The 576,716-nt window shown below is 41.0% G+C and overlaps 1 protein-coding gene, 1 long non-coding RNA gene and 1 other non-coding gene across 10 annotated transcripts; 1 reads left to right on the forward strand and 2 right to left on the reverse strand.

Annotated features, from left to right (window-relative positions):
* Positions 1–2,564: 2,564 nt before the first annotated feature.
* PBX1 (PBX homeobox 1) lies at positions 2,565–311,408 on the reverse strand. 8 transcript variants are annotated; one of them, XM_070608177.1, is made up of 10 exons: positions 310,870–311,252; positions 310,385–310,675; positions 307,112–307,185; positions 92,983–93,227; positions 86,761–86,951; positions 79,465–79,600; positions 74,804–74,963; positions 67,516–67,628; positions 66,086–66,175; positions 2,565–4,057 (listed from the first exon to the last, which is right to left on the reverse strand). In XM_070608177.1, exons 2-10 carry the CDS (start codon positions 310,573–310,575, stop codon positions 4,037–4,039), a joined length of 1,221 nt encoding a protein of 406 aa, XP_070464278.1. In that variant the 5' UTR covers positions 310,576–310,675; positions 310,870–311,252; the 3' UTR covers positions 2,565–4,036. The 8 variants fall into 8 exon arrangements, with proteins under 8 accessions (XP_070464278.1, XP_008512700.1, XP_008512703.1 ...); XM_008514477.2 differs by lacking the exon at positions 2,565–4,057 and adding an exon at positions 40,972–41,461 and having other exon boundaries at positions 310,870–311,317; XM_008514478.2 differs by having other exon boundaries at positions 310,385–311,317.
* LOC139081675 (U6 spliceosomal RNA) lies at positions 179,488–179,591 on the reverse strand. Its single transcript, XR_011536869.1, has one exon. It is a non-coding gene; the product is annotated as a U6 spliceosomal RNA (small nuclear RNA).
* Positions 258,264–266,181, forward strand: LOC139081669 (uncharacterized). The gene is made up of 3 exons (XR_011536861.1): positions 258,264–258,374; positions 258,509–258,554; positions 266,071–266,181. It is a non-coding gene; the product is annotated as an uncharacterized lncRNA (long non-coding RNA).
* Positions 311,409–576,716: the final 265,308 nt, after the last annotated feature.

A 576,716-nucleotide genomic window follows, 5' to 3' on the forward strand; every position in this document is an offset into this window, starting at 1 on the left:
ATTTCTCCTCACCATCATATTTCAGAGAATTAGCTAAGAGGGGCTGTAGTCCAACTCTATCTATTTGGGACATGCACCCACATACTAAGCTCAACCTTTTTGTCCTCAGTCATCTGATAATAAGGAACTCCTCTATCAGCCAAACATATGAGCTGATGGAGAGGCACTGGTGCAACAATGGAGGACAACATGGGAGTCTGGACAACTGCTCATGAGGTTTACAGTGTCCTCTGGCTGCTGCTCTCTGATCCTGTTTGTGGCACTTCCATCTTATAATGACAGCTGCTAAGTCCACTCTGTCTTAAAATTTGGTGGTCTGACTAAACCTAGCTCATACTAGGCTGTCTGGTCATAAGATCACTTGATATCCCACGGTCAGGTATTCCATCTATCCTAGGTCCCAGTAGTACACCCAAACTCTTTTTTAAATGAAGTATAATTCTCTGATGAAGAGGGCCTGTTCTTGTTGCATAATTTTATGGATCTATATTGTGATGTTCTCCTTATGGCTTGCCATAAGCTCCACAGAGTATCTCTTCCCTTCATAGGTACCTAGAATATCAGGGGTACTGCTGCTTCATAGGGTCCAAGTTTCAGGGCTGCTTGCATAGAAACATGAAATTTTTGTAGATCTCTTTCTTGCTCTGTGCTCTACTCAAGGATATAAATTTTCCATGTTACTTGACAAATGATGAGAGCATTATTCCTAAATGTAGAATTTGCTACCTCCAGAACCCAAAGAGAATTGTCAGGCATTGCGATTCCTTCTCAGTGGTGAAAGCTATGAGCTACAATAATTTGCCATTATCTTTGGAAAGGAAGTCTCAATATGCCCCACACCACTGAATCTTAAAACATTCATTGATATGCCAGGCTCCTGAATATTCATAGGCTTTATCTCCCACCCTCTGAAGCATATATATCTTATTCAAAGCCTCCAACAAACTTGCTACTTCTTGCTCATCTAGTCAATTAACATTACTTCATCAATATGTTGGATGAATGTGATGTTCTTTGGAATTACTAGACAGTCTAAGCTCCTTCAGACTATATGATGAGAGAGAGTAGAAAAATTAACATAGCCCTGGGACAAGATCACGAATGTACTTTGTTGTCCATTCCATGTGAATGTGGACTGCTTCTTGTCCTCCTTCTTGATAGCAATGGAAAATAACATATTTAGCATATCAAAGGCTGCATGGCATATACCTGATGCTCTAACAAATTTGCTCTGGCAAAGACATCACACATGGATCAGTGGCTGCAACTGGAGCTACTTCTTGGATGAGTTTTCAGTAATACACTGTCATCCTCTAGGATCCTCTGGATTTTGTAGGGACCAAGCTGGTGAATTACATGAGGATATGATGAGGTTTAATTTATTATTTTGGTAGGGAAGTGGGGATTAGAGGAAGAGAAGTTTCAGAAGCTTACATTTGGTCTTCCCCATTACAATAGCTCTTACCCAACAGCCCAAGGAACCTGGTGAAGTTTCCATAAACTACCAAGTATACATATTTCAATTATTTATTCAGGAATTGAGGAAATTACCAAGTATGGCTCTATGGACTCAATGAATGTGCTGTGAGCCAGAGCTAGGACCCCTACTCTGACAACAAGACCATGATGATTATCTGGGTCCCAGATATCAATGTCAACTTGAGACCTATGTCTAGTAGTCTTCAAAAATGTTTGGGTAGTCCTCTTCCCCGAGTATATGCTTACCTGAGTAAGTGGCCAAGGAGCTTTTGGGAAAGGAATGGGAGGATCATTACCATATACACAAACTACAATATTTGAAGGGTCTTTCCACCTGGGCACCCAGGATTTCCTTCTGTCAGTGGGTTCTGGATCTGAAAAGTGACTCATGTCTGGAAGCTGGGAAATACACCTTGACTTTTAATTGGGGTGGGCTGGCCCCAGCCTCCTGATCATGTGTCCTTAGTTTCTTTGATCATATAGATTAAGCAATACTCTTATTGGCTGGCCATCTGTCTCTCTCCTAGAGATGCCATGTTTTACTAATCATCTCGATGGCTCTCTAAGAGTGTGATCCCCATGGCTGCATTCCAAGCTTGTCACTCATTATGATAATAATACCTAGAGTCAGTGAGATGGGGTGATCCAGCTTCTAGGAGACCTCTAGGCATGAGTGATTCACTATCTCCTGAGATAGCTTATTCCATCATTAGACATCCAATTTTGTGGAAATCCTTTCTTACGAAGCAGAAATATGCTTCCTGGAATTTCTATCCATGCAACCACACCTTTAGATATCTGAAAGTAGCTACCATGCAAATCCTCTCACTGATTTCCCTCTCAGTGACTAATTCCTCTTGCTTCTAGACTAATCTCAACAGAGTCAGGCCTTCACATTCACCAAGGGGATCAGAATGCTCATCCCAGGTTATCTGGAGGGGAAAGAGAATACATGTGCCTCAGTGAGGTGTGGCAAAGTAATGATAAAGTTATAATAAAAACAAACAGATAACATGTATGGAGTGTTTACTTTGTTCCAGGCCCTGTGCAAAGCCCTTTACTCACATTATCTTCACAACAATCAGTCATTTATGCAACAAATATTTATTAAGCACCTAAATCATTCTAGAAACTGGAGATACAGCAGTAAAGAATATAAAAAATCCTGCCCTTATAGAGCTTACATTCTAGAGGTGGGAAACAGGCAATAAATAAGATAATTAAGTGCTATATATAGGATGTTAGGTGTTGAGTGTTAAGGAGAATAATAAAATGAAGAAAGAAGACAGGAAATGCTAGATGGTTGGCAAGTTTAGATATCATGTTCAAGGAAAGTCGCACAAAAAAAGTAAGTTCATTGAAGACCTGAAGGAGGTAAAAGAGTGACTTCTGTGGCTAACTGGGGAAGACCGTTCTAAGGAGAACGAACAATAGGGGCAAAGACCCTGAGGTAGGTATTATTATCTCCATTTGACAGATGGTTAAATGACTTGCCCAACGGCCCACTGCTTGAGGATGGAGCCAGGATTCAAACTCAAGTCTGCATGACTTTAGAACTAGTATGTCATACACCTGCTCAGTGACAGAGTGTGAGTTACCTTAGACAATCTAGAAACACTCTCTATTACAGATGATGACACAAAAGCCTCCAAGAGGGAAGCAACTTTGCTCAGATGAACACATGTAGATGATGGCGGAGCTGAGACTAGAATGCTGTCACTTCCACTACACCATCCCTGCCTCCAGCATCCAGACATTTATTCTCTGACTAGAAACCTTTCCCAAACAAATTAATGAACTTGGCGAAACATTATCAGTGTACTTTACTGAGAGGCATTTTAAAGAGTCTTCTTTTGACCCAACTGCATAAATGATGTTTTTGAGCTCTGATTTCTCCCATTGGCAGTGGGTTAGTAACAGATCATAGACTATGGAGTTAGATACATGTAAACTTGAAAATAGGCTCCAAATTCTTCTTACTATGTGATCTTGAGCAAGTTATTTAACATCTCTGACTCCCATAAGTATCATCATCCATAGAACGAGGATAGGAATGCCTCTCAGGGATGTGGTGGGGATTAGATAAAATAATATAGGTACAGCACCTTGCACAGTGACTGGCACAAGGGAGATGCTCTAAACATGTTCACTGTCTTCTCCCTGTGAAATTAGTTGTATGTTCACATGCACAACTCTTGCTTTCTATTGAGGGTTGAGACGTTGTCTTATATATCTAGTATTCACCACATTTTGTATTATATGGTGGTGCATAGTAAATGCTTACTAGTGATTATTTGATTGTTGATTAGTGGGGAAGAGAAAGAAGAGTGGTTATTGCTTTGAGACTCTGTTGATTCAACAGTCATCTAGTTGCAGCGTCTGCCAGCCGTCTGCTCACCAGGGTTGTTCTGGCTGATATGACTGGCCAGCAGGTCTCCTCTTACTCCTTCAAAAGTCAATGCCTCAATCTAGAAGACAGACCACTTTTCGGGTAGAGGAAGACATTTCTTCAGTCAAGAGAAGAGGAGTAGCTGTCACCACCAGGACATCCGAACGATCAGTAGGTTCTTGCAATTTCCTGGTAAAAGGCAAAATTCCAGTTTAGCTCACAACTTTTAACACCCTTTACCCACAAATCTTTCATCAGGACTGCTATCAAAAAGTCAAATTGCCCGATTTCAGTTTTTATTTCTTTTGCCCACCCTCTGGCAAGATCTCAATGAGCAGCTAACCAGCTGAAAATAGGAAGAGAAGGAAAAGCCTGGACCCAGATGATTCAAGAAATGGCTCATCGGCCATCAGAAATTGAAGTTACTTTTTCATTCATATAATGTGGGGAAAAGTTCTCCATGATAAATACTAGGGATAGTTCCATGGAGTAACCTGTTTAAAATTTCTTTTTTAAGAGAGAAAAAAAGAATCATTTGTGAAGCCCTTTCTCCTACATTAGCTTGTTTAATCCTCATAACAACCCTGTGAAATAGTTATTACCCATGTTTTACAAATGAAGCAACTGATCCGAATAATATTAAGTAACTTGCTCAAGATTACACAGCTGGTAAATTGCAAACCCAGGACTTAAATCTACACACTCTAACGTGAGTTCAATGCTTGAGTTCAATGCTTTTCCTCTGCACCTCATCTTTCTGCCTCCACTTAAAAGGGATCAATAAAGGACAGTCTCTCCGGACCCTATAATAGGTCAACAAAGGTTGAGAGGGAGCATTATCAAACTATTTCCTCTTTTAGTGAATTGTACATAGAAGCCAGCCTTAATACAAAAAGATTTCAGAGAAAAGAAATACCTCACAAGTTAATAATATATCTAAGATTAATTTGTACTTGTCTCTAAATAGATGAGGAGACTTCACAGACATAAAGTTTTACCCCCAATCACTACTGACGGGGAGGAAGGGTGTCAGTGTTTCCATTTTCTGGCTGCAGGATCAAGAGGAAAGAAAAAGCATGTATAGCAAAGTTGGGAAAAGAACCGTAATTCTAAGTTCTAAATTCATACATTGGCCAAGTCCAGCTTGACAAACTTTTTAAAATAAATCAGTCTGGAGCCAGCCTTGATGGTCTAGTGGTTAAAGTTCAGCGCTCTCCACTTTGGCAGCTGGGTTTGGAACCACACCACTTGTCCATCAGTACCCGTGCTGTGGCGGCAGCTCACATAGAAGAACAAGAAGTACTTACAACTAGAATATACAACTATGTACTGGGGCTTCAGAGAGGAAAAAAGAAAAAAAAAGAGAGGAAGGTTGGCAACAGATGTTAGCTCAGGCCAAATCTTTCCCAGCCAAAAAAAAACCAAACCAAAAATCAATCTGTAACTAAATCGACAAAAATGTTAATTATATACATATATACGGGCAATATTAAAATATAATAATGGAAAATGAGTATTGCTGTGTATGATGATAGAATTATGAAGATATTTGCCAAATTTTACACATTTTGCAATGATTTTATATTATTTTATATAAGGAAGATATAAAGCAATAACCATATTCACTTTACAGGATGCTATGAAAGGATCCATTTGCCCAGGGCTTCTCTACTTCTTTCCATTAAATTCTCAATATGACAATTGATTGAAATGACTCTCTGGGAAGACAGATTTCTTCTGGGTTAGAGGCAGTGATAACATTTTCTGAGTGATGTATTGTATGTGGAATTGGGTCTCGTGGAATCAGCATCCTGAACCTGAACAGCGATGCCCTCCACTTCCGCTAGTACTCCTCATAGTGAGCACTGATGGAGAACTTGATTTGAGGGCCAAAGTCTCTTGGAACAGCTTCTGTAGCAAAGTTTTTCCTTTTATTTTTATCTTAGAGGCTTAGAAGATTTTTCTGTCGGTGATGTCAGTAAATACGCCAATTCACTAACTTTCGTAGGTTATCATTTAGTTCACTAGCTTTTATAATTCCTCATTTAGCTTATTCCACCAGAGCTTAAGGGAGAGAAGACAGTTAAACTTTCTTGTCTGCAGATGAAGAAACTGAGGCTTAGAGAATGCTCTAAATTTAAAGTAAATACATATCATTTCATAGCATAGAACAGCCTGTATCATATTTTCCCAACTATAATTACAGGCTGCCCTGTAAAATAAGTACAGCTGTTCCTCTCCTCAATATTACTAGTTTCCTCATTAGTTCTCATCAGTTCCTCATTAGTTCAGCAGAAAGTACTCTAGTCCTTGGGATTGAGGGCTTAAGAGTAAACTTAAACCATAGAGCTTTCACATTTTATAGCGAGAGACAGATGTGGTGCTTGTATGAACTTACATATGGACAATTTTAACAACAAGTTTATATTTCACTTCCTTCCTCACAGGAAGATATTATCTTGTGACTTAAAAATCTGAAGCAGAATCTATCCAATCAAAAGAAAAGGGAGAGGCCAGCCCTGTGGCTGAGTGGGCAAGTTTGTGCGCTCCGCTTCGGTGGCCCAGCGTTTCGCCAGTTCGGATCCCAGGCGCGGACATGGCACTGCCCATCAGGCCATGCTGAGGTGGTGTCCCACATAGCACAACCAGAAGGACCTACAACTAGAATATACATCTATGTACTGGGGGACTTTGGGGAGAAGAAGACAAAAAAAAAAAAGAAGATTGGCAACAGATGTTAGCTCAGGGCCAATCTTTAAAAAAAATAAAATAAAAGGGAGTCATCACTGGCTGTTTTGATCTAAGGAAACTCCATGGCTTGAACAAGACTGACATCCTCCCCCAGGGTCTGCTAATGCAAGGCAGGAATAAGTGAGGTATGGGATAGAGGAAGGGTGTCTACCTTTGTCTGTGCCTCTCAACTTCCTAGAAACTCCTTGAATTTTGCTACTGCGTCCCACCATTTCATGCCCATTGTGAAACTCATCACCTTCTTCAGAATTAGCAACCACTACCACCATCATGACGAAAACGCCCTATTCCTAGTAGTGGAGAGCATATGTATTTTACAGAAGAATTCTGGGCAGCTGAGGTTGGGAGGAGTCATATCAGCTGGTACCCAGGACTCAGCTTTCTGCTATTTTCTAGGCTCCCTTTTTTCCTCCCTTCTTCTATCTTTCTTCCTCCTTCCCTCTCTGTTATCCTGAAAGATTCAAATGCATCTCCCTGTGTGACAGAGGATGGCATCACCCTTCGTCTTATGTCTTCATGCCCACCCTATAAACCTGACATGCCAAAATTTATACTTATTTTTCTCCAAAAAGATCACTCTCTCTTTAGTGGCTCCTAAAAGGACTATAAACATTTTCCCCACTGTTACACCTACAAGATGCAAGCCACTGAACAGGCCACACAGGCAAACAGGGCAAGGTCTAGGGAACGTACAGTCAGATAAAAATTGCTGGTAGAAATGTGCTGTTGAAAACAATTTGGCAGTTTCTCCAAAAATTAAACATAGAATGACCATATAACCTGGTGATTACATTCTTTGGTATGTATCCAAGGGAAATGAAAACATATATCTACACACAAACTTATTTGTACATGAATGCTCACAGCAACATTATCATAATAGCCAAAATGTAGAAACAAGTCCAATTCCCATCACTAGATGAACGGATAAACAAAATGTGGCATAGCCATACAATGGAACATTATTCAGTCATAAAAAGGAACAAAGACTGATGCACGCTACAACACAGATGAACATTGAAAACATCATGCCGAGTGAAAGAAGCCAGACACAAAAGCTGACAGACTGGATGATTCTTTTTCTATGATACATCCATTAAGACAATAAATCCATAGAGACAGAAAGCAGGTTAGAGGTTACTAGATGATAGAGGTGGGAAGGATGGGGAGTGATTACTTAATGTGTATGGAGTGTTTCTGTGGGATGATGAGATGTTTTGAAACTGGAGTAAGCTGCTTATTGCACAACATTGTGAATACTCTAAATGCCACTGAACTGTACACCTTAAAATGGTTAGTTGTACGATATGTGAAATTCACCTCAATTAAAAACAATGCACATAAAAAAGAAAGAAAGAAAGAAGAGGGAGTTATGAAAAGGAAGGAAACCAATGAGAATTTCCCGGGCTCTCCCCATGGACTTGCAGGCTGAATTCCCTGGAGCTGCCTTCCCTGTCTCAGAAGATGCTCAGCGAGCACCACGTTAAGGCAGCATAATCTAGTGGAATTGGAGGCCTGGGCTCTAGCCCTGGATCTGCCAATTATCATCTGTGTGATTTTCAGAAAAATCACTTAATATCTCTGGTCCTCAGCCTCATCTGTTAAAGAAAGGGGTTAGATTAAATAATCTTTAAATCATTTGGATGCATGAATACGACTCTGGTTAATTTAAGCAGAAAAAGAATGAATCAGAAAGATATCACGTAGCTCACAGAACTTTAGAAAGCCTGGATAATTAGTCTTGGAAAAAAGATGGAACCAGGACAGCTTGGAGGGAGGAGTTGAGAAGGATGGAGGCTGATGGTGGAAGGCATATGGTGTAGAGGGAAAGGTCTCATTGAAGTGTTTCTGCTAAAGCAAATGAGCTCCTACTTTCTCCTTGCATCTCTCCACTCAAGATCCAGAGTCCTAGGACAGAGGCTAGTTGGTGTAGAGTAAGTCCATGTGTCTGTATCTCAACTAGAAGATAGCAGCCAACTTAATTTACAGCCTCAACGAGACTACCATAATGGTGGAGAGGCTGTTATCAAGCAAACGAGAAGATGCTGAGAAGTAAAAAATTAGTCTTTTCAGAACTTTCTAGCTCTTTCCTTTTTTCCCTTTCTCTCTCCCTCCTTCCCTTCCTATTTCTGTCATCCCGCCTTTCTTCCCTGGAGCTCTTGCAAATATCAACTGACTTTTATGCAATGGAGAGATTGGATTTTAGCACACAAGGGTGAACTGTACTCCTAGAAAAATCCCACTTCTCTCCAGACTCCCAGGAGGAGGGGCTCATGGTGGGAGGAGAAGGAAAAAGTTTCCCTGGCTGCAGCTGGGTACTAGAAGGCCGGAGAGAGCAGTGCCCACAAGGACGAGAGCCAGAGAGGGCTGGGAGCATTGAGCTCAGAGCAGATGGCTAGGAGAACAGCCCTCCACAGACCCCTGGGTACCGCTGTTAGTCAGAGGGGTTTCCTTTCAGAGTGTTCCCATTAACACATTTTCTTGGCTTTCGCCTTAATGGCTGCTGGGACGAGTGGCTTTTTTCCTTTTCCAAACTGTCCTTATCAGTAATGCAACAATAGCTAATTTAATTAGCTGACCTGAACAGCAGCCAGTTTGAGCTAATTTGGTTTTGCGAGTTGCTCCCTGGTACGTACAGAACTGATAAGCATACTTCCCTCCAGACAGACACTGGGGGTTGGACAGGGGCAGAGAGAGTGATGGGGGCTCCTCCAAAGTCTGTCCTACACCTGCGGGATTTAGCACTTGACCAAAGGCAAGTTATTCTTGAGTCAGTATTCCCCAAGGGCTTGTCAAATTTGTCAGCTGAAAGAGATAAAATAGGCAACCAGGAAATTGCAAAGGCAAGGTGCCCAGGATGAGCGTGCTGGGAAAAACGCTCCCCTTAGCAGCCAGAACACTTGGCCAAAAGATCTGGATCTCGGCCACTGACTGACCTTCCCCAAGTCACTCCACCTCTGTGTCTCAGCCATGGATGCGTAAAAATAATAATCATTGCCCTACTTCCTTCATGGATGTGTTGTAGAACTCCAACAACGTAACCTACATGAGAGTTCTTTGACAAACATAAAGGACTATGCCAGTAGAATGTTTTGATAACAAGCACACTGCCATGACTATATTCTCTGTTTCTCAAGGGCAGGAACCAAATACCATTCCTGTTTGTGTCCCTAGCCCTTAATGTGGAGTCGACACATAGAAGGTGCTCAACGTGTGTTTGTCAAGAATGACGGCAAAACAGGGTACGAGGAGATGTGTGGGGAGGGTTTCAGGTATGAAGAGGTCAGCACACAACTAACTAAACTTCACACAACTAACTAAACATCATGAAAATAAGCCTCCTTTTCAGTTCAGCATCTTAACATTCTCCTTCCTGACAAAAGAGAAAGGGTTTAGAAAGACATCACTGTTTATGTCAGATTTGTATCTAATACACCAAAATAGCTATTCAATTCCACCTGCACCTCAGTCCAGCAACCCCCACCCCAAGTTCTTCCAGTGCCACTGCCTGAACTTTTGTAGGTAAGAGACCACACCCAGGGCAGGCTTTTATGTCTGTTTTGTGGTACTTTTCCCTTTTAAGTACAGTCATGCACTCCATAACGACGGTTTGGTCAATGATGGACTGCGTAAGATTAGTACCATATAGCCTAGGTGTGTAGTATGCTATACCATCTAGGTCTGTGTAAGTACACCCTATGATATTTGCACAATGATGAAATCACCTAATGACGCATTTCTCAGAACATATCCCTGTCGTACAGAAGTGTGACTGTACTGCCTTTCAGTGGGCTACAGATTAGAGTATGCATCAATTCACATGGAATAAAAGGCATATGCTTGAAATGAGCGGATTTGAAAGAGCTGGGAATGGGAAAGATCCATATGATATATCGTCCATCCCCATTACTTTAATATGGCTTCTGATACTGGTATTTGCTCAAACTTATTTTAACCATCACGACTACTGTGTTGACCATTTACTCTCACTGCACACACTTGCTGTGGGAGATCTCATCCATTCCCATAACTTCAACTACATCCTACATGTTGACAATTCACAAGCCTTTATCTTCAACCTTGACGTTACTCCTGAGCTCAGTCTCCAGAAGCACAATTGCCTGTTGGAGGTTTCCACCTGAATCTCTTCTTAAAATCAAACTCAAGATGCCAAAAATTGCCCTCATCGCCTGGTTTGCAAAATCTATTTGTCTTAATCTGCTGTCTTTGTGGGTGGTTCAGTTTCCAAAGCCAGAACGCCGACCTTTCCTTCATGCCTACTTCTAGGTAGATGCCAAGTCTATTGATTTTCCCTTCTAAATATCCCTTGAATCTAGGCCTTTCTTACCACTGAAATTGGCTTGTTTATGTCTTTCATCCTGTATCCTCTACTCCAAAGAGGAATTTCTCAAGGGCAGAGATTCTGTGCATATTAGGAAAATAAAACAATCTTTGTTCATTTGAACTGAATTAAAATCTCCCTCCCTCTGTTTCCCCAAACTCCAAACCTTTCATGAATACCAAGTATAGTACTTAAGCAAGCAAATATGTAGCTGAGTTTCTCTATTCTACTGTTAGAGCTATCCCAATGGGCTCTAAACTGACAGCCAATCCTCAAACTTGGGGTGAGTACATCCTTCTCAGCTGGGACTGTGCAACCTCACTGATGGCTCTACCTTCTGGTCTTGCTCTAAAACGTGAGGTTCAAACATAGAACACTCAGAAGCGGGGCTGGCCCAGTGGCGCAGCAGTTAAGTTTGCACGTTCTGCTTCTTGGCGGCCTGGGGTTCGCCGGTTCGGATCCCAGGTGCGGACATGGCACCTCTTGGCATGCCATGCTGTGGTAGGTGTCCCACATATAAAGTGGAGGAAGATGGGCATGGATGTTAGCTCAGGGCCAGGCTTCCTCAGCAAATAAAGGAGGACTGGCAGTAGTTAGTAGTAGTAGGGCTAATCTTCCTCAAAAAATAAAATAAAATAAATAAGAAAAAAAAAGAACACTCAGAAGTTTCTCCAGCGTTTCCAGTAAAGGCAGAATCTCTGGCTGCCATAATTTCTTCTTTACGGATTCCTTGTCTTTGACTTGCTCACAATTATACCTAGAATCAGGTGGCGATTACTCTTCATAATTTCAAATCACAAGTATATGCCTATAACACATTTGAAGTATTTGATGTCCCTTAATAATAATTGGTGTCCCAACAATAATTTTGTCATTTTATTAGACATTTCTCTAGTTTTTACTTAGTTATAATATGGTCTTCACATCTCGATATTTTTTTTCCTAAAGCCTGAGCCCTGGTGTTAGCAGATGACGCCACTGTATACTGAAAGGTAGCCAAATGGCAATGGAAAATGACACAGGGTCTTGAGCCAGTCTGCCTCAGTTCAAACTCTGATCCCACCATCTACTACCTGTGAGAGTGGGAAATTACCACATCTCTATCTCAGTTCCCTTATCTGTAAACAAGGTTAATAATGTGCCCACATGCTTCACAGGCTTCTTGGGAGGATCAAAAGAGCTAATCCATAAGTCACATTTAGTATTCTATTTGGCACAATATCTGCCAGCTATTATTCTACTACACGATACTGAGCACCTAAGAGACACCAGAAGGATTTAGATGAAAAAATTCTTTTTATTATTAAAAATTCTTATTTTAATTGCAAAATTAAGTGTTTACCATGTACGGATTCTGTGCTCTACAGTTTATCTATATTGCCTCAACCTACCCTCACACTAACTCTATAATGTAGCTTTTATTATACCCATTTCACAGATGAGAAAACCAAGCCTTGGAGAGGTTAAGAAATGTGCCACTTGGCACACAGATAGTGACAAAACTGGAACTTGAATTCTGGGCTAAAAAAAAGCTAAAATTAAATAAAATACATACTAATTATTCAAAGTCCTTATGTCTCCATAAATAAAACAAAGAAAAAGAAAACACTTAGATGAATCTCAAAATAATTATGCTGAGTGAAAGAAGCCAGACCAAAAAAGAGTATATACTGCATGATTCCATTTACATAAAACTCTAGAAAATGCAAGCTAACTATTGTGACAGAAAACAGATCAGTGGTTGCCTGAGGAAGGTAATGGATGAGGAGGAGTGGGAGGGAGGGATTACAAAGATCTAAACTTTTGGAGGTGATGGATATGATCGTTATCTTCATCGTGGTGATGGCATCACTGATACATATGTATGTCAAATCTCACCAAATTGAATACTTCAAATATGTGCAGTTTACGGTATGTCATTTATGCTCAATTAAGCTGTTAAAAAAAGCAAACACTTGAGCTACTTTTATGCCCTCAAAATCTGACACATTAAACAAAGGGTAATTAATGAATATTAAGAACATAGCCCAGTGATGAACTAAAAAATAAAATCCGCAAGCATCAGGACCTCTGAGTTCACAGGTGGGATGAGTTCAAAGCCCAGGATTTTGGACCAACCAGGTTCTCACCTCCTACCCCTTGAACTAGTTGTGTGACTATTGGCAAGTTACTTAACAAAATCTTAGTGTTCTCACTTAAGGGGAGAACCTTAGAGGCAGTAAATCCTGCGTCATAGGTTTGCCTTGAGAATTCAATGAGATGATGCGCATAAACCCCTTGGTGGGGTATTTGGCTCATGGCAACCCTTTCTCAATATCTGCTAAATACTGTGAAGATACATGAAAGCTCTAAATGAGATTCCACCAGGCGTTGCTATCCAGGGGGAGTCAGGTCCACAGCAGGAGGTAAGAAGCGGTTATTCTGGGTGTAACCCCAAAGGAAGAAGTGACTGTCATCATACAAATGTGTGTCTGAAACATCCCAGCATTTGGGGCAGTGATCAATCATTGGGTCAACCTTTCTCTGATTCCCTGGGGGACTTTCCCATCTTCCAGGTCCTACTTTTGCCCAGAATGCAAAAACGAAAACACCAGCTACACTGCTGGGGTCAGTCTTTCTGCTTTTCTACAGAAAACAGTAATGCATTCTGCTTTATTCCTTTCCTCTATTACCTTAATGTGCTGGCCTGGAGGATAAATGAGATAATAAACACAGAGCACTGAGCACAGTGTCTGGGTCACAGGAGACACTCAATAAATGTTAATTCCCTGCCCCCATCCCTCTTATAGATTAGCCCTGACTTCTCAGAAATGCAAATCCCTATGCATTCACCTAAGTCTACTTTCAATATCCCTGCATAGGAGCCTTTTTACTACCCCCTTAAAGCTGGCCAGAATCCCTCTCCTGGGCTAATTGTCCCGCAGAGACCAGGGGAGAATGCAGCAGCTCACGAAGAGGCTGGCCTCCTCGCAGAAGAGACAGTGCTTGTTATTGAGCTTTGCGAACATGGACCTCATTCATCTTCACAGATGTTGCTGCGCCATCCATTTTAAATGACATGGAAGCCGACCCGTATATCAAGATCAGCATACTACTATATTATTATGATTATTTATCATTTACATAACACTAGATTTGCAAAGTGCTTAATAATAATTTATTTATTACTTCAGCTAACTACTCACTAATGGAAATTCAAGGGGTTGCCCTGAGTTCACTGACCTCTACTCTGGAAGCACCTTCAGCCATTTCCAATAGCTTGGCCAAATGCCTGCTGTAAAATATTTTAATGGAAAACTATTTGGTCTGTATATATATATATATTTCCTTTTTGGCATTTGTAATGTATCTATTGAGATAATACTCTTAGTTTACAATGAATAAAAATAAGCATTACTATTATTATAAAGTCACCGAAATCGTATCTCTCCAGAACTGATATAGAACCTACAAGAGCAAATTCCAGTTTGTGGCAGACATGGAAATACCTCATAAATCCCTTCAAGAAAAGGCTCATTGGCCAGCTCTGAGGAGCGTGGTTAGCTGGTAATCTCTGGCTGTTAGATGCTTCAGGGTCCACTCAGACAGTGACTGAGCATGGCAGTGGTAGAAGGGTTTGACCATTTCTGCCCAACATGGGACTCGTCTAAAGGGTGATCTTTGTTTCAGAGCTCCTCATTGAGTTGACCAAGACTTTTTCAGGTCTGCATCAGTATTTACCAGCATCTCTGCCCCTTCCCCGTTTCTCTTCACACAAGTAGCTCTCAATAAGCTTTTTTCAGTCCTAACTTCACCTCAGCGTCTGCTTCCCAGGAAAAACAGCCAGCGTAAACTCTGACAAGAAACCATGTCATTTTAGGCAAGTGTCTCCAGAGCACAGGTTTTTCACCAATATATTGGGGCAGATGGCTTTGATTCTTTCAAAGCTCTTTCTATTCCTTCCATTCTATGATACCTGTGAATCTATACGGAATGGAATTCAGCATGAATTCTGCATCTCTACCCTCCATGCAAGGGAGTTTTGTGGTGGAGGAGGGTTTTGAGGAAAAAGCTCACTTTTCCAGAGCCCCCCATTTTCCTACCTACAACAACTTGTAATGATTACACCTCTGTCCAAATGTGCAGTGGGAAGATGATTATGAGTGTGGATTGATATGTGTGAAAATTATACAGTAAGAATCTATTAGTAAGTATAAAATAATACATTTAACATATAATACACAATGCATATAATTAAATAAATAATATCACAATATAAGTGATCTAATACATATACATACATAAAATATCAGTCAAGACAGGGATCTCACAGCAGAGGGAAAATGGGAAGAGAGGTTTCATTGACAGATGGGGGAAGATAGGATTATACTCTGATAGGGTCTAATTCCTGCGTCTGATGGTTTCTACAGTTCCTATACCAAACTATACTCAATAAGGGTAAGAAAAATCTTAAGTGAAAGGGAAGAGCTCCTTAGACAGTGCACAGCTCCGCATTCTGGGGGATGCAGCTCTCCTTATCAGCTGCTCACACTCGTCACCCGTGGAGGTCTTTGTTTTCAAGTCAAGAATCACAACAAAAGCTGTGTGCCCTCTCCCTTCGTGCCCTTATTTTTTGTTGTTCTTTTTTACTGTTGTTCTGTAAAAAATCTTTGATAGAATTCTGGTCTCTGCCCTTCTTCTGGATTCCTCAATGGTCTCAGATCAAAGGTGTCTGTCACAAGAGAAACTATTAAGAAACTTAATTATGGTCTTATGAAATTAAAAGTCAATAAGAATTTTTCTCCGTAATTAAAAAAAAGAGCTGTCATTGTAAGGTCCAAGCACGAGGTTACCACCGGGCATTGGTTCTGAGAGTCACATGTGTCAACGGAAGTTTATAGTTTAAGAGGTCATGCTGGCTAAAATATTAAAGGATGTTCAATAAAGCTGTGTGTAAATTTGTGGAAGATTGACTTATACTTAGAAAGGGGATGTGGGATGTTTGAGAGACTAACAAGAAGGACATTTCTGGCTTTCCTTCACTGCAACTCTTAGAGGCCTGATGAAAGACGATGCATTCCCAACTACCAAATGAGAAGGCTCAGAGATGTTCTTGGGCGAGAGTCTAGACTCAATTCTTTAAACAATCATTTCAGAGCATGTAGTAAAAGAATCTGGGACTTACAGAGTCCACATGAATTTACCAGAAACAAGTCACACCACATTCATATCATTCACTGTTTGGTAAGGGGGCTCATGGAACAGCACAGAATTACTATAAGTGAGTTTCTTCAAAATGATGAACAAAATCCTTCTTGCTATTCCTCGAGATAGAGTGGGTACTGTGGGAAGCGGGGACATGCCCATAAAGGAGAAGAATCATGACAAATGAAGCAACCCTCAGCCAGAAGAGCTCCCTAGCATTTTGCTACAAGGCCCTGGGCCTGCCCTGTCCTGTTCAAAATCTTGAGGACTTGGATGAAAGCAGCATAACAGAGTAACTATGTGTCTGGCCTTCTGAGTCAGCCAGAGTTGGGTTCAAATCCTGACTCTACTACATACCAGCTGTGTATCCCTGGACAAGTTACTTAACCTTTCTGAGTCACAGTGCATTTAACTATAAAATAGGGATAGCCTACACTTCATAGAGTTGGAGTGAGGGTAGAATGAAATAAGGTGCTGTGTAAAGCTCAGTATCAGTTAGAGAAAAGCTCCAAAAATGGTAGCTCTTTGTTGCACATTAAATGCATTGTCTGAGAGTAGTGAGCTAATATGCTGGATGACAAAATCAGGATCCCAAAAGGTCTCACCAGGCTGGACTCAAGGACCAGATCTAATCAGATGGCATTTAACAAGGATAAATGTGAAAGTGCTGCAATTAGGGCTGGAGAGCAAACTGCACGCATGCCCAGCAGTGAGAGAGGGCTTATCAAGGGCACACCTGGAGATGACTTGTGGGCCTTAGGTGACTCTTTGCTCATTAATGGGCCAATAATGTGAAGTGGTTGCCAAAAAGCGAATGCAGTCTTAGGCAGTGTAAAGGCAAGCCCAAGGTCCGGAACAAAGAGAGAAGGAATGTCTGTCCCCATTGCCCCTCTCTGGGTACTGCACTTTAATAGGGGTGCTGACGAACTGGGCTTTTTCCAAAGACACAGAACCAGGATAGGGAGGAGACATAAATTCCATTAGAGCAAAGAACAGCAGAGGCAAGGGAAGACCAGGGAGGCTCAGGATGAGTGTCCACACACATTAGAAAAGCAGTTAGGTACATCCTGATGAATTACAGCCCTCGTGATGCAAATTCCCAGCCCTTCCCCTGCCTAATGTTACTCAGAGGAGAACCAGGATGAGGCTGGAATTACAGAAAGGGAGGTTACCGTACAATATAAAGAAGATACTCCTAACCATTAATGCTGTCCACAAACAGGGAGGGAGTGAGCTCCCCATCAGTGGAAGTGATGAGGCGGCAGGACCACCTGTAAAGGATATTATAAAGCGATTAATACACCCCCCAGAGCAGGGCTCAATCTGCAGCCCATGTGCCCCCAGAAATCATTTGCAAAACCCTGTCAATGTGTGCATAAGTTCCTTTTTCTCTGGGGAGACAGTTCATAGCCTTCTTCAGATCCTTTATGGAACCTGAAACTCTACCGTAAAAAGATTAACAAGAACTGAGCTGGTGTACTTTCCATTCTTATAGGACATATACTATACGCTACTGGGCTAGGTACCGGGGACACAGAGATGAGTAAGATATTGTCTCTATTCTTGTAAAGGGAAACTTCGAGTTTGGTGTGTTCTTTTAAACAAAATGTGAAAAAAATCCTTTTCTGTGCTATGCTAGAGAAGAGTGTACAGTGGAGCAATAGGGAAGACAGTGGTCCAATCTTCCTGGGAGGAGGGTCCTACCAACTCTGAGATTTGGGAACTCTACGACAGGCAGAAGTGAAAAGTCCATGGCCTCCTTCACCACTCTTTGGGTGGCACTTATGCTCACAGACTCATCAAGGACTCCAGAAGGGTGGAGATTTGGCACAGCAGACATCCCGAGAGCCCCAGCAAGGCTCTGGGAATCGCTTATCTCCAGACCTGACCTTTCCCCCAAGATCCATCCCATCTGTCTGTGGTGAGGCAGGCTCTCTAGAATGTCCTCAAATGAGGTGTCATGAAATCTGTTGGAATACGTTTTTGATCAGTTCGTGAAAACCCAAATCACTGACTGCCTGTGCACACCAACATTAAACAGCCAACCTGCTTTACATTTATTTACCCGCCATGTCACACCTGCTTTATTGGGCCAATACACTGGAGGCAGTAATATCCACCCATCAGAATCCTACCTGGCTTCCAAGGCCTGGCTCTCACCTACATCCCTCAGAGATCTCCCCAGGCCCTCTGCCTACTGAGAGCACTGTTCTCTGAACCTCTGTAGTACCCATTCTGCGTACCTCTCATTCAGCACCTACTGTTTACCATTTTGTACAGTTACTTAGCTGGATCCTATGAGTGTATTTTGTCTCCTTTCAGACTACACAAACTCTTGCCTGACAGGATCATCAGCTCTCCAGGCACAGAGAACCCGTCTTATGTCCCGCTCCTCTGTCTTCCGTTGAGCCTTCGCAGGGCAGGGTCCATCATGGGGCTCAAGTAAATAGGATGGAATAATGATGATAAAACTGAGTGTTTTCAATATTCGGTTTGATCTGGTTGACAAGCATATGTGAAAGGGGAGTGGAGGTGGGATTTAAGACCCTATAGAGACATAGATGAGTTTTCTATATCTCTGTTTGTCCCATCCTCGGAATTAAATAGGAGATGGGGAGTGATGTCTTCAGGGTCTGTCTTCGTGATCTGTTCAGATGAACCCTGGACAAGGAAGGACGTGGCAATGTACCCTTTCAATGCTAACAAGGAGTTCTTTGGATTTACTTTTAAGTTTGTTTGTCTAGAATCACAGACTGTTAGAGCTGAAAATATGTTAGAATTCAAAAGCACAAAATCTTCGTTTTGAAGGTGATGAAACTAAGGTCACTAGAAATAAATTCTGGGATAACAATAATTAAAATTACTTGGTCTTAGAGCTAGTTAGTAGCAAAATTGAGTCTAGGACCTAGATCACCTGAGTTCTAAGTAAGTACTCTCCTACTTAAACCCTCAAGAGTTTTTTCATGTCTGTCCAAGTAGAAGTTATAGTACTGGCAATGACACATGGGGCCTCTTAGTTACTATACCTACTGCTGTCCCTCTTGTTCTCTCTGTTCCAGGCACACTGGTGTCCATACTATTCCTTGAAATGTCAGGCATCTTCCTGCCTCAGGACCTTTGAACATGCTATATCTGCCTGGATTGCTTTTGCCTCACCTCCTCAGGTCTTGTTCAACATCAGCTTCTTAGTGAGGCCTCCCCTAGACATCCCAATTAAAATTATATGCTCCTCCTGCCTGCCTCAGCCAAACATTCACTCTCTCCCTTCTCTGCTAATATTTTTCTTTAGCACTTATCATTAACATTCTCCAATATTTTCCTTATTTTGTTTATTTCTCTCTCCTTTATTATAATATGTGCTCTCAGAGAGCAGGGGCTTTTTGATCTGCTTCATTCAATTATCTATCCCCCACACTCAGAACAGGGCCTGTACAGAGAAGGTGCTCAGTAAATTCCTGTTAAATGAGTGATGGCAATGCTGAGACCGGGACACAGCCGGAGCCCAGGAGTGTCAATGCGAGGTTCAGGGACATGTGAGCCAGTGGCCAGAGAGGCAGCTATAATCTGGTCCTTGAGTCTGTCCTAGAAACCTGACACAGCTACACGGAGCCAGATCTGGGAAGTTAACCCGCCTTCCCCTGGCCTGTAGGAGTCATCCAGGCTCCCTGACAAGCAGAGCAGAAGGAAGCAGAGGAATCTCATGAGGTTTTAACTATGGATCTAGACTTGTGGCCTTCAGGTCATTTTCAGTGGTGGTAAGGCCCCATGGACCACCCTGTTAACTGTCACACAACATCTAAATAAACCTCAGCAAATGAATAGAATGTCTGGGGCTGACCGGGGCAGGGCATCACTGGGGTGAAACTCAGGGATTGTGAAAGTAAAAGCTCATTATTAATTCATGCCAGAGACAAGAACCAACACTCAAACTGTCAGAGGCCTATTTGCCAGTGGCTGGGAGAACCCTCTTCATCTGCCAGCAAGGGTCCCCCAAGCACACTTAGAGAACCACTGACTTAGATGCGGAAACAAAGCGCAGTGTCAGGGCAATTAAAAGCTGTGGCTACTCTAATTGCAAAATGCCTCCCCATCTCAGAGCCAGCCGAGTCGCAAGGTCATACCTGGCTCTTAGACGGACTCAAAGGATCTGAGTTATGATCCTTACCTGGTTTCCAACTGAGCATCACCTGGGGCCAGGGGATGCCAGGCCCACAGACTCTCAGGGGCCTCTCTATATGAGCCCAGACCTTGTCTAAGAGCCTCTCATTGACTCCTAACCACAGGGGAATCCTAAAAAGCCAAAGAAACCCAGCACAGAGAATTTCCTCATATGCAGTGACTCAACCTCAGGTATTTTCCAAGCTGAGATGTCATATGGTTCCGCCTTTTGCCCCACCTATCCTTTGAACTCATTGCAAATAAACCAGGTTTCAGAGGGCACTGGAGGCCTTTTGCCTCCAGCTTTCTTACACTCTATATGGGGTTCCTGAAGGTGGGGTAACCATTTGGACTCAGGTCCAAACACCAACTCAGAGCAGAAAGATTTCCCAAAAGAAGCCTGAATCCTTAATGTGGAGCTCATGCTGCCTGTCGCTGCCCTCCAGTGGCCCAGAAGCCCGAAGATAGATCCAACTCGGTCACGGGACTCTCAGAGTCCTTCCTGAGGTAGGAGCAGCTGTGGGACCTGAGGGTCCATGGAGGAAAGGAAGGACAGCTCATCGTGGACACTGACTATGAACATGGCCTCTCTCAGAAGTCACCTTTGGCTCTGGCTGAACCGGAAACCATTAGCCATCTTCTTAAGCTGCTATCAACGTACATGAATGGGAATCTAAATCCAGCTGCCAGCAGCTCTATTCTTTCTCTTCCTCCATATTCTCGTCTTCCTCCTGCACAAAATGCTCGGGGCCCACCTGAGACCTAACATTTGTCTGTTTTGAGAATAGATGAGTATTTATTAGAATTAAACAGCTGGGAGCTCCGTGATATTTAGACGGGTATTAGGAGGAGTGTATGAGAAGAAGATAATGCTGGGTCTTTTTTTCTGTAAACCAGTCTGGGCTTAGTTACTGAGGGGATTTCTTGGTTCTCCTGTGAGAGCCAGATACAGTTAATTTCCTGCAAAAGCTGCGGGCTGGGCCGCGCTGATATTGCAGTGTTATTTAGAAAGAAAGGTCAGGCCTGAGATTGAATAATCATTGACAAGAACTCCATGGGGGATGCGAAGCAGTTGGTGAGCAGTGACTGAAACCCAGCCTGACTCCTCCCCCCTTTCCTTCCTTCCCGGCGATCTGGCTGATCCCAGGGTTTGTTTATTATTCTTTTTTGCAAAATGTTTCCCGAACCCTCAGAGCTAACGGGTAAGGTGTCTTGAGACAGGAAGAGGGCCAGCTTTCAGGCTCCATTCAAGATGGGACACTCAACATTATACGCTTGACATGCCTGCTCCTGGGCCACCGTTTGCCCCGGGCACCTGCGCATGAATTTTCAAATTACAGATGGTGGCATTCTCCTCACTTTGTCCCCAACAGGGCATGGTCTCTGAGAGAAAGTCTACGTAGCCCAATTTCATAGCTTGTCCTGAGTGTGAAGCCGCATGTAGAACATCGGGAAAGCGCAAGGAGGAATCAGATGGATGGAGCACTTGTTATGTGTCACCCATGTGCTGTTCCCTTTGAACACAGTGTCTCATTAATCCTGGCAGCCCTGAGATCCCAGCTTTACAGATGATGAAAAAGTCTCAGAAGGCTCAGAGAAGTTGAATAACTTGCTCAAGATCTCCCAGCTCCTAAGCAGAACAAAGCTTTTAAACCTAGGGCTCTTTGCGTGCCAAGTACACGGTCTGTGTCTGTGCCATGCTGTCTCATAAATTTCTTAATCCCCCCTGTAGACTCTTCCTGAAGCTGCCCTCCTTCCATAAAGTGGTTCTCAGAAATCCCGTTTTTTAATGAAAGAATTTCTCTTTTGCTGAAAACTGTCAGTAACCACTGTATCAGAGGTCAGATCCCACAAACTGGATGGCACAGGGTTGTGTCCAGCTTGGAAAGGGGAGGAACGGGCCAGGGTATTTCTGAGGTCTCTTTTGAATCTCAGACACCATACACTTTATTCATTTTTAAATTACATTAATTTCTTAAAGGTTTGGCGTTGGAATCATTCTTCAAATCACAGTCATCTTGCTTAATTTGGGAACCTTAAGGGCACAAATAATAATATAAACAACAAACCATCCACCAGCTATCACTTGTGAATTAGCATCTAGGTCATGGTTAAAGTTATTCTCAGGGTCATGACTGGAGCCAGGTAAGTGTTAGTGTCCATGGTTCTGTTTAGAATAAGGAAAGTTCTTGGTTATAAGGTTAGGATCAGGGTTATATCTCTGTGGATAGTTCATAATCTAGGTAAGATTATCAATAGAGAATGCCATTCGAGGATGACTTCCTGGCACAAAGGTTTTGGGTCACAACTGTCTGATGCTGCCCTGTGTTGTCACAGAATGTTCTGGTATCTGATGACACTTCTGGTGCTCTCTGAGACTCCATGGCTGAGTAATATGGAGGAATCATGGATAACAGGCTGGGTGATACAAGGCACCAGGGCCAACAGCCTCTTCCCCAGGGTCGCCCACCAGGAAGCAAGAGCTACAAGTATGAAGATCCCCAGTGTGTGATAAGATGACCTAGTCATCTACTTTACCCTGAGTTACGTAAATTCACTTCCTTCACTGAGATGCAATTTGATCACCATTGTCAAACCAGTAATGGAATAATGAATAGAAATATCTATGTGGCTTTTCTAAATTTTAAAACATCAGTGAAAAAAATTATAATGCATGATTTCCAAGGGCCATGATCTGTGGCTGGTGTTTGGACTAGAAGCTTAGAGTCTTGAATTTTGTCTCCAGATTGGTCTTCTCTTTCTTCTGAATGAATTGAGGGAGTTTTGTGCCTTGAGTCCATTTCCTGAAGCTACAGGAAGTGCAGGGACTTGCCAAGGCTTTCTAGTTTATTTGTTTAAAAGGTCTGAGTTCTTGAGTGCGGCAAAGACATCTGCTATTGTGGCCTCTTTTCTTCCTTTCCTGAGCTCCTCGTCCCACACCTAGCTCAGAACTGCTTCCTTCATTCCACCTGTACCTGAAATCTGAAGTGAGACAGCTAGGACAATAGATATGCAGAGCAGGAGCTTATATGTTCTGGAAAAAAAAAAAATAAAGAGGTGGTATGGCAGAGTGGTCAATAGCTCAGAATCAGAAGTGAGACCACCAAGATTTAAACCTGGCTTCTTCACTTTGTAGTTTAGGGCCATTGGGAAAGCTGCTCAACCTCTCTGTGTTTCGGTTTCTTCATTTCTAGTGGATATAATGATAGCACCTACCCAGGGCTGTTGAGAAAATCAAATAAGTGCATATGTGCTGAGCCCTTAGAACTGTGCCTAGTCCACCATAAGCATGAGAAGATGGAGACACATCTTTCCCTGCCTCCTATGCATCCACGCCTTCAAAGCACCTTTCCGGCATCGAGTACTTTGACATGCACAAGAATTAATTAGGGGCAACCAGTGGTGATTTCTTCCCAGCTGGTTCAGGTGGGACCTGCAGGCTTCTAGGATCTTAGTCCTGGACCTTTCTCTGGACATAATTACAGAAGGAACGCTTGAGGAGTGCCTTTGAGGCTGCTTTAGGACAGCACAAACCCACTCATTCATTCAACAAAGACTTATTGAGAGCCCCCTGTGAGCCAGTAGTACCTTGGGCAATTCACACAACCGTCCCCACATCTCAGCTCAGGATGGGCCTCATAACACCTGCCCTGTCGCGCTCACAGGACTATTGTGAGGCTCCAAAGGAATGTCAGCACGTGCTATAAAATACTAGACAAATCGGTGGTGCCAATATAATAACTGACAACCATCACCCTCTCTGAGACTCCATGGCTGAGCAATATGGAGGAATCATGGTCGTGGCCCTGCTGTCACATGGCAATCCCACTGGTGCAGAGCGGCACTAGATCAGACGATGACCTCAGGAACACAAGCTCCATGGCACCATCTGGCATCCTCTTTGCCTTTGATTTATCAGTGCAGAGCTCTCCCCATGCAACACCATAAAGGCAGGTTGGGTGACAACTTTACTGCCTGGCACAATGTGGAGCAGAGATGATCTTGTGCATGTGAGAACAAGGTGCAGAGGCTCACCTCGATTTCTCAGCACATGCTTCCTGGGCTAGAAGAGGCCAAAGGGGCTGCCTGGGAGAACCTGGCCACTCTTGCTGCCCCAGGATAGGTCAGGCTGAGCCCAGAGCAACAACAGACTGGCCAAGGCCGAGCCAGGTGGAATGTGTTTCTGCAACCCCTCACTCCTCCCTCCCCCAGTTTGCTCCGGAGGCTGCCATCCCTGAAGTTTATAGGTATCATTACCTATGAAAAATCTGTTCCATATGAAGACGGTCCGGGTTGGGGATGGGTGGCAGATTGCAATTTAATGATCAGATTAAAATATGCTAAAGCAAACAAATAAATAAATAAAAAGCCCAGCAGCCTGGAGCGCCACAATTCATTCCGCGGGCAACAGAGGCTGGGGCTCCAGAGACCAGCTCATAATTCACCCCACAGGCAGGTTTAGTAGCCTGTTACTGTATGACCACAAGGAGAAACAACTCTCCAAGAAAGATTTACACCCAATGGCACTGGAGGCTGAAGGGCTAGGGGCTGGGAGAGGCGAGAGTAGTGGGAAACTAACAGGTCCTGGAGCTAATAACGGAAACAGAATGGTGCTAAACTTCCTCATGTCAACGGCAGTGGCCCACATCTTTTCTTTTCTTCCATGTCTTTCCCAGTCCTTCCACAGCTCACTACCCTTGAGCCAACTCTACCCCATGGCAATTAAACATAATTTGATAGTGCCATGTACAATAACATAGGGTCGTGTTTCTAGTCCTACATCTTACCAGACTGTGATCTCATGAGGGACAAGAATTATCCATCTTATTATCGCGATTTTTAGGCACAAAGTTGCTACTCAATCGGTAAATGTTGGAAGGATGAATGAATGAATAATTACTCTATCAGAGCCTGTATTCGTCATTGAGAACCTACTTTGTGGGGCACTCTGGAACAGAGCCAAGAAGATGGGTGAACAAGGCATCCAGGCTCCTTATGGTCCTCCCCTGTCTACCTCTCTTATCTCCTCATCTTCCTTGGGGACCTTCTCTTGCTCTCTCTGACCTGCGTTCAGGTACTGTCTCCTGAGACAACCTTTTTACCTACTATTCCCCCTGCCTGGAACTCTCTTCTCATCCATCATTATATATTTAACTAATTTTTCAGTTTGTGGCTTGAGAGGCAATTCTTCAAGACATTGCTGACCACCTTGACTAATTCAATTATCTTTATTATAGACTCTCATAGGATCACATACCTTTTATTCATATTACGTATCAAGCTGTAGACTTACACCTCTCTATGTGAATAATGGATTGATGTTAGACACCCCTACTAGGCAGTAGGCACCCTGAGAGTAGGGAGTAGGTGTTTTGATTTTTGCTTGTCACCCCCAGCACCCAGAACAATGGCTGGCACAGAGTAAGCTCTCAGAAAACATTTGTTGATTGGAGGAAAGGGACCTATCCCTGGGGATCTTATCATCCTATATGAAGTGGACGTCACTGAAGCCCCCACCTCACTAGATCCTATGAGCCCATGGCCTGTCACCCTGTGCCCTCCACTGAAACACCTACGGTATTACAGTAGCAGATCTCCAGGAAGCTGGAATGTAACTGATTAGGGTAGCTCCCTGCCAGAACCCAGCGTGGCTGCGGATTGCTGTTGTGTCTGAAGGAGGAGAAAAAGAGTGAGAAGATCTGAGATAATCATTCATTTCTCCCCTTTGGGGAAACTTTTTTTGTTGTTCTCACTCAGCAAATGATGCTCTTGCACCAATAACAAATGTCAAATGCTCTGTCTGGGACTTGGAGGAGACAGAACATTAGCAAAGGAGGAGCAATTCAGTGAAAAGGACAGAATTTCTGTTTAAGGACTGAAAAGCCAAGTAACAAATGTCACCAAGAGACTCCAGGGAGATAGCATTGCATCAACAACCACTACTACAGGAAAAAATAAATACATCCACAACTACCTTTAATCATCTCGCACTCCCTGCTTCTGGAATCTTCCATGGGGTCTCCCTATCTCCCTTGGACAAGATCCTTAGCTCTCAGCACTATAGCATCCATGGGCAAGCATCCTGGCTGGACTAAGTGCTGGGGAAACAGCCAGGGGAAGCCATGGAAGCAACAGATGAGCCCCTGCACTATGACTCCTTAAACAGCATTGCAAGAAAGGACACTACATCTCTATCCACAGTGGTTTGGGTTCTGGGAAATCTCTTTGTTCACTTACTCATTTAACAACTATGAGCCAAATGCCATGGTATGTGCGGGAGTAGTCGTTCCGTTTTCTCCTGTACTAGATTATAATTTGGATATTGTCTTACTCACCTTTTTATTCCCTTTGAGTAGAAATGTTTGTGAACTGAGCTGAAATCGTGGTTCTCAGTTTAGATAGGAGGCAGTAGTAAATGAGTAATTGCAACACAATGTGATGAGTGCTACAAGAGAGAGATAAACAGAGTGCTGTGGGGATAATCTTCTCCTCCGTGGGGACTCCAGGGAACAGGTGACATCGGCACTGAGCCTTGAAATACGGGAAGGTGCTCCAGCAGGGAGAAAATCAGTCCAGGCAGAAGAAAGTGTGTGTACAGAGGCAGGTCCTAATGAAGGCAAGTGGACTTCACCTACACTGGGGTTTTCTCTGGGTGCACACCACCATCATCTCTTGCCCAAAATACTGCAGTTGTCTTCTAAGTGGCCTCCTTATTTCCAAACTTACTTTCCTGTGGTCTAGTCACAGCACTGCTGCGAGCATCACACTGTTAAAAGTTAAGTCACATCATATCCTTCCTCTGCCCCAGACCCTCCAAGGCCTCCAGGCTCATTCAAAGGAACAGCCAAAGTCCTTACCACGCCCTGCAAGAGACTCTGTATGTTCTGCGTCTCCCTTGCACTATTAATTTTCTGCCCCATCTCCTAATAATCTTCCCCTCATTCTCTTTCTGATTCCGCCACCCTGGGCTTCATGCAATTCCTCAAACCTACCAGAAGTGCTCCTGCCTCAGGGCCTTTGCAGGGGCTCTGTCCTCCCTGGAGCCATCTTCTCAGATATCCTACTGGTTTGCTCCCTCCCCTCCTTCAGCGGTTTGCTCAAAAATCATCTCTTCATTCAGTCCTCTGGACCACCCTGCCTCGATTCACAACAGCACCTCCAGCCTTCTTCCTTACCTTCCCCCAGCGCTCATCACCATCTAACACACCATTTGTTTTACTTGTTTATTTGGTTTACTGTCTGTTTCCCCTCCCACGGGAATCTAAGCTCCCCGACAAGAGGCATTTTGGGTAATGCTGTGTCCTTAATTCCTAGACTCATGCCTGGCACGTGGGGCGGGGTGCAGTGCCGGGGGTCGGTGGGGGGGCGGGGGGGATGTTTGCTCTGTATTTGCCAGGTGAAAGAATCAATGAATGGATAGTTACAAATAACCATTTCTTCAAACCAAACGCTGGCAGGGATCGCCAGCCTGTTAGGCATCCCGTGCTCTCGTCTTAAAAATAATTAGGATTCTTTAAATAGATCACAGACTTGATGTTTAGAAGGGAGGTGGGCAGAGCTGCTTGTAAACAAAACTCTGAGCTCGTGCCATGGACGTTTGTCTTCATACCTGCTGCATACTCTCTTTGAGAACTTTTTCTCTCTTTGTACCCCCTTTTTTTGATTTCTTGTACCCAAATGCCAGAGATCTCACTTTAGGGGAGAAAGAACGTGACATGTTTCTAATGTCTTACTTGAATGGGCGCAATCTTTTCCCCTCCTTTTCTCCTCCACCCCGCTGTCCTTTAATATTTCTCCCCCAACCTCTGCCTCCTCTCTGTATTCCTTCTCCTCTTTTTCTTTCCTCCCATTTTCTCTCTTCTCTGCCCTTCCTACCTCTTCCTACCCCTTCTCTCTACCTTTTATTTTCCTGTCTTTCCTCTTTTCCTCTCTCTCTTCCTCCTTCCTTCCCTCCTTCCTTTCTCCCTCCTTCTTCCCCTCCCACCCTCCCTCTCCCCTTTCCCCTTCTCCCTCCTTCCCTCCCTCCCCTTTTTGTGCCAGCATCTACTAGGTGTATAACATGGTGCTTCATTCTCTGTGTGAGAGAGATCTGGCCCCTTAAACTCTAACAATTTATGTGGCAGATAAAATATTTAATAACAATTCAAGGCAGGGCCAGAGACACTCTGGGGGAGTTTGGAGGAACAGATGACTCCAGGAAGGAGAAAGGCTGCATAGAAGAGATGAACATCTGCTTAAAGAATGAGTGTGTGAGCAGATCTGTGAGTATGGTAGGGGCCATCACTCCAGGTGGCTGGCATCATGATATCGCGAGTAAAGTTTGCAAAAAGGCTAAAAGAAAGGGATAAGCTTGAAATTTCTGAGGGCGCTATGAGAAGACCATTGGCTAGAGCCAACCATTCTCATTTGAGCCTATCGGAAAAAGAAGGAAGATTAATGAAGGTCACTCAGAATTTAGAATATTCCTTTTCTATCATTCTAACACTGTTTCTTTACCTCTACAGAGCAATCTAAATTTACCAACATATGTTTTCAAGAGATCAGTTGCTAACTGATCTCATTGATCTTGTTCACTGGTATATTCCCAGCACTCAGGTGCCAAGAAGTATTGGTTGAATTGGATGGACTGGAATTCCTATATGACTGGGGGAAGGTAGAGTAACTACATTCTAGGCTTGGGAAGGCTTTAAATCAACATCATCATTGCTTCTGGCTGTTAGGGATTCCTGCCTATCATCCTTCCACCTCTCCTCAAAGCTAAATGATTTGAAATAATTGGGTCATACATTTCCTTCTTGAGCTTCCTTGATGGGATTAGTTGCTTCAAGTCATCCAATAGCAAGAATGTTTTCATTTTAATCCACATCTGTTCCCATAAGCTTAGCCTAATTCCATTTCCCCCTGGTTTAGGGCTTTGTTAATGGACATCATAATTTTAAATTCTTACCCAAACTCGTAAATTGATGAATGCAGTCATATTTATCAACAAGGGCCTAGAGATTTGGGCTGTTTTTGTTTAATCATTTGTCTTATTGAAAAAGTCTTCCCAGTGGTAGTCCCACCAGAGGTTAAGATCCTTCTGGAGTACAGAGCAATGCCTGACATATAGGAGGTGGTTAGTGCATGCTTGCTCACTGAAGAAATGCAAGGATGGTCACACAGATAGCTGCCTATCTGGCAAGTGTCTATGATGCCCCAAGCAATAACCTTCTGGGAGAGGAGCCCAGGGGACTCACAGAGTCCTCAGCAGAGATTTTGCTATTGGCGTAAAGGAGGCATTGGCTATACAAGGAAAGTCCCAGGGAGGGAAGCGTACCAAATAAAGCAGTAACGAGTGGAGAGGTAGGCCTGCAGACCCAGGAATAAAAGAGCTGGGTTTATGTCATTGAAGGTCAAGATGCAGTGACTTGACTGGGAAAAACTTGGGTGTAGACGACAAATGGTTAATGTGATTGATGAGGTCACAGTCTCTTGTTCTCTGGAACCAGGTGCAGAGGGCCCTGTTTGAGCTTCCAGGCTATGTGGACATGCAGGAAGTCAGGGCTTTTCAGGGTCTCTACCCACTGGTCTGTCTTCTTAGATATGCCTGGAGGGTGATTCAGGCCAGGCCTGTACGAAGGCTCTTTGTCTTCAATTTGAGGTAGAGTCAGGAGGTCTGCTCTACTTTCTAAGAAAGTTTCTCAGAGCCCTGCATTTGGAGAGCAGCTGTGCCTCTCTTTAGCCATTAATAAAAATGATTTCTTTCTTTTTTTCAGTTTTATTGAGATATCGTTGACATACAACACTTATAAGTTTAAGGTATACAGCCTGATGAGTTGATTTACATATATTGTAAAATTATTACCGTAATGAGTTTAGTTAACATCCATCATCTCATAGACACAAAAAGGGAAAACAAAAAAATTTTTCTTTGCAATGAGGACTATTAGGATCCACAGTCTTAGTAACTTTCAAATACACCATATGAAGTGTTAACTATAGCCATCGTGTTGTGCATTTCTTCATTCCTATTCGACTACTGTTAGCTGTATTGATTAATAAGAAGCAGGAAAGCCTAACTTTCAACATAGGTTAGATTGTCCCAGAAGACTTGCAAATAAACCCAAAGATTAGCATTTGGACAGCAGAGTATGACCTGAGGAGAGGTTTCATATGTTGGAGCTATTCAAGTAAGACACCTTTGTTCCTCAGGTGAAATCTCCAGCACCTTGGTAGTGAGAAGTCTAGACAAGGAGCACTAGGCAAAAACAAGGATTCAAAGAAAGTATGTGGCATGTGTGAAGACAAACTTCAATGACCTCCCAGTTTTGTCCAGGGCCAACTCTGCTTATCTACTTCTAAGCATCAAGTTTGTGATTTGTTTAAAGAATCCTAAATTTTCTTGAGATAGGAACAGCAGAAAAGTGAATGAGAAATGATGGAAGACACACTGATAGAACCAGGGAGATGACAGGAATTTCCTCAGGAAGGATAAGATCTTAGCAGCCAGGCTACACTGATAGAAAAAAGAAAGAAAATACACCCACAGCTAATAATTCTTTACAAAGGAACTAGGAAAAAGGAGGACATTCTAATTGATACTAGTTCAGAGTTGGAGATGTACCCAGATAGAAATATCAGAAGCATAAGTAATACTAATAATAAACACATTTTTAGCACTTACTCTGTGGCAGGCATTGTTCTAAGTGTTAACTATTCTAAGTATTAACTCATTTAATCCTCCAAGCAACTCTATGAGGTAGGTATCAGTGTTATCTGTTTTATAGACGAGGAAACTGAGGCACAGAAACATTAAGCAACTTATCCAAGGTCAGGTAGCTAGTAAGTAGTTGTAGCATGATGGGAAATATATATTTGGTCTTTGTCCCTGGCTCCTGGCATGGAGCTCCTAAAACCCTTGGAATTTCCTGAATGACGAGGGGGATAGGAGCATCTTTTGTTTGTGAGCCCCTAGACATCTTCAGGATGGGGGCTGGTCCTGAGAAAGATCAAGCCTTGATTAGAAACTTGAAATTTTCAGCCCCACCCCTCCACCTCCAGGGATGGGAGAGGGGCAAGATTGAGTTAATCACCAATGGCCAATGATTTAATCAATCATGCCCGTGTATCCTTTATAATAAATCCGTAAACATAAGCAAAGTGAGGCTCAGCAAGGCTTCCTGAGTTCTGTGAGTCACTCAAGTGAGTTATCAAACCTGAGATGGGGGTTGTGGGAACTCCCGATTTAGAACTGGTAGGTCAGAAGCACGGGTGACCTGACACTTGCAACTGGCATCTGAAGTGAGGGCAGTCTCGTGGGACTGAGCCCTGCAACTTGTGGAGTCTAACACTAACTCTGGGTAGTTAGTGTCAGAACTGAGCCAACGAATTGTAGGACACCTAGTTGGTGTTGGAATGTTGGAGAACTGGTTGCTGTGAGGAAAAACCTCTCATTTAATGTCAGAAAGAACCTGACACTAGTAGAGCTGGCATTCAAGTCTATGTCGTCTGACTCTTAAGATCTCAGTGAGCAAACTATATGTGTTGCTCACAGCAAAGGATCCAGGAACAACCTTCTGAAAGCAGCAGATGGGGAGCTGGTAATGGAAGTATTTGGAGATGTTCCCCTGGATGACTTTAAAGGTCTCACTAGATGATTAAAAAAAATGTGGACACGTGAAGGGGAAAATCAAGAAGATCATGGTAGAATACTTCAAGAATTATTAGTGAATTCTAGCATAGCAGTTGTGTACAGGGACACAGACATGGCATGTGCTCTGAAGGTGAGGCCCAGGAGATGGCGTTCTAAGGGAGAGTGGAACATCACAGGGAGGCTGTTAGGAACACAGTGAACGCGTGTGGGTGATGGGAAGACACCTCCTGTGTAGCATAACTCAACTCAAGGAATTAAAGCTGAGTAGGATTTATCTGAACAACGGAAGCCTTGGACAGATCCAGAATTTTTGCAAAAATTTTTGAAACAGAATTTAGAAAAGTCTGTTAAGAAAACAAATGTTTAGACCCAATAGCAAAGAGACTGAGCTCTCTAAAGGACAGAGAAGGGATGTAACTGGAGAAAAGGTAGGTTAGACAATTTTAAACTTGGCTGGCTCTCCTTAAAAGGAGGTGAAATGTTAGGGCATGTCGCAAAGAGACTGCAGCAAGGAATGTTTCTGCTGATGCTGAAGCAGCACCAGCTGTAGAGGAAAGGCGAGGATTTGTGAGGAGACGGGATGGGGGAGAAGGCCAGTGTTCTGCAGCATCAACCTCAGCCTGGATTCAACAATTGGACATTGTCTCCCGTTGAGACAAAGGGAAAGCTCAGAGCGGGTCAAGAGCGGGAGGAATTCCAGAGAAGAAAGAGCAGAGTCGCAGTAGTACAGATGTAAACGTATCTGGGATTAGGAACACAGGACTTAAAGGGAACTGGAAATCGAGATACATCTTAAATATAAATATGAATACCAGGGGGAAGAAGGGAGCCCCAGGGGAGCCTGTGGACAGGAGGGGACCCATTTTACATCTTTGAATTTTTCACAAAGACATGAAAATTTCAAAGGTCGTTCTCTAAGAGAGGACGCAGAATGCATAGATTTCCTTGTTTCCCACAGGGAGGCATAGGAAGATGGTTTCCCGCAGAGGAAGCAGAATGCAAAATTAACCTTTGTTGGGGCTTTTTCTCAACACTACAGTTAATACTAATCAACTGGCATTGGAAAGACTGAAATAAAGATTTTCTTTTCACTTTTTCACTTGTTGTCTGTCTTTTCTGCTTCCTCCCTGAACTATCAACTCTCTGCTCTGGTCATTCATTAGCAAGAGTGATGTGGTACTATGATCTGGCTTCTGGGAGCCCAGTTTTGCTCTAGAAGCCTAGGCTTTGCTTGTGTTTTCTAAATCCTGTGGGTAAAATTGATGTTGGGGTATGGTTCATATGCCTCCGAAAGTGACCTTTTAGAAAAAATAGGTACTAGAGAGATTCAAGGTTGGATTAATTGAACTTTGGAGGGACCGGAACAGCTACTCTCATTCCAACAGAAGAGGCCTCCACTGCCTTGACTCTACTTCTGGCAACAGAGTGAGAGTGTTCTGGCTGAGAATGAACACAGGAGGAAACCGGGGAAGGTAGAGTTACCGACTAGCATTCCTCTAAATTTTAATACATAAGAGGAGGAGGATTTTACCCTGATCTTTACTTTCTCTCTGAGTACATATTAACAAGAGATTTGCATTCAAATGTACTGTAGCATTTTGGCCTTTTATACGATCAAGAGGTGTTGTTGACAACTCTGGTGAGCTACACTGGACAGTGTGGCTGGATATTGTGGGAGAGAGTGAATGTTGGCTTAGGGCACAGTGTAACCTGGGTGTTAATGAATGGACCCGTCTGATCTATCCAAGGACATCTAGGAGCATGAGCTATGCTGTCTTTTGCATGGGTCCCAGGAGAATACACAAGGACCATGTCTCTTCAAAGCCTGTGGCCCTGGGGGTGGCCACTGCCATGAGCCTTTACAACTCCTCTTCCCCCAACCCCACACTACCCAGAGTGACCTTGGAAGTCTGTCCAAGGCTAGAAGCCATAGACTGCATCTCACTGGCTCTCTTTATTTGTACATTGTCTTAGCTTTTATGGTCAGTAAACCCACTGCTCTCTTTATTTGTACACTGTCGTAGCTTTTATGGAAGTCATGGGAGTGAAGCCCCTGAAGCAGAGCTTCATTCCGTGTTCCAAGCCTCTGATTTAGAGATCCAGGTTAAAATACCCTCCTTGGCCCATGGAATCATTTCATAAGACTGAGCTTCAGAAGCACCCTCTATGCTGGATGTTTCCAGAAGGGAGGCTATCTTCTGTATAACAAACTGTGGTCAGAACATTGGTATTTGGCTGCCTGTCTTTTTTTATAAGTGGTGGAAGGATGCAAGTCTATCAGGATAAGCATGTAGAAACCAACGGGGCAGGGCTAGGGGTGAGTGTAACAGATTTTATGGTTTTAAAGCTTTAGACTTTAGACCTATACTCTCCAAAGTGACTGGTGGCCACCAGGCTTGACCCTCCTAGCCAGCAATAAACACGTGGGAGTGACCTCCTGAAGGTGGGACCAAGGCTGCCTTAATAGACTACAGCTCTCCCTTCCTGATGACCACAGGCTGGTGCTGAGGCCTGAGTTTAGACAAGAACCAAATTTAGAGAATGTTGGGGAAGGGAGGTGTTTCCTTCCCACTCTCACATTCCCACAGAGGAGGAGACTTCCATTTCCTCTTCCTTGAGGGGGCAGTATTGGGTTAAACAGCTCTGACCTCTGTTGTCATCTCTCTCTCCATCTTCCCCACTGAAGGGTAACAAAGCCAAGGCTGGGATGTTGACTGGAAATGTTTTTACTGGGAGTCTGTCCAGTGCAGTGAAAAGCCTTGTGGGCTTATCTTTTGCTCTCAGTTATCCTTTTGGTCGCTAGCTGTGACACAGATGGCCAACCATCTGAAAAGTTATTGCGTGGCATTAGCTAGGGGCCATTTTTCCATCCTCCCACTCCCACCTCCCAATCCTTGCATTTAGGAACATGAATGGAAGAGAGAGGTCTTGGTCAAGGCTTTCAAAAACTGGTGAGCCTTCTTCCTACTCTGCCTTCTGCCAGCTAGATGTGGAGGGGGGAGGAACCACAATGTGCAAATCACTCCATAGGGAAGAGGCATGCTGACCAGGAACATTTGCCTTAGGCTATTACATAAGTGAGAAACAAATTTGTACTGCATTTCAGTCTTTATACATTTTTGGTCTATTTAGTACCATTTAATACCACTCTAAGTAGTAAACTAGGTGGGTGAGTTAGGTCCACAATTCTCCATACAACTGGAAAAGGAAGTGATCTGAGATTGCCTTGCATATGCAAACCTAAGTGTGTTCCAATGTTTAGATTTGAAGAGGGAACACAAGGCCTCCATTTGGCCCCTGGTGATGTTCTCCCAGTCAACATTAGCAGATAGCCTTATATTTTTGAGGCCATTGAGCCCTTAGCTTGTCTCTTAGTAAAAATGATAATTTGATCCCCATTGACTCTCCATTACTTTGATGTTTTCTATTGATTAGAACCATGATCGGGATGAAAGGGTGAGTGATTGGTACATTCAATACATACCTGCCTCCTCGGGGCTCTGGACAGAGCCTCCTCAGAGTGACAGTGTGAAGACGAGGAAACAATGCATGTGATGCCCCTAGGTGGACAATATGTCAAATGCCAGGCAAGAAGCTCCATCCCACTCCCTGGATGGGAAGGTGATGTTGAAGGCTGGGACACACACTTAGGCATTGGGAGCTGAAGTGGTGTTCCAGCCAGGACACTTTGAGACACTAAACTCTGTAAAAGACCATAACCCCAAAGGTCAGGGGCTCCATCTGAGTGCAGACAAACCACTGGGAGAGATGCTTACATGAGATGGTAGATATAACACATGGAAGGTGTGAAAATCTGTGGAGTGACATCTAGCACACTTCTGAGAGCCCACAGCTGAATAGTATTTCTAACCTAGATTTTGGCCCCTGAAACATCTCTTGGGTACCACAATTTTTCTTATGATCAGATCACAGCAGATTAAGAGAAGGAAAGGAGAACCACTGGGCCCAGCTGTGACTAAGAAACTTAGAATTTATTATAGAAAATTTCTCTGGTGTCTTTTCTAACTGGTGCTTGGTGGATGGCAGTCAGTCACAGACAAGCAGACAAGATGGGTGCTCTGCCATAATATTCATAGGCAAATATTAGCTGTGTTAATAAGATCCTTCCTATCTCTTCCTTCCCTCCCTTCCTTCCTTCCTCCTTATTTTGTAGGTGAGGTAGGTGGCCCATGAGGTCATTTGCTTCACTGCCACTGATGTAGACTTTAAAACAATTAGGGTAACAGTTTAAACCATAATCCATACTAAGCCAGCCCTAGTTCGGGGGAAGACAAGTTGCCAGTATGTAAGAAGAAATTTACACAAAATACAAATGTATTTTTTTGCAACAAAAGAAACTATTTATTTGGAATATGCATTACCAGTACAAATTAGGAGACTGTAAAACCTACACCGTGTTAGTATCATTAGAGAACACAAAAGTTCAGTTGGAATCAAAAGGGACAGAAGCCTGTGCTCTCACAGAAGCAGAAAAGCTTAAACTTTCAAAACCAAAACAGAGCAGAACTTTGCAGGTTTATACTCTGAATAATAAGAAGAGGGGAGAGAGAGCGTAAGAATAAAACCAACCAAAGGAAAGCACTTCAAAATAATTGAAAACGCCAAAGGAAAGAAAAGAAGTCATAAGAGAGAAAAGGGGGAAAACATTGAATGTTTTATTAATTTTAACAAAAGGAAAAAAAGTTTACAAAAAATAAAAGATTCCAGGAAGCTTTGAGCTAGGGATTGAAACCGTAAAGGTGATGTGAAAAGCTCGTCATTATTTTGTTATGACTTAAAAACAAGAGTGCAAGTGTTTGGGTAGAAACACTTCCTAAAGGGTAGCTTCACAATTCCGCATTCTTTCCTCACTTTTCTTGCTTAGGTTCTGGCTGCTTTCTGAACACTTAATCATTTGCTGAATGAAAGATGTTTAAAACAAGTTTCTTCCAGATCGTATTGCTTTCTTTTCTCCTATCACTAATAAAAACATTCCGAACCAATCCAGTTTGACAATTCTAAATCAGAGGTTCATAAGAGGTGTGCTGTCAATGAATCAAACGTAACCTCTCAATGTTATAACGACAGCATTGAATCTGGCTCAATTTCTCACCAAACTCTTCACTCAAAATCAGAACTCAAAGGATCAGCAGGCTGACTGGCCAGAGGGATGGCTTCCCGGCTCTAGTCTACGTAGCCAATGGTACTCATCACTCCAGTATCTCCTGTGGGATTCTTCTGGAAGAAAAATCCTCCCTAGTTGAAAGAGGCCTCGTGGAATGTTGTTATTAAGCAAGAAGAAAGAAAAGAAAGCATTTTGTGGTGACATCTACAATCAACAGAAGCAAAAACCTTTCCCTACAATACAAAAGGTCCCCTGGAACTATTCCTTGAATTTTTAAAGGACCAAAAGGAGAATCCAAGTCTCTGACTTCGTTTTTCTCAGGGACTGCACACTGTGGAAATGCAAGTGAGCAATGTGATAGCAACATGGGCTTTCTCTTTGTTCTTGAAGTCAACAATTCTGAAGCAAAGTAGAAGGACAAGGAAGCAGCCTACTCTACCAATGTCATCTTTTCACATCACCTGGTATACATATTTAAGGAGTAAAAACAGCAAGATCATAATCCTGACAATTAAAAAAGCCCCCCCATAAACAAACCAAAAATAACACAAAACAAAACATAATTTTTTTTTTTATATTTTAAAGAGCAGGAATAAAGAAAAGAAAAGAATTTATTTCTGGGTCTCAAAGTTAATAAACATAATAACGTGTTAGGTTGTACCTATTATGCTTACTATTCCAACCTTTTTTTTTTTAGTTTACAAAATGAATTACTGTCACTTTTAAACATTGTGAAACAGGAAATGGATGTGCACAACTCGACACTTTTCTAGCATTCTTGAACTAATTCACAAATGCAAGAAAATAAAAGAAAAATGGGGGAAATGATGAATGTAGGTAGTTTGGTGTTAAAAACTAATGCAGGAATGATGCGCATTGTCACAGAAAAAAGAGGGGAAATTCCCCATCCTGTTTTGCGTGCTATGAGGGTCATTTTTAAAATTTTTATTATAAACACTATTAAATTCAGACCGCTTTTTTGGTTTTTTTTCTTTATCTGAATATACAAGAACATTCATTATCAAATGTTCATCATCAATACTACAAAGAACGAGACACAAGTCGCAAGAAACAATGGAAAATGTTAATAAAGCTGAAAGAATCGTTGAGTATTTTTTTGTTTTTTTTTAAGTTTTTTTTAAATTTGAGTTTCTGTAGTTTTATCTTTTTTGGTATCGAAGTCAGGTTTTTCTGGGCAGAAAAATAAAACTCAGAAGGAAAGAGGGGTAAAAGATATGTGTGAGAAAAGGCAACCAGCAAATAAAGAACCACCACCACAGCAAATACAAAATAAATGTAAAGAAGGTGCCACTTGGCATAAGTACTGCATGGGAGTCAATTCCACACCAAGAGGAGTTAGGGATGAAAAAGAGGATATGACGAAGTTGCAAGATGGGCAAACCCAAGGGCTAGTATCATTTCTCAGGGGAAATTTGCTTCCAGGGAAAATGGAGTGCTCCCACGTTCATTAGAAAATGACGGAGCCCTGGGGCACATTTTGGTATCTGTAGGATTGACCTAATATAAATTCCCAGGGAGCTGTCTTTCCAGAGGCACGCTCTTTCCATCCTCATCCTTCTGCTGCTAGTGTTCTTTCATGCTTTGCTTAATGTGGAGAGACCTTGTGGCCACCATATTGGATGTGATCGTGGGCATGGCGGGGAGATCCTGGGAGAGGTATTGGATACAACGAGGACTAAGTGAAGTGCTGGGTGGGGAAGATGCTGTGAGAGGTGATAATCAGTGCAAACTACTGCAGGGAGAGAAACTGCCGGTGCAAATGTAGCACTGCTCTGATCTTTTTCATAACTTAAAATGGCAATCATTCAACCCAAATCTGGAATCATTCTTCCTTGTTTCCAAGAGAACCCTTTTGTGTCTCTTTTGTACTTTGCCCAAAGTCAGGTGGATGTGATCCAACGGTATTCCTGTGTGGGTAGTTTCAATATATCTCTGCCACTAAAACAAAGTTCTCCACTGGCTCTAATCACTACCAAGTTGTCACAAAATAGCTCCTTCTAGGAATCCTCTATATCGAGCCCTGCTCTGGTTATGGCACAGGTTAGTAGACACAGTCTTTCTACTGCTCTTAGTTATGAAGGCATAATCCCATGTTGCCAAATATTTACTTTTTGCATTTCCCTCAAATACACATACCCTCCAATTTCTGAGGTATCCCACCCACCCACCCAAGACACACACAGGAGCATTTTCTATTCATTACTGTAGTGCCATGCAGAATTTCCATGACCTTGTTAGCTGGCCATCCTCACCCCTCAAGGTCTTATACTTCTTCCAGAGACCTCTCAAACAGAGTAGATATAACAGGGGACTAAGTACTTACAAGGCCACATATTGGATTCAAATACAAACTAAGAGAACCAAGTCCTATGTTTCTAGTTTGGAAGCTTATCTCTATTCTAAGAAACCAAACAGAACAAAAGAAATGAAAAAAAAAGCAACAACAATACCTCTTCTCTTTGTCATCATGGTGATAACATCACGGTACTGATGGTGACCAGAAGTTAGAATAGGAAAACCATTTATTATCCCCACATGGCACGAACCAGTTTATCTCAGGGACACTACTTCCTCTGATTTCACATTTACAGATTGCGTATGAGCCAGGAATAATAATCCCCATTTTACAAAGAAAATGGGGCACCAAGAGATTTGACCACCTCCCACACAGTCAAGTAACAGAGCTGCCATCTTTATTGCTGGGACAGTTGGCTATGAATAATGTAAGCTCAGGTGACATTAGAGAACAGCTTTCTACTATATACTCCTCTCTCTTACATATTTCCAGGGAATGAAAATCACTGTGATGATGTCACTGAAAACATTATCTCCCCTTTCCCCATCACTCTCAGGTCTTCAAATTAAGCTAGCAAAAAGTCCGCTTGAGCCATGTTCTTACACAACTCTCTCCTTTAGAACAAGAATGTGGTGCCATATAACGCTTTGGATAATTAATGCAACGTCCCTAATACAAAAACAAAAACAAAAGAGAACCAAATCCATTACAGACATTGTAAGTTCTGTATGTGGCTCCCTGAGAGCTCCAGAGGTGGTGGGAACAGGAATAGTTTACACCGCAAACCTGGTCTTCATCATGATCCAGTCTTGTGTATGTCTTTCTCGGGTGTGCATGCTGGGGGACCTGCAAGTCCTGGAGGCCCCAGGCATATACTGTTTCTCTGTGTCAGTGACCTTCACTAAGAGTTGCTAATTCCCTCTCTTGGGCTCACAAGGCATAATGCTATGGTTACTAACGTAAGTATTTGTACGTGGCATGTGACTGACCTTGCGAAAGTGAATGTATGAGACTATGCATGTGCGTGTGTGTGTGTGTGTGTGTGTGTGTGTGTGTGAGAAGGAGTAGGTGAAGGCTTTCAGGATAAGAACCCTCTTCTCCTTAGTGATGCGTTCATCACCATGCCTAACTCGGACCTGGTTTTGCAGTAGCTTCTGAACATTGCTCACTAAGTGTTGCAGGGTCTCCAAAGACTGTGCCTCTGAAACCAAGAGCTGTTAAAGGAGGATGAGAAAGCCTCGAAGAATTCCGCCCTTCTTGTTCCTTGTGCTCTCTCCTGCTGTCTGACTTCCTGCCTGGGAATCAACCTAGTGGAGCTGAAAGTGGAGAATGTGGCACCTTTAGAAGCCCAGCTATGGCTGTCCCCAGTGAATACCTGGGGCTGGGAAGGAAGAGGAGGAAAGTGTTCTAATCAGGATTGTTCCCATGGAGGGAAGAGCAAGACGAGGCAGGGAGGCCTGGAATGAGTAGGGCAATGTGGCGTATTCCTGCTAAGAGGTAGTGAGAGTAACAAGAGAAACAGAGAAGGATTGCCTGTTAACAAAGGGAGCGAGGGATCCGAGTGAGGTAAATTTGGCTCCTCAAACCACCAGCATGAAAACATACAAACACTTTTATTATTTTCTTTGTATTTTTTTTTCTCTTTAGATTCCTCTAATTGTTGAAAATATCCTTCAGTGATGTAATAGAGGGCAGGGACCCAGGGAGTCTAGGACAGAGGGACAGGGGCAGGGAAGTTGACGGACACCAGGCTGACAGCTGGAGGCAGGGAAGGGTGGCTTCTACCCAGAAAAAAAAGGGAAGAGAGTATAAAGAAGTGTCCAGATTGGCTGAAATAGCATCCCAAGGAAGAGAAGAGAAGGAGACTCTTATTGTGTTTGCTGATTGCTTCGACCTCCAGTCTGACCGCTTCAGCGTTGGGAGAGAAACCCTCCCTCCTGGCCCTGCCCCGACTGGGGCACAGGGTCAGCCGGGATGCGATTGCTGGGAGATCAGTTGGAGGTATCAGAGTGAACACTGCCAGGGCCTTCTGTAGGGGAGGTCACTGATGAAGGGGTAGTAGCATCCTGCCAACCTCCATTAGCCTAGAAGGGAAAAAGGGAGAGAAGTCAGTCCTCTGAGATTGGGTGGCTGTTTTGAGCAGACAATGACAATAAGGCAACTTGTGTAAAGGGCCTAGTACAGTGCCTGGCACATGGGGACACTCATCAAATGGGCAGCTATTTTATGGTTGATAATATTCCCCCCACCCTCAGATGAGTTTGGGTCCTCCCAGTGAGCCACTGGACACAAGGGTCACACCTCCCATTTCTCAAAGGCTTTTTCACTCAGTCCAGGCCATCAGATGACTACTGTGTGTACTCTAGTGGAATGACAGCTGCGCTGCAGGCCAAGAGACCCGAGTTCTAGTTCTGACTCTGGCAATGACTAAGCTATTGACTCTAGCAAAGCACTTATGCCTCTTTGGCCTTGGGTTCCCCTTTAGAAAAATAAAAAGGTTGGCTCAAATGCTTTCTTCCAGCTCTGGATGTTCCATATGTTATGGGATTCCATGTTCTACGCATGGCTCTGCACAAGATGCTCTTGGGTATATAATGATGAGTGAGATACAGTTCATGTCCTCAAGGAGTGGGATAAGACAAGTGCATGAATGAACTATAATTCAAAGCAGAACCTAATAAATGGTATAGCCCAGGTGTTGTGAAGTTTCAAATGAAGGCAGTATCTCATCTTGTTGGGGCATCAGGAAAGGCTTCATGGAGGAGGTACTCCTTGAGGTGAGCCTTGAAAAGTACAGAGGGTGGTTCAGGCAAATAAAACAGGTAAATCAATGGTGCCAAGACCCTAAGGACTGGACTGTGTGAATATATCTAAAAGGTGGTGAGACAGGAAGCTACAAGTTTGATCTACATTTATAGATGATTTTTCTAAGACTCTAAATCCAGAAGCATCCAAACAATGAAATTATGCTAAAAGGATTTGTTTTAGTGAGCACCCCTTTCAAAAAATATCCCACCATTAAAATAGTCGCAGAATGATTTGCTTCAGTGTTTAAAATTCACTATCATTAATATATTTTGAAGTACTGAAATGCAAATGTGCTAAAATGCCTTTTTTCTCCAATCACTGTGCTCCTTTGGAGTCAACAGACCTCAACTCTGGAACTGCTCACGTTGAACAGACCAAGTCGTAGGCGCTCCTGGTAAATTATTTTCTATTCTGCTTTTCTCTCATTTTATTCCCTGAAATATTTGGGGTCCATGGGGCAGATGTTGATATTGCCATGTGGGAGGGACTCCAGCTTCTATTCTCGCATAATCTACAGTACTTAGGAACATGCTTGGCACTTTGGAAGTGCTAGCAAATGTCCGTTCATGTTTCATTCCTAAGAAAGCAGAGGAGCAAGAGAAAAGCAGGCTTCTGGATTATGACTGAGACAGAACACAGGCTTCCTGACCTTTGAATCAGGTTCCTTTTTCTCTGCTCTTTTCATTCCTTTGGCTTTCTTTTTCATTGGCTCACCCAAATGACACTCCAATTTTCCCAGGAAAGCCAAAGTTTTGATTCGAATCAGCTCTCACCAGTTACATCAGCATGAGGGGAGGTTTTTTCCACACCTCACTGAAGAGCAGATCGGGATACCAAGAGGGCAAGGTCATCCTGGGCAATGCCAAGAACACATCACCTCAGTCACGGATCAATGAATAACTGCTCTCAAGTTCAAATGGCCATCTCTTAACCTAGTCAGGTAGCTCCTCCCACTCCTTTTGTCTGTTGGAGGACATTTCCCCTGGTGTTTGTGATAGATTCGAAGGAGAACAATGAGAGGAAAATGAAAATTCTTTCTTTTATAACAGGAGGCTTTTCTATCCTTTTGGGGCCAAGACTCTGCAGGATGATCAGAATCAAGAACAGAATTAATTCAATTTCCTAAAGCAGGTTGGTCACAGGGGTGACAATAACTTAGCCTTCCTTCCCAACCAAGAACACTTGTATTCTGGTACCATTTTAAGCTGATTGAGAACAGTGGTTATATTTATTTTTCCCCAAAGAAAATCTTTTAACATCATTTATCTTTCCTGATTATAAAAGTAAGATATGCTTATATAATACTTGCACAAATAATATTTGCAATTATATATGCAATATAATGTTTGGAAAATAGGAAAAGCATAACAAACAAAATGTACAACACCCATAATCCTACTACTGAGAGAGAATTACTCTTAGCATTTTGATACGTCTGTCCTAATAATCTTCTTATATGTACATGTTTACCAGATAGGTAAATAGATAGATAGATTTGTATGTGTGTGTGTGTCTGTGTGTGTTTGCTGAGTAGTATGGGATTTTCAGAAAACTTGACAGAGGTTCCTTAAGTACAATGTCATGAGGCAGAGAGTAAAGTGCTGGTAAAGAGGAAAAAAGTTATGTCTTAGAATCGACCTGGTATGAGACAAGGAGGTGAGGAAGCTCTCTGAAAGCCGTTAGCATCCCTGACATAGCACATGGCACAAAGGAGTTTCATTATATTGCTCACAAATCACCACTACTACTATTATTTAGCCATGCTATCATTCCATTAAAATAACAATAAGTGGTGCCAAAAATGAAGTCATTTGTAAAGAAAATGAGCTCCGTGGTGTTTAATTAGGAGGGACTTGGCAAGGCATTGTATATTGACCAGAAGGTTCCAGGAGACTTCTTTTTGAGTCATTTCTGAGCTGAAATAACTCAAACAATAGACATCTGATCTCTCTCCTTACAAAGTTCTGTTTTCTCAGACCAGTGCGTAAGATGCCAGAGGGCACAGAGAACTCACAGATGGGAGAGACAGGAATTAGTTCAAGCTGATATCAAAACCAGCATTTTAATTATGTTAGTTGGCCTGGTGAAGAAGAAGAATATATTAAAACCTTCTATTAAAAATAAATAATAAAACAAATCTCTTTAGCTGCCTCTTTTTTATTCCCCATCCCTCCGTAAACACACACAGACACACACACATATGCATGCACACTTCACACTCGGTGACCAACCATCCCAATTTGCTCAGAACTCAGGGATTTACTGGAATAGGGGACTTCCAGTCCCTGGTCACTCTACCCCAGGATATCCCAGCTATGACCTGCCACTTCTTAGCAAATTAAGGACACTGTAGCCTATGGGTTTCAAGTTAGATGAATGCAAGTACTTTTCAGAATAAGCCTGTCTCACATTGGGAAATTTTGCAGAATTCCCTTCCCTGGAGGTGGTTTCTATCATGGTATACTGTCTGCTGCTGTTGCTGTTAAAACCTCCACCAGATCGGAAACTGCGAGCAAACCCAACTTAACGGGGTTTCCCGTAAATCACTTTGGCTGCTTCAGCTGCATCATTCCAGCTTTAATGGAAGACGTTCAGAGCTGCACTGTCTTGGGAAACCGCTGACCTCGCTTACTGCCACGTTAACCCTGGAGAGCAATTCGTTCCCTCTTCCTCGACTGCGGGTGAATATTAAGTAGGAATCTCTGCCTTTGTGTGTTTATTTATCTCTGGGCATCGTGAGAGTTGAAGATGGTTTCATTAACAACCGTGTGGGGGTGGCAGGAAATAAGACTTTTGTTTTTATTTTTCTTTGGCACCCCAACTTCCCTCTTCACTCTCCAATGCAAACTATCCTTTATAATGGAGACACACTCTTCAAAATGCGATGTCAGAGACTGCACTGAGGAGTTACACGGATGGCAAGGTAAAATCTGCAAAGTCAAACGTGCCCTTTTTATCTCTGAACACATCCCTAGCGGGTCAGAGTTTGCACCCACTTCTACGGGTAACTCTGTGCCTGTGGCCTGGGAAGCAAGACTCAGTTTAACATTTAATTCCATCAGGTGAAGCCTAAGCCAGCAGCAGGCTCAACCTGGAACCTCACGGAAGAGGAAGTCAATAGAATATAAAATTAGGACAAACTGCAGCAGGTTTTCTAGATAAGGACATCTGGATTTTCAAAACACAAATTCAAGGTATTTGGGAACAACAAGTTTCAGGAACAAAAATGACTACTTACTCTATATCCTACTAATGAGTTTGGCACATAATGTGATATACACCAAATTTTGCCAGAACCCCATCTAACGGATAAAGCAAAGCATGCCTGTGGGAGGTGGTAGAGGAAACCGGCTATGGAGCCGAGGATGGAGCAATGGTGGATGGGAAAACTCACATGGTTTCTGCCGACAAAAGAGAAGAGCACAGACTTGCATCTAAAGTCCTGACTTCTCTTCTCTGCCACCCTCCTTGTGCTGGAACTGGCGCCACCTGCCTTTCCCTCGCTGTTTAGGATCCAGTAACTGTTTTCAGCCCAGAGCAGCGGCTGCCAGGCTGAGTCCCATCCTCCTCTTCCCGCTCCTCCTCTGAGCTCACCTTAGCAGCACACGGTTGATGCAGAGAATTCATCACCTGATGTGACAGCCCGAGTGAGCCTGGCACTAGGAAACTCTCATTTGCAACCCAGAAATACGCTGAGGTGCCACAAAGGGCTGATGTCAGCACCGAGTTGAGCTAGATCTGCATATGGGCCAGATGCCATTACCAGAGATGCCTTCAACATGGGTGAGGAGGTTTACGTGCTCCAGGCCCTCAATCACCCAGGCACTGGTTGGGCCAGCCAGGAACAAAGAAACATGGATGCATCCTCTCTTCCTCTGTATGCACACATGTACGTACATACACACACACACACACACACACACACACACACACACACAGAGCCACTATTTATCTGGGGAGACAACAGCTCACCCAGTGGAGTCACATCCTAGATCCAGCATTTTTCCATCAAGACAGAAGCACTATGTTTTCCTGGTATGTATATTCTTTTCCCAAGATTATACAGCAAGCACTTAACCAAGAGAAGCTGTGATGCAAAAAGATGCTATTGGAAAGTCCCCTTAGGGACAAAATATTCAAAATTTCCCTGGGAAATTTTACAATGGTAAACAGATTCATGCCCAGTCTGGCACCCCTCCATTCCTATCTCTAGCTCCCACCAGAATGATCTTTCAAAAATGTAGCTTTGATCATGTCACCTCCCCGTTTAAGCCTCCAATGGCTTCCCATCAGCCTCAAGATGGGTTCAATGTCCTCATCAAGCCTGCAATATCCTTGACCTTGCTGGCTCTCTAACTCAATGCTTATGTTTAATACTTCAACCATGTCAGGCTACTGAGAAATTCCCATAACAGAGCTGCCATTTCATGCCTGCTTCTTTCTCCTTGAATATAGTGTTTTACTCATCCAATTACATGCCATTTGCACCCTGGCTGCTCTTCATGATTGAGTTGAGGTGTCCCTGCACCCCAACTTGCCGCTGGCAATGTCCCTTCCTCCTGCAGGCACCCCAGTTCTCTGCATGTCCCTCTATCACAGCACCTGTGCATTTCTTCTTTCACAGTCTGTCTCACCTACCAGACCATGAGAGCAGGGATGTGGAACTTATCTTTGATTCCAAAGTGCCTACTACAGTGCTTGACACAGCATAGATTTTAATCACTATCTCTTGGAGGGACATATGAAGAAGTACGTAAACATTTAGTGGCACTGTAACATCCATCCTCCATCGCGGGTGTGGAAAGGGGCATGGCATCAGGTCCGTGACCTCTACAATTCAGACTGACTACATGTAAACAGCTGTGTACACCTAGAAAATATTCAACAGAGACCGCAGAGGCAGTGCCAGGTTTTGGGGTAACTTTTACATCTAGGAAGTGAACGTTTTTCTTTTGCTAAGTAAGCATCAAGGAGATCTGGTACTTCACAGCTTCTCCCAAACAAGTAACTATGATTAAATTTATATTGTTCTGCTTTGTTCTTAGGGAAAATAGATGAGAAAAACACTGGATCCTGCCTGTTACACCTCCACAGTTTAGCACACCATCTCAAGAGGAATGTTCTCCATAGGGCACAAGGTGAAGGAAGATATCCCACCATGCATATGGAACAGTCTCCTAGTCACCACCTCAGACACAGTGAGAATCACAATAATGTAGAGAACAGACATAGTCCCTAAGTGGCCTGTAGGGTCTTTGCCCATTTTTACTCTCTCCAGGGCTGAGATCCACATGCAGATTCTACTTCCACCTTAAGACCTATGGATGGAGTTGCCAGATGAAATATGGGATACCCAGTTACATTTGAATTTTAGATAAACAACAAATAATTTTTTAGTGTAAGTATGTCCCGTGCAGTATTTTTATTTGCTAAATCTGGGCAACCCTATCTGGGAATAACATGTATTCTCAGCCAAAAAAATTTTATTCTAGCCTAGTTTGGTACCGTAGGTAACTCAGGATCAATTTTGCTGCATCTGTGTCTTCGTACAGGAACTTCTTCCTTGTGGCTGAGATCATCTCTACCAAGTCTACGCCTAGCTTCTGATTAATGTGCTGTTTATTACAGTTCATTTAAGACTGAGATAGTGCTTTGCTCCTGTAACTGGGATCCCGCTCTGGAACCTCAGCTCACCAACTAGTACCTGCCATCACATTTCCCCAAAGTCAGTCCTCTGCCTGGACTAGTCCGTGCTGCTGGCTCTAGGACTGCTGTCTCCACGGTTCCCTGCCTGCTGGGGGTATCTTCTCTGATTGCCACCAACCACTTAGTCCCTGGTGACCTTACATCCAAGTCACACCACCACACCCCTGTCTAGTCTGGCTCCTATCACAGCCTTTTGAGCCCTGAGATCTTGCTGTGAAGGTCTATGTTAAGAAACATCAGCAGTGCAATCGGCCATTCTGGGAGAGAACAGATACCCTTGCTAACTGAGACTTTGGTAGTATAAGTTGCTGCAAAGAAATAACAGATTTCCCATTGCCACAGTGAGATTTCTTCTTACTCCATAGAGAAGTCAAGTGAGAGGCTGTGTGCCTCTGCCTGTCCCTCTCCTCTGCTCTCTAGGAATCCATGTCATCCTTTAGGCCCAGCTTGAGAGCCACCTTCTTCCTGGGAGTTTCTTCAAGGCACACTATCACCCACTTCTCCAAATTCTAGCACCACTGACTTTTTGACCCTTCGTTTTGACATTTAAGCATGTTCAGCTCTCATTTCTTTAAACATCCATGCGAGCACCAGATCTTATTCACTGTAGTCACTTAATTCCGCAAATATGTATGCAGTGCCTACCTTGCGCTATATACTGGGCAAACAGTGGTAGATGAAACAAATTTTTAAAAAATCTGGGGTCTGTTCCCATGGAACTTACCATCTTGTGGGAAATAGACATTCAATAAATCATCAAACGAATAAATGTAGATTCTAGATGGTAATAAGTGCTATGAGAGAGTACAAAGAGGACCTCATTAAGGTTGTGGCTTCTGGAAAGTCAGCCTAAAGGTGAACCAAAAATAGTCAAGTAAACAGTGGGGCAAAGAGCCCTCCAGGCAGAAGGAGAAACCTATCCAAACACTCCAAGAAACTGAAAGAAGGGCAGAAAGAATGGAGAACAGGAGCAGGGTGACAAGCACAGCAAGATGGGGCTGCAGAGCGGGAGGGCTTGATCATGCCAAGGTTTGCAGGCCACATGAAAGGTTTTGATTTTTATCCTCAATGAGATGATAAATCACTCAACCACAAGCCATCAGAGGACAAGAATCCTGTCTGATAGAGGAGCTGCTCAGTTAAGTACTTGAGTTGAACAAGTAGAAAAACAAATGCTTTGAAAGCTTCCCTTGGAGCCCTGCCCCTGTGAATATAAGACCATCTGACTGCTGGTGACCACCACAACTGCGGAGTTACTCAGGAACCATCAAAGTAATTCCCTGACTTTGGTTGATGACTATATAATGGTATATAAATCCAGTGTGAACTCCTATTCTTACTTCTCAGGCCAGGAAGCTAGGACTCAGAAACTACCATTTGCCAAATTTAGTCCCCACAATATGCCACTGCTTTTGGACTTCAAGTTTGAAAAGCTCAGGCTGTGTGACAGTGTGTGGGTACCACATGCAGAGCACGGCTGCTACTGATGCTCAGGGCTGAAGGCACATAACTCATGCTCTGCATTTCACCATCGGGGCATCTTTTGCTGTTTATTAAAATGCTAGAACCTATGAACCACAAGACTGGACTCAGAAAAGTCTTTCTGGGGATTCTAATAACTTCTACTCTTAAGCTTCAATCCACCTCAGCAAACTTGGTTTTGGATAAGACACACTCTACTCTTCTGGGGTTGAACTTCTAAGGCAACACCATGTGTAGCGCCATCTTGCCAGTTAAGAGGGTTTTATCTTACACTGGCAATGCAGAGTCCTGGTAGAGCGAGATGATAAACCTGATCCACATTCACTTGGTATGAATATGAACTCTCTTATTACAAGTCACTCTCTACAACCTTATCTGGCATGCATTCTAACTGCTCTCCAATGCTGCTCTGTCAAAATCCAACTGCAAGTCTCTATCAATTGCAACACCATCAGAGTGTGCCATCCTGCCAGCACCCAGTGCCACATGATTGAAGTGCACATGTAGGTCAACCCTGAGATCAAGATCTATTTTGGCACCTTCTTAGCTTCATCCTTTTCTAATTCATCTGTTGTGAAGGCACAGAATTAACAATGCCACGTAAGGCACCTGAGACACAGAGGATGGTTTTGGCTGAACCTTTCATAGCTCGTACAGGTTATGAGGTAGTGGACATTTTCAGGTTTAGGGCTGGGTTGCTTTCTTATTTCTGTTAAAAGTGCAAATAGGACAGCTACACACTATGTTTCCGCATCCCACAGACTTCTGGGGTCCTTAGGTTAAATGCACATACAGGAAGTTAAAACTTAAAATTTGTTTTACTTAACTTTTCAGAGGCCAAGAAAAATAAGCTCAGCTTGATTTAGCTAAATAGAGGTGTCTGAGTGCAGAAAACTATTTATATCTGATTAAACATCCTCTATACTCAGACCAGCATAAACCAAAATCCATCCACACTTATACACATCCACACACAGTGTACAACACACATAATTTCCACATACTCTATGATATTTACGTAGAGCTAACAGATGTTCAGAAAATACTCATAGCACCCAAAGAATGTACACACACACACACACACAGATGCTACTTATCTACTTATACTGGAAAAGAGTAGCTGTATGAGACAACAGACAATTATATTTCCTCATATAGCCAAATCTGGATAATTCAAGCAAAGGATATTTCTTTTACTCTCAATATAAATTATCTGATTGGCTCATTCTATACAGACCCAAATTCTTCATCTTATTTTTATAACCTTTGACTTTGCTGAATGGCTGTTATTTACTCAGGGCACACACAGAGATTGTATACACACCTTAATGATGAACAGTGGCTCTACACAGAACACACACACACAACTTGTGGTGTAAACCTTGAGGCTATTTACCATTGCACAGGAAGATAAAGCCCCTTCCACTTTTCTGACCATCCAAGAGACAGCAATTACCCCAGATTATCAGACCAACAATGACATGCCGCGTAAAGAGAGACACTGAGCCAACTCCGCATCCCAAAGACTGGCATATTCAAGTACACTTAGGACATTAATAGCAATTTACGTGCCATCACTGAGACAAAGCCACAAAGGCTCCGTTGGCAGCCTCTTATTTTGAAGCCTATTATTTGTGGGAGTTACAGGCTATAATCACAACAGAAACTTTCAAAACCCTTATCTTCCGTGACGCACCAAATCTATTTCAGAGCCATAATTGCTATGTCACCGGAGAGTTTGCTGCTTAATGCACTCAAATGCCATTTAGTGTTTGCAGGGTCATTACAGCTAACAGAAGAGGGGGGAGATATGGTGGGACGCTGTGGGGGAAATGCAGATAGAGAATGTTGAGGGGAATGTGCTAGAATGGGGCACTCGCCTCCATTGCACCTAATTTATTTATGGGAGCACATTGTTCTGAGAATTCTATCTACTGATGAAATGAGAGCAAGTGCTTGAAAACTGTCTATCTACTCAAAAGAATTCTGAATTCACTTGACACCATCCCAGAGATCTTCAGTGGATGCTGGGGGATACCCTCTTGTATTCCGGGATTCTCATCCAAGTAGAAGAGGGGGTTGATTTTTAAAATTTTTATTTTTTTCCTTTTGGATTATCCCAGAAGCCCCTGCAGTGGAAATCTTCCAGCTGTGCTGTGGGCTCAGGAGTCTGACTTGGCTTTTCTATATGTGTTCTGCTACAGAATGCGAAGGGCAGAGGGGAATGATGGTGAGATGTCAAAATTCAATAACCTAAAAGAATGTGCTATCTTACAGATGGTGAAGGAAGATACAAGGAGACTGACAGAGCATCCAAAATATGAGAAACCATCTAGTCACTCAAAATACCATTTTCTAGACCAAAGTCTAGCTAAGGCCATAAGAAAACTTTTTAAATATATGTAGCTTTATTTCTTCAACCTGGCTATAACCTGGCCAAGGACATATTTGTAAACTCCTATTACTTAGGGTAATACTAGGCGCAGGGTAAATCTTCAAGGAAATTTTTGACTGAGTAATGTATCTCTTGGTTCTTCTAGAAAACTCTGATGTTCTATTTTATAGCCCTGAGTTTTTTCATAGACTAGCAGTATAGAAAACGTCAAGCTAATTCAGATTGCAAAGTTAATTTTTTTTTTTTAAGATCAATACCAGTATTACTTATAGATCTGTCTTTAGTTTCCTACGATAATAATCCAGCCTTCAGAATAGACAGAATGAGACTTGGAGCCTTATTCCACATGATCCTTCCTCCATTCAGAAATAGAGTATTCTCTGTTTTCTAAATCTTGGCCAAGTGTGGAATAGGAAAACATCCTTATTGTGTAAGAGTTTGTAGACATTAAGAAGAAAAAGACAAACATTTCAAGAATACATATAAAAGACTAACAAACATATGAAAAATGGTCAATCTCATTAGTAATCAAAGAGATACAAATTAAATTAAGACAAAAATGTGACGGCATTTTATAATTTGATAATTGACAACGACTGAAACACTGCTAAGGCATTGTTATTAAGGGTATGAGGAAATGGGAATGATCATAAACTGCTGGTGGGAACCAAAAATTAATAGAAGTTTCCAGGAGAAAAGTTTATAATATATCACAAAGGCCTTAGATTTGTTCCTCTCCTTTGATCCAGTAACTCCATTTCTAGGAATTATGCAAGGAAATAATAGAAAATATGTACTGAATTTTCTGTACTATGATGTTACCAGTGTTATTAATAATAGCAAAAAAAAAAAATAAATAAAAAGAAAGAAAACAGCTTAAATGTTCCCCAGTAGAGATTGATTAAATAAATTATGGACTTTCCCTATGACAGGCTCCTATGCAGTTATTAAAGTTATGTTTGAGAAGAATGTTTAATGACATGGAAAATATTCATAATATATTTTTAGTAAAATAAGTAGGTTACAAAATGATACGTTCGATATGATCATAACTATTCTGCACCCACACAAAACACACTTACACACAAATGTGAGAAGGCTGCAGAGTAAAAAGTTAGCAGTAATTTGCTTCTCTGATTTTCCTGCATTCTCCAAATTTTCTGCATTAAATTTTAATTCAGAATCAGAAAAAAAAAGTAAATGTAAAATTTAAACACAGCATAGGAAAGAAAGTCCACATCTAATTTAGGTCTTTGTTCTAAGTGTTTGAAAGGTCTTAGCCAACCTCCAGAGCTCACTGAAAAGAGAGACCACAATTAATGGTCAAATACAGGTCTGAAGAAGAAAGATGGAGGCACCCTTTTGCCTAGTGAAGAAAAAGTTAGCAAATGATTTCATAACTCTCTTCAAATACAATTACCTGTGAAGAGTGTTAATCAGTTGTTTTTCTCTTTCCACAAAAAATATGATCAAAGGAAACAGGCTAAACACAGCAATCAGCTTAGACAAGATGAGAGCTGCTCAAGAAAAGGCACTAGATCTCCTTTTTATTTTCCCTAACGCCCAACACAATAACCGGTTAATAACAGATTCCAAGAAAATGCCTGCTGTTCGAATGCACTCATTCATCAAATGAGTGAATGAATGAATGGATGAAGTGTGGATCAAGCTCAAGTTCCAGAGACCACACTTGCTCTAGAAAAAAGTATGAGAAAGAGGAGAAACAGCAATAGATAGCTGGTCATTGAATATATAGACCCATAAAAGATTTCTGGCACGAGTTGGTGAAGATAATAGGATACTAGATATAGATAAGTTGGAGGTAAAAGATGGGTACCAGGTTCTGATAAATGAAAAGAAAAAAGCCATTCTCTTGTGGGAAAAACTCTCTGGACAACAGAAATACAAAAATCTGTTATGTTTATGGGGATTTTAGGCAGGCATAAAATCCAGCCACAAGTCTGGCTGCAGGTTTAAAAAAAAAAAAAGACAAAGAAAGAAAAGAAAAACCTCTTGACAACAGGTTCAAGTAGGTCACTTCAAAAAGCATACATTAAGCACCTACTATGTCCCAGGCTTGAAGTGAAGGCTGGGATACAAACCTAAGATCCTTCTCTTCAGAAACCAAGGGCCTAGAGAGGAAGTAAAGATAAGAATCAGAGAAGAACTCCCATTCCAGCCCAGTGCACTAAGTACTATGTAGGTACAGTCTGGAGGAACTAGGCAGTGCTTCCAAGGAGAAGGTAATTCCCAGGTGAGTCATGTAAAATGAGTAGAATTACGAGATGTTTGCCACTGTGTAGGTTCTGGGCTATGCATTCCATTGCTTGAGAATGTTTAATATTTTTCTATGCTTTTTTTGGTGAGGAAGATTTGCTGAGCCAACACCTGTTGCCAATATTTCTCTTTTCTTTTTGTCTCCCCAAAGCCCCAGTACATAGTTGTATATCCTAGTTGTATGTCACTCTAGTTCTTCCACATGGGATGCCACCTCATCACGGCTTGATGAGCGGTGTGTAGGTCCACGCCCAGGATCCGAATTGGTGAACCCTGGGCCGCCGAAGCAGAGTGCACAAACTTAAACACTCGGCCACTGGGCAAGCCTCGCTATCGCTTGAGAATCTTAACCACTAGGAATTGCCTCCAGCAAAGGCCAAGCTTACTAGGACAAGACGGGGAGAGAACTGACATTTATAGTGCCAGGCACTTCCAGAACCTATGGTCTAGAGGTCTAGAGAGGAAGTACCAGGACAGGTACTTGGTGATTTTCAACAGCAAAAATAATCACACTAGACAGGAATGAAAATTGATGTCTGCAGGTCTATTTCTCTAACCTTTAGATTTGTTACTGTTCTTACGTTGTTCTGATGCCTAGTTCTAACCCCCTCTGAACTTGCGTTGTTCACATTTTTAAAATGCCCTAATTGTTTTAATAAACTTGAATTACATAACTTAATGCATATAAAGTGCCTAAGATGGGGAAAGTCAACAAGTGCTAGTTATTAATACAATTATTAAATGTCATTTTAGCCTGTTAATTTTCTATCCTTATTGTTTTTAAAGTTACTGCTTTATCCCACTTCCTTATTTTATTACTACTTGATCTGTTTTATAATCTTTGTATGTTCTTAGATGGAGTTATTTATTTTAACCACTCATCCTAGCTTATTTTATGTTTTTATTGTTCTATTTTTTTTATTGAGTTAATGATAGGTTACATATTGTTCTCTTTAGTATTTGTGTGTCTTGATTGCTTTTAACCTTCATTTTGCCATTTCACATGCAATTTTATCATTCTCTTGTGGTTTTTATCCTTCGATTGCCTGTAGTTCATTAGTACATTCTTTCGTCTCAATTCTCCGTTTTCCTTATTTCCTAGCTCTTTTTAATCTAACAGTTGTCACCATTTTTTCCTATTTAATTTTTTGGATTTTATTCATATTATATTTTCCCTGCACTGTGTTGCATTTATTCTTTTAAGTTATTAAAAATGCCAAGTGTCAACAAAGAGGAGGGACAGTCTTCGTAGAAGTCCTGGCCCCATGGAGCAAGGGTGGCTCTTTTTTATCCTTTTTGTTGGTCCAGGAGAGACTGTTACTTTTATAATTCATAGCCCAGTTTCTTAAATGCTAATCTTCCACCCTCTAAAAACCATTATTTAAAATGCCTATTAAATTAAGAGGCAAAATTTTCCTTTTCTTCCATTTTACTGTTCCCAGATTTAAAAAAAATATTAACCTCTACTGATATTTCGCACCTAGCTTCCTGGAACAGTCTTGCCATCTATTTTAATGAACCACCAAATCTCTCCAAGAGATACTTGATCTAAAATCTCCACTCTCTCTTCTGTATAATCACTGGCTCCCTGGCTAAGTTGGTTACCCAAATATGACACAGTGGCAGTGTAGAGCAGGCTATACCCAGGGAGGAACTTTCTATGTAATTTTTAGATTTAATTTTAATAAAAGGAGTCTTAAGCCTTCTATATACCAATCTGAAAGGATGCATAACATAACAGTCATAACTGAGTTTTTATAATTCTTTTCCATATCAACCAGGCTCCAAAACATTTATTACTAGGAAACATAACAGATTCTCTTACTGTAAGATTCTTGCCACTTGCCTTCCTTTAGCACAAGGACTAGCGGTTTACGGGTCCATCTGGATAAAGGGAAAGAATACAGGCTTTGGAGTTGAACTGACCTGGGCCCACAGCCTGGCTCTATCACTTACTGGCTATTTGATCTTGAGTAAACTACTGAACCTCCCTGAGCCTCTGTTTTCTCATCCATAAAAGGGAGATGAGACTGTTGACAAAGACATTGGACTGTGTTAGAGCACTCACCAAATGTTAAGAGTTAGTATTCTTAGTACGGATATTGGTGGAAGCTCAAGTTATCCCCGGAAGTTAAGGCATACAATTAGTTGTGCTTTGTTCTTCCATCACTCTAAAAGGGCACAGAGTGCTGAGTAGCACAGCTGGGTCTCTCCAGAACTCCCCAACTCTGGTGAGAGAGGGGCCTGAAGCTTCCCTCATCACATCCTCATTCTCTTACAGAGCAGAGCATCCTCTTAGTCTACAGGTCGGCTGAGGATGGGCTTCCCCACTCCCATGACAGATCACTTCCCTAAGGTGAACTAAAGTACAATTTTAGACAGGTGTGTGATTTTGAAAAATAAGTTTGTATAAGTTTGAAGGAGGCTTCAGAAAATCAATTGACTTCAAGCTAAGGGACACTGGAGGAAAAAGGGGGAGAAACAACCAAAGATAAAGAGGGGAAATGTAATATCTTGCAAGTGAGGAGATCACATTATAATTTAATTTTCAAATATCATAGTTTCTATTTTTACATATTTCAAAAGTTTTTATGATGGAAAAGGGATACAAGTCCCTTTAAAAGCAGGCATATCAAGTCAGAACCTAAGGCAAGTGTAGAATAAACCATGTTATTCAATTTAAAATAGACTTTTGAGCTGAGTTTGGCTATAAGATAGAGTGAGGGGGTGAGAGGCATCTAGGGGTTGCGGGGGAGGGATACATCTGACGGGATGGAAACAGACAGACTATTCTGTGGGTTACTGTGCTCTGTCCTTCTTGCTCTTCCTTCTTTTTTGTTCGCTTCTGTAAACTACAAGAAAGGAGGACACACAAGAAAGTAAAGGGTAGAAAACTTATACACAAGTGTATTACATTTGTCAAAGCTCAGAGAATGTGCACTTACGATCTGTACACTTAATTGTGCAAAATTTTACCTCAAGAGAGAAAAAAAAAACTGCAAACAAATATTGAACTCTAGTTAATGATACAATACCAGGAGTATTTACTTAGGTCAAAGTGTACTGTGTACTATACACCTTAGTGTACTGCAGTTTACTTTAAAATACATCAGAAAGGTAAGATGGATTGATGGATGGATGGAAGGACGCAGATATGGATAGATATATGGGGAAGTCACTGGAGTAAAATATTAATGACAGAATCTAGGTAGTAGGTATACTGCTCTCACTGTAAAATTCTTTCCAATTTTCTATATGTTTGAAAAACTTCAAAATAAAACAGAAAATTTTAAACAAGTAGTATCGTTAATGCAAAGAAAGCAACATGATTCCTTATCTTCGGTAAATCCTAGATGACATTTAAAGGCCTTATCCACTAGAGCAGAGCTTCTCCAAGTTAATGTGCTTAGGAATCACCAGGGGATGTGGTTAAAATGCAGAATGTGATTTAAAAGCCTGAGTGGGGCCTGAGATCCTGCACTGGTCACAAGCTTCCAGGTGATGCCAACCACTGCTGCTAATCTGTGGGCCACACGTTGAATAGAGCAGCAAGGCAGGGAGGAAGGAACAGCTAAGCAGGGGCTGCCAGCAAAGGCTTCGGTCACCTGGGAAATCTGAAAGAGGGACCAGACTTCCTATAAGCCCCAAAGGGTTTTTAGGCGTAAAGAAAGGATTCAAGATGAGTTCAAAGACCTGTCCTGCTTAGGCTTGAAAAATTATTAGGTTAGATGAATTCGTGGCTGATAGAGTTGGAAATTCCTGCAAACAGAACCATAATAAATGTAGGTATTTATGTGTTTATATTTTAAATATTCCTCCATATTATTTCATTGTATAAAGCATATTATTATACTAATCTGAGTTAACCTCTTGCAGATGGTTAATTTTTAATAAAGAGTTGTACTTATATTAGGAAAGGCTTATTTAAGCAGAAAGCATGCTTTTCTGTGTCCTATGTTAGGAAGTCTATTCTGTTTTCACAACATGGTCATAGCTCTAACACTATCATCCCATCTTTGCTGGCCATGAAATTACTGGCAGACCATCTAGAAGTGCACTGTCCAACATGTAGCCAGTAGCCACATGTGGCTATTTAAGTTTCAATTAATGCAAATTAGACAATTAAAAATTCATTTTCTTAGTCACACTAGCCACATTTCAAGTGCTCAACAGCCAGGTTGAGCTAATGTGGCTAATGGTTAATTTACGTAACAGCACTGAAATAGAACATTTCCATCAGTTTATAAAAAGTTCCTTTGGATAGCACAATTCTAGAAAGAAAGAATAGCTTTTGGCATAGTCACTTGCAAAATCTATAAAAGAATGGCAAATATCAATTCATCTTTATAAGCAATCTGTATATTTTTAGTTGATAGGAATACGATTATATATATATGTAAATTCCTCTTAAAATGGTCATTCCCAAAATTCTTTAAAAATAATATGATATTTACTATATTGGGTGGTGTGGTCCTTCCCTTTCAGAGAAGCAGAGTACTGAACCAGATAACTTCCCAGCCCTTCTAGCTTTCTGTTACTTTATGGAGTTCAAAAACCATGTCCTCTTGATATTTGCATTCACAGTGCTAGATATGAAATGGTTCTCAATAAACATCTGTGGAATAAAGCATTTATTCGTTTATTTACTCATCTGGTTAGTTGTTCCAGACCAAAGTGAGTCTCAGCTTCTGCCTTATTTCTCTGTCAGATTGGAGAATATTTAGAGATATAAATATTAATATTTGGAGATATGAAATAGAATTTCCCCAAGTTCAAATGTAGCTAGAGATAAGCAGAGATTTAAAAAATGTACCACAATTTAAAATAACAATCAGGTTTTCTGAGAAAGAGGCCTAATATTTTATCGGAAAGCAAGCTTGTCCAAGAACGTGGAACTCCTTCTTAGCAGGCAAGAAGTGGCAAGGCTGGACCCAGCAAGAAGAGGGCCATCTGCAGAAATCAATGCTAACATTTCCCATGATTAAATTCAGCCGGTTTAGTTAGCTTAATATTTACAGAGGCCCACAGGGCCCATGCCACTTTTGCGAGCACCCACACCAAAAAACTGCCCTTTGGGGGTTGTGATTTTTTTTTTTTTTTTTTTGTAGGGCAGAAGGCAGGACCAACTTGAGTCTGGAACAACTAACTCGATCCTAGTCCAAGGACAACACGGCTGCAGGGACAAACGTGGTCCGAACTGGGCAGGATGCTATCAAACACCAACTCCAATGAAAATAGCATGGCGTACATTGTCATCTCATAGATGGGAGAGAATCTTTCCAAAAATACAAATTTCTCTTTTATTTATAGCCATGAAGCATTTTCCCTCCTCTTTTATTTTCTTGGAAATGGAAAAACATCATGGTTTATAAGTATAATACGACACTGGAAGAGGCCTTGGCCATCATCTAGCTCAATTGTCCTTTTGAGAGTTGAGGGAACTGAGTCCTATCAAGGGAAAGTGACTTGTCTGCAGTCACACAGGCAGAAAGTGGCAGAAGTGGAATACGTGCACACATTTACATACCTACTCACACACACTATGAATGTGATAAAGGTTGGAGTGATCCTATCAGTAGGTTGGAGATCAACAAAATTCTTTGTGACTACTTCTACAAAGAGATAAGGAATCTCCACAAAAGGATGCTTCTTCTTCTTCTTCTTCTTCTTCTTATCATTACAAGTCCACAGTATGGCTGTGTGGTGAGTGGCAGGGGTAGATTTATCAGACTATTGCTTGTTGGTCTTGAATTCCTCTCTTCTGCTATATAACTTAATTTGAAATTCCCTCCTAAATTACAGAGTTGGTTGGTTCCCTTGTCCTAATAGTCCAAGAACAGTAAACCTAATCCCAGACAAGGTGTTGAATGAGACCAAAAGATAAAATACATTCTGACTGGCATCAGGGTTTTATGTCATCTCAGTACAGGGTTTCCCCAACTTGACCCGGATATAATAGAACGTAGCCTCATTCCCCAAGGTCAAAATTGCTATTGATGACATATTTATTGAATAAATGAATGGATCCATGAATATATGAATATTCCATTGAATGATGTGGTCTCATTCATTTTCTGTACCTTTTAAGGGCTTTCACCTGGCAGCTGGGGAAAAACAATGGATTGCATACGAAATTATAATATTGAGATTTCTTTTTTCTTCTCCAACTATTGTGGGCTCAAAGAAAATGCTTTTCTGGTCTCAAATGCTCAGTTGAGACAGTGTTAAGGTTGAAAGGCCTCATCATGTAAAAAGGTAAAGGGATTTACTGTTCCCCTTTGGCTCTGTCATAAAGGATAAGTCCATTTCTCTATTCCTGCTGCCTTCAAACCCTTCGGAGATTGGCCCACCATGTCCAGACTTGTTGGTTCTCCTCACTCCCTCTACCCCTCCAGCCTGGCTGTTCACTAGTCCCCAGCCACGGCACCAGAAGGTACACAATGGCAACTAACTGAGGAACAGATCTGGATATGTTTTAATTCCTTCGAAATTCAAATTCAACTTGGTAAAATAGAAGAATTAAAACTTCCTATAATTAAAGCGAGTTTTTAAAGATTTGCATATGAATTTTAATTATCACCCTCACTTCTCAGTCCTACAATTCCACATGTAGCAACATCTTATTAATGTATACTTTAAGTGGAAAGAGGCCTTTCGGAACTGTTTAAAGAAAAATTAAAATGATGGCATGTGGCCAACTATTACCATGTAACCTTGTGATATCCAAATGCCTGAAATGTGTTTACTCAAATAGGATGCTATTTTTGTCCTGACAATTTATATTTTATTTATTTTCTTAGTAGATGTCCTTTTTTCCCCTTGCCTAATATGGGAGAAAAGAAAACCAAAATAAAAATCACACAAGTTATGGTTTACAAAGATAAAAGCTTCATCTCTATTTTTCCACTGCTATAATTATCACAAAGCAAAATTCATGAGATTTTTGCGTCATAAACTGACCTTAATGGCATTCTGCCTTTACAGAGAGAACACTAACTTTATTACACACTTTATTTCCATTTTCACTAAAACTTGAATAAGAACAATCTTATAGAGGTATCTATTTACATTTAAGATTGGCTGGAGTGAACTCACTCCCTTAACTCACATTGGAAAATAATTAAAAATGAATTGTTTCACCCCCAAAGAATAATGCTTTCTGTGACCACAAATCTCTGAAAGGTCAAAGGGAAAAGTTCATGTCATGCAGGCTCTTCCTCCTTCCCATTTAGGGCCTCAAGATACAATGGGAGGAAGCAACCGGGTGGGCGAGGAAGTATGGCAGACGGTGTTTCTAATGAAACAGTTTTCTGGAGAGCGCAGTCTACAGTTGAGTCTGGCGTCCCTCGAGCTAACAGTAAGACTCAAAGATCATACTTGTAGGACTCTAGAACTATGAGCTGAAAGGGACCTCAGAGCTTGCTTATCAGGTCAATATCACAGATGACGCAAAAATACAGAGGTGAAGCAACTTGTCAAAAGAAAAGCCACAAGAAGGATCCAAGTTTCCTGATTTCAAGTTGCTTCCACGTTCCACCAGTTTCTCTCTGGAAGTTCCAGTCCCACATCTGGTAGAGACAGTAATGAGAACACCACTAGAAGGGATGCTATATTGCTACAGGTTTTGATAAGGGGCTTCTTTTAGGAAAGGAGGAGTTAAAGGATTCACAGGGATAATTCTCTCAGCAATATCATCACTATATAACTTCACATATTTAATGTTGATTTGAATCTTATTCTCAGAGAATCTGCATTGGCCAAAAAGTTTAAAAACTTTTTATAAAAAGGAAGACTTAAGAACCTTTTGAATTAAAAAGACCGTATATTTGTGGATTAGTAAAGCATGTAAAGTAAAAATCGTTACTAGATATTTTACAGCTGATATATAAGACATGGCTATTAGTCATTAAAGTGCATTTTTTAATTCAGTGGTATCTTTTTTTCTTTTTAAAGATTTTATTTTTTTCCTTTTTCTCCCCAAAGCCCCTCGGCACATAGTTGTATATTCTTCATTGTGGGTCCTTCTAGTTGTGGCATGTGGGATGCTGCCTCAGCGTGGTTTGATGAGCAGTGCCACATCCGTGCCCAGGATTCGAACCAACAAAACCCTGGGCTGTCTGCAGCGGAGCGCGTGAACTTAACCACTCGGCCACGGGACCAGCCCCAATTCAGTGGTATCTTAACTTCTCCTACCTGATTTATTCATTCAACAAACATGTTTAAAGCAACTAACATAGGCATTTTGGGAACGCATATACACATTATTCAGGAGTGAAAGACATAAAGACTAATTAAGGATGTCAGTGCACATATCTATAATGTAAGGAAAGGACATGTGTGATAGAGAGAAGAGGGAAGAAGGGCTAAGAAGACAGACAGCAAGGAGGAGCTGGACGTGGGAGAGTAAGTATGATTTTGAGAGTGGAGTGGGATGGGGGAGGTGGTATAGAAATGAAAGGACATTACTGTACATGGCATGCAGGAGTGAATGTCGGGGGAAATGTGTGTAACCAGGTAAGGGGGAGCTGACCACATTGCCTGGCATCCAACGTTTATCTGGATGACAGGAGGATGAGTTGGAAGGACAAGCAGATTGGGGCCAGAGTATGGAAGATTCTGAACATCAACTTCAGGGTTTGAAATTGCTTAGGTGGGCAAGAGAGAGGCACTGATGATTTCTGGGCAAGGAATGACAAAATTCAGGAAGTATGAACAGGAGAAAGGAGAAACTAAAGGCAGTAACAGGAATTAGGAAATGATCACAATAGTCTAGCTCATGAACTATTTCTAGAACTGGGATGATGGCAGTGGGACTGGAAAGGAAAGAATGGATGTGATAGCTAAGTGATCTTTAAGTATGTCTGATTGACAGAGAAGTGGAATAATCTCCCTCCATTACTTAGAGCCATACTAAACCTAGTGAGCACTGCCCGTTGTCATTTGAGAACACACAGTACTTAAGGAGGTATAATTTAACGCTCACCGAGCTAAGGAAGGGGGTCTTTAGGCCTTGAGTAACTCTATATCCTTTTCAAAAGCGTATCTTTCCATCAGAAGAGAGAAAAAGTGACAACTGTGTCTGAACCTATCCTCACCAGGAACTACCTACTGTGAAAACTGCTCACACAAGAGGAGAAAAAAAGGTCAAATTAGAAAGTTATCACTTATAACATTTCATACTGCATTCACGTGGAACGATTTATGCTTTGCCCAGCCCTTTCCTACTTATTTTCTCATTTTCCCTAAAGCAGCCCTTGAGGTATTAAGGGTGGGAATTACCGGCCCCATTTTATAAAAGAGAGGTTTAATAACTGCCCGTGGACACACAAGAGTTACCAGGACCAGAGCCTCCCAACTCTTACCACTACACCTTGCAACGCCATCGCTACGTGGTCTTAGTTAAAGGCAAGTGGTCCGAACTTTATGGGATTTAAAATAGACACTAGTTGGACATGATATGGGTGCTGTGAAAACCCAGCCAGGGGAAGTGGATGAAGGCTGCCCAGAAAATGTCCTCCACTGAATGAAACACAATCCAGAGCCCAGCTGGGAATTCCACTGCTGCCTTGGGTTTAGAAATTGTTTATTTTTATTTCTTGGCTCGAACCTTTCATTCCTGTCCTTGCCACTTCTTGTCTCCCTCCTTTTCTCTCTCTTTCTTCTCCTAGCAGCCAGAGCCCCAGGCTGCACATACACACGTCTCAGTGTCTAAGACCACTCTCTAAAAATACATCTCACTCTGACAAGCTGAGTCTCCTGCAGGTGGCACAATTTAAAATTGATACCAAAGGAATAGATCATATCATGATCAGCCTTTGATTCATTTACCCTGCATATTAAAGACCCAGAAATAAAATAAACACAGTTCACAGGGAAAAAATTCATGCAAAATGAGAGACTCTTTCAAGTGACATTTTGAAGCCCAGTTTTTGTGGTGGGCTCATGTAATCAGATATAATTGTCTGCACATGTTTGGTTACACTATTTCAGAAATGATTCCCAGCCCATCAGATGATGTCAGAGGAGTCGATGTCGACCTCCCAGAGTCCGAGGGCTGCTCTCTTCTGTGCTTCCCAATTAGGAAAGAAAGATGTCAAAGAGCAGAACTGCCAGCCTCACTTCCTGCCTGGTCACGTAGACTTTCTTCAGTTCTCCTTTTGCACGTGTGCATATTCTCGTTCCCACACTCTTGTACTTTCCTCGTGTTCCTTTCTTCCGCTTATACACAGAGCAAAGCTTTCTCTGGAAAAATCTATCTTAGATCTCAAAAAGATTCAGGAAATGCATAAATGTATATGTGCTTGAACCCACACACACCAACACAGAGCAACTTCATTCATTTGGAATCCATTTCTGAAAACAAACTTCTCTACCATGGTATGCTGTATTTCTCTAAGGAAGCTGCTGGCAAGTCATCCACTAATATGGAAATAATAATTAGTATTAATAGCATAAGCACAAGAAGGGAAGAATGGCTCTGCTCTGGAAATTCTTTCTAGAAAAGTGACACGATTGCCCAGAGTATGTTTAATAAGGATAGCTTTGACCGCCCTGCTCCCCACCAGAGAGGGACTTGATAAAATACCATATAAACTCAGAGGGGATTCTGCTCAAAGAAGGTAGAAAATAAACAATTCCTAATTGGAAGGGGCCTTAAAAGTCACCAAGCAACCTGGTGCTCAACTCCTTTCCACAATATCCTTACCTAGTAGCTAGCCAAACCATGTCTGAATGCTCCAATGATGGCTAATTCTTGACTTCCAGAGGCAGCCAATCCCTTCTTTGGACAACTGTGAGAAAGGCCCATAAAATGTTGAAGGGAAATGTGTTTCTCTGAATCTTCTCCTCACTGATCCTATCCTACTCCCTTTAGATACATCATTTATGATGACTCTAATCCCTCTCACAGAGGACAGCATGTCTAAAACTATTATGTACCATCAACTCTTCCCTTTTATGGGCTAAGAATTCCTAATTCCTTCATCCATTCTTCATCTGATGAAACAGTTGGTATTCTACTGATTTCTTCTAGTCTGACTATTGTCTTGTAGGATTTGACCAGTGCAGAGGTAAGGGAGCCATCACCTCCTTCCTTGCTGACACTATACCTCAATTAGTATCAACTAGGATTACATTAATGCATCATGCCTACCTTTCCTTCTTTCCATCCCCAATTTATTTTAATCATAACAACAGAAACAAACAACAAAAAATCATCACCATCAACCAAGCATAGTTTTCTTTAATCGCTCTGAGCCAAGAGTTCTACTGGAGCCTCTTGTGACCTCTAAAAGCCCAGAAAATCACCCCTGATCTAAAGAACAGCCTCCTTTTCCAGGCTGTCCTCTTGTCCCAGCTTGCTGTCACCGCTGCTGAGATAGCGGACGATTGATCTGAGAAATCAAGTTGGATTGCTGTCCCAAATCTACACTCGGTTCTCCTTGTGTCTGTCTGATCGATTTCACTCTATGCGACACAGCTTGTCGCTATGAATTTTCATGCTAGTCAGAAGCCGCCAGCGCACCCAAGAACAAGTAGAAGATGGTCTGCACCCCTCCCCATCCCTTCAACATACCCAGTCTCTGTGTTAATTTCTTTTGCTTTTTAATCATCCTTACACAGATCGAAGAAAGGTGTTTTTTTTTTTTTGATCACAGACCTGGATGTAATGGATTTTTGGCTACTGGTTTTCCTCTCCAAGTTCCCAGGTCCCAGCTTGTGGTGACATTTCCTACCACTGTTGTACTAGGTGTCACCTGTTTAGCAGCTCCTCTCAGCTGAACGCATGTGGCCGCAGGTGCCATGCAAACACTGATTGTGTCTGACAGCCCTAGACGCCAGCTGCCTGCATGAAGCCTGCCCAATCGCCACTTTTTTGTGGGTAGATGCTGCCGATGGCATGACCGATACAGAAACAAGAAACTAGGTGACCGTAAAGCTAAGATAAGTCCTACTAAGTGGCATTCTGAGCCCTGTGGCTTTGAAATAATTGGTAGTGATAGAATAAAAACAAAGGGTGGGGGGAGCGTTGTTTTCTTACACTGATGCCCTGCGGACTGTACATCTGACTGGCTGCGAGTCCGTCACTGTATCCTCCTGTCTGGCTGATAACATGGCGAAGGGTATCCACCTAAACAGATGAACAACAAGAGAGGACATTAGTCAGGGAGATGCATGGAAAGGAAGGCGGATCATCATCACAGAGGCTACCATTTGGGCATGCCAAATTAATGCAATCATTTTGGAGATATTCTTCCTGGTAAAGGGTCCATCAGGAGGAGGCTGGGCCTCCTCTATATGCCAAATCCATTATCCTTTCTGAGTTTAGTAAGCAAGACAGCAAAATGGTAAAAGAAAGCTGGGACTCCCAACACTGAAACTAATTCAATAATGCTGCATGAAATGGCAGGGACTGGGGTGCTGGAGGGGGTTAAGAGGACAGAGTGAAGGAATGCTCCCTTCCTTACAGACCATCCTATATAGCTTCTCCTTTGCTGGAATCCTGTAAAAGTCCAGGTTTTGTTTAGAGGGGCTAGGGCAGCCACCTCACAGAGAGAGCATTATGTGACTAACACTCTATCTTTTAGAGGACTTAAATGATGACCAGTTGTTTAGTCACTTGACCAAAGTCTGACCATATCTCCTCAAACTTGTTTCCAGGCAATGTTTGTTTAGCAAGGGGCTGAATCACTGACCAGCTGGTCCATTCCAGGCATGTAGTACTTCCTGTTCCACATGCATGGTGGGAAACCAGATGGACATGGCTTAGAACTTCCCTAGTAATTCTGACCCGGAGCATCCTTTATCCTGCCACATCAGTCTCCATGCTGATGGTAGGATGGCTTCCTTCAGGAGTGAAGTGAAGTGTAGTGAAGGCGAGCTGCTTACTAAGGAGCACTGAGGATTTACACCACACGACTTGATTTTTGCTTCCCAATATGGTCTTAGACTCATCACCAGAAACCCAATCCCTTGACCTCAAGGATGACTGAGAAGATGAGTTTAGTCAACTTGGTTGGGTGTTTTTAAAGATTAAAATGAAAACGTGAGATACTAAGGTATTTGCCTACTCATCAATTACCTCCATATTGGGCAAATAGCGAGTGTGGGAAACCAACGAACAAGAGGGATGCGTGGAAAGTGAGACAGTGGACGGAACTCCTTCTCCCTTTCCCTTTAGTGAACCAAGAATATGCTGGTTCTACTTGCCTGATAGGCCTCGGTCACCTCACCCTGTGCTTACTACTCCCCTCCTGCCTTCCTAGTGCGACTGACAAGCCAAAGCCAAATGCATTCACAAAGTGTGGACGAGATTCCCCACGATAATGGTTGTCTTTGTTTTAGTTTGGTTGTTGGTAAGGTTTTGTTTCTACATTCTCTCTCTCTGGACAGAAGCAGGAAGTGCCAATACAACTGAGGGCTCTTAGACTCTAATGCATTCACCTGGTGGCACATTGGCTGGGTCCCTACCTGTGATTGCACGTTGGCTCCAACCTGGGCCCCTTGGTAAGAATCCCCATTGAGTGACTGCACGCTCATGAACAAATCTCCAGAGTTTGACATGTTAAAAGAACTGGAAGAACCTGGAAAGGAAAGAGTGAGGCACCTGAATCACAGAAAGGAAAAGGCTCAACCCCCGCAACTAACGGCCAAGAGGAAGGATGACATGCAAAGCAACTCCCCCAAATAAAAACTAAAATAAAAATAACATCCACAGAGTCTGGTTAGTAGCATGAAGAACAGAGCAAGCAATAAAGGGTGCATATCATTCATGTTATGTGAAGCCACATCTGACTGCAAGTTGCCAAGAGGACTGCTTCCCCTTAGCAACTTCAAGCTGAGAAAGGGAACAGCTATTCTTCTCAACTTAGTCTGTTTGAATTGGAGACAGCCTCCCGACCTAGGATCTCTCCTTGATGCCTCTAAGATTCTAGGGTTGGCCAGGGGACCACAAGCTGGTTAGCTGGAGAATACGGGCTGGTCAAGAATACTTCTGCCACCACGATGGAGCACATGAGCTATTCAGCTGGATTCTAAATAAGCTATTGCCAAACTCATCTACTCTCACATCAGGGGTAGCCCCCGGGTGGGGAGTGCATGAAGGCAATGCCACACATTAGGGCCAGCCCTGTGATATGAGTCCACTGACATTCCTGATTTCTAGAAAGAAGGTTAAGTTCCTTGCTGGGTGGCAAACAGCCCAAGGGAGCCTTGAGGACTTCAAGAATATGTGAGAATGATATACTCTTCTCTGCCACCGGCCATCAGGGAGGAAGATGAAACAGAATCATGGGCCAGGAATTCTCAAGCATGCATGAAATATGAAATGCTGATAATGATGATAATAATAATAATAATAATAATAATAACAACAAAAGTGGGCCTCAAGAAGAGCAGTTAACCGTCTGCTCTCACCTCCCAGAGATGGAATCTTCTCCCAGAGTTAGCCTTTAGGCACCACCCAGCTTCCACTGGCTCCATTGTGGTAAATCTAACCCACCCTCAACTAAACGCAAGGGTGTGGAAAAGCTTAATATTATTCTGAAGTCATCGTGCAGCTCAGCGCATTAGGAAAGAAAGCTCAACGTGCAAGGTTTGGTTAAAACATGACGTTAGCCTGGAAAAGGAGAGACCTTAGGGACCCAGGTCAGTTCCACTCTACTATTTCCAACCCTGTACTGCTTAAATTGCACTCTTGCCCTCATATTCTGAGACAGCCATCATCTGTGTGGAATCGCCCAACAATGATTCATGGCTCAGCTCTGACACTTCCTTTTCTCCTAAGATGGGGATCTGTGCTCTCCTAGAGAGCTTCCTACTCCTCATGGAGAGCTGCACCTAAGCAGAAGACAAGGCTCTTTTTTCCGCATAGAAGGACCACTTAACTGGCAATGAATTCCATACTCTGTCACTCTGCTCTATGCTTAACTATTCAGAGCATTCTCATACTTCAAAGGCAAGAGCCATTTAGAGGAACCAAATGATTTACTGGAGGACAATTTACTTGAGGACAACCTCAAGTTAAGACACATCTCCATTTTTCTTTCTTCATTGGGAAGTTCATCCATATGCAAGCAAGGAGCTAACTGTTTTGCTATGTAAACGGATCCTCCACTCTCACTCCCTTCTTGTGGGAAAGAGGGGATGCTCTCTTTGGGGGTGTGGATGACTTAAGCACCATCCAAAGAACTATGACATCTCCATAGCTCTGCAACATGTCCTGTCTCATCGGGCACACATTTCTCTGTTTAGGAATTAGAAAAGTGGGTCTTAGGTAAAATAGGCACAGAATTTGACCAGGTGTGGCTTATACCCAGTCAGTGGGGCAGATGATTTGGCCTGGAACTTCCTTCCATTAATGTGGTACAGATCTTCCAAAGAGTACCCCCCAACATGTGGGTGAAGCAGCGGGCAGCACAGATCACATTCTCATGTTAGATATATAATACTCAGGCCTCTAGGTCCTAGTTACATCCTTCTCAAATCTTTCTTTCAATCACAGCAACGCAACCTAAATATTAAAAGCTATTTTGTAATAATTGTTACAACACAAGCTCACATTTAGATGTCATCAGAACCAAGAATAGTCAGCTCCAAGAACCCAAATTATAATTTTTTATGATATCAGGATTTTTTTCCCCCAAGAGTGTTCAGTTTGAAGCCCAGGTATTCTCTTTCTCTCCCAATCAAATGACATGTAATAAACACACATTCTCTATGCTTGGCTGATGGTTTATTGGAAATCAGCACACAAACTGAGAAATGGGAGAAACCCCCAAAGGCCCACAGTGATGCCAAGTAACATAGCATCCATGGAACCATGAAGGCACGGAATGTGCCATTTACAAGATATACACTGCAATTGACACAGATGATTTAAAATATATATGTGCATAGATAAATTGTAAATATGTCTGGCTGCCTAATGTACATAGAGATAAATATGCGCATATCAATATACTTCATGTACAAATGCATTTGAATCAGGACAATAATTGCAGGAATAGTCCCTGTGCTCTTAGCTGGGCTGTTTCAGCATTTTATCGTCTTTGTACACCCATGTCCAACACTACCATGGCTTCTGACTCTCTGATAAGTATCTAGAGGCAGTGATTGTGCTGAGGGAAGAGATCAGGTGCCACTAATACCACAATAAAGCAGACAGAAGTCCACATGAAAATCTAAATAACGAGGGGAAGATATGTTCTTCATCTCGCACTGGAAGTTGGAAAGAGCTTATCAGGGAAAGGATAACCTCATGGGAAGGACGTAATTCATAGACAAATAGTGAATGGGCTCTCTTGGAGGTGCTGTGGAATTCTCAAACAACTAAAACAGAACTACTTGGCTTGCTGAGAAGGTCAGTCAGGACCCTTACCTGCAGGTGGCTGTAAAGTAACCAGCAATTACCTCAAGCATGTTTTAAGACGTGCTTGCCAGTTAAAAGGTTTTGAATTTGGCTTGGGAAGAGAGGCAAGTGGCTCATGTAAGCTGCTATCCAGACATTCGGGGGATGTAAACAGCTAAGTCTGCACTCAACTAGACAGAGAAGCAATAATGGATCACCTATGGATTCTAATGCACTTGCTCAGGCCAACATGACGATGCGGAGATGTGTTAACATTCATTTTCATAGGACAATTTTCTGAAGTCTGCATTCTACTCTAAAGATCTTCAGGAGACTTAAATTTGTGCAGGAAAAAGAAATGTTACCTGCATAATCTAAAAAATGGAATACTAATGATAAAATCTAAACCTAGAGCAGAGTTTCTTGACCTTAGCACTACTGACATTTTGGGCCAAATATTTCTTTTTTGTGGGGGAATGTCTTACATATTGTAGGATGGTCAGCCTTGGCCTCTATCCACTTGATGCCAGTAGCACCCATCCCCAAAAGTGCGACAACCAAAAAGTCTCCAGATATTAACAAATGTCCCCTGGGGTGCAAGTTCACCCCAGTTGAGAACCAATGACCTAGAACAAGAGTAGATTTACTGTTTCTTCTTAAGGAACTCAAAGTGTTTAAAAGGATTAGCTCCTTATTTCTCACAGCATTTTTATGAAGCAGATGTATGCAAGTATTGCCCTAATTTTTGCAGTTTAGAAATCAAGGCTTCAGATTGATTATGTGGCCAGCCTGATCAGATTAGACTCCCACACCTTTTGGAGGCTCAAAAGATAGAGACTCTTTGCTAGATATAAGCTTAATTATGACTCAAGCTTGCCTCTCTATTTTCCATGATTCTTTCTCTTTCAAACTCCAAAAATTATTGTTACTCTCTAATCAGGGCAAAGTAAAAGAGGGAAAGATTGTCTGATTCGATGTGAAATCCCTTTAGTAAGTGTGCATGTCAAGGTTCTAGAGTTCCAATTCCAGGAGGCTGTGCTTTCATTTTCCACTTAGAAATTAAGGAGAGAAACATAGGAAGAAAGAACACAGAAGATAACATCAATGGGATAAAAGCTTTCACTTGGTTTTAAAAAACAAAATTATAAGGATTCCTGCGGATTTACCAGAAGCGTCAGTTGACTTCTCTGGATGTGTTACCTCCTGTGTGTGTGTACTATACAGAAACTTAGCTTCAAAGCTGGTGTCTAGGGGTTTTAATATGATAATCTTCCATCAATCCAGAAAAACACCAAACTTTCTATTAGGGGTGGAATACGAATATGCACAAGGGCTTGCCACTAACTAAATAGTGCCAGAGGAAGAACTTTCATGGCTGAATTTGCTATTCTCCTTGACAGACACACACGGCTAAGCAAAAGAATTAAATCTGAGGGTTTCTGGGCCTCAATAAGCCTGGGACTGCTTAATTAATCAGAGAAGCTGATAAAATACCAATGATGCTATGTCACAGCAAACATCTGTAATGCACAAGCCAATTTCTTTCTTCTTGGATGTTAAAAGTGTTCTCTAGAAGATAATCCAACCTTCCCAAAGGGGCCCCATTTTTCTGAGATCTTAATTCTTGCTTTTACAATCTCATCAAAATTAGGAAATTGAGAATGTGCCACTCTAGGTGATTCCAGAAGAATGATAAACCCAGGATTATAACTAGTGCTTCAATTGGTGCTCATTTTTGCTTTCGTTTTTTCCAAACTTAATTTTCTGGTCTTCCTTCTATTCTTCCTCTTTGCTCCATCCATTTTGTCAGCTCCGCTGGTGTAAAATACAAAGCATGCCAAATATCTCTGAATGCTTGCTCAGCCCCCACAGTTCCTAGTCCTAAGTGATTTTTATGAGTTATGCTTAAGGAAATAGGAGAAAAGGAATAGATCAACAAATAGGAATATTTTAAAGTGGCCTAGATAAAGATACTGAAGTGCGGCTCTCCACACTAAAGCCTCTAGCAGGAGGAAGAATGACTTGCAAAGCATCTTCCTTGTAGTAGAAATGAGTATTCCTACTTAGTAAAGCTTCTAGAAAAAACTCCTTCAATAGCGAGGATATAAAAAGTTCCCAGGTTCCAGAACTCTAGACTTCAAACTCAGTCAAAATATATTTTCACATATGAACCTCTTATTTAAAACTTGCTATCTATTTCAATTATCATTTATCCTTTGAAATTATGGAAGAGCTAGTATAAAACATTATAAACACCCTATGGGAAAAGTTTGAACATTTCCAAGTTCTCACTTTATTTGTGTAATGATTTGGGTTGTGTGAAAAGCAGAGGAAAATACAGAAAAGCTCATTTATAACTTTTCCTGTTAAAATGTTTATCTTTTAAAATTCCATGCTATTGCACATATACAATAGAATTTTCTTTTGTCTCTACTTTAAAAAAAGCACATCAAAGCGGTTCCTCTGCATATTACTTCCAACAACTTACACACCACTCGAAGGCTTAGCTCGAATTTTCCATAATAATTTACTTTGTGCTCAGAATAGTCACATGTAGCTTAAGGCACCAGAAAAATTCTTTAGAAACTGTAATCATAAACTGACATTCCAAGAGAGCCAACATCATTCTTAAACACAGAGTAGGGGGTTAAAAACGCTTCCTTTTCTCTTTTTAAGTGCTTTAGGAAAGAATAAAAAGTTACAGATTTAGTAATGAAGGGAGTCCACGGGCCCTTCTAAGGACTAGTCATAAATCACGCTAAGCCATCTGCGATGCAGATATATCAAGGATAGGAAAAAGTCATTTTGATATCTGTTTTGCATTATGATAACCTTTGCAGGCGTGTTGAGTGTGTTTTTGCTAATGTTGACAGAATTGTACTTCTTCCAAAGAGACAAGTGAAAATGTCTGCCTAGCAGTGCAATTCAACTAGTGTTGCTGGGTCTGAGACGCTTAATAATTGACCAGATGGGGAAGAAGGAAACTCTCTGGTTATTGAACCTGTTAGCCTTGATCCTTTGTCAATCATACTATGATGGGAAAAGAAGGAAACACACCCAAAAAAATCTCTTGAAAAGCAAATATCCTCCTCATAGCAACCCAACCTGGAGTGCTGGGAAAAACAAAACTGGATTGAATTCTACATTGTCTTACCATATCCATGTTTACAAAGCCCAGGCCACTCTTCATGCATGATTCCATTTAAACAAAAGAAGGCTATGACGGTACAGCTCAGTGACTTGGAGAACCTTATGATAACAAATTAGTGCATCTAGAAGCTCACAGAAGACATTAATGCACAGAGCTTTCCACGTCTCCAATAACAAACCACCACAAGGTAAAAAGAGAGCTTATTTTAGTGGACAAAGAAGCTTTGGGGTCAAAGGTACCACACACCCCCAGATGTGTTAGACACTAGATTTTTAATGATATTATGATCTAACATTTAAGTTTATGACCCTTTAAAGTTGGAGTCATCAACTTTTCTCAGAGGTGCACCCCACAGCCAAAATCAATGCATGTGGTTCATTACAGGGAAAATATCATAATCTGAGACCAAACATTCGATAAGGAATTATTTCTGGTTTTCCCTTAAAAAAAAAAAAGGTCCTGACATGCCCTCCATACCATGCAAACAGTAAGGTTATATTTTATCCATTATCAACTATGTTTTTTTAACACGTGTACATTCAGACTGAGGGCACAAGGTATACCCAAAAATATATTGTGTTAGCCTAAACTTTGAAATAAATGATACAGTGTACGTTCACCAAAATAAAACCAGGAGCGGAGCACATGACTAACATTGTAACTTGAAAATTAGACTCTAAATTAATGACTGCCAATTTCCTTTGTAGTTTATATAAAGAAAACCAACAAAATAAAATGGTAAAGAACAACAGCTATAAACAATGTATAGAAATAATCGTGTTCTGGCTTTGCAGACCAGAACATTCTAATGAGATATTTAATAAAAGAGCAAATATTCCTGCACAGAATGCATGCTAGTATGTGATGGAAACAGCAAAACAGACAAGGATAAAAACTTTATACGAAACAGACTAAATGCTAGAACCCCAAGGGACTCTCTCTAAATACGAGGTCTAGCTTATTTACTGACATCTCTGAAAGGAGAATTTACAAGTTTCCTCATCAAAACCAACCAATTTACTTCTGTCCAACTTTAATAGGCACACCAGTGCAAACCTCCAGACAAGCCCATCTTATAAACAGTAAAACACATTGCTCTTTAGAAATGAAAGGAGAAACCCAAAGTGGCATCAACAACAAAAAACACAATCAAATACACAAATCAACCAATCAGAAACCTAAAGAATTAAAGGAAAACCCCAATGTAGAAAAAGCATAAAAATGGAGAATAATCCCCCCAAATCAAAGAAAAAACTAACCAGCTGAGTTGGGAGTTGAGGGTGAGTTAGCTTGGCTTCCATGAGCTGACACATTGGTAGCAGTGACAGCTGTTTTGGCAGCATAAATATTGGCTTCCTCTTGAAATTTACCTATGTTCTTCTTGTACCGGATTCGCTTATTTCCAAACCAGTTTGATACCTAGAGCAGTTTAAGAGAAAATGAGAACGTTAACATTTCCTCCCTCACAAACATCACAGAAGAAAAGGAAGAGCTTATCAGAGAGTTTGAAGAGGTAGGCTAATTGGTCTTCCATTTCTGATTTCGCGACATCAATGAAAAGATTTGAAGGAAGAGCTTTGAAAGGAGCAACTATATAAAATGAAATTCTCCTGCTCAATATAACACAATTTAGCAAAACCACTATGACAAAAATTTTCCTATGGAGGAGCTTACTCATTTAAACTAGGACTTATTTAGTTTAGGGCAAGCATTTCCAATTTGCTTACCTCTTAATTATATGACACTAAAATAAACAGAACATTTCAGGAGAAATGCCTGTCACTTAATGCTAAAGTTGACTTGGGGCAACCAAAATACACAGTCTTTAAATATCCATAAAAATCTGTATCAACATATGCAGGCTTTCATTGATGGGTTAATTTTAAATTTTTATAAGTTAAATAACTAATATGGACTAGATTCTCAGCTGCATTGTCCTACAGACCTTAGGATCAATATAATTCAATCCACTAGCTTTCACTAAGTAATTTGTGCAAAGCAAGGTGTTAGCTACATAAGGAAAAAGTGAAGCACACAACTGATTATTCCTTTGAATTCCAGGCTTTAAATGTTAAAGCCAATATGCAAAATAAACCTAATTTACTTTCATTTGTTAGTTTATTTCTTTCACGTGGCTCACAGCAGCTGTCTTGGCTTGATTCTGTACCCCTGCTCCCTTTATAGCAAGACCTCTGTCAGACACAGTGGAGACACACTAAAATTCCGGCCTTAGGAAGGAAAGTTTTATATCCCATATTCCAGATGTGATTTTAAACTAAAATGTTGTAGTTTTTATATAATTATAAAACTATGAATTTGGTGAGGGAAGGGGAAGTTGATAATTCATGTACCACAGCTTACATGTAGTTTATACCCAACAAAGGCAGATAAAGAAAATTCCTGCAAAACCACACTTATTTTTCAAATGCATTAGTAAAATTAAAAAATCTTATAAGGCTAACTCTCATAGACCTCTGCAGCTTGTACTATAGCAGAAATGCCAAGCCTTTGTTACAAAAATCAAACTATACCATTGCAATATTAGTAAATGAAAGGCAAAAATCAATAAGAAAATGCTTTATTTATTGTAAATTCTGGTGCCTACAGAAGAGAGTTAAACTACGAAGGGGAAAGGCACTTCTGGGTAAATTTAAGGACCACTGCATATCTAATTTCACTCAAAACTCATGTTTTTCTTGATACAACTTTTCATTATTCATATTCTATGAATTCATACTATTCATATGAATCAATAATTATGGTTGCTCTTTGACTTTTAAGTCAAATAGGGAGATGGGAAAGGAGGCAGGGAGATCTTTCTGAGGTAGCTAGATGAGCTGGAAGAAAGACGGAAAAGCTGAAAGTACTTTGGGAGGACTTTTGAGGAAGAAAGGGAATGTTGAGATCTAATTAAATGAGCCGCATGAGAGAAAAAGGAGAAGGAAGAGGGTGGAGGAGGGACATGTTGTGGGAATGATTCCTTTCTAAATGAGAATAGAACTGGTAGGGAAGACGCCAGGTCAGTTCAGGCATTTCCTACATTGTCCACTAGGTGATATCATATGCCCTGGACAATGTATAGAATCAGTATTTTCATGAATTAACTCACTGTTCAACAATCATGGATCAAGGGTCTACTTACTATGTGCCAGGCACTAGGGATACATAGACAAACACAGTCTGCGACAGGTAATACAGAAGGAAACACACATCCTCTGGAGAGAGTTGGATTCACATTTTGAATGTGTTTTTAAAGTTTGAAAAGCCTGTGGGTGGAGCCATCATGAAGTCCACTGGCAAGTAAGATACCTGAGTTTGATGTCCAGGAGAGAAGTCTCATCTGGATATTCAAAGAGAGGTATATTTGCAGATGTGCGTAAAACAGTGCTTTTCAAAGTGAAGTGTGAGTGGAGAGGTTGTTAAAACTCCCTAGGCTCCTTCTTCCGCACCCCCTTCAGAGATTCTGATTCCAGACTGGGGTGAGACCCAAGAATTTACACTTCTAACAAGCTCCCAGGTGCTGCTGATGCTGCCTTGTGCGGGTCACATTCTAAGGAGAGCTAGTACAGAGGAAGGGCTGTTCAGGGATCAAAGGAGAGGGTGGTCAATAGACGGATTTCAGATGGATTTTGGCATATGAGCATATTTTTGTTTTGGATCATGGAAGCAATAAATAGTAAGCAGATTTCAAAAGAATCTGTGACAAAAAAAAACGGTTCAAAACCATGTGGTGGGCATGAAGCAATGAGGGCTAAAGAGAGAACAATATTTTTAGGGTAGGCAGTAAAGAACAATATTTTTAAAGACACTAGATCCTCCAAGAAGACTGAGCGGGAGTAGTCCAAGAGGAAGGAGGAAACTCCACTGAAAACAGTGTCAAGGAAGCCAAGGTAGGAGAATTTCAAGATGGAGGCGTGACTATTAACCAAAAAAAAAAGGACAAGAAAGGCACAGTTCAAAAGGCATTCTCTAGATTTGGGAACTAAAGGGAGATTTAATAAATCAGGTGATCCAAAGAACCATGATTGGTAGACAGGGCAACTAAGTCCCAAAAAGAAACAGTGAGTTCTCTAAAATCCCACGGTTGACTCTTGGCAAAAACATGCTCCTAGCCAAATGCTCTTTCTACTCTATCATATCATATTGTTTCCCACTAGGACTGTTTGGCAAGGATGGAACAGCTTGGTTGCTGTTGGGAAGGAGTGATGTGATGGCAAAAGAAGATTGCCATGGCCTTGGGGTGGGTGGAGCAAAGGGAAAGGGGATATAGTATGCAGATAATCATTTTAATGGACAAACTATCTGCACCTTGAGTTTCCACACTAAAGGAAATGAAGGTTGCTGGAACAGGCCAGGATTCCACCTTTTATCTAGATATCATACAGACCAGCTCCTGAAGAATTCATTCTATCTTCAACAGGGATTTGGAATTCTGAATCCCAGAATCTGAATTCAGACAATACAGGGATTTAATTCTACCTTAGAAGCAGAAGATTCCATAACTGCTCACTGATGGTGAGTTAGTGATGTTAATGGTTAGTGAGTTAATGGTTCCTACCTGGAACCATTCCTCAAACATGCAGCAAATATCAAAAAACATCAATTCTCTTTTCTTATGGACAGGGGTCTAGATTTAAAAAAGAATGGTTAGAGACCTAGACAAAACTAGAACACCTGAGTTTGAGCACTGATATTCTGTTTTCCTAGGACTGTTAGGACTGGAAACGGTCTTCAGCTGGGTCGAAGCACCTATGGAAGGTTTGAGTTAAAAAGGAATCAATTCTTTCTGCCTTATCTGAAAGGATGTTTCTAAGGCTGCTGCAAAATCACCACAACTTGTTGGGGAGGCCCTGGCAATCTCTTCTTTGTAAATACACTGTGTGGAGTTCTATATTTGGACAGGACCTAATTCTGCTTAGCTAAACACAGGTTGATGGAATCAGTACCCTGTGGGGAGTAACAGAAGCCAGGATTCAATTCAAGGAAGTACTGATGTTAGTTTATACAAAACTGCATCTACTTCTTTTGGAAAATGTTAAGTGAAGCTTCTCACTAGAGTAGGCCTCTTCTCCTCTCCTTCATCCCCCTTTTATGGAAATACCAGTTCATTTGGTTCTCTTGTACAGGATATAATTCTAAAGGAAACTTTCTCTGATAGATTTCAGAACCATCACTACTTGTCTCAACTCGAGACCAGTATTTGAGGTTCAGATTGAACAAGTTCAGATGGATCCTTTGAGTGGACAAAATGAATATACACACATAAATATTGCCTACTTTTCTACTTTATATCAATGTTGAAGACTCCAGGTCTATACAATTTTTATGTCATGTATCTTTCCACGTCAACAGGCACCTGTTATGGTTATCGCTCCTTGAGGGAAGGGGGCATTCAGTGACATTTTGCGCAACCATTCCAATGCAATCATAGTGACATGTTAAAATTCCTACACTCCATCAGTTACAGAGTGAACACATCAAGAGAAGACATTTGAGTCCCTTTCATTTAAAAGTTCCATTCACTGACTCTTAAAAGTTCCTGGTGGGCAAAAAAATGGGGTAAGGAACTGACTATGTTTAAGAAAAATACATGAGAAATGCAGAGACCTTTCCAAGTACATGTAAGAATCTTCAACCCATTTGAAGCAACGGAGGCCTCAGTGGGAAGAACTCTACCTTTGTTTTTACACTGTAGGCTCCTTAGTCTTCTCCTACTTCTGCTTGTTCCTCTCAAGTTTTTCCAGGTACTTACACGGAAACTCTCTTATTTATACACATTACGTGCTTACCTTGCCATTTTAGGGCATTAGCTGATAGAACTTGCAAGGCATGAAAGTTGGGTGAAGCAAGACCTCTAAGACCCTACCATGTGGCTGTGCCATGGCCAGGCTATAGGCTGAGCCTTTTGAGGGCTCCTTACCTGGGACACTGTGATGCCACACTTCTTGGCTAACTCCTCTTTGGCTTCCTCACTGGGGTAAGGGTTGCTGAGATGGGAATAGAAATATTCATTCAGGATTTCCGTCGCTTGCTTGTTGAAATTCCGTCTCTTCCGCCTTCATAAAGAGAAAGGAAACAATGACAACAAACAAAGTTTACACCAAATGCATATAAAAAGGGAGAGAAGAGGATCTACTTCTGGGGGAAGACAAATTTTTGAGTGAAAAGTAAATTAGAGGAGATTTGCACAGAGGCACTGGCTGCTGAAACCATCACTAAAAATACTTGTTAAATGCTTCACTGTGCACCATCGGGATATTGACTAGAATGGTCATAGACATTTATAGAGAGTGGTGAGGAGAATGAAGATTCAAAATTCAACCATCTTGGTTTGAAGCCTGGACCCAATGAATACCAGCTAGGTGCTTTGGGATGCCTCTCTAAACCTCAGCATCCTCAAATAAAAGTCAAGAGAGTCATAGTGACCTCACAGGGGGAGAGTAAGGGAGAAATGAAGCCATTGGGACAGTGCCTGGTGCATGGCAAATGCTAGGACATAGTGGTGACAGTGTTTCTTCCTATCAGGTTCCAGGCATTGGACCTTACCCCTCATAGCAATCAATTCAAGTCATTCATTTTTCACAACTAGTGAGGTCCAGATGGTTATTCCCATTTACCAATGAAGAACTGAGTTCAAAGATCTCAGCTGGTATGTTTATAGCGCCAAGATACTAATTCAGGTCTGTCTAACTACAAAACCCAGCCTCTTTCTCCTATACAAATTGCCTCCTAGCAACTACACAGAGACTCTGTTGCCACAAGTTAAAAATAAGTTATCATTTTCTCTTTCTTCTATCCCCGTGTAATTGCACGTAACATTTTAAAAGGACATTTGGGGAAGAGGGCATGGAATACACTGAAATGAACCCCCTGACCTCTTGACCCCCCTCAAAAGGAGAGAAGCGTCACTTTTTAAGCAAGGACAACTGCTAAATGGTAAAACAAAAGCCCACAGAAATCTTTTTATTATATAGGCTGCTGAAAGGAAGAAAACCATTTTTTGAATAAAAACATTTTTCTGCCTTTTAAAAAAAAAGTGCTAATTGAACTAATTTAAAGTGAGAATTACTTTGCTGCCTCCTCATAGCTATGGCCTGTGGATAGCTGGGCAGTTGCTTAGAGAGGCCTGGCTCACTGCACATGCTGGTTGGCCCTCCTTGAGGTGGTGGGGCCTCCATCTTTAAATTAGCTTTATCAGTACTTTGTCTTTCTTGCTTTTATCATAGGCCTTTCCTTATGGAAAAGATTTCCAGAACATCCCTGGCTATGCCAGGACATCGAATTTCCCAGTTTAGCCAAGAGAAAGCACTGATCGCCTTGCTAGACAGGAAATTCAGCTAATATTGTATTTTCAGGGTCCCACTTGGATTAATTAACACAATAAAGTACCTGATTTTACCGGATGAACACCATCTGTCCACAGGTATTAACCACATCTGTCCAGATTATGCCAAGCCCAAGTCACTCTCCCAAATCATGCTGAGTTTCTGGGTCACCCAGCATCAGAAATTGGGCAGATTGGATTAAAAAGCTCAACTAAAAAAATAGGCATCTGTTAAAAGCTCTTGCATGATGGGAATTTGAGGAAGATAGCCAAGTGGCTAACACTGTCTCCAGGCTAGTCTTTAGATAACCTCTGGCTGCTTCTTTGCCTAAAGAAGACAATTGTTTTAGGCCTGTGGAACTGGACCCCGAAGGCTCCCCTAATTGGGAAAGCCTCGGCTCATTCATTCAGTTGTTTGCATTAGCACTACAGTGTATTTTTTGGGACTCTTCCAATTGAGCTCAAAGGAGGCCTCTCTGGAATGAGCCGGTGGTATGGGGATGGTGCAGACAGCTGTTCCCGGCTCGCTTCTCGTTGCGATGTGCAATCTTTCCTAGGTGGTCTCATCTACTCTGATGGACTCGCTTATCACCTCTTTTAGTGGCTGCCTCAATCTAGGGCCTTTGAAATACCAGGATCAGGAATTTTCACAATTTCAGGAAACCTAATGAAAAGAACATACTTCTGATGCTAAAGTTATTTGCGCTAACTAAGACCCCTGGTTTCTTCCCTTTGGCTTGAAGCATTACCAGCTCAGCGAGTTAACATTTGTGATTTTAAAGCCAATCAAAAGCTTTGATAGTCAGGCATCTGGGTTTTTAATTTAAGAAATGGGGAAGTTGATTCAATATTACTAGATAAATGTGTCATTTCAGGGACACAACCTTTGGAATCAGAATGATTCAAGAGTAAGAAGTGTAGTTACGCAGGACACATGTGGCTAACTGCCAAATGCATTGTCTCCTGCCTAACGCTTCCCCTAAAAGCCACTGTCCCATTTACCACTGCATACTGCAGGCACCTCAAATTCCGTTTCCAAAACTGGTATCAAATTTCACCCAAACCAGTTCCATTTTCTTTGTTACCCACATTATACAATGACGTCACTATAGATACAGTTTATTGTATTTGCTAATTTGTTTGTTCATTCGTTTGTTCATTCATTCCAATATTTTAGTACCTAGCATGCGCTAGAACCTGGGAGTGATTCTCAATTCCTTTTGCTCTCTTACCTTCCTCAGATGATTGGTCCCAAAGCAAGTCCTGTCAGTTTCATTCTCTCACATCCATCCCTTTTGTTCCATCCTTATTGTCACTGCTATTTTTGAAATGGGTTTAGATGATCCACTGTCTATTATATGCAGGTCTGCCTAATGCCGTCCAATAGCACTTTCTGCACTGAGGGAAACACTCCAGCTCTGCCCTCCAACATAGTAGCCATTAGCCGCGTGTGGTACTGAGTAGCGGAAATGTGGCTAGCGTAACTAGAGAGCTAAATTTTTTATTTCATTTACTTTTCTTTTATTTTAATTAATTTGAATTTAAAATCAAATAGCCACACGCTAGACAGTGCAAATCTAGAAATGCTTTCCAGAAATACTGCCCAAGCCGCCCTCTGGCAAGAAGAGCACGAACTCACAGCCTGGGGTCCACCATCAAGAGCACGGAACGTCTTCAAAACCTCCTGCTTTAGTCTATTCCATAATATACCAATGTTTGTTTTAAAATAGGAATATTTTCCCTCAAATATTTGAGTAAAATGGGGAAGGTATTTCATCCTTATTCTGTATTCCCCCAATTTGGGAAGCACAAGCCTCAAGAGTGGTCCCCTAGCTAGTCTCTCTGCAATTCATCTTCAAGAGAATCCCCAAAGTAATTCCTCCAAACCATGCATCTGATCATGTCACCAATAACAACAGTAAAATTAAATAATGATATATAATAATTATATATAATATAGTGATCCTTATTATAGCTGAATTATTGTGTGAATATCATGTTCCAAGCACTGTATTAAGTTTTTTCTTCATATTATCTTATTTATTCCTGGAGATAGGATTATCCTCATTTTATAGACAGGAAAACAGAGTCTTAGGATAAGCCACTTACCCAGGGCCACAAAGGTAGTCAGGATTGTAGCCAGAATTTGAATCCAAGCAGTGCAATTTGCAGACGTATGCTGTAAATTACTACATTTCCTCCTTAAACAGCTCTGAGGGTTTCTGCCGCTTAATAGGACAAATTCAAAATCTTCATGGGTACAATTAAGGTTTTTTAGTGATCTCTCCTATCCCTAGTGCCTCATTTCCTCCCTTTCCTACACATGCTCTGCATAATTCCATTTCGCCACATCATATGCTTCTCCATTCCCCGAAGACACTCGCGGCTGTCATGCTCCTGTGCGTCTTCATGCCACCCTGTGTATCTCTTTCCCACAGCATTTGCCACAAGTTTACATGTGTCTCCCCAACTAAAGAGCAAATTCCTCAAAGGATAGGAGTCATGTTTCACTCATATTTGAAACCCTACTGCCTAAGCATTCAAGTAAGTAATGCTTGTTGAAGTCAAATTATGTTGTTTTACTTTGTTCATGTTACTCCTTCTATGTGTCAAACATCCTGCTCCTCTGAGATTCAGTCCTGTCTGCCCTCTCTCTCATTCTCTCTCCCCTTCAGGTGGAGTTGGCAGATGCGCTTCATGTGTTCATGTGCAATTTTATGTTTAGTAAGAGTGTCTGTTTGCCCCATGAGATTATAAGCTCCTTGAAGGTGGCACCCACTTTTATATGTATATTTTTTTCATAATTTCTTATTCCATGGCTAACATAGCATTTGGCAGAGAGTAAGAACTCAATTAGATAAATAAATAAATCTAAATACATTGCCAGTTTGACCAGACCTTACTGGACGTCCTTTCCTCCTTTTTGCTATCCTTCTCTCTGCTAATTCATTTTATGTCATCCCCTCTATCAGGATGAAGTGCAGAGGTGGACTTCTAACCATCTGTTTACGTTCTTATTGTTATCTCCAGCAAAATGTTGCCCCCCCCAAAATTTTAATTATTGCTTGAAAATCATTAAAAGGATTTATAAATTCTGTTTCTTTCAAATAAGAAGAATGTATTTATAGCCCTGACAATAATGTTACCAAGTTTTCCAATACAATGCTTGGTACATAGCAAGGGATGATAAATGTTGAATGAACGAATGAATGAATGGAATTTTTAAGTTAAACTTTTCTGGCACAGTTAAGTCAATGTAAGGAAGAGAAAAAGGCTATGACTTGAGTGGGACAAAACCTGGGCAAGTGCTCAGTTCGGGAGAGTGGAAGGCAAAATCCTAAGAAGGCCTGGGAGATTCCACCCCTGGTGTACGTGCCCTCCCCTTGAGTGTGGGTGGGACTGTGAAAAAGAGGTTAGGAAATCAGAAAACTGATTAGGTTACAAATGAGTAGACACTGAGTTAATGAAAAGGGAGATTAGGTTAAAGCCTTAAAATGGCAAGATTCTTCTGCTGGCCTCCAGGAAGAAAGCAAACAGCCAAGCTGTGAGCTGCCTGTAAAGAGAGCGGCTTCTCGGAGCTGGGACCTCAGTCCTACAACACAAGGAACTGACTTCTGCCCACAACTGGAATGAGCTTGAAAGAGGACCCTGAGCATCACCCCTGGATTACAGCTTTGTGAGAGGAGAGGAGAGGATCTAGCTGAGGCAGATCCAGACTCCTGAACAACAGAAATTGTGAGAAAATAACTTCGTGTTGTTTTAAGATGCTAAATTTGCGGTAATCTGCAACAGAAAACTAATATAAGGAATGTTACACAACAAAGCAGTAGTTTTCAATTCGACATACCTATTACATTACAAAGACTAATCCTGTTCCTAAATCAAGTCCCCCTTGTATTTTACTTGTCTTCCATGAAATCTTTTCTTGATTGAGCCCTGCCCATCAGATGCATGGTTTAGAGCAGCATGTGTAGCAACGAGGATGTCTTTCTTACTAAGGTTTGTTTAGCTAGCTCTCGGCACTATAGCACTGGAAGCAATGATATTAACTACCCTAATCAGGAGATCCAGGCAAACATTTATTTGTGAGCTAGAAAAACCATTTGTTCAGCTTTGGGCAGGCATTTGGGGTTATATTCTTTCACTGATACTAAATAGACCCTCAAAATAAATGCTAATAACAATGACAATGGGTTAGTTGTTTTCGTTTTGAACCTTGGCTCAGAGGCAATGATTCAAAGGTTGCAACCAAAGCAAGAAAGAAACCCGCTCTTAAAGTGACTGTCCTTCTGGTGCCAACTGGAACGATCCAGGCAAAGGCTGGTGCAAGTGAAAGGAACTGTGTACAAAGCTCGCCTAGTTTTGCGTCTTTTAGAGTCTGACCTTCAACTGGGCACAGTAGAATTATTGCGAGAAGAAATCCGACGAGACAATGATTCTGCTCCTCCTTTCTTCCCAATTTCTTTCTTGAAAAGAACCCAGTCTGGGCCCAACTTTTCTTGTTTTTCAATATCTGCCAACATAAATACCAACTCCAGCATTTTAAGTAGGGAGTTACCATGGGGATGTAAGCAGCACATGCAGAGTGGCGGCGGCTGCAGCACTGGGGAAAGACCCAGACAGGGGCCACCAGTCATTTGCACTTAGCACCACACGGAGCAGCCTGCTTTAAAGAAACCAGGATGGCAGCAGGCCATGGGGCAAGGGAGCTGCTCAGAGGGTCTTGCTGCAGGGTGACCTCGCCTTCCCTGCTCAGCGCCACGCTCAACTGGGAAAAGCTATCTTCATCTTCACTTTCTCTTGATTTACTCTATGGAAATCTATTTTCCCAGAGATACATTTTCCTAGCTGGCATTCTCATTTCATATCCCGTGTGACCCAAAACACACTGAATAAAAGGGAGTTTAGGAGATGCCAGCAAGTTTCAAAGAGGTCTGTGGACTGTAAAGACCACAATTGTGAAGAGAGAGAAGAATACAGGTAAGAGAGATGAATAATACATGATTTCAGGGGTGAAAAAAATTCAAAAAGATGACACCTGCATTTATAGAAGATGGCTAATTTAAGATGAACTGTAGGACACAAAGGATACCCACCCTCTGAAAATGTATGTGCTAGATCAATTACTAAAATACTCTTCTAGAGCAGATAAGATATGATTATCATGATCTTCCAGGCTAAATAACAGAGCTAAAGAAATCAAAGGGATTTGAATAAATCCATCTGTCTAGAGAGCAGGAGGACCAAGAACTGATTACCTGTTCTCTGTTCTCAGTTTCTGTCTTAAGGAACACTTCTATCCATGGTTTCATCAACTGAATTCTTTGAACTCACAAGTAAGGTCATGAGCAGCAATGCCAGAGAGAAAACATCAAACCTTGATTGCAAATTTGGCCCATCTCAGACCAGCCCCTTGCCCCTCTATGCCCAAGGGACCATATCTTACTCATCTTTATACTCCTGAAACTTACCCCAGAGGCTGGCACATGGTCATCTACTTATAAATATTTGCTGAATTGAACTGAGTGCGCTCTCTGCCTATATATAGTGTGGGAAAGATCCCAGCTCTCAATCTGAACTGTCTTTCTTGGAGAAAGTGTGTCACTGCACTGTGCGAAGAAGCCCACTATAGGCCCATAGTTACAAGATGTACCTGTGAAAGAGGTACCTGGTGGTATAAAAACACAAAGTCCTGCCTTTTCTGTCACTGTAGCTAAGTCATCCTTGCTGCTCACTCAGAGTGAGTAGTAGTGGAAACAAAAATCACTCCCTCCAATCACACGTTTTCTTGGAGCTGTATAAAACCAATGGCGTATCCAGTCTCGCAGCCACAGAATCCAACTCTGGATGAGTGACTCTCCCAGAGGACAGCACAACCCCGTTGTGACTCACCGCGCATCCAGAAACCGGGAGCGCAGGATCATGACGGCCTCACATGTGCTCTGCTTGAGCTGCATCTGGATGGAGCTGAACTTGCGGTGGATGATACTGACCATCCGCTCGATCTCCTTTGGGGAGATGGGCCTGGTCCGGCTTTGCTCTCGCAGGAGATTCATCACGTGGGTGGTGAACTCATTGCAAGCCTGGAATGGCAGGACAAGAAACATCGGGCATGTTGAGGGTCCAAGCCTCAGCACATGCCAGGTCCTTTTCATAAGGTCATGCGGGCTTTTCTAGAGACTTATGTAAGTAAGAAAACTGGGCCAGTTTGTGGTATTTTGTCAAATCAGTGGGATAAGATAAATGACTGCCTGGAAATCCCGTTCAGCTCATTTGACTCTAACTTTTAGCCGTGATGTAGATTTTTTTATGGGAAAAGAAAATTCTTACCCATATCTTTTCTTAATCATTTTTTTTCATGATTTTTACTACTGTGAAAGATGAGAACATGAATCCTAGTATAAAACACCTTACAACCCTTCACCCCAATGTTAACAACCAAAGAGAGTTTGGGGTCAAACGGAGCATGAACTTCTGCCTTGCCCATTATCTCTGATATACTTAGAGCTCCCAAATATTCAATTTTGGGATGCACAAACAGCCAAAAGAGTGGGATCATGGCATTAAAAGCTTTGGTAACTCTTCTGGGAGATTTCTCAGTAATCTATTTCTACTTCTAGTTTTGTTATAAGAAGTCTCTCCAACGCTAGCCTTCTGAAGTTCCACATGGCCGTAAGGCAAAGGGAATCTGCCCTCAGAGGCCTTACAGAAACAGCATCAAAACATGCTTTAGAGGATCCAGGAGCTCTCCTTGCAGAAAGGAAAACTCTCAGGCTCCAGACCAACATACCATCAGCTCTGGAAGTGAAGTTGGAGGTCATCCTTTCCGTCTCCTTATTTTACATTTGGGAGAACTGTGACTGAGAGAGATGAAGGGACTTTTCCAAAGGCACACAGTAAAAAGGAAGCAGCTGAGGCAGGACCTGAACAGTTCATATTCCAAGCCAGGGACTTCTGTTCTTTCCCAGAGCCTGAACTTACTCTTCTGAACACTACTGCCGTTTCTTTTAGTTACTATATTACTTATCATCTGTAGTCTGACTTCCTTAGCTGAGCATTCAATAAAATAACGATTCATAGTTTACTCACAGCATTGTTGTAAAACTGTATTAGACTTTTAACAAAAAAGGCAAGAGGATGCTTTGAGAGTTGAAGAACCAAGGCCTCAAAGGTCTCCAACTTAATATTAACAATAGAAACACACTCATTAATGATAACATTGCATCGCCATTGTTTTTATAGCACAAAGCCCTTCATATTTGTCAATAATGCAGTAACAATAACACATTTACTGTTTATTTCTCTAAGAAATCCTTCGAGGTTGGTTGGCAAAAGATATATAGGCAGACACATCCACTGGGCTGTGTCTTCACTGTGGACTGGGAGGCCTGGTTTTCGACTCTACCTCCGTGAATATTTGGGCAAATCCTTTTACTACTCGGTGCCTCATTTTACTCATCTGAGAGTGGATTTAATCATTCCCAACCCTTTAGCAAGGCCAGCAGTACCCAAGCTCTTGCGCAGTGGTCTGTGGATGGAGTACATCACTCTCATGTGCACAGCAGCGTGGGTTAAGTAAGAGCATAGGTCCCGGCTCTGGGACTCACTTAGCTGTGGGACCTTGGAAAGTTACATAACATCTCCATGCCTCGTCTTCTTTATTTGTGAAATGGGAATGACAATATCTACCTCAAAGAGTGTGGCAAGGATTAAATGAGTTACTATATGTGTGTCTGCCCATTATTATCTCTTCAAAATATGGATAACTCAGAAACCCAACATATTCTCACGATTGGATAAACTTCTCCAGGCTTCAGTCTGCCTCTTGGTAAAATAAAGGGGGTTATAAATACCTTCTTTCTACTCTGCAGGCATACGCTGAAGATAACTCCATAGAAGAATAGGCCCATATAGCATTTTGCTCTCCACTAAGAAAATTACCACATTAACACAAGATCTGCAGTACAGGCTTCTTCCCTCCGCAACCCCAAACACTGCCCCCCCCGCCCCAGACTGTACAAAAAAGGAAGGGTAATAAACCTGGCAGCGAGTTGGCTGAAATTCAAGGCCATGGGGTGGGGAGTAGAGAGTTAGGCACGTAGAAAGCATCCTGACCAGCTTTCTGGGGAAGAGCTACACCCCACTGGGCTGCAGGCTCCCCACCTCATGGGGGCTCACAGGGAGGAGGGGCTGGATGTGAGGAGGTATTGTCAAGTGCACTTGCTGTCTGCCAGGAAGCCACAGCGCTTAGCTAATAATAACGTACTTCATTACAGTGAATAAAAATACTCACAATATCTGATGTTTATTCACAGCATTTTATCCCAGGCCCTTTCTGCTCTGCCATAAACAGACAGTGGAGTCTTTTCACCCACTGCTGAGGTGGAACAGGGAAGCTGCTCAACAGCTGCTCAGGAACACACAACAGAGAGCAGAGTTCCAAGTCCATTCTAACCAGACAGAACAGAAGGATCCAGATTTTTCCAGGACCTGAACTATGCACGCCTCCTCCTTGGTTCCCCCAAGCTCGGCACCTTCAGAAGCTGAGCTGCCCCAGTTTAGGTCAGGCGCTCATGAGGTGAGAGTAATAGGAATAGCTGGGGTTACAACATTAATTAAATAGAACTTCACAGGCTGAAGCTTTCTGTGACAGAGGAAAGTCTACTGGAGACTGTCATAAAGACAGTCACTTTCTAGAACTAACACTTCAGCTGCCCCCAGAGAGCAGAGGATTCTGAAAGGAGATGTCCCAGGTTCCAGGGCAAGGGCATTCTGGGAGCAGTAGACTAAAGAGAAGCCTCTTGGAAAATCCTGCTCTGTGTCCTAGAGTTTAAACTTACATCCTGCACTCCATTTGGCCCGTCTTCTTCTTTTACTTCTTCAAACTGGATTTGGCTGCCAATCTCAGCGACAAGGGTAACTGGGGTTTTAGGATCCTCTTAGTTGGGGACAGAACTAACTGAGCCCAGTTCAGCCTGAGATTCTGCCCAATCATTCCCTGACAGCATATTTACAAAAGCTGACAAACCCTGCAAAGCTAGAAGAGCATCACTTCCTTTCTTTCTTTTTTTTAAGAAGCACTTGGAATAAAATTCAGGTTTCTGACATCATGGTTTTATCTATTAGAATATGCCAGCTCCTAAATGCCTTAGCTACCAACATGATCTGCTGAAAAAGTGTTTTACCAACTCTATTTAATGACTAAAACAATTTCCTTCCTTTCTTTCTAATGAAAGTCTCTAGAAGCCTACTTTATTTAATAACTTCAGGGTGAAACAATGGCTGATTCAGGTACTTCTTTTTTTGAGGAGTAGGGGTGAGGAGGGCTCTGATAGCTAATTACTGACAAGAAACTGATCGTGTGGTATCTACCACCACCATACAAAAACAACAGAATCAACTATTAAATAGGCAATTTGGTAATTTCATATAGGTACTACTAAAATAGAGAGTGACATTTTTACTTTACTGAGGTTTCCTATTTTTAAAAAAGCTCCCACGAGGAATGGTTAGAGAAAAATGAAGATGATATATCTCTCAGACATACTATCTAGAAGGTTAATGGTATCATTTCCCTACAATCTGCTATTTACTGTAATTAACAATACAACTAATATTAATAAATTATTAAGCACCCAGAGTATGTTGAGCAATATTCAGTTCTTATCCAGGATAATGCCCATATAGATAAATAATAGTTTTAGTACTTTTTAAGACTAATAAATACAGATGACTACTATAATATCTCTACATTTACATAATGACTGATGGAATTTTTCCTTAAGTTCCCAATTTCCAACATCTTTATTATTTAGAGTAAGCAGATATCCCTGAGAAGTTTCTGAAGGAGAATATTTTTATCACTAGCCTCCCTTAGGTACCCGCAACTTAGTCCATGGAAGTAACAGTGAGGACAAGCTGGTTACTTCAGTGTCTACACAAGCGCAGGCTCGCTCTTTATGAAGAGGAGTCAGGCGTTGTTCCAGAAATAGCCCTGGGCTAAAGGTCAAAAACTGGATTCCAGGGCAAATTCTGGATGTGTGACCCAGATGCATCACCTAAGCTCTTTGACCTCCATTTCCTCCATTCCTGTATCAAAATGGAGCCTATGCAGTACCCGGCCTGGGTACCCAACCACAAAATTACCTTGTGGAGCAAGTGTAGTTACATCAGCAACACGTTTCACTCATTTGGGATGAGGACAGAAGAGTGACAAGGGGGTTTAAATCAAGGAAACATTCAGTTCTTCTATGTTGCTGGCAACCTCAGCTAAGAATGAAGCGTTTTCAACACCTTCAGCCTACCATCCATTCCAGTCATGGGTTTAGTGGGGAAAGCTACACTCTAGTCTCTTATTCTGCCCCAGGAGTTTGGCATGAGTTAACCTGGATGACAGGCCTGCATAGGTTGTTATACCAGAGACCAGGCTTAGTGGTGAAGGTGAAGTAGGAAGAGCACTGAGAAGGAAGAACCCAAGAGGCCAGCTGGGGACCCTTACAGGAAATGTCCCCATCGGTCTTCCCAAGTTATCCCGCAGCTTAGGGCAGACTCTGAATTCTAACATGATGATCCAGCTGGGGGAAACCGTCATGGATCAGCCAGCTATCTGAGCTCAGCCTCCCCTGGGCTCTGGGGAAATGTCTACATGAGCCAACACTGTGGCAAGAACATTGGTTCTTTCCCAAGAAGGTGAAGGGCGATGACTCACAGGTTCTTACCACAAGATTGCTTTCATTTTCCTCCCCTTGAACTCTTCCTACACCTTATCTGATGGTTGAATTTCACCATACTTGGCTTCGAGCTTCACAGCAATTTTTTTCCCGCTCTCAAAGAAAGGAACTTTGTAGAAATCCATTTCAAAGGTAGATAGGAGTGCAATAATGAAACTTTCTTCACTTTAAATTTTAAAATGCCTATTTCTATTTTAAAATTTAAATTTTCTATTAAGTTTGCATTTGCCTTCTACCTAGACAGTCATAAGAGGACTGTAGAGGGTCCTTTACTTTTTGCTTTTTCTCCTTCTTCTTTTGTGACTCTTAAGAAGAGAAAAGAAAGCCAGAAACCTAACAATTTGGTGAAAGTAAGTTAGCTGGAGAACTTCAGGACAAGGTTGCATCCAAAGAGGTGACAGCAAACATATGTGTCAGCTAAATGACGGGAGGAGAGGCTCATGTTAAGAGACTCCTAATAAAGTAGCACTGCTCATATTGAGTAGAAGAAACAGTATTGATATTTAAACTAATGTATATATGTGGAGGGGGGATCTCGAGTAGAGAGGAGCTGTGTTACAATTAGAACACCTTACACACATATGCTGCTTCGTAATGTACAGCCTTTCTTATTCTTTCCTTCATATGATTTTTATGGCCCTGTGATATCTTTGACTTCAAATCCACAGCTCTCTGTCATATACCACGAGCTTTTGGGGTAGAGTGTGTGGAACACTGGGTCCCACAGATCATCAGTGGAGTGTCAGGATTGGAATCCTGACTCCAGGGGTCCCCTGAGATCCTCTATTCTTTTTAGAAACAAAGGTGTATATCCTATTGCATATCATACATACAAAGGAGAACAGGTTTGACTCTCAATTTAACTGGGTCTGGGTAGAGCGAGAGACTTTAAGGCCAAGTTTTAGTATCCTTTTTCTTAGGATTCCATGAGCGCCCGGAAGATGAAGAATCCTCCTAAACAAGCAGCTAACAAGGGCCAGAGGAAGGCAGCCACCTCCCCGCAGGTCAGGTGGTGACTCTGCTCAGGACCTATATCACCCTGACAAGACCCCAGGCTGCAAGCGACGGGCAAATATTCCAGAGTTCCAGGTACGGACTGGACCTTATATTGACTATTACTGTTTCCTGAAATCATCTTTCACAACTAAATTTTTTTTAATGCCTTTATCTCCAGGTTGCCTGGGTTTTTCATAGTGGACACCAAAGACTTAGTGGAGTCAAGTTCAGCAAGTAGCTCTGTGATTAGACAGGAAATGCTGGACCCAAGAAAGTCAATGTCCAGGAAAGGCTGTCCCTCATTCTCTGAGAGGCCCGGAGTCTTATGTCCCCTCCATCCTTTCCTAAAGGGCCTGGGGTGCCGGAGACCCCTCAAGGCTGTGTTTACCTGCTCGTATTTCTCCAGTTCCGTGTGGTAGATTTGTCTGATCTGTGAGAGTTTGGCTCTGTAATCGGAATGCTCCACTGAGTTGTCTGAACCTGCCCCTCCAGAAGCTGCCGCTGCTGCCGCTGCCGCAGCCGAGCCACCGCCCTTCTCTGGCCCCGCCACCCCCTCTGCTAACAGCATGTTGTCCAGTCGCATCAGCTGGGGGTCTGTTGGCTCCTCTTCCTGGGCTCCCCGGATACTCAAAACTGCAGGAAGACACAAAGAGAGGGGCAGTGTTAACAGTAACCCAAGGGAGAAAATTAAAAAAAAAAAAAGAGTGTCATTTAGCTAAATAAGTCTTCAAATTACTTGCAATATGGTATCTGAGAAATGGGCAAAGAGCTGGAAAAAGACAGGCACTGAGAGGGGGATAAAATGCAAGGAGTGATTCACTTTGTTCCAAAAATTAATTATACTTCACTTATATGAGGTACCCAAACAGTCCAATTCATGGAGGCAGAAAGTAGACTACTGGGTACCAGGGGTGGTGGGAGCGGGGCACAGAGGAGTTAGTGGTTTAATGGATACAGAGTTTCATTTGGGGAAGATGAAAGAGTTCATGAGATGGCTTGTAGTGATGGTTGCACGACAATGTGGATGTACTTAATGCCACTGAACTGTACATTTAAAAATAGCTAAAACGTAAATTTTATGTTATGTCTCTTTTACCACAATAAGAGAACTTTCAAAACTACAAAAGAATTAATTATAACAGAATGTAATTTTCACTTTCATCCGCAAACTGCCAAATTTTAATTCAAGGAAAAGCATTTCCTTCTTCATTTCTAATTTTAGATTTCTGTGAATTTGTAGTTTCATACACATTGACTTTGTAATATTTGATTGGCCTAAATTTTCATCTCCAAGACAACCTAAGCTAGGCAAATTCAGTTACTTGGAGTGAAATCTCAAGACCTTTCCCCTGGAAGAGCAGAGAGAGTAGAAAAGTCCAAAATAGCAAGAAGACAAATTGGCCCTGCAGTAGAGATGTTTCTCTCTCCAAATTGAGGTCTACTCATTCCAGGTAAGAAGGAATCTGTCCTGTTAGAAACTAGGGTGAGACCCTTTTAACAAGCTATCTCAGGGATTCAGAGAAGCCCGTGTTCTGGTAGGATGGAGGAGGCTCAGATGAACGAGATGGCCACTTTTTATTAAAACCATGGACCATTTTGGGGGTGGGGTGATTTGGACTGAAAGAGATGGAGCAATTGAGTAAATCAGCATAAGAGGGAGGCACTCTCTTTTTACTACCATCACACAACCTGCCATAAAATAAATCACTCATCTAAACCCAGTTTAGGTGTCAGCAGCCAAGTCTTTGCGGAGAGGGAACATGAAAGGAATTTTCAATTAAAAAAAAACACTTTTGGGTAGAGTAGGAAAGGAGGGAAGTGATTAAAGGCAGAGGAGAAGCAGTCCTGTGTTCGTTCCCATTTTGGGGATGGGGATGGCAGGGTGTCTGTCGCCCGGTGGATACATGAGCACCAGAGCAGTGAGAGAGGCAAGAGCTGTTTCAGGGCAGGGCGCATGTGGTGAGCCTCAAGGGGATGGTGCCATTTCCAGTAGACTCCTGAGCCCTCGCAAGGCACCCCATGGAGTTGTGACAGGGAAGGTGGATATGAGCTCAATATGAGGGGACATGTAGATGTTCAGGGCATTCCATCACGCATAATACCAGCATAACTGCTGGCTGTGCCCACATGCTCCTGGCTTCTAACAGGCGTGACAAGAACCAACCTTGAAAGTTGTTCAGAAGGAATCTCAACTCCTGTGCTGAAGGGAAAACTGTGGCACTGCTTTCATGAAACACAAGACAGTCAAGTGGGATGTCACGCCACATGGACCAGTGAGGGCAGTTAGGAGCAGAGGATTAAAGGCACGGGGTAGAAACAGGTGGTCGGTGATGAAGTAAGAGAGGATGGGAGGAGGACGTGGGGAAGGCAGCTGGCTGGGGAAGAAAGAAGGAAGTCCACCCGGACACACAAAGAGCAAACACTCGGGACTCAGGCTCTTTTCCTTTCACATCTGAATTTTTAATATTCTGCTGCACTAAAATAAAATTGCTATATTGGTGATGGCACAGGTTGAGGTTTATTTTGTGGACTTTTGTCCAGTGGAATTCTCCTTTTGGAGGCTCACGAGACTAAAGGGGAAATTGCTTCTTTGACTGATCTTTGAATAATAAAGATTTAGTCACATTATTCAGTTGCTTGAATTTATTTACTCAAATCTCCAAAGTCCGCTGAAGAATATATCACCACGAACAAAGGTTTTCTGAAGAAAGCAATTGAACGCTGTACCCACTTCCTGAATACCAGTCCCAAAAGGTGGCAAAAAGAATCTGCCCACCTGGGCACCTGGTGTTAGAGCCCAGAAGCCTTACCTTCCTCACCTCACAGTCCAGTGAATTCTTTGAGGTGAGGGCTTAGTATGTGGGATTTATGAGTGTTTCTCTAGTGAATTTTATTTAGTGAATTTTAATTGCTTTATCAACAAAAATATTTACGGGCCATTTAAAAATGAAAAAAATCCTATGGGAGTCATTCTTAAAAAATGAATGTCATTGTTCCATTTTAGCTTGGTCATTAAAAAACATTGTGCTGGGGCAAAATTTTGCTCTCTAATCCACTCTCCTGAATGTCAGGTCCAACGTACTCCAGAGGAGGCCAAAACTCTTGGAAAGCAGCTACCTGGGCTGATGGAAAACCTCCCCAAGATGCTGAGGGGGTAACACTCCAGCTGGGCGGTGATGCCCCCAGGTGGGTCCTCCTGGTTACTCCATAACCAATGACTCTTGCAAGTGACCCAACACTGAAAGAGCTTATAATAATTTTTGGTCTCAACAAGGTTCGTAAAGCAAAAAGGAATAATGTCATCTTAATGGTCAGGAGGCACTTTACTAGGGCTGGCTTACGCACTGCACTGCCTACCTGAGATGATTTCAAGGACCCTCAGCCAGCACCTGTGCCTAAGACTGCCTGGCTCACTCCACGGGCTTATTCCTCTAGCAAAGTTCCGTTAGTTACGAGAGAAGTAAGACAGGCAGAGACAGGCATCCACAGACCAATGTGCTGCTGGTACTAGTTCCTCCAGGGACTAGGTAGCGACCACGGGCGAGTTACCCTCACTACCTCCCATACTCCCAATGTAAACCTGAGAATGTGTGCCCCTTACAGCCCCTCTCACTTTCACCCATGCCCATGCTCCACTTTTTCTTTTAAACCATCAATGGGAAGTACAAACTATCCACACAAACTCTGCACACTTACCTAATTAATATTCTTCTTGATCTTGGAATCTAACTGGTTTTAAAGAAAATAAGAAAGGAAATGGCTAAGGCTGGCAAAAGACACTGAAAGGAGACACTGCAAGCTCCTCGTCTCCATGGAAGTTTCAGGATGGTCATGAAGTATAAAGCACTAAACTATATTGAGTCTTCTTTTTTTTACCTGCCTGGAGTACGAAGGATATATTTAGTTGGGGGGGAAAAAACACAGTAAAGTGTTAACATTTTGCTTAGCTTTTGTATCATTTTATGAATCCTTTAAAAAAATACTCTTTAAAAAGAAATCTGCATTCACTAAGATTTAATATAATTGATTTCTGAATGTGGCCAATAAGAACTTGATATGATAGAAATACAATGCATCAAAACACAAATGTTGCTTGCATTTATACTCAGAGTTTAGGACACATAAAAAGGCCCCAAACAAGAGATTTGAAGAAAACAAACCAAAAAAAAACCCATAAAAATGTGGGAAAATAAAAACAACAATCTTCTCCAATTTACACCCTTTAAATTATACTCAAAATCATTTTGAAAATAGAAAATTTCAGAGTATGTATCAGAACCCCACCCCAAACAACAACAATATAAACAAGAGAAAACCTTCCTCTTCCATTATTTTACATAGAAGATTCTGGTTCTGATGGTCTTGGGCTGTATCTGTCTGCTTGGAGGAGGCACGGATGGACCAATAAACAACACGGCATGCACATATTTCTACCCCGAAGGAGGAGAAGCCGAATGCACCACTCTAAAAATGGGTGCTGGGATTCACTGACAGAGAAACTGTTCAGCTAGTCAGTTAAAAAAAAAAAAAAAATCCCACGAACATTAAATAAATAAATGAAAAGGGTGATATGTCTAAGCAGAATTGATGCTGCCTATTTATTGCTTGAAGCCAGCACTCTGGCGAGTAGGAGACAAAATGATTATTTAAAAGCTCCTTTTTATCTCTGTGGCACCATGCAAGACTCAAATGAACCTTTCGCCAGGACACCAGAGATGTTAACACTCATTCTCCAAGATCCAATTTCAACCAGCGGAGCTGTTACCTAATCCAGCAACCATCACATATGATCAGGTTCCTGCTTCCCTGACGGGCGCCCTGCACTCTCCCCCTCCCCTCCCCTCTTTGCTCCCCCATCCACCAGCTTTTACTGAAACAGGTTTTAAAGGGCCAAATCCCCTGTTTATGCCAGTACACGTGGGGTGTTAATAGTCAGCTCTGCACAGTTCCACTACCAAAAATGTAATCAACTGCAGTGGATTCGCTACCCACAGAGGGGTCGCCCAATGAGATATTTAACTCTTGGGTAATAATTCTTAAGGAAGGAGTTTCCTTTGCACAAATCTACTCCCTCATGTAAGCGACCAGACATGGCAAGTAAGTGATTTATACAGAAATTGTCACAAGCTCTTTAAAAAGCATCTGATGTCACATCTACCTTGCTGCCATCGCTGGCCCTCGGGTTAATTCTGTGGTGAAACTCCCAAGATAAGGGGACTGTCACAGCCCTGTCGGAGCTGCTCTCACAACTGACCTCCCGCTGTTCTTTCTTTCTTTATTTTTCTCCACACAAGGAGAAAAACAAACCAAACCCAAAGGCATGTTCAAGATCCTTGGCAGGAGGGCTGCGTGTGGGTTGTTTTGTCCTTGCCCGAGCTGTGACATGGATCTGCAGCAGCTCTGGGCGGTGCCCACTAGAGGGCACTCTTTCTTCACCAAGGACTGGATGGGCTGGGAGTCCCCAGGTTAGTGCTGGGGGGAATGTCCCTTCTTGGATTCAAACTTCCAGAGGTGCGGCAGGCAGCGGGGGAGGAGGGCAGATCTACAGAGAGGGTTGTCTTCAGATTCGCACAGCAGTCCGGGGACCCAAGGCTGGGCTGGGAGATAGTTAAGAAATGATAGCGATAGAGACAGAGAGACAGCCAGCCAGCCACAGACACGTGGCTTGAAAAAAGGCACAAGGCAGCTTCCCCAGGGTGGTCCCTCAAATTCTCTGACCAATCTCTTTGCTTGATTTGAAGGCACAAGACTGAACCTCCAATTAGGGTATTCCACTGTCCATGAGCTTGTCTTCCCTATGCATGACCAGGAGAGCTGGGGGAGTGGAGCTCTCCCAGCCTCACCCTCAAGACTGCTCTGCCATCTCCCCAGCGGTCAGAACTTTGGACAGAAGTATGGGACAGAAATACGTGGTCCCTGCACTTGTAGAAATAGAGAGTGCTTGCCTCCTGAAAATATCACAGGTACACCTTCCATTTGTTCATAAAGTATTTGCAGACACTGAATGGCATCATCTTATAAAACGTGAAGTAATATTCCAAATTTACATCGCAGATCATCAAAGATTACAAAGGCAAAGTAACTTCCCCAAAGTCAAAGCAAATAGGACACAGCCCAGACCAGAAGCTAGGTCTTTAACTCTTAGACCCTTCATCCTCTACTACGGCATTAGGATTCTGACTCTCTTTCACAAATGGCAGCTAAGTGGATGTGATCATTCTAATTTGTTTAAGTTCTTCCAAATCTAGTCCTCTTCAATGACCTCCTTCTGCCCATGGCACCACCAGGGTAAGAGCCACTGTGCCATGTGATAGAATTTCCTCTTCCCTCTCAGCCAGAGAAATCCACTTACCACAGTCCTATCGCATTTAAATCTCAGCTCAGAATCTTTCTCCATGAAACCTACCCAGATAATAGCCAAAAATGCATTCCTTCACCTCTGAGCACCAGGCCATGTAGTGTCTACAGCACAGCCACGGCGCATCTCAGGACACACCAGGTCACACCTGCCACCTCACCAGCATGGCTGTGAGCCTCTGAAAGGCAGTGAGGACCTGTCCTTGAATCTATGTATCCCCTATACGACCTCACAGAGCCGCAGGCACTGAGAATCTATTCAAGCATTTCTTAATATGTAAGAAAGATTGAAGGAGGAAAGGATGCAGGATGGTGCAACCCAAAGATCTCCGCCTCGGCCCGTATGTGCTTCTTCTCTCCACATTCCAGTTACGGGTTGGACGAGAGCCAGCTAACTGTTGGGAAGAAGGCCTTTCCCTCTGCCACCTCCTCCATACCCAATTCAAAAAACTGTCAAATCTGCCTTTTCAAAGCTGACAATTCTAAACAAGCAAATCTACGCTGTCCATAGGTGAGAGCCTCCAGGACCGAATAAGCTGACAGCATCCATGATAAAGGCCCTGGGTGTGGGGGAGAGCCTGGCACGTGACTGATACCTGGGGAAGACTTCCCAGGAGGGCTGACAGTAGCCCCCAGAGAAGGGGGCCATACATATCATGTTACCACAAATGAGCCCCCTGAGGAAGGCTCAGTTCACTTAAATTACTGACCAAGCACCTATGGGGGCAGGAATGCGATGGGTGCTGGGATTTCCAAGAACAGACACAGGCTCTAGCTTCAAGAAGCCCATGGTTTACACTCCTCTAGTCCCTTCTTACGCATAACACCACTGCCTTAAGGCCTATGCTCTGCACTTGAAGTCGCCAGAGTAGGTGGCTGACAACCAAAAACCCCACTTGACACACACCCACTTCTCCTTCCTCCAGTTTCTTTCATTTCCCAGGAGCACAATTACGTCATAAACCGGAAACTTCTCAACTTGAGCTGAGAAATAACTATGACATAATTTGATTCTTCTAATCCAAATGTGGGATCCAAATCTCACGTCAGTGGCTTGAAGCTCGGGGTGGTGTGTCCTGATGTTCTTCACCTCTCCTTCTCAACCTCCTAGTTTAACAGAAACGCTCTTTTTTGTGTTGTTAAGAGTTTGCCCATCGAACAAATGGAAATGATTAACAATTTTATTTCCTGAAATTGATAAGCCAACATTAGCAATAGCTGCCAGTCAGAGCTTCCGGTTAGCACGGGAGAACCAGTTACCACCAAGTCAAGACCTTCCAGGCCCGTGTGGAGATCTTTGATGCTGCAGTTGGCCTGGGGCAGCCTTGTCAGATGAGAAGTCCAAGTTCACAAAATCTCTGAATGTTGAACACCACCCTTGGACTCCCAGGGCTGTCTGTCTCTCAGCCCTTTAGAAGTTTAGGGTCGCTAAGGGGGGACCCATAGGTCTAATGTCTCTTAGGTCTAGACACCAGGGGTTTCAATATGAACATAAGACATCTTTTAGTCCTCTCAACTTATTTTCTGGGTTTTTTAAGCAGGTAGACCATGCTAAGGGACTTGAGAGGTTTAGACAGTCAACAGCAAGATTTTAAGATTCCACAAGTATTTCATCCTGCAAATATTTATTGAGCATCTCCTATGGCACCAGTCACTGTGCTGAGTTTCAAAATAAAATGTGGTCGTGCCAGGAGCTTAATGATGCACTCACTTCTTCACCTTTAGCCAACAGCCACTACGCACAGGGCTTGGTGTGAGGTTTAGATTTCCTCTCCCACCATATTTTAATATCCCCAAAAAGTGTAAGTATGGGCCCAGGGCTCTCTTCTGTTAGCTCCATAGCATGGTGAAAAATAAAAATAGATGACACTCTTGAGACGGTTTGAGGGTTGTTTGTTTGTTTGTTTGTTTACGTTTGAAGGTTTTCTTTAGAGAAACATTACCATGCTTTTCTTGTCATCTCTTTTTCTGGGCTAGGCTTCGGCGGCTCTGGTCACATGCGTTTTCTCCTTCTCAGGAGAAGCTCGGGCACGGATCCCGTTCACACATCCCCTCCTTGGCACGCTGAGCCTCCTGGGCCAGCTGGCAGAGAGAAGGCCCATGTGCCAGGCAGCAGGCCTGCCTTTCTGGATGGGTGCCGGCTGCCTGGGCGAGGGGCTTTGGTCCTTAATAGCTCAAGCTTGGAGAGCCGCTCGGGGAACCCCTCTGCCTAAGGAGCTGCTGCAGAAGCTGGGAGGAGGGTGTGACTTCACACTGGCTTTGGCCTCAGACTGCCAGGCCTAGAGGAGTGAGGGAGGAGGAAAGACTCTCGGGAGGACCAGGGCAGGGTGTTTGAGGCCTACATTGCACATGGCAACCCAGGATGCAAGAAATGGTTTCCTACCAAGCTGTTCACAAAAAGCATGAATAATGTGGAGCTCCTAGTTGGCGGTTTACTTGTGTAATCCCTGGAGGGGCAAGCTTCTCGCTACAATGGTAGTTCCTGAAGCAAGAGTACAGAGGAAGCAAGAGAAATGTCTCAACATCCTCTTGCCTTAAGATGAAAATGGTCTGCAGCTTGGAGTCTCCATAGGCACCTAGCACATTGCCTGCTTCACGGCAAGTGTTAATACACAGCAGATTTCCTCTCCCATCATATTTTAATATCCCCAAAAAAGAGGGCCCAGGGCTCTCTCTTCTGTTAGCTCCACAGCGTGGCACAAAGGAAGAACAAAGCCAGGTACGAGACCCCTGCTGTGTGACTGTGCCTCCCTCTTAAGCTCAGTTTCATTATCACCCAACAGTTATCAATAATATCAACCACACCATAATTCTCTTTAAGGATTAAATAGGGTGATTTTTACAAAAGCACACATCCATCCTTGGTAACTGGTAGGTTTTCAGTTGTTTGTTAAATCTAAATCATTCCCATTGATAAAGTTCCTTTTGGAAAGAATAAGAAAGCAAGATAGATTTACAGATAGGAATTTGGTTTCTTTCTTTCTTTCTTTCTTTTTTTTTTTTTTTTTTGAGGAAGATTAGCCCTGAGCAAACTGCTGCCAATCCTCCTCTTTCTGCTGAGGAAGACTGGCCCTGAGCTAACATTCATGCCCATCCTCCTACACTTTATATGTGGGACGCCTGCCACAGGATGGGTTGCCAAGCAGTGCCATGTCCGCACGCGGGATCCGAACTGGCAAATCCCAGGCCGCTGAAGCAGAATGTGCGCACTTAACAGCTGCATCACCGGGCCAGCCCCAAGAGTTTGGTTTCTGCATGTTGGGAATCAGCAACACAGAAGGAACCAGGCTAAGTCACTAAGTGTACAGACACACATACATGCATGTCCACCCCATCTCATTGTCCTGTGCTCCCAGGTAAGCTCACACTGACACCGCCACAGCCAAGAAATCAATCCTCAGCCAACAGAATAAATTTTAAGACATCTTCTGTTTTCTCCTCTTTCTCCTCCTTATGTTCTTTCTTGCTATTCTTCTCTCAAGAATATTAAGACTCTGGGGCTGGCTTGGTGGTGTAGCGGTTAAGTTTGCACGTTCTGCTTTGGCAGCCTGGGGTTTGCTGGTTTGGGTCCCAGGCACAGACTTACACACTACTTATCAAGCCATGCTGTGGCAGGCATCTCAAATATAAAATAGAGGAAGATGGGCACAGATGTTCGCTCAGGGCCAATCTTCCTCAGCAAAAAGAGGAGGATTGGCAGCAGATCTTAGCTCAGGGCCAATCTTCCTCAAAAATAAATAAATAAATAAATAAATAAGAACATTAAGAATCTTGCTTCCTCTGAAGCCTGAAGTGTCCCGCCTCTACAGAGAGCCCGTGACATTAGTCTTCCTGAACCAGAAAGTGTCCAGGTCTTCCTGACCTAGCAGAGCTTACACCAGAAGACTCAGTCCTTCTAGAAAGCTGAAAGACCCTTGGGGGAACCACTTCACTCTGAAGCAATCTCACCTTGTGTCACACAGGCTAGCCTGGAAGTCATCTCTAATGGCTGCTTTCAAATTTCCATTAAAAAATAAATAAATTATAACCAGAAGAGAGTAAAGATTCTATTCACAACCCAAGTTTATAGAACTGTGTTTCAGTTTCGACTTTCAGGTGGGATTCAGACCTCACAACCATCCTTCTCTGCTGGAGCACAGAGGAATCCCACACTCAAAATATTAAAATAACTGGATGTTGCCACGTTTGTATCATGTGTGGTCTTACCTTCTCTACATCATGCCACTGTCTGAAGACTACAAATGCTCTTCTGGCTCCTAGTGACAGTTGGGATTTTCTTGCCCATATTTGCAAACTCAATGGAGCAGAACTATTTTTTTTTTCTCCAATCTACCAAACAATTCCAACAGAACTAAGTTTGAAATAAAGGGCATCTTGTTCCCACGAGAATCCTTCCCAGTTTTTGAAAGCCATGGGGTAATTCAAAGGCAGGGTTCCTAAAACAATATGCTATTGACCTCGAGGACTCCTTATCGAAGACATTAATAATTTATTCTTAACTTGCTCTATGATTATTTCCAATTCTACAGTCACAGAAGACTAAGACTACTACTATAATATGCTTTCACCTTGCTGGAGTAAGCTTACCCTCCAACAAGATGGAAATGACGCCTCTGCCAGATGAGCCCCATAGACAGAGGTGTGCAGACCATGGGCAGACAGAGGAATGACAACACAGATAGCAAACAGCAAATTTCAGCCAGAATCAGACATGGGGTCTGGAATCAGGAAACAGGGTGCAATAATCTCGCTCACTCCATCGCTTCAGCCTCTTTAACTTGGTCCTTCTAGTTCTTGCTCCATTAGAAACACAATTCTTTTGAATCTGTGACAGGATGGAAAGTCGAAGTGTGGGGAAGAAAAAGGACAAGTGTGTTTTTCTTGTACAGGGCAAGAAGAAAGGACTCATTGAATCTCAGGACTACTGTTAGCACTACAACTAACACTACTACTAATAATATCATTTTATGTACAGGTACACATTAACTATGCTAATATTTACATTGAGATATGAGATACGATGGAGCATTTGTCTCTCTCCTACATGGGACCTGGGAGAGGGAACACCTAAGGAAAAGCACAGAGATGAAAGAAAAGGCTTATCTCTTGGTTTCCTCCAATATATCCCTCTCTATAGAAACAGAACACTGATTTTTAGCTGGAATGGCTAGTGGGAAGAAAGACACTTTCCAGCTTCCCTTGCAGCTAGATATGGTCATGTCTCATGGGACCAAACCCCAGTGAAAGATAAGCAGAAGTAGGATATAAAACTTCTAGGAATGTTCCTAAAAAGAAGGACTGCCTTTCTTGCCCCTTTCTCCTTTCCTTCTGCTAGCTGGAACATGAATATAATAGCTGGGACGCTTGCAGCCAACTTTGACCATGAGTTTGCCTGGGGAATGGAAGTCACCCCAGGGAGAGAAAGCAGATTGGAAGTTCTCATACCGTGGAGACCAGCCTGGATGGTTGCCTTTGAACTATATGAAAGTAAGAGAGATATAAAATTTTGTTTAAGCCAAGTTATTTTGTTTTGTTTTTGGCAGCCTAACCAATCTAAGCTAATACAAGCTATTAAAAAAAAAGAAAAAGAAAGAAAGAACTCTAGAAGGTAGAGCGATTTCATGTTGGTTAGAGTGTTATAGAGGAAATTAGAAAGAGGCAGATTTAATAACCAGAGGCAAGTCACAGAAAAACCTGAGTAGCCACTAGGGAGAATTTCTTTCTGCAAAAAAAGAAGGTTTAGAACAGATAGAAAGAGGCTTCATCATTAGAGGGGCCTCTCTGGATACTACCCAGGCTATTAGCAGGGGCAGAAGATTGGGGAAGTCTGGGGTGAGGGAACAGGGAATGGAGATGCCTCCTGGCCAGGGTGTTGGGTGGTCTGGAGGAGGGTAGACTAGACTGAAGAAGACAGGGGTGGGTGGTGAGGGGTGGCTGCATGTGGAAACCAGCCAGGAGCACTCTGCTGCCTCTGTGATGAAGAAGAGAGCGACCAGAGGATTCTGTCTTCACCCACGGTAATCTAAGGCAGACTAAACTGTAAACCTAGAAGCAAATATAACAGCAGAAAGTATGCGAGACTAAGTTCTAACAAATTACTTTAGGCCACTGTAATTTGCCCACCTATACATAGCTTATATTGAGATATTCCTTACACTATAGTAAAACAATGTTTGTACTCAAACCAGCCTGCTGAATTTGTCAGTTCCAGAGGATTGGAAGAGGGACACAAGAGAAGGGAAAGAGAAATGCCAATGCAGCCTACTTAGAGAAGAAATCACCTCCATTCACTTTGGTGGTAACAGAAATTCTGTAGCTGAAGGACATCGGGTCTATTTACAGGCGGCCCAGGTCCCATTTCAAAATACATGCCAATTAGCTTTCCTTTTTCCATGACCACAAACAACACCTGTGACCCCAGACAGTCATCTCACGAATGCACACAAGGTCAGTCAGGGTCCTTCAGAGAGAGGATATGGATGATCCATCACCCCTTGTTACAAAAACCACACCAAGCACATGCCTTGCTGCTAATGAGTCACTCATGCCATTCTCAGACACCAGGAGCGGCAGAATCTGCAGGCAAACAGGCTGCATGAGAAGCAGGAGGCTTTTGCTGCTTCTCAAAACCTTCCAAGTAGCCTCTGAAAGCATTAAGCCTTTGACTGACAGGGAAGATGGGACGGCAGGACAGGATGCCAACTGTGTATGGATTGTCATCCTGGGCAAGAGGCACTAAATAAGAAATGCCAGTTTGTGGCAGTGGAATGGGGAGAGGGCATTTGAGACTATGAGCTGCAGACTGCAAAACACGCCTTCAGTCTTCACTAGCCTAGTCACTGGAGAAAAGAGGAGCATCTCATGGGGATCAAGACGTCTTAAGGGATACACGGCATTTCTGCTTTGGGAAAGAGTCCATGGAGCCATCATTTCCAACCTTTCCCATCTCAGCATCTATGCTTCTCCTCGGAGAATGAGATAAGGGGTGGCTCTGAGCTCCTGGACTGTCCACAGGGCCTCCTGCTCTCCTCCCAACAGAGCCCAAGTGGTTGAAACCTTGAGTACTCCAACACGTGGCAGTTAAATGGGCTTCGCCTTTCTTAAACTTGAGTGCCAGCATTCAAATTCCATCCTGAACAGAGCTTCTCAAATGCCAATTCAAGTTTCCAGGGGGACATTTGAGAGGAGAAGTCGATTTCAAGTAAATGATTACAACTTATCGAAAATAATGTGATCCTTAGCATCTGCGGCAAACATCCTGGCAGGCAGCGAGGGGAAGCAGTGCTGGAGCAGATGGGAGCGATTAGGCTCTGATTTTCAGATGAGCTTTTCGTTGTTGTTGCTGCCTCCACTTGCTTTACATCCTGGTAAAATCAGGAAAGTCGCGGAGTGGAGGGAGCAGGATCCTCTGGTCCATCCCTCCTCTCTGTGCAGTAAAGATGGAGCCCTCCCACCAAGAACTCACGCACAGGAGGCACCCTCCCCCTGTGGGGAGGTACAGTGGTCATCATGACCATCATCATCAAAAAGCATTTAGCACCACAAGGCGCTAGCTGAATACATCAATGGTTGACAGAGAGACAGATGACGGTTATCTTAATTTTCTTTTAAAGATCTGCCTCCCTGAGGCTGGGCCTTATTTACTGTGGTTCTTACTATACTTCTCTGAAGAGGTGTCCTGTTTTCTCCTCCACTGAGTGAGCTGACATCACTCTGATCCACATAATATCTGCTCTCGAGCCTGCACGATGTGCACACTGTTCCACCAGCCAGAAGTTAGCACCGCCCTTCCCAGGCCCTTTGTTAATGGTACTTCACTGGGCTGCATCCGGCCTCATGGGAGAGCCCCTAGCAAGCAGCACCTATTTCGATGAGGACATAGAGGCACAGAGGGCTGAGCACCCAGAAAGTCCCCCGCAGATCGGAGGGGAGACTCCAGCTGTCCCCACCTCAGCAAAGACCTTTGCAGGGGCTCATGGTCTGTGGGGTAGCAGACATACGGTAATCTTAGAAGCCAGATTTTCTTCTCTTTTGGTGCTGCCTGCTTTCCAAGAGCACTCTGCTCTATTCTGCCAGACTGGTCATGTCCACTTATGTTTAGTGACAGCCTTACAGCTTACCGTTAAAATAAAAACCTCTCAGCCTGCACCAAGTGTTACTGGCCTGCACAATTTCACCAACACTGCCATCCCAACAAGGACCCCCTTGGTCTCTGAGTCAATCTTTCATCCAACAAAGATATACTGATCATCTACTCTCTGCTGGGTCCTATATTTCGGTTGGGGAGACTCAACCAGAAATAAGTTTACAGAATCATAGGGGAAAGAGAAGCATCGGCTAACAATGTAACATGAAATGGATAGAACAGATGTGTGGACAAATGGTATGGGAGAATGGGGGAAGCAATATTTTCTTGTGTAGGAATTAAACTTTATAAAGCAATTTGTCAAAAATTAGTTCATTTGCTTTTATTCTCACATGAACATTATGGGTGTTATTGAGCCCTTTATTCAGATGAGGGAGCGGAAGCACAGGGGTGTCAGAAGGGACAACTACTTATGCACTTGACTTACTTGAGAGTGTTCCTCCTATATCCGAGCTGCCTCCAATCTTAGTGAGGCTGGTAGCAAGTGAGGGCCAGCGTCTTGAAGAAATAACAGGGCTGAACCAGCCACTAGGGCCTGAATTAGCAGCTGGCAATTTTCACAGGTTGGAGGCCAATGTGAAGTTTCATGCTGCCTTTTGCAGAATTTCATTTCTTTGCTCTCTTGAACTAGCCTAAACCAAGAAAAACTACTAACACCACATGTGGTTTTCCCAACTTCAAGGCCTTCTTCCCTACTCTGTCTTAAAGCAAACCAAAAAGTCACAGAATTGTTTACACACCAAAGCATCCAAAGTTACAGTTGTGCAAACACTTTTTTTAAAGTTGAATTTGTCTTCACTTCTTGGGATAGGAGATCCGGAAGCGAAATTCAAGTTATGGTGTCGTTGCTCGGTTCAGTAATGAATGTCATTGGGTTGCTGGCACAAGACCTTGTTTTAAGGTCACACAGTAGGAGAGACCATCCAATTCCAGGTTCTATTCCCAATTTGAAAACCAGAACTATGGGGCCACCTTTATATATGCCTTCATATGCTATCAAATGACACCCGGGCTCATAGAAAATGGAGAAGAAGGTGCTTTGAAGTCCTCCAATGAAAGGAGCGCCTAGCACTTGTATCAAGATGGCTGAATGCATATATAACATCTATTCCTTTATCTCAGAAAAAATAAAAAGGTTATGGAATGATCTCAGCCTGTCCTCCTTATCTTCAAATATTATTTCAAACACGTGAAGAGCCATGACATTAGGAAAAAAAGTAGCTAATTCTAAGATTCTGTAAATCAATGCATATTATGTTGATACAATTCTCTTTCCTCTTCTACAGAGGATCCCAGGGAAGTTACTTTGGGATAGACCTAGAGATTTCTACTTTAGGCCAATATTCAAACAATGCTGCTGGTCACAGAACTCAGGACGGCAGCAACACATCAGAGATCAGACAGTTATCCAGGCTTTAAGTGACAGGGATGTAGAGAATGATGAATAGAATAAAAAGCAGGGGTTTTCTTAATTTCTCTCTGCCTTGTTGCAACTAGTGCAGTTCTGTTTGGCAAGACCCTAGAATCTCAAAACACGATAGTCTAGACCATGCTTACGTCTTGCAGGAAAATGCTCAGAGTTTAGCAACACGGTCAGAGTCTCTGGGATACAGCATTACTAAACTCCTAAGATTATTTCAAAGATGCTAAGGTGAATTTCAAGGTGTGGTTTTCCCAGACAATTATTCTTTTGAGAGCCAAGCATCTACTCAGTTCACGGGCTGAAGAGAAAAGACTCCATTACTTGTACCTCCATCTTCTGAATGACAGCACACACAATCTCCTATACACACACAGAGAACACACAGTGGCACAACCATGGGATCTAGTGTAGACGTCCAGTCTTAAATTTCAGCTGAGATTTAGAAGCTCAAGCCATATATACAATGATGGGTATACTAAACTCAGAGCTTCATACTCCCTTAAAATTAGAGAAAATTAATCATTGCACGTCAAAGAAACATTTCATTGCTCAAATCAGGCTTAAACTTTGCAGTGAATTTTTCATAGCTCTGCTGGAGTGTGCAACCTCTTCTGTGTGGTTCCTCTGGATTTTTCTTAGGAGTATAAACTAAGTTCAGAAGGAAAAGAAATCTCTCTGGGGGTACAATTCATCCATTTGGAGAGTATGTCGATCTTTAGGAGATAACAATTTCCCTAGAAAAGGTAGAGGGAAGAAGGCGAGCTGTAGGAGATGGAAGGAAGGGGAAGAGGACTGAGAAAGGAAACTGAGGGAGAAAAGGTAGAAGAAAAGAGGGAGACGAGATAACCCTTAAGATGTTTGTAAGTCAAGAAGCACTGCATAGACCAGATGTCCCAGTGGTTAGGACCCAACACAGTGGCCCTTCCCTCTAAAGCACATGTCACAGTGTCCTTCCTAACATGCTACTTGGCCTTGCAGTGTTTCTGTCCTGCCTTTAGCTGACCACGCCCTTGACATCTAAGGAACACCCATGCTGCTGGGCATGTGGAGTCTCTTCTTCATAGGAAAAAAAGCAGGAAGGTGCATGAGGAGGAATGCACGTGCAATGAGCTGTGATAAAGACCTAACCATTTATACCGTGCATTTGCTCCTGGGTAGATGCCTTCATCACTGAAATATACCAATTAGCTTATTCATTAATTAAATTAAAGAATCATTCCTTGAGTGCTTACCATATGACCAGGCAGGTACTGGGTACTGGGGATACAAAAATGCCCACCCTAAAGGAATGGACAGTTTCATGGAGAAACGCAGACAAACGGATCATTAAAACACAGTGGTGCGGAGGAAGATTACTCAACAAAAGGCCTCTGCTTGGGATATTATCACAATCAAGTGTGTTGACATTCATCCTATTTTCCTTATTCCAGTGTAGGCTGCCACATATTCACATATACAAGCAGACACCAACACAGCCTCCCACAGAGGTTGACCAAGGCCAAGGCCAGGGGCTCGCGTTTACCTGTAACTGGTTCCGCAGCCACGCATCCTCATGCCACTGAATGCAGCAACCACGTGGAGAACTTAAACACTGAAGAGCTATTATTAAGTTTAACCTCAGCTCTGCAGCTGGGGACAGGACGTCCCACCCTCTCCCTGAAGAGCCGCTGCAGTGAACGGGGTGGGGATCCTAAGAGCTCAGCCAGCATCCATCACGCCAACTTCACTGGGCAGACAATCGTAACAAACGCACTTCCTCCTCCGTGAAGAGCGAGGCACCCCAGCCACAAGCTGCACACCAGACCAGAGATGGGCTGGGAGGGAGAGACAAAGGTGGTTTCAAGGCTTTTGTGGCTTTGAAGAAAACATCTCTGAATGCGAGAAAGCATTCAAATGGTCTCTGCAGGCATCCTTGCCCTGTGGTTGGGCACTCTTGAGTCTGTGGCTGTTGCCTTCACCACATACTCAGCTTTGTCCCACCCTGTTCCTCTCTCACTTAGCCCTCAAGACAACATACCGCTAAGGTGGCCCTACAGACCTAACCAGAGTGTGCAAAGTCTGGGGCAGTGATCTTTTACTCTATGACCTTTGACAGGGAGTCCTGGGGGCAAAAGTCTCAGACTCTTAAAACCTTATCTGGTTTCTTCCGTTAACAGAGAGGAAAAGTAAATATTTAGCCACTGGGGCAGAGGTTGAGAGAAAAGCAGCTGTAATCAAGACTCCATTTCTCACCCCGCCCAGATCTGAGGTGAAGCCCGATACCCCTGACCTCCAAGCAAGCTTACTCAGGGCAGTAAAGCACAGACTCCAACCAGCAATAACTCCACATATAAACAACTCTTGCTAGGCATGAAGCACACACCAGACAGTAATCAGCTTATCTAATAGAACAGGCCTCTTTTCCTAAGGCAGAGGAGGATTAGCAGGCTTGAATTACAGCCGTGAAGAGTAATCAAGCCCTGATCGACACTGGCAAAGGATACTGTATATTCCTGCTGGGCCACGAGTTGTTGGCACAATGTGGTGTACCTACAGGGGACGAAGAGGAAATGCCTGCGATGGTAATTACACTGGGAGATAGCAATTGAGAAATGGGGAAAGCAAGTATGATGGGAGAAAAATTAGATTATAGCTGATGCCCACATCCTCCCTCTACTCCTTTCAGTCTTTGGAAAGTCTTGAAGTTACCGCATTTTAACAGATTTTTCAGGTCCATTAAAAATATAATAGCCCCTAAATCATAACCAAGGGTGAAACCCTCCCTCACTTGGCCACAGAAGCAACTTCGGTAGCATGTGTGGCACAGAGCCCACAGCCTCTTACCACAGTGACTGCTATGGCCTGGTGGTGTGCAATTCAGTGGTGCCAGGGGGCACAACAAACATGGAAATCACAAAGGAATTTGTACCAGGCCTCAGAAATCCAAGTAAATAAATTTAAGAATCCCACCCTCACCTTGAAGATGCCAAACCAACTCAAACCACGTGGGAGCTGCCTTTTCTATCTCCCAAAATGGAGATTCTCATCTCATTCGAGAGTCCAGTATTTAATGATATGCTTGTGAAAAGATGTTGGCCCTGAGCTAACATCTGTGCCCAATCTCCTCTACTTTGTATGAGGGACACTGCCCCGGCATGGCTCAACAAGTGGTATGTAGGTCCCTACCTGGGATCTGAACCAGCAAACCCCAGGTTGCTGAAGCAGAGCGCACGCACTTAACCACGATGCCACTGGGCTGGCCCCATGACTTCTGAATTTTTTGAAGCTTCCCAAAGGACCCCATATCTCACTTAAAACAAAAACATTTTACTTTATTTTCTCTTGTCCTGCCATTTCTTTGTGATGAACTTTCCTTAACATCCTCTTCATAGCATCCCTCTATGTAAAACAATTCAACAATTCATTAGCCTTCTCTTCTAAAGAATAAATAATCACAGGCCCTTTGAAAGTCCTCATCTATCCTGCCATCTGTCCTTTTCTCCTATTCATATTTCTTAAAGATCAAAGAATCCAAAGTGGACATAACATTTTAGAAAATTGCCTCCACTCACATGGGGAATACTAGAAAAACAACTTCCTGACTTTCCCGAGCCCCAGACCTACCTCTTGAGGCAGATCCACTGCACTGACACTGCAAAGCTGCTGCTCACCTGCTCTCGGCCCCCAAGGACCCCCTGGGACTCTTGCGTCTCTTCAGTCAAATCTCACCTTAACTAATTCTTTCCAATACCAGCTTTTCAATGCCTTCCCAACACTCAAATCTTTCCAGTACACTTAGCAGGTGTCTCAAGGTGGTGACATGAATCTCCTCTAGGGATAATCTACAGGTGAGGAAGGAGCCATGATCAGTAGGATGTAGGGTAGAGTTAGGGGTTCTGAGAGGATGTGCCTGGACCACCCATTCTATCAGTCCTGTCCTATTCCTATCTTATCCCTTAAGACATATAATATACCCCCCAGAGCACTCTCCACACTTAATCACAGCATGGAAACTCTGCCGCAGAGACCTTTAACTTCACAGTCTCTGACAGGAAATCCTGAAGGCAAAATTGTCAGACTCTTAAACAATTGATAAGTGCATAAAACTAATTTTTAAGACATTTGAATAGACTACAGTATAACTACTAGAACACATAAGATAGACAGTGCGTCAGCAGTGTCTGTAAGTGGGACGTTGAGCCGAGCGGGTCACCCAGTTCCTACAATCTATCTGCTGAGAGCAGAAGGGAAGAGACAGCATAATATCAAGAAGGACTGTGTGCTGAGTGTATTCAAGAGCTAGATGCAGAAAAAAGAATTCCACTCATTGAGTGACACGGTGCCGAAGATCCTTTAAGAAAGCTTAAAACTCATTCCAAAGTGCAACCAAAATAATTCTACTATTCAAGATTGTGCCACCAAGACAAAGAGGCTGAGAACCCCTCCTCTTAATGGGACAAAACCACCAAATGCAAGAAGGAGCTAAGCTCCATCAAGAATTTCCTTGGTGATGAGTTAAGCTGATCTGACCTGACATTAGATTTGATCACCAAGGAACAGGTTAGGGCCGGAGCCCAGAACTGGATGTGGTCATAGCTGAGAAATCAGACACTCTGAGTATGAAACACCTCTCTGGGTCTGAGTCAGCAGGCACTCCCCCACTTGACAGGCCAGACCACTTATCTTGAGCCAGCCGTGTACTCTGGGGTTGCCTAAGTCCTGCCAGCTCTGCTCAGACTTCTAGCCAGCCCTGGAGGTCATCCCTGGGGCTGTCCAACTGGCCTTTCAAACTTCATCCTGATATCTCCACCCCAAAAAAGTGTGCAGAGCTGCAAGATTGCCCCACCCCATCAGTCCTCCTGAGGTGTAGGGTGGGCAGCATTCTTCATGGGCCATACTCCAAGCCACAAGCCCAGTTGCTATTATAATTTTCCAAATTGATATGTGATCTTGATAACAATCGTCACCCTCTGCCCCTAAGTGAGTTAGCACTATCCACAAAATGGGCCAGTGCCTTTCTCTTCCAGACCTGGTATGAGTTTTATAAACACACTCTCTGCAAAGCCCTCTCAAATTTATTTTCCTAGCTGACAGCTTATATGGCCCCATTTTTAAAAGCACGCTTTTAGAGTGGCTTGTCAGAGTGGGTAAATGGTGTTGCATCTTTGACTAGAATTTAAAATGTCTGAGAGGATTTTAAACCATATGCTCTTTTAAATACAGACTTTTTAAAATTAAAAAAAATGCACTGCTAACATGATGCAATCTATACAGAAACTGAAATTTAATAACGTACACCTGAAATTTATACAATGTTTAAAGCCAGTACGACCTCAATAAAATAAAAATAAATAAATAAAATTGCCTTGCTGAACCCTAAGGTCTAATGGCAAAGAATTTTGGTATAGTCAATCTGTTACAACTTCTATCTCGTGGTGGAAAGCACTGCATAATTAGCAAGTGTTGCTGCTATATGTATCTTTCTGTTGAGTTTCCTCTCTGTAGCTAAAAGGGGTCTTGCAGCAAATCTCTGGGTAAGAGCTTTTAGGTGCTTTCATGAGAAAGGAGGATGAGACAGAAGTGCTGCTTGAATTGTCAGGATCAAGGGATTTTTTTCTATTCTTAGGGTAGGGCCCAAACTTGAATTCAGCTCTATCTTCCCTTACATAGATCTCGGGTTTCTACATTCCATTCTCCTGCTCTCATGTTTGCCCAGCCCCCCTTCCGGCCTGGAGGCCCAATCTCATCTCAGGCAGACAGGTCTGGCAGGGGCACATGGGTAATTTTTCCTTTCAGCTTTAATGGCTGCTATTAACAATAAGTTGCCCTGCCCTACTGATGGCTCAACTTTCAGCTTTTTCTCTGATTGCCTATGAGTAACACTGTGTCACATGAGCTGTGTTTAACAGAGGTGTAATAAATGCCAAAGAAGAAATATTACCCAAAATAAAAAATAGTTTGTCCCCGTGTGGCCAGGATCCCATGACTCACAACAATGTTCATTTCAGCTTCCAGCGCAATTTCTATTTGCATTCTTTTTTCTTTTCTTAAAGGGTCTCTGGGGGCTTTAAAAAAGCTGTTTAAGAGAAAAGGCAGAAAGATTGTAGCGATTGTCAAGTGCAGGGAGTTCTGCGGCCCAGATAAACAAATGTCCTGCGGAGATGACAGACAGACTGACTGACAAGAGAACCCTCTGGGCAAAGGGTACAGAGGCAGGTAAGCAAGCAAGCTAATGACTGAATGTCTGTGGTGAAAGGCAGCCTGCCCTCCTTGGTGTGGTTCAGAACATCGGCTTTGGCTACCAGGATAGAGAGATGGAGGAAGAGAAGGCTGGACACCCACATCCCCATAAACATACAAACATACACCCCCCCACCTTGGGGCAAGAAAGATAGCAAGTTCTCATTTAGTTGCAAGAAAACTCCATTCTTTTTTTGATAAGAAACAAAAAATACTTCTATGTCTTTCAAGTAGTAGCTGGTCGGAGCTGTTCCAATCTCGGAGAAAAAAGCAATAGACACTGAAATCCCCTGGCGGTCCCTTGGTTGAAGACGTGGGCAGGAAGTATTCCAAATCCTCAAGGTTTTCAGGGAGAAGAAAGAAAGAAGTGGAGGGAGTGGGAAGGAGGCCCCCGAGGAGGCCTGGGAGTAAAGCGTCAACACTGGGATCTTAAGGCAATAGGATCAAGGAGAGCCTACTTTTTAAATTTGCTTTTCTGAAAAGGATCAGGCAAACACAGCACAGGCAGCAGCCTTCCGGATGGATGGATGCATGATGCTGCTTGTTCTGGCCTGCACCTCCTTCAGAGGTCATAGCCTTCCTCGCCTCCTTCTTTGCACATCTTCACACATGTGTAATAAACACCAAAACCTTTACTGTACAGCTGAGTAAGGGGTTTTAGGGGCATCAAAAGACATAGTGGTACTGGTGGTACTGGGATCGGGCTTCAGACAGGCGCCAGGCCTGAGGAGATTCTCTGAGCCGGCAGCGTAAACTGGGAGAGATGGCGACGGGCTTTAAAAGTTACAGCAGAAACAAGGGACAGGCAGGTAGGATAATTGTTTGACCATACCCTACAGGAGAAGGCCCCAGAAACAGTGAACTCACACAGATGCCGAATAGCCACAGGCATCGTCTGCAGGATGTCTGGGCAATGGAGCATGGCAGGAAAAGGGAAGAGAGTGGCTCCAGGCTGCCTTGGTCACTAGGGGAGGAAATGGCCACCAGACTGTGAGGCTGAGGCAGCTGGAGTATAGAAGGCAACTCTGGGTGATGGTGGGCATTTCACAATAAAGAGGTGGCTACGGTGGAAAAAGCACAGATTTTCGAGTAAGATTGATGTCCTTAGCCACTCTTGATCTTTGTGGTCTTGGGCAAGTCATTTTACTCTATCTATAAAAAGCCAAGATGGGGCTCACAGGGTTCCTTAGGGCATTTTTAAAGGTCTCAGTTATTAAGACGCATCTTTGGAAAACCAGCCATTTTCTAAAAAGGAAGAGCCAGTCAGACAGCCTTGAAGAGAGATTTGGACTCTGCTGCTACAATATTTTACACACTATCAAGATCTTTCATTTTAGCTCATCTTCACATCAATCTTCAGAAGTAGATCATGGATACTGATTTTTTAGGAAATTGGCTCAGAGAGGTTGAAATCAGCCCAGGCTTACAGAGAACACTCAAGTCCAGTTCTTCAAAGTCTACACTCTTTGCACAATCCTGGGTTTATGCCCTGCTACTCAGAGAAGCGTAGACTATCTGGGTATACGCAGGGGGATGGAGGGACTGGTGTCAAGCCAGTGGCCATGTTGTGAGGTGGAAGAGGGAGTAAAGAGCTAGGGAGGTGGAGGAGGCACAGGCAGGCAGCGAGGGAGTTATATAGAGAGAACTGACTTCATAGTTAGGCATTAACTATTCCATTTGGTGCCAGGGTAATAAAAATTGGCTCGAGGTCCACGTTTGGCACATGTTCCCTAGATTGCCAACTCAAATTCTAGCTTCCTGGTGATGATGATATTATTTGCATGTTTACAGCACATACACGACCTCATCTGACCCTATGACAGCGTTGTACGAGAGGACTAGTTCTATTGAGGCCACTTAATAAATGACAAAGTAAGCCTCCATTACGTGAGGGACGGAGAAGAAAGTACCACGCAGGTGCCTTAATTAGGGACAAGGTGTTTTCTTTATTTATAGAGCCTTCTGAGCCTAATTCTTCCCTTGCTTCACACTTTCCCCTCAGGACCTGAGTCAAAGATAGAGCCACTCTGACATCAAAGGGAATCTGTCTTCTGCTCAGGTCCGTAGCGGCCAGGAAATGAAATAAACCCAGAGTACAGATCCATAATTTGGGGCCAGAGTCTCATTCAACCTCTGTGAGATTCTTCACAATCCCCTCAAAACCTCATGCCAGTGAATTCAATTTACTTGTAAGAGAATCAAACCACATGTGCCAGCTGAGGCAATGGTTCTGAGGTTTAAATCAATTTGATGGATTCCTTAAAGAAAGTATTCTTATCCCACACAAATGGGCTGACCGTACTCCGGGTCTGAGGTGGGGAAGTGAGGCAGAGTGGATGGGCAGAGACAGTGGCGAGAAAGTTAAGTTTCTTTTGTGGAAGAGCTGATATGCTTCTCAGTCGACTGTACTACACTCAGCCCAAGGCCAACTGTTGTGCTGGCTGGAACCAACCTATCGGGAACCACTGGGTTTCCTACAGTGGAAAGGCGACGTCAGCTGTAAACCCAGTCACATTTCAGAAACATTTAAGGGAGCAAAAGCAAGGTTATAAAGCAGTACTCAGCCTCCACAAGGCCCCAGAAAATGTTAACAGCAGGGCTCCCCTACTTGATGATAGGGTTCCTACAAGGTTGGACTATGCTGCAGGCCCTGTTCCTCTCCATGTCTCTGGCTTCCCAAGGTGGAATTCAGAACAGGATGGGTTATCCGGTGTGTGGGGAGAATATGGGCTCTGCATTTAGAATTCAAGTCCTATCTCTATCCCTCAGTGGGAAAGCCTTGGATGACAATATTGGAGCTTACTGGAAGATAAAATTGGCAGTGATCTCTGTCTACAGTTTTGGTGCGCACCTAATACATGGCTGGTGTGAAATAAATGTTAGGGGTTTTTTCCCTTCTCATGTTCCTTTTGACAGTATGATTCAGAGGAGTACTAAATGTTGGCTTAGCCTCCCCCTGAATGAGATAACTTGTCTTTCTTAAGTGGGCACATCCACTCATGTCGGGGGGGGAAATATATATATATAGATATATATATATATGTATATGTATATGTATATACATAGACCAAAACATGCCCTTCTCCTTCAGAAGATGTAGAGTTAATTCTGGTTCAACAATATGAGTCCTTCATTTGAAATCTTGTTCTATTTAAATACCCTGTGGTTTTAGCTGCAATTTCATGTTTTGCTTAATTGTCCAGAGTGGCAGATGTGATTTTTGTCTAAGTTCCTATCCCATCTGTTTTCATGCCAGGAATCTATGTGGAAGGTGCTGGGACTTCTACATAAGGATGGGCCTTATCTACACTTATAATAATAAACTTTCAAACTTGAAAATGAACCAATTCTGAGTTGGCAGTGGGTGCAGAAGCCCATTTTTTGATGTCTGTGAAGCCTCCCACTTCTCTATTTGCTCCTTTGCTCTGAATCAGAATTCTTCAGGAATGACTAATAAAAAGATATCTTTCCTTATGCAATGGAGAGTTAACATGTTCCTGGTACATCCACACAGAGAGGCAGATGCAAAGAACCACCTCCATCCTGCACTCTGGACCCTGCTCCTTTCCAGTCCTCCACATGCTTATGCCTCCTCCCCATTCCCTGTTTAGGGAGGTCCTGATAAAGCTTTAGGATAAGAGGTCTTCCCTGTATTCTAAGCCAAACCTACAGGGCCACAAACCTACCAATGGGGCTGGCTTTATGGATGAGAGAGCTGTGCAGTCACACAGGGCTCCAAGCGCAGAAGGATCCTGCATTTGGTTTAATGCTCTGATGTCGCCATCTTGAATTTGTGACAATATTTGCCCTGAGTCCCAACAAAATACATGGTCAGTCCAGACTCAGAACTTATTTTCTCTTTAAAAACCATTTTGTAAATTGTGATCTGCCATAACTGAAATACAACAAGCATATCATACTCAAGGCGCATTCTATTTTATAGCAGGCTTCTATATCTGGGTCTGGGAATCAAGCTTGATAGTACTTTCAGAAAATGTATTATATAGGAGGCTGCAAAAGAAAAAAAGGATAAAAGAAAAAGGAAATTTCTGGGATAAACTTGGTCATAAACTGGAACCCACCGATAGGGAATATCAAATTCTAGAAAAGCCCCTACTTTTTATATCCAAACCAGAATCAGAAGACCTAGAATGAGGCCCAGCCTCTGCTTCTCACTAGCTGTGTGACCCTGAACACATGTGTTGTTGCCTGGCCCTCAGCCCCAGTGCCTTTCATTCATTTCTTCCACAGCCCTTCAGACAGAGAATATTGTGTGCCTGGAACAGTGCTGCTGGTTGGTGTGCCTCACCCGTAAAACGGGGGGATGATGATAATAATAATCGTCACAATAGAATAATAATACCTGAAGCTTCATAAGAGAGGAAATGAGGACAAATGAGAAAAAGAAAGATAAGTGCTTTGAAAACTGTAAAGTGCCAGGCCAGGCAGATGTTATCCTTCTTACACCTGCAGATGATAAGACTTTGTTTCCACCGTGAGCGCTCAGTCGGCTGTTCCTCTAAGGTCTTCCCTTCAGCCCTCCATCCAGCCCACATTTAAATGTCCTTCTAGGCTCTGCTCAACTCATCATGTACTAACCTCCCCCTTCTCTGCCTCTGGATGTCTTGTCTGAAGGACAGCATACAGCTCCTTAGTTACTCTTGATACCCCACCAGTCACGAATTTATTAAAGGTTGTCCCGGCTATTGTTGTTCCATGTACTGTTCTCTCATTGTCAACTGAGAGCTATCTATGCAAGGGCAGGGCCATATCTTACCCTTCTCTTGGACCCACACAGCACTTGGGACTTGCTAAGGGCATGGAATGAGGTCATAAATACTTTCAAATTTATTCAAACAGGGTAAGCAGAGTCAATGGATATAGCACACGAGGCCATCGCTATGATTTCACATAACAGTATTTTAAAGAGCATTTCACACCCTGACAGGATGAGCTTATCTGACTCACAGTGACGCAAGCTTTCATGGTACCCTGGAAACTGGATGGTTTTATAATCAGACAGATCTAAGTCAAATTCTGACTCCGCTGCACCTTTTATTAGCTGTCTGACTCTGGGCAAATTATTTAACTTCTTGAAGCCCCAGTTTCTTTCCTCATCTGTAATTTGGAAGAATCACATTTGTCTTGCAGGATCGCTATCGGGTTTAAACAAGTTAATGTGTGTAAAGTCATTAGACCAGTGCTTGGCACCCAGAAGGTGTCCAATAGGTTTTAGCTGCCTTCTCTCTGACTTCCACGAGGTGAAATTCATTTCGAACAGTTATGACTCCACTAGCTGTCTGCGTCCTCCTTCCCTAATTGGCACCAGAAGAGAGCTGTTATCAACAGCCAATCACCTTCATAGATCAAGCTGGGTTCCCCCTTCCTGATCCAAGTTTCCAAAACAAATCAGAGCAAAATTATCCCGTTTTCTTCCATCACAAAAGGACATTTAATGCTCACTCCACTGCACGTGTGCATACACACACACACACACACACACACACACTTGCACATATAATACACTGGCAGCAAATTTTTAAAGATAACATTTAATCTTGCTGGGCAGAGACAGAACTAAGAGTTAGAATGGAAGAACTAAGAGTAGGCCTGTATGTATATGTGTCTTTATATTTGCTGCCACTTCTTGTCAAGACATTATCTATGTTCCTGAAGCTGAAGGGTTAAATCAATATCCTCATACTGTTGATGATCATATACGTGGTCACTGCTAGAAGCACCCACGCTAGAAAGAGCAGGATGGAGGAACAGGATTTTAATCTGTAGCTGTGTGGACACCTGTCTTCCAGTGCTGGAAAATTCCTTACCAAAGGAAGAAGATCAATTCACAGAAGAATTAGAATTATAACGACTTGACTTACAAAACTGAAACAAAAGCCTTAAATGAGAAGAAAAGTGTCTTTCGACATAATAAACACAGGCTTTAGTTTCAAGTAAGGAAATATACCGACCTAAATATTTCACATGAGATGGTGAAAAAAAGTTTATCTAACATTTCACTAAGCATTTCATATTATATTATATATAGATTTGTGTGCCAAAGTTGCCACAATTAATAAAGTCTTTTTCCATGTAGGTGGGCTACAGTTGTTTAGACAAATTCCAATGGAATTGTAGAGGCAAGATAAGCAAAAGAAAAAATTCAGCTGAAAATATAACAGAATAGGACAACTAAATTATGGGACCAAACATCTGTGGTCTAAATAAAATATGTGATGGTGCGGGCAGCACCATAAAGTTTCTCCTGACATTCCGAAGAGACCAGCAGAGCTCACTCATGAGTAATGTGGTCATCCTCACATTACTGCGACAAAAATATCAGAGCAAGCGACACTGTCAAATATTCTATATGGATTTGTGACCTAAGGAAAATCACATTAAGAGGCTAAAGTGATATACCACGTGAAATATTATACAGAGAGACACGAACACACACCAAATGCTTCCTGTCACAAACACAAAGGTGCTCTATTTTCATCTCATTCTTTAAAAAATATAAATAAATAAGAGAGAGCCACCAGCCATCAATACCTCTGAGATCTGAAGTGTACAGAGTGACTCTCAAGCCCTTGGGGCAGAGGACACAGCTGCCAAAGTGGGGAGGGCAGACACCTTACTCACTCAGTTCACCTCACGGACAAGGACTTGCAGGATATTTCAGCAACAAAGCAAAAAGTACATGCCCAAGTACTTGGAAACTTGGATTTTTTTTCCTCCAGAAACAAACTTGGCTGTAAGAAGCCCTCTCCCCTGAGGGAGTCTAGGGCACTGAGGTTCCCTGACCATTGGCAATACAATAACCAAGGAGTTGATCCTATAAATCTCCACAATCCCATAAACCATTCTTTTATGATTTAAGTGGAAGTAACACCAAGGGGGCATGTGAATTTAGCAGCTACATATTTAAAAAAGTTTTGCTGGGAGCACACAAAGTCATCTTTAAGAATTTACACCAGAGCTTAAGGTCACTCTTGTCTCCATGGATTGGCAACCCATGGCATGATTCGAGTCAGACCCTTGTCAGCTGTTGCTGTTGCTCTGAGAAGCAGATCACCTCCTCTTTTTTTTGAGGAAGATTAGCCCTGAGCTAACATCTGCTGCCAATCCTCCTCTTTTTGCTGAGGAAGACTGGCCCTGAGCTAACATCAGTGCCCATCTTCCTCTATTTTATGTGGGACGCCTGCCACAGCATGGCTTGACAAGTGATGTGTAGGTGTGCATCTGGGATCCAAACCGGCAAATCCTGGGCCGCCAAAGCAGAACTTGAGAACTTAACCGCTGTGCCACCAGGCTGGTCCCCAACCTTCTCTTTTCTGATGCGCCTTATCGTGATGATGTTCAGTTACACCCACTTAGCAAACATTCATTAACAAACCAAGATTTGCCTTTCCCTTCAGCACACAGATTCTCTGGTATAATACGGCACCTGTGTTCCAAATCAGAGCTAGACAATACAAATGACTACCCAGTCTATCTTACATGGTCAGGGGAAATCTGGGGATGAAGGCACTCACTTCTCTTCTAAACCCAGGTTCAGCACCATTTCAGAAACTTGCCCTATTTCTAAGAGAGAGCTGAAACATTTCTACTCAGGTACATTTCCAAGGCTTTCTTACAATTAAGTGTGGTTATATCAGTGAGCCCTAATCAATGGTATACAATCAGAAATATGGGTAGTACTCTAGAAAGTCCTCTTAAAAGGGAATAAGTCCACACTTCTTCCTTCCACTTCGTCTACTCTGATGCCTGGCATGCATAGGGGATAGTTGGAGCTCTAGCAGCTATACTGGATCATGAGGATGTCAAAGGAGGACACTTTTCTGTTTCTCGAAATGAGGTGGGTGTGGTTTCTGTTACAGTTGAACGTAATCCTAAAGACATTCACACTGGATTTGAATTGTGATTTTGGTTAAGTTGCTTAACCTCTCTAAAGTTTATTTTCCAATCTATAAACTAAGAAAAATAAAACTTACCTCTTCACTTATTATGAGGGTGAATATTGAGTTAATATATAGAAAAGTACTTTATATACTGAAAATTAGTATGCCAATATTAGTACTGTTGCTATTATTTTTCACTTTATTTCAAATTTCTGGAGAAAATTAAATCAAATGATTGACAAAACTACCTAAAAACAGGAACTCTGATTTCATTTTTCTGGCAAGACTTTTTATTAGCAGAAAGTGAGTTCAAGATAACTAGTTGTATGAAAGTGACCATAGGTTATTAAACATTTCTAATTGTTGTGTTCCAGAAAATGTGCTGCCAAGAAGTTATGTCAGCTACTTGAAAAACAGGAAACAGTGGCATTTCTAACTCCATTTAGGTTCCAACTTTGTACATCTTGCTCACCTAAGATCAGGACAACAGAAGCCAAGCCAGGAATCAGGTGTATTGGGACACAAGAGGAATCGACCTACAGCGCACTTCAGGTCTTCAACCACAAGATCACCTCCCAAAGGTGTGTTATCATAAGCCAATATGAAAATGGAGCACACTTTACTTCTGTAAAGTATGTTGTATTTCTGAAAAACTTGACCCTCGGTTTTGGGTTAATTTTCACTGTTATCTCTAGAGTAGGTTGGATCCCATTTAACTGAATAGGAAAAAGAAGGGAGACGCTCAGCTGAGAATTGTTGCAACACGCATGAGAAAAGAAGAGAGTTCCTTAAACCACGCTGATTGAGGGCATCCTGGCTTTTACTGTAACCTTCTAACACACTCGCTTTCAAATTGGCAGTTTCTCTGTGGGTCACTTTATCCTTCATCTCAACGACTTAAATATATAGAAATGAAGGTGGTTAGGAGACACGATAAATGTATCTCCCTGTTTAACTTCATCCGGTAGATCATCAAAGAGAGGGTGGAAACCATAACAGGCCTACGAGTGTGATCACGCAAAGCTGCTTTCCAATGGAAGGTGAGGAACAATGTGAAATTTTTTTAAAAAATTGATCTTCATGGAGCTTCCACATAATCTAATGATGTATCAAACAATCAATCGATCCAAGAGAAATATGGTCAATGTTTTACCCCCTTCTTTGAAATTACTGGTAGATATCTGAATTAGTCATTCCTCTAAGCGTATTTATAACACTGCATTTGCCTAACACGTAGCTCTCATGGATTTGGGATTGATGGGGAAAAAAATCTTACATTGATCCCAAATAATTATAGCCTGAGGTAAAGAGCATTTACTAAAATGTTCATAAAAATAATACCCCAATAAGAGAATATATTTCATGTTTATTTCTCAGACTTCCAAAAACATACCAAACCCAAGTCTTTCAGTATGCCACTTGCACACACACTTAAAATATTACGAGTGTCTAATAAATATGTGCATATAAGATTACATTCATAAGTTTGCATAATTTCCTACACACGTGTGTTCTATTTTTATACATTGAGTTAGTGAGCTGAGTATACATGTGTTAATGTGAAGAAAAATCCTTGTCCCTCACCACCACCGTGTCCTAAGTGAGGGGACGGGCCTTTTAAGGGCACCGGGGAGGGAAGTGGTTTTACTCAAGGTTCTTGAATAAATCATGGAGTCAGAGCTGAGGAATCGATGAGAAGGAGGAACTGAAAAGAAAAAGGTGGGAGTGGGGGCAGAGGCTGCTTGTCCTTTTAGAACATGCCCTTTGTTCAAGAAAGACGAAAGAAAATATCCCCCCAAATTAATTATACATTTGGCTTCAGACGTGAGTGCTAACCAAGTACTCTGAGGAGAGAGACCTCACTGGGAAATGTCCGAGGCAGTTTGAGAAATTCCTACCCATCAAGCTTTATTGTGTTATTCCAACTAAGCAGAGACAAAAAGACAAATCTCAGCTCCCTAGTTTCATTTATAATTGAACCAGGTCCAGAAGGATGAAGCAAGTACCATCTGTAAGGCATGCTGCATTAGCAGCCGGGAGAATGAAATATTCAAATTACTCTAGGCTACCTCGCATAATGACAGGGCTCCAAAAACGGACTGGTAACTGGGGAGGGGAGTGGAAGAAAAGAAACTTGTTTTGTTCTGCGTTGTTTTTTATTGTTATTTTAGGGCATCAACGAACCTAACAAAATGTTATTCTCAAAGAGAGAGAGAGAGAGAACACAGATCAAAACATGTTCTGAAAAAAATCCCTTTTAATTTCTTTATTATTTTCAAAAAAGCTGAAGAAGGGAGGGAGGGAAAGAGAGAGGGAAGGAGACAAGGAAGGAAAGAGGGTAGGAAGGAAGGAAGGAAGGAAGGGGAGAGCGGGAGAGAGAGAGGGAGAGAAAGAGAGAGAGAGAGAGGAAGTGCTATCCCAAACTTCATCAATTTAGCATCCCTCTCACTTTAGATATAAGATGCTGTTGTTTCAGTATCTTGCTTTGGGCAAATAGGGGCACTATTTTTTGGGGGGTTGGGGGGTTTGGAGCTGCTCATTCTGATGCTGTTAATCAGGGCTGCTGAAATGTGTGACATGGTAAGTGGCTCTAGCCCCTAGCAGTAGTCAAGATGGAGTGACAGCCTCCATTTAAGATGTCACTGCACATAATAAAGTGTAAAACTATACTTAAAATAAACGAGAGAGAAACAATAAACTTGACTCAGTATTTGAACTTTTACAGACACACGGAGGCTGAAAGAGAAAGCATGTGTGCTCTGGGACTTCTCAGAGGCCCCTGCTTCTACGGTGCTTTTACGGCTGTCATTTTTAGGGGGATCCAGTCAGGCTCCAAGTGGAGGTCAAGTGGTCGTATCTTATCATGTGAACTGGGTATCCGAGTAGCTCACAGCCAAAAACCCCTGAAGGGTCAGGAGCACAAGCCATTTCAAGAGCCAGGCCTGGAGTTAAGGGTCTTCCTAAGAGTGCCTCAGAAAGGTAGTGGTGGCATCCTTGCGTCTCTTGGTTCTGGAAATTTCTCCCAACTATGGTTCTCTGTGCCCCCATCTGTCTACCTGTGCCAGGGCCGCCTTGCTGCAGCTTGGCTTCATGTCTTCAGAAGGTTTAACACAGTATTGTCAAGGTTGGTTGGCCCCAAATTGGAATGATACTTTTTTTTCCCCTCCAGGCCTGCAATTACTGTTACATGTGGGGGTGGATTCAATGTCAAAGCAAATGTTTTCCTTATGTTTCTTTCTTTAAAAAAGAAGAAAAAAATCATAAATGAGAGCCAGCAGACAAAGCTGAACCAGCCACCCAGGCTTCTGCATCATCGACGAGCACCGAATCTGGACTTCCTTGGGTATTAGACTCAGGGGCTTCAGCTTGGGAGGTGACCCGCCGCCCCCCCGCCCCCCAGAAATCTATGTTAATGCCACGCTTAAGGGCAGACCTTGGGATGAACCACTCTTTGCCCTGCTACCACAGTACCTTACTGGAGTTTGGCTTCAGCCAAATAACGTTATAATCTGTTGCCTATTTATTGGTTATTATCGCCACCTTCCATCCCCACCTGCAATTAGGTCATACTTACCTGCAGAATGACACTATTCCTTTAAAAAAATTTTTTTATTGCAGTATAAAATACATTAAGTAAAAGCATACAAATTACAGCTGCTTAGCTTGAAGAATTTTCACAAAGTGCACGCAGCCCAGTATCCATAATTGGGATCAAGAAGTATAATATTACTAGCAGCACCCAAAGTCCCGGTCAGCCCCCTTACAGTCAAGGGTAACCCTAACTCCAGGGGTAAGCAGTATCCATCCTGACTCCTCTTCAGCAGAGGCTTGTATTGCCTGCGTTTGAACTTAATTTTTCCCTTCCATTTCCACATCACTCCCATTGGGGTTTGTCACTTCCATCCACTCAGTAATTCAGTAAGGATTCAGTGAGTACCTACTATGTGCCAGGTACAAGAGACGTGAGCTCAAGAGCACTCAAGACATGCTAGTGGAATCCACTGAATGGAAAGGAAAAAGAAACAGATTTCAGTTTCAAGCATCTTGGCTGTTGGCATTAAAAGAGTGAGAAAAAAAGTCATCTAACTAGCACACTTTGAAGAGACGAAGTATAATTTTATATCAGAGTTTGCACTCTTGTCTTGCACTTGACTGGTTGTTGGGAAGGAAAGGCAAGGCTGCAGCATGGGTTCTGACGGTGACAGAGTAAGAAGGAAGTGAGGGGAGGTAGGTTTCCACTTGACCACAGGCCCCGGAAGTCACCTACCTCCCGTGCTCTGGCAGGAACCATTAGGCAGGGACCTTTCTGTCATCTGCTTTTCCTACATCCTCCAGTCTATGGAGCTGAGATCAATCCTGGGCATCAGGGCACATCTAAAACCTGCCACTTCAGAGTCGGCCCGCAGCTCGCAATGTCACTTTCCACCAAGCCAGGCTGCAGTCACTCAGAGTGGGAGTTTTATTAGCCATAAGCCGTGACACCATGCAATGATATATTTAAGCAATAATGAACAAGAAAACGGTAGTTGTCTGAAACAACAATTTTTACCATTGGAGTGGTAAAAATAACCAATGGTGTTTTGTGAACAGCAGGCCCTACTTGCAGATCTGTGATTCTGTAAGAGGTAAAAATAACACAGGTCTTTTTTTGGGACACATTGTAGGATCAAAGAGGAAAGATTTCTGTGAAACACAAAGAGCTGTATAAACATGAAGTGGTCATGGGTGACGGTCCAAGTGGCCAACTGGATGGTTCTGAGTACATCTGCTGCCCAACCCAGTCATAACTATCACCGAGTTCAGCTTGCCCAAAGTCTGTTTACCTCAAAGGCCATGAAATGCCATTTTAAATGATAAAACCAAAAGAGTACTAATGAAAAACTCTGAAGGACAGGAGTACTTACTTAGTCCTATTAGATCCAAATGGATCCACAGGTTCACTTTGACCAGCCCAGCAAAGATGCAAACCACAGCCTTGGGCTGTAGTCTGGATTGGCCTGGTGGGTTAACAAACCTTGGGAGGTTTTATTGGGTTAACACAACCTAAGGTGTTAGCCTGAGTTAAAGCATGCTGGACTACAAAATAGTTACAGCATGATTTAAAGGTTAAAAAACAAAGGCTTAAACCAGCTTGGAAAAATGCCTTTTAAAAATCTTTTCTTCATTCTCTGTCAATACCCAATTGACTGCAGGTGGAACACACTGACTTCATGGGCTGGCAACGTTAAATGGGTAATATAATTTACGTGATTATAAAGGTGGATGAGATAACACATCTCAAGTCCTTAAATCTCTTTCACTAGTTTGAAAGTTAAAACACTATTTTGGGGTTGTTAGTTATATTCTTTTAATCAACCCCTTTGTATTCCCTATTTGGTCATACTTCGGGCAATAATATAAAACATGAATCTTCAGTGAGTAGAAAAATTTAAGACTCCAATATTAGGTTTTAACGTTATTCGCTTAGAACTTTCCAGTTGTCATGTTAATTTAAAAAGATGGCAATATTTCATGACTTTTTTCCATTTGGACTCTTTGAACTTGAACCTTCAAAGTCAGGGTCAGCCCATCAAAAATACCACCATCTCCCATCAGGTTTTGTCCTTGAACCCCAACATAATTTATCTATGTCTCGCCTACAAGAATTGGGATTCCATGGGGGCAGTATTATCCTCTGTCTTGTTCATTGCAATATCCTCTGTTCTTGGGGCAAAAAGGGGCCCTATAAATATTTGTTGCATCTTAACAACAACAAAAACCTAGATCAGTTAGTTTCAGAAATATGGCTAAATACTACCTCTGCTCCTCTGACTCCAAACTCCCCACCCTACAACTTCCAAAACACCATTGACCTATGAGTGTCAGGTTCTTCAATGAGTTGCTACACAAATATGAAATTTTTCTCCTCATCTAGACTTTATCTTTGACAACTATTTGAATTACGAATTTTGCTGTATTATCATATTAGGAATTCTCTGGATTCCAATCTCTACCCTTCTTCCCTGTACATATGCTCATATGTCATGATAAGCCTAAACACATATATTTATAAATAAGTATTCAGACATTCAGAGTTTGTACTAAATACATTACCTTCCTCCATTTGTCTTATAAACGCTGAATCTGGTGAGCTAAGAAACACACTAGGAATTCTCAAATCAGTTTTCCTCTAGTGAGTAAATTTTATGGTTCTGGTATTTTCACTAAATAGGCTTCTACTCTGAATTACCAAAATTTATGTGATGCTTTTTCTATTTCTGAACTATGTATGCAGTGTTAGGGTACCTTAAGACCTTGTAGCCAAGTGCATTTTTTTAAATCACAGCAAAGAAAAAGTAATTATAAATATGATGGTGAGCACATTTATATGGCATTTCTGTGTAAAACTGTGCAAATTATCTCTTTGGAAAAAACACTCTTCTAATTTTTAACATGTTTTGCAAGGCCCAAGTTAAAAGGGGCTTTTTAAAAATTGAGGTTTCCAATGGAGGCCACTATTTTCCATAAGACTATGGAAGGGGAAAAAAAATCCATAAGCCCTTTTGTGACAGGGACTTGCGTTACATAGGGCAGTGTGAGGGAGAGATGGGCGACTAGTCTTTGTGCTTGGCCATCCCTGTGCAATGCTATTCATATAACATGACAATGATGGCTTACATCAAAAGCCACAGTACAAATAATCCCCTTCTCCATGCCATCCCAAAGCAAAAGCTGGCCCCTAAAATAAGGGGCAATGTGCCAGCATAGATATTCCCTGTATGCCAGCTAGCTCTGTGCAGAGGGGAAAGCAGGGGAGTTTTCTCTGAATTGGGTTTAACAATGAATGTTGACTGGCACCAAGAGGCTACCTTGGGCCCCCAGAGCCTTCTTAAAACCCTGGCAGCTTGCCAGGGGAGCTCCAACTTTGCAGCCCAGAGAGAGCCCTGTTGGCAGCTTGTCAGGAACCAGGGAGTTACATGGCGCCCTGGGGGTAATAATATTTTCCAGAACGCTCAAGCTAATAGTCCCATGATGGGCGATTCGAAGGACTATAGGTATGCTCTTCCCTGTCCTCAGTCTTAGAACTTCGTCCATCTCTGCAAAGTGCCGAATCACACCTTGCTGACCTTTATGGCAGAGTTGGGGACACAGACCTTGTTGCTCTTTACCTCCCTGCCGAGGGTGTTCCGTTCAAGCCAAGTCTGGCTTCTACTTATCGTCACGCTTTGAATTCATTTATTGAAGAAAAGAGTATGCTGTACACGCACCTAGAAAGATTCTGGCACTGAGTGCATTTTTCTATCTTCTTAAAACAAACAAACAAACACAATAACGTATACATAAATACATGTTAAAAAGTTTAGTAGGATGTCTACTTCACATGTTGGTTTCTCCCTAGATCAATAAATTGGAATCTTCTGTCGTCTTTCTGAGGGTAGCTGCAGACACTGACAGGTGACGAGCTTTTGTTCTTCTTCCAAAGGTCCAAGGAATGAGAAGCTGTGTTTAGTCTCTCAAAATTCATCCTTAGCTCCTTAAATTTTAATTTTCTCATCAAGATGGCTTTTAATTCTTAGCATTACATTCAATATTACATAGAAATTTGTAGGGCTTTCTGTTTACATTTTATTGATTAAGAAGATAAAGGCGGAATAATCGAGTTCATTCTTTTAAGCTTTCAGATAAAAAGAGATCCATCGTGCCACTGAACCTTCTGAGTGAGCTGAACTACTTCAGAGGAAATGTCATACAGTCGACAACGCACCTATCACAAAAAATGATAACGTATAACATGCCTGTAAACCAATTTGAATTACACTAATATGTCTCTCTCTCACACACACACACACCCCTCTATTTGTTTTAGAACAATAAACTGAATTGAGTTGCCCCGTTGAAAAGTAGGGTAGCCATTTCTCTTTACACAATGACTTTTTTCAGGCCCAGCAATGCAACTGCACTGAAACCCACATACAGGTTGATGCCAGTTTTACGTGTTGAAACAAACCAGTCACTCTTTCTCCTGCTAAGCAGTTAAATTAGAGAGTATTCAATTAATAACAGCTGAATATTCTGTCACATTTAGGAAGATGTATGGTAAGACAAGCGAGTTGTGATGTATCTGACAGAAATGATAAAGGTTCTCCCGACACAGTCTGGCAGATACTTGGCTCCTACTGCGGCTCTTTCTCATGTTCTAAAACGTCAGCAGCACAGACCCAAGATCCAGCACGGGCTTCAAGAAAAGAAACACTCCAAAGTGAACGAGGAAATCTCTGCCAAGTTTTCAAAAGGTGCCCAGCCCCTGTTTTTCCCGTAAGCACACGGACTCATGTTCCTGTCCACAAGCGAGCTGGGCACGTAGGCAGCAGGGATCACTCACACCCAGGGATCCTAGGCAGGCAGGTGGGACCCTAACACTAAATCGCCCACCTGCTCAATCCAGCTTTGCCGAGATGCACATTTTCCCAAGCCCACCCCTTCATGGCCAAGTGTATACGCTTTTCTTATCTGAGACATACTCAGCGAAGACCAGGAGTGCCGACCCCTTCGTGGCCACTCTGAACACACATCTGTCCTCCCAGGGACCTTTCAAGGCTGCTCGGGCCCCTTCCAAGGGTGAGGCAGCTACTCAAACTGCATTATGCTTCTCTGCACACTGCGAGCCTGTAGCCACATTCCTTTAGGAAACTGCTCAGGCCCAAATTGAAAAGGAAATAAAAGAGACCACAGTGAAATTACTAACATACGGGAGGAACGGAGCAATCCGTGACACAATTCTATTACATTTTTCCCCCAAGCCCAGACAGCCAGCCACAGTGGCCCACGGGAGGAGGAGCCACTCTCATTTCCAAGAACCAAGAGGTCAAAATCAAGCACTGGCTGTGTCACTCACAAATGGGGCCGGCAGAAGCGCACGAGGGCGAACGTGGTCTGGCAGGATGCGTTTTTAAATTCCAAGAACTGCTTTTCTAAAACTGAAACATCGTCTCACAAACTTGGGGACCAATGTACCAGCAGCAACGTAAAATGAGGTGGTATAAAAAGTCCAGGCACAAAACAATGTCAAACAGCAACAACCAAACCAAACAAACAAAAGAATAAGAATTCAAATCACTCTGCTTTTGTACAAAGAAATGATTGAAGCATTAGTCTAGAGACTTTTTTAAAAATAAAGACTAAGAGTTGCTGACTTGATTCATGATGACGATTTTCAAAATTGAGTTCAACGAGCTAAAGAATCTCACAACCACGCGTTGCACACTTTTTTAAAATTATGAAATAATTCAGAGAAACAAAAAAGTATAGACAGCATTGTGCATTGTTTTGCTTTCCATTATGAACTTTTGAAAGCTAGAAAAGAAAATGAAGCACCTTTTCTCTCGCACTGTATATACAGGACTCGGGCCATTTTTAAGTTCTCTCATCATACCCATTAATGAAAAAATCTGCAGAACACAGACTTACTCATGTTTGCTATTAAGAAATCAAATTCATCTCCAACACCCTTTCAAGTTATATTCTTTTGAAACTTTTACGCCAAAACACACACATGATTTTTCTCCCCAAGATAGTTTATAAAGTTGAAACTAGTCCCAACGATTCGATAGACATTTCCCAAGCGCAGAAAATACTTACGTAAACGTGGAACGGCACACACAAGGACCTCACCTCCCTTGCCCCAGTGCAAGAGGCCAGACCATCACGTGTGGAACATCTCAGCTGATTCACTGCAGTCCCCTCCAGATCAAAATTGCCCCTTCAGTTCTTCCATGTTCCATAAAATTATTATTGCCGACTTCCCATCTACTTTATTGGCAAATGCCTTGGATTATTAAAGTGCTCATGGTGTTTATGAGCAGAAGATCACTTTATTCCCCTAATACACCCAATGACACCGTGGGGCAACAGGCCCTACCACTTAATTAGATTATATAACTGTCAGGAGTTGGTGAGGTTTTGAATTTATATTTCAATTAATATTTAATAGAGCTTAATTAACAATTCCCCCTCTCCTCCTTCCGCATTCTGCATTCTCCCCTATGTCTTATTTCTCAGATCTTGTTCTGAAATGGTAATCTGGCTCGAGGGTGGCACTTATGCATCGGAGGCCATTCTTCTTAGAAAGGCACTGGCTTTCTAGTAGAAGAAAACTATGGGGAGAGGTGAGTGTCTTTCTTGTTTTTGAGGAAGATTAGCCCTGAGCTAACATCTGCCATCAACCCTCCTCTTTTTGCTGAGGAAGACTGGCCCTGAGCTAACATCCATGCCCATTTTCCTCTGCTTTGTATGTGGGATGCCTGCCACAGTATGGCTTGACAAGCAGTGTGTAAGTCCGCAACCAGGATCCGAACAGGCAAACCCCGGGCGGCCAAAGTGGAACGTGTGCACTTAACTGCTGTGCCACCAGACCAGCCCCAAGGTGAGTCTCTTTCTTAAGAGTTGATTCTCTATCTACCTGGACATCCAAGCACTGAGGGCACACACACAAAAAACCTGAAGGAAGCTAAATTGACACACTAACTGCCTGACACCTCTAACTTGCTCATTTCTTGGGAAGCCATTTCGAAACCTCCTCAGCATTTGAAAGGAAATAGTATTGGCGACTTCCTCAAAACCATGAATGACATGAAGGTATAGACAGCCAGTTTTTAGAAGCAATGGTTCTCAAACATTTTGGGCTTGGGACCCCCTTATACTCTTAAAAATTACTGAAGACTCTAAAAAGCTTTTACGTATATAGATTGTATCTATCAATATTGACTGAATTAGAAATTTGAAACTAAGAAAATTTTAAATGTTTCTTAATTCATTTTAAACACATTAACATAAATAACATGTTTTTTGAAAAATACTATTTTTGAAACACATTAACATAAATAACATGTTTTTATGAAAAATACTATTTTTGAAACAAAAAAAAATAATGAGAAGAGTGGGTTTGATTTACATCTTTGAAAATCTTTTCAGTATCTGACATAATAGAAGGCAGCTGGATTCTCATATCTGTTTCTACAAAATAGTTTTGACCTTGTGATGCCTTGAAAGGGTTTGGGGATCCCCAGACCATACTTTGAACACTGTCACCTTAGAGAATTTCAAAACGTTTTATGGACATAACACAACAGGGCTGAAGTAGGTAAATTCCTCCTTTGCTTCCCCAGATCCTATCCTGAGCATTTTAGCTAATTACATGAGAGAAAAGCCACTAGCTACAAGTCACCATGAAGACAAATCTAAATGCAGGCTTTGTGTTCCAAAACTTACATGTTAGTTCTTAGAGAATTTTCTTACCTAGGATATATGAAACAGTTTTTTTAAAAAGACACTAAAAGGAAGAAGAAAAAAGGAAGAACAAAGAAAATCTTTGCCGAGCCTCCTGCAGGCTACTTCTTGTTCTAGCATCCAGACTCTCTGAGAAAAAGCTGCCTCAGCCAGTGATGCTGCCCAAGGGCAGCCAGGGGGGACGAGAGGACATCATACTATTTCAGATCAATTTCATTCCCACCCAACAGGAATAGCTTGCCCAGACATCAACTATGGGTATATTTTTTCTTTTGTGGGCTTTTTTTCTTTTTTAATGTTCTTGTTTGAGAATATATTTTAGTTGCTAAGAAACTAGTTTCTTATTGTAGACTCAGTGAGAGTCAGATAAAGCGACTGTCAAAATAGCATGTTATTTTGACAGTAGCCATATCATAACCATAAATGATACAGTTTATCTGTACATTTTTACCCTCATTAACAGGGTCTAAATACTGTATTCTCTGATATTTCAAACACACACAAAGACACACATACATGCATTTTAGTAAGAAAGGCCACCACACAGCAATGAGCTTTCAGGGAACACACACGCATACACACACACACACACGCACACGCATGTGTGCACAAACCACCCAGCCTCCAGTTTGAAATCTCTTTTTAAAAGCAACTTCAGAGAAGCACAAATACTGTACTGGCTTCAGCTCAGTGTTGACTACATTTGAAGTGATTTTTTAAAAAAACTGAAAAACCTTTTTAAAAAAAGTAATATACATTTTCCCCTATGCAGTAATGTTTGTGTCTAAATCCTAACTTTTTATGTAAAGCAAAAAAAGCTTGGGTATGTCTGTATTCATTCCAACGATCATACCTACATACCAACTCCTCATCCACCAAGGATGGTGACCACCGTCAGACAGGGTAGACCTTCCATACTGGCCTGCTTGGTCTGTGGTTCTTTTAAACCATGCCCTTGTGCTTTGATCAATGACAGATTCACTCCTTCCTTCTCCCCTTCTCTTCCTCCCTCCCATCCATTCATCTATCCATCCACCCATCCAGTCATCCCCTAGCTACTACTGGTTAAAGAATCCAAGCCTTGCTAATAACAATTAGCTCATGTGAGGGAGAAAATCTACTAAAAATCTCCAGCAACTGAAAACCAAATGCCTGAATATGTACCTCATCTCACTTTTGTTTTGCTGACAAGCAGTACTTGGCAGAATTTGAAGGAGGCAAGCGGAACTAGATCATTATCTCCCTGTGTCTGCCCAGGACTGACAATAATAAAAAATGCCATTTGTCATTACTTTCACCTATTTCTAGGGTAACGACCCTTAAAACTCTTATCTAAGGAATATTAAACAGCTGTTAAAAATAATTATTTGAAAGTAGTATCAAAACATGGAAAATTCCTATATACTGTTTTAAGTTGTGAGTTTAGTAAGATACTCGCGTATATATTCTAATTTTAGCCACCTAATCTTTATCTCTATTTAACCTATCTAGCTAGCTAGCTAGCTCCCTACCTGTCTACCTACCTACCAGTCTGAAAATGAATAAAAACCATAGGGAAATACTAAAAAATACAATGGGTTGTTGTACTTGGCAGATAGGACTATCAGTATTTTTCCCTCTGTTTCCCAAGTTTTCTTTGTTGCTTTAATATTGTCTTTAAGAGAAGGAAGGGAAGCTTAAAAGATTTTGTGCATGATTTTCCCCACTTTTGGTGGCCTGAAAAGCTCCCCACAGGGAGTGAGACCTCCTCAGCAATCTCAAGGTGAAAAGATTAGGCTAAGACCACACCCACCATAGAGTTGTGAGTTTTTTCTTTTTGGTATCCTCATCATACTTCTGATCCTATTTGAAGTGGAGAAAGATTTCTTCCTGTCTTCTCCATCAGCTACCACTACCCCCGTCCCCACTTCATCCTGAGGTGCTCCCATAAGGTTAGAGTGTTATTTTCAAATCCTCATTCAAGGTCTGATGCAAAGTCTTGACCTTTCTCCTCGTCCAGAGTGAAGGACAGATGTCATGGATGTCTGCTCCCCATGACCACAATTCCCATTCCCACCAGAGTTCCAGAAGAGCTTCCTCGGAATTCAGCCTGCAATGTGTAAACACTTCTGCTGTGAGATTTGAAACTTGTGATAGAGATTCCAAGAAGCCAGAGGCTTCTGCAAAATACATGAATCAGAGGGAAAGAATCTGCTCTTTTCTGAATTGACCCTTTTAATGACGTATTATTTAACCTCAGATGATAGAGATCACAGAGCCTGCCATGACCTCTTCTAATGACTGTTAAGCTGACCTTAGGCAACAAAGCCAGGAGGAATCAGACCTGATTAGGAGAATCCGCTACCTCTTTCTGAAGAGGCCGGATGTAGAGTTCTTATTTCCACTTAATTATCTCTTGGCCTGTCCTCTGACACACATGACTGCTTCTAGAAGCCAGCGGAAAACGTGAAGCAGCGGAAGTCAGCCTAACTCCAACGAACTGGCTCTCCCTCATAGCCCAGGAGACACACACACCCTTTGCATTGCTCAGTTACTATTTAGGATGTGATATGATCTTTCTATGTCTTCTATTTTTCATAAAAATTTTGACACTCCGTTTTTAATACTTTCATCTCAAATTCGGCTCATCTATTTGTATAATTAGCAGTACCTTTACTTTTCCTGACAAAACAAAAATTAAAAAGAGAATGAACGGTGCCCATACTATTTATCACATTGACTAAACTTCTTCATTTTGGAGTTAGAAAGGTGGGTAGACCTTTTTCCATGGACCGTTTGACATTCATCATCTTAATACTCACTATCTGTGTATACATTAGGAGGTGGAGTAAGAAATGTCTCTGTTCTGATTTGTAAAACTTATCTTCCAGTCCTCAAACTCCAATCTAAACAAAATTCTAAAGCGGTCTGGCCCCAGCATGTCCTGGTACGCAGTTCCTCCCTCCATGAACAGGCAGGTAGGCTTCCCCTGGTCTCACCACACCTGAGGTCAAGTCCTAGCAGAGTTAAACATCACCAAGGTCCAGCAAATACTTCACTCAAAGGATTATTAATTATCTTACAATTGCTCTAATCCTTGGCCCAAGAAGAGAGAGAAAACAAAATCCTACTTTGTCCACTCTTCACGTGGAAGTGGGCAAACACTTTCATTTCCGGTGTGCCCACGGTCATTCAAGATTCAGAGAGGCAGAGTTACTCGCTTATGGTTACAGAGTCGATGGCTGTTCTAATCTAAAATCTAGCAAGCAGACAACAAAACATACAAAAATGCACTGTCATATTATGTTCCTAACGGGCCAAGAACATAAACATGACCACACTTATCTTTGGTGAATAGCTTTAGTCCTACTTTTTTGTACTTTGAAATATATATATATATGAAATACACATAGACATATACATATATATATGTGCATGTGGCTCATACATATACAGATGCCACATTTACATAATTTGGAGTTATAAACAAAGTACTCGCTGCAGCCTGGACCTGCTGAAAGAAACAAGAACATTCTCAAATTTACTAGTATTTTAAATCTGGACAAAGGAGTTAGTAATATTTAAAAGTAAGAGAACCAAATTTAGGGTCAGAAAATCAGAATTTGAGCTGGTATGTTCAGAGTTTGAGTTAGCTGCTCTCTAGAAACTCAATTCATTTAAGCCTCAATTCTTCATCTGCACAATGGGAACAACAATAGCTCCTCAAAGACTTGTGCAGAGAATAAAATGAGAAAATACAGTGATTTTCAAAAGAATTTTATGAAACATGAAATCTTTCCTTTAGGATTACTTGAAAATCCAATATGTTAAATAAACCAAAGTGGTCCTACTCCAGAAGAAAACTGGGATCCGGTACCAGCTCACCCGGCAGCCCTGACCTCATCCCCATCCCATACACCCACGTGGAACCATGAGGATCCTGCAGAATTCTTTGTAAAAAATCTGAGATCATTCATGTAAAAGCAATAGAAAATTGCTGCTGTTCAAATGAGAGCTGGTAAGTATCTAGACAAGAATTGCTTAGGAGAAAAAGACAACTATTCACTATAACCTTCCAAAATTACACTTAAGAATTGTCCTATTTCTTACCACTTCTACCTATGAATTCCACGCTAAGTGACTAAGACTTGCGAGTGGAGTGCTTCCTATTACTCCACCGTCTGCTCTGAACCGCTTGCACAACCAAGATGCCAAACACAGGAAAAACACTTCTAAATGCTTTTGAAACCTAAAAGCTGACTTTCCTAGCTTTTCTTTGGCTGTAGAAAAATAAGATTTAACACTTTATTTCAAAGTACATAGGATAGCCAATTAAAAATATGTGTTAAACTGCTCTATTATAATATAATCATATGTTTCCCTGCGTAATACCAAGGGCCACGTGGGAATCACCTATCAATGGGTCAGTGTTTGATTCTGATATTTACGATGTATGATAGAGGCCAGAGAGGGAAGCTCTTTCATAACCACAGGACTTAACAATGTTAACCCTAGCTGGGCTGGAATGTAAAAATATTTGGAGAAGAACGGAACTCAGGAATATGATATTAGTTACTTTCAGTTGCATATGCCCATACAAAGGCACACAGCACAATTCATTAACAGAGTTTGCTGAAGGCTCCTGGAAAGGTCTTATCTCAGATGGGCTCTCACTCTGCTAATGACTTTATTAGACACATCGTAGCAGGAGTAAATTCTCTGGCAGGAAAGACATAGAAGCTTTGCCTAACCTGTAAATGGTTGACTAAGTTTATTACTAATTACTATTCAATTGCTATTGTTACTATTACTTCTACCTTCTTTGGGTGCTTTAAATTTAGATGACACAGCTCGGTTAGAAGATCCAAAATCATTTTACAAATCTACTGTGTTGACAAGTAGTGATGTTTAAAGGGCACCTCATTTGTAATTCTCTGAGTACTTTCCAACATATTAATTATTCCAGCACTTTGGTGAAGAAACAGTATTATTAGCCCAATCTTACAAGGGCAGAAGTGTAGGTGTAGATATAACTGTTACTATTAAGATGAAATAGCATTTGTATAGTAAGGGCTCGATCCTTTATAAAGCACTTTTAACATGAAGCTTGTGATGATAAAGAAAAAACCCAGGGTACTGTCAGGGAGAGACAGAATTCTGTGATTCTAATTTCCAGGCCATTGCTCAGTCTGTGGCCCAGGCTTGCTTTCTATTTTTCACTGTAAAGTTTAAGTTTCCTGTTTTGATATTTTTCCTTGGAGAGGCAATGTGGCATAGTGGAAAAAAATATGGACTTTAATATCAAATTTGCCACTCACTAGATATGTGACCTTGAGAACTTTCTTCATCTCTCAGACTCAGTTTCCCTATCTTTAAAATGAGAGTAGAAGTATTAACTTGCCAGTTTAGTGTAGAAAGTAAAAATATTACCTTGTAAGTTTTGTGTACAGAATAAAAATATTACCTTGCAAGTTTGGTATATTACATGGAACAGAGTTTTGCAGATGACAGGTAATCAACCAAGATGCGGTCCCTCCATTCTCTCCTCCCTGCACCCCTGTCTTCTTATAAGATACGAGCCCAAATAGCTCAACTAAGATTTGGGACCTATGTAAAATTTTTGTAGATGCTACTGAATAAAATCTCCTTAGCTTACCTATATATCTCCTACCTCCTGATCAACAGGTACCTGAGAGCAGAGGCCAGGTCTGCAACCTTGTTTATTAACCCTTATACCCTTGAGCACGCAGTATCTATGGGAGAGTGGGAGAAACTATTTATTGAGCAACTGCCATGTACCAGGCACTGTTCTAGCCACTGGGGATGCAGAATTAATCCAGAAAGATCAGAATGTTCTTCCATAGACAATACACCACCCTTGCCCTATAGGGTTGTTGCAAGGACCCAATAAGGCAATGGATCTGAGCACATCAGGTACCCTATGGAGGCTATACAAATGTGTCATTATAACCATAAATGTTATTGTTATTTCACATAAGATGAGCTGTATTCAATAACTATTTGCTCATTGGACATATATAAGATGTTGTGGTTGGAAGTTCTTCAATAGTAAGTACAGGAAATTTTTGAGATCTCAATCCAAACGTTAGGAAGTAAGGAATTATGGAATAGAGAAGAGGTATTCTTCTAAAATTATAAGATTAGGCTGGAAATAAGCCTAGGAAACATAATCTGCCATTGAGCAAGACACATGACTGAATTTCTGGCTTCAACTTTCCAGCACCAAACACATAGGTAAGGTTTGCCTGTGTCTTCTGGTATTCCTGAAATTCTGCCGTTGTTCTCTGATGTTCTGTTATTTTACCTTCTGGTGCACCTTGTGGTGCTGTGGGACGAATGTGGGATGAAGTAATCAGGATTAACCAAATATGTCCATATGATCCTATCACACTTCTGGTTACCTAGTCAATATCCATTCTACTTTTCCTCCTTAGGAACAGAAATCCAATTTATTCAAAGAATAAAGGTAAATGAGTACATTTCTCAGCCACCCTTGAAGCTAGGAGTGGCCATGGGACTAAGTTCTGGGTAATTATATGTATGTGAAAGTGTTATATGGGAGTTTTAAGAAGCCTCCTTAAATGGACTCACTTGGATGAGAAGTTACCCTTTTTAGCCTTTTCCTTCTCCCTTTCCTGCCTAGAACATTGACGTGATAGCTACAAATCCAGCAGTAATGCTAAATTATGAGGTGGTCTTGAGGATGGAATTTAAATGCAGAATGATGCCTTTACAAAGCCCCTGGATCTCTGATGACTCACCTTTGGAATTCTATTCCACAAGATGCTGTTTAAGCCACTATTTTTTTTTTTAAATGTTACTAGCAGACAGATCTAATCCTAAGTAATACAGTGTTAGTAAGCTGTCTGACAGAATTCTGGATTTCCTTGGAATCAATTTTGGAAACATCCATGAAAGGCAATGCATAGTCTCATAGATAGTACCTAATAAATTCTGAGGGGGTCCAGCATACGTGGTTACGCAAAAGCGCAGGTTGGACATACATCATTTCCAACAGCAGCAGAGGGACGTATTTGAGTAAAAAGAGCAAAATAGCGGGTGGCAAGGGCAAGGAGTGTTGGATCCTTGATTCCTGAGGATGCCTTATTAAAAAAAATAAAAGAGAGACAAAGAAAAGAAAAAGGGAACAATTCAGTATGTCAGGGTCAACTAAGACTTTGACTCTGCAGTAGAGAAAGGAAATGAACAAAAGAGATCAGTAGAACCATTATCAATTTTGTTATCATGGAAACAAATATTACTATTATCATGGCCATCTTAGTACACTGTCATTGATTGGATGTTTGTGTGGAAGGAATGTAACAGCTAAAATACCACCAGGAACACAGCACCCCCTTTAGGCTAGCTGGGTTTCTCTGGCTTTGCTCCATCACTAGTCTTGCTCTCCAGGAATCTTTTTCACTGGCTTCCACTGCTGTTTGCCAGGAACTGACCCCGTAGCAGGAAAGTTGACCACATTATCGAAGTCAAAGCTTGATGTCCTTCTGTCCAGTAACTAGTATGCAAAGCCATGACATCTCTGCTCTATTATGAAGCTATTCATTACTATTTCACATTCATCACTGTCAATTGCTCTACAGTCACTCTTGGAAATCATGCCTGTAGCATCTTCAAGCAGCAAGCTGGTTAGGATTATTAACTCCCATTCTGTAGATATCTAAATAAAAGCCTGAATTCAGTTAAATTGATCTCTGTGTGGTCTTTTTGGGGTCAAACTGTAGCTCTCTGATTTCATTTTTTGAAAGTCAGAGGTTAAACAAGCTTTAGTTAAAAATGGCCTGTTTTTTATATAGTAGTTTCCTGAAACAGATACCTGAGTTCTAATGTATCACTCATTCATTCATTCTTTCATTCACTGTCTAAAATGAGTCCACTAGTACTGGAAACCCAGTTTTGTGATCCTTAGTGTTGAATATCTTATGGGTCCTCTAGTCTATCAGTAATACAGATACCCTGTAGCTGAAAGCTTTGAAGATTTTTCTCCCCTTACCTCAGATAGAAGAAAATATTCCTAAGTTTCCCCATTCTGGAGTATCCTAGAACTCACTGCACCTTGAGTAGGAAAGGTACCCTTCTCCTCAAGAATCCTGTGAAGACTGTCTTTCGAAGACAGATATTTTTATTTGGCTCTTAGATGGAAACTACAACTCTCAGCTTTTCTTCTTGCCCATAAATTTGTATTTTTTCCAGATGGGATATAGTTTTACCCAGAAAGGTTAAAGAAATTTCTATTTCAAAAGAATTAAATCATTGGCTGTTAGCTCCAGGTTTACAAGTCTTCTTGGAATTGATGGTGGCATTTCTCTGCTGTCAACATAGGTGATTTTCACCTTAGTACTTCATCGTGGCTTTGGTGGTTTATAAATCAAGCACAAACACACACGCACTCACAAACACAAGCACACATGCTGACTCTAACCTCCTAGGACGCCAGCCTCACATAGTCGTCTTCATCTAGAGATCATAACTATGACGATGACCAGGAGACTTATTAAAACACTCTCACCATTTATTAGAGCAGTGCAGTAAAAAAGAAAAGAGAATAAGGTTGGCTACCAGCCCACGAGTGCAACCAACAGGGACGCACAGCCCATTTCTACAGTTACTTCCTTGTACAGATATTACATTTAAATGACAGGAGCAAAAGACGATATGATCCAATATACCATCATTCTTTCACTCTTGGATCTGAAATATATTTTACTTATAGGACACTTTCTGGATGCTTGTTAACAGGAATTGTGATTTATAACCTTAAAAATCTCTCCAGCTTTCTTTGGAATAGTAAAGGCATACATCTGAATCATATGAATTCTGAATCACTAAGAAGAATTTTACCAAAAATTCTTCCTGGCCCATGAAATCCAGAGATATCTTCCTCATGGCCCATGGATGCTGTCTTCACTCCATGAGCTTCAAACAGGCACAAAGCCTACTTGCCCAACTTCTCTGCTTGTGTCTTAGAAAACGTGTCACTCGGTCTTTACCTTAGCTTGGATAGGCAAAACTATTAATGCCACATAGTGGCAAAGAAGAAGGAGAAATAACCCTTTCTTAATGCAAACACAAACACTCACATGTACATAAATTACCAGCTCTTGTTAGATTTTCATCTTTATACTTTTACTTAGGCTGCCATATTTAATAATGTTCCAAGTCTGATGATTTTGAAGTTTTTTTTATCCTATATCTAGTAACAGAGATCAAATATCAATATCCACAGGCAAACTTAGTTTTCATTTTTCTGTCTTCCCACAGAATTTTGTAAATATCTCTACTACAAAGTACTCATTACTATGTACCGAAAAAAGTCATTAACTGCGAGTTCCTTGAGAGCAAAAATAGTGTGTTATTCATGCTTGGCACATTCAACATTTTATGACTTAATTAATGAATTTATTTTTGTATCTCACGCACCTTACATAATGACTGGTACATATCAGGTACTCAATAAATATACTAATTCAATATTACACAAACCCTTATTAGTGGGGTCTGAGCTTTAAGGGGGTTTCCCTCCAAAATCTGTCACAGTATTGTTTTTTCCATCCACTGGTCCTCTCGGAAATGGTCGCCTATTTTCAATATAGCTGGCTACCAGTGGGGAAAAGTTTATGGCCACTATACTGTGAGTTCCCTGAAGACAGAACTGAGTCTTCTCACATTTTTTATCCTATCCATAATATAATTTAAAATGTTTATTCTTCATCATATGATTCAGCACATATAAAGCACATGGCACAAAGTAATGGCTCAATGTGTTTTGTTGCCATGGTCACAGATCACAGTAAAGATAAATGTGGCCCATGGAACTGGACCCACGGTGTTGGATGCATGAATAAGATGCTCTCCGGGCCTCTGCCCACCGGCCACAGGATTTCCTCGCCACCTCACTCTTCCCTGTATCTCCATCCCTAGCCCTTCACTTGTATCTTTGATTTCCTCTCTCTGCATTTATGTCAAATTGTCCCTTCTTCAGATATAAAAGTCTTTAAAACGTAACCCATCTTGCTTACTCTTAACTCACTGAGGCTAGTTGTTGCCACACCTTTTCCCACAAAGAAATGGAGACGTTCCATTAGGTGCAATTTTTTTAAAGCTATAAACCTCTAGTATTTGTGCCTAAAGAAAATGGACCTTAGAATTAAAATATAAAATGTTAATCAAATATTTCAATATAATCTTATTTCGTCTCTGAGGTCTCAGGTAAATGAAAACTAACGTATAAGGAAACACACACACACACACACACACACACAGCCACTTCATAAACGCTGCATCAGGAACTGTGTCCAATCCCAGAAAAAGAGACGGCACTGTGCTGCTTAAATGAAAAGGAAGAAAAAAGGCAAGAGGGGAAAAAAAAAGTATAATCATCTAAACTTTTAAAGACAGCAATTTAAGCAAATTGCCATATCTGCTTTTAGAAATGAAAGGGGAAGAAAAATGCTCATTTCTTTTGAAGTAAAATTGAGTAGGTCAATGGCTGTGACAATCCTCTCAATAACCACTAACAAAAGACCAGTTTGGGTGGTTAGGGAAGCCGCTCAATAGCAGGTATTCATTGAATCTTGGAATAATTTCGCTCACCACAAGCTGTGAGAGAGAACCAAGCACTGTGTAGAATACAGCCTGCTAGGTAACACATCAGCAGCCAAGGTGGAAAAATAAAACCCACAACCAAATATTTCTTGAGCTTTATCGCGTGATTATTTACTCAAAGGCAGGGAGCTGAAGGTGGAGCCCATTTAAGGCACACAAGCAAGCGAGATGGTTTCATAATAAAAAAAAGCATGTAGACTGAGTATGCATGTGAGTGTACGTCTATGACTGATTTACAACAGGGGGACCCTTACATGTTATTTAACCTATTTTACCTTAGACGATAGAGCAGTAGTGAGTTTTCTGAACTACAGCTTCTGGGGACTAGGTTCCCTTATTCAAGAATTTATTGAGCACCTATGGTATGCATGACAGTAGCACAGTGACCGTGAAGTGGAGAATACACACTCCCAGTGGGTGAAGGCTCTACAGCAAAATTGGTATCACTAAACAGACCAACCATCACACCAACTAGAAACAACTGAGTATTTACAAAAATATTGTCCAAACTGGATGGCAATACAGGATAATTTACTGCCTCTATTATAAATAATAGGGGAAACGATGAGAATTAAGGGAGTTCAGGGTGGAGATATTTAGAGAAGGCTTCTTAGAGAAGATGAGTAATTGAGCCATATAATACACTGGGAAGGAGAACTGTGTTCTCATGTTTCCTAAAACAACCACACAGTCAACTAGATCAACCAATAATTAAGACCTGTAGATTTCAGGAAATATATTATTTTAATGTCATTTAATTTTAAAAGTGGAATAATTTGAACTATCCATCTGAGCATAAAGACAGCTTTATAGAACACAAGAAGCCTATATTAACTGGCCATGGCTATTTCTATCACTATATGTAAGATCTCATCTAATTATTCCTTTGTGGAGAAGAATGTATGGTCTCATTCAAGAAGAGATAGAGGTATAACCACTTTGGAAAACATTGTGGCAATTTCTTATAAAATTAAATATATAGTTACATATGACTTAGGAATATGAGACCTAGGTGTTTATCTCAGAGATGTGAAAATACATGTCACACAAAGATTTACAAACAAATGTTCAAAGTAGCTTTATTCTTAAGAACTCCAGGTTGGAATGATCCAAACGTTTATCTGTCAATGGATGAACAGATAAACTAATTGTGGTATTTTCCCACAATGAAATATTACTCAGCAACAAAAAGAAACAAATGACTGAGCCAAGCACCAATGTGGATGCATCTCAAAACATTATTTTTGGGGCCAGCTCCATGGCCGAGTGGTTAAGTTCATGTGCTCCGCTTCGGCAGCCCAGGGTTTCACAAGGTTGGATCCTGGGCGCGGACATGGCACCACTCATCAGGCCATGCTGAGGCAGTGTCCCACATGCCACAACTAGAAGGACCCACAACTGAAAATATATAAAACTATGTACTAGGGGGATTTGGAGAAGAAGAAGGAAAAATAAAATCTATTAAAAAACATTATTTTTGAGATTATATATAAGTCTGGCATAAAAACTACATTCTGTATAATTTAATTTATAGGAAATTCTAGAAAAGATAAACTAATCTACTAGTGACAGAAAGCAGATCAGTCATTACCAGGGTGTGTGAATGGGAGTGGGAGATTGTAAAGGGGCAGGAGGGAACTTTTTGGGGTAATAGAAATGTTCTCTATCTTGATTGGGTTGGTGGTTGGGGGAGACACATATATTTATCAAAGTTCATCCAACTGTACACATAAAATGGTGCACGTAAATAAATTATACCTTGAGTTGATTAAAAATAAAAACAAAAGCAAGATAAATATGGTAGGAAAAACTCTGATATATTTCCCTAACTTCACCTTGATTTATTTCTTGATTTAGGGGACTGACCCAGTCCACCTTTAAATACTGCTAACATTATATGTGATTCTTGTCAATCTAACTTCAAACAAATGATCATTCAGAGACCTGAAAGTTTAACAGCCCAAAGCTCATTGAAGGAGGTTTTCTCATGGGTCTCTGCCATCAACTGAGAAAACAGAGAGTGGGCAGACTTCTTAGGGCTGCCAAAAGTCAAGGCAAGGAGAGGCTTAGGCACCACTGCTGGGGAGAATACACTTGGACACACACCTTTCTTCCTTGTCTCCTTGAATCTCTGTCAATAGCATCACATCCTATTTCACCTCATAATCCCTTCTGAATATCTGCAGAAAGTATTTCTAATGAACTGAAAAAATCAACGGCATTTGCACGATATCTATTTTCTGGCTCCACCATCTTCCCACTCTACTTTCCTTCAACAGAGTGAGACTCCAGGCTTCATTTAGAGAGGGACCAGAAGGAAACCAGACAACGAGAAACACACAGTATTTTCATCACCTCTCCTCTACCTCATTCTCCTTTCGATTTTTAAGCAAGTTTTTTCTCTCTTTACTCTTTCTTTCCACCCTGCTTTGCTAACTTTTTTTCCCTCTCTCTCCTCCATCTGTCCGTCTTGTCTGCCTCATATTTGGTTGACAATTATTTTTCTGACTTTTGGTGCATTTCCTGGCTTGTGCCTTTGTTAAAATCTATGTATTTTCTGGAGGATAATGCATGTGTCATTGTTCTTCATGTGGCTTTTTCCCTTTTCTTTATTTGGATAGCAGAGGAATGGATTTTTCTCAAAGAAGGAAGATGAAAGGAGGAATTAGGTTGAGACGAGAGAGCGTGGAATGAGAGAGGAAGGTGTCAATTAAAAAAATGAACCCCACTGCATCCCCCTCTTGACAGGTGGGGTGAGTGGAGCTGACAGCCGTCGCATTAGCTGGCTTTGGTGGAACCCTCATGCCTTGTGGTCCCCTGAGCTCAAAAGGAGTGATTCCAGGGCCAGCGGACACACTCACACATTTTTACTTGGTGTTCCAATGCCTCCCCCGCAGCTATTTCTAATAATGGTAATTATAATGATTTGAGGCTTAAGCAGGGCAATTCCGGCCTGAAGGCAGACTGTAATGAAGTAGTCAGGGTGCAGGAAGGGGAGGTGGGCAGCAGTGGCAAGAGGCTGGATGGGGCACTTTGAGGCCTTAAATAGCTTTGTCTAGTCAAGTGCAACCAGGGCAGCCCCATCCTTCAAGCCCAAAGTTTTGTCCCGCAGGATATTCAGAAACCTGTTTCTGCTGGGGAAGCAGGATCACTTACATCCACGGACAGGCCACCCTGACTCCTGGGCAAACCAACAGCTCTGTGTGCCAGGACTTCCCCAGCTTGTGGCCTGTGGTGGCTGCTGCTCTCTCGGCTGTGGCTTGGATCACACCCCTCTGCTCTGTCCAGCCCCTCCCGATTCCCTCACCATAGATAATACTGTCCTAAGAGCCTTGGCCAGAATCCAATTACTGCTGATATACATCTTCCCTTGACTCCAAATGACTCTTTCTGCCATTGAAGGATACCCCGGAATGTTGAAAACTTGTCCTGATTGCAGAGTTCACGGTCATGTGGTCCTCGGCTCTGACGGAATGGCCTTAGGGGGAGCCTTGATGGGTCTCTCTAGTCATCAGTGTTACCCCACCTCTCTGCTCTGCCCTTATTAAAGCCATTCGTTCTGAAAGCTAAATGAATATGTTTCATCTTCAAATGCTAGAAAACAATAGCAGGCAGCCAGTGATCGGCATAGAACAATGCTGGCTTAATCACTACTATTCTCCTCCCCTCTCCCTCTTTCTCTCTCCGCTTTCCTTTCAGCTTTGTTCCTACTATCAGCTATGAGGCCTTTATACACAACTCCAGGATCCCGTACATGCGGACATAAGTACACACATATAAGCACACACAAAGCTATAATATTTACCAAAAAATTCTGAAGTGCAATGACATACATATTCTATATATGTATAACATATATAATTTAATCTCATTATATCTAGATTATGCATATCTATACATGTTTATTTTTGGCCTTTCTAGCATTCAATAAATTCTTATGCTGCCAAGTGTTGAATGAATACTTACATCTAAATACTTCATTTCACAAAAGTGATATATATTTTTTCAAAGGATTGTGGTTTTGGCAATATGGAATATATTTATATTGGCATTGGAATAGAGATGAATTAAAGCTACAATGCATATAGAGCTTATGCAATATAAGGTAAATAACTGCATAATACATATAATCAAACAAATTAAGCATCTACATTAAATTTTAACTGGAAACATGTATTTTTAACAGCATGAATAAATTATAGAAAGATTTGGAATATTCTATGTTTGACTTTTCACCTAATATGTATAGATCTTGCTATCCAGCTTGGAAAATCATGTTATGACGTTATCTTTTTATTCTACATTTCCTTACTTTAGAGATATTCCTAAAGTAGTTGACTTCACTGGCAGAAATGTAGTAAAGGAATATCCCCTCAGGATCACAGTACCATCCTATACAATTTCATCTTTCCATTCCTCGCCCCTTACATGCTATCAAGGCACTCAAATAAATACCACCACAAGAAAGAAAAATGTTCAATATGTCAAACTATATTTGTTACTCATGTAAGTATTTTGTTAATTTTATCACACTGTAATTCATCATTACAGATAATTTAACACCATGCTATCCTCAGAGCCTAGTACTGCGTGTGACATACAACAGGCATTCAAAAAGCATTTGTTAAGGGAACCACTTATAGCCGTCTCATATAACGGGGGAAAAAGTTACCCAATTCATAACTTCAAGAGTTAGTACATGGTGAATCATGGAAAACATACTATTAGATGGTGATGGCTTGAAAAACAAACAAAAATCACTTTAAAGGAGAAATTCGAATGATGAAGTTAATTACTCAGGCAAGAAATAATGTGATCTGGTTAAGTAATTTAGCACTGCAGTTTTTATATTTTCTGTATCTTAAACATGCAAAAAATTTGTCCACTGAAGTTGATTCTAGTTCAACAGGTAGAAGAAATGCTTCCTTCAAACCATTATTGGGAATCTGGAGTTACAGTAATATACTTCTTACGACAAAATTCCAGGAGAAAACAAGAAAGGAGTTAACTTCAAACTATAGAGTTCTAGCATCTGATGTATTTGTCCTGTCTGTAAAGTGCACACCAGCTGAAATCACTTACCTCTGAACGTCCATTAAAATTGCAGTCTGTAAACACGCAGTGAAAACTACAAGCACACAGACAACAGGAATCCACACTTATACAACATGGCATCTATGGGAAATCAACACGTGCACGTGTACGATAAAGCCCAATGATCCACTTGGAAATCAACCAAAGAAAAAAGTTAACAGAGTATTTCTGTGGACATAGTAAGAAAAAAACACAAAAAAGGGTCTATTTAAAAAAAACAACATGGTTTAATTGTATAAAAGTTAGTTTCCTTTAAGTGATCGACAAGTTTAGTGTAAGGTTTAAAAATATTTGGTAAAAGTTAAAATGTCACTTGTAACTGATTCAATATAAAGCTGTTTAATATTTTTCTTTTTTAATTTATTAAAAAATTTAATTTGATATAAAAAGTTAATTTCAATGTTTCTTTTAGCCTCAAATTAAGGCTCCCTTTACACTTGAGCAGCATCCTTTCATCAATTTGCAGTTGATCTTACTTATGTACCAGCAGGTTACTTTTTACAAACAGATGGTAGTACATAGAATAAAAACATATTACATTGTATCCCAGTATTCTTTTCCTGCACCAAAAATGCATCTTTTGGAATTTCACAATCAAAAAAGACCTTCCTTGCACTCCACTTTGAAACAATCTAGTCCTAGGATTTTCTTAAATGACACAGACCTACCTCACCCCAACAGAAAAATCCTCCTGTATAAGAATAAAGGTGGCACAGGAAACAAGAAAGACCCTTGAAAGTTTCCCTGGTGGTTACCCAAAGATGCGTAGGACCCAGGGTTCCATGATCCAGCAAGCAGGAGGCATTGGTTGTGCTGGTGGTAGCAGTGCCTCCTTGTAGGATACAACTACAAATGAGGCACATGGCCCGGCAGCAGGGAGTTCTTAGCCTAATGGGTGAGTCACAAACACCCTGAGATTGATGGGATCACCCAACAAGTGAGTAGAATGAGATCCATCAATAGCCCATCTGAGGTCAGAACTCTAGGGAAACACCAATATCTAAACAGCCCGATGGAGAAAGAGAAGACCTTTCAGGAGAACAAAATCATGCAGAATCACAGAAGCCAAGGCAGACGAGCTTCTGAGAAGAGATCATGAAGAAAAGCATCAAATACAACAAAGAGAGAAGTTTAATTAGATGAAGACTGAAAAATACGCATTGCATTAAGCAACTCTGGGGACTTGGTGACATTAACCACAACAGTCCCAGTCACAGATGGAGACAAAATGGGTCAAGAAAGTGAAGACTTCTGTCTCTGAGAATTTGAAATTATGAAGAAGGGAAAAATTGTCCACAACTGGAGAAAGACAGAACCAGGGGAAAGCTTCTGTAGGTTGGAAGAAACTTCAGAATGTCCATGGGTTGGAGGAAAGGAAATATTTGAAAGGGAGACAGTGAAGAGACATAATAGAGAATGATGGATAAAGCAAAGGACCACACAGAGAAGAGGCTAGTAGAAGAGACACAGGTAGAAGAATCACCTTTATACAGGAAAGGGAATATCTCACTGAGAAAGCAGAAAAGGAAGCTAGGATGTGGATACATTGGGAGACAATGTCGGGGGAGACCGAGGGATTTCAAGGTTAAAGTATTCAATTTTCTTCACGATGTAGAAGGCAACGTCATCTGTTGGGAAGAGACTGAATTCAGGACTTAAGGAGAAGGGAACATTTTTTAATAGTTACTAGGGTGACTAGTCTCTCTGTAACAAGTGAAAGCATTAGATGGTGGAGCTGAGACCCCAGGTCAGTTGGGGAAAAGGTATTTGGGGTGGCATAATCCTCATATCTGTGTGATTAGGTACATGCAGTGTGCTTAACCATTCCTTTATCCATTCCTAGTACAAAAATAAGACCATGTGTTAAGAAGGGAAAGCAGTATTCAGAAAGAGATGGATGACCTGGTACTGATTTCCAGCCTCTTGTTTTATTTTTGCTCCAATCACCTATGGTGAACAACTCCTGTGCCTCAGCACCAATATGGAATTTTGCCTTCTGACTAGTTCACAAAGCCAACTGTGTAATAACAGATAAAGAAGACAAGCCTGGCTCCCACATTCGCTGAGAAAGGTTGGTGCTTTGCACTTCTCTTTGCAAGTGGTCCAGGCCCTCTCCCCAACATCATCCCTTTCCTTCTGGTTGCCCGCTGCATAGGGAAGTACCTGGTAGTTGACGCCCTGTGAGGGCCTGAGCACTGACCCTTCCTGCACCTTTGGCCTCCCTATCCCGCTGGTGATGCTGGAAGGTCAGGAAGATTTGTGGCAGCAGGGCCCAGGCGATACACAGAGACCTGCAGAGCTCACACAGGCCGCCAAGCCGTGCTCACTTCTGTGGCAGACTTCATAAGGCTCCGCTCTTTGACTGGCGTTGAGTTTATGTGAAAGTAATTAACAGTAATTAATCCTTAATTACAGTAATTAGCCAAGTCGCAGTAAATTAAACCACATCTGGAGCAGATGAGGGCTTCCGAATGGGAGGCAAAGAGAGGCGACAATCGGGGAGATGCTGAATTCATCTGACAGCATCTGATTAAGTCTACCTGTTGCTGGCAGCCTCATTTGCATGTTGTTTTTGTTTGCATTTCCCAGTAACCCTTTCAACGGCATTCACAGCGCGGACCTCTTGGTCTCTGCTTAACTACCAGTTAGGCAGCCCTGCTGCCATGAGATGAGGGAGTCCCTTCACATCCAGCAGGGTGGTTGGGTTTGCCTGGGCTTTATTTATATGTTTCCCCCCTCCCTCCTAACAAACAAAAATATAAATAGCAGGGACCTCATCAAGTGACAGGCTGAAATCAGAGGAGAAGCCAAGCGAGATTTTTTTTTTGGCTGATGAAAAGGGAAGATGATATGAGCCATTAACAAGTCTGATAGGAGAAGGGAAGCAAAGGGGAGGAAAAAGGCAAAAGACACTTGCAAAAATAGGTCAAGTAGGTCATCCCTTATAGAGAAGTCCCCAGAACCTAGAGAAACAGAGGCCAGCCTCCAGACCTGCTGCCCACATGTCACAGACGTCGCCGTGAGTATGCACACATGCGCACACGCATACAGAACGCGTTGGCCAAAAAACACTGGAGTCCTCCATTTTTCTGACCTCATTCTGAAGAGCACTATCCATCTGTACATTACATTTTTGCATATTAAAACAAAGGAAAACACTCAAATTCCCACCATCCAGAGACAGGTGTTGACAAATCTTAAAAGGAGAGAAAATATGACAAACTATTGCAATAAATGGTTACTCTAGCTGCTTCCTTAACACCCAGGGGACGGAGCCAGTTGAGTTAATTTGACTTCATGTCCTGTTGTTGCTTTCGACTTGACCAAGCTTACACAGCGCAGCACTTTTTCCAGGTAATGGATCTTGGAGGCTGACCTGCAAGGCTGGTCAGGTCCCAATTTAGCTATGGTGGCTAAAGCAAGGAGCAGGGAGGGCCAGAGATGCATTTGCTTCCGTAAAACCTTTTGGGAGGGATAAGAGACGGCTGGGAAAAAAGGGAAGAAGACAGAATCATCTCCCCCCTCAATCTTACACCTAAGTCCTAAGACCCAGGATGAGAAAGTGACACTATTTCTTCCTCGCCCATAACAGAGCAGTCCCAGGACCCACACCTCCACTTCTGAGGCAAGCACCGGAGAGAGCAGGACAGCCGCACACCCGCCTCCTGGGCATCCCCAGGTCACAGCCAACAAGGCGCGAGCTTCAGGTAACTGATCTGGCTGTGGGGATGGCTCTGTACCACTCCATTTACATTCATTTTCCTCATCAACGCCATCAACTCTGGGACCAACAGTCAGGGATTGTCTTCATGAGGAAGAGCAAAATGAACTGACAGCCCAGAAATGGATTCGCTGACTCCATGCTCAAACTGGCTGACAGGCCCGCCACTCCTAACCTCCTCCAGCTCCCAGCTTTGCCTTCCGCCATCCTCATAGTCACTTATTGTGGTCTTTAGATATCCTGAAGCCCTCCAGGATTTATCCCAACAATAACAGGTGGCTCTGCTGCTTACTCCGTGTGTAACATGAGGCAAGTTTAGAAGCTAAGTCTGTTTCTAAATATGCAGATTGGGGGATCCTGGTGGTACCTACATCATCGAACCATCAGGAGGATTAAACGAGGCAATGAATGTAAAGTGCTTGCCACAGTACTTGTTGCATAGGAAATACTTGGTAATGTTTACTTCTTCTTCTCTATTATCATTATCATTATTATTATATGAACTTTGCTTATTACAGTTATACTGAGAAGCAGCGCAATGTTCTGCTTAAAAGTGTAGACTCTGGAGCCAGGCTATGTGCCTATATTAACTAAATACGCCACTTACAAGCTGTGTGAACTTAGGCAAGTTACTTAACCTCTCTGGGCCTCAGGTTCCTTAACTATAAAAGAAGGATAATATTTATACCTACTTCATCTGCTTCTTTTAATTAAATTAAATAAACAGCTTAAAAAGTGTGGAGAATAGTCCCAGGCATATAGTAAATGCTATATAAATGCTGCTTATTGTTATTAATTTTATACATACACACACACACATATATATCTTTAGGCCATATCTTTGAAATCCTTATATGTATATTAAAAGCATTTGTATTAACTGTGAGTCTCCAGAAAGCAGGCCCAACCTATTGCTACCCTTATAGATGGAGTGTTAATAAATACTTTTGATGATAAAGATGAGGAAAAGGAGGGAGGAAAAAAATGAAGCCACAAATATAAGCACGTGGACAAAAAGCAAAAGGTAAATTAGTAGGTCAAATTGGACCATTTCATAGTGAGTAAATCTATCACTAAGACACCATTTAGGGAAAATGCACTTTTTATGAACAAAGGTACTCCAATGATTTGAAACAGACTATCCAAAATTTATTTCCTGCTTACTGTAAGAATTCAGTCACACATTTTATTTTTGCTTTTTTAAACCTCTAAGGTCAGTGACCAAATATTCCTGGATGCTGCCTTGCCAATTCTGCCTTGAAAATGCATGTCAACCACCTTTATTCAGATGTCCTATAAAAGGTACTGCAAAGAGAAGTGGCTACGGCAAGCTGAGCAGACAAGAGGACAAATGGCTAACACAGGGCTGAGGAGTCCACCAGAGAAACCCTACAATTATCTTGTGGTTTCCTCGAAGTTATAATGAGCTGACCCACTTGGCGTATCAAATTTCCCCTGCCTGGTTTTGTAGTTCTCACCCATGCAGAGACAGGGCTCCGTGAAGAAAAATAACAGGCCATTTAAACTGAAATATATTGCAGTGGGTGGAGAGATTATCGGCAAAGAGATGCATCCTGCAGTTAAAAATTACTCAATGACTCTCAACTGGTTTTGTACAGTTAAAAAACAGAGGCCCCAGAGCAAAAATACGCATTTTTGGGAAAATAAACAAATCTTTGGCTGAGACAAGGTCCCTCCTTCTGCTGAGTGAAGTATGTTTAGCTAACATTAATACCCATATTTTCTGCATTTCCTCCAATTTCATTATTCAGGCCGTGTCTAAATCAAAGATAGGTTATAATTCTGAATAATGGGCTATCCGCAGCCTGTGGAGAAATGTTATAATGATAATAAATAATTTCTGAAAATTGCGAATTACTCCTATGCTTTTTGGCTTTATTTTGGAAAACAAATAAATTATTGGTTTGCACCAGAAATGGGAACACGTTTGAGCAGGACCTCTTTAATCTTTGCGGCCTCCTCGCCCACTTCTCCAAGAAGCAAGGTCTGAAATGGTTCCCCTGCCTTAACTGTAGCCACCGCAGTTCTCACCAGAATGAACTGGAATGAGCCATCTCCACTTTCTGTTCGTTTCTTTTCTCATAGCCTCAGCAGATGAGGAAGGAAGGACACAAATGCTGATGAATTCTACTGAAAACGTCAAGGAGGTAAGAGTTTCCCTCTCATATCAGGAACAGACAACTTTTCACAAGCATCCCTCACAGGTTGAAGGAAGTCTGTCCCGATTGTTAACTTGAAAGCTGGGGCAAAGACCTCTGGCGCACACACAAAAATAAGCCTATGTACCACGTACCTGCTTCCACATTCTAGCAGCTGACAAAGGCACAGAGCCTCATGCACGTGTGGCAGAAGTCACCTCTCTACATACCCAAGAAAGCGGCCATGAGTCCTGTCTGGTGCATGGGAAGGGGTTGCTAGCTTTTGCTCCAAACCAACTCAAGATCTTACCCCCACAGGTGTGTGTATGGAACACTCTAAACCAATCTCTAAATCTCAATAATAAAAAACAATTGCAGGGCCGGCCCAGTTGCATAGTACTTAAGTTCAGCATGCTTTGCTTGGGTTCACGGGTTCAGATCCTGGGAGTGGACCTACACACCACTCATCAAGCCATGCTGTGGCGGCGATCCACATACAAAATAGAGGAGGATTGGCACAGATGTTAGCTCAGGGCCAATCTTCCATAAGCAAAAAGAGTAAAATTGGCAACAGATGTTAGCTCAGGACCAATCTTCCTCACCAAAAAAAAATTGCAATTGTGTAAGTGGATGTGGCAACCAGAAGACCTACCCAAAGAACTATCTCCCTCTGCTCAGAACCACTAAATGGAGGTTATTTGCCCTATTTACTTTTAAAACTATGTTAGTTCTTGCAAAATGGACTTTATGCAAATACCCTACATAGGAACTGTATTCCTTCAAATTACAACCAACTGTAGCTTTATTAACACGACACAGTGAGTAGCAAATAAAACTGCACAGGTATAGGCCCTGTATTCTAGAATTTTATAATCAAAACCAACAAAATAGCAGGGATTTTCTAAGATCATAAGACAGACATTAAGGGCACACATTAAACAAATACATAAATTAAATAAGTTAATTACTGAATTTCATTACACGTTCATTATATGCATGCCAAGGGGTGAATGTGATAACTCATTGAGGAGCTGCTCAAGGGTCAAGATATTTGTCCCTAGGTATCTGTAGGTTAATAAAGCCTAAGCTTGGTGTTGAGCTTAAACTGCCACACTACATTGCATTGCTCGAGCATCTGACCAAAATGAAGAGAGCAAAAAGGGTCTGTGGAGGGAACCCAGAAACCTAAAGGGAAGGCTTCTTCCTGCATTATGGAAGCACAAGAGTGGTGCCTGGAGAAAGTGAATGCCAAGACGGATGCTGAGCCCCAACTCTGCCTCTATCCAAAGGGCCCCTGATGATGTCACTGCCCAGAGATGTGCCTCAGTTTCTTCCCATGTAAAAATGCACTCTGCTGGTCCCCTATGGAGAGTGCTAGAAAGATATGAACAAAGAACATCCACAGAGAACTGTTTCATCGTGTGCGATGCAGGGCTGCTCTTACTGGTCAAGCACTGTTTTGCCATTATAGGTTTTAAGAAGTACTTCTCTTCCTAAAAGACTTTCTAAAGACCATTTTTATACTCCATACACCTCCATTTTATACTCAAGAGTCTTCAAAGAGTGCTAATTCAATGATGAGGTAAGTGGCCATGGTCACAATTTTATATAATTCCCTCATGTGGCTTCAGCATGCGTCTATTCCTATACCCAGATGTGACGAGGGTTTTTTTTTGTTAATTCATTGGTTCCAGCCATATTTATGGCTGAATGCCACCTGGTTGATGAAACCGATCCTATGGCAATCTAACCTAATCACTGTTTGCACAGCTAAAATAACTGGGCTGGCAGGGTCATTGTCCGGTTATCCAGGTGATGTACAAGTACACTTCGGATCCATCACTCCCATACTGTCCCATTCTCTCTACACTAAACCCATGGCAGAAAAAGGCCACAGTCTCTGTAAACTTTAATCAACATATTCAAATCAGAAAGATCCCATTCTCTGGGGAGGCAGCTGCAGGTTGACCAAAATGCTTGTGAAAAAAAGAAACTCACAAGCAAACACTGTGTACAAACTCTGATCATTCCACAGCAGTTTCAAATGATTCTTAATCTTGTCAAAAATAGATGACACTGTGAAGGTGAAAAGGGCCATACAAGAAACCACGTAGTATAACACCTTTCCAGCAAGATAACATCCAATCACCGTGGGCAGTCAAAATTTTTCAATTGAACACAAAAGAAGGAAATTCCAGAAGCTCTTAGGTGGTTAAATTTCATTTCAAAATCCTAGGGCTGTCAAAGACTCCTTCTACCAATTGAAAAGTAAGACAAAGCAAATCCCATCATGGTGCCAATCACTCCAGTTGTCTGGGGCTAGTCACTTTAATTCTCCGTCTTGGCTTTCTTGCCAAAAAATAATGGACACTACTTCACAGTAAGGATTTACTTGTGTAGGCAAAGTGCTTGGATGATAGGAAGCCAGACCTATTACAAGACCATTATTTTTGCCCCAATGCATTTGCTATGGGTTGGGCATCAGATGTTCCTAATTTGTGCATTAGTCTGAGAATGTTAGACATGCAATGGTTTAAGGATTGCTGGGAGCAAAACAGAACCTTGAGATGTGTTTATGGGTAATCAGCCAGTCTGGCAAACCACCAGTGGCTGACACCTTACCTGTGGGGAAGCAGAAAGGTGCTATACAACTTAAGGCCATACAGGCAAAGGCAAGCCAGGGGAACCGCATACATCAAGGGAGAGTAAAGAGAACTGGGGTGCAGAACACTGTTGCACGTGAGGCCTTGGATTCCTAAGGAGGTTTCTCACTGGTACAACTTCCTGCTGGTGTTTCTGGTTAATTGTGTGAATGACGAGGCAGACAGAGCAAGCCTCTCTACGAGGGACAAATACACATTCTGAAGACTCAAGAATCTGAAGTCAACTGAGCCTCAGTTCAACACAAACCTTTGGGGGTTTATGCATTATTAGTCTGTATCACTTCTAGTCATTTGTCCCTTTAGAACAGGAACTCTCAAAGGCCTGACAAAGAAGGATGGACAACTGCAGATCCCTGTTTTGCCTTCTCACTCTCTGTAAGTCTCTGCTGGGGGAGGAAGATGCTGTGCTCATGAGGCTTAAACACCAGAAGGGATTGTCTAATGAAAAGCGTAACCTCAAGATCCCTCTGCTTACTACTACAGCACCACAGCATTTGTCATTCAAAACCAGGCGGCACACAAAAGGACCAGAGGAGGCTATCCCTAAGGATACAATAAAGGATCCCAGTCAATGTCTGCAGAAGACGGGCAAGATGCTCAGCAAGTTATATCAACATCCCCAGTAATAAGCAGAACCCCTGCCTCTTACACTTAGAGAGGTAACAAAGATGCATGTCACCAAGTTGCCTGAGAGTGGCATGCAAGGAGGGAGCGTGGTTCAGAAATCTGGGGACTAGTCCCCATCCCTGGATGAGGCACCTGGGTTCCCTTCCCTTCACTTTGTTACTAAAGTGGAACCAAGATATCTTTCTTCAGCTTTTGTAAAGGGCATCTGTGAGGAAAACTAAGATGCTAGGTGTGAAACACATCATCACTACTATCTGGAAGAAGTCATTTGCATTTGCTGTGTGTATGTCTGTGTGTACGTGAGAGAGACAGCACTCAGGAGAGAGGAATCTAGGGGCCTGGAAACTCAATAGAACGCCTGAATTTTGGGATCTGATTTATGTCCCTGCGAACTGCAGAAAAGAGCGAAGGTTCTGATGGAGCTTACAGCAGGCCCCCCATGCTACAAAGATACGTAATCCAATAACATCTGACAATCTCATTTCCCATTGGAACAAGATTCTTCGGGGCCCAGGGAAGAGTAAATGAAACCAATTAAAATGCTTTGGAGCTTCTAAGGAGGTTACTCCAAGTTTGGGGGGAAAGTACCTTGTTTCAGGTAAGCATATGTGTGCAGGTAGACAGACGCACGGACTTGCTATGCCTGACTTGTACGCCGATTGACTACTTGGGGGCAGGAGCTGAGTTCAGTAAACACTCCCCACACGTCGGCTCCTTCCAGGCTGTGGGCTCTGGCCCTTCTTCTCATCTGCATGGTTCAAATTAATTATACACTTTAATTTCATGAATTATTAATTTGATTCTGACTCGGCAGCTTATGATTATCCAGCGCTACAGACTATACAATTCCAGCTTCATTAAAACATCACCAGCTGCCTGAGAGACAGACATTAAATAGGGGAGAGCAATAATAAAATTAAGCTTCCGGCGCATAGCAACAGTGTTCCTCGGCCGCAGGCAGTGCGGGGCTCTGCTGCCTGGCTGGCCCGGGCAGAAAGGAAAAAGTCCTTTTAGAAAAGTCCACGCCCCTTCGCCCCTTCTCAGAATGTGTTTCTTGGCCTGGCACCATGCACACAACTTCAGATGGTCAGATGGCATGATGGGGGGGTTTATATTCATTCATCTGTCTATCTCTCCCTCCAGCCCCTTCCATTTGCCTACCACCCACACACATGCAACATTAACCCTTTGATGACTGCCAATGCTCCAAACATAAGCAGGCTGGTCACCCCCTCAGCATCTGCCAGGGGCAGCTCCTGAGACGGGTCCACAATCGGGGTCAACCTAGCAGGCAGAATAGAGCATAAGCCTCTAAGGAGTTAGTCCAAGAAAGTTCATTGTACTGAGTCTCTCTTCCCTCGCTTTGGCTATTTGGTTTAAGAAGAGGTGCAATGGTGATTGGAAAGGACTTGAGTTTTAGTTGTGGCTTGGAATATGCCCAATATAGTCACTTACTTCCCCACTCTGAGATCATATATGCAAAAGGCCTAGTCTAGGGCCCGGCACATGGTAGGTGCTCAACCAGTGCAAATTCCCTACCCCATGTTCCCATTTATAAAATGAAGGACTTCAGTTCATAATCTCTAAAGTTCCTCTCAATTCTGATTTCCGCACTTCCATGTGGAAGGTTTGTTGTTCTTATAAATCTAATGACTTGAGCCGGATTTGATAACTTTTCCCCAGAAATTCCATGCTTACAATTAACAGGGAGAATTAGAAAATCATATATACACAACTCAACAAGATCACTGCCATAGGTTTTAGCTGTAGCCTCCTGGAAAAGACCTGGGCAGTCACTCTTTGAAAAGAAGTCCTGGGTTGAGGGCTACACTCTTCTTCAAAGATTCAAGAAATCACTGGCTGCTAAGACAAGGTCCCAGCTCAGACAGCATTAGGGAAGTAAATGACAGAGGGGCAAGATGGCCAAAAGAAAGGAGGGAATGAGGAAGTGATTCCTAAGAGGGATGAGAGAAGAAAGGCAGAAAAAGAAAGAGAGAGAGATCCAAGCATCTTTCTCCTTCTACCTTGTATAGAAAAAGACCAGTTAAGAACGCAGAGTCCTCTGTGGATTAATACACTCTTTCAAATCAATAAAACCGTAGCACTTCCTCCCAGCAACTTTGTGGCAAAACAATTTGTAGAAGCAAAAGGTTGGAATTTAGACATTCCATTTAGCTGCTTCAGAAATCTAAGGACCTCGAACCTCGTGGGATTTGAAATCGATGGAATTAATTAAGGGAGATGTCCAGCGCTTTCCACTAAGTAATCAGCAGGTACAGTAGACCTGAAAGCCTATAAAGAAAAATGGAACAGGATGTCATTGAGGGAGGCAGTAAGGATTAAAAAATGAGCATCCAAGTGGGAAAGGCGCACACCCATTGATCGTGGCGTAAGAGATTAAGGCTTTGGTGAGCAGCAAGAAGATTCTGTAACAGAAAACGGTTACAGGGCATGAGCATAAGCCCTACAGATATCTAGAATCAGTGACAGCCAGGCACAGCCCCACAGGGGACCGCTTCCCAGGGCTGAGAATCACTCCAGGGGTAAGACGCAAAATTGAGTTTAAAAAATATTAGTATTTTATAGGATAGTGTATCATTTTATACCACGTTATATCATATTTATTGTCTATTTCCTTCGCTGAATTGGAAGCTTCATGAGGGCAAGGATTTTGTCTGTTCGTTCATGTTGTAGCCCTACAGCCTGTCTCAAAAAGAGATGCTCAATAAAGTTTTGTTAAATGAATAGATAAATGAATGAAACATTGCAAGTGAATATATGCACCTCCTACTAGTCCTTGGCTGTGATTCCCTATTTCTCTGGGGCAACTCGGCCCCAGGTGGAGAAAGGGGAACCACAGGTGAGTTATTAGTGAGAAACTAAATCAAATATTCAGTATTCCTACCTGGGGAACATGCGTGAACCTTTAGTAACTCCACCTTTCATGCTACTGACAACAAATGGGAAAGTGAGAGACCTAGAGAAAGGTTTGGGAAGGTATTCTACAGTGGAAAACAACTACACCATCATAAATAGAGCACCATAGCTCAGAGAATTCAATTATTTTTGCTTTTAAGTCATTATGCTTCCACCTCCATTCTCTCCCAATCTTGTACCAAGAAAAAAAAACAAAACAACACACCTCCACCACCCATTTTTACAGATGGAGTCAGGGAGATTTGGAGCAATGCCCTGAACAGAAGTCTAGCCACACTGAGAATCACATGGAAAGTCATAAGACCCTCTAGCTCCCAAATTCATATGCAACCCTGTCATGTGCCTGCTCAAGGGCCTGAGGGGAGAAGAGCAGGAAGTCCCATGCTCCTCGGTACACAGCTGACCTTTCCACGACAAGCACAACTAGAAAAAAACCCCTGCACAACGATGCCGAGAGGCAATTCCAGAAATAGCAAGAGACAGTCTGCCACGAACCTGAGGATGCTTACAGACTCTCGGGATCAGAAGAAAACCTTTACAGACACCCACACCTGATCTCATTCACTCAGCCATCTTCTCAAGGGTTCAAGCAAATAGAATATGATGCTTCCCAACGACATCCTGAGGTTCTTTGAGAGAAAGAGACTTCTTCCCCCATCCAAGAGGATTCTCCTAAAATTTGTCTCCTGTTGCAATGATGGTGCAACCACTGTGAATATACCCCAGGGAGGAAACCACAGAAGCCCTAGGCCAACCATAGCTCCAGGACAGAGGAAGCATCTCCCCTGGACCAGAGATCACAAGGCCAAATAAGCAACATCCCACTTGGCATCTCTGTCACCCTAATAGGCATCTCACCACCTCCTTGCCCAAACACCATTTGCCATTCATACTGAAGAAGACATTAGCTGGGCCTGGGGGCAGGGGTACTCAAGGTCCAATGATAATATTTCTCCATGTGCGCCCCCAGTTTGGGCACTGGCAGAAGGCATCCTTGAGGGGCTCCTATTTATGTCAGCAGATGTTAGCCTGAGAAGTAGCAGCTTTTGTTTCTGTGAGTTCTTCCAAATGAACTTAGAAGGCTCCAGGGCTCCAGCAGAGTCCTAGGAGCATTACTTCCTTTGTGGCCAGAACTATAACGTGCAGAGTGAAATGCTGACTTTCATGGCACAGCATAAATGTCCGTCATGTGTCCAAGTCTCTCAGAGGGGTCAGCATGTTCACATCAGGATCCTTGGCACCACAAGGGGCTTTACACTCAGTAAATCCTCGCAGGCTCTGCCATCGAGGAACCTAGAATCCAGACAGGGTGAAGTTTCCCATGAGCCCAGTTATCTGTAAAATCGCCTGTTGTCATTAGACCCAGGGGACTGTAAAAAAAATAAAATAAAATAAAATATGCAGAACAATGAAGGAGGGATTTTCTGAAACAGAGAACCCAATCTTTCATTGTTTCCCCTGTCTTTACAATAAAAACATGGTGTTGGACCTGTCTGGACATGGGGACTTTCCAGTTTCCATATGAGGCTGGACATTTTGCATTCGATACAAATTAGTTCCTCAAAATCACAATCAATTGTCATAAAATGTAGGGAAGTGTTTTCCCATGGGGCAAGCATTTGTGGTAAAACTGGAAATGTTCAACTTGATTATAATGCTTCACGAAAAGGTCAGTGTGGGATTTCAGAGCTTTACCTTGAGGATGTTAACTCTGTTTGCAGACGGGGTGAAATGGGGAGAGGCAGTTGGCCCAGGCTTGCCATGTCCACATCGCTCTGATCACATGTCACAGGGCCAGCAGCAGACCGTGTGCTTCAGAAAACAAATGAATGTGTGCATACACGCACACATGCACATATATTTAGACACACGCACACCCCACGTAATTTCAGGAGCCAAAACACCTCCAAATTCAATGACAGGAATAGCGGCGTGTTCATTGCACAGGACAAAAACAATGTCACTAGATAATAATCTAAACCACTGGATCTCAATTCAGTGGGCATGGCACAGAATCACCTGGGGAGCTTTCCAAAAATATACGTGCCTGGACCTCCCCACATCCAGAGATCAGATCCAGGACATGTACAATTTAGAAAAGGTCTACAGGTAATCCTAATACACCATATATCTACTCCCTGGTTCCCTGTAAATACTATATTTACTACTCCAATTAGCAGCCTAACACTTTCAAATACTCAGGCCAAGTGAAAATGGCCAGCATCTCCTGATGTCCAGGTTCTGGTTGTACACTCCTCCTGGAATTGCATCACATTTGGAAGCAGGGCTCATGGTCTACATTCTCCCCTAGACATCAGACCATTAGCTTCCTAACCTTGCCTCTCATCAGATGACGCACGGACAGAAGAATTTCTCCTAACTTTACCTCAAATTCAAACCTGAAGGAGAGAGGAAAGAAAAATGGCTCATCAAGGAGTTGCTTGTGCCTGAGATACCATCCTGGCCACTTGTTCCCTCTCACAGACCAGCATTCTTGGGTCGGTTTCCTTTGTAGCTCCTGGTAGCCCCCTCGTTTGTTAAATTTATCAGATCTGACGGGGTCATTGGCCGGGAGCAAGGCTGAGTTAGAATTCTGAAACACTTTCGTTATCAGCCAAAAGTTGTCATTTGGCCAGCTCCTGAGGGTCAGCCCCTCCTCTTTCAGTAAATTCAAGTGTGATTCAACTTGGGGGAGGAGGATTTGCCAAAAAGACTGGAAAAACAGGACTACAATATCAGTTACAAAGGACCTAAACTATGCTGTACTTGCAATTCACATTTTAAAATCTGAAATTCTGAAACACACTTCTCTTTCAAAACTAGTCCCTGCCACAAAGATGAGTCTGCCGATATCTCCACCATTTTTATATAAAGGCTGGATGGTCAGAGGCAAAAGCATTACTGAGCCTCTGGTCACCTTCAGCCAAGCAACCTCTGTCAACAGCTTTGATTTCACAAAGCAGTGGAGGTGGGCTTAGCTCATCTCCAAAGCCTGGGTGATTCAGGATTTGGCTTCTCGTGTGCTCCTAACTCACTGCCACGTGACTACAATTAGCACCGTGAACCTGTAGAACCACTTTAAAGACTACATTTGTCACCTAAATCCTACACACTCCTGCTTGTCAAATCTTTCTCTTAGACCTACGTGTACCAGAGCTAATCCTACAGGAGGACTGCCAAAATCATGAAGATCACCACATCTTGACCACTCAGAGGCATGCCCTCAGAGTTCCTGGCAAGTTCACATGAAAATACAATTAACATTTTTACTAACGTGTCTGAAGCTCAGAAGTCAGACTGGATCAAAATCTCAACTCCATGCCTTAAAGCACGTGGGCCCTTGGGCAAGGCAGTTGACTATTTGGAATCTTAGGTTTCTGAATCTATACAAATAGGGATAATATTACCTATCTTAATATTTCTTGATGAATAAATTAAACAACAAATATGGTGTCTGACATATAGTAAGTGCTTAATAAAAGACTGCTACTATATTAACAGTTATCATCATTAGGATTCTTAATGGAGATTAATCTTCTCTTTGAGGCTACACTAGGCACTGTTCATTAGTGATGGACAAGAACCGGATAGGGAGTAGACCATATTCATTCCACTTAACGGCTCTGAAACCACAGTCTCCCCCTAGTGGAGGCCCATTAATTTGTTTGTTTTTGAACTTTTGTGGGATGCATTCAGCTGAGGCACACCTGTTTCTAGGCAGGGCTCAATGAAATAAAAGCTTCATTTTGTTTCTCTGTCAGAAGTGGGGCCCTGATCAATGTAAAGATGAGTCTAGAGGGTGTTTGTTCTAATTTTCTGGAGCCAACACACACCTGCCCACGTATGTAGCTGGGATGCTGTACTCCCACCATCCCAGAGTTACTCAAAGACAGTCCCAGCTGCTGCTGGAAGTATTTTTAGCTGCATTATTTATTTGAACACCTGCCTGCCTATGCTAGACACAGTTCAGTTTTTGAAGAGATGGACCACTGGGACACCCAAGGATGCCTTTCCAATATGGTTTCATTTGCTAGTCTATATCCATCCTGTGGCCAAGAAGGGCCTTCCTCTTCCCCAAGTCTGGTTCTGACCACACCACACACCAGGTGGCTAGACATCTCCAAAGAAACACCTGCAACGCCATGTTCTTAAACATGGGCTTTCAAGAAACCCAAGAGCCTAAGGCCAATGCCACACCCACGTAGGTCAAACACAGAGCATCTCACCCTGACAGCTGTCGACATGCTAGCCACCTCAGCTATCCTTCCTGAGGTGGCACACTACTAACAGTATCATTTCCTTTCTTTTCGTCAGTATGAAGGCGAAGATACAACGAGAACTGCCACAAAAATGGCATCTTCTTTCCGATCTTTCTGCCTTTGTTTATTGGGTTCTTCTCAAATATAAAGTCCACTCTTCTACCTTCGACTGACTTCAATTCTATGCGTTTTTCAACTCCAAGCCCCAACTCTTCTCCCCTACCATCAATTCCCACCACGGCTACCCTGGAACTTAACTGCTCTCTGCCTCCAGGGTGGCGAATTATCTGTATTCCAGTATTTAATATTTCAATTATGTCTCCTATTGAAGTGTTGCACCTAGAGTGAGCTTGACAAATTGAAAGAATGCTTTTTAGGTCTTTTAAGAAAGGAACTGTGTATGTTCCATCTTTTTCTGTTTTTTCTTTAATAATTTCTAACTCAGTACCAGGCACATACCAGGTGCTGAATAAAAGCCTGAAAACTGACTGAAAGCTCCCTCCCAAAGCTGCACTGTAATTCGCCATTATAAACAGGTTTATGGTTAAAATGCTTGCTGTTGGTGCTTAGGTCTGGCTCACCAGGTTGTGCTTTCTCTGGACATTCTGCCTTGGGCTAAACTGTCTAATTTTTCAACATTTAGACTTCATATTCTGTTCAACAGGGTAAGGATCTTATTATTTATTTAACTCACAGGAGTCTTAAGTGATTGAACGTTTATGAAAGGTTCTGAGATCCTGGAATGAATGATGCTGTATTTAGTACAGAGTTCCACCGCCTTACATAGATCAGTGGGTGGTGTGTTCAGAGTCATACCCATAAAAACATTACTTGGCAGTCACCACACACACCGTTTTCGTATGATCTGAAAACATCTTGCTGGCATAATTCATAAGCAGAATGCCTTTATATTTAATGACCCAAATATGCCAGTCACATGCCTCTGAGAAGCAAGTTAGATCCAATAAACTGTGGTTTTGTTATAACGAACCCCCCCCCCCCCCCAAACCTGCCAATAATCTCTCTGCCTTGGATTCTGACCTCTCTGAACGGCTGCTTTCAGAAGCCTAGTGGGCAATCAGCCTTTGTGGGCAGTCATCTCACGGTGTGGTGATGAGAGAAGGCTTGGAATAAAAGGGCCTTGGCAGTGTGGGTTATAGGTCCAAAGATGTAGATTTTTAATGCACTGACAGAATTTATCCTTTGAGGGGAAGAGTTTATCCTGGCCAGGATTTCTGAGTCAGAGGAATGGGCTCAGACAGTTCACAGACTTGGAAAAGAATCTAACAAGAGTCACCTAGTTCAGTTTCCCACTTTGAAGGCATGGGCAGGTCAAGCGAAAGTAGACCAATTTATATTTAACTCATTCATTTATCAAGTACTACAATGCAGGCATTATTTAGGTTCTAAAATACAGTAAGAAACAAGTTAGATAAGGTCCTCCTCCATGGTCCCATATAAGTTCTCCTTCTAGCTTCAGGATAAATGAAAAGATCCCACATAATACACTGGAGAGATTCTTGGGCAGCTAAGAATGCACCGACCCCTCCCACTGAGACCATCAAAGTCAACTGACCCTAGGATCACCCGGTTTTCTCAAAGCTCCACGAACCACTGGCTGCAAAAAAACCAAACAACAACAAAAATTCCATAATTATAATCAGGCCCGCAGTAGTGAAAAGTTTTCCATCAGAACTACCAAAGACCTCATCATCATTTTTCACTGCTTCTCCTGAAAGAGATTTAAAAAATGAATGGCTAAGAATGTGCACATAACTTAGAAAAATCATTTAATGAAAGAGTCATCACTTGAGAAGTCTAATTAAAAGTTGTATTCATTCATTCATTCAACTATTCAATAGTCAACATTATTGAGCAGCTCTGTGTGCAAAGCACTGTATGAGCTCAGTGCCTTGGGAAATACTGAGATGGATGGCACGGTCCCAGCTCTTGAGGAACTTAAAAATCAATTGGGAAATTACAATCCTCATTTTATGATGAGTAAACAGTGGCATGGACAGTTAAGGGATTTATTTTAAATGCTTCTTCCTATAACTAAATCATAATATAAAGTCATCAGAAAGACGAAAAAGCGCTGAGCTAGAAGGTTGGATATCCTAGTCTAGTCTTGGTTCAGACCTACCGGGCAGGTCCAGTCCCCTCTCTGGGGCTTCAATTTCTTCATCTACAAAATGAGGACATAGTTCTTTAGAGTGGGTCCCTCCAGCTCTAAGATTCTATGATTCTAACACTTGTGACCAATAAAGTTTGGTAGTTAGAAGTGAAGAACTCAATCTCTTAACAAAGGGAATGAATTTTAAACAGAAGTGTTATTTAGCTAACAAAGTCCTACGTAAAGGAATACTGAAGGCATTCCATTCCGTTGGCCATTGCTAGATTTCTTCTTAGAATATGCTCAGACTTAAGCATGAATATGTCTTCTTTTGCAGTCTTTCTAACTGCTGTCTCCGCCATTTTAGCAACAATGGCAAAGAAAAGCAGAGCCCTACCCAATTCTCCCTTCAGGCCCTGCTAAGTGTCTCTAACACATGGTAATAATTGTTTGCAAGAGCTACATTGCTCCCTGTAAGAATAACTACTCCAAAGATAATGTAACCCGTCTATGTGTGATGTGACAAATGGGGGCTTGGACTATGTGTAAAGAACTCTTAATTAAAGGTTTAACAGACAGTGAGAGGACTGAACGAGATCATATGTAAGGTCCCTTCCAGCTTTAGCTTTCTATATTATATTACTACGAATGCTGTGAAGATAATGCAAGAGATCCCTTTATTGAGTATACTAGTAAATCTAAAATGTTAACCCAAATCATTTATATTCCATTTATGGGTAGTAAGTTCCAAAAAGAAGAATAAAAATTAGCATAGAAAAACCTCTCTTTGGACTTTTTAAAAATCAGACTGTTTAATAATTTCATTACATTTTGAACCCTCCCTAGAGATTTTCTCCGAACACGGGGGATGTCTCCTAAATTGCTAATCAGCTGGCCATTTTACAACATGTAAGCTGTAAAACCGTATATGTGAAGATCCAAATGGCAGAAAGATTGGATTTGAATCCTTTTGTTTATATTTAATTTTCCCCTTCCTGCTTCCACATATTATTTGTCCTTAACACTCTTATTTTTTTGGTCCTAGAGGCACAGGTGGTTCTTATTTCAGGCTGTATGAACGGTTCTGCTATTCAAAGATTAATGAATAAAGGGGGTCTGGTAAATAGATTAGCATGATAATGGTCATAATGCTTTCTGCTGCTTTCTGCTGCCTTCTGTGCCTACTTCAATCTGTGTGCCTCCCCTCCCCCTGCACGGTCCTCTCGCTCCTTGTTCCCACCACCTGATTCTACCCTTTCAGTCTCAGGCAGACAAAAGTGACTCAGGAATCAGGCAGCTGCAGAGGGAGCAGGGAGAGGATAGGAAGAAAGGGGAGAAGAGAGATGGAGAGAGACAGACAGACAGACAGAAGCAGAGTAGAGAGTAAAAAGCCTCATGTACCAGGATAGGAAGCTTTACGCGGAACGAACACAGAAGATCGAAGATTTCCACTGTCTAATGCAAACAATACCTTCCAAGTTCCCTTCTTTTTCTGACATTTGCTGCCTCTCACTATTGTATCTTCTCTCTCACATTTGATTTTCATCACATGCTTGACCTCATACATATACTCTTTTATCTCAAATTCATAACTGTTCTAGAACCACATATATGTCAAGGCCCAGATGTAACTTGTCGTTTTGGACAATTAGGTCTAGAAGCAAAAGCTAGCCGTAGATTTGGCTTTTCTTGATCACTGTACAAGGGACAAGCACAAAGGGCCTTTCCTTGAAGGCTTTATTGCCAAGAGGCAGAAATCTGGATGTCCCTGAAAACTTACAGCTCCTCCTCAGGGGGTTGAGTATCAGTTATTCATCCGTGACTTTGTGGGACCTCAGTTTATATACCTCCTTGAGCCTCAGTCAATGTCCTTTCTCCATCCTCACAGACCTCCCTCCTTCTACTCTAACCCACTGTCTGGCCTCTCAGCCTGTGTGAGGAAGATGAGCTGGGCAGACAACATCATTCTGGAGGGATGCCATGAAGATGCCCAGGCAAAGTGGATTAAGACAGAAAGCGAAAGTCAGTCCCTACCGCAGGAGAGAATGTGGAAAGAACCGGGCACCTATGCCTGCCGGGCCAGATGCAGACTCCAACAGCGGGGAGATGCTGAGCCGAACAGGCATCGAGGGCCCACACACCAGGCCAGGAAACACAGTCACTTCCCTTCCTTTGTCTCCTAAGACCTGCACGTGTTTTGCCTCATTTGAAGGGAGCCCGGAGCACTGGAAGCGGGGCTGACCCTCCGCCTCTTGTGTTGATTAACATCCCCCTCCGCCTCACTCTGACCCCCACGGGGGCACACATTACCACCCACCCCACCTCCTTCCTCTGTGCCTTCTGATATCAACCGGGTAAAGGGAATCTAAAAATAAAGCCAGGGCCAGAGTGTGTACCACTCGATTGGGCTCCTGTGCTCACAGATCTGCTTATTTTGGCCTATCTCTCCCCAGCGATAAGGCTGCTAACAGCCTGTTATCAGCCAGTCGGTGAAAATGTGCTCCAGCCTGATTAGGCCTCAGTCTTTGCCAAGGTTATAAACAGCCGTTATCGTTTTCCCGAACAGAATAATCCGGACAGTATCAGCTCAGAAACATATGGGCCACACAGAGAAGATAGCCGCTGACGGACACTTCATTTTAATTGTAACGAGTGGGTAGCAGCAGCCTGCAGACAGCAGACAGAGAGCTGCCCGATTGGCAGCAGCGCTCTCTCTCTTTTTTTTTTTAATCCCTTCTTCCTTCCCTGGTTTCCAACGCCTAAACTGCTTTGATACTCTGGGTGGCATAAGGAACTGGACCCTACCCCAGATGTTACCAGTCACCAGGCATGACCCTTCCCTAAAAGGCAGATGGCACCCTTCTGATTCTCTCATAGGAAAAAAGAAAAAAAAAAAACAGCACATGGGAACAGAGGAGAGCCCATACAGCTCTCTCTGCTCTTCAGCCCCCAGTTCAACTTCAGTAACCTGTCCTCTCACCCCACTCTGATCTCGTCCCCCAAGGCCACGTGTCTTCAGAGACCCCCAGCCTACGAATGGCCACATCCCATTGCCCAGCAGATAGCAGGCCCTCCACACACAGAGGCTGAATATTTATAATGGCGTGTTTATATTATTTCCTTCACCTTCCCACATGTAGACATATACACCAACCAAGATGTGCCCCTTGTGGGATTTTTTGTAGGGATTTTGTGTCCTGAAAGCAATGTCCCTAATCTGCTTTCTCCCTATGCTCTTTTGTGACAGACTCGTTTCTCAGGCTTGTCACAGAAAGTCAACTATCTGTACGATTGTGGGGGTAGGACATAACAAAAAGAGAAAATTGTGATGATAAAAGTTTGGGCGAAAGGGTTCATCTCTCTGCTTCCGGGTCAGCAGACGCCTCAGTTGCTGACAGCTCAGCCCTGGATCACGGCCGCTGGCCAACAGCCACCCTGTTCTTTCACGGGGTGATGCAATTTTTCTCCTCATGTGTCACTAGGAACAAAGGAGAAGGAGAGGAGTTGAGGCAGAGGGAGAAAGAGCCGACAGCAAGAGGGTACTGTAAGACAAGTGCACCTTGCCTGGCATCCGGCAGCAGACGCATCCTTGGCACCAGTCTTGCTGTTCTGGTTGTCGCTGCTATTGCTGTTATACTTGGGCTCATACCTGGCTGGCCAGATGGGGTCAACAAGAGCAGGAGGGATTCCAAGGAAGATAAGCACTGGTGCGCCCCCCCACAACACCCCACCCAGACTCAGGTGCCGCAGTTCACTCTTCTATTCAGCATCCATGTTTCTCAGTATTTCAAATAATTAAATATCTTCAACTTGGTCTTCCTTTTCGAACCCTCTTTTCTGTTTTGTCCCCTCTTTGCTCCTTAAACCCTTAAGTATCTTTTCCCTTTCACCACAGAAAGCCAGCACCTTCCATTGCCCATGCACACACTCCATAAGTTGAACAGCAAACCTCTAGAGGTCTATGACTAGCCCCACCACCACTCCATCTCCATGAGATTCTCCCACAGATTTATAGGGGCTCCCAGGAAGCTCACTCATACAGAGCACTCTGGCCCTGAGAACACTTCTGGTATTTCACCGCCAAATGAAAATTGAGTCCACGGTAATGTTCCTGTAATAATATCAAATTCAAAAGAGAAAGGGGAGGGAAATTCAGCTGCCAGTTGAAACGAGCCTGAGGCACATTTTTGTTTTAATTCTTTTTTTCATGGCTTTTCAACACCTGCCTTCCCTCTTCCACTCTCCCAACAAAATATGGCTTAGGTTGCCTTGCAGTATTATCAAGAGACCGACCAGCAGATCTATGCAAGAAACTGCAGTGGGTGGTCTGTGTGCAACATCTTGGTGGTCTTGAGCTCAGTCCCCCGGACAAAGTTTCAAGGTTACAGCAGTCTTTCCCTAATTGCCATCAGAATCTGAAAATATCCTGGAAACATGAGAATCCCCCTCTGAACTGATGAGTTGGCTCGGCGGTAGTTTATTCAACTTAAAGTGTTTCTTTTTTTCTTTCCTTTTTCTATTTTTGTTTTCCTATTCTTTCTGTTTCAATGGGCCCAGCTTTGTTCTTCCACAATTTCAGGCTAATAAGACTAGAGAATTTCCTGAAACAAGCAGCTTGGGGGAGGGGGGGGTCTGCTTCCCATTTTGTCCACAACCCCTTCTTTGCAGAAGCTTCCCCTTTTGTGGAAAGAAGGCCAGCTCTCTCAGTGTCACACAATGAAGGCAGGGGAAGCTTTCTAGTAGATGGTGACAAAAGTGACCACAAAAAGTTGGGTGGGCTGCAGCCATGCTGTGTCTGTTGCAGCACTGCAACTGTGGGCTGACGTCCCCATGAGCACCGGGCCCAAGCTTCTCAGAACATCTATGACACCACTGTCATTGCGGATTTGCTTGGGTGTCCTCATGACTGTGAGCACCCAAAGGCCCAGGGCATTGTCTTCCTCCACTGTCTTCGTCCACTGTATCCCCAGCACCTAGCACAGAACGTGGCATACAGTAAGCACTCAATAAATGGTGGCTGAAATAAAGGAACAGATTCAGCCCAAAACTGCCCAGGTGGGTGTTCAAGGCCAAGTGCTTTGAAGATACCCTAGATGCCAAACCTGGCTCCATCCCACTTTCTAACTCTGCCTTAGCCTCAGTTTGTCCATCTCAGATGAGGATAATCAAAGTAGTTGGGCCATAGAATTGTTGTGAAGATTATGTAATTTAAAAGCACTTATCCTAGTACCTGACACCAACAGTCACAAATAAATACTTCTTATTTATGAATGACCATGCCTCATTCACCGACATCTGCCCCTTACAGAGTTACTATAGTAGTCTATAGTAGTCGACCTGCTCTGACCAAAGAAAAAGTCTGCATCAAGGAAATCAACTTCCAATCCCCGCTGTGCTAGGACTCTAATGGTCACTTAGTTGCTCAGCTTTTCTCTGCTTCTGTGGCCTGCGTCAGGCTGAGGGTCATTCTGCCTCGCCTGACTGACTTGCAACTTGACTCTGAGACAGCACGACCTACCACATGTGGACACATATGGAAAAGCAAAACCCAAACTATCCAATCTGCTGCCAAGTCATGCCCCGGGAAAGCAATTCGAAGTCTAGCACACTCCAGGGACCTCGCTACAGGCCCCCTGGCACCTAGGGCTCTCTGGGACTCTGCCAAGGCTCCTGCCTTAAATTAGGGCTTCCAGTCAAGACAGTGCAATGCAAAGCATTTGCTTGGCCCACAGTCCTGACCATGAACTCTGTTGGAAATTAAACCACCTGAAGGGCTAACACCTAGAACACCTCCCTCTTGCCCACACGCCATTTCAGCAGGACGTGTGGCTTCCCCCTCTGGGAGCAGTAGATTCTCATTTTCACATCCTCCCACTGTCCTTCTAATCTCTAAAGCTGGTTATTTTTTCTAGCTTTTCCCAAAAAGGGCATCTTATTTTGGAGACTCTTAAACCCATTTGCATTCCCAAGACAAGCTCTTAAGCATAAATTCATTTCAGCGTGGGGGTCTTTTTTCCTTTCCTTCCTCTCACTATGAAGCTATAGTGAATTCATAAACAGCTCTAGTGGTTTTAGCATCAAAACCTACTAGGGTTCTATATAAGACAGGAATACAGGGTATTCGTACTTCTCTCTCTCTCTCACCAAACGCACATGCACACACGTGCACGCACACACACATGAACACACATGCATACATGTACATACTCCCACAATGGTGTTAGTCTCATTAGCTACAATATTGTTCTCATCTCTCCCATCTCTAGACCCACCCTACCCCTGGCTCAGTCAAGGCTCACTTTCCTGGCCTCCTGTGGGAACACTGCCAAATAAAATAACAATATTCATATGGTAAGGCACGTTAAAACCTTGGGAAGATTTAAGCCTGGGTTTCATGTCACGGACGCTCCCTCCTGTAATCTGTATTCCAATCTCGGTGTCAGCGGAGCTGTGATCAGAATATCCAAGGTCTCATAAAAGATTCAGGGCTTACTGACTTCCCTGACATTTGCTGTTTCATGTTGTTCCTGCTCATTCCCTTTCAGCTTCCAAAGAGCCCACAGTCCTTTTCAACTCACTGCTGCAGGTGGCAAACTTGCCGAGAAGTCCAGTAATTTAGCTGTGACTGGGGTTAGGGTTCTTGTTTCTTTTAGCACCTTCTTTTGTTTGGTTGTGGGCTTTTCGAAGACCGTATTCCTGCTGCCTCCTCCATGCTACCTTGAAGTAGGACTTAGGAATCCAGGATGTTAACGAGACATGATGAACATTTCCCCTCTTTGCTAGAAGTGCTTTTGAAAAGGGTAGGGTTGTGCGTGCCTGACTCAGCGTGTTTGCACCTTCAGGGTTCTCATCATGATTTCAACCAGAGACTGCATTATGTACCCTTGTAAAGTGTTGAGGCTATCATTTGCAGGGGTGGCAGTCCACCAAAAGTGGCTAAGCACATTCTCCCATGGCCAAGTTCAAAGTCAGGTGTATTACACGTGTGTGACTCCACAGCTATCATACACAACAAGTACCACATGGATATTAGCAGCTTAAAAACTCAAGCAAGGTGTATTATGATTTAAGGAAACCAGGTAACTAAACCAGTGACTGTAAATAGATCTTTTGGCTGACTAAGAAGATCACCACGATGCCTTAGCCAGACCCACTAGCAGATTTCTAATACGATTTGCTTTCCAATCTTACAATTTACACCCAACTTATCAGAAAGACATTTAGTGGATTATACCATACTTTTTAAGGATGTCACAGATCTTCACAAGGAAAATCTCTGATACACCTACAGGCTAGGAGCCCAATGACCTATAGAGATGGCAAGAAGAGGAGAGAAGACATATTGTCTTATGGCTAACATCACCCAGCCATCCGAGGCCATGGGGACAGAAAACAATGGTGGCTCCACCAAATAACAGAACTGAGACCCTTTCAAGATACCCCTTAGTAAGTCACAAGTGTTTGGAATTTAAAAAAAAAAAAAAGAAAAAAGGGGAAAAAAAGGAAATAGAGAATTCCAAAATTCAGGCCGTCAAAAACTAAAGGCCAATTATAATTTAATCTCTTTTGAAAACATTTTATCTTAATTATTTCTGTAAATGCTATGGCCATTAGTCAAATTAACACAAAATCCCAGACCAAAGTGCCATTTACACATAGGTACTAACATAACATTAGGTAGCATGAAAGTGACCAGGGGCTATAAACAACTTCTTTGAATGTTTTTAATGTATTCACTAAAAGAACCTTCTGAAGAGATTAAAAAAAATTCTAGAACACAAATTGAAAATTAAAGGCAAGTTGCTGGGACCTCAAAATTAAACATGTCAAGTGATAAAATTATAATCAAAATCATCTCTGTACTTCTCAAATCCTCCACTGTGTAGTCTCATAATATAAGCCTCTATATGTATATGTACATATTTTTCCACATTTGCACATGAAAAATCAAAGAGGCAAACAGATATAAGTGGCTAATCATAAGATGATATAAACAGAATATGCCCTCAGACTTAGGCAAGCAAATAGGAATCTCCTATTAGAGTAATGTGGTCCTGAGAAATTATATGTTAAGTTTTTAAAGATTGAGTTATGTTACATTCTTTGGGGAACATATCATTTAAGAGAAGTCCACAGTTAGACATTTCTGAAAGTAAATAATCCTATAATTTGTCATATTTGGTAACTCTACCTTTGTTTATTACTAAACACAAGCTATATTTATTTATTTACAGAAAAATTCATTTTTTTTCAGAGACATAGTATAATAGTGTATAAATGAGTGGACCTCAACAGAGGATGATTACACCCCACGGGACACCTAGCAATGTCTCGAGGCATTTTTGATAGTCACAGTGGGAGAGTAGGGATGCTGCTGGCATTTATGGCAGAAACCAGGGATAGGAGAGCCCCCCACAACAAAGAATTTTCTGGCCCAAAAAGCCAATAGTGCAGAGCTTGAGAAACCCTGGTACAGATTTTCACAAACATCACCAAATTCCTCAAATCATGTCCCTAAAAGACCTTTTTTTCTTGAGGAAGATTAGCCCTGAGCTAACATCTGCTGCCAATCCTCCTCTTTTTGCTGAGGAAGACTGGCCCTGAGCTAACATCAGTGCCCATCTTTCTCTGCTTTATATGTGGGACGCCTGCCACAGCACGGCTTGCCAAGCATTGCCATGTCCGCACCCAGGATCCGAACCAGTGAACCTCGGCTGCCGAAGCGGAACGTGCGAACTTAACCACTGTGCCACAGGGCTGGGCCCCCCAAACCCTGCCAAAAGACTTTTAAGAAATAAAAAATGAGAAGTTGGAGAACATAAAAGAGAACTTTTTTTAGTACATTTTGATTATCATAAGTATAGTTGCTTTTTGTGGATGCTACAATATGTTACTTCACCTATAATATGCTCTTAAAACCCACCACCTGCATTACAGCCGTACATGGAGCGATGCTGGAAAATCAGCAAGGATCTGAGAAGAAAAAAACACTGTGAGACATCCTTCAGTGGACAGAGGAGTATCCTGACCAGTTGTGTTAAAATTAAATAACGTAAGATATAACAAAAGCTAACTTTTTCACTAGTGAAAAATGAACACGTCTGGTATTTAGAGTCCTACATGTGTGTATCCATCCAGTTCTATAGCATAAGAGCTCTGACATTCAGTAATATGATAATATTATTTTTGAGATCAGTTAAGGTATAAAATGTGCGTACTCTCAGTCTTTAATATTAATAAGTCTTGTAACTAGCAGTTTCTCGTAGCTCCGAATTCCTGAGCACAACTAGAAAGGGCACTTATCCTGAAAAATCTAATAAATTTACAGTTTTATATACTTCCTTCAATTGTAAAAGTCTTGTTCAATAAACTTTAAAATGCCACTATAGAGCAATAACACAGACAGTATAAACCCAGCCCTGGGAAAGCTGTGCAACCAGAAATTGTTCCCCTTTCTGCTAGAGCAATAAAGTTTTATATGTTTGAACTGACTGTAAAAAGGTTTGAATGTTGGCAACTGGGGAATAATCTGTCTTCTTTATAGTTATTATCATATTTCCCACAAGACCCCTTGGTCTGTGTCAATCCTTCTTGTATATGACACCTTTGTACTGTCAGCGAAAGCAAGACTACTTTACTTTTTTTTTTTAACTATAGGACTTGTATCTGTTTTCCTTCAGATTACAGCTAACAGGAATAAATTATTTCTGACAAGCATCTATTGCAGCATTTTACCAAATAAAGCTGGTTGTGAGCTGCTTTTCCAAGAGCGAGGGGGGGAACCTCCTCCCTTCTCCTTCTCTCTCTTTCTCTCAACTGATTCAAATGCAATTCAGGGATGGTTAAATTGGAGGAAATGCCAATAAAAAGAGATTTGTAGGAAAGTTGCTCTGAATGCCAGAGCCCATTGTAAGACGGTGGTTCAGTCCTCACGGGTGCTATTGGATCTGTGTGGAGAAGAAGTTGAGGAAAAGGTAGGAGGAGGAACCATCCTTTTCCTTCCTGACCTGTCTCAGGTCTGTGCTTCTTCGTTCAGACAGAAAGCTGAGTCTAGCCAGAAGATGTGGCTAGAGTTCCCCAGACTGATTAACAGCTAGTGAGGGAAGCCATGGCTATGACCAGCAGGGGCAGACACCCAAGCTGTCACATGTAGGCTTGGCCTCTTGGCTAACAGGTCATCTTGGCTGAAATGAGTTTAGGCTCATGATAATCAGCAAAGAGCAACTGTGTGTGCGTGCATGTGCGTTCACACGTGCATGTTATTTAGAAGACAGGGGGGTCTTCCTTTCTCCCTCCCCCAGCTCCACCACCACAGCTCAACAACAGATACACAAATCTATACCCAGTAATCCATTACACACGAACCAGCTAGACTAAAACACATTCTCCTCTCTCTCACAACTCTCACAACCACCATCCCAAAGCTCCTTTGCCTTCCATATTTAGAATAACAGTGGGAAAAGTCAGACAGAAATAACAATAGTTATTTGCAAACATCATGTTTTTAAAAATCAAAAGACATTATGTGGTTGAACATCAGTGGAATTGGCACAATAAGTTAATTATCTCTGTACTCTGGAATAGACAGTCTCTCCAATAGACCACAAGAATAGGATGGTCAGTCACATGAATATAGGCATATACACATAGCCACACACATACGCAACACACATCTAGATGAGTACACACACTCATACTCAAACACAACTCAGCCACTTCAAAATGAATAGTCAACTTAAATATGGAAGTGCTGGTGTGGAAGGGTAAACGCCAAATGATCTCTATAAATACAGCAACTCTACCAGAATGAGGCAACGCAAATAAAATTGAGTAAATACAATAACATCTCAGTGACCTTGGAAAAAACTGGAGCCTCGTGCTCATGAACATGAGCTCAGGATATCCTCTTATTTTCTCCTCACTCCCCATCTCCATGAATGTTCAGCGCCACATTATGATGTATTCTCCTAGCCCAGTTCAGACAACAAACAGTCTCATCTATATATGGTAGACACCAAAAAAAATCTTGTCACGGTAATTGCCTCCTGCTACCAGGAGGAACAAGGAGCACTGTGTTCCTTCGCACCAACCTCCCCCCCCCCCCCAAGAACCACTACACAAACTACACTTTTTAACAAAGGTGTACTAACATGCCTCTTAATATCCCTTAAATGGCAACTGCCAACTGGGAAACCATGGATCTATAATAACAGTTTTTTATTCTCTTCAAAACAGGTTCTTGATGTAGGTCAAAAGTTCTTGGGTTTGGGTCATATGTCACAGTGACATTAATAAAAGGACAATAGATGCTATCTTTTTTTAAAATCTTTTGACATGTAACACAGATATAGAAAAGTGCACAAATCACAAGTATACAGCTTGGCGAAAAAATATGAAATGCTTTACAAATGTGCCCATCATCCTTGTGCAGGACCCATGCTAATCTTCTTTGTATTGTTCTCATTTTTTATATGTGCCATTGAAGTCAGCTCATAGGCAGCATTTTAAATGCTCTCACACGGTAGTGGGTCTCAGCTTCAGGACCAGTAACTAGACCATCACCACCAGTGGAATGGAAGAGGTGCAGAGGCAGAGGTATTTCCCAAAGGGTAAAGCATGTAGCCCAGGCATCTACTTCATCAGAGGTTTTCGTGAAATGCAAATTTCTAGGCTCGATATCACAACCCGCTGGGGCAGGGCCTGTGAAACTGCATTTTACAAATACCCCCAGGTTATTCTTAAGAACACTAGGGCCTGGCCACTGAAGTATACCTGTAATTCCCCTCCTGAACCCCAATCACAATCCCCTTTTCAAAAACGAATGGCCTCAGCACACACTTTGCTGAGATAATAGCTGGTGAAGTTCAAAGAACGGCATTGTGTTTTGACACAGAAAAGAAAGGGACTTAGAAAAAGGGACTTAGAAAAATAACTGATCAACAAGGGAAAAGTATGGTCCTGGAAGCTTTGCCTCCTTCTCCTTTTCCTCTGAACTCTGGAGTCTACATATCTACTATTCTATGCATTCTAGTGGAATTAAAAAAAAAATGCAGAAAGATGAAGAGTCTTCTGAAAAGGCCAGGAGTTGGATCGCCCCTCTTCCGTCACCACGGTCTTTCTTATAAATTTCAAGCAAACCCAAGGATTTGTACTTCGCTGTGTCCTAAAATACACCTTCCTTCATAAACCCAAAAGGAGTTGGTTTTTATAGGGACGTATTCGAGGAGAATATCCTGGGACTGCAGAGGCACGCAGGAAGACACCATGATAGGATCCCAGGCCTCACTGGCCCAAGGAAGGCCCACATTTCAGAGGGTGTGGTATTATTGACTGTTTCTCAGCTTATAGATTCTACCCATTAGATGATTATTTGTGGAACTCTACCAAAATACAGATGGGGCAAAAAAGGCAGATCAGTGGGCACCAGGCATTATTGCTACCACTATTGCTTCTCAGCTATATTACTACTGCTGCTGCTGCTACTACTATAACTAACCAGTTTTGATGCGTAATGTGTCGGGCACTGTTCTAAACTCTTTAGATGCATCATCTCATTTAATCCTCAGGGCTACTCTTACTTGAATGTGTCAACAATATTATTTAGTGAGAGAGAAGATTCTGTCACAGGTTGGTACTGTCTTTCCTTTACATGTAGCATTTATTCCCATTCTATTCAAGGCCGAGTGCAAGGATGTCTGAGCATGTAGACAAGGGCAAAAAGAGAACTTTTCTGTTGAAAACTGTCAATAAATTGAAGACATAACAAAATAGACTATATACTAGATGCCTTGGGACAACAAAAGATACCTCAGATGATGCTTCTTTCTACAGGGAGCAGCTAGTCTAGTGAGGAAGACCAGAAATAGGCAAAAGAAAGCTATATAGTACAGAAGCATTATAATGAAATAGACGACAAATGATTAGAGAAGAGGGTAATGTGACACAATCTATAAGAAAAAATATATACAGGACATAACCCTTTCCTCAAGAAAATTTCAATATTCTTGGAAAGACAACATACTCTCATCTTGTCTTGTGAAACAATCAGAGAAACACCAAAAACTATATAGCCAGCTGTTACATACATTAATACAAATTTGAGAAATTAAGAGAAGGGAATATTCAATGTAAGCTGTGATTGTTGGACAAAATAAGAAGAAGCAAAATTGGAAGAATGGACAGAGACTAGATATACATAGAGGACAAAAAGAAAAAGCAACCCAGGAGGAGCAGAGGGGGAGCAGGAAGACAGGGAGAGCAAGGAGACCAACTTGCCTGGAAGGCCTGGACCCAGAAGTGAGGAAGAGAAACAGGGAAAAGGAAGCAGAGAGATAAGCCAAACCCCTCCCCTCACCAGCGGGCACCACATGCTAACATGAGACCTGGAACAGAGTTCAGACCACAGCTAACCATGCCAGCCAACCTAGGTCCCTCTGCTCCTGTGGAACTGCTGAGGATCCCCGAAAGCAAAACGACAAGCAGAATCCCTAGACTGGACCATCTTATCACCACAGTAAGGACAGGGCCCTTAGTGGCACAATCTCATAGGCAGCAGCTAGATCTCAGAGAATGAGGTTGGGCTCAGGAACATCTTCGACAGCAGAGCTCCAGGGAAAGATCCAAGAGATGCTGGAGGTGGGGTCTGTGCTTCAGGAGGAAGCAATTTCCAAACTAAATCAAGGCCAACGATGGACATTCACTAAGGGTCCTTCTAACTCCAAACTTCAGTGATTCTATGAAACTTCTGAACAGGAAAGGAAGGAAGACCACAACGCTTAGGTGACTATGGTCCCCTGCAAGAGTATTTCAGGAGCCCACTGACCCTATGCCAAGAATATAAACATCCAGGGCAGTGTCCTTGCTGATGTGACCACCAATGAAAGCAATGAGACACTTGAACATCAGACAAAAATACCACCGTTTGGGTAAAAGCACGTGAAGCTGCTATCTTGAACACATAATTTCTTGGGTGAAGTTCTTTACCTTATCATTTAATATACATGGATTATTTTGTTACTAACAACAGAAATAATAGTAATACTTTGCTATTTGCGTAATGTTTTATAGCCTGCCAACAATTTCATAAGCATGATTAAGTTTAATCTTGCCAAGAAATTTACGAGGTGTTATTATCCCCATGTTATAGATAAGGAAACTAACCCAGAGAGGGTAAATGACTTGCTCAAGGCCACACAGCTGGTAACTGCCAGAGCTAGATGTGGGCCCATATCAAATGAGTCCTCATAATTTACTGTTTGTTTGTCACGTGCAAGACACAGGACTGGCCACCACCAGGACACAAAGATGGGTAGGAAAGATCACAGGAACCCAAAGCAAAGGAATTTTCAGCACCTTGCCCATTGAACTTGGCCATCTTTTAGTTGACTTCACCCAACTCACCTAGGCTAGCTGGGTCCCTTCCATCATCCCATCTGAGGCAGGGTCTACACCTGACATGCTCATCCTTATTACCTCTATAGCATGCACTGTAGTTGACAAACAGGTAATAAAGGTGACCACATCTGCTCCACTCCCTCCCACCTTACGGCAAAGCCACCACATTCTGGTCACTGGGTGAACAGCCAGGCATTGGCTACATAAAGTGGCAGAGACTCTTTGGGACTCACGAAAGGAGCCAAGTTAACATGAATTTCCTTCTCTCCCAAGTAACCAAAGCACTCCTCCTAAGTCTCCAATGGAGAAATCAACAGTCTTAAGCTCCCCAAGGTGCTCCTCCTAACCCAGCAATCATGGCACATTCTGTCTCACACAGCCACGGGGATCCCGAGCCCCTCAGGAGCCGCCAAGGCGTGCTGATGTACAGGCTGCTAATACAGCGTTATTAAGAACACGTTTGTCTCCACTCCTCTAAGCACGTTTGCTTCCCTGCCGGAAGAAAAGCCACACACATGCTCCCACAGAGGGACATGGCGAAAAGCCCTAGAACCCACAAAGGGAAATCAGCATGCCAAGGGTTAAGCACACCCTGTAATAAGCATCTCTGTTCCGGCATGTTGCGAAAGCCCATTACCTCCCGCCACATTACCTCATTCATTTCTTATATGCGGATGGTTTATTTTCCCATGAGCACCCTGGCTCTCAGTATTAAGTCCCCTCCTTCGCCTCTATTTCTCTATCCATCACATTTAACACTCTGACAGTAACAGTCTATAATGTTTCTATTCTACAAAACCGCTCTGTCAACTCCGGGCTTCCAGAGCAGCAACTGAGGAAAATAAATAACATCAACGCCAGGGACGACAGCATCACAGCTCCCTTTCTGCTGGGCTTTTTTATTTTATATTATTCTACAAAGGGAGAAAAAATAAAGGCGATGGGGGGAGGTGGAAGCAAAGAGAAGAATGTCCTTCTCACCCAACAGACACTTAACAGACCTGAAGGAACAGCCATGGCATTTCCCTTTCAGACAAAGAAGTCATTTCCCCGCTCTCCTCTCAAATCCCCTGAGCAGCACCCCTTCCATTTTCCTGGTGGGTTACGAAAGGACTGATATTTACTGCACTGTGCTCCCTCTACCTGCCATCCTAGAGGCAAAGCAACACAGAGTCGAGCATGTGTGCAGCACCCCATTCACCGTCTAGGGTGATCCATAAATTCTTGTCATCTTTTCTGGAGCAAGAGTCCAGCAAGGAGGGGGAGGCGGTCCATGGGTCCACAACCTTTGTTCCGAGGGAGACATCCAGGGAACAGAGACTCTGGAACCCAGGAGCAGGCAGAAAGGCAAGAAAATGTTAACTACTGAGAAATAAATCACTCTATAGAAAGCTGCCTCGTCTCCATATTCCTGAGGGTTTACCAAAACTGTGTTTATTTTCATCATTTTGGATATAAATCATTTAAAAACATGTTATATTTCCATCTAGCTTCTTTGAAAGATACCCAGATAGATAGATAGATAATCTTGAACATAATTTGCCTTCCTCTTCATGACCCAAATCATTTATCATTACGAATACCGATTATCAGCCAGGCCCACCGTTAGCTGTGAGTCTGCATGTCTATTGTATAGGAACTCTGTCTGCTGGATTTTTTAAGTTTTCCAGCCTCCTTTTTGTGGTTTTACTGCCTCCTCTTCAAAGTCAGCATAGCGTGATGGTTAAGAACATGGGCTGTGGGACCAGATCGTGGAAGCCAAACCTAATTACTTACTGGGTGTGGGATCTTGTTTCTGAACCGCTCCGTGCTGCGCCCTCACCTGTAAAATGGAGACAGTCGTGGTACCTCGCTCCTCGGGGGGTTGTGAGGATGACCTGAGTTACACTCTGAGTGTTTAGGATCGTGTCTGCAGTAGTCAGTGCTCAGTTAATATGAGTGATTGCCATGTAGATATCCTGACAGGGGCTGGGAAATGAGACAACCATACAGTTAGAATCATGTTTGAAATAAGAGGAAAGGGGATTCGAGTGGTGGCCTGTGGGCACTATGACGAGTCACCCACACAGGCTGAGTACCTGGAGGCTCCTTTTTGGTCACAGAGAGGCCTCCTATGCTAAGGTCCTTGTTCCTACTTTCTTCAGATGGGTAAGGCTGCCGGCACTGAGTTCTGAATGGTGAGATGTAACTATAGAGAGACTCATTCAGAATAAAGAAAGAACGAGAGGAAAGAAGACCAAATGAGAACAAGACCTAAAGGCCTGTCCCTGAACACTGCCCAAGAATTCTGTAATTCCTTCTATATAGTCAACCGCATGGGGCTGCTTCTCGAAGAGCACGAATAAGAGGCACAATGTTTAAAATTGCTTTGAAATGCTCTGTGCAGTCTTATTTTTACCAAACATTATAATTATTATTATTACTCAACTTTGCACCTAAAGCAGTTAAAGGTAGTTTTAAACCTAAAGGCATTCAGAGGTGGGAATCTTGCTTTCTCCCTCTACTGCTACCCAAGGGGCAGTGGAATTTCTTTTTTCCATCTCAGGTGTGGCAGAAGGGAGAAAAGGACCAGCTCAGGGACCAATCCTCTTGATAACGGGCACCCTGGGGATTCACTCACATCGCTTCCCTAGATCTGCTCTCCACCAAGGGAAAGTCAGACTCCAGCTTGTGGAAGGTAATGATCGCAAAGCTTCAGAATAATGCCTGCATTCCAACCGGAGGGGCAAATGGGAGAAAAAGTTAAGGCCAAATGGGAGATAGCGTGTCTGATGCCCCGAGGCAAGGAGGAACTGGTTCCTGGTACTTCATTTCTTGTCTAGTTTAATTCCAAAGATGGAAACAATACAACTCACTGAAGGAAAGATCACTTCTGCTTTTATGATTATTTTTTGTCGGGGGAAGTGACGTAAGGACCATAATCAGACTAAGTGACATTATTTCATTATTTTAAACGATCACATTTCATTAGTGCCGCTCATAGTACTCCTTGATGTGTTAATTTTTTTGTTTTGGTGACAGAAAGGCAAAGGTGACCTCACAGCGCCAAAGGTGTCCCTAAGGAAAGAGTGACCCTTTCATCTAATTTCTTTCCAATAAATTAAGAGTGAGAATGCCTCTGTCTAAAGAAGGCATTGGAGGGAAACTATATAGGTAGGCACAGTACTTGTATTCAAAAGTTTCTAATTTAGTGAAGAGAGAGGGATACATGAAGAAATGACTAAAATTAAGGGTTGAAAAAAGGGTTGAAAAATGATAACACACATGCTAATCAAAGCTACACGTATTTTGTTATAGGAACATGGTAGAACGCGTGATTAATCTGAAAGGCGGTCTTTGGAGGGCTCTCAGATTTTCACAGAAAGAGAGATATTTTGGAAAGCTACAGAGCTTTTAGTTATTAAGGGCTGAGTTGTTACAATCATTCAACCTAGGTTCAAATCCCTACTCTGCCAGTTCCTACCTGGGTAATTTAGGGCAAGTTATTTAACCCCTCTAAGCTCAGAGTCCTGGCCAATATAACAGGGACAATGACAGTATATACCTTATAGGTTTTTCAGGGCGGATTAATGAAATAGTGAATGTAAATAACACAGTGCCTTGTACATAACCCCTAAATTAATATTAGCTGTTATTATCACAATCCTTCCCCAAGCCCTACGAAGTAGGTGATGTTATGATCTCCACTTTTAGTATTGAGCAAACAGACATGACAGAAATTAGGTAACCTGCCAAATGTCACACAGTAGATGGAGGATCCAGGACAAAAATTTGGGTCAGCCTGACTCTAAAACCCAGGTTCTTTGCCACTATATTTTTTCCGGCCCACAACAAACTCTGGCTCCTCCCAGAAGGGAGGTCCTGGGAACTAGAGGGCTAAGCCTTGGAATCACCTGAAAATAGAGCAGGATTCTAGCAGATCATGCTTTGTTTCTGGAGAGAGAAAATCAAATGCATGTCAGAGACACACCCAATAAAAAAATCAACAATTATACAGAAACAAAATTCTGTGAAACTGAAAGATCTACCACAATGTGAAAGGAACAAAACTCTACCTGGCATCCAAATTACCTCCCTTTCCTAATTTCCTTCTTCTTCTTAATGCCTAGCCCATTCTCCCAAGTAACCAGAACGGAAAACCTCTAAACATAGACACAGAGACACAGATGGAACACATCTCAGTCTAGTTCAAACTTGCACACCGTGCAGCAAACGCCTCATGACAGTCCTGGCAACGCTTCACTTCCTACAGTTACATGATAAAGCCGGCATCTATGACCACACCCTCCAGCTATTTGGGGACAGTTCTAATTGCTGGTTTCTCATTGTACTGAATCATATCCCACCTCGAACTTTTTGTGGAATCAAATTAACAAAGGAATCAAATGATTCAATCATCCTTGACTTATACCTTTCCTTCTACCTCCCTATCTAGATGGTCACCAGGCTCTGTTAATCTTGCTTTCAAAACAGTCTGATACTTTTCATTCCCAAATTACAATTCATTTACCCAGACTCCAGGTCCTTTGGTCTCCTGGCTGAAATCCCTGGCTTCAGTCTCTCTCCAGTCTAGTACATCCTGCACATTTTAAGACTAAAAGTCCTTAAATCTGGTTTAAGCATCTGTCATCCATGTTCCCATAACCACTGGGTCTCCATTTCTTACCACATGTCTAAACCCCTCTGCTGGACAATCAGTGCCACACTATCCATGCCAACCACATGGGCCTCACCCTACCTATTACATCCTATTTTCCATATTTCCCAATACATATCTTCCAACTTGCTAAACAACCATTTCATAGGACAGCCCCACAAGTAGACCATGCTCATGGAAACGAGTGTTTATATGTTTAATACAACATGTCTAGGGCCATATAACCACTCATGGGGGAGCTAGGAGTTGCTCCTCAGACTCCCAGTCTAGGGCTCTCTCTAGTCCATCAAGATATGATATGGTACTAAAGTTGCCTGCCTCTAGATAATGCTGGGACCAGAGGATAAAATGGTATCCATGTGATTCCCTAGTGCATACCATGAATGATTATTGAGCACCTATGATATACCCGACTCCGTCATAAATTGGGAGAAAAATGTAAAAAGGCATTAACCTCAAAGTGCTTACAGTGCAATGAGAAAATGAACATGTAAAAAATAAAACAATGTGCAAAAAGTAAAATTACAAGGACTAGGTAATGTAAGCCACAATGAAGGCATATACAAGGCAAATTGAATACAAAGAAGAAGGAATATCTAGATCTGGGTCGGAGTACCCGAGCAAGGCCACAGCTAGGATTTGAATGATAAGCAGTAGTTTACTATGGGGGGTGGTAGGTATAGGGAATTCCTGGGAGAAGAGACAACCTTTAAAGGTATAGGAAAAAAAGTGGCAGATTTTAGGTAGTGCAGGTAACCCAATATATTTGTAGCATATGAAGAGAGAGAAGAAAATGGTAAGACACAGCCCTAGTGAGGTAGGCAATGGCTAAATCACAAAGTTAATGTAGAACCTCAGAGTTCATCCTGCAGACTTCAACCTTCTGTCCATCACCTATGCATACTCAATGAAGATCAGATTTAGGGCACGCTCCAGAGGGTGTGCCCACAAGAATGCACAACTCCCAGCAAGCTATAAAGCTACTTCTTCTTTTCCAGCCAGATCTGTCACTGGGAGTTTAAATCTGCCATGTTACAGTGGCAGTGGGGAAAGTCCCTGGCCCCACATCCTCTCTCTTCCTGCTGAGACTTCAGTACACACACAGTTCCACTGGCAGACAGGGGTCCCAGGGAAGGCCCCAATCACTCAGGCACCACTCTGGGGATTAGCACAGTTGGGCTCAGGCGCAGAGAAGCCATGTGCTCTTGTGGAAAGAACCCAATACGGGTTTAGTCATTTTTTTTAAGATATTAGTTTTTTTGATGCTTTTTATTTTTTTGGTGAGGAAGATGGCCCTGAGCTAATAACTGTTGCCAATCTTCCTCTGTTTTTTCCTTTTCAAAGCCCTAGTACCTAGTTGTGTATCCTAGTTGCAAGGTGCTCTAGAGCTTCCATGTGGGATGCTGACACAGCATGGCTTGATGAGCGGTGCTAGGTCCGTGCCCAGGATCCAAACCGGCGAACCCTGGGCCACCAAAGCAGAGCACAGGAACTTAACCACTCAGCCATGGGGCTGGCCCCTGGGTTTAGTCTTGACTCTACACTTACTAACTCTATGACCTCGGGTAAGTTATTTAACCTCTCTGTACCTTAGTTTCCCTATGTGAAATTAGAATCTAATAAAAACGCCCCCTCCACACACACACACAGGGTTGCTATGAAGAATGCTCCTGAAAGTTTTTTTTTTTAATATTATTTTAAATAGGTAATACATTTACAATATAAAAATATATCTACAATATACACGTTATGATTATCATATGCCGAGTCATGCTCCCACCTTTTCCCCCATTCTCCCATATGTCTCCCCCACATACCTGGCCTCTACAGATAACCATTTTTATTCCTTTCAGGTTTATCTTTTTAGTGTTTCTTGAAAGGGTTATTTTAAAGGTAAAGTGCTATATAAATTAGTGATCATTACTGTAATGGGAGTGTAGATTGGGAGTGGTAGGATGGGGATAGATGGTTATGTTATCTATAAGGGGCCTTATCTTCTCCATGAAAACCTGCCTCATTATTACCATAGTTCACACTGATCCCTTTCATGCATTCACCTATTCATCCCTTCAACCAATATTTGTTAAGTGCCTGCTACAGTCAAGGTACTGGGCAAAGCGACAGCATAATTCTAGGAATGCTGAGATTAATAAGTGCATCTATGGCACTTCTGAGTCCGCACTATCCTTATTCACACTTATCTTCACCCTCATGCTATTTTTCTACCCAGAAATGAGCTACCTATGGCCGGTGACCATATAAATTTTTGATATCTCCCATAGCATGTGGTGTGGTACACGCAAACACATATAGCAGACGCTCAAACACACCGGCAGGCTTGAGCTGGTCATGGACAAGAAGTCCTATTGGATGGTGGTGCAAGAGTGAGTGAGGCAATCCTGGGTCCAGCAGCCTTTCTGTCAGCCCTCGAGGAAATCCAAGAATGCCAGCAGGCTTTCTTTCCAGACCCTGGGGTCCGCTCTGCACTGGGAGCTTGCTTGGCCTCAGGCTGTGTCAAGTTGAGACTGAGAGAGAACGAGTCTCCAGGTTCTTCTTTGGCGAGAAGAAGTGACAGAGCAGGAAGAGCGAAAGGAAAGGAGCTTAGAACAGCTTCAAACAAGGGGAAAATCATCAAGGAGAGAAGATTTCTCCTCAGAAGGAAAGGTTAGACACCGGCTTCTCCGGTATGAATTGTGTTGTCAGGATACGATATTCCAGAAACTACTGCCCCTACCCAGACACCCAAAATACTTCCTTTATTTTTTGTGTGTTTTTGATTTTTCAAAGATTTAATGACTCTCAATCACTTTATGACACATTCTTGATCTACCCTTCAGAACCCTTTGCATTCTTAAGGATTCCTCCTCATTTTGCCACCAAGTGACTTGGAGACCTTGAACTATAATGTCATGTAGCCTCTCCATGTCTCCATTGCCTTATCTGTAGAATGGGGATGATTCCTGCTCCACCCGCCCTGTGAGATGCTGACAAGAATCAAATGGATTAACATATGTTGAACACAGGTGTGCTATAAAAACAAAATGTATTACTGGTACTAGACTAAGTTTTGGCTCTCCACCGGGAGGAGAAAAAAAAGCGTTATTTTAAAATGAATAATTTTCAAGGTAAGGACCAACTAATCACACACATGACAGTCATTTGACAGTCATTCTTTTCCTTCCTTTTCTGATCTTCTATCTTCCAACCCTAGAGAGACCTTTTTGGCCTCTTCTCACAGTCAGCCCAACGATCAAGTCCAACAAATATAATTTTAAAGGTTAATTCCAAACGCAAGCATAGATCTCTTTATATTCCTTCCCCACCAACCCTTTTACATCTGTATGTCTGTCTGATATGCCTTCTTTCCCAGAGACCCACACCGCCCTCCCTTCCCAACCCCCAGCCCGCATCCAGTGTGGTGGAGATGATAACTGATAATGAAAACCTGCGGCCTGCAGACACTGGAGAGCGCGAGAGCACAGAGGGGAGGCCGAGGAGGAGCCGGTCAGGATGCATGTAATCAGAAGGGTTATCTAATGCTAGTTTCATTCTAATTGAGTCAGTACCATATGTCACCCTGCAATAACATCACAAGCAGCATGCAACTGAATACATATTTAATTCACATAATGGGTACAGCAGTAGAAGTAATCAAGGCAGTTTGCCATAAGCCATAAAGAAATGTAGCTTGTTCCTATCAAGAAACATTTGGCACTTAGGGAGAGAACCGTATCACCAGCGAGAGGAGAACTGCATTACAGCAAAAGCTCAAGGGGGAAGGGCGAGGGATGCGTGTGGGGAGCCAGGCGTGGGGAGAAAGAGATGAGGAGCGGGAGAAAGATACGAAAGCATGAAAACACCAAAGAGAATAAAGCCAGAACATCGATTCACTGCGAATGAAAATCAATGAAGGAATATTGTCAGCAGATCGTTGGCCATCTCAATATAATTAACAGTAATGGATTTATTGGCAGAAGCTTAATGATTTAACGTTACATGTGCCCCAGAATTTCCTGTGCTGTCATGGGTCTTTCTTATTCCCTCCTGGCCCCACCGACGTCCCAGGAAATGGATGTAGCTGTGGAGGGTTAAAAAAAATTTTTTTTTCACATCTCTTCATCGGGATTGGCATCTGACAGAAACCTGCTCGCCCATTCCCTTCATTTCCTCCCTCAAGGAGATGATTAATACGGCTGGGCAGTGCTCATCAATATCTTTGGACAGATCAACTGGAGTTTTCATTAAACCCATATTAATGTCCTAGATACACAGCTGTGGACAGGTTATTCTAAAAAAAAAAAGAAGAAGAAAAGAAAAGAAAGGGAAAAAACCCTCCACTTCCGTTAACTATTCGCCTGAAATTAACAGGAAACCTGGCCCCTTTCCTCATTAGGGCTTCTTCCACCAACATGTTTTGATGTATATTTCATGAGGATAAACAAACATTCATTTCACTTTGGGAAGGTGTTTGCTGTAATGTATTGTCAGCGTAGCCAGCAATGAGGGGACATTAATTTCAATTCTGGTGTTTAAACACTTTGGCGAGTCCCAATTACTCATTCCCCAGCTCGATATCAGGAGCCCCGGAGGAAGGTCGCTGGCTCTCCAGGCGGCCCACGGAGCCAGCGGGAGGCACGGCTCCACCCTCCAGCCTGCACAACTCTTCTCAGGTGGGGAAAGCAGGAAGGAGAGGAGATGGGATTGCCAGCCTGCCACTCCTCAGTCGGACGGCGACATGAGGGGCCACTTCAGGGAATACCCAGCCTTGCACTACTGCAATCTTCAAGAAATGCTCCACACAAGAGTTTGGGAAGGAAATTAAATCCTATTTTTTCTTGGCCTAAATCTGAGGATGTGAACCATTTAAGGGAGAAGAGCAAAGCCTTGAAATCTAGAAAGGTAAATATTGGGAGAAGAATGGGAGGATGGAGACAGGGTCACGAGCCATCGATGAAGACCTTAAAAATGGATTCATAAGAGGTCGTGGCCCTGGTGCAACTGGAGGGGCTCATGGTGGCAATTTCCAGCCACCTCATTCCTCAGTAGAAATGTATGTGGCAGTGTTTCCATCCTGCAAAGGATCAGGGCTGGAGATCTCATATATCACAAGAGAAAATGTGTGATGAGCTTTGCAAAGCTAGAGGACTAAACAAATTTCAGTAACTGTTATGCGTTTATATCTCTATTTCTGATCGCATCTTCACCTTTAGCTAAAAGTCCTTTAGCAATGCACCAAACCTCTCTTTCAAGCTGTTATTGATCTGTATACACACTCAAATACACCAGAGAATTTCTCTACTTAATAGCAGCCAGCTAGCGAATACTTCAAACTGAGGAATCCTTTATAATAATGTAAATAACTACCCTGAAGTCTATCTGAAGTTATTTGCAGTTAATGATAAACTATCTAAGGGTGGATGCACATGTGTTTCAAAGATACAGCCCTGACTAAAGTTGAAAAAATGAAGATGAAAAGATGGCATGCGACACAGGGGCCCTAGAATGAGCAAAGAGGCGTCCCCCAGACAAAGGCCTTTGCCACAAAGACTAGTCCCCAGAGAGCACCATGGGAGTCACGAAAGGGAAGAGCCCAGGACTCATGCAGTAACTTGGAGCATCACAACACAAAGGGTCTCAAACAGGTGCCCCTGGCAGGGCACAGCTGGAGAGAGCTAGATCTGAAAAACATGAAACCAATAAGGAGAAAGAGACCCACCTGGTTCTTATCAAAGTTACTTCTTCCTTAAGTGAGTGCTAAGGCCACCGTTTCTCCATTTATGTTATTCTAAAAAGAACCCAGAACTAAGTACCAGAAGACAATGCTGGTTATGGTTACTACATAACTGTTACACCTCATATTGCCAATAAGACATACAAAATGCTCTTAAAACCTTGCACGTTTTTGGCTTTATTCCAAAGTGCACTGAAAATCCCTGTAGTCACTAAAGCTGGGCTGATACACAGTAGATACCAGTACACGTGCACCACTGGTTCAAATCCTGGAATATTTGTATACCAGGGGATAAACAGCTGCCCCTTAACCTACCTCTCTCCCTCCAAGAGCCACTCTCTTTGCCCCAGTCTGTCCCCTCTACCTTCCAAGGATTCAGCAGCTAAAGTGCTAATATCCAGCACACAGAAGGTAGTCTTGAGGACCCTTCTCCAACACTATGGCTGTTGTCCACTCTGCGTGGCTGGTGCCTATGCTACTCTGATCAATGTTAAATGATCCGCATACCACTTGTGCATCCAGAGTTATGAATGGTCAATGCATCACTCATTTGTCCAACAAACTAATCCAATATTGAGGGTGTACCTGATCTGTGCCCAGTGGACCAGAAAAATTAAGTGGTAACATTGTCTCTCTCACTGACTCACCTCTGTGAACACAAGCAGGTGTCAACACAAACCCCTGACCCCCAACTCTGGCCCCAGAGGTAATAATGGCCTAGTTAGTTGCCTGCTCCACAGCACCACCATTCCTCTGTGCCTTGCGACATCCTTCCAACGCACACTTCCTTCCAATCATTCTGGAGCAGCTAAGGAAAGTGCTTGTGGCCCAGTTGTTCCTGATATTACCTCTGCTGCAGCTGGCCCTGCTTCTCATGCTGCCTGATTCCCATCAGGTGGGCACGGGAAACTTCCCAAGGAACCAGACAGGTCTGGCAAAACAGAGAAGCCTGGTAAGATCTGGATGGCTGGCAGTGGAAAGACTGAAATTGGCAAATAGATCTGTCACAGATCAAAAAGGCTGTGTGTTGAATAGTTCACCGTGACAGGTTCCAGGTGACCTAACACTTTCATCTGAAAAAACTAAAATGGTAGTCACTATAATAATAGGAAGTATCATTTAGTGAACACCTACCAAGCTAGGGCTTTGCAAATATTCTCCCATCTAATCCTCTTATGTTCCCTACCCCATAGAGAGCTGTTCCCTTTACAGGTGAAGAAATGGAGGTCTGGAAAGGTTAGGCACCATGCTGAAGCAATCACCAGTAAATGGCTAATGCAGGATTCAGGCTCAAGCCTGACAAACTCCTGAGGCCAGGCTCTTCCCACTGGCTGGTGCTGCACTCTGTGACACTCACCATGGGCGTTGGGCACCTAATGGTCTCTACCCAGAAGGCTGCAAGAAAGCCATGGTCAGAGGTTTTCTCCAGCAAGAGTGAGGGCATCCTGTGCAGACAGAATGCACGTGGGCTTTGGAATCTCACAGGTCTGAGTCTAGGCTTCACCTCTCACTCCCTGTGCAACTTTAAAAAAGTTACTCAAGTCCCAGTTTCTTCCTCTGAGAAATGGAGATGATGCATACCCCATGGAACAGTTGTAATAATTGAAAAAATATTTATAAAAGTCTTAACATTGTTCCTTATACAGAATCAATATTACTTCTCCTCTTGTCTCCAGAATGCCCTTTCCTTTGCAGCGGAAACAAACACTTACGCATTATTTCATGGCTCTAAGAGGGAGGAGGGAGGAAAGAGCAGAGCATGGGATCTGGGAGAAGATGAGTGACTGCTGGCTTTAGACGTCCACTGGGGGGAAGTCGACTTTGCATTCCTTCCACTCCAGGAAGCATGAAGGTGTCCCTAATTTGTAGGTGAGGTAAGACCCTCCTGTTCTGGAACACTGTGATAAGCTGCTGCTCTGCTATTTTCGTGAGCTAAAAGTACATTTTTCATGAAAATAGAACTAAAAATAACAACAACAATAAGAATGCAGAGAGATATAGGAAAAACCATTCCCATCTCCCAGGAACAGACGTGACGGCAGGAAGCCTTCAAAGAGTGGGCTGCAGAAAAGTCTGAATAGAACTGCAAGATCCTGCTAGTGCTTTTGGATCATTAGACATCTCTTAACAGAGCTGGAACTCTGGATTCAGAAAACTTGGTTCAAGTCTTGATCCCAGTGTGTAATATCCTGTGTCCTTGAGGAAGTCAATGAACCTCTCTAAGACTCAGTTTCCCAATTAGCAACTGGCTCTAGTAATTTGTCTAATTCCTAGGGTGGTGGTGATGATTAAATAAGATAATATATCTACAAGTGAGTTTTCCTTTATTTCTTACTGAAGTTCAACACATAAGACTAACCACATGGTTATGGTTCCTAACTATAAAATGTTATATAAAGTATATTTACTTTCTATATTATAGAATGCGTGCAGACAAAAGAAAGATATAGTCCATGAGCACATATGCACAAGAACAAAGAAGTGCCATTATTAAGCACGGTGCCTCAAAGCTCTTTTTGCCAATACAAGGTGATATAAGAAGGACTCTCTCTTAGGAAGCTCAGAGGAAAAGCTCCTCCTCCCGGTTTAAGTAATTTCTGGATGTGTGGGGTGATAATTCTCTTTCCATATTTATTATCTGTAGGAAGTAACATCCACATACATCTCCATGCCCAGAGAGGTCATTCCAGTCTATGAATCTAAGACCCAGAGAGAAACATCTCAATAGTCTTCTCAACCCAGGGGCTGGGTCACAGAAGTATCCTGGCCTGCCTTGACAACACGAGTTCCCTCTTTCCATTGTCTGTCCATTCTGGCTTCTAAAAACTTTAAAGGATTTTTTAAATCTGCTTCTCAAAACTTAGGGAAAGCATGGAAGCATATATTTCCTTTGTTCTCCCACAATTTTTCAGAATTCACAAAGCGTAAGAGAGATCAAAGAATAAAGACAGTTCTTTTATTTCTGCAACACTTTCACAAAGTATCAAGAAACAGAGAAAACATGATGATAATGCTATCTGCCAGAGATAGGTAGCTCTATCTATTGATTCATCTACAAAAAGCAAACAGTATGCTTGAGCTTGAGGAATTCACAAGGATATTCACACGGCTGTTTTAAATCTAAGTCTAGCTGTTAGATATTCTGTACATAAAAAACAGGAAAGAAATCTTAAGAAAAACAATAAATCTTAAAGTGATCCTCCATCAATACTAAAAAGAAGAAAGAGGTGCACATTACAATAACACAAGCACGCATCAAACACACAACTTCATTTTACCATTACATTAAGTTTCTGGACCGAGTGCAGCAGTGGTTAACGAGCTCACCTAGGGATGGATCCAAACTAAAAGTGTGTGTGTGTGTGTCTGTGTGTCTGTGTGTGTGTGTGTTGGGAGGTGGGGTGCTGGTTCCTGACACATTAAGCAAGGTGATACAGCAGAAAGACTTAGATTTGATTCAGATGATCTGGATTTGAATCCCAATTCTACCACCATGTATGCAATGCCAAGCAAAGCATTTAGCCTCTCCAGTCTCAGTTCTCTCATTTGTAACATATGGAAAATAATGACATGAACCCTGGCTATCTCATTTATTGCGTGAGTCAAGATAATAGAGGCGAAACAATGCAGCCTGTTAGGAGTACTGGCCTTGGCATCACAGTCTTACTTTGAACACTTTCTATACGACCTATGGCAAATTCCTTGGAATCCTGGGTTTCCTTTTCTCTAAACCAGGGCTATGTCTTCTGTCTCTGGGCACCCTGATGGGGATCAAATGAGAGAACACCTGATATGATATCTGGAACGCTGTACACCATGACACAAATGCTAATGTTATTGACTGACAGAGGGTCATGCAAATGTAAGTTATTATCTGCCTACTGATGTATATCAGGCGACTTTGAGTGTTAAACCAAAATTCGTCAATGGTGGTAGAATCCCCACTCTCTTAGAGGCTTTCTTTCCCTTTATCCTTTCCTCAGCACATGTTTAGTGAACAGCTCTCCACATCAAAAACCTCACAGCCTGGGTTCTAAGCAGAACCGGCATATGGGGAAAATAAATAGAATGAAGAAAAGAGCTTGACACCACTGAGAGCTGCTCTGTCTTTGCAATGATTCTACCTGCAAGGAAGGGATCCCTGTGAGGTGAGCAAAAGGGGAAAGGAAAAAATTCCCTTCCTCCAATTCAAGTTGTTTCCCAGGGAGAGATTCCATCCCATCTATGATGGACTCTGCCATGACAGTGACTCCCAGGATTTATATCGCAGGGCACACTGGCCTGATTACTCAGCCACCAACTCCATCAGCAGCCTGAGGAAGGAGGTGGCTACTTAATAGTAGAAGAAAAATAAGGAGCAGAACCCGGAACCTGGTTATCCTTAGGGCACATGATTAGTTTTAGTTTTTGTTTTTGTCTTTTTAAGTTGGAAGTATCCAGCTCATGGGCAGAGTTGATAGCTGACCAAAAAACAGCAACTAAAAGGAATGAACTAAAAGTCATCAGTCCTAAAATAAAAGTTCACTGAGGTCAGAATTTTTTTCGTTTATTAATGTATTACAAGCACTGAGAACAGTGTCTGGCATCTAGTAGATGCTCGATAAATATTTATTCAATGGATGGATGGACAGATAGATGGACAGACAGATGGGGAGATGAATGGATGAATAGGTCCTTCCTGTGGGTCCAGGAAGAGCTGTACCAAAACCACTCTTCTTTCCACACACCTCCAAAGAAAGTGAGTGATTCCAAAATGCAATTTACATGCCATTTTCTGACCAATTCAAACAGCCAGAAGGGCCTGTCTGAATTAGGGATGGCTGTCTACGACAGTACGTTAAAGAATAGTAGGACGATTCCTTCTACTTTCATCGGGGCTACAATATCCTTGGTAGATCACATCTGTTTTCATAAATCTAAAAAAGATTTGTATTATAAGTATATTACCTTTGTGTGTAAGTGACATACCAATACATTTTTATTGAATACTTACATTACACACTACGAAAAACTTAAAGGTGCTATCTTGTTAGCTTGAATACTTAAAACATTCCTCCTGAAGTCGTCTTTATGCTATTAACTTATTTAATAAGTTTCTTTACTTCTGAGTAAATATTTTTACTGGTAAAGACAAAGATAAACCTGAGTTCCCCAGGACAAAAGATCAAAACTTTGAGAATAGCAGAGTTTAGATGAATGCATCTTTTTTGTAAATTAGTTTTCATTTACTTTCTAAGTATGGATCTGGAACAAGAGTCAACAGACTGTTGAAGCCGAGTTTCTCTCCTCCCAGGCATCTAGGCCTGACAATCAGCTGTAATGTATCTTTGAACAGCTCTGTCTCTACCAGGCAGATATAATTAACTCCACAATTAATATTTTAAACCATCAAAAGTCAAATGATTTATTTTAAATGCCTTTTTAACTTTTCAACTTCTTTCTCATTTATTTCATTTCTAGTTTTCATTCCCTATGGTTAAAATATATATGTATACGTATATACGTATGTATGTAGGTATACACATACACATTTCCTTTTCTATTATGTGAACACAAAGGAAAAGAACACAATCAGTTTTCTTTCCCCTAGTTCTCAGGTTATAATTCATATTGCAAAGAAAAGGTTTAAATTTTTAAAAATGCCAGACTCATGCATAGTAGGTGCTCTAGAAATGTCTGTAGAATTGTAAATTGAGAATAAAGAAAGTATAAATAACACACAGAAACTCAAGGAACTGAGAGTGTTTGGCCTAGGAAAGAGAAGATGAAGGAGGAAAAAAATAATGATTTTCAAATATCTGAGCAGCCTTTGTGCAGAAGAGCGATGGATTTGTTTTACACTGTGTCCACGGGGAGACCTCAGACAGATGAGGGGAAAGTTTCACTGAGGCACAGTCAGTTCATCAAGAGAAAAAACAGCCTGTTTGATGTATATAATAGCCTAACGGCTTTTTGTTAAATAATAATTATCTCGAAGGCTCCTTTAAGATAGAAAAATTCTGTGATCGTACCACTGATTTCTAGAAGTTATTTAGACAATATCCAGATGACATTAGCCAGCCCTGTGGTAGCTGTAAGTCCTGGTAGGTCCACTGGGTAGGAGTTTAAAATTGGATCCCTTTCGAATCTGTAATTCTAAAATTGTTAATGTCCTCTTTCAGATGCCTCAAAAACAAGCTTAGGGGTTTTGCTTAAACAAAACACAAAAGGCAAATGAATATCATAAATGTTTGCTTTATGATCTTCTAGAAAATAATTTTTTAGTAACTAATTTCTAACTCCTTATGGAATATCTGCTGGACGCATCTGCCGGACCCATCTGCCTGGAAACAAGCTTTCTTTAAACCATCTAGGTCCACTTTACTATCAATACATAGGTAGGAGCCGGATTTCCACATGGGATGGAGTAATGAGTCTGCCCTACTCTGCAGTCTTGTTCCCACCAGGAAGGAAGAAACCACCCATTAATTTCACATGGTCACTGGTATTTCCGATGACAACCCCTAAGTCCAACTAAGATCACATCAGTATGTTTAAAAAAAGAGCAGGAGTTTGGAGTCACACATAATTTGTGAACTCCATCCCATTACTTCCTGTCTCTGAACGTCAGACTTGCCATCTTTAAGATGGGGCGAGATCCGTGGTGTTAGTCCTGGAACCTACTTCACTTCACTTTGTAGGCGGTTACAAAGACCAAATGAGAACAGAAACATTTATGGAAACCTATCGGGCTATTCACAGGCGGGGGACTGTCCTCTGGGTAAATTTAGAAAACAACAAAACATAAAATAATAGCAAATTTTGTCTTTTAATTATTTAGATAATAATTAAATGAATACAACCTGTTTTGACTTTTTTAAAAAAAATCAACATTAGGTCTCAGATCTCATAATTTTGGATTTTTCACTGTGGTTGACAGTCTGATGATCTCAGCGTGGGATCTTATAAATGAAAAGGTCCAAAAGGGCTGTCTGCTTGTAGTAAATGCCCAGATGACCACGCACACCGTGTCCCATCACCTATTTCAGAAGAGCCCTTCAACTCTCTCATATCTTTAGCGTCTCTCACTGAGGTCCCTAAGTCCTGACAGCCCCACAGTGGCCATCCATCTCTGCAGTGTCCGTAGCAGCAGGCTGTCTCCTTGCCTGCCTCATTAACTATGTGAGCCCTTTCAAAGTGCCAACAGAGTTTGGTAAGGGTTTCTTCGTCCTCCATCCCCTCACCGTCATCTTCTGCCTGGTTATAATTCATCCACTGAACAAAAAGCCCAGCCCAGGAAACAAATTATTTGATGCGGTTAATTAACAGTGTGGAAACCCATGCAACCTTTAGGGGGAAGATGGATAGTGGGAGGAAAACCTATAGATGGTTTTTATATTCATTGGCAAGCCCATTTCTCAAAACATTGGTCTCAATACAACAAGATAGATGTAGAATTTGGCTTTGTCTTTTCTCTCCATGTCTATGTGAGGATAGTTTCCTCACCATTTACATGATTTCTGCGCAATCTCAGATAAATCTAAATTAAAATGACCGTAGAGCTCCTCTCACCTCCAGACAGGTCTCCCCTGGAAGTTGGAATACAACAAGCCCTGATTAACAGATGATGTCAGTGGAAAAAACAGTTGTTCATAAAACTACCCTGCAGACTGGCAGCAAGGGAAGGGCTTGCGGAGACGGTACCCTTAATTTTGGTCTCCTTAGTGCTGAGTTGGTAGTCGGAAGGGTTCACGAAGTCCTAAGAGATAAAAAGTCTCCCATTGGTGAGTTTAGAGGTAACTGAGAAAAAGGTTTCCCCTCCACGTGTCACCCATACAGATTACCAGAGAGGAGAACTAATGTCTTGGATAGGAATAAACAAGAACTCATCCTCCAGAGAAGATGCAGAAACTGTCTCTCTTCCTATGAGCCTCTTTGCCCAACTCCCAACCAGTGACAGAGAGCCAGGTTGCTTAAAACCCCTTTCATCTAAAAAAACCATCAGAGTTGAGAAGAATCCTACCTTCAACATTCCCCATGTCTCTCTCTCCTTTCTCTCTCTCTCTTTTTCTCTCCCTCTTCCTCTCTTTCCCTCTCTCTCTCTCCCTCACACACACACACACACACACACACGTTATAAGGAGAACCTGGAACACATCCCCAAGCCTCCCATCTTTTCAGTCTTTGGTTAGAAACTTTCTGACAACAAAATCTATCACAGGAATGCATCTTCTTCTTTAAAAAGGTGTTATTTCCCTGGGATAATTATTAGTGAACACATTGGCTAATTAAAACCAACAGATTACAAAACATAGCTTAAAGTATCACAGGGATGGGACCTGCTTCCGCTATATGGGCTGTGGCAGACGTGTAACTGGTTCCTGAGATTTTTCACTCGAGGCCTTGGCCACCAGCTCATGTTCTCAACCAGCTGCGTGCAGAAGGCCAACAGCTTTGCTCATCAAAAATGCAATTTCCCACACACGGAGGGCAATAGAACAAAACTATTTTCTTTCATTGCCAAATGAATTGTGTTTGGTAATCTGAAAGCATCATAAATTGTAAAGATACAGACCCAAGAAGGATCATGCATTTTATGCTAGCTGTAATGCAGAGAGAGCACTGTGTAGATACAAACGAAGTGGCTGTTTCTGGTCCATGGAGAAAGGATGCAGATCTTGGGAGCTGAGTTCATAATCTGACATTCAGGTTTGCCTCTGTGATTCCTCTATATGTTCCACCAAAGCATTTCCTTGTCTTATATAAACAGAAACATGCATGGCAGTACACAATTTCATTAGTTATCCCCTTTCACTTACACCTCCTTTGTAGGAAACCCACAATGGTTTCCCACCACCAACCACATCAAGCCTACAATCCTGCCTTGAATGTGAGGCACCATGTTGAATTGGAAAGAGCATGGCTTTAGACAGATGTGGGTGCACACCACCACGTACACTTTCTATAAATGGAGACAATGTTACTAAATGGACATGGTTGTTGGAGAATTAAGTGACAAAATACATACGTGAACTATCTACTTTAAATTCCTTTTGCCTCCTCTCCATAATCTGACCCTACTCATCCTGTCTGTCTTAGTCCATTCAGGCTGTTACAACAAAAATACCATAGACTGGTAGCCATCAGTCTATAAACAGCAGAAATTTATTTCTTACAGTTCTGGAGGCTGGGAAGTCCAAGATCAGGGTGCCAGCAGATGTCACTGGTGAGAGCCCGCTTCCTGATTCACGGGTGGCCGTCTTCTCGCTGTGTCCTCACATGGACAGGGCGAGGGAGTTCTCTGGGGTCCCTTTTATAAACGCGCTAATCCCATTCATGAGGAATGATGACCTAATCACCTCCAAAAGTCCCCGCCTCCAAATACCATCACATCAGGGATTAGGTTTCAACATATGAACTTTGGGAGGACACAAACACTCAGTCTGCAGCACTATCCTACTCTAACCCAAATCCTACTCAATAGACAGGCCAGTTTCCTCACTGTCACCCCCTTCCCATGCCAAATTAATTCCTCCCTCCATGTTTCCTTGGCGCTTGTCACTGACCCCTCTTCCTACCCCCTGGGCCTCCCTCGTATTACCTCATCACACCCCCAGCTCTTCTTTATGAAGCCAACCCTAATTACCATGAACTCTAAGCCACTGCTTTTGTCTCTGAAGTATCATTGTACTTTTAATCCATGACACCTCATTAACAACTTCACTGAACATTATTATCTGCAGTTTACGTACTTGAGTCTATTCTCCCAAACACTGGAAGCCCCACTAAGGCAGAGATCAGTTCTTACACTTTTTTGTGGACCCCATAGCACCTAACAAATTGCAAATAAACAGTGCAAATAAATGTACTTTGTGAACTGTAAAGTAGTATATGCATGGAAGACATTCTCACTGGCCATAAACCACGAGGGCTTGGCTATTAGTCACAAAGAGACCTCACCAATACCTTCTAGCTGGGCAAAGGGTAGAAAGTAGGCTAAGAATCCTTATTGGAGTGTCCAAATGGGCATGACAGTGATCAGATGAGCCTGACATGAGAGTCTTATGCAAAAACAAAAACACCCAGGCAGTCACTGCTTTGGGTAGAGAGGATACTGCAGGGCAGCATGTCCATTTAAAGGCAGACCTCAGTCCCTAGCATATGGGTCAAGGTTTAAGCTTTGGGAAAAGGAACACTTGGCAGCTAGGAAGTGAGTCAGGCAGGGATCTTTGAAGAAAACAACAGTGCTAACACATATTATGCAGGACATTAAAAACCTCATCACTTAGCTAGCAAGTTGAGAGGCCAGGCTTTGATCCCAGGGAGTCCCACTCCAGAGGCTGTCCTCTTTTTTTTTTAAAGATTTTATTTTTTTCCTTTTTCTCCCCAAAGCCCCCCAGTACACAGTTGTATATTCTTTGTTGTGGGTCCTTCTAGTTGTGGCATGTGGGACGCTGCCTCAGCATGGCTCGATGAGCGGTGCCATGTCCACACCAGGATTCGAACCAACGAAACACTGGGTCGCCTGCAGCGGAGCACGCGAACCCAACCACTCGGCCACGGGGCCAGCCCCAGAGGTTGTCCTCTTAAACATTTTACTACAATCCATTTCAAGACTTGGTGTCTGAGCCAAAAAAGCCCTCGACCATAAACTCTACACCCATGGCAGCCAAGCTCCAGGGCTTAAGATTTTGTATGCTCCTATCCTTAGGAACCAGCTTGCTTCAGCTGCGTGCTCTAGTTTCCACTTTCATTTATAATCCTGTCTCTTCATCTTGCCATCTTGGCTTGACATTTTGGCCTACTTTAATTTCATACCTTGGTTCACCCTAGTTCCAGTCTCTGTTGGTCTAGAGCCAGCCCTAATCAACTTCTACTACACAAATCCAATACCCCAAGGCATTGGCTTCTTCAGGAGGGATCTGAAAACAGAGAAGAAATTGAAAGTGGAAGTCCACGCATTTGGGCTGATTGAATTCAGCATGATTATAAAAACACTTCATGGGCCCATGGAGACTCTGGTGTACCCAGGCGATCCAAAGACTGATCTATGGCAGCACAGAGAATACAAAACCCCTCCTTTTCCTTCTTGTTCCCCTCTGTGCAGTGAGCTACTTTGATCCAGCTTTCTCTGTCAAGGTGGGCTCAAGAACTGGGGTGAGGGGACTGAGTCTGCACACTGCACAAGTTTATGCCAAAAGGAAACAGCACAGTCCTAACAGCAAGGCATTATGGGAGAGGTCCTGTTGAGGGAAAGAAGGTGAGAGGTTACCAGACTCCAACTGCAGAAATGGAACCACACCAAACATGGCATTTACAAACATGGCATTACCAAACCCTAGTGTAATGGACTGAATGTTTGTGTCTCCGCAAAACGCATATGTTGCAGCCCTGACCCCCAGTGTGATGGTTAGCAGGTGGGGCCTTTGGGAGGTAATTAGATTTAGATGAAATCATGAGGGTGCAGCCCCTCGTGATGGGATTAGTGCCCTTGTAAGAAGAGGAAGAAACACCAAGCTCCCTCTCTCTGCCATATAAGAATACAACAACAGAGTAGCTGTCTGCAAGCCAGGAGGAGGGTTCTCACCAAGAACCAAATCTGCTGGCACCCTGATCTCGGACTTCCCAGCCTCCAGAATCGTGAGAAATAAGTGACTGCTGTTTATGCCACCTAGTTTATGGTACTGTGTTATGGCAGCCTGAGCTGACTAATATACCTAGATGAAATATAGAAAACTCAAGTCCACCATCCCATTACTGGGTATCTATCCTAAGAACCTGATATCAGATATCTCAAGAGTCCGTTGCACCCCTATGTTCATCGCAGCATTATTTACAATAGCCAAGACGTGGAACCAGCCTACATGCCCAGAAACTGATGATTGGATAAAGAAGATGTGGTATATATACACAATGGAATACTACTCTGCCATAAAAAAAGACGAAATTGGCCCATTCACAACAACGTGGATGGACCTCGAGGGCATTATGTTAATCGAAATAAGTCAGTCAGAGAAAGACGAACTCTATATGACTCCACTCATAGGTGGAAATTAGTATATTGAGAACGAGATCTGATCGGTGGTTACCAGGGAAAAGGGGGGGTGGGGGGAGGGTACGGAGGGGGAAGTGGTGTACCCACAACATGACTAACAAAAATGTACAACTGAAATCTCACAAGCATGTAATCTATCATAACATTAATAAAAAAAAAAAAAAAAAAAAAAGAAAACTCAAGTCCAACCTCCACCAAGATCTGCTTAAAGTTTTCATTCAATCAAGTCCAGCGGGATATAACACAAGACAGCAGTTCGCCCTTAGTGTCAGATGGGGGTCTGGAGTTCATTCATGATGCTATGAGTAATACCAAGTGAAAGGATCTAGCATCTACAAGGACAGAACATGAAAGGAAAAGCCAGTAAAATGCATGGAGCCCTCATAATGGCGGGCGGCCTGATGTGTGGTGTACATCAGAATAGCTCCTGATGCCTTATTGACAAGGAAAGCCCCTACCAGCTTGCTAGATCTGGTTCCGGCTGGCTTGGTCTGAGCAGTGCTGGGCATGGGGGGACTGGGGATGGGGGGTGGGGGCTGGATCAGGCAGAGACTGCTGTCTCTACCAGGGAGAAGCTAGGAAGGCAGAGAACGATGACTATTACTATTAATAATTCTTAAATGAATAATACAAGGAAGAAATTTCCTATTCTTTTCTGTGCCAAAGGTTGGATGCCAGAGGTAGAGAAAAGACCTAGAAGGGAATCTTGATTTCTATTCCATTTCTGTGGATGAAATGTTTTACAATTTTTTCACCAAACTCCTAGGGGAGGGATCTGATGACATCACCTACCAGCTTAAGACCAAGAATTAAAACTTAGAATGTATCCTGGCTCTGCCATCTACCAGCTGTGTGACATTAAACAAGCCATTCTAGACCTCTCAATCTCAGTTTCCTCATCTTAAAGTACAGTTAATTGTATTTCCGTCACCAATCTCCTAGGGTTGTTTGGAGGATCACATAGGGATATAGATGTGAAAGCATTTAGTAAACTACAAAGCACCATTTCAAATGCAGGGGTTACTTTCATGGGTACCACAAAATCATAACATCATTCCATCAAGATTAAAGAGCCTTTCAGGTGGGCGAGCCTGTGATTTCCTTCTCTGACTAAACCAGAATCATCTATGGTCTCCATTCGCCAAGAGACAGTGGCCTCCAAGATCAAGAGGATTCAGACTCAAGTGTTTCTTCATTTGCTCCAGTTTGTTAGAGTTAGTAGTCTTGCTCCCCTGAAGCTACGGCACTGAGTGGTTTCTAAATTCTAGCAGCATCTGTAAAACTTTCTGCCTATTTAGTTGGCATCAACTTCTTAATGGTACTTAGTGGTTCAGAATTAATTCCTCTACCACAGAATTATCCAGGACATTCCATGCCTACTTATAGTTTTCTCAGGACTCCTCGACTCCTAGTTTTCAACCCAAGTCCCTAGGTGCTCTCTCTCTCTCTCTCAACTGGCAAAAGGTTTTGCTGGCAATTACCAAAAAGCAGATCCAGCAAAGCAATGGTGACCTTGGTGGTGCAGAGCAATGTCAAGAACGCGGGTAGAAAACTAAGTCTATGTATAGCTAAGCCAGAGAATCAACTAGAAGAGTAGTGAAAACACAAAGATGCTAGGTCTCTTTGGGCTAGCATTCAACTCCTCCTTCTTCCTTGTTCATGTGTAAGCCAGGACACTAAGATAACCAGACTTCATACCATGCAAGGGAATCTGCTTCTAGGACTAAGCTTTTTAGGGACACAAAAACAATGCTGTCTCCTGTGAAATTAGGAAGGCCCGACCTTAAGGAACTTGAAAAGCAGAGACAGAAGCTGAGCAGTGACCGATGGCTAAACGGTGAACAAAACCTGCCATCGATGAAAGGTCAACTGGATGGGGAAACCGTTTCATTGTTGGAAACGACATGTACTCATGTCTTGTTTTCAGCTCGGAGTCACTTCATCTCTGTGCCCCAGGTTCCCACAACAGCGATAGTTATTCAAGCCCCCTCTGAACCTTCCCTACGGCTGTGCTTTCGGAGCAGCGGATGAGAACAGACTCCTCTGAAGAACTTGCAAACCACAAGTCTGTCGCTTTGCCGCCTAGTGGCTGGGTGCAGCACATGCTGAAAGATCAGTTTGAAATCACACCACACTCTTAAAGGTTCCATCCAGTTGGCAAGTTTAGGGTTGAAAGAAATGCTTTCTCTCCTGAATTTACAATGCCAGAATATAAGCAGATTCATAGGAGGTTAGTGTCTTAAGACAACTTAAAAATGTCAGTAACTTTTCCAGAAGAAAAAAAAAATGCCAGAGAGGCTGGGCTGACAAAAGTACAGAGAAGCGGTGGGCCCTGGAACTTGGACTCACAGGACGACAAGCTGTACTCCCCTTTTCAGGTGCTCCCCAGCCAACTGGACCCTTTGAGGAAAAGCACTGATTACTTATTTACAACGTTACATTATGGTAAGTAATGAACATTCCAGGGACTAATCTTCCAAGAAAATCCCGTAACTGTGCTAGTCTTTTTTTCCTTTTCAACCTTAATTATAAAATATGTCATATACTATGATCACTTTCACAGCATTTATCTGTCTCGTTAGTACGTATGTATCGTATGAATTTGTTCCGACCAGGATAGCTTTGCTGGAATTCCCCAAAGAGCGACCCCGTCCATAACTGGGAATTTTATTAGACACACATGCACGCCCACATCTGAGTGAACACAGTGCTTTGGTGTTGCCCCCTTCCGTCGAGTACAATTGTAGCTTTAAGACAGTGGGGGAAATCGGACAGAAAATAAAAGAAAAAAGAAGGAAAGCAAAGGATGACATTTTACCCCTGCCTTTGAAGTGCCTGCACATTCACCAGATGAATTTAGAGAGGACAAATCATGGGTAACCCAAAAGCCAAGACAATGGGACTGAGGACACTCCCCAGATCAGAACAAAAATAGAAATCTATCTGTACTTACGTGTGCATACACATTTGAGAATGATCAGAGGTACACACAAGATGCACGAGCATGCTTCTGCACATTTATGTGATATACAGACATATGCTCAAAGAGATGAGGCAAATATCTTTTTATAAATGCAATTTAGCAGGTCTAAGAATGCCGATCAGCTGCAGCTTAAGAAGAAGGGGGAGAGAATCCTATGGAAATCATTAATACTCGGAGAACCTCTAAGACTCAACCTGAATGCAGACACTTAAGCTCTCAGCTTTGCCATTAAAGCTGGGGCCTAAATTATTGATCTCTTGCCTTTATCAGCATAACAGTCACGTCCCAGTATCGAGATCTAAGTACACTGCGGTCCCTCTGCTGCAGCCACTGAAATAATTAGGAGAAATTCTCATTAAAGGAGAGTGAAAGGTTCCGAGACAGAGGCAGAGTAAGGGGTCTGGGCGGTGTTTAATGTCTTCCATGGGGTCGAGAGAGCACGGGAATCAAATCCCTGAGCAGAGCCCACGGATGACAGCTTATCAAAGGGAAAAAGTACAAACAATTCACACATGCGGTGGCCCTCTCTAGTGTGTTTACATCTGTGAGCATCTCCGGAGAGTCACACACAGGCTGCAGAGAAATCATGATGCATGTTCATCTTGGGGGGAGGGCTGTACATTTGATATGTCGACAGGGGAATAAGAGAGCAAAGAGAAAAGGAAAGAAAGAAAAACAGCCAGAGTAACAAAAATACATGAAAAATAAATAAAAAGAAACATATTAATAATGGAAAATCCACTGTGGACTCTCTTCAGTTTAATTTATTCATTCTTTGAAAGTACAAGGGGGTCTGGGGAAGAAAGGCCAGGTAAGGCATATGGGCAAGCCAGCACTCTCTGATGAGCTCCCAGTGGGTTGGCAAAGATACTGGGGTAATATATACAGCGGCTTCAGACACTCACACTCACAGAAAGCCTTCACTCCGACAGCGGAGCGGCTTTCTATTGATTTGAATGCAGATTTAACCAGCTTCTCTACCCTCCCCCACCACTTAGAAAAAAAAAAAATCAGTCTTTCACACGTTCCCAGAAATGGCCCAGACTTACGAGGAGAGAGCAAAGGACAGAGAACAGCCTTTCAGAAACCGTCCTGATGAAGGAAAAGGGTTACGACAGGGGAAATTAAACATGAAGCCAGTGGTGAAACAGTGGAGGGAGAGGGCAGGGATGAATAGAAACCCCTGGCCAGCTCCAGGCAGGCACCAGGCTGGCAGGGAGCGAGTGCACGCACACGCATGCACGCACACTCAAAACTTTGCCCATATTTAATGTCAACGTGCAGTAATTTAAAAGAAAAATTCCATCTCACACAGCTAATCAGAATTGTTAGAGAGACCATTACCACAAACACGGGGAACATCTGAAATTGATTATTTTTACTTCATTCCGTTAATGAAATCCTCCAGCGACCAAGAACAAGCCCTGGACGAATCTCTACATAATGAAAAGAAAAGAAAAAAAAAAAACAAGAGTAACTTCACTGGCTTAAAAAAAGACTATCTGTGCATTTGAAAGATATATACATTTATTTTGTGATTTCTGTCGGTGCGGGATAATTGAGCCGGGCTGAAGCTGTTCCCACCATTTTGTGACAGTGGTGATATTAGCATGGACCTCACATCCCATAAGGAGCACCACATCATTAAATGTCTTGGGCTGGCGCATAGGGAAGAGAAATGCGGGATGTCACCGGCTGATAGGGAAGAAGACTTGATGTTATTTATTAGGGAACACTTACCAGAAACTGCATTTTCTCCATTTGCATTAGATACGGCACCGCTGCCTTTGCAAAGTGCATACAGGCACACGGACACGGGCAGAAAGAGAACCACTTTCGGATCCTCCCCACACGCTTTGTTCACTGTCCCCTCAGTCTTATCCCACCCAGGCCTTGGTTCGCAGGACACCCTGTCCTGTCCCCTTCTGTCTTCTCTCTGCTTTGCTCCCTTCTCCATTTTTCTGGCCCAGAGACGCTCTGTCACTCTAAAAGCCCTTTCTCTCCCCTGCTCTGGGTGGTGTCGATATACTCAGCTTCAACCCCATCTTCCTTTCAATCCTGACCCCAGTGCCTTCAGTCAGCTGGCTATTGAGATGTCAGGATGCCTACAAGGAAAGGCCATCACAGCAGTGCTTCTAGGTAGATTTCCCCTAAATTCACGAATTACAGGATTCACACAGGGTGGGGGAGAGAGGGATAGCTGACATACATATTTTTTAATGAGAGTAAGGGGAAAACTGAGTTAAGGTTTCCAGTGGAAGTGCTGAAATTTCCCACCAGGGGATTCTCCTGGAAAGGGATTGTGTGTGGAAGCATAATTGCTAGATGCCTGGCCCCCAGGATCCTCCCCAGCATTTCTTCAGCGTGGCAGTCATCAAAACAACCCCGGAAATTTGCTTTAAAGATGCAAGCCTCAGGCCATCAGCTCTAAAAGAGGTCCTAGGCTATTTCCCCTGGACCTCCCTGAGGGTGTGTTATGGTAAGGGAAGAAAACCAAATAAATAAGCCTTTTCCATGGTGGCAGCTCTCAGGAGTCCCCCTGTCTGGGGCCTCAGTCACTTGAGGGCAGAGTCTGGCTTCCTCACTGACTGCCCACGACTTATATGCCCTCATACTCTTGAAGCAGTCAAAACATGCAGGAGGAATTCTCTCCAGCCCTCAGACAGCACAACCTGGTAATTCAGTCTCCATACTGGCAGCAGCTTGAGAACTGGGAGAGGCAGAAAGGGCTGGTCTCAGAGATCCAGACCCTCAGGGCCCAGGAAAAGCCCCAAAATGGGCATATCCACAGCAACAGCCAATTGGGTGGCAGGAAGTATTGAAAGGCTGGGAGCATGTTTGGGGCTGAAGGTCAAGCAGTGAATTCCCTAAGAGTGCAGGATCTGTTGTGTGAACTCAGGAAAGGGCAGGAGGGTAAGCCCACAGATAGGTCAGAGAGGCAGCGGGTACATTCCCGAGAATTCAACTTCTAGAAAGAACTACTGGATCTAGAACTCAGTCCATACTTGAGGCTAGTTCCAGGCAGTAGAAGGAAAAGGAAGAGAATAGGAGGATTTCTGTGAAACAAGTTTTGCTTACCTGCACTACATACATCTGCTAGGAGAGTCTGCCCTGCCCTCCCCTGTCCTCTGTGCATTTATTAGGGGGCACCCCTTACCCTGATCCCTTGATCCCCACTCCCTAATGCAGAGGCCTCTCCCCCACCTAAAGAAAGTGGCCGAGTGTAATTATGCAGAAAGCACCACTGGAGCTATATCAATAAGACAGACGTCTGTTGTATCATTCTCTCTCAGTAAGGCATTTCTTCTCCCCAATTGCTCATATAGAATCATAGCCTAATAGCATCCCATTAACATAATTGCCAACACAACTAGTGTTCCGTGTCTCAGAGCCATTTACTTACTTTACCATAAAGAATACCAAAACAGCCCTAAAATCACAAACAGGAGGGAAGAAGAGGGGTGGGTGATGGGGAAGTCGAGGGAGAATTTTACCCCCTTTATATTCCCTCTGCTCCCGGAACGGGGTTCCAAGATGATAAACACAGGAGTGCCTCTCTCATCTGCGGGAATCGTAACACAGAGCCTTCCTACCAGACTCCCAAGCAGACGTGTGCTAAAATCTAAACGGATTCTGCCAGGCGAAATGAAATTCCCATTATTTTTAATTAATCCTTAATTAAAATATATTACTCCGCAGATTCCGCAAATCTCTCTTAATATGCAAATGCGGCCCATTCAAGGATATTTACATATCATTAATTAAAACGGCACATTCTTTCAGTCTAACAAGCTGAGGGGCTGTGGCTGCTGCCACATTGGCTCGAGGAGCCCGTCCTGGCAGTGCCAAGCTCATCTGATAAAAAGACGTCAAGTGTTGGCCGTGCCTGGGGAAGGTAAGGCGAGGAGAGAGTACATTATACTTTGACACTCTCTAGCACAAGGACTTCAAATATTATCTTGGGGCTGTGGCCAAGTGATTTGGCAGGGCTCTGAGGCTCCCTGTTATCCACCCCTACAACCTAAAGACCACCTTGGGACCCAGCCCAGCTGGGCCTTGGCTGGGAGACCATGCATTTCTCACTCAGGCAACTATGAGTCATGATGGAGGTGGGCTTAGTGGAGAAGGATGCTGGCATGGGAGAAGAGAGAAGATTCGTACACACTTGTCCAGTTTTCACTACAGAAGTGAAATCTTTCCAAGTCTCAAAGTTGACCCCTGCCCAAATCAAGACATAATCAGGTTTGGTGGGGAAAAATGAAAATGGACATGGTACACCAAACCCTTTACCAACTGCGCAGGTTAACAACAAAGGACTTCCCAGGGGGAAAAAAAATGAGTCTCTCGGGTGGTACTTTGTGCTCAATTTCACAGAGTCTTGAAAAGACAAGTTCAGGACAATGTAGCAAAGGGTTGACTATTGGGAACAGATGATGGGAGGATGGTAATGATGACATAGTTCCTGGCCAAAATGTAAAGGAGGAAGAGTTCACCTAGGAAAAGCATGTAGAAATGGACATCAATCACTGTTTCCATAGACAGGGAGAGATTTGCAGACAGCACTCCTTCCAGCCCCAAAGTGAGGGGAGTAGTAAGCCATTTATGTACGGCCAGAAGGACAGCCAGGCTAGCCTCGTGTATTTCACTATCTGGACCACCTGAGACTAGGACAGGCCAGGAAGCAAAATATGGAAGAGCATAAACTGCGTTTACAGTAAGCCTTGTTGTCCTGAGACCTCTGGGAACCCCCACCTCTGAGAATCCCACTCATCGAGCTGGAGCTGCTGGCAGCTGGCTGAGCTCTCTCACCAGCTAAACGACTCCCTCTTGCACAAGTCATTCAAATTTGTGCCTCAGCAAAATTACAGCTGATTACATACCATAGACATTTGTGATCATTTTTGAATAGTCGAAACCAAGAATATGAAATCCTTGAATGCCAGGGGTCTACTGTACTTTACTGAAAAACTACTTATCAAATTTTGACAGAGGTCTTGTCCATATGATGTCCTCAGGCTGAAGTGGCTACCCCAAGGTTCTGAGATACAGCTCAATGACCAAGACCCAAGGCTCCTGTCTTGGCCCAAATGTCCTCTGCTTCTCTCTACTCTGGAGTCCCATCAGAGTCGGAGTTATTGCTCTGTCAATATTTATTTTTTCAGATGATAAATGTCTCTAAGGCAAGGACCTTAGCTAAAATACTTGAATTGCTTTTTCTCTTAGCTCACTGCCATGTAAAGACAGGAACTAAACACACACGGGATCATCAAAACGAGATCAGCAAGAAAAAGGGAAGGTCGCAAGGCCAAGGGTTCTTGAAGATGACGCAGTAGGCCTAAGAAGCTTTCAGAAGCAGCGTCAGTCTGCGTGGGGAGGGCAATGAAGTTTGCAAAACCAGATTCAGATCTCGGCTCTATCGAGGACAAACTGTGTGACAAAGACTGTTACGGAAAAGCTCTAAATCTCCGTTTATTCCTCCGAGAAAGGGAGACTCAGTACCTTCCTTTACAGAGTTTTCTTGAAGATTAAATGGGATAACCTAATAAGGACCTCAGCACATAATCAGGACTCAATAAAAGGTAGTAATTATTAAATTATTATTTATTGTTACTTTTTTAGGGGGGGCGGGGGCATAAATGTCAGGATCTTAAGTCTGAAACATCTCCCAATTTTAAAATCCAGTGTCACTCAGGAATCTCCTCATTCCCATCCCTCATCCTCCGTATTTATTTCAGCCCCTCTCCTAGGCATTATTTACTGATACTCTTTGAAACTAGTCGAGGGACATTTCCATTCCTAGAATGGCAATAACAAAAGGCCCACAGTTCTACTGAGCTTATCAAGCTGCAGAGTATCTGCTCCATCAGCCAGAATCTGTTATCAGCCTTCTTAGAGCAGCTATCATTATTTCATTTTTCTTTCTCAGACTAATCTGAGAAACGAACACACTAGTACATTATAACAACATAAGCATTAGCTGAATACATCACCGAATCTTTGAAACCTTAGGCATATTTATATATAAAAGCATCAAGTAAGAATAATGATAATAATGGACTTAAGCCTCCTTTTAGCATTTGTAACGTGTCCACTGAATGTGGACTTGAACAGAGCCCCTTTCTTTCCATCCAGCTTTTGCAGCTATTGAGAGGAAGAGCTGAGCTGCCACATGGCAGTTGAGAAAGCCCCAGGAGAGAGCCACTAAGTTAGACATACACCCAAAGAGGATGGCAAAGAGGGACCTCCTCCGGGAGGTGAGGCATTCATGGGAACAGTGAACAGTACACTGGAGTAGCATTCCATAGCTCCTCAACTCCATCTGTCCTTGTGCACCACTCCTGCCTGGAGTTGCTACAAACTGAGAACCCTATACCCGAAATTTTATGGCTGCCTATCGTGTCTTTGCGAATTACCATTTTGATAATTTTCTACATTATGAGTCCCATCTTCCCAAGGCCAAACCACATGACTGAAAACCCCAGGCTCCCTTGCAACTAGGGACAGACAGACAAAATGTCTGTTCCAACAATGTGATGAAGCCTCACAAGACTTGGGTTTGGAAGTTGAATTCAGAGGACTTGATATTTTGGCAACCACAGTGATAACGCATGTGGTTCTTCAGATTTGGCATAAGTGGCCAATCACTAGTATCAGGTCTGGAGCATCCTGGCTGCCATCAGGGGCAGAGGTGTTCCAGTGGACACACCTCCATGGTGCAGCTGGGTGCTGTGGACAGAGGCTGTGAGGCCCTCCAGATATTCTGTGAGCTGACCAGTGGCCCACATATTTTTTAACCTTTGTTTTTAAAACCAAAGGTCTTTTAATAAATTTATTCTTCTTCTTAGAGTAGCCAGAGCATATTATTTTTAGTGGAACTAAAACTTCTGACCAATATGGCTATGCTGCCAATGTAAAAGAGATCATCAGTTCTTTCTGCCCAGTGAGACAAGAATCTAAACTACACTACTCACAGAATTCATTACAGGACTGAAACTCCATTAAGGAAGGCTCACGGTCCGCCACTCCCCACACCCATCACAAAAGGTCTCTTTTCTAAGATCCTACAACACAGATTCCAAGTCTGTGCCAACAGGAAGCACCAGAACAATGCAGAATGACACCAGGACCTGTCTCTGATGGTGGGGATTCAACTCAAGCCCCAAACTCTAATACATTGTACTGGTTGATATTGTGACCAATATTAGCACTGCTGCCACCTGTTATCAAAAGCAACGTGGGGGCCAGCCTGGTGGTGCAGTCGTTAAGTTTGGGCACTCTGCTTTGTCAGCCCAGAGTTCGTGGGTTCAGATCCCGGGCACAGACCTACACACTGCTCATCAAGCCATGCTGTGGTGGCATCCCACATACAAAATAGAGGAAGACTGGTAGATGTTAGCTTGGCGACAATCTTCCTTAAGCAAAAAGAGGAAGATTGGCAATGGATGTTAGCTCAGGGCCAATCTTCCTTACAAAAAAAAAAAGGTGTGGACATCTGACTGGAGGGAAAGCCACTCCCTAAAAAAGCTCCCTTATCTTACAGAAGAAGACACAGAGCCTCAAAAGGTCAAGCCACCTAGACAAGGTCCTCCAGCTGGTTAATGCCAAATCATAACGAGAAGGAAAGACTTCATTAGGTGAAGATGAGGGAAACCTGGACTTTCTAAACGCCATGACCTTAGTTAACCTACTTCAGTTGAGATGTCTGTGTCCTTCTCTTTGACATAGAGCCACCTCTCTTGGTTACATGGATTTGTATTAAGTAATTCAATATATTCACCACATGCAAAGTAGCTGCCAGTTTCTCATGCACAATGCAATCTTTCCGCTCTTTCAGGATTCACCAGTGGGGAGACTGTTTGAAACCCCCTTACAAAATCATCAGGCACTCACTATTCAGCAGGTGTTTGGGTTCCCACACACAGGACCACCATCTCTTAACTTTCTTCAACACTTGGCTTCTGAGAAGAGTAGTTAAACTTACACATCATCTGATTAGTCATAGCTGTATTATGAAAGGTGGCCTAGGGTTCACCCCAAACTTACCTGGCAACTGATATTTTACTTAAGGCGCCAACACACTTCACCATACTTTGCTAATATAATTATTTGCATAGGACTATGATGGATAGGATATCATACCAAGAGCAATACATTGAGGAGCACTCAAAAAGGTGTTTGATGATCTCATAAATGTTTTAATTGCAATGACAGACAGGTGCAATCATCTCATTAAATGTAAGTATCTTTGATAGAGCTTTACTTTTAAAGAACACACAGCACGTCGATGATAAGTATCTTTACTTTCAGAGCCTAGATCCAGCAAGCTACGGGCCAGAGCCCAAAGCACGGAATGTTGAACAGGTTCCACGTTTGGTAAACAGTAACATATTATTACACTAGATCATGTTGTATCCACAGGGAGAAGTACTCCACTAAGATACCTTCTGTTCCGACCAAATCTCAAGATAAAAGACTCACTGGGAGAAAAAACAAAAACCACTTTACATTTTGCTTAAGTCATCCCTTTGGCTGACACATGCGTAAGGCTGTGGCTTCTGGGAAACATCTGAAAGTTACAAATCTGGGCAGGACATATTTTCGCAAGCTGTGCTTATGTTAGCACCAATGCATTTCTACAATATCATAGTCAATTTAAAAGCATTTGTGTTCTGGAGATGTAGTTCTTTGTAGTAACACAATAATAAAAGGATAAGAGAGGAAGATAGTTCTAATTCAGGAGGAAGAAAAACTACTTCTGATCAAAGTCCTGCACATTAACCACTCCCTGCCAAAAGAAAATAAATAGACATGCATGTTCATAGGCATGTATAACAGAGAATGATGAACCTTGTGATGTGAACATCACAAGGAGATAACAACAGGGAAGAAAGAGTCATCATCATAAGTGAGCAACCCAACTCCAGGCAATTGTGGAAAAGACCCGTGCAGCATGGGTGTGGAACAAAGGCATCGCACTGCCACCAGGCTGTCCAAGGGGTCTTGATCCAGAGGACACTCAAAGTCCACACTCCTGAATCCCACAGCAGGTCCAGGGGTGCTCCAGGCTTGTCTAGAATGAACTAAAGATGTCTCCCCTGACCCTGAGCCATCGTGCATGACACCAGGCCACCATAATTGACTGTGGGAACTCAGGATTGACTCAGTACAGGCAGCAGGGCCTCCTAGGGCTTCAGAGAATCCCATCAGAGTCCTATGACCTCTGCCTAACCCCTGTCTCCTAGATACCCGAAAGTCTGGTCAGGTGAAAAGTTCCAAAAACAGACTGAGGAGGTATAAAAAAGGCTCTCTCTCCAAGGCCGGGAGGAATCGATTTGATATGATTTAGAGATTATTTAAGAAGAAAACATTCAGACAATTGATGCTCTCCATGGAAGTATATATTTTAGGTCTTCAGATTTTTTCTTTCTTTTCTTCACAAAAATATGAAATAAAAAAAGAGCTGGCACTACATTTTTTTGAACTTCCAATAAGGTGATAATCTTATGTATACATTAACTAATACCAAAATAAAATTACAAAGGTCAATATAAGAAACTGACTTACAGTGAAACTGCCAGCGATCCCTGGACCACACTGAGAACCAGTCTCAGGGCTCTCGCTGTGGATATGGAGATCTCTTTGACATAAACCACCGTAATATTATCCCTCATGCCAGATGGAATGTCCTTCAGACACCTGGAAGAGAGGGGCCTCTGCTGGCTTCATTCGTTGGTGGTGGTGGTGGTAGAAACGATGAGTAGATTATGACTCTCAGTGACCCTGGGTGCAGCAGAGCGGAACTCTGCCAGGTCTTTTTGCTCCTCTCATCTTCGGGCACTGTATCAGACAATGCTTAGCTGCTATTCATAGAGTTTTCATGGCCAATATTTTTGGAAACGGGTGGCCAAGTCCTACCTCCTAATCTATCTTTTTCTGGAAGCTCTGCTAAAACCCGTCTACCATGGTATTTGAATATTGGTGGCAAAATTTTCAGCATCACAGCAACACGCAGCTACCACAATACGACAACCGACAGACAGGTTGGGTGGTTCCCTGACCCAGAAAGAAACCCAGACCATGGTGGCACCATGTCTCAACCACTAGACCACCAGGGCTGGAGCAGGCTTCATTCACAGATGCTCAAAACACTGGCACTCCTTTTCTTTCTGACCACCATGGATGCTGAAGAAGTAAAGCATAAGAAAATGGCAGCAGGGGTTCAACTTATAAAGAATGCATAGTCCAATGAAGAAGAGTTAGTGGACACAGAAAAACAGAGAAGAGGTTTTCTGCTCTTGGCTACTTCCAACCTATGTTTACTTAAAAAGGGGGAACAGGCACAGCAACAAGCAATGTGTTTGCCTCCAAATGTGCTCAGCTGTTTTAATGTGGCAATTATCTTGTTGCCCTCCCCAGCAGAAACATAGTGCAGATATTAATCAAGATGCTTGGCTCCACAGGTAGAGTAGGTAACCCTTGTACTGAATAGAATTTGTGGGGAGGAGTGTATAAATCCTAGAAAGGGAATTAGTAGTATCAACAGCTGATGCATTATTTATTTGGAGGCACAGACCACAATCTATATTATTGTTAGACCTGAAATGAAATACTATACTTAAAAAAAAAATCATCCTGTGCTTGGTTTTCGAAGCTCATTGACTAGCAAATGCGCTAAAGAGTTGCAGTCAAGGGTAATGGACATAAAAGCAGCCCTGTTTTGTTAACCAAGAAAAGAAAGCAATGGCAGCAGGCGTCAGTACAACCACTAAGTGTGACCTCTAGACAAAGCCACTTCCTTCTTCCTCTGCTGATATTGCTTGCAAGTGACTTTGGTTTTATCTAACTGATAAGGTGACAACAAGCAACAGGTGCATATAGAGAAAATTTATGCAATGGCAGAGGTCCTTCACTTTAGCCCAACTGGAGATCCCTAAAGTTTCCTGGATCTTCCGCCAATCTCCCCACACAGGTGTTTTGAGTCTTAGCACTGCCATGTCAGCGGTAGCTGTGAGGCCTTAGCCTCCTGCAGCTGCTTTTCAAACCCAACGTCAGGTCCCGAACGCTCCAGGCCCCAGCATGTCCCATGTAGGCACGGTCCCCAAAGGCCTCCATTCAAAGCCCAAACCAGTATTTCAGGCTTAGACAACATTCCCTTATATGTGAAAGCCAGATGCAACCCTTCTCCAGTTTGCTTAAACCTTGTGTTCTACCAGAACTTTTTAGCTCACTCAGAAAAGCTTGTCCTTATCATCACAGACCCCCAAAAAATTATCCACCCCACCCCATCCTCATTTTCCACTGGGAAGAAGTTTCTGAGACAGCATTTGTTTCTCCCCTAACCTCTTCAACTAGTTAACATTTTCAGTTGCAAACAACAGGAATGGACTCTGGCTCACCTACAAGGAAAAGAATTTATTGGACAGATATGCAGTGCCTCACAGAATCAACAGGAAGTCTGGAGGACCAAACTCAGAAAAATAAGCACAGGCAGCTGAGAACACAGCCAAGGCGCTGCCACAGGCAGTCAGTAAGGACACAGGCACCTCCCTCCTGGCTACGGGGACTCATGCCTGCCACAGCCACCACCTTGATCCTGCTGCTACCTCCGTCATCCTGTCTCTCTGCTTATCTCCTCACAAGTCAAGGCTGGGCACATAATGCCAATCGGCCAAGGGCTAAGTGCTCATGTCCTGGCTGCTAGGGAGAGGGGAGAGGGGGGAGGATGTGCGTTGGGAGGCAGACTCTGCAGGAACTCCTCAGATGACAAGAGGACGTTCTTCCTAGACTCCTCTCCTGCTTCCTCGGTTCAAATCCCAACTTCCTTTTACTCACTCAAAGGACCCCACTTGGTTCAGCAAATAGTTTTGGAATATATAGCAGATGTTTGCTACTGTATACAGTGCTTTGGGGATAAAAGAGAAATAGTTACAGTTGCTGATCTCAGAGAATTAAGGCATCAAGAGAAAGGGAGAGGGCTATATTCCCAATGAAGGGGTGGCAGAGAGATGCCTGTCCATGCTTACAGCTTAAAAGAAAAGCTCTGTGGATGCCCTCCACATGCCCCCTCCTCACGGGTTAGAATGCAGAATTCCAAATGTTATTTCAACTGGACCTTCACCCCTATCCAGCTGAGATATGCGAATCAATGTGTGTCTTTGAGACTGAGCTCATTCCCAGGATGTGATTTCTAGAACTTGAAGCAACACACCTAATTTCCAACTATTCAGAGAAAGAACTATTTCCTGGGCCAGCCTGGGGGCATAGTGATTAAGTTCACGTGCTCTGCTTTGGTGGCACAGGGTTTGCAGGTTCAGATCCCAGGTGTAGATGTGATCAAGCCATGTTGTGGCAGCATCCCACATACAAAAAATAGAGGAAGATTGGCACAGATGCTAAATCAGGGACAATCTTCCTCAAGCAAAAAGAGGAAGATTGGCAACAGATATTGTTAGCTTAGGAGCAATCTTCCTCACCAAAGGAAAAAAAGAAGAAAAAGAAATATTTCCTCTTTGTGCCAATGTCACACTGTTCATGGGTAGGGATAAAGTGGTAGTGATGGAAACCACACCTATCTACTAGGCACTGTGCTACATGAGTGATAAGTATGATTGCCATTAGACCTCCCAATATTCTTCATGAGGCAATGTAGAGGCTAAGGGTGAGGGTTCTGGAAATCAAAGAGTCTAAGATCAAATCCAGGCTCTGCCACTTCATAACTGTGTGCGCTTGGGCAAGCTTCTCAAGCTTTTTGTCCTTTGTTTCCTCAACGGTAAAAGGAGCATAATCAGAGCCTCCGCCTTGGAGGGTTGCGGTAAGCATTCCAACAGATAAAATATGGAAAGTGAGTATAAGAGTACCTGGTATGTAGGCACTCAAGAAATATTGGCTATTATTATTATAAGGTAGCTCGTAAAATGCCCATTTTACTCATCAATAACCTGAGGTTGGAGAGGTTAAGTAGCCTGTCCAAGGTGATAAAGCCCGCCCTTATATGTAGATACGGAGCAGAACCGGAATGCCAAGCTGGGGTTTGACTCTAAAAACCCATGTTACTTCCGTGACATCGTGCTATGTATATACTTCTACACTGTCAAACACACTCAGGCAAATCAGCTGCTATCCAGAGCAAGAGCTGCAGTTCCACTGCTCGTGATGCTGAGGAACTGTCACAGCAATTATCTGTATTAATAAGTCTCTACTGTTTCATCTCTAGTGATTATCCTTACTTATTTTGGTCATTCTTAGAAAGGCAAGAACTCAAATTCCCAGAAACCTGTATGACGGCAGCAGATGAAAAGCAGTTTTCAATTGGTCCATCTATACCCTAGACTGACAGGAACCTTTAGAAATGATGGCATTCACTTTCCTGGTATTTGGGTACAGGGTCCCTTTTATGAGTTAGCTAAATCAGGGCTGTGAATTAGAATGAGTTGTAAAGTCAATTTTGGGGTTGTTTTTGGGGTTTTTCTTTTTCCCCAGTTCTCCTTCTTTTTGTTCTGCCTTTTTCTTTCTTATTTATTATTTGAGAAATAGCTACAACTTGTGAATGTCACTAAAATTAAGAAAGAAAGGGACCAACCTGTGATTTTTAGGTCTCCCCATCCACCACCCGCCTGTCACCCATCACTCTTCTCCCCTTCTCCCCTAAAATATGCCTGACAGCGGGGCACAAATGCCAGCAGCCAGACTCCAAAGCTGCTGTGAGGCGCCCCTCCAGAGGTGCCTTAGCAGGAAGCCATCCCCAAAGTCACCAGAGTGACGAGATGGCAAGTTGTGGAGTGGCAGGGGCACCAGGAGTTTGTTTAACTCTGGGGCTATCTGTCCATCACCTTTCTTTCCTGCACAGCATGCAGCTTGCCTGGGCTTAAACCACAGTGGTCAATAAAGCCACACAGATCGGGGTGAGTAAATGAAAGGCAATAAAACACAGCCAATCTGACTCGGGAAGGAAAATGGGCATTTCTTTCCTCGAGCACCCTATCAAAGTGAAAGCAAGCTTCCTTTCGACTTAGGCAGACCAAAAAGAAACCGTAGGCATGCTCAGATCACCTAATGTTGAACAGGAAGGTGCGATGTAATGTATTCTATATCCAATGTTTCATAGTTCAGGACCAGCTCAGTTGTTGTTAGCATCTTGTACGGATTCTGTGTCTTGTTTCTGCTCTCATAGAACAGGTACCATGAAATACACTAGAACTGTGAAATTCTTGCTTTATTTCTGATTGATGTAAATCTGACTTAACACATTGCATAAGCATTTACTGTTATTTTGATTTTATTGCTTCGATTAATTCCATTTTAATACATGATGATAATATGAGGTTTGGTTTACCGCATTATTATTGCCTACTGTCGAGATAAACATCTCCCAATTATATGACAGACAGCAGGTGTCCCCACCTTCCGAATAGATACCAATGCGTGACACATCTCCTACATCCTAAAAATGTCTAACTAGAGTAGGCAGAACTACCCTAGTCACTGAATGAAGTGTTCTATTCTGATGTCCCTCAACTGACACACATTTCAGAAGCTCATCTCTTGGAATCAACCACTTTTTATCGTCTCTACATACATTCTTGTTATTTTCATACATTGTGGAAGACGCTACCAATATCCTCCATTGTGTTGTTTTGTTTTCTTTTATCAAACAGCAGATTATTTATTTATTTGGTCTAGACTATCTTGTCTTAATATCATTACTTTAGTCAAATATCCCACCTAGGAGAATTCTTTTTTTTTCATTTTTAACACAGGCTTGGTGTCATACATATGGTCTACAGTTAACCCATTCATAAACTCACACTTTGGTCACCAGCTGATGAATAATCTTATCATCTATGCTTGTATAGTATAATCATATAATATATTACACGTAACATATAATAGATAACATAAAAGGACAACAGTATACCATTTATATAATGTTAGGATACCAGTAGCAAAATTGATATCCACAAACCTCATACACAATTAGTCATATTATAAGAATTTCCTGTACATTTTAGCATTTTATTGTCCTTTACTTTCTATTTCACATTGAGGAGGTTTTTTTCTTGATTTCCTCACTGTCCATCACTCAATCTTAAACTGACACAACAAATCCTCCAGTGGCATCAAATGGCATGCCATGTTTCAGCCAAATTCCAGACAGTTTGCTCCTCATAATTTATCTAGGATGAAGGGAATAGATGTGTTGTGGCCCTATATAGATTTGGGAGCCTACTTAGTTTTGAAATGCTAGGAAGAAGAATTTTTTATAATTTTGTTTCATGGAAGTGAAAATGCTCAGGATTACTAGTTTGTTGATCTAAATTAACTCAGATGAGATGAATTCTATTATTATTTTAAATATTCTGACTCTGCAAAATATGGATTAGAATCATTAGAAGAATACAGATTCTACAGGCAAATATAGCTGGGACAAAAATTTCCAAGAGACATACTAAGCATTTACCTTCTAAATTATTATTTATTTGAAAAGGATCCCTGATTCTATTAACCAGTCAACTGTGACTGAGATTTTGTCAGGACATACCTGCTTTTGTTGTTATATGCCTCAGTTTCCACATTTGTCTCAGCTACCTGGCCGGAGTTACATAATTATTCATGTATCAGACAATATATATGTGACATTTCTTATCTTTGAGAAGCTATAAATAGATTCTAAGAGTTATTCATTATATTAAGCAGCCCACTTTCTGGTCAATTAATCAGATAGTGAGAGTGTCTTATTTTGACTCTTATAAAAAATTTTATTTCTAAACTATTTACAAATATACCATGTTAATTCCACTCTCTACCTACAGCTGAAGGCTAATTATCTTATGCGATCCCCAACAGTCAAAGTGATATTTACTATAATGGTGAATAGTGACATTACCTTCTTGCTCCATATATCTACTGACTCCAAAGGCAGCCACCACCTCATTTGCCATACAAAATCTTCATTAAGTACTTATACCATATTAGACTCTAACAACATTGTACTAGTTTCATTATAAAACCAACACATCCATGGCATGTAAAAGCCTATTCACTAAGGTTTAGAGTAAGTATATCACACAATTGCATACAATGTTTTGTAAATCTAAAGCCCAGTGCAAACAAACAAATAAGACAAAAACAGATGACCACAGTCAAGGACGTAACTGGAGCTCCAGACCAGCAAACACAAAAACTAGGTCAATCTCAAGAAGAAAATTTCACTGACCATTACCAGAAATATTCACATTGTCTTGATCATCCCAATGGGACACCAGAAGTAGCTCCTTTGGGGGATTAAGAGTGGTCCCAACACTCAGGTGCTCATGAGTCTCTATTTATTCAACTTGGGACTTTTCCACTCCAGAAGCCAGACTACACCCCATAGCATGGTGCCCTGCAAAGACAGGTACTCATGAAAGATGTCAGAGATGGGAGGAGGAGATATGTTGAATTAACGAATAACTCCTTTTGGCTAAATTCCATAAAGTGACTTCTTCCCCTGACTTACTTCTCTAGGGTGACATCCTTGACCAAAGCTGAACACCCTGGAGGCACTTCTCCCAATTCCCATCACACTCCATGCTCCTCCCTGTGATAATACAGATTGATAATACACTGTTCCCAACTGTGAACCCCCTGAAGGCAGGGGTTGACTTTATCTATTTCTTATTCCCACTTCAATAAATGTCACTAAATGAATAAATGAATGCTTAAGTTCGGTTAACTGCCTTGGTTCTCCCATTGACCAACAAGAACTGAGTCCTTCCTGAACAGGCCTGAAAATGCTATGTAACTGAATATCTTTTCATGAATCTGATGTGTGTAGGGTGGGGAAGAAAATAGGACTATTGAGGTGCTGCCCCCAAACCTCTACTCTCAGACCATTCTCTCCCCCTTTTCACTCTTGAGAAAGCACAACCACCACTAGGGAAGGTCCGAAGAAAGAAAGCATTTAAATTGCAGTATTTCCTGCCTCACTTGTCCCCATCTTTACAAACTTTCTTGATCCTGCTCTATTCTAATGTGCTCAGCATGTCTGAAGCAATGGATTTAATGAAAAAGACCAGGAGTGAGGAGATAATCCCATTACATAACAGTTTAAATCAACGAAACCCGAGAACTGATGTTGTGCCATGATGTCAACTCTAACCAGAGTACCAAAGACTGGGCTTCTTTTCTGTCAATAAAAGTGGCAGTTCCCCAGAAACACACACACATACGGACATACATGTTCACACACCCTACCTGCTTGGTTCAAGGTAAAAGCACTGGGCTATATGTCACAGAAACTGAATTTTCTTGCTATGGTAAGTTGCCAAAAACCCTGACCAAGTTTTCCATATAGTCCCCAACTACAAAATGAGGCTATTGTAGCTACACACTCTCCCATCCACTGTGTTTATAGAATATCTGCCAGCGATTTCTAGTTCCAGTTTTTGATATCCTTGTGTCAACTCTAGTATTGGGAAAAGAAATGGTGGAAATTCTCCAAAATAAAGCTCCACTTTCATCTTGAGAGAAGAAGGAACAGAGTTTTAAAATCAAGTAAGTGACATAGAGTGACAAAATGCCAAAGAACAAGGGAAATGCTATTCTATTGTCATAAGCAGCAAAGGACAATGAACCAGAGAATGAACCCTAAGCAAGAGAAAAATAAGTCTTAAGATATTTAAATACCAATTTGTGGATGGAGGTTTGAGAAGTATGGCCATAAAAGCTTTGCTCATCCTGTGCCTCATTTCTCTCATCCCTCTTGCTTGAAAACATCGCCCTGCCACTGAATCCAGGAAAGCTGGGCCGAGTTGACCACCATGGACTCCGAAACTTTTTTGAAAACTTGCGTCTTAAATATCAAATTATTTTCAAAAGACTTTTTTTCTTAAAGCAAAATCACAAGTAAGACTAGATAAAAAAAATTGTGGTAAATTCATATAATGGACTACCCACTTGGCAATAAAAAGGAACAAACTAATGAACGATACAAGCAACAACATGTCTAAAACTCAAAAAACATTACGATGAGCAATAGTCAAACACAAAAGTATACACACGGCAAGATTCCATTTATATAAAGTATAAGAACTGGCAAAATTAATCTATGATGACAAAAATTAGAGCAATGGTTGTCTGGTAGCGGGAAGGGTGGCTAAGTAGAAAGGGCAAAAAGAAAGTTTTTCAGGTGATGGAAGTATTCTAGATCTTAATTGGGTGTTGGTTACATGGGTATATTCACTTGTCAAAACACATCAAAATGTATACTTAAGATCCATCCATTTTACTGTATGTAAATGTACTTTAATTTTAAAAATTCACAAGCTTATTCACCACTAACCTCCTCTTACCTTTGACTAAATCTAGGAAGTCTAATGACATAAGGGGAAAAAACATCAAATTCCGGGAAAGGAGGACCTGCAAAGTAACCCCTGTCTTCTCGCTTTCCAGCTCTATCATCTTGAGCAAGTAAGTTAACATCTCTACTCCACATTTTCCACATCTGTAAAATGGGAAAACTCTATTAACGGTCATTTTGAACAAAATACTGTAAAGATAAAATGCCAATAGCATACAGAAAAATGCCTTGTAAATGGTACAATGCTATATACAAAAAAGATGAAGGAAATCATTATTCCCCAAATTGGGGTGGGGGTGGGGAAAGGGACTCTATTAGGGAGCACTCCCACGGGGATTATTTTGATTTATGTGATGATTTTCTCTTTCCACCATTTTGAAACACGGATTTCTGCAGCTGATCAGAGGCACTAAACCAGGAGCTCACATTTGGCCTCGATTTTTCCTTACACGTACACACACATACACGCACTCCTTCCACAAGCTCAGTCTGCTCTCACTTGCTCTAGCTACTCTGTCTGCTTTGCAAGGTGCCCAATCTGCATAAACCATGAGGATAAATCAAGTAGGCAATGAGAAAAAGGCAACAAACTACAGCCAAGGCCAAGGTGCAAAACCTCACACCATGAAGGACGGGTCATTAGGCCCTGCTGAGAGTTAAGGAGGTCACCTTGCTTAAAGTGGACTTGGTCACAGGAAGTCGCCCATTTGTGGCAGTCTTCTCTGCCTCACTCCCCTCTTTGCTTCTCCCCCCACCTGCTCTTTTTGGAGAGTTGTTTACGTGTTCCCTGTACCTCCCTCTTCCCCTGCTCTTGCATCCTCTCCCGCACTTTCTCTTTCTCTCTAGGCTGGGTTTAATTTGACACCTTGAGCTTTGGTAACGAGGTGGGGAGCAGAGCAGCCACAGCGGAATTCATTAGGCTCAACACTGCAGGGCCCGCTCTCTGTGCGTTAATGACATCGGAGGGTAGGGAAACGAGACAGCCACCACGCGAGATGAAATAAACATGAGGACTGTCAGCAGTGACAGCCTAAGCAAAGGGGACAAAATGAGCCAGGTAGAGACCTTTCCCCGTCCGCACAATGCAAACCGACAGCTTGCAAAGCCCCCCCTCCCCATAACCTCCCCCCACCTTACCCAAAGCTGAAGAGCGAGTAAGAAGAGGTAGGGTGAGATGGAAGCATGGATGGGAAAGAAGGAAAGAAAAGACAATGAAATTATCATCGTTTTAACATACAAATTTCATTTATCAGTTTAATAGTGGCGCAAACCAAATTCATCACCCTCTTTCAGAGACAGCAGGTACAAGGAGGTTGGGGGCGGGTCTGGGCTTGCTATGCCTGGCGTCTTCTTTCCTTCCTCCTCCCTGCCTTAAGCTCTCTTGGCTGATTTTCTTTCCTGAGCAGCATCATTGCCCCCACCTTCACCCACTATAACTCCATCTCTCCCTGTTACTAAAGGGAGCACTGGAAAGAGAAAAAGAAGGGAAGAATGAAAGCAGAGGTGGAGGAAAAGGAATAGAAATGCCGGCTCCTGTACATTTTTTTTTCTTGAAGGGCGGGGGAGGTTGACAAAAAAAATTCGGGCAGCATGTACTAGACCATGGAGCAGAGCAGCATGAGCTATATCCAGACTGAGCAAAGTCCTGAATGTGTACACCAAGAGGAGCAAGGGCCCTGTCCCCAGTTGGCAGTTATCAAGAGGGTTCACTGGCAAGGAAGGTCTTAGGGACTGCGATGACCTTCTCTTGTCTACACAACGTGGGAGGAACAAATTGGCTGTAGCCAAACTAAGTCAGGGCCTCCTTCTCTTCCAAAGGAAATAATCCTATATCCATAGGAGCAAGGAGAAAGCCTCCTTTCACTGCACTTGCCTAAGAGAAAGGGGACTTCGCCACCTCCAAAAAGAGCTGACTCCACATGGTTGGCCACCATGTGTAGCCCAGGGCTGGTATCTGCAATGCTACATTCTCCCAGTTGAGTCTGTAGATCCACACAGCCAGAGTAGAGAGCTTCTTCCATGCCCCTTCCCAGAAAGCTTCAACTCTTTCTCAGCCCTTCTCAGGCAGAGGACGTTAGTGAGCCAAAGCTCATACTTTAAAAACAAATACCGTTGTTTTCTTTGGCCAGGGACTTCTCAAGCAAGGTTTTCAAAGAACCCTCAAAGCTGGTAATATTATTATGAGAAGAGAAAAGAAAGCCATCGTATTTTTATTAACTAGCATTAAAGGGAAAGTATGTGAAGGCTGGATCAATGACAGAATTCAAACTTAGAACAGACCCAGGATGGTCATTTTGAGTTGCATGAATATGTTTGCCCTATCACACCTTTCATAGGAGCAGGGGGCAAAAAAAGCTAACTTGCAAGTCTGCTCCAGGGATGTGAAAGATGTAGGAAGACAGATGCAGAGGAGTAGGAGCTCCTTATGCTTGAATCTAGTGGGTCGTGATCTAAGAAGCCAAGTGGCCATGACTCCAAGCCACAGGTATGCACAACTGATCTGAGAAAACTACGTGTTTGTTTCACATACTGGAAAAAAATTAATAGATTTGAGGTGTCACAAAATGGGGTCTAAGACAATTTGGTCAATCACGTCTTGAGTTTAAGACCTAGGGACTCCCAACAAAAATTCTGTCTACATTCTACACTGACAAGGTCTTAGTTCTTCATCAGAAAATAGTTAACACCTTCCTTCCCTAGGTGGTGTGAAAATAGGTGAGTTAGCACCTTCTACTAAGCATTACAATCCCCGAAGGAAAGCAATCCACTAATAAAAGTACTTTAGAAGTGTTTTACATTTAAGAGACTAATTTTGTTTTAAGACAGAAAATATGATTATAGAACGTTTTGTTAAGGGAAGAAGCCACATACAGTCCGTTTGCTCTGGAAGGCATTAAGTGAAGTGATTAAGAATATGGCTGTGTGAGAAGACAAAATAGACCCGCAGGGCAGTATTACCACATTCTAGCATGGACCACCTGAAGATGAGTCCAGGAGTCCATCATGAACACAAAGCTCACACCACAGAGGCCTGCCATATTAAAACAAGAGAAGCAGAAAGCTTAAGTCATGTCAGTGACACCAAAGACAACGACAGTTAAACAAAAAGCATGTTCCCCATATTATTCACATTCGGATTGCCCCATAATTTTATTTCTTTTGGCCCAGTTCTAATTTCAAGCTCTCCCTGAGGCTAGAGGTCCCTGCTTATTTGCATGTTTTCATTACACTACAACGCCTTGCTCAATCTCAAAGGTAATCCCCTCCTAGGCTGATTTCTGCCCTCGTATTTTCTCACCTATCTGAAAGAAGCAAGTCAAGGGCCTTCCCAGCAAGAAGAGGCAGCTGAAAAACCAACGTCTCCTGTCACTCTCAGAAGCAGTGAGTACAGTGGGAAGAGGGGGATGGCTATAATGGATTGATCCCTTTCTCCACTGTTTACAAGTTTTGGGACCCTGGGCCAATTATTTAGCCTCTCTGGGCCTCACTTTCCTGTTCTGTAAAATGCAGAGTACACCACCAACCTCTGTGCTACACGCACCTTCAGTATGGTTAAGTGTAATATCCCCACAACAGTGCCTGACACGTGGTACATGCTCTTTCCATGGGAGCCAGGTAGCGCGGAAAGTGCCCAAAGAAATTGCTGTGACAGTTCTCAAGTTTCCCAGCCTTGAAGTATGTGAAAAATGAGCTGCATGAGCCAAATTATCTATACTTCCTACAAGAAAAACCTATAGCTTGATAACATCAAAGCAGAGTTTGAAATTCCCTTCCCTCCACTGTTCATCAGGAGAAGCACTTACAACCAGGGCCCCAATAATAAGCCCTTCCTTTCCTCTCTTTGGGCATTCTCAATCTCGCCTCCTCTAATCACCCTCCCCAGTTCCCCACAGCAGTACTTTACCACCTTGGAGCACAACACAAGAAGCTGGGACCCTTTGAGAAAATACGAATGCTCAGCAGCAGCTCCCAAAGGTTCCAATCTCATTTTTCCAGGATGGAACCCAGGCATTGGTGGTATTTTATAAAAGTTCCCCAGGTAATTTTAATGTGCAGCCAGAGTTGAAAAAACCACTCTGTACCAAATACACTCGTTATTAAAAGGTTTATGCATAACACTAAAAAAACATTTTTATTACCATAACGACTTGGTGGGAGTGTTAGGCCTGCGCACCTAAAAGCTAAGCTTCTCAGCCTCCATGAAAGATCAGACCTGGGAGGGGCCTGGAGGGTCAACTAGGTCACCGTCATATAGTGGAGGAGGCTCAGAAAGCTGAAGTGACTTTCCCTAATAACCCAGCTTATTGGTAGAGATGGATTCCTCCCCGCAGAGCCATAGGTCTTCATGACCCACTTCCTCTGGCTCAAGGGTTATCTCTGAGGTCTGAACAGCCAACTTCTATTCCCTCTTCTTTTACTTCCTTTTTTTCCCATCTTGCCTAGTGTTTCCTCAACCACTGGCCTTGTTCTCAATCTTTAGTGCCAAATGCTATCAGTTTGAAGCATTCCATATAGTGCCCGGAACTTTGAGAGGGAAGGTGCCATGAAAATCTTAATAAACAAATAAATAATTCATACTAGGTATTGGCCTATTCTCTGCACTACTGGGTTTCAAACATTTCTTAGAGGCAGACTCTTACCCACAAAGTCAAACAAATAAAATCCATGAAACAGAAGTGCAGGGGTTGAAGTTGGGGTGGAAGCCCAGAGCCTCAAGGGTTCAGCCCCCACCACCGCCAGGAGGACAGCCGTGGGGTGCCCCCCACCCTTCCTGGGCCCTGAGGGGCATGGATTGAAAACTACTGCACCACAGGACACACAGTTGTATCGCGAGTTTACGATGGGCAGCCCAAAAGACACAATTTCATTACATTACGCATCCTCACATTACACATCTTCATCCCCCCCACCCCCCCAACAAAAAAAACAAGAAAAAGAAGGTATTTGTTGAAAAACAAGTACACCTCTGTGAAAACTGCATGTATTGCAATTGGGTTGTAAGAAAAATAAAGAGACATGGCAGTGGTCTGGTCTGTTCAATTCACTCAATCCTGAAATAAGATTTAAGTCCCCCAAGACTATCAAAAGATCTCCCTCAGCAAGCAGGGACTCTCCCTAACATATGTGTAGTGTGCATGCATGCATGCGTGTGACTCTGTTACCTCCTCTGAAGACTTAGGGTCCCCAAGCCCTTTTTTCAATCAGAAGAAACGAGTAATGGAGAACAATTAGAAGCCAGGAGAAGCATCCACAGGTCTTTGGCAGTCAAGAAAAAGACTGCCCCTTCCTGGTAGTCAGCCTATAGAAGAAACTCTAAAATCCACCTTCAGGTTGACTCCTTAATTTATGTAGCTGTCAATGACAAGCGTTCCTACTGTCGATCAAACCAGTTATGCAGCAACAAGTACTGATTCAGTGGCTAAATTTGCCAAAAACATCAGATTGATTATTTTCAATGATTTTCCTAATGTAGATGAGGTGAGGATTACAACAGAATTTTTTGTTTGTTTCTTCACTTATTTCTTTAACCACCATGTGCTCCTGAATCCATTTCTCCTTCATTCTGCTCCAAAGAAATTCCGGCTTGCTTAAAGACTAGGTCTGAGCATCTAGAAGGCTGTCAAGGAAAGAAGGCAGAGATAGAAAAATAAAATCTCTTCAGATTTGCATTTTGTGTTCCTTGTCAAAGCACTTTCTTTTACTTCTAGTACCTCCATGAGGCAGATGTCATGCTCCCCATTTACAGATGAGACGACTGAGGCTGAGAAAGGTGAAATCACTTGCCCAAGGTCACACGGTCTGTATCCTAGAGCTCGGCTCCAAGTCTACCACTCCTAAGTGCAGCGCTCTGCCCACCACACAATTTCTGGCTCAAAATTCAAAGCGTTCCCTGTTAACCTCTAACGAAGTAAGTCAGAAGTCACTAAAAAACTTGAATTCAGCAGGGTCCTGCCACCATGGTGGTGTCATTTCTCCCCAGTCTAATCTTACCACCACCGTCCATTTCTCCGCTGAAATATCTGCACATTAATTGGGAGTAAGGTATGTATTAGAGGGTATATATTGTCAAGAATAATGGGCCATGAACTACTTTCACAGGGCCACTTACTTCGCCCTTAATATTTCAAGCCCAAGTCCTTCTGCCATCATTTTTCTCCCACCTCTTGCTCCAAATTCTTTTTGATCACCCCCCTTTATACTGTTTAGCCCTACCCACTCCCTTCCTCTCTGCCTTAAAATCGAACAGCCATGGAGTTTGTTCAGATTCCCTATTCATCAAGGAAATGAATTCCATATGCATAATTCATTTCTTTTGTGAACTTTTTTCCCCTGCAGGGAGTTAATGCTCCCCAGCGCATTGGGAACAGAGACAGTGACAGAAGGACGAGAGAGCAAGGGGGCAAAAATGCCTTTCCCCATGTAACCGGGACAGATAAGGGCCAAAAGGTCTGGCCCCGCTGGCTGGCACCTTGAGCTCCACAATTCCATCTCGCCAAAAGGAAGGGGTACCCTGTGCTGGTTATTAGGGGACAATAGGCTTCGTCTTCAAGGGTGAGTAGCCCAGGGAGTCCAGGGGCCTTGTGAGGCTGGAGGCCTTATTTCCAAACCCAGTGGCTGACTCTGGGTAGAAAGAAATCGATAGAGCCCTCCCACTCCTTTATGTCTCTGCTCATATTAAAAACCCAAAACTAAACAAAGAGATATACACCGTGCCCAATGCACCATGTTTAACAGCTGTTGCATTTGGAGAAAAAGCAGTCCCTAGTCCAAAGTCAGATTTGAAAAATGGCTTTATTAAGAGAAAGATTTACTGTATATGAACTCCAAGACTAGAAAGTGGAGGAGGAGCAGCTGAGAAAGACAGATCTGCCAGACGGAGAGCCCAACTGACTCCACTGGCTGATGTTACCTTTTGGCAAGATACACTGACCCACAAGACGTCCTGGAAGTTCCAGGCCTTTGGTTATTAACTCTTTAATAACAGTTTAGAGTCCCCAAACTTCAAACTGGCTTGATAAATGGCAGAAAAGACTTTATGGCCAACATGGTGATTTTATTCTGGCACAGTTTATTTCAGAGAATGTATGTCACTTAGCATCTTATTGAAATTTTTTTTAAAATCCATCTTTCTTTTCTCTTTTTAGCTTCTGCCTTCCTCCATCTCCACTGGAAAAAAAATGGCTGATAATCATTTTAGATTTGGGAATTCTTGTGCCTGATTTCTAAGGCCACCTCATAGTTTAGAATCTGTATCTTGGGAAAGAAGATCGGCTGGCTACCTTACCGGTTTAGGATCAGCACAATTTTATACATAGCTCCTAGAATGGACGGCTGGAAGACGCAGTTTAATAAGGAATCATGAAATTTCAGTTATTTACTTTTTTCTCCGTGTGGTTGGATATGGACTAGATAGACGAAGCCAGCCAACTGGCAGAAAACAGAAGTGGATCCACCAATAAACTGAAAGCACCAGAAATTTTACTGTGATTCCTATAGGATTCCCTTGTAAAGACAAATAAAACCCTCAATGGCTTTCATCTAATATATGAAACCAGAAAGCAGCTGGCCAGCTTTATTTTACCATCCACTAGAAGCACAATGCCAAAATAAGCACTCCATGCAGAAGCTAGGGTATCAACCATGGATACGTGAGTTATAAATCAAATTGCTCAGTTGTGTTTGGGGCACTAGAGAGAAGGCCCTACCCCGGGCCTCAGAGAGCTTATGGTCTATTTAGGAAAGAACAACTTGTGAAGGGCATAGTAAAGTTAAAGTGAATCCAAAGAATATAGAAATATGTAAGTGAGCCAAGTGACTCCCAACAGTTAGCAGCGATTCCCAGATCCACCCTGTCTAGGAGCCATCGGATCATGGAGGTTTCATGCTTTGGAGTGGATGGACACGTGTTTGAACTGTAACCACTTCTTGCTAGCTATGTGACTTTGGACATGAATTTAACCTCTCAAAACTCTTCTGTAAAATATTTGCTAGAATTTCACTTTTTCAGAGGATGTTTGTAAGAATTTGATTAGACTGAGGTATATGAAATAACTTGCTAGTAAGCCCAATAATGTATGTATGTAACATATGAATAAGTACCCAATAAATTATAACTTTAAAAAAGGTACTTGCACATTTAACCATTGGAAACAAACATGGTGATGCAAACTGACATGGAGACAGAAAAGATGACTTGGCACAAAGTGGGCACTCACATTCTGGAACTTAGCAACAAAAATGCTTCCTTAACTGCACATATTTGCTTCTTATATAGATTAGCCAGAAGGTGAGTCAAAGAGAATAAAGGAAGTCAACCCCTTCACCAAAAACCAAGCTTTTCCGTCTTATTCTGGAATGTATACCACTGCATCGTGCCCTTCATTTCTGCTAGGTGGAACCTCCACCTATATTCTATCTTTCACCACAAGACCACATCAGCATTGCTCTCCTTCCTATACTAAATCTGGACAGTAAGTGGCATCGCCCTGTCACAGGGGTACGGAGAACGTCTGCAACGCCCCATTTAACTGCTCTGTGCTCCTATCTTCGGGCTTCATTAGCATATTTCAGCAGTGCCTTGATGGATGAAGATAGATGGGGGAACATCATCCTTGGTGAAATCACTGTTTCATCAAGGTGAAACCAGCCTCGAGCTTCGCCACCTCCCTTTGTTTGGCTAGGTCTCTAATAACAAAATTAACGGCAGAATTAATGCCCAGGAGGCTCCCAGTGAAATATACTGATGCCCCCAGAATAAAGCTTTATCCTGGACCTCCAAGTTTATAATCCATCAATCAGTTGCTTCCATATTTTATCTTAAAATAAAACATCACTTCCATCACAGCAGAAGCCCGCCTCTCTATCGTTTCCTCTGAAACAGCTGGGCTGGGCGAAAGAATAAGAAGTGGCCTATTACCTTAAAATCATCACAGTAACTCCTGTCAAAGCAGAGAACAGACATTTTGTATCATGTCCTGTCTCCACCACTAGACTATGAGCTCCTTGAAGGCAGAGAGGTTTTTCTATACTTCCTTCTAACATCTCCTAACATCTATTGTTCTCGGAGGTGAGTAGCATATATTCACTACGTCTTTGCTGATATTAAAGGAACTGTGTTCGCCATGATAAAAATACCTAATCAAATCAATAAATGCATACCGAACACCTGCTATGTACTAGGACTTTATAAGACAAGGTTGTAATGCCAATCCTTAGGCCTCAGGACCACAGCATCTGCCCCAACAAGTTTCAATTCACTCCTGAAAGATTTTCTGTCTTAATCAACCACTGAGACATACTTGGGTAGTTCTCCACATGACAGTGGAGTGATGCCCCAAATGTCCTAGTCTGAGACCAAACTTTGGAGTAATGTAGGTGAGAGCCAGGTGAAATATCTGGGGCCTGTTTTTACTTCCATTTCTTATTCATAGTCACATCCCCTCGGCAAGACACTTCCACTCACTGGGACTCAGTTTCCACAAGATAGAACAAGACTGTACTCAGTTCCCTCCCTTCTGAAGTGAGGTGACTGCCACCTTCTCATGCACACTACCTCAGAGGGATGGTGATGGACATGTGGAAATGCACATAAGCACCTCTGAAAAATAGACCAATAGAAATAAACAGTACTAGAGACGGGGCTTATCATGTGAAAGCAGAATACTGCTAACCTCTACCTTAAAATAATTTCCTAACAAAATAGAGGGAGGGAGAAAGAGAGAGGGAGAGGAAGAGGAAGTAGGAAAAGGGGAGAGAGGAGAGAGAGAAAAGGAACAACCAAAAAGCAGTATGCATGTTCTATAACTAATCAAAGTACTTTATCTCACCGGACCTCAATTTTCCAGAAGTACTTGTGAGGATCAAAGACTTAGAATTTATCAAGTCTTCTAACTTCCTTAAAGGAAGGGTGTTAGCTGAATACCAAAAGTCACTGTAACCATACAGAAACAAACACAATATGTGATATTTGTCATGGAAAGGATACAAATCCACAAGCACACACCATTTGGAGGGTGACAGCAGACAATAAAATCTCCTTCCTCACAATGCTCTCTGACCAGAATAAGAACTGGAATTCTTGAAATCCACTGGGGAAGACACAGAGCCTTGAAGCTGTTCCTCAGGCCTTGTTTCTTCTTCATTATGTGCCTACCCAATGAACAGCTGAGGGAATACCTCTGAGCCAGGCTGCGGCTGAGGCTGCACCACAAGCTGCCTTTGGTGGTAACCAAGGCTTCTACCAAGAGTCTCACAGAGAGAACCACATGAAACCAGGCCACAAGAAGGCAGGTCATTTCCAGATAGAACCAAGTAGGAGGCAGCTGAGGAAGCATGTCTGCTAGGGAAAAAGGCCTAATTGCTGTACTGGTCTCTATCAGGTCACTGGGTGTCCTCCTGGCCTGAGCTAGTTTCCTGGGTGCCATAGTGGGAGCCACTGCACCCCTTTAACAATGAAGAGATGAGTGTGGACCCCACCCATGTCTCCTCTCCTCCCCTCTCATATCTTCTCTCTCCTTCCTCCCTGCCCCCAACTCGCAAGTAAAACGCTAAGATGAGTATCACGAGTCAGCAGTGGCACATGGCCATGGAATGCGACAGTCAGAGGCAGCTCAGAGAGGACACGACTGAAAGAACAGGTGGTGTGGAATTTTAGAACCACACTGCTTTTAAACTTTCTGCTCAAAGTCCCAGAAGGGCTGCTCTGAGGGGATGGTCACTCCCTGCACAGAGAACAAGAAACAGCCGAAGACATTGGCATCCTGGAGAGGTTATAACTCTGAGAGCCAGAAGGGCTCTGAGAGACCCAGGCCCTCCTTTGACAGAGAAGTTAAGCTGTTAACAGTTGTTTGTCTGGAAGATTGTGCCTGTGTTTGTTTCAAGACACAAGTAACCAATGAAAATAAGTACATACTGTCCTTCACGCTAGTGTCGTCACATCGTTCCCAAGGATCTACGTTGGGCAAGGAGCAATTTGCTGACTGGAGCACTTTAGAATAGTCAAAGGTGATAATTCCCAACCCTAGACCTACCTTACTCTGAGAAATAGGTCAACATTATCATCATCCTTACTGGCGAAACTGAAGAATGAGAGCGCTTAGCAGGACTTCAATGAGCGAGGCAAGGTGGGAACCAGGAGCCTTCCCCGTTGGAATCCCTCTGCCCCTCCGCAGGGTAACAGACATACTAATAGACATACAAACATAGACATACAGAAGGAACAGAGAAGTCACAAGGCCTTCTTTTAACCCTGCTGATCCACCTACCTCACATAGACTCCCAGAAGCCACGCTGCAATCTGTCCAGAGGACACTCACTAATATGGCAATTTTGAAGTCTAAAGTTCAAGTCTCATCCGCTCCTAGAACCTTCTGACTCCACAGTGACTTTCTATACTACTCCATCCCCTCTGGCTTTGCCAGGGGCTTCATGTACCCCATTAGGCCCTAGGATTTTGATCCCATCTTGGAACCAATGGTCTCTAGGACCCCAAACAAACAATCTCATTGTTCTGTATTACTGTCTCATCATCTGTGAAATGGGAGCAAACCATCCTGATTCTGTAAGGATTATCTAAGAAACCACTAAAAATAGATTAATACCTTCCAGGCTCCCTAGGAAGCAAGTCAAGCAACAAAAGGAGGGCAGTCTTGTCTTCTCCAACCTAAATGGAGGGAAATAATGGCTCTTCATTTCAAAGGCTAAGACTGAAGACAGAATCCAAGAGGTTTAAGTGTGTACTAAATAGGCTGCGACAATGCTTGTCTTCTCCTCACTTCCTGCTCTTTAACCACTGGGAGGAGGCTAACAGCAACAAGTACTGACACTTGCTGCATGCCAGATGTGCCAACAAACATGCCTTTTTGAACCGTCAAGCCACTCTGTGAGGCAGATATTGCTATCCCTTACAGACAAGAACACAAAGGTCCGGGTGGGCCAAGTGGCTTGCAGAAAGCCGCACCATTGGTAGGCAGTCAAAATAAAGATTGAACCAGGGTCTTCTGACGCCAGGCCTGTAGTTTGGGCTGGCCAATTCAACTCCTAGAGACAGGAAACAGGCAGGCAGTACTTACTCACCCGAGAGGGGTAGGAGAGAGCACAGACTCACTCCCTTTTCCCACTGCCAGATAATATCTTCCTTAAGCATTCAGCTGCAAACACTCCCAGTGCTCCATACACAGAACCGCCAAGAAGAGCAAAGGCCGGCCCTCTGACCCAGGAGGTCTGTGCCAAGCAAGCGTCCTTGGCATCTGTAGTGAGCAGGTGACCTCACTGAGGAGTGTCACGTGTGAGAGGTGCTGGTCAGAGCTGGGAGAAAGGGCAAGCCAGCAGGGATGGCCTGCCTTTCTCTTGCCTGCTTTGTTCTTCAGTCCCCAAAGAACAATAGGTAGTCACGCTCTGCTCCTCTTGCCTTTTTCACATTGTGTGTGTGTGTGTGTGTGTCTTTATCAGAAAATTGACTGTTTCATATTTTATTCACACGTGCGGAGTAAAGGCTCACCAGGCTCAGTAAAGGCAGCATCCAGAGAAGTCTGGGACTTTTCTAAGATTCCTCTTCTGGCTTAACAGCCAACCTACTTGGCCTGTTGTGCACAATAACTTCAAAGGGGAAACTGAGGAATGCTGTGCAAAAATCAGCAATCAGCACTTGACAGTTTGGAAAGTAATTATTTTAAAGCCTGCACTTGTGTATTTATCCACCGTGGTTCACCAGGGTTACCTACGTCTCATTGTGACTAGGGCAGACAGCGACCCACGGAAGCCATCTGTATTTTCCAGCAGACCAAACAGGAAGAGGCGCAGAAATCTGCGTAAGTGACCACGCTGCCGCTGTTGCTAGGCAGCACGATTATGTCCATTCTCTGCTGCTTGGCAACCAGCATTTCCCATCACATACACACACAGCCATAGCAGCAGCACAAGTGCCCTGAACTGTTGTCTTCCAGCTTGCAGAGAAAAAGGCTGAATTTCAAGGGAGGTTACAAGTATTAATGGACCCCCACCCTGCAAAATTCCACTGATAGCCAGATGGCCCCTAGAGCAAGATGGTCCCATTTAATCGGAAAGTGTCCCTTTGGTAACACTTGAATTTGTACCCAATGGTTGCACAAATCTTCTACTGAGTGCAGTGACATGCCAGAAAGATGAGAAAAGAGACTGAGTCAGCAAGCTTGAGCTTTTGGAGGAGAAATGTTGTGCTGTCTGCCCCACACCTTCAAAAAATTCATTGGCAGAATGATCTTTTTCCTAGGATCAGCCGTGTTGTGGACCAGGCTAATGTAAGGGGGCCATATACCTTACATGATGATGCTTCCTTCTGTGGTCCCCAACCAATGTCAGTGGAACTTGGCAAGCCCCTCCTAACCGAGGGCAAAACTGTCCTACAGTCATCCTAACCTCATTGGTCACAATCTGTCAGCTCCTTAACGGCAGGGCCAAAGTCATCAACTTACTGTTCAAATCAAATAGCTGCCGACTGTAAAACAGGACGCCCTCAGCCCACCTCCTGCCTTTGGGTGATAAAGAAACAGATGCCCCAAATCCCACTGGAAGCTAGCGTCCCAGCAGGCACTTGAACTCAGAAGCCCTTGGCTTCTAGTCAACTGTCTCGGCCACTCTAAGACCAGCTCCATTGTTTTCAGGCTAGACCCACATAAGAATCACATTAATTCAGTTTTTCTTTCGGTTTTCTTTCAGCCTAACTTTTTAATATGTTCACCTTTCTAATAGCACCTTTAAGAGGGACAATGTAGAATTCTGCTCTGCCCACCAGGGGAAGCAGCCCCTTAATATCATCAAGGGCAGATGTATTCTCTTCTAAATCTCTCCACAGGATTTTAGAAAACTCTCCAAACATCATTCCAATTCTACTCTGAAATCAGTGAGATCATCCAAAGTGATAACCTCATCGGTATTTCACTTTCTTCTCAGCCCCAGCTGGAGAATTTTTCCCCTCATTAAAATTAACGAGGTCAGTCTCCCAAGCTCAAGATACTGAGCACTCCTGTTGGTGGAGTTTTGTTTCTCAAATCGAGCTACAGTTCTGTAAGTGCAAAGTTATACTAAGCATCATTTACTTTATTGCTGCGTAATAAGAAACCAAAATGGAAGTCCTCAGCTATCCTCCTAACACATCCTACACTCAGCAGCCACAGGCAAACACACGCAGACCACACGTCCCCAACTCGGCCCGGGGCTCCTCGGCATTCTGCCCACAAAAGGAACCTTACTCCTGTTTAGAATCGACAGCTTGGTGGAAAAAATAATAAACTCAGGCCTTCTAAGTGGCCAAGGATCTAGCGTTACAGCCAATTTGAGAAGAAAGACACAGTCTCCCTGGGCATTTGACAAAGCCACGGTGTCCGTGCGTAAAGTACTACAGGGTAAAAGGAGGTGAGCAGAGGGGAGGATTTCTGTCCCCTTCTCAAGCTCTTCTCTGCAGCCAGCAAACAGGTGACTAGATATCCAAGCTTAATGTGACCTTAGTCAACAGTCATAAATGCTCCAGGCCCACCAAAAATCAAGGGGAAATACTACATCATCAAATAAAAGATGTACTCAACACTACATCTCTGGTGAAAGAAAGGGAGAGAAAGGATAAAAATAAAAAGCCAATTTCATAAATGAGGTGGAAAGGCACTTTATGAGGGAACGATACATACATATATCTCATATGCCAGAAACAAGCTGGACTCAGCCAGCCTGTTCCAAACTGGAGTAAGATGCTTCCAAGATGGTCACGTACAGAGGAAAACAGCCTTGTTTCAACTCACTCCTTCAGTTCTCCCTTCAACTTCCTTCTCCTTGGTTAGCCCAACCAATTTTGTTTCCTCCCTCTGTCTCTGTAGAACTGTGTTTCAATAAAAATAAAATCTAACTGTAACTGAGACCAAAAGGGAAAAAAAAAGCAAAAGAAGATGCTGGGGGCTAGGACTAAAGTCTGGGAGGGGGTGCCCACTGACTCTAAGCCACCAGATTTGTCAAGGCCCATTTACCCAGGCAGGAAAGGGGGGCCCACAACTCCCACCGTAGGCTGATCAAAGTCCAATCAGAAAGTACGGGAGGAAGCCGGCCTCATGTGACCCAGCAGAGGAAGCCAAGTCTAAAGAGAATGAGCTGTGCTTGTGAAGAAGGTGCACCCAGACATCTTCACTGAGCTTGCCAGAGAGGGGGGAGGGAGGGAGAGAGAGAGGGAGAGAGGGAGACAAGGAAAGAACGGGCAAGGGAGTCTATCTGAAGCTGCATCCTAACGAACCTTAATAAGTTAATGCAGAAATCCTCCCAAGGAGTCTGCCTATAGGAGACGTTGGTCTCTCCTGAATCAGAATCTGTTATGTTGTAATATAATAGATGTAAATTAAAACAGAAAATCTATCATGCCTCTAATGTACCCTGATAGCTGAGTATGTGGATCCGTCCGAGGAGAGGCACCAGGAGGAAGGGTGATATATGGCGAAGCTGGATGGAGGGTGAAAAGCGTGGCGAGACGAGCGGGAGAATGGCGCAGCCCGCTCTCGCTCCTCAGACCCAAGGGCAAGAGACGAATAAATGTTGATTAGTGTTGATTTTGTCCGACAAACGCCTGTCGAGTGACAGTTGGGCTAAGCTGCACTGAAAGAGAACCATTAATCTTGGTCTGGTTTAAGTAGAGTATATTAATTTGTGTCATTTTTACTAAGTCGCACTGAGCAAGGCCTCTTACTGCTTTGCATATGACTGCTTTCGTGGTTTAGCCCAGCTCCCCTCCCTCCCCCCACCACTCCCCTTCCCCCCCACTTTTTAAAACAGATACCATGGTGGCAGCGGTGGCAGCAGCAAATTCAAATGACACAGCAGGGGAGCAGGGCACTGAGAGCTCCTCTCTTGGATTAAGAAAATAAACTCCCAGGGTGTTGGCATAGCAACAGCATTTCAGATGAAGTGCTATATATTCAGTGATTAATAAATTAACATTTTTTACAGTTGTTCCTCCTTTCCTCCCCACCCCCCACCCTCACTATACCCCACCACCACCACACACACACACTTCAACCTTGTCTCCGTTGCATCTATTGCTTCCTAGAAGACCAAAGAAAGAAGGCTCAGCGGATTCGCAGCCTAAGAGTTAACTCCTGCCCACAGCTGCCATCTCTAAAGACAGACAACATGGGCTCTTGTCACCTGTGAAGCTGTGAGACGGCTGTGGGGCCAGTGGGCAGACCCATATGGAACCACGTTCAACAATGTACATGGACCATGGCACTCTCCAAGATACTGACAGCAGCAGGCCCAGCCCCAAATGTTTGGGCCTTTCTAAGTCCTGACAGACTACGAAACAATTAAGAGGCATCGGGTCTCCCAAAAAAATACAACCCTCTGAAACAAAGACCCTAAACAATGTCCAAGGGAGTCCTGACCTCCCACTATTGTGCTACATGAAAAGGAAGTTTGCGCCCATAGGACGGTGGTGCACTAATAGGAAGCTGACACTTCCCTTTTGAGCTTACAGTTGTCCACCAGACACCCAACAAATTTGGACAATTCATATTCCAGGAACGGAACCCAATTAGCATTGTAGGAGGAGGGGAAGAACAAACAGATATTAAGCTCTGCCATGGCAGCCTTATCCAGACAGTTTTGACAGTAAGTTCAAAAAGCACACTCTTTTCAAAGCCTTTAAGGCAGTTAGGAAGAAGGAAATGGTAAATTTTGTTTTCCATAGCAGTCACCTGTACCAGTGCTTGAGCATAACCATGCACAGTCCAAGGTGAGCCCCACCAGGTGTAGAACCAGGCTGGGTCCCGTGGAGGGCCAATGGCACTAACCTCAGCCCTCAGGAGACACATGGCCATGACATCCTTGGAGGAGCCTCTGGCCAAATCGCCCAGCAACCCACGATTATGGGCTTTAAGAAACCAAGAGGAAGAATAGTCAGTGAGCCACTTAGAAGCTATCTCTAGACCAGAAGAAGGAATAGACTCATTCTCGACAGGTCCAGAAAACAAAGTTGGCACGAGGGATGAGCTTCACGGGGGGTGGTGAGCTGGCTTGCCAGGAGGCGGTGCTACAGAGAGCTGCATAGCCATTATCAAGGACTGTTACAAGTGGGCTCCTTCCTCAATTAAATGTGAAATTAAATTATATAACCTTTCAGGTAGCTTGAGGCCACTGCTGAGGATGAAGGAAATAAATAACAACAACGACAATATACTATGAGGCTTAACATGAGCTAGGCACTGTTTCAACTGCTTTATGTATATTAACTATTAGGGAGATAGCTACGAAGAAGATGGTACTATTATTCTTCCTATCGTATAGATTAGGATAATGAAGCAAAGAGAAATTAAATAATAGATCAGAGTCACGTAGCATGTAAGTGGCAGAGCTGAGTTTGTGGGCACCAGCGATTCAAACCCTGGCAGTCAGAGTTCAGAGTCCACGCTCTTAGCTACTACACGATGAGGTACTCCATTCAAATTCTACCAGCTCCAAGAAACAACCCATAGTGAGACCCCTGAATAATAGTAAAATGGATCTGGCAATGAAAACACTAGTAATAGAAAATGATGTGATTATTAATATAAGAAGAGAGAGAGAGAGAGAAGACGGCCCTGAAAAGTAAAAATAAGTTAGTCAACACAACTCATTTGAGGACATGCCACATTGAGAGTGTAGTATAGTGGACTTACTATCAGGAAAATTGGTTGTGAGTCCCAGCTATGCCACTAACTAACTGTATGAACTCAAGAGAGTTAATATCCACTCTGGGTTTTCTTCTCTGTAAAACAACCAGTTGGGATTTCTAAGGTCTGTTTAGTTCTTAACGCTGCACGAGCAAGTTTAGGGTCCAAGCACCATAAAATCAATTTCCCACTTTTTAAGTTATTCCCAGAGTCACCCTAATAACATCCTCTTGTGTCTCCATTTTTGTCCTTTCACCACCATCAAATTTGTGGAGGGCAGCAATGAGTTCATGGTTCCATATCCTCCAGACCATAAACATCATGCATGTCCAATGTGTCTATACCATTGACTCTTCCTAGTCTATTAGTCATTAGAAAGGCCTGGCTATAAGTGTGTTGGGGTGATTGATATAAATCAACAGATTGAGAAAAAAACCAAACATAGGGTTTGAGCAGTGTCGAATCCATAGTGGGCATTCTGCCTATGCTATACTAACAGGACATCTATAATTCCTGAAATTTATTCATGGATTATGAAAACTATACACTCAAGGTCACAGATTTTGGCTTCTCTCCCACTCCTACGTCCAGTAGAAAAGCTGTGCTGTGAACCTGAGGACAGGAGCACCAGGTCTCACTTCTCTGAACTCAGAGCCTCACTTCTTCCCCACTCTTCCTCTGAAATCAGAATATCTGAGATTTTAATTCCTTGGGAGAATGAATAGCACCATAGGAAAGGGAAAAAAAAAAAACATTATGAAGATGAAGGTGGGGCACTAAATGATATTTCCCTTCTTGTAACTCCAACCCCAGTGCAGCCATGTCAATGAGGTGCTGTGAGGGCCGTTAATGCTGAGGCCAAGGCAAGGTCCTGTGGTTTCAGGGCAGAAGGGTGCTAGGTCAGCCCCCAGTAATCATGATGATAACAATAACAATATTAGTATTTGTCCAGAGAGGGTGAGTGTGAAGGGAATCACATTAAATCCAAGAGGACTCAGATAAAATGATGCTAAGGGTCAGACTGAATCTAACAACAGCCTGTGATTTGTGGCTCCGCCACCACTCTAATTTGCCTCTCTCCGGCTGATGGCCCATGAAGGTGAGGGGTGTTATTGAGCGATGCCCAGGCTCAGCTGGTGGAACAAGCAAGTCACAACACTGCTCACCCGCTTGCTGACTCTGCTGCAGCCACACTAGCTTCCGAAATATTGTCTTTAAATATGAAAATAGTCAAATGTGGATCAACTTTGTTTCCAACTCCTTGTTTTGTATTATTGTCCTTCATTTGCTACAAAAGCTGATCTATCTTGGTGATTTCATATGCATATTAACCGCTTTCTTCTTGTTTGTTTAACGTATATCTGTGCAAATGTCTGTCTACGAGAAACAATACGTCTTGTTTATATATCATCTACTGTGGATTGTAAACAGTAATGGCAGGGACTGTCTTTTTTCTATCACACTTGTAAATATGCCCGGAGGCTAAGCAGCTTCTCCAATAAGTAAAATAAATAATGAATTAAGTAAGTGGACTTGTCACTCCTTAGGTGGATTATTTATGTTTTACACCTTATCTCAGTAAAAGGGTCAACGCAGAGTGATAGCTTTTACTTTCCTCTTTTACTTCATTTTTTGTCCCCCTCCTCCAGCTCTCATGATTTTATTTCTTGAATCTGAGAGGTACGTTTTCTGGCTTCTCTGTGTTGTTTACATCCAAAGACATTTAAGTTTGTTCAAAAAGCACTTTGAACACTGTAGCAAAGAAATTGTCTCTCCCACTGTGTTTATGAAACTATTTGTTTTATTTTTACCATAACTTTCATCTAGCACTTAAGCCAGATGGAGGCTTTTAAGGTGTCTTAAAAAAATAATAATCATAACAATAATAAATGAGACAACAGTTATGAACATTAACTTACAAGAAAAAGAAGAAACAACTCTCTGTGTTAGTAAGGTTAATCTACTGCTCCTTCCTCTCTCGCCCCCAACACCCCAATTTCTGCCAGCTCGCTAGATGGATCTCCCCTCTGCAGCCCAAGTGTTGCTATTTCATAATCTGCTCTGTCAGTGACATCATACTACCTGAAAACCTGCTGGAAATGACAAAGGTACCTTCACGGTAAGATGAGACTTGCCGACTCTCAAGTTTTTGTGTGATGATGCCAAATGCTTGCCATTCTTATTTTACTCTGAGTTGTGGAGGAGGGAATTAAGCACATTAAAAAAGCAAAGATCCAAAGACTGCACAAGACAGTAATTACCTAGTACCTAGTGGCGGCAACTCTTCAGAGGAAATGTGGGCTTTGAAATCAGAGAAACCTGAGTTTGGTCACTTACTAATCATAGAAGAGTGCACAATTTATTTAATCTCTCTAGGGCTCAGTTTCCTCATCTGTCAAGTGGGGATAATCATTCTTTCAAGGTCATTCAATGCACTTTACAGAGATTATCTCATTTCACCTGCTTGAAAAGAGCCCAGGGAATGTTAGCTTTCTCTTCTCCATAATATTTGGGAAATAGAAATATGATATCAAATGGAATATTATAGTGCTACCTAGTTGATAGATGGATTAATGGCAAATTGCTAATTGCTACAGGCAACTTATATACAAAAGCTGCACAAATACGCTGAAATATATGAACACAACACCACATCCGGGGTCAGAAAGCCCAAATGAAGATCTAAAACAGCGGATGCCCTGTCTCCTAAAATGCCACATTACCCAGGCATACAAAATACCTCAGTCAGACTTAAAAAATTCAGAAAAGAAAAATATATTGAGGATTCTTTTTAACGTCATCCAAGAATGGATTATACAATCTTTCTATGCCCATGCCAAAAGACTCTCAGATGTGAATTCTTTTCCCTAATAAAAATCACTAAGGTTGGCAATGTAGCATTCCACAAGCATCCCCCACCCATTGATCACAAGCACTGGCTTTTCTAATGACTTTGTAAAATGACACTAGGAAAAATTTTACATTGTTCTATTCACCTTCCTGAAAACATGCTTTTATTGATAGCATCTCTCATATCATCTGTGATTTTTGGCATACTCATTCACACTGTCTTTCAAAAAAGAAACAGTCAAAATATTGCCCATATAAAATATATAAATATATGTAGTCATATATAGAAGCATCCCAAATGTGGGTGAAATAACAGATTACAGGAACTCCTACCTTTTATCAAGGAGTTGGCAAGCCAACATTTTGTTGGAAAAAGAATTGAGAAATTTAGGGGGTACAGCCTCACCACTTGCTGACTTTTGCCAAATGATCTCATCACCATGGCTACACCTACGTTTTACAGAAATGGCACTGCGGTTCGATGGGAAATTAGCCTGACAATAAAACCTTTTGAATAATTTCTGTTTTAGAGAATCAACTAATTGTGGCAAAGTTGAGGTCCAAGTGGGGACCAGGAGACATGAGTTTTTATCTCACCTGCATCACCAAAGGCTGTGACCTCAGCTAACCACATGACCTTTTGCACCTCAGTTTCTCTATAAATGTAATGAGTGGGTTCAACTCACTTCTATGACTCCTTTCCAACACTCACAGTCCATGAGTCAAGGCAAGAGAGTCTGCTGGAAGAGGAAAACCTTAGAGACACATAGAGAGAACCTAAAAATACACATAGTAACCCGTAGAAACTGTGCCTATGAGGGAATTCCAAAGAGGGCTTTGATATGCAGAGGACTTTCCTCACCCTTCTGTCTAGTCACAGTCTTTATTATGCAGCCAACCAAGGACTCAGCTCTCTATTTAACTCAAAATGCTTAACATTAACATTTTCTTTTCAATTTTTAGATCATGAGCATCAGCTTCTTCACATTCCTTAGAAGACAGGTCCACAGAGACATGAAGAATGATTAATGTAGCGACAGCCACTGCAGACTAATAAACAGAGCTTCAGACATAAAAGAGAAAAAAGTGCCACAGATGACCGGGATAAGGGCCCCAGCCCTGGCCCCAGCTGAGTGTTTGAGGTCAGACCAAACAAGCACTGACTTCAAGAATCTTGCATGAGGTTGTCATTCTCTTCCACCCTAAGCAAGGATGGAACTGTTGCCATGGCAACAAAGGTACTTGAGAGGGACATGAGCAAAGGGAGACTTAAAAAGAAAAAGACAATATGTGGCCTAAACAAAAATACGTGACGGTGTAAGGGGTGCTGTAAAGCCTTTATTGCCACTTGTTAAAGAAGACCTGTATAGCTCACTCGTGAGTAATAAGGCGGTCAACCCAAACTAAGGCACTAAAAATTTTATAGCACCCCACATATCATATATATCTAGATAGAGAGAGAAACAGAGAGATACACATATAAAGGATCCCTGCCGATGGACTCACGAACACACAGGCAAATGTTGCTACTGATTCTACAATTGCCATCTTCTAACAGAGTCGTTAAATTTACCAATATCCTTAATTTATCAGCTAGCAAATTCCACATCCCATCAATTCAGTTCTTAAAAGGTTCAGAAAGCTCAGCGGCAATGAGAAGGAACAGTGATGGTTTCACAGGGAGTGCAGACCAGCCAGGTGCATAAAGCTAGGATTCCCAGGTCTCATGGTGACTCCACAGCTAATTTATTATTTCACAGTTGGATTAAAGGCTCCCTACTGCCATCAGGGATTGTCAAGGTGACTGTCGGGCACTTGAAGAGCAATGACCATTGCAGCAAAGTACAGAAGATAAGAGACTGCTGTGTTGCATGTCTGTACCCCTTACCTTACCCGAAAAATCCGTTCCAAGAGCATCAATTATATACTGATTGATAGTCTCATTAGAAGACCACAGGACTATAAGATTTAGCGATTTAAAGCAAACCTTAGAGCAGACTTTTAAAAACATTTTTGTAACGTGAATAATGACTTTTTAAATTTCTTCCCCCAAATTTAGTTTCTTACGAGTTTTCTCAAAGGGAGGTACATATAACCCAGGAGATTCCATTGCACACTGTGCTAACAACAGATGTCCCCAAAAAGCAATCGACGTACTACTTCTCTCAGTCGCCTGAGTCTAAAACAGGTACAGAAAGATGCCTTCTGGGGGCCCATGCTCTATTTACCATAACACCCAGGTAGCAGTTTCAAATGTACGGTCACAGCAGGAAACCAGCTTGGCTAAACTCAGAGGCCTGATCTTGCCCACCTCTAAGTACTTCACAGTGAGAGGTGAGAAAAAAGAAGATTACCTGGATGACAGTGCCCCAAGCTCTTTGGAGAAAAAGTACTACAGAGACGCAATATATCGGTATTTTTATTTCTACTGAGCCATTTCTGAAGCACCGACTCAGAGGCCTGCACGGCTATGAAAGAGAGAGTGATGCTTATCTCCCAACAAAAGGCTGTGGTCGGTCCCTTCTGTAGCTCAGAAAATGTGAACAACCCAGTCTAGCTTCCCCAAAACATCTCATCCATCACATTAGCTTTCCATCTCCTGGGCCTTCCTTCATTATTCCTTTCTCTGCTATTCTGACTTTCCTGTTCATGATGCTGAGGGTCTGTTCTTGAGTGCCACTGTCTCTGATTCCACCATGTGGGCCTCCCTTTGCCACTGTGAGCCCTGTCTCCTACCACGCTCACTCAAGCAGGAGGCAACTCTTGCAAGCAACTGCCAGCCACACATCTGTACCAAAGCATTCCAAAATCAATGGGACATTTACACTAACGCAAGTTCAACGGCTTCCATTTTGTGAACTGTTAAATCTGCCAAGGGACTGAGTTAAAGCTCAGACTGTGAAAGGGGACTGTAAGTTATACTTCCTTTAAGAAAAATTAGCAAATGGTTCATTTTTCCTTAAGGAAGAAAAAAAAGGCAGTTTCATTTAGGTGAGTGGAAGGACAAATGCTCCATGTGCATTTTGCTCAAGTTATAAGTGCTTTTGAAACCCCTCCTGTCAAGGCATTAGTAACACAAGATTTAAGATGCCCAATTAATTTTTTCCAGCCACCAGCCAAAAGTAGATGCAGGAGGAGGTTAAAAGCTAAGTGTTTAATTAATATTAAATTTATAAGATTCTCTATCACTGAAAGCATTGTAAAATTGAAAAAGCAGTTAATTTTACGGTTGCTGTGTATTCCTCTGCTTTGATCTTTGATCTATGATATAAAATCACCAACTGTAAAGATTCCCCAGCTTTATTATACCTGTTTAATGGCAAGAAGGAAGAAAGAGAGGGGGATCCTACAGACATGAGTGGGAGCGAGGCCCTGAAACCGGTCTTTAGTGTTGATCAGAAGAACCTAAACATGGAATATTCAGGAAATAGCCTTTGGCTAAGCCACAGACAGAGACAAGGCACTCTCATCTCACTCATTTTCTACACCTCATTTTTCTAGAGTACTAAGACCAGCAAAGAGCAGTTGGCTATCTCTGACTTAAGACAAAATACCAAAGCAGAAAAGATTTAGGTTGGATTATGGAAGAATTTTCTGAAATTGAGAGTTGCCAAGGCTTAAAGTGTTCATTGGAATAGACCACAGCAGTGCCTTTCCTACAGGCAGAAATTATGAAATTAGAAAAGTGTGTGTCTCACTTGAACAGTCTATATATTGACGCATTCCACCAAGGGCTCCATCTGCTCGACTCGTGTAGAAAACCAGGCGGAGACAAGGCAGGTTCAGCCAGGGCAGTGAGCCCTCTTTCATCAGTTGCATTCGCAAACGCCCCACTGATAAAGGACAGTGCGACAGCAATCACAGGTAACAGGGAGGGCAATCTGCTACTAGAAATATTACTGTCCTGAGCAAGGTTTTCCCAAGGTTTCAAAACACCCTACTTCTGCCAATCGGGACAGATGTTCGGTCCCTCTACACCAGCCCAAGTCATGGATGCTGAAAGTTAAAAGGGGGGAAGGGAGAATATGAACCTCAGATAAACTCAACATTAATTTGAGGCTGCAAAATCATCAAACACTTGTCTTCACCTCCTTCCTATCCAAAGTTGCAGGGGTGGCGGGGCATGAGGATGGGGGTGACGGGGTCCAGGGAGAACAGCACTGAGAGGTGGAGGTAGAGAGAGCATTCTCTGCCTAACAGAACTTTGTACGCTATTCCCCAAAAAGAACAATGGGGCATTTCCGACTCCTGGCCTCCTTCAATTCTGTCTCAATCCAGAGACAAAGACCTATTATGCAGAATAGATTTTACAGAAAGGCAGAAGGAGGGTGAGGGGGAAATGGGATAATTCATGTGAGGTGTTTTTTCCTTTTTTTTTTAATCCCATCAGGGATCTCATTATAATTTCATTATTAGCAGAAAAACCAAATAAGTGGCAAGAAAAAGAATCTCAACTTAATATTACACACACACACACACACACACACACACACACACACACACAAAGATGAAAGATCTTCCAAGCTTCAAAGCGGCTGCTAATTTTCCCAGCTTCAAACGACTCAGTGAGAAAGACACTGATAATGAATGTGCTTTTTCCACTGGCTCACTTATAAACTTTTTCCCTTTCTGTCTCCCTCCCAAACATTAGTTCTCATTTTTAATTGGAAACAAATATCAGAGATAATAACAGAATCTTGAATTCATACCTAATCTTCCTTCAGTGCTTTATCAATAAAAATGTAGGGGAAATAGAGAAGGAAAAACTGCAGTATGATGCTCATCTTAAAGATGAGAATATTGAAGTCGTGGAATGTAAAAGGCTACATTAGCAGAACCTTGCCTAGCTACTGAATCCGGGTCTTAAAAATGCGAATCCACGTCTCTTCAGTCTCAGTGCAGGAGAGAGTGAAGAGGAGAGGACACAAGAGAGAAAGAAGATGAGTCTTCAGAGCACCAAAACCACACGCATGTTTGACTCGCTGCATTCAAAAAGGGCTTCCAGGTAGGTCTTCTTGGCATATTTCTAAAAACACAACTGCTGCCACCCTTTAAAACACAGCTTCTCTCACTAGCAAGCATTTACCAAAGCCTGAATATGGGCAGTATCTAAATTCAGAAGACTAACTATCTTGGATGTCAAGAGGGCACAGTTTAATAAGCGGAGTGATGTATATTTTTCCTTCTTTCTTTTTAAAATCAATCCTTTAAGGGAACGCAGAGCAGGGCAAAGGAAGACAATCTCAAGAACTAACTTAAGGACCACTGTGGGAGGCCATTCTGTGCCCAATGCCATGTCCCAGTACCAAACCAGAGGGAGATCACAGGAAGAAGCTTGAACCAGTCAATAAAGAAAAAGCACTTAGAACTCAGTAAATAATCAAAACCAAACAAAAAAATCTACACCCACCCTCCTCCCTCAATGGCAACAAGGCATACTGCCTTGGGAAGAACAGCAAAGGAAAAACTACAAGTATACCTCATTGCCAATAACCTGATAAAATATATTTCAAGAGTACAGAACTGGTACATAAAACTAACTTTCTTTGTCTCTATAACTGTCTTTATCCATCAAGAAGCTACAAACTTGAGACACGGTCGCTCTGAATATATGTCTCTGAAAGCTTTCCCTGGTGGCGAAGCGTGATATTGCAAGTCCATCTGCCCTAGGCACTTTAATCCTGGACGAAAAATAAAAGAGAACAAGTTTCTGGAATGGAAGCTCCCATAAGCTAGTGCCACCTGTACACTGCAGTGCCCAAGATTCTACTTGGTGAGCCATGGAGTAACATGTTCCATATGAAAACAATTCAATTCCAACTAAGGGGGATTTTCTACCCTATGGAAATATATTCCCAAATTTATAAGAGTCACTGGAGAGACAGACAATACTTTATGGAAATTTTCACAAATAGATTTTCTAGAATTAAAATAGCCACCAAAAGTGAAAGTTATTTGCTCAATTTTTTTTATTTATTTTTTTTGGTGAGGAAGACTGGCCCTGGGCTAACATCTGTTGCCAATCTTCCTCTTTTTGCTTGAGGAAGATTGTCACTGAGCCAATCTTCCTTTATTTTGTATGTGGGATGCCACCACAGCATGGCTTGATGAGCAGTGGTAGGTCTGAACCTGGAATCTGAACCAGTGAATGCCAGGCCGCCAAAGAAGAACGCACAAACTTAACCACTTGGCCATGGGGCCAGCAAACACTGCTTAATTTTTTTTAACAACAGGTTAGGCAGAGGTTCCCAACCTTTGTGAATGTGTGGTCTCCTTTTTTAACATCAAAAAATTGCAAGGACCACTATAAGAGAGTAGTTATATTTTTAGCTTCTACCGATGGAAGAAAGATGCACATGGACAAAAAGCCAGTAGGAACTGACAAATGCTTTTTTAAGGGAATGTGCATTTTATTAACCACAATAGCATTGCATACATTCAAAGAATTTTAGTAAGTCTATCTATCTGTTGTTGGTGTGTGCGTGCATGACATTATTCTGTTTATAGACAATGCTCAGTATGCTCATGGATTTACCAAACCTTTTCAACAACTTCATGGCTCCACCAAGGTCCAGGGCCCAGAAGTTGGGAATCACTGTGCTAGAGGAAGGAAGCTTCCAATTGAAGAAATACATGCTTCTAAACAATTCTTTCACTGAGAGAAAATGACATTCAAACAGCTGAATGATTTTACACGCACCACTCCTTGTTGTACTCTTACCAACAATATCAAAATACTGATAGACACAATACAGATAATTTCCCAGTTTACACGGTCTTGATTGTTGGTTTATAATACAAAATAATTTCTCTTCGCCACAAGAACCTATCTTCTTCTATCTTCTGTATAGGCATCTCCCATTACGAGTTGGAATTAAGAATACTGTAGAGAATAGCATAATCAAAATAACATTTCTAACAAAGATATATGTGTATGATCAACTACAAGAAAAGAAATTGTAAGAATCATTAGTAAGTAATTCTTTCAATATAGTAAGCCTTGTGGTTTTAGGACAGTGGAGGGATGACAGGAAAGCAACAATACCCATAAGAAAGACTAACCCCCACATAAATGTCCCCACGGCATTGACACCCCCAGTACACACCTCTTCCCTCTATCTCCCTGTCTGATTTCCACTCATCCATTCTCAGCTCCTGTTTGTCTGAGGCCACATGCAACTGGATTTGTCAAGCCCCCTTTTAACAACTTGTTGTCACAGTCCATTACCAAATTGCATATAGTTATATATTCCACTAATTAGGCTTCTAAAATATCATTAACATGTCTCTTGATCATTAGCATAACGTATGAGGCGTCCTCGTTAGGCACGACTCGAGTTTGTTAACGTGGTAATGAAAGGCACAAGGCAGGCTCCGCAGGAACCAAGAAACACACAGAGATGGGGAACATCCAGACATCGAGGCCAAGCCACAAAGACATGGACAGAGACAAACAGACAAATGCAATGAGGGAAGACGCAACGTGTGAGGAAGAGGTAGAGAAATAAACCCAAAAGAAAGCATCAGAAAGTCAGTGGCTTTGGCATTGAGATGGCTGTTTTGGCATGAAGGTGACACCTAATGCACCCTTCCCAGCTTTGGGGAATTGAAACCTGGCAAGGCTCTTAATTTGCCTAAACAGAAGAAGCTTTTAAAAATTCCTAGACAAGAAGAAAATGAAGTGCAGAAATCTCCTCCTTTCCTCTGAGCTAACCCGTGGGTGCACATGGGTGTGCCCTCTCTCCCTGACTGCTATCCACCACCTCTCCAGTCACAGTCACAGAAAACTGCAGGGAGTCTATTAGAATTACCTGGGGGCGGCATTTTTCTATTCCTCACCAGGCCCTTTATTAACACACTGCTAGATGTCTCTATCTCTCTGCACCTACTGCGTTAGTGATGATCATCTTGTGTGTAATGGGGCAGGTCTTACCTCCGGAGATTATAGGCATGCTATGTATAGAAAAGAGAGAAGAAAGGAGGACGTTACTAAAAAAATGGCAATCACGTGTATGTACGGTAAGCATGTGTCAGCATGTGTGTGAGCACACACCACATTCCGCAATGTGCCGGATGTGGGCTGTGATCTCAAACAGCCATTAAACCCAGCTTTCGTATTTCATGGAAATGTTTCTAATCTGCCTGTTAGGACTCACAGGACAAGAACAGAATAAAGTTTGCTTTAGGAAAGTGGCGAGAATATGATAGACAGAGACTTTGAAGGAATTTGGAGAGATGAGTTAAGAGCATATGCAAGTCAAGTGCCTAAATTCATCCTGAACAAGGAAGAGCTTAGTCCAAGGCCACAGGCTGTGACCTTGGTCACAGGCTGAGGGCATAAGACAGCAGCCTCAGAAACAACCAAGAGAACCTCACTCCCCAAGTCACTACAAGATAAAAAGATCAATCAAGAACTTGGGAGTCCAAAAGTCCCACCAGTCTTTCAGCACAGAAGACTCTCTAGGCTAATTTCTATGGGTCTGAAATTTCATACAGAGAAAGTGGAAGCATCCAAAGGCCTCACACAGTGCAGCACAGAGGGAAGTGTGTCACAATGGCTTTCCAGGTTGGCTTCAGCAGGGACAATACTGGGAATGGAAATCAAGATGCCTGACAACCCATGGTCTTAAACCAACTTCTCCCCAGATGATGGCTTCTCCTATGTAGTGATCATTTCCAGCCCACTCTTGACTCCTGTGGCCACACTTAAGGTAGAGTCTATTCAGCATTTACACACATTAAAGCCAGTGCCACAGTAGAAAAGAGGCTGGGTAAACTTGGGTAGCACCTAAATACAAGTTTATCCTTTACTGTCTAGCCCAAGTGACACTTGAATGAGTGGCCTTAATATTGTATCAATAATCCCATGACTTGATATGTCTACGCAACCAGGACTCACTTACAGGGAGGAAGAATCAAAGGTACTTAGTTTTATAGACCAGATTTGAGATGAATGATGGGGCCTTTTTCTTCGATCCAAATGTCTCAGTCTTAAAGAAGATGGAAATAAAATGGTAGAAAATATCTACCCAAAAGACTATTCAAACATTCTACAGGCAGACAATGTAATTCATGCATTCTAGAACCACAAAACCCTTTCTGATTAGATACGTCCATCCAACCTTTTCTCAATGGAGTTGTTAAGAAACTCCGCTGGCCAAATATGCACCTTGGATGTGAATGGTTCTCAATGATGGCCAAAACGATGGGATGTGGACCGAGAGGACGGCCAAGTTTCCTGATTAATTCCATCTAGATGTCCTTCGTGGCTTATGGAATGGCCAACTAAGTCAGCCTAGGACTGCACAGTCACTGACCTAAAACTGCCACTGAAGGAGAATTGGCAATAAACCAGTCTGCACCCCAGGGTCCCCCCTAACAGCTCTCCCAGGCAGTCCTTTGCAATGCTTTCCCACATCCTTAGCAGACAGGCCAATGTCTGTCATAGGTTCTGGGAATCTAATTCTCCCCCTCTGGAAATAAAAGAAAAGGAAGGCAAAGCATAAAGAGAGAGACAGAGAAGAAGGACAATTTAAAAAATAGAAAGGAAAAAATTTCTTTGGCTTTCCTCCCAAAATCTGAAGTCAACAGTTACAAATCCAATCACGCATTCAACAGTCTACTCTACAGCTGGCCTGGTTTTAGGCTGTGGGATATAGTTGTGGACAAGTCCCTTGTCATGTTATGACTTCATGTCAGCGAGGAAGGAGGTGAGGAATGGAAAAAAAAAATGTACACACGCACACACAAATATGCATGCACATACACATATGCACACACATGCAAGCATACGAATTGGTAAGAGTCTAAAATGATAAGGACTACTTTTAAAGACGTGAAAATTTTATTAGGATTGCATACATAATTAGAATTAGCTAGAATTATATTAACAAAAGACAGTCTCTAAATGGTGACTTATGAGACCTGCTTCAATAAAATAATAAAGTAGATCTGCATCTTGGATCTTTAAATACAAGTGGGTGTTTTTCAAGTACCTGAATACAAATGTTTCACTAAAGTTGCTTATGTTTTTCTATAAACATTTGCCTAGATCTTTACAATATTTATTTCATGGGTCTGCCTTATCAAGGAAACAAAAGTAAACTTCAGGGACCGGCCCGGTAGCGCAGCGGTTAAGTGCGCATGCTCCACTTTGGGGGCCTGGGGTTCGCCGGTTCGGATCCCGGGTGTGGACACGGCACCGCTTGGCAAACCATGCTGTGGTAGGCGTCCCACATATAAAGTAGAGGAAGATGGGCACAGATGTTAGCTCAGGGTCAGTCTTCCTCAGCAAAAAGAGGAAGATTGGCAGTGGATGTTAGCTCAGGGCTAATCTTCCTCAAAAAAAAAAAAAAAGTAAACTTCAGCCAGGTCGCTGCAACAATGATCACAGATTCAAAATCAATAAAATCAGACTTGGTGACACCCAGACTTGGTGACATCCGACCATGGATCAAGAAAACATAGTTCTCCTGTCCCCTCTTAACACCAGAAGTTGAGAGAGAGAAGGTGCCTAGATCTCTGAGCCATGTCAACTGTTCCACTTTCACCTCTCTGAGTGGTGCTCACTGTAGATGCTCCTCCCCCACCCCCAAACCCCTCCCTCCCTTCCCCAGTCCCATCTTGCTCCATCACCCCAGCACATAGTTAGGTGGGATGGAGCGTCTGAGAGAACTGGAACTTTTGATGGAAAAAGCCGTGAGTGATGGGGCTACAGTACAGCTTACCTCACAGGACTGTGGTAAGAGCTAAATTGGACGTTTAAAAAGTTCCCTGTAAACTACAAAATCACAAAGAAATAAAACTTACTATAATCACTGTGGAGCAGGAGGGAAAGAATGGTGGACAAAAAACACCTAAAAGCCACAGTTCACAGGAGCTTTCACAAAGATGTCCTAGGTCCCCGTACTATCATTTCTCTAGAGTCCGAAGAACTTCCTGACCCTAGCTCTGCATCTAAAGCAGGATTTTCTAAACTGACAACATTAGAAGATCCATGGATAGTCTTTCAGGGGTTCCTTAGCTTCCTGAAATTACTTGGGAAAAAAACAATGCGTGTATCTAAGTTCATTTGCTGGGGAGAGGACCATAGCTTCCACCAGAATATAAAGGGACACAGACCCAGAAGAGGGACGCTGCGCCTGCCGTAAAGGGGAGTGTTGAAGACTGTGTACCAAGCATTGAGATCCTGCAGGAGTTAGCATTTCAAGAGGTTAAGAAAGCATCCATGGCCATGTCCAAACCAGCTGGATCTTCAGGTCATTTTCCTCCCCTTGGGCACTCCCCACCTAACCCCCACCCACAGCCCCTTAACGGAATAATCCAGTAGTTGGCTGCTTGAAAGATACTGTAAATAGCTCCAACAGAGTGCAGTTTGGGGCAGCTTCCAATTAGCCTTCGCTTGCAGTCTTTTGTTCCCTGCCAAGTTTGTGCAGCGAGCATCCAACGCCCCGCCCTCTGCTTGGCTCAGAGTCGCAGGGCAGGGAGGAGTCAAGTGTGTGATCAAGCTGATAGATGTCAGCTCCAACGTGTACGGATGTCCCACCTGAAAGCTGACAAGGGGAATTAAAAGGTGCTTTCGAAACGGGTGTGCCTGGCAGTGTGGCAGTGAAGGGAGCTGGTTTCCCGTGAGTTTCATTTTTTTGTTTCTCTCCGTCTAGCCTAACCCTAACTTTCCCTGCTGCCACTTAATTATCCACGATCATTTTACCCTTTTCTCCGCTTACTGGCTGATTGTCTCCCCACTTCATTTGAATCCCAGTGGAGATACATCTGAGCTAAAAACAAAGCTGATGGCCAATTAAAAGGTAAGTGCCTTATGTTAAAAGCCAGAACATTATACTTCAATATTCATAATTAGGTAGCTTTTGAATGACTGAAGAGCAATGCATGTCCATATATGGGGCCAATCAGGGCAACTATATTTTGCAATCCAAATCAACCAAAGTCTATTTAACCGATTGCTGGGAATTACCTGCCTCCTTGTTGGCTGGCTGGGAGGCTCAGTACTTCATAAATATTAGAGCTGTAAAAGACCAAGGAGTTCCTAATGTGTTTATTTCAGTATAATGAATTCTTCAGGAAAGTGATAGGATTGCTGAAGCAGAGCTTGGTAAAAAACCCTACTGATTTTGGCAGCTCTACTATATATATTCAGGAGTAGCATCTAAATATGACCGGGGAAGAGAGCATAAAGATTATTCACTTGGGCTCAATTTTTTTAAGTTAAATGAAATAGAATTTATCTTTCACTTATTTTCCAAATTATCAGACCACCAAAATTGCCACTGGAGTTGTACAAAGTTAAAGAGAGATATAAAGGAGAAAGTGAGCACTGGAGCAGAAGATCATGACTGACCAGATTCGAGTGGACTTCAGCACCCCCTGAAGGTTGGGGGCTGGCAGTGATCCCCTCTTGAGTCCCTCCAATGTGATTATTCTCCCAGCAGAAAGTCAATTTAGAATTTGCTCTTAGAACCTTTAAGTGATGCTTTCAAGTGTTTATTAATAATGCAGCTAATTTTGGGGGGGTGGGGGATGGGGGTCGTTCAGTCTTGCCCGAGAGGTAAGACAATGCCACTTGACAAATTGAGAGCAAAGGCAGGCCAAAGAAATGCTCACAGTCACCAATCAAACCCTTTCCAGAAAAGAACTGAGGATGAATATCTCCACTCCCCGCAAATGCTCTGTCCACTGGGAGGCAGCATAGGCTGCTGGAAAGAGAAATGGGCCAGAGCTCAGAGATCTGGGTTCTAGTCCCTGCTGTGCCATGGACTTGGGGCGTGTGGTGCGGAGACAGCAACAGAACCCTAGTCACCAAATGAGGGCAAAAAAGAGAAAATGAGACAAGAGATGCAGGACTACTTGAGAGGCAAAGATACAACCTGCTGAAAGGAAATCCACATAGACAAACGTTTGGAGGGTGTGGAAACTGATCTTTTTAGCTACAACTGACTTTCCTCTGAGGTGGAAAGAGACCACTCTACAGGGATTTAAAATAAATAGAACAACAGAACAAACACACTTTAAGACAGAGCTTTCTAAAGTGTGCTTCTAAGAATCCTCATCCAGGGAAAAAGTCCTCAGGTCAAACAAATTCTGAAAATGTGACCTACTCCACCACACACATCCTAAGGATCTGGGAGATTTACAGCGGACATTAACATATTAAAGCCCCATAGTTAAGAAAGCTCTTTAATTCCCAATTTCGCAAACTGACTTGACAAGGCAACCTTTCCTCACACGCAAACAGTAAAACAAATATTGGCTCCACGGAGCACACTAAGAAATGGTGTTTTAAGCTATTAAAAACAGCATTAACATCTAGTCCCAAATTGGAGAGAGAACATTATGGAACCACCATCCACAGTCTTGGGTGGCTGGTCAAGTGGTTTGCACCATTTTATCCACCACCCCCTCCTTATTCTCTCCGATCAACAACGTGCCTTTGTGAGGCAGCTGGCCAAGGTGAAAGGTTAATTCTGTGGCCATGAAACTCAGCCCAGCTAACAAACACATATGGGGTTGAACCTGGTCACCTTGGCCCCATTAGCTCTAACCAACTGAGCTGACCAGCCCCAGACATCAGCCTTAGTTATAAGCTCTAAGGGAAATAAAAATTTAAAGACATCAGTACGTGGCCTATGGGCTTTAGCATATAAACTTAAGGAGTTTTTTGAATAATATTTGAGATGAAGGCATGCTATTTCATCCATAACAGGAAAGAAATAGTCAATAGGTAATCTGATAGGACCTCTGGAGCTACACTCCAGGTGGGTTCAAATCTCAGTTCTACCATCTGACAGCTGTGTGACCTTGAGCAAACTACTTAACTTGAACTTCAGTCTCAAAATCTGTAAATTAGGATAAATATATTCCATTCCTCAAGGATTATTAGGAGGATTATGTGAAATGATTTATGTCCATGGACTTCGCACGGTGCCTAGCACATGATAAATATCAATGAATATTGGTTATTATTACTACATTTCAGAGGACGGAATAATCTCAGAAAATGCAGCTCCCTCTCAAGTTAGCATCAAGAAAATGCAATTTTGATTTTTTTTTTTGGTTACATAAAGTGTTTTTACCATGTAATTTATCAGAAAATATGCCTCTTAAACCTTCACTGAAAATCTCAGTGTGTGGATGCGATGGCCTTGGTCAGGTTTTGTCCTTGAGAACAGATTTCTAAATTAATAACTTCAGTAGCTATAAAATATGATTCAGCTAACTGAAACTCATTTTACTGGTATACTCCCAGGAATATATTTCCCAAGGGAGATACACCCAATCTAATGCTAAATAATTGCAAGGTATTATTATTTGGCCTAGCTTAGTATTTCCCACCAACACTGTGACACAGATCAGTAAATGGAGTTTCCCACCACACATCACAGGAGCAGGAGAAAGGAAAAGGTGGGGAGAGAGACTTAAGGACAGACAGAACTGCAAGAGGCCCGGAGAATGGACACAGGGACTACAGGGCACAGGGCAGTAGCAGCAGGCCTCCTGGACTAGGCACATGGCTCCGTCAAGGACTGGCCTAGACCTGTTCGCACACTGACTCAGCCCCAGGTTTGGAGAACAGCCATTGGAAAGCTTACTGGGAGTCACACAGCAGCAGCTCCAGAGGCCAAATATAGAAAGAGACTTAGCCAACCTTTCAATCCCTGTCCCACACAGTTCACATGACCAGAGTCCACACGGACAGGTCCCAGGTTCGTCATCTCAGGAGACCTCAGTGAAAAGGATTTCCATGGTGACCATGTGGAAGTCACCTCAGTAACCAAATACAATAACCCTTCGCCTCTCCAGACTCCTGGCTCTTAACCTTTAAGACCCTTCCAGGCATATCCGGCCCAGGGAAACCAAACCCCAAAGTCAATAGGGTGTTATGGTCATTCACAGAAGGCCTGTAGGCTCTCCCTCCCGTTCGTTCTTCGACTTCACACTCCTCCCCTCTTGTGACAGGTCATTTGTAACTGTCTCGTGGGTTTTATTTAGTTGTGGTGGGCACAATTAAATGCTGTTCTAACTAAGAGAGTCCTTGTCCAGAAAACAAAACCACACAAAAGTCAGTCTGGTTACTTTGGCCACGTTTAGTGATCGTTTCACATCAGCACCTCGTCGATCCAATCAATGGTTCAGCGGTTGGCTGTTAATAAAGCTGGATAAAAACAAATTGATCACAAAAAGGTCAATTTGGTACCTAACACGTAGAAGGCTAGCATTTGAACACTAGTCATCTGTGGGGAATCAACACCATATAAAATCAAGAATATTCCACCTTTACCAATAGTCCATTAAATGAAAGAAGGAAAAATTACTCCCCAAAAATAGTTATTGTTTGCTTATTTTATATTCTTTTTTATATCTATCAGTGCAGAGAAAATTAGATATGGGGGAAAAAGATAATGAATTAGCTTTTTAAAAATTGCTTGTGGTGATTTCAAAGACTATTTCAGCCACAAGTAGAAATGGAAATAAAGTGGTCAACAAGACCAGGCTAACCTATAGATTGTTCATAAAAGAAAAAGAAATGACATGCAACTCTTTTTCTTATTTTCGTACATTGGTTACCACATGTAGAAATTGTGTCTATAAACTTCCTTTGACTATCTCAGAAATATACAGTTTTGAAGGGTCCTCACTACCCAAGAATAAAGGAAAAAGTTGAACATGCTTCCAGAGTTCAAGTGACATGATCAGGGAAGCCAGCCTAACCCTCCAACTGGTCATTCCCTACCAAAGCTGTTTATCATTACCATGTGCATTGTACTGAGGCCCAATTTAGATCTACAAAATGTGTGGGAGCCCACTTTTATGAGCTGCTTCTACATTTCCGAGAGTGAAAAGGAAGGCAGAGCAAAGTGGGAGAGCAGACCCTTCAGCAACCAGTTGGCAAAAATCAATAATCTAGGTAGGAAGGTTGCCAGTGCCGCAAGCCACATGTCAACAGTGACAGAGAGAATGGGTGAGGCGGGAGCCAGAGAGAAAGAAAGAAGGAACAGACAAGAAAGGTCCAACTGCAGAAAAGGGAGATGGCTATGGGCTGAGCTGACGGTGTAAACTGAAATTCAGAGGGCAGCATGGCTAGGTACTGGAAGAGCCATTGTCCTCAGATCTGAATAGTAGCCCCTGTCATAAAATAGGTCAAGTCCTTGTCCTTGGTATCCTTGGTCAAGTCACTTAATCCTTTGCCTCACTTTCCTCATTTGTAAAATGAGAAGGTTGGACAAAATGGTCTCTAAAGTACACCCACCCTCTCAATTTGTCTGTCCTGTTTTCACGTACTTGCATACACAGGAAAGACCCAACCACTGACGGTCCCAACTTGGGGAAATAACAGAAATATACTTTGCTTCCTGAGTGTTACTTGGGCAAAGAACTGTGCCTGGTTTCTTCTATTCTATGTTTTCTTTTTCTTTTTCCTCCATCAGACATCCCACAGAAATACCCCAGAAACATTATCCCTGCGAGTTGATGGAGTTTACTTGCTCAAGTCCTACTTCTTTGGCAAGGCTATGATTGCATGCCAGGTCTTCTTCCTAGGCTCTGAGTGCCCACTGGGATCCCCACCCTAGGCTCCAGGAGAAGAGAGAGAACCCGACGGGGCAGTCTAGCTGCAGCTACAAAGCCCAGCATTAGACAGTGCACGCTTTGGAGTCATCCTACCTCAGGCTGAGAGTTCAGTCAGATCCTAACACGGAGTTTAATTTCTCTGTTTCTTCACCAAGGCAACCAATTTATACTGTTGTCACCAAAAAGTATTTATTTGTTTATTTATTAAAAATATAGAACACTAACCATACAGCAGGGGCTGTGCTAACTGCTGGTGCTGGTGCTGGGAGAGCTTGGGGTTCCCTTATACACATAGACACAGACCGTGACAACAGCTCAGTGTGTTAATGCTAGCACAGAGATCCCTGCCCAGTCTACAGGGACTCACAGGAGGATCCTGGGAATGGTAACAATAGCTTTCCAGCACTACTGATATTTGAGCTGGTGCTTGAAGAAAGAAGACAAGTTTGCCAGGTGGTGTGGAGCAGGGGAATGCATTTAAGGTAGAGGACACAGCGCAATGGCTGAGAGTCGGTCAAGGGTGTGATCAGCCCTGAGGATAGTGCCAAGTTCAGTGTGATTGGTGTAAAATGCTTTCATTGGCAGTCCTACATAGCTTTGGGTATAAATATCTAGGTGACGGCCTCAGACAGCTTTGCCTATAGGTATGGTAACAAAGTACTATGGGTCAAAAATTAGAACATAAGGCCCGAATATAAGCCACTTAAATCTTGGAGTCTAACATAGAAAGAGAAACACAGGAAGAGAAAATATAAATATATTTATAATTTATAAAAATATTTCTGGAAGAACTTTTTAAAGGAAATTCTCATAGTCTTCCGTAGGCGCCAAGCATTGCTCTAAGAACTCTCCGTATATTAACTCATTTAATCTGCTCAGTAACCCGCTGAGGCAGATCTATTATTCCTGACACTTAACAGATCAGGAACCGAGGCAGAAAGTTCAAATAACTTGCCCAAGATCAATCGGACAATTAATAACAGGGCCAGGATTGGGAAGCCGAGGTGGATTCCATCTCCAGTGCTCTTAACCACAATGCTTTACCACCTCTCATGAGGCAGTGGTAACACGGTCACCCCCAGAAGGTGAGAGGGGCTGGGGAGATGAGGACAGAGGTGGGAGCCCTGTCACATTCCCAATCTCTTCCTCGGTATATGGCAATGTCCCCAACGAGTGCCAGGCAACTTTTCACTGTAGAATTTTTTGTAACTTCGGATTCAAAGCAAACGTAAAGATAGAAACGGAACTGTTCTAAAATGTTTAGGGTACAGGTACTGTCCCACAAAAAGGCCACAGGCAGCAGCTTGAAGGGAGGGAGCACAAGGAGCCCACAGACCCATCAGCAACCCATCATGCTCCCTTTCCATGCTCCCAGCCAAGTGGAGAAGCACAGTTCGACCACAGCAAGGGGAGCAGGGCTGCAAAAGGGTGGGCGAACCCACGCCTGGAAGACGGACCCAGTCACATGGAAGTCCTTCCTTGTCCCTCTTTCCTTTCTATTGTCATTTCCTAGTTCAGTCTCAGCCACTGCAGCTGCTCAATGGCAATGCATTAGAAACCAAGACAATAGCAACAGACCCCAGCAAGATAGCTGTAAAAGAGGCAGCTGCCAGGCCTCCTTCCACAAGAGCACTTCCCAACAGCGAAAGGTTGGCTTGGGCACCCGGAAGTGGAAGGCCCACACAAAAAAGCCCTGCTCCTCACTACCAACTCCAGTGCAAACCCCCACTCTATCCTCCCTCCACTTTCTTGAAGCAGGAGCCCATATATTATACCATGCCATGGTTCATTTCAGCAAAAATCAACTAGCATTCTTCTGACCTGGGGCAAAAAATTCCCTCATTGAGATCCTGAAAAATAACATTACATCATGTTGCCCGTGTCAGGTTTATAAATGGGCCAGGAGGAGGCTGGGGTGTAACCTGACACTATCAAAACACTGGCCCTTGGAGAAGAAAGGAGGCCATTGTTGTAGGCTGTCAGCTCTCCTCTTGCTGGAGGTAAAGTGAGTTGAGAGAAATGTTAGTGGGAGGCCAGGCCCGGCGCTGGCCCTCACTCCCCATCTCCTAAGAAATCAAGCAGCCTTCCTCCAAAACGGGGTTGCCCCCATTTCCCGCGAGGTGTGTCACCCTCCTTTCCATTCTCTGGGGAGGGTGGATGAGCTAAGTAATTTTTATTCCCATGTCTCAAAGCAAAGAAGCAGTTAAACATAAGATAACCAAGACCAGGGGCCTTTTTTTTCCCCCTTTTTTTCTGAGCAGGACTCACTCCTCTAAACAGACACCAAAAAGAGAACTGAGCCCCCACGATCACGTGTACATGAGAGAAACAATTTTATTTGAAAGACAGAAATATGAACATGGCCCAAAGTAGAAAAAAAAACAGACCCCAAGAAGGGTCGAGGGAAGATCGAAGCGTAAAGCAAGAAATCCTGAAACCTGAAAAATATTTCAAAGCGAAGCACTGGGGTTCGGATCCAGAGACAAGAAAGTGACAAAAAGAACGTGCACGGGATTACAGAGCTGGGACAGACACAGAACCAGCCAAAAGACAAAGTGTTGGCACAAAGATTAAAAACATTTTAACGGATAAAAGGAGAAGAAAAAGGATTTATGGTGACAGAAAGTTTAGAAAATAAAAAGCAAGTCAAATGTAAGCCAGCTTGACTGGAGAAAGAATTCATTCTGCTGGTCAAACATTTAATTTGATTTTCTCTTTTCTTTCTTCCCCATCTTCCAGCTCAGCCGCTAAGCACAGGGGAGCATGCAAATGTGCTATCCATGGCAGAATGTGCAGGAGGGCTGACCGCCAGTCCCCACAAGGGTGGTGCCAGCGCTGTGATCATTCAGGACAACAGGCCTAAGGGCCATGGGTGAACCAGGGAACACAGGGACACAGAGCTGAACTGATCACTTGTACTCCTCCTGTCTTCTGCCTGTTTCCACCAAATTGTTGCTAATCCTATCATCACTCCACCAGGAACTTAACCTCTTACAAAAGCGCTCCCCACCCACCCTTAGTGCCTTCTTGGCTTCATTCACCAGCAATTAAGAAAGGAGGCCATACAGACCACTGGGTTCCTGGTTGCTAAACTCTGCTTTTATGTTAACCTCACCACATTTTCTTTAGAACACAACAGGGACCCCCTCAACTAAAGTGAAATGGTGCCCCATGGCCCAAGTGCATGGCTCTTCAAAAGAGCTTTCCCACAGAGCCCTGGAACCAGCCCCTTCCCTGGTTCAAAGAAGTGAAGGGGAGGGGCCGTGGACCACCCTCCAAGCCCAGAGCTTGCATTTCCCTCACAATTCCAGTCCCTCAAGTCTCTCTTTCAGCGAGGAGACTGTTATTGGCGCCAGAGCGTGTTGCATTAAGGCTTGCAGGCTGATAGCAAGCGGGGACAGAGGGGCAGGGGAGGCAACTTGAGGTGGCAGACACCATTCGCCGCAGTACTGAACCTAATGGAACAAAAGGAGACACGCAGACACAGAAGGCTGAGGCCCTTGACACAGGGCATCTGTGAATCTGCACCAACCCTTTGGTATAACAAGTTTCGATCTTGGAAATTCTCTGACCGTTTCTGTTACTTTGCCTGGAAGCCTGTGCTCTGACACCCCCAGTCATGAGACTTCCTTCCTTCCTTCTCTGTTGAAGATGCCCTTGCATTGTCTAGCTCCCCCTTCATCTTTTACCATATCCCCCAATTAAATTCTTCATCACATTTCACTGAACAGAGATTGAGTGCCTACTATGGGCCAGTCACTGGATTAGCTGCCGGGAATACAGCCGTGCAAAATCAGAATGGTCTCCACCCCTAAACTCATTTGCCTTCCTTCTTCCTTCCCTGTGTCCAAGGTTCTTGACAAACTCAACAGACAGGTTTTAGGTGATTTCATGAAATCCATGTGGTTCACAGTGATTTGTCCAAAGAGTAACACTCAGACTCTAGAAGAGGCTGAGAATGTCAGAGTGCCCAGGGTAAAGGGGGACGGGAAGGCCTCAAGCAGCCTGAGAACAGAAAGGGAATTTGTGGGGATGGACAAGGGTTAAAAGAAAAAGGAAGGAAGGATGCAGGACCACGAAAATGGTGATTTTAGGAATTTACCTGCACATTTTTTAGATTGTTATACATGTCCGGCCATGCTTCTATACCCTCAGGTGTTTATGTCTCTGATTATGAGAAAGAAAGTGCTGGTCCCCTAAAACAATTGCCTAACTCACTGAAACGTCGTGGGATTTCAGGGGGAAGGCCATGTCTAACCAACACCCACAATTTTGTGTTCTTAGAGACTTAGTCTTTTGCTCTGAACTTCTCACTTGCCCAGAAAATTCAAAAACACAGTGCTAAGAGAGGCCTCCTGAAAAGTCTGACACCTTTGTCCCTAAATTTATTTTCTCATTAATGAGTAAAGGGGGATTTATTGTTTGAAACAATGTCTGTTTCATATCAACTCTTTTTCCATGTTTTTCCCTCAGATAGTGGAGCTCCAAAGAGACCAAGAGCAGATGTTTTATATTTCAGGAGAGAGTGGTCTCCCCCAATTCCTGAAAGATTCCTGGAATTCTTATACTTAACAAAAATTAGCTACAGAGAAAGAACATGAATCATGAATTGGGAGCCCAGGAAGCCTCTGGGAGCCAATCATTTATCCCCTCCTCCTACCAACCTTCCACCACCCCAAAGTCTGCCCATTGCCCAAGGAAACACCCTTCTGAAAAATGAGGCGCCACGCTCTTCTAGCCGCCCCAAGAGCAGAGCTATATTCTGTGATTGGGAGAAGCCAATCCCTGTGCCATAATCTCAAGAGCTAGAAGTGGGAGTCAGACCCGTGTTCCACTCCCAGCTCAGTCTGGGCTTTGTTAATTACTCAAGTAATATATATCTCTATTACTTCATCTGTCCAACAGAGATCACAACATACGACCAATCTCTCTTTTTGGAGTAATGCAAAGATCAAGTGAGAGGCAAGTGTATCCCAATAAGTTAAATACTTACAAAAGCGAACAGTATTTGTACTCAAATCATTGACATCTGGCACTCTGTCTACAAGGACTCTGAGCTAACCAGTACACTTCGGCACGTGTGGACGGAGTAACAGTCACACAGCTCTGAGGCTGACGTCAGCTGGGCTCTCAAAGGTTGCCCATCCCTGGGCAGATCCCTTTAGCACTGCTTGTGCAGGCTGTTGCAAGCCTTTAACCATGAAACATTTATTCAATAAACATTTACTGAGTACCTGGCACAGTACTTGAATAATGAATGAATGAGTGCCTAACGCAGAGATGAAAAACACATGGCAAGTTACCACCAGTCTCTGATCTTGAAGCCATATCAGAAACCATTAATGGATTAAGGCATTCTTTCTCTCTCTCTCTCTGAAAGCCCTGGATGTAGCTTAGAATTCTCAGACTTGACACAGGAAACGAAACCTCTTTGCCATTCCTGATCTAGGCACAAAGATAAAACACATCTTAACCCTGGTTTCAAGGAGCTCACAAACTAATGGGACAAAGACAATAAATAGACAAATGTAACATAATATATGTTAAGACAGAAGTATGAGAGTCCAGAGGAAGGCCATGGCATTTAATGATGTGGATAAACCAATAATTCTCCAAGTTGCCTTGGCTTTTAAGATGCCACTCCCTCCATGTTTTTCTTCTGCCTCTCTAATAATCCTTTTCTTCTTCCATCCTCTACCCAACTTCCATATTTTGGCGCTCTTGAAGTTCTACCCTGCTCCTCTTCTATTCTGTATAGACGCTCCTGGATCATCACATTCCCTCTCATGACATCAATTGCCATTTACATACTGATTGCACCCAAATTTATATCCCTAGCCCTGATCTCTCTCTGCAGCTTCAGACATATATTTCCAACTGCCTCTTAGCACCAACAGGCTGCTCAAAACCTAACTAATTTACTCTCTTCTCTTAACCTTCCTCAGCAGCTCTATGCAGCCTCCAATAATCTTGATGTCCTTCAAGGCACTGCTATTTAAATCTTCCAAACTAGAAATCCTTAGCTTGGCATCATCTGACTCTGTGATGGACTCTGGCCATAAGGCTGATATGACTCTAGGCCTCTGTGCATGCTGTGCACTCAGCCTGGTATCAACCACGGACTCACTCTGGCTTTCCTTTTGCATCCTTCAAGATCCAGAAACCCAATTCCAATGTCACTTTGGAATACTTCCCAATACCTCATGGCAGGGTTAGTTATGCCATCCTCTGTAAACAAACGATCTAATAAGATTCCAAAATTCCTCCCTCTCTCATCAAAAAAATTAAGTTATACATAAGGCAGTATGAATGTTTATGCAACCTATTTTATACAAAGTTTGCAAGCATCATCAGTTACCACACACAAATAAAGCATTAACTGTTTCATTCATTCATTAAATAAATATGAAGTCCTCGTCATATGGTAGGGAATCTTCTAGGTGCTAAGGATAGAGCAACAAGACAAAGTCTCTGCTATCATGAAGCTCATGTTACAGTGGGAAAGACAGACAGTAAGCAAATACAACATCAGATTACCAGACATCGTAAATTTATTACAGAACTCATTTATTAGAGGAGATGATGGAAGTTGTTTTAAATATAGAGAAAAAAGTATAACTCTTGAATAATGAAAAAAAAAATTTAAATCCCTTAAAGCTGAAAGGAATTACTCTCGCCCTGCCCATGCCCTTCTATATGGTCACTATCTTCAACATGTTCATTGTTATTATAAGAAAAGAGAGTGTAACTGCAGTAAAATCTTACCAATCTAGGGAAATTGGAGGGAAAGCATGAATTACCAAAAATATCTGAATTTAAAGAATTTTAGTGAAAAATAAAATCTTAAAACTTTATTCGACATGAACACTAATTGCTAATAAACTATTTCCACAAAGAGGTACCATCAGACCTACTTTTTTGAACAGAGCGTAAGTTGGAATTGGTATGCAAATAGATTCTGTTCACTTTATAAAACCGTTTAAAAGTTTGTTTCTTTGAACCGGCTATATAATCCCGAGCAATCTTAAGTATATAAACCCAGCACTCTAAACATTGAAATGTTCAATATACATTTATATTAATAGTTTTTATTATTTACATGCTTGGTCAACTGCTTTTTACGGGAAGGCTTTCACAAATCATCAAACATTTTAAACAGTGGAGTTTGAAGTAAGGAGATTGTATTATGCCTAATCTGAAAGAACAACAAACGCCAGCAGCACAGGCAATCAAGAGGGTTAGAGACTTGAGTCCCCTCTCCGCACTGAAAAGCTCCCTGTTTGAGAAAGACAAATACTGTGCAATCTCACTTAAATGTGAAATCAGGAAAAAAAAAAAAAAAAAACTCATAGGAAAAAAGATCAGATTTGTGGTTACCAGAGGCAGGGGGTTGGGAGTAGGGGTGAGGGAAATGGATGAAAGAGGTCAAACTTCCAGGTATAAAATAAACAAGGACTGGGGATGTAATGTACAACGTGACGGCTATAGCTAACGCTGCTATGTAAAAAATGGGAAAGTTAAGAGAGTAAATCCTAAAAGTTCTCATCACAAGGAAAAAAACATTTTGTGTGTGTGTGTGTGTGTCTATACATGATGATGGACATTAATTAAGCTTATTATGGTAATCAATTCACAATCTATGCAAGTCAAGTCACCATGCCTTAAACTTATACTGTGTTGTATGTCGATTATATCTCAATAAAACTGGAAAAAATTTTAAAAATATAAAGGTGCCTGTTCGTATACAGGAAAAGTTCTCCTCTACAGAACTCCTACGGAAATTAAACTCACACTCCAGCTCTGCCAAAATATTTGTTCGTCTGCTTTAGGTCACCCCAACCTCTGTTACAGTCTGGAAGCTCTGCTCATAGAATTTTAGAGGACAAAATATCATCTTTCTCCAAAGCAACAAAAGCATTTTAATAAAAATGTTCTTCTGCTACTCTGCCCCTCTCCACCCCTGACACCCACCCCACCTGGCTAACTCCACTTCATTCTTAGATATCTGCTCACATGTCACCTCTTCAGAGAAACTTCTGTGGACCTCACCACCAACAAGATGGTGAGGGGCCCTCCTAAACACTCCCATAATATTCCACCTGCATCCCCATCACAGCATTTCATACACTGAACTAGGGCAGTTTCCTTGCCCGTCCCCACCGGAATACTGGTTCCTTAGATCAGGGTCTATGATGTGATCACTGACATCTTCCCAGCAACCAACACAGTGCTGGATACATAGAAGGATGTAATATACAACTGGGGGTGTAATGTACACCATCTTCCTCTATGGACTAGAGGAAGATGTTTGTCTTGTCTTCTCCCATCTTTACTTTTGTTTTATTTATTTACTGGGGAAACAGACTAAGAAATTTCAAATGCAATTTGTCTAAAAGTGAAGTGTTTCATAAATGAAAAAACTCAGTCCTTGACATGAGGAGGTCTTAGGGAAAGCCTCAAAGGAATGGCTCGGCTCTACACCAAGACTCATTTTTGGCTTATTACTAAGAATTCTTCCTATTAAAATTTAATGCAGTCTTCTCTAGCAGTTCATTTTGTCTGCCAAGTCCTTTATGACTATTTTGATAAGTTATTTATTAACATATAGAAGCCACAGTAATAAACGGATGGCATAAGCCAAGGCTCACAGGATAGAATGAAAGGGCTATGTCCACTCCTGATTTGTCAAGAATACATCAATAGATCCTGTGACAAGCAGCCATCATCAAGTGCTGGCCTGAATGTCACAGCATCCTGGTACACAGTAGGCACTCAACATACGGAATGAATGAATGAATGAATGAATGAATGACTATCAAGGGGAAGGGATCTCAGAAGTCAAATTGTAAACCTAAGCATAGTGGAACCAGAGTGCAATTATGATGGGACACAGATGGGTAAGAAGGCAAGCGGCACAACATAGTCTACAATTTATATAACCTCTGTAACCCTCAACTTCCTCATTTCTAAAATGGGAATGATAACAGAATTCAATAAGATAACGTACAAAGTGCTTTGCACATGTCTAGCAAACAGTGTGTGCTTAAAATTACGAAGTTACTGTTTCGTAGATACGGTTCATAGTTACTAAACTGAAAAGCACACCAGACTAAACTTAAAATAAAAAACGTATAAAGTGGATGTCACTAGGAGACACTCTGAACCCAAAGAAGTGGAATATGTAGGTGTTCTCCACACAATTTGTCATAAGTACTGTACTTGAGAAGAAAAGGATTTTTGGTAAAGTTAATCACATGTTAAACTCATAAGTCTGTTATCTAAAAAGAACCCATTATTTTGCATGGCTTGTATACCCCTGCTTAAAAACACGTATTACACTGAATTACACAAAGACTCCTTTGGGAAATACATGACTGTTTGTATATGTGAAGGAGGATCCATATTCTCACACAATGGAGTTGCTTAAAGTGTACTATACCCTTACCCAGGTATAAATATACTGGCACTGTGATGCTCCCCTAGCTACATCTGGCCAGTCCCTCTAGGAGAGATGCATTATTCTCCTCTAATTCTAATTTTTAAAGCATAGGACAGAGCTGAACTTTCTCCACATTCTATTTAACTTAGGCAGTTATTCAAAATTCCTCTCTTCTGCAAGCATCAATTCTGAACTTGGCTGAAAGAGAAAGAAATACAGCGAACACAAAAAGAGAGAAGGAAAAACAGAATAAACTCTTTTGGCCCTGCCTTATGTACAAAAAGAAAGAAAGGCTGCTTTTCCTCTTCCCGCCCTGTTCCTAGTGGTTACTTTCAGAAAAATCTAGAGGGGTGGAGGTGGAGCAGGTTTGGAAGAAGGAAGGAAAGAGGTGGAAGAGAAGGAAGGTAGGGGGAAAAAACAGCTGCAGAAGAAAAGAAGAAAAAAGAGAAGAAAGGAGAGCTGAAACCCGACACTCAGGAACTCAGGGCTGCGGTGAACGACGTCTCCAACTGAAAACTTGCCAGCCTGGGGAGGCCGAATGGTTCCAATCGCAGCCTTCATTAACGCTTCATACACTCAGCCCCTAATTTACAACCGTTTAACGGCAAACATTCTACAAGCACCTTTGGGGACCTCTGAGGACAGAAAGAAATCTAAGAGAAATTAGGTGCCGAGAGAGCTCCCCTCAAAGGCAAGAGCCCTTTCGTGCAAGCAAGCAATTTAGCACTTTCTTTTTTTGTCTGTTTGGGGCTTTGGGGGTGGGAGTAGAGCGGCGGCGTTGGAGTGGAAGAGACATACAGCCAGTCAGAAGCTGTGAGGAGGTGCAAAGGGCTGGGGTGCCAAGGTACGCGGGAAAGAAGGCAGAGGCTTTGTGTCTGTGGCGCTGTTAGGGGCTGTGCACGAGGGTTGTGTGTAAGTGGGTGGACGCATATAGAGCTGTAGGCAGGGACTCTTCCCAAACAGCCAGACTCTTGTTCCAGCAATTTAAATAAACAAGAACATCAAAATAAAATAAAAACCCACTAAAACAATCATTGCCAAGTGGTTTCCTGGAGTGCTAAAATAGAGACCTTTTTTTTTTTGGTAAAGGATTAAGACAAAGTGGCATAACCTTGAAGTTCACCCCAAGCTGCAGAAACTGAGACCCAGCTAAGGGGCCAGATGGCTTGGAGGGTGGGGCCCCACAGCAGTCTCCTCCACAAGCCTTTCTTGTCATTCTCCTAAACTTTGCTTCTCTTCAGCCCGTCCCTGTGCGTACTGTGAACATCACAGGGTTTTAACTCACCGGGGCCTGGAAACTGGTTAGACAGCTTTTCTCCCAAGGCCACAATGGACAATCAGTCAGCCAAAGCACAGGAGTCCTGGAAAGAAGACTTGAACTCCCTCTCCTCGGCAGGAGAAGGAGAATGGGAAAAGGGAGGCTAACCAGATTACCTTTTAACTAACAGCTTTACCTAAACGGATTAACAGCGAGGATTAACTTTCACAGGACCACAGCGCTGGATCACCACTGCTAGGGTGCGTGGCTCAGACGAAGCTGGCGTTGCCCTCAGCCAGGATCCGGGAAGGAGAAAAGGGCAATGTCTTGTCTGAACCAAAGTCCTTTTCAAAGGCACTCAAGTCTCCCCAGAATGGGCTCTGTGGGATATTAATGCCACAGGCTAAGGGCTCCCGTCTTCAGAGCACCCAACTGCAACATTTAAACCCATATGATCTGTGGGGAAACAGAATGGAAGATCAAAGCGAGGCAGGTGGCAGGGATGGGGTAGAAGGATCTGAGCTCTACATGAAGCCAGGTAGAGGCCACACCATGCCCTGCTCCACAAGACTCAGACGCTCCTACCACAATTTAAAGTCCCTGCACTCCCTCCTTCCCAGAGCCTCCAGAAAAGAGCGCTTTCCAGGCTTCTCCCACCAGTGAGACCCTAAAACCCTGGCACCCAGGTTCTTCTCCCTTTTCCCATCAAATGTGGTGAAATCCCTGTCGTCTTCACAATGGGCTTATCTGAGAGCGAAGGAGGCTGGGAAAACTCCTTTCACCACAAGCCAATGCCTCAGAAAGAACTACACAGTCCCCTGCCACCCCTCTCCTCCTCTTTGTTTTATTGTAACCATAGGAGTTTTCTTAGCCCAGCCGCCCCAAAGAGGATTGCTACTGAAGAGTGAGTGCTTGAATTCACCTCTGCGGTCTGCTATTCTGAAGGCAGAGAGATCCCTGATTTTTATGAAATGCAAGCCGTTCTTCAGGTGTGAAGATCATAACTGCTGACCCATCAGAAATGATCTGTTTGGATTATTCCAGTTTTCGATCGACCTTGATCTCCCCAGGTTCACTGTGTGACTAGAACATTTATGAAATGGCTAGACCATCTTAGGGATGGAGTCTGTGGCCAAGGAATACAGTAAAGGAACAGGTCCTCAGCGGGGGAGACCCTCCGTGTGTCTCCTAGCCCGGTGCTCTAACCAGGTGACCGGCACTCCTTTAAATGGGCATGGTGGTGGCCCAGGCAATGGGAAACTGCTAAAACTACTGTTTGCCTTTTGGGTGGAGAAGAAGGCGTGCAGGCCAACTTTAGTTAAAAAGCAGAATAGTTTAGGTCCTTCATATTTTCATCACTGTAGTCTAACATTACAGTGACGAGACCTCTTGGATTTTTTCAAGACAGTCCTAACTCAAATATTCTGTCCAAATTTTCTCATAATTACACTCACTATCGTCAAGTCCAACAGACCAAATGGTACATTTAGGAAACAGGAGCCCCATCTTTAAAGAACTCAACACTGGGACACATACTTCAGATTACCAGGATGATTCGAGTCTTAGCATTGCCCCTAAACTAGCAGCTGTGAATTAAAATTTGCTCTGAAAAAAGAATTGCTCATGAGGTCTGAGTTGCACTACACACTGGCTTCAACTTTGGTTGGCTTGTTTCAAAAGAACACAGAAGCTTTTCAAGAAAAGGGGAAAAAAATGGGGAAGGAGGTTGCACAAAGCCTGCTCTTTGCTTAGCAAACCAATAGGAAAAATAAAATGCAAAAAGGGCACACGGCAGGCTGTATTTCCAGGCTTTTGAGAGGGGTACAATTCATTTGGTCTAAGTATCCCCAAGCCTTTCTATTAGAGCAGGGCAAGAAAAGAGACAAGTGTCCTCACTGCCACCAGCATCCCAACTGGATTCCCAGTTATCCCCACCCAGGCCTTGCCCCTCCCCCACCTGGAGGGACAGTCCCACTCCAGGCAGCTTTTGTAAGTCTCAACACTCACAAGAAAAATGATGGGTTTGAACTATTAACCCTTCCCCAGAAAGGACTGAAATTAAGAAGAGGCCACTGACAAAATATTCACATGAGAATACTGTAAAAAAACACCAAGCTAAATATTTGCCCAGCAGTTCCAGACTCGCCTGAAGAAAGAGAAAAGAAACAAAAATGGAGGGGGGAGTGGCCAAGCAATAGAAAGAGACTGGAGTCAAGCTCAAGATCTATTAAGAAAGAATTACGCAATTTAGAGAAAACTGGAGTTGATGTTGGCATCAGAGAGGAGCAAGGTTAGGGTGAAGAGTGGTGTTGGACTTGAGATCTGTACGGTGAGATGAAAAGGGGAAAAAAATCATATTGATTAAGCTGCTGGCTGTAACACTCTTTTTTGCTGAAAACTCTCTTTGCTGAAAAAAGAGGGAGAAAATGGAGTCTGGTGTAAAGGAACAGCGTGTTATCTACCAGCAGGGAGGGGTTGGTCAGCACATAGACCAGGATTCAAATTCAAGCTCGGCCACATACCTGTTGAAGAACCTAGGGCAAGTCACTTTACCTTTTGGAGCCTCCATTTCTTTTTATGTGAAAGGAGGATAATGATACCTCTCCTTCCTACCTCCAGGTAGTTTTAAAGGTCAAATCTGATCATATAAATGAAATGCGCTGTAAACTCTAAGGTACTACACAAATGTCAAGCTATTTTAGGTATGAGGCTCTTTACGAAAAATGTGGCTGCCCAGATAGCCCTTCAAAAAGTCAAGAAGGATAAAAGAGGCAGAGTAGAGTTGGGAAGGGTGAGCCTGTTGCCCAGAAAGGCTAAGAATCAATAACAAAACCAAATATGATCAGGTTCTCCAAGGACTACCACATACTGTGGGCTCGAGGCCTCCAATGAAAGATCACTAGGCACTAGTTTGCTCATCAGAAAACTCTAGGAATTAAACTAGTTCACCTCCAACAGATGTCTCTTCTAGCCCTAAGAGTGTATAATAGGCATCCGTGTGAGGTGGAGGGGAGAGATACCCAAAGAAGCCGTAGACAACGGAAGGCAACGGCCTGGGCCCTCCGCAATGGGCCTTCATCCCCACCTAATTCCAGTAGGAAATTCTCTAGCTCTGGGCTTTACCTCCTCACAGGAAGGGAGGAAAAAAAGAAGGGGGAAAGGAAAAGAGAGAGAAAGGGAAATGTATTCTTATTCTAGTAGTCAGGTTAAACAAACAAATAGAAACCCAGATTTGGGAACCCTACAGAAATGTATGGCAACAATTCAGATCAGTTTCTGCAAAGGCCAACGCTTCTCAAGGGTCTAGAGTTATAAGCTAGAAACTCTTCTGAGGTATCACATTTATTAACATGGCCTCAAGACTCCAAAACAAAGGCCATGAAAAGTCCATTCTTAAATGTAAAGTCCTAACATGTGAGAGAAACCTAAGGAATTCATGGAGGAAAAGTACACACCAGGCCCTGGCTTCAAGGTCACAACTTTAGGATCATCATAGTTGGGGACATCCAAATGGGTCCTCTTAAGGCCATACAAAGATTTGGGAAATTCTTGCTCTTTGGCCAGCAAATTTGGAAGTGTGGTAGAAAATTAACTCTGTGCTCTCCAAAAGCTCCATTATGAAACCATCATTCCAACAAATCGAGATTGTTGCACGTCTTCAAAGAACTAAGTTATATTTTCCAATCATCAACCTTCGAGGTCACCATCTACCTTCTAAGGAGATGACCATCCTCCAGGGCAACCAACTCTGTTCCTTCCACAAAGACAGGGAGAGGAGAGGTCCTTCCTGGACCCTCAGGGGCCACGTAAACCCATCCTAACTGAAGGAGTGAGATACCTGCTATTACGCAAAAGTAGACTTGACTAAAAGCAATGTTTTCAAAGTTTTTAACTGCCACGACTGCTGCCCAAAAGAAGCCTTATACTCTTGGGCAATTTATAAAACAAAACAAAGCAAAACAAAGACCAACAGTTAGAACTCCTCCCTTAAAGCCTGGGTCCTGGATCATGCCTTCACTGAACTTCCAGAACTTCAAGGAACACAAGTGAAGACAAGTCATTGATTCAAGTCAGGAGACCCAGTCTCACATCCCAGCTGTACCACTTATTTCCTGTGTGGCCTCCGCCAAGACAGTAAACCTCTCTGAGCCCCAGGTGTTTTTTAGAGAAGTTGAGCAATATAAGAAATTTAAAAGTTCAGAGGTTAGTATGGAAACAAAATTAGGGTGGTACAAGAGGGGTAGAAATAATAACATTTTAATTCTCAAGACACTATCATGTAGTTAGTATTATCCTTATTTTACACATAAGGAAACTGAAGCCAAAATGTTAAATGCTGTTTCTAAAATCAAGACTAATGAAACAGAAGCTTCTGCCCCACAAACAAGTGTTCTTCCCACTAGATCCACATTTCTCTCATATCCTGGGCAGGTCCACAATGACTCTGGTGACATTCAAAGTCATTAAAACACGCACATAGGACGCAGTAAAAATAGATGATGAAAGTGAACCCGCATGCCAATAAAACAAAACATATATCCAACTTTCCTTTGTATTTGTTCTTTATAATCCAGTATAATAGTAAAACTGGGCTGAAACAACTGGCTTTCTTTTACTGGGAAAGTCTACCTTCCATTTTTCTAATCTGTGTTCAGGGTGCCATACTGGACTCCACCAAAGCCCTAAAAATTATAACCTTTGGAGCTCTTTTGTCAGCTGTATTTCCCTGGAATGTATTTTTTCTAGCTAGCCCAGGCTGGGTGTCTCTTTCTGTCATTTTTTTCTTATGAGCCCATTTGCGGGGACAGGGTCTAATTCTGCGTTCTTTAGAGCACCTTTCATACTGCTGTTGATTAACACTAAATAATAATGATGTTTATAATAATGGCTGTCAATAATCATAACCATAACCATCATCACCATAAATAAGATTTCCCACCGGCGGTTTCTCGAAGCCGGTGAATATACAATAATCATATCAGTTTGGAGATCACCTGCTAAAAGCAAAGCTGAGCTGGGTGGTGACAATGAGCAAATGAATCACACAGAACATGCCAAAAGTGGTGATTAATAAATGGCTCCTCTTCTCCTTTACAAAAAACGCTCTCAAAGTCGTCATCCAGCCAGGTAACTGACCTTGTTTTCCATTAAGGCTGTTCAGTCTTAGCTTCAAGGGACATCATTCATGTCATCTTCAACTGCTTTACAGCCAGCTTGCCACCATGGGACCATTACTGAAAATCGCTCGAATGGCACCGCCCATTTGGCTCACCAGCGCAATTCGCCAAGGGCGCTGCTCATGGTTTCCGGGCATTTTTAAGGAGAGTCATGCCCAAGTCCACAGGGTTGTACAAGGGAAGTTCTGAGCAGCAATGACCCCATTCCACTGAAGGGAGGTCTGCAAGGCACGAATTCCATGGATTTCCACATCCCCTAGAGCAAAGCCATGCTTAGCAATCAGAAAGCCTTCTCTGCTATTGAAAGACTACAGAGTAATTCTGGGGACAGATATGGCACTGTCCTAAAGCCTGTTAACAGTGAGTACACTCTCCAAGCCCAAACTATGGAGTATAAGACGGAAGACAGAAAATTACAGCAGAAATCAGGTTCTTTTGTCTTCATATTGAAGACAGCTGAGTGCAGACAACATAGTGAAAAGGACTCTGAAAGGAGGCTTGTTTCCTTTTTGCCAAATATTAGCTCCTTATTATTCTGCGCCTCAGTGTCCTAATCTGTAAAATCAAACGGTTAGACTAAATGTGCACAGTCCAATAAGGTAGCCACTAGCTACATGTGACTATGGAGCACTTGAAATGTGGCTAGTCTGAACTGAGACGTGCCGTGAGAGTAAAACACACACCCAATTTAAAAGACAATACAAAAAAAGAACGTAAAATATCTCACTACCAACTTTCATATGAATTACATGTTAAAATACTATTTTAGATATATTAAAATATATCTTTTGAAATTAATTTCATCTGTTCCTTTTGAGTTTTTTAACATGGCAACTGGAAATTTCACTTTCTATCTAAATTTAAAATCTCTCTCTTTTTCTCAGTGCTGGGCTAGATGATTTCTAACCTCTCTCTTACAGCTTTAACATTCTATGTTTCATTTTGTGCTTCTCAGTGATCTTTCCACAGCAAGTTAGCAGCGGAATAGGGTTTAAATCTTTACAGAGACTCAATTTCCTTTTCTGTAAAATGGGGATAATGCCACCTTTGATGTGAGATGCAATGGGAAAGTGATTTGAAATTAATAAAGTGCTATATAAATTATTACAGTGATCACACTACAGTATTACTTCCAGCAACCTGGAATGGCAGGTGTAAAGAAAGGGTAAAGTGGGAAGAGTGTTGCTTCTCCCAAAGGCAGAGAACATCAGCCTAACCTTAAGTTACCAAGCTTAGAGGCACGAATAAAGCCTGAGAGAATCAGAACTGAAACCCTCGAGAGCAAGAGAGATGCAGCACCGTCACACAGAACCAAGAGAAGAACCAAGATAGAAACACTGCCTGCTTTGGGTGTGAAAAGCACGTTGGGCCCCAAAACCCAAGGCACTTTATACTTCACAGGAGACAAGACGGTGTTTTTTTGACCTAGTAAAAGCTAGAAAGGAAAAAAGAAAATTAGCAACATTTTTACAAAGTAGTAGCTATTGTTTCATTATTATTATTTTTTAGCTCTCCCAACAACTATTAGAGGTAAGCCGAATACTCACATTTTTACAGATTAAAAAAAGCCTAAAAACGGAAATAACTTGCCTTGACTCATGCATCTGGTAACCACTGAAGATGGAATTCACACCCACGTCTCCCTACCTGATTAATTCTTCCCAGCAGGAAAAAGGGGAGAAAATATGGGGGAGATTTAGGATTTCTATTCTTTTAGGGGCATAGCTTAAGGTCCCCTTCTGAAGTAGTCCTGGAATCTGGGGTCCACTTAAAATTGGGAAAATAGAAGCGATACCACAGCGACCCACCCACTGTCAAAATCCAATAAGATAATTGTGTCTGGATCTATAAATAGGTAGGTTGGGTTTAAAAAGAATGTAAGGGTTGTGTGCTACAAATGCTGGGAAAGGACTAGATCCCAGTGTGGGGAGAGGGGAACCTGTCATAACTGAACGCTCACAAGAAAACCAAGGAGGAGCCTTTATCATCAGCGAGGCAAGTGGGGTGGCAGGGGGCGGGGGGGGGGGTGTCGGAGACTGGTGGGGAAGAGGGGGGTCCTCAAGGGACAGAATTCAAAGCCCGAGAAGGAAGAAGCCCTGACATCCGGCTGGCCACCTATAGCCATTGATCCTGTACTGTTTTCCAACTTACTGGGTGGAGGCACCACGCCAATTCCAGCAAGGTCATTCCCTTTCGTTCCCCCGACCAGGCTTTACTCTGCCCACAAGCCTCCGCCACCAGCTCCACCACCTTCACACTCTGCTCAGACACTGCTCATCCTCAAAAGCAATGAGAAACAACAATCACAACCATGGCCTCAACTTCTCCTTTCCTTTCTCAACTGACCGTCAGCTTTGCAGACCCTTGAGAATTACATGGCCAGCCAGGGACAATCATCACTTTGGACAGTCAGGCCACTAGGCAAACTGGAAACAATGGAAGCTGCTTTATGAATTCCTATAAACTCAACTGAGAAGGCTGGCATGGAAGTTTACAAGATTAAGTGTTTCTATCCCCTTTCCTAGGACACACATTGGGACGAGCTGGAAAAGCCTCATCTAGACTCTCATACTAAACCCAGGAGCCCTGAGAGACTCTCGTAGGCCAGGACTCCCCACCGCCCTCGCTCAGAACCAGAGACTCAGAATTCAACTTGGATTGAACAAAGACCCTCCTCCTCATCTCCCTCTGGCTCCCCAACCCCCATCCCCTTCATCTGCCTTCCCCGCAGCCACATTAACTACTCAGAAACACAGCCACTCCACTCTAGAGTTACTCAGGAATCACATTCTTAGAATAACTCATCAATTATACCTGTCAACTTGCCAAAAGTGCCACAGGGGAGGTGGAAAGTCTAGACTGCATCTAACTGCAGCAGCACAGCACCCCTGTTCGCAGAGGGCCCCCACTTTGCTAATGGCCTCTACAAGCTCACAAGAAACAAGAATCCAAGAAAATGCAGGAGCGCCAGGTTTGGAATGTAGACACTAGCACCAAGGTACTCTCAGGCCCAGGGCAGGGCAGGGATCTCGCCGCTTCTCTCCTTGTAGACTAGGAAAACCTGCACCAGTCTGCTAACAGGATGTTCCGCCACAAAAAGCCTGGATTAGGAAATGTTGAAAAGACATGTCATTGTATTGCTCAAATATGCACACAAACTCATTGTCAATAATCGTGCTGCCAAGAAAGCAGCACCATGACAGACATACTTTTTAATTAATTGGCAAGGATCATTAGTAATTAAAACATTTATTGTATGCAAATGCTGCTGCTAAATCTTTGGAAAGTTTATTCTCCAAAGCAGGATAAATATCCCCATGAACACCATGTACGCTACTAATAGAGTAAGAAAGTCCCACTCTTTGTTAACCTGTAAAAAGGTAAGCTTTCATTCAGCTTAGCCTGAAGTGACTCCGAACCCAAGTTATCTAGGATCCTAATTAATAAAGTTGTCCCTTCATTCCAAAACTCTGTGAACAGAGCTATTCTGTAAAAATACTAGAAATGTGCTGTATTTCCACGAGAAGGCACACAACTATTTACTCAGCTGATCTCAGGAAGGTTATCTTAATCACTCTGTGCCTCAGTTTCCTCACTTGTCAAATTGATGAGGATTTTTAGGCTGGTTACTTTTAAAACTGCAGATGAGAAGCAGGCTCCGAGGAGCAGAGTTTGCTTGCCCTTTGCTGGGATACATTTACATTTGTAAGGGAAACCTCCATCTGTAAAGATGCCTCCCTCTCTGTGCCAGGAAGAAGGGAGATGACCTTATCTCCAGAAACTCTTAATGGGGAAGGCAAGGACTTAAGTTGGTTACTGTCTGGCAACCTCATGTAACTGATTTAGGGTGGTGGCTTCTGGCCTTTACTTAATCTGATTTGATTATTATCTAAAAGTTGTGGGACCACCCAATGGCCAGACCCCACCTGCACTGATATCATTTTTAACTTTTTTACATGTTCTTTCCTTTGTCTTGTAAAGAGATGGCTCACATACCTATGCCTTAAATTTAGCCTTACTCTCCAGCCATGTTTGCAGCAGCAGCTCCTCTTGCCTGTGGGTCCTGTCCCCAAGCAGCAGCCTGACTGCCCATGGGTCCTGTCCCCATGCTATTCCACACTGTTCTCTAAATAAAAGAGCACTACTGCCAGATCTTGAGAGTCCAAGAAATCTTTCTTTCGACTTCTCGGCTCACTGACCCCGCATCAAAATAATAGCAATTTCCACCTCATAGGATTGTTGTGGTTGTGTAGATTAAATGAAATAACATCTATGAACATATATGAACTGCTTTGCAAGATGAATGGCACATAAACCCTCCGTAACTGTTAGAAGTGTCATCACGCATTTGAAGGTCTTTTTAGGATCAGCAAGCAACATCCCTGCAAAGAGTGGATTTTGTTCTTTCTTCGGCTTATAGTTTATTTAACAAATCTACGGTCAGGAGGAGAAACAAAACCCAAGCATCCTGACTCCTTCCGGCAAATCCCTGTTCAGCCCAACAGGACATCTCAGCTCCCCGAATCATCCAAACTGTGAAGCGCTAGGGGACAGCATCCACTTTCGGGAGTCACAGAGTTCACTATGATTTTAAAGATTTAAGAGAGGAAAAGGCAATAGATCTCCTGTCTACAATGCCAAGAAAGATTTCACGCTGTCGTCCTCCCCATGAAGGCTCACCAAACATGGCACCTCACAATTTAACTTCCTCCTCACCAATTCAGGCCCCATTTTTCACTCCCCCCCCCCAGGAGCTTGTTTACCTGGACTCAGCGGGACTGACCTCTGTGGCTCAAGGGGGGGGTGGTGGCGATGGGGAATCCTGGGCAGGAGTGCATGAAGCAAGCAGGACAAGTGAGCCAGCTCAGAGCCCCAGAGCGCTAAGAAAACAGCAGGCAGCCCCTAACGAGGTCGGGACATCACAGAAGTGTCCTCCTTTTGGCCTCTCCCTTCCCAGTTAGAGCTGGCAGAGGCATTTCTCGTATCAGCCTTTGTACATGAGGCTCCATGGAAGAGTTAATACGCTCATCCTTCTCTGACCAACAAGAGCATTGCCACAGGGATAGAAATCAAATTCCAGCTCAGTCCGTGGCTCACGAAAAGACCTTGGAAAAGTCACTTCACCTCCCTCCCCAGCAATTCAATCCAGGGAACAGGAATCAGAAAGGCATTTGTCAGCCCCCTTCCCATGGTGACAGGTGGATAATATCACCTCCACCCTAAATACCTCGCAGGGATGTGAGAGGATGGATGAGCCAGCATTACAGCCAATATTCTACTCACCAGCAATAAACAACTCACCTTTTGGAGGTAAACGGCTCTTTCTAGGGCACCAGGGGATCATTTAGCACTCTGGAAGAAGTAATTTGCTCTATGGTCCTCTGGTGTCCTGAAAAGTGTAATCCACCTCCAAAAGGTGAACCCTTAACTCCCAGTGAATCTGTTTTCTCACAGTTGGATCAGCCTGCTTCAATGTTTCCAGCTTCAGGAAAAAAGCACCCGCTATCATTTTCCGGTCTCTTCTCTCCCCCCTGCCAGCCCCGTCTCCTTACTGATCGTCCCGTCCTCTCTTCCCCTCAAACAGAAACCAGATGAAACCGTCTGCAAACAACTTGGGAATGCTCAGTGTGTGCCTGGGGAAACTTAAACAAAAATCCTTTCTGGGGCCGCTACCCTCCTCCGCCGCCTCCTCCTCCCTCCCGGGGTTGTTAAGGGCCCGGCGAGTTAATGGGAACTTCTCCTTTCTCCTCCCACCCCCACGGCCCCTCTCCGGGCTGGGTCCTCAGCATTTGATTCCTGTCTGTCACTGAGTGATGAGGACAAAGGGTGAGGAGTCAGGAAAAGGTCTGCGCCACTTTGTTCGGAGTCTGGATGCGAACTTTGGATGAACTCTTCATCAGGGAGGGGGCTGGGGAGGAGAGGAGAGGCCAGCAAGGAGAAATTCGCTGCTCTCTAGGCGCAAGCCTCAAAAAAAAAAAAAGGAGAGCGAATTCTCTTTAAATAACAGAAAGGAAAAAAAACGGGAGTTAGGAGGGTAAAACAATCTCCCTCCCGCAGCCCCCTTAGGAAAAAAAGGGCACCGTGGAGGTAAAGAGGGGAGTGCTGAAGAACACAGAGGGCCGGGCACCACTCTCCAATAAGGCTGTGGGCCCATGCTGTGGGCTGCCAGCCAACAGCCAGTTTTGTTTCTTTCCCCTCCAGCCGGTCTCTTTCTCCCTGTGATTTTTTTCCCCCTAAACCAAAGGGAATTCCTAATAAAGCCACAGTAGACTTGTAGAGAGCAAAGGGAAGGAAAAAGTTACCAGGGATGGGAAAAGACAGATCAAACTCATCTCAATCTGAAAGTTCAAAATAAAATACAGGCATGCACGTAAAATCATGGCACCCCTCACCGCATGCACAAATCCACATGTACAGACCCAAAAATGTTTAGTCCCAAGTGTCTTTCTCTTTTTCCCCATCTGTGTACACACATACCGTTTGCATGGAGGGGCTGGTGACTTTTCCTGGGTGGCTTTTCCCCCCAACCCTGTACTGTAGCTTTCAAAAAAGCACCATTAACATAGGGTTGGAACCACTGCAAAAGCCAGTTTGTCTTCTTTGTGCTCAATAAAACCCGGCTAAAACTCTTTCACCTCCACTTACTATTGATTTTTCTATTGTACTCTACAGGCGTGCGTAGCTCACTCATCAGACTGTCTTTCATTCTGTGAACCTCCCTGACCACATCTGGACGTGAGGTTTTTCAGCTCCCAGGGATGGGTATTACTGCTCCATTCAATCATTGTGCGCCCGCATGCAATCATGCAGTCACTTTGGGTCTGGCCTCTGTCCTTTGGTCTTTGCCTCAGCCTCTGGATTTCAATACCCCAAAAATCAGGTGTCCATCCCAGCACGGAGGAATGAGAGGTGACAAGCCCTCCTGCATCCCCAGGGCTCTCTCCCCTCTCCTCTTGCACATCAGAAGTGGGCTTAAGTGACTGGGTGGGAGATTCACACTACCAGGACTAGAAGGGGGTGGGGAGATGTTGCTACAACATCTGGCACTTCATCTCTCCACCTCTCCTGGGAACACCTCCTGTAGTGTATGTGAGGCTGTTTTCCCGAAGCAGAAGTCCCAAACTGCTGCAAATGGGAGTCTGTGTCTTCGCCTTAACTTCACAAAAAAAACCTGGTGATGAAAAGAGGCAGATCGACGGGCCAATGAGGTGATCAGTCATTAACGTTTGGAGGAACCTGAGTTAGTAGTGAATCTGTGTACTGAAAACCTCTCATTCTGCATTCTATGTATAGGAAAATAAACTCCACCCATTGAACAAGTGCATATGATGTAAGAAAACCAAACACACAAAGATCAACAGCTAACAACAAAAAAAGGCAGATAAAATGTTGCATGAGTATTCACATGACAAACAGGGCTCTTCCCTGTGCAAAAGGGGTGTTCTAGGCCCAGCCCTGGAAGAGACCTTATTAATCATTCAAATGTAACCTCTTCCTTTAAAGATGAGGCAGTCAAGACCCCAGAGTTCAGCAACTTCCCCAAGTCATCATTCCCTGTAATACCCCCATCCGTGTTCTTTCCATCACACATATTGCTTCCACGAAGCTAAGGAGTGTACTCAAATAAAGTACACAGTTATGAAAACTGGACCCACCTGCTTTTCAGGAATACATCCATACAAAGTGACAGACATCGGTACCCCTTACCTGAAGATACAGCAGGAGCTGTAGCATCCTATGGCCTGGTGTGTGAAACCAGGGAACGTGAAATAGGGACACACAGAGGGCACACACACAAACAAGCCGTACTTGCTATGTCCCTTACGTACTTGGTCATGCACTTCATCCTTAGAACTCAGAGCTGTTGCTGAAATTAGGTGTGGGATTTATGAGGTCGACACTCAAGTTTCATTCTCCATCCCAAATCCTGGTGGACTGTGGCCGCTGTTCTCTCTGCACGCAGGTAACCTCTATTTTCAAGCTCCCCCTGTGTATAACGGTCTCAATACGCCATCATCTAACTCTCAATCACACCTCGCTGTTCAACCCTCGTGGGATCTCCAGCTCCATATTCACTGCATGCCCCACCAATTCTGTGTTCAACAAGATTTCTAAATCTATGCCGTGTTCTAAATCAGCCCTCCACATGCCTGCCAATCTGTGACTCCCTTTTCTGGCTTTGATTTTGCAAGTGGTTGTGACAGTACAGGTTAGAGAAGAAGTCTTAGAGTTGTGTTATAAGCCACTCAAGCTTTATAGTTTACAAAGCATTTTACACCCATATCTCACTGGAGATTCACAACCACCTTGGAGGTGGACGGGGCCAGACTAATGAGTGTAATCAGTGCCCAGATTTCAGATGAGGAAACTGGCCTGAGTGGCAGGCCCCTCGTTTCCAATCTACCCCACAGTAGAACAGGCCCATAACAGTTCCCCTGCATCATGATGCTGCTGCAAATGGGCTTGGATGCTTCCATTTTGCTTTGGAAATGAAGAGGGAAAAACATTTACTGAACACTCACCACGTGCCTAGTGCTGTGTTTGATGCTGGTTCTTACAAGAGGGATAACCATAGCATCTCCACCCATGAGCAGCTTCCTCAAGGCCAGCAATGAAATACATGCACCTGTATCTTCAGTAGATAACACCCTCTGTTCTTCTTATTCCTATTTGTCTGAATACATCAGAGCAATCTCTCCACCAGTGTAAACTCCTAAACATAAGAGGAGGGTGTTGGGTGTACTTTCCTATTTGGTTTGACGTATGGATTTGCCAGTAAGATTATGAGTGATCATCACTATTTATGGTTCTTTCAATATCCTAAAAAATGCTCTAATTTCCCAAGGTGTGAGTCTAGCACATGCTTCTCGATGTCCAGCGGAGTTGTACTGCCAGGTTCCCAGACTTCTTTTCTCTCTCTTTTACTTAGTACTCCAGGAAGAAGTTATTTGTTGAGTATTTGAATGAATGAATGAATCAATGTCTATAAGGACTACTTATTCAAGGGATGTTATAGAAAAGGGATGAGACTATAAATTTAAATTTATTTTGATCATTAACTGCACAAAAGAAAGGGCTCCTTATTCAAGAAAAAGACTACACATGAGCAGAGGATGTCAAGAAAAAAGTTTACAAACCGAAATGCTAAAAGTTTCTAGCCCATAGATTGTTACTAGCTGCCAAGATGCCCAACACAGGGTGAGAGTCTCGGCAACTGAGAAGAGCAGAGATAAGAAGGCAAAGACTGTGCTTCTGCTGAGAAAGAATGTGGAGCAGCCACAGAAAAGAATCAGACAAAGGAAGTGGTTCTAGTGGCCTCCAAACTGAGGCAAAGGAAATACTTAGGACGTTTTCATTTAAATGGACTGGTCCTCAAGGACCTACTAAGCTCCTCAAAGCCCACAGTGAGATTCCTTGTCTAAGACCAACCCCCTCACCCAAGGACAAGGCTAAAGAGGAAAGCCACTCAAGCCAATGCAGGACCCAACAAGGAATGGGGCTGATGAGGAGGGAAACGCATAAATGAGCTTCTTGCTACCCTTCACTCAGCAACATCTGAACTGCACTGGGATTGGGGGAAGGCCATCCCCAGGGAGTGACCCTGAAAGTGACAGCCCCATTTGAGATATCACAGACTCCCACCAGGAATTCTCACTGAGGGAGAAGGGGACTTGTGTGAGGAAGATGGGGGCAATTCTGCCTTTCCGCCTCCCCAAGGACAGGTTTAAATTACACACGCTCACATTGGAAGGGGTGGGGGAAGGGTAGTGTGCCCTGAGAGCCTCCGAAAAAAAATAATTCCCCGGCCTCAGGGTCTACAAACTCTTTCACACTAAAAAAAGAAAAAAAAAAAAATATCCCACTTCCAACTTCTTGGTTTATTTGTGGTGGTTATTATTATTATTATTTTATTATTATTATCATTATGATGATTTAATGGAGGGGTCCTTTTCCAACATTTCAATTGATCAGATAGAAGGAAAACTGGGCAGAAAATGGGGTCAGGAAGGATGGGTTAGTTAGCCAAGGAAGAGGCCTCTCCCAGAAAAGAGAATGGAAGTGAAAACGTGAATCTGCAAGACAATCGCCACTCTCCTCTCTCGGAAAACTCACAGATGCCCTTATCCTCCCTGTTTTCTCTCCCCTCCTGGCTTAAGAATCCAAACCCAAACTCCAAACAGAGTGAAAAGAAAGTTGGCTTAACTTTTGGGAGAGAGAAGAGAGAAAGGAGGTGACTTTGCAAGCCAATTTGAGGATGGGAAGGTGCCGCAACCTGAGCCACTGACTAATTAAGGCAGCAGCTGCCCCTCCCACTGCTGCCTCTCCTGCTGGAAGGCAGCGTCTAGCCGGCTTCCTAAATCTGATTATCACTTGTTTTTACATGGTTCTCATGTGTCCTCTCCCGGCCCCCGCCCCCGCCGCACGACACCCCACACACGCTTCATAACCCCAAGTCCAAGATCATAACTCAGAAAACTCAGACTCAGAGGAGCCATCCAAGAACTCTCACTCCTTCAGTAACAGGTCGATGCCAACCTGAAACCTCTTCCTCTCTGAGCACTGGGTTTGGAGCACTTCACTGGAGTGATCCAAGAGATCTAAGAGGTATTTCCATCCTGTCTTCTCATTCTTTGACACATCAGAGAAGCACATACAGAAAGTTCAGCAGACAGTAGTAATTTTGGCAATAATTTCTTAAGAGGTTAGGTCTGAAAAAATAAAGCCAAATTTAGATTTAGATGAATTATCTGTGACTTCTTCTTTCCATCCTTCCTTCAACTAACATTTACGGAGCATCATATACGTACCAAGCCCTGGTACTGCTAGGTATGCAGAGATGAACACAGCATGGTTCCCTAGGAGTCTACCATCTGGAAGGGGAAGCTTACAATCTTACAATCATCTTTCTGGAAACTTTTTTGAGAGCAAGCACACTGTGGGTTCAGTACTATGCTACCCTTAGGTCACTTTCAAGGCCATGATCAACAGCTGTCCTGAAGCCCTCTCTCTTTCTTCTCCCAATGGCAAGCAATTTGAGGACAAGGTCCTGTCTTGCATTTCCCATGACACCTGGCTTAGAAGTTAAGTGCCGGGTAAATGTTTTTGAATGAAAGGAAGGAAGAAAGAGAAGGAAGGAGAAAGGGATATAAGAAGGTAAAACTCTTCTCTGATTCGTGTAGTAATGAACATCTAAAAATTAACAAAACTGGATAAAAGCCAAGTGTGGCAGAAAAGTTTGCCCTTTTCACTCTTTATTTTACAAGTACGTCCCAGGGATCATTCACTGTCCCTGGTCTGAGGACCCGTGTTTTCTCCGTAAGCCAGTCACAGGAATGGCGGTGGTGGCCCAACTCCAGCTGCTCATGGGAAGTGGACCCACAGAGTTGCTGCCAAGGCTGCCGGGTCAAGTTAGGAAGAGAGCAAAAGAGGGGCCTGACCCCTCTCACCCCCTCTCCTTCGGGAGACCTGGGGGTCAGGGAGGGTGGGCTAGCTAGCCAAGGAACAGGATAGGACCCTCTCTCCAAAAAGAATGTAAGTGAAAACGCAAGTGTGCAAGACGATCACCTCTCTCCTCTCAGAAAACTCTCAGATGCCCTCATTTGTTTTCTCTCCCCTCTTGGCTTAAGGATCCAAACCCAAACTCCAAAGGGAGATGTTAGCTGTATTGAGAGTGCATTTTTAGCAATCTTATATCTATCTCATTCCACAAAAGACAAAATGTTCACACCTCTGTTACATAGCACCTATCAAGCTAGAGTCCAGTGCATCTATTAAGATGTATTTATTCCCAGTAGAGCATAACTTCCTCAAGGGCAGAAACGTTTGATTGATCCTTCTTTTCAGTAGCAAGTACTCAATAAATGTTAATAAGTGGATTTTCCTCCTTTTTGCATAAGCAAATAAAACAGTGTTTCAATTAAAAAAATATTAACTGAGTTTGTACTGTGCACTGGTATATAAGCCCTGATCATTCTTTTCCAGAAATTCATTAGTTCAATAAGGGAATCTGACCATAAACCAATAAATATACGAAAATCTGGCGAGTATTGTGGGGAGGTTATGTATAAAGGGCTATGGTAAAATATGAAATATAATATTTTTTTCATCATGTTGTTGAAGACAACATTTATCATGTCACTTAGCATCTTCTTACTAGGAACTACAGGAGAAACTTTGTTCATGGCCAACAATTGATCTGTTTTCAATTCTAAATACTCTGAAATAGAAAACTGATTCTATTTCCCTTTTTGCTTTTGCTACCAGGAAGCAGAATCAAATCTATAGCCAACCTCTATAGGATCTGGACTGAACAAGGTCCCAGACTTGATCCAAAGAGTTAGGAAGCTATTTTCTCACCAGCAAAAGGACTGGGAAGGCCACAGTGAGAAAGGATCTTAAACAGGCAATGTTATATACTAACATTCCTTTGCATTTTATTTTTCTACCTCAATTTTCTTTTCTAGATTCCTCATTTATTTAGTAAATCTGTTCATATTGCTTGTAGCTTTTGGTAACCTACTTGAATTCCTCTTTGAAATGAGATGAGCAATAAATAAATAAATAAGATACATCAAAGGTTTTGTTGGTAAACAGAAGAGAATTTCATTCATGAGTACAATCATTTCCAAGAAATGGAAAACTCATACAGCCATAAGGAAAATGAAAAGAGGAAATACAAACATGGGAGGAGGGGCTGCTAATAGATATGAGCTCTAGGGCACCAGGATAAAAGGTGAATTTCTTTTCCTTTGCAAAATTTTCTTCATTAAGGTCTTCCTGGTGTATACTGTTTTCTAAGCAATAAATTTAAACATGGGATACCTTGAATTCTTTCTTTCCCTTCTGACACTTGGGGTGATGTGAAGATAATAGGCCCTGCAAATGTTACCATCACCAGGACTTCACCTCCACCCAGGTCCTTTCCACCAGGCTGCCCTCTGGACCACCCTTCCCTCAGGAGGTAGCTGTCCCCTCCTCAAAACAAGAACACCTATTTATCAAAAAATGGAGCTGCTCACTGTGCCAATCTGACAAGAGTGGCTCTCAACTGGAGACATGAGCCTTTCAGGTCTCACCAAGGAAGCTCCCATCTGTACCATTTAGAATCATCTGAGAGGCCCAGGCCTGGAGGAGGCCACCCATGAAGATGTGACAGAAGGATGGCACGACCAGGAAGGGTGTGCAAGAACAAGACCCTGTACCTTGCATTATGTTCCTGTCAAAACCCCAGGCTTTGCAGGAGAAATTAGAAAAGGTGAGATATATATATGGCAGTCCAGCTTTAGACCACCTATGCAAACAAGTCACTCATTGTCTGAAAGAAATCAGGTGGATTCTAAAAAGAAAACTGGTGCTGACCTAATGGAAATCAGGAAATAGGCCCAAGGAGAATTTTAGACTTAGCTTCTTTTCCTTATGTTTTACAGCCAAGCACAGCCAAGGGATAATTAAGTCTGTGTACCTGAGGAACAGGACCAGAGATGTGTGGAGCCAAATGATTTGGGTTTTGGACAACTGAGTAGGATTCCCCAGGATTTTCTTGGAAGAACCACCATTTGAAGGGCTGTCACTCAATGAGAATGAATATATTTGTAGAAAAATCTACATTTAGTAAAACTTCCTGACTAAAAGCTGTCCCAACTCATCCTCTCATTAGCTGTGCGACTTCAGGGACGTTCATTTAACTCTCTATATCTCAGTTTCTTCAGCTTAAAAACTAGGGTAATAACAGCAGCTCTGCATGTAGTCAGCGTTCCGTGTGCGTCAGCTATTACGACCTGTGGACGGAAGATCTCCCTGCTCCACAGAGAAGGAAGGAGCATCACTTCAGCTGACATCTCCAGGTCAGCTGCATCCTAGAATGACCCACCACCACTCTTCTCGCAGCCCGGGGCCCAGAGCTCTCTTCCCTTCAAATCACTTGAACGGACTAGACATGAGTATAAAGTAACAGCTTAACCATCTACACTGCCTGCCTCCCCTCCTCGGCTGACGGCCAGGACAGACAGACTGTGCGTCTGTATGTTCCAAGAGCCGGAGAAGCCTCCAGGGCTGGCCTGTCCCAGTAACTGGACTGAACAAGCCTGTAGACCAGTTTGATCCAAAGAGACAAGCAGCTATTTCCTTATCAGCAGAAAGACTGGGCAGGCCACGATGAGAAAGCCATCACCAGTCTCAGAAACCTTAAGGAGACAGGAGGTCTAACGGCAGAAGGCCTCAAAGAGCATTAAGTTAACCCAGTGTCTTCTACCAGCAGGGAGGGAGAAGAAGAAAGAAGGTGGCTGTGGAAGGGGAGGGTATGAATATGAAAGATGAAGCTAACCATGAAAATTTAATTTGTTAAAATAATGACTAGAGAATGACAGATAATGCACAAATTGTCTACATGCATTTATGGAATACATAATAAATGTGTGTATGAATATATATAACTATATATGTGTGCCATGATAAAAATTAATTCCAGCTTCTAGAAAGCATCATTGTTTGTCTCCCTGCTGGCAAGAACCCCGGAGCACAGAGGTAAATTTCACACTTCCTCTCGGCAGTCCCTCCACACAGACCACGTAGCTTAAGCTGCCCAGGTGAGCAAATGTCACAGAATGCCTATTCAGCGGGTGGTAAATTCCAGCCATCCCAGGGAAATGCCAAGTGGTCTCAGGTCACAAGTTTGGCAAATAGCAATTTGGGGGAGTAGGGGAGGCCCCCCCAGACGGGAGGAAGGGAACAAAAGAAAGAGGGAAAGGGGGAAGGAGGGAAGGAAATGAAAGGGGTTACAGTGTTTAGGGAAAGGCAAGAGGGCCAAAATATGCAAGGACTCAAACACAGAACATTTCTCATGCTTCCTGAGTTAAAAACAGCACCTCTGAATGAAAGAAAGCATGCTTCCACACGTATCACCCAGAGCGTTAATGAACTTGGGTTGCAAATGACCTCTCCAGCCACACTCCTGGCCCCACGGAATGGTCCTGTGGTGGGCACAGGGCTTTGGGAGCAAGTCTGCTGCCCATGGTACACAACTCACGACCATGCTGGAGGCCCCTTCCTGGGCTGCAAGCTCATTAAGAGTAAGGGCCACAACTTACACACGTGTATCCTCAGTCTCTTTCATAATGCCTCATAGAGAGAAGTTTCATAAATATTTGCTAAAGTAATAAATGGACCAAAATTGAATACAAACTGCAATTTCATCATTCCCTCTAGAAGGTCGAAAATGAAAAGGTCTAACCGGTATTGCAAAGCTAAACCCAACCAGGACAGGAATTCGTTTTTAACTTTTTTACTATTCAACCTGTGGGAGATAAGAGTTTTCCCCTAACATCTCCAGAACAGATGGTGTTCAAAAATATTTGGTCAAACTTGCTTAAAAACAATTAGGCCCCTATAACCTCCACTCAGGAAGGGCAACATTCAGGAGGTGACATTGTAGGTGAGGAGAAGGTATATTCAAATGGGATCTTGACAAGACGACCAATCTTTGCATATTTATGCCCAAATGGAAGCCACTAGGAAGATGCTTCTCTCTTGAGTGTAAGCCTTTAGGAGGTTAATCCACAGCTGTGGTTATCAAGAATCTGAAACACCTAGAAAGGGAGGGGTCACGGTAGAGTTAATGAGTAGGAGGGTGCGGGGGTCCAAATCAGGAGCAGAGGGAAGCAATTATTTTCATTCTTTATTATCGCTGTTGCTGGTATGATTATTGCTACTCTTATATTTTAGCTACAACATCTGTAACAGTCAGAAGTAACATGTGAACTCTCAACCTACATAATAACCCTTGCATCCTCTCCCCCAGAGTCACTGGGATGAGAAACTCATCCTGCGAAATTAATAATAGGCCTGATTCTTCAGCTGGTGGATCAGAGACCGGGCTGGTGGAAATTGAGAGGGAGAATTAATTCATAGATTTTCTAAGTAATGAGGGAATTCAACCTTTCTGACTTGTAGCTCTTGCACATTCATTCAATAGAAAGTTTCTGGAGGGTCTACTGTAGGACCCGGTCATTGCTCTGCGAGGCTGTAACAGCAATAAAAGGAAAGCATGAGAATCCATTTAAGAATAATAATCACACATCAAGAACATCTTTCCTAGTGTAACTTTCTAAGAAGAAAAATAAAGTAATATGGCTTAGGCATGAGCATGACGACAGCCCCTTCCTGCCTTGGGCTCCAGCAGGCTAGATGGGGGAGGGGAAGCAACTATGTGTGTATGGGCAGGAGGGGTACAAATTACCAAAATTAATCCTCTATTTTTGGAAGACTTGCAAAAGTAAGGCAGCTTGCGGCCCCTTCAGACATTCCTCTGAGAGAAGACAAGCGGCCATATAAGAAAGTGGGTATGTCTGAAGGCCCCAAACCTTCTTCAAGTGTTAGAGAAATCAGACCAAGCTCAACAAAAACAAATGTCAATGCTGTTTAAAGTACATCAAGGTTCTTTGGGTTAAAAATCTCCCCAGGGGAAAATGACGTGCTCCCTCTAAGAGCGGAGAGAGAGAGAAGAACGAGGGTTTCTGCAGCAACTTCAGATGATGTGATTTGATTCATTCAATACCATAAACCATCAACCGGAATAGTATTTATGGAACACAGAGGAAACAACACAGGACCAACGACGAAGGGAGATACAAATTAACATGCGTCCGTGTGAGTGCGCGCGCACGCACACACACACTCACCCACGTGCTTACACGCTGCCTTCTGAATTTCACTTCTGTATGCAAAACCACCACCAGCGATGTCTGCACAGCACGGGCACTTTGCATACCGAAAATGCGGCTCAGACCCAGTGCATGAGCAGACCCTGGGCCCGGCTCCCTGGGGACAGGCCGCCGGCACCCTCACTCCCTCACTCCCTCACTCGGAGGCTCTGATCGCTGTGGCTGTGAGCGTCCAAGCCCATCCTGATAGGTATTTTAAAAAGGAAGGGTGGCTCCCCACAGTGTTTTTCCCCTGTGGGGCGGGGGTCGTCTCCTGCCACCCTCTAAGAGAAAGGAGAGTGAGGTCAGCGGGGATAGAGGAGGTGGCGGGGGAGGGATGCAGCCAAAGAAAAGGGAAATGTTGAAGCCACAACCAAGCCCCACTCCGGGGACACTTGGCTTCCCGGTCCCAGAGCGGGCAGCCCGCGCCGGGGGTCTTGGGGGCTCGGGGCTCGCGCGGGAACGTGGTTCCGGTCCCCCAGCCCAGAGCGAACGGCAGTGCGGGCGCAGCCGAGGCCCCGGGCGGGCGACGTGGAGCTGGCGGCCCGGCGCTGCCAAGCGTCCCTTCTGCCGCGTGCATCAGCCGGGCGGTGAGGTCCACAGCTTTGCGAGGGGGCTTCGCGGCCTCCCTGGGCCCCTCCTCGGAAAGGCGAGTCGTGCGGGGGCTTGCAGCAAGACCCAGGCGCCGGCTACCCAGGCCCAGCCCGCAACATTAGGATCCTGCCTAAAAGGGGCCTCTCGCCTTAGCACAAGGCCATGTGGCTCGCTCCCTGGCTCCTCCACTGTTTCTTCGCATTTTCTTAAGTTCCAAAAGTTTTATTTTGTGATGCATCCCCTTAAACTCCTTCCAGACGACGCCGATTTCTCCTTTTCACTTGGTCTAAGCAAGCACGCTCTCTCATTTCTTGGTTTCTGTTGCTGTCGTGGGTTTTTCCTTTCCCCCTTAATTGGCCTCAAGACGAAGCTGCTTTAATTTATTCCTCACACGATGTGCTTACTTCTCCGGCCTTTATACTCGGTGCCGCGCGCAGCATCACCACCCACCCGCACCCACCCAGGCATTTCCCTCGCAAGGGGTTAGGGATTACAGGCACCCTAGTAAGCGGGCCACACAAAGGAAAGCTGTGCCAGCGTTGCCCGCGCTTTGTTTTTAAATGTTTATTAATGTAAGCAGGGTGCACGGCCCTAGAGCCTCTGCATGCAAATTCTGTAGAAAGGAATTAACGTCTACACCCTCATATCCATAGAGAACCTTTCAGAATGGATGTAGGCTGGGCTCATCATTGGGGTCGCTGAGAGGCTTTCTTTGTTAGGGACAAAAGATAAATGCAAACTTTCAATTCTATTAACAATGAGAATTATAAGGAGGATTCTCTTACAGTGACAACACTTGGTCTCAAATCCTCTAAACTCCTCAAAAAAAGACTGACTTCTCTCTCTCTCTCGGCCCTACCAGCAAAGGCCACTAGGTAAATTTATTCCTTTGACCTACTGGCAGATTCAACCCAGTCTCAAAACTCGACAAATACAGAACTTCACTCTCACACTTACTGGACCACACTTTCTTAAGGAGAGTCAAACATCTTTGTAAATATCCTCACTTTAAGTTTCCAGAAGCCTCACTGTCAGTTAGGTGGGAAACAGACATTATCTTAGTATTTCAGCTGAGGCAGACGGTGAACAAGTAACTCCAGATTCCAAGGTGAAAACAAAACCCAAGTTTCCTGACTTCCTGGGCTGTACCATATGAACTTGCAAAGGTATAGTGCACTTGCAATCCTGCAGCCGTAAATCTTCAGATTTTCCAAAAGCAATTTCCAGTCTAGAATCCAACAGCTACAAATAGTATGCAAAAGAAACATTATTTGCATTCAGTCATAGAGTCAACAAGGTGGATTAAACTGGGACTGGCCTCCAACTGGCCTTGTAAATGTAATGCTGAAGGCTTTAATTAAAAAAAAAGAAAAAACCAGTGATTTTTTTCCCCTCCCAGTTTGCCATCTCCAATTCAACTTGACTGATGGAGGCAGCTTTACCATCACCATAACCAGTTTTACATGCCTGTCTAGAATAGATATAAGGAGGCACAAAATAAATTAGAACTGCCATAACAAGAAAAAAGAATTTTATCGTATAAATGCTCCACCTGCCTTCTGTCCTATGAAGCCAGACCTTGGCAGGGACCATGTTGGGGCTCATGATCCATGGAATGTGGGGTCAGATTAGCGGCTCTCGAGAGCTGCCCATTCGATGGGTGTGGAAACCCGAGACCAAGAGGTTAAATGGCATTCTCAAAATAACAGACAAACTTGGAGGCAGTCGGCGTTAGGCCTCAGAACTCCTGCCTCTGGGTCCAGTGAACTTTTGTCACAGTCCTCTGTACTTGTTCCATTGTATTCTAGCTATAGAAAACAAGGTGGCTGCTTCCACCCACTCATTCTATTTTAGGCAACATTTCAGATTTTGTTAAGAATAAGGAAACAAAGCATAAAACAGGGAGTTAGGGAACGAAAGCAGCAAAAAAGAGGAGGTAGCCGGGAACCAGCTCGTCCCAGCTCCCAGCAGTGGGACACTCCCAGAAAGAGATGCCTTAGATATGCTTTACTCTGGAAGATGGCTATCCAACAGGAACAAATTTCAATTGCCACAGGACTACCAGATCAAGTTTGAGTAGGGAACAACCATGTGTCTTCCTTAGAGTGTGCAAACTACACCAAAAAAGGAACAAAACAAAAGTTTATGCCAGAACAATCATTCCATGGCCAGGCTGTCCAATACGGTAGACACCATCTACATGCGGCTATTGAGTACTTGAAGTCCAGCTAGTCCAAACTGAAGTCATGCTGTAAATGTGAAACACGCAACGCGTTTCAAAGCCTTAGTACACGCACAGAAAGAAAGTAAAATATCTCATTAATTTTTATGTTGATCACGTTGAAATATTGTAGACATATCTGGACTAAATAAAACGTATTCTTAAAATTAATTTTAGCTGTTTCTCTTTTTACTTTTTTTAACGGGCTACTAGAAAATGGAAAGCCTTAAATTAAAAATTATATATGTGTTCACTGAACAGCACTGTTCTGTGGGATTCTCTCCCTACAGTCTAGGATTGAAGGAGCGGGGTGCAGGAGCGTTGGGATGCCTTTTGCTGAGCCCTAGACTTGTCTCTGTCTCATAGAGACAACCATTTAAAGCATTTATAAAAGCAGGGTCAGGAAGCATTTCCGTGAGCCTCGAAACCTCCTGGGCAAGAGCTTGTAGAACACTCAACTTGACAGACGGAGCCAAAGGAATGAGAGGGATGGTCACCACTCTGCCATGTGGTTTCGGAAAAATAACCGTAGTTGCCAGTTTTTGAACACACTCACTGAACTGTGTGCTCTATATTGTCCTGCTTAGTCCTTCCAGCAACCCTACGTGGTATTATTATCTTCACTGTACAGAGGAGGAGGCTGAAGCCCTGTTAAATCAAACAACTTACTAATGTTACTCGACAAGCAAGGATTCGAATCGAGGTTGGTTTGCCTCAAAGTCCACACTTTCTCTATCCTACAGGATTGCTATTCAAAAAATTGTCCAATCCTTTTTGCAAAAGTCCTCCTCTCCAGGAACCTGACATCTGAATTCCCTGCAGTAGAGATTCATTCCTTTGACTTACTTTTTTTTTTCTCTTTAAAACACAAATAGCTGTGAAAGAGGTTTTACATAAATCCTGATCATGCACATTTCAATTCTAATAAATTGATCAAAATATTTTTTCTTGATCAAAAAAGACAAAAAATACAGCAGAGCCCTAAACGTGGAGAAGAAACCTCACTGACTGGAGAAAAAGGTTGAAAAAATGGAAGGCTGGGAGTGCTGAAGACAAAACTCACTGTCATCCACAAAATGACCTAAGAATACACCTACTACAACCACTCTGGAAAACAGTGCAGCACTTCCTCAAAATGCTGAACACAGAGTTATCATGATCCAGAATTCCACTCCTAGGTATATATCCAAAGAAATAAAAACAAACATCCACACAAAACTTGTATGCAAATATTCATAGCAGCAACAACATATGGAAACAACCTAACCGATTAGTGGATAAACAAAATGTGGTATATCCATACAATGGAATATTATCTGCCTCTAAAAAGGAATGAAGTATTGATATATGCCACAGCATAGATGAACTTTAAAAACATTATGCTAAGCGAAAGAAACTAGTAACAAACCATATACCGTATGATTCCATTTATGTGAAATGTCCAGAATAGGTAAATTCATAGTGACAGAGATTAGTGGTTACTAGGATTAGGCAAAGGGAGAAATATAAACTGACTGGTAACGCGTACTGGGTTTTCTGAAGAGTGAGGAAAACACTCTAAATTTAGGTTGTGGTGATGGATGCACAATTTTGTGAATAGGCTGAAACCACTAAACTATACACGTTGAAAGGGTGAATTTCATGGTATTTGAAATATATCTCAAGAAAGCTGTAGAAAAAAGAATAAACTTACTATGTATCAAGACTGTCATTATGACGAAGATAAAAATTTTTCCTAAATAAGGAACATACTAAGAAGACAGGAAGAGGTCAGGGTGCCCTAAACTCACTTTCTGCTTTGAAACTTTGTGAGTGGAATGGATGGGCTTATGCGTTTTCAGAAGGAAAATATTTTTAACTATGATTACATAATATCTCAGTTGCTGATGCTAAGAAAACATCATCGCTAATCCACGCCATTGTAGCTTTTCCAGCGGGTGTTGTCCAGACAGCAGATAATTAAAAACCTTTGTCCTAGCTCTTACCTATTCTTTTTTTTTCCCCCTCTTCTTCCAACCTAGTTCCAGCCTTTTGGCCAGATACGGCTAATTCTCACTTTAAGAGAATGGCGAGAGAAACAAAAGAAAGCAAATCTTAAATTCAGCAATTTTGTCTCTTTTCAGTACAGAATCACAGAGTCTTGAAATTGGCTTGGTCTTTAGAGACCATCTGGTGCAAGCCTCTCTTTTTCATATAAGGAAACAGGGCCAGAAATAATAAAAGCTAAGAGTTATTGACTCTTTACTCTATGCCAGGCACTGTAATTTACATGTATTACCTCACTGAATCCTCACAACAACCCCCTAAAATAGGTACCAGATTATCTCCATTTTATAGATGAAGAAAATGAGGCACAGAGAGGTTTGGTAATTTGAATAAGGTCACACAGCTATAAAGCAGGCGATCTGGAATACAAACCCAGGCAGTCTAGCTTCAGAGACCAAGTCCTTAACCACAACTATTATAGCTTCTCCTAAAATTATTTACCCAATTTGCCTATCATCTTATAACTATTTCCTGGTAGGTCCAGAACTAGTACAGGTATGAGGCATCCATCTCAGTACCCACATAATGACAAAAGTGTCAGTGGAAGATGAGGTTGAATGTATGACCTTAAACCATAAAGGATAAATTTTTCTACCTGTTGCAATCTTGATTTCCACCAACAGTTGAGAGATTGAAACAGAGCTGTCAGAGCTAAGAAAACCTTCTGGGAAGTCACTACTGACCTTATTCTGCCATAAAAGGAGATAGCTTTTATAATCTTATGACAGTCTACACCTGCACTTTTTTTTTTTTCCTGGAAGTCACTCTGCCAAGTTCTAAAAAGTGACATATCTAAGATGCAGATGAGCCCAAAAGACTCGACCAGAGATTCTCTTCATGAGAGACTAGTGACTACCATATTACTTAATTATATACTAGGAGACCCGTTTCCACTATTGGCCTGAAAGAGTTAATACAATGTCATCCTACGAAATGGAACAGGATATGAGTCCTGAGATAATTTATTATAGAAAATACAGCACCTTTTATTTATATAGCCCAGGGAATTCAAAACACTCTGCAAACAACTCATTAATCCTCTGCTTATTTTATTTATCAATTGTTGCATTCCTTAGACCTTGCCACATCGTCTCAGATAAGGGGCAGAGGTGGAGCCAGAATTACTATATTCCTCTAACCCAGGCTGAAAAGGCAATGCAAATGGCCGGGGTGCTCTCAGGGTCATAGGAAACTAAAGAAGAGCTATCTTTGGGAGCTCGACCTAGGACACTGCCTCTATTACGTGGCGGTTGGGTGAATTTTTTTTCTATAAAAAGGAAAAGGAATAAAAGTATATGTAGGTTTACTTCACCAAGTTCAAAATGTAACAGTAGACATCTAAAAGAAGTTTGAAACCAAAATAATGCCAAGTTTTCCTAAGGCATGCAGGTAAATGATGTCTCGAAAGAAGCCAGGCTTATGCTTTAAATTAAAATGAAAATGCTTTCCTCTTTAAATATGTTCAATATCCAGGTTTGGGTTTGTTTGCTTGTTTAGGCCTATTTTGTAATTTTGCCAACAACAACAAGCAAAAGTTCATGGATGTCAGTAGAACACAGGGGCAAAAGCCTGTGAAAAGGCCTGGTCCCCAGCATGGAGCTAACTACACAAGCAAGCAATGCCCCCCTCGGCCGGCTAGCCGGAGTGCAACCTGCCACCCGACCCGGAACGCACAGCCTCCCTGCTCCCGGCTCGCGGCTCCCCACACCCCACACTTCCTGGGTCACAAGTCTCTCTCTGCGTTTTCCTTCTCACGAATCCTCTTCCAGTCTCCTCAGTTTAACCGAAATCTCTCTCATTTCCAATCCTCACAAACACTCCTATCGTTAGAAGAAATGACACCACATTTCCAAAAGTCGTATTCTGGTAGGTATGTCCAAACGGCTCTTCGCAGCCTCCTGCCCACCTTTCAAATGCCAGAATTTGTCTAAACCCACTTCTAAAAATGGAACGCACAAAAGTGACTAGAGAGAAGGGACACATCAGAAGCTCACATCCTGTCTCTCACAGAGTCCTATTACTGTAGGACTATAGCTTATATCCAGATTATAACAAATAACATATAGTCTAACCACATTACTTCTGCCTTAACACGTCGCTGTGCCTGAAAGGCAGCGTTCAAGGACAACTGGCTTGTGCCTTCCCTTCGTTTGCACCCCTTTTCTCTCTCTCAGCCCCTTCCCCGCAAAAGAGAAAGACCAAATCTTGAATCCCCTCATCAGCAAGAAAAAGTTTTTGCATTTGCTTGCTATAGATGAACTTCTAGGAAAAGTCACTCCTGCCACTTCGCCCCCAAAAGGAATCCGATCAGAAGCAGCTCCAAATGGTCTAAAAGTTATTTCACTCCAGTTCTCCGTGCAAGGCTAAGACCATCAGAAGTATTTCCCTGCAATACACGGCCTCCTTCCATAGTGCCCCTGCACCTACATATACAAACACAGACACATGTGCATGCATGCACCGCGCACGCACACACACACACGCACATTATTCCCCAATGCTATAAAGAGGAGACAAGTAGAAGTCCCAGAATGTAATCGTTCCATTACAAAGAAGTGGCAGGCGAGAATAATACGGGAGGGTGTCAGAAGTGAAATACAGTAGTAGATTTAAAAACAAAAACACAAAACTACAGTTCTGTAATGGGGGTGTTAATTAAACACAGAGAAGAAAGAAAAGAGAGAGAATGAAGGGTGTTAAGGAGGCAAAAAAAATAATTTTTTTAACCTCCTTCAGTGACTTGATTTGAGTTAACTTCAGTACAGATAATACGCAGAGGAAAACGGGCTGAAAAGCGCCACAGATAGCTGCTATGTTTTAAAATTAAAACCGTTCACAACAATTCCAGCTACTCATTGCTATCTATAAATACTCTCCTTAGTAAATGGCACCCAATTTTTTGCGCATGTTTTCCTAATTTTTAAACCTGCATGAGTTTTGACATAAAAGGAAAAAAAAATCAAGAAACATTTAAAAATATATTCAAGGTCTTTTTAAGAAATGCAATATGTTTGACTTTTTTCCCTCTCTTCTATCCCATCAACCCCAATACAACCACATACACACGTATGTAAAACAGCCTATTGCTAATTTGTTAGAAAACAACAAATGGCTTTCAAAAAAAAAAAGAAAAGAAAAAGAAAGTGAGATATTAAATAGTCCAAAACCCTATATTAAAAACCTCTATGTTCCCAGAAGGAGCAAGCAAATAAAAGCCACTTTTGAAAAACACATTGGTGTAGGTCTCGACAGGGTTGTCTTGCTGTTGTTTGAGAGTACCGCTGAGTATTTTGCGGGCATCCTTTTTTCTTAGCATTTATTTAAAAAAGCCAAAAAAAGTATCAAAATAAAAACTTACCCACACTCTGAAGCAAGAAGACACATGGGTTCGTTTTTGTTTTTTTTTTTTTCAATATCCCCACAGTAATTTCTGACTTAAATACCCATCAATCAACTGTAATTTAGACGGTGCCGCCTACCTTGGGTGTTGTGCACGTGTGTTTCTCTAAAGTTCCAAAAGGTTGGCAAGACAGTCAACTAGTTTTCCTGCTTATTTCTGAGTTTTCTAAATAATGTCATTGACCAAAAAAAAAAACACAAAAGCAGCAAATGAGTGCAATGAGCAGGCCCCTCTCAGAGTCGTGCCTTTCCTTCCAAAGACTTAGGTGAGCCCCATGTGTGAACTTCGTGAGAGAAGACAGAACGAAGCCCATCCCGCATCAAGGAACCTCGCCAGTGCTGGAGATGGAAGCTCAGAAATACTCATTACATGCGAAGGGGCTTCAGCATACCAGTAGGAAAGTCTCAAAACCACGAAGGAATGTATGTGAACTGAGCATCCTAAGCGATCTTTCCATTAGCTTTGTATCAAGAGGGAAAAAAAAAAAGCTCCTACAACTTTACAGATACTTTATGTGTCTCCGACACATCCAGTGCATGGCAGGTCTGCTGGCCCGTCGATTGGGGGTCAGGCAGAGCCTGAGTAATGGAGTAATCATGCTTTAGAATCAAAGGGTTCTTTTCAACACACCACAGTTGTCTCCTACCTTTAACACAGAACACTCAACATTCCAGAAGAGGTTTCTTCCTTCCCCTTAATCCTTCCAACATACAAGGTGAGGAATAAGGAGGAAAGCTTTTTTCTTTCTTTCTTTCTTTTGTCTTACTTTTACCCATGGGTGCCCTCTCATTCCACAACTCTGCGTGTGTGTGTGTGTGTGTGTGTGTATTTGCCCTTAACACGGGGGCATTGATCCTTATCATTTTCAATATATAGTCCTCAATAAACTATTTTTTTTAAAATAGTCTAGAGACAACACACAAAACCTTAATTTAGATTTTTAAAAATCTCCAAACATTAACGTCATTCAATAGAAAAGGTAAAAAATATAATTTACAGTCCAACAATAAATTCCACCTTCAGAGTATTATTTTGACCAATATAGCTGCTTCCTATCACCATACTTTAGCCAATATGGATAAGGAGCAAACTCTTTAACTCACACCAGAACCGGATCTCTATTCACACCCACCCACTTTGATCTACTGCCTCAGTAGGTTTTAATTAGAAGACTAGAATTAAACACTTTGGCCACAATGTACACTTAAGTGCCCTGACGACCTTTCCTTTCAATAAAAATCTGATAAAGTGTCTTCAAAAATAACCTCTTTAGCGTAGATTATCAAATATGCCTTTATATCCTGATTCTACATTTTACGAATCAAGATCAGCAGGAACGCATACTCGATTAGAAACAAATTCCTACAAATCAAATATTCAAAGTAAATAAGCATCAGAGATCAAGAGAGAAAATGGGAAGGAAAAAAAAGAAGAGAAGAGAAAAAAATATATACACACTTAAGGTTTCCTGCTCTGGGCTAATAGAAAAAAAAAAACTAAAAAGTGTGACAAACTGAAAAAGCTCTTTTGATATTTGTATGCACAATCCATAAATCTCTGAAAAGGTGTCTCACGGCTAAAATAATGCAATTAACAGCTTTGCAATAAGGTTAGGCTTTGGCAAGGCAACCTGGAAGGCTTAGGGTCTCAACATCCCTGGTCAGGTGCTTTGTCTAGGATGTTATGCACAACACAAATAACATCCAACAAAGGAGCCGCGTACTAATTTTCCATACATTTCAAAACCCAAATAATTACATCTTCCATCAACAGCCACATCTTGAAACTATTTATTTTTTTAAAAAGAAACCCAGAGAGCTGGCAAAAAGAAAATCACTCTGTGTGCCCTCTTCCCCCCACCCCCTTTTTTTATGTGTAACTATCAATGTATATCAACCGGGCATGCAATCATATTTATTGTCACTTTCATTCATGTCATGCCCTTGCTTATATGGTTTAGATATGAATTATTGACTGTTACACTCCTTGTTGTAAAAAATAAATAAATAAATAGGATGGCAGGTACTTCACACTGCTCTCAAGCGAGCGAGCAAGTCAGAGGCCAGCAGAAGCTCCCGCATTATATAACCACCCCTCGTTCCTCAGCTTTATGCCCTGGTTTCAGATTGCCTTCTCAACTCTTTCTTTTTACAAGGGAGAGATTCACCCACTTTGGAAAATTAAGGATTAAAATAAACAAACAAGAGGATGTTGCTAACTGTCCTTCCCGGAGCATCTGTTGTTTAAGAATACCTCTGATTGATGACTGCTATTTTTTAATTGTTGCTTTAAAATTTAAATGCCCTCCTGGGATGTGTTATAAGTGTGTTAGTCCATGATATGAGGTCTAGAAAGTAGAAAAACAACAGAATGAGTGATCTCATGGCATGATATTCTCTTAAATCCAACGATTCTCCCTGGTATAAAATCACAGGGCACTCGAACACCAATAACCTGATGTTGTATGGCGCATTCACAAAGGTATTTGACAGCACTCTGCTGAGAACCCCTAGCCTGCTGCTTCGTGTGATTACAAGAAAAAAAGAAAAAGAAACTTTAAACAGTTTAGCCCTCATGCCCAAACTCCCAAAAAATAGGCTTTTAAATATGGGCCAAAATATACTCCTTCAGGAAATGGACTTTTACTTTCATATTTTTTCCCCCAAAGGCACATTATTCTACAAATCTCCTTTCAGAACCTATATTTTAGCCCCAGTTTCAAAGAGGCCAGGAAGAGAGTTAAAGAGAATAAACCAGTAATGCTTGACAATAGCTGTCAAGAAAACTTGGTGCTTTCTTTTACAGGAAGCAGGGCCACTCGGACTTCCTATTGGAATATGAGATCAATCTTGAGAGGACTTCTATTCTGAAATTTTAATATTTAAATAATGGGTTCAGTGAGTCAATGGGCCAAAGAAAATGCCCAAATGTTGGAATCTCATTCCTACCTGTTTTTTCTTTGATTTCACACAAGACATTGAACAAGGCAGGCTTCATTCTGTGGCAGTTTAAAGCATGTTTTCTGCAAGAAAGAAATAACAACATAATAGCTTAGGTGGACTTTCAAGATCAAACTGCTGATAATGCACAGGGGAACAAAATGTGAACATTTAGCCAAAATTATATATCAAGCATAACTCTGTGGCATGCTTCAACTGTTTTATGACTTAATATACGGAGTCCCACCATAGAAAAAGAAATAATGTTAATTAGCAGGGAGAGAGTAGGGACTCAACTACAGAACAGAACTAACCTAAATTATGCCCGTTTAGGCAGAGGTTTTTTTTTTTTTAAGTAGTTTAATCAAAGTGAAATTCTTAAACCAATAATCCTATCTGGGGCAATAAATAAAGCAAAGCCAAACGCACGGGTTAACAGTTTTGTATAAACTATGCAACCAACACAGCCTAGGAGCTGTCTGCCTCTTGGTCTGTGTGTGTGTTTTCAAATTTAATTCATCCATGTGTTCGAATTCATTCCGCAGATGCCCCTGTATTCTCATAAACACAAGATGCTTGAAAGGTCTTCTGAGTAGAACTGTCAATTTATAAAATTTCAGTCCCAAGTTAAAGAGTATGGAAATGCATTGCCAGGGGGCAAACATACCCATATGGGGAATAAATTCATTTCTCTGTGTTCACATTATGCCTCTCGTGCACACACCGCTTATTTGCAGGTGTTGAAATTCAATTATTTACAATTAGGACCTTGTACCCATTGGGGAAAAAATAAATACAATCCTGCCTTTTGGATTAGTGATTTACCTGGCTGTAGTGTGTGTCTGAATTCAGAATGCACTTGAGAAACAAAACAATACCTTTCCCTTTATTTTACTATGGAAGCACTTAGCAGGAGGATACTGTTTTGGAAACAAAATACTGATCATATCAGCTATTAGTTAAGGGAATTCTGTTTACCAACTAAAATTAATGTGTAAAGATAAATGGAGACCTCTGGCACAGGCAATTCTTTCTTAATCCCTTTGAAAGTTAAAAAATGGACACACATCCTCATGAAAAACAGAAACGAGAAGCATGCTTTATATACTGTACAGCAGAGGAGTAATAAGCTCAAAATCCAAGAGTATCAAAATAAACACATACATCCTGTCTAAAATACTAATGGTTTACTTTGTAAATAATAAATGTACATTATGAAGGTGTGACTAAGAAAAGGAAAAAGATGCAGTATTTGCTAAGTAGAGTTACATTGTTTAACCAAAAAGAAAGCTTAGTGGTGATTTAGTTCTCCTGCGGGGTGAGAATAAGGTGGAAAAGACTTCAACGTATCAAAGCCTTCTTTGGGGGCCTTTTAAAACAGTTTTCAATAATTGTCTTCTTAGATACAGGCCCAAGTGCAAAAAAATACAAATAAAAATAAATGCAAACTCTACACGGTTTTTTTCAGAAATACCGCATTTCCACAGCACATCAATGATGGTACAGGGAGAGAACAGAAAATTTCCCTATCCCAGAATTGTATCTGATCTCTAGGCCATTAAAAGGGGGACCCACCAAGCCACGGTTGTCCTCAGTTTTACCAAGAAGGAGCGGCACTAAACATCAGGAAAGTGGTGCGTCTCCAATCTTCCCGGCCCCTTCCACTTCACAAACTTGTTATTAAACCAGTTTATTGCTATGCCTGAGTTTATTTTTCTGGAACAATGTAATGGAGAAATTTGTTCCAATTCAAACTCAGATTAACAGTGGGAAATCTCCCACTTCCCATACCTATTAGCTTTTCTTCGGATAATAAAATTCAAAAAGAACACCAATTAATTTTTGCCAACTTTCCTCTATTTTAAAAAATTTAGAATAGTTCCAGTCTTTGAGCATTCCAAGTTTTCAAGCCCCCATAAACCTCAACACTTTTGAGTTTACATGTTGCATGTGCTTGCAGCTAAAATAAGAGTGTAATTCATAACATTCATGCTTTTAACTGCTTATTTTCTCACCTCAAATTCCTATTTCCCTTAGACAAAAATATATATATAATGATGTGTTTTCCATACAACTAAGTCATTTGAGGTAAAAGAATTGTGTATCTATGTTTAAAAAACCAACTACTTCTGAGATTTCACAAAGCTGGGTAATTGTATAGACATATGTGATCATTAGATTTTTAAAATTCTTCCTTTCGAGATGGGCCTTGGGCAAGCTGTTAGTGGGTTGCCATTTAGTTTATGTTTTATTTTGAAAGACAATTGACGGTAAAATTCTAGAGTAAAGAACTATATACCTGGCAGTGGATTAAGTTGAGAAGCCACACAGCTTCTTTATTATGTTTCCTTAGTGAAGATCATCATGTCCTATAGGGTTGAAACATATAAAATGCACACATCCCTTCATTTCTATTTAGTTGCCTTCTAAGTGGTCCTGGAAGAAGCATGGGAAAAAGAGCATGCTTGATTTTTACCCCCCACCCCTTTTTAAAGGACCAGACATTCTGTGCCACGGAAGGTTAGTAAACAGACCCAAATTAACAGACAATAAAGTTAAACTACATATCTGAGTCTCTTAAAACTGACAAATATGTCTAAAAGCAAAATTCTCTTGTCTTTCCATCAGCTTTTTTTGAAAACAGAATTAAATGAATGCAAAATATTTCCTGAATAGCTGACAACTACTGACAAAGAATTGCCCTTTTCTCTTTTTTTTTTTTTTAAGTAGGGGGAGAAAGGGGAAAAGATAAAAATTAATTTTGGAGGGATATGTCAGGAAAGAAAATCAAGTCTCTGAATTAGGTAGGGAGTCAATTAAAATTGCAAATAAAGTGTTCTTGGGACATTTTATTTTGTAAGGTTACGGAGTCCCTCAACAAGAAGGCAGGGAATGCTGTTCAAAACTTGACAATTCTGCTCTCTCTGATACTTTTTTAAAGCAGTAAAAAAAAGTGCCGAGGGCCGCTTTTGGATCAGTTGGCAGGATTTTCGTCGTGCCTGAGTGTTCGTGTGGATATATATGACTACCTCTATATTCACTCACACACACACAATATATACATATACACACACAGCCACATCATGGCATGGGCGATTACACTTTCGATAACAACGCTCCTTCAAATTTTACTCCTCCGCCATATAGTTGGTCGTCAAAATGGGAAAAGAAATAACCTTTAAAAAGAAAGCGCTGTGGTGATTCGGTTCCCATTGTTTCCCCCAGCGAGAGGGAGAAAAACAAAAAAACCCCAAGAAAGGAAAAGAAAAGCTTCCATCTCACCTGGCCTGCGCCTCATCCAAACTCTGGTCTGTGATGGTCATAATTTGCTGTAAAATGTCTCCAATGTCCTGCTTCCTCCCGCCCTCCCCCTCGGTCCCTGCGGCCCCATCCTGCAAGTGCTGGGACAGGCCGGGGTGTCCGGCCATCCCGACCCCAGCATGGGAATGCATCAGCCTGGGCTGCTCGTCCATCTCCAAAGGCAACGGCAGCCCCCGGCTCTTCCTCTTCTGCTCCTCGGCTCGGCTCCTGGGAAGCACCAAGGCTTTTTATCCTTCAAGCTGTCTTCAAATCCTTTTCAGGATAAACAGGGAAGGGGGGAAAAAAGAAGACCAAAAGAAAAAAAAATCCCTTTGCCTCTTCAGAGGATGGTGGGAGGATGGGGAGTGGGGAGGGGGAGGGGGGCGTGAAGGGGTTGCGGGGTGAGGGTGGGGATAAGGGCTGGTGGAGAAGGGTGTTGACTCCAAAAAGCAAGAAAAATAAACCACCTTCCCACTTGACGAAAAGAAATCAGAGCTGGCTTTTGGTTTTTCAGTCCCGTCTCCTTTGCAAGGCAGAAATGGGCTCCCGGCGCTTAAATCTGTGGCTTAATCCTTTTGCAAATATGCATTGATCGGGAGAAAGGAGAGGAAGGCAGGGGGATTGCAATGCAAACTTTCCCCCCCACCCCCCGCTGCCCCCCACCCCCACTCCGGGCCAGAGTGATCTCAAAGGGGGTGGGCTGTTGCAAAAGCCAGATCTCCCCCAGCCGCGGCGGCAGGCAGAGCACAGGCTCTCTCCTCCTCCGTGTCTCTGCAAACTCCAGCAGCCCCGTCAGCCTCCTGCTTTTGTTTAGCTCAGGCTCAGGACTCCAGAAACATATACAGAAAAACCACAGCCTGAGAGGAGGAGGAGGAGAAGGAGGAGGAGGACGAGAAGGAGGAGAGGGGAGGAGGCAGAGGAAAGGGAGGAGGGGGCGGGGAAGCCAGGAGGCGGGGGAGAGAAGGAGGGAGGAGGGCTCCTGGAGCCCCGCCCCACTCCCCTGATTGGCCATCAGAGAAAAGACGGCCCCTCCTCCCCCTACTTTCCTCCCTGCACCTCCTCCTCGGCCTCCTTCAGCTCCTCCTCGCCCGGCGCCCTGTCAATCAGAGTTCAGAGGTGGGCTGGGAAGGAGGCCGAGCTAATACCCAGTCTCCAGTCCTTAAAGGAGCAATGGTACCGTAGTTCCAGCTCAATTAGTCAGTTCCCACTTTTCTTCCTGCCTCACTTAGGCTCCGTCCTTGAGGACAACGTGGCTCCACTTATACGCAAACGTATGGAATTAACACGAAAGAAGACAGACGGTGTGGGTCTCTCCCCCACCCTTGTTTTCCTTTTGCTGTAACATTGCCATTTAAAACTTGGATCTTTTTAAATCCTTAGACTTCAGGCAAACTGTTGAGAGCAAAGGTTTGTCAGCACGAAGTAGTTATGAAACACAATCGAGCTGCTAATATAATTAATAATGATCTCTAATAAACCGCAAATATAATAATAGATTTAAAAAAATCACAGTAGAGTTAAAGGAAATACCGAATTGTGACATTTGGTTTCATGAGAACTAAATTATGGACTATGAGACTAAATAATGCTGAAAAAAAAGATTAATAAATAAATTCACCAAATGAAACTAATTCAACATATCTCTCCCTTCCCCTTGAGGGAAATTAGTTATTTGGCTTAAATGCTTAATAAAGAAATGCATTATCGCAGTCTGGTTCTAGTTTTTAATATAGTCTAATAAGCATTATTAACTGGGATAAGAAGAGAACTGACATTTATTGAATGCCTACTATGCACCAAGTAATTTACATGAGTTATTTTATTTAATCCCCAACACATCTCTGTGAGTTACGGATTATTATTTCCATTTTACAAAGAGGGAACTCAGAAAGGTTAAATAACTTGCCCACGGTCCCACAGTTATTAAGTGTCAAAGCTGGAATTCAAACTCAAGTGTGGCTCTTTCCAAAAGCCTGGTGTTTCAGCTTTACAGCCTGCTTCCATCCAACAGAAACGTGTGAATAGGGTAAAAATTAGTTATGTCTTTACTGCCCATTTTGTTTGAAAAGAGACTGAAGGTGCCTGAAACGATACATATTCAAATGGCATGACTCAAATTGAAAGTGGGTAAGAAAAAAGGAAAAAAAATAAGTATATAGGATTAAGGAAAAAAGCTAATGAGAAACTCATGGCTAAAGGCCAATACTATCGCTCCAAGTAGACCATAAATTTGCCTCCAATCGTTTCATCAGGCAAGGTGAGAGGGGAACTCTGGCTGGGTACACAGTCACAATAGCCATAAGACAGAATAACAGATGAATTACTTGGAAAAAGCACAGAATAATTTGGAATATAAAATATTTGGTGTAGGGGCCAGCCCGGTGGCGCAGCAGCTAACTGCGCACATTCCGTTTCTCAGCGGCCTGGGGTTCACCGGGTCGGATCCCGGGTGCGGACATGGCACCGCTTGTCAAAAGGTATGCTGTGGTAGGCGTCCCAGGTATAAAGTAGAGGAAGATGGGCATGGATGTTAGCTCAGGGCCAGTCTTCCTCAGCAAAAAGAGGAAGATTGTCAGTAGTTAGCTCAGGGCTAATCTTCCTCAGGAAAAAAAAAAAAAAAAATCAGTGCAGCCAGTTGTCTTCCTGAATGGGTTTATAGCCAAGGGAAATGCTCTGAACCACTGCAAGCTTCAGTGCTCTCATTCTGCAAAATGGAAGGTGGCCTTGCCGGGTGCTTTGAGATCCTCAAACAAAATGTTATTCTTTTCATCAGTCCGATCCCCTTCCCAATAGTTAGAAAACACAAGTTTGGCAGAATAAAGGGCTCTTACTAAAGGATGTCAAAGTAGTGCTTAACAAGCTGCTTGGCACTTATTGGCACAAGGGCATGCTATAGGGAGCATTAATTGTAATTACGATGTCGTATTACTTAATAACAACTATTTTATTCATACATACCCAGGCTTACTGTTTTTTTTAAATCAACACTAATAAAAAAGTGAGCACAAAACTATATCTTCAAATCACATATCAATCACACTGAGTGTGAGTTAGCATACTTCTTACAATGATGAAATTATCACATCTTAAAGCATGAAAAGAAGTTACCCCAGAGGCTGTAAGAAATCATTTTGTAAGTAATTCTAACTGAAAATCTAGTGAAAGGTTGCCAGGCAAAGTATTGGAAAAAGTACCATCAATACCAGAAGGTCATTGTCATCTAGGAACATTTTAGTAGGGAAATAAGAAATCTACACAACAATAATGCTGAGGAAAGTTAAGGATGGGGAATTATATTCAAGATGTTTTATTAATTTGATCACCACAGTTGTCTAGCCCCAGTACGTATGCTTTTAATTATTACCCTGTAGCGTTGCCAAAATGTATTTCAATATATAGTAAATGCTGTAGAAAAGATACCATGCCTTAGACATCTTATAAGGGCTGAGAAAAGAAGGCAACCCAGTTACCGTGATTAAAAGGAGACTTTGCGGCGGGTCTGAAGGATGAGCTGGATCTGGAAGACAGGGTTAGTGAATTTGACAGGAGGACGGGGTATCTCTTCAGGCTTAATGGAAATGGTGTTAGAAAGGCGTGATCGTGAGGACTTGGAACAGCACCATTTGATCTTTATTTGGCATACGCTTGGAAGCCACTAAGGGAAGCTGTTTGTTTTAAACAGGGGAACAGAAAAGTGTGTTTCACGAAGAATTCTTTTGGTTACCTAACACAAAATCTTCTGAGAAGATGAAATAAGGCAGTTGAATTAGGAAGGTGGCAGTAGAAATGGAAAAGAGAGGACGAATATGAGGAATGTTCTCAAGGAACAGCCAATAGAACTTAATAATTGATTTTATATAGGTGGGAAGGATAAAGAAAATGTTTTCAAGCTTGGGCGAGAAGAATGCACTGGCATAACAGAATAATAATTATAGCTATAGACACAATTCGCTGAGTGCTGATTACGTTTCAGGCACTGTGTGTACATTACCACTTAATTTTAAGAATTTGACACAATTTTAACAACTTCCTTGTGAGATTATAATCTCCATTTTGTAGATGAAGAAACCAAGGTTCATAGAAGTTGAATTACTTGAGAAAGTATGGATTAAAAACCTCTCTTATTTTTCATACAGTACAGAGAATAAAGAACTTCAGAGAAAAACTACAGTAGGTGAAAGTGAATAAAAATTAGAATCTTCTTGTATTTGCATTAAGGAACTTCTAAAAGTAGATTCTGAGGAGAAATTTACAAATACAATTTCCATACCTTCTGGGTTGGGCCAAGGGATGGTTAATGCTCTTTTGTACTTTCCATATCTCAGCAGAGCTTTAATTCTAACAGATATTTGACAAATATGTGTTGAAAGAATGAATGATGCTGGTAATCACACTGCATTTCTTGAGAATAATAACTGAAGTCAGCTGAATCATGTTTAAGGACATGAGTCACTATCAAAATTTAAGGAACTAGCAAAGTAGTTCTCAATCTGACTTTATTTTAATATCTACAAAGTCGCCTCACCATGTTTTCTTCTATGTCAAGATTTAGTTTACTCTTAGGGTTCTCTTTCAGACCTCATTAGAAGCCCACCAGTACATATTCTCATCTTTATTAAGGGATAAAGAGCAGGGTGCAAGGGGAATGTGCAAGGATTCTGGTCCATTCCCCAACAGACAAAATGGTCCTTGGCGTGGTCACAGAAATAAATTCACTACCACATGCTCTTGTATCATCTAAGCAGACACTCATCTATGTATCTTCATGACTACATTTGAATTAGCTTCTAGATTTCTGTTACCCTTCTACTTTTATGGGAAAAGAAATTCTCCTCTGCCCAAGAGTGTCACAACCAGAGTTAGTGACCAAAGACAACACTTGAGGCACTTGATGGCATCTATTCCTCTGCCCGGGGATTCTTGCCTTTCTCTTTCAGCTATTTTCTTAGCCCTTGCTCTTTGCTTTTCTTCAGTTTTTCCACTCCCTTTTCCACCTGCATTCCTCTTGCTCTTCCTTTTCTTTTGTCCAATCTCCTCTGTCCTACTCACAGAGGTCTCCCCTCCCAGCTTGATCCTGTTTCCTTGCCTCCCTGGGCAGCCCTGGAGCAGTGCTGGCATCACTACTCTGCATGGAGCATGGAAGTCGGATGTCAGAGCAGGGAAAGCCTTGAGAGGAGATTCTTAACCCAAGGTCCATGAATGAGCTTCAAGAGTTTCATGGACCCTGGGAAATCATATACAATATTTGGTGGTATATAATACTTTACATTATTCTTTCATGTTTATCAGACTCTGGAGGCATTTCAAGACCCAAAAAAGGTACTGTCTACCAGCCTTGATTTATCATGTAAAGTAAATGGTACTACTTTACACTGCATTGGTCTGGGGGAAACCAGATGGCTCTTGGCAGATGAGGTTTTTCTAGGAAATATCTGCCTCTATTTCATAAATAGAGCAAGTTACCAGATTGTCAACAGCCCATTAGTATTGGCTATTGAATTATAGTCAATCTAATATCAATATCAGGGCTAAAGAGCCACCAGTACCAACCCTTGAAAGCAAATCAAAAGGCAGGGAGGGAGTGGGGTTCTGTGGTGGAACACCGACATTGTATCGTTCCAGGCACTGGGAGCGTAGTGGCAATAAGACAAGCTGGAGCCCCTGATTTTATGGAGCTTACATTCTCATGTAGGAGATAAACAATAAGCAATAAAGAAATATAGAAGCTCAGAGACTCATAAATGCTGTGAATAAAACAGGGTAATGTGACATGGAGTTGGGGAGGCAACATCAAATAGGGTAGTCAAATAGGGATTTCTCAGAAGTTGACATTTGGGGTTGGTCTTGAGTGATGAGAAGCTCAATATGGGTCTATCCTGGGATACAGCAATTAGAGGAGTGGGGTAGACGTGAGGAAATGACCTAGGCAAAGGGCTTGAGATGGATTTGAATTTGAAGGAAAGCAAACCAGAGAGACTGCAGCATAATAAGCAAGAAAAAAAGTATACAAAGATGAAATCAGAGAGGGAGACAGAAACCAGATAACGTAGGGACTTTTAGGCCGTGATAAGGACTTCGGGTTTTATACTAACTATATTTGAAATTCACTGCAGCATGTAAAGCAGAGGAGTGACATTGAACATTGATTCAACAAATATTTTTTGACAACATGCTATATACCAGGCACTTCCTGGTCAATACACCAGCAGTGAATATGCCAGGCACGGTCTCTGCTCTCATGGAACGTACATTCTAGTGCAACAAATGAATGAATGCAGCCACAAGCAAACATCAGGGAGTGATAAGTTTTATAGAGAAGATGAAGTGGAAAGGAGTGGTAGAAAGTGACCTAGGAGCTACTTTGGATTGACCGGTCATGGAGGACATACTGATTATTTTTTTTTATCCCTTCTTTTGTCTTCTTCATCTATGAATGGGAGAGGCTAGTAGAGAAGTGGGAAGACCCCGGACTTCTCATTTGAGAAGACCAACCTGTGTTGGGGATGCTAGGATGAACTCTGGCAAGGTTGACAGTATAACAAAAAGTCCTGACATAGGAACTCAAATATTTATTATCTATGGTCAGAGTGCAGAAAAAATAATCAGTTGCACAGCAACTACCACCAGAGTCCTAGAGGAGGGACATTTAAGCTCCGACATGAATGGTAAGGAATAAGCCATGTGAAGCCAGGCCAATATAATGGCTCTAAGTGAGGACCGAATATGCCTAAAATGGTTGAGAGACAAGAACAAAAGCCAAAGTGGCCAGACGGGGAGGTAGTATAAAATTGAAGTCTAAAAGTAAGTTTAAGATTAACAAAAAGAGAAGGCGTTGGAGGGTTTTAAACAGGATGTTTTCGTCTGTTTGGGCTGCTATAACAAAATACCATAGACTGAGTGGCTTATAAATAACATTAATTTATTTCTCACAGTTCTGGAGCTGAAAGTCCAAGGTCAAGGCACCAGCAGATTTTGTGTCTTGTGAGCACTTGCTTCCTGGTTCCTAGACAGCCATCTTCCTGCTATACCTTCACAAGGTGGAAGGGGCGAGGGAGCTCTGTGGAGTCTCATAAGAGCACTAATCTCATTCATGAGGGTTCTACCCTCGTGACCTAAGCTCCTTCCAAAGGCTCCATCTCAAAATGCCATCCCATTGGGTATTGGGTTTCAACATATGAATTTTGGAGGTACATACACATTCAATCTCTAGCACAGGAGAACAACATCCTCTGACTTTTGTTCTAAAAGTGTTATTTTCCTCCATGCAGAGAATGGATCGCCAGGGGCGGGAGTGGGGACAAGTGGAAGCAGGAAGAATGTTTAAGGAAGTATTTCAGTAGCTTAGGCCAGAAATGATGGCACTTGGACAAGTACAACAGTACTGGACATGGTTCAAAATGATTAGAATCGGGATCTTTCTTAGAGGTAAAGTCAGCGAAACTCACTAGAGGCTGGGATGTGTATGGAGGAGGGGGACAAGGAATCAGAACTCATGTCTGGATTTTGTTTTGACCAATTAAATAAGTGGTGGTGCCACTTACTGAGATGGAGAATGCATCCCCTGTGACGTAAATATTATCATTCCCATTTTACAGATGAGGAGACTAAGGTTCAACAAATATCATTCCAAAATATATACTTTATCCACCACGGCATCTTTACCAGGAATGAGGATTACCCAGATTTGATTGATCATTTAGGAAAAAGAACATATATGACAAAATCAAGGCAAGTAGTCTCACAGTGTATGTATAGTGTGTGTGTGTGTGCACATGTGTGCATGAGTACCTACATGTATGTGTGTGTTCTAATAATCTTGCTGAGAAAGGCGTCAGAGGCAATTCTCTTATTTTTTTTTATCCCTTCTTTTGTCTTCTTCATCTGTGAAAGGGAGAGACTAGTAGAGAAGTGGGAAGACCCCGGACTTCTCATTTGAGAAGACCAGCCTGTGCTGGGGATGCTAGGATGAACTCTGGCAAGGTTGACAGTATAACAAAAAGTCCTGACATAGGAACTCAAATATTTTTTATCTATGGTCAGAGTGCAGAAAAAATAATCAGTTGCACAGCAACTACCACCAGAGTCCTAGGCACAAATGTCAGATGATCCCAGGGTTTAGAGGTCAGGCAGACTCTGGCTTTGGAACTCAACAGCTTTGTGACCTTGGCCAAGTAAGTTATCCAAAGCTTCATTTCTACAACTTTAAAAATTGTGGTTAGGTTGAAATCAGATCATGATAAATGTTCAGCATTTAGTATAGTGCCTGACGGAGAATAGATGCTCAATAAGTGACTAATTTTTTAATTCTTACTGTTGTGCTTGGGTGGTTTCTCCTAGAGTCATCTCATTTTCCTTCCCTGTCTTGGAGGCCACTAATAATATCATGCTTTCCTCCGTCACTTTTAAATCTCACAGCCCTTCCAAATAGTGACTTGCCTGAGTATTTTCTCTTTTCTATCCTCCAAATCAAATCTTCTCTCACTTGAGACAGATTTGACTAAAGCAATTTACCTTACAGTATAAATAAAACATAATTGTAAACCCCTAAGATAGTTGTAGTCTCTAAAAGGAAGCTTTATTTTAGGGAATCCCAATTGTCAATACATTATCTATTGTTGTATACCAAACCATCCCAAAATTAGTGGCTTCAAACCATAACCATGTTTTATTGCTCACAACTCTACAGATCAGCTGGGTGGATCTGCTGAACTGGGTCATGTTTGGCTAAATTTAGCTGGACTTATTCAACAGCTGGAAGGTTGGCTGAGACCTGCCTTGTCTAAGATGGCCTCACTCAAATGTCCAATGATTGGTTAGCTATGGTCTGGGCAACAACAGTGATTGGGTCTTGTGTTTCTTGTCATCTATCAGTCTTGTTCCGACTTGCTACATGGTGGAGACCGGATTCCAAGAGAGAAAGTGAAAGTGCACAATGTTTTTTGAGGCCTGAGCTTGGAACTGGCACATTTCCACAATAGTCCATTGATCAAAGCGAGTCCCAAGACCAGCCCAGATTCAAGAGTTGGGAAACTGGCACACCTACACCATCTGTTGGTGGTAGTACCTACAAAGTCATATTGCAAAGGGATTGGTGAAGAATTGGGAACATTTTCGGAATTAAAAATCAGGATGCGGGGCTGGCCCCGTGGCCGAGTGGTTAAGTTCGCGCACTCTGCTGCAGGCGGCCCCGTGTTTTGTTGGTTCCAATCCTGGGTGCGGACATGGCACTGCTCATCAAGCCACGCTGAGGCAGCGTCCCACATGCCACAACTAGAAGGACCCACAACGAAGAATATACAACTATGTACTGGGGGGCTTTGGGGAGAAAAAGGGCTAAAATAAAATCTTGAAAAAAAAAGAATCAGGATGGATCCTTGACGTGGGAAATTTTGATTGTCCTTGCTAACCCTAACTACCCTTCATCACTTCAATAGGTAAAATTTAACCTACCTCTGTTTGCCCTAGTAATACTAGTCCAGGCTGCTTTACTCTCCTCAAGTCTAGCCTTTCTGTATCAGTATTGTCTTGGAACCCTAAACACCTCTTTTCTTCTTTGAAAGGGAGAAGTTGGAGGGGAGAAAAAAGAAGATATTAGAAAGGCACTTGCTACTGGAGAAAACAGATTAGACTCTTATTCTCAGGTGACCCTCCTCTCTTAGGATGCCTCCACCTTCTTTTCCTCCAGTTTTAGTATACTTGTGTATCAAAAAGATCAACAGAAACTATGACCTGTAAGAAAACATTCTACTTTTTATATTTAAGGGGAAAATGTGACTGGCAAGCCCAGCTAGTTGTATGCCCTCAATATACATTCTTCCTCACTCACAAATCACAATTTATTTCAACAGCAATGTAACTAGCTAAACAATTTAATTTCCCAGGCTTCCTTGTATTTAGGTTTGGTCATATGTCATAATTCTGGGCAATGAGATATAAGAATAAATTTCTTGGACTGAACTTCTGGGAAAGCTGCTTTTTCAGTGTTAAAAATGTAGATACATAACATACACATGCCTTTTGCCCTTTCCTTTCTTATTTGTTGCCTGGGTCATAGACATAATATTTGTAGGTGAAATAGTCATTTTTATTCTATGAGAATGAAAGATGTTGCTATGGATGGTAGAAGAGAAAACTAGACATGACCTGGATCCTTAATGATTTCCTTGAAAACCGCACTGCTCCTTGACTGCCTACCTCCGGCTTTCTTGTTATATGAGATAAAATAATTCCTTATTTGCTGAAGTCGTTGTAATTGGTTTACTGATACATGTCGCCAAACGCTATCTTAACCAACATAGCAACTGAAGTGGGTTGCAAAAGTATAAACTGATGTTAAGAATATGAGTGACTTTGAGAAAAACTAAAGAAGCCATTTTCTCCCAAGAACAAATATATCGGCAAGAGTCTGTTGCTGCTCCCTGGGTCATCAACTCTGGTTGGGCAATGTGGATAGGGAAGGAATGAGAATCGTGTAAAAGCAAGGAAAATCTTGCAGTAGCTATGTGGATGAGGAAAGAGATCTCAAGAGAAAGGAAGTATTGGTAAGCCATTCTATAGATGTCCACCATATCAAAACTCTCCTCAGAATATCACACCAAAAAGCCTACTGGAGTCTGACTGAATTCATCTTTCTCCTCTCGAACTTCCTTTTTATCTGCTTCTTGTCTAAGTTAAAGGCGTCACCACCTACCTATTTTTCTTAACCAAAAAATCTTTTCTTCTCCTTCAGCTCCACAGCCACTTGACTACCAAATCCTCCTGAGTGTACCTCTTTAACTCAGATCCTTTTGTGTATGTGGATGAGAAAGACAGATGTATACCGATAATTATCAATCAATAACTATCAATCAATACTCAAGACATCTTTGTCTCTTATCTGGACAAACTGATCGATTTCCCATCCACCAGTCTTCAATATAAAATTCTGGCAAGGTTGTAGTCCTAAAAACCAAAATTTATCATGTCACTCCTTTGCTTTAAGATATTTGGAAGCTTTGTGTTTGGATAGTGTTCAAATTCCTCTGCATGGCATATTAGGACTTTCAAAATCTATTTCCACGTTATGTCTCCAGCTCTATTTCCTGTTGTTGTCTCTACTCTGAACTTCTGCTTCCCAACTGTGCCATGCGCTTCCATACTTCTATAAACCAAAAGGAGCTCTATCAGACGTATCTGTCTGTTTCCTTTCGTTGGCTAAACCCAGCTCAAATTCCTTTCTGACTTCCCAAGGCAAAATTCATTATTAATTATTTTGGGGCTCCTGCATACTATTCATCTAACTCTTTGTTTATGGGTAAGTATCTGCCAGCGGACTCTGAGTGCCTTCAGGGGAGCTTCAGTGCCTGGACAGCTGGTACATGGAAACATCTCAATATATCTAAGAAAGGGGAAAGGAGCGGCAGAGTTCACATTACAGATTTTTTCTTTTCTTTTGATAATTTCTTCTAATTAACGTTAAGTTTAATCTATGTCTTCATATACAAAGTGAAGTATTTTCAGACAATTATTTTTGGAGGAAGAGATTCATGTTTCAAAAAAGAGTTGGACTATAAAGACACCTAAGATCCTTTCTAGCTCCAAAATTCTATGCAAAGTTATCTTTTTCTAAATTGCTGAATCAGAATACTTTAAAATCAAAAGTTAGTAGAATTCAATTATGCAACTAATTATCTGAACTCTTTCCTTTACTTTATATTTACATATAGATCAAAGTAAATTGAAATCAATGAACTTTACATTCCTGAATTAGCACTTTGGATTTTGACAAATTCCAAGGCAACATAAAATAGTTTCATAGACCAAGTAATGATGATAAAATGGAAAATTTTATGTTTCTCTTCATTGCATCACATTTTATAAAGTCAATATCAAATATATAAGTTAATGGCAACTATCTCTCTTAAATCAATATTAAGTACCTACATTAGTTGGAATGAAAAGATTATTTCATCTGACACTCCCCAAATTATGGGATAACTAAAAGAAAGACATTACTTATCAAATGGGGCAGAGGATAGAGAGGGATTCCTCATGATTCTGGCTAGATCTGGTCTTCCTGTCTGGACAAATCAGGAATGAACTATAGGTGAGAGCTGTAACACATATACGCATAACACCTTGCTGCCTTGCTTTCTATGATAGAGGCTTATTTATGAACAGAAGAATGGGAATTTGTTTCTTCTATTCACTATAAAACAAAAATCTTCAAACTCAATTCTCCAAGGCTACAAAAAGCGACTAATTCTGGGTTTCCACTTCTGGCTATGGCAGACTAGCTTGTATCAGACAAATACTCCTGACAATAACAATTAGAAAGGGTTAAGTAAAACAATCTGTTTGAAGACATTTGAGAATTACTGAGTGAAGATCTGAGACCCTATGATACAGGAGACAAGGGAAGTTTAGAGAGGTGAGCCTAGCTTCCAGTTCTCTTTTTCCTTTTGAGTCATTTGCTGATTTTCAAGTGGCTTCCAAGAGGCTCAGAAACTGAATAAATAGTCTCACATTGTTAGGGAGATAAAGGAAATTATAGCTCTCCTCCAAGAAGTAGAGTTTCTTGTATACCCCTCAGTGCTGCATTAGGAATAGAGGTAAACCAAAAAATAGAACAGCCCTCACAAAACCTAAAATCCAGATTCTAATTGGTACAATTACAGACTGGATTAAATTGATCTGACCCTATTTTCCTCTCAGAAGTGCGAGTATATCCTCTCCAGAAGGATCTAACATCAATCAGAATCTCAATTTATCTCTACAACTTTTCATATGAAACATTCATCATTATTAAAAGATTAATAGGCATACTGGGAAATAAGGCCAAATGAACAAAAGCTAAGAAAAAAACCAGACACATGTCAGATCTACACAGGAGGTCCAGATAGTAGAATTATTGCATGTGGACTTCAAGATAACTGTGATTTATATGTTCAAGAAAAAGAGAAGAAACATGGAGAATTTCAGCAGAGAATTGTAATCTATAAACAAAAATAAATCCTAGAAATGAATAATCTAATAACTAAAATAAAGAATACACTAAACAATTTACCAGCAAAGTAGATAGAGCTGAAAGGAGAATAATAATTCAGAAGATAGGTCAGTAGAAAATATACAGACTGAAGCATGGAAGGAAAAGAAGATGAAAATTATAGGAAAGATGCTATAAGACAAATGGAACACAATGACAAGGCTGAATGCACACATAATTTGAGCCCTAGAAGGAGATGAGAGATAAATTAGGTCAAAAGCAGTATTTAAAAAGAAATTGATTGAAAATTTCCAAAGCTGATGAAAGACATCAAGCCAAAAATTCAAGAATACCAATAGACTCCAAATAGGCTAAATTAAAGAAAACCACACCTAGGTACATGACAGTATAACTGTTAAAAAACAATGAAAAAGAAAATCTCAAAAGCAGTCAGAGAATATACCTAGATTACTTCCAACAGTTAGACTGACAGCTAACTTCTTAGAAACATTTTAAGCCGAAAGATGGGAATGATCATTGTAAACCACTGAAAGAAAATAAAGGCTGAAGTAAATATCTATAACTAGATAAAATAGTTTTCCAGAGATATTAAGGCAAGCAGAGCAGGAGATAATGATATCTTACGCTGCTTTGCAGGAACAGCATAATAGATCGCGAGCTCCTTGAAAACTCTTTTCTGTTTCCTTAAGAGAGTCTCAGTACTTAAAAGACTTTTGTAGAACAAATGAAGAATTTGGAGCAGTTGGGCCTTTCATCAGTTGTTTAACTCACAACTCTTGGTGAAAATGATGCCACTCCAATGCACAATTTAAACAAACTCTTTTCATGAGGGCTCTGCCACTTCCCAGTTGTGTGATATAAGGAAAATTATTGTATTACTTGTATTAATTTCCTAGGGCCACCATAACAAATTGCCACACACGATGTGGCAGAAATTCATTATTTCAGTTCTGGAGCCTAGAAGTTCAAAGTCGAGGTGTCAGCACAGCTATGCTCCCTCTGACGGATCCAGGGAAGAAACTTCTTGGATTCTTCCTAGTTTCTGGAAGTTGCCAGAAATCCTTGGCATTCTCTGGCTTGTATTCACATCTCTCCAGTTTCTGCCTCACTTTTCAGATGGCCATCTTCACTCTGTGTGTATCTCTGTGTCTCCAAATCTCCCTCTCCAGTCATTGGATTTAGGATATCAGTCATTGGATTTAGGGCCCACCCAAATCAAGTATGACCTCATCTTAACATGATTATATATCAAAGTGCCTGTTTCCAAATAAAGTCACTTTCACAGGCACTGGAGGTAAGGATTTCAACATATCTTTTTGGGGACATCATTCAATGCACTGTACCCCTGAATCTCAGTTTCCTCTTCCTTAAAATAAATATTACAATACCAACCCTGAAGCATTGTTGTGAGCAATAATCTGTAATGCCTAGGACACATAATAAATGGATAATAAATTCTCAAAGCAAGTTTTAAAAACTAAGTAATAGGTAAAAGAATGACATATAAGTACATATTGATAGAGTCAGGAAGAGGTAGTTGGATGATAGAAAGATCCTACTAATTGTACATTTTGGTAAGGTTTTGTCCAAGAGGAAACTTCATTTTTCTTCAAGAAACTATCCTACTTAGTCTAATATCAAATGGACCACTAAGAAAATAAAAGAACCAAAGAGACACATTGAATGAATTTTTTCAGCCCATTTTTCCTTCAAGTTAAGGTTCGGCACATTCCTGTTTGATTCTGTTCCTATTTCTGCCATCAACAAGATGTGCTGACATTGGCTATATTTTTACATTGCTTAATTTATCTTTGCCTGGATTTCCCCATTTATAAAACAAGAGATTCAGATCCTGTTTCCATGAGAAGGCAAGTGAGAAAATCCAACTAAGAGTGGCTTAAATAAATAAGCGTTTTATCTTTTTTATTGTGATACAATTGTGATATGATAACAAATATATAATTGGTCTTTGGCCTCAGTTCCTGGCACAGAACTCCTAAAACTCTTGTAATTTCCTGAGTGATGGAGGTGATAGGAACATCTTTTGTTGCAATATTGCTTTTAGTTCTATCACCCCAGTTTGTGATACAAGATCTTCTAAGACTCTTAGAATCTCGAGTGTTGTGTGTCTTTTTGTATGCTAACAAGATGTCTGGTGGGTTGGGGGACCCTAGATAGCTCCAAATTAGAAGCTGGTTGCCAGAAAGACCAAGCATTATTAAACGGTTGGAAATTTCAGCCCCACCCAGACCTCTGGGAAGGGGAGAGGGGCTGGAGATTGAGTTAATCACCAATGGCCAAGGACTTAATCAATCATGCCTATGTAATGGAATCTCCATTAAAACTCTAAAAGATGGGGTTCAGAGGACTTCCAGGTAGTTGAGCATGTTGGTGATGGGAGGGTAATGTACCTGGAGAGGGCATGGAAGCTCCAAGCACTTCTTCCCCAAGTACGTTTCCTTATGCGTCTCTTCCATTTATCTGTTCCTGTGTTGTGTCCTGTATAATAAACCAGTAATAGTTAAGTAAAGTGTCTTCACAAGTTCTGTGAGCCATTCTAGCAAATTAGAAAACTTGAAGAAGGGGTCATGAGAACCCTGATTTATAGCTTGTCAGTCAGAAACATAAGAGGCCTGGGACTGTGATTGGTGTCTGAAATGGGGCAGTCTTGTTGGACTGAGCCATTAACTTGTGGGATCTGATGCTAACTCCAGGTAGATAGTGTCAGAATTGAATTAAATTCTAGGCCCCCCCCCAGCTGGTGTCAGAGAATTGGTTGATGACAGAAAAAACCCTCACACATTTGGTGTCAGAAGTGTTCTATGGGTAGAAACAGATCTTAGTGCTTACTTAACAACAAAATCTAAGAAATAAAGTTGCTGCCTTTAAGTCAGATCTCATAGATGTCCTTGGACACTGAGACCCTTATGTATTTCTGCTCAACTAGCCCTTGCATTTTGGCTCTTATTATCATGGTAACAAGACAGCTGCTAGAGTGCCAGTCCTTACATCCTTGTTAAGACGGAAAGAAAGGGGGAATCGGCAGTTCTCAGTCGTGGCTGTCTTCCTTTATCAGTAAGACAAAATCTTTCCCAGGAACTCCCCCAACAGGCTTCAACTTAATAGTATTGGTCAGAAATGGTCATATGACCACCCTTAGCTGCAAGGGAGGCTCTGAAAGTCTGAAACACTGTCACATTGGCTAAGCAAATTTTTATCCTTCTCCCAGCACTCTTACATCATGACTACAAAGTCAGAGTTCTCTTAGCAAGGAAAAAGTAGGGAGTGAGCATGAACATAGATAACTAACAGGACCTGTCACAGGTCCCTTCTGCTGAAGGACTCTATATTTTTAAAGTCCCAAAGGATGAAACACTTGGAATGCTCCCAGGTCTCTTTGACAAACTGTTTTTGTCATAGAAACATTTTTTCTTTTGAGCCACAACTTTGAAATGTCTCAGATATCTACAGCAACCTGGAGAAATTAGTTGAAGCCTAGATTCACTAGAGTCCCTGGGACACTGGTCATATTATTAGACTCTGGTCTCTAGAATTTTCAGCATCTAGCAGAGTGTCTGCCTTACAATATACTTCAACAAATGTTTAATGAATGGATAGGTAAATTCTTAGAATCCCTGAAAAATCTGAGATAATTAGTAGGAAGAACCTCATAATCAATTTATGAATATGGCCCAAGGCTCCAAGAGTCTTTCTGATTGACCAAGGAATGATCCAAAAAGGCAGGGCAGTTTCTTAATTCTTATTATAGAATAATATGCAATTCTATAAACATGCATTTCTACAAACAGTTAAGGGCAACTTACCAGTAATGTGCTTTGCAACTTATTAATGTTATTAAAATTGGCATATTTCTAGAATTCATTGAGATATATGCTGTTACAAAGTCTGACTGCTGCCCAAAGACTAGCAAGCTAATTATTGCATTTGAACTCAAGCATATATTTGGAATTCTAAAACTTCTATGTATTAATTGCCTATTGTATTGTTATTCATTCATTGTCATAGACATTTAGCGGGCCCTTCCAATCTGAAATTTTATATCCTTCAGTTCTGGGGAATTTTCCTGTATGATTTCTGTGAAATTGTGATTTGCAATAAGAAAATTGCACTTGGTCTTTGTCCCCTTCCTGGCACAAAGCTCCTAAAACACTTGGATTTTCCCAAGTGATAAGGGCTATAAAAGTGAAAGTGGAAAAAAAGATAAAAGGAGAGTCTTCTGTTAGTCATAACAAGCCTATTTCAACCACACCTGAATTTATGTAAATAAGGCAACTTTTGGAAAGCCCCTAAGGATGGAAGGGGGCTGGTTGCCAAGGAAACCAACCAAGAATTAGCGGGTTGGAAATTTCAGCCCTATCTCTTACCTCCAGGAGTGGAGTGGGGCTGGAGATTGACTTGATCACCAACGGTCAAAGATTTAATCAATCATGCCTGCATAATGAAGTCTCCACAAAAACCCTAATGAAAGGGTTTGAAGAATTTCCTGGTTGGTGAACAGTGGTGGTGCTTGGAGGGTGGTATACCCGAAGAGAGCATGGAATCTCTGCACCTTTCCCCACATACTCTGCCCTATGTATCTCTTCCATCTGGCTGTTTCTGAGTCATATCCTTTTATAATAAACTGGCACTCTGGTAAGGAAACTGTTTTCTTGAGTTCCATGAGCCATTCTAGGAAAGTATCAGACCTGAAGAGGGCATCATCACCCCGATTTATAGTCAGTTGGTCAGAAGCACAGGTGACAACCTGGGATGTGTGATTGGTGTCCGAAATGGGGGCCAGTTTGTAGGACTGAGCCTTTGACTTGTGGGATCTGATGCAACTCCAGGTAGAAAGTTTCTGAAGTGAGTTGAATTATAGGACACCAGTTGGTGTCCAGAGAGTTAAGAATTGGATAATGTGGGAAACCTCACCTCTCCATTTTGGTGGCCAGAAGTATTCAGTGTAGAGAAAAGAAGCAGACTTTTTTCCTTTTAATTTCTTTGATAATTTCTTCCCATCTATTCTCTTTTTTTGCAACTTCTGTTTGTCTGGTGTTATACCTCCTGGTTGAGCCTCTAAATCTTTTCCCCTCATTTCACTCCATATTAATTTTCTTTGCTTATTTGTTTTCCTGTTTGTTTTACCTTTTGGGGAGATTTCTTTAACTTACTTTTCCAAGCTTTCTATATCACTTTTTATATCTATTATATTTTTAATTCCAAAGAATTCTTTTTTCTCTATTATTTTTTATAGTATGATTTTTCCCCACCTGTAAAATGCCTTCTCTTATCTCTGTGAAGAATATTAAGTACAGTCATCTCCACATAATGACATTTCGGTCAATGATGGACCACATATATGATGGTGGTCCCATAAGATTAGTACCATATATCTAGGTGCGTAGTAGGCTATACTATCTAGGTTTGTGTAAGCACACAATGATGTTCTCACATCAACGAAATTGCTTAACGCATTTCTCAGAACCCTGTTTTTAAGTGACATATGACTGTACAATAATTGTTTTATGTTCTATGAATTGTCTTCTTCTCCAAGTTTCCCTATTATATTTGTTTGCTTTGATTTCTACTGTATGTGCTAGTTTTTTCTCTAATGTCTCTCAAAGGATCTTTGTCTCTTTGCATTTATGAGTGAGGCACGAGGAGGTTGATTGAAAACTGTATGGAGTTGGCTCATTGACTGGTGGGTTTCCATTGAAGGGCCTGTCATGGCCCTTCCATTGGGACTTTCAAAACCTGATATTTCTCCTGAGCTAAAAGCTGATCCATTTTCCAGAGAACAACTCTTTAGGTTTTGTCTGGGGGATACGAACTTTTGTGCTGGCACTCTGGAAGTTGAAACCGAGGTCTCATTCAATATGCAGAACTTCTCTTAACTTTCCTTCTTTCAGAAAAGGAATACACCCTCACCTTCCCTGTAGCTAGTGCCCCTAGTCCATCGGCCCTCATCTTCTGCTGAGGAGGCCTATTGTCATCTGGGCCTATTGTCTGGGAGATGGATCTGGAGGCAGCACTGTCCTATAAAACTTTCTGCGATGATAGAAGTGTTCTATGCTGCCCAATAAAGCAGCTATTAGCACTTGAAATATGGTTAGCAAAACTGAGAAACTGAGTTTTAAATTTTTTTCTTTTTGAGGAAGATTAGCCCTGAGCTAACATCTGCTGACAATCCTCCTCTTTTTGCTGAGGAAGACTGGCCCTGAGCTAACATCTTTGCCCATCTTGCTCTACTTTGTTCGTGGAATGCCTGCCACAGCATGGCTTGACAAGGGGTGCCATGTTTGCACCTGGGATCTGAACCGGTGAACTCCGGCCCACCTAAGCAGAACGTACACACTTAACTGCTGTGCTACCAGGCAGGCCCCTAAATTTTAATTAATTAATTAAATTAATTTACATTTAAGTAGCCACATGTGGCTAGCGGCAACTATATTGAATAGCACAGATCTATAGGCTATAACTTCTCCTTCTAGAGAATTTTGAACATACTTTCAACCCTACCCTCCAACCCTGCCTTCAGAAGAAACTAGTACCTTTCATTCCTGAGCCTTCTCTGGCTTCTACACTGAAAACCAACCTGCCTTTTGTTGGTTTGCATTGCTCATTCTCCTCAACATCTAAACACATTCAACAGATTGGATAAACCAGAAACCTAGGTAAGATAGCATTGATATAGGCATTTTCCATCCTCCATATGTGGACTTGTCTCATTTGCTATTGTATTCTTTCCAATTCTTTTTGTCATTGTTTGTTTATATCTTTTCTTCCCGCAATCCCCTTAGAGTAATTTTACTATGGTTTTTGAAGGGAACCACAGGAAAACTGCATTGTAGTTTTTCAATTGCTTTTATTCTTTTATTTAAATAACTTACTCCTTGTTTCAGCTTTATTGTCAATTGAATTCAGTGTTGGTTCCAGAATTTCTACATTTGCGGGGTGTCAGGGGGCAAACTCTTGAGAGGTGGAAAAGAAGCTTGGGAGCTTATCTTCAAGCTGAGTTTGCATGGAGAACATAGGTTTCTAAATAAGACATTTTTATTTGGAGTGATGGAAAAGCGTGTGCTGATGGAAATTACATGTTAAAGCATTCCCCAAACTATACCTTCCATACCCTCACTATCACTTGTTCTTTTAATATTTTTCAAATTTCTGGATGTTTTCCATTAGTGGGGGGTAAAATCAATTAAGTGGATTGTAAACACTATTTTTTAGAAGTAAAAAATTATAAAGTTGACTAAAATTGTTTAATTTTTTAAATGAAATTTTTGTGTATGTGCGTGTATATATATATATATATATATAGTGGGTCAGAATATAGAATGTATTTTTTTACTGTTGGTCACGTTCAAAAACATTTGAAAGCCTCTGGTTTAGCTGGCTTTACAGTATATAAAGATTCATATTTGTGTAAACAGTATTTTCAGCCTATTTTTCCTACTAATTGGACTTTAGGACATGGAACGTTGCTAATGCAAATATGAATCATCTAAACCTTCATAGCTAAGGAGGATGTATACATAATATTCCTCAGATTTTCTTCTATATTGACCCTTCCTTGTTATCACCATATTCTTTTTCTCAGCAGAAAATGAGAGTGGGTGAAGTAGATGAGCCTGACTGAAAATTTGAGCCCAACTGTTTTAGACTAGTGAATTTTTATTGATTTACAGTCATATGCTGCCTATTGACATTTTAGTCAATGAAGGACCACATATATGATGAGGGTCCCATAAGATTAGTACTATATAACGTAGGTGTGTAGTAGGCTATACCATCTAGGTTCACGTAAGCACACTCAACAATGAACTCTCCTAATGACACATTTCTCAGAACGTATCCCTGTCACTAAGAGATGCATGAGTGTGTTGAATAGGAAATAATTTACATGGTTAAAAATTTTAAAGGTGGAAAACAATATGTAGTGAAAAATCATTCTCCCCACCCCCATTCTCTTGCCACTATTACCTTTAGCCTGCCCTGAGTAGAAACTAGTGTTATGAGATTTTTGTGTGTACACTCTAATGTATATATTACTTTTAATACACTAGCAAAATAGATATATATTTTTACACAATAGTAGCATAGCATACACACTGTTCTACACTTTGTTCATTTTACTTAACTATATATATTTAAGATTATTTTATATCAGTATACAGTATTGCCTCATTTTTTATGATTGTATAATATTCCATTATCAGTGTAAACTATCACTGGTTTAATCAATCACCTATTGGTAGATATCTGGGTTGTGGTAAATTGTTTTATAACAAACATTGGTTGAAATGAATACTTTCTATACACATCATTCTGCATATGTAATATGAATTTATAAGATAATTTCCTAAATTTGGAATTACTGGGTCAAAAGTTATTTTTTACTTAAAGAGATATTGCCTTATTATATTGCCCTCCATGGAGGTTATATCAACCTTTAATTACACCATCAATGTTTAAGACTTTTTATTTTCCTCCCCCCTTACCAAATCAATGACATAATGATCTTTATGATCTTTGCCAAACTGATGGGTGAAAAAACACTATCTCAGTGTCAACTTAATTTTTACTTTTTATATAATGAGTGGACTGAGTATTAACTCTAAATTTAAGCCATTTGTATTTCTTTTTAATTGAACTGCTTGTTAATAACTTTTGCTCATTTTTTTTAGATTGCTGTTGACTTATAGGAGGTTTTTATATTTTAGAGAAATTAATCCTTTGTGATTTGATTGGAAACATTTTTTCCAGCTTATAATTTGTCTTTTGGTATTAATGAGTGATGTTATTTTGCCAGACAAAAAAATTTTTATATAGTTAAATTTATCAATATTTTATTTTAGGGCTTCTAGGTTTTTGAGATAGTCTAAAAGGCTTTCATAAGGAGAGTATAAAGCATTGCTCCCACTATTTCTTAAAGCATTTTTTTTTGGTTTGTTATCCTGATATGCATTTGAGACTTAATATTTTCCAAATAGATACTCAGTTGTTCTAAATTTGTATACATGTTATAAAACAGCCTCAAAATAGATAAAACAAGATATTTTAATGACTACAAGGAAAAATAAACAAATACACAATATTGGGTAGAGATTTTTAACACATTTTTCTCAACAATTAATAGATCAGATATTTTAAAAGCCTAATAAATGCATAAATTCCTAGCAAGACTAACCAAGAAAAAAAGAAACAAGGCACAAATAACAATTTTTAAGAATTTTAAAAAGGTCTATCAATATAGATTCTTTAGCAACTAAACAGAGAAGAGGATATTGTGAATAAATTTGCCAATAATGAAGTAACAAATTTCTAGTAAATTGAATTTACTAAAATAGCTACTGAAAGAAATTGAGAATGTGTATAGTCCTTTAACTATTCAAGACATTCCATCTAGGGCTGGCCCCATGGCCAAGTCTGTGCGCTCCGCTTTAGCAGCTCAGTGTTTTGCTAGTTGGGATCCTAGGTGCAGACGTAGCACCACTAATCAAGCCGTGCTGAGGTGGCATCCCACACAGCAGAATTACAACTAGAATATACAACTATGTACTGAGGGGCTTTGGGGAGAAGAAGAAAAAAAGCAAGATTGGTAATAGATGTTAGCTCAGGTCCAATCTTAAAAAAGAAAGAAAGAAAGAAAGAAATTGAATCTGTCATTAAAACATCATTAAAAACTCTTCCACAAAAGAAATTCCAAACTGAGAATGCTTCATTGTTGTATTTCTATATAACATTTAAAGAACAAAGAACACCAATCTTAAACGTCCTCTTCCAGAAAATTGGAAAAAAAAGGAAATATTTTATAGTCACCATAACCTTGATATCAATAATCGACAAAGACACTGTGAGAAAGAAAAATGATAGGCCTGTCTCTCTTATGATCATAGATGCAGAAATCCTAAATAAAATATACTATTAACAAACCAACCCTTCAATATGCAGAAAGGTATACATTATGACTGAGTTGAGTTTATTTCACTAATATAGGGTTGGTATAATATTAAAATATTAACATAATTTTACATGCTAGCAGAATGAAGGAGAAAAATGATGTTATTAATCTGATATATGTACTAAAGACATATAATAGAATCCAACATCCATTCATGGTAAAAACTTTTTATAAACCAGGAACACAAGGGAGCATTCTTAATCTGAAAAAGATTGTCTATAAAAAAACTATAGTAGGGCCTGGCCCCGTGGCCGAGTGGTTAAGTTCGTGTGCTCCGCTGCAGGTGGCCCAGTGTTTCGTTGGTTCGAATCCTGGGCGCAAACATGGCACTGCTCATCAAACCACGCTGAGGCAGCATCCCACATGCCACAACTAGAAGGACCCACAACAAAGAATACACAACTATGTACCAGGGGGCTTTGAGGAGAAAAAGGAAAAAAATAAAATCTTTAAAAAAAAACTATAGTAAACATGATTCTTAATGGTTAAGTGTTGAAAACTTTTCCTTTGAGATCAGGAACAAGACAAAGATGGCTAACATCCGGACTCATATTCTGCTTTTTACTGGAGATTCTATCCAGTGGCATGAGAAAAAGACAAGAAATAAAAAGAGTAAATATTTGAATGTAAGAAATAAAACTGTCATTGTTTATAAATTATATGTATATATCGACATTCTCAAAGAATTCACAGATAAATTATTAGAATCGATAGGTCAATTTGGTGAATACAAGCTCAATAAACAAAAATCAAAAGTATTTACATAATCAACTATAAATAGAAACCAAAATTTTAAAAAGTTACCTTTACAATATCATCAAAAAATATCAAAAACTGGGGGCTGGCCCCATGGCCGAGTGGTTAAGTTCACGCATTCTGCTGCAGGCGGCCCAGTGTTTTGTTGGTTCGAAGCCTGGGCGCGGGCATGGCACTGTTCATCGAGCCACGCTGAGGTGGCTTCCCACATGCCACAACTAGAAGGACCCACAACTAAGAATATACAACTATGTACCGGGGGGCTTTGGGGAGAAAAAGGAAAAAGTAAAATCTTTGAAAAAAATATCAAAAACTGATCAATAAATCTAACTGTATGTGGATGAGATCCCTATGCAGAAAACTTTAAATCATAATGAAATTAGAAAGATCTTAAAAGAGATATATCCATGGTTTTAGGTTAAAAGATCTAAATTTTAAAGATGTTAATTCTTTCTATATTGATCTATACAGTCAATACAATCTCAATAGGATATTTTATGGAACAAGCTGATTCTAAAATCTACACAGATATACAAAGGACCAATGCGACAAAACAATCTTTTTTTTTTTGAGGAAGAGTAGCCCTGAGCTAACTACTGCCAATTCTCCTCTTTGTGCTGAGGAAGCCTGGCCCTGAGCTAACATCCGTGCCCATCTTCCTCTACTTTATAGGTGGGACTCCTACCACAGCATGGCGTGCCAAGCGGTGCCATGTTTGCACACAGGATCCGAACCAGTGAACCCTGGGCCACCAAGAAGCTGAACTTGCAAACTTAACTGCTGTGCCACTGTGCCGGCCCCCAAAACAATCTTGAAGAAGAAAAAGACAGGAGGATTTGCTTTATCTTATATCAAGACATACAGTTAACTAATTTATACAATATAGTATTGTTGCAAGGTAAAGCAAACAGAAAAATAGATAAAGCAGTATATCTAGCCAAAAAACAGACCTGTATATTTATAAGCTCTTAATTTATGACAGAGTTGGCACTATAGAAAAAACAATCTTGTATATGTAAGCTGAGACACCTAGTTATTCATGTGGGAAAATCATGAAAATCTACTTCTTTTCAATACAATTATTCTAGGTAGACTGTGTACCTAAATGTAAAAAAACCCAATAAAGTTACTAGAAGTTAATGTAGGAGTGTATCTTTCTGGATTTATAGTAGGGAAAGATACTTTAAGCAGATTACAGCAAGCACCAATCATGAAGCAAGAGTTGGATCAACTTGACTATATTAAAATTAAGAAGTTCTACCTATCAAAGGAGAGTAAAAAGATTAAAGAGGCAAGCTATTCAGTGGGAGAAGATATTTGCAACACATGAAACTAACAAAGGGCTTGTATAGAAAATATTTTTAAAATTCCTACAATTAATTAAAAAAAAAGAGCGGACTACCCAATACAAAAATGGTCAAGAAACTGAAACAGGCATGTAACCAAATAGGATATCCAAATGGTTAGTAAACATGTGAAAATATGGTCAATCTTATTAATAAGCAGGGAATAGAAAATTAGAACTGCCATATGATACAACTACATAACTTCTGGAGTGTCTAAAATTAAAAAGACAGACAATACCAAGTGCAGTGAAGATGTGGAGAAACTGGAACTCTCATACTCTCCTGGTGAAAGTGTAAGTTAATGCACATACTTTGGAAAACATCATTTACTAAAGGTAAACATGCACACAACTTAAGATCCAGCAATTTCACTCTTAAGCATGTATTTAACATAGTGCGTGTTTTTGTGTACCAGCAGATGGACAAGAATGCTCATATCTGCATCATTTATAACAGCCCCATATTGAAGTGAATCCCAATGTCCAAACAAAAGAATGGATAGATATTTTAGTATATTCATACACTGGAATATTACACAGTCATAAAAATTAATGAACCACTGCTAAGTACAACAACATAGGTGAATCTTCCAAAGACAAAGTTGAATAAAAGAGGTCAGATATAACAGAATACTGTTTATATAAAATTCAAACTGTGCAAAACTATTCTATTCTCTTCTGTTACATCTCATTACATTAAAAAAAATGCCAGCCATAAACCTCTAAACTGATTTGACGATTTATAGTTAGAAAATATTCATCTAGACCATTAAAAAACTCTTGGGATTTCTGTATAGCAATTGGTTAGTTCTGTATAGTTCTGTGTAGTGAACTCCAAATTGAGATTAGAAATGACTCATCTCTCTACAGCATGGTTTTTCACCATCAGCACCATTGACATTTTGGGCTGGATATTTCTTTGTTGCAGAGGGTTGTCCTGTACATTGTAGGATATTTACCACCATTCCTAGCTTGACAGAGCCTATTAGATGCTGGTAGCACCCACCCATCTCTGGCAGTTGTGACAAGCTTGAAGGCAAAATCACTCCGGTTGAGAACCACTGCTTTAGAAGTTCTTTCATTTCTAAACTTAGCCATGTTTTAATGAAAAATTATTAAGTTACCATTTCTCAAACTTTAGAATCACCTGGATATTCTGTTTGAGAGGTAGGCTGGGAATCTGTGTTTTTAACAGGGACCCAGGTGATTCTGATTCAGGTGTTTCTAAAGAGCACACTTTGAGAAAATTTGTCTTAACATGACTGCAATCTGGAATGAAAACCACCTTGAATGCCAGTGGGAATGCTCTATACTGAGTGGTGGTGGCTCAGCCCCCATGAAGGCACCTGCCCTTGGAGTACAGTGCATGTAAGAAGGCATCCTGCCCACTCAGAAGGCACCCAGCCCTAAGAGCACAGCAGCCCCTGGGACACACTGACTGGCAGCTCAGCCCCTGTGTAGATGCCCTTCCCGTGTAGCTCACAGCAGCTCAGCCAGTCCCCTGCCAAGCACAGATGCCCCGCCTATGGTGCCCAACCAACCCACCCAGCACACAGGCCCTGCCCCTGGAGGCAAAACCTGCAGAAAAGCTGCAGCCAGCCTGGGAAGACACAGAGTAGCCCTACCTGCACAGCTTCCAGCAGATGGGGTGGGATTAGAAAACACAGCTCCTGCTCCCCCCAGCAGGGGCAGGTAGAATCTGTGACCTGATACTACCACAAATGTGCTGACAAAGGATCAATTCATCAAACACCATGACAAGCTACAGTAACACCTCAGAGCAGAAGGAAAATGACAAGTCTCCAGAAAGCAATCCTGAAGTCACAGAAATTTACAATCTAAATGACGGAGAATTCAAAATAGTTGTCATAAAGACACTCAGTGAGCTACAAGACAACTCAGAATGACAGTTCAGTGAGCTCAGGAATAAAATTAATGAGCAGAAGGAATCCCTCACCAAAGAGATTGAATCTCTAAAAAGAAAAACCCAAACAGAAATTCTGGATGTGAAAAAGGCAATTAATGAGATAAAAAATAATCTAGAAACCATAAAAAATATACCTGATGTTATGGAAGACAGAATTAGTGAATTAGAGGATAGAAATATAGAAAAGCTTCAGGTAGAGGAGAGAGAACTATGATTTTCAAAACATGAAGAAATCCCTTGAGAAATATCCAACTCAATTAGGAAAACCAACATAAGGAATTACAGGTATTCCAGAGGGGGAAGAAGGGGAAAGGAGCAGAGAGCTTGTTCAAAGAAATAATAGCTGAGAACTCCTCAAACCTGGGGAAGGAGCTGGAATTACAAATAAATAAAGCTAATAGAACTCCTAATTACATCAATGATAAAAGACCTTCTCCAAGGCATGTAATAGTAAAACTGGCAAAAGTCAACAACAAAGAAAAATTAAGGGCAGCAAGGTAGAAGAACATAACGTACCAAGGAACCTGTATCAGGCTTTCAGTGGATTTCTCAGCAGAAACCTTACAGGTTAGGAGAGAAGGGAATGATATATTTAAAAGACTGAAAGACAAAAACTTTCAGCCAAGAATACTCTATCCAGTGAAACTAACCTTCAGATACAATAGAGAAATAAAAGTTTTCCTAGATAAACAAAAGCTAAGGGAGTTCATCACTACTAGATCTCCCTTTCAAGAAACGGTGAAGATAGCTTTCCTACCTGAAACAAAGAGGCAAAGGTTTAGAAAGATTTGAGCAAGGAGATAAATAGACAGACAAAATCAGAAAATTGCAGCTCTCTCTCAGAACAGGGTAGCAAACACTTAGTTATGACATAAAAGATAAAGGGAAGGCAAGCATCAAAAATAACTATAAACACTTCAATTTAGTCACAAACTCACAACACAAAAAAGACTAATTTGCGACAACAATAACTCAGAAGGGGAAGAGAAAGGGATGGAATCTTCTTAGGCTAATGGAGATAAGATGCTATCAGAAAATCGACTATCTTGAGCCAGCCCTCATGGCCTGGTTGTTAAAGTTCAGCACTCTCCCCACTTCAGTGACCTGGGTTTGTTTCTTGGTCACGGTACCACATCACCTGTCTGTCAGTAGTCATGCTGAAGTGGTGGCTCACACAGAAGAAGTAGAAGGACTTCCAACTAGGATATACAGCTATGCAATGGGGCTTTGAGGAGGAAAAAAAGAGAAATATTAGCAACAGATGTTAGCTTAGGGCAAATCTTTCCCTGCAAAAAATAAAAAAGGAAAAAAAGGAAATGGACTATCTCATCTATGAGATCTTTTATCTGTAGCCAATCTTCCTCTTTTTGCTTGAGGAACATTGCTGCTGAGTTAACATCTGTGGCAATCTTCCTCTGTCTTACATGTGTGACACCTCCACAGCATGGCTTGATGATTGGTGGACAGGTCTGTGCTCAGGATCCAAACCTGCAAACCCCAGGCCACTAAAGTGGAGTGCACAAACTTAACCATTACACAAACGGGCCAGCCCCATGAAATCTTTTATACAGACCTCATGGTGACCACTAAACAAAGAATCAGAATAGAGCCACAAATCATAAATAAAGAGGAGACCATCACAGAAAACCAGCAAACTGAAATGGCGGTTAGAAATACAAAGGAAGAGAAACAAAGGGAATATAGAACAACCGGAAAACAAGAGATAAAATGGCAGTATTAAGCCCTCATACATCAATAATCACTCTAAATGTAAATGGATTGGATGCTCTGATCAAAAGATGCAGAGTGGCTGGATGGATTAAAAAACAAGACCCAACAATATGCTTCTCCAGAAAACACATATCAGCTCTATAGACAAACACAGGCTCAGAGTGAAGATATGGAAGATGATACTCTGAGCAAATGGCAGCAAAAAGAAGTGAGTCTTGCTGTATTTATATCAGACAAAGCAGACTTCAAGGTAAAAAAGACAATGAGAGACAAATAGGGGTGGTATATAATGATAAAAGGGACATTCCACCAAGAGGAAATAATGCTTATGAATATATATGCACCTAACACGGGAGCACCAAAGTATATAAAGCAACTATTAACAGACCTAAGGGGAGAAATTGATAGCAGCACAATAACAGTAGGGGACCTCAATATTCCACTTACATCAATGGATAGATCATCCAGACAGAAAGTCAACAAGGAAACAGAGGCCTTAAATGAAACACTAGAGCAGATGGACTTAATAGATATATGTAGAACATTCCATCCAAAAACAGCAGAATACACATTCTCCTCAAGTGCACATGGAACATTCTCAAAGGTAGACCATATGTTGGGGAACAAGACAAGCCTCAATAAATTCAAGAAGATTGAAATCATATCAAGCATCTTTTCTGACCACAATGCTATGAAACTAGAAATCAACTAAAAGGAAAAAGCTAGGAAAGTCACAAATATGTGGAGACCAAACAACATGCTACTGAACAATCATTGGATCAATGAAGAAATCAAAAGGGAAATCAAAAAATACCTGGAGACCAATGAAAATGAAAATACGACATACTAACTCTTCTTTGTGTGTGTGCGAGGAAGATTGACCATGAACTAACTTCCATTGCCAATTTTCCTCTTTTTGCTTGAGGAAGATTGTCACTGAGCTAACGTCTATTGTCAATCTTCCTCTATTTTATGTGGGGTGCCATCACAGCATGCCTTGATGAGAGGTGCCAGGTCCACACCCAGGATCTGAACCTGTGAACCCTGGGCTGCCGAGGTGGAGCATGTGAACTTAACCACTATGCCACTAGCTGGCCCCTACAACATGCCAACTCTTATGGGATGCAGCAAAAGTGGCTCTAATAGGCACATTTATAGCAATACAGGCCCACCTAAATGAACAAGAAGAATCTCAAATAAATAATCTTAAACTAAACCTAACAGAACTAGAAAAAGAAGAGTAAACAAAGCCCAAAGTCAGCAGAAGGAGGGAAATAACAAAAATTAGAGCAGAAATAAATGAAATCGAGACTAAAAAAGCAATAGAAAGGATCAGTGAAATGAAGAGCTTGTTCTTTGAGAAGATAAACAAAATTAACAAACCCTTAACCAGATTCACTAAGAAAACTAGAGAGAAGGCCCAAATAAATAAACTTAGAAATGAAAGAGGAGAAATTACAAAGGATACCATAGAAACACAAAGGATTATAAGAGAGTACTTTGAAAAACTATATGCCAAAAAATTGGACAACCTGGAAGAATAGGATAAATTCTTAGACTCATACAATCTCCCAAAACTGAATCAAGAAGAAATAGAGAATCTGAATAGACCGATCACAAGTAAAGAAATCAAAACAGTAATCAAAAACCTCCCCCAAACCAAAATTACAGGACCAGATGGCTTCTCTAGAGAATTCTATCAAACATTCAAAGCAGATTTAATACCTATCCTTCCCAAACTGTTCCAAAAAATTGAAGAAGATGGAGTGCTTCCTAACTCATTCTATGAGGCCAACGTCACCCTGATACCAAAACCAGACAAAGACAATACAAAGAAGCAAAATTATAGGCCAGTATCACTGATGAACATAGATGCAATAATATTCAACAAAATATTGGCAAACTAAATACAGCCATACATTAAAAGATCACACACCGTGATCAAGTGAGATTTTTATCAGGGACACAGGGATGGTTCAACATCTGCCAATCAATCGATGTGATACATCACTTTAACAAATGAGGAATAAAAATCACACGATCATCTGAATAGATTCAGGGAAAGCATTTGACAAGATCCACCATCCATTTATGATAAAAACACTTAATAAAATAGGTATAGAAAGAAAGTATCTCGACATAATAAAGGCCATATATGACAAATCCACAGCCAACACCATACTTAATGGTGAAAAACTGAAAGCCACTTCTCTGAAAACAGGAATAAGACAAGGGTGCCCAATATCATAACTTTTATTCAAGATAGTACTGGAGGTGTTGACCAGAGCAATGAGGCAAGAAAAAGAAATAAAAGGTATCCAGACTGGAAAGGAAGAAGTGAAACTCTCACTGTGTGTGGATGACATGATTCCACATACAGAAAATCCTAAAGAATCCACAGAAAACTATCAGAAATATTCAATGACAGCAAAGTCTCAGGGTATAAACTCAACTTATAAAAATCAGTTCATTTCTATACACTAACAATGAACTAGCAGAAAGAGAAGTCAAGAATACAATCCCCTTTACAATCACAACAAAAAGAATAAAATATCTAGGTTTAAATTTAACCAAGGAGTTGAAAGACCTACACAATGAAAACTGTGAGACATTGTTGAAAGAAATGGAAAAAGACATAAAGAAATGGAAAGATATTCCATGCTTATGGATTGGAAGAATAAACAGAGTTAAAATGTCCATAATATCTAAAGCAATCTACAGATTCAATGCAACCCCAATCAGAAATCCAATGATATCTTCATGGAAATAGAACAAAGAAACCTAAAACTTATATGGAACAGCAAAAGACTCCGAATAGCCAAAGTAATCTTGAGAAAAAAGAGCAAAGCTGGAGGCATCACAATCCCTGACTTCAAAATGTACTACAAAGCTATAGTAATCAGAACAGCATGGTACTAGTACAAAAACAGAAATACAGATCCATGGAATAGAATTGAAAGCTCAGAAATAAAACCACTCATCTATGGACAGTCAATCTTTGACAAAGGAGCCAAGAACATACAAAGGCCAAAGGAAAGTCTCTTCAATAAAAAATGTTGGGGAAACTGGACTGTTATTTTATGCCACACACAAATTAACTCAAAATGGATTAAAGACTTGAATGTAAGATCTGAAACTCCAAAACTCCTAGAAGAATATATAGGTAGTACACTCTTTGACATTGGTTTTAGCAGCATCTTTTCAAACACTGTGTCTACTTGGGTGAGGGAAACAAAAGAAAAACAAATGGGACTATGTCAGACTAAAAAGTTTCTGTAAGGCAAAGGAAAGCATGAGTGAAACGAAAAGACAACCCACCACTGGGAGGAAATGTTTGCAAATCATATATTTGACAAGGGGTTAATTTCCAAAATATATAAATAACTCATACAACTCAACAACAAAAACCCAAACAACCAGATCAAATAATGGGCAGAGGATATGAACAGACATTTTTGCAAAGAAGATATATAGATGGCCAACAGGCACATGAAAAGATGTTCAGCACCACTAATTATTAGGGAAATGCAAACCAAAATACAATGAGATATCACCTTACACCTGTCAGAATGGCTATAATTACCAAGATAAAAATTGACAAATGTTGGAGAGGATGTTGAGAAAAGGGAACCCTCATACGCTGCTGGTGGGAATGCAAACTGGTGCAGTCACTGTGAAAAACAGTACGGAGATATCTCAAAAAATTAAAAATTAGAAATATCATACTATCCAGCTATCCCACTACTGGGTGTTTATCCAAAGAACATGAAATCAACCATACAAAGAGACTTATGCACCCCTATGTCCATTGCAGCATTGTTCACAATAGCCAAGATGTGAAATCAACCCAAATGCCCATCAACTGATGAATGGATAAAGAAGATGAGGTGTATATGTACAATGGAATACTACTCAGCTATAAAAAAAAAGACAAAATCATCCCATTCGCAACAATGTGGATGAAGCTTGAGGGTATTATGTTTAGCAAAATGAGCCAGACAGAGAAAGACAAACACGGTCTGATTTCACTCTCATGTGGAAGATAAACAAACACATGCATAAAGAATACAGATTAGTGGTTAGCAGAGGGGAAGGAGGTGTGGTGTGGGCAAAATGGGTAAAGAGCACATATATTTGGTAGTAGACTTTTGGTGGTGAGTAGACTATGGGTGGTGAGCATAAGGCAGTCTATATAGAAACTGGTATATAATAGCTCACACCTGAAATTACACCATGTTATAAACCAATACGACTTCAATAAAAGAATTGAAAAAAGGAAATCCCCTTGGAACTATTAGAATGCTCCAAATATATAGTTTTCAAGGGATGGGTCAATGCATTAGAAGATAATAAGTAGCAACTGGGTGAGACATCATGTAAAACATCCAAGAGCTCTTTCTGGAGCAAATCTAGTACAAACACTAGCAAAATCAGAGCAGTAGAGTCTTTTCTTTGTGTCATTCTTCTGTGACATGTTTGCAGCTGACAAGGGAGGTGCTGTGGAACTGTAGAAACTGAGGACCTTTCGGCGTGCGTGATTTTCCTGAAGCTTACGTTTAAGAATGAAGCAGCATTCCCAGTAAGGACACCGCCGTGGTGTTGCCAGTTACTTTGTGCCTGGTAGAGAAGCTGAAATGCCTCCCCATACTTCAGATTTTTTTTTTCATCCCAGTTAATTGTTCTTCCTAAATTGAATGATCTATTTTTGGAACTAAAAGAGATGCAGTGTAGAAAGAAATGAACTGACAAAGCCCAAGGCGGAGAAAGGAGATAGTCAGAGGAAATGGAAGAAGAAGAAGGGGGTAGCTTCCGCCTCTATCTTCCTCATAACAAAAACACAAAGTGGAGAGGGAGGGCATTCTCACCTCCTGGAGCAGGTGGAGAGACAGTAGGGGCAGGAGATTTTGCTTAAAATATGAGGGACATGTGACATGAAAAAATGTCAAATTTTAGAATGGTTGTGACTTGGAGGCCTACGTCTTAAAAGCCATTGGGCTTTACCTTAAAGCTCTACAGTGAGCATGTTCATATCATTGAGTCAGAAGATGAGAAAGCCTGCTGCTTTACTATACTTCTTAGTATAAACTTATTTGAAAAGCACCATGGCCTTAGTCCTGAAATTGTGTGACCGTCTCCTGGATGTGATTCCAAGAGTATTTAGCACGTCTTCTGATGCGTTTAGTCCACATGCACATCTGACGAGGCACATAGGCACAGGTGCGTGAGTTTCTAATGAACGCAGAACTGTATGTAACGTCCACCTTAGCCAGATTCATTAGCTACTGTCTAAAATGCATTTGAAGAAAGAGTCAGCAAACGCTGTACCTGACTGCCAGTGTGGATATCAGCTTCTTACATTGTGCTGCTTCTGTGAAGAGTGCTTTTGTTAACTCCAGTGAGTTCTTCTGATCCTCCTTCAGACCGAACATCGAGCTCAAAGCTTTGGAGCATGCCTACACTAGCCATTTCTTCTGCTTCTGTTCTCCAGGCATTTCAACTGCAGTTACGTTTTTCAAAGACTCTCTTTTATGCTTTTAAATGTTTAGCAGAACCACAAAGCAGATCACACATCATTTTCTTCAAAACACATAAACAATTTGGCCCGCAAAAGAGACTACTCCAAAGACAGCCAGCTCGGCTTTAAAATGCACAAGAAAAGCAGAGACCTTTCAAACTCCCAAAAGATTGTGCCATTCTTTTCACTCCTCAAAGGATATTTTAACAATGCAGGTAGTTCACTTCTGAAATGATTCGACTAAGGAAAGCAAGAGGCTGCAAACCGCTGAGTACACTTGCCTTTCACTGCCATGAGGTGTCAGGAGAGGAGCTCCTTGGCTGCTCCTTGGCATCATTTTTCTCCATTCCCCTACCATTTTAGTCTTAGCATCCAGTGGATAGCATATCCATGTTTTTCTCTGTGTCTGAGCATTTGACTTCCATCCACTTTAATAGGAGACTCTAGCATCAGGGTGGTGAAGAATGGAGCACAGGGAAAGATCCTGGGAATGATAGGGTTCGACTAAACAAACTATTCAGATGCCTTTGTGCCAGGTTGTAACACAGAAGTTGTAGGATTGAAGGATCATTGCTGTCCTCCTCACCTATGTAAATGTGCAGACTGAGCAAATAAACCTCTGTTTGCTCTTAGACAGTTGCTACCAAACCCAAGCTTTAGTAAAGAGAGATAAGGCCTATAGTGTAATGACAAAATACGTGGGCAAAATTTGTAGCTAGCTTGACTGGGTTCAAATTTTGGCTCCATCTGAATTGTGCAACCTTGGGAAAACTGAGTGAACTTGAGCCAATGACTTGACCTCTTTCCACGTATTTACTCATCTACAAAATTGGAATAATAGTAGGACATCCCAGCAGGGCTATTGTGAGGATGAAATGTGTGGCTGGATGGAAAACTACTTAGAATGATTCTTGACTATTAATTATGAAAAATAGAAGTTGTTATAGTTGTTGTTGTTATTAATATTAGTCATATTTCTTTTATACATTCAAAATCACTGACCGTAATGTGGCAGATCAGATGCTAGCAAATTCTCAAGAGAGATATCAACAGTCAGGGAGAGGTGCTGTCCGCTACCTACAGGTATTGAGATGGTGCGAAACTTCGAGTAACCCTCTCAAATCCTTTCAGAACCTCTCTGGATTTTACATTTCCAGAGTGATCCTAGGAGTGTGGTTATAAAGAGTACATGACTGGACTTAAAGATGGAACATTTTTTCTAAAATTTCTCTTTGACATTCCATTTGGAGCTTATTCTTTCTGAGGAGTCCTATGGGAGTAAGAAATAGTCAGGAGCATTCCCAGTTATTTGGATCTGGTTCAAGTGGTGTGGGGTCAATATTCGCTTCTGTTACCGTGTTTTTGGCACGAGTTCAATGCTATTTCTGTCAGTCAGGTTGTCAAAGCTATCATTAATTGAATAATCCACTTCATTCTGTACTTCTGGGTCCACAGGTAGTTATAGTGGCTATGTTTCTGCAGTTTCCACACTGTCTTTATTTTATATGTAGGAAACCTCTACACTGAAACTATTCCTGTGGCCTATCCTCACCTCAAAACCTAGCCTAGGGAACCTAATAGATTAATCTCTAATGGATTGTTCTCTACAAGTGACCTGAAGAGTAAAAAGATAAGTCTTTATTCACTGAAAGTTTACTTATTCACTGAATATTTATTGAGCAACTATGTGTGTAAGTTACTGTGCTTGCTATTGAGAATACAATGTTGAACAAGATGGACGCGGTATCTGCCCTTATGGGGACATTGTGGTGTGAAAAGCAGACATTAAACAAATAATCATAGAATCTATGATTACTTGTTTAACTATAATTGTGAAAAGTATAGGGGAGATATGAGTTGCTCTGTGACTATGTAATTAAGATGAGAGACCTAATCTGAGGGGTCGAAAAAGGTTTCTTGAAGAAGTAATATCAAGCTGAGGTTTGAAGGGTGACTAGGAGTTGATGAGATGAAGGCAAAGAGAAGAAAGAAAGGCAGAAGGAATAGCATGTGCCCGGGCCCTGTGCATGGCAGGAACACAGTACATTTAATGAAGTGAGAGAAGGTGAGTGTTACTAGAGTGCAGAGAGAAGGTGAGATGGATGTGAGATGGGTGAGAGGAAGGCAAAGACAAGCCAAGTAAGGACTCAAGGTGGTGAGGAGCTTGATCTTTATCCAAAAACAAGGAGAAATGATGAAAGAGAGTGATGTGATCAGAACTGTGTTTTTAAAAACACGAGCTACCTTGTGGAAGAGAGACAGTTTGGATTTAGGGAAATCACTTAGCAGACTATTATTTTCAGGGAATTTAGAACAGTGGTGATGGCAAGGTGGACATGGGTAGAAATTGATAGAAATGAGAAACACTTAGGTGGTAAAATTGAAAAGTTATTGGTGGTAAGAGTAAGAAAGAGGGAGGTTCTAACCACGAACTGGACTTCTGGTGGCAATATTCACAAAAATAGGGTTTACTGCAAGAAATCCAGGGTCGGTGAAATACAGATAGTATGCATTCAGCTCTGAACTATTGCGCTTACGGAGGCTTAGCAATGATGTTTTGTAAATGATTAAGAACTGGCTCTCCAAAAAAAATAGCAAAAAAAAAACCCCTGAATTTGAGGCATTTGCCAATTTCCGCGGTGTAACTGGTCTCGCCATGGCAGATTGCAGCCTACCAACATGATAACACTGAACATGGAGTTGTGAAGAGATGCCTAGAGTGGGCTCACATGAGCCAATGTAAGCCAGTTCCAGCACACCATTGACTCAGAGACATCTAGAGGGAAATGTCAAGAGGTGGTGGATATATAAGTATTGGGCTTAAAGGAGTGGCCTGGGTTGAAGTCTGGAATCATCAGTGTATGAATGAGAACTGTATGGACAAGACTACTGTCTGAGCATACTGAGTGGGAAGAGGAAATAACTGAGAACTAAGACTTGAGAAACCCAAATCTCAGAGTTCTTTAGAGGAAGCCAGAAAGGAACAGTAATTCCCAGAGGGTGCACTGTCCCATGAGCCAGGAAAAGAGAGTTTTGAGAACATCAAAAGTGTGTTTGTTCGTCAAAAGTGGTCTCCAAAGTTGCAAGGACATAAAGAGTGGGGGTTCCTGGATGGCTTTTTATGGATAGAGGTCTGTTGACCAAGCAATAGTAGAGAAAGTATAAAGTGGCTTCACAACACGGATAACGGATTGAACCACATGAAGAGAGAGACAGAGAGAATGAGAGAGCCTTTCTGTCATTTCCCCATACCAGCCCTTTTTGTGGCCTGGCTACTTTTCCTTGCCTTGAGTAATGGGACACCTCCTTAATGGAAGGACGTTTCTTTGGCTTAAGCTTGCTTCAGATTGTTTCTTGAAAATAAACAATCCTTGACAGATGACATCAAGGATCAACACCGAATGGATCATTCTGAGCTGCTGAGTCTCATGGGTTGTAGCTGGGAAGACAATACAAGATGATGTAAAATTGACCCAAAGTTTGGAGAGAATTGGAATCCAAGGATCAGGCCAAAAATTGACATGTAAGAATTTAGCAAACGTGGAAAATGGCAGAGAGACAACTTCTGCACAAACAGGCCATCTTGAGCTGAAAATGTGTTTATGCCAGGACGAGCTTCTTTGCTTATTTTATCCTCAGTTCTGCTTGGAGTCCTTCAACAAGGAAAATTAAAACAAAACCCAAACCAAAAATAGGCAGGGCTCCATTATTCTGTTCTTTGCTTCTTCTCCCATCTTTGTGACTATTCTTCCTCTGAGTCTCTTTTATTCTCCTGCTCTGCAATGCAATCCCATTTCAAGAATACGCTGTAGCTCCTTTCCTTTTTCTCCTCTTCTCTTCTTAAACTTTTTACTTTTGTAGTCTTATGCGTTTCCATGACTTCAGCACTGGCCTTTATCTGCGTCTTCCTTCTTGACCTCCAAGCCAAAGATGGTACCATCTTTATATCAACTTGTTGGGTATCTCTGCTTGGATGTCCCAGTGGCCCTTCTAAGTCAATAAGACACAATATGGGTAAGAAAGCACACTTTAAAGTCAGACTGGATTTGTACCCAGACCCCAGCCCTTATTAGCTCTGATTTTGGGAAAGTTATTTAACCTTCGTAAGTCTTAGTTTTCTCATCTGTGAATGGGGATGATAATAGTACCTTTATCATAGAGCTGTTACAGAGATTAGCGTATGGATGCAGAGCTGGTACATGGCTTACTTTGTTGTAAGCATACACTAAATGAAATCCTTTCATGTTGTTATTATCTTCATCTTTATTTTTGTTGTTAAATATGCTCTCCCTTAGGTTGATTATTTCTCTTAATAACTTCTCCAACCTTTGATAAGTTATATGAACAATGGAAGTCAGAAGATTGGAATTCTAGTCCAACTCTGTCACTAACAGCCATATGACCTTGACTCTAAACTCTCTGGAACTTAAATTTCATCCTTATAATACTCGATTGTACTAGGTGAACTCTGAGGGCTTTCCTAGGCCCCAAGCAATATATGATATGATCTCCTTTCTCAAATTCTCAAATTCTTGGTTACCTTTGATAACTTCCTTTTTCTCACCTCCAAAATCCAATTAGATTCCAATTAGTGTCAATTTTACCTCCACAACCTTTCTCGTACCTGACTTCTCCCAATCTCACTCTACCACCTTACCACCTCTTGTTCCTGCTTGTTGGCCTATTACGGTGGCTCCCATCAGGTCTGGGACCACTGAAGCAGCTCCCTACCCAGGTGTCCTGCTTCCTTGTCATTTCTTCCTCTGATGCATTTTAGACATTGCCAGTTAAATTCTCCACATTTGCAATTAACTTTTATCCTCATGCTATGTCTAAACACTACTCTTCTTTTAAGGCTAATTCAAATAATACTCTGTTCTTTAATATCAGCTTTTGATCATCTACTCTTGTGAAATTTATTATTCACGCTAATAAACAGCATCATCACACCATTTCCCTTAAATGTTAAGTTTATAAAAAAAATCCCTGGTTCTTTTATCAAGGTGGTTGATGTATATTGAAATTAAACTGCTTGTAGGTCACTTTTTTATTTTTAGAAAGACTGTTTACCATACACAAAAAAACTGAATAGACTTGGCAGTCGATTCCTTTGTGAAGGCAGGTAGCTAAAATTTGTCATTTGCGATCTGGTATTTTTTTTTATCACATGGACACAGCCATTGTCTTTTTATTGCTTTATTTACCTAGTGAGTTTTAGATGCATTTCACAGGCATATCTGTTGTATGTTTCCATAAGGCCAATGAATCCATAATCAATAAGTGAAGGAATAACTATCAATGTGTCATCTTTGAATAATCTGCTGATTCTGTGCTATGATGTCACTTAAATATCTGAATTGTGGTTCTGGAGCCCACTTACTTGTTTCCTCTTCGACCAAGAGCTTGGTCTCCTAAAAGTCATTTAAGTGGAGTCAAAATCCAATTAACTTGGCAATTCCATGAACCGTAACATCATTTTAGCAGATGATTCGAGTTAGAGTATTAGAAAACCAAGTCATTACTTGCTCTTTTCAATAGTAAAGAAAGAGGGATAAAAAAAAGAGAAGGGAAGAAAGTAGTTCCAAGCATCTATTCGTCCAGTCATTAGACAGAGTATTGGATAAGACAGCTAGAGACTGATATAGCCTTTAAGATGTCATATGATTTCTGTGCATCTGTTTCCTTCTCTAAAAGGGGAGAGCAGTGATAGATAACATGCCCATGTGCGTTTGATGAGGTTTAATGAGACCTCATTGTGCAAAGTGAGGAAGACATTGACTTTTTATCATGTTATTGCCTATTATTATGATGCATTTTAAGATAAAATATATTTTTCTATCATTCTATTTACTTGCATAATTGCATCAGCCATATCTTGGACCATTAAGCCATTTAGAGATGCATCTTGAAACATTTGAGTCCAGGGCCTTGTTTATATATGTGTGTATGTGTGAATGAATACGGGCATATGGGTGGTGTCATTCACAATATACATTCATATATATACATATTGCCTATATATACATAGGCAACGCTCACTGGCAGGACTTTTTTTTTTTTAAATTGGCCAAAAACCTTTCCAGGAATAAAATATTTTTTAATTGTGTGATTTCCTTGATCTGGTATCATTTGTTTTTTTAACTAGAATACTTTTAGAGTACTATTTTACTTTTTCAGGACCTAAATTTTTAGTTTCCTTTTTCTTGTGAAAATCAAAGTTCAGTGAACCACTTTCATCTTTTCTTACTAGTTTGAATGTGACAGAATTTTGGCTTAATATCGTGATATTCAGACATTTAAAAAGCAAAGATTCAGGTTTTTAAAAATAATCTTTTAGATTAAGTAAATATTAAAACCAAGTATTTAATTTTGTAGTAAATCATGCAGTGAGAGGGAAGTAATGTCTGGGAATAAGATAGGGATGTTTCTCACTTAATGTAAAAGATGCATTCTTGCAAACTTTTCTGCAAAGGACTTGTGTGTCACATGAGCCTTATTTTCTTCAGTGCTCATAAAACCAGAGATTCTGTGCATAAACAAATCGTCTCAAAATGTATAGTAATGTTAAATGTGTGTCATAATTGGATGATGAGTTCTTTTGAATTAATACATTTTGATAGCTGAATATTACCCATTTGGGTATTGAAATTTAAAAAGTAACCTTTTTGTCAGAAATTGTTTTGAAAAGTTATTGAAGAAGCCTAGCTCTAAGCAGAATCGACAGAACAAAGTTGAGCTTTTGTGGCATCAGGGAAATCACATTTAATGCCCCTTATATTATTGGGATGTGAGACGTTTCACATTTTCCCTATCAGCTTCCACCTCAGAAGATCTTTGTTGAAAGCAGAAGATAAGGGAAGAGACAGCAGGGAGGAGGAGAGGGCAACAGAGAGGACTGCTAAAGAAAGCCAGTGAGAACTTCCTCCGCTGCATTATTTTTGGAGGTAAGTAATTATTTACTTTTTGAGCAAGCATTTGTAAAACAAAAATGTGTGACAGAATGCCAAATATTATAGCATATAAGAGAGGGAGTAGGCAGCACTGAAAATAAGATGGTAGAGACAAACAGGATGATCACATGGGACTCCAGTATGTTACATTTCAGGATACTGCTTCCTATGCTGATTTTGCGACTTGAATAATTTCTATGTGGAATTATATAAAGTGAGTTTCTATGTAATGGGAACAACAAATGTTCACTATATAAAAATGACATGAGAATAATTGTAGTGTGTCTTTTTTGAGGTCTACCGTGTATATTTAAAAGGCTAAGATTAAGTTGTGTTTATTGAGCATGTGTAGATGCCAAGCTCCTTGCTTTTCTTACCTCGTTTAATTCTCAAGACTATCCCATAACATACGTGTGGTTTCTCGTCCTATCCCTCAGTCCCTGCCATGGCCCTGCTCTTGCTCCTCTCTCCTAGATTAGTGCTACCTGACTTCCCGCCTGCAGCCCCAGATTCCCTGTTAATCCTGCTCTTATGCAGAAGTTTTTTAAGGTGCCTGAGTCTTGCAGCTTGATTTCTTTCATGCACCTTCGTCCAGATTGCCAAACTGTGAATTTCCATGTGGTCTCTATGGGGACCAGCTCTGGCACTAGTACCAGAGAACGGCTCCTTCCCACTAACTCTAGATCTCACTTCCTTTGGGCATTGCCTGACTCTATTAAAACATAGCCAATAAGATCTGAACAGGGACTTCTGCACATTGCAGTCTGACCATATTATATATATATATTAATATAGCATACATATGTTATATTATAATTTATAGGTATATATATATATAACAGGCATTTCTAAAGATATATTAAAAGACAAACTCCTTACTCTTCCCAGGCTTTCTCCACTCCAGTCCCCACAATTACCTATTAAAATTGCTTCTCCCCTTTGTATTCCTTAATCTTTGATGGCATCATCATCTACCCAGTCATCCAAGCTAGCATACTAGCATTTTCTTTGACCACCTCTTCTCTTCATGCCTTTAATATGTCACCAGAATCTATCAATTTTATCTCTGAAATGTCTCATATCAGAACTATTGAAAATATTTATCTGATTATGCCATTCCCTGGGTTAAAAATCTTTTTTATTTGATGTAAGATAGAAGAAGATAAGATACGTTTTTCACAATCTACCTGTAACATTTTCTTCCTCGTTGTCCGTGGCTGCATGCTGCATACCCTGTGCTTTGACCACTGGTCTTAATCAATAATCGTGCCTTGTTCTTTTGAGCCTCTGTGCCTTTGGACTCACTGTTCCCCTTGCCACGAGCATGCTGGTGAAATACTACCTATCTTTCTAGAGTCAAATGTCTCTCCACCGTGAAACTTCCCTGGGTCCCACTTTCTCTCTCTAAGACAAAATGAATTTCTACCTCCTCTGACTCCATAGTATGTTTGTTCACACCACTATGATTATATTTACAATGCTTCGCAATAATTAGATATTCATGCGTCTTACCCACGGATTGGAAGCACCTTGAAGTCCGGGACTATATTTTATTGACCTTTGCATCGCCTTATTCAGATCCTGGCTGTTCCTTGCTTAACAAAGGAATCAATGACTAAACTAACTCATGGGAATGATTTTATCTTATCACGTAAGACAGGGCAGAAGTGGTGAGGATGACAGTGGATATTCATTAAACTCACTCCTAATGCAAAAAAACATTGAAACTCTATTGAAAAGAACAGACATGGTGTTCTTTTCATTCACATTGAACAAACAGATCCTTTAGGAGACAATTAGTCTTATTATTCCCCTGCAAAGATTAATTTATTTTTACTTTATTAAAAAATGGGACACAGAGTTCATTTAATCAGGCACTTTTCCTCCAGCAACTAAAATCAAGTATAATTTCCCCTTTAAGTTTAAATGAACAACTTGGGAGAAACTTACACGATCTCAAAGCAGCTGGCTCAATGTGTGGCCACGAGTGGGTGTTGAGCAATGACATTTATAGGGAGGACAGAAGAAAGGGGGGAAACACTATAGCCATAAGCGAGGATATTAGATGCTGCCGCCAAAGGAAGATCTATCAGAACTGAAAGTAAAACAATTTGAAATGTAATGTTATTCAACAGAGAAAATAGAATTTATTTTAGAAATAACTTGCCAGGGATTCTATTCTATAAGGTGATGCATGTCTGTAAATGTTTATATGTCATTATTTACAAGCTTCATTTTTTTTTTCTTTTTTTAAAGATTGGCACCTGAGCTAACATCTGTTGCCAATCTTCTTTTTTTTTCCTTCTTTTCCCCAAAGCTCCCCAGTACATAGTTGTACATTCTAGTTGTAGGTCCTTCTGGTTGTGCTATGTGGGACGCTGCCTCAGCATGGCTTGATGAGTGGTGCCATGTCTGTGCCCAGGATCCAAACCGGTGAAACGCTGGGCCGCCAAAGCAGAGTGCGCAAACTTAACCACTAGGCAACAGAGCCAGCCCCAAGCTTCATTGTTTTTACAGGAACGCAAAATGTCAAAACGGGTTTTCAGTTTAGTCTGATCCAGTGGTTTTTGTGGAATATGCTCAGAGGAACCTGGGAGTTCCCTGGCAGCAGCTTACGGGCAGCTGGTAGGTGATGCTGAAGCAGTCTGTGACATCCGCGGTGCTCTCTGTTTTCCACCAGTGGACTTCCACTTTATCAATCTTGTGAAGGTTTTTGTTTGCAAGTTTGTTTGAAGCAAGTTTCTGAGCTTTAAAAACTTTCTTAAGTCCCTAATCTACTGCTTCTGTCTAACCCTTTTCTTTTTATAGATGAGGAAAATGAGACCCAGAAAATTCAGTGACTTGTCTGAGGGCAAACAACTCTTAGTGTACTAGCAACTAGTTAGCTTAACTAGTTAATTTGTTTTCTATTTTGTTGCTGTTGTGATTGACTTGGTTTGGACAAGGATGTGGGAAGAGCTGGACCTTAGGGAAATAGGTAGAGGTGAGGACCACAGGTTAAGGACTAAGTTAGGGAGGTTGTGACAAGGGCTTGTGCTTTTTGTGCAAAACGAGGAAACAAGTTAGGAGCTTTCCCTCCATTTCTTCCCTCCTTCTAGAAGGCTGCTCTTAAACATGTGAATGGCTGCAATAGCTTTTCCTTCTTAGAATGCTCCCAAGGGCTCAAATTGGAGTAACTGCTTTATTATAATACATATTTTTATATGTATTATATATTACAAATATATGTATTATATAGGGATATGTGTGTATAACATTTTGATGATAAGATTGATATAAAATTTGGATGACTTGCAAAATGTGATTATGGAACTCAGAAAATTGTAGAGAAGATTCAAAGATTCAATAAAAGTTAGCCTTAAAATAGATTGGATTTGCTTGAGGAAAAGAGTTCTTTCACCTCTAAGATTTGATTATTTTATCAGTGCTGGAGGACAGGGTGTGGTCAATAGCACAATAGCTAGTGGGAGTGGACAGAAAAATGTTTGGAGAATCATTAAGTCACTTGATCATGAAAAGAAAATTATGAAATTAGTGTTAGGTGAAAGAGCAATCATTTAAAAGATGAAGGAAGAAAGGGAGAGGTCAGAGTTTAGAAGCAGGATAAGAGATTCTTGGATGTCTCAGTAATGTTAAGGGGAGATGATTCCATTCGACTAAGAGACTAAACAAAGAGACATAAAATGGCTGTATCTGAAAGTCAGTAACTAAAAAATGAATTACACCATGAAAGTGTAAGACTGAGGCAAAGGAGAGAACATTAAGGAAGGAATACTGAATTCTACAATGGGACGCAGATGAGCAATAGACAAAAAGAAGTCTAAGGAGGACACAATTTGGACTGAATACACTTCCAAAAATGTTAAGAGAGAAAGACAACGCCAAAGGAGATGACACTGAAAAATAAGAAAAGAAAACTCACTGATGTCTTGTTGAAAATTAACACAGGAATATAGTCAGAGGAAGATATATCTAAAGACGTCCTAGGCAGCTTACCAGGTAATAGCAGAGGAGCAAATAATGTGGTCGTTAAAATAGCAAAATTAAGCTTCCTTCTTGTTTTGGGGGGAATTAGAACGAGTTCATGCAGAATAAAGCAATTACCACACTTGAGCTCAAGTTAAGGTTTCCTGCCTCCCAATGGCATGCATGGCTTTGTGCCATGAAATCAGAGTAGACAAGACTCAGGCGTGTCATTGGAATTCCAGCAAGAGGCGAACTGTATATTTCAGGGCAGAACCAAGCATTTTCAACTTCAGGACTGAATTCAGGAAGGCTTAGATTTAACATAAAGGGGATTCTCACATTAAAAAGATCAAATTGGAAATTATTAGCACAGATGAAAAATGTATAATTTTGTGTGTGTGTGTGTGTGTGTGTGTGTGTGTGTGTGTGTGCTGTGATGAAATAAAAACAGACTAGAGCATGGAAAGTAATTGAACCGTTTAAAGATACAATTGTTTCATTAATATTTACTTTCACCTGATTAAATTTTCATGATGCCTTGCCTTCCCTCCTCGTCTAACAGTGTTGCATTCATGGCCATCTGCACCAGTTCAGCACACGGGAGGTCTCAATTAGCCATTCAGGCTGACAGAAGACTCTCAGCCAAGCGGCCCTTACCCTGCAGTGGGCTGAAATCAGATGATGAGTTTGTCTGTGGGCATAAGCAAGAGTGAAACGGACTTGCCCTGGGCTGGGATTATACTAGAGCAGAGGTTACAACATCATGATGGCCTCAAGAATATGGAGAGGAAGATTTCAGAAGTATGTAAATAATATGGGCAAGTGAAAAATCCCTATCTAGGATACATGTCCTGTGGGGAGTGGTACTCAGCACGAGAGCAGGACTAGAATTGGGGCTCTTGACACCTAGCACCATGCTTCCATCTGCCGCCATGAGGCTGAGCAACAGATGACCTCCTTTCTAATCCTAATTTCACAATCTGTAAAACAGGACTTGAAGTATCTGCCTCAGAAGGAGGTGCTGGGAGGCAATTATACAGCTCAGCACTGCTAGTTACTGTGGTCTCCAGCTCTCTTATGCAGACCACAATGGCGCATGGGTTCACCTCGTATAGTAATTGCTTGCCCCATGTTTATCTCTCTCAACTGCGCATTTCTGGAAAATCTAGACTATGTTGTGTCTATTGTGGTATTCCAAGGGTCTAGTTAGCATTCTAGTCAGTACGTATAGAAACTTTTTTTTAAATAGCTTAGACCTTGGGGAGACAGGTTTGATGTTAGAACATGGTATTAAAAGTGGCTGGACAGTCCTTTCTATTGTGTGTGTACTTCCATGGTGGAGGTACTCACACACAATGTAAGAGTAATGTTACTGTCTATTATTAAAAATCAAATGCTAGCTTTTTTCTTTGTAATTTCTGCTAGACTCTCCTGAAACAGACACTGAGAGTAGCGTAGAACCATGACATCTGTGCTAGGCAGAATAATGGCTCCCCAAGCATACCCATGTCCTAACTTCAGGGAACTGTGAATATAGTACCTTCATGGCAAAAGGGACTTTGAGGGCCTGATCAAGATAAAGGACCAAAATAAAAGGGAGATTATCTGGATCATTCCGGTCAGCCCAATCTAATCACTCGAGTCTTTAGAAATGGAAGAGGAAAACAAAAGAGCGGGTCAGAGAGATGCCACATGAGAAGAATTTGACTTGCCATTGTGGCTTTGAAGATGGGAAAAGAGGCCATGAGCCAAGGAATGTGAGTGACCTCTCAAAGCTGGGGCGTGAGTCCTACAACCGCAAGGAATTCAGTTCTGTCAACAACCTGAAGGAACAGGAAATGGATTCTTGCCTAGAGCCTCTAGAAAGGCTGCTGACACTTTCATTTTAGTCCAGTGAGACCCTACTGGACTTCTGACCTACAGAGCTGTAAGAAAAATATTTGTGTTGTTCTAAGTTACTCTGTTTGCGGTAATTTTTTAGGGCAGCAATAGAGAATGAATACAGCATCTTTGACTAGCAGACCACACTTCCCATTAAGATTTCAGATCCTCTAAGGATTTTACCAACACTGGGGCTGAACTAAGACATTTACCAGTGGTCAGGATGCAATCAAAACGCAAACAAATTGTCCTTTTCTTTCCTTAGAAAGGGGCCTCGAGCTTTCATTTTTATTGCCATCTGTTTGAAAGCTCTTTGGGCTCCCATTTGGTTTAAGTAGGGGGGCAAGATACAAAACCTGGTTTTTAATTTGTATTATTTAGTTTGTTTCAGCAAATGTCTCCAGAGCCATGTCATGTACAAAGTGAAATCACCTCTACACTGTATCTTTAAAAGCCGGGGAAGTGCACAGAGCAGCAGCAGCAGTCAATACCAATTTCCACATCTGGATCAATACCATCGGATGGCTCTGTAGCTGCAAAGATTGTTTCACACACACACTCAGGGAAAGGGAGGGCCAGGGAGAGAAAGGGAATTGGTTTTAATGATTTCATGGCTCTGAGTATTCCCTCTCTCCCTCTTTTCTCTAAAAGAAATAAATACATAAAATTAGAAACCAAATTTACGAACCTGTCAGTCTCCATCCAACCCAACTTCTTTCCCTAACCTGTCACCAATAGTGGCATCCAATCTAGTAAATAGCCTTATTCTGTGTGTGGGGTTATATGTATTGAAGAGAAGAAAGTGATAACACTGTTTGCAGTGATGCAATAATAAAAACGCTCTGTATTTGCAACAGGGCTCTCTTCGAGGACTTTAGAGGCACTTTCCTCAATTTACAAATGGAAAGCAAGCACCAGCAGCTTGTAAACCAGTGCGTATTGACTTCTATACTGTGTCTATATGCAGATGTTTGGGTAACATGGAACTAAAATGTTTTCTGACATTCCTTCACTGTAGCCCAACTTTGTGGTTCTGAGTGATACTGTCCCTCATGAGCGGGACAGGGTAGTTATTTTTCACAAAGCAGAGTTGTTGGAACTGCCAAGAGACTACAACTGTGATGGAAATAGTTGGGAAGTGCAGGGATCCGATGCCATTAGCTTTGCTGGAAGCTTTCCCAGTAGGTCAGGGTCTCAACTGTTTCTCTGCCTGGGAGTGGACATAGTTTTGATTCTACAGCGCCTCTGTGAGGCCCCGGCAAACACGTTGTACTGCCTCCTAGCCCATTAGCTCACCTCCAAAGAAGGCAGACCCTCACTCAGAGTAGGCAAACTCCTCATCAGCATGAGACAGACAAAGGAATAAATATGTCCCCTCTGGGCCCTGACATAATGGGGAAGCTTAATCCTCAGCTTGGTAAATGCCACAGCTACAAGCGTGACCAGCTCGATCTTGAAGGCAGATCAGATGACTCTCAGGGATGGTTATGTACAACCCCCAGCTGGAGGGCTGAAAGGTTGCATGAGAGACTGACTTCTCTGGATAGTAATTATAAAAATTCTCTTCCTCTTCATCATCTCTTACGTTTTATCCCTCTTTATAGTTTTACAACGCATTGCATATACATTATCTCATCGACTCCTCACAGCAACGCTATGCGTTTGATGCCTTTTCTATAGCTGAGGCAAGGAGAGAGAAAGTCTCATGGCTAGGGAAGGTGAGCTCTGAACAAGGATTACAGAGCTGGAGATTCAATACATGAGCTAGCTCCTTGAGTGTCAGGGTGGGACAGGAGCAGGGCAGCAAAGTCTCACACACCCGTTCGCTCTGATGCTGTACGTTTCCATAAATAGAAGCAGAATCATAGACTCCTCAGATCCTCGTTGCCCGATTAAAAATAGGCTGGCTCTCTGCGTGGACCTCAGCCATCTGTGCCTGGGCTCACTTTGTCCTTCAGCGGGGAGCCCACACCCTCACTCTGCTGCCCATTCTCCTGAGGACAAACTTGAAGCCTGAACTTGACAGGCAGAGCCCTGGAAGGCAACTCGTTTTTGCAATTATTATGGCTTTCCTTTAAGAGCCGGTAAATCCCCGCTAAACTAACCCTCGCTGAATAAGATTTGAGAAGAGCACAAAATGCTGAAGAACCATTGAAAATGCCCCTGCAAGAAGTCTCCCTGCTTCACTCATGTTCTCCAACTACCCCCACTGTATTTAATTCTTCCTCACGCTCGCTTTGTGTTCACTCTCAATACCTCCTAATCAATTAATAGCAATTAGTTTGATGATAAAATGATAAAAACAGATATAAAAAGCCCCCATAAATCTCCCACTAAAGCACCCAACAAAAGAAAATCTTCTGGCTAACAGCTAAATGGAGTTTTCTTGTCTGTTTGTTCTCATGTGGCTCCCACATTAGGCTAACGAGAAGTTTTCATTATAAAATGTTCCCCAGAACACAGGTCATTAGCAGGTAGACCTCAAAAGTTTCCGGTCAGGGCAGAACAAGTGGAAAGCCTTTCTCCCCATGGTTTTATTGACCTTTCGTTGGTTTTCCAGAGGGCTGTGCTCTTTTATTTTAGGCTATGATGATTACCCTATCACAATGCAAGGTGATAGTCTCCTTAAGGGAGATTATTTCTGGTTTACTACCCCAAGCCTGGTTGAAGAAGTGACCATGGTTCTGCATTATGAGGTGAAGGTTGCAAGGGACCACTTTTTATGTGAAAAGAGGACAAAAAATTATAGATCCTCTACATACTACCAGATAGATGTCTAAAGGGGAATATCCAAAACATTTGTTTAAAGAATGTCATTGATGGCCATCGAATTCAATGGTGTAGCCAAAGGTTATTTGTGGGGGTCTGGCCCGAGTCAGCACCAAACACCCCCAGGAGAGATTCACAGAGGGTGTATTGTTATCTGTCTATCCCTCAAAGAACTTAAGATTTTTTTTTGCATAACTGCTAACAATGACTGTATAGTTTGAGGCAGCCATTAAAACATAGCAAAATACCCAACTAACCATTAGAAAGAAAAAGGCACAGCATGTCTATAGCACCTAAGTTATAAAAAGTGCCCTTTTCCTGGTGGTCTGTGGACTTTCTCCCACTTCCTTGTAGTTTGGGAGACGGAGATAGCCAACTCTTAGCATGCTAGAAGAAAAGCTCACTCGTCTATATGGCTGGGCAGAAGAGGAATCTGCAAGGATTGATGGCCAATCTGATCCTGTCTTCAGGAAGGGAAACAGAGCTGACATTAGGTATAGACCAAGTCCTCTAGGTTTTTCCTGTGTATGCCACTTCTAAACCCTTTCTTTTTAGGGCCTCAATATGGCACACTTTATTGGGGTCATAGTGGAGTTTATATATATACATATATATATATTTTTTCACTTATTCCATGAAGTTTATTGAGCACCTACTAAATGCACAGTGCCGTGTGCATAAGCATTTATTTAATTACGTCTTGCGTCACTTGGCAGATTGATTCCATAACCACAGATGTGTTGGCTGGGATTCTAAGTTTGCCCACAATTTTCCGTGTGGCTGTGAGTTAGGCACCCTACCTTTGTAAGATACCTCAATTTCTTTTGCTGTGCGGTAGAAATAATAGTAACTAACAGCTGCTTAGAGATGGGCTGGGTGATTCATGTTCAAGTCAAGGGAAGGCTTGTGACATTCAATTATTTCATCTCAAAGTGGCTCTTTGAGATTAGCGGAAGCAGAGATTTGATTTTGACGTATATTACAATAGTTACAGATTCCTCCGGATATTTTCTTTATTTCTTTGTTACTGTTTCCTAAAGTAAGGACTGCTAACTGGATTCCTGTGTTTCAATACCACAGTCATTAACTTGGATTGATTGGCCAAACTTGAGTTCTGCCCTGAAAGGTTTTCAGTGGCAATGTGGAGGTGAAAATTCATACGTGTCCCAAAGGCAGATGAACACACTCGAGTAAGATTTTCAAGGGAGCTGAATTTGGGTCTCATTTTGGATTTGGCCTCCTGGCTCCAGTACTCATCATACGGCACTAAGACAGCTTTATTTCCATTTGTGTAGTTAGTTAACTTGCTTTGTTTTAATGGCCAGAGATTGCTTCTAGACCTCAGACATTTTAAACTCACCCACGTACTCTGAGCTGACAAGATATACACAAATGTATTTACCATCAAATCAGCAAATATCACCACTAAATATGCATGTATCCTCATGATTTCAAAATAACAAATTTATATTTTAAAAAGTTATTAGGTATGATAAGTGTCTAACTGCTGACACCACTGGGGCTGAGCCTTAGTAGGACAGGGCTGAGGCATTCTAGTGAAATCCTAGGTGACTTGTGAGAGCCAGCCAAGTGAGAAGAGTCTTGGGGCTAAGCCACAAGTCTGTTACCTTGAGGTCACAAAGCTCCAGATCAGGTGGGAAGAAAGAAATCCTGAGCTGAAAGATAAGTTGGTAACTTGTGAAGGCCAGAAACTCTAAGCTATTTTAGTGATCACCTTCCCTAACCATGAGATTTTCTCTCTCTTAGCCTCAGCTATAGAAAAAGGATCAAATGCACAGGGTTGCTGTGAGGAGTAGATGAGATAATGTATATGGCGATGCTTTGTAAAAACATGTAGTAGGATAAAATGTAAGAGATGATGAAGAGGAAGAGAATTTTTATAATTACTATCCAGAGTAGTCAGTCTTTCATGAAACTTCTTGGCCCTCCAGCTGGGAGTTTTACATAACCATCCCTGAGAGTCATTTGATCTGCCTTCAATTTTGCCCTGGTCACGGTTGTAGCTGTGGTATTTACCAAGCTGAGGGGGGAGCTTCCCCATTACGTCAGGGCCCAGAGGGGACACGTTTATTCCTTCGTATGCTCATCTTGACAATGAGTTTGCCTACTCTGAGTGAGGGTCTGCCTTCTTTGGAGGTGAGCTAATGGGCTGTGTGACAGCAGAGCGTGTTCAGTTCAACCCTCGCAGAGGGTTGCAGAGGGTAAGGAGGAGAGCAGTAGGAGGTGATGGAGTTTCAGCCAGGGAGGAGTTTGTAGGGCGTGCTAAAGATTTTGTATACTGTTCTTTGTGTCATTTGGAACTCATTGGAGCGTTTTGATTGTGAGCAACGTGAGACAGAAGGGTAAGAGTAAAAGACTAGTTCAGAAGCGATTGCAATAATCCATGTAAGGGATATGGCAGTTTGGACCAAATGATAACAATGGAGATATTGAGAAGTAGTCAGTTTCTAGATATATAGAAGGTCAAACCAGTGGAATTTACTGATGGATTAAATATAAGCATGAGAAAGAGAAAACAGGAAGTCAAGGATGACTCTAAGGGATTTGGCCTAAACCACTTGATGCCATCTACTGGTGGCGAAAACTTTGGAAGGAACATATTTGAAGGAGGAAGACAAGAGTTCAGTTTTGAACACACGAAGTTGCAGATGCCCATTTACATCTTCAAGTAGAGATGTCAAGTGGGCAAGCAGATATACAAGTGTGTTGATCGGAGGAGAGTTTGGAAGCTGGAGATATAAACTAGGTAGGTATTAGCAGACAAATGATTTACATCTACAGGCCTGGTGAGACTACTTTAGTGTGATTGTAACTAGAAGAGAAAAAGGCCCGAGGAGTGAGGCTTGGAGCATGGCAAATATCAGAACTCAGGAAGAGGAGGAGGAGGAATAGGAGCCACTTAGTGAAAGAGACTGAAAAGAGCTATCTGTGGGGTAAGAAGCAAAGAGGAAAATGTTGTGTCGAAGAAAGCGAAGAAAATTTTTCATAAAACATGATATACTGAACTGTGTCAATTGCTACTGATAGGTAAAACAAAATGAGACTGGGAATTGGCCAATGGAATTGAAGCACGAGGTCAGTAACCTAGACAAGAGCAGTTTCTGTGATGTGGAGTCCAGAGATAACGAGGGATGCGGAAGTGGAGACAGAAAGATGGACAATTCTTTTGAAGAGTTTTGTTGTAAAGGGGAGAAGAGAAGAGAGATAGTAGCAGGAGGTAGGTATGTGATCAAAGGAGAATTTGTTTCTTTTTCAAAGATGTTCACATGTTGATAAGATGATTCAGTTAAGAAGGAAAAACTGATGAGACAGGAGAGAGAAGATATAATGGCAGGAGCTAAGCGTAGGAAACAGAGGATCTAAGTCAGTGTGCAGTTGGAGGGCTTGGCACGATCACACAGCCAGTAAGTGACAAAGATTGGAGTTAAACCCAGCCAGTTCGGTGGTACACCCTACCTTTATAACCTCTATATTATACTACCTAGATAGTTTAAAATATTTTTAAACAGGAGATTTCTTTTCAAATGCAATCTTATAATTGGTCTATAACAGACAAGTCATGGTGGAGGGCTGGGTGAGAGATGAATAGAAGACCAGGAACCCACCAGCTCTGTTGCCTCTGCTCCCTTCCACTCCCCAAAAGCCCTTAAAGCAGCCTCTCAGAACTCTAATACTCCAAGGAATATAGTCTAACAAGCTGTGGCCTAGATAATCTTTTTACCCTTAAAATCGTATGAGTCCATGTAGTATGACTGGATGGTCCTTAAATCACCTCCCCGTGTAGGACACTGGCTATGTCCATGTACTCCAGCTCTGTGACACCAGCCAGAATGGAGTGAAGGAGAGGAATGAAAATGTTTGCTTCATATGGATCCAGCCCCCCTCCCCTCATCTCCCCCCTAAAAAACTCAAAAACCTAGGAAGTCATTTGCAAAACAAGACATCCTCAGGGAGATGGCAATCTTGTTAACAGTTTAGGCTTGTCTGCATGAACATCTGTTTAAATAGCACATCTGTATGGGTGTAGTACTTAGCAGGGTGACCTCGGTTTTGTCTTAGAGAATTTAATGGATTTTTCCTTTCTTGTTTTAAAGCCCTTTCCCTACACAATTAGTCAGTTGAAAGTGATATCGTGTTGCTTGGTCCTGAAACAGGAGATCAATAACCGGTGGGTGATGCTCTGTGCGGAATCCCAGGTAGCAGACACAGCTAATGAAGCAGCGGATAAGTGATTTCACCAGTGTCTGAGCTCTGACGCCAGGAAGAAGCACAGGAATGCTGCCCAGAGGGCCACTCTGCCAAAGAGGAGAAACGAGCGTGGCTTCTGGTGGAGACAGATGTGGTTATAAAGCCAGGTGTTTGGGAGCTTGCCCAGCCGTCCTGGAAATGAGGAGAGCATGAGCTAGTCTAGGGTAGAGGCTTACACAGTCCTGGGGTCTGGAAACTGGGAGGGCTAGAAAAATCACAGCTAAATTTCTAGAGAGAAATTCTATGTGGCCTTTGTTCATTCATTCATTTGATTATTTTCTCAGTCAATACTTATTCAGCACCTCTTGTGTTCAAGAAATTTGTTACGTACTGGGAAGATAAGCAGGACATAGGTCTTGCCCTCAAGAAGCGAATAGTCCAGTGGGTCAGATGGAAATGAAATTAAACTTGATAATTATAAAACATTGGGGCACATCCGATGATGGAGCTATGAACGTGGGTTATTTCTCATTCTGTATTTTAATCTCCATTTTTCTTAGATTAATTCCCTAAAAGAAGTACTCAAAATGTATTTGGCTCAGTAACAATTCTTTCTTTGCCCTTGGCATACAGGAGGTGGCCCATAAGTGTTGTTGGAATTGACATTAGATAACACTTTTCCTTTAATTGTTTTCACATGCATTATTTCATAAGTTCCTCAGAATTAGCCTTCAAGATAGATAGGCCTTAGTATTACTATCATCCTCATTTTCTGACTTGGAGTATTACCACATCAAAAGAGATATTTATCGCTCATTCATGTTATAGTGTCAATAACTAATAAGGGCGTGGTGTGTAGCTACTCCAGAAGTCTATGCATTTTAACATGGGCCAATATCCTGACTCAGATCTGAACTTCAGGTAAGGCATCAAATACAAGCTAATATTTTATAAGACATGGAAGACTGCTTGGCATCTGTCCAATTATACCATGAGACCCAGCTGCCATGGACAATACTTCCTGGCTTAAATAAAGTTTTCATAAGGATATGTGAGAGTCAGAATTCCTCTTTGCCTTTAAGACATCATTATCCATGTTTACCCGTGAGAACTCAGGTTAAGCAATCTCTCCAAGGCCACACGGCTAGGAAGTAACTGAGATGGGATTCTAAGCAAGATCCGTCTGACTCCAGGGAAGCTGCTGTCACTCTAATCTGGGCCAAGTTTGAAGAAAGCCAATGAAATCAGCTCTTGGGATTAGATTGAGCTGGGACTCTGGGCCTGACTACCTGATTAGGCAGAATCCTTTAATGGCTCTGATGTACTGGGAAAATACAACCAAAAGCCACCAATGAGAAGCCAGCTCCTCCTGTTGATGCTGGGCCCAAGCTCTAGTTTCAGGTTATGGCATACTGTTAACAGCATTGCCTCTGGAGCCAGAGGACTGAGTGCAAATCCCAGCTCTGTCACCTATCAGTTAGAACCTTGGGAGAATTAACTTACATGTATGCACTGCATAACAGCGTTTTGGTCAACGACAGACGGCACATAAGAAGGTGGTCCTGTTAGATTACTGCCACACAGCCTGGGCGTGTAGTAGGCTATACCATCTGAGTTTGTGTAGGTACACTCTATGATCTTGCAACGACAAAATCGCCCAACGATGCATTTTTCTCAGAATTTGTCCGTGTTGTTCAGGGACGCATGATTGTATTTCTTTGTGCTCCAGTTTCTTCAACTGTAAATGCAGATAGGAATAGTATACTCACCTTCCACAAAAAGCTGTTGGAAGGATTAAATGACTTAATATGTATAAAATATTTAGATTAGTGTTTTGTTCAGAGTAGATGTTATATAAGGGTTGGCCATTATTATCATTATCTTTCTGCACAATTTCCACCCTTCTCTCTGCCAGCATCCAGAACCAATTTTCTCAGGAACTGCTTAGGATCGTATGTTTTAAAAATGGTCAGGAGTCGTAGATAGAAATCCAGATGCTGAGATGTGCTCTCCCTCTGTGTCTCTAAGACCAGCCAGCATTAGGCAGAAATGGCCAGAGGCTGCGCTACCTAGCTGTCTCTACCCATACCCCTTCCGTGTACCATCAGAAGAAGGCTACCATAGCAAACGCCTTTGAGTGGCTTCCACTACCCAGCTTCCTTCAGGTGATGACCTTCCTTCCTTTACACCTGCTGGTGGTTACAAGGTGATATGAAATAAATCATCTAGCATTTTATTTTGTCTTATAGAACCTTGTGATTTCTTAAACACAGGGAAGTTCCCTGTTCTCTTATTACTTCTCCAAGTTGGTCACTGATGGCTCAAGTTCTTTTCAGAGGAAGGAAGGAAACCCATTGAACATTGTCTATGGGCCAGGCATTGTTCCAGACACTTACTATACATAATCTCATTACATGTTTGTGACAACCCTATTAGGTGGATGCTATTATCCTCGTTTTACTGTAAGGAAATTGACACTCAGGTTATGCCATGTCTCCCCTCACCACAGTCGTGGAGTAAGTAAGTAGCTGAGCCAGGTTTTGAAACCACATTGATCTGACTCCAAGTATGAGGCTCTCACTCTACTTTTAAGGACAAAATCTTTTATTACGCCACTAGAGCTAAAATTAAAAATGCAAATGTCACTGGGAGAAGTAACACTGATATATGATCATATTAGGGGACAAGATTGCTATCAGACCTTTCCTTGAAAACAGGCTTTGATAGGAGAGACAGCAGACGAGACAATATGCACGGCAATAAGTGACACAGAGGAAATGAGTGTGGCGCAGGAGGGAAGGAGGAACAGAGCATGAAGAAGTGTGTTAATTTTTCACTGCTGCTGTAACAAATTATTATAAACTTAGTGGCTCAAACAACCCAAATTTATTATCTTACAGTTCTGTACGCCAGAAGTTCAAAACGGGTGTCACCAGGCTAAAATCAAGGTTCATCAAGGCTGTGTTCCTTTCTGTCAGCTCTACGGCAGAATGCATTTTCTTGTTCATTCAGGTGGCAGAATTCAGTTCCATGGGGTTGTAGGACTAAGGTCCCTGTTTCCTTGCTGGCTGTCAGCTGAGGCTGCCCTGAGCTCCTAGAGGCCTCTCTCTGGTCCTTGCACATGGCCCCCACCTTCTCAGAACCAGCAACGGGGTGTTGAATCCTCTTCATATTGCCATCTTCCAAGTGACTCTACTGCCTTCCGTTGTTCCATCCTCTGATCTAGCCAGAAAAAAATTCTCCACTTTTAAGGCCTCGTGTGATAGATTGGACCCACCTAGATAATTCAAGATACTCTACCATCTCAAAGTCTTGACCCTTAATTACAGCTGCAAAGTCCCTTTTTCCATATAAGGCAATATATTTACAAGTTCTGGGTGCTGGGGCATAGATATCTTTGTGAGGAGGCATTATTCGGTCTATCACAAGAAGGGAGCCTGGGGGTCACCTACAAACCGTGTCTGCTTCATAGGTTTGTCCTGGGTCTCTTCATCTTGGGCAACAGTTTTGCTAAGTCCCCCAACTGTTCTCTAGATAGGATCTGAAAGGTCAGGATGAAGACGAGAGAGAGGGAAGCTCTGAGCTGCTAATAGACAGATCCTGACCTACCTCCAAAGGGTTTTTGGCCTACCAGCCTTCCCAATGTCCCTTTAAAGCAATTTGTAGTCTGTTATCCTGTATCATTAACCTAATTAGTGTAATTGCACCCAATTACGTAATCAGTGTAAATACATGAAGAATCCCATAATTAGACGATGTAATTAGGTAATTAATAGATGACGTGGGAAAAATCCATAGAAAACATTCTGAAATGGACATGGTGCTGCACGAAGCAGGCAATTTGCTAACTTCAGCATCTTAGCCAACTCCCTGTGTTGGGGAAGAGAGATCTACAAATTAATTATAATCCAAACCATAAAATTCTTGTTCTAAAAACTCCTGCTATCTCTTATAATGTCCCTCCGCTCTCAATTTTATAAATATATGGCCAGGTTCTTTCTCTATGTTGCTCCTGGGGAGAGAAACTTCCCACAGAGCTGAGTAGGATGAAGAAATCTGGTCCAATGTAAACCGGATTTGACACTGAGCCTATAGATAGAATGAGACCGTTATTAGGGCCAAGCCTATATGACCAAAATAACCAAGCTGCAGCAGATGCAGATTTGGGCTGCTTAGTTGACAGTCTTACCAGCTGATTCTCATTGAGGGAAATTGTCAGTCTGGGTATCGGCACATATTGCTTAAGCAGACCCAGCAACTCTTGGGAGTTCAACGGAGAAAGAGAGTCTAAGGGTCGTGTCAATTCAGTCTCCAAATATATCTTCAGTTTGTCTACTTCTTTCTGACTCTATGGTCACCACCCTAAGTCCAGTTGCTGGCAGCTGTTTCACCTGATCTACAGCAGCATCTTCCTGACTGATCTCCTGCATCCTTTCCCACCCTTCTCCAGTCTATTCTCCTCGGACAGCTAAAGTAGTCTTGGATCACTTCAATCTACTGATAAAAACTTTTCAATGGAGAAAACCCACATCTTTAACGTGGCCTACAAAGTCTTATGAGACAAGCCTCTGCCTACCTATCAAGGTTTTCTTGCAGCCTCTCCTCAAACATCCTCTCCACATTGGCTTTTTACCATGTCTTCAAATGCACTAAGGTCTTTCCCACCTCAGGGCTTTCTCACAATCTCTTCCTTTAGTTTGGAGCACTTTAGTTGTCCCATGTCTTTTATTGGCCAAATCCTTTCATTCTCTAGTTTCCTAGCTCCTTACAGCAGCTTTCTATCATCCCTTAATTTAAAACCTTTCCTATCACAATTTCCCATAACACAATATACCTTTTCTTCCTGGCATTCATTGCAATCTGTAATACTGCATTTACTATCTGCAATATTATTTTATGATCTGTGCCATTCACTAGATTGTAAATTTCTTGAAGACAACAGCCATGTTTGTTCTGTTTACCACTGAATCCCCAGGATCTAGCATATAGTAGAGACTCAATAAATATTTGTGGAAAGAATAACATGTTAAAAGTGGGAGCTCTGAGAATCAATAAGAAGTTATCACATCAGCGGCAAGGGCCAATCCAGGCCAGCAGGATGAGAAGGTGGAAGGAGGGATCCAGCACCACAGACAAAAGCATTTAAATAGCAGCTGCCGGGACGATCATGCTTCACTGGGCCATGACCATTGTCTCCCCCTCACAACTCCAACCACAAAGACTTCCAATAAAAGAACATTCAACTTCTCCTAATTTACAGTTGCGTTTTGGCTTTATCTTTTACTCTTTCTTCTTTTAATTCTAACTTGTTCCTTGGAGAGAAACCTGTGGACCCTTTGCTGTTGACCAAATGCAGACACATCATTAAAACGATTTTCACCTTCTGCCTTGCATTGTACATCCTAGAGAAAGATAGTGGGGAGGTTGAAATGGTGCACTCATTTGGTGATACAAGCTCAAGAATGGATTAGAGTCTCTGTTATGAGCAAATGGAGGGGTCCACAAAAAAAAAGATGGATGTTTTCTGATGGAAGAATATTTAAGTCACGAAAAGGGGTCAGCTCCTGTGCTACCAAACGCTGAACAAGCTCAGTGAAGAGCAGCATCAGATTGGATTTTCACTCTTCATTTGCTCAGTGCTATTGCATTTATAGTCACTTCTCTGATAAGCATTGATTATTCTGTAATAATTTCATTCATATGTTTATCCTTAATTACATTTATTCTTTTTTTTTTTTTAAAGTGGAAGGAACAAAGCTTTTCTGTGATTCCTTTCTACAGGGGACACTTGTTTTTTTTTTTAAGGATTGGCACCTGGGCTAACAAGTGTTGCCAATCTCTTTTTTTTTTTTCTTTTTCTGCTTTATCTCCCCCAACGCCCCTGTGCACAGTTGTATATCTTAGTTGCAGGTCCTTCTAGTTGTGGGATGTGGGACGCTGCCTCAACGTGGCCTGACAAGCGGTGCCATGTCCGTGCCCGGGATCTGAACCCTGGGCCGCCGCAGCAGAGCGCCACTGGGCCACGGAGCCGGCCCCACATTTATTCTTTAATGAATGTTTATTGAACACTTCCGACTTGCTTGGGACTTTGCTAGTCACTGGAAATGTACAAAATCCTCTTCCTAGCAAACTGCCTTCTCCCCACAAAACCAGATCTCTGGGTCAGCCCTCTAAGAGTGTGAGTAACTGAGAACATTTTCAAGAAGATAAATGGCTATGGCAATGTCTGGATTTATAACTTGTGCCGGAGGACACAGATGGCAAGTCTATTGGATTGGCATGACCAAGACAGACATGGTCCCGATCTCACAGAACTTACAGCCTAGCTAACACAATAGGCTATCAAGTAAGCAATTCCAGTCGAGCGTGATGAATATTATGCTAGGGGAAGTACAGGGTGCTATGATAACACATTTTAGGGGAATTCCTAGTCTAGGGACTCAGGAAAGGCCTCCTGGAAAAACTAACATTTAAGCTGAGATTTATAAGAAGGATAGGACTTAGTAAGGTAAAGGTCTGCCAGGTATAATAGTCATTTCTTTTTTGAGAAGGAGAATGTATATGCAGGCTTTGGGAGGCACGTTCAAAGTCCTGGAAGTGAGAGGGTACACAGTGTATTCATTGGACTGAATGGAAGAGGAGAAATAAGACTGAGTTGTAAATTTCTAGAGAAAGAGTGTCTTTCCCCTGCCCCCAACAGGAGGGAGCTTCTTGAAGACAAGGAAGCTCCTATTCTATATTTTATGCAAGTAAAAATTTTATACTTTGTATACATAAATATTTTGTATTTTATATAAAGTATTTAATATTTTCTACTTCTTAATTTATATTTTCCATCTCATCTAGCATAATGTAAGGTGTATAATATTGATGGACTAAATGCCAATCTCAACTAGTTTTTACCTTTATTAGGATTCCATTGTATCAGCATTAGAAGAAATATGTTGAGGAAGTTTTATAGTGAGTGTCCAAATGACCCAAAGCTATTCTATGTGGTTCTCTAAATAAGGTGAATTATGGAAGGATGGTGTTGTAAGAAATTTTAAGTGAGAATTATGGAAGGAAGCTGGTTATAGTCTGTCTTCTTCCTACCAACCTGCCTTCTCCCTGCAAAGCCGATATCTCCAGGTCAGCGCCCCAAGGGCTGGAGTAACCAGCACCATTTTCAAGGAGATGGATGACTACATCTGGGTTTATTGCCTGTACCACCAAGACACAGATAGCAGGTCTGTTGGATTGGACTGATCAAGTTTCACAGTGTGAAGCAGTGTCAATGGCTCCAGCGAGATGCCAGCAGGTGCATATATCGATAGTAAATAATGTCTCAATATCCTATAGTAGGTCATAAATCAAAGAGATTTTGGAATATCTCTCTCTATAGTTTGTTCCAGTGGGCTGCATTCTGGCTTAGAACTTTTCTTTTTAGGGTTAGTGCATGACCAGGCCCTCTTACACACTACAGTTCAAATCCTTTTCTTAACGTCTTATTCCACAGAGTTTGGAGAGCTTATTATAACCTCCTCTGGCTCTAAGTGTGTATCACTGGAGTAATAGAAGAGTTGCAGAGCCTTCACACTCTGTCTTCTGTCAGTACTCAGTAAGTACTCTAGTGGCTGTTTGATGGACTGCTCTAAGTTTTGTGAGTCAACTATTTCCCTCAGTTTTAACATTGAATATTACATAACCAGAAGGAAGTTTATAGTTCACTAATTCCAACGCCCTCTTTGACAGAAGAAGAACCTGAGGCAGGAGAGAGAAAACAATTTGCTCAAGCTCATCCAGACTTTTGGAAAGGAGGAGTGACCCATGTGAATGGAGTTTGGAAGAAGGCACTAGTCATGCTTGGTTCAGTTCCTGCTGAGTGGGTGTGTTTTGACTGGCTCTCTCATCATGGAGTGGGTTTCCTGGGATAAGCTTCGCCTCTGCTGGAGCTGAGGAGGGCGCTTGAAGCTGTCCATCTACCTATAATTTGATGGGAAGGTTTAATTCTGAGATGAAATAGTATGAAGCCCATTGTTGCTGTAAACCAAGCCATGTCCTCCAATCCAGCCTTTTATAAAGTTGATGTTTTGATCTTCATGTGGCTAACTCCTGGCTCTATTTCTTATTGGTTCTGAACTCAGACGGAGAAGAAGAATGTTATTTACCAGATACTCCAAAACTTCCAAGAGTGACTCTCAACATTGCTGATCACATTTATCTCAATAATCTACCATTGCTCCGACTTCCATTACTGCCCCACCCTACATCTAACTCTAGCCCAGTCACCGCATTATCAGAGTGGGCCTTGCAATAGAGGCAGCTCACTTTCTGGACAGTATTATGACTTTCCAAAGGCCTATTGCATTCTTGATCCTTCAGAATTCCTGACCTTCTACCACTGGTGATTCATTCATTTAAGTTCCACATTTGTTTTCAGAAGAACTTTTTCTTAATGCATGTATCTGATCTGGCATCTTCATGCAGAGTATTATAGAAGAAGAAGCATGAGTTTTGGATTCAGGTAGAAAGGATTACAAATTGGTGTCTCAGGGGTGTATCTGCCAAAATAGACCAGGATGTGCTAAAATAAAAAAGCAACTCTAGCATTTTCATGGCTTATCACAACAAAGGTTTATTTCTAATTTGCACAAAGTCTGCAGTCAGGCCAGGCACCTCTCCAGCACAACTATTCTCTCTGTTGCATCATTTTGTAGCAACACCATCTGGAAGAAGCGGCCCTGTACGTCATTATGGCAGAGGAAAAGGGAGCTGTAGAGCTGAACAGTGGCAATTAAACATGGAGGTGAGATATGTCACTTTTGTTCACATTTCCTTGCCCATAACTGGTAACATGGCTATGCCTAGCTGTAAGGGGGTGAGGAATTTTATGCTTCTGTGTACCAGGAACTAGAGGAAAACCAGTTATTGGCGAAAATTGTGAATACCATAAAGACTAACAGACTTATGCTATAAGGTTGTTGTGAGAGTTACATGGGGTAATATAGGTACAATTCACGACACCTAGTGGGTACCCCATAAATGCTAGTATCCTGAAGTTAGGTAGAAGGGAAGGGTACAAGCAGAGACTTTCTGGAAAGCCACGCTGGAAGTTCTAGAAATCCATAAAAAGTAGTCCAAGAGACCTGGATGCCCACATCTTTCACAGAAAGTGTGAAAGAGATAGGAGGATATTCTTCCAACTTCTCAGCCCCAGTAGCTCCCACAGGAATACAGCACGTTATGTTACATGTGGTCATTTTCCTTCATATGCACATACTTACTACCCCTCAGATGGCAAGGGGCATGGGAGGGCTACAAAATCTGTTACTATGTTCTCTATGCCCAGTACTATTCTCATCGCATCACATATATTTTCTTACTGAATCCTAACAGCTCTGTGAAAAAAGTTAGGTTTACCTTCGTTTTGCAGATGAGGGAGTCGCCTCCCAATGTTCTGATGTGGGAGCGCTAAGTTGTGGAGCTGGGTTTCTAGCCAGGTACGCCTGACTCCATGGCTTTTAATCTTCCTATCACTCCAGGCTGTCTCTTGCCGCTACGCCCTCCTTAGCACAGTGTCTGGCACACACCAGTAAATGCTTGTTGAAGCGAGGTTACACTGTCAGACTTGGCCAATCTCAGTTTTGAAAGGAGAAAACTTCTTAGTTGTACTCAAGACTATTCTGCCAGAAAATGGCCATGGATGGCTTTGGTGTGATGAGAAAAGTTGAATGGATAATGGGACTCATTAGTCAGAGGTTTACATGTGTGTTAATAATTACTTTTCTCTGGTTGAAAGACAAGAACTCTGGGAAGAAGCATGCAAAAGACTGGAATAAAAATCTAGAACTCTCGATCTAATATTAGAAGCTGCTTTTGCCTAAATTTCATTCCCACAGCTTCCTTCGTAGGTCAGATGGAGCTCTAAGACAGCTCTGCCTATTTACCATACCTTCCCCAATAAGTGATTTGTTTCATCACTGGCGCTGGAAACATTTGTGGCTGCCTCCTTCTCAGTCTTCAAGTCTCAGTTTAAATGTCCTTTCTGCAGGTAGGACTTTCCTGACCAGCTTTTCCAAAAGGGTCTCCTGTAATTCTTTCTTAGAGGGTGAAAAACACAGCAGTAAATAGTTTGGCCGAGCTGTATTGGGGCCCAGCCTTGTCATTACTAGTTTTGAGACCTTTGTAAATTACTTAACTGTTCTGTTCCTTAATCTCCTCATCTGTAAATGCGGATGATAGCAGTAGGTCCTTCATAAGACCGGTGAGGATTAAACGAGTTGATGCACATTGAAATTCTTAAGACAGTTGGTGGCCCATGGAACACTCAGTCCATGTTAGTTATTATTATTCATACAGTATTTTGTTTATTTCTATCCTAATGTGGTTCACACGTTCTTAGTTTATTTGTTTGGTTAATTGTCTCTCCCTCACAAGAAAATAAGTACCAAGAGGCAGAGACTGTTTTATTTGTCATTGCGTCCTCATTGCCAGGTGCCATACCTGCTCTAATATGTGCTGAGTACTTATTAGTAAATGTTTGTTGAGTAAATGTTTGAGTAATATGAGTAAATGTTTGTGGAATAAATAAATGAATAACATATGCAAGAAACCCTGTGAGGGATGGCTACAAAGATGATTTCGACACAGTCCCTGCCCTTTAGGAGGCTTATAGTCAGCCCAGCGAGGAGGTAAGACAGGTGAAAAAATAACTCAATATTGAATAGAGTATAGTTGGTGTTTTTAAAAACTGATACACAAAGTGTGATCAGAAGATGGAGGAGGCCAATCTACTGGCACATCTGGAAGTCTTCCGGGTGGCCTTTTCACTGAAACCGGGATACATCATTGATGACACATTTTTAAGACGTTTCCAGGTTATGTGTCTAGAACAAACAGGTGAATGAAAAGCAAATCAACTGCTTTTAACATACAATTCATTGTGAAGCTTTCCTAGCCTTTTTCCCACATAGAAAAATTACAGATTGCATCTTATGGCTGTGATGGAGCACACTCAGGACAAAGCTACAGCTGCACTTTGCTCTGGCTGGGGAGAGCCCTTCTCTTCATTCGAGGGTTAGCGGTGCTGGGGATCACCACAATCTGAATACTTACTCCTTCCTTTTCCACAGTCTGCTGTCCTTGAGGCTGTCTGCTTTCTTTATGGCATGGAGCTATTGGGCCTATTTAAGTCAGAATGTTTACCTTAACCTCTGAAATTATGAATAGGGAAAACATTTAGAACTATAGGTCTGTTTTGAAAAAAAAAAAAACTGGCTTTATTTTTTAAGCTTCCTTGACTGGTTGTTTTTCAAAATAGAGGGCTTGCTTCTCATGGTGCCTAACCACAAGTTGCCAGAATGGTTAAAAATAACAGATTTTTTTTTTTTGGTGAGGAAGACTGGCCATGAGTTAACATCTGTTGCCAATCTTCCTCTTTTTTGCTTGAGGAAGATTGCCGCTGAGCTAACATCTGTGTCAATCTTCCTCTATTTTGTATGTGGGATGCCACCACAGCATGGCTTGACAAGTGGTGCTAGGTCTGTACCCAGGATCCGAACATGCAAACCCTGGGCCACTGAAGTGGAGTGCGCAAACCAAACCATTACACCACTGGGCCAGCCCCTAACAGATATTTTTAAAGTTTGCTATACTTGAGAGACCCTTAGAATGTTCCAAATTCTTTATAGGTCTACGAAGAGGCCCCACATGTACAAAAAGATAGATGTCTGTGTATCTTTCTGCATCCTGCTGTCTGTGCATCTGGGAGAAGATCTGGGATGGTGCTATCAGACAAGAGAGGCCACTATTTGTGCCTGCAGTTGGCAGGTAAAGGTGGTGACTTTCAGTGAGGCTGATGCCATTTGTCCTTTGGTGGTTACTTTACTCTGTTGCCTTGACAACTGCCAGGGAAGGTGAAACCTCTGGAACACACAGAGCTTAGAAACCTCTCAGTGAGATTGTTATGGATCTCTGGCTACTCCCCGTCTTTTAAGAGTGGCTTCATTTTTCTTCACATTAGTGTGGGGATGTCCTAGTCTGTCCCAGAGCAAAAATCATCTCCCTCTGCAGCAGGTGGGGCAGAACTTCTAACCTGCTAAGAGTTCTCCAGAGGGAGCATGGACCCCAGGGAGTCTCTGAAATCACAAGCAGTTAGAGGAAAATTGAAGCTCTGTGGAATTTCAATCTGCCTTCCCTAAGAAAGGCACATTGGTATAAATCATTGCTCCATTAAGTCTTTTGTATTCCCCAGTTAGTACTTTCTGTGTTCCTCTTTTCCTTTGTTTTTTTTTTTTCTTCAGCTTCTCTGCTTGTCTGCCACAACTCTCTTCTCATGCGTCCCCATGACTCACGAATGCTGGCAGAGTTCCTTACATTGATTCTGTGGTGATGAACCTCTGTCCCAGCAGGTGGGGCCCAGCAATCTCAGGGAAATCCACCAAAGGGACTAAAGGACCCTTTGCTACCCAAGAGTTCTGTCTGGAAGATGCTTCCTCCCTACAGCAAGTCTCTAATAACATACAGAAATTACACATGCCTTGAGCCCCTGACTTTCTGTCTATCTGTGCTGCTTATATTGAAGTGGCTGGAAAGAATTTCCCACCAAGGTGAGAATTTCAAGGTAAAAAGGGGTGCTAGAACTCTGAAGGAGGAAGGAAGAATCCAGGCCCCAATGGCCATGTTCTTCCAGGATTCCAGGCAAAGACAGGTAACTAGTAGAATCTATTGAATTAGAGATGAATGCCTGGCCTTTGTAGGCAGCATTGTGAAACATACAGGAGGTACCATAGGGAACATTTAGTTCAATTAATTTATTTCACATATGGAGAAACTGAGGCCCAGAGCAGGGAAAATCTTACCTAAAGTCATGTAGCCAAATAGCATAGCCAAGACTAGAACCTAGATATCCTAAGGCTCAAGCCAGTGTTTATTCTGCTGCATTAATGGATTTCTCTGGAAAAAGATCACTGTTTTAATGAAACATTAAATTATATGAACATTATAGAACTGTCTTGCTAGGTTCAGTATCATTGAACATTCTTGATGAATGAAAAAGAAATTTATGAAGTCTTTGGAAGAGGACAATGTAATGAGTAACCACATGTGTGAACTTTATTCTCTGTGGAACAACATTCATTCATTTTTTCCCATAGAATATTTAATGACCACCACAGAATATGCAAGGCACTGGAAGATAGAGGGATGAAAAAGATGACGGCTCATCATTGCAGAAGATGTTGAAAGTTTTGTATTGCAGACAGCATTTGACCTGAGTTTTGTAAAAGGGGTTCCAAGTTGAATTAGCCTCAAGTATCTCGTCTTTCTAAGCACAGCGTCCTATAGGGAAGCAATGGCTTATAAAACTAGAATGCAGAAATTTGTATTTTTCTATTAATAAGTTTACAGGTCTGGTCTATTAGTAGGCATAATAGATATAACCTAGCTTAACTTTTGGAAGGCTTCTGAAATTGTCCTTCACAAACTCCTCACCAATAAATTGGAAAACAAATTCTAAACCAAACAGTTATTAGGTGGGCAAAGAGTAAACTGTGAGATTAAGTTGATCATTGTCTATCAACTAACAAGCATAGATTTCTGGGCTAATGGAGGAGGAGAGGATAGCAAACTGTCCCCTGAAGGACAAATCTGCCCATCACCTATTTTTGTAAATAAAGTTTTATTCGAACACTGCTTTGCTCATTTGTTTGTGTGTTGTCTATGGCTCATTTCGCACTCTAATGGCTAAGTTCAATAATTGCAACAGAGACCATAAGACCTGTAGAGTCTAAAATACTTACCATCTGGGTCTTTCTGGAAAAAGTTGGCCAACTCTTGAAATAGAACTTGATGATTAAGTTTGTGCTACAAATAAGTTTGTGCAAGAGGGCTTGTTGACTTATTGTCCCAGTGAAAAAGCTTGGTGTGTTGGAAGCATATCCCCAGCAAATGTGAGAAAATCAATAAAGACAAGGACAGACTACCTAATCTAGGGGGAAAACGTAACCATACAAGCGAACATCAAAGGGACTGATTTTGTGTAAGTGAGGCAGAAAACAGATAATTACTGAAGCTAGCCAGCTGCCCATGGGTCAGCACTGTAGTACAAAGTAGTCCTATAGAAAAGAAAGAGTTATCAAATGATAACAATTACAACATTATTAGTTAACATTTATTGAGAGCTTACTTGTACCTGGAATATTCTGAGTGCTTCCAATGTATTAAGTCAGTTAATCCTGACAACAACATGATTATTAGGCCCATTTTAGAGACGAAGAAACCGAGGCTGGATAAAGTAATTGCCCAAGGTGACTCAGCAGCTAGGTGTTGGATCTAAGACGATGTCGGCCATCATGATTCAGAAGCCATGCTCTTAACCAGTATGCAAGATTGCTGATCTATAATAAATCCTTATTGTTTATCAAGCAGGTACGACTTTGTGAGAAGGACAATAAGTAGAAGCAACATCAAAGTGGTCAAATGAGGACCAGTTTAAAATCCCTTTATCCTTGGACCAATGTTTACTCCACTAATGGTTTTAGCTCAGAGGGCTCCAACTGGGTTTTTTCCTCCACTGTAAAATTCTCTTTCCACAGAACTCTAGCTAATAGACAAACTCTATAGGACAGCCCACAAAACTCTAGAAATTATTCCAACCTCCTAAAACCTTAAAAATAAGAAAGCTTGATATTCTGAATTTTGGGAATTGATGAATAGGAATAGAAAAATCTAATTTGTTAAGGAAATTCTCAAGTTATTCAACACGGTGACAGTCCCGTTAGAGTAAGTGGAATGCAACATAATCTGTTTTCTGAAAAACTTCAGGGCTGCCGGATATACTTATCATTGAAGCACTCCTCCATGTCTGCCACTTTTTCCCCAAGTAGAACAAGCTATGGGATTCATCTGTTGACTATTCCAGTTGGGGTAAATGCTGAGAGATACAGGCTCTGTCTATGTCTTGGGTTGGGTTCTCTGGGAAGCAAATTCTGACATTTTGAGATTGCAGGAAATTTATTGGGAAATGCTGTCCAGTTCAACATCTGTAAGGGAGAGAGGGAGGAAGGAGCGTGCAAATGAAGTTGAACTACCATGCGTTTGCATCTGAGGTCTCAGCCTGTCTCACAGGGGACTATGCTGGGATGGCCTTGCAGAGCGGTCCTGAATCAAGGCAAGGAGGCTGGGCCTGTGTACCCTAAGCTGATCAGATATTAGATACATGCTATTCCAAAGGAGGAGCAGAACTCTGGGCAAAGGGATTCCCCTTGGCTAAGGATAATTCTCAGAGAGGGGCTTGGCTCTCAGTCATAAACAACCATCTCTCCTTGAGCCTGGGGGAATCAGCACTTCAGTCCTAAGGAGCATCTAGGGGCATATCACAGTATCCACTACAGTTTCTTACCCATTTTATTTCCCCATACAAACTCTGAGTTGAAAACCTCAGGGAGGCATCAGTGAAGAGGGTTTTAATTCACCTCATCAAAAGATCCAGCTTACCTCATTCCAAAGATCCAGTTAAACAAAAGAACACAAAATCTTCTAATTCTATGGCTGTATGAGATGGCTGTGGTCTCCCATGGGTTTCCATCTTGAAGCCTATTCTTCTGTCTTCCACCTTTGGTGTGTGAGCAGAGCATGTCAAGTGAGCAGTTGACGATGAGTTGGAGTGAGCTGATTTAATACTATTACATGTTCAAGAAGGTTCCTGCATTGGGTGTGAAGACGGAGTCCATCTCCAGGGTCCCATTACTCTCATTAGACTTGAAGTTAGGTTTTCTCCAGAAATACATTTTACGTTGGAATGGGCTAGCTGCCCTCCTTCTGCTTGGGAGGATTCATTATGGGTATGTAAGGGTCTGGGGGCCTGGGTGGGAACAATGTTCTAAATAAGCGTTCAAGATGTCTTTGCTTTTACTGCAATAAAAAAATAAATACGAGCCGGCCTGGTGGTGCAGCAGTTAAGTTCACACATTTCACTTCGGCGGCCCGGGGTTCGTCAGTTTGGATCCCAGGTGCGGACATGGCACTACTTGTCAAGCCATGCTGTGGTAGGCGTCCCACATACAAAGTAGAGGAAAGTGGGCACAGATGTTAGCTCAGGGCCAGTCTTCCTCAGCAAAAAGAGGAGGATTGGCAGCAGACTGCTGCCAAAAGATAGCTCAGGGCTAATCTTCCTTGAAAAAATAAATAAATAAAAATAAATAATAAATTTTTTAAAAAGGATTTCTTCATTTTTGAGGTTCCCAGAATTTAGCTTGAGGCTAAACTTTGAACATAGTTTTAAAAAATTAATTTCCTCACCTAGATTTTTCACTCTCTAGTTTCCTCAATCAGTTTGCCCGCTACTCACTCTGAACCACTGGAACCCATGGCGTGTTCTAGTTCAGGGAGATCATTGGATCTGCATGGTTGATGTGTGTAACCTGCTATGGCAAGCGAGCTGGGAAGAACATCCTCCTACACAAAGGTTCAGGACAGAGGAGAACGTCGTCCGTCTCAGACTTTGCACAATGAAAGGGTGGTATCTGTGAGTACTCAGGCCACCTCAAGGGAGGGGCGCAGGAACTGTTTAAAAGTTTCACAGATATAGCAATACGGTTAGGCACCGGATGTAAAATATTGAAGCCAATTGTAACGCAGTTAGAAAAGAGTGATAGGCAGACAAAATTGGCTGGAATTTTGGAACCAACCTTCAATTTTCCTCGGAAAAAAGGCTTAAGATTAGTTACATAACATCATATTTAGGATCAACCATATTTTTCTTGCTATGCTGGGCAATTTCATATATATGGGCTCAGTTAACTATCAAAGAAAATTTTCAAGTTAAGTAATATTTACCTTATCTATAAATATGAGGAAGCTGAGACAGAGTTTTTGAGTGATTTGCCCAGGTAAAGCCTGGATTTCTGGTGAGCTTGTGGATGGCTCTGTATATTAACTGAGAAATGATTGTTTTGAGCTCAATTCTAGAAGGACACAGAAGCATCCTGAGATTAAAACAATAACAACACACGCTTAAGACATTTATTCACTATTAACCTGACATTTGTTGCCCATTAAAATTTTGATCATTTACTGTTTGGCTAGATCAAAGTAGAAATTTCACTTCATCAGTTCACTTATTTTAAAGATCATTTTCAATTCACATGTGGGTCTTGGGAAAAGACTGAGATCAAATGTGATAAAATTGTCTAAAGAATCTAAGATGAAGTAACAAGCTGCGACCATTCACATAGAAATGTGAATTCACATAGAAAAGTAGAATTATTTTCTCCTGGTTGTTGTAATGGAAATGAGATGATTCCCGGGACAGCCAGTGCAAGTTTAGGCGCGTTGCAATGGTCACATATGATAGAGAGTGATAAAAAGGAGGGTAACCAAAATTGGAGCTAGTTCCACTATCCACCATAGTTTCCTATCTCCTTAAAGTTCTAGGTTCTATTTCTGTCTTAAACTGATGATTTTTTGTTTTTTTCATGACAGGAAAGCCACTATATCTGGAATGAAAAATAATGGGTTGTTGCACAGTTTTTCAGCTTATTACTGTGATGAACATTGGCAAGTTATATAACTTCAGTAAGTTTTAATTTTCTCATCTTATAATATTGACCTTGCCTTCATCCGAGGTTATTGAAAGCTCCAAATGATATAATGTAGATAAAAATTCATTAGAAGCTCAAGTGTACTATGCAAATGTAAAAAAAGTATTGTAGCATCTTCAACCTAGTGGAACTCATAATGCTACTTCATGCATAGTGAGATCCATTTTTGCTTAGTAATGTAACCCTTGGTAAGTTTCTAATCCTTGGTAAGTTTCATATGATGGAACTTGTAATATCGTCAGTGTTCAGAAATACAGCATTCTTGGAGGAGATTTCAGTCATTCAAGTGAAAGATATTCTATGCTGTGTGAAAGTTACATCATGAATCAATCCTCATGTGACCTTCTTATGCACGGGGGACAGGGTGGCCCAGACTCTGCACAGAGTAGCATGGCATGGTGGCATCACTTCAATTCTAGAAGCTTTGAAGAAGGACATCAATTTTTTTTTTTTTTAAAGATTCTACTTTTTCCTTTCTCTCCCTAAAGCCCCTGGGTACATAGTTGTATATTCTTCGTTGTGGGTCCCTCTAGTTGTGGCATGTGGGACGCTGCCCCAGGATTGCTTGACGAGCAGTGCCATGTCCGCGCCCAGGATTCGAACCAACGAAACACTGGGCCGCCTGCAGCGGAGCGCGAGAACCCAACCACTCGGCCACGGGGACAGCCCCAGGACATCAATTTTTATCAGCGATTTTCTTGAAAGGGGTTAACCTAAGATTTTATCCAATGTACCAAAAGGAAGCTTCTCAGAAAGCCTTTCTAGATATTTTTTCTTCCCAAAGTTCTATCCTCGTGACAGTCATTGAAAATTCCTCCTGCTGTCTTTTATTAATTCAGCTTCTTTTCTGCCATGCTCCTTCCCCACCTCCTTGCTCCCATAAATCTGCCATGTTGTTCCTCCAGCCTACAGCCACCCCTGCTCCTGCCCACTGGATGGGCCACGCTCTTCTTCTTCAGCACCGTGCTCTATGGCCCTCCTTTGCTTGAAAAAGGAGCACATATTTTATGTTATCCTGCTTTTCTTGTGGAGAATTCTCATGGAACATTTCTAGAGGATAAAATTCTTCACTCTGTTACGTCTGTGACAGGTCTCTCCTTGGTGAGATTGGCCTCAGGAACATCTGCACATTTGAATGGGAGTCAGAAGCATTCTATTTCTTGGTTCTGTCTCTCTTCCTTCTCAGTATGTCATTTTGGTCTCCAAAAGAGGGCAAAGTTCTGTTGTTTATCAATTGAAAATCTGGAATATATTTAGCTGGTGTTAGAAATGAGCCACTCCGGATGGCGTTGGCCTATGGAAAATACTTGAGTTACAAATACGCTTTCAGAACGCGGTCCATGTGTAAGCTGAGGACTGCACGTCTAAATAAATCTGGGCATCTGATCTCAGGGTTTTTTTTTCTGAGAAATGTGACCAGTGATACTTACTTGTGAACATATTCACATGTGCTTACCTTATTAGGGCAGCTACAGAAATAAGAACAGGCCATAGGTTATATGCATTTTACCCTGAGGATCTCTCCTTAACTCTGCTCCTTCCCCTCCATCTCAAGATTGCATATCACAATGAAAGTGGGGGAGAGGGGTATTATTATTGCGAAAAGTTTGTATCTACATTTTTTTAAGTAAACCATTTGCAAATGTCCGTGCTTTATTTTTAGTAACAGACTACTTTCTGTAAACTTCATAACCAATCATAATTTACCCTAGTGCTGTGACATTTTGGTTGAGCACTGTCAGTTTGGGGTGTGAGTGTAAATTTATAATGTTTTCCTGAACTTCCTTTTCCTCTTACCCATAGTCACGCCAGCTATGGAACAGAGAGCAATTACAAGCTTCCCGGTGTTTGTATGGATTGCAGCCATCTATATTTCTCTGCGAAGGGTATATGGAATGAAAGTGTGCATTGCAGAGGCAGTTAAGTGAGCCAGATATAGCAAACTAAGGCAGATAACGATATGGCCTCGGGCCTAACATGGCTGAAGTCATTCCTTCCTGACAAGAGTAACGGCTCTTTTGCCCTTAAGGCCCTCAGTTCCACAGGGCTCTGGGCTGTCATCCTCCTCTCCACAGAACACGTGGGGTCATTAAGAGAAATGCTGATGCCATGCTAGGGGCCATGATCTTCCCTGCCACCGGGTTGCAGCTGACACATGGATGACATTTCTTTGGTGTCAAATCCAGGCAGAGCATTGTCCTACCTGTCCCAATATCTGTTAGAAATCAGCTCTTGGAAGGAATTTAATTGGTTCTACCTCAATTCAGATAAGACTGAGAAGCAAGGATAAAGTTGCCACACAAGGGCAATCCTGGATTCCAAATAACTCTGGAAGATGCTTGGGTACAAAGAACACTGCAAGTAACTCTGCATGAACTGTGAACGATGCTAGTTAAATCATGATGTAATGTGGGCATCATATGTCATGTTTATGTGGATATCGTATGTATGTTTGTACATCTGGGTATATGGAATTAATGGCCTTGTTTATAAGAAGAATATGGTCATATTTACTCATTAGAAATTTTATTTCCAAAGTTAGAAATAGTATAACAGGCATAACAGATTGTTCCAGGGCATAGATGATTTTTTCTTCCATGCTGCAATGAAGCATATCTTTCCTCTATTCTCCCTCACTGCTTACAAGGTAGCATTATGATTCATTGGACGCTTGTGGTGTATTGATCCTCCCTTCCTTCACATGATTCTCCTGCTGGAAATGGACATGGAGAACAGAGGTAAGAGCAGGGAGGAAAAGTCCCTCGTACTTCCTGCATAATGCTGTACCGGGGAAGGCTTTGCTCACCTGGGCCTGGCTTTTATCAGTTAGCAGGAGCCAGTACCCAAATCAGTGCTGCCATCACCACTACCACCACCATCACTGTGCCTACCACTAGTAGCATCACCACCACCACCACCACTATCACCACCACAACCTCCAGCATCACCACCACCACCTCTAGCATCATCACCACCTCTAGCATCATCACCTCACCATCACCATCTCCGCTACCACCACCACCACCATCACCACCACTTCTCCAGCTGGAGTAATCTCCAAGATCCCGTAAAACAAATTTGTTTAAAGGCACTTTTCTCTTAGAAAATCAAGGTTGGCATAATGCTCTTTCAGGATCAAGAAACAGAGACACACTCAGGTAACCTCTTGACAGCAGCATATTATAAGGATACACAGATAAACAATTAAACACAGAAATTTTGTCCTAAGCATTATAGTCAAACTTTATGTAACTGAATGTGGTTTTTTTCATTACAGAATAAATAACAGTTCTCAGATCCAAGAGTAACTGTAGTATTTGTCCTCTCAAAGGCAGGTCTTTGCTGCTCCTGACTTTTGACATGATCGTTCCAAGGACTTAGTTCTGCCTGTCTCTGCTTATATTCCTACTTTTACCTTGAACTGGCTGCTTCCCTCTCTATTTTCCTCTCCTTTCCATCATTTGACTTTTCTTACTCGTGTCTTCTACAACTCCATGCCTTCAGTCTGTGGTCTCTTGGCTTGTTTCTGCTTCCCTGCTCACTGTGTAGTTGTATCTTTTTCAAATTCTTTAAGAGAGATGAAGATCTTACTGATTCATTTATGGTATAAATTGCCACTGTTAGCAGATTTCCCACTCTAGGCCATGTCACAAACACTGACCAGCCTGTAAGTGACTGACTTTGGAACAGGCCGCAATCCCTGGTCCAACGACTTGAATCAACGTGATGGAGATATTGGTACAAAGCTTGCGCTTTATAAATAAGTAACTACTTTTGTCTACTTTACTCAGAATGTAGCTCTGGGATGTTAGACCCTTCTCTAGATAAGCCATCATTGCAGGTTCTGTGTGTTCACTTAGGCCTGCCAGATTTAGCAACTAAAAATACCAGTTGCCCAGTTAAATTTGGATTTCAAATAAGTGACAAATAATTTTTTGTATAAGTATGTCCCAATTATTGCATAGGACCATTCCTCAAATCAATGCTGCTACCACTACCACCACCACCACCTGAGAAACACTGGGCCCTTTGTCATGTCACACTGTGTTGTCTGATGACAGAAAAGGATGAGATATGAGTGCTTCTTTTCCCCTACTCCAAGATCCTAAAGTTAGGCATTGCCTTAATCTTCTACTCAGCCCCTTCAAATCCTCCCATAGCCTGCATTAACTATTCTTACATGTATTCCATTAAAGGAGGAGGCATTTTCAAGTCTACTGAAGTAGGAGGTTGCAACCCAGCTGAAGAGAAGAAATGCAAAAGCAATGTAATCTTAGCTCTAGTCGTTGAACAAATGGCCTAGATAGAGAGGCATCCAAGGGCATGCAGTTCATGAGTGGTAGAGCTAGGATGAGCTCAGGTGTCCTAAATCTATCATTCTTCCCTATACAGTATGAGTGGCACCAAAGAAGACATGAGCAAGTCTGTGTACATCCCTCGTGTGGCCATATTGATATTTCACATGTTTACTCTAAGTTTACAAAGCCCTGTCTTAGGTTTTATTTTAGGTAATGCTCTACAAAGAAAATGACTTTTTCAGATAGATGTCCTAATTCCAACTTTACAGATGAAGTGAAGAAAGGCTCAGAGAAGTTAAAATGAATTCTCCAAAGTTAAACAGCTAGTAATATGAAGATCTGTGGCATACAACCAGACCCTTTTCATCTAAATTCATTGGTTTATTTCGTCCCACAAAAGGGCACTGCAATTCCTTCAGAAACAAATAGCAATTATACCATTGAATTGATTTCAAGTACTGAATGCTTATCACGTGTCACAGGCATTATTTAATTCTTATAAAATTTCCATGGGGTAAGTACAGTATTATTATCTCCATTTTACAAATGGAAATGTGGCTCAGAACAGAGTGGTGACCAAGAGGGTGGAATCACTAGTCCGTTTCCCTGGGTATGAATCTCAACCTCATCTGTTACCAGCTCCATGATGTTTGGCAAGTTACTTAACTGCCAGGACGTTCGTTTACTTATTTTCAAAAAGCAGGTAAAAATAGTATTTACCTCTTATGGTTACTGTAAATATTCTATGAGTAATGTGTAAAGTGTAGGAAGCAGATCCCAGCGCATAGGAGGCACTTCCAAATGTTAACTATTTTTATCGTGGTGGTTGTTGAAAACTTTACTCAAGTTCAAAAAGGAAGTTGTCTGTCAGATATTGGAATACAATTAAGAATATTGACTGAGAAGTCTGTGTTCTTAAGAGCTTCACAATTCTGCCCCTCCACAAAGTCGTGTCTGAGTAAATCTATAATCTGACTTCCTCTATGCACATCTGCGCATCTTTCAGGCTTTAGGTACAGGGATTGTCCACCTAAGCTAGATCTCCTTTACGAGGTTCTTCTGAGCCCTCCAGCCTTCACTGAGCTCCAAATCATATATTTGGCTTCTTATAATTGACTAAATTCTGTTGTTACCTAAAGGGTTGTTTCATGTGTGTTAAACACGTCTCCCCAATTAGATTGTAATTTCTTGAGAGATATGATCATTTCTGCTTCTTCCATGATTACCTCAGAGAGAAATACAAAGCTGAATTTCAGTAAGTATGCTAATATTGGGGGATATTTTCTTGCAGTAGCTCATCCTCTCTTTGGTGAACTAGCCTTCATTCATTCTTGGTCTACGGTTCAGCCAGGGTTGATTCCATTTTCTCTCTCTCTTTTTTTTTTTTTTAGGAAGATTGGCCCTGAGCTAACATCTGTTGCCAATTTTCCTCTTTTTTTTTTTTCCCTCTCCCCAGGCCCCAGTATGTAGTTGCATATCGTACTTGTAAGTCATTCTAGTTCCTTTATGTGGGATGCTGCCTCAGCATGGCTTGATGAGTCGTGTATAGGTCCGCACCCAGGATCCGAACCGGCGCATCTCAGGCTCTGAAGCTGAGCATGTGAACTTAACCACTATGTCACCAGGCACCCTCTGATCCCATCTTCTATTTCAACCCCATCACCATGTTGGGGGGAGCATGTGACCAGGCCAGGCTTCCCAAGTACTGCCTCTCCATGTCTACCTTGATTGGTTCAGTACAGGCATGTGACCCAAAGCCAGCCTATCAGGTGCCTTCCTAAGACTTAGCTGAAACTCTTGGGAGAGAGATGTTCTTGCTTCTCTGGAATGATGAGCACCAAGAACCATGTAAGTCTTCTTTGCTGCCATGTGGAAAAAATGGAGCTTGAAATGAAAATTGAACCCACGCAGAGGAAGAAGAAAAGGAGAAAGAGAGTGAGACAGAAAAATGACATTGCTGAGCTCCACAATTCAGCTAGCCTGAAGCCAGCTATGTCCGCAGACTTCTCTTTTTAAATTAAAGTTTAGTGGAGTAAGATTTCTTTCACTTGGAACTCAGACAGTTATGGTGAATATGCTAGCAATTGACATTAATAACTGATTTTAAATATGGAATCTTTATGGTATCTGTCTCATAGGAGTTTGTCAAGAGTAGGGGTTACCATTGTGTGCTCACTCTTCCATTGGGGAAACTGTCTCTGGTTGCTTCCTTTCAGAGTTTTTCATAATAAGGACTTGGAAAGCAATCACAAGTCACTTTAAATTAGGCTTCCTGGAAAAGGTTTTAATCTAATGAGGTCATTAACACATGGTGACGCATCAGGGCTGCCTGATATCACTGAACAAGGGCTAATTTTTCCTTCTTCTTTGAGAAGAGGGAGTACCCACTGCACACAGGCCAATGCCTTGTGAACTTGGGATGTAGGATAGTGATGTAATAGGCATTAATTTTCAGTCAAGGCAGGATAAACGTAAAATAAAACTTCTTAGTATGATCGCCTATTGGTCTCTATTACTGAAACCAATGAAGTCTTTCACTGAGAGAAAAAGAACATGGGTGTGGAACTGCTATGTCTGCAGTTACGTTTTAGAAGCAGAAACCATGCAGAAGAAAACTGCTGATGTTGGCCATTAGTAGACCAAGCTTCCAACCCTGACGTGGCACTAACAAGCTTTGTGATTAAAGGGATAAGTTTGTGATGAATAACCCCTGGCCAGTTCCCCCGTGTGACCAAGGGCATGTACTGGTGAGATTGCCGTCTGGAGTCATCCTGCAGCGCTCACTGTCTATATAATCCTGGCAGCTGGATTTGGTGCCGTGCTCTGTCCAGCTTGGCTAAACAGCCCAGAGCTTTGACAAAATGCTCAGAGGCACTTGGATGAACTCTGTCATTTTATTCTTTCGTATAAATCCAGCAGTGACTTTTTAAATGCCGTGTGAGCATGACTTTGGTGTATAACTGAAAATAGTGTAATATTTTATAAAATGATCTTTCAAAAAAAAATAAAAAGCAATTGGCAGCAGGTCTATGAGCATTTTAATGGGACCACAATGGACTTACAAAAAAAAAAAAATGGTGTAGTCTTGTAGCAGCCTTGAAAATGCCCTGCTCAGATCTCCTTTCAAAAGGACCTGCTGCAGGATCATAGTTGATTGACTACTTCTGGTTGCTGATCCTTTGGATCCACGATGGCATTCACTCTGAAGTCACACTTCTCACAGGCTATTTCCAGCCAAAGACTGAGCAAGGTAGTATTACTACAGCCAGGCCATTCCTTCCTCACACAGGATTTCTCTCATGGACAATTTTGGTAAGGAACTCCCCATTGGTCTGGCCAAGATTTTCTGAGAACATCTGAAGTTCTTCTTACCCCGTTCTTCCTTCTCTCTCTCCTTTCACAGATGTAAGTCCTGCATCATGTCTGTGTGCTCTCTTCCCCTTTACCCTTCATAGGCATTTCCCCCAATAAATATTTTACACATCTCATTTCATTTTGACATCTACTTCTTAGAGGACCCAAACTGATGAAAACAGTGTTGAGAATGCTTCAAGAAAGCAGGCAGTAAGATGGGGTTTTAGGACAGGTCCATTGATTCCCCAATTGGCAAGGAGGACCTCATCCTGAGAATTATGTGGGAAAAGGATAGTCCCAGGCCAACACAGCAGCCCAATTTCTAAATATGTCACCAGTGTTTATCTAAGAAAAAGTCATCATAGACAGAAATGCTCTTGTCAATTTATTTGTATGAAAGCTATGGAGAAAGCAGTGCATACAAGGACAGTGGAGTGGTTGGTTGTTGCTAAGTTTGATTGATGCCATGAAAATGGATAATGAGAAAATGTGGGCTGTTAAAGTCTAAGCATAGCTTATAAAGAAGTTTTTATCTCACACAGTAGGAGTGAACTCAGGATCTGATAGTTAGGGTCATAGAGCTCCAGAGGTATTTAAAGGCTTAGCTAAAGCAGGTCTGCTATGTTGCAGTCAGGACCTGGATGGGGAAAACCTGGGACAACAAAATGTGGGACAGCGACATCTTGGTGGATGTCTCTGAGGATTTTGGTTCTTACAGAGGTGGCCCAACCCTCTGGAATAAAAAGTAACACTTACCCCATGTGAGAGGTTATTGCAGAGAATGCTCCACAACAAGTTGATAGGTGGTCCCCTCAAGGGCTAATCGCATCTCCTATCTTGGCTGCCAGGCCAATAGCTAGGGTTAAATGCCAGCATGATCAAACTGGGCCAAATAAGTGAAGAAAGAGATTACAACCCAAAGGAACTGTGAGAATTAGTCAGCATGTACTAGCAGGAGCTGGGGGAATACCCCGGGGATTGAATTTTTAGGATTTTTGATCAAGGGAAGAAGCACCAGATTGTAAGCAAGAATTTATTAACTTGGGGCCACTCTCTCAGGACATGGCATTTAACACCTGACAAACATTCAAGGGAAGGACAAACTTGCTACTAGAACGGTTCTATATAAGCCTGGAGAAAGTCATGGGCCATGCAAAGCAAAGTGGAAATGCCTGAGTTGCCCTGGTGAACAGTAAAGGAAGGAATAAGAGGCTAAGGGAAGTAGGAATACTGGGATGGATATACTATGTGAAACCCAGAGACCCACCGGAGGATTATGTTCCATGGGAGTGCCACGCTATCAACCAAAGTCATCAAGACTGAACTTACGAGAAGGGCACCAGCACCAGTAAGAATTTCAGTGGTGGCTCTCCTCTGTGACCAGAGCTGATGGTAGGAAAGGTGGGCTTATATCTAGACTCGCTAATAATCATGGGGATGATAGGGTGCTTTAGTAATAAAAATAGAGTGGAGGTACTTAACTGCTAGAAAACTAGAGGCTGAAATTACCCTAATGACTGACAAGGTTGGAGGGGCAGCCAAGGAGTTTTAACTTGCAGGGAGTTGTGGAGATGTTTAATAGAGCAGAGCACACCTAGGGGCAAAATAGATGGATGGCCCAATATGATTACTGCTTAACAACATTGACAGTGAGAAGAAAGTGAAAATGAAGGAGCAGAGGATGAAGTTGGTTCTTTCAATAAAAATTCAGGATTCCTTGTTTAGCTTCTGGATCAAAGCCAATTTTCAGATCTGGAATCCGATGAATGAAGTGTTGGCTGCATCCCTAGGGTAAAGTATCCAGCAACTCCACAGCAAGTATATACTCTACTTATTGCCCCTGTCCTTCCCCAAAGGGACCAACGGCCATTTACTCAGATAACTTTAAACTAGGGAAAGAGATATACCCAGGTATTCTGAAGATTATTGAATATAGGATCTGTGTTGATATTGGTACCCAGGGATCCAAAGTGTCATCATGGTGTTCTATTCAAGTGCAGGCTTATGGTGGTTAGGTCATAAATGGAGTCCTGGCTAAAATCTTTCTGATAGTGGGCCACCATGTCTGCAGATCTACCCCAAGGATCAAAAAGAGTTTGTAATAGTGTGGAATAGGCAAACAGTAATCATTTACAGTTTTGCCCCAGGGCTATTTTGACTCTCCTGCCCTCTGTTATAGTATAGCCCAAGGAGATCTGGACTGGCTGGACATCCCACAGGACACCACATTGATTCATTTCATCCATAATATCATGCTGTTCGGATGGGGTGAAGAAGAGATGGCTGGTATATTGAAGGAATTGGGAAGACACATGCACTCCAGACCATGGGAGACAAACCCTATCAAGATTCAAAGATCTATTACCTTATTAAAGTTTTTAAGGGTCCAGTGAGTGGTATGTCGGGGTAGGCCATTCAAAGTAAAGGACAAATTGCTGCATCTTGCATTTTTACCACAAAGTAGGAAGTACATCTTCTAGGCCTTTTTGGATTATAAAGACAATACATTCCACACTTAGGAATACTGTTCTGGTCCACATATCTTGTGAGAGGAAAGAGTGAAAGATTGTAGTACTTGGATTAGGAAAGGGCTCTGCAGCAGATCCAGGCTGTAGTGTAAGCATCATGTACAAAGATGCTGCAGATGCTATGGTGTTGGAGGTGTCAGTGGTGAGAAAAGATGTAGTATAGAGTTATGGTAAGCCTCCGTGAGAGAATCATCCTCCTGGGGATCCAGAGCAAGACTGTGCTGTCTGCATTGGAGAATTATACACCTTTTTAGAAACAGCTCCTGGTGTGTCACTGGGTCCTGATAGAGATAGAAAGCTTGACTATGGGCACCAAGTAACTGTATGTCTGGAACTGCTTATTGTGAAATGGGTTAGATTGGGCTTGTCAAGTCATTAAATCTGATGAGTCTAGCAGCAGTCCATCATAAAATAAAAATAGTACACCTGGGATTAAGCACAAGAAGGATCAATGCTATATGAGGAGGTAGTCAAGGCCCCCATAATGCCTACCATGGTTACACCAACATGCCTCCCCAAGTTTGCACCTATGCCCATATGGAGGGTCCTATGTGATCAGCTAAAAGAGAAGGAAAAAGATTAAGCTTAGTTTACATACAGGTCAGTGGGATATTGAAGTTTCCACTATATTGTGGAATTATTTATTTCTTCATTTATTTCTATCTGTTTTTGTTTCATGTGTTTTGGGGCTCTGTTATTAGGTGCATATATGTTTATAATTGTTATGTCTTTTTGATGGATTAATTTATCATTATAAAATATCCCTCTAAATCTCTAGTATCTTTTTTTTTGTTTTAAAGTCTAATTTGTCTGATGTTATTGTAGCTATTCCTGCTTTCTTGTGTTTGCATAAAATATTTTTTCAAATATTTACTTTCAATCTATATCTTTGAATCCAAAGTGTGCCTCCTAGAGATAACATACAGTTGTTTCTTGTTTTTGTTTTTTGTTTTTACAGTCTGACAATCTCCACCTTTTGGTTGGGTTGTTTAATCCATACCATGTTATTATTGATATAGCTGGATTTACATTTTCCATTAATTTATAATTTTTTTTCACTTTTCACATATTAATTCATTTATTTATCACAAGAAATCTATGAAGTATGTGTTGTTATCCATGCTTCACAGATGAAGCAACTGAGCCTCAGGGACATGAAGCAATAAGCCAAGTGTCTTAGTTCATTTGGGCTGCTGTAGCAGAATATCATAGACTGTGTGGATCATAAACAACAGAAATTTGCTTCTCACAGCTCTGGAGATTGGGAAGTCTGAGGTCAAGGTGCTGGCAGATTCGTTATCTGGTGAAGGCCCTCTTCCTAGTTCATACATGGCTGTCTTCTTGCTGTGTCCTCACATGGTAGAAGAGCTCCATTTATTTTTATTTTCTATATGTCTCAAGTCTTTTTTGTTTCTCTTTTCTTCCTTTACTACTTTTTTCGCGTTAATATTTTCTAATGTCACATTTTAATTTTTAATGAGTTTTCAGTAGTTTTTGAGTTATTTCTTTAGTCATTGCTCTAGAACTTAGCATATACACCTTAACTTATTACCATCTGCTTCAGACTTACACTAACTTAATTTCAGTGACATATATAGAAATATTGTACCTATATAGCTCTATTCTCTTTTCCTCACTTTTGTGGTATTTTGGTATATATTTTACATCTATAAATGCTATAAACTCAACAATACATTGTTATATATTATTATTTTATATAGTTTTATGGCTTTTAGAAGAGGTGAACCAAGAAAGGAAATTAAGTATTCATTTGTACTTTAGTTATATTGTCCTTTTTATTTGCCATTTCTGGTTGTCTTAATTTGGTCCTGTATATCTGAGTTACCATCTATGGTCATTTCCTTAGTCCAGTACAGCTTTGCTCCCACCCACCTCATTTGTACTATTATTGTCATATATATTACATCTCTATATGTTATAAGCCCAATAAAACATTTTATATGTATTGTTTTATATATTTACTTTTGAAATCAATTAAGAGAATAAAGGTGAAGAAATATGTATCTATATTGTCTTTTGTAATTTCATAATTACCTTTACCAATGGTTTTTTCTTTTTATGTGGATTCAAATTACTGGTGTCACTTGCTTTCAGCCTGAAGAGCTTCTTTTAGTATTTCTTGTAAGATGGGTCTAGCAATAACTTCTCTCAGTTTTTGTTTATCTGACAATTTCTTTATTTAACCTTCAAATTTGAGAGATAAATTGATGGATATAGAATTGTTGGTACTTTTCTAGTACTTCCAGTATGTTTTCCACCTTCTACCCTCCATTTGCTTCAATGAAATTTCAACTGTTAATCGTATTTAGATTTCCATGTAAGTGATGAGCTATTTTCTCTTGCTGCTTTCAAGATTTCCTCTTTGTCTTTGGATTTTAGCATTTTTAATATAATGTGTATGTTTGTGGATCTCTTTAAATTTGTCCTACTTGAGTTGGTTGAGTTTCTTGGATGTGCACATTATTGTTTTTTAATAAATTTGGGGACATTTCAGCCATTACTTCCTCAAACACTTTTTTCAGCTCCTTTCTCCCCTCTCCTTCTGGTAATCTTGTTATGCAAATATTGGTGTTCTTAACGGTGTCCCACATTTCTCTGATTCTCTGTTCATTTTTCTTCACCCTTTTTTCCCTCTGTTCTTTAGATTGCATAATCTCTGTCAATCTTTCATCCAGTTCACTAATTCTTTCTTTTACCACTTCAAATCTACTGTTGATTCCCTTCAGGGAATTTTTAATTTTAGTTATTGTGGTTCAAACTCCAGAATTTCCTTGGGTTCCTTTTATAATTTCTGTTTCTTTATTGATATTCTTCATTTGACTTGAACTTGTCATCATACTTTCCTTTACTTTTTTTAAAAATTATGGTCTTCTTTAGTTCTTTGAACATATTTATCATGGCTACATTGAGTATGTGGTGGAGGGAAGGGCGATAGCCTCAGCATAGCTCTCCCAGGATGAAATCCTCACCATATGAGCTGGGGCAAGGGAGATTGGGGCCTCAGTATTCTCAGAAGTGCCACTACAAGTTAGAGTCCCCATCTCATAAGTGGTGGAGGAAGGGAGCCCCACATTTTGGCTTCACCCACCTGGAATTTAGTCTCAGAACCAAGTAGGTAGGAGCAGGATGAGAAATGCTGATATCTTGCCATTCTTGGGAAGATAGACCTCCAACTGGGAACTGGGTAGAGAGGAAGCCCTGTACTTTTGGCTTCATCAGTCTCATTGAGTTGAGAAGAGGAAGAGAGGAGGCAGATCTTGGTTCAAATTTCCTAGACTCTTGCTAGTCTTATAAAATTTTAACAGGTTTTCTTGAATAAATGGTTCTTTAGCTGCTATATGCCCTTGGGAGAATCTCCAGATAATTTTTTTTTTAAATAATTTTCATCAGTTTCACTGTCATGGAGCTGTTAATGCTGTCTTGGCAGAAGTGGAACTCTGAAATTTTTTCTTAACAATTTCTATTGTAATTAGCAGTTAATTTGTCCACCTGCCTCTCCAAATTCTAAGCAAATTGAAGGAAGTTACTATTTAATTTATCTTTGTATTCCCAGTGCATACTATAAGGTAGCGCATATATGGGTGATCAATTAATATTTGTTGAAATAAATTAATATTAATATATTTTGCCAAAAAACTATCATCTATCTATATTTATAGTTTGAATATATAAAATCACAAAACACACATTGTAAACATAAACTTTGATAAAAAGAAATTTATATTCTAGACAACTTCTCAGCAATCTGATTGTGGCAGAGGTTGCAAATTATTCATTAAATAATCTATATTCTACTTTTCTTTAGCAACAGATACAAATTTACTTGGGATTATAATACACCCAGCTAAAAAAACCCCATGTACTAGCTTCTCTTGCAGCTAGATGTGACTATACGACTCCGTTCTGACCAATGAGTATAAGTGGAAGAGGTTGAGTTGGTCTTCTGAGAAACCTCCTTTAAAAGGGGATAAAAAAATGGATTAAACTTTGCTCTTCCCATCCTTTCTGTGTTTCTTGCTTTGAATGTAGGCGTAACGGCTGTAGCTCCAGCAATCACTTTGGTCCTGGAAGTGTCCCTGAGAATTGAGGCTATGTACTGAAAATGGCGGAGTAGAAAGATAGAGGAAACCTGAGTCCTTAATGATGATACTGGAGCTTGGAGTCTACACATTGGCCCTGATAGTTAGATGACAAACTCTTTTTGCATGTGTGAGGAAGATTGACCCAGAGCTGACATCTGTTGCCAATCCTCCTTTTTTTGCTTGAGGAATATTGTCCCTGAGCTAACATCTGTGCCAATCTCCCTCTACTTTGTATATGGGATGCCACCACAGCATGGTTTGATAAGTGGTATGTAGGTCTGCGCCTGGGATCTGAACCCATGAATCCTGGGCTGCCAAAGAGGAGTGCTTGAACTTAGCTACTGTGCCACTGAGCCAGCCCCAAGATGACAAACTTTTATCTTGTTTAAGCCACACTTATTTCTAATTTCTGTTAATAGTAAGTGAAAGTCATTCTTAACCGATATATGTATGCCACATTTTGAGATATTGTTTTACTTACAAGTTATATGTATATAATGTGTATATGTTGTGAATGTCACCTTATATTTTCTGATTTGGTCTGTAAATTGCAATTTTCAGGACACTTTTCTCCACATAGCGCATAAAATTTTATCTAGAAATGTTGCTAAATTAGTAAACAAGCTATATATTTACACATTTATAAACACCTTGTTTCACTCTGCCTCTGCAACCTCAAACAATTGTGTTTATCCATAGACTTATTCTTTGATTTAAGTGGAGAATAAATTCAAGAAAGAAAAATATGATCTCCAGCTTTTTTTTTTTTATGGTTTCATTTCATTGAAGAAGCTATTATTCCCATGTGTTTGAGATCTTCAAGTAAAATTAAAGAGTATCTGAAAACATATCAATATCACCCAGTTTTTCATAGTTGATTTCAATCATGGACTAATGATAAAAATAGTCCACGTTTATTGAGTACTTACTATGTGTGTAACAGCGTTCCAAGTACTTTATATGTAATCCATACAACAAATTTGTAAAGTGCATAGTATTATTATCCTCATGTTACAGATAGGAAAGGGAGGCACGGAAGGTTAAACAAGTTGTCTAAGATCACACAGCTAATAGATGGAGGCACTAGGATTCAAACTTTGGCAACCTGCTCAGGAGTTTGTGCTCTTTTTTTTTTTTTTTTTTTTTTTTTTTTTTTTTAAGATTTTATTTTTTCCTTTTTCTCCCCAAAGCCCCGCGGTACATAGTTGTGTATTCTTCGTTGTGGGTTCTTCTAGTTGTGGCATGTGGGACGCTGTCTCAGCGTGGTCTGACGAGCAGTGCCATGTCCGCGCCCAGGATTCGAACCGACGAAACACTGGGCCGCCTGCAGCGGAGTGCGCGAACTTAACCGCTCGGCCACGGGGCCAGCCCCAGGAGTTTGTGCTCTTATAAAATACACCAAACACATCTTCCAGACATGATTCTGCTTTTAGTCTTCTAAACTTTTCTTGCTGTAAAGACATTCCTTATTTGTTTTTTTTTTTTAACACTTATTAAGAAAGCACTTTAAAGAATAGTTTCATATGCCTAAATTGTACCTACACATGCAGATAATCTAACATCTTTTTGTTTTCCTGTATCAAACTATCATTAGAGATGGTCGGGGGAGATGGAATCAGTGTGTTTCATTGATACTGAACTAATAATATGCCCACCATTTTCAATATAACCAGCAATTTTTGACAATGTTTTGTTATTGGTGTGTCATGAGATACAGCAATTGCAAGCTGCTACTACTAATAAAGTGTCCAGGTTTGTGGTTGACTTTCTTTTCATGTAAAGGAGAGTAGATTCAGAGTTATCCTATTATAATCACTCTGTTGTTCTGTGTTCCCATAAGTTTTCATGTGCTGGGGAAGAATGGGTAGAGTTTTCATGACTAGGTAACATGCTTAACCCATGTCCTATTTTATCTGTCTTGCATATTTGAATACATTAAGGAAAAGAGGTTAAGAATCATTGGTCTAACCAATCAACCATAGCTGTTTACCTTACAGGTTTATTAGCTGAATTAAGAGGTGTGGTAGTCAATTTAACATTTTTAGACCTTTAGAGGTCTATATGGGGATTGGCTCAATGGTGAGAATCATCTTATGGATAATTTAAGCAAACTTTTAAAACTAGTGCCCTTTTCCTTGAATGGGCTTGGATGTTGAGTTGGCCATTCAGTAGGCGTAAATATTATTTAACAATTGTCCTACAATACACATTGGATCGGTAGGCACTCCCAGTACAATATTTCAATAGCCTGAGTCAGTCTTTCACATATGAAAGCTACCACAAAAGCACTTCTGACCAGTGGGCATCAGAAAGTATCCCAGAACTGGTAAACACTTCACAATGAAAGTGCTATAGAAATATGAGGCATTATTATGTAATATGGGAAACAAAACAATGGTGAAAAAATAGCACTTATCTGCAGGGGATCAACACCACTGACTTTACTATATTCAACTCAGTAACCTGCTATTCAAGCTGGAGAGGTGGTGGAGGAGTGGGAAATTACCAGGTGCTTAAAAAAAAAAAACTCTGCACCAGGCACTGACTAATGATTTCCGGGCTGAGAGTAATGTCATTAATGACCCTTTTTATTCATGCAGAAGTTCCCAAAGAGGAGCGTAATGTTCCATTAGTAATAATTGAAAAAGTCTCTCTTCGGGATTATGTCAAAACCTAAAGATGATACTTCTGCCAAAACATTTTGGTGACAAATGTGTGAAGTATTTGACAGAAGGTGCCACCGCAGGTTGAAGAGGCTTCATGAGGAGATTCTCAGAGAATCTGGAGGAAAGAGGCTACAACGAGACTGTGAGCGTCAGTAAGTAATTTCCACGGATGGTCCTGATCTCTAAGAGTCATAGAACTCCCTGTTTTTGATAGCTCAACCTTGGTTGCATGCACCAGACAATTTTGACTAAGAGTGGTGGAAACATAAACCAAGACACATTGGATAAGCAGGCCTTCCCACCACATAATTTTAACTTGTATTCTTTCTGTAGACTGGGCACCTGTACGACACTGCTTATGGGAGAGAGAAATAACATGGACTATGACATGAGAGGCCCATTTTCAAGACCACAGAAGACCTATTTTACCCCTGCCTCCCTATGCCAACTTCAACTGTCCCATATCCTTTGATGCGTTGCTTCTAAGCCCTACTTTATTTTTCATTTAAACTTTTCTTCCTGATACCCGTTCATGTGCCTGAGTGCCCAATACACAACACCTCGGGGCAAAAGCTAAGCCGAGTGTTGCCCTGGAAGTCATGCAGATTTTAAGAAAATATAAATAAATAAAACTTTTCACTCTGGTCTTGCCCCGCAGTCTCCGCTATTTCATTGTGCCTCTGTTGTTCTCTGTAGATGCTTCATTCATAGCACGTGTTTTACTTCATTGATTAGTTTTTCATGTGCCTGAGCCTTTCTACTGTATTGCAAGTTCCTCAACTCCTAGGACTGTATCTTACTGACTTAAAACTTTGGCTCAAATGACCTGGGCAAGTTGCATCACCTCTTTGAGCCTTGGTTTCCTCATTTGAAAGCGGAATAAAAATAGTTAACAATTTTATGTTGTTAGTATCAAAGGAGATAAGTCTTCTAAAAAACCTACTATCACAGGGCTGGCCTGGTGGCTCAGCGGTTAAGTGCGTACGTTCCACTTCTCAGTGGCCTGAGGTTTGCCGGTTCGGATCCTGGGTGTGGACATGGCACCCCTTGGCAAGCCATGCTGTGGTGGGCATCCCACATATAAAGTAGAGGAAGATGGGCATGGTTGTTAGCTCAGGGCCAGTCTTCCTCAGCAAAAAGAGGAGGATTGGCAGCAGTTAGCTCAGGGCTAATCCTCCTCAAAAAGAAAAATCTACTAACACAGTGCCTGGCACAACATAAAAGCTCATTATAAGAAGGAAAAAGAGGTCTTGGGTCTAAGATGGAGGTCAAAAACTAACAAGGAATGAAGTGTTTCCAATAATCTTGAGTTCTCCAGACTAGGGAATTACCGAGGCTGTCCCCAAATTGGCTATAACCTCAATGTATTCTTTGCCTTTGCCTTCCAGGACAAAGCTAGGGTTTCAGCTAGGTGGTTGAAAGAATCATAGTAGAATTAACAGAATTAAGAGACTTGGCATGATCCAGTTTTGGGTGGTAAAACAGAATTAGTATTACACCAGTTGAGTTACATGCTCAGTGAGTTTTGGACACAAATAATATTAGAGAACATATAAATTCAAACAGTGATTACTGAGCACCCATTAAACACCCCTAGGTGTTGTGGCATATAAACATGGGTCAAAAGGAAATGACTGGGTTCTGAAAAAATGAGCGCTTTAGGGTAATTTGCTTGTAAACTTATAGGCTCATTTTGAATAATTTATACTTAATATTTCAGTGTAGCAGTTTTACAGATACTGAGTTGCTCTTCAGATACATAAAGGCTGCCTCTGCTCTTTCAGCCTCATTTAGGATTCCTTTTCTGGTGGGAGCGGTGGGTTTCATTGATCCGCCTCGTTTCCCTCGTGATGACTGGTGTAGATTATGTGATAGCTGATCAAAGTCAGGACCACAGATCGTGACCTTACAACAGAAATTTTTTTCTCTATAAATTTAACTGGATGACACCGAGGTTGGACCTGAAAATGTGCCTCAACAACGCTAGAGTCTGACCAATTTTGCAGTGGTATGGAGATAGCTGTTAGGCACATAATTTACAAAACAAAACTAAACTTTTCCCTTATTTTCATTATTCGTGGCATATTTGTGCATGTGTGTTTGCTCTATGGCATGGGCTGGGAAGTCAAACCCAGCCTGCCATTTGCTTTTGTAAATAAAGTTTTCTTGGAACACAGCCACATCCATCTACGGACGTATTGTCTATGACTCTGCATTCTCAGACACACAAAGGCAGAGTTGAATAGTTGTAAGAGGGACCTCGTGACTCTCCACAGTTACCGACCTAAAATATTTACTATCTGGCCCTTTACAGGCAAAGTTAATCAACCCCCATACTGGAGGGAATTTAAACAAAAAACTGTCTGGCAAGTGGTTTTCCTACAGAATAAACAAAAACATAAAATCAAGTTTCTCTATTGCAGTAGTTCAAGGTCAAATTTACTGGGGGAAACGTATTTCACCAAACATGTATTTTTGCAGGAAAAAATTAATCAGAGGGGTATGAGAGAAAAAAATACTGATGCAAAAAAAATGTGGATTTCTGTCCTGAAGCTGGGAGTTAAGAGGTTCCTTAAAGCCAATGCTTATTGAGATACGTTTATTTTATATTTTTAAACTTCTATGACCAATCATGCTAATTTTAAAGTTTGCTAATTCAATGAAAGCCAAGTGTTTGACTACTGACATTTTTATCTGACAAAGGATTTGTATTTGTGATATATAATGACCTCTTATAACTCAATAATAATAAGACAAACTAAAAAAAAAGTGCACATGATCTGAATAGATACTTCACAAAAGAAGAGGAATAAATGGTCAATAAGCACATCAAAATACATGGACCATAATTACTTACCAAGGCAATAAAAATGAAAATCACAGTGATATACCAGCATACATACATTAGAACGGCTAAAATTAAAAGGACTGATAATATAAGGACGTGGCAAGGATTTGAAGCAAATGGAACTCTCATGTATTGCTGGTGGGAATAGAAAGTGATGTCATCATTTTGAAACAGTTTGGATGTTTTTTATAAAGTTAAACGTGCACTTACCATATGACCCAGGTATTAATCCAATGGAATACTACTCAGCAAAAAAAGATTGAGCCTGATGCATACAACAACATGTATGAATCTAAAATTCATTGTGCTGAGTATAAGATCGCATACCCAAAAGGATATGTACTGTACGATTCCATTTATTGAAAAATCTGGAATAGACAAATTTAATCTATAGCAGCAGAGAGCATTTCACTGGTTACCTTTGATCAGAGGTAGGGAAATTGCCTAGGAAGGGACATGAGGGCACTTTGCGGAGTGATCATAATATTGTGAATCTTGATTGTGGTGGTGGTTACACAAGTGTAAATTTGTCAAGATTCACCAAAATGTATACTTAAAACGAGTGTCTTTTTGTATGTAAATTATTCCTTAATTATTTAAAAACTCAAGTGACAGAGAAAGAGAGTGAGAAGAAGAAGAAAAAGAAGAAAGAGGAGGAAGAGGAGGAAAAAGACGGGAGGAGGATGTTGATGAATCAGAAAGAGAGACAAAAAGAGACATAAGAGAGAGACGGAAAGAAAGAAAAGGGTGGGTGGGGAGAGAGAATATTTCATTCATTATATTTCCCAGGAAAGAGATAAGGTGAACAAACTCAAAATTAACAGTTGACTTGATGCAAGATTCTGAGGTTGAGTTATATTCCACTCTATATAGCAAATAAGTACCTTATGTAGGTTCTGTAGCCTTTTTGGTTTTATTGCCTGTATAATTTTTTGCTGTGGCTCCCGTGGCATGTAGTAATCAAGACAAGTCAACAGCACGTTTTCCATTCAAAATGGGAAGTTGAGCTGGCACACTTGGTGCGTGAGTTGTTGCGAGTAAGAATAAGCAGCACAGGTCTTCAGGGACAGAGAGTGGCAAGGAAGAGCTGCTTTGAAACCTTCCGCCCAGCCTGTTCTGCACTCTTTCTCCATACCTCCGCTGATTTCTTCATCTCCCATAAAGTGTCCTGTGACCTAGTGTTTTTCCTTCTTTCATCTCCCACTATGCCTCCCTTCTCAGGAAGTGTTAAAATGTTCCTTGTTCCTGACAGAAATTACATTAATATGATTGTCTAATCCATAGCTGAGTGCCTTGGAGAAATTTCAGACTGGCAAGAGATAGACCATGAGCCTTGCTACACTCCTAAAATCAGGCTATTGAGGCACATACTTAACTCTGCTGACATGTAAGGCTGTTCTCAAGAATCTGATATGTATGTACAGTCTGAATTAACAGGTCATAAGAAGTGAACAGAAATGAGTAGATCATTTATGTCTTTTAATACTTCCTGCCTTAAAGGGTCCCTAACAGCTCTCAGTATGTTCTCAATATTCCTTTTTTTGGTGCCCCTTCGACTATTTCAAAACAATTTATACTACATTACAGCCCTTCGGGTTTTCTAGTTTTATCATGTGTATAAATCTTGCCTGCTTAGGGGCTGCCTGGTGGCGCAGTGGTTACATGTGCACGCTCAGTTTCTCGGCAGCCCGGGGTTCACTGGTTCGGATCCTGGGTGTGGACATGGCATTGCTTGGCAAAAGCCATGCTGTGGTGGGGTTCCCACATATAAAATGGAGGAAGATGGGCATGGATGTTAGCTCAGGGCCAGTCTTCCTCAGCAAAAAGAGGAGGATTGGCAGTAGTTAGCTCAGGGCTAAGCTTCCTCAAAAAAAACCCCAAAAAACAAAAAACAAACAAAAAAATCTTGCCTGCTTAGCCCCAGTTTAGGTTCCCATTTGTCAAGGAGGGGATAAATCACTACGCCTTCCCCTTCACGTAAAGGCCTCACTTTGTTCAAGGTATGTGCCATCTGGCAATAATGCCAGCTATTTCACCAAAGCATTGGCATGTGACTTCTAGCATGAGTGTCTCCTTAAGCCCTGGCAATATCATCTTGTAAATTTGATGCCTTACAGTTGCTTGACCTTTTCTACAATCGTTAGTCTCCATCAATGGCCACTGCTTGCTCCCCGCATTAGCCTCTTGCTTCTCCACCTCTTACCCTTCAATGTATTTCTGACCACAGCCTCTTTTCTATCCAGGTTTCTCATCTCACTCACACTATATTCACTTTGAAATTTCAAGGCCTTCTATCCCCAAACCCCTCCATATCCTTCAAATCAATGAATCACTTCAAGTCTTCCCTTCTTTTCAAATCTGAGCTGGACCACACAGTACATCATTTCATCCACTCTCGTTAGCCAAGACTTTGAGCTACCTTGCTTCTTTATCTTTCCAACACATTCACCTGGCACAGACTTCGTCAATCCAGCCCATCCACTTACTTACTTTGTCTGCCCCTGTACCTCTTGTACTGTGGCTATTCAAGAAAATTACACACTGTATAAATTATGACTTCTATAAATTAATGGTTAATTTCTTTAATAAATATTAATTGAATACTTACTATGTACCAGACACTGTACTAGATTCTAAGCACACGATTTTAAGCAAAATGGACTTCTAGGGTCTGAGACAGGATGAATTACAGAAAGGAGGAGAGAGGGATTCTGAGAGAGGGAGAAAATAAATTGACGGCAAATGGTTTTATTCTGAGATACAGGCCTTCCTTTGTTACATCAGATGAGCAGACTACAAAGGTTGGTAGGAGGGCAGTGTTGTGTAATGAACAGCGTATAAACCTGAAGTCAGATAGACCAAGATTTGAGTGGAGGAGAAGGTTCAAGTTGAGGGCAGATAGAAGGCTGCGGCAGCAAACTGGCAGTAATGAGAACCTGAACTACGATAGTGACAAGGACACTTGAGAAGAAAGAAGTTTTATCTACTATCACCGGACACTTTAATTTAAAAGTGAATGGCATCCCAAAAGTAAGAAACACTTTTCGACTATTAGAAATGCTGTGTTTACAAGATGGCAGATTTTCAGATGATAACAGAACATCTTCTTTAAAAATTTCTAGGCCAACTGCTCGGAAAATCAAAGGGAGCTGAGAAAGTACTGAGTCTCTGGTTTTTCAGAGAGTGAAACAATCTACCATTATATGGTAGATAACTAGTCCAGAGCTATAATTTAATTTATTACCATCTCAGCACAAACCACATATAACCTTCTTTAAGTGTGTCTGCAGAAACCTAGGAAACCCAGCAAAAGCTCCTTTCAGCCAGCCTGGCGGTGCCTGCTGGCAGTTGGGGAGCACATCTCTTTCAAAAGGTCACCAAGTTAGGGACCGTGTCCAACTCTGTGTTCAGTGCAACACTGTTGGGGGGTCTCTGGGGGTGCTGTTTCCCTGTGCTGGCGGGAAAGTGTAGTTAATGGCCTGCTGGGCACAGCGGGGAGCTGGATACTTCCACACTATCCCTGCTCTCCCCCCTTTACTCTCAAAATTCTTCTTTTCATCCAGGAAAATGCCTAGTAGAGGGGAGAATATATGATAGTTCGAGGCAGCCAGTGCTCTCTGCCAGGAGGTGTATTTTTTGGGCCAGGCATAGTGATGATTTTTTTTTTCGATGGAGATGCCAGAGATTATAATAACTTGGAAGGATTTCTTACACTAAATGTCTGGGTTATATAGTCTTTCCAAACCATGCCTTTTCTTAAATCTAAGCTAAGTCTCCCTCCCTCTCTGCCTTCCTTCCTCCTTCCCTCCTTTTTTCTTTCTTTATATATCTGTCCATCTATCTTTGAGTGACAAAATAAGAGAGGTATAGCTACTTGAACACTTGCTTTGAATGAGAACTTTTTGGCAGAAAGGATTTGAAGTAGGCTCGAATCAATCAGACAGACAAGAAAATCAAGTAAACACACACACACTGAGACACTCACAGACACATATGCAAGTGAAACTTTACTTAAAAATAGTAAAGGAGTAAAAAAAAGTTATTAACCCTCAAGGACAGCAAACAGAAAAGGAGAGAACAGTAGGTGGGAGAATTCAACACACTTTTGGAGGAAAATAGAGACAAGGCTTACTTGTCTCAGTGGAATGGATGAAGTTATAACTAAGTACCTGTAGTTGTGGACATTGATGTGAAATGAGCCAATTCACTCTGCAAAACCCTGAGAAGTTCAACATTTGAGACAAATGTTGAAGACAAGGATGAGACACTGGACCAAAGTGGAGTTAATTGAAAGTCTGCATACAGAGAAGTTGAATCTACGTGTACTCTTTCCTGCCTATGAAGCCAGGGGTTTAGAAGGTGTCTTCCTCTCTCTCTTGGTAGAACAGAGTTTTATGCTGTGGAGGAATCATATATACCAGTCTCTGGGACAGCAGTGGATAGAGCGGAGTGCAAGGTTGAGATGTGAGGCTAAAAACAAAGGGATTAAATGAGAATCTACATGGTAAACTAAGAGATACCTCAACTCCCTTCTCATGCTCAGATTCTGTAATGTCAGGGGCCAGAAATATCTGCCCTATTCCTTCCATCTCTACCCAATCCTCACAGTAGAATGGAAGATTTGTCTCTGGGGAAAGGACATTCGGACACTGATATGACAACCTGAGTTCCTGTCACCTTACAAAGAGACCTTTGAGGGAAAGCCCTACCTTTGCACACAGAACTAAGCTCACTCTTAAATATGAGAGCCAGAGTTGTCAGACAGTTGGGGAAAGCCTCCAAAATGAAAGAGAGTGACTAAAACAAAAGAAAAAAGGAATCCTAGAGGAAACAGAGACATTGCAGGAAGGAAAGAAAAAGTATACTTTCAAAAAATTATAATTACTATCTCCAGAGAAATAAGAGAAAACACTGCTTCCAAGAAACAAAAGCAGAAATGTGACTGTAATGGCTTATTCAAGAAAAAAGTATTGGAAAAAAATAACAGAAATAAAAATTGCAATATTATAATTGGAGAAAAATTTTTAGGAGATCTGCTAGAAAGTAGAATAAAACAAAGTGATGAGAAACTAGGAAGAAAAGGAAGAAAATTAAAGGATTCATCCAACCACTGACTAATAGTGTTTCTAGAGAGAAAGTAGAGAAAAGGACGTAGAGTAGAGCAGGATGGTAGGTTTTGCCAAAGAAATAATACCAGAAAATCTCCAAAAGCTGAAGATCATGTGCTTCTAAATTGAAAAGGGTCACAGCGTGTTCAGTACAATGTAAAAATAACACGCTCAGAAAGACATCTCAACATGAAATTTCAAAACAACAGAGGTAAAAAGAAGATCTGAAAGCTGAGAGAGGAAAGACAGAGAAGGGGAAGGATAAAGGGGAAGAGGTTGGGGAAGAGTTGGGAGGGGAGGATAAAGACTAGGTTACATCCCCAAAAACAAGAATCTGAAGGACATGGAACATCTCAAGAGCAGCATTGTGTGTTAGAGAACAGTGGGTGTTAAAAATCCTGAGAAAATTATTTCCAAACTAGAATTCTACATTTATTCAAACATTAATGATCAGTGATATACAGAAACATGTTCAAAAATATAAGAATTCAAAAAACATGAACTAGAATGCCACATACAAAAAGGTAAAATTTGGTTCATTGCCCACACTATACGCTAGCATGAATTTCAAGTGAATAATAAATGTGAAAAATAAAACCATAGAAATACTGAATGAAAGCCTAGGGGAATTCCTTCATAACCTAGGAATGAACAAGATTTTTTTCACTTTGCCTCACTATCTAGAAGCAATGAGGGAAAAATTTAGTAAATTTGACTATAGAAATAAACAACAACAAAATCTCCACTAAGTCATGACAAAAAAAGACTATAAGCTAAATAAAAACATAAATGAGAAACTGGGAAAACATCTGCAAATTACGTTACAAAGCACTAATACCCCCAACATATAAAAAGCTTAAAATAGAGAAACAAACAATTGCAAATACCCTGAAGAAAAATGGGCAAAAGGTATGAGTAGAGTTCACAGATGAGAAAAAAGGAATAGGACCTAAAGTATGTCACAGTATGTTCAATCTCACTTATTATAATAACAGAAGTATAAAATAAAATGACATTGAAATATCACTTCTCACCTTTTAGATGGATAAATTCCAAAGTTTTGATAACATACTGTATTGGATAGGCTGCAGAGAAATGGGTATTTGTAAATATTGGGTGGGAATACAAATTGGTACAAGTGTTATGGAGGAGAACTTGGCAAAATCTGTCAAAATCACACATGTATTTTCACTTTGATCCAGCAAGCCCGCTTCAAGGAGCCAGTTCCAAAGATACACTGGCAAAAATATGAAGACATATTCAACAAAGCTTTTCACTGCAGCCTTTCGCAGCAGAAGACTGCACATGCCTATCACTTCTGCCTGTCAGTAGAAGATGCCAAATGCCTGTCAATATAGGACTGGGTGAATAAAGCACAATATAGACAGATGAGAAAATATTAGACTTCTCAAAAAAGAAACAAGGAATGTATTTATGTATTATTATGAAGTGATACATTGTTAATTGAAGAAAATAAGGTTCACTGGAGTGTGTATAAAACTCTGCTTTTAGCTAAGAAAATGGGAGTGATAAGAATGTATAATGTATATAGATAGTTTCCTCACAAAAAAAACTGGTGTGGGCCAGCCTGGTGGTGTAGCACTCCGCTTCAGCAGCCCAGGATTCGCCGGTTCAGATCCCAGGCACGGACCTACACAATGCTTATCAAGCCATGCTGTGGCAGGCATCTCACATATAAAATGGAGGAAGACGGGCACAGATGTTAGCTCAAGGTTGATCTTCCTCAAAAAAAACTGGTGCAAAGATATACCAAAACTTTTAAAGTTTACCTACGAGGGGGAGGGGCGGATATGAAGATGGAAGAAACGTTTGGGATGCAGGGAAGCTAAACTTCTCTGTGTACCTTTTGGAACCCCATAACTATTCTAGAAAATTATAAAACAAGATCAAATCAAAATGAGAAAAAAGCAATACGTAAAATTTAAAAACAAAGCGGAGTAAATTAAACCATGTGTATTAAGTTGGTGACTTAACCAGAGAGAGAAAGATTACTTCAAAGTCATAGTAACTTGATTATATCGTCCTAGTGGGACACATTTACAGGACAAAAAGAACTATAAACAAATCTTAAACTATAAATAACCACATTGTTAGTAATAATGCTGGCACTGTTATTCTGAAAAAAGATTTAAAGTAAATAGCCAAGATTTTCACAGTAAGGGAAAAAGAGTTCACATATAAAATCAAAGAATTTAAGAAAAAAAGGCTCAGCTTGTTTTTCTAGCTATAGCCACTGAAAAGGCCAGTGAACTCCAGTAGCAATGAGCACCGCCAGCCCTACACTGCAGTCTTTTACTCCTATGGAATCTGAAAGTAGGAAGTGTTCTAAGGCTCCTGCAAGACTTGTGACAATCTCTGAACTTAACCTGGCCAAAGTGGGGATAATTGAAACATTGCAAAAAAAATCCACAGTGGTTTAAAATCAAATATGTTACATACAAAATATATTAGATATTTTATAAATATAAAATAAGTTAAAATCCATGAATTAATTATGATATTAAAAGATGAAAATATCATTTGCTAGCTTTGGAAGATGTTAGAGAAATAATTCATTATTCTACAAAGTGATAAATGGGGGAAAGAATCAAGCATTTTTCTAAATATGGGCTTTAACATAATCAAATAGCTGATAAGGGGAAGTTCTTTTTAGAGTTCAAGCTCATAGATACATTAGAATTAAGTCATGTAGAAATCGCCTTTTTGCAATCCTCAGTAAAAAGTACAAATCAGGCAAGGAATATCAATGGTTACCAAAACTGGATTGTTAGACTTGCAATTTCTGAGCCCACGGTCCATCTTAACGTCAAAAAAAGAGAGGCAACCAGACATATTTAAGGAAAAAGAAAATAAAAACCCTGAAAAAATCAAACCTGAATCTGACCAAGTCTTTGTTTCCAAGAACCTGGTTTATACAAAATACAGGAGGCAGAGAAATATGTTAAACCAAATCACAGGAATGCAATCAGCAAACCCAGAATGTGGGAAACTGCGGAACAAATAACCTTCAATAATTAAGTGGCAAGGAAAATAATCAGGGAGGAAAGGTACAGAAAAAAAAGACTTAGAGCCATATCAACCGAATGTAATTAGGAGACAAAATTTTTAAAAGAGGGTAAAATAATTCATGACATGTTGAGGAAATTTAAATAATGACGGCTTATTTGCAGTAAAGAAATTCTTATTAGCTTTTACTAGGTGTGAAGTGAGTATCGAGTTTATGTTTAAAAACATTCTTATCTTTTGGAAGCATCTACAGTAGAAACAACAGAGATGGGCCTAAGGTCTATCCATTCATTTGTTTTGTCTCTGACACAGAAGAACATGATTGCCCAACTCGATGTCAAATACAAGAGTCAGAAACCTGTTAGTGCAAATATATAGTCTCATAGGAGCTTGTTTTACAAACAGTGTATACTTATTGCTAACGAATATAGCTAACCTTGCTTTGAACTACTTTATATTTTCAGACCCATACCATGTTTGGGAGATATTTAATTTTTATAGATATCAAATGAAATAATAAATGCAAAACGCTATCAAAACTGCAAAGCATTATGAAACTATAAATGCCTATAATTATATGAAGTGAGAGATACTCTTTTATATTTCTCTCTCTAAACTTTTGAGATATAGCTCTTCATTATAATATTTCGAACATTCTGATATGATAGAAAGAGCATGGGTCTCAGATTCGAAGACATCGCAGTTCTAATTCTCGTGCTAGTATTTAGTGATTATGGGAAACAGGCTATTTAAAACTTTTTGAGTCCCGGTTTACTCACCTGTAAACTAGATATAATTAAACTTTTATCTGAATGTTATTTTAACTTTTCAGGGAAATCATAGCACACAGTAAATGTTCAATAAAGGTTAGACTTTTCCAAGCCTTTAACAATCAAAACTCTACATAGTAATGTATAAAAGAAATAACTAAAGTTTAGCCTTTATTATAACTGTAAAATTCATAATTAACATCTCCTGTATGCATGAATATAAGGTGAGCTATCTTCTAAATATCTCTTGGAAAAGAAGAAGTGGCTTTACCTTTAAGCTTATAATTTCTCATATTATGGTATGTTCTCTCAAAAGTCTTTTTCCTAAACCATAAAGTATTTTTTAAAGAAAGACAAATTGTCCTTAAATCATTTCATTCAATGCTAGCTTGTGTTGCTTCGAGAAATCATCTGATGAAATTGTTAAAATAAAAGGAGGAAAAGATATTAATAAATTAGGCATTATTTTGGGGGTATTATCTCACAATTGCAAGTGTTTGATGTCATTGCGAAAAACTTAAAAAAGCAGTATAGATAGTAGTTAAGGTTTGGAGAGAATATATAGTAAAGTATAGTGTTATAATTATCATAATTATAATTATAGGATGAATGAAATGACGGATTATCCAAGTGTTATGTGAATGAGTACTTGTGGATTGGAATACAATTTCCAGTAAAGTGTCATACATGAATTCAGAAGTTCTGCATCTCAAAAGACTTCAGTGGTAGCGAGGAGGATGTGCTTAGTAAAACTCTGTTAGATGACCCACAAGGTGACTTTAATAATGAAAAAGTTACTCATACTAAAGGTGCACACGAAAAGTTTGTGCTTCACGAAATGCGAGTTAGAAGCAGCATTATTTCTAAAATAACATTTTACTTTATTTAATCTGAGACTTTAAATATGTATGCATAACTAAATTAAGAAATGTTATTAAATATTATATGGGCTACTAATGGCAGAGAATTGCTTTTTCATCATCGTAGTGTAATTTAAATGTTTTTAGACTGTCCTTCAATGATTACCACTTTCCCTTGCTCTAAGTCATTAAAATGTTCTCATTCTAGATTTTTTTCTAATTCCTCAGTCTGTTTCTAGAGGTGTAGCAACTTGAAGAGCATTGCATTTCAGAGGGAATATACTGGTTCTGTTTTCTGGGTAAATGCTAAATGTGTTCTGCTTTGTGTTTTACAATACCCTTTTGGATAATACTCATCATTTTGCTGACCTTTGCAGCCACAGCACATTGGGCTGATGTCCTCAGCAGTCTACAATAAATTCTCAAATCCATTTCTTAGACCACAGCTGAGAGTTCACAGCCCTTTGTCAATGGTGAAGGTTTGGATAATTTCTATCTAATTGTATTGCTTTCCATGGTGCTTGCCTGCAGTGAAGCTCACCTACAGTTTCTATGTCAACCCACACAGGACCTAACACGTATTTAATCCAATCTCTTTGTTTCATGTGCAAAAATACAAAAAATAAATCCGAAGAGGTTAAATGACTCATTCAAACTCACAGCTCTTGGTGGAAGAGTTGGAGCTGTTGCCCTCCCGCCCTCCTCTCAGTCCTCTGAGAATTCCTGACACCACACTCTCAATGATTTGATAAATAAGAGGAAATTTTTTTCTCAGGTCCAGGATGGAATTTTCCAAAGATGCAATAGGAACTTCATCTAATAGGGTTCCAAGGAGGAAAAGGAAATTGATGGATTAAACCCACACTAAAGCCCAGCACTGGGGGTTATTCCTCATCTGTTTAAGGTTTATTCCAGATAAGTTTCCAAAAATGGCATTTGCAAGGATGAAAAGTAAGGAGCTCCTATCCAAAGTCCTGATCCAAGGTTTGGTTTAGCAGACACACGAACTTGGGCATGTGAATTAAACACTCGGAACTAAGCTTTGCTTTCTTTATCTCTAAAATGGCAAACCAGAAATCCTTTCCAACATGTTGGTGAGAACTAGGCAAAAGAGGCAATACAGGTGACCTCCCCGAGGGAGTGAGCAAATTCCCAGGAGCTTAGTTCCTAGGCACAGTTAGTAGTTAGGAGCATGTGTTCTGGGTTCAACTCCTGCTGTAACTCTTACCAGTTGGTGACATCAGGGACGTTGCAAGACTTCTCTGTCTCCAGCTGTAAAATGTCTCATCTGTAAAATGGGCATAGTGAGAACCTACCCTATAGAGAGATTATGAGGGTAAAATGAGTTAACATTTACAAAATGCTTAGGGCAGTGGCTAGCACCTAGTTAGTATTACAGAAGTTTTAAGTTAAGTGAGCAAACAAATATATAATAAGTTAGAGGAGAAGACATATAGGCAATGAGAAAGTCACATGCAGGGATGGAGCTGTCAGCTTCTTTCACTGTTTGTCCCTTCCCATCCAGCTAAGCTGTCTCCTCCTTCATGTCAATCTTCCTCCCCATGGGGAGACGTCTTAACCCATTGGTTTCTCAAGCTGTGCTATGAGAGGTTTCAATATTAGCAAGTTTGAAATTTGTTGTCTCATTGGTGCTCCATTCTGAACACATTGTTTGCTCTGCTTGAATGCAAGGCATGAAGGATGTGTAGGACGAAGGTGGGGTTGTGTGTGTGTAGTGTAAGTGACAGAAAAGGAGTGAGTGAGGGGAAAAAGGAATGTGAGATCTCCTGGCACCCACGAAGTAGACTGAGGGGTAACCTGAGGGAAAGGGCAAGTAAGGGCACATTTGCATCCTCTTCTGCACTCCAAGAGGCTCTGTAGTCAGGGCCACATGACAGCAGAACCTGATGGACTATAACGAGAATGATGCTCCCTGGACTTGCACAAGCTGTGGCTCTCTGTGTAATGAATGAATGGTAAGTGGGTTTCTCTCTGGTGACAGACTTTGCTCAGATGCCTTTATTAGTCGTAGGGGAAGGTTACAATTATACTATGATATGGGAAGGGTTCTAATAGGAGAAAGTGTGAGGTGCTGTAGGAATATAGCAGGGAAGGAAACTAACTTGGTCTGAATGAATTTGGAAAGGGTTCCAAAGAAGGTGACAACTCAACTCCAAAATCAGGGCAAGCTTCCATAAGACACTCAATATTCATCAACCCTCTATCCTCTGCCAGAATTGCATCAAGCATTGTCAGAGAAGGGGACCTTATGGTCTTGTTTTGAAAACATTTTCTATAAAGAGTCATTGGTCTATATCAAAGATAATCTGTAATAAAGGGCTAGAGGCAGACAGAAGTCATGTGGAAAGGTGTTATACCAGTTCTGTGTGAGTTCAAAAGGCACCCCAGGACCAAACTGAGATAACAGAAAACAAGCTATTCATTGCAGAGAGAAGCTTTTTAATAGTCAGAAGCTGTTTGAATACAGAATGATCTTTTTATGGTAGGAGAGAGCCCCTTGTTAGTGTGCTTATTGGTAGGCAGGGAGCTTTTGGAAATTTTTATTTTTTAGGATAATGCTAACTATGGAAAAAGTAAATCTCTAATGTCAGTGTCTTAACACAAATTTAAGATTATTTCTTGTTTGTATAGAGTCCAGTGTAAGTGTTTCTGATGGCTGATAACTTTCTTCCTGTGGTGACTCAGGGTGGCTTCTATCTTTGGCACCACCATCTCCTCGGGCTTCACTGTCCTCTGAGTCAGGGAAGAGTGGGTGGAGAAAGAATAAGGAGAATTTCTGCCCACATTGTATTGGTGACAATTGGTAATATGATCCCACTAGACACAAGAAAGACTGGGAAATGTGGTCCATCCCTGGGAAGCCACATCCCAGTTACAAATCTATACCATGGAAAGGAGAGCCCCAATTTTGCATGGCCAGCTGGCCATTGCTGCCATAGGACTGAAGCCTCAGAAGAGAGATTTCACTAGATGACCTTTAAGGTCCCAATGAACTTTGAGTTCTACGGTTCTCTTAGGTCCTGATTCTATTTCTAATTACTTTTGTGTTTTTTGGCAAGTCACTTCTCCTCTTTGAGTTCAGTTGATTCATCTGTAAAATAAAATGAACAATTCCATTTCATTTAACCATGACTCAGGGTCATTATGAAATTCAGATGAAATATGTGTGAAAATGTTTTCTAAATTTGAAAGTGCTCTAAAGCTATGAGGCATTATTTTTAGACAGCTGATTCAACCTTAGCGTTGACTTGGGCCTATAGTTGAGCTTAGATATTTCTCCCATGTGTCTGTGAAAGATTATTATAACGCTCTGACACAGGAACATTTTGAATGACTTATATTGCTGTAACTTTGTTTTTCGTCTTGAATGATCTTAAAGAAATTTTCTAATTCAAGATAAAAGAACCATACCAACTGTACCAAATAGAATCTCTTTGCTTGTCATGTAATTACATCCATCTCTTCAATGTCATATACTTTGCAGGGCACAGAAATATGGATCATCTGTTAGTTTTGGACAGCACATTGAAGTTAAAATAAGAACATAGATGGATGTGAAAATATTATGAAGTTTAATGATATGCAGATAAAAGATGTAACTATTGTTACTATTATAGTAGAGCTCAGTTAGATAGAATGTAGGGGAATGAACGTCCTAGTTAATTGAATATTATCTTTAACTGAGATAGACAATGCACAACATTCTGAATCTTTAAGTCATAAACCTAAAAAGAAACAGAGAAATCACCCACTCCTCTCAGTTAACAGAACAAGAAAGTAAGACCTAGAATGACTGCCAAAGATGACAGAACTAGCTTTCAGTGGCCTTGCACTATGTTGAGTGATAGAAGAGATACATTTCAGTCTAGGGTCTCTAAAATTTAATAGAGCTCTTCTCAATATACCATAGCACTTACTTGCCAAATCTTTTAAAAATTATATTGTTGTAGAGAAGCTATAGATATAAAAGGCACACACTGGGCAGAGTGCACACGTTCTGCACAAACTCTAGAAATTTCTTCTTTTGGACATCCCTTTTATATAAAGTTGTTTCCTATAATTTGATGTTTTTTTGCTCTTATTTTTGATTTACTGAGGCTTCTGGCAAGAAAGGTTCAGGTAGTTGATATTTTAATTGTATTATTAGCGGTTGTGATCTTATTAAGCATAGCGTCCCACTATGAAAGCATGGACTAGCTTGTAGCAGAATAAAGGAACTGGAAATAACTAAGCAGCGTGATGATAAACACCATAAAATCGAGAGAGAAGCAGATGGTGATAGATGGAGCGACAGGAAGCATTAGAATTTGCCTGGGACTTGAGAGTTCTCGCCCTGCCCCTTACGTTCTATATTTAACATCAAATGGCACAACAAGGTTGCTGAGAGTACGGAGCTAGAGCCTGGCCAATCTACCAGCATCAAAGCACTGCACTTCGCAGCTCCACTTCTCCAGGCAGTTCCTGTGAGAAGGATGGATGACAATAGGATTCCAAAGAAATTACTTTGCCCTGAGCTGAGGGGACAGCCATCAACAAACCTTCTCCAGTAGGTCAGAGGAGGCTCTCCAAGGATATATAAGCGTATATAGAAGTAGTGGCACACAGTCGCCAGTTGCCACAATAGCTGTAGATGAAAGCACCCATCAGAGTGGAAATCATCACAGTTTTGGGCTAGAGAGTTCTGGGGGCTATAGTTGAGTGTGTGTGTGTATGCATATGTGTGGGTGCATAGATCTAGAGTGTAGGCATATAATATAGACAAATATCACTTTTGTCCCCTGTGTTATGCATAAGTGTCTTGATCCTATGCCAATTCTTTTGATTAGCCACTAAATACTTCTGATTGTCAAAAGCTCTTTTCTCCATCTCATCTTCGTATTTTTGCTTACACTCTTAACCCTTCCTAAAATACCCTCTTCCACTTTAGGTGTCATGGGACAGATTTGTATTTTCCCAAGTTGGCTGCAATGATATCTCCGATTCCACATGTTCTTCTTCTTTTTCTTTTTTTGAGGAAGCTTAGCCCTGAGCTAACATCCACTGACAATCCTCTTCTCTTTGCTGAGGAAGATTGGCCCTGAGCTAACATCCATGCCCATCTTCCTCTACATTTGTTTAATACGTGGGACATCTGCCACATCAAGGCTTGATAAGCAGTGCTAGGTCCACGCCAGGGATGCAAACCAGCAAACCCTGGGCTGCTAAAGCGGAGCATGCGAACTTAACCACTGTACTAGTGGCCCAACCTCACATGTTCTTCTTGCAATGTGACTTTCGCACTCTTCCCATTGCGAGATGGGGGCTTCTATTTCCCTTCCCCTGGAATCTGGGAGAAACTGTGACTGCCTTGTCACAAACTTGTAACCAAAAAAACATGGCAGAAGAGATAGAGCTCCTATCTAGCGAGGTGGAATTCTTGTGCTAGCACCGTAAGCCTTCAAGTAAGCAATCTAACTGTTCCAAAGTCACTGTGATATGGGGAAACCCAAAGTAGCCCAGGCTGAGAAATCACATGGAGAAGCCCTGAAACCATGTGAAAACAAAGCGAAACCTAACTGGCTCCCAGAACTTGCTCTCCACACAGCTCCAGCCTCAGCTTCTATCTCACTGCTGCCATATGAGAGACCCCGAGCCAGAACAGCCCAGCTGAGCTCTCCCTGAGTTCTTGAACCACAGAAACCATTAGATATTATAAAATGATTTCTTTGTTTTAAGCCACCAAGTTTGGGTGATTTGGTACACAGCAATAGAGTCCAAATAACCTTCCTTTAAGGCTTTTCTCTTGTATACATTTAACAGTTATTAACTTTACTACATTGCATTAAACTGTTTCTTTATCTTGAATTCATCATTTCCAGCTTCTAGCCTCAAATTCTACTCATTGGACTAGATAATGTCTAAAGGAGAACTGCAAGTTTTACATGGTATCTTGTGTTGCTTCTTCATTGTTCATAAGTCTTATAACTTAGCTGAACATGCACATCAAGCATGATGGTCTCACCAGATCCTCAACATAGTTGCACATATGGGTGATTATAACTCCACCATCTATTATTCACAGAGCAGCCAGAGTGATCTTGGAAACACAAAACCAGACTCATAATACCACCCTGCTCAAACTCTCCAGGGACGTCCATCACTCTTAGAGTCAAATCCTAAAGCTTTCCTATGGCCTAGAGCCCTTACATGACTTAGTCACTACCCTTCTCTCTTATATTAACTTCTGCCACATTTTCCTTTCATTTAGGTCTATCTACATTGTTCTTTTTCTTATTTCTTGAATCCATCTAGCACATTCCACTTTAGGGCTTGTGCATTTTCTGTTTCCTCTACTCAATGCTCTTGCTCCTGATCCTTGAATGACTTACCCTTTAACTTCACTCAGGTTTCTGCTTCAATGTCTCTCCCTCCAAGTGGGCTTATCTTATCAACCACCCTGGATTTGCCCCATTGACAGTCTCTGCCCTTTCTCTGCTTTATTGTTTTTCATAACACTCATTATTAAGTCAAATTATATTGTGTATGTAAGAGGTTGTATAATGAAATTTTTCTATTGTCTCAGATTTATCTGAGGTTGCAAAGGTGAAAGCAAGGCATGTTGATTCTAAAGAAAAGTGTCAGACTTTCTATGTATATCTGTGAAAGAAAACTTTGAAAATTGTCCAGCAGCCCCTCACAAATCCCAAGGGCATGTAAACAGAGGGGAGACAATTGATGAGAGGAAGACTGGAAAGCAAGCATCTCTCTGAAGAGAATTGCCAATGGCTATGCTGTGCATTGACTCCCTTTTGGGGAAGGCGAACTTCCTGTTTAACCTAAAGCAAGTAAATGGTCTACAAGAAAACTGCTCAGCAAATGTCACCTGTGTCCCTGGATTTTGGGGTGAGGGGGTTGGAGGTTTGTAGATACCGGGACTAGTGCCAGATTCCAGCCTGTGAAGAACCAAAGGTGGAATCCAAAGAAGCTAGCAAGAGTCACTCTGAAGGCACAGTGAGAAGAAAGAGCAACAGTGAGAGCAAGCATCATTCCCTGATGGCAGGCCAAAGATACTCATGCTTTTCAGTAGACCAGGTAGACCTGAGTAACATACCCAGCCTTAATCTTCCTGAAGATGACCTAACCCAAGAGGATTTCCTGCCAGTGGAAGACACCCAGTAGAAAGACTGGAGGTGTAGTCTTGACTCTTTCAAGAAAGTTGTGGGTTAAGAGGGTGAGGAGGTGGGTGGGGTCATAAGTGGTCAAATGTTTGGACATATCTGATTGGGAGGCCAGACTCTTGCCAGAAAATGCCTCTCAGAAGGGCCTCCAGTGAGAAGAGATCACCAAAGGGCCTACAAAGTACCCTATTAGAGAAAGGGTCGGACTACAGTTCTATTGAACTCAGACCTATCCTGACCCTTAGCTGTCCTCCCTTTTCTCCCTCGTCACTATCCACCAACCCGGAAGGAATCAGAAGCAACAAAATGAGGAGTTAAGAGGACAAAAGAAACAGAGAGGAAACTCACCATGTCCCCTATCATTTTCCTGTTGCAGATTTCTTAGCCCAAGATAGAGGTTATGCTAAAACCTAAAAAGTGATGAGAGAGTGATATTTTGATATTAAGTTGGGTTGGACTGAAATTTCTGAAAATGAGACTGTTCAGTAATACCTGGAAATGATGAGAAAGTTATGCTAGGTGCCATATATTTCATTCAGGGGCCAGGAAAAAGGCTTCAGCATAGCATATTAAAATAAGTATATGATGATTAAAAAAAATAAAGATTTCTGCTTTACACTCCATTGAATCTAGGTTGTTAAGTAAACGTTACACACACACACACATGCATGCACACACACATTAACTGTATTTATTGTGTATTTTCTGTCTCTTACACCAGAAATTAAACTCCCTGAGGGCAAGGTCTTTGTCTACCTTTGTTCACGGTTGTATCCCAGTGTTTAGAAGAATGTTGGCACCGTGGAGCTGCTTGATAATCTTTTTCCTTGAAAAATGAGTTCTGGGAGAATTGAAATAAACTATCTTTTTCTGACTCAGGATTGTCATAGGAAACATACCCCTGTAGAGTCTGGTGAGTTGGCTGGAGAGGAAGAGTGGGGTAGAGATTGGAAAGTTTGGTGCAAACATGTTTACTAGCCATGGATCACCCAACTTCTCTAAGCCTCACTTTCCTCGTCTGTTGAATAAGGATTGTATCACTTTTCTGACAAGGTCCTGATGAGGATTGTACTCATAATATATATACTCAATTCTGGTCCATTGTGCCTACTAACTGTTCATACTCCTCTTCTCTCCTAAAGAAGGAATATTGCCTCGTTGGGCCTTGCTGAGATTCTTTTCTGGTAGACAGAGCCATTGAACTTTTGAATTCAGAGGGTGACTGTGATTTGCAGCAGGAGCAGTGTTTTCTCTGGGAGTTCTCTGGCCTCAAAGGTGATGGATGGGCACCTCTCAGGCATAGTTCCTTGATCAATAAGCCATAAAGTCTCAAATTATTTTGTTAGATCTATTGATCAAATCCATCGAATTTGTCCCAACTCTTTTATTGTTGAGGCAAGGACTGGCAAAGTTCAGTTTCTCTCTTCTTGCTACATTCTTCCTTCCATGTGGCTTTAGGGTGCTCTGCAGCAGTGTGGGAAAGGCTGGAAGAGGAGACTCAAAATTACGACCCCCAAACATTGAAGGAAAAAGGCTTATTTTGGTTGTCTGTTTCAGAATGAAGAAATGTGACTTCTCTCTTTGGTCTTTTGAGAGGCTCCTCAGTATACTGGCTTTGGAGCACCTTTGCCTTTCTTGTACTCATTCATTCATTCACTCATTCATACATTCATGCAATCATTCAATAAATATGTGCCAAGGACCATGGGTGAGTTACATTTGCATGGTTGTTTGTTTATTCTACACGGGTCAAATGGGTTCAGATACCTAGGAAGCTGCAAGATTTGCTAGGTATATGGCAATTCCTCAATTTTTATTGTTGGATAAGTAAAACGTATTGCTTCTGGACTAACCTACTAGGTAGGGCTTTTATTCACTCACTTAACAAACAATCATTGACTACTTTCTAATGCAAATAATATTACTTAACTGTCAAGGTCGTCTTGAGGATAAAAGAAAATATAGAGTCCCTAGCACAATTTCATGTACAAAATAAATTCTTAATAACTGGTAGATATTATTATCATTATTGTCTCCTGATAGATTTGACTTATGGCGAGAGAATGCCACTTACTGTCTACCTGGTTGGTTTATTTTAGAAAATTCAATTGCTGAGAATTTCTCACCCCTACACAATAAATAAAATGATTCGATTAAGTATATTCTTAGTATCTTACTTGACGCCTCCTTCCTACACTGTGCCCCCAACATGTATACAGTTACTTAGCTCAAGAAGAATACCACCACGTAGAATTACCCAGCCTTCAGGGATCCTAGAACGGAGAGGTGTAATCAAGTCTTATCTTAGTGAATAAAATACACTCATCCTTGGAAATAAAGACATTTAGCTGCTGTATAAGGCAAGTGGCCTCAGGTGGCCAAACATCCTTTTTTCAAAGAGAGTCTTAGTCACTCTCCTTAGAAGTGAATCCAATATTTAGTAATTAGTTTATTTGTGTTGTTTATAGAGTAGTTCCCCAGAAGACTTCCAACAAATAACTAAAATTGCGCATACTTTTAAATATTTTGCATTAAAAATGGGAAAACCAAAATTTCTTTTATTTATACCCCTCTTCTTTTTTTCCCACATTCCTTCTCTTCTCATTCCGTTTCAACTAACAAATGATTTTCAGATGCCTTCTAGCTGTACGGAGCTGCCCTTTCTACGTCTCCTCTAGGCTTTTGTTCATGATCTTTCTTTTACTTGAATATAATCCCTACTTTCCTCCTCCAAGTCTTCTACAATACTCAATTCTAGTTTAGGGATCTTTTCTAGGAGCTTCCATATCCCCCAGTGCCTACTTGTATTAATACACTATCCACTCCGCCTGGTAAGTACATATATACTGGTTCGTTTGCCCACTAAACTATGTGACTTGAGGGTGGGGACACTGCTTTGTAATCCTGGTGCTAGCACAGTTTCCAACATTTGGTAGTTGCACATCAAATATTTGTCAAATGAATGTGTGACTGAATAAATGAATGAGTCGTTGCTAAAGTGTGCGGTACGAAGAAAAGTAAAACATGAAGTGATTCTCTGCACTTGGGGAAATGTGGTACTTACTTGTGTGGAAAGAAGAAAACCACACATAAGAATGTTAGCCATATTTTACTCCCAGACATGGTGTCTTTTAAAGGTAAAATTAGAGGTGAAAAAACCGTGTACTTTTGGTTCATAGAAGGGAGAGTCTCTGTGATTTGAGGAGGTGACTTGCTTCATAGAGGAAGTGGTTTTTTAAGATGAGTCTTAAAGGATGTGTCAGAGTTAAACATAATTATAGAAATCTGATAACTGGCACCGAATGTAATACATTACATAAATTTGAGTTGTCCAGTTTTGATTTCACTAGAATTATATCTCAATCTGGAAAATTATGAGATATTGCTAATGAATGCACAATGGCTACGAATAAAGCACTTTAAATAACATTTGAGCTGTATCAAATACTTTTATACTGATTGGGTCCTATTAGAGTTGCCCTCTATATTAATGAAAAAATTAATGGTATCTACAGACACAGATTTTGAATTATATAAAGCTTATTTGGAAAAAGACCCCCAAATCCCCATGTTTTATGACTCTTTTCACACTGTTAAATGCAGACAAGGAAGCAAAACTTTCTATACATATATAGACTTTATATTAAAAAGTTTTAGATTTTCATAAATTGCATGGAAGATTGTGATTTTGGAAATTTATAGAGGCACAGAAGGGTTCCAGGCTGCAAAGCTATGATAAGTGAGGAGTGGATAACTGGGGAAATAAGCTACTGAGGAACGACATCATTACCGAGTCAGAAATTAGAGACCTATTGTTAAATGAGGCATGGGACACTGCCATTGCCAAAGTTTTAAGTTAATTGCTGGCACTTCTCTTTGTGCATTTGATCAGACATGAGAGGGAGAAATTCTTCTTGCCCTTCATAAACTGTCAACAAGCCAAATGAAATATGTGTCCTGAGAGTTGATGCAAACCTTTTTTCACAGTCAGGGAAGAACATGATGCAATGATTTAGGCACCTGGAAAACATAGCTCTTTCCCCAGTATACTTATTTTTTATATTCAAGTAATGTACTGATTGTGTACTTGAAAGGAAACATTTGGACGGTCTTCATAAGATTTTCTTCAACTTGACAGTAAGGCAATATGTAGCCATCTCTGAATTGCCCATATGTGAATTTTCCCATTTGAGAATTATCTGTGGCACATTTTCTGACTCTGATGGCCTAACCCTGTTACCCAGTATATCTTAGAACTATTCCTCCCTGCTTAGAAAATGGAAGAAATCATTTGAATATGAACCCAAACAAAATGCAAGTCCGCAGGTCAATGCATTGCAGAAATAAAAAACTGTCATGTGGTACGTTTTCAAAGCCTTCTAGCAGAATGAATGGACTCCTTTATATTCCTATAGCAATTTTTACTAACTTCTATTATAACATTTATCACGTTTTATTATAGTTTTTTCATTTGCTTGTCTGACCCCCTAGGCCGATGAGAGCCCATGGTAAAAAGAGGTTTTAATAAATTCATTTTTCTTCCCTCAACCCCAAATTCTATATCTGGTATTCAATAACTTTTTGTTGAATTAATTAATTAATTAAAGTACAAATGAATGAATAAGTAAGGTTTTTCATGATTGAAACCCACGTACGGCTTCTGTTAGGATATGAAGAATTGGTTGTAAATAACTTACATTTCATAGCATTTAAACCTGTAGGTAATCTTAGAGAACACCCAGTATAATACGTTTTCAAGCTTTATTTTTTCTTTAAGCAGAAGAATTCTGATTTTAAAATATATTACTTTGAATTTTATAAAATGTGAGGCAGAAAGATGTAAAATTGACCTAGACGAAGAGGAGATACACAGCCTGGCATCCCATCTCCCTGGCTGTTCCACTGGCCAGACCAGGGCCCTGTCCCCCCCAACACAAAACCTCACAGCTCTGTGGAAAGCAATTTGGAAATAACTTTGTCAGTACAACGTTACAGTTTTTCAGATGAAGCCAGACGTTGTTGGAGTTCCCCAAGGTTATTCCCCAAGCCGAAACTGGAACCCAGTCCTACTAAATAAACAATGCTTTTTCAACTATACCCTTTTGACCTCATCATTATTTCTGTGGTTCTTTCAGAGCCCCCACACTCCCATTCCTCTTCAATGAGACAAAGGAAAGACAACAGACTGTAACATCAATTAGTTTAACAGGGGCAGAGCCATGTGACTACACTGCTGCCATCTGAAGTACTTTCTTGGTTTTGCTTCTAGCATACAATCACCTTGAGTGGGATACCCTGTGGTGTGGCTGAGAGCTTATCGGACAGGATGTTTTGCAAGGCCCAGATGTGATTTCTTAACCTGAATGTGCATTAATTCTCCCGTGGGCAAGAATAGTTCAACCAGCTCTTGTCTGTGTGGTCAAGGGGATTTGGGTTAAGAGAAATAATAGAAATCTATAGAGATTTCAAAAATTTTAGAGCAGCCTGGCATCTCTAGCTCCTTTTCCCTATTCTAAACTTTGATCTGGGTGTTCTGAAAGGTAACCAAGGTGATACTGTTTTCTTACCTGATGGAGATGCAGAGATAATCTTTTTTTTTTTTTTGAGGAAGATTAGCCCTGAGCTAACATCTGCTGCCAATCCTCCTCTTTTTGCTGAGGAAGACTGGCTCTGAACTAACATGCATTCCCATCTTCCTCTACAGCATGGCTTGCCAAGAGGTACCATGTCCACACCCAGGATCTGAACTGGCAAACCCCGGGCTGCCGAAGTGGAACATGCACACTTAACTACTGCGCCACCGGGCCAGCCCCGAAGAGATAATTAAAAGAATGATGACAGTAATGAGGATAGCAATGCTTCCAAGTTGAAGTGCACGTTTTAGTGTGTACAGCACAGAATGCTGTACTCCGTGGTATCCTTGAAGCAATCTTTAAGGTGAGGCAAGAGAGGAAGCATAAAAAAGTGATGAAACTGACGATGAATGCTAAAAGGACTTATCCAAGGTGACACAATAAATAGCAGAAATGGGATTGAAACTTGGGGCTTTTTCCTCTATACACTATAACCATGACATGACAGAATTTTAGCTGCAGGAAATAGCTAGTGGCTTCCAAGTAATTGCCATATTAATTTCTGCAACACTGAGCTTTCTAATCCCTCCTCCCTTCCTCTTTCCATTCTCTCCACCATTTCTTCCTCACTGTATCAGTAAGGATTCAGTCAGGGAAGCTGAACTACTATGAGTAGAATGGAATAGAGAATTTGTCATGGGAATTAGTCCTAGAAATGTAAACAAAGGTCCACTAAAGGGAGTGGAAGATCAGAGAGAGGTCATTAACAAGGCCCAGTGCCACTGAACAAATTGAAGCTTGCAGGGAAATCTGAAGCCAGGCACATCTATGTGTCACAGTAGGACCACAGAAGGGGGTGGCATAGAAGTCCCTAGAAGGTTGCTGGTTCTTCATGGCTGCTGCCCCTGTGAGTTCATAGCCAAGTGTCTGGTGGGGCTGGGTTGCTGTTGGTCACAGGGATGAACTGTCAGGAAGAAGAGCTGGACACGGAAAGGGGAAGAGAGAGGAAAAATTGAAAGCTGTCAGCATCTCTGCATCTGCCACTCATCACCTCTAACCAATGAAAACCTCTGTAAAGTAATGGCTGCTGCTCCACCTCAACCTCTCCAAACCCATGCAACTTCATTTTTGGACAACTCTAACCCAGAACCGTACAGAGAAGTGGATGTTGAGATATGTGGTTCCCAGTGTAAACAAATTGGCAAGAGAACAGCCCAGCATGCTCTCATAGCTCTACACTGTATTGATCGCACAATTCTATACAGCTGACAGATATGCCTTCAATGGAGTCAACTATTAAAACCTTAAAACTTTTAGAAAAAGACAGAGAAGAATATCTTTGCAACATTAGAGTAGGCAAATATTTCTTAGGACCTAGAAAGCAATAACCATAAAGGGAAAATTGAAAAATTAGACATCAACAAAACTTAAACTTCTCGAAAGAAGACACTATACAAATGAGTAAATAAATACAACACATTATGATATAGTACAGTACAAATGAAAAAGTCCATAGAGAAACAACAGACCTGGAGAAAATATTCTTAGTATGCTATCTGTGACAAAGGACTTTACCCAGAATATGCAAAGAACTCCTGCAAAACAATTAAAAAAGACAAATAACTCAATGAAAAATGATCAAAAGACATAAACAGACACTCCACAAAGGAAAATATACAAGTGACCAATAAGCGTACAAAAAAGGGCTCAACATTTTTAGCCACTAGGGAAATGCAAATTAAAACCACAAGATACCATTATATGCTCACTAAAATGGCCAAAATTACAAGGACTAACAAAATCAAATGATGGTGAGTATGTGAGACAATTAGAATTCGAATTGTTGTTGGAATGTAAAATAGTGTAACTACTTTGGCAATGAGGTTGAAAATTTTGTATGGAATTAAACATGTGCCTATCCTGTGACCCAGGAGTCTCACGTCTAGACACTTAACAAAAGAAATGAAAATATATACGCACAAAGACTTGTATAAGAACAATTATAGTGGTTTTACTCATAATAGTCCCAAATGGGAAGCAATTGCAATGTCCATCAATAGGAGAAGGGATGAACAAATTATGGTATATTCATCCAATGGAATGCTACTCAGTAATGAAAAGGAGCAGACTGCTGATACCACAAGATGAAAGAAGTTCAAAAATACCATGGAGAATGGAAGAAGCCAGATATAAAAGAGTGCATACAGAATGATTCCATTTATATGAACTTCTAGAATGGGTAAAAATAATCTATGGTGAAAGAAATCTGAAGAGCGGTTGCTTCTGGGGGCAGGAGCTTTGTGGAGATTGACTAGGAAGGAATAATAGGAAACTCACTGGGGTACTGGAAGGTTCTTACTGGTATAGGGTACAGAGGACTCCAATTTGTACATTTATCAAAACTCATTGAACTGTAAAACTTATGAATTGTATATTTACATATATGTATATTATGCCTCAATACAAAAGTTTTAAAATAATAGTAGAGGATTCTGTATTTTCTTTGCATGCTTGAGTATAATGTGAATACATTTTTGACCCTGCTACTATTTACTGCATTTTACCTCTATGCCAAATTTTTAAAACACAAACTCTGGCATTAGAACACATGAATTTAAAACCCTAATTCACTATTTTTTAGCTAGGTAATTGTAGGGAAGTCATTTATACTCTTTAAGGCTCAGTTTAACGAACTATAAAGTGGAGATAGTAGTGTTATCTACTTTGCAGTGTTTTTGTGAGGATTAAATGAGATAATGTGGATAAAGAGCTGATCCCAAAGCCTAGAGCTGCACTGTCCGATATTGTACTACTAACTGCATGTGGCCATTTACATTTAAATTGATTAAAATTAGATGAAATTAAAAATTCAGTTACTCAGTCACATTTCAAGTGCTCAATAGCCACACATGGCTAGCGTCATTATATATAGATAGAGAAAATTTCCATGATCAAAGAAAATTCTATTTGGATCGAGTTGTCAGAGAGCATAGAAAGTGCTAAATAAATATTAGCTGTTATTACTATTAAGAGAAAAACCTTTCCTTTAAAGATTTCACATTTTATTGCAGAAATTAGACAATGAAAAGTTAGAACATGATGTCATTAAATGCTACAACTTTGAGGGATATTATGGTAAGAGGGAGAAAGACCTTCGTTAGAGAAGGGCCAGTAAGCATTGCTAGGAGTGGCCCCTGAACTGTGTCTTCATTTGACCATGGGCTGATCTAGAGAAACACATATGAGAAGGGTGGTATTAGAGCAAATTCTCAGAACACTGAACATATGTGGGCAGGCTGGCCGTTACCGTTTACTGGGAGGAAATCCTTAAAGATGCCAAGCAGGCTGTGATGGAATAATAGAGAGGAGAGCAGGAAGGCATTCTAAACAGAAAAATCTGCTCATACAAGACAGAGCATACAAGAGAAGACAAGAGAAGAAAACAGACTCAACTGATAGACTGTGTGTAATGGTGGTCTGGGTGGAATAACAGGACCAAAGGCTGAAGAGGTGGGCAGGGCCTAAAAGAAGATGGGGCATTTATAGCATGTGAATGCATGATCTGAGAAATAGATTTATTTATTTGAATATGTAATAGATTCATGTGGTCCGGCAATGAAAAAATGTAAAAAGAAAAGCAATGAAAAGTACACACACACTATCGGTAATCACTCTTATTTCTTCCTTGGGTAACCTTCCAAAGTTTATTTTATCACATATAAGCAAATAAAAATGTGTATATGTGTTGTACTTTCCCTTTTTAACACAAATGGGTTTTGTACTACTCTGCACCTTGCCTTTTTTCACATAGTATGGAGGTCTTTCCCCATAGGTAAATACCAAACTCTTCTAATATTTTCCTTTTTTCTTTCTTTTTTTAAAAACAGCTACATAGTATTCCATTTTGTGGGTGTATGATAGTTTATCAGTCTCTTAGTAAAGAATATTTGTGTTTCCAATCCTTTGCTATTACCAAAAAATGCTATAACCAATAACTTTGTATGTGGGTATTTCTCCAGTGTGAGTGTGTATCTATAGGATACATTTTTAGAAATGGAATTGCAGGTCTATATGGTTATGATTTTGAGAGACAGTGCCACATTGCTCTCCAAGGATTCTTCCAATTTATACTCCCATTGGCAATGTAAGAAAGTGTCAGTTCCTTACACTTCCCCAGTAGAATTTGCTATGAAATTTTTTTCGCCAATCTGACAGGTGAATCCATGTAGTTTTAATATGCGTTTGTCTTATTATGAATCTGTAAGAAACATTTGCTTTCCTTTCCTGAGAAAAGTCTGTTCCTATCCTTTGCCCACTTTTTTATTGTTAAGCATTTTGATTTGAACTTTATTCTCCTTCTCCTGGCAAGAGTCTTCGAAGGGATGCTGATGAGTTCAGATTTGCATTTTAGAAAGTTATCTTTAGAAGAAGGCTTCAGGAGAGTGGGCTGAAGCCAGGAGAGACAGGAGATAAGAATACTAAGAAGAACAATAGAATTCATGCTAAAAGTTCAATGAGACATGCTGAGGGCTAGAAACTAGTGTACGTGCAATGCAGAAGGGGGAGCTCATTCCTGAGATAATTGCAAGACAGAACAAAGCAGATTCAGTGGGTGGGTGGCTTGGAGTAAGGGAGCAGAAAGAGTCTAGAAGACTCTCAGGCTTCTGATTTGGGGGACTGAGTAGCCAATAACTGAGATGGGCAGCACCAGAGTAGGAGCAGAGTCCAGAGGGAAGCTGTGACGACCCTACAGAATGCCTCTTTGGTTTATGATGTCCAGCATTTTATGAGAGAGGCCAAAAGCAGAGCTGAAGATGTGAAATATATGTGATCTTATTAATGTGAGGTCTTTATAGTCACACTGTTAATAGGAAAAGGGAGAGCAAAGTATCTACGTTGGAAATTCTTGTAACTGCTTAAACAAGTGGATAAGATTCAGTTCTAATTAGCATATTCTTTGTCTGAATGCAAATGCTCTTTCTAAAGCTCCTTATTTAACCAGGCTAACACTTCCCTTGTTTCCACCAGTAATTTGCTTGGCAAATCCTTTCTGCACTATTACAGGCAAAATCCTATTACAAATGCTCTATGAAATACTCTATTGCCAAGCTGACTCTAGTCCAAAGCAACAATGTTTGTAGCTGACCAGGAGGGCCCGCCCAGACCCCACCAGGCTCCCATAACCCCCTGCGTGTTTTCTATCTTTCTAATGGTCACACTGTTCTGGGTGAGACTGGCTGAGTTGAACAAATCGGAAGAATGTCTATTTAGCTCATACAATGTCTTAATGGGACTTTGTATTGCCAGAACACAGAATAGGGTCTGGCACATAGTAGGTGCTCAAGAAGGGGTTGTTGAAGGGAAAGAATATTGATGGAGTTACTTAACACATGCTAGCATTACGAGCGAGCTACTTTTCCTTCCATTTTTCTCATCCCATTTTATAGTTGACAAAACTCAGGCGCATTGAACACAGCTCTCCTACCTCTCACTCACCAGCGAATCCTCTGACCCTTTTCAACAAAATAATCAGGTGCAGTTTGCTCTGTAGATTGGGAGTAGGAGAGAATTGCCAAACTTGGATAAATTGTATCATTGCCGAGCTGTTCTCTGTCACAACGTATAAAGCAACCTTAAACACTACCTAACTCCTCATGTCCCAAACATCATGTCCCAAACACCTTTTCCTAAACTCACAAACTTAGAATCATGACAAATTGTTTAGGAGCTAGAATGGGCTGTTGGTGGGGAAGAGGTGGAGAATGCATAATAACTGCAAGACATTTTTCTTTTCCACTTACTACTTTACTACCAAGATACTTGATCTCCACAAATTACTTCCCCTACGTTTACCTTAAATCTCCAGTCCAGGTGGACTTATCAATTTCTTTATGTATCTTGAGTTTTTTATCTCTGTGCTTACTTTTTGTTTTGTCTTGTTACCCAAAGGTAACCATAGCCACTATCTTAATTCCAACATCATAGGTTTTGCCTTTTAGAAGGTTATATAAATGGCATTGTGTACAACATGTTCTCTTGTGTGTCTAGTTTCTTTTGCTCAAAATTATACATATGTGATTCATCCATGTTGTTGCGTTTAGTGGTGGTTCATTAATTTCATTGCTGTGTGGTACTATATTAAATGAATATGCCACAGTATATCCGTTCTGATAACAGACATTTGGGTTGCTTGCTTTCGGCTGTTGTGAATAATGTTTCTCTTTACATTGTTTAGGGTATTCCCTCTTCTTGAACTTCTCTCCTCTCCAGCCCTGCTCTCGACTTTTTAATTCCTAACTGAGATTTACCTAATTGCTGTGGCTATAAATGAGCTTCCACATCCCCTAAAACTTCCACCTTTCTACTGTTTTAGAATATGTCTTATATATCACAAAATGGGTCCTTATATTAGAACTATTAACACATGTGAATTATCTGCTATTAGATTGTAAGCTCCTGAGTGCAGAAAATGTCTCATTCTTCTGGTTATTTCCAAGGGCAGTGTCTTGTTTACAGCAGAAATTCAATATAGATTCAGTGAGTGAATGAATGGGTAACTTAGGAAAATTTCTCCCTGATGTGTGAGATGTTGTATCAATTTGGTTGAATTTATCCCATTTTGATTATGGGCTGATTAGTAATAAGATCTCTGGTCAAATAGTTAAGATATAGATTTTTTTTTATTCAACTGTAAGGTTCATAAGGTCAATCCTTAAAAATATCTAAAAATTAGTTTTTATGAATCAGGAAATATGGTACTCTTAGATGGAAAATCTATAAATAATCTCATATGCCACTCTGTGTAGATCCTTGACCATATTGTTAAAAACACATTGCTATGGTTGGTATTCTTTCAACAAATAATTATTTTGTACTTACTGTGTGCCAGGTGTCATGCTAGACCCACAATATGCTCTCTATTTATTTCATGCGTTAACAGAAAAAGGGTCAGAGCATTCTTATTAAGGGGCTATTTTGAATTCTTCCTTATGTCCATGATTTTGAGTAGCTTCTTTCAGACAAAGAAGCTCAGGACATATTATGCTGCACAGAATTAATTAAGATCAAGGGGCAAAGAAATAGAAAAAGAAGAGGAAATGTTGGTGTTTGGGGATGTTAATCACTCATCAGTCTCTGTTTTGGCTTCTAAGCAATTAAGAGCAGACAAGAAGCCAAATAGAGACTGCAATATTAGCTTTTTAATTGGATCGGCTGGATTGGTGAACACGATAGAATCTTCTGCATCTTGCTCCAAAACAAATGTACCCACCCCAGTCACAGGCAGAGAAACTAGAGATGAGCAGTTCTCTGCCACAGGTAAGAGATCCAGGTACCTGACTCCGGGTCAGGAAGCAGAGACATGCTCACTTCACTGAAGGCCGGTTGGTTTTGAGGGCTAAAGAGCAAGATTGTTTTATATAAGATTGTTTTATATTGTTTTTATTTTTTTGCTCTTAGGCTGTCAGGTACTCCCCAACCTCAATAATGCGATGATCATTTCTCTGATAATCATGTTGATGAGCAGGTAGGGATTAAAAGAAGGATGTGGGTGCTCACGCAAGTAATTTTCCTTCTAGAGAGTAGAGGAGATGCCCCACGTTCTCTATGGAAGCTTGAGAGGAGGCAGAGAGAAGACAAAGAAGAGAGATGAAAAGGAAGAATGGCAATGAGCATAAGAGATCGAGAAAAAAGTGGGAGCATTTTTTTTTCTCCTGAACTGTAAACATCAAAACAGTTGGGAAATGTAGAAAGATAGAGACAGAATAGTAGAGGGGAAGATTTTTAGTGTGATTTTAAGGCCAAATTTTGAAAGAGACAGAAAGGAATTAATTGGTAGATAAATGGGAAAAGAAAGAGAGATTATGAGAAATCCATATCACCCCATTATTCTGGTGGATGTCTGCAGCCTAGAAAATGTGAATTGAGAATTTAAGGGTTATTGGGAGGGCCAGAGTTGCAAAGGGCATCTGCCCAGCTTTGCAGTGGAAGAAGGGGAAGAAAGGAGGACTCTGGACACACTTAGAGGGGACAATGGCTGACGTCGTGGATCTGTCTCAAATTTCAAGCATAGTTGTTTTGTTCTTTTTTTGAGCAGAGAAAAATGTAGCAATCAAGGATATCTTGAGATAAACAGCTGACAATGTCTAATTGTAGCTGTGTCCCTGAAAGAAAAATCTCCTTGAGAAAAGAAACTCTGTTGTGTATTTTTATCTTTTTATTCCCCCAATACTGCATCCTCTACCTTTTAGTAAAAATTTTACCTTCTTCAAATCAAACTCTGCTTGTTTTATAAATTATCGAATAGGTTGGATTATAGTTTTAGTTTCTTGATTTTAATTACTAGATATCAAAAATGATCTGAATTATAATTCTCAAATAGTTACTAACACATTGAGAAATGCAATGTAATGATGCACGAAGCCTAGGTATTTTGCGTGAGTAGCCATTGAGAGTGGAACCTCAGTACTGGACCCATTTCCTAGCCACATCTCTCAGCACATTCATTGAATCTGCTGGTGCTGCATTAAAGCTGACGGAAAGCTCTACCGTCCTCTTTCCTGTGGTCTGGCCTTTTATAAGCTTGCTTCTGATACCGAATTCTGCAGTAATGCCTTAGTTTTAAGTCTGCCTTGATTTTCACACTCCGTGGAATCTTTTCATAGAAAATTCAGTTTTTATAGGGCCATTTAGCATGAAGAAAGGGGACCTGTGCCACCTCAATTCAGAAAGACACATCAATAGAGAAAAAGGTAATGCTAGATAGCAGAGCCAAAAAGATTTAGCAACCAATACTAATGATGAGATAGTGGTTCACAGAGGGCTAGGGTAATCCATAACCCTAAGTAATGGACAGACCCAGGAGTCCGTTTGAACTGTCTCCGGCAATTGGAGCACTGGCTCAAATCCTTCAGTCTGCTCAATGCTGTGACTGAGTTCAGGAAAATCTTGATTTTTGAAGAAAACCTCTTGATTTTCTAAGCAAACATATGTAAAATAACATCAAAGTATCTATTTTAAATGAAAACAGAAATTAAAATGAGATATAGTATTGGAGGCAATTTTGTATGTAAAAAGCAAAACGCACTGATGGTGAAATTATGAAAAGTCACCATATGAAATGTGAATGTGACTGAGGAGGCATTCACAGGTCATGAAGTCCCCTCAGACTGGTGATCTCCTCGGTGGTTGATGACAATCCTGTGAGAGACGCAGGGCAGGGATTGCCATCAGATTTTTCTAGTTGAGAATATAGATTCGGTGGGATTCAGTGCCTGGCTTAAGGTCACATGGCTTCTGTGGGGCACAAGCCCAGAACACAGACGTGGTTCTCCAACCCCAAAGTTCTTTGATTTATAGGAAGGTGTGGGCTAGGAGTCAGTGCTCCTGTGTCGAGGCTCTGGGCAAGACTTCACCCAGCTCCACCTAAGTGTTTTCTGATTGCTCCGTTGATCTTCCGTTAGAGATTCTCAGGGAAGGGGATTCAACATAATGTTAACCTTTGGTTTTTTTGCTTTTGTTTTTTTCCTTGGTGCAAAAGTCCTCTCTCATATCTAACAGCTATTTTTTTTTCTGCTGCAATTTAAAATCAATTTTTCTTGTTCTGCTTTGATACACAAAGCCAGTTTTGGCCACACTCTGTTTTGCTTCCTAAAAGCTAGTCAGTTCTATTTTAACATTACTCCTAATTCTTGACTTCTGTGGCTCCTATTCCTTGCCTCTGCTCCAAGTTCTCTACATGCTTCATCATCACATTAATCTTATAATGATCATACAAGTAAAATCCCATTGTAACCAACATCATATAACATACAATTTATACTGTTTAGAAATTATTCATGCATTTGGGATCAGGATAGTGGACAGTGAGCTCGTTTCTCCTTTGAGAAAGTTATTTCAATACTTTTACCCTCCCCTTCCTTATCTAAGAAATGGAGATAATTACGCACATGCTGTGGGCCTTGCTGAGTTATGAAAAGCAAATGAAATCAAGCTTGAACCAGTTCGTAAATTGTAAGGAGCTATAAGATGAAAGGAAATAAAGTTCTTACGTATCTAGGTGAAAAGATGCTTTTTGAGAGTCTAGATTAGATAGCAGTTGCCTAAATTTTTGTGACTAATGAGAAGCAAGAAGATGGAGGGGAAAGAGCATGACCTGCAGATCAGACAGACAGTGTGACTCTGGTTCTGTCACTTCCTATATGCATGACCTTGGAGAAGTTAGAGTCACTCTGGTGCCCAGTCTCTTCATCTGTAGTATCAAGATAACATGTCCCAGGACTGTCGGGAGGAGTATATGTATATAAATGGCACTGAATAAAAGGTAGCACTTGTTATCCTCATGTCATGCATATGTTTTGCACCCTGGTTTTCCTTTAGTACTGTGCAAGTGTTGCTAAGGTAGATTGCAACAGATTCTTTACAAGAGAAATTCTCTATCATATGCTGCTCTGAGCCTAGGCCTTAAGACCGTGGAGTCCTTCCTCTGTGTTCTCTCTCCATCCCATCCTTTTGAACCTACTCCCGTTACCCAGAGAAGGACAATGCCCTGGAAAAATAGACTAGACGGAACCTGAGATCCATGAATGCCTACCTGGAATGTCGTTTCCCACCAACCTGGCATGCTCACCTCTGTGGTTCTGTGAGAAGCAAATTTCTCTCTGCATTTTTGTTGTATCTCTTTGTTATGGAAAGCTAGACTTACTTTAGCTAGAGAAAAGGGACTTTTCTTACCATGTTTAAATTTGTGTAATGAAGATATTATTTAGATGAAATTTTTATATACAGTTCACTTTTTTGGAAACTTTTTGATAATCGTGAGCAAGTTGTTTAAAAATTTCACATTTTAAAAATGTTTTATTAGTGAATTTTAGCAGTTTTTGATGTGCATATATATTCATTGTTCTAAAGCTATCCTTATGGCTTTCTCAATGTAGAAAAATTGTTCTGGACAACTTTAACTGGTAAAGATTGAAACAGATAATAAAAACATAACAACAATAATGGTTAAATCTCATATTTACACAGACGTTTTTTGGTACATAAGACACTCACATGTATTCTTTAGATGCTATTGTTATTTCCCTGAATAATGCATTATTGTCTCTATTGTTTAGAAGAAGGAACTGAGGCTGAGAGGACTAAGTAAGCTGGCCGGCACCATATAGCCCGTAAGTGATGGAGCCAAAACCAAGTCTTCACGTCACAAGATTTCTGCCAGTGGGACAGCAATGGTCTTGGTTTTGACAGCTTGTATAGGAGCGACTTGAACCTCAGGATCCTTCAATTTCTTATATCATTTCCCATTAAAGATTGGCCTAGCATCTGAGTTATGTGGAATAACATTTCCCAAGTTAGCTCTGCCCTAGAAAAAAAAAATTCAAGTTTTAAGCAATAGGAAAATTGCTGAATTCTCTTTGAATTACTCCATTCAATTATGCAGCTAATATCTATCAGATACCTGCTATTCACCAGGCACTCTGCTGGATACTGCAATTCAAAAGATGAATCAGACCTGTTCGCTCACTGGAATACAGCTTCACCACAGCAGAGATGTGTCCTATTAATTTTACCCAACATATTCCCCAGCATTTAGCGCGTTTGTGTGTCCCACAGTGCCCTCCACAGTGTAGGTGTTCAATAAATATTTCAGAAATAAGTAATGGAGAAACAAACAGAGGGAGCACAGAAGGTATACATGGCTTTCTGTGTAGACACTGTGTGTGAAAATTCTCATCTATTATCTCACTTAATTTACATATGAATTCCATGAAACGAATTTTGTTATTCACATTTTACAAATGAAAAAGCTGAGGTTCAGAAAGAATGACTTATGAATTACACAACTAATAAGTGGTGCTGTCGAGATGTGAACCTGGACCTAACATCAGAGGTGAACTGCTGGTCCCTCCTCTCCCCATCATGGTCTCCCTACAGTCCAGAAATGAATAACTGAAATACCCTTTCTTCTTTAGGCAAAACAAGGCTGTTCTCCTTTCTTCAAATCACTGTTCTGTCATTTATCTTCTTAGACTGCAACAAAACATCCAGATTCATTTCCTGCGGGGCGCCTGTGTTTCTCACCATGCTTGCTAATCCAAGAGGCATTATTTTGAAAATAACTGGACACTGTCTATTAGCAATATCTTCCTGTGATCCTGTTAGCTCTGCTCTCCACTTCTCCATTTTCCGGGACTGTGCGTTTTTTAAATAGCCTGTATTATACATGACTACATGTAGAAGTGAGGACACATTTAACAAGCTGGCTGAGCATGGCTTAGAATCCAGAATCTCTCTTGGTAAGGCAAGGTCATTTTGAACTTCTCCGTCCTTATATCAGCCATTCCTGCCAGGTGTTCTCAGCTCTGGCTAAAGGCCCCTTTATGTATACATATTTTATAACAGTTTTATTGATATATAATTCATATGCGATAAAGTTTACCATTTAAAGTGTATAAATTAGTGATTTTTAGTATGCTCTCAGAGTTGTGAAATTATCACTACTATTAAATTCAGAACATTTTCATCAATCCAAAAGAAACCCTATATTCATTAGCAGTCACACACCATTCTTTCCTTCTCCACTTGTGTTCCCTTTCCCAGCCTGCCTGTCACTCTCTACCATTAGTAATCTACCTTCTGTCACTATGGAGTGATATAATACGTGGTCTTTGGTGCTTTGGTGACTGGTTTCTTTCACTTAGCATAAGGTTTTCAGGGTTCATCCACATTGTACCGTGAATCAGCACTTCATTCCTTTTTATGGCCAAATAATATTTCATTGTATGGATATACCACATTTGGTTTATCCATTCATCAGTTGATGGACATTTGAATTGCTTTCAGTTTTTGGTTATTATACATAAGGCTGCTACAAACATTTGTGGGCAAGCTGTCGTGTGGACATAGGTTTTAATTTCTCTTGGGTGTATGTCTAATACATAGTTAGTACATGTTATCTATCTGTTAGGAGTGTAATTGCTAGATCATGTGGTCTGGCTAGATCATTGTTAGATCAAAATTGCTAAGTTTAACACTTTGAGAAACTGCCAAACTCTTTTCCAAAGTGACTGCACCATTGATCATCCCATGTGTGTGTCCTAAAAAATTCCTGTGTGTTCTGGAAGACACTTGCTATTGCTTGTTTGTTTCTTTCTTCAATGTCATCCTGGGAGTGTGAAGTGGTATCTCATTGTGGGTTTGATTTACATTTCCCTTGTGACTATTGATGTTAAGCATCTCATGTGCTTATTGGCCTTTTGTTTACCTTCTGTGGAGACACGTCTGTCTAAATCCTGTGCTCTATTTTTAATCAGGAATTTGTCTTTATATTGTTGAGTTGTAAGAATTCTTTATATATTCTAAATACAAATACTTTATCTGGATATAAGTCCCTTATGTGATATATAATTTGCAAGTATTGTCTCCTGTTCTGTGCATCATCTTTTTTCTTAATAATATCCTTTGAAGCACAAAGTTAAATTTACTGTAATTTTTGGTATAGTTGGGTATCCTGTCATTTGCTGCTTTGTTTCTCTTTATCCCCTGTCTTTTGCTTCTATTTTATTCATTTCCTGCTTTGTTTGAATTAATTGCATATTTATATGATTTTTGAAAATTTCTTTTGTTGCCTTATTAACTATACTTCTTTGTTTTAGTTTTTAGTTGTTGCTCTATTATTTACAATATTGTCTTTAACTCACCATACTCTAATTTCAAATATTCTTTTACCAGGTAAATGTAAAAACTTTACAATATTGCTTCACTTCCTCCACTAATTTTTGAGTGTTACTCTTTTCATCCTGTTTACTTCTGCATATGTCATAAACTCCAAAATATATTGTTTTTGTTTTAAATAATCAATTATTGTTTGAAAAAAATTAAACAATGCTTAGTGTTTTATATTTACCCACATTTCTGGCACTCTTTGTTTCCCTTTGAGTAGATGAAAGTTTCTATCTGGTATGATTTTCTTTCAGAACTTTGTTTAACATTCTTTCTTAACATTCTTGTATTGCTGGACTGATGTGAGGAATTCTCTCAGATTTGTTTGTCTGAAAAGGTCTTGACTTTCATTTTGAAGGCTATTTTCATCAGGTATAGAATTTTAGGTTGATAGGCTTTTTTTTTTTTTTTTTTTTACCGTTTATACTTCAGAGATGTCATTCCATTGCATTCTGCTTTGTATTTTTTCCTATTTGGAAGTTTGTGGTAATTCTTATTTTATTATCCTGTACATTATGGATCTTGTTTTCCTGGCTGCTGAAGATTTTCTCCTCATCATTGGTTTTCAGGAATTTGAACTGTGTCTTGATATGATTTTATTTGTGGTTTTTTTTTTTGCTTGATTTCCGTAAGTTTCATGTATCTGTGGTTTCTGGCTTGCTTTATTTTTGAAAAATTTTGGCTATTATTTCTTCAAATCTTATTCTCTGGGCTCCCTCTCTTTCTGAGATTCCAATTACATGTGTGAGAGATGCTTAATTATGTCCTACTGGTCATACAGGCTCTACTCCTCTTCATGCAGTCCTTTTTCTTTCCGTGTCTCAGTTTAGGTGGATTTTATTGCTATGCTTCAGCTTTGCTGATCTTTCTGGAGTGTCTTACGCCCATATCAAGGTTTTTAGATTTCAGATATTATGTTTTTCAGTTCTATAAGTCCCTTTGATTTTTTATAGTTTCCATTTCTTTCCTCTTTATGTTCATGTTTTCCCACAAATACTTGAGCATATTTATGATAGCTATTTTAAAATCTATGTCTGTCATTTACATGTCTGTTCCTATTGTCTAATTTTTCCTTTTGATTATGAGTTGCATTTTCTAGGCCTCATATTTTTTATTGGATTCTGGCTATTGTCACATTATTATTTTTACTGTTGGGATTTTGAAATTTTACTTTAAAGTACATTGATTTTGTTTTCCTGATAGTTAAGTTGCTTGCATTTCAGACTCATCTTTTGAGGCCTTTTATTTTTTTTTTTTCTCTTTGCTGAGTTCTAGACTAGTAGCCTTTACTTGGGACTAAATTAGGCCTAAACTAAGGCATGATCCTTCATTTATCTCTTCTGAACATTTCAGGTATTCAGTGAAGTCTGTCTACTTTGTCTAGTTGGAATGCAAACATCTCCCAACCTGTGTGAGTTATGGGAACTTCTTTTAAGGAGATTTCAAGATCTCTCTCTTTCTGTCTTTCTTTGTAGCTCCCTCTTCTCAAGTGCTCTATGCACAAATTTTAGCTCTTTCAGGCTCTCTGAATTATAATTTCTGTCTTTTCAATTCACTAAGACCATAATTTTAAACTTTAGGCCCTTCTGTTTGTGCTATAACCTGGAAACTGTCCACTACAAGATCTTATATAAATATAGGAAAGAGCACCTAATATTTATTGTGTAATGACTCTATCAGGCATTATCTTATTGAAACCATTAATTATTACCATAATCATAAGTAATAATTTTCCTCTTTTAAATATGAAGAAACTGAGATTTAGACAACTTAAACAACTTGAAAGCAAATTTGTACATTTATTCAACAAGTGTATATTTACTGAGCATCTACTATGTGTCAGGCTTTTGGAGGCAGCTGCTATATATTAATGAATCAAACAGAGCCATGAAAGAGATGAAGATGCAATAGAATAACCCTGATGGAGGTCTTGAAGGAAAGGTGGGAACTGAGGTGGGTAAGGTAGAAAACTATGTTTGATATTTAAGACATTTAAATCTGCAGGAGACTAATGAGCTAGCCATATGTGAAGAGTAAGGAAAAATATTTCAAACGAGGGTATGATAGTCTTTGAGATAGGAAAGAACTTTACGTTTGCAAGGAAGTAAAAAGAGACAAAGATGCTGAAGAATTTTGGATGAGGGGGAGTGACCACAAATGAGGAGGGAGAGTTACATAGGAGCCTGATCATGCAGGGATGGTAAGGAGCAAAGATTTTTGTAAATTATTCTGAACATGTAAATGTGAGTTGTATTTTAATTAATTTATCCTCTGTGTGAGACATAGTATTTAGGAAGACAAGACTAGCATATGTGAGAATCATAAAGAAACTATTTTAGCAATCTGAGTAGGGGATTTTGGTAGCTTATTGTAAGGCAATGGAGACTGAGACAAGTGGGTAGATTCTAGGTATACTCGAAAAAAGAAAATACAGGACATGATGATTGACTGGAGTTTGGGATGAAAGAGAAGAATAAGTCAAGGATGAAACCAAGTTTCTATCTTGAGCAATTAGATGGTTGGTTCTACTATGTACTGAGGTGAGAAATATTGAAAGAGAAATAGATGAAATGGATGAAAGAGGAGCAAACTGAAGGATTCAAGTTGTAACATGTTGAGTTTTAGGTAAGCATGAGACCTCAGAGTGGAGATATCAGGTTAATCATTGGTTATACAAGAAAATACAGAGGAGGAGTACTGGCTGAGAATATAAATAAGGGAATTGTTAGCACACAAATGGTATTTAAAACCATATGAGTGGACTGAGCTCAGCTAGATTATGTAGAAAGAAATGAGAGGAAAAAAAAAAAAAAAGGTCCAGGATCTAAGGTTCATAAACTTAGGATTTTAGAAGTCAATTTAAGGAGATGTCACCTTCAAAATACAGCGATGAAAAGAGTTGTGGCAAGAGGAAAGCCATAGAGAGAGATTAACACAAAACCAAGAGAATATTCCGTAAAGGAGGAAATAAGATAAGGAATGAGAAGAAATCATCAGTTTCAGTCTTTGGTAAGCTCAGCAATCACAGTTTCTGTGGCATGATGGGCCAGAAGTCAGGTAAGAGTTGTTTGAAGAGTTAATGGGAGATGAGGAAATAGAGAAAGAATATAGACAATATCCATGAACACTTTGTGAAGAGGAGTGGAGAACTATATGTCATGGGAGAGTTCTTTTAGGATGAGAGAAAATAGAGAATTTCTGTATGCTGAATTATTCCACTAAAGAGGAATAAAGAGTTTTATGGTGCAAAAGAGGAGAGATGCCTGGAGTAGACTCCTTGGGATGCTGAGAGAGGAAGGGATTCAGCACCCGTGTGGAAGGATGAGCCTTTGAAAAGCAAAAGAATATTCCTCCACAGTAACTGAAAGGAAGAAGGAAAAAATAAGTGTAGATGCAGTGATGGGCCACTAAGGATTCCTGAATGACAATTTAGAATGTCTACATTTAGTATGAATCAAGGTCATCAGCTGAGAAAGAGAGGCTGGGGAAGGAGAGGTATGACTTGTGAGGAGAGAAGAGAGTAGAGAAATAGTCTTCTTGGACACCCAGGAAGCATGAAGTAGATGTGCCAGGCAGTGTTGAGAGTATACCTAAATTTGAGGTCATGATTAATCATGAAATGTTTTAGCCTACTTGCATGATTTTCTCTACCACTGTTAAGTTTCTCATGTGTAGCACAGAGAAGATGTTAACACAAGACTGATTTCTATTTTACTTGTTTTTACAAGAGATATGACAGGAGATAGGGTAAGTAGCATCAGCTCCAAAATATCTATGTAAGAGGGGCTTGGAAGTGGAATTGAAGATTGGGAGAAGGGGGTGGGACATGGGTATTGTGGATGGGTTGGGGTCATGGCAATTGTTTTGATGCTACATCTGCATAACAGCCACACTATTTTTACTTATGTAGCATGTTTATTTGGGGTAGCTGGGAGATGGGTAAATGAAAATTCTTTAGCTCTCCTGCAAGCCAGCGCTTGATGTCCCCACTGGGAACAAGGGAGTTGAGGGTTTATACATGGGAGTAGTTGCACAATATTTCATAGTGGTTAAAAATATTTCATAGTGGTTAATTCTTTTCATTACATTTGTGACCTTGGACATATTATTAACATATGTACACCTTGGTTTCCTCATCAGAAAGATGAGGTAGTAAGAGCACCTACACTTTGTGGTTGTTTCAAGTATTGAACATGTTAATACATGTAAAGTGTTTGGACCAGTGCCTAGGATATGTAAGTGCTCAGTATGTGTCTCCTCCTACTATTATTTTTATTGTTGTTGTTATTATCAACCAATAACAGGACAAAAAGGGAAGTGAATTATGAAGAGGAGTGATGGATAGTGAGAAAGTAGTGAAACAATATCATGTCAGTCATGATGATGTAGAATTATTACGGTAGTGATAATAGAACTAGAAAGTTGGTAGGATAAGAAGCTGGTGTGGGAGAGATGAAGATAAGTATTCAAAATTTTAGTAGTGATAAAGATTTTTCCAATAATAAAGTATGTGTTTTGAAAAAGGGATGGTGTGATAGATTATGCCATTGTTTTTAAGTATGCAATGTCTTCTGTGTCAGTATTATACATTATTTCCCCTTACATGTGCCCTGCTTCCTCTCATGTGCTTCCCTGTGAGAGGACAACTTCCTTGCCCCACTGAATCAGGTTTGTCCATATTGCTTTGGCCAATGGAATGTGAACAGAAGTGACATTGGCCATTATTGAGTAGCAGCTTTAAGAACCATTGTATGGCTCTGCCATCCACACCCCCCCCCCTTTTTTGGTTGTTATTGTTTTGCCACAAATCCAACATGTTTCAGACAGGGGCTACCCCTAAGTCTAGATTCCAGACATATGGAGCAGAGCTGTACGAATAGCTGACATTTCACATAAGTAAACACAAGCCTTTTTGTTTAAGGTGCTGAGATGTTGGGGTTGTTTGTTACTGCCACTTAAGCAAAAACTAACTGTTACAGACAGAATGGCTGATGTCAAGTGGAGGAAATGGTATTTGGAGATGAGGAGGTCAAGGACCTGAAAGGCCAAGATTTTGAGAGGCCAGGGTCATCCACACCACTCTGGTGCCAAATATAATGATTTGAGTTAGATTAGAAAAGAATACTGGGAGCAAGATTTCAATGAATGAGGGCACATTAATAGAAAATTGGTAGAAATAAAAACTGAAGCAGGATGATTTCCTAGAGGAGGAGGGATTTTTATAAGAAGAACAGAAATGGAGTTAGTTGTAAGGAACAAGAATTAATCCTCCCTCCTGGTCTGCTCGTGTAAGATGTCTAATCTTACTTTGGAATAGATGGTAGGGGAGGCAGGGACTTGGGATATGGTTATTTTTCAGTAAATGCAATTTCCTGAAGAGGACACAAAATGATATTGGGTGTTATGAGAGAGTTGTTTGATTACAGAATGACAGTTCCAGAAGGCAGTGAAGAAGGATTTAAGGGAGCAAGAGGAGAGAAGAATTGGGTCAGACTAGCAAATATGCAGAGAGTATGTAATTTGGAGTTAGGGTGATGGATAGCCTCAGAGGCTCGAACTTCTGGTCATGACTGAGGTCATCAGAAATGGGAGGCTTGATGGGGCAGACATGGTGGGAAACTGGTTCCAGTACTGTGGTCCTGAATGCATCCCTTGGTACCCTAGTGGTGTCTGGGCACATGCTTTTTCCCACTCTAGTCTACTTTTAAGGATGCTTTATACGATTTTATTAAGAAGGCAGAATTGGTTTTTAAGGTTTCTCCCTTTGCCTTTTGATATCCTTCCCACTTCACACTTCACACATTATGAAGAGGAGTGATGGATAGTGAGAAAGTAGTGAAACAATATCATGTCAGTCATGATGATGTAGAAACCTCTAAATATTAGTGTTTCTAGTCTCCCACGATAGAGTTTCTTCAGGATTCACCCTCCCATGTAGCACTGAGTGGTTCAGGAACATATTCTTCCTTGCACAAATTCCCTTTAACAATAGGGCTTTGAAAATGACAGTAGGTCTCTGAAAGTAACACATGAGGTCACAGAGCGTCCCGAGCTCCTTAAGTTACTCTATGACTCTACTGTACAGATCTGGCGTTTCCAACTCTGGCATTCCCAACAGATAAAGACAAAATTTTAGGAACTCAAGAGATATTATCTGCTGAATATTCCTAGGTGCTCCATAATTTAAATAAAATGATCATTTTATATCATCATAACATGTAACATTTTGTATTTTCTTTTTCATTACTACAAGATTGCTTGCTAAAGTTGGGAATATAAAAAAACCCACATTAATAATTATGCCAAAATGGGGGTAATTGCCCTTGCATGAGCAATTGCTAGTTTATTAAATTGCTTACTCTCTGAATATTGTTCAGTGTTCAAACACTGAAGTAGCAATCATTAAGACTGCCAAAACGATAGCTCCTATTTATTTAGCACTGTCTACATAATGACCTCCAATAAGTAAATCAAACTTAGAATACTTTATGAAAGTAAACGTTGACTTTGAGATGTCTGAGTGAATTTCTGCCTTGAGTATTTCATGCTGCTTATCTTATCGAAGCCAGGTCACTTTTGCATTGACCAAACTTTGATTCTCATTGGCTTCCATGTTTAATACAAAGAAATTGAATCTATAAACTTTCGGAGGATTTCAACAGCACAGTGAAGAAACTTGCAAATATGCTATATTCTAATATGGGGTTTCCACTCAGTAGATCAAGAGATTTGTAAGAAATTCAGTCTTTGCCCATGCTGCTGGTTGGGAACAAGGCCCTTTCTCTACCACTGCTCTGGTTGAATTTACAGAAGGAAAAAAATGCAAAGCGATGATGATGGTGGTGCTGATGAAGAAAATAATGATAATAGCAGCCATCCTTATTGAATATTTCTTTTGTTCCAGATAATTTAAACAATTTTTTTTGTCCTTCTTACAAAACCCCTGCAAAGTGGGCTTTATTATTCTTATTTTGCAAGTGAGGGACCCAACACTGAATGAGGTGATAAAATGTATCCCCAAATCACACAACTTGTAACTGGCTGAATCAAGATCCAGATATAGGACTGTCTAAGTATCATGCTCACTCTCAACCCCAAAACTTTGTACTTTTGAGCACTTTCCAGACACTATCATCATTTCCTCACTCCCCTTTTTGTCAGGGAAATGAAAAATTGTCCCTCTTTAACCAAATATTTATTAGAATTGGCATAATCACAATAATAAAAACTTTTCATGTTGATTATTGCTATTGATCATCACAAAAAGCCCATGAGGTAGGTATTACTGACAACCTTAAAACTGAAGCTCACAGAGTTTGTGCAACTTTCTGAAGGCTGCATAGCTACTAACGGATAGAGCTGGTAATTTTGCTCAAGTCTTCTAACTTCACATGAGCTTTCCACCATGGCACTGGGTCTTTCAATTGATTTTTGTATGACAGATAACAGTTTCCAATGTGCTTTTATGCATATTATATATCATTTGTGTTTGACAAATAAAAATGGCAAGCAATAGGATATATTGGAGAATATGAGGAAGCCATTTGGTATAAACCTAATTTGGCCTGACCTTGTCTTTCCAAAAGGGCCTGACCGTGGCTGTTGAGCATGCATTGTATATCTGCTTTAGATATTTCCTATGGCAAGAACAAAGGCCCTTGAAATAAAGGTGCAACTTCCCTCCCCCTCTCAACGTTGGCGTCTCCTTAAGGATTAAGCATCTTTCCTTAGGCTAGAAACTGATTGCTGTGCTCACCTGTGACCCGCCCCCCCCCAGCTCCAGACAACAGACTTGCCTCCTGCTGTGTCCATCAAGTGCTGTGCTGACAGGGCAATTTGTGACTATTGTGGGAGGGACATTTCAATCATATGTGAAACACCCTGTTTCGGGGTATATAATCACTCTGTGCACCCCACTTCTTCGGTGCCCTTTCTTCCTTTGGGAAGAAAGGCCCCGGGCCATGATCCTCAGATTTCTCCTCAGAATAAACTCATCCAAATTTTCATTTATAGGTTGGTTATGGATTATTTTCGTCGACAGTTTATTAGCACCTCATGAAAGAATTTTGTTCTGTGTAATGAATTTTATAAAATTTTATTGATTTATCCAAAATTGACTGAGTTTTGTGATATGTTAGATCACTTTAGAAATCTACCTGCCTCTGTTTGTCCAACATCAGATTAAGTGTAGTCCCAAAATGAGTGCCAACAAATAGGTTTCAGAAGATAAAATACCTATTAGCAAGTAAAAATGTCAGTCTCATCTGCCTCCTGGAGGCGTTGAGAATATCAGATGGATAATATAGACACTCTTGATTCCTTCTCTTTAGTCCTTCCCTGGAATAGAGGTGAGGCTCCAGCAGTTTTTAACTCTCTCTTCTGAATTGGAGCTCGAGACCATTGATCTGTTAAGGAATAGAACTATGATTTGAACCCAGCCTCTGATGCTAAAGCCGATATTCCCACCCAGTATGTTATGCTGCCATCCTGAACGCGTTGATATGTTAGTCCTTCCAGCTTTTCACTGCAACGCTCTCTCTGGGTGAGATGGTTCCCACCTCCCTGTATTCCACTCTGCCAGACCACTTGATAAATACTTATTCATGTATCATGATCCAGCTCAAATATCACTTCGTTTATTCAACAATATTTATCGACCACTAACTATATGCTAGGAACTACGCTAATGTCAAGGGAAAGATTTGTGAGAAAGATGTAGTTTCTGGCCACAAAAAGTACTAGTCTAGGAGAGAAGACAGGCAATTAAGCCAATAACAATGTGATAAATGGCAGAGGAAGGAAACCAAGGACTGAGGACCCCACCACTGCCTGAGGTCCTGTGTGATCAGAAGGAGACATGACAATAGCACCCACACCAAGTCAGCTCCTGCAAAATAGACTGGCTCAATATAGCAACCATGTAGTTCCCTAATTCCTAGAGTGCTAGAAACCCAGCCATGTCAGCCTGATGGGACTATTTTAATGAACCATACATAGTCACGTTGGCTAAATTTGATTGCGCCATGGGTGTAATCAGACTGTAGGATGCAGGTTGTAATCCTGGTGAGTTAAGTTCCTCTACCTGTTTCTTCTCACTGTCTACTAATCTCCATAGTGCATTTCCACTTTTCATAATGACCGAAGGGTCTGCCTCCTGCCGGAGTTAGCTTCACTATCCATGTTGAAGACCCACTTGTCAACCTCACCTCACGTTTCTGGAACCCCCTATCACCAAGAGCGGTTATCACCAGTCTGCTGTAGACATTCACCCAGCAGGTCACTGTGCAGAACTACCTTATCATCACTCAGAATTCTTTCACCACCAGGGTCTTCCCAATTGGAACTCTCCATCACATCATGTCCGTCTTTCCTTCTATTTCACAGACTCTGTCACTAGTGAGCCAGTCCTTCACTCTCTGAACCTCCAGAAACATCTATTTCAGTCATAGGATATTGGGCACTTCACTTAAACCTTTCAACCCCCTGTATCCTTATCTGTATAATAGAGACGATAATACCGTCTCGGGAAGCCATTGTAAAAATTAGCTTAGATAAACTGTAAAAACACTTCTGAGTTCTTTCACCATTTCATTTACACTGCTTCTGCGACATTCGCCGTACACCACTTTGTGGTAGGAAAATTTGTGTAAATCTCATCTGTCTCCTATTGGACTCTCCTCCTAAGAGGGAGTGCACCTAATTTACACCCCTAATGGACCTTGAAAATAATAGATGATAAACAGGTAAAAAATTAGAAAGTTTTTTAATGAAGGAAATACAATTTTCTGTGCCCTTAAGTCTTCCTTGATGTCCCACGTTAATACTGCTTCCTCTCTTTACCGAGAAGAATTTTAAATATGTTTAGTCAGATTAAGATAAGTTTTTTCTGACCTTATTCCCCTGCTGCTCAGAACTCGGTTCCCCCTGCGTGTCTCTGACTTAATCTCCAACAATAGCCTTTCAATGGTCAGAATCAGAGCTGCAGGTCCTGCAGCTGACTTGGGGTTGAGAATTCAGTAAGACTGTCTCACAGCTACAATGACCTTGATAGGCTTTTTATTTTTTCATGAAATCTACCACCTGTCCCCATTTTCCTCCATGCTGTCCCCATTTAAGGACATGAAGCCCTCATCTGGGACAAAGACAGCTAGGGATGTGAAATTCTCCTATTTTCTATGTTCGTGGCTTCATTTCCTTTGGCCAGCCAATTTAACATTTAATAAGCAGTTATTGAGTACACGTTATTTGCAAAAAACAATGTCCATATAAGGGAAAAAATGGAACTACTAGCTTATAAGATGTACATACTTAAAAAAAATCATTAGACTTGAGAAGCCTTTCTCCCATGTGTGTCCTCATTATGAAGTCAGTATCCAAGACAATATAACATACCTACATTTTATATAACATAGGATTCTTAGGGCTGTAAAATGAGGGGGCCGGGCACAATTATCTCTAAAGCCTCTTCCAATTCTAAGACACTAGCAAACCCTTTATTGCAATCAGGGATCACCCAGGAACGAAGCAATCCATTCCTAAGGCTGAAATTTGATTCAAGGCAGATTCACCCAACCATCACTGGTGTTTTCAGGCCCACAGTTACTGCAGACCTGAGGATGATTATTATGAAGAATGATAACCAAACATTATGATCATGTCTACACGTGGTCAGTGAATCAAACCAAATTGGGAGTTTAGTCATGATTGATTTTCTTGGCATCCTGCTAGGTGATGACTGTTTTATAGGAGCAAATGAGTGGTTTTGTGAGTGGTGGCGCCACGTATTCCCAGCCAAACTGGTGACTGTGTCTGCCACCTGGGGTTTTGATGGCAGGAAGCTGTGTCCTGGTGTCTGGCCAGCTGACTCAGCCACAGCCTGGACCCCGAGCCAATGATATTCCCCAGAAGACGGCACCAAATCTTCCTTCCAGTCCAACCTACGAGGGTCTCAGAAAAATCTGTGATCTTCTCCATGGTCCTCTGCTTTCTAGCGTATTATCTTGGAAAAATTGTTTAATTTCTCTTGGTCTCTGTTTCTTTACATGTAATATGAGTGAAAATATCTACTTCATAGGGTTATTGTGAGAATTACATGAAATTTGAAGCTCTTAAAACATAGAGTAGGACTCTAGTAAATGTTATTTTCTTCTCGCCACATCACCTTTTCCTTAGCCATAGCTGTCATGCTCCTTGGCACAGCGGAGATCTGAAAGTTTAATTGCAACAATTATTCACTGGGGCAGAAACATATCCCTGGTTAAACCTGACCCTCCACCTACTCTGCTGCACCCACAAAGCTGAACCTGCTGGAGAAAAGCCCAGAGTCACGCTGCCTGACTTTAGACTCATGACCGCTAAGCACCAGTGCGATCCAGGCTGCCTAGCAGGCCCAGGCCATCCACTTTTCTGCTCTGCTCCTTGACAATTGCATACCTCCCCTCTCTTTTTAAACCTCCTTCACGTCCTCTCCAGCTTCATTGTCAGCTGACCATCACCTTCCTATTCCCATAGGAAAATAGAGGCGCTCAGAAGATGACCTACTCAAGTCCCTGCCACCGCCCCTATACTCGTGGACACCACCTTCTTTCTTGGATGTGTGGAGGAACTCTCTTCACTGCATCCATGGCCACCTCTTTCCTTGGGGAAAAACTTCCATTCCTCCTGATTGATTCCCAGGAAGCCTCCCCTCTTTCTTTCGCATCAACAAATTTTCTCTCTCTATTGGACTTTTCTCAACGTAAACATGCTTTTATTTCTCCTATCTAAAAACAAAAATTGTCTTCCACTTTGCTTCTCCCTCAGCCAGGACCCTACTCCTTGCCTTAAAAATTCATTTAAATATTTGTCTTGTTCTTGCTGTCTCAGGTTTTTCTCCTTCCCTTTTCTCTTAAACTCACTGTAGTCAAGATTTTGACCCCATCACTGCTTTAAAGTAACTTTTGTCATGGTTACCAATGATCTCTGTGTTACTAAATCTGGTAGTTATTTTGAAGCTTTATCTTACTTGACCTATCAGCAGCGTTTGGTACAGTTGATCATTTACTCCTCCAAGAAGTACTTTTTTCTCCACTTTATTTCGAAGTCTCTTGGATTTTCTCCAGTGTCATTGATCACCTCTTAGCCTCTGTACTTGTACCTCCTCATTCCCTCAAACACTTAGGAGTGCCATGAATACAGATATTTCATCTACCCAGTTGCCGAGGCCAAATATTTTGGAGTCACCTGTGACTCATTTCTTTCTTCCATTTCCTATATCTAATCCATCTGTGAATCCTGTTGGTTTTGTCTATAAAACATGCTCAAAATCTGACTTCTCGCCATCTTAACTGCTACCTCCCTGTCCAAGTCACCATCTTCTGTTCTCGGATTTATTGCAGTCATATCCTAAGTGATCTTCTTGCTTCTCCTTCTGTCTATCTGCTATGTAGTCTTATCAAAACAGACAAAGTGACTGGTAAAGTGGATGACAGATCATCTCATATGATGATCTTCGCATATTTCCTCAATATAGCTCATTTGCTCCCACCTCATTCACGGTAAAATGCAGAGTCATTGTAATAGTCTGCAAGATCTGACATGATGTGAACCTCAACTGGTTGGGGTCATTGATATCCTCCATGATGCCATATCCAGTGATTTGTCCTTGGTCTACATCTTACCTTATATGTCTGCAGCATCTGACTCAATTGATCATTCCCTTTTTCTAAAAAAAAAAAAGCAGTGCTCTCAGGGCCGGCCCCAGGGCCGAGTGGTTAAGTTCGCGTGCTCCGCTGCGGCGGCCCAGGGTTTCGCGGTTTGGATCCTGGGCATGGACATGGCACGGACATGGCACCACTCGTCAGGCCACATTGAGGTGGCGTCCCACATGACACAACCAGAAGGACCTGCAAGTAAGATATACAAATATGTACCGGGGGGATTTGGGGAGATAAAGCAGAAAAAAAAACAAAAGATCGGCAACAGTTGTTAGCTCAGGTGCCAATTTTCAAAAAAAAAAAAAAAAGCTCTCTTCACTTGTCTTTTGAAATATATATTTTCTTGGTTTACTTCTGATATCACTGGCTATTTCAAATCAATTTTCACTGCTTCATCCTTTTCCTATCTTCTAAATGTTGTGATACCCCAACATAGGAATATTTTCTGTCCTCTCTCATATTCTCTATTTCCATGGCTTTAAATCTCATCCATATGCTGATGCCTCTGAAGTTTATGGCTCCAGCCCTGGGCTCTGGATTTGTCTATCCTTCTTTTCTCTTCTATCCTACTTCTGGATGTCTAAAAGACATGTCAAACTTAATACATACAGAAGACAAGTTTTTGATTTTTCAACACTAAACCTATGCCCCTATTCAGGTTTTCCCATCTTGGTAAACGATACCATTTTCCTTGCAATCACTTTAGACTAAAGACCAGGAGAGATTCTTGTTTCATCTTTTTGTCTCATCATATATCCTATCCATCAGCAAATACTGTTGAGTTTATATTTGAAATATACCCTGAGGCTGGTCCCATGGCCGAATGGTTATGCTCGTACACTCTGCTCTGAGGCCCAGAGTTTCACTGATTTGGATCCTCCGTGCAGATCTAGGACCACTCATTGGGCCGTGCTGGGGCAGCATGCCACATGGCAGAACTTGAAGCACCTACAACTAGAATATACAGCTATGTACTGGGGGGCTTTGAGGAGAAGCAGAAAAAGAGAAAAAAAAGACATATACTCTGAATCTGATATATTTAAATAAAATGTTGAAAAGGATGAATGTCTAGATGGATGGATAGATAGCTAGATATGGGCCTAATTTTTAATCTCTTTCTTTTCTTCTGAGAATTGCTCTAAAGGAGCCTTTTAGAATATAAAATGAAGGGCCTATTTTCTGAAATGGCCACATCAATTCAATAGGTTCTCCTGTATGTAGTAGGTGCCCAATTAATAGTCATTAATGTCAGAAAAGAATTATTACCATCACAAATAGTGGATGGGTGATCTAACATAATTTTCTGTAAATGGCTCAAATGTTTCACAAAAATGCTAAGCAATAAAAATCAATTTAGAGAAATATACAACTATACCCATTTTATAGCCAGGGAAAGTGAAGCATTGAGGAGTAAAGTAACTTGTATAAAGAATAGTAATGAATCCCTTAGTTAAAGGACAAGAGTAGAAGTAAATAGACCAACTAGGAGGCAATTTCAACAAACTAGTCAATATATAAGAAATTTTCACCTACAGCATAGATATTTTTTGGGTAAAGATGTCTACAAAGCAAATATCTGTAAAGAATACTATATTTGATCTTTGAGCTCTATTATTTAATTAGAAATATGTTATCACAGAATGAATTAGCTAGTAGATTTATAGAACAGTCAAGTCTTGAATATATTTCTTTTCTATTATGACAAATTAACGGGGGAATCTAAGACTTAGATAGCATTTAAATAATAGTTAAGTCTCCTTCTTGTTTAAAATTGTATTGGGGATGCCTTTGGAGAAATCTGGGTGAAATAAACAATAGTGTTTATGTGAGTGCTTTTCAGAGTCTCTAATATGGTCATATATACTGCGAATGATGAAGAAAGTGATATGATATGCAGCATTTACCATGTTAATTTGACCAGGTAATCTTTTCATTTAACACAGATTTATTTCTTGAGGCACATTGGTTTTCTGTAACAGGGAATTTGGAAAATTGTCCACAATTAACAATTTCCTAAATGTCTACTCTTGATTCCCAACATGCTGCTTTTCTCTTTCTTCAACCTAGGTATCTGTATTTCAACTCCATGTCATCCTACATCATCGAATATCATAAGAAAGTATTCCCCAATCCGTTATGTAAGGTAATCTACCTTGAGAATACCATTAATTCTAGGCTATAAGAAAACCAATATGAATATACACCCTATTATCATAGGTACTCTTTGATGTAACTTTTCACAAGGATTGTATTTACATCGCTCTTCTCCCTGACAAGAGTTGACTTCTCACTTCTGGCAGCAATCATATTCTACACACACACGCATGCAAATTTCAATTTAGCAACAACATACGTACAATAAAATGCATATATGTAAGTGTTCCAATTCAATGAGATTTGACAATTGTACACACCCAAAATAAAGTATAAAAGATTTCCATCGCCCCAAAAATTTCGCTCATGCCCCTTCTCAATCAATCCTTCCCACGATCTCAATGAGGCAGCTACTGTCTGATTTCTATTGCCATAGATTTGTTTTGACCAGTTCTTGTCTTTCCTATCAGTGGAATAATTTAGAATGTATTTTTTTGTTTCTAGCTTCTTTTGTGTTTTATAGAACATGTTTTGAGATTCATTCATGTTGCTATATGTATTAGTTGTTTGTTCCTTTGTATTTCGAAGTAATATGCCATTTTATGAATATACCACATTTTGTTTAACAATTCTCCTGTTGAAGAACATTTGGAGACCTTAAAGTTTTTTGTTGTTGTGGCTAAGATTGCCAGAAACACTCGAACAAATCTTCCTGTTGGCCATTTCTCATGAGTAAATACGTAAGAGTGGAATTACTGGTTCACAGGGTAGCTGTATTTGTAAGTTTATAAGATACTGCCAAATAACTTTTCGAAGTAATTTTATCATTTTACACTTCACCAACAACGTATGAGTCTCAACTTTTCCACATATTTGTGAACAATCATATTGCTGTTCTTTTAAATTTTAGCCATTTTGATGAATGTGAAATGGTATCACATTATTTTAATTTACATTTCCCTAATGGTTGACACTAGGCACCTTCTCGTGTGCCGCTTGATCATTTTTATATTTTCTTTTGTGAAGTTGCTGTTCATATTTTTGCCCAATTTTATCGGATTACTGGTCTTTTGACGATAGATTTATAGGCATTTTTTCTATATTCTGGAAAAAAATTCTCTGTCAGATATATGTATTGAAAATTTTCCCTCCCAGGCTGTGGCTTGCCTACTCCTTTTCTTAATGGTGTATTTTGATGAACAGAAATTTTAATTTCAATGAAGTCTACTTTATCAGTGTTTCCTCTTATGGTATTGTTCTTACGTCGTATCTAGGAAATCTTTTGTTTACCCATGGTCATGAAAATATTCTTATAAGTTTTCATTTAGAAACTTTATTGTTTTAGTTTTACACTTATATTTGTGTTCTATCTCAGATCAATTTCTTCTATGCAGTGAGGTAGGGGTTGAATTTTATTTTTTTACATGGTGAATACCCAGTGGTTCAGTACCATTCATGTCAAAGCTTCGCTGGGGCGGGCCTGGTGGGTTGTGGTTAAGTTTGTGTGCTCCGCTTTGGTGGCCTGGGGTTCTCCAGTTCAGATCCCAGCTGCAGATCTACACACCGCTTATCAAGCCATGCTGTAGCAGCATCCCACATACAAAATAGAGGAAGATGGGCACAGATGTTAGCTCAGGGCCAGTCTTCCCCAGCAAAAAGAGGAGGATTAGTGGCAGATGTTACCTCAGGGCTAATCTTCCTCAAAAAAGAAAAAAAAAGACAGAAGCTTTTCTTTTCTCCATTGAATTTATTTAGTGCTTCTGACAGTCATATTTGTACTCTATGATTTTTATCTCTCCAGCTTCAGAGAACAGAACAAATTCATTCATTTTGCTAATAATCTCTAAGCTTCTATTCTGAACCAGGCACTGTACTGGTCCCTGGGAACATAATGGAAAACGAAAGTTTTCCTGTAGGTTGGATTAGTTACCTAGCTAAGTAACTGAAACCTTGTCTCAAAGTAGCTCAGACCTAAAGATGTATGTAATCTCACATAACTGAAATTCAGCGTTAAGGCTAACTTTAGGGTTCATTAATTCTGTGGCCCAGTGGCATCACCTAGGTCTCAGATTTTTCTCTTTTTTTGCAGGGGAAAATTCACCCTACCCTAAAATCTGTGCCAATCTTCCACCTTTTTATCCCCTCCTCCAACCCTCAAGGATCCAGTGCATAGTTGTGTGTATAGTTCTCAGTTCTTCTAGTTCTTCTACGTGAGCCACTGCATGGCTACTGACAGACGAGCGGTGTGGTTCCACGCCCAGGAACCAAACTCAGGCTACTGAAGAGGAGCGTGCCGAACGTTCACTGCTAGGCCATCAGGGCTGGCTCATCAGATTTTTTTCAGCTCTCTGTTCTGCGATCCCCACTCACATTGGCTGCAACCTCAGGCTGTAAGGAAGATAGCTGCTGTAGTTCCAAGCGTTACAATGGGACAGAATTACGCTCCGACATAGACGATAACTTTTGACTTTTAGCTCTGATTTTGGAATGTGGATTCTTTTCTCAGAATCCTCTCAGGGGACTCTTACTCATGTCTCATTGAGAAGAACAGAAGCACATCCCATTTCAGAAGCAAACATTGCTAAGGGGAATAAGATGGCTCTTAAACCAATCAGACTCACTTCTGGAGGTCGGGGCAGGCTGCTGCAGCTGAAGCACATGGCAACTGGGGGAAGGGCTAGGTACCTGAAAAAAAAAATAGGGAATTATTAATAAGCCAGTCAGGGAAAATGGATGTTGGGTAGGCAACCATTGATGCCCATGGTATGTTTCTTATCCTCAGTTAGAGGAGATAGACATTACACACGTATATAACCAAACAAATGGGAAAGGAAATAATTAGATGGTGATGAGTACTAAAATGGAAATTAACAAGGTCTTGTGATAGAGGATAAATGGGGTAGATGGGCAAGGAATTCCCTTTTTAGGTAGAAGGTTCAAGGCAGGCCTTTTGGAGGCAATGCCATCTAAGGAGAGATGTGACTGAGAATGAGCCAACCACGCCCATATCTGGAGGAAGAATGTTCTTGTTAAAGGGAGCAGTGAGAGCAAATTCCCCGGGGAGGGAAAGAGCTTGTCATTTTCTAAGAATTGCAGAAGGCCAGCTTGTCAAGAGTTTAGTGAGTGAAGGGGTGGGGGCCACAATGCAAAGTTAGAAATACAGGAAGGGCCAATACTATTCAGGGCCTTGTAGGCCTGCTTGGACCTGGGGCCAGGTTGAGCACTCAGGTTTTCCCTTGTGTGAGTTTGGAATAGGGAACAGCAGAATGTATTTCAGTTCAGAATGGTCTCGAGCGGGAGGGATATTAACTGTGGAACTGGAGTAGGGGCAGGAGGAGGAGGGAAAATCTGCCTGGCCCATGAAATGAGAAGCAGAGAAAATCTGTCTGCAAAGAGAAAGAGAAGAAGCAGATGTGTAGAAAGAAGCCAAGACGAGGCAGGCAGAAAGAGAAAATCTCGGTTGGCTTTAGCTTCTTTGTTCCAGTACCTTCCATGAGTCCCTGCACTAATCCTTCCTTTAAATTGCATGAATGAGCAGGATTCATTTAGTCAATTCACCTTTCTTGCTTAAGCTAACTTGAATTGGATTTTATTACTTACAACGAAAGAGCTGTTAATCGATGCACGTACAATTTCTGTGCGTTTGACATTCTATGAAGCAAGTTAACTAAAATCAAGTCATCTGTATGAGTCAATCCCTGCTAAGAATCATTTTTCCAGATTTGGTCTCTTTGGTTTCTTTTGGAGGAGCAGCTAAAATATTGGAAGGGCAAAAAACCAAAAAAAAAATTAGAATAAAAATGGGAAAGAAAATCCTTTATGACGGCAACTAATTCCTTTCATATAAATATGTTTTTCATATGTCCACAAAAACCATTCTGTTTACATTCTATTCTCTTATGCTTATTTTGCCCATATTTTTGAGATTTCATCACATTTTTTCCATAGAATTCTCTCCCTTTATGACAGTTATTAATAATCATCAGGGATTTAAGTACTTGAAAGATTAACCATTTATTCTGCTGTGCACAGACTAAACATTTCTTAAAAGAACCATCAATTTCCTTTCATTCTTTGTTATTCTTTTCATCACATTAACTGGAGAGTTGATTCTTTTGTCACACTTGAAACCCGGACTTTTTTCTCCCTACAAGGATAGCTCTCACTTACACTCCTGAATTTGTTTTGTTAATTGTTTCCTTCTTTCCTTCTGAGTCTTTTCTTTACCCTTAATTTAGTTGATGTGTTGAGAGTTCCATTTCTCCTGATCCTCTGTCCAAATCTTCCTCTTCTTCTAAAAACTAGTTCAGGCTTAATCTTCTGCTTGAAACCTTTGACTGTTCCAATTTGAATAGATTTTTGCCTTCTCTGATGTCCTCTTGCTCTTAGAATCAGAGAGTTTCGAAAGTCACCATTCTCTCTCTCTCTTTTTCTCTTTGAAAATATGCATATCTCCTGTCTCCTCAGTAAGATTATAAATTTTAGAAAATAGGAGCTCTGTTTTACAAGCTGTACCAGTTAGAATTAGGTTTTGCTTCATAAAACAATAAACCCAAATAAGTTGGTTAAACAGAGTAGAGATTTATTACTTGCTAACGTAAAAGAAATCTCAAGCTTGTAGTTTCAGGATGGCATGGCAGCTCCACTGTCATCAGAGACAGACCCAGGCTCTTGGCTTCCTTTTGCTCTACCATCCTTAATATATGACTTTCCAACACTCCATTTTCTTATCTGTGCGCAGAATAGATAACGGAATGTTGGAAAGGCCTGCTATAGGCTCAGATAAAGCACTGGCTTGTGAACAACCCTGATATTGGGAGCACTGTTCTCTGGGATGCTGTCTCTGTGCTGACATATATTATTATATGTCCCAGGACAGTGTGGAATAGTGCACCCTCCCCCAGTTCCTATATACCTGGAACCTGTGATTGTGACCTTATTTGGTAATAGGGTGTTTGCAGATGCAACCAAGTTAAGACAAGGTCATAGTGGATTAGGGTAACCCTAAATCCAATGACTGGTGTGTTCATAAGAAGAGGGAAATTTGGACACATTCTCACAGACACAAGGAAGAAGGCCATTTGACGAAGGAGGTAAAGGTGGGAGTGATGTAGCTACAAGCCAAAGAACACTAAGGATTGATGGCAACCACCAGAAGCCAGGAAGAGGCAAGAAATGATTCTTTCCTAGAGTCTGAAGAGAATGCAGACTTCTAACCTCCAGAACCATACGGGAATAAATTTCTGTTGTTTTAAGTCATCCAGTTTGTGGTGATTTGTCACACCAGCCCTAGGAAACTAACATGGCCCCCGAATAGACTCAATATCTGAGTCTATGCACCAAAGGGTGGAAGTATGATTGACTCTCTCACCATCACCCGCCTAGTGACTTTCTTGTGCCACCTGTCTCAATAGCTTTGATTATATCAGATTAGAAGTTCCTGGTTCCCGGGGTGGGGATTATGGTAGGGTTGGGAGGTCCCATCAAGGGGCATACTAGTTCTACTAAACTTAAAGCTATAATTACAACCTGCTCATTTTGGGCACCTCATGCCAGAGTACCAATAGGCAAGGAAAAGCCTGACGATACTCATGGGATAATTGATCAAAATTATCATGAGAAGTTAGGATTGCTCAAATGAAGTCAGAGAGAGGCATATCTAGCATCTCAAAGAATCACGTGGCATCTCTTGGTGCTTCCACGTGAACAGATAACTGTCACAATGAGCGCCTAACAAGAACAACGTGACTAGGGATGCAGATCCTTGAAGGATGAAGGTCTGGGTCACCCCATCAGGCGAGCAGTCTAGATCAACTGAAGTGCTGGCTGATGGTGAGGAAAATCTAGGATTGGGTATGTTAGAAGGAGATGATGAATGTCAATTATGACTTCAAGATCTGCTGTTTGTTCCACTAACACTCTCATATTTAGTACATGCAGAGATTGTGGCTATTCACTACCTTTAATGGGACTGAAAGATTGGACCTGATAGAGATCTAAGTGATAGAAGGGGTGGACTGTATTGGACACCTTTGCTGTTCAAATCTACTCAGTCTCATCTCTTATGCCAGCCACGGTTGCAGCAACATGTTGCATGGAGACTTTGACCAGTTTCTCATGAGTGAAGCCTCATTCTTCTTGGACCAACACTGCATGTCTCTTGCTTCTTTTCTCAAGGTTTTGCAGATGCCACAATCTGGGACAGTTGTTGAAATCTGCTTGACATTTATGCCCATGGGGTTAACCTTGGCAAGGAGAAAGAGCCAATGGGTAACTTTATCTTCCTGCCGTATCTAAAGTGTATACCTTTGAGACTCACTTCATAATGCCCTTCAGAAAGTCTCAGAGGATGGAATACCAGAAGCCCATCCCTGTGATCTACTTCAGTTGCTGTATTGACTTTTCCTCCTTTCCTGTTTCACGCCTCCTTATTTCCACTCTAGGACATCACATCCCAAAGAAATTACCTGTATGTCAGCATTTCTCTCAGCCTCTGCATTTGTGGAAACACAAGCTAAGTAAAAAAAAAATATTTAATATTTGTATTCCGCCTGAGGCATAAGTATCTGACAACATTTTGATGTTACATTGCTCATAATATTTGCAGTTTAATAGAGTAAAACATCTATGTTCAAGGACTGACTCCTCATATGGATTTTCAGACGTTAGTGACCTCCAATAAAGTACTTTTGTATTGAGGGATTTCAAGGCAGCATCTTGAACTGACTTATTTAGTTTTTCTGGGTTCTTAACCATTTATTCTTAGACTTTTAGCATCTGAGTAATAAAAAATCCCAACAACTTCCTGAAGAAGTCACAGCTTGAGGTAAAAATCCCAAAAACATATTAATGTTAGAATGCTCTACTGCTTTTCACAGTAGGTTTCAGGAAAAGGTACTTATATTTGGGTATCTGACCTCTGACTTCATCCCAACAGGGTTTCACCCATTTTCCGTCATACTGGGCCTTCATGGAAAAAAGCAAACTTGTTCCTGGGGTGACAGCAGCTGTATCATTAGTCTTATGTTTGTTTCATATAGAACTTAAAACACTCCATTAATTTGGTTCATACTGCTTTGAGAGCTAATTTACCACACTTTATCTGATTTACACCTATTTGTCATCAAGGGGGAGTGCACCTATTTTAATAATCTATGAAATTCAACTTGAACAGAGGAATGTCCTGCAGGACATAGGAGTTGCCTGGCAAAGAAGTCCCCGCACCTGGCGCATTATGTAAAGACATCTCATGGGGACTCCTAAAAAATATTTTGTGGGGGATGGAAGAAACCAGATTAGAAAGGTTGCAGGTCCTGCATTTGAAGAGGAGTTAAGAATTAGAAAAATTTGTGTTGTTCCTGTTCATGTAATTTTTTCCCCAATATTTATTAGGCTGTGTGAGCTCAGGTCACCTTATTATGCTCATTTTCAAGTAAAAAAGTTGAGGTGCAAATGGGGCAAATTACTTGCTTGGGGTCATTCAGTTGGAAGGTGTTAGACAGGGATGTAACTTAGAATCGTCAACTCTAACTCCTAGGCAGGTCATTGATATTTGGTTCCCAGCAAGTTCGTTGGCTGGAGTTTCAAATTTCCCAATGTCCTCTCTTTCCTACAGATTTTGGGTAATTTTGATTCTTCTTTGTCAATTATTTTTCATATTTTTAGGGCTTGTTTTCTCTCTATGCTTATATCGACTTTTCAAAGCTTCTCCCACAGTGCCCTCTCTTTCATAAGGCGTACATCTCTCCTCATGAAACAGCAGAGGCTCTATAGCTATTGTCTCATGGGGCTGCTGAACAATTGAACGTGGCTAGTGAGAATTGAGATAAGCTGTAACTATACACTGGATTTCAAAGACTAAACATAAAAATAAAGACTATAAATCATCTCATTACTGCATTTTATATTTATTTCATGTAGAAATGCTAATATTTTAGATATATTGGGTTAAATATATTATTAGAATTAATTTAACCTGTCTCATAGTACTTTTCTAATGTGATCATCAGAAAATTTTAAGTTATATATACGCCTCATATTTGTGGCTCAAATTATATTTCTATTGGTAGCACTGCTCTATAGCTTGTCAGTGAGGACAGAAGAGACATAGGTCAAGGTTTTAAAGACCAAGGCCAGTTAGAGGAGCCCTTGAGAGTCCAGAAGTCTGAATCATTGAATCTCAGAATCCACGTGGTCTCTAGTCGGCACGGCACAGCATTTTAATCCTCCACTACTCTTTGATGACGGGAGAGTCAGAACGTGTCTCATTTACAACTATATTCAATGGTATCTTGATCCATGCCTAGCATATGTAGGGAGTCAAGAATCTGCAATGGTGCTTATTAGAAGAAATTGTAGGATAAGTTTACCCATATTTGACAAGAGTTTCAGAAAGGGGCACGGGGCACCATTTTCCTCTTGATTTTTCCTCTCTTTGTGATGTCGTGGAGCTCTGACTTCAACATTCACTATCTCATTTCTGATTTCTCCATGCTTACCTCTCCTCTGGCCTCTAGGACCCTTGATTTAAGATATCCTAGAGTTTCTGATGACAGTATATAGGTCCGGATGCCACTGTTACCAGCCCTTCGAAACGTACTTGACAGCTACTTTCATTCCTCATTCACTCACTCACTCACATATTTCTTTAATAAATATTTATTTAGTGCCTAGTTTCCACATAGCACTGTGTTAATTGTTGTGGGTAGATTAACAAGCAAATATCAGAGGTTTATGATAAAGTCTTATCCTTTCTGCAATAAGACAGACTCACTTGTGCATGTTTTCTCAGTATGCCTTTCATAACACTTTCTGTCATTTGGTAAACTTATCCTGTACTTACCTGTCTTGCCTTTACTTTCTCATCCTTTTCTTATTATCTGAAAAACCCACCAACTTATCTCTAGTTTGAACACTCAACCCAAATTGTACTTTTTCCTCATTTCCTCTCTCTTGTTCCAGGAAAATGTGGTTTTTCCTCATGAGTTACAATGAAGGACACCTAAGATACTTTATTATGGCTACTATTTCAGGTAGAATGAGTTGGGATATTGAGGTAATTCAATCAACACGTGTTTAAACTGGTTGTTTTCATTTATGCTTGACTTACTTTGTTTTGCCTTACTTTAGATATTTTTTGGACCTATATTGATTTTCCTCTGATCAATCCATCCTGTTGATAAGTACATTGAAAGGATTCTTTATCTCTGATAGGATTTTGTTTACTTGTAGGATTTCCATTTGACTATTTTCATATATTATATCCCTCAATTAAGATTACTCATCTGTTCATGTAACTTTTCCCACTAGATCCTTTAACATATTTAGCATAGATATATCAAATTCTGTCTTGATAATTCCAACATCTGGGCAATTTCTGGGTCTGGTTCTATTGACTATTTCCTTTTTTGGCAATTGGCCACATTTTCTTGCTTCTTTACATGTCTAGCAATTTATGATTAAATGCCAGAAAGTGTATGTAACAGAAACATAGATACTAAAGTAAATAATGTTTCACCTTAGAAAGGGCATGTCCCTTTGTCAGACCACTGGGGATTGGGTGGGAGTAGAGCCAGTCCAGTCTGTGGTTAACCTGAGTATGCACTTTGTGTTTGCTTTAGTTGGATTAATCTCACCACAGGCATCACATGATTTGAGAGTTGGAACAGAATCTTTCCTTTAGCAGGGGTTTTAGCTCCTGAAGGGTTTGTCTCTGCTCTCCTGCCCTGCCCTCAATTCTCTTGTGCCTCTGAGTGGGAAAGGGGGATCTCTTTCAGCTCTCCTGTCTTTTTCCCAGCTATAGCAGCTGCTGCCTTGTGTTCCATATAGGATCAGGAGTTCCTGGAGCATTTCTCTTGGTTCTCTTGCCCTGCCCTGAGAATTCATTAGACACTTTTTAGATTTTTAGCATTTTGAAACCACTCATTTTGTCTCTTCCTTTTTGGTATCCTTCAGCACAAGTTAGTTGCTCTCCATGGAAACTTCTCACATTGTATCTTTTCTTTTAAAACTGACCAACCATTTCAGGTTTTAACTTTCCACTCTTTCCAAATGGGGCAAAGGGTGTGCAGGAAAACTATTTCTGATGTCCTGAGTGTTGTGCTGAGCACTTTACGTATATGTATTTCATTTTTTCATTACAACATTAGGATTATTATCACCATTATGCATATTAAGAAAATAGAACTCAGAAAGGGTGAGTTCATTCATTTATTCGGAAAGTAATTTGAGAGCCAGCCCTGATGGCCTAGTGGTCACAGTTCAGAGCTCTCACCACTTCGGCAGGCTGGGTTCATTTTCCTGTCACGGAACTACATCACCTGTCTGTCAGTTGCCATGCTGTGGTGGTGGTTCACATAGAAGAACTAGAAGGACTTGTAACCAGGATATACAAAACGCACTGGGGCTTTGGGGAGAAAAAAAAAAAGAAGAAGATTGGCAACAGATGTTAGCTCAGGGCAAATCTTTCCCTGAAAAAAAAAAAAAGAAATAGTAATTTTGAGTGCTTACTATGGTATTTTCAATGCTAAAATGCCCATTTAAATATTTCTGAAACTGTGACATATTTCATGAAAGATTTAAACATTTAATGCAGTAGTAGCTCACTCCAACCAGAAGGCTATTATTAAATACTATCTAAATGTTAGATTAGGGGAAATAGATATAGTGGTGAAAACGCCTCATAGAGACTTCTTAGCCTCATGGAGATTGCAGACCTGTAATCACACAGGTAGTATGAAGTGGAAATGGGACTCAAACCCATATGAGTTCGGTCATGACACTAATCTAAGAAGCCCCCCTGGTTGCAATTTCCTAGTTCCCTGCATTGATTATATATCAATAGCTTCTAACTTAATGCTGAGTGCTGAGGTACTGGGTAAACATTAATAAATTAATTGAATTGAATTTTTGGTTTTTTAAACTCAGCTAGTTTCAACTACTTTAATTATTAAAGATTTCTGCTCTTTTTCTTGCTTCACCATGTCGCTAACTTAGCTTTTCTATCCTTGGGACACATTCCTCACCATGGGTACTGTTTCTTATCTATTTTTGGTTCAGCCATGCCCAGATCCTGTCCTCCACTTCTGGTAGGTGACTGACGGTGACTCTGCCAGCAGGTAGTGTGGCATTAAATGCTTTTTTTATTCTTTGATTTTTGGCTCATTGACCGTTTTGCCCTCGTGGAGCCACCCAGCTCTAATCAGGTTTATCTTTGCGTGTGTGATTCATACTGGAAAACTCTGCTTGGGCCCTGGCTTTGCGAAAGTTTGCCTAGCTGGCTTTTGGAGGCAGTGCCAACCTCATTACATATGATCTGTGCACATGGCCCTGGTCTACCCTTTTGTGTATTCTCTGTATCTATGCTTCTCCTACCTTAATAGATTAGGAGTAACAAATATGGCCAGAATAAGGCCACTAACTGTACAAGTACTCTCAGGTGCTGCCTCCTTCTGCTAATGTGAGGGATTTAATTCATGGTGAAGTGTCTGCAGGTTTTTCGTCAGCAATCTCAAGGAGAGAAAGTAGAGGGTTATTTCACAGGTGCCAGGAGTGTAGCATCTTCAGCTGTCATGTGACTACTGCTGTTGTTCCCTTCTATTGCTTCAACTTTTTGCTTTTTGCTATTTCCTTTATCACTTATGAGAGCCAGGGAGGACGCTTCACAGCTGTAGTACCTTTTGCTGACACCATCAAAGTTGTATTGTATCCATGACACACTGAATTCCAAAGTGCCCAAACCACCATGTTTAAGCCCAATAATATTTTTGGTGTTAATGAGAAAATGGTGCCCTTGATATATGCCAAATAAGGTAGGGGAGAACACTTCCTGTCTTGGTGTTTTAAAACAAATTACATGATGAGGTGACAAAATAGTGCTGCCTTGAGATGCTGTATAACAGTGAAGTTTTTATGAAGAAGGTTGAACTTTTAGTCCTCTTTTCATAGAACTTAGGTGTGATTTCATAAGGCTCTGTGCCAAAGGACAAATTAGGTGACAGGCATCACTGGGCACAAAATTGTGCTCCCTTAGGTACAGCTGGTTATCATAGTTGGCCGAAGCTTGTGTGTCTTACTCTGTCCTTTGGGGGAGGGTTTTCCCAGTTGATTTTGGGGGGGGAAATCAATGTACACAACTTCTATAGACATCCAATCCTATAGACATGCCTCAATATGTCCGAATTCCAGAATAAACACAGTTTAGACTCCTGTCCACCTCCTTCATCCCATGTTTATGACTCTTTTAAGTGGTCACAAGTTAATTAACCCTTTTGTCCTCAAGTTTTTCATTTTTTCCAATGGGATATGGAGAACATATTACCTCTTAATGAAGGAATGTGCAAATCTGTAAAATAGACCAAATAGATTCTTAGCTATAGCTTCTTTGTGTGACCAAGCTGCTTTTTGGGACTCTTACAAGCTTGGCTTTGTATCGGATGATTAGTGCTCACATGTAGTAAAATGTGCATATTTAGAATTCATTAGTAGCACATTTGCTGTGTCTGTAGTTTGTCTTTATTTGTGTTATTTTCAGAAATAAACAATCTCCACACCCCCACCATCTAGTAAAGAGTTGCTTGCAAAACAAAGTGACTTTTTTTGTTATACATCTTTGAAAAAATCAATTGAGATGACTAGAATATAGATTAAAAGGATAAAATTGGAGTTAAATTATTACGAGGCTGGTACTTTCAACATTAAACGCAAAAAACTAACATACAGTTTGTCAGCCCAAATAGAATGAATAAATTGAGCTAAGTTTAATGATTGATCATTGGATCAGAAATATTTGAAAGATGTGTTAACCATATATATATGGAGAGAAAGAGAGAGAGAGAGAAAGATTGAATATGGGTATATGGCATGGTTTATAAAATAGCATTGCTACATACACTGTGGAATACAATGTACCCATTAAACTTTATTAGAGAATAGTCATAATGAAATCTGACATTTTTATTCATAGGCAGTATAGATTCAATAACCACCATTTTGTGAAAAAAAATACACTAATGGTCCTATTAAAAATAATGACTTTGTGTTAGTTAAGTGCCCGTTGATTACTTTGAAACTCACACTCATTTAAGCTGGAAGAATAATTAATAGAAGAATCATTTAAGAGTTCAATTTCCCAATTACGAAGTTTATTTCTACATTTACTATAAAAGAGACAATATTGTTGCAGAACACAAAGCTGTAATTTCCCCCATTTTAACTATTTCTGCTCTTCAGACCCTTCCTCAGGATGCTGCTGCTCCCTCAGCTTTACAGAAGCATGTTGAGACTCACATGTCAAGATGGTGTTAAGTCCTGTGATACTGCCAAAGGCGTGACTATGGAAAGTGTGGTCCTAGTATGCGCTTGTGAACACTTTCTTCTTGAACCGAGTTCAACTTTGCAAAGGATTGTGTTTAACTTTGCCCATATGTGATCTGCTCTAATAGAGTCTAAAATTTTCGTTTGGGCGGGGGCATCGACCACGCCTGATTGATTCATTCATGGACACCAAGAGTTTCAGAGACGGCATACAGATGGAGGCAAATAGAGGATCCTAAAAGACAACTGGCTTATAGTCCGTTTCCATTAAAAGGCCAAAGAGACTGAATCTGTTGTGGCTCTCTTTCCTGGGTGATAAAAACATGTAATGCCCTAAAGAGTCCATTTGCTGCTATGTGCTATACTGCTGATTTGAGAAAGTGTAAGAATCAAAATACCTTTGCATTGGTTTTGCTACTTTAGATTCCAGACTTCCCAAGCAGTCCTCATTTTGCTGCTGTAAAAGTTGGCAGGCAGATTCTCCCTTTGCAAGCCTCTAAGTGCAGCAAAGACTATCCAAACCATTGCTGTTCCGATGCTTTTCTTGAAGGACCTGTGGCACACTGAGAGCACCCCTTCTACCAAGAATCTGTGAACAGGGAACTTGAATTTGCCTTTTGATGTCCAAAAGCACACATTATGGATGAGATGAGCCATCTGTTGTAATACACCTAAAGAATGTTGGCAAACATGTAGTGGTAACATCTAGGGTACTCCAAACTCAGATCAAATGTACTGAGTGACATCTAAGGGAGGCAAGTCTGAATGTAATTGTAATTTGGTAAGGGAGCTCCTGATTCGTTTCACTGCACCCAATCTGGAAAAACTGAAAGAGAACAAGTTGACTTAAAGTGTAAGACACAGAATCCCAAAGAGCCAGAAATGGACAGCATTTACCTAGAACTGTCTAAAGGAGAGAAACACACCATAGAAGATACCAACTTTCTCATCCCTGGAGAGTTCTCTGTTGTATCACAGGAATGATTCATTAGCCCTAAGGCTAGCTCTAGACTACGTTTAGCAGCTCTTTTGTCTCAAACAAAAGGAACTATGGAAATATTGTGTCTATATCAGTTTTTAAAGCTCTTGTTGTCCTCAAGCTGGGACTATGGGAGGCTGTTTGGTCAGACTTAGAATAAACTTGATGTTAAAGGAACAAAAACCGATAATGAAGTACAGTGGTTAAGACTGGGAAAGGCTACCTGAGGAAATGGCATTTAAGTTCAGACTTGGATGAATACTCTTTGTCCAAAGAAGGGCAGAAGAGAGCTGGGGACAGAATGGGGAAGAGGAGAGGATGTACAAGGCAGAGGGAATGATGTTTGAGAAGAGAAAATATGGTGCAACTGAAAAATTGAAGAGAATTTAGCATGGATGAAACTCAGGGTAGGGTACAACTACAGGTGGAAGAATTTTAAGGAGAGACGTGTCATTATCTGATTTCACGTTAGAAAGATCTCTCCAGCTGGAGTGTGGAGAGCAGATTGGACCCAGAGAACTGAAAGAAGGTAAAATAATTTTTAAGATGAGAAATGACAATCACTTGATCTAGTGTAGTGGCAGTGGAGATGGAAAAATATAGACTCATTGGAGAGTTATCTTGGAGGCAGAATCTTTAGAAATTAATATGGAGAATTTTTTTTTCCATTTTTTAAATTATAAATTATTCAGTTTATTTAAACTAAAAAAAAATTGACCACTTCTCCCACTGCCAACCCCCCACCTCTGGCAACCACCAGTCTGTTCTCTGTACTTATGAACTGTCCTTTTTAGATTCTACCTATGAGAGAGTTCATTCAGTATTTGTCTTTCTCTGTCTGACTTATTTCACTTAGTATAATGCCCTCGAGGTCCATTCATGCTGTTGCATGAATATATATATATACCACAACTTCTTTATCCATTCATCCATCAATAAAACTTGGGTTGTTTCCATATCTTGGCTATTGTAAATAATGCTGCAATGAACATGAGGGTGTATATATCTTTTGGAGTTAATGTTTTCATTTTCTTCACATAAATACCCAGAAGTGGAATTGCTGGATCATATGGTAGTTCTATTTTTAGCTTTTTGAGGAACCTCAATAGTGTTTTCTGTAGGGGCTGCACCAATTGACTTTTTCACCGATAGTGCACAAGGGTTCCCTTTATTCCACATTCTCGAAAACACGGGTTATTTCTTGTTTTTTGATAATAGCCATTCCAACAGGTGTGAGGTGATATCTCATTGTGGTTTTGATTTGCATTTCCCTGATGATAATTTTCTTTTCTCATAAGACAGAGCCAGAATGGGTGTTGGCCTAGGCAGGGTAATCATCTGCCTCCATGTTGTGCGTTAGATTTTCCTGGAGAAAATCTATCCTCAAATATGATCCTTGTGATCTGCAAACCAATGCCTGGCACTCTATCAGTAACAATTAATTTCTTTTGATATGCGCCCTGGATTGTTGGTTGATCTCTAGGGACCATCATTATCCTCTTTGAAGCTCTATGTGCATTACAGAATTAAAGCCAGAAAATACATTTCCAAGAATCCCTTTCCTGTGTAGTTCTAGGTTAGATTTTTTATCCAATATGGAGAACTCACATGTGATTTGGAAGGTGGAAAAGGAGAAGCCATTATTCCCAGGATTCAATTGCACCAGATGCAAGGGCAAAGATGAGACTCGCAGTGGCTTCCCAGTGAGCCCTTAAGAACCATTCTACGGCAGGCTGAGACAGAGGGTGCAAACTTCTCAGCAGTTTCCTGGTAAGCTTTTGAGAATCACCCTCTTTGGTGCTTTAGTCTGATATGGTCAGTGTAGGTTTCCTTGACCTTTGCTTCTCTAGCTTTTTCAAAGATTACATAAACCTCTAATTCCTGTATTAAACTTTTTAATATCCCAAATACATTTTATGGTTTCTATTTTTCTGATGGAGGTCTGACTGAAACAGGTTTCTGTACCAGAAGTGTTTCCAGGGGAATAGAAAATTAAAAATGAGAATCTCAAATTCGTTCTTGTATCTTGTTGGATTTGGAAGAAGTAATAATTTCACTGGCAGTGGAAAATGGGTCGCTAATAGTCCATGGCATGCAGTGATAAAACAGTTCCTTAAATTATCACCGTCAACTGCCTGGAGTCAAGTGTCTACAGAAGGTGAGGCTTGGGAGCACCAACTTGTACTAATAGCACTGTTTAGTGTGTAAAGAGTAGTGGGGATGGGATGGCTGCTGCTTTTTGAGCTAGAGAGTCTATAGAAGGAAATTCAAGATCTGAAAACTTTAAATTCCCAGCCCAAGGCACAAATAGAAAACCAGAAAATTTCTATAGCTGTCCTAAAGGAAGCAGATTTTAGATATAGCTGCATCTAGGTCTAACTGTAGGGCTGAGATTTCTGAAGAGCAAAACCCAAATCTGATTCTGGGGATGACTGATTCAAGTGTCAGCTGAAACCATCGGCTTGCTCTGTCTCTTGTGTTAAAGTGAGGCCTTAATTAGGAAAGAATGGGGCCCTTAGATTAGAATGGGCCATTTGAGTAGATTATTGTAAATCTGAGTTCATTGAGCCTCCAAATACCACCAAGCCTTCCTTCCCAAAATGATGTCTAAAAACCATGAAGTAAGCTCTCTTCCCCTGTCTAAGGAGTTCAGAATCCCCTTGGGAAGATCTGTATTGACCTTAGGTAAGGCACTTGCCTTGCTGTGGAATGCTGATTCTCCTCAAGACCCTCTCATACCATCTAATTTCCTGCAGACCAATAACTACATTCAAATCCCTAGAGACCTGAGAGATGAGCACACAGTCTGACCTATGAGGAGATACAAAAGAACTGTAATATCTGTAAATCAGCAGATCTCTGAGAAATGTGTGGAAATGGATCCTAAGTGTGTTAAACCACGGAGGAAAATATTAATGTTGGCCTGGGCCAAATTGATTAATATGGGAGCTCTGTTCAGAGATTAAATGTGTTATCTCATGCATCCAGAGGGGGCTTTAAAAATATTCTCTGTTGGCTGATTGAACTTTCTACTCAATCTTAAATGAAGACGAGGAGCTGGAATTTTCTTGATAAACTATAAAAGAAAGCATTTACAGGTTTTGAGAGGTAGGAATGCTGGAGTGGTCTTATTATGCATAATTTGTAATCCTCCCCCATCTTTGTCCCCTAGCAGGGTTCGGAGGGCCTTCTCTTCGTCAGGCACTGAGAAATATATTGGTCAGAGAAGCACCAGCATCTGTGAAAGGCTGTGTAGTGGTTGCTCTCTGGAGGACAAGGTTGACAATGGGAAATGCCATCATTGAGCTGGATTCCACGAATCAGTGTGGATGATAGGATTCCAGAATGGGAGAGGAAGATGCTTAAACTTCAGGGACAAGGTGGAAGAGCTTAGGCTAATGAGCATCAAGGCCGAAGCATTAATCTGAATGCTTTAAGTCTAAAACTGAAATAGATGGGTAGCCATGATTACTTGAGCTGGATAAGAAAACAGATAAATGAGAAACTCTCTAGGTTCACCTTTTTCCTAGCAATGAATTTCTTTCACTGACTCCTTTGTGCCTTGGTTCTAAGAACCACTACTGGTTTCCCTGTGGCCTGAGATATGATAGTGGTTTGACACACACAGAATTAATGTTATTGCCAGCTGTGCCGAGGTTTATGAACTAGACCCTTTGGCTGGCTCAAAGGAACCTTGAGAAATGAGAATTAGACTAGGCCCAGGGGAGGAATGAAAACTCTTACTACTATGGAGCAATCTTGTGTTTATTCTGCCTGTTTGCTTATGATTTTTGTTTCTCTTTCTTTAAGCCCTGTGACAAACTTTTGGCCATGTCACTTTGCAGTGACTTTTGTCAATTGCAAAATTCTGAGCATTGTTTCTGGTTTGTTGAGTTCTTAGGCATTATCTGAGTGGCACCAATAACTGAAATTGTTCTGAACAATTCTTCAACACCTTTTGTCTATGAGATCACCAGAAGATGTAGCACATTACAAAAATGACACCACTAATTGATGCCAACAGACTATTCTTCTGCTCAATAAACAACATTGAGCTCAAATCAATATGGTGGCCACAGACCTAGTCCTACCATATACACCAGGACTGATGTTGTCAGAATTAGGTAGGGAGAACCTGGATGTGGAGATTAGAAACTTGGGGCAGGCACTTGAAGCTGGATTCAACTGCAGATGGCATAAGCAGCAGAGCCAGGCAGATAAATCTTGATGTCTAAAAAGCATAGCGATGAGTGATTTATGAGTGCTGTTCATCCTCAGGGGAGTAAAGAGAAATCTGCTGTTGTCTTCGTTGGACATAGAGTGTCATTGTCTGAGGCTGGGAGATGCAGAACAATAGATGTGTGGGTGCTGGGAGAATGAGAAAGATCAACAGACCTTAGAAGTCAGAGGGAGAAATCAGCTGGGCTATGGAGGTAGGAGTTCCAAGGCAGGGAGAAAAGTTTCAGGGAGAGCAGGTTAAGATAAAATGGAGTGGAGCATGAGAAATTTATGTTTAGTATCCAGTAGGAGTAAGATTCATTGGTGCAGTAGAGGCTGGAGTAAAGATCAAGGAATTTGAGGGCAGAGGGTGAAAAGCAGTCAGCGAGCAGATATTAGTCGATCAAATTTGGAATGGGTCTGCAGGGGAGGGCTCAAGTCTTTTGAGAGAATTGCCAGGAGTTACATATGATCTCTTTCTTGGAGTAAATAAGGAATTGGATAGGATTCTGAGGTAGGACTTCAATCATAGTGAAATTAAGGAATTATGAAAGTGGGATACGAGGTAAGAACCTGTTCTCAGAAATAAGGCAATAACTTAGGTACCAGAACTAGGGTAAAGACTTCAAGTATAAATGCGTTACTGTATAAAGTTGATTAAATCCTTCTGTAGAATAGAACTGATTCCAAGACCTGGGGTGGAAACTGAGGATGAAGTTAAGAAAACACAGCAATGGATAGGGAAGAGTGCTAGTTGGTTCAGAACATTTTATACAAAAACCATAATCAAATAGAAAACAAATCATTGTTGGGCACCCATCCTAAACAAAGCACTAGTTGGTATGAAAATGAGGACTATAAATGTGTGTTCTGTGTTTGCCTGGGGGTTGAGAGATGAGATGCAAAAATAACACATATAAAACTTAGCTATGGCTTTTGTTCAGTTCTCAATCTAGTTGAGGAAATAAGTCATACAAATATTCTCATGGAAAAATAATAAACATTGCAATGGAATAAATGAAAAGGAAGTCGAGGATCTTGGGACTGTGGTGATCAGAGAAGCCTCCACCTGAGAGATACCCTTGAAATTGGACTCAGTTGGAAATGTAGGATTTGGATAGACCCAGAGAAGGGGAAAGGGCATCCTGAATAGGATGAAAGGCATCAGAAAAGAGAGCGGAGGTGGAGGTGCCTTGGCACGTCAGTGAGAAAGCCACCTTGACCGGCATGGAAGGTTTTTGTAGAGGAATACTGTAGATGAAGGCAACCAGAAGTTGGAGTTCATATTTTGTATTTAAGACATCATTGCTGACGTCTTCTATCCTACTTTGATGTTTATCTCATCAGGGCTACATTTTTATTGTTGTTCTATTTATTTTGACTTCAGCTAAGAATTAGAAGGGATAAGGAGGTTCTTGGCAATAAATAGACTAACATTTTGGCTTAAGTTTCTCAGAGATATTTTAGAGACTTAGCTTTCATTTTCACAAAGGAATGTTTGCTTTGTTTTTGTTTGTTGTACAGCTGATAAGCTAATAAGTGTTCAAGCTGGAATTCAAACCCAGGTGGCCTTTCCTGAATCCTGTGTTTTCTCCAATATCTAGCAACCCCGTAAATATCCATTCCATCCCTGCCCAAACACCTCTTGGTTGGGCTCAGACGTATAGAGCTTATGGAGCTCTTAGGTGGTTCAAGCAATGTGCCAGGTAATTTTCTTACACTGGAATATATAAAACTACAGAAGGACTGTGAGTGCTTTGTTTGACCTCCATTTAATTGTGCATAAGCAAAGTACGTAAAAGAGCTGAAGCCTTGTTTTCTTTTGTAAGAAGCCATCAATGAATGAATGGCATTGTGTGTACACAAACTTCCAGCAGGGTGACAGGTGACAATGATTGACTGCATGGGTGGGTATTCCAATGAATACTGAAGTGGGGATGATGCACGCATAAGGTGTGAGAGGGAATGTGGATGTCTTAGACAAAGTCAATTAGTCAATTGGGTCTACATTAAGGATAGCTGTGTGGCAGGATATGAAGGCACTGCTATTACAAGCTTGGTTTCAATTTGGGATGGAGGATTCAATCAGAGTCTATAGGCATGGCTTACTATTTTGTAATTACTGCTAAAGGTACAGGAATTTACCTATATGATAAGTCCGGAGTAGTTTCCTCTCAGAAGCAAAAAATGCCTAATCAAATCTGCAAAAGAGGAGTTGTTATGCTCTTTGTGTGTTGTCTGCGTGAGCATGTTTGTGTGTGTTTCCTTCAAAGCCAGCCGTGAAAGGCCAAGTAAAGCACTGCAAGGCAACATAAATGATTTAAGACCCAACAATTTTGCCAGGGAAACATTCAAGACGGAGTCTAATCCTTTAATCTAACCCCAGTCCCTTTAAAAGCTTTGAGCTAGGAGTTGACTCAGCATGTCAGTGCCAAGAAGATCCATTGACCCTGAGTTCAGTGCTGAGAAATTGAGAAATGTTCTTTTTAATGTCTATTCAATAAATACAACATCCACCTTGCAAGGGGCTGCACAATCCACTTCAAATCCATTATGGGATGTTCTTGTGGGCTGACAAGTTGTCCTGAGACAACAGTGGCCATGAGATGAGGTTAACCCTTCCTGTGGAATGTAAATCACCACGGCCACCACCATTGACAGCTCTCCTAAGACCTTGGAAAGAAGGTAATATTTGCATTGATATGAGGACCCCGTGGTGTGCATTTCCTTCCAGAGTAAAGCCATCTTTTTCAGAATGCATAAACTTATACACAGAGACCTACTTATAATAACCACAAAATAACATTTTATAAAACAAAAACTATGATGAAAAATACATGAAATTATATCTTTCCTTGTCATCACCCTGGGGAACAGAGATCAGGTGTCTCTCACTTCACCTGGCATGCACTAATCCTACTGTGTTACATACGAATACAGTGACCATATTTTATGAATTTCACATCAAAACATGTAATCTGATAAGGAATAGTTATGCTGATAAGTTAGGTGAACGGAGAAATCTAAGAAATGTAGTTTGGGCACTGAAGTATTCGACCTTTGTGCACATTTCAGTGGTTTATGAGACAAACAGGAGAGAATACTGAAAATCAGGACAATTCCAAAAATGTCTAATGGATGGTAACTGTCCTTCTATGAGACTGGAGGGAAGAGTGACCTGGAAACAAACAATCTGACAGATTTCTCTAGAGTTGGACCAAATCAAGGCAGAAGTTTGATGCTTTAGATTCTTTGTATTATAATAACAGATTGTCTTGTATGAAACCATTCACCTCACAGCAAAGGGTATTTGTGTTGGATAAATATTTGTGGGTTGATAGATTAGGCAGTTGACTGTGGTGTTGTGTCACATTAGCCAACACAGTGTAATCATCTGTTGTTTGCCAAATCCTAATCACTCGTGGGATCCATTCATTTAGCAAATACTTATTGAACACCCTCTATCTATCAAGGACTCATTAAAACCTAAAATAGAATTTTGGACACATAGGAGAAAACAGTTTTAGATTCCTTGCAAGATTGCCAAAAGTGCCTTCCTTGAAACCAGTTTCTTGGAATTTTATAGGTGTTCTTTAGAAAATGGGTTCCACGGTCAAATCAGTTTGGGAAACGCTACTCAAAATATAGAAGTTGTTCTACCAGAATCCCTCTCCGATAATAAGCTAATGCTGATTGTTAGTCTCAAAAAGGAGGCTATAGCATGCAATGTTTTGCCAACTTTTGACCATAAAGTAGTCCTTTTTTTTAAGCATCTTTTGGAACCAGCATTCTGTAGAGTGTACCTTGAAGAATGCTTGTCTGTTGAATTCAAGTAGAGTGGCTTTCTCAAAGCAACTAGAAGAATTTTGCAGTCAACCTTGATTTTCTCCTTTGTGTCTGAGAAGGTGCCAGCAATTTGCTACAGTGGACTCTGAGGAGGCCAGATTTATGCCTCCCAACAGAGTAAAGTGACTTCAATGTACAGATTGCTGGCGTTGAGAAATGTAAGCCCTGGGGATAAAGGGAGGGTTTAAGCAGCCAGGGAATATCTCAGCAGAAAAAATGACTCCATGGCCCTGCCCTCCTCCATCCCTGCCATGTTCCTTCCTGGGTCTGTTTAGATCAGAGCTGGAGCGTGATGCCCAGAGCTTTGCTTTCTGTGCGCAGTGGGGAGAGTGATTTCTTCTCTCTCTTTGCACTTTCATATGCCTCTGACTTCACACCTCCACATCCAGGGGTAGAGGTCATATTAATACTTGTTTAAGCTTACCTTTTCTTCCTTTTGCAGAGGGAAGAGGTATCTCCATTATCTTAGCCAGGATCACCCAGTGAGCAAGTGAGGGAGAGAATGGACATTTATTGTATTCTGTGTCTCAGGTATGGTGCTAGGCCTTTCACACACAGACCTTTGGGGGAGGTATTATTGTCCTCATTCTAGAATCAAGGGAACTTAAGGAACTTGCCTAAGGATATGGAATTGGTAAATTGTGGAAATGAAAGTTGCATCTGGGTCTGCCCAACTTCAAAGCCTACTGCACCATAAGGCAGGTGTATATATAAGTGCTTTACAGGTGACAAAGAGTTAGACATGTGTTATCTGATGTGAATTCTAAGAATTTTTATTAAATTAGCTTTCAGATTAAAACACAGAAGGGATTGATACTTCCCCACGGTCACACAGCGAGCCAAAGGCTCAAAGGAAAAGACCCTGATCTAGGCATAGTCTAGACATTCTGCCTCAAAACAGATGACAGCTTAGGTTGTGTTTATAATAATCATTACTGTCTTTTGTAAATTCATAATGGCTCATAAGTAGCATCCTCCTATTTAATCCTGGAAACAGTCTAAGAGTAGGCATTATTATTTTCTATTTATTCCAAATGAGAAATATAAGGCCAAAAGTGATTTGATCAACATCAATGCTAGATATAATGCTAAGAGTTCGGTAGTTATTATTTCAGTTAATCCTCAATAATCTTATAATGTAGGTACTGTTATGATTCCCACTTTACAAAAGAGGAAATTGAGATTTAGAAATCTTAAGTAAGAAGTGTTGGAGTTGGTATTCAACACTTTTCAGATTATAGAGCCTCAACTCTCACCCCAGTGCCTGGCTGCCTCTCAAACTAACACTCATTCTCAGGACTTCTGTTTCTGATTCTGATTCTCTTTCGAGTATAGTCATGAGCTGTCAAAAGATGCGCACTAAAGTGAGAGTAAATTAATAACTCATATACGTTCTCTATAAGAAACATCATTTGTGTGTATGTTTAAGGTCAAAAATGGAAACACAGCATACTGTGTCTTAAAAAACTCATTTACTTTAGAACCATAAGGCAGAGGATCTCTGTGTGTCCCATTTCCATGGTTTTTACTCATGTTGTAGTGAAATCCTGTCATAAGTCGATCTCTTTATATCTGAGTCTTGGTGAGTTTTTCCTGATTGATTAGGATGGAGTATCTGTCCCTCGATGAGAACTGCATATTGTGAATGATGTGACAGACCGTGTATCAGCCTGGGCCTCCGTCATTGCAGTAGCCGGAGTCCCAGATTGGATTGTGCCTGAGCATTGACATTCCGGTATTGATGCTCAAGTGACACCGCGAGCTATTGTAACAATCTTTATTTTATCTGTGGCTTTTGCTCTCGGGCTTGGGTTGAGCCCCCACAGGGTTACCACGATAATCAACACCTCTAATTAGCACTTAGAAATGTCTGGCTCCCAAGGCTGTCATTAGAAGACAAGCTTGGTGTGCAAAATACTGAAGCTCGTGCATTTCCCCAGCAAAATCTTCCTCCTAGGCCTATGTCATGGATCGTGCTTTCAACACTCTGCTGGCAGGAGACCCCCTCCCTGCTCCCCTCATTTAGGAAGAGCTGAATTCAGGGGATGAGGTCTGCCTGGGCAATTGGGAGGCTGGAAATTAGACATCATGTCACATGCCTGATTCTTTCTGCTCAGAAGGCAGGTCCCTGATTCAAGCCTGTGCTTTCCACCAACCCTCCAGTGTGACAACGGAGATGATGGTGTGTGCAGTGATCAATGCGAAAGAAAGTAGCAAGAGCTTCTCTCCTCCATTCCTCAATCTCATTTTCTTTTATGAATGGGATGGGGAGGAATAGCTGAGCACCCGCTCATACCTCTGTACTCAGCAGGCCCAGGGGACCACAGAAAGAGACATTATCTCCAATCCACTCACTTCTACCCTTCCCCCAGCAGGGAACAAGTGATGAGATGCAGCAGGATAGCTACTCAGTGGAGGGTTTCTGTGGGGAAGGAAACGATCCATTGGCCAAGCATGCTATGGCGTATTTGGGAGCAGGCTGGCTATTTATTCTCCACCAACTATCACCAAGTCAAATGTAAGTTAATATTGATTACAATTTATTGCTGTTATCATTGTTGCTCTTCCTGATACGAACACAATCTCCAGAGCAATGAGAGAGAGAGCATTGTGACACCCAGCTGCAGCGGATGTCTTTGTCTTCATCCCTCATTTGAACACGTTCTTCTCTGTAGTCTACTGACACCATATCATGCCTCCATCCAATTTTGAGGGGAGGCTTCTTGAATAACTTTGCTTATCTATTTTGAGGGACAGCCCAAACGGAGGAGATGGTAGAAAGGGGAGTAAGGGAAGAAAAGGGAATGTGGGATGGTGAGTCTAGCCTAGATGACCTCTGAAAGGCTGTGCTGTACTCTACTCTCAACCCCCTGCCCATTCCCTCCAGTTCTTGCAATCATGGTGGATGGAGCCCTCCAGAATCAGACCTGGGGAAAAGCCTAGTGGATAGAAGAGAGGCTGGACGAGCTGGTTGCAGCCTTCAAAACACAGAGGTAGAAGCCTTGAATTCTAGTCTGCTCTTAGCTGCTCACCAGAAACGTGGCTTCAGTTTCTGGTCCTTATTTTCCCATTCAAAAAGAGATAATATTTACTCCCTGAAGACCAGAGGCAAATGGCCTCTTAAGGTTCCTTCCAATTGAACAATTTAGGAAAATAAGCTTTCACACTATCTCTTCAACAAAACTCACTTCACTATCCTCCCTTTGCAGAATAAAGTTCCAGGCTGGTGGCTGCTCATTCTTCTGCAGACACCTGTGCAGTCCTCAGCTGGTTATCACAGATGAAAAGTGACGAGGGGCTACTCACCAATAACAAATTCATTTTATTATCCCTCCCTGGACGTGCGTGCGCGTGCGCGCGCACACACACACACACACACACACACACACTTTAGTTGAGATCTATTAATTACTCTGACAATATTTTAACTCAAAAGAATAAAAGCTAATGGTAATATTTTAGTCCTCCTCTTATGAAGGGACTAATACTCAGATTCAAAAGCAACTCTTGAGTATCTAATATGTATCAGGAATGGTGCCAGGCATATTTTGTGTATATTATCTTTGTAAACTAGTTTAACTTACAAAATCAAAATTTGTGGTTATTAGTCTATGTATTTTACACATGAGAAAGCTGGGGATCAGAGAGAGAGTATAACTTTCTCAAAGTCATACAGCAATGCATTTTGGATTGAAGTGCCTTTTGGTTTTTCCTCAAATTAAACCAAATGAAGGCAGGTTTATTTCATTTTCCCATGAGGCTAAATCAGGCTCTAGCTGGATCTAATCTGGAAAGTGGTCTCACATCTATGAGCAGAAGACAGCTCTGCCTGTCCCTGGTCACCACTGAGCAGTGGGGTGAGGTGCCCTGAGAGTCAGGGGCCACAGTTTGGTCTTAAACTCACAGGTAGTTGACTAAGGACAGGTACTCAACCATCTGAGCCTCAATTTCCTCTGTAAAACTGGGATCAATATAGCTTCCTTAAGATGAATGGTGATCGGTCATGCTGTAAAGCGCCTGGCAGATAGCAGGTGCTCAATACAAGTGAGTTCCCTTCTTTGAGACCAAGGCAAGGTTGTACTTTAAATAATAACAGCTAGCATTTCTGGGACAGGTTCTAGTTGGCAAAACACTTTCACACATTCTTTACTCTGTCACCTCACCCCTTCTGGAAGATAAATCTAAGAGGGAGTCAGAGACTAAGTATTTTGGTATTGTCACCTATCCAGTAGTTTACTCTGAAAGGAGGAAAATTAGAAGGGGTCTATAAAGTGGACTTGGAAATGTGGGAATGTGTTTTCTTGAAGGAGTACCTAGGAAAACTAGAAGGGAAATTAGCATTCTACTTTTTATATCCCATGAATGCATGCGTATTTGGTTCCACAGCTGCTTTGTCAGTATGACCAGGATGAATCCTGTTTGGTCTGTTTACTTGATATTTACCCAAGTCTGCGATCAACAAGAAAACACATCTCAGCATCTCACTTGGCAAGAGGAAGAATTGAGGCAGCACGGCAGCTGTCATATTTGTTTCAGTGGCAAAGCAGGTCAGGAAAATTGATAAAATTAATCATACAAACTAGCAAACATCAGGAGTGAGAATGTGAAGGAACAGATGAGTTCTTGCTTCATTCCAAGCTGCACCTGCCCTTCGTTCTAATGGAATCTGTGCAATCAGCTGATGAAAGCAGGAGAGGAGGGAGCCGCAGCAATGGGAATAAAGGCTTGAAGAGAAATTGGAACATGAGAGATTATTGGGGCAGGTCTTGTTCTGCAGGCCTGTGGTGTCTGTGAAACTCTATTAGTTCCCTGAGGCAGTAGGAAATCCATCTTTCGGTGTCCCATGAAAAGAATAAGTTCAGGACCTAATATTGGCTTGGGTCTATGGCAGGTGATCCTAGCTAATTTGGGCAACATTTCTTTCCTGTTAGGAGAAGCAACATGGTCTTTATGGCAGCGGTTCTTGACTCTGGATGTACTTTAGCATCACCTAGGGAGCTTTTAAAAGTACTGAAGCCTGCACCCAACCCCAGATGAAATGAATCAGATTCTTTTGGGGGTGGGGCCCAGACAGTGATGATTTTTATAAACTCTCCAGATGATTCTAAGGTAAAGCCCGTGTTAAGAGCCGCTGGTCTACAGCATGGTTCTCAAACGTTAGCGTGCATCAAAAATCATCTGGAGGGCTCGTTAACCAAAGATTGCTAGGTCTCACACCTGGAATGTCGATTTAGTAGGCTGGAGTGGGGTCCAAGAATTTTCGTTTCTAATGGGCTCTAGGACATGCTTGTATTGCTGGTCCACAGACCACACTTTGAGAGCCGCTGGCTAGAGGAACTCTCATCAGCTTCTTGTTTTGACTCCATCACTGATTAGCAGTCTTACTTTGAGAAATTCATGCAGTTTTTCTTAAACTCACATTTTTAATTATGATCGTCCCTTTTATTGCAAAGATTTTGGGGAGAACCAAGTGAGATAATATATATGAAAGTGCTTTGTAAACTATAAAGCATAGGATGAAAATTAAGTTTTAATTAATTCTATTCAAATTTCCATTTTGCTTGGTGTTTAATAGATCTAGTTGTGATTATTGCAACTTAGAGCCACATTTATTCATTCATTAAAAAAGTAATTAAAAAGTGCTGGTATATGTCAGGCCCTGGACAAAATGCTGGAATATAACAATGACACAACAAGTGCATTTCTCCCCTCATGAAGCTTATATTCTGGAGCAGCGGCAAATCCATCTGTCTCTGTATGACCTGTGACCTAAGTATCATTTTTACATTTTCTAATGGTTGAAAAAATAAAAAGAATATATTTCATGATGCACAAAAATTATATGAAATTCATGTTTCACTTTCTATCAATAAAGTTTTTTTTAAGGTAAAGGATATTTTATTTTTATTTTGTTGCTGGAAAAGATTAGCCCAGAGCTGACATTTGTTGCCAAGCTTCCTCTCTTTTTTTTTGTTTCAAAGTCCCAGTACATAGCTGTATATTCTACTTGTAGGTCCTTCTGGTTCTTCTATGTGAGCCACCACCACAGTATGGCTACTGACAGACAAGTGGTGTGGTTCTGCACCTGGGAACTGAATCCAGGCCACCAAAGCAGAGCACACTAACCTTTAACTGCTGGGCCATCTGGGCTCACTCCAAACAATGTTTTATTGGAACACAGCTATGTTTATTCATTTTCATATCTTTGACAACTGCTCTTGCACTAGAATGGTGGAATGGAGTAGTTGTGACAAAGACTGCATGGCCCACAAAGCCTAAAATACTTACTCTCTGGTTCTCTACAATAAAAGTTAGCTGACCCCCATCCTAGGGGAAGAGTTAAATCCCATGGTTGTAAGTACCAGGAGGGAGCAAACAAAAGTCTGGATGCACTCACCGGGCAGGATCTATGTTAGATAGGGAGGCCAGAGAAGCCTTTCTAAGATGACTTTAACCCAGGACCTAAAGAATGAAAGGAGTTAACCATGCAGATTCTCAGGGAAGAAGACAATAGCATGTACAAAGGCCCTGCGGTGGGCAGTTTGGCTTTTTTGAAACACCATAAGAAGAGCAATGTAGCTGAAGCATAGATTCAAGGGGTGGGAAAGTTTTTGATTGGTTCAAGATGAGGGCACATATAGGCAGGGGCCAGGTTAAGAGGATCCTTGTATGCTTTAGTGGGTTTGATTTTATTCTAAGTACACTGGATACTATTTTAAGGAAAGGAAGGTGGTGATGATAAAAATAAATATTTTTTATTGACTGTTTACTTTGTTCCAGGTGTTATTCTAAGGGTAGTACAGCCTTCAGAACAACATGGTAAAAAGGAGCTGTTGTTGTCCTCATTTTACTGGTGACAAAAGTAAGGTACAGAGATGTTAATCACCCCTTGTCCCACAACTGGTGAAGTTAGAGCTGAGATTTGAACCCAGAGCGTGTAGCAATTATTCAAAGGTGTAGTAGGAGGAGAAATAGACCAGTGGGGAAGCTATTCCTTAAATCCAAGCAAGAGATAGTGTGACCAGTCTAAGGAGTTAGCAAGAGAGAAGGGTTGAAGTAGATGAGGCTGAGACATAAGTAAGGGATTGGGTTGATGGACCTGTGATTGTCTAGATAAAAGGGTGAAAGAGGAAAAAAACTTTCAAATGTCAGGTCTACATAAATGGCTATTCCCTGAAAATGCCATGTCCAGAAGCCTCAGTAGACTATATACTTTGATTTGGAGCAGGAATCACAAATATATATCAATACACATCTAACTCCTCCTGCCCCCAGAACTGTGAACCCTTTGAGGGTAGAGACAACGATCCTTGTATCTTTCTATCTCCAGCATATAATACAATGTACGGCATATTACAGTTTGTCAATATGATTCGTAGAAAACAATACATTTTAGTACTTATTCATGTTGCACATAGATAAGTTGACTAGGCGAGGCCACATTGAATTTTGATCAGCAAACCAAAAGTTTGAGCCTCAGTCTTCAGGTAATTTATTTATTTTGGGGAGATATGTTTTTTTTTTCCTTTGTCATGTCTAGAAGTCTTCAGGGGTTGATTCCCTCCTGACCAGTCCTTGACATTCTCTGTGTATTCCTCAAAGCATTTATAGAACTTAAACTTAAAAATAAATACAAAAAAGGTCAGAAAAGCAACTAGAAATGTGTGCTTCTACGATTTATGTCACTTCTTTTTAAGGATACTAGGAAACTAAACTCAAGAAAGATTTGATTGGGTTCATATGCATTTCTATTCACAGATTCTTCAATTTCATCTCACAGATGAGGATCGGATCTGTTTGAAGCGATTAAAATAAGATCAGTAGAGACGTTTGTGGATCTTCAGTGACCCTTCAGTTCCCTTGATTCTGATACCCTGACCCCTCCTGACTCATCGGATCCCTTCAAATTCTCTGAGATGTCGCCCATAGGTTGCCAGGCAACGCTAACAAGGCTGGTCTTTACCCCTGCAGTTGGGCATCAGCTGCTGTCATCACATTTTAAGTTATTATTACTATTTAACAAAACAATGGCCAGGGTCTGTGTTGCTCTCAGTGGGACACTCTCTGTGGAGAAAATACTCATGTAGATTTCCTGGGAAACTAATTTATTTTCTTTTCTTAAAACAGATCACAGTTAAGTCTGTAAAGGACAGAAAAGGTCTAGAATAAGGTCTAAGGGAGCATGGTGCTGGACTAATGAAAAGACACAACACAGGCAGTCTCGAGCAGATACCTAATCAGTATGTGCAAATTATACATAGGGATGGAGCAGAAGACGCATTTATTTTCTGACAGTTGCTAAGACTACCAGTGTTTTGGTAAATTCCTGAGCATGAGCCTGAACTTGAATTATACAAACAGTGTACCCTGGAGTCCAGTTTTCAGTGGGAGGACGGGCTCAACAAGCAGGATTTTCATTTCCTAGAGTTTTAGGGATTTTTTTTGTTTCTAATTCTTTACTGATGTCTGGCTAACCATTCACTAGCACAATTTCTTGATCATTGTCACTATTCGATAAATATCTGTGGATTGGGGTTGTTTCTATAACAAACTTTTCCCATTGTGTGCAGAGCTCTAGTTCATCAATCAAGCAATCAAGTACACATTTATGAAGCTCCTACTCTTCGTCCTTCAATGTGCCAGGGACTCTGAGAGATATAAAGAAGTTTGAGACCTGACTGGTCCTATTAAGTGCATAGTTTATTTGAGATCATAATTAAATAATTGTTACATTTATTGAGTACCTACTATGGGCCAGGCACAGGGATAGATACTTCCTAGGCTCTGTCTCCAGTCCCTACGGCAGTCCTCCATGGTAGATGTTGTTGCCTGTTATCTTGTCCATGGTCACACAGTTTGTTATGGGGGAAGCTCAAGTTCTCTATCAGGTAGGCCTGGGACCAAAGCTCTCATATTTCTCACTATACCTATGACATTAGCACACCCAGAAACATCCACTCAGTCACCCATTTGGGCACTCATCTAGTATCTGTAAGGGTTTACCACATACCTCACAGTGTACTTAGCACCTTGGAGAGGGACAGAAAGACTCAGAGGACCTACTGAAGAACACAAACAAGGTTCTTGCCCTCACCGAGCTTACATTCTAGTGGGAAAGAAAGACAAGCAGGTAACCAAACAATAAGGACAAAAATGAAAAAGCAAGTGAGCAAGCACTTCTGGTAGTAAAGTCTGCTATGATGAAAATAAAACTGGGTAATTATTAGGGAAATGCAAATCAAAACCACAATGAGATATCGCCTCATGCTTTTCAGAATGGCTATTATTAAAAAGACAAGAAATAACAAGTGTTGGAGAGGATGCTGGCGAGAACGTAAATCGGTGTAGCCACTATGGAAAACAGTATGGCGGTTCCTCAAAAAATTAAAAATAGAACTACCATATGATCCAGCTATTCCACATCTGGGTATTTATCCAAAGAACATGAAAACACTAATTCAAAAAGATATATGCATCCCTATGTTCGTTGCAGCATTATTCACAATAGCCAAGACTTGGAAACAAGCTAAGTTCCCATCAATGGATGAAGGAATAAAGACAATGTGGTATATATAGTCAATGGACTTCTACTCAGCCATAAAAAGATGAAGTCTTGTCATTTGTGACAACATGGATGGACCTTGAGGGTATTATGCTAAGCGATGTAAGTCAGACCAAGACAGACAAATACTATATGATTTGACTCATATGTGGAAGATAAACAAACATATAGATACGGAGAACAGATTGGTTCCCCAGAGGGGAGGGGGGTGAGAGAAGGTGAAAGTAAAGGGGCACGTGTGTACAGTGATGGATGGCAACTAGACTTTTGGTGGTGAACACGATGCAGTCTATACAGAAGTCAAAATATAATGACGTACACCTGAAACTTAAGCAATGTTATAAACCAATGTTATCTCAATAACAAAAAAGAAAGAAAATAAGGCAGAGTAGGAAGAGAGAGTTAAAATGGCTTGCTCCGGTTTGCCTGTTATAGACCCAGAATTGCTGATTTCTAGTCCAGTGTGCTTTCTACTCCATAATATCCCAGAAAAGACAGAATCTTCAAACATGTCCAACTACTGACATGGAATCTACACTATGCAGTTTGCCAGCCGTGCTCTCCTTCACATCACAGAATAATATTCCATGTAAAAGCAAGTCTAATAACTTTGAAAGTAGAAAGTCAAAACACAATTACATCTTTGTGCTATATGTAAGTTGACCATCTGCCTAATATTAGAACTTCCAATTCTTTGACTTATGTTGATAGCCATGATAATAATAATAATGAAACAGTTTTGAGTGCACACTATATGATAGGTCCTGTTCCACTATTAAAAACAACCACCACCAAACTAAAACACCTTGTTTATTCCCTATGTCTATGTCTCTGAGGAGAAAGCAGGCATGGCTGAAGGGCTCTTTAATTCTGTGCCAGTCTCCCTACCTCCCCTACTGCGCCAAATATTGCAAAGTTGCAAGTAGAAAGGCAGGCAAACATCACTGCAAATGCAAAGAGTGATTCTAATATTAAAGAAGAACAACCCAGGAAGACACAACCACTAACAAGCATTAAAAAAAGGCAGAGCAAATCCTTGTATAGAATCTTGCTGACAAGTGCTATTAAATATTAATTCTACAGACCGTGGAGACATCATTAAACAAACATATATACCCTGATGCTGAATGTGCACTGGTCCAGGCATTTGTTTTACACGTGGTTGTTGGCTAGGTGTAGTCTTTTGTGTTGCTTTACCAGACAAGAAGGCAATTTTCCCCCTGCTTCCATTAATTGTGTCCTTACACATCCTGAAATTCTCATTGTCTTTTTGGTTAGTTGTCTTGTCCTTTCCTCTCATGTAATTGGAAAGACAATTTTAGGGAGAACAAAGGGAGTTACCTGTTTTAAGATTGTCATGCATGGATAAAAATGCTTCATGTTTACATAGAGATCTCCTAGATTTAAAGAACCGGTACTATAAACAGGGCATTTAGAGAAATGAGAGCACTGGGTGAACCTTGTCCGGTTTAAAACTACTTTCCAAGTTCTTCTCTTCAGGACTCTTTAAATAAAGATCCCAAATACTAAGGAGGAAAAAATTCTATCCCACAGAACTAGCAAAGGTCATCTATGAAATTTATTCTTAAAGTATGGATATACTTTATATACTAGAAATATGAAGGAACAACTTCATCATATTTGGAATTATAGTCATGGAGCTGCAAAGGGCCTTAAGGAGCATTGAGCCCAGTGGTTCTCAGTGACATCAGAACATCCTTGTTAAAACACAGATTGCCATGCCCCACCAGAGATTCTAATTCAATAGGTCTGGGCTGAGGCCCAAGAATTTGCATTTCTTAAGTTCCCCAGTGATGCTGATGCTTCTGAACTGGGACCACACTTTGAGAATCACCGATCTAGTCTAAACCTCATTTTACAGCTGAGGAAAATGAGACCCAGGAGTTATTGCAATTTGCCCAAGGTTACACATTTAGCTAAAGGCTGAGTCTCCCTTGGAACGTACCTCTCCCAAGCCTAGCCCACACTTTTCCCACTGTGCCATGGAGGAATTTAGACAGATACCACAGAAAGGTTGTAACTCTGTGACTGCATCAGGAAATGACACTCTGGGTTAGTCATTCTACTGAGGAATCAGAACCTTTCAGTGGTATAGCTGGAGAGCACATAAGCAATCTCTCACTCCTATTACCCTGTTGCCTGGCAGTAACCAAGCTGCAGGTGGACGTAACATGTCCAGTCCCAGGGCCAAGTTCTTTCCGCCCCTTGTGTCTCCAGATGAGGCACCCATTGCCATCCTTGGCAGGCTATTGGGACCAACTGAAAAAATGGTAGCCATTGTTTGCCTACTTTCGACGAAGACTTGTCCAAGCAGACACGTGGCTGGTATGTATATTTCAGAAGCTCCCAGAGAGTATATCACGTAACGCCACGCATCTCCAGGGCCACCTTATGACTTTCGTTGCTTTTTGCTTCTGTGGATTCCTTCGTCCACTAAAATATGAAATATGATCTTTTACCTTTACATTGACATGAACACAAATCTAATCCAGGTTGCCTTCGTGATTATATATGCGTTACGAATTCTTCTGATTTTATAAGATATTAAAATTAAAACATTCTCGTGGGCCCCTCCAAGTATAGGCACTGGTTCAAGTGTGCCCAATGGGTGAATGGGTACCAGGTCTCTCTAACCCGACACTCTGCTGCGCATTCAACTCTGGGTTCGGCGTTGAAGACAAAGGGGAGAGCTTCCATGGGCCGTCGGGTCAGAATCGGGGGGCAGCGATGGTCCCAGGTCGCCCAGTGCAGCTCTCAGGTGGAACAGCCGGGGCGCCTGCGGAGGCGCCGAGGACGCCGGCGGCGCCAAGCCGGGCCCCGCGGGCCGCGGACGATGGAAGCGCGGGCCCCGGAGCGGGTGGCGGCGGCGACTGCGACCCGCGTGCGCCGAGGAGGCGCGTCCCCGGCTCCCCGGACGCGGCGCACACAACAGAGAGGAACGCTGCGCAGTTTTTTTGCATACAATTATAGTGATGGCATCATTTTTTTTGAAACAAACTGTCCATAAATGTCACCGAAAATCCGGGTCTCCTTTTATTAAAACTGAAAAATGTGTATAAATGTAAATAACAAATGACTGATACAGGGATAAGAACACCACAGCGGCTGCTGGCGTCTCTCTCTTTCTCTCTTTTTTTCTCTCCTCCTCATGTAATTTGCATTAATAAAGAGGCTGTTCCTTGTCGGAATGTGTTTCATCCGGTTTAAAATCCCAGGGCGATCCACTAGGAAGAGCTGTGGGAGAATCCAACTGTCAGAGCCGACAAGACAAATGAATCCCGATGTCAGGAGCGTGTGGTTCAACGATGACAGATTGAGAAGAACTGTCCCCCTCTCGACAGGCGGGCTTCATTTTCAAATTAATAAATCTGAATAAAATATTTTTCCTTTCATTACGAGCGGAGCCTGTTTGACAGTTCCTGTGACAGGAGGGAGTAGCAGTGTTGATGAGAACAGTTTGCTTGAATTCCACCTGGGCTTTTTCTGTTTTATTTTTACCTGCAATCTCTTGCCGGTTTGCCTCTCTCCTCATCCCCTCCCTCACCTCCGTGTTTCCCCTTTCCCCTCCCTTCTACTCCTTTCTGTGTTCTGTCTCCCCCCCACCCCCCCATATCCTTGTCTATGATTCTTCCCTCCACTCCAGTCCCTTCGCTATCCTCTCTCTCTGAAATGTCACCTGCTCCTATTTTGCTCTATCCTTTTCATTCACCCGCAGGCTATTATCCTGAATTAAAGGCCACACTATTCTTCCACTAAAAGAAATAATAATCCACAACTAATTATTATGAAATGTTTTCTTTCTTCCTGTGATTCCTTATCACTGATCATATTATGATAACAGCTCATGCCCAGGCTAGAGGAAATAGTGGATTACTCTAATTTGTAATTTCACCTTAGGAAACAATCCTCATCATTTCCTCTTCACACACACAAAATAAAAGCAACCCTTCCTAACAAACAGGCAAACAAAAAAACCCTTTGTTGTCAATTTCCCTCCCAAAGCCAAAAGAAGGAGAGCAAGTGCACCTTCAGAGTTGGATGTGCACAGGCAAATCTTAATGCACCGGGTGACAGGCTGTTCCTCTTAAATAATTTAGGAGCACTTTCTGGGAAACAATATGTGATCATTAGAGAAATTCTTTTGAGTAAAGTGACTTCTTGATAACAGAGAGGGTTTTGTTTTTTCATTTGATATAGAATCCAGACACACTAGGCAACTTTCAATGTCCCTGTTCTCCAGCCTAAGATCCATGAAGTCGGAGAGAAATTCATCTGACTGCAACAGTGGTTGACTTCCAAATTCCCAATCTTAAATGCCGAGTCCCTCATCCCCCTACCCTTGCTCCTCAACCTGGAGGGAAGGAACGAAACCTGCTGAAGCTACCACACTAAAATGGGAGAGGTGCCAGGAGATCCTGAGTCTTTAGCCCAAGGGTCTGATCTCTAACCCTGATTTGTTATATTCTGCACATCTGTTGTTGCTACTCTTCCCCAGTCCTTCACAAGGTTATGAGTCTGCAATGTTTTCTTTGCAATTGTATAGGACAAACTTAGGTCCCAGGATTTTGCATCTGATGTACATGGAAAGTCTGCTTTCCTTCCGCCCAAGAGTCTTTGAGAACACAGGGCATAAAGGTACCAAGCTTGTGTTTGGGTAAATGCAGGTGGAATCTTTGAGCAACAATCAGATCTTTAGGCTTAGGCAAAAATATGTGTATGTATCTGTATCTATAGCTCACATTTCGGATTTGATTCTTAATTTCTACAGAAATTAAGACAAAGGCAAAACAGCAGAGTTTTCTAAATTCTCATGTTGAAGTATGGCAAACTGCGATAGATAGGAAGAAGAGTGTAATACTCAAATTTCTCAGAGAGGTGACTTCCAGATTTAATTTTGCAGAAATCCCAATTTGACCTCTAAGATAAGTAGGAAAGCCATGTAGCAAAAGGTCCAAAGCAAATCATTATTGGAAGGATGGGAGGAAGTTTGATGGACAGTGTCAAGATGCTAGAAGTTTTTACCCAGATTGCTGTGGTGGCTTTATTACACATTTCCTGAATTATGCTTTTCCACATAGGTAAAAAATATCATTCTAAGACTGTCTACCAGTGTGTGCAAATCCAGTATCATGTAATCTAGATATTAATATCTGAGTAGCTATTGTGACACTACAAGAATATAAGAAAAGAAATGTGAATGTTCCAAGATTTTTTACACTCATTAATTCATTCAATTTTCACAACTCTGGTAGGCAAAGGGGGTATTGCGTACCCCTTGCCTTCATTTTACAGAAAACTAAGTATCAGGATCGAGTGACTTACATAAGATCATTTGATTTGTAAATAGAAAAAAAGAGGATTGATTTTTTTCCTTATTCCATGTGCCATTACCTTTTCAGTAAATTGTACTGCAATATTCTATGTGTGTGTGCGCGTGTGTGTTTGATGTGTATGTATGTGTGCATGTGTGCATATGTGTGTGCTTGTGTGTAGAGGTCCTCAGATAAATCACACAATAGTAGAGTTGACTACTATTACTTCTCTCATGGTTGGAAATTACTGATCTTGAATCTTATCAACCCACATTCCATTTTGCTGATTGATTTATATCTGCTTCTCAAAGTTTTTTTTTTTTCAGATTTTCTCTTCCATTTTATTTCTGGATAATATTCAGGTGGTTAAGGAATAGTCACACCAGGACCATCGCTGCCCTCAAGCAGGTGGTCTTATTGATTATTGTATGGGAAAAAGTCTACAAAAATTCGACATTCTTCACAGCATTAAAAAGTATTCACAGATGGGAGAGGGAGATCCAAGATGGCGCCGTGAGTAGTCCTCTTTGTCTCTCCCCCTTCGAGTCTACAATTATTTGGACACCTATCGCTTGACAAAGGATATCCAGTCAGCATCTCAGGACGTCTGAGAGACCCATGTGACTATACATCGGAAGGCGGATGGACTTTCCTCCGGGAGGATGTGGAAATAGGTGAAAACTCTCCGACCCCGACGAGCAGCCTAGTACCCGCAAGTGGCTTTCTTCCAACGGACGCCCCCAGAGGATCTACACACATCTAGGGCAGGAGCGAGCACACAACAGAGGAGCGACGGTGGAAACAGGTGACCAGAACCCTACATAAACCCCCCGCAATTACTCCTAAACGCAGAGGGAAACTTTGGAGTTGCACACCTGAGCCCGCGGGGAGAGTCTCTCCCCGCCATTGGCGGGGATTCCCCCCCGGGGGTTCGCGGCACCCGGAGGGTCCCAGAGAGAGTTGCTGAGGGTACGGAGGTCTCCCAGCTGCTGTTGCCCGCCCCATGGGACTAGGGATTGCCAGAGATCTCGGAGAGGACCAGGGCTGGGGGACATTTCAAAGGCCGGCTCTGCGACCCGGACGGGAAGCGCCAGAGTTCCGCCCGGGCAGCAGACAAAACTCTCTGTCTGCCATAAGCAGAGGGGCCATGCCGAGCATTCACGGCTCCGGGAGAGGCCCAGAGAGAATCCCAGAGGGCGGGGCAACCCCCAGCTGCCGTTGCCCGCCCCGTGGGACTAGGGATAGCCGGAGATCTTGGAGAGGACCGGGGCTGGGGGAAGTTTCAAAGGCCAGCTCTGCGACCTGGACGGGAAGCGCCGGAGTTCCGCCCGGGCAGCAGACAAAACTCTCTGTCTGCCATTAGCAGAGGGGCCACGCCGAGCATTCACGGCTCCGGGAGAGGCCTGGAGAGAATCCCAGAGGGCGGGGTGACCCCCAGCTGCCGTTGCCCGCCCCATGGGTCTAGGGATAGCCGGAGATCTCGGAGAGGACTGGGGCTGGGGGGAGTTCCAGAGACCCAGCTTCGTAGCCTAGGGGGAAACCCTACAGGCTCACAGCAGCCTTAGGGAAAGCCTCTGCACAGCACCAGTAGAAGGCACCCAGCCACCAGCCACAAGGCTGGAAGACCCCAGGGAAAAGCAGCATAGCTCGGTGAACTAACCACAGACTGTAGAAGATGCCAATAGCTCTCCTATGACCCATAGAGGACAAGTGAGATTTTGTGGGTGCTGACAGCAACGGAGCGACAAATATAAGTGATCCCACCCCTGGCCGCTGGAAAAGCCCATAACACCGTTGCAGACCCCAAGGAGAGAGCACATCTAGGTGGGCTGCAACAGTAGGCACCAGCAGCCTGAAGCCCCCCTGTGACGGCCCCCACAGCAGAGGAGGGAATCCAAAGGGCCACTGTGGCTACGAGGAGGGGCCCAGGCGCAGTTAGCAACTGCGGACAGGGTTCCTGGTTGGTGCAGTATAAACAGCTGCTCCCCCACCGCAGCAGCTGAAACAAGTGAAAGGAGCAACTAAACTCTATCTCCATGCGGAGGCACAAATCAACAACATCAAGCAATATGAAAAAATACATTAAATCTCCAGAACAGAAAGAAAGTAACAAATACACAGAAAACAATCCCAAAGAAAATGAGATATATAACCTAAATGATGATGACTTCAAAACAGCCATCATTAAAATTCTCAATGAGTTAAGAGAGAGTTCTGACCGTCAACTCAACGAGTTCAGGAGCTATGTCACAAAAGAGTTTGATACGATAAAGAAGAACCAAACAGAAATATTAGAAATGAAGAACACAATAGAGGAGATTAAGAAAAATCTAGATGCTCTGAACAGTAGGGCCGATAATATGGAGGAAAGAATTAGCAATTTGGAAGATGGCAATATAGAATTGCTGCAGGCAGAGGAGGAGAGAGAAGCAAGACTAAAAAGAAATGAAGAAACTTTCCGAGAATTATCAGACACAATTAGGAGATGCAACGTAAGGATTATAGGTATACCAGAGGGAGAAGAGAAGGAGAAAGGGGCAGAAAGCCTATTCAAAGAAATAATGGCTGAGAACTTCCCAAATCTGGTGAGGGAGATGGATCTTCAGGTGACAGAAGCCAATAGATCTCCAAACTTTATCAATGCAAGAAGACCAACTCCACGGCATATAGTAGTGAAGCTAGCAAAAGTCAACGACAAGGAGAAAATACTAAGGACAGCCAGGCAAAAGAAACTAACCTACAAAGGAACCCCCATCAGGCTATCAGCAGATTTCTCAGCAGAAACTTTACAGGCTAGAAGAGAGTGGAATGATATATTCAAAAATCTGAAGGACAAAAATCTACAGCTGAGAATTCTCTACCCAGCGAAAATATCCTTCAAATACGATGGTGAAATAAAAACTTTCGCAGACAGACAAAAATTAAGGGAGTTCATTGCCACAAAACCTCCTCTTCAGGAAATCCTCAGGAAAACCCTCATTCCTGAAAAATCCAAAAAAGGAAAGGGGCTACAAAACCAAGAGCAGAGGAGATAAGTAGAAGGACAACAACAGAGGGTAGCAGCTCTACATCAGAACAGATTAAACCATGGGACGAGAAACAAAGGAAACTGAAGAAAAGTGGAAAACAAGACACAAAATGGTAGTAGTAGGCCCCCACATCTCAATAATCACTCTAAATGTAAATGGATTGAACTCCCCAATCAAAAGACACAGAGTGGCAGGATGGATCAAAGAACAAGATCCAACAATATGCTGCCTCCAAGAAACACACCTCAGCCCCAAAGACAAACACAGACTCAGAGTGAAGGGATGGAGAACAATACTCCAAGCTAATAATGAACAAAAGAAAGCAGGTGTCGCTATACTAATATCAGACAAGGTAGATTTCAAAGCAAAACAGATAAAGAAAGATAAAGAGGGACAGTATATAATGATAAAAGGGACTCTCCACCAAGAAGACATAACACTTATAAATATATACGCACCCAACACAGGAGCACCAAAATTTGTAAAGCAACTCTTAATAGAACTAAAAGAAGACATCAACAACAATACAATAATAGTAGGGGACCTCAACACACCATTAACACCAATGGACAGAACATCCAGACAGAAAGTCAACAAGGAAATAATAGAATTAAATGAAAAATTAGACCAGATGGACTTAATAGATATATATAGAACACTTCATCCCAAAACAGCAGGTTACACATTCTTCTCAAGTGCACATGGAACATTCTCAAGGATTGACCATATTTTGGGAACCAAAGCAAACATCAATAAATACAAGAGAGTTGAAATAATATCAAGCATCTTTTCTGATCATAATGCTATTAAACTAGAAATCAACTACAAGAAAAAAGCAGAGAAAGGTGCAAAAATGTGGAGACTAAACAACACGCTTCTCAACAAACAATGGATCATTGAAGAAATTAAAGAAGAAATCAAATTTTATCTGGAGACTAATGAAAATGAGAACACAACATACCAAAACATTTGGGATGCAGCAAAAGCAGTCCTAAGAGGGAAATTCATCGCAATACAGGCCCACCTCACTAAACAAGAAAAAGCTCACATAAGCAACCTCAAACGACACCTAACAGAACTAGAAAAAGAAGAACAAGCAAAGCCCAGAGTCAGTAGAAGGAGGGAAATAATAAAAATAAGAGCAGAAATAAACGATATTGAAACAAAAAAGACAATAGAAAGGATCAATGAAACAAAGAGTTGGTTCTTCGAAAGAATTAACAAAATTGACAAACCCCTAGTCAGACTCACCGAGAAAAGAAGAGAGAAATCGCAAATTAATAAAATTAGGAATGACAGAGGAGAAATCACAACAGATACCAATGAAATACAAGAGATCATAAGAGAATACTATGAAAAACTATATGCCAACAAATTGAACAACCTGGAAGAAATGGACAAATTCCTAGACTCCTACAATCTCCCCAAACTGAATCAGGAAGAAATGGAGAATCTGAATAGGCCAATCACAAGTAAGGAAATAGAAACGGTAATCAAAAACCTCCCCAAAAATAAGAGTCCAGGACCAGACGGCTTCTCTGGAGAATTCTACCAAACATTCAAAGAAGACTTAATACCTATTCTCCTCAAACTGTTCCAGAAAATTGAGAAAGATGGAGAACTCCCTAACACATTCTATGAAGCCAACATCACCCTGATCCCCAAACCTGACAAGGACAACACAAAGAAGGAGAACTACAGGCTGATATCACTGATGAACATAGATGCAAAAATCCTCAACAAAATTTTGGCAAACCGATTACAGCAATACATCAAAAAGATTATACACCATGATCAAGTGGGATTTATACCAGGGACACAGGGATGGTTCAACATCCGCAAGTCAATCAACGTGATACACTACATCAACAAAATGAAAAACAAAAACCACATGATCATCTCAATAGATGCAGAGAAAGCATTTGACAAGATCCAACACCCATTTATGATAAAAACCCTCAGTAAAATGGGTATAGAAGGAAAGTACCTCAACATAATAAAGGCCCTATATGATAGACCCACAGCCAACATCATACTCAATGGACAAAAACTGAAAGCCATCCCTCTGAGGACAGGAACAAGACAAGGGTGCCCACTTTCACCACTCCTATTCAACATAGTACTGGAGGTGCTGGCCAGAGCAATTTGGCAGGAAAAAGAAATAAAAGGAATCCAAATAGGTAACGAAGAAGTAAAACTCTCGTTGTTTGCAGACGACATGATCTTATATATAGAAAACCCCAAAGAATCCACAGAAAAACTATTAGAAATAATCAACAACTACAGCAAAGTAGCAGGGTATAAAATTAACGTGCATAAATCAGTAGCATTTCTATACACTAACAATGAACTAACAGAAAAAGAACTCAAGAACTCAATCCCATTCACAATCACAACGAAAAGAATAAAATACCTTGGGATAAACTTAACCAAGGAAGTGAAGGATCTATACAATGAAAACTACAAGACTTTCTTGAAAGAAATTGACGATGACATAAAGAGATGGAAAGACATTCCTTGCACATGGATTGGAAGAATAAACATAGTTAAAATGTCCATACTACCTAAAGCAATATACAGATTCAATGCTATCCCAATCAGAATCCCAAGAACATTCTTCACAGATATTGAACAAACAATCCTAAAATTCATATGGGGCAACAAAAGACCGCGAATTGCTAAAGCAATCCTGAGCAAGAAAAACAAAGCCAGCGGAATCACAATCCCAGATTTCAAAACATACTACAAAGCTACAGTGATCAAAACAGCATGGTACTGGTACAAAAACAGGTCCACAGATCAATGGAACAGAATTGAAAGCCCAGAGATAAAACCACACATCTATGGACAGCTAATCTTCGACAAAGGAGCAGAGGGCCTACAATGGAGAAAAGAAAGTCTCTTCAACAAATGGTGCTGGGAAAACTGGACAGCCACATGCAAAAGATTGAAAATTGACCATTCTTTTTCACCACACACCAAAATAAACTCAAAATGGATCAAAGACCTAAAGATTAGGCCTGAGACAATAAGTCTTTTGGAAGAGAATATAGGCAGTACACTCTTTGACATCAGTTTCAAAAGAATCTTTTCGGACACTGTAACTCCTCAGTTGAGGGAAACAATAGAAAGAATAAACAAATGGGACTTCATCAAACTAAAGAGCTTCTTCAAGGCAAGGGAAAACAGGATTGAAACAAAAAAACAGCTCACTAATTGGGAAAAAATATTCACAAGCCACTTATCCGACAAAGGGTTAATCTCCATAATATACAAAGAACTCACACGGCTTAACAGCAAAAAAACAAACAACCCGATCAAAAAATGGGCAGAGGACATGAACAGACATTTCTCAAAAGAAGATATAAATATGGCCAATAGACACATGAAAAGATGTTCATCATCGCTAATCATCAGGGAAATGCAAATCAAAACTACACTAAGATATCACCTTACCCCCGTTAGATTGGCAAAAACATCCAAAACCAAGAGTGACAAATGTTGGAGAGGTTGTGGAGAAAAAGGAACCCTCATACACTGTTGGTGGGAATGCAAACTGGTACAACCACTATGGAAAACAGTATGGAGATTTCTCAAAAAGTTAAAAATAGAAATACCCTATGACCCAGCCATCCCATTACTGGGTATCTATCCTAAGAACCTGATATCAGAAATCTCAAGAGTCCGTTGCACCCCTATGTTCATCGCAGCATTATTTACAATAGCCAAGATGTGGAACCAGCCTACATGCCCAGAAACTGATGATTGGATAAAGAAGATGTGGTATATATACACAATGGAATACTACTCAGCCATAAAAAAGACAAAATTGGCCCATTCACAACAACGTGGATGGACCTCGAGGGTATTATGTTAAGCGAAATAAGCCAGTCAGACAAAGACGAACTCTATATGACTCCACTCATAGGTGGAATTTAGTATATTGATATGGAGATCTGATCGGTGGTTACCAGGGAAAAGGGGGGGTGGGGGGAGGGCACGGAGGGGGAAGTGGTGTACCCACAACATGACTAACAAAAATGTACAACTGAAATCTCACAAGGTTGTAATCTATCATAACATTAATAAAAAAAAAGTATTCACAGATTAAAAGAGGATAAGAATATCATAATAGATAAAGTGATTTACTTTTTTAAGATGCGACTTAGTTTCAATTATGTGAGGATGGGAAATTATGCCCTAGCATGGTTCAGGGAGCTGGTCAATTACTAAATATTGGATTTGTTGACAATCTCATGCGTTGAGTTTGTACTAATAAAAATGGACAGTAATTATTTTTATCGGAACACTTTGAAGACACTTGAGGATAATACACAACTTACACTTACACCTTATAATTTTCAAACAATCACAGAAACGTTGCTTCTTTTCTTCCTTGAATCAGACAAAATGAATGAATGAATGACTAAACAAACAGATAAACAATTTGCTTTATCTTCAGGACAGTCCTGTAAGATAGGCATATTATTCCCGTTTTACTGCTAAATAAGAACACAGAGAGACTGAATGACTTAGAAGATCCAAAGAACTACTATGAGGCAGAGGCAAATTCAAGCCCACGCTCTCTCTGTCTTAGGTTCTTTCTACTATATCATAGCTATACTTTGAATCAAATTTCTGATATGGTAGAAAAACTTTTTACCCTGGAATTGGGTCTTTTATGTTATTAGAGCAGATGATCAGCTTGGCTCAGTAGGTAATGCACTAAACTGGTAAATTGTATTTGGTACAAACCCACGCTGGATATTGGGGAGGTATTGAAATGATAGAATGTCACTTGTTGCATGGGTCACCTTTTAGGTTGAGAATTTGTTGAATGTGACTCCATGGTTTACTAAGCAGATATGGCTCCAGGCTTAGTATCCAGTTGTAGCTCCACAGACCCAAGGCCACTCTGAGTGCCAAGAACACAGGAAACATAGGGATTCATGGCAAGCAGAGGCAAGCCCAGCTCAGGGCATGATCTCCCTCCTGCCAGGTCTCCTGAGTGGGCCTGCAGGAAGTCAAACCACAGGCCTCTTTTTGCCTCTTTACATAAGGGAAGCAATAGAGACAACTAGAAAGACAGAGCAAGTGATTCACTTACCAAACATTTCCTGAGCTCCTGCTCTGTGCCAGGCGTTGTGCTAGGAATGGGGCTAGAAAGCTCAACAAGACTCTTGCCTGTCCTCATGGAGCTGAGAGTAACACAAACACTCCTAGTTCTCAGCGCTAAGTTCTCTAACAGAGGCATGTGCACAGTGTTTTGGGAGTGGAAGATGGACCAACTAACCTTGTGTGGGGGATTCACGGGAAGTTTGCCTTTTTGGTTGATGCAGAACTCATCAACCAAGAGAATTTCATGCAAAGGCACATGCCACTGCTTATCGTGTCATGGCCCCAAATTAGTCTTGTTTTTCCATTATTCATTCAATTTTCCATTTAAATTGAATCACTTTTCTTTTTATAATAATAATTACTACCATTAATATTATTATTATACCGTTTATTAGGCACCTACTGTATGCTAGGCACTGTGCTGTATCTTTCATACATCTCTCATTTAATCCTGACAATAGCTCTGTGAATGTAAGTATTTTTGTCTTTTTCTCATTACACGGAGGAGGAAATTGAGGCTTAGAAGCCAAGCAATGCTGCCTAGGTCATGTCATTAGTAAAGGGTAGAGCTGGGATTCAAACCATGGACTGAGTTAACTCCTAAGTCTGAATCATTACTTATGAGGCATGGTTACCACTTATCTCATTTACACAGTCTCCATGCCTTTGTTTCATTTGCCTAGAATTGTCTTTCCCTCTACCTCCATGTGTCAAACTCTCATTCAGCGCTCAACTCAAATGCCTATGCCTCTGTGAAATCCTTCCTGATTTTGCGCCACCAGAGTGATGTCTCCACAGCAAGGAGATCCTTGAATTGGAAAATCAAGGCCATCATTTTAGGATAACTGTGAAATCATGACCTAAGAGCCCAGGGTCTTGCCTTCAAACAGACCTGATGCTGTGTCCCTCCTTCAGGAGATATGAATCTCTGCTCTTCCTTAAATGCCTCTGGGGATAGAATTTCTACAGTTTCTCTGAGTAGTCCATTTCTTTTGGCAGATCAACATTTCTCCCACTTAATCTGAATGCGTTCCTCTTGTTTGATATTCTGCTGTGTGAGAGGCTACCTACTCTTAGATAATGTACCATCTGAAAACCATCCCTAGGCTCCAAAACAGTAACCAAGCAACACTTTTGCCTTCCCCTCTCCGACAAACCTTTTGCAATTCTTGTGACCTTTCCTCCAAAGTCTATTTTTCATCCCTTTAATCTTTTTGTCACTGCTCCTTCTCACCTCCAGCATCAACAGCAAGGAGACCAGGTTCTGACACACAAAAAAGCCACTAGCAGGTGGCAGGCAAATTGGCATGCTTAGCACGGCCCCATGCACCCTCCGGGGATTAATAATAAATACTATTTGATGATGAAATCTGAGTGCATTTTCTTTTCAATGAGACAGTGTCAACTGTTTTCTTCTAAAATAGAAATGAGCAGAATACAAAATTGAACAGCCTTCATTTCTCCCCACTCAGAAGGCTGTTATTACTGATCTGCTTGGTTTTCCGCCTGGCTCAGCCCAGACAGAAAGAACCTTAGCAGGGGCCATTGCACCTTCCCTTGATAACTAGCCATTATTTATGAAAAATCAGAGATGAGTACTTTGAATGCTTTGTTTTCTTTATTTCCTGGTCTGGCTGGTGTACCTTGAATTATTAAAGTAGATGATCTTAAGTGTTAACTAGAACTCCAAAACAAAGTAGAAAATCATACATACATTTAAAAAATTGACTGACTGGTGGTGCAGTGATTAAGTTCACATGTTCTGCTTCAGCGGCCCAGGGTTCACGGGTTCGGATCCCAGGTGCACACCTACACACAGCCTGTCAAGTCACGCTGTGGCAGGTGTTCCACGTATAAAGTAGAGGAAGATGGGCACAGACGTTCGCTCAGGGCCAGTCTTCCTCAGCAAAAAGAGGAAGATTGGTGGCCGATGTTAGCTCAGGGCTAATCTTCCTCAAAAAAAAAAAAAAAAAATTGGGTGACTATGCCAGGGTTAGCAGGATTCATTCTTTTGACATTGAATGAGCACTTTCTATATTTTAGGGTTGAAGTGGTTTGGGGAGATGGGTGTAGGGACAGAATTGAGGGTGGAAATCTTCAAAATCCTTAAAATAATCTACTCCAAATGCTTTAATTCCCAAAAGAGAAATGTGAGGCTCTCAGTTCTATGAATACAATCACCCAGATGTTTATGGGTAGAATTTGGGTGAGAATATGTCTTCTTATTTTCACTTCATTTCTAGTTTCAGGAGTACCCCGCTACCTCTGTTTTTTCTCAAGAAGCACTAAGTCAGTGACATGGCAAACAGAAGGTTCAACTGTCGTTTAGTCATCCAAGGACAGTGAATCCCAACATATAGATTAGGGGAACTTGGAGTTGATCTGTTTGAATCAGGAATGCAGGCCTTGAGCTCTGCCCACCCTGCCACCTTGCCTCCCTTTGCCTCTCCCTCCTAGAACCCCGGGGCCTAGAAGAGCGCAAAACAAAACCATTTCTCCAGGGAGATGCAAAGAAAAATATGAAGCCTTTCTTGTGTCACAGAAAGCCTATGATAGTTAAGGTTAAATGTCAGGAAAATGCAAAGAGTTAAATAATAATGCTAGAGATAAACAAACAGGGCAATTAAATATACACTACAAATCTGAGTGCATGATTAATTGCCAAAGGAATGCTACTGCAAATGCCGTAAGAATTTAGATATGGAGGAAAAACTGTGAATAAGGAAGGGAGAAATTTTAGCCACATCTGCAAGAATGCGTATGATCTGAATATATGGAAAGCAAAGAGAAGAACCTTTAGGGAGATATGGGGAAGACTGTGAACCAAGAAAATGTAAATTGTGTTTGGTAATGAATAAATCATTTATTATACTAGAGTATTTGATAAAGTGTGTTGTTAGAGATAATCCTGGAAAGGCAAGTTTGGGTCAGATGGTGAAAAGTGCTGAAAGTCAGGCCAAGGAAATGGAATTTATTTAAATTCCTTAATATTGGATTGTTTCAGAATTACCCCCATAAGAACCAATCCATATAACTTCCCTGGGTGGACTTTTTTTGTGTGTGTATGACTTTCACGTACTCTCTAATTTATAAACCAACAGTGACATCTACCACTTGTTCTAGTTCAGTCTGGCAAGGCAAGTATTCTTCAAGGGTGTGTCCCCCCGCCCCGTTTATATGCCACAGCATACATTGGTCTCCAATCCTGTCGTAGCAACTGACCACAAATCCTTCATTTTTTTTTTTTTTTTGAGGAGATTGGCCCTGAGTTAAGATCTGTTGTCAATCCTCCTCTTTTCTTTTTCTCCCCAAGGCCCCAGTACATAGTTGCATATCCTAGTTGTAGGTCACTCCAGTTCCTCTACGTGGGATGCCGCCACAGCATGGCTTGATGAACGGTGTGTAGGTCCGTGCCCAGGATCCAAACCAGCGAACCCCAGGCTGCCGAAGTGGAGTGCATGAACTTAAACACTTGGCCACTGGGCTGGCACCCACAAATTCTTCTTTACACTATTCTTCTTCCAATTGCTAGGGAATGACGCATGGCATGACACCAAGTTGATGATGTTACTCTAGTTGTCTAGTCATCCTGTGATGTCATGGGCAATATTATTTGCATCTTTCTATATTTGAAATGGGGGTAGCACTCAGATTACATGCTTCCTATTGGTAGACATGTGATTATTTTAATTCACAAAATAGCGAATGTAAATACCTATATAAAATAATTAATGGAGATGACAAGCCTCTACTGAAAAGTCTAGAACAGATGTCTGACATAAAAGGAGACTAAGATGCATTACTTGCCATGTGATTGGAAAAAAAAGGAGCTAACAGATATATATAAAAATCAGAAATTCTTAGGAACGTACCTATAATTAGGGTATAGAAAGGGAAGACACTAATCTGGACGGAAAATTACTTGCTTGAGAATTATTTGATTATATTAAAAAGTCCATATGGTGCTCATGATTGTATTATCTGCTTTGTGAATAAAGGTAAAAAGTAGCATTGTCATCACACCTACAGTAAAATATTTTCAAAAGGAGGATCAGTTCCTCATTGATGAAAAGTAAATTATTAGCATGAACTTATGCAATGGGCCAGAAAGAAAATGAAGGGAGTTAGCAGCAACCAGCACATTTTGGAAGCACCAGTGAATCTTTGAGTGGGATAGACTAGGAGCTTCCCTTATATACTCATAGGAATTTAAAAAAATACTGGAATGATTATTAAGGGCCCATGGGGAGAGAGATGTGCTAAACGTGGACCTTATTACTCACCATGTGATTTGGTGTTATTATCTTACAGGGGACCGACTGAGTGCCTGGAGATGAGACAATATATAATCTAAGAAAACTATCTACCCAGTTTACCATATAACACTGAAAAATTTGGGAAATGTTTGAGACTAATTTTCAGCTGGAACTCTCAAATTTCATAACTTTGAGATTTCCCGTCATACAAACCAGAGTGTTTCCTCAGGAATTCTCCACAGAATCTCTGCAAGACGGCCTTCAGGAACTTTTTGGGTGTGGCTGTGATTTTCTACAGCAGTTTCTAAGAGATAGGTCAACCGTTGGTCTCTATTGTATATTTTTTTTTTTTTTTTAAGATTTTATTTTTTTCCTTTCTCTCCCCAAAGCCCCCCGGTACATAGTTGTGTATTCTTCGTTGTGGGTTCTTCTAGTTGTGGCATGTGGGACGCTGCCTCAGCGTGGTCTGATGAGCAGTGCCATGTCCGCGCCCAGGATTCGAACTAACGAAGCACTGGGCCGCCTGCAGCGGAGCGCGCGAACTTAACCACTCGGCCACGGGGCCAGCCCCTATTGTATATATTTTTTAAGTGATGGATTCTAAGTTATGATAACTGACAAATATTTGCATTATTTTGTCATTTATCAAGTAGTTTCACATACATTTATCATAAAAATTTTATTAAAACCTTACTAGATAGAAATAAATTAAAGAAGAATTTGCATCTCAAAGTAAAGGAAGAAAGGGTTAAATTACTTGACCAGGGATCCGTATCCTATAGAAGCCATAGCAGAACTCAAACCTGGATTCTCTGACTCCAAATTTCATGTGCTTTGTAATCTGTCATCCATCCAACATATCATATATAATTTACAGTCTGGTGCAAGGAATCTGGATATTTCTAGTTGAGGTTCTTTGCTTATTTCTCTTCTTGGGAGTAAATGGAGAGGAGTCATCAACGTCCTCAGAGTCCACAGTATTTACAGCCAGAGTTAGTGCTGGAAGGTGCAAGAAAAATAAAATATTAAAGGTTTCAAGGAGTGAATGAGGGCAAATTAAAACCAATGACTCCCACTCCTATGGATAAATCCATGTTCAATACAAAGAATTCCTTGTGCTTTTAAATGCCCAGAGCACTTTGTCTTTAAAAAATCACCATCCTTTATGATTTATACGTTGGTTGAATGACCACAAAACAGATTTCATCTCACCTTTCCCGTCTGTAAAATGGAGTTAATGGTACCTGCCATCTCTGTCTGCTTGCAGAGTCGTGAAGACAAGTGATGCAAAGGATGCACGGTTCCATGGAGGAAGGAAACCCTATAAATCCAAGGTGTTATCATCAAGATGCTTCTGATATTTGCACAGCCCTCTTCTCCAGGCATAGAGGGCTTTGGTTGCTTCACAGAGCTCTAGGAAGTAGAGCAGTAACACTCTCTCCAGAAGGGAAGCTGACCGATAGAGTGGATAAGTGGCTGACCCCCACATGGCACAGCGAGACGCCTTATTGCCCAGTGATGTTGATTAATATTCGTCAATTAACAATTAGCTCAGCGAGTCCAGCTTGCTGCTGGCTTTCACTACAGTTATAAAAACCCTCCTGTCATAGAATAGTCCATAGTTTTGAAATGGAATTTAAACTGAACTTTTTTATTTTTCCTGCGGCTCTTAAATTCTCAGATAACTTTCTCCTACACTTACTTTCTGGTTTCAATAGAAATAGCACAAAAATGCTGACTGTGAAATTCCTGGCCATCAGAACAGTAGAGGGTTTGAATGTCGCAAGAAATATTGGTTTCCTTGAGGCTTTCAGACATTTTTTCTAACTATATAAATAGCTTGGGGGTGAAAGAAAGAGAAGGCGAGTGATGGGAAAAGAGCTGACAAGAGGGTGAAAATATTGCATTTTCAAAAGAGAGGTAAATAATATGTCTGTGCTTTGTCTCATTAAAAAAAGTACATGTGTGTGTTGGGTGGGAGGGTTACATAGGAAAGGCAGTGTGAAATAAGTGGCATCAGGAAATTAGAAGACCAGAGCCCCAGTCTTGATTCTGTCACTTTTTGACCTTGGACAGGTTATTTAATCAACTTTGGTTTTAATGATTGAATCTTTAAAATTAGGGAGATGTATTAGAAGATCTCTAAGAGATTCTTTAGTTCTAAAATTCAGTTCACAAAATTGCCTGCTGCGTTGGCTGAATATTCTTTGCTCTCACTGTGTGCCACGAGAGGATATTCCACGTGAGAAAGTCACCGCGAGGAAAGGGCAGCCACAAATTCCTCATGTGGCTTTTTGAAGTTGTTGAGATGTTCTATGAGCTTCCAGTATTCTTTCTCAAGGCTGAATTCCCTTTGATGATGAAGGAAGGAGGACACTTGTATGGGCCTAGGAATCCAAAGGAGTCTCTTACTCTGTGAACCGAGGAACTGAGAAGAGTCGATTCAGTTCAGAGCCTTCAAGAATGAGTGCTGACCTCTCTCAGCTTCATATTTCAGTGGCTTTCAGTACCGGATCTGCTAATTCATTTCTGTAAGCATCTCAGTATTTAACTCCAACATACAGGCTTTGGAAAACCAACAAAACATACAAAAAGAAAAGATAAATCTACTGAAGTTCTAAGACAATCAGTTAGTATGATTGGGAATATGGATGTCTGAAAATTTGGTTGACCTGGATTATTTATCTTAAATGACCAGAAATCTTCAAATGAATGAAAAATTTACCTGATTTGGTTGAAGTAGAAACTGATTCACTGAGCTTATCTTGTTATCCAATAGTTTATTTTTCATTCAATACAACTAATTTTAATAGTAATAATTCAAGTATTTGCTGTCAGAAAAACAGGGCTCCAGAATCATCCACTTTCTGTCTGCTCTCTACATCTTCCTAAACGTTAAGTGGTATGTGACTTAACTCTTACTGAATATTCTTAAGTGAACATGTGAGGTCATTTCCTACTAGAAATAGCTGAAATTCTATTTTTTTCACCTTAAAGACATAGTTAATACTGCCACTGCAGTGTAGTAATAAAATCCACTAAATTTACAGGTGCTTTCTATTTTACGATTCATTTCAAGAGCAGCCCTGATTCCTGAGAGGTAGAAATTGAGCATCAGGAAGTTCTTGAGTCTTTCCTTCTCCGTAGCTGAGACAATGTCCCTTTGATCATGTCTTATGATGGCTAATGCTATTTTATAATGCTTTTACCATAGGAAATTTCTCTCGTGACCACCTCTGTTGGTGGTTAAAGGGGAACATCAGCCAGGATTATAACCAAAAGTTCTAATTTGCTTTTTCAGACCATTCTATCTTGGATAAGAACAGTCACAGCTCTCTTGGCAAATTTACTTGCAACCTCTAGCTCATATACCCTTCCTAGGTTTGGACTTAAGTCGTGTGACCACAAGAAATGGAAAATCTTAGCTCTGATTTAAACTGAAGGTTCTGCATAGATATCATTTTTATTCTACAATGAACAATTGTTTTAATTTGCTAGATGACTCTGGAATTATCCCTCTGTGACTAGCCAGCTCTGGATCAAAGCTTAGGATGCTAATCAAATGGAGTTGAATAATTGGCTAGCGCAGCTTCACACATGAAGACTGGAGACTGCACTTACAAAAGCTATAATTGTCTTCTGTTTTCCCTGCTTCTATCTGTAAACTCAACATATTTGACAATTGAACCTTCTTCTCACAAACATAGCCCAGTGGCTCATTGCCTAGTCCCAGATTAAACTGGGATGTCACATGTCCCAGGAGCATCTTTGGAAAGCCTCTCTGGCTGCCTGGGTTGGACTACAAGGAGGACTTCGGAAAGGCCTAAGGTGATGTTTCCTAATTAAGGCCCAGATACTCATGTGAGGGACAACATATCCCTTGGGGAGAAGCTCTTGACAAAAGCAAAATGGCAGAAGAGAGATCCAGAGCAGAGTGTGTTTGGACTAGGAAGATTTGTAGCAGGTAACATGTGTTTAGTTTTTATACTCTCTAACTCAGTCAGTGCAACATGGAACAATGTTCCACTCCTTTGGCTCTCTAGCACAAACTAGTTCCTCTAGTTCTCCATAGATGGAGCCTGGAAAAGCAAAGCCTCTCCATGCCAAACATACTCTGGCAGCCAAAAATATTGAGCTGGAGGAGAGGCAGCAGGCTCGGCCAGAGTTGGGAGGAAGTACCCCTGGCAGGGCTAGGAAAGTAATAGAATAGACACTGGAAAATTATGGTATCTATTGGAATCGGAAGGTGGTATGTTGGTGACTCGACAGAAAAAGTGACTGAAGTGGTAATCATAATAACATTAACACATTTTTTTTGTAGGGGGCTTTTCATGTATTATCTTATTTAATTCTTATAATAATCACATAAAAGGGCTGTGACTATCCTTTTTATGCAGATTAACAACAACAAAAGAGAAATTGCAAGAGTTGCCTAAGACCACACAGCTATAAAATTGGAGCAAAGATTTGGACTCAGTTCTGTCTTGAACCCAAACCACTTCAATGTCACAAACAATAGAAATTGCCCCTCCAATGAGTGAGCCTTTAGAGACTCAATAATTAAGGCTAAACACATGGGAGCATTCGGAGGGCAGGAGTTATATCTTATTAATTTTTGTATTCCCAGCACCTAGGATGGTATCCAGTACATTCAACGTGGTAAACAAATTCTTCTTAAATGGTCAAATTCCAGGTGGTTGCACAAGACTCCAGGTAGCAGGGAAGTTGGGGTCAGCCAGAACGGACAAGATCAGAGGCCAACAGGGTGGTGCCAGAGTGACTGTGCTATATAAGGTCAAGTCTACCTCAATTCAGCAGGGTCATTTGGGCCCACGGGAAGCAGAGGACATTGTAGGGGTTTTCATTTACATGACAAGTAAAGGTAAAACTTTGTGGCTCATATAACTTTTATTTTGAGGCAATATGATATGATATATTTAGTCAATATTAGTTATTAGGAGCTTACCGTGTGCCAGTCACTGTTGTAAGTACTGCGGCCAACAAGACTCCCAAAGTCCTTCCCCCTAAGAAACTTCATAGGTGGTTATAGACAACTAAGCAACTATAATGCACTATAATGAGTCCATTGATAGGAGTAGTTCCAGAAAAAGTGGAATGAGGCATTCATTCTGGATTAGACCTGAGTTTTAAGCCTCATCCTGTCATTTTTTATCTGTAAGACATTTGGAAAGTAGCTTAATCCATTAGAATTTCAGTTTTCCCGTCTTTAAAACAGGGAAAGTCAAAATTGACCATTCACGCTTATTCAGTGATTATGTGATTTAAAGTGCTTAAAGTACCCAGCGTGATGCTGGGCACAAAACAGATGCTCAAGAAAGTTTTCATTCATCCCCTTCTTTCCCTTTCCTGTGGAAATACTAGCATGCAGTGGTGGCCTTGCTGGCACACAGTACACACTCAATAAACTTGACTTGACTTGATTAAAGTTTCTTGACTTGATTAGAATCTCAACAAACAGCAAGTTTTTGTCAACTTTTCCATCTTTTTCTGGGATATTTGTGTTGTTAGCCTCATGTAGAGTCTACATTCATGAGGTCATCTCATGCAGTGATAGCATCCAGATAATACTTCACCTAATCAATCAAAAAATATTCAACTCTTACGGGACTGCAGAATATCTTAGAGTGTTTACATAATGTTTAGCATAGGCAGATAACTTATGGCTTCTCAATTTTCCAGAATGTTTGCCCAGATTTTGGCAAAACTTACTTCTCTTAGGCATGTGTTCAGGTTCTGGGAATACTAGATAGAGAGGGGGAGTATTTCAACTGTGGAAGACAGCCCTTCTTAATTTTGGCTCCATAAAGTGAAATGAGAGTGGAAAATTTAGCAGAGAGGCTAATGGGAGGGTCCTAGTGTGATTACAATTACTGCATCCCCTTAATCCAGAAATATGCACAGATTTGGAATGCACCTAACTAAAATGATGTCAAAGTAGGCTCGAGTCACAGCCATTCCCATCATTGTGGAGACTTGGCATTAGCAGTCCTAGGTTTCTACATACAAACCTACAAAACTCTCTCTCTGTTGACTTTCATATTGCGACAATGACAGGAACAAGAAGCAACACTTCTGCAACCAGAAACTCCATGAGATAATGAAGCTGAATATCTATTCAGCACATTCACTGCTTCCTGGAAGAGACCTCGGGCCCTTGGTGTGGATGGAGGCATAACATCTTTTGAACTGCCATTCTAAAAACACTTAACAATTCCCATTACTTTATGAGGAAAATGAAAAATCCTGGGGGCATTTGAAGATATTTGGCTCAGGACTTAAAGTGTGCCTGTGTTCTATAAATTTTTTCTTGTTTTGTATCCCTAGGGTTCTTTTGCGTAGAATGTCCCATTCATTTCCAAAGGCAGAAAAAACTAGAAACCATGCAGACAGTCCTCGAGGACCAGCATTACGATAAATGGAAAAAGAAGTTATGCAAACAATGGAAAAGAGTGCAGCAGAGTATGAAATCCAGCTTGGAATCTGTCTTTCTGAAGGGCTGTGAAAAAGTTGGTGGGACAATAGGGAGCAATGAGTTCTAAAGGCTTTATTCATCCTTCTGTTTATGACACTCCAACTCATTGGTCTAAGTACATTGTCCTGAACTGACTGCTTCTCGTCCTGTGACACAGACAATCTTAAAATATCTGGTTACATTTTTGCAACAGTTAGAATTATACCAAGTTCATTCTCCCATTTTCCATGTAATGATCCCATGCTCTTCTAGAGTGAGGCAGATTCAATTTCTCCCATTTTACAGAAGCAGAAATAGATACTGGGGGATTTTAGAACAGTGGTGAAGTTGGGGCTAGAGACCATCTTTCCTGATTCTCACTCTAGGGTCTTCCCAGTAAACTATGCTGTTGAATTTCAATGTGAGGCTGATTACTCCATTATTGGCTAATGACACGAGGTTGTATCATCAGCAGATGCACATAATGAGATTTCTCTTTCTCTTCTCTCCTGAATCACGGTAAAGTCAGTTATGCCTTCTGTAATCAAGTTCCACCACCTATGAAATAGAAGGAGAAGGCAAAGAACTGGGGAGAGTTATATCCTGCCTTTGCCTTCTACAGATGATTCCGTGACTGCATACATACATGAGACAATCGCTCCAGGTAAGCAATTGGAGTTCTGAAGACAAAAAGGATGTCATGTAAATCTAAGGCATTATCATTATTTTTATTGCTTGGATTAATTGGGTCTTAACACAGTATAATGATAAAGACATTATCAAGGTATATTTTAATCATCTGTTTTGAGGTAAAGATACATCAGGTATAAATCTAATTTGATGCCAGGAAATGACATTTCTGCAACTTCTCAGAACTTCTCAGACCACTCTAGTAGCTGAACTGCCTGACTTTTGTCTAATACTCTTCAATCTCTGTTTTTATTTCAACTTCTATGAATAATATAATCTTATTAGGCATCTTAGCATACGTTGCTGGGATATTGCAACTTAAAGAAATCTGTCTATTAAAATTCACGATTTTCTAATTGTTGATCTCTGCCTGGTTCAAGTCTCATCAATGAGTAACACTCATCCTCCTCCAGGCTGCCAGGCCCATTCTCCCAGTACCAACGGATCTAGCCGGGCTGAGTAGTAGCACTCGTCTCAGAAAGCAAAGGGGTTTAGGAGAGTTTGCCTGCGTTTGAATCATAGCTTTAGTGCTTATTTTATATACACGGTGATCATACTCGTAGTTTGCCCTGGACAATCCAGATTTTGTCTATCGTGCCTGCATAATTATTAATAACTTCCCTTTCTGCTCTCAAAAGGGCCCTAGCCGCCCTATATATGTGGCACCCCAGACAAATCACAACCTCTTTAATCCTTATCTTTTTTCATCTGAGAAAATTTCTAAAAACTCCAAGTACATAGCAAGTATTTGAGAAATATTAGCAATTATTATTATTAATATTAACAAATATTAACTATTATTTTCTGCTGTGTTACATCCATAGGCCCTCGGAGGATGATGAAATTATTCTGCTGCTTTTCAGTGGCAGTGCTAAAATATAGCAGCTTGATGCCATCCTTTATAAGACTCCCATCTGACTATTTGTCCATCTCTGACTTAGGTAAGCAGGACACCTGGAGTTTTTCTACCTGATCTCTTTTATTCCTGGTAGACAGGCCCTTTTCTCTACCCCCGCTGGACATTTGGGCACTCACGGTGTTGTTTCCCAGGCTGGGCCTGATGCTCCTCTTCCTTGAATTATGTTAGATGGATTTTTCTGGATACCTGTGCTCTGCCTCTACTTGTAAGTCTTGAGATTTCACCCTGGCATGCCCACTTCTGTTCTCAATGATTGGGTGACATGGGGAGAGTAGAGCGGTAGAGGTATGATGCAGCCAAATAGCTGATAAAGAAGGGAGGTGAACCGTGGGGAAAATGTGAAGAGCCAAAGGGCCAGCCAAAGCTGAAGCCCTTTAAAGAAAGTGGAAATCAAACCTCAGGTACAGACACTAGGTGCCAAGGGCCAAGGCAGAGCCTAGGTTAATGTGTAGAGCCAGGAGCCCACAGTTCAACAGATGCAAGTTCAGAGGAAGAGCAGACAGAGTGCAAATGAGAAAATCTTGTGTGATTGCTGCAAACAACCCTGAGATGTCCTCTACTTTCCTAACTGGCTGGTTTGAGTGGTACATGGGACTGTCACAGGATTAAAGGGACAGAGGTGAGTAGACACTCTTCCAGCCTCTCAAATGGATGCCTTCTTGGATATCAATACCTTCTTGGAACTGGACTGGAATTGCCACAATCTCATCAATTTATTTTTGATTTATGTTTCTTGACTCCTCTTTGGCCCATTGCTTGTCCTGAAATACCACTAAATCTCTTCCCAGAACTCAGTCTGCCTTTGTTCTTTGAATGATGTTCCCCCGGCTGTGACCTAAGTCTTTCCTGGAAAATAAAGTAGTCACCAACAGCAGATGAGAATCTCACACCCAGGGAGAACTGATAAGAATGTAACACCCAGCCCCAGGACAGGATTTAGTCCCACACTACATTTCAGATTCCGGAGACGCACTAGAAGACTGAGTGGTTCTGTATCTGGTCAACACTTCACGTTGTTACTTGGTATTAACTGTACTCTTTTATTCTCTGTATTCTTGATGATCTGACATCTGGGGCCTTCATGACTCTGGTGAGGGACTGCCCCTCCTACGGTTAGCCAATTCCTAGAGATAGTAAAGGCCTTGCCTGCAATCACAACTTTGATATGAAAACCAGCCCATTCTGAGTCCATATCCCCACATGCCTCCTTTGACAGGGCTCTGGAACCCTATGCCCCTGCGCTAATCACCCCAGGGTCAGAGACTGGACAACTAATGACCTCCTCTACAGCCAAGAGCCCAGTGAAGTTACTCAAACTCTCCAGTTCCATGCTGGTTTACCCTGCCTCAGAGTCCCTTCCCTTGAGAAACACAATCAAGGCTCCTACCAGCCATTCCGCTTCTCTCTCTATGCCTGTTCATCTTGCTTTCCTGCTTCCCGTGTATCCCTGGATGGCTTTATTTTTCTCTGTATCTGCTGCTTCTCATAACAAAACCCTTCAAACACAATGAATTTAATTTAATTTATTTAAGTAACTAGAATCTTAGAGATGAAAGGTTTTCCTATCTGAGAGGGAGAAATAGGTCAAGTTTGGTCTTGCTTGAGGCAACTTTGACTTCTGCTAATAACCAATGTAAAGAGTTTCCACAAGATCAAAGACACTTGATACTACAAGTAGACATGCTTCCCAGTGCCAGCCAACTATCCCTTTTTTATATCCTCAAGAGTGTGTCCCAGAATTTCAGAGGCTTCGGCAGACTGTGCAGAGTGAGGATTTTGCCAGGTCAGAGCAACAGAGTCATAGGCTCATTGCATTTTTATTTTGTTTCAGACTGGAGTAGCAGTGGTAAAGGGACATTTCAAGCACTCAAATTCTACCTTATTAGCAGAAAAAGAATTTCTTGCTTCCCTATAATTGCATACTTTCATCTTTATTTCTTTCTGCTTTTATTGGGACCTTGAGGTTTCAGGGCATCTGGACTATCCATGGCTTACTACACAGGGATAGACAGTTAATATTCTAGTAAGTCACTGCAAACAATGGGTTGGCAAATACTGAACCATTGTTCTTAGGGGAAAATATAGGGTCAGGTTCCTGTGAGCCTCTGTTCACAACATTTTTATCAACTGATCCATACCTAACCTGTGTTTCTGTTCAAAAACACTATTTATCTATAGATATATAGTTGATTCATTAACATTGAACTCATGGCCATCAGCTCTATAACTCATGCCTGAACAAAGCTTATCTCTGTCAGGTGCATCCTAGCCTTCTTGCACTCAGGAACAGTAGACAGCACCTCAGCATTATGCTTGGGGAAAAATTAAATGGTGAAATCATCCAAAAAAGCACAAAAATGGGAAAAATACTGCACCAAATAGACCCCAAAGGACACTTGTTTACAGTATGAGAGCTGAAACAAGAAGGCAGAGCATTGCCTTGCTCAGTCTCGGCTGGGATGTGCACTCAGGGCAATTCAAATATTTCCCAACTCTGAGAATGTATTTGAAGAACTGTGAAAGCACTATGCGTATTGATTTTGGGATTACAAATGCATTTAATGAATAGGTGAATTCACATATATGGAATCCTTGAATAATGAGTGTTGACTGTACTAAATTATACGGAAAGGCTCATAGCACTCAAATGACAGTTCTTCCAAGATTCTATTCTTGACCAAGCCTACGACTCTTCCTTCACAACCCACTCTATCTCTGCCTAGTTTCTATTCCACTTGTCTCTTTGACCTCTTGGAGTTTTATTGGTTTCAGCCTTGTTTCACGTAGAAATATTGTTACATCTATTTCTCTGGGCTTCAAATCATTGATTTTTCTCCCATCTTATGATTTTTCTTCTCTACCTTCTTCATCATGGCTGTCTTCCAAGACTTTGAGCTCTCCAGCTATACCCAGGACTCTTTCTTATTAACTCTCTTCCGTGGATAGCCTCAGTGGCAGATTCTGTGTCCTTAGGACTTGAGACCTTCTCAGGCTCCAGCTCCAGAGTCAGCCCTGCACACCCAAGGCTGAAACTTGCCAATATCTTCTTGTTCTTAGTACAATGGAAGTCTTAACTCATGGGACAGCTGTTTCCATTTTTAGACAATTCTAATTGTGAGAAAATTATTCCTTCCCTTAAAGTTTAAATTTAAACCCCTATAATTTTCACCTTCTGGTCTCAGTAATTTTATTATCATGATAGCATTTGTTGATTTACTATCATCACTTTGACCAATTTTGCTAATAGCAGCTGTCTACTAACACTGCCTTCTGTTGTTAATTGTATTTCCAGACTAATTACATAACCTCCACTTGAGGGTGAAATATTGAGGTAATCTCCAAACATTATAGTTATAACCTTACTACAATAATCCACACAAGAGAACTTATTCTTCATGTGGTAGCCCATGGGTCAACCAGGTGGAAATGGAGGTTAGTGGAGTAAGGCAGGCGGTTTGTTAATGGTAACTTGTGGCAAAAACGTCGGGTGGAATATGTCACTATTGCCTGAGTGCAAAGTTCCAGGGGTAGAATCAATAAAATTATTGGGGATGTTACACTCTGGGTGGAGAGATTATATTATATTACTATAGCAGAGTCCATGGGTCTTGATAGAGGAAGGTATATATAACCGGACAGCTGTTGCTCCAGGGTCTAATAATTATCTTGATCTACTTATTGGTCTGAGGGCTTTGTACTGTCAACCAGAGCTTATGTTAGGAGAGGAATGTACCTTCTAAACCTGGGAAATCAATTGTGGCTTCCAGACAGATATATGGTCTCATTACCAACTTGATTAAAAGGTGGCCTGGAGATACTATACAATTGTCTCTCTAGTTGGGAGGATTCTGGCAGAGAAGGCCAGGCATTATTTTAGTTAGATGTCCATAATGACCAGACTCACAATTTGGTTTTGAGAAATCGTATGTCATTTATATAATTCATACAGGTCGCTCCCTAAGGGTGCTGCAGCATGAGAAGTGTTAGTGAAGATTGTTACAGCCTGAATGTTTGCTTGCCCCTGAATTCATATGTTGAAGCCCTAAGGCTGAATGTGATGGCATTTTGATGTGGAGCCTTTGAGAGATAATTAGGTTTAGATGAAATCACGAGGATGAGGCCCCCATGATGGAATTAGTGTCCTTATAAAAGAGAGAGACCAGACATCTGTCTCTCTCCACCATGTTAAGACAGAGAGAGAAGGTGGCTGTCTGTAAGCCAAGAAGAGAGTCTCAACAGGAACCAAATCTGCCAGCACCTTGATCTTGGACTTCCTGGCTTCCGGAACTGCGAGAAATAAATGTCTGTTGTTTACGCCACCCAGTCTATGGAATTTCATTATAGCAGCCTGAGCTGCCTAAGACAGAGACCATCCAGTTAGAATATGTAATTCTCCTAAGACACAGGAAACAGATCTAACAGGCAGGGGACCCGGAGCACTCAATATCTCCTGTGAACAGGCTTACAGTTTTGAAAAAGCCCCTGTGACCTCAGCAGGGCACCAAAGGACAGGGAGATAATTTGTGCTTTGGTGTCCCTGGTGGGAAAAATAGTCAGGGAGAAAGGTACCAAAGGGCATTTCACAGATAATCTTCTCCTGAGATAAAGTCCCATCTGGGAAGTTCGGGGCGAGCTCAACCGAAGCATACGCTGGTTGACGCTGGTGTCAAGTGAGGGTTACCACATCCTAACAGATTTAAGCTGTAGCCTGGTTTCCAGCTTGTGGGCCCTCAGTGGAGTCTGGTTATGAGAAGTCATTCCCTGGGGACTGAGGATGAGCTTATTTGCTCTCAAATTGCTCTGAAAATTCGTTTTTGAAGCAGGCAGGTATGCTTCATCAGGACTAAGCTGAGAAGAGATGAAAACCCATTGACTCAATACCTGAGGCGTATTGAAAGACTTCGAGGGGGAAAAAAAAATTAAGAGGTAGTTCAAGTAAATTACCACACCGTAATGTAGCAGAATGAAGGTATTATGCTAGAGCAGCGAAGAACACAGGATTCGCAATCAATCTGCCTAGTTTTAAATTTCAGTTCTGCTTTTTATTAACTGCATGACTTTGGAAAATTTATTAAAGCCTCAGTTTCCTCATTGACTAAGGTTTAGTCAATGCCTCATATAGAATGGTTAAGAGGATGAAATATGAAAGAAAGAAAAGGAAAGCTGCCTAGTGATTGGCATTCACTAAACTTTCAATAAACGGTAGCTATTATTATTGGTGCTATTAGAAAATTTGATGTCTAATTGCCCCAAGTGGTAGCAGCTAATCTTACAAAGGTTTCATGGAACAGTCTGCTTTTCCCCAGATGCATTAGTTCTCCTCAGCTTGCATCAAATTCTATGGGAAGCAGGAAGATAAAAATATGACCTTTGAATGTGCTTAGGAGATGGCTCCCAGAAAAAGGGGCGTACATCTGCCACTAGGATGCACCAGCTTGGGGACGAGTGTTTTAGGAAGGGGCTGTCATGTTGTAACATTTTACTAACCGGTCGAATAGGTGGTGCTTTTAAAGATTTGTTAACAGCTCATTCATAAGAACAATAGGTTCTTTTTAGTTGTGAGACATATAATCAAACTTGGCATTTAATTAATCTTAGGATATATAGGGAAGTGATGATTGATAGCAACTTTTGATCAGCAAACTTCTTCTGCAAAGGACCAGAAAACAAATTTGACTTCGTGGGCTTGGCCATAGCTGTCTACAACACCTACTCAACTCCGCTATCGTAGTATGAAAGTAGCCGTAGATAACACATAACTCATGGGTGTGGCTGTGTTCCAATAAAACTTTATTTACAAAATAGGTGACAGGTTGGGTTTGGTCCATAGGCCTGTAGCAACTAAGCCCCAAATTTGTATATTTACATCTTAGTAGTCATAATATACTAGCCTCAGGTATTCAAAAATAGGTTCTTGGATTGAGTTGGATCTTAAAAGAAAAAAAAAAACAAGTTCTTATGCAAGTAAATAACCACATTTATTACTATAGTGTTTTCTCACTCTTTTTCTTTTTTTTAATTTTTTTTTTTTTTGAGAAAGATTAGCCCTGAGCAAACTGCTGCCAATCCTCCTCTTTTTGCTGAGGAAGACTGGCCCTGAGCTAACATCCGTGCCCATCTTCCTCTACCTTATATGTGGGACCCCTACCACAGCATGGCGTGCCAAGCGGTGCCGTGTCCGCACCCAGAATCTGAACTGGTGAACCCCGGGCCGCGGGGAAGTAGAACATGCGAACTTAACTGCTGTGCCACCGGGCCAGCCCCTCTCATTCTTTTTCTTTTCTTTTCTGTCAACGTATCAATCATTTGATTTTATTATCTAACAGAAAATCAATACATATTGACCTAGTGAGCAAACATTTATTGACCTACTGTGTGAGAAACATTGTGATAGGTGCTAGAAATAGAAAAGTGAATCAGTGAAAACTGTCTGTTAATGAGCTTATAGTTTATAGGTGAGATAGATATGTAAACAGATAACCATAATTTGGTGTAGTGTCCCATAATAGAGGTGTCGGTTATATTCCAGCTGAACACCTGGTCCTGCCAGCTCCATTTTCCAATACAAAACTGTTTCTTCTTTCCTCCCCTAAGTAGTTTCATGGGTTTATTAGCATGCGGGCAATTTTACAATACCATGGACACATTATCCATAATAATGATGTAGGGAATTATGGATTGGCTTTGTTGATTCAGTTTCTTGGGACCTCACAAATATCTTGGGAGAGATCATAATTTGGGGGGACAAGCATACACTTTTGGGGAAAAAGTAAAAATTGAAACATCATTTAGGCACATGTGCTATATCATTGTTTCCATTCTTTTTTTCTTTGCTGAGGAAATTTTGCCCTGAGCTAACATCTGAGCCAATCTTCTTCTGTTTTGTATGTGGGTTGCTAGCACAGCATGACTGACGAGTGATGTAGGTCTGTGCCCAGGATCCAAACCCAAGAACCCAGGCTGTCAAAGCGGAGCGTGCTGAACTTAACCACTATGCCACGGGGCCTGCTCCTCCATTCTTTTCTATTTAACAAATTAGGAAAGAGAGAGAGAGATTGAGAACTAGCAATACAGTAGCTGACAATTTTTTATTTGCAAAATAATGCTATTATAAACAAATTACCCTATGCTTTTATCATCACTGCATAAAACAAACACTATTTTAGCACAAAAATTATCAGAAAAGATGTAAACTGCCTGGTACAATATAACGTGCCTGAAAAATAAATATATGGTCTTTTTTCTCATACATGTTGTAAACAGGTGAAAATTTCATCGCAGGTTTGTACCAACCCGCTGGAGATCAGATTTGGGAAGCCCTGCGCTACATTTCAAACATGGATAGGGTCTGCACAGTCTCTATGAGCAGGGCAATGTCTGACAGGTGATTCAGCAGCCTTTCCCAGCATTGGTTCAGAAGGGGCACTTTAGTGCCTTTTGGATAATGGACGTGGCTACAAGGGGTTGAGATGTAATCAGAAAAGATGCCGCTTATAATGTACAGAGGTGAGTCCTTTTGGGTGTTCCAGTCATCAGTGTGCAGCTTCCCCTATTTTACAAGAATTCCCCTATTTACAAGCTTCCCCTATTTGACGAGAATTGTCAAATCTGATCTTGTCACCTGATTCCCCAGTTTTAACTTCCATTGCCTTTGCTGCTGACATAGAGTAGCCATCGAAACTAGCCCCTCATAATTGAACATGAGCCTTATCCAGGTGTCTACTGTTATGATGAACTCTCATGCTCTTGCAGACAATGTGGTGTCTTCTAGTGAGGGAGAGAGGACTCCAGGCTCTTGGCTGAGGGTCCTCTTTAGTTTATATAGTACTCCCCCCTTATCCACAGGGAATACGTTCCAAGACCCCCAGTGGATGACTGAAACCACGGGTAGTACCAAACCCTATATGTACTATGTTCTTTTTTCTTAGAAGCACTTTAATGCTTCTCTTTAGCACATCTGAATTGTGCTGATCACTACTCTTGTGCTCGTTATTAAGTAAAATAAGGCCATTATTAAGTAAAATAAGGGTTACTTGAACATGAGCACTGCAGTACCTCAAACAGCCCATCTGATAACCGAGAGGGCTACTAAGTGACTGACAGGCAGATGACATATACAGTGTGGATACGCTGGACAAAGGGATGATTCACATCCCAGTTAGGATGGAGCAGGATGATGTGAGATTTCATCTTGCTACTCAAAATGGTGCACAATTTAAAATTTATGAATTGTTTATTTCTGGAATTTTCCATTATAATATTTTTGGATCATGGTTGATTGCAGGTAACTGAAGCTGCCGAAAGTGAAACCGCAGATAAGAGGGGACTGCTGAATTCTCACGCTAAGCCATTGTTCTCAAAGCACAGTTCTCCATATCAGGGCGGCCGGATTAGAAGGGGCTTCGAGCAGCAGCTACATGTGCCAGAACGATCCCTCCCTTCACAACTGCCTACCGCATAGTGTTGAGCCTGATCACCTGCCAGATCTTCCTCCCCTCATGATGGATTCAATTTGAGCATCACTAATGTTCTCCAATGCCAATGTGTCTTGGTCAAAACTATTTCAATTCATTAGAAAGGGTCTAATAATATTGAACTTCAAAACAGAAGTGTCCAGGATCTCTAGCTTTTTCCTTCCACTTGGCTCTATTCTTAATCTACAAAAAGACAATGATCCTCTTTCCAGAGAGGGACTCTGTACATCCAAGAGCAGTGTTTTTCAAGACACAGATTGTTTCTTTTCTCTCTTCAGTACAGCAGTGATAGCCAAATTAACTTACATTTGCATAATGAAAAGGGGAAATTTATACATGACACAGACAATAAAACTGTCTTTGAGGTGACTGTCTGCCTTACCCAGACAGAAGAGCATGAGGCAGTCTTTAAATAACAACTTCTCTCACTTTAGTTCCACTTAGCTTGGTCCCTTTGTTAAATTGTTTTATTATTCAGCTAAAAGTAAGCCAGTTACTCACATTTCTCATTTAATGGTGCACTTTTTTATTAAAGGGATTTTCCTTTTTTTTTTGGTGAGGAAGATTGGCTGAGTTAACATCGGTTGCAATCTTCTGGTTTTTTTCTCCCCAAAGCCACAGTACATAGTTGCAGATCCTATTTGTAAGTCATTCTAGTTCTTCTATGCGGGTTGCCACCACAGCATTGCTTGATGAGTGACACATAGGTCTGTGCCCAGGATCTGAACCAGCAAACCCCAGGCCACCAAAGCAGAGTGCATGAACTTAACCACTCGGTCATGAGGCTGGCTCCAATGATACACTTTTTAATGAGTGAAAATAATTATTATTTCACTTGATTGTAGCTTAATACTCAAATGTACTATGGCTGCATTAAAATTATTGCCTACAAGCTGAAACAGTTGTTGATAACCATTGTAGGGGAGGAAAAAAATTTCCAATTAAATTAATGTAAGGAGAAAAATCAAACAAAGTTTAATAGCACACATACACAGGAGAAACCCAGGGAAAATGAGTAACTCACCAAGATGGCCAAAGCCCTCACCTTAAATATTATCCTTGGCTAAAGACAAAAGAAGACGTTGGGGGTAGCGATTTGGGACTGCAAAAGCGAGAAAGGCAATTGATGTGTAGATGGTAAAACAAAGGTTTGGTAAACAAATGTTTGCCATGCCATGCAGACAATGGGACATTTGATCTAATTGGCCTTGTTAGATTCCTCCCTGTGTACCACATGGAGTTCGAATTATACTGTAGTTACCATAGTGATAGCTTCTTCTTGGAACAGGCTTCTATCTTAAATTCTTTTAGGCATTTAGAGCGGGTGGTCACAGTTTCTTCCTGAGTCTATTGCTCTTAAACATAATCAGCCCCAAATAATCCTCAAGTCAAAGAGACACATTTTGGGGTGGCAAATTCTGCTCCCCTACGCCATGCTTTAATACAAACTTTTGACAGTGCTTTGAGATCTTCAGTTTGACAGGATAACAAAAATCCAAATGATTGTTTCTTTTACAGTTTTAGAAAATGCCTACACATCCCATTTATTTTTAAATTGCCAAGATAAAGAGCAAAGCTTCTGTAGTCAGCCAAGACTTCTCTGTGGAATCTGTACAAATGTTTAGGTTGTAACCATTGTCCTCTGTCCACCACAGATTCCATCAACTCTCAAGGCATCAGTATTTATCCATTCCTTTCTAGCTTCTTAGGACATCACAGGAAGAAAGAAAAAGTGGGAGGATGTGGAAACAATTGAATATATGGCTCATGAAACTAAAACCTGCCTCCTTTAGAGAATGAAAGCGAAGGAAACAAATAAAATCTCACCAAAAGTTAAAACAGTAATCAGGGAGAGTTGTTCAGAAGAAAGAGATAAAAAGAAATGGCAGAAGGGCCAAGGGGAGCAAGTGTTGGGACCTGGCAGTGGGACTCTGAAGGCTGGAGCGATTGGCTCAAAGAGAGCGCCACATGAAAGAGGCTTTGAAAACACCTCAAACGCAGAATGAAACAGGCTAGTTATGCGAGGATTACTTTATCTTGAGGAAGGACATGTTTTATTTATGACTATAGAAACAGAAATAAAAAGTTATGTTGTTTGACTTGTTTCTTTTCCTTGTTAGAAACAGCGCTATTTTGTAAGGATAGTCCCTTGGCTTGACTTGAGCGGATTAGATGATATGACCCTGATTTAGTTGAAAGAAATTCTTGATGCATAAAGTAAAAAAGATTCAGGGTGCTCTGAAAAAAAAAAAACAATGGCAACTAATCCATTGTCCTATTTACTGTGGAGTTGGGGAAAATGATACAGGTCAATAAAGGGAATAGGACACTTGGGAAGAGAGGGGTAATGAAATCAAACATGACGCTCTCCTCCCCTCTCCCAACTTAATTTTTTAAGATCTCCTGCATGCCTCCAAACAGCTCAGTGCTGTGTTTCTAATATACTCCCCAGGTGGAATTGTCCTCCTGCTTCTTCCCGCTCCTGGCTATACTGTGGGAGGGATCACATATCAAGCCACAAAATATACCTTCCTTGATTCCCATCCTCAAACATAAGGTCTCAGAAAACTTAGAAGGGGTGTGTGTGTATGTTAATTTTCTTTACTGCAGCCTAAAAGCTCCAGCCAATCACTTTCCTTAACCAAGGGTCTCTTTTTCCCCAAATGGCCAGTTGGTGCTGGTGCATATTCTTAACTCAACAGTTCTCACTGAGAGTCAGTCTTATAAATTAATGTAATTATTACCCCTACCACCTCAACTACCACCACTGCTACTATCACTTCTTCTACCATGATGACAACTAGTACAGTTAGCTGACATTTATTGAGCACTTGCTATGTGTCAAGCCCTATATTCAACTCTTTCTATGCATTATCTAATTTAAGCTTTATAACAACCCTAAAGGGGTTATTTTATTAAAGTTATTATAGTGCCTAAATTCACACAGCAAGAAATTCTCGGAGGAAAGGCTCAAACTTTGGTCTGATTTTCCTTATGTACTGCTGCCTTGTTATCTGATGCCTTAAGTGTTTGGTTTCTCTGTTGGCACTGCCTGCCCGTGTTCTCCTAGACCGTTACTCCCTTACTGCTTCCATCTGCCACAGGTGGCCCTCTGAGAGGTGCCTTGCACCAAGTCCTGGAGCCCTGGGGGTGGGGGCTTTTACTTAGCTGAAGGGGTCTGCCTCTGTGGCTGAAAGATGGGTGTTTTGAGCATAGGTGCAATGTTGTTAGTTCCCTTAAAGGTCTCGCTGTTCCTCTCTCATTATGGCATGCTGCTAAGGAGTGCAGTCTGTCTACTGGGGCTCTTTGACTCTGGTGGGTACCCCAGCTGGGCCTGGCTGTGTGTATCTCTAACTCTCCTCCACTATAGCTAGGTCAGCAGTTCCTAGAGGACTTTTCTGTCACTCTCTTTGATAAAATAAAATTTTGTTCCTGCTGTAGTCCCTTCCTGATAGGAAGTTAGCAGTCTCTTCCTGCCTTCTTCACCCATCTCTGCCTCACTAACGTACTCTTACTTTTTCTCCTGTTTTTGCAGAGTGGTGATTGGAAGATGGAGGAGTGAGGAATGGAGTGCTACACTTAAGACACACCAGGTGGAATCCGACAGTGCCACTGCCACTCTGACATCCCAAACTCACACAGGAGGTTCTCAGTTTCCCTAGCTGCTTGTTCAAGGGTGTTGTCCAGTCTCTGCAGACATTCTGTATAGAGTGACTAATCCAACAGCTACCACTCACATAAATCCATTATCTTTGAATTCAACACACCCATCATCACTTGTTGGGCAGACGACAGTTACCCTTCTGGATCTTCCTCATGGTGTCCTCTTCTCCAGCTACTTGTACAAATAAAAAGTAACAACACTCCCTTGGGCCATGTGCTTTCTCTCAGGGTGAGCAATTGCATTAAATCTTGCTTGTAAACATGTGAAATCCCAGCTTTTACCAGTTGTGGGAGAGACTAGCTAGTTGTGCATCAAACTTATTCATTTTTTCTACTGACTTTTGTCATCCTCCCTTGCAGTTAGGATAAGTTCTGGTCAATGCAATGAAGACAGAAGCGACATTTGCCACTTCCAGATCCACCCATAAAATCTCCAGCACTATCTTCCCTGCGGTCTCTTCCCTCATCTTCCAGTCAGATGTGGAGCCTCTTGAGGAAGACTCTGAGGCTTTATGGGTTGGCAGAGCCATTGGTTATGAGGAGTCTAGGTCTCTAAGTGAAATCCCTCACCTCCATCAGTCTGCATTGCACTGCAATGATAGAAAGAAGTGGATCCTTATTGTGTTCAATTACTGAGAGTGGCGTTCTTTGTTACAGTAGCTGGTGTTACTTATCTGAACTGTGTATGATTGTAGATATATATGCAAATCTCTCTCACCAGGATGGAAATAATAAAATAAGAGAAAGAAAGAAGGGAAGGTATGGAAAGGAGAGAAGAAAGAAAGAAGGGAAGGAAAAGGACAAAATAAAGGAAGGAAAACGGGGGTGGGGGAGGGTTGGTATTTAGAAATGTCATTTTGATAAGAAAAAAGACTTACTGGAGTTATATCAGTCCCAAACATGGATACATATTCCAGATGTTGATGCATTCTCCCTTGTGGCTCACAGATAGGGATATCATCCATGTGACAGATAAACACTAATAAGGATAATTGGAGACCAGCATTGGTCATCACTCTGGAATGTTTTCCAACACCACCAAACGATTCTCCAATTCTCAGAAAGCACCAACTGGGTGTCTTATAAACTTAACCCAATTCTGACACTATATTCCTGGAGATAGCATCAGATTTCATAGGTTGAAAGCTCAGTCCCACAAGACTGCCCTGCTTCAGACATTGAGAACAGGTTGCCGCTTGTGCTCCTGACTGACAGGCTCTAAAGCAGAGGTTCCCAGGACCCCTTCCTCAGGTTTGAGCAGTTCTTGGAATGGCTCACAAACTCAGGGAAGCATTTACTTATGTTTCCAGTTTATTATAAAGGATACAGATAGGCAGTCAGATGAAGATGTACATAGGGTGAGGTCTCAAAGGTCCCAAGTGTAGGAGCTTCTGTCCCCATAGAAGTGGGATGCATCAGCTTCCTGGCATGTGAATGCATTCAACAGCTTGGAAACTCATCACATTTTATTGTTCAAGACATTGTCTAGAGTTTAATATGCAGCCACCCCTCTCTCCAGTTTCCAGAGGTCGATGGGTGTAGCCGAAAGTTTCAACTTTCTAATCACTGTGACTTTCTGGTGACCAGCCCCATCCTAAGGCTATCTAGGGACCTCACCTTAAGTCACCTTATTAGCATAAACTCAGGTGGGCTCAAAAGTGGCTCCTTCTGAGTAACAAAAGACACTCCTGTCACTCAGGAAATTCCAAGGGTTTTAGGAGTTTTGCGCTGAGAACTGGGGACAAAGACCAAATATATTTCTTAGTACATCACCAGTCACCATTCCAAGAATACGCTCCTCCGGCTTTTGAGTCTTTCCTCAGGGCTATCACTCTTCTCCCCAGTCCTCTAGAAAAATATTTTCCCCCTCTTTTTTACACAAATTTAACTTTTCCGTTAATGTCCAACTCAAATCCTATCCACTTATGATGACTTTCTAAATATCTTCAATACTTATTGATCTTTCTTTATAGTCTCCCAGTACATTTTGTCTATCCTTAACCATTTTGTCAATTAACTGTATATTATATTGCTTGATATTATCCTTATTTCTATGGATGTAGTTTATGCATCTAGACTGAAATCTCCTTGAGAAGTGAAAGGATGTCTTGTTCTTCTTTATTCATAGGGTTCTCTGGCATAAGATGGTGCTGGATACCTAATGGGTTTTCATACTTATTATTAGGGATCAGAGTTCCTATCTATGACGATTATATAATACGTTAACATGCTGATGAAAATTAAATAGTAGACAATGTTCTGTAACAGTGAAAGAACTCATCAGAAAGTTCATGAATCCTGGTCCTAGAGACAAGATTTCTATTATTTTAAGAGAGACGTTATATTGCGAACACAACTTTCATTTGTTAAAATATCAGCAATTCTATAGACCTGTGGGCTTTACAGCTCCTTAGAGACATTAATAGTGCTAAGAAGGCAATCAACTTTAGTTCAAATAAACAAATGATTAGAGATGACAACAGAAATTTAAACAAAACTCATGGATCTCTTCACTCCTCTGGACATTGTTCTCTGTTCTATTACCTGTAACATACATGCATTCATACAGCGGCGCCATTCACAGACACTGCTTCTATTCAGCACTGCACAACATCACATTCTAAAGGATGTCATTGTGGATACACATAGGGACGAGTTTTTTGAAAACTCCCTACAAAATTATCATCATAGTAACAAAGCAAAACTTCTTAGCTGTATTTTGCACCTTGCTTTATCAGCCCTGCTACGGAAACTGTTTAAGTTTGTAGATCAATAGAGTAAGAGAAAAGAATGACCACGAAAAGAGATACAACCAGGAGCGGGAGGGTGTCTGGGGAAAAGGAGTGGAGAGAGGAGGTTGCAGCTTAGCAGCCTAGCCAAAGAGGTCTGTGAGGGCGATGGGTTTCAGAAGCCTCTGACAATTCTATGGCTTTCTTTAACTTAAAAGTAGAAAACAACGTCTGGCCAAAAGTGCTATTTCAATTTAAACATGTGAATGGGAGGCATTATGTCCACATGATATTAATTTGGGATGTGCTCTGTAGAGAAGAATTGAAAGAGTCCCATTTTCTCTTCTTATGCCCCTGAGTTTCTTAATCTATTTTTAGCTTTTGTCCTTTCAGCTCAGCCAGGAGCTGCCTTGAGACTCAGTCTATGGAAATGTGCTGGGCTCTGAACTGAGCTGTAAAGAATGAAGGTGAAGCTTTGAGCTGCTAGATTCATGGCTGGGGTTTTTACACACACATAAAATATGAATCTCGGTTGTATACAAAGCTGAACCCATCGTGCCAAAAGGATCCCAGTCAAGCAGGCCTGTAAAATGAAATCCTCTTGGACTAATTTAAGGAGACCTGAGTGATATAAATTGTGGCCTGCTCAAATGTAGGAAATAAAAAAAAAAAAATTCCAACTTGAATACACGCTTGTCTCTTGGTGCCGTTGGCGGCTCTGGTGTATGAGCAATGGGAAGAAAAAACAGACGGTGAAGTTAGATCCCGATTCATTTTCCAAATAACTCTGCAGCTCCCTGCTTATACTGGTCTTGCGGGCCTAATGAAACCCTCTTCAGTGAGAATTTAATATAGAGATAAACTTTTCAATAAATAAATGGCTCTGAGTTGGCTGAACTCTAATGCCTTTCAGCCTGGTATAGCCGTTTTTCTGGAATTGGTATGCACAGAAGGAAAAGGCTCATAAAACCATTCCCGATGAAAGAATTAATTCACGGAGAACACTGAGCCGGAACCTCTGCCCATCAGACTAAGATTTCTCTATTTCGTTCGATTTTTCACTAACCATCTTACAGGTCTTTTGTTATCTTACTAGGTACGAATGCTCAAGGTCCCTCTGACCTTCTTAAACAAGCACTTAAAAGCTTATTAGAGCAGTTAAATACAGTTGTATATAAAAAGGTTTCAATATCTAAACAGGAGATTTCAGGTAGCAGAAGAAGATGCCCTACAAATAACGTGTGTAACCTTGAGGATGCGTTTCGTTCAGAGCAATATTCAAGCTCTTATCTTCTATAAGAAATTAACTAGTTAGGACTTAAGGAGCGAAGTGCATCGTCGTCAGCATACTGAGAGACGATCCGCTCTTTTTCATAGAATATAGGAGAAAATGTCTGTAACTGCCACTTAAAGTTTCCAGGGAAAGATATTTCCATTAAATCATTGATGCATTAATTTGAAAAGAATTTTTTTATTTAAAAAGATTTTAACAAATATTTTTTGAGCCTTAGGCAGTGTTCTGGGTGTTCATAACATTCTAGGTCGTGATCTTTCACTTGATAAGTCAACAAACGTACAGAGAAGACAGCGTAGTCATGAATCTTTTATCAAAAATTAGGTTTCTGCCTTTTTGAGGTACACATGAGAATCTTGGAAGTAAAAATATGCTTTTTTTTTTCAATTTTAAAACCATAAAAACCTGTGACTTTGTGCAAGTTGCTGTGGCTTATTTCTCCAAATGTTGGGTAAATTACTCTCTCCTAACCTCACATGATTATAAAAAAGGGAGAATGATTAATGTTGTAATCAACATTAATGGTTCATGTCTTAAAACAAAAGTGTAAGAGAAAGTAGAAATTGCTTCCAGAAGTTGCTGTATGAAACACTGAGAAATATAGTTTATATAAATATAAGACAATTATCAAACACAATATATAAACACTTGCTTATGATTTTTTTTTGGTGTCCAGGGAAACAATTTACCAAAAGAAAATGTGAATTTCCAATGAATCATCACCATATGAAGTTATAACCTAAAGATGGTTTAGTAAGCCAAATAAGAATTCTCAGAAACTATTTGCTACTGAGATGTGTGTTACACAAATTCAGAAAGAGCATTCTGAATAGATCCTCTAAAATCTAGACGACAGTTCTTTTCTTCGAGGGTCCCTCTCAAATGGCAAAAGTTCTGCTTCTCTCTAGGGAGAGTTTCTGTTGTTTCTAATTGCCGTGAGAGAAGATTTTATTTCCTAGTACACTGAATCAAAACTTAACTCTAGTGCTTACTATTTTTGTAAGGTCATTCTAACAGGAACCTTTAAAAAAATGATGGGCCTGAGCTGTCTTTGAAGTTCAGGTGTGTCAGGCCTGGCAGGTTGCTATGGCTTCAGGGCAAAGCTGGCCTTATTCTGGGGCAGAAATAGGTGCCTGCCAACCAGAGTGATCAGAGGCCTACAAAAGTCGTACATCCCAGAGCCCTCCCCCGTCAACCTAGTATTACTACCGAGTTTGAAATCCTGGGGTTAATGATTTCTTCTTGTGCTGAGGCAGGGACGGCAATACATTTCATTTCACTTTCCGATGTTGGTAGTAGCTGCTGGGCCTGCATCTTTAAGATTGTTTAACTGCTGAAAAGATCACTGGAGAAGAGTAATAAGATTGTTTAACAACGTCTGTCATGAGGGCTAGATTGTGTCTGACAATGCTGTGGGTTACTAATTTTATCACATGCAGCATAAATACCTCCTAGAAGGAAGGTACTATCACTGGGTCTATGGGATCCTTTTTATTTGGGTAAGTATGTATATACCTATATATACTAGCATACATACCTATATATCCATTTACACACGTATATCCATACATGTAATTATAGATATTGGGAATATATAAATATATGTATTTATGTTTTAACACAAATTCTAAGTGTAGACCTCAATGAATTTTTACAAAGTGGTCATATTAGTATAACCATCACTCAGATCAAGAGATAGCCTCTTACCAGCACCTTCGAAGCCCAACCCTGTGTCCCTTCACAGTCATTATCTACTCCTTTCCCACTGAGAGCAATATGTTGACTTCTAACACCATAGGTTAGATTCGTCTGCTGTGAAATTTATCCTCATGAAATCACACAGCATGTCTTCTTTCGTGTCTAGCTCCTTTTACCCAACATTATGTTTGGGAGAGTCACTCATGCTGAAGCATGCAGCAGCAGTTTATCAATTTTCTTTGTTGTATAGTATTCCATTTTATGAATATATCATAATGTCTTATCACATATTACTGCTAATTAACATTTGAGTTGTGTCTGGTTTGGGGTTGTTAACACTGCTATGAACATTTTATGCATGTCTCTTGCAGCATATATGTATACCTTTGTATCAGGCGTATGCTTGAAAGTGCAATTGCTTGGTCCTAGAGGATGTGTACTGCTTAACAGTTTTCTGAAGAATTAGTGTGAATTAGTATTCATTAGAGGCATATAAGACTTCTAGATAGTCCCATCCTGGCCAACACCTTGCCCTGCCAATTTGTGAGACTGAAGTCATTCTAGTGGGTAGGTAGCAGAATCTCACTGTGGTTCTAATTTGCATTTCTCTGATGATTAACAATGGTGAGCACCTGTTCACGTTCCTATTAGCCCTTTGATATATTTCTTTTGTGAAATATCTCTTCAAGTCTGTTGCCCATTTTCTACTGGCTTGATTATCTTTTCCATATTGATTACAGGAATTTAAAAACATATTCTAGTTACAGTCATTTGTCAGATACATATATTTCAAAAATCTCCTAAAATATGTCTCTTTTTCACACCTTTAATGGTTCCTTTTGGAAAATAGAAGTACTTAATTTTAATGAAGTTCAATTTATCAATATTTTATGGTTAACAATTTTTGTCCCGATAAGAAATCTTTGCTTACTCCAGCATCATGAAAATGTTCAAATTTAGACCCAAATCCCACCCAGAATTGATAGCTGTTATGCATAATATGAGGTAGGGGAAGACGTGACTATCCAATTCAGCATACACTGTTTATTGAAAATACCGTCCTTTCTCATTGAATAGCAGCAGCACCTTTGTCTTAAGGGACCATGTATATTTGAGTCTCTTTCTGGTTTCTCTCTTATACTCTGCTGGTCTCTTTGCCTGTTTTTGCACCAATACCACTCCGTCTTAGTCACAGCAGCTTTGTCATGTCTTGATATCTAGTCATGTAATTCCTCCACCTCTTTTCTTCTTCCAGAGTATGGTAGCTATGATCATTATCAACTCTTTACATTTTAGTACACATTTTAGAACGAGTTTGTCAATTTCCATAATAACATTTTCACACAGACATCCATAATCTGCTAGGAATTTTATTTGGATTGCATTGACTCTAGATAAATTTGGGGAGAGTTGGCATTTTTATTATATTGGGTTTTTAAATCCATGAATATGATGTATCTTACCGTTAATTCACACATCCGTTCATTTCTTTCAATAACGGTTTGTAGATTTCTGTGTACATATCGTGCATATCTTTTATTAACTTTATTTCTATATTTTTTATGGTTTTAGATGCTATTGAAAATGGTAGTTTTTAAAGCTTTATTTCTCTATTTTTTTCTAAAATAGAGAAATAAAATTAATTTTTATTTCTAGTAATTTTTCTGTAGGTTTTTAAGGATTTTACACAGATAAAAATGTTGTCTTCAGATAATGATAGTTTTGTTTTTCCCTGTCTAATGTTTATTTATTTTTTCTTACTTTATTGAACTGGCAAAGACTTCCAGTACAATGATAAATAGAAGTGGTGGGCATCCTCATCTAGAAACGCTTTTAATATTTCATCATTAGATAGATATTTGCTGTCAGCTTTTTTGTGCATGTATGTTGTCAGGTTGTGGAAGTTTCCTGACATTTCTAGTTTGACAAAAGTTTGTTTTTTTAAATTATGCATAGACATTGTTTTTTATTAAATGCGTTTCTCCAACAACTGAGAAAATTGTATGATTTTTCTCCTTTATTCTTTTTTTTTCTTTTTAAAGGAGTCATTGGGCCAAAGCAATTTTTTCTTTTAAAGATTTAATTTTTTTCTTTTTCTCCCCAAAGCCCCCAGTACGTAGTTGTATATTCTTCGTTGTGGGTCCTTCTAGTTGTGGCATGTGGGATGCTGCCTCAGCGTGGTTTGATGAGCAGTGCCATGTCCACGCCCAGGATTCGAACCAACGAAACCCTGGGCTGCCTGCAGTGTTGTGAGGAAAATACCATAGAAACAAGACAGAAATAAAAACTTAACCACTCGACCACAGGGCCAGCCCCTTTTGCTCCTTTATTCTGATGACGTGGTGAATTATATTGATTCTTTTTCAAAAGTTAGATCAATCTTAGAGTCCTAGAATAAATGAAACTTGGTCAAGACATATTTTCCTTTTCTATCTTTTTGAATTTGATTATTACATTTATATAGAGTATTTTAAGTCTACATTTACAGGAGACATTGGCTAATTTTGCGATTGAAATTTTCCTTTTTTGTAAGCTTCTCATCAAGTTTTGGTGTTAAGAAATCATAGAATAGTTTGGTAAATATTTTCTTTTAAAATTTTCTCAGGAACCTATTGTTTTTAATATATAATCAAATTAATATTATCTTTCCTTTTAATGCTTAGAAGAATTCACCAGTAAACCTTGTGGGCCTGAGTTTTCTTTGTGAGTACAAAGTTGCATCATTTAATCTATTTCATTCAAATTTTCAAATTTACTACTGTAAAATTATACCTAATATTCCCTCATTATTTTTAAATGTCTGTAAAACCTGTAGAATCTTTGATATGTCTATCTTTCCATTCCTGATATTGGTAATTTTTGTGTCTTTTCTTCTTTTTTTTAATTGACCATGATAAAGGTTTATTAATTTTATGAGTCTTTAAAAAAATAATTTTAATTTTCTTGGTTTACCTCCAATCTACCTTTTTTTCTATTTCATTGACTTGTGCTCTTTTCTTCTTTACAGATTTTTGTTTTAATTTGCTCTTTTTTCTCCTGGCTCCTTGATTGATGCTTAATCAGGCATTTTTTCCCTTGCATATCTATTTAAGGATTTATTAAATTTTCTTCTAAGCTTAACTCACTTCATCCCATAAAATTTGATTTGTTATGTTTTTATTTTCGTTCAGTTCAAAATATTTTTTAATTTCCTTTAGGATTTCTATTTTGACCCATGGGTTAAGTAGAAATATATTGCCTGATTTACAAACATTTGGGGATTTTCCAGTTATTTTTGTTTTTATTTCTAGTTTAATTCCACTGTTGTCAGAGAACACACTATGTATGATTTCAATACTTTTAAATTTTTTTGAGACTTGCTTTATAGCCCAACATATGGTCAGTTTTGGTAAACATTGAGTTTACACTCAAAAACAATGTATTTCATGCAGCTGTTGAATGTAGGATTCTATTAATGTCAATTAGGGTAAGTTTATCAATAGTGTTTTGAAATGCTTTATACTTCTAGTGACTTTTGGTCGCTTTTTAAATCAGTTACTGAAAGAAGTGTACTACAATCTCCAAATATGATTGTAGATTTATTAATTTTTCCTTATACTTCTTTTATTTCTGTCTTGTTTCTATGGTATTTTCCTCACATCATTTCTCATGTTATATACTGCCTTTAAAATTTTTTTTATTAAATTAGGTAATTTGTCTACTTTGTTAAGTTTTAATAACTCAAGATTTTGATTTTAATTAAATCTATTTTTCTATTTTCTATTTTATTAATTTCACATTATCTTTATTATTTCCTTCCCTAGTGTCCATATATATGTGTGTGTGTGTGTTGCTTCATTTGCTGTTCTTTTTCTAATTTTTTGAGCTGAGAATTTAGTTAATTTATTTTTATTCTTTCATTTATATTGATAAATATATTTAGCTTTACAGATTTTTTCTAGCACTGCTTAAAATATATCCCTCAAATTCTATTTTGTAGTGCTTTCACTATCAATATTGTTTAGATGTTCTGTAATTTCAGTTTGTATTTTCATTTTCATCCAAGAGCTATTTAATGGAAGTTTTTAAATTAACAGTTTGGAAAGCAGTTTAAAAGGTTTTGTTACTCATTCCTAGTTTTCCTGCGCTGTGATCGGATAGCGTTGATTGTGATGCTTCCCACATGAAACTTAGTAATGTTTTCTTTGTGACCTCGTATACGAGCAGTTTTTGCAAATGTTCCCTTTAGAACAAAGTGAGTTTTTCATTGCCAGGGTAAAAATTCTAATAAATGTCTATTTATTATTATATATAATACGTATATATTTGTTTATATCCTTGTGACCTACTTATCGACTATATCGTTAGATCCTCTATAACCTTAATTTTTGTCTACCTGTTCTGTCCTGTACCGAGAGTAATGTGTTAAAGTCTCCTATTATTTTGTTTCTATGTTTTCTTGCATCTAATTTAGTCTTTGCATCAAACTATTTGCTGCTATGTTATATGGTATAGATATTCATAATTCTTACACCTTCATTGTGAATCTTACCTTTTATGATTAAAAAAGTGTCATTCCTTGTTATGTTTCAATGATGTTGGTTTGAATTCTACTTTGTTTGATATTGTTAATGCCATACTTGTTTTCCTGTCTTTTTTATTAGCTTTGTATAGAAGCTGTATCCATTCCTTTAATTTAAGTCTTTCTAAATCGTTCTGTTTTGGGCACAAGATGTATAGATAGCAAATAATTGGGTTTTTATCAGCTAAAATAAAAATTCTTTTCATTCTATAGGTCGGTTAAGCCTATTTCCATTTATGTCATATTATTTTGTTATGATTATTATGTGCATTATGTTATATTTTTTATGTTCCTTTCTCTATATGATATTTTAAAATTCTTAAAATTTGTTGGTATATAGGAAAGCCTGTATTTTTGTTTAATAGTTATCTTTGTACTTACATCAGTTTATTGTCCTCATTTCCTTTTACTTATGAGTTGCCTAATTTCGACTTTGTCTGGGCATCAATACAAATGACAGAGCACATATTACATAAAAAATGGTTTACTCTTGTTCCACACTCACTCCAAATTTTGTTTTACTCTTAGATCTACCCTTAATTATGTTAAATTGTCACCAGCCATCTTTTACCTGAAGTTTCCCTAGTTACCTCTTGGTTGGGTGAAGTTTATTTTCTAGATTCTTCAAGAAGATAACTTGAAATTTGGATCTTCTGTGTTTTCTAATTATATTAATTTCTTGGGATTATGCAAGTTTATTTTTTGTTATTATTGCTGTTAATTTTCTTTGGAAGCTATTATAAGAGATTCAGATTTACATCGCATCCATTACCTTGGCTACCTAGAAACCTGGCTGTTACTCTTTCCAGCACTTTAAAGGTAGGAATTTATTTTCTTCTGCTTTCCATAATTTGTTTATAAAAGTCAACTTTTAGTCTTATTGTTGCTCTTTTGAAGGTAATGTGTCCTTTTCTTCTGGATGCTTTTAAAATTTTCTCTGTCTTTTTCTTTTAGGAATTTTACTCTGATTCACCTAAATGGGATTTTCCTTGTCTTTCTCTTGCTTGGGATTTATAGAGACTCTTTAGTATAATGTTTGCTACCTTTCATCTGTATAAATTTTTTCTGGTCAGTATCTCTTCTTATGTTGCTTTTTTCCCATTTTCCTTTTTCTCTTTTTCTGGGATTCCAATTCAATACTGTTTATTTTAATTTTGTACCATGTCTCATAATTCTCTTTTCTTCACTTCTGAATTTTCTATCATTTTTCTCTTTGTATATTGATCCAGATATTCTCAGTTGATGTATCTCCCAGTTCACTAATCCTTTCTTTTACTGTGCTTAGATGCTGTTTCATCCATCTATGAGGTGTTAGTCTTAGTTAAATTTTACTTTTTAGCTTTGGAATTTCTATTCTATTCTTTTTTTTTATAGATTCCATTTTGTCATCTACTTTGTCAAGTTTATTAAAAATAGCTATTTTACAATCTATGCGTGCTAATTCCAATATCAATATTATCTGCATGCTTCTTTTTTTCCTTTTTTATTTTTGGTGAGGAAGATTCACCCTGAGCTAGCATCCATTGACAATCTTCCTCTTTTTGTTTGAGGAAGATTAGCCCTGAGTTAACATTTGTGCCAATCTTCCTCTATTTTGTGTGTGGGATGCCTCCACAGCATGGCTCATGAGTGGAGTTGGTCTGTGCCTGGGATCCAAACCCCTGGACACAGGCCGCCAAAGCGGAGAACACAGAACTTTAACCACTCAGCCACGGCGCTGGCCCCCTATTTCTTTTTTATAATAGCTTTATTAAGATATAATTCATATACCATAAAATTCGCCTTTTTAGAGTATGCAATCCCGTGGTCTTTTAACATAGTTTAAAAAAGTTGTGCACCCGTCACCACTATCTAAATCTAGTACATTTTTATCACCTGAACATGAACCCCATGTCCACTAGAATGCACTTCCCATTCTTTCTCCTACCAAGTTCCTGGCAACTATTAGCCCAATTTCTGTCTCTATGGATTTGTGTATTCTAGACATTTCATATAAATGAGATCTTACAATTTGTGGCCATTTGTATTGTCTTCTTTCACTGAGCATAATGTTGTCAAGGTTCATCCATGTATTAGCATGTGTCAGTATTTTATTCCTTTTTGTGGCAGAATAATATTCCCTTGTATGCATATAGCAAATTTTATTTGTACTTTCACCAGTTGAGGGACCTTTAGGTTCTTTCCACTTTTTAGCTACTGTGAATAATACTGCCATGAACATTCATATACGAGTTTCTTTGTGGATATGTTTTTTCATTTCTCTTAGGCATACACCCAGGAATGGAATTGCTGGGTCATATGGTAACTCTATGTTCAACCTTTGAGAAACTGCTAATTTTTTTTTCTAAAATGATCGCACTATTTACATTCTCAGCATGAGAGTATGGGAGTTAACTTTTTCCACATCTTCACCAACATTTGTACATATCAGTCTTTTTTTATATTATAGCCATACTAGAGGATATGAAGTGGCATTTCATGGTGATTTTGATTTGCATTTCCTGAATTACTAATAATGTTCAGCATGTTTTCATACGCTGTTTGTCCATTTCTATGTATTCTTTGGAAAAATGACTATTGAAATCATTTGCCAATTGTTTAATGGGAAGCCTAGGGTTTCTTTTGTGTATTCATGAACTATCCGGATAAAATCCTTTGGAAAACATCCAAAAATATGCCCAAACTCCTGGTCATATCACACCTAGTGATTCCCCTACTATAAGCATTCCAGCAGGATGCAGCCATTTATTTTCATATTTGATGGGCTTCTCAGATCTCCCAACCAACTGGTTAAACACAGAGCTCCTAGGGGCAGCCTCCAAAAGCAGAAGGAAAGATGATTCATAAGTTGATTTGCGGTTGGGTAACCAGGAGACCTGAGCAGGAGGAGCTGGAAATTAACCCTTTCATCTCCATGTCTTGGTGCTCCTTGGGGGCCTTGAGGTTGCCGGGAAAAAGCAGAGAGAGGGGAGGGGCTCTGGGTAGGGATCCAGATCATTTACAATTAACGTAAGTAGTTATAATTTTTAATATTGATGTGTTTGAATACAGCATTTTGCTATTTTTTATCTATTTGTCCAATCTCCTCTTAGTTATAAGATATGACCCTCACTACAGTGTACTTTCATTTCTTCCCTCTCATGCTCTCGTTCTTGGCGTGTGCTTCTTTTTTTTGGGGGGGGGGGGGAAGATTAGCCCTGAGCTGACATCTGCCACCAATCCTCCTCTTTTTGCTGAGGAAGATCAGCCATGAGCTAACATCTGTGCCTATCTTCCTCTACTTTATATGTGGGACACCTGCCACAGCATGGTTTGATAAGAGGTGCATAGGTCTATGCCTGGGATCTGAACTGGTGAACCCCGGGCTACTGAGCATGAACATAAGCCCCATGCCACCAGGCTGGCCCTTCATTCTTGGTGTTATTTTAATCATTCATTTTACTTTTGCGTATGTTACAAACCCATGACTATCTTGCTTTATGTAACCACTGACCTTTAACGGAAATTCAAAAATGGCCCCCAGAAACCCACTTTTATGTGAAGTGTATTTTTGCAATTTTTACAACTTTCCTTTCCTTTTTGGAGATCCAAATTCCCATCTGGTATCTTTTTCTTCCTTTATGAAGAATGTTTCTTAACATTGCTATTAGCACAGATCTTGGAATCATAATTGTTAACTAGTCCTTTTGATATTATTTCTTAGATCCTGAGTCAGATATGTTTAGTTAGGATGGGAGGTGGAGAATAGAAAATAAGGCAACGCATTAAGAAGGTAGGCCATAGCAGGGAAATGCCACAGATGCTGTCAGTAGAAAATATACTTGCTGAATCCAACAGTTAATATTTTCACTTTTTGAAAGTTAGAGAAATAGGAGAAGGTCAAGTGACAAAGGCTGAAAATATTTCTAGACAGAACTTGCTGTGAATGATCACGGGGGATATATTAAAATCTATTTTCATTTCCCTGCATTTCTCCTTAGATCCTAATTATAGACCCCATATTAGCATGCTCCCATATCCCAAATCAAAGATCATCACAAAGGTTACATTCAGTGCTTAGTGTGATATCCAGTATAAGGCAGATGTTCAATAAATATTTGATGAATGGACACATGAATGAATGGGTCAAAAGTTGCATATTTTATTAGACCCTGGAGAAGAAACTCTCTTCCTTCATGTACAGGCAAAAAGTAAAGAATCTCAAGGAATGAAATGCCTTTTTGTCTGTAGCCAAAAGAGGGAGAAGGGGGAGATTGGCGTTGTGGACACACAGTGGGTAATAGATCCTAAAAGAAAAGGAAGAGTTATTTCTCTCTAAGTCCCTGCAAACATTATCACTCTTACCATCCATTTCTGAAAACTTAGAAATGAAATTGACTTTTCAGAAATCAACCATTCATATAGCAAATAAACTCACCTTCAAAAAGTCAACTAACAAAGACTCAGTTGCCATATAGTAAGATTGGGAGAGAAGTTCATGAATACAAATTTAGCAGCTTAAGCAGAGTTTCTAATTTTTGAGTGTAACTGCAAAAAAATTTGCCTATTTTGCAAAGGAAGCCTAAAAGAATCAAAAGACAATGTAAAGGACTCGCATACAGTTCATAAGAAATCACCCTGTAAGTGATACTAGGGAAGATTTCTTGTTTATTTCTATTTGTGAGACTTTCTTATCAGATTAACTTATTTAAAGCAGTGCTTTCTAAAGCCTGGCTCTTAGCAAAGGACAGATGGCAGCAGGATTCCTAAAGAAATTTATGCGGTAGACGTACCTGAAAATGCTAAGTGGACCTTGAAGCAAGACTTAAATTTTGGAGAGCTTACAGCCACTAACTTATCTACTACCACCATAAATGTTGTGTCTCTCTAAGGATACACAATTACATTGTTTTACCAAACTCTAGAAATTGCATCTGAGGATCTTAAAAGAACCACTATTTACCGATCTATTCAATCTTATTTACATGTAGATAGAGGTCAAAGTCAGAAGCATCATTGTTCATGTGTATAATCAGTAAGCACATAATTAACTAGGATACTCTTCTGGCTGGTGTTAGAGTTGCTTTCTGGAAAATGGTAAAAATCCCTTTTAGTGGATCTAAAGAATATCACAGAAAGGAGGTCCTTAAAGATCATCTTGTGGAAAGTTAAGCTTCTTGTTTAAGGTCATAAAACTAGCTAAAATTTTTTTCAAAAAATACTAGCTAAAAGTTTTGTATTATTCTTTGGGGGAAATTTTTCTAAATTATAATAGTCACTTTCCTAATATGGTAAAATGAGTTTAAAGTGTTTTGAAACTTAATAAAATTTTTTGAAACATATTTTTGAAGAAGAAATAAAAGAGACCACTCAAATTGAGAGGCATTAGGATGTTGATAAAGTTACAATAATTTCAACAATGTAATGCAGATAAACCTATCTGTGGAATAGAATAGAAAGATGCAGAATAGAACAGAAAAGAACAGAAACAGATGCAGCCACATGTATGACATTGAGTGTATAACAAAGCTTGTATTTCAAATAAGTGTAGACATTCCAATAACTTGATTATTAGTATTAAGTAGTTGGAAAAATTAGGAAACTCAATTGACTGCATCAAATAATATACCAAAATGAATTACAAATGTATTCAGAGTTAAATAAGAAAACAAAAACTAAAAAAAAAAAAAAAAAAAAAAAAAACGGTGAAATTTAAATAACTGAAAAGCAGGGATGGCCAATTTGAGAATATTACAAAAGAAATCTAAATGGAAAAAAAAGGATGGATTTGATTCATAATAAAATGAAAAGCTTCTATATGAAACATCTACAAACAAATTTAAAATGGAAACTACCAGCTTGTAAAAAGGTATATTTTTATGAAAGATAAAGTGTTCGTAACTTCATAGATAAAGTTATTACAAATCAATAGAAAAAATAAGCAAAAATGGGTAAGAGACACAACAGCAATTCACAAAAGAAGGAAAACAAATGATCAATATATATGTAAAAAAAGGTTCATATCATTAATAATCAGACCAGAATAAATTAAAAATTAAAATAAGACATCATTTTTACCTACCAAATTAATGAGGATTTAAAAATATAATAATGTTTGGTTTTTGGTGAGGGTGCAATATAATTCATACCCTCATATTCAGAACAGAAGATAAGACAATTAAATAACATAGGATAGGATAATTAAATTATGATAGATACAGACTATCTATCATTAAATTTCATATAAATATTAAAATTCAAGCTTCAGCAGAATATTTCATGACTTGAAAAAATAGTCATGTTTTCTTGCTAAGATGTGTAGAATCTCTTTAAAATAATTTTATCTGTTGCTGTAGCTAAAGGTATACTTTAGGAAGGATGTATGCCAGTGGTAGATTTTCTTAATAAGTTTCTACATTTTCCAAATTTAGATAATTAACATTTATGTTATGTCTTCTATAATCAAAAAAAGTTATTAATAGACACAGAGAAGGATCAGGAAGTACACACAGTGAAAATGTAACAATTATTGCACGTAAATGATAAAAATAATTTTGCCTTCCTTTAATTTTACTATATTTTACAAATTTGTACAATGAACATAGGATTTTTATAGTGAGATAAAACCATTTATGATCCCAATTCTGTGTTTAAAGAAGAGAACTGTGAATAAGTATACCAAAATATTAGCCTTGATGCCTTCTGGATAGTGAGGTTTTTGATGGTTTTAATTTCCTTCTTTATACTTTCTGATATTTTCTATTTTATATATTTAATAATCTATTGCATAATTAGAAAAATAAAGGTTATTTAAGTACCTTTGATTTGTTGTGTTTAGAGATTGTTTAACATTTATATAGTAGAGTTAGTTTTTTTCACTTCCACGCGCTGTAACAAGAAGCAGAGTTTCTGTCCGTGAAGGTAGTATTTATGTATTTAAATTAGTAGCAAATTAAAGCACCATCTAACAGCTTGCAATTCTTGCTGGAATGGAGACGTTAAGGCCTGATGTGAAACAGGAGAGGAACATTATGATTGCCAAACAGTTAATCACATAGGGTCCCAGTGACAAGGGGACTTACTTCATACTCATTTTGCATTTCTGCTTCTTTTAGTGTCTAGAAAAATAAGAAAGACAGGAGCAGAAAAGTCAAAAAGAGTGGATAGGTAGTCTTTTTTAAACTCTATTAAATGAGTAGGGTGAGCTGGTGGCTGACATAACATCAGAACAGCATACAAATAATTGAGGAAACAAAAGCCAGCTGAAAGTTGAGTACACGCTAGTAGGAGGTCACTTCACCTCAATCTGGACTGAAATCCTAGAACAGTGTTAGGAGGAATTTTGACATAATATAAAAATTCTAGGTGAGTGGTAAAAAGTGACCCTTTCAACCTTCTGAATAAAACAAGGTGAGATTAAACAGAGATTGATAAATTTGAAGACTAATTCAAAAGGAATCAAATTATACTGAGGTATTGGGTTTCTGGGTTAATTTGCTTTGTAGTAGCATTTTTTTATTGTGGTAAAATAAACGTAACATAGAATTTGCCATTTTAACCTTTTTCAAGTGCACGTTTCAGTGGTATTAATTACATTAACAGTGTTGTGCAAACATCGTGACCATCTCCCAGACTTTTATCACCCTGAGCAGAAACTCTATAACCATTAAGCAATAACTCCCCAATCTCCCATCCCCCCAACCTCTAGTAACTTCTAATGTACTTTCTGCCTCTATGGATTTGCCTATTTTAGATATTTCATATAAACGGAATCGTATAATACTTGTTATTTTGTGTTCAGTTTGTTTCACTCAACACAATGTTTTCAAGGTTCATCTATATTGTAGCGTGTGTTAGAACTTTATTCTTTTTTATACCTGAATAATATTTCACTGTAGGTATATATCACATTTTCTTTATCCACTCCTCTGTTGATTTGACATTTGGGTTGTTGCTGCCTTTTAGCTGTTATAAATAATGCTGCAATAAATAATTACTTACAAGTATCTCTTTGCCTGCCTGTTTTAATTCTTTTGAGTATACATCTAGGAGGGGAATTCTCGGGTCACATGGTAATTGCATATTTAGCATTTTGAGGAACCATCATAATGTTTTGTACAGTGGCTGTACCAATTTACATTCCTACCAGCAACGTATGAAGGTTCCAATTTCTCCACACCTTCAACAAAACTTGTTATTTATTTAGTTTTTTAAGTTGTTATAGCTATCCTAGAAAATATCAGTATCTCATTATAGTTTCGATCTGCATTTCTCTAACAAGTAATGATGTTAAGCATCTTTTCATGTGTTCATTGGCCGTTTCTATACCTTCTTTGGAGAAATGTCTATTCAAGTCCTTTGTCCATTTTTTTTTTTACACCGGATTTTTGTCTTTTTGTTGTTGAGTTGTGCAATTTCTTTATATATTCTCGATAGTAAACACTTAGCAGATAGATTACTTACAAATATTTTCTCCCATTCTGTAGCTTGTCTTTTCACTTTCTTGATAGTGTCCTTTAAAAATTTTTGAATTTGCTAAAAGCCCAATTTATCTATTTTTTTCTTTTGTTGCTTATGTTTTTGGTGTCATATTTAAATATCCATGGCCAAATCCAAGGTCATGAAAATTTATCCCTATTCTAAGAATTTTATGATTTTAGCTCTTATATTTAGGTCATGGATCCATTCTGTGTTAAATTTTGTATATGGCATGAAGTAGGGATCCAACTTCATTCTTTGGGATGTGGAAATCCAGTTGTTCCAGCAATATCTGCGGAAGAGACTCTTCTTTCCCCATCGAAGGGACTTGTCACTTTTGTCAAAAATCAATTTGATGTAGATGTATGGGTTTATATCTGGACTCTCAATTCTATTCCATTGGTCTATATATCTATCTTTATGCTAGTACACACTGTCTTGCTTGTGGTAGCTTTGTAGAAAATTTTGAAACTGGGAAATGTGAGTCTTCCAACTTTGTTTTTCTTTTTCAATATCGTTTAAGCTATTTGAAGCCCACTGTAGTTCTGCATACATTTAAAGATCAGCTTTTCCAGTTCTGGAAAAATCTGTTGGAATTTTAACAAAGATTGTGTTGAATCTGTAAATCACTTTGTGTGTTATTAACAGCTTCGCAATATTGTCTTCCTATCCATGAACACAGGACATCGTTCTCTTTATTTAGATCTTCTTTCATTTCTTTATCAATTTTTTGAAATTTTCAGTATACAAGCCTTTTACCTCCTGGGTTAAAGTGTTAACTTTTTTAAAAGAAAGGTATATATATGATTTTCTTATTATTGAAAATTGAGTTGAAAAGCAGATTACTTTCTCCATTGGATAAGTAGCTTATATTATGAGCAGTTGGCTGTTCAGATACAGAGAATTCTAGTCTCCTGAGAACTTATAAAACTCAAACTTGTAACATGGTAATAAAAGGTGTCTCTGCTTTAACATCGAGAGTATGGTAAGCCTAATTACATATTTCTTGGATATCTGAGGACATGGAAATTTCTCAGTGAGATAATTCTGAACATGAATTAAGCTGTGAGGTAATTTTAAGCAGAGAAGGCTCAGAAGACTGAGTAGATCTTGTGGAGGCTTCAAAAATTGCTTGGGGATTTTGGCATTTAAGCAGGCGAAATGGCTGATGTTACTCTTTCTACTCTTTATTCTCCAAAGGGGTAATAAAATATTTCATATTTCATTTTAATTTATCAGGCTTTTCTGTACATGCTTCAGATGAAGACAAAACAAAATAAAAGGAACAAACCAGAAATGCTGGGGCAACCTTGACATGACTCTAATGTTTAACTCAGGACTTCTTGGAACAGCTTTAGGAAAGTTGGGCCAATCCATGGAACCGCCCTTCCAAGATGAACTGAGGAAATGCCTTCGACATCTGCACACAGCCCTCCAGGAATTCTGAGAGCTGGAGAAGTTTCTTCTACCCCAACGGCTCCTTCAGTCCAAGGGAGTCTGAAGCATTTACTACTTCAGAATATTTTGGCAGAAAATCTTTTAAGATTTTCCTGAGTCTAATTGGGAAATATCAAATTTTCCCGAGAACATTTTATAAAACTCTCTGGGCTTTAAATTTTAGCTTTTAGGGTAGGAGTTAGTATACTTGGGGGGATTTTCAGGACTAAATCACAAATGTCCCCACCGTCTTTTTTTTGCCTGTCTTCCTTTCATACAGCCTTTCTGCAAAGATGCCCTTTTCCTTTTCTAGGAAAAAGAAAAAAAAAAAAGTCTGAATTCTCTTCTGCTTTCCTCTTTCTTTCCCGCCAGTTCTGATTGGTTTCTTAAAATACTTGAAGCCCTGATGACTGGAAAGTTGAGGGTTTCAAAGTCCGAGTCTTAAAATTTATAGTGTAGCTGCTTGGGTCTTATAATAATATAGGAACGATGTGGGAGTTGATGGTGTAACACAAATTATAGAGTAGTAGCTGAGGATTTATGAAAACCCTGGTGCGGTGTAAAAAGATCACATTTCTCAGAAAGTAGGTGTCAGTTTCTCAGCTAGGTCCCCCTGGATTAAAAAAAAAGAGAGATGTAAGAGGTTTAGAAGAATTATTATTTGTAGTATTAATAAAAAATACTACTATGCTAATATGTAGCAGCATTTAGAAAACAGTCTCACAATATCTTGTTGGCTGTTCTTCAAAATAACCCCCAAAGGTAGATCATTAAGGCCTATTTTCAGATAATAGAAGAGGAATTGTAAACTAAGTGATTTTAGAGACAAACAGTAACCACGTGTTGTATATACAACTGCTGGACCATGCACAAAGGGTGCCCAAGAAAAGACTGTTATATTGTATGTCAGTTTAGCCTTTTTTTATAGGAAAGGATATGAAAAGTAGGCACACATCCTTGGTTCTGGACTCATGGAGCTGCTTTTTAGAAAAACGTATTCTGTAAAGTCCTGGATAATACTGATGCAAACTGGGGACTAGGGACCTTCATATGCCTGCCTACCTATACTCCAATTTGAGGAAGACTACTTCATGCACAGTCATTCTGATAGGCAGGAACTCTTTTTAAAATTTGATCCAATTAAATTGGTCCAGGCAAGGACACTAGATTCTGGTCTGTCTAGACATGGTTTGGTTAGCCGTGTATTTCCTGTATGGTCTGGCTTTAAAAAAGATGTGGCAGCCCAATAAAACCAGAAGTGAAAGATACTTAGTGGTGGGGCCAGAAGATGAATGGAGGCATTGAGAGATGTGAGATAGAATTAGGACTGAAGCAAATAAAAACATGTTTAAATCAAACTTTTGAGGCAGCAAACGCTATGTGTAAGCATCAAGAAGCCAGTTAGTAGAGAAAAGAACAGGGTAGATGCACAGAGAGAAGAGGTACGGTGAGATGGAGAGACCCTGTGGTGCCAGGGAACATGCACCCCTTGCCCCAAAAAGCTCTCCAGCTTCCTATTGTGGTTCCTGTGAGGTTGGATGGCAAGGTCTTGGATTTCTATGAGGTCTCTGTATCTTTGCATAAAAGAGCTGAAACCAACCATTTCTGGAGGCAGCTTGCGTGGGTCTCTCTTTCTTGAAACTCAAGAAAATACCTCTTGAAACAGGAGCTCTGTGCATAGTCTTGGTTTCATCAAGAGCTCCTACTAGGGATTTATCCAATGAGCATGAAATCAATAGTTCAAAGAGATCTATGCACCCCTATCTTCATTGCAGCATTATTCAAAATAGCCAAGACGTGGAAGCAACCCAAGTGTCTATTGATGGATGAATGGATAAAGAAGATGTGGTATACATACGAAATGGAACACTACTCACCCTTAAAAAAGGAAAAATCATGCCATTGTGACAACATGGATAGGCCTTGAAGGTATTATGCTAAGCGAAATAATTCAGACAGAGAATGACAAATACCCCACGATATCGCTCATATGTGGAAGAGAAACAAGCAAACATACAAATAAGGTGAACAGACTAGTGATTATCAGAGAGGAAGAGGTTAGGGGTTTGGACAAAAGGGTAAAGGGGCACATATGTATGGTGACTGATAAAAACTAGACTATTGGTGATGAACAAAATGCAGTCTATACAGAAACTGATATATAATAATGTATTCCTGAAATTTACACATTGTTATAAGCCAATATGACCTCAAGTATTATAAATTTTAAAAAATACACATGCACACACACACAAAAGAGCTACAACAATGCTGAAACATGTTCATAACTCTCTGTCCCATTGATTATGGGTACTGCTAAACACAGCTATACAATTTGGATTACTTCTTGCTGTCAGATTATAGGGAAAGATCGTGAAAAGAAATATCTTTCTCCCATGACATAGCTACCTACTTCCCACTGCAATGTGTAGGAGACTGGTAGGGGCGATGTGGAGGATACTGTGGGAGAAGTGCAGATGAATGCTGTGAATGAAGTAGACAGAAGGATTTTTTTGAAAGGTTGCTGGAATGTGACTTTAAGGCTACTGTTGGACCACAGAATTTTAGAGCTCCTGGGACCTTGGTGAGCATCTCATCCTACCTCCTCGTTTATAGAAACAGCTGAGACCTAGAGACCTGATGACTTTCCAAAGGACTATTGGTAATTAGGGACAGTGCAGGGAATTGAAATCAAGTTCTCTGCCTCCTACTCCAGCATTCTTTCCTCCTTATCTAGTAACCAACTTCTTTCCTTGGATATCTTTTTTTTTTTTTTGAGGAAGATTAGCCCTGAGTTAACATCTGCCACCAATCCTCCTCTTTTTGTTGAGGAAAACTGGCCCTGAGCTCACATCCATGCCCATCTTCCTCTACTTTATATGTGGGACGCCTACCACAGCATGGCTTGCCAAGCAGTGCCATGTCCGTACCCGGGATTTGAACCGGCAAACCCTGGGCCGCCGAAGCAGAACGTGCGAACTTAACTGCTGCGCCATCGGGCCAGCCCCCCTTGGTTATCTTTTTAGGGCAGTTAGTCCAAAAGCTCACCAACAGACTGGGGGATGGACTTCACAGGTCTTGGAATTCATTAGAGAATTATGTACATGTTTCTTTGATTCTCAGTCATCGAAAGTGCCAGAGAAGTGGGAAATAAAAACACACTGCCCAGATTTGAGACTTTAAGACTTTTTAAATCTTAGAAATTGGTACACATCAACCTTAAGGCCTAGATACCAGTCTAGCTTTTGTCACTAAGTAGAAATACGTTGTCCTGTAGTTATGAATTTTTCATAATTATAAAGTTGATAAAGAGTCATTTCAGGCAGAAATAATAGCCTGTGAACTGAGGCCATAAATTAAACTTTTAGATTATAAGCTAAGCACATTGAACAAAGTCAAAATTAAGCTTTATATTCCACAGTTTTATTTCTTTGAGTTGGCAGTGCCATGAGGTTGTTTTCTTGGAGATGGCTGAGTTTTAATTGCCTTGTCACCTGTAGTATATTTTTCCTATTGAGCAAAAAGCCTGCAAATTCAGCTTGGAGGTTTTGCCTGAGGCAAGGTGTCATAACCATTCACAAATCACCACTTGTATCCTGTTTACACCACCTTTGCCCCACACAAGTCTATGTAACTGATCTCATTTGCCTTTTGCAAAAAGGGAGAACCAGGCCTTGTAAAATCACTGCTGCGTGGCTGTAGATATAATATTGTGCTGAAAGAAAACGACGAAAGCAATGGGTCCACTACCTAAATAATATTCGAACAAAGGGCGTAAGAGTGAAGGCAAGTAACACAAAGCCATGTAATCCTAACCGCCATTCACTGAGTGTCTACTGTGTGCCAAGCACTGTACCATCATTATTTCATTTAACCCTCCCGATTCTCCTATGAGGCAATTTTTGCTGTACACCCTTTATAGATAAGTAGACCGAGGTTCAGAGTGGCTGAGATCACACATCTAGGAAGTGGCAGAACTGGAATTTAAATTCATGTGCATTTTTCTCTAAAGCCCATGAATTCTCGTAACTAGTATATTACCCTGCTTTTCATATGACTGAGAAATTCTAGCAGTCACAGCAACTTCCAATGCTATTTGACGCACAAAGATAGATTATATATAAAGACAAATGCTTCACAGAAGAACTGAACACAGCTGTCCATGACTCAATAAATGAACAGACCCTTATTGATACAAACTATATGCTGCGTGCTATAGCGGGTTCCAAGAAGTGGAAGAATTAGGCTGTGCCCTTAAGGACTGTGTAATGTCGTTGGGGCAATAAGATGTGCACTTCAAGGGTAACTAACCACACAGGGCTTATATGATAATAGATGACAAGAAATACCTTAAGGGTAGGAAAGAATAATGAGAAGACGTGAGGTCATTCTTTCCCCCCAGGAGAACAGAGACTTGCAGTACAAACTATGCCAGAAAAATCTTTATGGAACTGGCTAATTTTATTTGAACTGGAGATGATTTCTTGGCTGCTGGGTTGCTGACCCCATTCCGGCTCTAAAGTTAGACTTTTTATGAAAAACAGCCTATCAGTAAGACAGTAGAAAGTACCTCTGCTCTGTCATGGGGTTCTATTGATGGAAATGGGACATTGTCTAGAGTGTAACTTCCTCCTCCTGGACCTGCCCTTGTTGGAGACTGAAATGTGTGTAGCAGGTAATTACTAGCAGGGAGAGTATTGAAAACTGCGTGTCTCCAAACAGGATAATGTATTGTGAAGTACTTTTTTGATTCCATAACTCGAGAAAAATATAAGATTCAAGTGCCTCTTTGGGTGGTCTACATGAGTTGGTAAAATGGTATTTGAACTGAGTAATCCTAAACATCTAGCAACTAGTCGGTGATGTCTAATAATCTTTGTCTAACATCTCCATGAAATGACCCATTGGGAAATAGAGCAGGCCACCCTCAAAGAGAGTGGTGGCTGTTTGCTTTCCCTCTTTGCGTCCTAAATATGTCACCTCAGCACGCCAGGCTGACAAGCCTTGGCCCCACTGTCAGGCTTGTTTGTAAAAGCTACCCAAATCCTTGTTTTACATGCTCCACGCAGTCTTCCCATGTCTGGCTGTGTGCTCCGATGTCATCAATCAATGCCACACTGCATTCACCCAACTTCATCAGCACCGTGTTTACCTTCATCTTAAATGTTACCAGTGTGTTCCTCTTGCTGAAAGGGAGCCCCTAGAACATGTATAAACCTGAGTTGTGGCCAGGGCTACCCGTGCAGTGAAGCCCCATAGTTACCAGCGCTCTTCATTTATATGCTCTGATTGTTCAATGACATTCTTATGTTTGTGATCATATTTTACTTTTAATGTCATATACACAACTCAGGTGAGCGCAAACTCCCATGCTTCTTGCATGGGAAGCCTCCTTTGTTACTTTGGTTAGTAACTCCAGCTATTAGAAAGATTTAGAGGATCCGTAGCCATCCTATCATTTGGAGTCACAATACAATCCAGCACCAAAGAAACCTGTAGTAAGACTGTGTTCTCTCTTCTTCAGAGGAAAGGAAAGTGGTATGACGTTAGCTAGGAGGAGAAAATGCGTAGTTGGATGCGGATATCTTGCCTTCAGTCAAACATGGAAACTCTGAGCTTTTTCCTGGCTTGTGCATCTGAAAGGTGGCACAAAGGACACATTTGATTTTGAACACCTGTTAAGGTCTGACTCCACTATTCTACCTGCCTGGTGACTAGCAGCTGAATTACTTAGAGGAAGTGTTTGTGAAGATGTCCAAGATGCTAATTCAGTTGACATTGCTACCACTGTGGGAAATTTTGATGGATAAAGGAAGCTTTGAATATACATGTGAACTGCGTCTGATCCACTATCTCTATATATTTATATGTATGTATTTTTTTTCTTTCCAAAATCCTTAAAGAGACACGAGATTCTTTTAATTACTTCCCATTATCCACAAAATATTCCACAATGAAAGTTAATCCGAAGTACAGTGTAGAATCCTGAGGTCTACCAAAGTATTAGTGTAGACACTCTTCCCTCTCTCATCAACCCTTCTCTGCTTCTCTCTGCCCTTGTTCCTTGAAGCAATCCCTTACAGAAAAGCCAGAAATTATCCTCTCACTTTTCTCTTCCGCACTTTCTGTTTAAGCCTATTAGCCTTGTGAATGTCTATTTGTCTGATGTCCAGCTTGTCCAATTAAATTAAAAGCTTATGTTCCAGAGAAGGATTCCTTGTCATAATAGCCACCTCTATTTTGGTTGATCATTTTACCATATTTCAGTCTCCTTGCACGAACAACGAGAAACTGTATGGGCTATTCCTTCTGTTCTCTCCTTATGAACTTATTCCTGGGCCTCCCTATTGGCCAGTCGTCTGTGCTCCCTACTTCTTGAACTTAGCTGCAAAAGATCTTAGCTCTTAACCTTCAACAGGACCTGAACATAGCCAGTGATCAATTAGAAGAACGAGGAGGGTGTCACTCGGGGAGAATTTGCCAGCTGCTGCTAAAAGCATGCAGAGACAGCCCCAACAGGTAGCTAGTTTTGTTTTGTTTTTCCTTTCTTCCAGTGTCTGTTACAAAGTTAGAGGTGGGATAAGCAGGAGGTCTAAAGAACAATGTCAAGTTGTGAAGGGGTACTGACACTGAGCACACTGAAAACTACTTTCAGTGTAGGTAGATGCTCTGGTTAGTTCAGCCTCATAACTCTGCTCTGGGTATGGAAGCTGAGACTGAGCAGATAACTGAAGGAACTGCTGTGTCTTGATGACAATTCTATAAATTTACCTGCATATGTGGTAATCTAGAGAAAGGAATTTCCTTGGAGAAAAGAAATTGGCATTCTTGAATTTTGCTGCATTATCAGATTCCCTCTTCCTGGCAAGATTTGCTTTTACATATTAAAAAAGGAAAAAAAAAAAGATAAAAAGAGTTAGAGGATCCTGGCATATTTCCCTAAGCAGCAAAATTGCCCTTACCCGTAGGTGAAAGAAAGTGTGAATGGTGCCTTAAAGGCAATTCAGGAAGTATTCATTAATCAACAAGTATTTATTAAGCACTATTTTCAGGATTGTGCTTCGGGCTATGGTAGGATAATAAAAGAAGTGTAAAACAGAATTCATGCCCTCAAAGAATTTATGCTCTAATTGGGGAGAGAAGAAATAGTAAGAGGCAGTTTAGAATAAATGCTAAATTGTGTGTTTCAGATCATAAGAACTATAAGAAAAAGGCATATCGTCAGTGAGACCTGGCATAGTCAGAGAAGTCTTCACTAAGTGATCGGGCTTGAAATGAGTCTTGAAAGATGGGTTAAATATAGTTAAAATGACCCCCACATTAATTACTTCAGAGAATTAATTAAATCTGATGGTGAGGAATGTGACCTAGGATACAGCACTATTGTCACCATTCTCTTTAATTACAAAGAGGCAGAATTAACCTATACCATGAAAGCATTTTAAATGCATGGCCACCTTTGAGACAATTTATAGCACACCACTTAGGTAGTCAGGTTTCTGCTAATTGACCTCATTTCTCCTTTCTGCTTTTTTTTTTCTGTAGGCATTGTAACCTTTAAAGTTTTTGAACTATAACTTAGTATTAATATCCTTTGCATCAGGTGAACATTTTCTTAGACTTAGATTGGAGGTGGGCCTGAGGTCTTAGACTGAGAACCTCTTCCATATCTTAAGGTCCAGGGATGAACTACCTGACCCACAGCATCCTTGTGTAAGTCAACAGGGCAGCCAGCTCTTGTTTCCTAGGTGACAGCCAAATGGTATTACCCAATCTACAGCATACCTTGCAGGGAGATCCAAGCTGCCACTTCCTTTACATCTCTTCGGATGCCCTGGGAAAACTTCTTTGCCATTACTCTAGGTCATCGTGAATTAGGTTACAAATTGTGAAAGAGAGCAATTCCATCCCTTCACCATTATCTCTTCTTTTGCCCTGTAACATCCATACACAATGACTCGAAGAGTTCAAGGAAAGCCCTTCAGTTTGTTGTTTGTAGAGTTACAACAATATTAACTCACATTTGTGAGGCATTTTCATATTTTTTCTCATGCAATTCATATACCAATTCTATGGGGCCAGCAGGAAACAGAAGATTATGAAAACTCACTTCCCTATACATAGAAATGCTTTCTTTCTTTATATCAAATAATATAAAGAAATACTTTAGGAAATGCTTTTTTTCTTTATATTAAAGTCATACTAGATAATTGTAAAAAATGCGTAAAACATATATAAATCCACATAGCCTACATTTAGTAAAGAGGAAAAAATATAGATGAAGAGTCTGAGCCGTTAAGACTTGCCCAAGTTCACATTCCTAGATAAATGACAAGATTGGCTCAAGTCTAGGTTGCCTGAGGCCTAATCTATGCCACTGGCCTAGTCAGGATGTTACTGGAGACCATTAAAAAGGTAAAGACTTGCCACAGCAGCACCACCCTTGCTATTCAGGAGGGTATATAATTTTATCAATACAATACAAAGGTTAATGGGATTGCCTCCTTCCAACTCTATCATAGCAAACGCAGGCTTTATGGCCATGTTAAAAAAAATGACCTCTTTCTGCTTTATGCTGATCATTAACTAAGATTATCTCACACTAGAGATTTACTATAGCAAAGAGCACTGACATCACTAACTGCTTTTAAGCATATGATACTTATACTCCATAAAGTGGAGCAAAATACCTTTGTCAGCAATGCAGGGAAGACAGACACGGCCAGAGGCGTTCATCCCACACTAAACAGAGCTGCTGTCCTCAGGACTCTGTCTTCTGGCTTCTGATTCTGTCTGGACACATCCGCCTGGTGAAAATCTCCATGGGAACAGATAGTCGGCTCTGAGTTTCTACTCTTTTCAACAACTGAATGAGATCGGCTTTCTAGTCATTTCAATGGGTTGTGTGAAGTGATCAAAACGCTCCAGTTGGAAGAAAAGGAAAAAAAAATTGGAGCAGAAACAGTTGAATCAGTATATCTGGATATGACTTCAAATTTTCAACTCTCAAATCAATAATAATATGATGTCCCTAAGGAATCAAGTTTTGTTTCCAATAAGGAAGTAATAGAAAAGAGTTAGATAGGGAGGGTGATTCTTCAAAGGCAATTCCACATTAAGTTTCTTAGTTAGGATTCTTGCAGGGGTTATTTACCCAACAGTGTGTGATAAATGTTAATTTAAGAGACATTTATTCAGTACCTGCTATTTCTGAGACATCAGCGTTGGCTCTGGGGACATATAGATGAAAGACACAGCTGCTCTCAGGGAGCCCCACTCTCGTGGTGAAGACATACACATCAGCAATCGGACTAGAGAGCACTGAGTACTCTGAGGGGGGGTGTTTTGGGGACCTGACTCTGAATGGTCCATAATAAACCCACTGTGGGGTGGGGCAGAGGTATTATATCAAAGTGGATTTTCTAGAAGAGTCTTTTTGAAGCTCATATTTGGGGGTCCAGACATGTCATGGATATGGGCTTTTTTTACCCTCATGAACCAATCAACTGTAGTAAAATGTCTGCTTTGCTCTAAGAGTTCAGCCTCTAGTACTGTGAAAGATGCTCAGGTTGACATGGGGCTGGAGACTGGGGATTCTGGCCATTTATAAGGAAAGTAAACACTTGCTTTTATCAGTAGAGAAGCAGGTAATACTAAAATGATATGAAAATGAGTTTCTATTTTCATGTACCAAAGTTTCTCATTTGAGAGAAGCAGGTAATACTAAAATGATATGAAAATGAGTTTCTATTTTCATGTACCAAAGTTTCTCATTTGATTAAAATAGATATCTTGGGGCCAGCCTGGTGGTATAGCAGTTATGTTCGTGCACTCTGCTTCAGTGGCCCAGGGTTTGCTGGTTCAGATCCCAGGCACAGACCTATACACTGCTTATCAAGCCATACTGTGGCAGGCATCCCACAAATAAAGTAGAGGAGGATTGGCACAGATGTTAGCTCAGAGCCAATCTTCCTCAGCAAAAAGAGGAGGATTGGCAGCAGATGTTAGCTCAGGGCTAATCTTCCTCAAATAAAAATAAAAATAAATAAAATAGGTATCTTATGGAAAACACTCATTTTGATAAATGACTCTCCACTGAATAAACGTAACAGAAATTTTGTTTCATTTTATAACGCGAAAGTCATTCAAACAGCAACAATTCACAGTATCATGAAGTTTCAGGACACCGGAAATTAAATTAAGAAATTATTTTTAAAAGTTTCAAGAACAGTACAAAGAATGCCCATTTTGTCTTTCTGCAGATTCCTCAATTGCTAACATTTTATCATATTTGCCCCCGTGTCATCCTCATGTTCTCTACATATATAAACACCTCTCTCTTTATATCCAAATGTGTATGTTTTCAGTCAAGATCCATTCAGGATTGAGAACTATGTGGTAATTTGAAGAGGGAAAGTTTAATATGAAGAATTACTAACTGTAACAGGGGCTTGTAGAAATGAGAAATTGTCTAGGAAAAAGTAAAGAGAACTTTAAACAATAGAGAAATAGCAGATACACGATGGAGTAGCCACTACCCTTGTGGCTGAGATGAAGCGCCCAGGGAAGAATTTCTCCAAGACTGAGAGTCAGACCTTGTCCAACAGGGCATGGCCGTGGGTCACCGAATGGCAGAGAGGTTGTTGTAGTGCTATGCTGATGGAGCTTGCTGAAAATCCACCCCCTAGTGTGCCAGGGAAAGCTGTTCTCAGGGAGGTGTATCCCTGGAGGTGATGGCAGGTGGAAGCCATTGGCCGCTGGGTGCTTTGGCCGCCATGCACTGCAGAAACCAGGTGCGAGAGAAGCTGTGCGTGCGGCAGGAGCTGAGCGCTGGGGAAGCTGCCTGTGCCGCAGGACCTGTGAGCTAGAAAGCTGTGTGAGCTGTAGGACTGAGGCACTGGAGAAGCCACCTGCTCTGCGAGAGCCTGCCAAGTGAGCACAGTGGAACCAGGAAACAAAACCCCTTCCTCCTGCAATACCTCTCCAATATCTCCACTTCCGTTTACTGATGAAGCTGTGGCCAGCTGGCAATGGAAAAATGAAGAGACCCACATGCACTTTTGCAGAGCAGGCAATAAAACATGAATTTGGAGCTGAGAGACAATAAATCGATAACTGATTATTTTTATTCTTTTTCTTAACCATTTGAGAGCAAGTTATAGACATAACATCCCATCATGCCTAAATATTCTAATATGGATTTTTCCTCAAACAAGGATGCTTTCTTATACAACCACAGCAACCTTCCAAGTGAAATCAGCATTGACATGATACCATCCCAATAATGTCTCTTTTTCTCTTCTAGTCCAGGGTTTAATCCAGGGTAACGCTTTTCACTCAGATGCCATGTTTCTTCTGTGTCCTACAATCTGGAATAGCTTCTCAATTGTTCTCTATCTTTCATAACCTTAAAAGTCTTAAAAATTATAAGCATTCCCTTCTGTAGAATGTCCCTCAGGTGAGACTTTGTGACCACACTCAGGCCATGCCTAGTGGGTATAACCACCATAGAAATGATGGCTTACTCTTCTCAGTGTATCATATTCAGATGTGCAAGATGGGACCCCGTCCTTCTACTGGTGATATTAAACTTGATCACCTGATCAAAGTGATGCTACTTTGTTTGGTCACCATAAAGTCATCATTTTTACCTTTGTAATTTGTATTTACCTTCCAGTGAAATACTCTGACATTATGTGAATATCCTTTCCTTCATTAAGTAATCCACCCAGCAGTTTTAGCGACTGTTGATATCTTCTGCCTGACTCATTTTCTGTTTCCATAGTTTTAATTTTCACCCTTCTTTCTTCATTAGTTGTTATTTTAATATAAAGAAGATTTTACTATTCTATTGCTTTCCTTCTTTCTATTTCTTTGTTTATATCTGTATGAACTCTTGATTGCTATTTTATTCATTTTATTTAGTCTACCATTATCATTCTTTTTTGATACCCAATTTGTCCCAGAATAGACAAAGGCCCATTCAAGCTACTTCTGTGTCTTACTAAGGTATCACCATCATTCTTTCAGCATTTCCTTTATTTCTAGAATAAGAATGTATTCAAGGATCATCTTGTACTCTCCTTGCCCTAGTCCTGGAATTAGACATTTCCTCCAAGAAGCCCTGGTTTTGGTACTTAGAAACCAAGATCTAAGTGTGAAGTGTACTTATTACTACTGGAGTGTCATTGCTTGTTTGTGCTCTCAGAAGACAGCACTTGGAAACATATATATGTATATACACGCATATACATATGCACATATACACACATATGCACATATCTGTATTTCCATATTTCTCCATAGGCATATACTTAAAAAATCATGAATTCACACCAGTATCTTTATAGTCCAATTCAATACTTCATAGGTATTTCCAGCTTTTCTCCTTTCTATATTTGTAAGTTTTTTTTTGGACAGTGTAACCTGACTCCCATTATCCTCAGTAGGTAACTAATCTCTCAAGCATTTTGCCTGCCTCCTTGTCCCTCAGCCCCATTGTCTTTTCCTTTGTCCCAATGCCTCCTCAGACCATGGTTCTGCTATTACCTCTTTGACTCACTGCTGCCTCAGTCCTCAGTAACACTTTCACCTTCAAAGCAAGGGAGGGGAATAGAAGAGAAAGTAAAGGATAAACATTTTCATGTAGGAAGTGTTGAAGAGACCATAAATAGTAGAGGGAGATTATCAGGAGTCCAAAATTCTTTATTGTTTTTCACTTTACATCTATATGTACGACCATGACAATTGACATGTTTAAAAATGAGGGTGAAGTGGAAACCATCTCCAATTTTTGTTTAAATTCCAAGTTTTAAAAAAAAAATTTGTTTAAATTAAATCTATGATAAACAAATTTCCTATATTTCCACAGAAAAGTCTCATTCCAATAGTTCAGTTTTTACGAAGATTCAGGTGTTTCCTTATTTGACTTTTTTCTTTTGAATATTTTGAAGTCAATTTATTATGATCATCTAATATTAAATGTTAGTGATTAAATTATCCAACACAGACCAACATGAGCACGGTATATCAGTAATAAAGGGAAATATCTTCTAAGTGTTGAAATTCCCTAGGATTTAAATTGAATTCCTAAAGGACAGACTTTTTGAATGAAAACAAATCTTACAGATGCATGGGAATGAGGTATTACCAGCCATGTTCAATACTCTGGAAAAGACTAGATAAATATGCAAAGGAAGGTTCCTAATTTCAGAGTCTATTATTGAAAAGTCGTTTCTGGAGAAGAAAGAACAAAAGACAAAAGTTCCATGGAATATCAATGCAATGAGGAAATAATTTGTTTAGTTTGATACCACTTTCTAGAAACTTCTTGTATCTTACAACATGAATGAATTTTTACCTCTCAGATATATAAGATGAAATTTTCAATTATTACTCTTTTTTTGCAGAGAAGCACACTGAAGCATAGCAGGATTTGTCATAATTGCCCAGAAAATTTAGTCAGGGCGAAATTTCTCCTTGGTTTATTATTTAGCTCATTTTTTGCTTCTCACACTGTGACCCTCCCGAAGGCTTTGTAAAGCAGCTGTGAGAGGCCACAGGATAAACGGGACACATCTTATTTTTGTGGAACTTCCATTTTACTCAAGGGTGAATAATTTAAAACCTTCCTCATATTGTGTAGTGAATATTGTAGCCTCGTATTTTGTCTACAAAACAAACTATTAAATATACCCAGATCTTTTTGTTGCATAGTTCTGCTACATTTCTAGCCTGCTTTGCAGTCCTGTGAGATCATGTGTCTGAGTCTGGAACAAAAGAACGTGGGTGGAAGGAACTCTACCACTTACATGTATGAACCAGAAGTTCTACAAGTTCCTCCACGTTTACTCTCCTTTTTCTAAAACACTGGCTGGATGCTGATGATCCTGTGGAGTATTTCAAGCCCTTCCAATAAAGTGGAGCCACTAAGAAGGATCCAACCTGCATCGTACTGTGACATGGGCAAGAAGTGAGCTAACACCTAGATTTGGGGATTGTTCGTTTAGTAGCTAATATTACTTGTTACTTACCTTGGCTGGTACGCATAAGGATAAATTTCGCTCATTAATTTTTAAAGTAAAACAGTTAACTTGAACTTGTACCTGGTGCTTGTACCTAGAGCTGCTTTGAGCTCTGCCTTAAGAACTTCTGGGAACATGTTAATGATCTTCTGCCCCAAAACACTTCTTAGGGAGTTAGAGAAGCTCTGTCCTACACATACTAATAGATTCAGAGAACATCTAGCAGAGAGGTCTTTTCTAGTTATCTAGTCATCATCAATCTGTATATTTTGTACTCCCTAATATGGACAAAATGATAGGAACAGGTACGAAAATGGATTTTTCAAAAAAAGGAAAAAAATTGGATTTTGACACCTAGTGTCCTGCATGTTGAAGGTCCTAGCCCAATTATCAGTATTTGCTGTGTCCCAATTCTTTTGAATAAATGCTCACTCCTTGAAGATTTTTGCTCCTGGATTATTGTCATTCAGTAAAGCACTACTTCATCCTTCTTGGTGATTTCAGTGTCCACAGCGACGTCTTCTCACTCCCTGGCTTTTCAGTTCTGTGTCCTCTTTCCTTTCAATGATCTTATCCTTTGTCTTCCATAAACCATTCGCATGTATGGTCATGCACTAGATCTTGTCCTTATCAATAATTTTAACACTTTCACAATCTCAGTTTGATGTATCCCATTCCTTGACCACCATTTCTTATCTTCCTAACTCCCTCCCACCTCACTCTCCGAACTTCTCAAGTCTTACAAACATAAATGCAGTTGAGGTATATAATCCATTGATGTTAATCCATTTTCATGTTCCCTCTTCATCCTATAATCTTACTTACTTTCTTACCTAACATAATTCTCTGGTTAATCATTGTAATCACTCTATTTAATATACCTTCAGTTCCGTTGCACCTATCTTGCTTTATTGTATTACTTTGACTAAACCACAACTCTCTGAGTAATTCAACTCTCAGTATATACTGATTTATCTAGTTTAATTTGTGTCTTTCCTATAATACTTTAAGTTCAGTGAGGGCAAGGACTTCAATAAATACTAGTTATATGAATAAATAAGATACAACAGTAAAATTTGTGAACTTATACATTTCAGTTCATATATGACCAAGATTTTGGGTCCTGATCTAATATAGTCCCAAGAGGGATTCCTTTCAATAGAAGGATCATCAGAGAAGATCAGTATGAGTCTTGTGAAGCCCACACTACTGCCCTTGCCCCTACCTCCTGAGACAACCCCCCTCTAATCTCTCAACCGCTCTACTTTGTGGAATGCTCATCGGGGCCATGGACTTGAGCTTATCCTGTGCCATTGTTTTTCTATTAGCCACCTAAAAATTGCAGATTATATGTGCACAATCTGGCACCAGAAGCTCTTTTATCGATCATTTTTCTTTTAACCTGACTATGACAGAACAATTGACTGAGGCCCACCAACACTCACCCATAAATGATGCAACATCAAGCCCTGTTTTCCACTTGATAGAGGCAAGGAAGTTGAGTATCCTGAATTGTATCCTAATAACTGAGAAGGGCTCATTATTCTCTTCTATTCATACTGTGCTCCTAGTAACACATAGCCTTCTCTCTCTACTCTCTACTTTTCCTTCACCCTCCATTTCTTTACCTTCCCCTCCTCTCCCATTCCCTTCCGCCTTATTTTCTCCTTACCTTTAGTATGTTCGTTGTTTCTTGGCAGTGGCATATTTGTTGACTTGCTCTTTTGGTGACATCTTCTTTTAATAAGGAAATCTGTCTCTTGGTATCTCCTTGCCTAAGGGTGTGCTTACTTAAAGTGTAAAATGTCAAATTCTACCAAGGATGACAATAACCCTCTGGGTAGAGAAGAGTCAGCCACTGTATTATTAATCATTCAAGAGGTAGACAGGAAATATCAACCTTCTCAAAGAAGAAACGACTGAAATTAGTTAGATTCTGAGCCCTCTTCATTTCACTCCGCTCCCCATCATCTTGTGCAAGGGATTAAACTATCACCTCATTGCTCTTCACTATTCCAAAGTCAACAGAAAAAAGATCAAGAATCAGAAAAAACCACCTAGTAACAACTGTACTGGTCCCAATAGTAGATGGGGCTAGAATTTTACCCATAGAGAATCACACTGGCTAAGAAAACATAGGAAACATTCCTGGGTAGTGAGTTGAGACCAGCTTTAGAGATTAGTGTCACAAACTGTGATGTGGGTGAGGGGATGCGGGAATAAGTAGGTGGCTACATTCTGACCCTTCCTACTGCTTGACTGGCAGAGCTGGCATTCCCAACTGTCCTGACTTAATGTCCCTTAAAAACTACAGCAGCCTGACACTCATGAGGCTGCAGAAAATTGTAGACTACAGTTTAATGGGGATTAAAATGGGTCTAAGGATACCCTACATGGTTATGATCTTTCTGGATGGTTACACAGCATGAAGAAATGGGGAGGATGTTGTCTTGATTTGTCTATAGCAGACCAAAAAGTGTTCAAAGGTTTTTTATGCAGCGAACTAGTCCGCTTGTCAGAGTTTCTGTATCTGGCAAACACACACCTGTACACATCAGCATTCTCTCTGTAGACTATTGCACCCACAGAATTGACAACACTCACAGAATGCTAGTAACAGCTCCCCAAATTCCACAGCTGTGGAGTTGGAAGCAGAGTATCTTTTGTGTAAATCCCTTGTAGCTAATAATACCTTTCTTTTTGTTCCAGCCGAATCATAGGTTTCTGATTATCTTGGCATAGTGCCAGAAGTACCATCATAATTGAACTTTCCCAGTGAGGAATTATCTTAAAATTAAGATTTAAAAAAAGTTTTATGTTTCATGTTATATTTCCATGATCATTTTTTGCTATAATGTGTACATCTTATTTAGTATTTATTATAGTGTTTAAATTTATCCAAAGAAGCAGTTAACATAAAGAATATAGTTTAAGATCTGGACTTTTTTACTTCTATTCTGAAATCCCATGGGCCAGTTTAAGCTGATGAGATAAATGTGATTGATAGATGATCAGATCTAAATGTGGGGATTCAGCTGGACTTTAATTCTTTTTCTTTCTTTCTTTCTTTCTTTTTTTTTGGTGAGGAAGATTGGCCCTGAGCTAACATCTGTGCCAATTTTCCTCTATTTTGTAAGTGGGCATGGCTTGAGGAGTGGTGTGTAGGTCTCTGTCGGGGATCCAAACCCACAAACCCCGGGCTGCTGGAGTGTGCAAACTTAACCACTCCACCACCGGGCCCAGTCCTGGACTTGAATTCTTAATAGGCACTCAAAAGTTTAAGGCTTGAAGGAGACTTTAGAGTTCATGTAGTTGTCTGCATTCAAGAAGAACTGTACCTAAGTATTTCAAGATCTACTGTTAAACGGTAGAGGTGCTTCTATTTGCCAAACACTATGCTAGTGTTTTATATGCATTATTTAATTTTATTCTCTTGACAACCGTAGGATTAATATACCAATTTTTTAGATAAAGAAACTGAGGTTCCAAGAGGATAGATAACTTGAAATAAGCAGAAGAGCCGAGTTTCAGCTGCAGGCCTATCTGAAAGTCTAGTTCAATCATACATCTAAAGCCCACCATAGAAGAAAACTTAATTATCTTTTACAATACATAAAAATTTACTGATTTGGATGCCTAGATTTTCCCCTGGATCTTTGCATTGAATTCACACACATGGATTTTTCATTTAATTCCAATCCAACTAATTTTGACTTGAGTTTGAATTTTTAAAAAATACGAAAACACGCTCAGGGAATAAATTGACTATGAAAAGCCCTTTGAAGCTCTGAGATGTGAATACATTCCTAACTTAACTTGCAAGAAAATATATTCATTACATATGAGTTGGTAAGGTCTTATGCAGTTTTGAAATTTGTTGTAAAATTTGGAGTATAAAATAAAATCCAGTCTCTGATCTCTGAAGATTTATGGTTCTGTTTGAAACTAGAATGGGTACCCAAATATCATTTTAAAAATTTAACAAATAATTACTACATATACACCGCAAGCCAAGAAACACACAAGACCCAATAGGCCAGTAAAGACTAAGAAAGATAGTGCCTCTGTCATTATGGACATCGCATATTTTTGAAATTATAATAAATATATAGTTTTTAAATCTCAAAAACAAAATCTACCAAGGGGAATGATGTAGAAGTTTTGTTTTCCTTTCTGATAAGTATGATTCTAATGACATTTAATAAGTTGGAATGACCGTAGCATGGATTTACCTGTTTTTATGTCAGTTGTTTTGGGGAAACATGGACAAAGCTGAAAAATCAATGATTAATCAACTGGTCATTTATATTTAAGAAAAAAATCTGTAATAAGCTGAAGTCATCCAGTTATTTTTTCCTTTACTGTTTTGCAAATGATTCAAAATGATATGCAGTAAAATTAGTATAAATATCAAGTTTTGAGTATTTTGATTTTGGTTAAAATTCTTGAATCATTTGTGATTGATTGAAATGAATACTCTTCCTCGTGATTCTAACCATCTTTAGTTTCAGTGGCTCAGAGATTTGCACTGCTTCCTTTGAGTGACTTAATTTAACTGAAATTAAACCATCAGAGCTTCTTTCACTTAACAATCAAGCTGGATAAAAAATATGTTAGGGTTTCTGGAAGGTTTAGCTTTAATAGTTGGGAAAGGATAAATGTAGTTGATGATCTACAGAACAATTTCTGTATGCCCTACCAAAGAGATAGAAAGGCCACAGAAGACCCTTGAAATAAACAAATAAACCACAGTTGTTCAAGCTCGAAATAAATATCAACTAAGATTTATATTCGTATTGATGTTGAGGTTAGTCCTCACTGCTAGGTAACCAGTTGATCTAAGTTTAATTAATGAATTTATTTTATTTTTGAGGAAGATTAGCCCTAAGCTAGCATCCACCACCAATCTTCCTCGTTTTGCTGAGGAAGACTGGCCCTGAGCTAACATCTGAGCCCATCTTCCTCTATTTTATATGTGGAATGCCTGCCACAGCGTGGCATAAGTGGCAGGTAGGTCCGCTCCTGGGATCCAAACTGGCAAACCGCAGGCCACTGAAGCAGAGCACGTGAACTTAACCACTGCACCACAGGGCCAGCCCTGACCTAAGTTTAATTTAAATTGGCATTGTAAGTGTCTCCCAGTGGGAGAATTTCTGTCACACGGAAGGTAGTGATGCTTCCCTCCTCCCTACCCCTACTTCTAAAAAGTGACTTCATAGCTATGATCATATCTACGGAGCCAAAGGAAGTGAGAATGTATGACAATTATTGGAATAAATCAGACCAAAATAAAACTTTCACTAAAATTATCCAGGTACTGGGAGGTATGTTTGATGTTTTAGGTTTAAACTGTCTAATTTCATCATTCCTTCACTTTCTTTTGTGTTTAGACACCAGTGAGGTCACACGAAATCAAATTGAGTGGTACCGGCATGAATTTTTTTTCTGTCTCTCTATTATGTTATTCTTGTTTTTTCCACTAGTTGAAAATACTAGCTCTCTCCCGCCTTTTCTGTCTCTATAGCCAAGTCTGAAGCAAGGACCACCATCTCAGCTGTGAGCGTGCGTAGGGTCCCAGCATGGGGACAATGGTTCTCCAGGGACTCTCAGCTCCCTGTCCGGTTATCTTAAATCAGTGAAAAAGATAGTGGGCTTATTGGATATATCAGCTGGCATTCTAGATAACGGCAATATAAAACTCCCAAAATGTTGAGTCCCAGCTAATCTCTGGTGTAAATCCTGGAAAGACATTGTCAGGTCTTGTTCTGGAGTCACTAGCTCCGCTCCGCACAGGAGGCCTCCTCAATTTCACTGTTTCCACTTATTTCTTTCAATAATGCCAAACCAAGACTTCATATTTTCTGCCTATAGATTTTATTTACATTGCCCTCCAAACGCATACCTATATTGGTGGCTTCTTTTTACCGATTGAGTCTACTACCCAAGATCAAGTTTATCCACATAATTTTTTGTCTAGTTGAGGATCAAGAGAAATTATAGACTCTAAATATGTCCACTGTGTCACTAGTAAAACATATAAGGGCTAAGACAACACAGCCACTAGTAGGGATAGTAAATCAAATCAAAACAGCAATTTGTCTTTTTTATCTATTAAACTTGAAAATATATTTTTTCAAAATATTATTCAGTCCTGGTAAGTTATGATAAAATATACACTCTAGTGCATTGTTATTTGCAAGGAAATTGGTAAAATTATTTTGGAAATAAATTTGCATGCATGAATGTTTGTACATTTTGGAACAGTAATTTTATTTGTAGGAATATTTTGCGATTACCTAATTCATACATAGAAGACATATGAAAAAGGATGTTAAATGGTCCATTATTTCATAGTTATTGACGAAATATAACACAGAAGTCTACCAAGAAGAAATTATTATAAAACTGTGGAATCCTGCGCTATTTTGCAAGTATTTGTGTTGACAATAATAGAAATTATGCAACACCATGGAGGAAATGTTCATAAAATGATCTAAACTTAAAAAATATTGAAAATTTTGATATCAGTATGATTACAACTATATTCCCTTGCAAGTCAGTATATAGTATTAGGGAATTATTTTACAGTAACAGGTAAACTCTGAAATTTCAGTGGTTTTATATTATAATGTTATTTCTCCTTTGTGTAGGACCACAATAGTTCAACGCTGGTGTTTGGAGGAGAGCTTTCCTGCTGATTCAGGGACCCAGATTCCTTCTACCCTGTGGCTCCTCCATCTACTCTAGGACTTTGGGGTCTTTCACTTACAGCTACCAGAAAGGAAAACAAGACGCAAAGCCGTACCTGCTGTTCAATCACTTCAGGAATGAAGTGACACCAATCACTCCCCATCAATTCTGTTGGCAAAAATGAGTTCACATGGCCCGAATCAGATACAGGGAGGTTGGAAAGGTAGCCTTCCTGGATGGAAGGCTGCTTTGCAACAATAATGCTATGTTAAGAAAGGCAAATACAAATTTTTGTTGGAAAACTGACCATCTCTGCCATAATTATCACGGTGGCATTACCCAGAGCCTGGAATCAGACTACGGGGACTAAATGGGAATTGTCGTGAGGACTCTATGTACTAATCTCTGTATGGCACAAAATATTCAAAAAATGTAGACTGTGACTTGCTCTCTCTATAGAACATCTATGAAAAGTATTGGAAGGTAATATAGCAAAATGCGAAGGGTGGTGGGATTAGGTGACTTTCCTTCCTTTTTCTGTTTTCCAAATTTTTTGTCTTGTGGTTAGGCAACTTTTCTCATAAATATCAGTTCATATGACTATCTGAATATAAGGTATTCAAAGAATTTTTAAATTTGTCATATTTCGTCAACACTTATGTAGTGCTTACTATGTGATGGACATTCGTTTAAGCACTTCACAAATCTCTCTGAAATAGAGCCTTTGAAAAACAGAGCAAGTTATACTCTGTAGATTACATAGAAGTAAAGTTGGCTGCAGAGGATCATTCATTATATATGTATCAGTAAGCTTTTTTCAATATGTATGATTTTCAATATGCAAAAAGCTGAAGCCAGATCAGTCAGATTGGTGGCTCCACTTTTTTCTGCTAAGACTCCTCAGGGATTTGTTTGGTCCAACTCAGAAAGGTGGAAACTTTGGCAACAGGAGTAAATATTTTTACTTGCATTTTATAGATGAGAGAGCTGAGTTTTAGAGAGGAAGTCACCTGCTGCCACTCACACGCCTGAGTTGGTTTTGGTGCTGGTGGTGTTAGTGGTCTGGAAATGACACAGCACGGAGTCCTGAGAAACATTTTTATGGCTAAAATGACAGCATCAGCATCATCAATCCATTTGATAATGAGGGGATGGGGAAGCAAGGTTAGAGAACAGGCCACGGGTGAGGAATAGAAAGGCAGACGGAAGGGACTCAAGACTCACATCATTTATTTATGAAATTTATTTAAGATTGACAATATTTTTAAAGGCTTCTTAAACAGCAATGGGAAATAGAATGCAAAAATCCATATAATTATACCAACCCGAAAAATACAATTGAGAGTAAATTTTCATTCAGTTGATAAACATATCAGGAGCATTCTGTACTCAGAGAGTAAGGATACAAAATGAATAAGGGGCTGTCTCTTCCATAGAGAAGCTCAGAGAATAGCTGGGGAAAGAAGGGAAGCACAATTACAGTGTACATTGTTATAAGTTGAAATAGGAACAATTGTATTTAAAATATGAAAGAGTTTCTTTTATGGAAAGAGTAAACTTTTAAAGGATATAGAGAAGTCATAAGGATAGTTCCCCATAAAAGTAACTTTTCTTCTCTGGATTTTATTCAGAATGAATTATCTTATTAAGGTGAATTTCCAATTATGTGTCCATAAAGTTCAATACATATATGTCCTGGGGACAGGGATTGCTGCAGTGGGAACATTCAAGGTCATCAAAATCAAGGTAGCTGTGTTTCAGGAAATGCTGATTCAAATGATGATGCAACTAATATTTACTGAATACGCTTGTGTGCCAAATAAGTCCCCATATTCACTTCATTGAGTCCCAAGATGGAATTCACTAGACAACGTTACAGTAAGGAACAATTAAACCGATCTCTCAACAAACGGATCTATTTATGAGCCATTTCAAGATTATTAGAAACAATAAGTTCTGGTGTTTTTAGTTCTAAGATATACATGTATCACTAGTAATCAATATCCATCGATTTTGGAACATTTATCTGTCCTGTATGTCTGCATCTCTTGCTTGGTTCCCCTCAAATGTCAAATTAACCTTCTGAAACTCTTTATTACATAATATTGCCAAGGAATGAAAAGACCTTTGGTGGGTGTGAGTGTGTGTGTGCATGTGTGAGGTGTTTTCCTGGCTAACACACGTCTGGATCTGTTTAAACCCCTTGCTTTGTGCTCAAATGTCACCCTGCCAGAATTCATTACATCCTGTTTATTAATTAATTAAAATATATTTATACAGAGCAGGCTTTATGAGACAGAGTAAAAAATAACGTTATGAGAGGCATTCTCCAGACGGAGTGACTTGTCTCTCACAGCATCAGAAATGCAACCCAGCATTCACCGTCAACACCGTTGCAAGGGTGAGATGACACGAAAATTTAGTAATTAAACGTAGAAGAGCAAGGAATTGCTTTAATTCTGGAGCTGGATATGGGGGAAAGGTATCTTTTCTAGACCACTATAAAATCATAACTCAGTCAGTTTTTTTGATAAGCAAGACCACATCTTTCTCTACACCCACACATATGCACAAACACACACTCAAAAGGTCTAATGGGGACATCAAGTGAGGTGCTAACACAGCCCTGGAGATCCAACCAATTCTTACCCACCTTCTCCTCACACCATCTGCTGGACTAGATGCTTCCACGATCTTTTCAAGTCAACCAACTATACGACATCAGGACATTTACCTTACCCCCTCCCACCTCAGATTCCTTCCTTTTCTTCCAAATGGGGTTGCACACACTTGCCCAATCTCCCAGAGTTACTGAGAGGGTGAAATAAAGTAAAGAATGAGAAGTTGTTCTGAAAAAAACATTAAGCATGGCATAGAAATAAATGTCATTACTCGATGGCTTCTCCAAAAATCCTCTTAAGCACATATTTTTCAAAATCCAGGCTATTTATATAGGACTCAGTCTTGAGGTTTGAAGAGGTCCAGAACTTGGGTCCAAAAGCTGGGGATGTGTCACTGATTGCTGAGACGGGCACGTTATTTTGAAGATATTGTAAGGTAAGAGTAAGAGGGTTTACTGCAGAGGAAATATATATATGAATATTATACATTAAGAGGAATCCTTGGAAGGTAGTGATACAAAGTTAGAGAGAGAACGACCAAAGAAGGAAAAAAAAAGAAAAAGACAACTAGAAAAACAACAAGAAAATAGTGATAAGAAATAGAAAGTGCTTGAGATCAAGACTTAATTTCTTTTGTTTTCCAGCAAATGTAGAAATGAAACTAAAACATTGTAGTGCCTAAAATTGTGTTGGGAACATATTTTTGTGAATGAAATATTTGAACAAGCATCAAAAGGGAAGTTAGTTCTATTCAGTACTCAACTAGAAAATACTTATCCTTTCTGGCTTTCACACCTTAAATGGAAAAATCAATGTGAAAAATCAAATTTGTTTTACTTAAATTCTCTTGAAACCTGCTTTTTAGAAACGTTTATTTTGGAGTGTGAAGGACAGCCATTTCTGATAAGCTGACTGTTGGCTGTTCAATAAGAACAATGACTTTAGTTTGTAATCATTGGCTGTCCAATTCCAGTTTGTGGATTATATTTAATTTAAAATTAACCTTTTTAAAAAATATTAGGCAATCGTTTATAATTGTATGATACATAATTATCAGAACTGCAGGTTATTGATCTTATATGGCTGATTTTCCTTCCCTGGCCTGTATAGATCTTTTAAAATAAGGCAGAAAAAATAAGATTGTTAATTGAAATATTGCAGGTTTATAGTAAGGTTTCTCTAGGAGGCAGATGTATAAATTGAACTGAGATTACTCAGAAGGTGATATTTCCATCTGCCTTCCATTGGTGCTAATTCCTGAAATTTAAGTGTGTTAAGAGACCTTACATCTGTTCTTCTGTCTCATTTAATAGGTGAGGGAACAGGCTCCCAGAAGAGCAGCCAGTCACCCTCGGCTGGTGAGGGATTCTGGGTCTGGACCCCGAGCCTTGAGTTCTTCCCTCTAAAATGGTCTTCCTCTACACAAAGCAATCTCATGGAGATGTTAGGAAAATGAAATAAATTTTCCAAAACTTACTCTGAAATACACCAACATATTTTCAGATTAAATTTCTGAATACTTGTTGGAACTTTAAGCTAGTTATTCTTTGATTTGGAAGTGAGGGTGCAGTCCTAACTAGCAAAAGGAATGCCTGCTGATTCAAATTACTTCTAGATGTCCCCAAACTTGATGGGAATTTTACGTTTAGGGGAATCTAGGTGTAAAAGAAAAAATAGTTTGAGACAACTTATTTTAAGTGTAATATAAGAGGTAATTGTTTTATTTAGTCCTACTTTCTCTTCTGTATGCTCCCAGATCTATGTGTCTTTGTGGCAGACAGTTCTTGTCAAACAATCCATGCCAAGGCAGTCAAGCGTTGATACGCTTCCTTCATCCTTCTCTTTCCTTGCTGCCCCATCCTTAGGCAGTGTCGGTTCTAGATGGCATTGCAACCAGATGGCGTAAGACTGCTTGACTCACATGGAGCTTTACTTGAGCAAGAAATAAACTTCTGTTGTATCATGCTGTCCAGATCTTGGGACTTGTCTGATGAGCCATTGGTATTAATTACTCATTTTTACAAGTGTCATTGTGATTGCTCTGTCCCTCTTGTCCTTTCATTCTCCAACTCTCAGTTAGGGGCACATTGATATGTACACTTTGCTAGTGATCAGATGTAGAATTTTCAATAAGAACTTTGCACTATCCAAGATATGCCACTGTTTTGAATGCATCAAGACTTTCCTTGTGAAATACATATTCCTTAAAAGAGATAGTATCTTGGTTCCTACTAAATGCATTTTTTGTACTAAAATGTTATCTATTGACTGCTTAAAAAAGGGAGTGTGCTGGTTGTAGTTTGGAATCTCTTTTTCTTCCTCATTTTTAGTAAGTTTGTGTCCAAATAGCTGAGCAGTATAAAGGCCATGGTTAGGTTATTTTCCCCATTGTGGACCAGTTGAATCTATCCCATGACCATATGATCCCATCCTTCATTATGATAACGATTACAACAAAACAAAAATAACAATTTTGGCAAAGATCGTGACTTGTCCTTCTTTATTCTTCTCTTCTCCCTTCCTTCCCTCCCTCACATGGAGTTGTAGCTCGGCACATGGCCATCCAGCAAGAGACTCCATCACCTAACCTCCCCTGTAGCTAGGGATGGTCAACGTGAGTGGAAGTGATATGTGTGACCGCCATGCCACCTCCATAAAAGGAACTTCCTTACTCTCTGCTTCCTCTCTCTTTTCCACTTTTCTTGGATGTGGTGTAGATGGACCCATTTTAACTGAGCAGATGAAGACAACACTGCAAAGCAATGCTCCTCAAATATTAATTTGCTTACCCAGTGATTTTCTTAAAATGCAGATTCTGATTCAGAAGGCCTGGGTTGAGGGGCCAGCCCGGTGGCGCAGTGGTTAAGTGCGCACATTCCACTTCAGCAGCCCGGGGGTCACTGGTTTGGATCCCAGATGAGGACATGGCACTGCTTGGCACGCCATGCTGTGGTAGGCATCCCACATATAAAGTAGAGGAAGACGGGCACGGATGTGAGCTCAGAGCCAGTCTTCCTCAGCAAAAAGAGGAGGATTGGTGGCAGATGTTAGCTCAGGGCTAATCTTCCTCAAAATAAATAAATAAATAAATAAAATTTTAAAAAAGTAGGCCTTGGTTGGGCCTGAGCTTTAACATCTTTAGCAAGTTCCCACATGATACTGATGTTGCTGGTCCAGGACCACACTTGGAATATCAGATCTTAGAGGACGAAGACACAAAGGTAGAAGAAACCTGGGCCCCTGGGTGACCTCTAGGCATGGAGCTTTATCACTTACCCTGGACCACTCCTCTCTGCATTGCCTAGTGAGAGATATACCAATTTCTATCATATATACCAGGTTTTTCGATTTTTTAGTTAGCTCTAGACTATATTATAATGAATGTAAAAAATAGTTATAATAATCATAATAATTATAAATATCATTTACTGAGTGCTTACCATGTGGCAGATACTTGTAGTCAGTATCTATTTAATATTCATAATATCCCAATGAAGTATTATACCCATTTCATGTAGATGGAAACTAAGGCAAGAAGAGAACAGCAACTGGTCCAATCACACAATATGTAAATGGCAGATCTGGTATTAAAACTTGGATGTCTCTGTCCTCAAATTAAACATTCATTACTAAATGGGCCACATTTTGACCAGTGCATTTAATTGGGATACCTAAATTTCAAACTTGATCAGCCTCCAGAGGTTTTATCTCTAGGCGTATGGATTAGTGTTGTCCATTCTCTTCCAGCCAACAAATTGGGTAGGAACATTCTTTTCTGTTCATAGGAAAGAGGACCCAAGACTGTTATCCTCTCTGCCTACTATTCATTCTCAACCAAGATTATAGGAAGAAACAGACTGAGGCAACAGAAGGCACTGATATGTATCCTACACCTGAAGATGAAAAAGATCTGTTCTCTTTTACTTCTTCATCTTATTAGGTTCTTGTCTTCTACTGATCAGCTCTTTTTGGTCCCTGGTGAGCTATGAGAGAGAAGGAAAGAAAGAGAGGTGCTAATGGATTACAAGCCTGGAAAATGTCAAGTCTGGGAGGGAGGGGAAAACCAGCATATGTGTTTAATATTCCTTGGGACTGCTTGCTCCATCGCCAGTCAGAACTGTTAGACTGAGTCAATCAGAAATCCTGATAGCCTAGAGAAGTGGAAATGCAAAGCGCTGCAGACCCCTCCTACATTTGCCTCGTCCTGACTGTATGGAAGCAAAGCCAAATGACACACCACATTTGCGAAGCAGTGTGTGGGGAGAATAAGAGACGGCTTAAGACATTTTTCAAACACAAGTCTAGATTAAGAGTCACACTTCAAAAGGAGCATTTCACCATTTCTTATTCCAGAAAAGTAGACTCCACCTCTAGCGTGAGCAATCTAGGCCTGTTATTTTTGTGACAGATAACAATGACATTTCTATGTGAAACTCCTTATGACCGTTCCAGTGTTTATGCTTCACTCATTCTGTGGTTCTTCTCTTTCCCCTTAGAGATCACCTTGCTTTCCCAACAATGAGAGACTAACAGAGGGAGCAAGAAAGGCATAGGAAGAATGAAAAGGTAGGGGATAAGAGAGAAAGAGGTGGTGTAAAACCGAAACAAGACAGAAAGAGAAGATGAAGGAGAAGAAAGGATGCCTGTATGATAAATGTGAATTCTAGGTCTCCAAGCTAAAGGTATTAGAAAGTGATTTCTTATAATTGCAACATTAATAGATTTCCAATGAAAAGAGATCGTTCTTGTAATGTAGACAGTCTGGGCGATTGTTAGTTGCATGCGGCAACTGTATAACAGGAGACTGATTTTTGTCTGCGGAACTCTCCCTTTGCCCAGTTTCTCCACCTCCTATTCTCCTTGGGCTCTGTTCAGCTCCACCATCTGCACTTCTGCAACCCAGGAGCCTCCCTGTGACCCTCAGCTTGCTTGAGAGTTTGAATTACATCTCAGAGGGGTTATTCCATTTCTTGCGTTTCTTCTCAGACGTGGGTGTGGAGCACCTCCCATTCTGATCCAAAGGTTCCTGTTGCAAGTTCCTTTCCTTCAAGATTCCATCTACACTTATGATATTAACAAAACCAAATTAAGCCACTAGTGGATAGCAATTAAGTCATGCATTAATCTTCCTAAGTAATATTTGCATTTTAAGACTCAAAGGAATTTTAGATATCCTGATTAGAATTTTAGATATTTTGGCAGAATTTAAAAGAAATATTTTTAACATAGAGGCATTTTCCAGAGACTTAGTCACATAAAAACATATAGTAACGGAATCTGAAAGCCCTTCTAAAAAAGAGAGGGAGAGGAGTAAGAAAAGAGAGAGAGAAAGAGGGAGAGAGAGAGAATTGAGTTATTTAATTTTGGTATCATTATTTGGGATTAGTTTGATAAAAAGTATCTACTTCTCTTTCATTTACACAGAGAAAATAAACTTCATTAAATAAGACTGAAAAATATTAAAGTACTTCAAAAAACCAAACTGAACTCAAGAAGGGAAAGATCCTATAATTTTCTAAAGAACTCTGATATCCCAACGTGTGATGCAGATATAAGATAGTAGGCTCATCAGGACGGAGAATGAAGTGTGTTGTCAACTGGGTAACTGACAAAGTATTGTAACTGAAGTGCTATACTCTTACTAGAGAAAGGACTTGTTAACTTTTTTATTAAATCCTATTGCAAACCAGTTGACCCATAACTTACTCATAACTTGTGAGCAATAATAAATAATTATTTTTTTAAAGCTGCTGCTGAATTTTGTAATAGTTTGTTATGCAGCAGCAGCTAACTGAAATACTTCTCCATAGCTGACAAATTCTGTGTCAGAGGCCCCTTGAATTGGTAAACACACAGAATCGGCAACAGATTCATAAGTACAATGTGAAATTAAGCTATTGTGAACATAGCTTTGTTTTCTGGTAGATACTTAGAAGTGACCGACAGCAACAGGAAAGTTCTTAAATTCTCTCCCTCTCCCTTTTTCTTCCTTTATAACATTTCGCCAACACCTGTGATAGGAAGTGATAATAGGAATGAATAAGTCATTGCCTTTGTCCCTAAGATTCTCATGGACTATTGGGTGTGTGTGCTTGTGCAGGGAGGCAGACAGGTAAACGAACAATTGAAGCATACGTGTAAAGCTATAACTGATGTATGAAAACACAGAAGTGTTAGTGCCATCTAAATAGTTAAGATAAATACAGCCAATGGTTAACATAGGTCAGCATAAGGGAAGCCATCTTATAGAGGGGAACCATGTTAGGGAACCATGTTAGGGCTATAAATGACCCTGTTCCACAAGACACCCCCTTTTCCTTGTTAGCAATGCTTTAGTTTGCATGTAGCTTAGAGAAAGCCACACTTGCTTGTGAGAAATATGCATACTCTGCTATTTTCGTAGCCTTGGCTTACACATAGACCTCCCTATTCCAATAAGGCAATAACTTTGTTCTTTCTGCTTTTCCAGGGATGCAACGACCTTCAGGAAAAAGCCCTCTGCTGGTATCTGTCACTGGTGACAAGAGAAAGGATGCTCTGTAGTCTCAAGGACTACAACACCAGATGGTCAACATTCCGAGACCCGCTCCCCCCCACCCCCACCCCACCCAGCCCATTTGCCCTATATAACTGTTTCAAAATTGCGTAGTTTTAAGATGGTTCTTTAGGACACTATGCACCATCTTTCCCCTTGCAAACTGTAATAAAAAGACCCTTCCTCTCCTAGCACCTTGCCTCTTGACTGTTGGCTTGTCTTGCAGCCAGTAGAAGACCACATTTGGCAGTTATAGAAGGAGCACAGTGCTTAATTTTGCCTGAGAATATGAGGAAAATCTTTATAGAAGATACCTCAGTTGAGCTAAGTTTTGAAGGAATAGGCTAGAATTTTGATACAAAAAGTAATCCACGGACCAGTAGCATCAGCCTCACCTAGGAGCTTGTTAGAAATACAGACTCTATGGTCTCACCCAGACTACTGAATCAAATCTTGTATTTGAAGAAGATCCTCAGGTGATTTCTATGTTCATTTAAGTTAAGTTTGGCTTCCAGTTATGGTTAGGGAGATTGTTCTTATTTTGTCTGTGCATTACAATCATCTAGGGAGTTTTGAAAAAATATTAATGGTCAGGGTCAATATATCTAGAATTTCGCACTGTGTTGGCCTGAATGGAGCCCAAGCATGAAGATAAGTGGAATATTCAGGCACCAGCCAGTGACCTGGTATGGCTACAGGCATATGTTAGATTATTAAGAATTTCATACTGCTGGATCTCAAGGTATAAAAATGGGCATAGTGGGGACTGGCCCTGTGGCTGAGTGGTTAAGTTTGTGCACTCTGCTTAGGAGGCCCAGGGTTTCGCTGGTTGGGATCCTGGGTGCAGACACAGCGCTGCTCACCAGGCCATGCTGAGGCAGTGTCCCACATAACACAACCAGAAGGACCTACAACTGGAATATACGTCTGTGTACTGGGGGGCTTTGGGGAGAAGAGGAAAGAAAAAAAAAAGGATTGGAGACAGACGTTAGCTCAGGTGCCAATCTTTAAAAAAAGAAAAAGGGCATAGTGAGATAGAGGTCCGAGATTCTGAGAAATTCTTTCAAGTCTCTAAGCTATAAATATAGAAGTTCTAGAAATGGTCATGATGACTTTTTTTGATACTTGGGTCCTAAGCAAGATTGCACGACAAAAATCTTAGAACACCTGGAGACGTGGGCATCAACTAAATTGCAAAAGTTCTTGAATTGTAGGGGTTGGAAGCAGGAGAGCACGATAAAGGAGAGAGATCACATTTGGAGATCTGATTGTGAAGATTGTAATGAACTGTGGCTTAATGGCAACTTTGGGGGGAAGTTGGAGATGGTATATATATATAGGAGATGGTGTCAGGGGAAGAACTTAATTAATTTATGTAACTTCTTTATGATATTGGTCCAGTTCTGCATCTTGCCTGCCCTGGCTCTGCTTGGAGAGAGAATTTAAACCCCAGAATCTGTCACTGATGGATATTACAGGTCCCATGGCATTCTTACTGTATCCATTGCAATGTTGGGGCCAAGTTCCAATCCGAAAATTACTTGCTATTGACTGTAAATTTCACACCTCTAACATGAAGACTTCTTATAACACACACTCTCTAAATTGGCTTCAGGTCCTGCCTTAGACCAAGTATGACACATACCCTCAAATGGGCTTCAAATTGAGCCACAGCCTTGGCTAAACATATTTTAATGACAACGCATAACATTCAGGTCATCGAAAGAATATTTCCCCCTTCATATGATACATGTGTTGCTGGCATAAAATTATATGACTTACGTCCCCTTTCAGCGTTGGGAGGGTCGAGAAATCTTTTTCACTTTCAGTCTGAAATTACTCTGTGGTATAAATTATTACTCACAGTTCAACACTCGCTGTGTTCAGCCCAGAGGTGGCTGCCTTCTCAAAGGCTCCATGATTTATGGATGGAGGCAGAAGGGCGAGAGTGCCTCTGAGCAAACATGTACCTGCCCTGTGTTCCCTCTGTCAGACGCAACCGAGGGTTGAGGAGATGGCTCCCGCCAAACCATACAAATCAGACAAAAACCAGAGGATCTTTTAACTCCATCGATGTGGAACAATCGGTGTAGGAGGGTAGGGAGAATCACCGGGGGAACGTGATTCTATTTAACTGGTTCTTGATTTTATTTTTCGGGTCCCTTAAGTCTGGAACCAATTAGAATTTAGAATGACCTCAGAGGCAGACAGTGGATTTTATTGCTGGATCTGCCACTTGCTAACTTTTGAGCATGAGCAATTAACATCTCTAAGCCTTCATGGCTTCAGTGATAAAATAACGTATTTCTTGCTTAATTTACAAGGTTATTGTTTTAGTCAAGTGAAAGAAATTATGAGAAATATAGTGTGAGTTGTAAAAATGTAAGATACATTTATTAGATGGAAGGGACTATGATCACACATGTTGGGTTCAGACTAGGGCATACCCTCCTCAAGCCTTATAGCTGTTTATTGTCACCTACCCAGAGGTGTTCAAACACAGTCCTACTGGAGGCCTTCACAACATCACATCCTCCATCTCCAACCCGGATGTGGTTGAAGTTCTATATATTTTTTATCTCAAGAAAATTTTTAAAAATTTCCTCTTTTGATTGCAAAGGAAATAGATCTCCAGCACCTAGCCTCCTTCAGAAAATGAAGGGCCTGATTAACAACTGTCCATAAGGAGAGCAGAAAAGGAAGAAACTAAAAGATGGTCTACCATTTTTGTAAACTCTTCATTACTTACACTAAACCTCAAAAGGTGAAAAAGCTGATCTTGAGTAAGTTAGAGGATTTAGAAATTTATAGGTATTGATTTTTTTTTTTTAAAAATGGAAGAGTCCCTGGGGTTGTTATGTAACAAAAATTAATACCTCCATAAGCAGCATGTTTGCATTAGGAAAAAGTGTCTGACGGTTATACTGGTTTACAAAACATTGAAATTAAAGTCAAATGATGCTGTGAGCAGGGCCACAGAGGGTGTGGTTTCTCCATGCTGCAATCTTCATGGAAGGTCCAAATCTGAATAGACACGTGTCTATTTAGAGAAGTATTTATCGGGGCCAGCCCCATGGTCAAGTGGTTAAGTTCGCGGGCTCCTCTGCAGGAGGCCCAGTGGTTCCTCAGTTTGAATCCTGGGCGCGGACATGGCACCACTCATTGAGCCACGCTGAGGCGGTGTCCCACTTGCCACAACTAGAAGGACCCACAACTAGGAATATACAACTATGTACTGGGGAGCTTTGGGGAGAAAAAGGAAAAAAAATTAATAAATAGAGAAGTATTTATCCTTCGTAGAGTTAATGAAAGCTCTTCGCCACTCAAACAAAAAACATAGACTGAAATGTGATAATAACACTTCTCACACAATCGGACCCAATGGGGTGATGTGCGCCTGTGCATGGCCAGGTGACCATAAGCTATAGTGGCCACGAAGGTGGGGAGGCTTTGGGAGTTCTGGAATTTTGAATTAGTGATTGTCTCCTCGTAAGCCAATGTCCACATGAGTTGAACTTTTTATTTTTCTAAACTGGCTATTCAACTTTGACTCTAAATTTCTCCTCTCTGGGTACTTTAAAAGATTAATTTGTTTTTCCATGGGAGATAGAATCTGCTTTATAAGGAGGAATTCGGGGTACCTAGAGGAAAAGTGGCTTTTCTCAGATCTCCCAATGGACCTTGGCAGTTTTAAAGGAAGGCACCTTCCCACCCTCCATTCTGAAATTCTCTTTTCTGTCTAGATCTATCTATTGCCCCTATTATGTAAATGCAGTCCCCAAAGATACTCTTCTCAGACATTAATAACTATTAGAAGAATATTATCAAAGAATCAATGTGCTAAACGTTAGCAGCATTGCGAGGGGTGACATTGGGAATTATAAGGTTTTGAGAGCTATGGTAGCTGGGGTTATTCTCAAGGGTAAGATGTCATCCTATCCATTAGCTTTAGATGTGGATCTGCTCATGGATGCTACAAAAACAACCAACCAAC

The sequence above is a fragment of the Equus przewalskii genome, unplaced genomic scaffold (genome assembly GCF_037783145.1).
Source record: "Equus przewalskii isolate Varuska unplaced genomic scaffold, EquPr2 ChrUn-3, whole genome shotgun sequence".
Lineage (NCBI taxonomy): Eukaryota > Metazoa > Chordata > Mammalia > Perissodactyla > Equidae > Equus > Equus przewalskii.

Excerpts from the sequence above, each read along its gene's own strand:
- PBX1 (XM_008514475.2), bottom strand. The coding sequence starts at position 310,575 with ATGGACGAGCAGCCCAGGCTGATGCATTCCCATGCTGGGGTCGGGATG. Across the intron at positions 67,629-74,803 it reads CTCAACTCCCAACTCAGCTG|GTTCTTCCAGTTCTTTTAAC; the intron begins GTTAGTTTTTTC and ends TTTCCTTTCCAG. Across the intron at positions 41,462-66,085 it reads ACAGTCCGCAGGGCATCAGT|GCTAATGGAGGTTGGCAGGA; the intron begins GTAAGAAAACAA and ends TTTCCCTTCTAG.